At 37.4% G+C, this 561525-nt stretch overlaps 1 protein-coding gene and 1 long non-coding RNA gene across 12 annotated transcripts; both read right to left on the bottom strand.

Moving 5' to 3' along the window:
- Positions 1-28710: 28710 nt before the first annotated feature.
- On the bottom strand, positions 28711-33253 carry LOC116442123. Its single transcript, XR_004239410.1, has 2 exons — positions 32484-33253; positions 28711-30454 (listed from the first exon to the last, which is right to left on the bottom strand). It is a non-coding gene; the product is annotated as an uncharacterized LOC116442123 (long non-coding RNA).
- A 56541-nt stretch (positions 33254-89794) lies between these two features.
- On the bottom strand, positions 89795-548335 carry ADGRB3 (adhesion G protein-coupled receptor B3). Of its 11 annotated transcripts, XM_032104725.1 has the most exons (33): positions 548004-548335; positions 547757-547843; positions 544556-545324; positions 361649-361759; positions 356290-356451; positions 348888-349052; positions 345235-345399; positions 344184-344348; positions 337786-337887; positions 337091-337197; positions 322037-322231; positions 315493-315561; positions 310873-310981; positions 282778-282924; positions 281982-282057; positions 273118-273220; positions 267235-267278; positions 186243-186369; positions 184527-184630; positions 181692-181794; positions 133356-133506; positions 132722-132791; positions 127884-127950; positions 125680-125765; positions 122125-122223; positions 121633-121804; positions 114678-114773; positions 113296-113335; positions 110103-110746; positions 109831-109944; positions 100886-100921; positions 92556-92660; positions 89927-90618 (listed from the first exon to the last, which is right to left on the bottom strand). In XM_032104725.1, the coding sequence occupies exons 3-33, from the start codon at positions 545307-545309 to the stop codon at positions 90430-90432; spliced, it is 4677 nt and encodes a 1558-aa protein (XP_031960616.1). In that variant the 5' UTR covers positions 545310-545324; positions 547757-547843; positions 548004-548335; the 3' UTR covers positions 89927-90429. The 11 variants fall into 11 exon arrangements, with proteins under 11 accessions (XP_031960615.1, XP_031960620.1, XP_031960624.1 ...); XM_032104724.1 differs by lacking the exon at positions 547757-547843 and having other exon boundaries at positions 89795-90618; XM_032104727.1 differs by lacking the exons at positions 547757-547843; positions 548004-548335 and adding an exon at positions 546537-546985.
- Between the last annotated feature and the right edge of the window lie 13190 nt (positions 548336-561525).

Raw genomic sequence — 561525 nt, 5'->3', positions numbered from 1 at the left:
TTATTGGGTCAAAAAACCCACACTGTGGACCATGAATAGATAGCTATTGGATTAGAAGTAAAAACATATTACTTGGTATTTCATAATTGGTTGATTTGGACTTTAAAAGGCCTTGAAAGTTAGAACTCGGGGCCATTTGCCACCCTGCCAACTAAGAGGCACACTGTGCAGCTGTATTACTGATAAGATATAATAAACAACTAAGTCCGAACAAGAATTCCCAATCTCCTGCATCTTAATTCAAACTCTGAGTAAAAGAACTCGAAATTCAGAAACCGAGTAAGCTAATATCTGGTGCCTGGCCAGCTGAGAAACAGAAAATTAATACAATTGAGTCTTTAGAGATCTGTTTTCTGAACTGAAGTCACTTAAAGGCATCAGAATTGTTTCACTTCTTTGTTTAAATGAGTGATATTTCAAATCCATCTCTGAAGCGTGAGCTTTCAAAACTTCTGTAGTGCCATTGTCAGACCTGGCTTTTACCTTTGTTGTTGCACTTTTCCAGTTAGCTTCTACCATGTTGGAGGCTCATGAACATTTAGAAACTAGAGTGCCTTAAATCTTGCTGGCATGTCAAACAAACCGTGATCACCAGGAATATGTTGGATAGAATTCAGCAACATGTGACAAATAGGTCATCGTTCTGCTACTTGTACTATAGTGATTGGTAGTTTATCCGGAGGTACAGGTCATAAGTACCATAAAGCCTGTAATTGTTTGTTTGTTCCATAGCTGAAGCTGAGAGAGTGGTGCAGATTTCCTGCTGATTGTCAGAAACAAGTGAAAAGCCTTTCCTGGTAAAGATGAAAAGAAGTATCTGCTAGCTTTTTGTATTTTCTGCTTTTATTTCAGGAAAATGATTGCAGGGTAGGCGTGAGATTTTGCACTGAAAATTTTAATCTACTTCTGGGTAGAGTGTACCTGTACCAGAGCCATGCTGGATAGGATGGTAATGACATGCTCAGAAAATGTGACTATTTAAGCAGAAAGCCAATGAACCTTTTCAATGCTTGTGGTTTGCTGCTCGAAGCATGAGCTCTGATGTGCCCCAGGTCAGAGAGAGTCCAGCTGCGTTCTTCCGTGCGTTGCTGAAGTGATTTCGGCATCAGGATGGGTGCTGCTGACTGAGCTAGCTAGCTGGCTTCTTTGCAAAGGGAACATGGCAGGAGCCGATGGGTTCGGCTCACGTTAGCTTGGAGACAAAGGAAGAGAGAGGTTGTTCTGGTCTGGCTTCTAACAGGTTTATTGTTAGAAGTCTCGCAACCCGAACAAGCTGGGAAGGGATGGAATGCGATGGGAATACTCCCCAGAGGCTTGTCCTCAGTTTTATAGAGAGTTTGAAAACCGTGGTGAAAGGGGAAAACAACCAATGAGTCACAAGCCAGGGGGAGGATACAATTCAACAAGAACCACTGGGGGAAACCGAGAGGCGGGAGCTATAACAAAGAACCAGTGAACAACTGAGTAACCCAGAATTTTCCTGAACCAGGGGAGGTGGCTTGGACCTGGGCACTGCCCAGGGGGTGCGGCTTAAGCTTCTGAGCCGCCCCTCAACCCGCCCTCTGAGTCTGCTGCATCGGGAAACTCGATCCAGGGGATGGGCTGGGATTGATTGGCATCTCGCTGCCCCAGCCCCACAGTGGGCTGGGTCACTGCAACAGTTTGCCTCTGAATAATCAGTGTAGGCGTAACAATGCAGTTTCTTTGAGATGTCTTCTACTGCTTAGAAACTGTTTTTCTTGGGTTTTCAGCTCTTATTTGACTTTGTCAACACAAGTTTGAGTTGGACGGTTTGAGTTGGCCTGCAAAAATTTTGAAAAGCATTCCCCCCTTGTAGAAACTATTATGTGGTTTATCCTAAAATAATGCTAAGTGCTGTTAGGCGTAGCAGAGGTACAGTTGAGGTGTTTAAGGTAACTGATGAAGTGTAGAAGGTGACTCTTCTGATGCCATGAGGAATTTTTTGCCTTTTCTTTTATAGCCCTGTTATACTTTTTTTACAACTTCTGTGTTCTTAGTGCTTTTTGCCTACATTCTTGGACTTGTTTGTTCAGCTAGGAGACTAACCATTTTAGAAGCTTTGTAGCTAGGGATCAGTGTGCCCCAGACCCCAAGGTCCTCTCCAGGACACATTCTGTAAACTAAGATAGAACCATCCAGGGGAAGGCTCCTTGGGGAGGGGGGCTCACTTGAGCCTCTCACTGGGGAATCTTTGATAGATATGCTAATTAGTAAAACCTATAATGTTATACCAGATCTCTTGGAGGTGTGCATTTTTGCGGGGTGCATTTCGGTGCATTTGACATGGACGTGTGCACCTAAAGATCCTTAAAATAGATATCAAGGTAAAATCCCTTTTCCCCTTCTAACTGTGTTTGACTCTTGATTTTAAGACCAGGAAAAGGCATCACTTCCAGTAAGTAAGCAGATATTCAGCCCTTATGACTGCACTGATACAGTTCTGGGTATGGGTAGGGAAATAAAGTACTGCTTCTGAGATAAAGCAAAGGAAAAAAGATTAATCCCTTTCTAAAATTAGCAAAATAATTTGAAATACTCAGGCTGTAACATTTTTCAGGATCTTAGGTTAAAAATTATAGTTCATATTGAAAATACTTCTTCCATTAGTGTAGATCTGTTCTCTTGTAAACTTCTGCAAGGTCATTTTTCTTGCAGATAAAGCAAAGAAATGAAATTGAGAATCAGTATATCTTCTGCAAATGTGTATTTTGACCGTACTTCTCAAAAGAAATAAAAGCCTTGTTTTGATTGTGGCAAGATACGATTTTCTATTAATACTCTAAACCAAATTCTGGTTCTAAATTAAGGCACTTGCCAGTTCTGGATAATTAAATGGATCAGAAATGCTAGCGTTCTTCATCAGCTTTAGTGAGATGTGGTAGTTACAAAAATTATCTGGAAGTTGGGCTATTTTTAACTTCCTCCTATTCAGAGAGGTCGCATGAGTGATAGCACTTCAGTCAAATTTATAACTATAAGGAGGGTTATTTCTTTTAAATAAACAGACCATTTAAGCACATTTAATGACCCATATTTATAGAATTCTTCCAGATTTACCTTTAGAAGTGTGAGGTACTTAGGGGGTGAGACAGAAGAATTTTGGTTTATGGAGGGCTGGTAATAGAGGTAAGCCACAAATGTGGTAACTTTCATGATCCTCCTGTATTAATGTTGAATCCTTATTTTGTATGTTACAAACATCTGTGTTTTTTCACAAAGAAAATATTCAGGTTGCCTATAAAACAAAACAGCTTATTTTTTTTTGAGCATTTTTGCAGGACAATGTCAAAATCCTTATCATGAGAATCTAAAAGTCTTGCATAAAAATAGAGATTGTGAGACATTCAAAGTAAATGTGAAGCTGAACAAGTGTGTAGTCCCTACTGAAATTCCAGTCTGGATACAGTGCTTTTCACTAGAGTGCATGGAACTTCCTGCAAGGAAGTAACATACAGATTGAGTTAATACCTCTGCTTCTGCTAAGCTGCCTAAACATTAACCATGACAATACCAGGTGTGGTAAGTGTATTTCTTCAACCAAGAGTACTTCAGAGTCAGGACAGCAAGGACTTGGTGTGAATGTCTATGATATTTCTCATACACATAAGCCCCTTCCCAAACTTACAACCTATGGACTTATTACTGTATTAGGCTTTTGAAGGAGTGTCCTGGGACTAAATATTTGATTCTGACACTCAGTATATAATTTAAAGGTACCATTTGCATCCTAAGTTCAGAATTATAGAATCATTTAGAAAACTTGGAGAAGACTTTTAAGATTATCAGGTCCAACAGTAAATCTAATCCTACCAACTCCACCAGTAAACCATGTCCCTAAGCACCACATCTACATGTTTTTGAATTCTGAGTTGTACTTACTCTTCTCTAAACCTTTAAGTTAGCAAAATGCAAATATACATCCTTATTGTCTGCTTCCTTTACATTCTTTCCAAATAAAAACATCAGATGCTGTTGACAAGTATACCTGATTTGCATGGAATTTTATTTTCAAGTGGGCTAATGAAGAAAACTTCAGTTTATTGTAAAGAAAAGTGTTTTGCTCTATTTTGAGGTGCAAAGTCCTGAATGTAGAACAGCTTCTTATTTGAACTTGAAAGTTAATTTCTTAACAGTGCATATCTTTCTAGTGCATGGAGAAAAAAGAAATCATAATTCAGAAATACGAACTCCAGAGGAATCCTTATTTTCCCAGCTATGAGGCAGCTACTTTATTTTTTCAGAAATTGGTATCAAAGAATTGATATTTTTATTAATTTCCTCGACTAGAAAGATAGTGCCTTTTAAGTTGTGTGGAGACAGATACCAGGATTATTTTAGGGTGTGATTTTCAAAAATATTGAGTGGAAACTGAAACTCCTACTAAAAACTTCAAGGATTTCAGATTCTAGGGGATTTGGAACATGCTGCCTTGTGCTTGAAGTACTTAAGGGAAAATACAGACCCCACTGTTTCCCTTTCAGTTCATGAAGGAATTAAATATATTAAAAACATGCTTTTAATGAATGGAGTTGACAATGCTACCAGCTTTAAGTATTTGAAAATACATTCCTGAAAAGTTAATACTTGACTAATGCAATCATTACAGAACAGGTTCCAGACCTACCTGGTCTTGTCCCTGGTTCTGAGAGGCAGCCCAAGGGGTACTGTCAGAACTGATTGTAGATCAATCGATTGTAATATTTCCTGAACTAGATTTGAGCAGAGAGTTAAGAGACTTAATAATAGAGAATGGTTTTTTTTGTGGAGACTGTTTTTAATCTGTGATTTGGTCCTGTGCTGTTCCAAGCTTGTCCAAATGGTGCCTGACAATATTCTGGAAGGGGCTGACAGCTCTAGGAACCAATTGTTCATAGAAATGACAAAGGTTTAGGGAAAAGACTCTTACATGTGCTAGATCCACAGAACTTAAAGCTTCTACCACAGAGGTCCATGCTTCAGACAATCTGGTATTGAACAGCTCAATGGCTAATTGAACACACTAGGCTAATTTGCATTGTGGGGGAGACTTAATGCTGAGGGGTGGTGTAAGCAAAGCTGAGTGCTGAGAAAGGAACTTGCTGGTTACAGGTCTGCAGGACCTAAACCTGATCTGTAGGTTTCTAAGTTTTCATCTATAAAGAGGCTTTTACTGCTGACAGAGAATCAGATTTCTCTACTCCATCAGTGGACAGGTGATCTAGTTGAAGTTGTCCCTGCTCATTGCAAAGGAGATTAAACTAGATGACCCTTAAGTTCCCTTCTTAACCCAAAAACATTCTGTGATTTTCTTCATGGAATCATAGAATCATATTCTTGATGAGTTAGATCTCAAGAGCTGTATCACCTATTTTGGAATGTGGCAAAGAGGAACATTTGGTAGAAGCTGAGTGGGTGTTGATCCTGGATGATTAGACCTTCCACTTTAGTTCTTTTGCATTCATAGCAAAGGTAGATTAAAACATGTGGGCAGAATTTAGTCTGAGCAAGTCCTGTCTGAAAACTGAGTCATTGAATTTGAACAGACTTATTCCAGGTACTTTTAAAAACTTAGTTCATGGTTTGGGTTACCAAACTCTCTAGATAATCTGTAGTTGAGGTCCGTTGTATATTCAGAGATGTCCTTCTCTGCAGATGTGCCGAATATCTGATGCGCTTGAAGTACATACAGTACTACTTAACTTCATGCAGGCTGGCTGCAATACCTACCCAGTACTGGTAGACCATGACACTGCCCTCAGTTTGGGTGGAACAAACTTTTGTTTTCACACCTGGAAAAGAATCCTCATCACCATGCTCTGAGGGAGAACTCTTTGTCCCTGCTGTTAAATTTGATGTATCTCAGACTTCTAAACATCTCTTCACATCAAAAAGGAAAGCAGAAGAAGCAGCTTCTATAACCAATTGGTCTGTGGTGTGTCCACAAGGTAAGGGGTGGTAGTGGTGTGACCAGAGTATGGTGCACCTGGCTGGCAGCAAATTATAATTTTTCTAGTCTTGAAGGCATTCTAAGAGTAGCTAGATTGGTCCTACAGACTTGAAAAAAATCTGTGTTGTAACATAGTCCAACCTAAAAGTACATTCATTGCTCATCCAGCTATGTTGTCCTGCTGAACAAAGGGTTTTTTATGCTGTGGAACCAGTGCTGCCATGTGATGTGTGTGGAACCAGCACTGATGTGCAAGGCTTGCTGAGCAGACAAACAGTGCCAGTTCCAAGTGGTAACAGTAGATATCCACATCTTACCAACAGGAGTCCTGTCTTCCTCTGGCAATGAAGCGTGTCTATTTTTTGTTTTAGAAAAAGCTCAAGATCAGCATCCTGACAAGCTGGCATCCTCCTACAGTGGAGCAAGGAGCTGTTTTAATGCCTTTCAACTGTTTCCACAGATTTCCGGTGCCGCTGCAGAAATCATGTGAGGATGGTTCTGTCTCATCCTCTTAGCTATGTGTGAACAGGCCCTGTTTTGACAGGCTTGCTGGATGTGTGTTCACAGTTCCCAGTAAGGCTCCCAGGTCCCATGCCAAAGACACAGTGCTAAGTACGTCATTCAGATTTGGCAAATCTGTCATTGGGCTGGATGAATAATGTGGAGAAGGGCTGCTCTTCGTGCATGTGAATTTCTGTCTTAAGGAATGTACTCAAATAGAAATGTTTTCATATTAGTGTCCTGTTTTAGGCTAGTGCCTGAACAAATCTTTGTAGCAGCAACTCTGAGCTGTCTGATACGATGGGGATGTTTTGAATTGAAGAGCTCATGTCATAAAAAATGTAGCATATCACTCCTGATAGTGTTACTTATAATATAATAATATTATTCCATGGGTTTCTGAAGGACCTTATTTAGATTTACCTATTCAATTTAAATTAAATACAGGACTTAACTCACTATTCTCCAATAACAATTTTTCAAGCTTTTCCATTTAAGATTTTCCATTTGTTCTTCAGCCTATATTTTAAAACACTTTTTCAGGACTCTAATCCAATCCCGTAGGCAAATGATCTTTAAGTGCTTTGAGGAATCCACTCATTTTATATAATAACATTGCAAAATTTATGCTCAAGTGGTGTTGGAGCTCCATTTAAGTAATCTGGTTGTGTAGGTGAATTCTCCTAAGCCATGATCCTCTCATGGATAAATGAAACTATGTGTTCTGGCTGTACCTGGTGCCCTGTTGTTGCTCCTCTCTGTGCATTGTTTGGACTCTTTCCAAAACCATTCCTGGTGAGTCTTTTGCAAATCCTGAGCTCTTTAACTGCAAAGATTATGCTCCTAGTTGACAGATGTACTTTTTAAAGTTTCCCTTACATTTCATCACAGCTCATACAACATCATTATTTTTTGAAATATGCTAGTACTCCTAAATCTGTAATGCTCCTGTGTGAGTTTTATAACATTGCAGTTATAAAACTTTATGTGTTGCCCTTGACTGTTAAATTGCATGGATGAGAGCTATTCTCCATACTGTAATGGATTCAGCTAGCTGCTCTTGTTCCTGCTGTGCTGAAAAGGATCCTGCTCTGTAGTCAGCTGTAGTGATAGTCATCAATATGAAGGAAAAAATAAAAACTCTCTGATGTGCTCCACTCAGGAGTTTGTCAAATTCTCTCTGAAGCTGCCCAGTCCCAGCAAGCCATAGCCAGTTTTTAACTATCCTTAAAACACCTCTAGTTCTTTGCTGTAGAGTTATTATCTTCCAAGAGCAAGTAATGAGTCATATTGTTTGCATCTTATCTGTTCATGTGGCTAGTTCTTAGCATGAAAAATACTCTTCCACAGTGATGAAGTTTAATTTTAAAACATTCCTAGGGTGGAAATGGTTGTATATGAAAAGGTATTAAAATAGCTTTTGTTATGTCTCATCTTGCCCCAGAGATAGGAATGTAAACCATAATTTTCATAATGTGGACACTTCTGTAACATCAATAAAATGTGTAGTTTGGTGTAGCATATAAAGTTTAGTTTAAATTATATTTATATAGAATTCGCAGAAAGAAAAAACAGATGGAGTTCTCTTGAATCAGTGTTTGGTTTTTTTATTACTAGTGAAATACAAAAGTATATATGCAGAAGTGAAACAGTGCCTATTTGTGTTAAGAACATACACTGTCCCTTAGGTAAGGAAGCAATAGGATGAGGATGAAACTGAGTCATGCTGAACTGCTAGTAGCTTGCTGCCAAAAGGGACTCTCTCTTCATATTCCTGCAGCATGTAGTGCTTGCTTAATCTGTTTGTGAGCTGACTCAGTTTGCTACTGTAATAGCAAAAATAAACAGCAGCTAGGGGATGGAAAGGAAGGAGAAGTACAGCATGACTGAAGTGGGGTTATGATCTGGGTAAGGATAGTGACTGACCTCAGATCAGCCAGCAAATGACCACATTGTAAGGCTCTTGAAGAAAGATTTTTCCATCTGTGTTAAGACTCCAGAAAGACAACTGTAAGAGCTAAGGTGCTCTACCAGAAAAGAGCAATGTCCTTGTCAGGACTGCAGGCTTGGATATTAAGGTGGATGTAATGCTGTCTTAGCTTGTCTGGAGGTCACTTGTCTATCTTTGCCTGTCATCATGCCATCTTCTTACATAATTTGTACTTCTGTACTGGTAATGATATGGTGTCTTTTTTTTTTTTTAATCAGTAGGTGTTTTTGGAATGTCTTGCCATACCATGAGTTGAAATAAAAGTGATCTAAATGGCAAGTTGATAACATGACATTTTTTACCCAAAGATGCAGCAGATCTCTGGAATGCCTTGGCTGTGCCCAGATGCCTTCCGCATTGTTCAGGTATCTGATGCCTTAAGAGGCTACCTAGAAACAGAGACTATCAGGAGTAAGGGAATAAAGGTAGGCATTTATCTGAAAGGCCTTCAAAGGTACACCCTGGGGAGCCAGAGGCTGCTGCCAAGATGGAACCTAAGATGGACGACAGGTCACGAGTTCTTCATACTTTTATAAGTTTGGTTCATTTGCATATCAGGGTTAATTCTCCAATTAAAGCTTCAGTTAATGATGTAATTCCCCTCAGCTTGCCCCCTTTTAGAGGCTTTTGGTTTATACTTTTTGGGCCTAGGATGGTCTGGGTGTCCTTGGAGAGCAGGCACGGAGAGGCTTTGTTATGTCTACCTAGCACGAGTGAGCAGAAGTTAACAGGCTACAAGAAACTTCAGAGTTACACACTGGGCAGTACAGGATTTGAAAAATATAAAAATTAAAACCTAGAGCATCATATTCAGAGAGCAACAGACTTGCATGGACAAGGGAAAACCTGTCACCCGCAGAGAGAGAAGCCAAGATTTTTAACAGGTCACCATAAAGGGATTTTTGTGTTGTGCTGAAGCATTGCAGTGCACACTTGATCTGTGAGGGTCCACAAGGAAGTGATGAGACGAGTGAGCTGACTGATTTGTCATCACCTGCCAGTTCCTTAGAATTCAAGTGTGTTGGTACTGCTTGAGCAGCTGGGCTCAGAACTCACCATGGAGTAAGTGAGGCTTAATTACATGCCTAAAGGGGGAGCTCAGAATCATCTTTGAGACAAAACTGAAAGGGAAGGGCTTTAATTACAGTAAAAGATAATCCTGTGAACATCAGAAAACAGGGAAGAACTGCTCTGTGACTCGGGGGTCTCAACATGCATTGCTAAGACCATCAGAGGATTAACTACATTTCTGTTGTGCCAGTCTTCACTGAAAGGGTCATTTAGCCGACTCCTGTGTGCTGATGGCTGAAAGATTTAATCTAGTGATGAAAAGGTAAAATTTAGCTTTGTATAAAGATTGGACATATTAAGAGGGTATTTCAGTAAGATACTTTCAGTTGGGTTAAGCCTGTTGAACTTTGTCCTAAGATCAAACAGATTCCTCTGCTGCTGCCTGCCCAAAACCTGTCCCACCTTCCCACCCCCACAAAAAGAAAAGGCTGATGAGATGTCAGACTCTTTCAGCTGTTTTGGGTAAGTCAGTGATGATGCATCACAACACTGAAAAAAGGAGCAAGTCAAGTGTTTCTTTCACTTGGAGAGCTGAAAGTAGTAGTCAGAAGAAGACAGCCCCATCAGCTTCCAAGAAAAAATAGTTGAATAATTGGTAGGTGCCTGGAAGCTTGCCAGGAGATAAATAATAATTGCCAGAGATTTACTGAAATCAGTTTTCTACCCTGAGAAAGGTATGGGCATTGTGGACAGGGAAAGGCATTTTGACAGTCCTGATGGCATTCTGATAAACAATCTTGGGAAACCTCCTAGAGCCTAAATACAGAAGTGATTGGAGAACTGTGCTCAAAAATTGTTAACTGATCATTAGTAAACCAGGAAAAATGTGTTGGGTTGGGTATTTCCATCTTCCCTGTATTCAGTGTTGTACTACAGTAACATTATGATTGGACCAAGATGATGAAATGTAGAGTAGATTTAATAAACCTGCCAATAGTTTGAGTTTGAGGAGAAATGCAAGCACTCTAGAATAAAAGAAGGAATTTTTAAGAGTTCTGAGAAATGACAGGAATAGTTGATATGACCAGACAGAGCCAAAATAAAGAACAAATGGCTACCCTGTCTACCTTAGAAATTTCTCTGAAAATTATGGTTCATTACAAGTACAGTTTGTGGCTACAGTCTTTTTCACCCCTCAACAAATTTATGGGAACACATAAATGGGGAGCTGACCTGCAAGAACTGCTAAATCATTTTCCACTGAAAAATCTTAAGACTTGACCAGGAGTACATCCTGCTGCTCTGGGTACAGCCTTTAAGAAGCATGTGAGCAAATCAGATTAAATTCTTGGGAGGGTAACAGGAACAACACATGACTCGGAGGGACAGGCTGGATGAACTTCTAGAATAACTGTTCTGATAGCAAGAACTGTGAACTTTCGGAACTTGTTGTTTAAGAAGGTTATGGAGTCTGTCATGGATGGTTTATGTCTAACCTGTTCTTACATATTTTTTAGAAGGAACGTGCCTGTGTCAAGGAGGTGCAAAATCCTGCATTATGCTTCGAAATGGTTAAGCTGTTAAAGACAGGTTTGCAGACATGTTAACAAGCACACATTATAGCCTGTATCTCTAATTAGCATCTGTCTTGTGAAAGTCTCTTGTTCATGAACAATGCTTCTAACCTGCTGTTCAAGATTTTCTGGTAGTTTCTCTGTTACTCCTTAGAGATGAGAGTATAAAGGAAATTGGAGGCAGGAGTGTTGGACTATAATTTATAACACAGTGGTATTTTCATGGGGATTTAAAGCATTTTTAGGTGTGCAGGTTATGCATGTTTTAGAGGTTGGGTTCACACTATAGAAAGAAGTAGCCCATCTGGCATTAATTCCCCATTTTACTGGTTTATTCAACAAGAAATTCACTTTTTTTTTTTTTTTTTTTCCAAATATTGTCAAGGAGCAGATGAAGAAAAGATTGCAACTCTGAATTCTGCTGATTTCTCTTTAAGAGGGAAAAGCAAGGCTGAATATCCACTGCTGGTGACTGCCAATATAAATTGGGACAAAAATAAATCTTTGAAAAGCTGTAAATCAATTTCAGTGACAAAAAATCACTCATGGAAACAGGCTGGTTTGTGACAGAATTTCTGAAAGTTAAGCAAATCAAAATGTGATAATATGCTGCACTTAAGTGATGTACCATCCCCCTCCCTCCCCATCCCCCTGTTAAATAGCACTCATGTTCCTGGTTTCCCATTAGAACACTGATAGTAAGAGCTATTCAGTTAAGATAGCAAGATGTTATCCATAGAACCAAGTGTACAAGAAAAGTATAGAAATGCTGTGGAAGAAAATGCAACTGATTTAATGACTTCTGACAGGTCAAAAATTCCTCTTCACTGTCTGTGAGTTGCTTAAAAATAAGCTTGATTGTATGTTTCAGTCTTTACTTTGGAATTGAGTTCAAGCTATTTTATGATTTTTATTTTTTGACTCCTTGTTGTACCCCTATGAAAGGCAGATAATGACATTTCCCATCTTTTCTGAAATTTTTTCTCTTCAGGGCCCCGATCTTCATCAGTTCTAATATAGAAGAATAGATAAAGAACACAGGGAGAGTTGTAGTATGGGTCACACCAAACATTTTTCTAGTCCAGAATTCTGAAAACTCGGAGATGAAGATAAAAATGTGGTGGTGTATGTGATACTTCTTAAAACATCTCAATATCCAGTGGTTCAGTTGGGTCTTGTCTTTCCTCTCCTTTTCCAGACAGTATTCTTGCCTTCTTTCTCTTTTCACTTTCTTTGTTCTTCATCTTGTGACTCTCATGTACTGAATTTTTTTGTGATTATTATCAAGAACCACTGTGTCTCACTTTATCCTAGACTTTCTCATTAGAGTCTTCTACACTTGGTCATTTGAGCACATTTTTATTTAATGTACTGATTTTTCAAGTTCCAGGCCGCTGAACAGCTCATGAATTCTTGTCCTTTTTCTGCTAATGGATTCTTTATTTTTCTTCCTATGTTTTTAATATCACGCCATAGTAACTGGAAAACTCTTCCCCCACCCCACCATATCCTTATCTCCTAACTCTCCTAGTCAGCAAATTTGTTTTGAAAGCTATGTTCTTAAAATCTGTGCTCTTCCTTCATTGCCTAACTAAAGACGCATTAGTATCATTCCACAGCCACTTGTGTACAAGTGTGCCTTTTACTGTCATCTTTTTAACTAACTTTTCCAATTTATATGAATGAACTGTAGGAAAATCTTTTTCTTTTCTCCAACTTGGAAGAGGTAGTCCATTATTTTTTACTCTAAGACACTGATGAAGAATCTTTATTGAATTGTACTTGTTTCCCCAACGGAGATCTAGATACTAAAGTATCACTATGTTGAGCACTTCAGAATTTTTCAATAAGTATTAAAAAAAAAATCTTCACTTGTCTGGTCTTCATGATTTGATGCTCTAAAGTAGTCCCTATATCATGGTAAGGGCTCAGGTTTTTGATTTTTCTTTTCCTTCCCTTCATGTCTAGTTTTATTGGCTTGGACACAATGCCAATCCAGTGTGGCTGTTTGATATTTAATAGATTTACAGCCTAGACAGATTCGTCTACTTCTTAGACATGAGTAATAGTAATTGGAGAAAGATGCATGGGGGTATCGATTGGGTATGACTGTAGGTGAAGACTTTACATGGAAGATTTGAGTTTGGCTTTACTTTTGGTTTTACTTTCACTGTAGACTTGTCCTCAGATAACCCAGTTGTGTGTTCTGTCTTTCAGGCTGGTGGCAGTCTTAGCCAGAGTTTTAGCCTCTGCTGTCTGAAGTTACTCAACTGTGTCAAAGCCAACAGCTATTGAAGGAGAGGTTTACACTTTCCTGTTTTAGTAGTGCCTGTGGCCACTGGTGGTAAATACCAGACTTGCTGGCCTAGCTGCAGTGGGCTGAGCAGGGCCAGCAGCTGAACACCCACCCAGTTGCCTGCCCACTTTCTTCCCCCTCTCCCCCGCAGCAGGATGGAGGAGAGAATCAGAAGAGCAAAACCAGGAAAATTTGTGGCTTGAGATAAAGAGAGCTGAATAAGTGAAACAGTCTGTGCACCCAAGCAAAACAAAATAAGGAATTTATTCATTACTTCCTATCAGCAGGCAGATCTTCAGGTGCTTCCCAGACAGCAGAGCTCCATCATGTGTAACAGTTACTTGGGAAGACAAAAGCCATAACTGGGAGTGTCCCGATTCCTGCTGCCCCTATTCACTTTGCAAGGACCTAAAGTATGTAATTCAAGCCTATGTAAATCCACACCAGGTACTGGGTGATGGAAGGCTTGAATATAATGACTTAATTCCCTGGACTGCACCATTAAGGATTTTGCTAGTTTGTGAAGAAACAGATGGGTGGCCACATCCTTTTGTTGCAGTTCCAAGCACTAATTTCAGAGCATCATTTGCTGAAGGGTCAGGACCAACAATGCAGAAATTAAATACCAGATACAATGAAGCCTATTTTGCCATGGCAGCCTGACCATTCCTGTGTCTCAAGTGGTGCTCGATGCTGCAGAGCAATTTAACTCTGTTCTGAGTTGCTAAAATGTTGAGGAATGAAAAACAGTAGTTGTCATACTTTCTTCTATTTGTATTGAATTTTATCGCTGCAAGTGAACAACCAATATTCCTTTCAAAGCCATGGCATATACACAGCACTTCCTTTATAATTTTTCTTCCTTGAGCCACTTGAAATATTTACACAGGATGACTAATAACACTCACATTAAATTTTCCTTATTGCCCTATGAGGATTCACTCTGAAGGCTCATATTAGTTGCTTTGTTTCAAGGGATCTTTTAACTAAAATTTTTGCTCTCAAGTGAAATACATTATACTGAAAACCTGTCAAATGTGCTCAGTTCCTGTAGGAATTCATGAGCAGCAGAAGACTATTTTATAATTCTAAAAACCTTTCATTGCTTTTTGTAATCCCATTTTAATAAAGAGGAAGCAGGCTAATGTTTTGACTCCAGAAAATATTATCTGAAGGGTCAGGACAACAGGCCAGCTTCATTTCTCTTAAGAAGTGTAATGACAATACAAAATTATCACTATGAAAGGAGAAAGTAAACCTGGCTTTTGCGTCTCCTGAGTGTCAGTTCTTTTTCTGAACGCTCTGCTCTGATTCAAAGATTCACATTGATCGTAAAATGTCATGCAGCATTATTCTACACAGAGTTTGTGCAGGAGTCTGCTGCAAATGAAATGCAACTCCCATCAGCTGTTTCTGCTCTAGTTTCTAGATGCAAAAGTAAACCCCAGCTTTTCCGCGTAGAACTTGGAAATCAAATGTGCTTGAGCTCATATGTATACACTGGGCTTTGGACAAGGCTTTGAAGTATGAAGAGTGCAGAATAATTGTATTCTCTAGCCGATTTCAAATCATTTTGGGAAGGGATGCTGTGCATCACAAGATCAGAAATCATCAGAACATCTGTAATTGAAGGTAATTTTCCTTGATCTTCTAATGGGAAAATAGCATAGCAATTTCACTGGCTGAAAACAGTTTACAAAAGGATAGAGACAAAGATCCTGGCATTTGCAAAAGACTAGAGAAAAACTTCAACACTAATGATTGAAGTGGCCACATGGCTGAAGGCCCACAAAAATGTGTAAGGGAGTGGGACACTTTTCATAAGAGAAAGGACTGACAGAGCTGGGACTGTCTAGCCTGGAGGCAGGAAGGCTCAGGAGGATCTCATCAATGTATAGAAATACCCGAAGGGAGGCTGCAAAAGAGGACAGAGGCAGGCTTTTTTTAGTGGTGCCCAGTGGCAAGACCAGAGATGGTGGGCACAAACTGGAATTTTTTTTTTTTTTTAATGTATTCCACCCTTTTCTGCATAGCAGTAAGGCTCTTGAAAACTCTTTTCTTTGGTTTGCTTACATTCTCTGTCAGTTCTCACTTTTGGCTTGATTCATCATCTGTTCAGTCTCATGTTTTATCATATACTTGAGATAAATGGTCTCCTTAGGTGCTAATGTCTTCATGCTCAATCTTCCCTTACTGACCTTGATGAAATAAGTGAGGAACCCATGGCTCGCTGTCGAGTGATCATGACAAGTGCCTTTATGCTTGTGTGTGCTTATAATAACATTTACACACACATGCAGGCATATATATGTATTCATGTTTCTGTTAGCCATTACAAATGCTAAATACTGGCCCAAATGCCCCTACAACCTTCCTGTCCTCATCTCATTCCAAATTTGTTCTCTTCACCTGTAACTAGATTTACTCAATAGTTGACTGTAAGTGGTAGGAATGAGAGCACTCTCTTTTAATGGCTTTGTGAAATGTCAGCAATAATGGAGTCCAATCATGATCTACTTCTCTGGGACTCCTGGAGCACAGACAAATGGTTTCTGCTCCAATATTGCTCAGTCTCACACCATGGGGACTTGTATTTTCAAGTAGAAATTAAGCAGAAGCCCACATGTATTTATTTGCTTATTACTAAATGACACACTTGTTATTTAAATGCTTTTTTTCTTCCTTCTTCATATCCTTCATTGTTATAGATTATCATAGGCTTTAGATTAAGGTATTAATGATACAGTTGGGTTTTTAAGGTATTCAGACGAAGCGATCCAAAAATGTGGTACCTTGCAAAAATCTGTTTGTAACAGCTCCTTAGAAGCCATGTGTGAGAGCACTATTGTCATGCTGAAGAACTCTACCTGAATACTGATTATAACATTCTCCCCAGCACTTCCTTTTCTATTGAGAGTACCATTTCAGTCTAAACTAGTGCTTATATGAAAAAGAAAGAATAGCCTAGCTTTGCTTTTCTATCACAGGTTTGGCTCTTTGTGCCTTCAGCCATACTTCATATCTCCACCATTGCAGCAGAACTTCTGAATGTTAAGAATAGTAATGACTTTGGGAAACTAATCCTTCTTTTTACGGAATACCACGTGAGACTTTAGGAGGCTTGGATTTTTTTTTTTATTGCAATAAGTGGTATGTATATAATAAATTCATCAGTTCTCTTTTCAAAAGACTATTTGAGCACTTGCAAGGATCAAGCCACATTAAATGAAGCAAGATTTCCTTTTACAGCCTTAGTAGTTTATGTAGGCATGTCTCCTTCTCTGCCCCAATGGCAATGAAACAGGCCAAAAAAAGTGAAGATCAGCTATATCTAGAGTTGCAGCTGGTCTTGTTTGCAAGTAAAAATGGTAACTTTTGTCATGAATCACGGAATTTGCTGAGTTGGAAGGGACCCACAAGGATTATTGACTCCAGCTTCTGGCTGTGCACAGGACAACCCCCAGGAGTCACACCATGTGCCCAAGAGCATTGTCCAAACTCTTCTTGACCTCTGTCAGGCTGGTGCTGTGACCACTGCCTTGGGGAGCCTGTTCCAGTGCCCAAACACCCTCTGGATGAAGAACCTTTTCTGATATCCAACCTAAACCACCCCTGACACAGCTTCAGGCCATTCCCTCAGGTCCTGTCACTGGTCACCACAGAGAAGAGGTCAGTGCCTGTCCCTCCTCTTCCCTTCATGAGGAAGTTGTAACTGCAGTGAGGTCTCTCCTCAGTCTCCTCCAGGCTGAATAGACAAACTACCCTCAGCCACTCCTTGTATGACTTCCCCTCAAGGCCCTTCACCATCTTTGTTGCCCTCCTTTGGACACTCTCTAACAGTTTAATGTCTTTTTTACATTGTGGCACCCAAAACTGCCCCCAGAACTCGAGGTGAGGCAGCCACAGTGCAGAGCAGAGCAGGACAATCCCCTCCTTTTCCCGCTGGCGATGCTGTGCCTGATGCACCCCAGGGCAGGGTTGGCCCTCCTGGCTGCCAGGAGAGCCTATAAAAAGGGAGATACCGTATATGTAGCAAACATTTCTTATAAGGGTTTTTGCAATCAGTTAAAAAGTATGATTTTGTTGTTGTTGTTGTTGCTTTCCAAGAGGGTACCAAAGGCCATTGTAAATGATGTGGAACCTTTAAGTTCTGGCCCTGATAATTTTAGAAATTCAGGAGCTCCGCTGAGTAACTTTTAACAGCTAGTTTTAGCAGGACTTTTCTGAACTGGCCGTATTCCAGCTCATTGACTCATGGTCTTAGAAAGTGCTATGGATGATTTGTCTAATGGCCCAGCATAGTGCTGCAAAGAAAAGTAAATCACAGCATGAAAGACTTGGATGTGTGACCAATGCTTTTTGTTCACTCGGTCAGCAAGTAATTAGAGGGAAGATTCAAGCCCTGGCACACAACTCAGGCTGAGGAAGAAAGGTAATGCTATCACTATAAGCTATCAACCTTCGAATGTTTTCTCTTTGTCCCCTAATCTCATCTACATAAAGTCTAGCGTTAACTGCAGCACTTGTAGGAGTCATTCCTATTCACAAGTACAAAAGCAGAAAGATCTGAAGCATTTGCACATCCTGTTATCTCATGTCCTAAGTCCTCCTTCATCTCCCTTTTCTGTCTTGTGTTTTGTTTACTGATATACAAAAAAAAAAAAAATTCTTTGCTTGTCTGGTGTGTGTAAACTTTTAGGAATACTTGGATAGTCCAGATAAGAAAGGTGCCAGAAAGAAAATTCCTTTCAATTAAGCATATTTTTGAAAAGTAAAATAGTAATTTTTCTTATCTGTACAGAAATATAAGAAAAGCTGTAATAAATACCTTTTTCTATAAGGGTTGTTTGATTACTTTTTTGGATGCTCTTTTAGAGCATATACCTGAATAGGAAAGGGAATGAGAAAGGTCTTTAAGTCACATAAAACTTAAAACTTATGTGAGAATATTAAAATGGCTTTTAAGCTGTGAGTTAGACAAAGGAATAACTTAGAACTATAGGACTTAATAATTTAGGAATTATAGAACTTAACCAACAGCAATAAATAAGGACCTTGCTTGGATGAACATTTTAGAAGATGGCTGCACCTTTTTTTTAAGTGATTTGTAGGAATAGATTAACTGCAGTGTCAACTTTACAATTCAATTAGTGTCTTCTGTCTAAAACAGCAGGCGTAATCCACAAGTGGAATTTTTAAAATTAAAGTGTATAGTGTTCTAAGAGAAGAGCCATAGTCTTACAGCTACTCACAATGTGCAATAGAAGTCTGATGTAGATCCAGGAGAACCTATCTAGTTCTTGACTGCCAGAGGTAGAGGAACTCATGGTGTAGTAAATGTTTTTCTTCTTTTACCTGAGCATGGAGAGAGATTGCCCTTTATATTTTGCCAAGTTGCTCACAGGGCAAGTTTGCCTCTGCATCCAAGAAAAGAAAGAGCAGAGCATGCAGTGTCAAGTTATTTTCTTCAAGGTATCTTCCTTATCCCTTCTCTTTCTGGATGCTATTTGTTCCAGCCAGGCTAATCAGGTGTTCCAGGCAGGGCTGCTCTGAGCTGATGAGACACCATTTAATCATTTTCATACAGCAGCTGAGAATTGAACTTGCCCAATGGCCATCTCTCTTCACTTCCCTTACACCTGCTTAGACCTCCAACTTCCTTTCCAGACCCAGTTCTTTTTGATTTTTAGGGAGAAGAAATGGTATGTCAGGTTGTCGTTTTTTTTCCTTTTCCTCTTAAAAATAAATGGCATTAAATGCCAAATATCTCCATTTGGGATGCATATTCTTGCTTTCTCTGTTGTTCAATTAGGAAAAGATAAATTTTTAATTGAACTTGTTTACTCAGTAAGTGCACTCTATTGGAGGTCTTTTGCCTCTTTTATTACCAGTGCCATCTTTTCTCTTCATGCAAAGATGCTTCCCAAGTGACTGGTTTTGTGCAGAGGTAGAGAATAAGGTTCATTGTCTTCCACTTCTTAAGAGGCCTGCCTCTTGGCAATAAATAGTGATATTTCATACTGTAAAGCTGGACTGACTGCTTGCAGATCTGTTGTTTCAAATATGCGAAGGCTTTTAAAGGATTGTCTGTCCATGAAGTTTTAGCTCTCCGTAGTTGTTATCCTTATAGTAGTTAGGCAACCAAGTAGGCTTTTGGCATAACTATCAGTTTCTCAGTCCTGTGTTAGGCTTCATTAGATTTGTGTGGTGAATCCATAGGTGTTTCTTCTTCTGTTTTTAAAACCAACCTTCTTTACTCGACTTAGTATCTTATCATACAGTCCCTTATAATATGCAGGGTGGGTTTGACTCTGGGTAGTCTCTCTCTCCCAGCCCTATTTTTAGGTTGTGCATTAGGGAAAGTTGGAGTGTTTCCTATCCTGACTGTGTTGCTTTACCCTTATCTAGTGAAGTGAGGCTGCAGTGAGGGAACAAATTCATGTCTTCCTTTTCTTAATGTCATAGATACCTCAATGAGCTTGTCTTCTCAGAGCTTTATTTAATTTTGCACTTTTTCAGAGCAAAATCTTAATGAAATTTGCTTCAAGATGTTTATTGCTTCTTGGAGACTGTAATAGAACCTCTGCAATTTTGTGCTGAAATGACTTGCTATTGTAAAGTAAGATGATGCTGGCATTGTTTCATGGATAGCATGGATTTGAATTATGACAGCACATTCTCAGTAAATGATTTTGAATTCTTAACATGCTTTACTTGACACTATTTTTGTCATCAAAATTAGAAATAATTAAACCCAGAGAAAATTCTTTTTCATTCAAGAGCTCAGTATATTTCCTTAGTCCTCACTCACTTGCACTTCATGTAGAGTTAGAAATCACCCATAAAAGAATGAGTGAAATGTGGAAAATTAATTCCACAGGGCTCCTAAAGATGACTTTCATGCTGAGGTTTAAGAAACAGAAAACTATTTGCTGTCTCTGTAGCAATCAGATAAATCCTGTAGAGTCTGGATACCCTGTTGTGGATACATCAAAAAGATGATGTACTCACATGCTCCTCCAAGTGCTTCAGTGTAGCACTCAGCTCCCACTAATGTTCACGGAATATCCATTAGGCTTGCAGCCACTGAACCTGACTCTGCAACTAAATTTTACTCATCATTGCCTAAACTCTGGTACCTTCAAATCACTTAGTTTCTATCATATAACAGTACTGGCAGAATTGACAAGATAGACATTTTCTTTTGGGACACAGAAATCCCGATACATATTTAAATCTCATTTAATGTGGTTAAGTGTGTATCTTCCCTCCCCTTCCCCTTTTCGAGATCATTGATTTAAGAATCAGGCACTATGAAGTTTTTCCACCAGTCCTTAAGTTTTATTGCCTGGTAATAAATCCACTTTGTACACACTACTTAAAAATTCATTAAGTGAAAGACAGAAAACAGAAAAGGCTGGGGCTGTAAACGCCACTAGTTAGGGTACCTGCCAGGGAAGCAAAACAGCATAGTTTTATTTCCTGCTCCAATGAATACTTAATATAAAATACTGAAATACTCATTGGTAAGTGGAAATGGTATCTGACCACATAGTAACATCTAAGATTGCATGAAGTTAAAATGAAGGCAATCCTACAATGAGCCTGAGGAAAAAAAGGTCCAGCATCTGACATAGTGTAAAATTAGCTGGTTGTTAGGAAGTTGAAAGAAAACGTGCTGATAGTGCTATTGAGAAATGTCTTTATGGGCTTTTATCAGGATTTGTAATGCATATTTGCTATAAAGCAAGATATGTAACTTACTTCTGTTCTATTAGGACTGATGGAACCATATAAAAAAAATATTAAAAAAAAAAATTACATTTCATTCAGAATAGCTTGATCAGTACCAGAACTAAAAAAGACACTCTGCATATTAAATAGCAGATTAAATCTTCAAAAAGAAATAGTGACATTTGCAGTGTGCCATGAAGTGATGATCACTAAACTAATTTATTTTGGTGGGGAATTTGTTATACTGCACATTAATATTTTGCTCCATAAAGTACAGGACAGCAGGCCATATATTATAGAGAAGTAGAGAAGTCCAGGCTTTCCGTGAGGGCTGCATAGGTGGTAACTCATAAAAATGTGTGCTCAGCAATCCAGGTCTGAATAATGAAGTGGGTATTCAGTTATTGGGCAGATGCAAGTGGTAGAAAGCTGTAGATGGATGGCCATGTCACGGAAACTGCCACCAAAACTGCCATTAGATGGAAGCCTTTGTTGGTAGCTTCAGCTGAAAGGTCAAATCCTAAATGGATAAAGAAATTAATTGAATGTTTCTTTCGTGCCTGTTGATACTAATTAGTCTGATGGATCTTTTTTGCCCCTGTACTGATCTGAGGCATTTGCACTCTGTGGCATTTAAAGAAATTCACATCCCCTGTAAATTCTCATACATTTGGAGCACGGGTAGGTGGTGCGTAGGTAAGGTGAGCAGCTCATCACTCATTGTGAACTTCTGCCAATCAAACACACTTTTTTCCCCAGTGCAAAACACTGAGTGCAATTTTGATTCTGTATAAAAAATTTGGGGGGGATATTTTCTGTAGCACAGGTAGTTAGTCTTTAAACGTTACACTCTTCTTTGAAAGCAAAGTAATCATTTACTTCACATGTTTACTTCTTTGCCAATAGCCTCTAAAAGTTTTAAAACAAAGCTACTTGTCTGAAAATATATCATATCATATAAACATGTTTGAAACTATGGCTTTTCATGACTTTTTTTAGAATGCTGTATTCAGGTAATTATTATTTATTGAGAAATCATCATTTATTGGGGGTTTTCTTAATCTCTGATTAAGCAATATAGAGGTAATGATCTATTCTGTCCTCCCAGTAAAACTTGGTTGCAAAATTAGCCTGTGTTTAGTTACCATGGTGATAAGATTTTTTTTTAATACAGCTTTGTTCTTTTCCCCTTTTATTCTTTTAATGAACAAAGGTATGCTTCAAGACTATTCTTAAGCCTTCATATGAACAAAAATTTGATGTATAAAATGTTCATAAATTCCAAATGAAATTCTGTGTCATTGTGGTCAAGAGGAAATATTTGCAGATGTATCCTTTTTTCATATTTGTAAGTAGCCTCCTTTTAAGCTATTGATCTAGGCAATTTATCTCTAAAAAATGTGCCAAAATAGGCAATTCAATAAAAGACATTAATGTGGTGATTTTGGCTTCCTCTTTAAAATACCTTCTAAAGAACAAAAGAAATTCTGACCTCTCCCCCTCCAACTGCTAAAGACACAAGTTGTTGATTATTGAATCATAGTGATAATTACAATTCCCATGGACATGTATTGATAAAATCACAGTAATGGCAATTTTTCCAGAACTGAGTATTCAGTGCAAAATTGTAATGACCACAGAATGTGAGCTGGAAGGAAACCTGAGGGGTCTTCTTATCTATCTTCTGCTTCAAGGGTCAGTTAGATTATTTCTTAGAGGTGTGTTCTTTTTTCATTCTTGATGGCCTGTAGCCAAAACTCCACAGTTTCTTATGGATCAAAAAGAAATGGACAAAGTACATGCAAATGCTTGAAGCTCAAATGGGGTAACCTTGGATTTGTATTCTTTATCTTTGCATGCATGTCAGGGAAGCCAAACTGTGTATTTCTGCAACAAATCCTGTGCTGTATAACCCAACTTCTGTAGCAACTGTGCATGAAAAGAGGTTCTCAGAGATACCATCACTTTTGTGACAGCAGCAGGGAGAAGAGAAAGGGAAAAGGGGCATTACTGATGGACACAAGTGTAGGAGTCTTCTCTCTTAGAGAAGTAGTATTCTCTGTAAGACAACACTCCTACAGTCAAGACTACTTCTCTAGTGAAGCTAGAGAAAATTTGATTATATCTTTACTCTGTAGCTTGATTATAAGATCCACAGATGACAAGATTAAGACAAATTCAGATTAAATTTTGAGCCTTCATGCATTTTAAACCTGAAGAGAGATACAGTACTACCAACGATGAATAAATTAATTGGAGCTTTTTAGGAGGATTCAAAAGCAAAATGTGCAGCACGTAGGAGGTGAGCAGTGTGGACAGAAATAGGAAATGACAGGCAATGTAAAATTGCAGAAGTTAAAAATATTTAATTGAATTTTTGTGATTTAAATGATCTGTCACTGAATGCTGAGGCCTGGACTTTGGTACAGAAAAAAATATTTCAGATAGAAATGAAAGCTGATCTCTTTTTTAGGACAAGGACCAGCACACCGGTCCAGTAAAGAGATGCCTTATGCTTAAAATCCCAAAGGGTGTGGGCTGCTTTTTTTGTTTCGTTTTGATATCTTTTCCCTATTATCTTAGAAACTAAAAAAAAAAAAGAAAAAAAGAATAGGAAAAAAAAAGAAAAAAAAAAGGCAGCTAGAAAGTTCTTCTTAAGGTAGTATTTAAAAATACCTGCTGTTCTTTTTTTCAGAACAGCCATAGAAGCACTACAGATGACTCAATTTTTTCCAACTTTGGAACACTTAATTTCTAAAGTGTTTTCTTTGTCTTTATGTTTTCTTACATTTAAAAAATACTGAAATTGTGTTTCTAGTCTGTTTCTTTAAACTTTGCAATGACTAATTTTCTCAGCTGTATCTGCTTCATAACTTGTACTTTCCCCAAAGGAGTGTTAATGTGAGACCTTTAGATACTCAATTTGTTTATTTCATTGTCTAAAACAACATTCTAGATTTCTAGAACCCTGGATACAGCTGTTTTATTACACCTGTGCATTGCAATCCTGTAGCTCTGGTTGTAAATTCTCTCTTTCAGGAACATAATGTGTTGCACCGATGCAGAAACCCACCTGTGATCTTTGCGAGCACAATTTTTTAATATCCCTTAATCCCAGCATGGTGGGAAGACTAACTTCCAAAGAGAAAGCAGCATTGGCTATGCCATGAAGATGGCCAAGAATTTCCCATGCATGCCAGAACCTCTTAGCTGAGAGACTCAAAGAAAACAACTGTATTAATGTTTGAGTTCAAACAAGGAACAGGCTTTGGATGTGAATCCAAATGTGTTATTACTTACCATGCTTGGAGTCACACCGTGGAGGAGTTTTGGCCTGTGTTAACTGAAATGAAATCCAAGGTGTGCTTCAGCCATAAGGAAATGTTCACTCTGTTGACCACAATCAAAACCTTCAAAATTCAAATACTGTGGACATATGTCATGTTCTCAGCACCAAATGATTAAAATTCTACAAATTTGAATTGTAGGATTCTATAAATCCGTCCTGTTGCACAGCACTACTTTTCAGTGTAGGTATATCCTGCCAGATCTCTGTTTCTGGCTGATCTGTTTACTTACTACCGAAGGAGGAATGAACACAGTAGGCTTGATTCCTTTCTCCAAATCATATTTGATTCAAACTAACCTTTTTTCAGGTGGCCCATTAATAGTAGATCATAGTCTGTGCACCCCTGACTGCCTGAATACTGCGGTAGAAGTTTAACAGCAGAACCTCATCTCGTCCTTAAAATCCTTAAATCCTTGGGATTTAACCTCATCACAACTGCTTAGCACTTAGGGTAAGAAGAAGAGAGAAAATTGTTTAAAATTAACCTCATTTAAAATACATGAAGTCATCTTTATAGTGATGTAAAGAAAACAAAAGGGAGTCAGTGCTACAGATTTTTACTGTTATTCATTGAAAATTTTTTGTCTCCTGTTGACACTTGGCCAAGTGGCAAAGTGGTGCTGTGATAAATTAGTCCCTTAATGGATTTATTAGGAGACTAACCAAATGTTCGAGGTGGACTTTATTAACACAACTTCAATGCTTGGGCCCCTTGGCAATAAGAAAATAATATAAATATTATTTTGTTACCAAGTTTTCTTTCACTTTGCAAGCACAGGGAAAGCATTCTTCAGAAAAAGTGCTTGCTTTCTGGTAGCCTTTTCAGTGATTTTTCATGAACTCTGTCACACAAAGGGTGAAGCAGTTTAATTTATTTCTAGTTCCTAATTCAAGTACTGCATATAGCAATATTTTCACTAGTAATCCGTAGCACCCTGCTGTAAAAAATGGACTCCAGTTCTACTTAAAAGATGTCCTGAGGCTGGGACACAGCATGAGACTGTAATTATTTGGGACCTCTGTCTCCCCACTAACTCTTCCTGGTGTGAGAGGTACCAGTTCTTCCCCTTTGTGTTTTCTGGTGATGGCAAAAACTCCTTTTTGTTTTGCTTAAAGGAAAACAAGGAAATAAACAAACAAAACCAGACCCACCCTCCTTGATGTACCTGGGGGAGAAAAAGGTATTTTGCTGTTGCAGCCTGTTTTCAAATGGGAAGCCTATGAAGGGAAGAGATAATATGTGTCTTTCTGAAGAACAGCTTGCGCCATGCACTCTCAGGGAACACACTTGGAGTGTAGGGCAGGATGGGCTGGAAGAGCCTACATGAGGACCCTGCAGCTTATGCTCTCTGTGGAAATACGTTGTTGGCAGGAATACACTTGTTAACAGACTTTTAAAAATGTTCTTTTCCTTTCCAGATGAATTTTTACTACTAATAGTTATATAATATATTTTAATTGTGTCTTAATAAGATTTTGTGTCTAAAGGAGGTGCAGAGTAGAAGAAAGGGCATAATTTCATTTCAAAGTCTTTGGCCTGTTGAAGATCCTGTCCCAACACTACAAAGTCCCCTCTATGTCCCCAGCCCTGAAGGAGGAAGATGATCCTTAAAGAAAGTACCTCCTTTTTTTCCATCCTGTCTGTGCATTCTTTGCACATGGTATAGGGAAACTTAGGTCTGCAGCTTTTGTCCTAGCTCTTGTATATATCCAATAATAGTTGCTTATATTCTAGAAAAGAGAAGAGTATGTAAAAGACCTTTCATTGCAATAGCAACAGTCTTTCCATTTCAGTTTGTGTTTTCTGGATCCTCAAACCACCAAGCAAGACAAGACTTTTGTACCCAGAGGACAGAATGGACCACAGAAGTTATTTTTGTCTTAAGCAGTAAGTAGAAGTAAAAACACTTTGCTTATCCTGCTAACATAGGACTTGGGTTTGTGTCAGCAGAGCAGGACTGAAGGTCACTGTACAGTACCGTGGGAACTCATATGAAAACTATGAGAACTTCTTTCAAATGCTGGCATCCAGACCTTGTGTGAACCTGATGCTGAGCTCCCTTGCACTGGGAGAGCTGTGTTTGGACCTGTGATGATTTACGTGTGCTGCCTTTAGCTTTCTGCCTGAGCTGGTTGCTCTTTCAGTCTTTGAGTGAGAATGTGTATAAGCAGCTAAAAGATGAGGGTACCCCTGTACCCTCAAAGTTATAGGGGTCAGAGGGATGTACTGCTGCCTGTAGTGGGGGCTTGTGCTAGAAAGTTTTTGTAAGAATTTCTTGCCCAACTTGACCCACAATTGTCAGTTCCACTTCTCCTGTTTGAGGTTGTCTTCCCAAAGGCACATAGAGATAACTCTGCATGGCTGAACCAAAGTCCCAGCTCAGCCAGCACACACAGTGTTTGGCACTGAAGGTGTCTGGAAACTTGCAGAAAGCAGAACAGGACTCAGAAAATTATGACATGAGTCTGGTATTGAGTTACTTATGATGATACATTTAGATGTGTCAGAACACATTTATATATGTGCCATCTGACAATATCCTTTTGACCTTTCTGCTTTTGTGGCCCATTTTCAAGCTTCTCCCTGTAACCAGAAGGGTCAGGAATATAAAGTGATATAAAGTGTGTTTGTTGGGATTTTTGGAGGTTGTTTTGTTGTTTTTTGGTTTTTTTCCCTGGCTTTGCTTTTTAAACTTAGTTTAAATTGGTAGTAATGTTTTGGTGTCTTCAGACAATAACAATTCTAAAGTTTTAAGATAAAGCCCCATGATTAAAATCTATGAGCTGGCAACACCAAAAATTGGATACAAATGTTGTAATTTAGTCTTATTTTAGATAAAATTTATATGGGTGTCCAATATAATTCTTGTGTCTGTAATCATGGTTCCTCTTAATTTGCTGCTTAGCACGTGATTATCCCAGTAATTCCTGGGCTTTAATATCTGTAATAAAATAATGTTTGCTTTGTCTTTTCTGAGATGTTCATTGGCTCCAGTAAGTGTGGCCAAAGTTTTCTCCAAAGGACAGAAAAGCAGCTCTATCAGTGGAGATTTTGTACTTAAGTAGTAGATAGTAGTTAGAATTTAAAATTACTGATTTTCAGGGTGAATTATTATTTGAAGATTTATGTTTAGAGCTGTACATTCAGTGTTTATATCTGATGCCAAGTTGCAGGAAAATACTCCTGACAGTGTTTTCCTTGTGCCCTGTACTGACTGATTGAAATTTACAGCTGACCTCCCTGACCATAATTCTGTCAGAGGATCAGTCCTTCAGGCAAATTGCCAGCTCAGACATGAAAGTCAGAAATGGAAGAACGCAGAAAGCCTTTTCCTTTAAAACTGTAGAGATGTAAATTTTCCCTGACAAAGCTGGCATTGTGGGCTTCTTTTGCAGCTTTCTCCTTTGTTATTTTTCTTCCAGCTGAGGAGGAAAAAATGATATTTTTCTTCTCCCAGAGCATGTCCAATCATACTAAAATGCAGTTGTACTAAATGCCAAGGACTCATTACTGTTGTTGAAAATTTGTCTCTCTAATGGAAATTTGTGGCCTCTGAGAAAGTTTCAGTTAGTTCCCAATTCCAGGTATCAAAATTACTTCAAAACATCAAAATAGAAGAGTTTCATTATGAATTAATCTAAGGGAAAGATTATTTTCATTGAAGGGTTTTACTGGTAGGTCATTGCCCTTAAGAGCTTTATGGCTATCAAGTACAATGTACTGTAGAAAGTGTCATTGATTCAATAAGACGCACTTTTTTATTAACAAATTGATACATGGGGCAATTTCACAGGCATTATGTTGCTGAAGGTGCTGTTTTTTAAGCTGGAAAATACATTCAGCCATGTAACTATGTTCTGCCTTATGATTCACTTTTAGTGCAATTAACAATTTACTTCTCTACCCTTGCTCTCTACTGACTGTTGCTGTGTCCTGTAGAATAACTACTGTGTATCAAAGATCAAGAAGATGAATCCAGAATTTACTGAATAATTAACACACAGATTTCATAGGTAAAGTGCCTTGGAAACCCCAGGGATGAAAAGTACTATGGAGAAGTACTACTCTGACAGTTAGGGTGAATTTATGTTGAACGCAGACATGATCTCAGTTCAATTCCTGCTTCTTTTGGACCCTTCCCAAGTAGTTACAGGTAATTTATTTAGACTCAGGTCTTTGTGTCTGGTCCCTGTAATAGACCACTGCCCTCATGAATGTGTTCTTCACAGAAGCAGTCAGGAAGATGAAATAAGATCCCTTATAGCCAAGAAGCTAACAGAAAACTCCCCCAAGCAAGAAGCAGCAGATGATGCACTCAAATTTATTTTTCTTTTTTGCCAAAAAACAAGACATTATACACGCATATATATGTACATGGAACTAAGAATTTATTATTAGGCCAGTGGATGCTTTAAAAACCCAATCAAAATACACCAAACATTCATTATTAGTCCAGTTGCAGGAATACCGACACTCATTGTCCACATTGATTGAAAAAGTTAAAAAAAATGCTTCTTTAGCACACTTACATAAGAAAAGCCTACAAATATGGATCTTTTTCCTTGGGTGTCATGCTTATCCTTCCACTGTATCTTGACCAATGCAGGCTGACAACTTCCTGCCTTCTGGAGTGGAGGGGCAGAATGTGTTGTGATAAAGTGCCAGCATCCTGCTGTCCTCAGCAGGAGGAGAGTGATACTCATGGTGGGGCTTTCTTCTCCTCAGCAGTTTCCTTCTCCTGATCTGCCAACTGCAGCCTGGCAGTGGGCCCCAGCCACACACAAATGGCTATGGTTTGTCAGGCAGTGGCTGGGGGAGAGGGGCTCTGTGTGTGTCACCTCCACCCCAGCAGGGCTACCCCCAGGGCTGAAGCTGGAGCAGGGGAGGCAGCAGTCACTAGCCCCAGAACCAGCAACACTCTGATCAGGGTCTCCTTCTTTCTCTCTATTTTATGTTATTCTCTAGTTAGCTTTTTGCTAGTAGACTTGGTACTGAGCCGCAGATTTGTGATTAATTCAGGTTTTGCAGATCTAAGCTTATACTTCTGGCCAGTCTCTTGTTTGGCAGCAGCAATGTTTATTTCATTGTCCTACTTAAATACTGTCAAGATTTGCTTGAAAAGCACAAGCACTGCTTAGGTAGTTAACAATATATGACAAGTGATATCCATAACATAAAAACTAAAGATCATGTTTCTAACATGAACAGTTCAGTTCCTGTCACCCCCAAAATAAAAGTTGCTTACAGGTAGTGATCATGTCCTTTGTCTAGGGAAAACTTCAGTGGAATACAAAACTCATCAGGAGCTTTCATTTGACAGCTTGGGTGCATTACAGGGAGCCAGGCTGGACAGGAGGCCACTGAAATAGCTGTAGAGCCTCAAAGCCTCACCTGTGCTTGCAGCAGGTCTCACACGAGGGAAAGGCTCTGGTTATCTTTGAGCTTTGCTGTCACAGTGCAGGAAGGTGGGATACAAAGATGCTGCTAAGAGCACTGGGCCTGATGAGAAGCACTGGCCAGTGCTGCCCCTGAGGGTCCAACTCCAGGGACATTATCAGATGCTCCAAAGGCACTCCTGCCAACAAGTGTTATCACCTGAGCTTACCCTTCTACTTATTTTCTACAATAGGATTGACACAGCCCTTTATACCATGTTAACATTCAAAATTCTCTCTTTGTTTGCCCCTTCTAGCCTAAGAAAAAAACCCTTTGTTCCATGTATAGGGTGTGTTTTCTCCTATCCTCAAGATTTTGAATGTAACAGTATGCATCTTAAATTGCCTTTCCTGGAAACTTCACTGACTTGGAAACTGTGTTTTGAAGAGAGGTGCTTAATTAGTTTCTTCCAAATAAGGAAAAACAGATAATTTAAAGGTTTGTCTGCTTCATGGCAGAGAAAGACCTAACTAGGTTTCCTCCTTCGTATATTCAATGTTGCATATAAGGCACTCATCCAGGATGCAGAAGACTTGGTTCTACTTTCTCAAGGAAAAGGATTTCAATTCCATCTCTTCTCAGTCCCATCTCCTTGGAGAATGTCTCACTGCTGAACTGTTGGGGGATGAGAAAAGGAATTCAATTTTCTGCCCTAGAAGTTCTGACACTGACATAAAGTACTCGAATCCTTGTGCCTCCTAGTGGATCCTACCTGGTTTTCACAGCTCCCTGTATATGGGAGAAGGCCTAGCTTTGACTTCTGCACCTGGATGGGTAATATGTTTATAGAACATTCATCATGAAATTAATAGAGACAGCTATAGACACATAAAGAGGTAGTTATTTTTAGTATGCTTATTAGAAATATGTAATAAACATCAGAAATCACAAACCTGAATCAATGGAAATCAGTCCCAGGTGTGTATATATGTATATATATATATGGTGTGTAAAAGAACCTCCATCCATTTTTCTTGATCTACGTGATACTAATTTCATAAATTACATGTGTTCTGGTATCAACAGTTTTCTGTGACCAAATAAAAAGGGATTAAACTGAAAACAGATAATTTAAATTATTGATTTCTCTTCATTGTTAATCTTGCTAGAGCAGATTAATGACTTTGGTAACTGGTAGAATGTTCAGAGCCCTGGAATTCTGTGTTTTAGGTGGAAAAAAATACACTGATGGATATAAAAAAAATGAGTGAAACCTGAACAATCAAATGAGATTTAATAACAAAATTTGCTCATTTCCCTGTGCAAATAGTTATATTGATTTTTACAAGACTACTATGAAATGAAACTAGTAATTGTAGCTGTCAATTTCTAGAGGATTAATCTCTTCCTGCAACAGAGAACTGTCCTTTCTCCTCCTGTGTTATGCAGTTAAATAACATCCATTTCTAATGGGTTGTTTTTTCTGCAAAGGATTATTTCTGACTTACTTGTACATTTATAGTAAGGGTAGGTTTAGATGAGATACTGGGAAGAAATTCTTTACTGGGAGGGTGGTAGGGCACTAGAACAGGTTGCCCAAAGAAGTTGTGGATGCCTCATCCCTGGAAGTGTTCAAGGCCAGGTTGGATGGGGCTTTGAGCAACCTGATCCTAGTGGAAGGTGTCCCTGCCTATGGCAGGGGGTTAGGACGAGATGATCTGTAAGATCCCTTCCCACCCAAAGCATTCTGTTGTATTCTGTTCACAGTGCTGCTGCTCTGGGCTTACAGACTGACGGTCTGTCCTAGCTTCTTAAGATAGCACCATGACAGATGTCTGAGCTCTGTAAGAGTGTCCTCTTGTAAATGCTATTTCTGTCCCTTGTTGCTTACAGCTATTCCATAACTGTATCTCATGTGCTTTCGAACTTCTATTGTTAAAGAAAAGAGAAACAAATGAACCAGACAACTACAAACCCTGATGTCTGGCTTCGACAGTGTGCCACACTTCAGGAGTAATTCTGATGAAAACAGTAATTGAAAAGTTGGAGGTGAAAAGGGGTAAAATCCAAAATGAGGTAGATTAAGCCACACTGGCAGCAGCAGGGGTTGTGGTGGGGCCCCTGTGAGGAGAGGCTGGGGCTGCTGGGTATGACTGAGCCTGCAGCTGAGATGCTGGTGCCTTAGGGAAAGGCAAGGGCAAAAAGAAAGGGCAAAAAGTGCCCCAGGGAAAGGAGGAGGGAGCATGAGGTCGGAGGAAGAGGAGATGCTCCATGGCAGAGCAGTTATCCAGGCTGCAGTCCATGAGGTATCCTCTTGCCAAAGCAGATGGATATGGCCTAAAGCAGCTGCAACCCATGCAGAGCCCACACTGGAGCAGAGAAAAGACTGACAGGGAAGGAGTAGCTAAGAGAAGCTGTTAGGCTCTGGCTCCAAACATCATTCCCCATCCCCCTGTGTGGCTCAGGGTGAAGGAAAGGTGGAAAAGTTGAGAGGGAAGGAAGTAACTAGATTTGGAGTCGGTCTGGGAATGGGGGGCATGGGGGTTAGAGGAAGGGTGTTGTTTTAATGTCCTGTTTTTTCCCCTGTCCTGCTGACTCGAGGGGAAGCAAGAGGATGAGTGGCTGGGTGGAGGTTTGGCTGTTAGCCAAGGCTAATCCACCACACAGATTAATCTCATACCTTCCTTTAACAGTACTTTCTTACCTTCAGTAGCTGGAGTCAGAACTTGCTGTCCTGGAAAAGCTCTGTTAATCTCACGTCTCCATCAGTTTGTTGTGACCGTTTGTGGAAATCCAGTTTGAATTCTGAGCAGCAAGGGAAGTGGTTACTGAGACTTTTTTTCATAGAATCATAGGAGGGCTGAAGTTGGGAGGGACCTCTAGAGGTCATCTGGTCCAACATCTCTGCTCAAGCAGCGTCCCCTAGACCTGCTTGCCCAGAACTGTATGTAGCCAGCTTTTGAATATCTCCAAATATGAGGAGATGCCACAACCTCAGTGGGCAGCCTGATTGGTCACTCTTATGGGAGAATTTTTTCTTTATATCCAGGCAGTACCTCCTGTGTTTCAGTTTGTGCCTATTGCCTCTGGTCCTGTCTCTGGGCACCATAGAAAAGAGCCTGGCTCATCTTCTGTACCCCCTCCCTCCAGGCATTCATATACATGGATGAGATTCCCTGCTGAGGCTCCTCTTCTCCAGGCTGAACATGCACAGCTCTGTGCTTTTCCTCACAGAAGAGATGCTCTGGTCCCTTCATCATCTTTTCAGCCCTTTTCTGGACTTTCCATTATGTCTCTCATGTGCAGGGCAGCCCACAACTGGACACAGTATCTCAGCTGTTGTCTCACCTGTGCTGAGTGGAGTGGAAGGATCACCTCCAAGGACCTGCTGGTAGCACTCCTAATGCCGCTCAGACGCCACCAGCCTTCATTGCCGCAAGGGCACATTGCTGGCTTGTGTTCAGTAAGGTGTCCACCATGCCCTCCAAATCCTTTTCTGCAAGGTGGTTTTCCTGCTGGTGGTTCCCCAGCATACACTGGTACCTGGGATTGTTTCATCTTGGCTGGAGGATTTTGTATTTCCCTTTGTTCCTCATGTGGTGAGCTCTGTCAGCCCATTTCTCCAGCCTGTTGAGGTCCTTCTGGATGGCAGCACAAACCTTCAGCACTTCTTTTACGGAAAGAAAGAGGATCAAAGCTGTTGGAGCATTCAAAGTAGGCAGTTTTCACTGGAGAGGGAACTCTCTGCTAGCCACAGATGGCACAAATCCCATTTGAAGTTCAGTTAGGTAAGGTTTAGAATGTTTTGTTACGAGTTTGTTTTGTCTTTGAAGTAATAAAGTAGTTTTTGTTTGTGCTGGTTATCAAAAGAATAAAATGTTCATCTGGCAAAGGGTCTCTATCACAATTTGCCCAATTGAGTCAGGGAGTTTAAATGAGAAACTCAAGTCTTTACAGAAGTGCAACCAGGAAAAATGTAGACCTGAGAACCACACCCAAAGTGAGTTGCAGACTAAGTATGATGAAGCATAAGTCACCTTGTCTTCTAGAATAAGCTGGCAACTTTAGTTAAAGACAAATAAAACCAATATATTTGTGTTTTATTTTGTAAGAATTGTTTGCCTATGGGAAATTGCAAAGGGAATATTGACATGGCAACAAATTAATGTGTTCACCAGCTTGGTGAAGACAATTTCCATAATTAATCAGATAATTCTTAATTTAACACATTTGGTAGACAAATTAAAATGAAAAACGATACAAAATAAGGTGGTTTAAAAGAGTTTTTCTATTATTAGTGCTCCTGGACATTGTGAATTCTTTCTGCTAGAACATGTCAAGGTAAACTAGGGAGCCAGATCTAGACACTGAGCAGTAAATTAGGTACTTGATTCCTGTGGTGTTTGCAATAACTTTATTCTGCCCTGTCAGTGACAAATCCATCTGTTGTAACCAATGTTGCATGAGCCCTGTCTAATCCCATTCTAGTTGGAACACACCAGAAAAGAGTCTCTAATCCGAAGGAGCATCCTTGGTCTTGTAAGTAAATCTGCATAGCTAAAGGAGCTACAGGGTGGTGACAGATTGGCTGTGGAGGCAGCTCTGAGGGGCTGGACAGTGTAGAGGTGACTTGATCCAATCAAGATCCTTGTTTAGGAAATTGCATGCTGCCTTAGAGAGGTGGAATGCTTTCAGGATGGACAAGGACTCTGAAGTAGATAACTCCACTGACAAAGGTAAATTAGAACAATAAACAGTCGTGGTCTGTACTGATTTTGTTTTCAGAGGCAATCTCTAGGTAGTTTAGCTGAGCCTTTGGTTGATGTCAACAGGATGCTTGCAAAGAGTAATTATTTCAGCTTTAACATATGTAGACTGGAGTTTCACGTAGTGCGTTAGAAATATGCGGAAGAAACTGAATAAAGATAATCTACGGTGGTGAAAGTAGTATCATAGATCTATACATTAGGAGTGATATTTCTGGACTTACGAGACAATTCAGAAATGATCTGCTGAAGATTAAGTGGGGGAATTTATATCTTCATAATATTCTCTAGTATATGATCTCTATCTCTTAGCCTAGGTATATTACAACCTTGTTTTACACCATTTTTTAAATTGGATCACTGCTTGCACTAGAGTTCTAGAATTTACTTGTTCAGAGTCTAGCAGAATGGTGTGAGACGGCCAAAGCAGAATGGCATTAATTTAAAAAAATGGTCCTTGAGTCTCTTGTACTCTCCTTTAGCATGGGAACATATAAACCGGCAGAGGTAAATTTGTTATTACATGTTGTGGGCCAAATTAAAAAGGTCAGGTTCAAAGGTTGCAGTGTAAATGAATCAGATTCTGCAGGAGTAGAAAAGAAATAAAAGTAATAGCAGGTCAGTCTCCCTTGAACCCATTTGCACTCACCTCTCTTTTAAGCTTGGTGAAGCTGGGTTTTAATGAACCATGCACTCTGGTTTTAAAACACTAATGTAAACTCTTCCAGGTTGGATTAGCAGAGCCAGCAAGGTATTAATTTTTAAATGGGATGTTCTGTGTGAAGGAGCTTTCTGCCAAAGTGTATCTTAAAGTCCTACTTAAGATGGAAATCTAAACAAGGTGTTAAAGGAAAAAATGAAATAGAATTGTCAGCTAAATTTTACTAGACAAGATTATAAAATCAAGACTATAATATTACATTAAAGTGGAGTTCTACTCTAAGAATTACTAATAAAACACTAAAGCATTTATTAGGCTCAATTATGCATATCTGAAACCATTTTGTGGAGCTCTTCACTGAACCAGAGTTTTTAAATGAATAAGAACGAACAGATGCATTAACTCCCTTGTCCACTTCCTGAGCCTTTATTCCACCATTAGGTTTGCTAAACTGAAGTCTTCTATGTTTATTCTACAAGCCTCCTCTCAGAGGATGGATTCGGAGTTGGATATGGTCGTCTCTCAGTCTGCACAAGGGGTGAGACAGCAACAGCCATGTCAGCATGACACACATGGGCTGTCCTCATGCTTTGTCTCATGCACGCTTGGTTTGTCACACGCTGTTTGCTCTGAGTCATTGTCGAGTTTAGGAAATGGATGGCTGTTTAAAACTAATTTGAAATTTAATGGCCACCATGACAGGGATTAACCTAAAGAAACTGGTATATTCTTGAGTATACAGAGGATCATATTTAGGAAGGGATTCAGAGTTTCGACAGAAGATTAAATTTTCCCCATGCATAGGCAATTGCATCTCTCAGTTTAAGTCACAAGTTTGCCTTTGTTTTAATTGTGATAAAGAATTTTCTTGTTGGTTCTTTTATGAAGATCACTATGTCCAATTCAGTTTAAAAATTCCTTAACAGTTTTTAATTTGTAGCCATCTGTCAGTGGTCTGGTAATGCATAATGACTATTTTCAGTTCTCAAGCATTAATACATTACTCTGAAGTATCTTTCTCCTAAGCCATATAAGTCATTATAATTTATCCTACATCCATTATGCTTTAATTACCTTATCATCTGTGCAGATTATGGTTCGGTATTAAAAATAAAAGGGAGATTCACAATGTTTGTCAGAAGCAAGTGCCCTTTTTGCATTTTCACCTGCTGTTTATGTTTGCTCCAAATTAGGCTGAGGTTCATAATTGGAAAAATGAAAGAGGTTGTGTGAATGGAAAATCAATTTGGTGCACAGGAACACATGGCACAAAGAATGGTTTCTTATGAGATATTTGTGGGTTTTGCCTTTTTATGTACCTGTAATTATTTATGCTAATTATAACTAAAATATCTCACCCTTACATGAACATGAGGCTGGCAATTAGACATGACCTCCAAACCCAGAAGCTTGTAAGAAACAAGTTAGAGTTAGAATGCTGCATCCAGGTCTGCATTTGTCCTGGAACAAAGGCAGTGTTCTCGCTCCACTCAGAAGCACAGTTTCAATTTAGAGCAAAGGAATTGGCTCTTCTTGTTATCTATCCTGTTATATCATCAGAGGACTTGTTTAAAACTCCTTTTGGATTGAATTTAAGCCAGTTCCTTAGCTGGATAAATTGCCTTGTTTCTGAATCCAGCTGGGCTATGTTCACGCACCAACTGAAGGTCTTGATGGGTTCTGAGCAATTGAAAGTATCTGATTACCTAAAATGCAGGATGACGACCCCTCTGTGGTATGGAACGGAGACCCCTGTTGTTTGGGAGCCCTTCTCTCTTGCTTCTGGATGGCAGACTTCCCTGTTTCCTCATTTCCCAGTTCCCACTCTTTGCTTGGGAAGGCATCTCACCCTGAGAATTTAGGCTGTGTCCCTATTTGGTCTAAGAGTCAAGACCAAGAGCATTTTAATGCAAGGTCCGAGCAAAATTCCTGCCATGTAAATTTGAATAATGCATAAAAATATGCTCTAAAGACCTTAAAGACCTAGAAATAAACAACACACTTTTGAGACAATGTTATTATAGGAGATAATATAAAATCTGGTCTTTAGTTGGAGGCCTCCAGGGCCAAATGTGGAAAAATGTCTGCCCCACATAGGGCGAATACAGTTTTATAAGTTTGACGAATTAGCATAATTAACAAGTGTGTCTAACATTAAGCATTCCCAATTACAAGCACAAGTAATGAGATAATTCCCCCTCTTGGTTCCACCTATTCTGGAGTCCCCCGTTCTTGCTACTAGCTATACTAGCTGTACTTTGTTTATAAGAAAGTATCTCGAGAAGCTGGTTTTAACCTTGGTTCCCAGAGGAGGGAAGATAAGATAGGAGCCTTTGGAATGTGTTTTGTCTTTCTGCCTATCAGGGTAGGAAAAGTAATGTAGTTAGCTAGGAGCTATATAACTATGCAACAGAAATCTACAGAGCTATGAATATATATGAAGGGAATATAAAAGCAAAAATAATTTTGGCATCACAACCGAGTAACCAAGAAGACTCTTCAGAGGAATATTCTTTACTACTTTATTTAGAAAATTAAGGCAATGGAAGTAACTAAGGTAACACAGATCAAACTTTTTTTTTTATTTTGCTTTGGGCAGTGGCACCAAAATTATGGTGTGTTATTCAGGGTAACGCTTTATTTGTGTGGCTCCATCAGTTGTTTTCACTCAATTTTCACTGATGGGGTGGAGATGCAAAAGAAATATCAAGTAATATCAAGAAGCTAAATTATTCTTTTCCCCGCATCATGTGGAAGCAGCCTTTGACCTCCCAAGTCCTACAGTTGAGGGGATGGATAGGTGTTAATTTTAAATTCTTGCCCATTTCACATGCAGTTCACTTCATACTATGACAGTAACTGCTTTACAGCACATGCCCACTGTGTCCTTGCTCACCACATTGTCCTGTGTTTACCGTTCTAATCCTGTATGTTTTGACTGTTAGTCTGTTTGTTGTTTTTTACTTTTTCTCTCACATGAGTTTGATGTATCTTGATGCAAATGTGAGACAGGAAGGCCACAATCATATCATTTCAGACAGATACTTTGTCAAACAAGGACATCTGGCACATTGTCTGTGGCAAGGGACTGAGGCAGGCCTGTGACATGAAGCTATTGGCACCAATTGTGATTGCCAATGGAATATTTTGGAGAAGAGTTGTTGGGGTCCCTCCCCCCTGCCATGTGGTCCTGGGAGAGGAGCCCTGGGGTGAGGCATGGGGTTTCCCTACTCCCCGGTCAACCTTGTTCCCCACTGGTTGTTTTGCGTTCCCCTGCGTGGGCAAGGACCCTCGGGTCCTGTGATTGCGGCAGTTCCTCGGCAGAGCCCCGGCCATGCAGCTGGAGAAATAAACATCTCTCTGAAACATCTATCAAGAATCGGTCCTTATATTTCTTTTCAACAAACCTCATTGATTGATACGCGTGTTGCAATATCCCCATTGCAACATATGGTAGAGAATTGCGAGGAGAACGATCCCTGATCCCTAAGGACAGCGACTGATTTGTGAGTAAACTCTGGATTTCTCTTCCTGTTTTCATTTTGCTGTTCCATCTCTAAACTATGGAGGAACCGTGGAAAGACTCTTGGCTCTCAGAGCCGCATATGGACATTTATCTTAAACTTGAAAAGATTCTTGAACAATGATTTGTAAATTTTCGCTTAATTCAAGCTCAAAAGGAACTGAAACACTTCCTTTCATGGTTGTTTAAGAACTTTTTCTATGTTTCTTGGGACTTGATTCTTACCAAAGACTTTTGGAAGACCGTTTGGACACAGTTAATTTCTGAGTCAAAATATATGCCGATGGAAGAATATTTTCGTGAATATTATTTAATTACTGAGACTGTTGAGCAATGTCAGCTGTGTCCTGGCGAAGGGAAGCCTGCCTCAGGGACCATGCGATTGCGCCCATGTGCACCAAGTGCTCTGCGCGCAGGCGGAGCGACGCGAGCTGCAGTGTCGGCAGCAGAGCGGGGCACGGCGGGAGCGGTGCGACCCAGCGGTGCCCGCCTGGCCCCACGCAGCACGTGATGGAGCGAGCCCCACGAGAGGATTGACACGCGGGCGGCGGCTGGTGGCGGTGGAGCGGAGCCGGGCCTAGCCGAAACGCGCGCTGGAGCAGGGCGCAGGGGGGTCATCGCTTGGGGGCCTGACCGAGACGTGGGTGCGGCGCCAGGCAGCAGCAGCACAGCTGAGAGCAGAGGTGGCGGTGCACGCGAGCAGAGCGGCCCGGCCCATGCAGCCCTGAATGTGGCCCCGGGAAGAGCGTGCAGGCACGAGCAGCCCCAACTGCCCCGGCAGCCCTCGCAGTTCCAATGTGAGAGCGAGCGAAAGCAAAAGAGAAAGCAAAAATGCAGCGAGACGGAAAACAGCAGCCACTCGGAAAAAGGAAAAAATCATCGTAGCTAAGGTTTTACGAATAGTAAAATGGTATAATGTTAAATAAAATTATGGCTTTATAACAAGATGTGACAACCAGGAAGACATATTCATTCATAGAACTGCTATTAAAAAGAGTAACCCTGAAAAATACATCCCAAGTTTAGGAGATGGAGAAGTAGTAGAGTTCAAAATTGTGCAAGGTAGAAAAGGGTTACAAGCAGCAGAGCTCACTGGGCCTGGTGGTGTTTTTGTGAAAGGCACTATATACGCTAAAAATTGTAGTCATGTTAGACATTATCCACGTTATAAACAGTCCCTACAGTCTCCCTTTCCTAATCCCACCTTTCCCTTTTACCCTATATTCTATTACCCCCAGTGTATTCCCAATCCGTTTTTTCACCTATGGTTTCCCTCACAAAACCATGCCTTGGCCAATTGTTTCCCCAGAAATCCCTTTCCAATGCTGAGTGGGGGATGAAGAGGGGGAGGGAAGAATTTAATTATTGTTGTTTAGAGTTCCAACAGGTACAAGTTGAAGAAACCCTCTCCTGCCTCAGTTTCCCCACAAAGCATGCTCAGAGAATCCTGTCTCCCTCCTGTCAGCCTTAAGATGTTCCAGAGAATCTGTTTGGATGTTTAAAGGCTCAGGAGGGTGGCTTGTTTTGTTTTGAAACTGTTCTTGTTATGTTTATACAGTTGTTTTCAATGTTAAGTTTTACATCTCTTTTTGTTAAAAATAAATGGGTGAAATGTTGGGACCCTCCCCCTGCCATGTGGTCCTGGGAGAGGGGCCCTTTTGGGGGGAGACACGGGGTTTCCCTGCCCCTGGTCAGCCTCGTTCCCCATTGGTTGGTTTGTATTCCCGTGCGCGGGCAGGGACCTTCCAGTCCCGTGATTGCGGCAGTTCCTCGGCAGAGCCCCGGCCATGCAGCTGGAGAAATAAACATCTCTGAAACATCTATCAAGAATCTGTCCTTGTATTTCTTTTCCACAACCTCGTTGATTGATACGTGTGTTGCAACATCCCCATTGCAACAAAGAGTAGACTTGCTTGTAGAGTTTGTGACAAATCCTGCAGATGTGCATAACGGCATATTTCTGATAACATTCTTGGATTCAATGCTGTTACTCTCATAAAATAATAGGCAGATTTATAAGTACCTCAAGGTCTGAGGACCATGTTGCATGGATGAAACAGTTCCTTTGACTGTAATGATTGAAAAAGCTTCATAATCAAAATAAATCATACTTGATAGCCTTTGCCAGACCACCTAGAATGCTTCATATTGTCATGTAAAATTGAATTTCTCTTGTAAAGTTATATGGTGAGGAGAAGTATCATATGATAGGTCAGTAGCTGGAGTTATGCACTAACTTCACACCTGCTGTGCTACTCAGTGTCTTAGTTCTTCAGTTACAGAAAAGCACAAATGTATTTGCTTAATTAAAGGTTGAAGTTTGTACATACTATGGTAATGAGACATAAATATTCTTAAAATCAGGCATTCCCACCCCACTATTCAAGGTTATGTGTAGAGAGTAACCTGAAGTACAGTAAAGGGAAATCCAAATTGGCACTGCAAGAGCCAGCTGGGCTCTAGAAACCCTGTATCTCTTTTTTGCACAATGCACGTCCAAGCTGAGACTGCCGGTTGATTTGGATAAAGTGTCAGATGGCATATTCTATCTTCAGATCTTGGTTAGATGTCCATATTATATATAAATTGTACCAGATAGGATGGCAGCCTTTTTCTTCCTTGGTGCAGGGATCTTTGCATTACCCTTCACAGATGAAAGCAAGTGAAATGTTTTTTATGTCTATGCATTGAGTAGTGCTAGCCTGGTCTGGATTACAAAGGAATATATTCCAATTTCTTTTAAAATGAAGAAAGATTTCCTGAAAGATCCTTCTAGTTTTATCCTATCATATACATCTGACTTTGATTCAAATTATTTTGGAAGTATTAATGAGGTATGATGATGTGGATGATATTGAATATTAAAAACACGTATTTATATTTTTTCTTGGATTATAAGTCTCTATTGGATATTGGATCCTGCAGGTACACTTTAGGTGAGGGACCTGTTACTAAGTGCCAGTTTTAAAGAAGGTAGACTTTAAGGAGTACTATAATAAACAGACCCAAAAAGTACTGTAAGAGACTGAGTAATGTACTTAAGAACAGTAAATAAATGGTCTTTTTTACTTTGCAATCATTTGGTGTGGCATCTTATATTTTTTTGCACATTGCATAATTTTTTTGCACTCATACTTTGCATCTGTTGGCAGTATCATAAACATATAATTAATATAAACTAAAATTCATGGTATTCCATGGTAGGCCTAAAAGACCATTTCCTGAGGACAAATGAGTAAAAAGAAAAGACAAGTTTATAACTAGCTGCTTGGAAAGATTAAATTAATTATAAAGAATGGAAACATAACTGTTTTGAACCTGACTTACACATAGCTCTATCTCTTCCTATAAAGATAAATAACCACAAAAACCCCTCCACAAACATCCCTTTTAAAATCTTCACCAGTATCAAGAATTTGCCTCAGCAATGACTTTGTGAGACTGAGTGCCCTAAACACTTTTGAAAACAGTATGCTGGAGATAATAAATGAGTGAGTCAGTGCTTTGGCACGCTCCTGAAAATGTGAACAGTTGGGACCCCAGCTATCAGCAACAGATGGGGAGTGTTCAGGCTTTGAATGTTCAGTAGGAGACCACAGTAATTCTGTAAGCATGCCAAGGAAAACATCAAGTTGTAAGAAATAATTATTAGATTTGTGGTCTTCTAGGCTCTTCAATCCTTAAACTTGATATTCAGTGCTTTCCTTCATGTCCACCTGATTATTGGGCCTTCATGATCTTTTCTTATGAAAAGCAGTGGCAAAAAAAAAATGAGAAGTACCTCTCAATTTCCTACATCCTTTAAAAATGTCAACTTACATCGTCTTGTTTGGAGATTGGCTGAGGATGTTTCATGTGGGAGTTGCAAAGTGTATGGACAGTTTATTATTGACAATATTAGAATCATTTTACATGGCTGGCGATACTTTTCTCACAGCACAGTTTATGCATGTCACCAGCAGTTTCATTTATATTTCACCCATTTTTACCAAGCTGTGTGCTGAACATCCCGTCTCTCTATTGGGCCACAAGAATGGGTAACAATGTGGAAAAGACTGCAGAGATTTTGATGTTCTACTGACACTTAGCTTTCTATCACCATGCCAACCTAAGAGACTAAATACTTAGGCCATTTTCCAGGGATGACCAAGGCACACTTGACAGCCAGCCAGGTAGGGACCATACTGTGCTCATGCTAGCGACTTGGAGAAAGCATCAGTCAGGGAGGAGAGGCTGAGATGATACTTCTGACACCTTTTGGTCAAGACTTGTGATTCGATGTTGCATGTGGCTGCAATACTGAATCCTTATTTTCCCTTAGATAATCATTTTGCAGCATCCAGGACAGGATTTTATGGGCACTATTATGTTTTCTGTGTGTAGACCTTGCCCCTGAGCCATCAACCACCGAATCAACCATTTCAAGGCTTCATTAGCCCTGGAGGTGTAACTAGAAGTCTAACTTGTTCAAAACATAAACAGCTATGACAGGTGCAGCTCACACTTGAAGTAGAGCCTTGCAGTGCTGCTTATTACAAGGCTACCCAAACTGTTTGGTGGATTCAAGATGATTGCAAGATATCAGTTTTCACTAACAGAACACACACTGTATGTGAGTAGTCAACTGGAGATGAAAAAGGCAGGATTCAGCCAAAATTATTGGAAACCTAATCAGTACAGCTAACAAAGTTTAAAATGCAATTTATCTAACCAAATTCAGATGTATAAGTGATTTGAACTAAACCTGAGTCACCACTGACTCTACTGGATCGATCTTCCTTGACCATAGTATACTTCCTTGGACACCTCGTATACTTGTAGACCCTGTTGTGTACACATCTAAAGGTAGGTGTTTTAGTCTGAAGTCTAATCACACTTTGCCTTTCTGGGTCATATTCTGACATTGAGTATGGAGAGCAGAGCAGAGATTAACCTTTACACTTCTTAAGGTAGAACTATTTTTCTTAAGCTTATTTTTCAGTTTCAGGTTTAGAATATCTTGTGTCCTGTGAAATTCCATATGTTTTGTAAAGACATCTCCTTTAGAGGGCACCATAAGAAGACCAAGCAAAAGTAGTATTTCTGACTAATTGTTAAACTCTGTGTGTTTGTATTCTTTAACTTAAATTGGAAAATTCTGAATTTAAGGTTAACTATTAGAGCAAGCAATCATTCATTTCAACTTGTGAAATTAACAGCAAAAATAAGCCTGCATTTGAGAGGCGTATATGTATGCAGAGCTAAATCTGTATCTATGTATAATTAGGCATAGCTTTCTAATAGCTAATCATTGTTATTTTTCCAGGTTGTATTTTGGAAAAATATATTAGACTTAATTGTTGCAATATAAAGAACAATAACTTCTCTATGAGTCTCATCAGTTTGTTGGTTAAGTGCTCCAAATGTCAGAAATCTATATGAACTCAGCTCCAAAATCTACCATAACACACTGTGGTGAGCACTCTGTGGGCATCCAACATGTCTGTGCCAAAACCCTGGGACCGGCTAGTGCTCACTGAGAGTGACTTAGCTGAGTGGTGAATTCTGGATATTGTGCTCCCCTTGTGATGGGCAGAGGGAGCACTACAAGCTCTGTCTGCCTCCCTGGCTTAGTCCCTCCCTGCAGAGACATGCGCAGAGAGATGAGATAGTTTTGAAGAGCATGTGATAAATAGTCATGACAGCAGTCAAAGGAAGGAAGATATTTTTAACTTTTGCTCAGGCACACAGCTTAAGCAATCTTGTGCAAGATAACGGAGAAAATCTGAGGTGGAACAGGAAAATGACTTTTGATACCCTGAGTCACAGCTCAAGGCCTTGCCAAGAACATGCTTTCCCTTCAGGGAAAGTTTCCTCTTTTTCCATAAGAATACTTGTCCTGTAAAAGTAGGATGATGTCAGTTCCCTGTTGCTTTTTAATATTCCTGCTATTATGCTACTGCTGGTCAGACAAATAAAACCACCTCCGCATGTCAGTAATGTACTCTTTTATTAATCGTACTGAAGGTAATTATTTTAAATGAAATCTGAGGTGGTGCATTTTTCTAGATTTTCAAGTGTGTGAAAAAAAAAATTATTAATTCCAGCATGGAAAATAAGTAAAGGATAAAAATTATCTGAAATCTATGTATTCCACAAGGAATGAGAAAAATAAGCAAGAACCTTGCCAGTCTGTTAATGAGGCTGTGGGAGGTAAAAAATATCAATAAAGAGTCCAAAAGAGCTGATCTAAGCAATGATCCAATGAGGTCCTATTTCATGGCATGAGATTTTCTCTTTTAAAGGGACATAGTCAAATAAATAATCTTAGGCACAATCTTGTTTAAAGGTCATTCTGATTTTGTGAAAAGGTCCCTAGTTATGCAAGCAGTTATTTTGTTCCTAAAATATTTCAATTTAGGAGAAATTTGATAAGATAGTAACTGCTTATAGGCTGTTATGTTCTTATTTCCCCCCTAATGTTTGTGCAGGAGCCAAGAAGTCTTTCCATATGCTTTTTTTCCCCCCCAATTAATCTTAGTAATTTACTTGTGATGAAACCAAATCAATTGCTTGTAATCAACTGGGAATTGAAGTTTGACTAATAGAGAGAGGTGTTTCATCCAGATCCAGTTAGGTCCCCAAACTTTCTTGTTTCAGAAATATAATGATAAGATTGGTGATTAAACTTTGATTTTCCCTTGTTTAGGGATTGTTACTGAGACATCTACCTGATGTCTTGAGCTGACATTCCACTTCTTTTCCCTAATCCTTTCCCTTCACCTCTTCTTTTCCCTCTCCCTCTCTTCCTCTCTCCTTCCCTCTCTTTTCTGTGAATCTTTTCTTCCTCACCCTCTTTTCTTTAACCAGTGCTTCCAAAAACCAGAATTCTATTCTGCAACAAAGGGAGGGAACAACAAGAAGTGGTCCAGAGAAAATATAGTTTCTATTTCAGTTCTGGACCCAACTGCATTAACAGGTATGAGTATTCCTGGTATCAGTTGCCAGTAGTTCCATATGCAGCTCTGTCTGCTCCCATCATCACTGCCTTATGAGAATCAGTCAGGTGAAGCTTGGACACTGCCCAGTCCACAGAGTGAGTATAAATGAACAGCAAAATGGCTTAGTCTCTCTTAGGGAAGGTCAGCCTCATGCTGAAAAGGAAGGAAGCAAGGAAGAACTTCTCATGCTACCAGAAGTGAGAGGTTTCTGGAAAGGAAGTAAGAAGCAGGACCCTATTGGGAGCTCTGTCATAGTTGAAGGAGGACACAGAGCAAATGCAATTACCAGATTTGTGGCAAGGTAGAATGGAAACGGTCTGATCTGAACCTTGCTTGGTCTCAGTAATACCTGTACCCTGCAGGCCCAAAGGTGCTCCCAGAGGTTCTCAGAGTCCAGAGGGATGGCTGAGACATGTTGTGAGTGAGAACATGAGCCACGCTTACCTGAAAGGATGTAATGCACATGGCTGGTGCCCTGTTTTTTCTTAAACTGACAGGTTGTACCCACAGAAGCAAATAGGAGATGCAGATGGTTGCCTTGAGCTACCCTAACAGATCAGCAGAAACCTGCAGAGCTTTCCTGGCAGGAATATATGGAACGTACAAACTTGCAAGTGGTGGCAAATCAATAGGAATCATATCACTGTCATTTATGTGTGAGATCTTAAATTTCATGGTACCTTAAGTCACAGTTATGTGGCACATTAACTTACCTTTGAGAAAGCAGTAAGTTTCAAAGAGTAAGAGGTGTTTTTAAATGGAAAAATCTATCTTATAGTTGGTCAGCTATTAATCTGAGCAGAGTTTAAGACTTTCAGACTTGTTGATTCATATATCAAAAGCAGGGCTGCAACGTAAAGGTTTATGGCTAAAGGCAAGGTAGGTTAATTACTAACCAATGGGCTGAATCCAAAGTACTCTGCAATGTGATTTAAGATTTAAGTTTTATATAATGGTGATTAATTAATGCACAGTGTGGATTAAGACCAGGTAAAGGGGGGAAAAATGCTGGTGGAACAATAAAGATGATAACTTACTGTGGTTCTATAGAGATGTTCTGTTCTGTTTTTCTGAAATGCCTGATAAGTCCCTGAAAACCAGGGACTTTTTGTAAGTAAGCATACCATTATTTCTACTGCCATTTGATGCATATGGTATATTTTCCAAGGTGTTTCAAGATAAATCTCAGCCTATAAACATGAACTGTCTTCCTCAACCGGCTCTTAATTATAACAGATTTCTAACTGGAGCCTGTCAACTTAGATATGTCTTTAGATTTCAAGGTCTTTCTTACAGAACTATGTTACATTTACCCCATATTCTGCACAATGATCTCTTGATAAAATTAAGGGTATTCTTAGTGGAAATAAATCCTCATTTTCAGACCAGGAAGGGATTTTACTGCTGGTAATGTCTTTCAAATAACTTTGTTTTACTCAATGAGCTTTCAACTGAAATGTCCTTCCTCTGCTCAGATGAGGCTCTGGGAAATATAAAATGGCTGTAAAATCTGATGTTTAGTATTTAATCTCCCCTTCCCTTCCCTTCCCTTCCCTTCCCTTCCCTTCCCTTCCCTTCCCTTCCCTTCCCTTCCCTTCCCTTCCCTTCCCTTCCCTTCCCTTCCCTTCCCTTCCCTTCCTTCCCTTCCCTTCCCTTCCCTTCCCTTCCCTTCCCTTCCCTTCCCTTCCCTTCCCTTCCCTTCCCTTCCCTTCCCTTCCCTTCCCTTCCCTTCCCTTCCCTTCCCTTCCCTTCCCTTCCCTTCCCTTCCCTTCCCTTCCCTTCCCTTCCCTTCCCTTCCCTTCCCTTCCCTTCCCTTCCCTTCCCTTCCCTTCTATACGTCTGACCAGAAGCAAAGCAGGAGCAAGGAGAGGGAAGGCACCACCAGCCTGCAGAGACAATAGACTGTGTTTTCTGATGCTGTGCTCCAGCCTGCTTGTGTTAGCATAGAAGGAATTGAACCTTGAAGACTATATTGTCTATTAAAATAATTTTAAAATTACCTTCTGTTCTTCAACAACACTTTATAAGTGGTATGTTTGTTCCTATTATTCCACTTTTAAATATCCTTGGGGTTTTTTTTCCGAAACAAATGCTGACTCTAACCTTCCTTATCTTGACAGCATCTGCATCAGACCACTGCTTGATGTGAGGCCAGGCTAGTGAAACTGTAGGAACAGCACAATTGGAGGTCATTAACCCAGCAGGAAAATCATTTGCCTCATTGGCTATGGGTGAGAATAAATCGGTGAGATACTGAGCACAGATTTTCCCTTGTGAGTGGCTGAAGCCACCCATTTCTAAAGAATTGCCAGCAGGTTGGAGGCAGTCATTAAAACAAAAAAATGATTGACTGACACAGCTTTAATTTATAGAAACAACAAATGATCATTTCAGTGTATGCCATAAGGAAGGTATTCTCAAGTGCAGCTTTTGATTCAATGCCTACATTGTGATTTTTTTATTCTTATGAAGGCAATATCCATAAACATTGATGGAACATATCTGGTGATTTGAAAGCAGTTATCTGCAATCGTAGGTGAAAATTTGCATCTTTTAGTGCAGCTGAAATCTTGAGTAGCCATCAATAAATCAATGTAAAAAGGCCCTAAATTGCTGTAGATATCTATAACTATTTCTTTCTTACTGGTCTAATCTATATTGAGAATATAAGTAATGGCTTGTATGCTTTATGTGAAAACCTCTCTTTTCTGAATTCAAGAAATATGATATACAAACACAAGTTAGATCAAGTAAGTCTGTAACTCACACTCGGTGCAGGGTTGCTTTATATTGAACAGTCATTGAAGTACTGGTCATTTAAATTCAAAGTGAATAAAGATGAAGTGCACACCATTTTCCTTGGGATGCCGTTGCCCAGCCAAATAGATGTCAGTGTCAGAGATATTTGCTGATTCCTTGATTTTTTTCCACCTATTATTTGGATTCCATTGCTCCTAATTATATAGATTTCTAATATGCTAAAGGATTAATTTTCTTTTAAAGAATGTATATGGGTATTATTAGCAGATTTTTTTTTCAAAAAATAAGCTATGCTGTGCCTGTTTCAAGTGGTTGTTCTGCTCAGTCTGTAAAGACCGACTAATCAAAAATGTTGTGCCAAATATATGGAATATTTGAAGAAAGAATTCACAGTGTTGACTGTAGCAGTACGTCATCTCACAAAACTTTAAAAAAAAGTAAAACATATAAATTCCAGGTTACTAGAGGAACTTTGCTCTGTCATTTCTAACCACCCTGGACCTCATTGTCAGTCCTCAGTGCTTCAGAGCTGAAATCCTATACAATTTTGTCTGGGAACCATTTGATTTCTATGTTTAGAGCAGGCTCAAGGGGCCCACACGGGGGACCCTTTTCCTACCTTTGTGACAATTCACAGCCCATGATGTCTCCTGAAGCCCATTTCTTTTTTCTTATGACATGTACGTTTGTCTTGAATATTAATTTTCTTGTTAGAGGTTGCATTCATCATACCTGGTGGAGTGTGTGCATCTGAGGCCTGGGGAGGTCATGGCTAGTTCCATATGGCTTGGCCATAGCTTGAAACACCACACAGCGCCCCAAAACTGCAGCCAGCTGGAGCAGTGTGATCCTTGGATGTGTCCAAGAAAGGGTGGGAGCTGACAGAGGCAACAGATACCTGTGAATTCACCTGAGGAGTTACATGGGGACACATCTCAGGAGACACAGAAGGAGAGGTGCAGAAGGGGACACTTGCTGGGGACACAGCTGGAGTTTCACTCTTGGAAAGGAGTGCTCTGTGACTGAGCAAGGGTGCCTCTGAGGGGTCTGTGCCAGAGGGCTCATGCCAGAGCAGGGACACTCCTGAGTGGCTCCAGTCATGGGTAAGCACTGGATGAGTAGAGGGGCAGTCAGAAGAAAAGGAGTAAGAAGGAAAGAGGGGCAGAGAGAAGCCATTGCATCCAGACTCCAACCTCCTGCGCCATCCATCGCCTCAGCCAAAGGCTTAGGAGGGCCTGAGTGCAAGCATACTGAAAATAAGGGAGCTGGGATGAGTAAGGGTGGAGGAGAGCTGCTGAAGGGAGGAGAGGTTTTGGGCTGAAGCTGAGCCTGGGGAAAGGAGAGGAAAATTGTTTCCACTGGTACACAGTCTTTTATTTATTCATCTACACCTCTGAATCCCTAGGTAGAAGTTTATGTGCATTGCCACTGAAGTAAATTAGGTACAATTTTATGAGCTGAGATTGTTTTGCCTGCTTTGGTAAGGCCCACATGGGCGCACTGGCCCAGCAGCGCAGGGGCTCAGCCTCGCCATGGCTTGAGCTGGGTGTTGCTGGTTTAAACTCTGAGCTGGTGTCGGTGGCTGCTGCCTCCCTGCTCCAGCTTCAGCCCCGGGGTGGCTCCTCCCCAGTCACTCCTCCCCAGTCACTCCTCCCCAGTCACTCCTCCCCAACCATTGCCCTCTGTGTGTGTGTGACTGGGGGGGGCTGGGGGCACTGCCAAATGGCAGCTGGCAGTCGGGGAGCAGGAAAACAAGCAGTCCCAGCACTAAGGGGAAAAAAGCCCCACCACGAGCATCATGCTTCTCCCACTGAGGATGGCAGGGTGCCGGTGGTTTGTCATAATGTCTCCTGCCTCTACTGCCCAAGGGGCAGAAAGCTGTCAGTCTGCATTCACCAAACTATGTTGGAAGGACAAGAGTGATACCCATCCAGGAGAATGAATCTATATTTGTAGGCTTTCTGTAAAACAGTTTTGGGGTTATTAAATGGGCTTTTTTTAAAGTCAGTTTGGACAATGTGTTGGTATTCCTGAAACGGGACTAACGGTAACTGCTATATTTTTATTTGACTGTTAAAGCACTCACCAACTTAGCAGTACATTTTTAACTCCTCAAATATAGCTTTTTTCCTTTTGCTCTTAAATTTTTTGAGAATAGCAAAGGAGGGAAGACAATAGGCAGATTTCCAGCTAGCATATTTTTCAGGTGGGGCTCTGAGGAACAGAGGTCAGCTTTTTCAGCTTGCCTGTGTCCTGCAAGTCTGGGCTTTAGTGGCAGGATTGTCCTTTGTTTCACTGGCCCTTGTCCAGAGAGTGCAGTGCCACTTCTTTAAACTGCCAATAAAAGGATGTCCCCATGGAAATGCAGGACTGGAGAAGACCTCACAGGATTACCCAGCATAATCCTCTCTTCTGAAGCTGCATAAAGATTCATTCAGAGATGAATATCAGAGGCATCAGAAGCTTTGAAAGTAAGCATTTCTACAACTTTCCAATGTGACATTTATTCTCTGTGTCCATTAAAGAGTTTATCATAACAGTCAGGATATTTTTTGCCTTTGAGATTTATTTTTTATACATTTTTCTGGGTTTTCTGGACTGTGGGCAGCTCTGACAGAGCAATATTACAGTAGCTCCAGTACAGATCAGTTGCCATTCCAAACATGATGAAAATGTAGGCACAGGACAATGTTTAAATAGATTCGCAGTTCACTGTGGTGAGCCTGCTGCCCAAACAAAAATGTATTTATGTAAATTCTAATTTAGCAGCACAGATTCCTAATTTGCCTGTGCAGATTTCTAACCTAGAATCCATTGGCCATCCCTGCCTCTCCAGCTTGGTGTTCCCTACCTGGCCTGTTCCTCTAGGTGAGTATTTAAATCGAGATCCTACCCATATTTTTCACTGGCCCTGTTTCCTTTTATCACATTTCCTGTTTCCCTTTCTTTCACTCACTAAAACCCCTCTGACCTCTGTAGCCACATCATCTTTCTCACCCTGCTCTTGCAGCTAAGCCTGAAGTGCCACGTCTCACACCTTCTGCTTTTGGCGCAGGAGCAGCTGCTGCTGAGCATCGCTTGAAGTGGCTCATGTAGCACTGCTGTTTGTGTTTACGGTGTAAGAACAATTGATCTAGGTAATATTTCTTCAGCCTTTTTAGAAGAATGTGTCTCAAGACAGTTTCTAAGTCCTTACTAAAGCAAGATACATTATATCTACTGCTTCCCTTTAATCCATTACGCCAATTATATTGGCAGACAAGGACGTTAGATTGGTTTGACATCATCAGTTCTTAACACACTCAAGCAAGCTGTCTTTTATCATCTTACTGTCTTCTGCTGCTTTTGAACTGATTATTTAAGAGTTTGTTCCAGAATATTTCTGGGAATTGAAGTCAAGTGCTCTGTAATGCTCTGGATCCTTCCCTTACCCCCTCTGCTGGCACACCCCAAACCCTCCCATTTTCAAAGATTCCCTTTTCTAGTCCTTTGAGACTTCTGTGGTTGAAACTAGGTAGACTTCTAATAATGTTCTTAAACCCAAAGGGATGAAAATTATTTGTCCTAATTCCTTTTCCCTAGTGCTTGTGGTGACTGTCATAAGACTCTGATGAATTGAATACATTTACTTACTAAATATTGAACCTCTTTTTTGGCTTACTTTCTTGCTGATTGTTAAATTTAATTTTGTTAAGCCTCAACAAACTAATTTTGGGAGGAGTGAAGCCCAGAATATAAACATTTTCTGCATTGTTCTTTTTTCCAGGTCCTTTAACTTTTTTAGAACAAGGGAATTCCTTTAACATTTGTTGAAATGTATTTTACTCATAGAACAAATAAATCCTGTTTGACAGACTGTAATCTTCTTCATCCTTCCTCCTTCTTACATGCCTAAATGTAAGCAGAGAAACAGTCCCCTAGGGATGCATAAGACCCTACCTTTGAATGAGGCAAGTGTCTAAATGTCTGGATTAAGAGAGAGAATTGTACAAACACAGGAGAAAACAACTAGAAGCAGCATTGTCTGTTATGCATAATCACTGGATTCACGTCTTTTTAACACTAACTTTGGATCTCCTCTGTGGTTAGATTGCTTCCATCTTTGTACCTTTCAAATTAGCATCTCTCATAAACATAAAATCTATGTACATTTTGATTATTTCAGTCATACACCTGGGGGAGGGCTGAAAGAGTACCAAAAATAATCTTTCAAGTGGAGAGCAAAAGCGGCTTGTATGAGTCAGAAAATATTTCTGTAGGAACTACTATACCTTTTAAATACCAGTTTATATTCATGTAGCACTTTCCACTGAAAGATCTCCATATTTTTGGAAATGCTAGTTGACTCTGTTGTGGTGAATCCTAAGAACTAGGAAGGAAACACCTAAAGTTTAGATCAGGAAAATCAAGAAAAGAGCATAAATCACTTACCTAATGTTACACAGAAAGCCTCTGATGGACCAAGATTAAAAACCAGGTTGGCAAGTCTTTTTCTTGTTAGCCTTTCCCAATATAAATAACTGCTCATAGTAAAATTACCTTTTTTGAAATGGAGTTAGCTGCTTTGATCTAATCATATTAGGAAAATAAATAATAATAATAAAAAAGAAATCTCTTTAGTACCCATCTGTTGCAACTTCCTTTTCAAGGACCTGGTCTACGGAAAGGCTTCACTGGGCATGCAAGTTTCCTTTCTTTTAATTATAACATTAATATTCCCACTGTTTCCTTAGCTTCCAAGGCTAATGTTAATTCTTCCCCCTCAAGTCACTTGGCAAAGAATGTGAAGGCTTCGTATCAGGATGAGCTTCTCTATGCAGGGCTTTCCAAGTAACAAAACATAAGGCTGTGTTGTTATACCTGTCAATTTTTTTTTGTATAGCAGTACCCATGCAGACAAACTTCGCATTATCTCTGTGCCACAGCGGGATTCGTTTGCTTTGCTCCTTCACTCCCCTGAGCAACATTTTCCTGTATTTTGAACTGAAGCAAATTATGTAATGAAAATGTGTTTGAAATGGTTGCAATATAACAAAAAGTTTACCTTTCCTAATAATAATAATAACAATAACAATAATAAAAAGCCCTACCAAGAAGCATGTTGCTTGGCAACATGACACAAGGAGCTGAAGGGACTGCTGGAGTCCATTGGAATTGACAAGGAATCTGCAGATAAATGACAGAGCCACCCTAGCCAGCAGCTCTGGCAAGCAGCTGGAAAAAAAGGATGACAAAACCCCAAAATTACTGATAGGGGACGGTAGAATTAACTTCATGATGAGAGGGGTGGTGTAATACCACAAAAGAAAAGAAACAGCAGAATGTAAGAAAAATCCGTGAAGGGAAAAAGCAAGATAGAATAAAAAAAATATAACTAAGACTTCATTCAAACAATTTCTCTGGCCAGAAAATATGCTTAACAAGATATGATGACAAGAAATAATTCCCTGTGGTAAATGTGAAGTGACATGAAAAGGAAGATTTGGGTATGTGTATTTGCACAACCCAAAGTGCAGGGATCCCTGCACTTGTTCACTCACACCTGTGTGGACTCGAGAGGGAGCTGGGAGCCATTAGCTGAACGTGCTTTAGTGACCTATGTGCCAGCTCCACTCCTCAGGATGGGAAGAACATAGCAGGAGTAAGACAGTGTAGGGGACTGTACCTCTATGCTCTGTAAATTTAATGTGCTTGAATATTCATAACATTTGAATAAACGTGAAAACAGAGGCCATATCAGTCATTGTCAGTGTGTGCACCTTTGAGCTCACAAGTCAGTCACCACATGCTTTAAATTGGTACATGACTAGCAGATTTTCAGCTCCAGTTTAGATGTACACAGCCACTGAGGGTGTCTGAGCTGGGCCAGGTGTATGTTAGAGCAGAAGTGGGAGTACAAAGCATGTTTTCATTCCCCAGCATATGAACTGGCTTGTGTTATGTTTCTCACAGGATCCAGTATTCTCTTTCCATAGTCCTTTGCAGTTTATACTCAGACTTTCTATTCATGTAAGTGTGCACATGGATAACTGTTAATATACTTTACATTTCTTTAGTACTTCTTACCCAAGGGCTTTCAAAAGGCTTTAGAGTTTTAATGAAAAGGAATATGCATTGTGCCCAAATTCTGCTTACTCTGATATAATTCATAACTGTGTGTACTTTAATGGTGGTGCCAGATTTACACCACTGCAGCTGAATACGGGATGTAAGCTGCTGTGCCTGCACTGATAGCTTTGGATGTGCAAGAACACAACACACTGCAATGGCTTCACTCTTTTCCCCTGAAAGATGACCACCTCAGCAGTACAATGTGGCAACTCTAATAAGAGCAGTGTAGCTATTCAAAATGCACTAATAATCTTTTGGGGAATGAACAAAAAACCTGTATGTTGGGCTGTATGACTTCAAGAAGTGTACAAATTATGTATTTGATTTCAGATGATTAATTATAGCAATCCATTTTGTACTACAAGGGAGAGAGATTTTAAATCACATTTTTTATAATTTCTAAAACTGAAATTGATTTAGTATTTTGACATGACTCATTATTTAAGTACTGGTATAAATTTTCTTGGTTTTTTCTATTTGAGAGAGAATAGCAAGTATTTTTACATTCATGTGTTGTTAGCTACTGCATAAATATGTGAAAGTGGGAAAAAAAAGGTATTTTCCATTCAAAGCCACTAAATACTTCTAGGTCAATGCCATGCTCCATTAGTTATCTCAGTATACGGGGGGCTTAGCCATGCTCTCTAAAGAATTTTTTGAAATATGAACAGATATTATTGAATACTCTCCACACTGAATGCAGTGAAAATGCCTGTCATACCAGTCTTGAGAAAGAGGAAGAGAAGATAGTCTTATCAATTGCTATGCTGGTTAATCAAACTTAGATCTGTTAAACAGTGGATCCCTAACTGAGTTTCCTTTCTCTTCTGTGGCGTGTTGGGTATAATATTTGAATGTCATGGCTCATTTGTTTCCTCCTCTGAGTAGTCTCTCCTGGTAGGCTTTGGTCCTGATATTTCTGTCTGTGTTTAAAGCTTTCAGCTGTGCCTGGCTGGCTGGAACCCTCTGGGCTGAGGTCAGCAGGCCTTCTAAAACCATCTTGTGTTATTTACTGAACGTCACCTGTGGTAATACAATGTATTTGACATCAGTATTCAGGAACTTCTCATTGATACAGAGCATTGTGTACTCAGTATTGCATGTTGCCGGTGTTGGGCCTAGAGACTCCTCCTACTGCTAAGTCCTGATCCCTGCTTGCCTTTCTTGTTCTGAGCTCAGAGGTTCTATCTAAGGTTGTGTTGGCATTGCATAGCAGAACTCAGTGCTGTGGTTCCACAGCTTGCACCAAAGCAGCCAGCAGAGGGGTGGAAAATAGATGTGGTATTAGGGCAGCATGTCCAAGATGACAGATTTCAGGACACCAGCAGAGGTGCATATACTGGCATGGATGCCAGGAGCTCCTGCAGAGAGAAACTTCACTGCTTTGCTCAAATGGGCATAGTCATAGCCAGTCTATGAAGACCAACTTTTTAGTACCCTTCCTCAGGTACAAGTGAATTCAGTAACCCATCTGTTCAGTGGATGAAGGTTTCTTAGAGGTTGCTTTGAACAAAATCTGTTAGGTGCAAGGAATCACCTTCATATCAACTGCTTTAATGCTGCCATTTTTCCAGAGAAAGTGCATGGCATGTCTATTTTTCTCAACAGAAGAACTTCCAAAATCTGGCAAACTGGGAGTCTATGTTTCCTGTGTCCCTCTTCAGAGAAATCAAGGGTCTAAAAGCTTCAAACTTGACCAACATTACTTTTGTCACCCTGTGCACCAGTGGCTGGTACTAAATTCTGGGATAGCAGAAATGGGATAGGCACTTCTGTGGAACCAACAACCGCTGCTTGCAGGCAGCTCAGCTGTGCCAATTCTGGCTGGTTCCTGCTTGTGTGTGCTGCTTCTGGGGTTGGTTTCACTGCTTGTATCATTGAGATTGATGATGTACTGTGGGATAACCTCCGTTCTCTTAAAAACAGCTTGTGTGACAGAACATCTGTGGTCATTTTACCTAGCAGTCACCAGTTTTTAAAGGGTGGCAGCTGTCATCTTATGCTAGACAAAATGGTTTAATTCAGAGTTTACTGCATTTCTGGGCAGATTTGAAGAGATGAGGGAATAAAATGTCCTTCCCTTTTCTGGTCCTCTATTTTCTTTCCCCCTTGCTATGCTAATTTAAGCGTCAAATACAGTGTCCTTTTCTTCGAATGCCAGTCTAAATCTGCTGCAGCCTAGGCTTGCTATGTGTGTTGGTCTGACACTCTAGCTCTTTGGGCTGTGTCAGTGCTGAAACTGTCATCTCTGCCTGTTGCATACACTGTGTTTGTTTCTCACAAGTCTTTAAGATAAATAAATGAAAGAATTTGTGTAGGGTTTTTTTTTATTTGGTTGTTCGGTTTTTTTTAAACTCAGCTGTCACCTCCTTGTTAGAAATGTTCTGTTCTTAGCCTTGAGGGAGCTCTTAAATCCAGATATGGTGGGTGGCCCAGATGGTGCCTCAGCTGAAGGAGGTCTTGAATACTGGAATGTAACACTCAGCAGTGTACAGACCACTGCTGCGTCTCCCAGGCGTTAAGGGTACAATGCATTAGCCACCTCGGAACAAATTAATAAATGAACAGAATTGCTGAGGAGAGGGCAGAGAGTGCGTAATTGGCATCAACTGTGTTATCAGGACATGCTTCAGATAATAGTTTTCAAAAGGCCTATGAGAAAATGACCTACTTAAAAAAGACATGAGAAAAAAGCCAAAACCAGGCTTGTGCCCATTTCTGGTGGTTATTCAAGCGGAAATTTAAAGATCCCTCAGTGAAGAGAAAGAAAATACAGCTTTTCTGACCTATACTCCATCAGCCAATAAAAGTGACTTTTAAGTTAAAAACTTCATGTGAGTTATTGCCAGAGCTACAGTAGCTATTGCAGTTGCCAAAAAAGGCATTTACAATGGTGGTATCTTACTTATTCTTATGAATCCCCCTGAGATGAAGACAGCACTCCACATAACCCTAGTCTTTATTGGAAATTACATTTATAGATACACAGTTTTATGTAGTAATTCCGTTTTGTCCCCACTGTGACGCTCAACCTCTCCTTGTCATATCAGTCTCCTGTAGGAGTAGATACAGATGTTTCTCTGCTGCCTTCTGTATGCAGAGAAATGTTGTATCTATTACTAGAGCCTCTGATAAGCCGAAAACAGAACTGAAAGGAATTCTTCCCTCCAAAGACATGACAGTGGTATCCCAATAGCTTAAAATCGTTGAACTGAATTTCTCATGAAATACAACTCTTATTTTACTGTTCATCCTTTTTCTAAGCTTTCTAAGCTTTTATAAATTAAGTAACGATTATCAAAAAACCTGGCATGGAATCTTTAACACATTGTGAAACAGGTAGATAGGGACACATCTCTCTTTTCCACTCTGGGTTAGAAACTGAGAAATGCAATAAAATGTTCTTGTATTTTTACATTAATTTCAGATTATAATGGATAACATTTTCGTCAGCCTGTGTACAACTACCATAGTACCTACATGGGAGCACATGTGAGCCAAGCAAGTACAGCTCTGTGCACCTTTCACCCCTCTAACTGTTAATTTGTTAATGAAAACATCTTCAGTGGAAATGAGAGGGATATTCTTGACAGCGGATCTGAATGAAAACTTTGCTACGCAGCCTGGAATTTTCCCCATTTTCATTTGATATCAATAACTGAAAACTCTCAGGTTTGTAAATGTCTGTTTCTTCTGTGTTTTATGCAGCAGGTAATACTAGCTGCAGTTTCCAAAGGAGCTGCTTATAGTGGTGGTATCTGGTATATGGAAATCCCATGGGCTGGTTTATGATGAAGGCTGCATTGACAGCTGTGGGCAGCACTCCTGACTAGGCTCCAAGAGTTTTCACCCTGCACTTGCAGCACTCAATACCTTCAGCAGCCCCTCCAGCCTTGCATCATGTCAGCTGTCATCAGCTGGGACATTTACACCAGGGAAAGCTGGGGGTGAGCTTGGAGGTAACAGGGCAAATTGAGACTGAGCTGAGAGACTGGACTGGGAAACCTAGCGGAGCTGGAGTAAAAAGGAAAAATGTGAGGAAAAATGTTACTTCAGGTGAAACCAGCTTGTGAAGGAAGAGCTAATTGTCTACTCCTACACTGTTGAACAAGCTGGTGGCAAGGCTACCTGGCCCAAAAGAAAACATGTCAGAGGCAGTTCTAACAATTTATGGGTATGAAGTATGGATGAAGACATCCTAGGATCAAGGCCTATTTTATTTGCTAGTAGAGACAAAATGACACATCATTACAGTAAACCCAAAGTAGCTGTGGATTGGTGTCAGCACTGACTTACAAGGGCAATGTGAATGTAAGGCTGGGTGTAGCTGTCCCTATAGAAATGTTCACAGTGCTCTGGGGGAAGCTGTCAGTGTGGGCTTGTCAATTCAGCAGCACAGCCACTCTCTGCTTGTGCTCCCCTCTGTTTTTCCATGCTTGTTGCTGGGGTACTAACAGGACAGAGTTGTGTGGCCTGCAAAGAGTCAGGCTGTCTTGCTGTGAAAAAGAGTTATAGTTAACACAGCGTTTTTTATTTGTTCATTCTTTTTTCTTTGTTAATGTTACTATTATTCTGTATTTCTTGCGCTATGAACATATTTTATTACTATTCACAGCATCACAGAATCGGCTAGGTTGGAAAAGACCTTTGGATTCATCAAGTCCAACCTATGACCTAACAACACCTTGTCAACTAGACCATGGCACTGAGTGCCACGTCCAGTCTTTCCTTAAACACCTCCAGGGATGGTGACTTCGCCTCTTCCTGGGGCAGACCATTCCAGTGCCCAATCACCTGTTCTATGAAGAACTTCTTCCTTATATATATCCTAAATCACCCCTGTGGCAGTTTAAGACAGTGTCCTTTTATCCTGTCACTGGTTGCCTGGGAGAAGAGACCGATCCCCACCTGGATACAGCCTCCTTTCAGGCAGTTATACAGAGGGATAAGGTCTCTTCTTTTCTCCAGGCTGAACAACCCCAGCTCCCTCAGCTGCTCCTCCCAGGACTTGTGTTCCAGACCCTTCACCAGCTCTGTTGCCCTTCTCTGGACTTGCTCCAGCATCTCAACATCCTTCCTAGATTGGGGGCCCAGAACTGGATGCAGCACTCAAGGTACAGCCTCACCAGAGCTGGGAAGAATCGCTGCCCTGGTCCTGCTGGCCACACTATTGCTGATACAGGCCAGGAGCCCTTGGCCTTCTTGGCCACCTGGGCACACGCTGGCTCATGTTCAGCTGGCTGTCCATCAGCACCCCCAGGTCCCTTTCTGCCTGGCCACTGTCCAGCCACTCTGTCCCCAGCCTGTAGTGCTGCAGGGGGTTGTTGTGGCCAAAGTGCAGGACCTGACACTTGGTCTTGTTGAACTTCATGTCATTGGATTGGGCCCATCCATCCAGCCTGTCCAGGTCCCTCTGCAGAGTCCTCCTACCCTCCAGCAGATGAACACTCTCCCAACTTGGTGTCATGTGCAAATTTGCTAATGGTAGGCTCAATCCCCTCACCCAGACCATCAATAAAGACATTAAATAGGACTGGGCCCAACACTAATCCCTGGGGGCCACCTCTGGTGACTGATTGCCAAGTTAAAGAAGAGCTGCTGTTTCTAGTATTTTTCCTCAGGGGTTCCAAATGACTGTTACTTATGGATAGAAGTACTGTCACCTCCTGTTTCTTGGGCTGTACCAGCATTCAAAGATCATCTAGTAAATGGGGTTTATCCGTGACAGTATGGACATTTGTTCAAACTGCCAGTGGCTAATTCACTGGTACATACTCTTAAGTCTATTGGATTCTGCTCACTCTTTTACCTGAGCACTGGTCTCCAATTTAATTAATTACTGACCAGTCTTAGCAGTATCTTTTACCCTATTAAATTAATCACCTGCTCTTTCTTCAAAGCTCGGCTGGCTTTCTATAGTAATAAAGAGTTACTTAATTTAATCTGAGCCCTTTTACAGTGCTTATCACATTCAATCTCTCTACCATACTATCTGTGAAGTTGACCTGGCTTCTCAGAAAAGATTTCTTCTTTCCTTGTAAGTGATTTCTTGAGTGATGCCCCATTTTCAAGGAGACAGCATAATTCTCTAATGGCTTCTTAAGAAATTAGCCCTCTTCTTATGGAAGGGTTGAAGAAGTCTGGGCAGCAGCTTCTTTATCTGGCACACTTCCATTCCGTGTGAATGGTAGTTCTCTCCTCAAGCACTGATTCCACTACTTTGATGACTGCAGTCTTGACCTTTTTATGAACTTTTCTTCTGCCTCCTGGAAAGTGTGTTTGAAAACTGTTTTAATTTATGGTGCCTTGCTTGACTGTGTAAGGTTTTTTCTGACAAACACAGAGGCCAATTAAGTAGAGTGAGGGTCCTTTATTTGTCCTTCAGATTTGCATAAGAGATTGTCGTTTTGAAATAGAAATGGTTTTGAAGGAATATAACAGGTTAGAATTTTCAGATACTAATTTTTACTATACTTCTAACAGAATGTGAGAAATGGTCTCTCCTCCTGAAAACACGTAGTCCTTAGCAGTCTGTTACCATAACTAGCCCTCAGTAAGGACAGTCCTTTAAACATAGTTCTGGAGTCCTTCACAACTCTCTAAATTTTCCCTAATGGTGATACAAAATTAAGGCAAACATTGCTTTTCAGAGAGCCAATATTTGCATGCAAAACTTCCTGACTTTATTAATTCATACTGAGCAGTATTCAAATTAACAGTTGCTCATTTGGATCAATAAACAACATGGGGTGGTAGCTCAGCTGGAGTAAAGTAGTGCAATATTGTTTCAGTCACTAGAGTTACAGCACTTTAGACCAGTAGAGGCTTTTGTCACACATTTTTATTTAGACTATTTTTAATGTACTCTGGCATCCTTAACTGTAGTAGACGGCAGCTTCACATACAGAATTCATTCATCCAGATAGTTCCCTTGGGAACTATCCCCTAACTAGTCCCCTTGGAACATAGGGAGGTATGGTATTAATTTTACAGATGATCAACTACAGTACAAAGTAATGTTTTTTAAAGACATTGACATTTCTAAAATGTCCACTGTCTTGATGTTGTGAAAAATTTGCATCACAGTATTGTAGAACCATAGAAATATTGTTTGGAAATGACCTCAGAAAGCCTTGAGTTTATACTCCTATCTGAACCAGGACTCACACCAGAACAGGTTAGCTATGGCTTTGTCCAATCAAGTCCTGAAAACCTGCAAGCACAGAGTCCATCACCTTTCCAGACAACAGGAGTCAACACTGAATTGACCTTCTCAGGATTTATTCCCTCCTCTATTATTTAATTTGAACTTCCTAAACCACAACTTGTGGTGGTTGCCAAACTTTATCTCACTTTTGCTCCACAACTTCTATAATTGTTTCAAGGAGTCACAGGCAGGTAGTTAAATCCCCTCTTGCCCACTTTTTCAGTTGGATTAAATCAGCCCAACTCCTTCCATTTGTCCTTGTAGGCCATGTGCTCTCAGCCTTTGACTGTCTCAGTAGCCCTATACTGGACCCTCTCCAGTTTCTTAATATTAGATTTATCCATTATATTCTGCCGTTCTGTACTTTATGTCTTTAAAAATTAATTCCAAGTACAAATACCATGTAATTTTCTCAAAGACAACCAAGATAATTATTAGTAACATTTTCTAAGGAATTTCAGAGCCAAAAGAGATAGATAGGATATTGGAGAGATTTTCAAAATTACCCAGATATCCATCAACTTCTGTAAGTATCTAGTATAATCTTGGCCTGCTTCCTACTGACTCCCAGGCAGACTTTCACTTACATCATATCGTGAAGCATATAGCTTTACCCCCAGTGTAACTGCATATGAAAAAAAAAGTGGGTGGATATAGATTAAAATCAAGATCAGCGGGTTGTTTGTGGAGCAAGGATACATATAAAGGTTTGTTTGGAATGGTTTACAATGATTGGTGACCTGCCAAGTATTGGATTCTTATTGAATCCACCAGAGATTCACTTAACTATGCTTGCAAGTGTTGTTTCAGTCTGCATATTTGTTGGTTTGCACACAGGTTGTTAACATTCTGCATCTTTATTCCTGTAAATATCCCCAGAAATAATGCAGAGGTAGTATAATCTTTGGATACTGTTCAGTCTCTAGAATGAAGTGTCTAAGGCTATTAACATTGTTTAATTTATTTATATTGCTATTGTCTCTGGGAGCTGTAATCGTTAACCAGAGGATCTTCTTCAATGCTATGCACTGTTTAAATGCAGAACAAAGAAATAATCCCTGGTCCGTCCCATGCTCAATGTAAACATGAGGAAATAGGAAGCAGATGGCTATAAATACAAAAGCAGCAAAATGACATTGGTCAGAAGGATAAGCAGGACTGTCACGATACCAGGGGTTACTATGAATTTTTGTAGGCATCACAGTATTGGAAAAGGAGTGGGGCTCTCCTTTGTGGAAGAAATATGGGGTTGAATTAAGGTCTGAGAAGAAAGAATAACAGCTTTGCATCACATATGTTGAGCATAAACTGATGACAGAACACCCATCACAGGATTCCTATGTGACAGTGTAAGGTTTTAGTAAGGACACACTAAAGGAGATAAAATGATCTCTTAAGTTTCCCTGTTGTCTGGTGTAAACAGCTGCTGGAGGTGCCAGTACGTCTGCTTGGAAAGGTGGAAGCTGAGGCTACCTGTGGATAACTGCTATCTCTGAAAAAGTGAATATATTAAAACTGTGGTAGATAGCAAAGAGCTAGGTGTGTGAGCAATTAATCTAGGACAGGTTTTTTTGTACCCTAGGAAAAGGTGGGAAGCAGTGGCAATAACTACTTTGTGGAATACTGGTTTTGTCCCTCTTCTTTAAGCTGTAGCACTACTATAATTTCTCCCCTTTGGTGCGTTTGGCTATATCAGCTTGACAATATTTCTCGTTCAATATAATGGAACCACAGAATCACAGAAATCATCAAGATTGAAAAAGACCTTCAATATAATCCAGTTCAACCCAGCACAACCATCATCACTCCTAAACCATCTCTCCAAGTGCCACATCCAGACACCTCCTGAGCACTTCTGGAGGCGATGACTCCACCACCTCCCTGAGCAACTTATTCCAATGCCAGATCACTCCTTCAGTGAAAATTCTTTTTTTCTAATATCAAATCTGAACCTCTCCTGGCATAACTTAAGGCCATTTTTCTCAATCTTTCACTTGAGGCAGAAGAGACCCTCTCAGGTAACTGTAGAAAGGAGTGAGGTTCCCCCTGAGCCTTCTCTTCTGCAGACTAAACACCCCGAGCTCTCTCAACCGCTCCTCGTGGATTTGTGCTGCAGACCCTTCACCAACTTTGTTGGCTTTCTCTGTATTTGCTTCAGCACCTCAGTGTCCTTTTTGAAGTGCGGGGCTGGGCATGATCCCCTTGTTGTCCTGCACACACTGTGATGGCTCTCAGGATGATCTGCTCCATGCCCTTCCATGGAACTGAGGTCAGGCAGACAGTACTCTGGATCATATTTCCAACCCTTCTTGTAGATGGTGTTAAATTTGCTAATTTCTGCTAAACTGGGACCTCTCTCATTAACCAGGACTGCTGTTAAATGCTTGAAGGTGGCTTGGCTCTTTTGCTCATTACTCTCAGGTGAATCCCATCTGGACCCGTAGGCCTGTGGGTGGCATACCAGGCATTTTCTCCCGGATTATGGGGCCATCACTCCTCTTCCATCACTAACTTCCAGCTCTGGGAGCTGAATATCCTGAGGATAACTGATTTTGGTATTAAGGACTGAGGCAAAGAAGGCATTAAATACCTCTGCCTTTTCCTCATCTGCTGACACTATGCTACCCTCAGCCTACCTCTGTGGTATAAATTTTGCAAGGACACATGAGTCCTGCAGCAGGCTGTAGTGCTCTGTTGTGCTGGTGGCATGCAAGGATGGCAGTCACTTCCATCACTTTTGCTGTTGACTCTTGAGATGGCACCTAGTGTTCAGGAGCTGCAGCGAAGTTTTGACCACCTGGATAAGTTTCTGTCTCATTAACCCCTTCCATTATTTCTCAGCTCTTAACATCAGGAGGTGAGCAATAGGAAAATCACAGGCAAAGCAGCCATTTAATTAACACATTAGTGCACCATCTGCCATACCTTCCTGACTCATGAGGGAAGAGGTCTGCTCTCACTGTCCTTACTAAAAACTTTATTAAGAGTTGAGAGATGGGGTATGTTAGGCATGAAATATAGAAAAAACAGAGAGGCTCCTAATACATAATGAATGATGTGAACAGTTATGCTAAAAGTGAGGTCATACCCTCATAAGGGGAAGGAAGGGGGAAACCAGAGATGTCTAGTGGAAGAGTGGTGGCTGTATGAGAGGATGAGAGTTATCCATACTGATCAATGCCTCTCTCAGACTTATTTAAAAAAATCATTGTTTCTTTTAATATCAAGTAGCAGGGAGTTGGATTCCAGCTGGTCCTGGGTTTGCCTGTATTAAGTATGTTTGTTGATTGAACCACTGTAAGACAATGGAAGCATGTGGATTAATCTAACATAATAAACCTAGAAATGTACAGTGAGGTAAAAAGGATTTTGTTTCAAACTGTAACCATCCTTCTGAAACACTGTGAGATGTGCCTAGAAAATTAAATATGTCTTGTCCAGGTAGCCTATATTTGAAAATTATTCCTGTGGAAATTCAAATATAACCAAAAAATTTAAACCACACTGTGAGTGTGGACCCTGTGCTGGCTACTGTATTGAGGGAGGTTTGCTTCTTAATATGTTTTCTTTGGGAACACCAACAGCATTTGAATCTCTGAAACTAAGTTTTATCAGAATGTGTACACTAGAGAAAATGTGGTGTGAGAAAGAGCAGAAATAAAGTGGCTCGGTAAGAAGACCTCTGCCCACAGGAAAACAGGGTCTGATATTTGGGTATTCTATGTGGACAAGAGACTTTCAATGACATCCTGGATGACAGTCCCCTCTGAGTTTTGTTTGTATATCTGCTCTTTGCCTTTCTTACCATCCTGCTTGCTTTGACTACTTTTGCAAGCCCTTTTTTTCCTGAGATTTCACACTTTTCCTGAGTTATAGTGGTTCTTGAGATTCTTGCTCAGATGCTCACAAGTAAGACTGAATCTTGTCTTCTCAGAGCATTTTGCCTGACCCACAGTCCAGAAACCGCTACTGTTAAGCTCAGGCAAACCTAATACTCTTTTCTATGCAGAAACATGACAATGGAAATTTATTATAAAAATGAAGAAAAAGACCTTACTTGCCATAACTGTGAAATAGCATCTAACTGCAAAATCCTTCTAACATAACATAATCCTCTTTGCATAACCTCTACACTTTGTAAATAAATGTGGATGGCAAAATTAAAGAACAAATACCTACAGTGAGCTTATATTATTTTAAAGTCATTTTCATTTAAAAAAGACATTAAATGTTTATGGTGATAAACTCTAAAGCACTTTCACCTTGAATAAGATGCAAAAGATCTAAAAATAATATGCATCTTAATATCTTATTCTTACAGGTCTTGTTAAACTCCAGAATAAGACAAGCATTAAGAGACAGGACAAGTCACCCAGAATATATTTCTAGCTGAATAGTTAGTGTTTTGAAAGGTTATAGCAGATGAAGTTTTTCTTGTTACAAGCCAACTAGTTCTCCAAGGTGTGTGACATTTCAAATAACTTTGTGTAACAAAAAAAGGACTTCTTATTGGATTTTTCTCAGTTTTGTTGCTGAGTTTGAGGCAGAACTATGTGACAAAGCTCTGAATCACATTTCTTATTTGTTCTTTAACCTTATCTGTGAAGATCTTAAGATTTTTTTCCTGCAGTTTTTCTTTCAGGAATTCGTTTCTACACCATCTTTTGTTTTTCCCTTCGATGTCACGCCGCTCACCCAGGCATCTTGCACAAAGCCCTAAGACGTGTCAGGTTAACACATGTAATCCCTGCTCAAGCTCACCTTTTGGTTTCTAGCCACGCTCAGGTTCTCCTACTGCTCGTACATAACTTGATAGGGATAATCTTTGCTTGTCTGACCCTGACTATTTTATTCTCATCCTCCAGGCATTTTGTCTCTGACTGCTGGTACTATCAGACATGACATTCTTTCAAGTACCCTAGAACCAATGTGCAGTTTATATACCTTGCTCTGTCATTTCATTTCACCTTACTTTGTCTAATTACTTCTTTTTGTGCCTGAAAGCCTCTATTCTTATACTTGGACTTACCTGCTAGAGGCTTATATTAGCATACCTCAATTTTCTACCTTTAAAACAAAAATCGCTGTGTATTGAAGCTACACATTGCTTATCTGACATGAGTTCTTATATCAACAAACAAATTATTTAAGGTGTAGTCCAGTATTTAGATTTAGGAGCATATATTTCTTAGGTGGATCCTAGTTCCTCCTTCATTTAAAATGTAAAGGCACATTGTCATTTACATTCATATTTTAAAGCAGAAAGGTCAAGAAAAAAGTCTTTATCTTCCCACCTTGTCTAAGAATGACAGGTCTGGAGGTCTTCAAGGAGCTGAAGCTGTTCTTTATTAAAGATATTGTTTGTTTCTGGGTAAAGCATGAAAAAGTAGACTGACTAGAAGGTGTTGCTTTTTCATTTGCATGAAAGCAGACAAAAAATACAATTAATAGCCCAGTTAGGCCATCTTCCCTGCAAAGTATTAGATGCTATTACTACTGATGCAGAGAGACAATTCCTTTTATGCTTTCCTATCAAATACTGTTCCCCTCTGTGTCTTTTAAAACCTCAGTTGTTTGTTAGTGCTGTGCAGCAAGTCACTGCAAGCTGTTGTTGAATTACTAAAAATTCGAAAGTACACTAATAAAACACTTTGTTATATTCCTGTAAAAGCCACCATGGCCATAAAAAAGTCAAACCCTTAATTCATGTAGCACTTTTTGAAAGTCTACAGTAAATACCTCAGGAAAGCAGCTCACACTGTTACCAACAGCACTGGAGATGTTTATAATCATTTATAATACAATATGTCAAGAACATTCAGACCTTGCATTACAATTTTTGCATTAGGCTACATGCAGCAAGCAGTGCGTAAGACTACTATAAAAACATGGATATATTGAAAGAATATTCATCCTTTTATTAATGATCCTTTGAAGAGGTATTTACATTCTTTCATGTATTTTCTTGCAGAAACTGTCCAGTTGATCTATTATATCCAATAAAGAGACCTTGTTTGCATTGACAGCTACAGTCTAGGAAACAGATAAAAGGAAACTGTCAGAATTAATGTATTGGTAATGATTATCTTTATACTCTTTAGTTCTGGTGTGTCAGAATCCAAAAATACAAATTGTTTTAACTAATTTGAAGCGAAGCAGACCTTATTTTTGTTTTACATGGTATTACTGCCATGCATTACATTGTAAAAAAGAAGTGAGTTGTTGCAAAGGACTGAGATTTCTACCCTCCAGACCCAGGTTGTCAACCCTCCTGTATCCTGGGGAGCAGCTGCTCAACTAGAGTAGTCTCTCTGACTTCAGCCAGTGGTACTAAGCAAATAATTGGTGCTCACAGGTGACTAAGGAAATGAGGACTTGAATCAAGGACATGAACTTTAAGTTCACCTGAGGAGTAATTCTGTAAACAACTCAAAATATAATTCAAATCGATTAATAAAGGCTAGTTAGTTGTAGTCCTAGCTGTAAGGAAAGTCTCCTGACTGTGATGTTTCATAGAAAGGTTTTGAGTGGTGTTACTCTGCTCTGAGTCCAACAGCAGTGTGAGCTATTGAGTAAGTCCCTGGAAGTTATCTAGGTTTCAGGTCTCTCTTACCTTAGACCTTGCATTTAGCATATCTCTTTAGGTCAAATTTTTAAATGCTGACCTTTTTTTTTATTGCCATCCTATGCTTGTATATCTATGAGAACTCAAATCTTTTCAGAGCAAGACCTCATATGAGGTGCAGGTATTGCAGATGCATGACTTGCAGGTTTATTCACAGCTTATACTGTCAGATAACCAATAGTAATTCAACTTATTCCTGATGTGCTTCATTTCAAGTAAGCACTAAACCTTTTCACATTAATGTAGCTCCTAGCAGATCTATATCTGGTTAAAAAGCTGTTTAGGCTGGAAAAATACAAAGGCTTATGCACATACAATCTAAGCGTGGGAGATCTATACCTAGTAACAAGTGATTATGTGGAAAGGGATGCTTAGGGTCATTACAAAATGACAGGCTGGGTCTGCCAGCTGGTTGGTGATTCTGTTCAGTTCAAACATTTGGTGTTTTATCTTCATTCAAATAAATGTGTTTATACATGCTGTTCCTGGCTGCCAGATGTCACCATAGATTTGAAACCTGAGGGAGGTTTTGATGCAGAAATGACTGTAGGGAGATGTGGTAGAGTGTTGCATGGACTATTTGTCATTGCAGTAATTAATGTAAGCAGTAACGACCTCCAGGTCAGGTGGATTCTTATACTTAATGACTCTCTGAGCAGTGAACTTTGCCTCAGACTGTTAGCTCCTCCAGACAGTCATTTAAGTGAGCCTGAACTGCCAGTCATTCTTGACTACTTTTAAGGATACTCATAACTAGTTTCTCAAACTTCCCCAATCATTCAATGGTACAGAGTGCTACACCTTCTTCATTCAGAAACAGTTTAAAAGTGTGTTAGTTTACACGAAATTTCCTGAAAAATGATTATCTGGCTAATAGTTCACAACTGACTTGTGCCGTAGTAGAGTGGATCAGATATTCACCCATTTCCCAATACTTAATTTAATTTGATGAGATAATGCATGCTGAGACTATAAAATTTTGTGTTTAAATAATCTTCCTGGGACATTATAGTATGGAAAATAACTGCAAACCAAACTGCATTATGATGATTCATATTTATTCATATTTACCTGAGACCATAGCAACAGATGTTTGTGTCTTACTGTTTGAAAACTAGTACTGCCTGAGCTCATTTAATTGCTGTTTTTAAAAAGTGGACTCAGGTACCAGTTTCTTCCACTGTGTGAGTTTAAAGAACAGTTTAGTGTAGCATTTGTTCCCTTACAATATCTCTGCACATCTTCCTAGAAATCCTGAAAAGGTCTGGGATGTGTAACAGAGCTGCAGTCCATTCTGCAGCAAAAAAAAATTGGACTTATTTCGATAGAATCAAGATTAGATGGCAAGATAATATTTTCAAAGGTAATTCATGTTACCTGAAATGGAAGAGTTTTTAACTCATGGTGATATTTCTCTTATTGCTTTGCCAGTTCAGGGTCTACCAAAGGAGACAGTAGTTGTCCATGTTCCCAAGTAAACTTTCTCTTTCGTGAGTATTCTTGTTTTTGAAGAGATCAAGTTGGTCTTTTCATTTTGGCAGAATAACTAAATAAGCCACTGGAAATATGACTAGCATGAAATTCAGTTAGGTAGGTAGAAGACAAATTTCAATAGCTGTTTCTGAATTTATTTTGGTGAGGTCATTACCTAATGGTTTCACATCTTGATGGGGGAATGTAAACGAGAATCAAAACCAGTCATAACAACTGGATGTTTCAATTCTGTTCCATATAGGAGAACCAGCCACTATTTTGCTTCCAAAAAAAAAAAAAAAGTAGTTGAATGGCTCATTTGCAATCTTAGCATAGGTCAGAATTAAAAAGAATAGAAATGGACTGTAGAGGTTTTGGGAGTCCTCTGAGGAGATTCTGGGTGCTGACATGACAAAAAGGTATTAAGGAAAAACCAAATACTTGCATTATGGGAAATGTAGATTTCTTTTATGTAGTGAAGATTTTATGACAGGTGAAGCTGACAGTGAAACAATATAATTTCTGGCTTTTAAAATACTGTTATTGAAGATATTCTCTTTGCCCAAAGAAAAATAAATAACTTTTTATTAACAGATGAATTAGTGTGAAAACTACTTCATGTTCATTGAACTTCCTACACTTTGAATCATTTTTCAATCAGTCTTAAATAAATGACAACAGTCCTGATGAAGATGTGCTACTAAAAATTTTTAATCACAATTCAGTGGAAAATAAAAGATGTAAAATATTTTAAAAATTATATTAGATCTATGAAAATTCTCTGATTTGGGAAAAACTGAAGTGTTTTCTGAATGTTACTGACCTCAGGTATAAATTGGAAATGCCAATCGATGGATTCTCTTGTCTCCTTAAATATTGTAAAATATATGTTCTTTATCTACCACAACAGTTAAGGTATCAGGTGTTGTCAAAAGCTCCTGTGTCTTATAAATGCATTTATAAGTTTTTTATCATACTGCAGCAAATCATTCTGTAGTATGACCTATCTCCCTTTATGAATTGCAGTTGTCTTCTATCATTTCTAAAAAGATTTAAAAGCTCAGGGGAATGTAGTGGAAATCATAGTGCTTTGTTCAGGTGTGGTATCTCATCATCCCTTGGTCCTTTGTTTAACCCAGAAGTAGACAGGCACATTAAAACATAGTATAATTGCAACTTTGGCTTTAAAACTAGTTTTCAGAAAAATATTGCATAAATGGCCAGAGACACTTCTACTTTCACCCAGAAAGGTTCGATTTAACATTTTGACTAAAACAGCAGAATCTTCAAACCTGTGTGAAACAAAGAGCATTTTCGTTACCTATTTGAATTTTGGTCAAGGATTCCATTACAAAGAAATTCAAAGATGAACATTGTGAAGAAGTCACTCTTTCTACTACTGCTTCTTTCCATTTCCAAATTCAGCTCTTCGTTAACTTTCATATTTACAGAACACTGCTATATTTTGTACCTCTTCGTAATGAACTTCTCTGTCTCTTTAACTTTCTTGGAGTATGTTTTGATTTTTCTGAGATGATTTCCAGCTTTCTGCTGATACCTTTGTATTATTCTTACTCATAATATATGTTTGAGTTTTGACTTTATGGAATTCCTTTTTACCCCTTTTTAAAACACCTAGGGGTTACAGGTTTAATCCCAAACATCGTCTGAAGCATCTTTTGATTCTGTCCAACATTTATCACACTGTCATCTTTATAAACCCTTGTTTACCTGTCAAAAAAATGAAACAATCTCCTCTGTCCTACACCTCCACAATTTTCCCAAGAATCTCTCACAATTCAGAAGCATCGCAGATTATACTTGTGCGAGGTTGATAGGAATGTTGGTAGGAAAGGATTTGTGGAGATCATCTTCTTTCACAGAGATAGATCATGTTCCCTAGAACTCTGAATGTTTGGAGGCCTTCTCGAATTTCTCCTAGACCTCTGAATGCCTTAGAGACCCTCTCTACTTTCTCCACATCCCTCTTGAACTGTGGGGGACCAAAACTAGGCACTAGAAATTATTTCAGATGCATTTCACCACTGCTGAGGAGATGGAATACAGTTTCCCTTATAAACCATCTCCTCCAAATGTAACCTGCTCTATCATGGGAGAGCATGCTTTTCACCTTTGTGCCCCCTCTCACCTCACCTTTGCAAAGGTTTTCAAAATACAGTCTTCTAATTTTTTGCTCTCAGATGAGTAAAAGCAAGCACATGGAAACAGACTTGGAATATGATTAAATGATGGATCTGTACTCAAGGAGTCAGCCTTCTTTCCCTTGTGGGATGTGGAAAATTTGTTGGAAATAAAGTTAATTTGAAATGATGCCTTTTTGTCTGCTCTGTGTACATAAACAGTCATTACACTAAAGGTCGGGGTTTCTTTTCCTTAATTTCACATAGATTACTTCCTTCATGTGCACAACTCAGCAGTAAGTACAGTCACATTTTTAAAACGTTGTATTCTATACTATCAACCTGTTACCCTGAATTCTGTTCCCAAAGCATTCAAGGTCACCAATAGTTATAGCTGTCAGAAATCACATCACCCACAAATTGTGTGTAGATTCAGCACATCCATCTAAAGTGAGTGCTGTTAAAAAAACCAGCCCCAGCAGATTTGTTAAGCAGTATTGTCTTGCTTTAAGCTTACTAAACATGTCTTTTGCTGCAGGCTTGGACCTGGAGAAAATGGGACTGAAAAATATCTTTCAGATAGGTGAACATCAGGCTAAGCCTTCTAAACCCCTTGGTACTGGAAGATAGTCTGGGTCATCCAAAGTAAGTCAATTCAACAAGAATTCATGTGTCATGAGTATTAGCTCTAAGGGAGCTTGGGAAGCTCTTTTGCTGAAAGGTACTAATTATTATATTGCATTGAATTCTGCTGTATTGTGCTGAGTTTCAAGTGCCTGTTTTGGTGCCCTCTGGTTCAAGATGGATGCTGCATAACAGTAATTGTCAGGCAAGTCATTCCCACTATATCTGCAATTAATGTGCACACTCCACACAGATTATTCACAGCTCTGAGGTCCAGAGGGTGATAGCAATGTTCTTCAAGGTTGTTAATGACTTTTCTTATCTTCATAACCTTTCTTATCTTTCATTATCTTCACCCCCATGAATACTACACACTTACTTCTGAAAGTTTTGAACTAGACCAGTATTTCTGTGGCCTCATGACAATATATTCCTATTGTTCTAAGTTTGGGAGGTAGGTCAAGAACAGCCCTCAGCAAACAGGACTGCTTTTGGTATGAGAGGCTGAAGGAAGTGACTTTACATGTATTTGCAAAATCTCACTTCAAGCATTTTTTTGCTCTCTGTTTGGCTTCCAGTTGCCTTATTTGCATGGCAGCAAGTAATTTCAACCCAGCAGAATGTGAGTTACTTTACTCAGCTGTGGGGGACAGGCCCCTGTTGCTGCAGATGACTTGTGCCTGAGCATCACCTGAAACAAAGGCTGGATATTGAAAAGAACATGACTACTTGTTGCTAAAGAGTGTACTCACAATTACCAGGAGTGAGCAAATAAGCCTGCAGTGATTATAGGAACCAAGGTCTTCTCTTGTCCATTTGAAGGTTTTAAAGCCTTTATGCAGGGCACAACTGAACATAGTATGAACTCACAGTATAACAGCAGGCCCGCAGGATGTGGTAAGCATGGTCAACGTGGGTACCCTCTTCATATTAGCTTAACCAAGGTAAGTGTCCAGTGTAGCGTTAGAAGTAGGAAGATATTTCTGTATGTTCTCAAGCTGCAGGCAGTGCATACATTTGTAGTAATTGAATGCTGAATGACCAGACAGTTCCTCTGTACCCTGAGATTTTGAGCTACAGGCTGTGGATTCCTCAGTGCAAACATTAGGTTGTCTCTTTCCCAATTAGCAGTCATGTAATTTCATAGCAAGTTTTGTGATTTATGTAATGCATTTATATTACATTTTATTTTATTTTATTTATTTATTTTTTTTTTCTTTTAAAGAAGTATTTTTTTAAAAATTCATACTGATTTGAGTATCATCTGCTTTTAATAATTTTAAGTTGTGCAGAAATACATGTCATGGACATTTCAGGTATGAGTTGCAACAGGAACCATTGGAACCAAGCAGGCATTTTCAGTTGTGCTGTATCCTAGTCCTTTTCAGCCTTATCTGTGACTGACAGTGTCTGTACTTCTACCTCACCTCTCTATTATTTTTGCATCCACGTCTTGCTCTGTTGTGTACCTCCTCTACTATAACTTTTATCATGTTACTTTGCAGAGTGCCTGGCCCAGGAACACTCTCTTTTTATTTTCAGTTGAGTCTTCCTGGCAGAACCACTAATTTGTTTTCTTGTCTGTATGTGCTATTCTCAGCCTACACCTTATTATATTCATCTTCACTTATATTTTTTTTCTGTTTTGTTTTTCTTAAGAACCGCTATGCTTCTAATCCATAAGTCATTGCAGGAAGAACACACTGACTGAAAACCTCTCTCTCCAGGCAGAATGGTAAATTGTTTTCATTATAAGATTCAGATTTCTTGAAGTCTTCAATTTTACCTAGGTCCACTTTTATTGAAAAAAAACCACAACAACATCCAAAGCCAAATAGACAAATCAAAAATACCTTTTGAGAATGATGTTGAAAGTAAATATTTTATTTTGCATATATTTAAGTGAAATTTAAATATATATTTAAATTTCTGCAGGAGTGAAAAACTGTGATTTTTAGAGGCAGAATAGATGTGTTTATCGTTAAAAACATCCTGATGATTTACTGGTATGGCAAAGAAAAATGCAGGAGAATTTCAGAAGTAGTATCTTGCATGGCAGCAGTGAGGATTGTGTCTCGCCTGGTGTTCACAGTTTTGCTTGCAGCAGTCTAGGAGTAGCTGGTTGTGGGATGCCTGATGCTCTTTTTTATATCTTGATTTGGTGAAGAGCCAAATGAAGAGCCCCAGTGACAGTGTACAGGAATCTGACTTTCTGGAGTTATTTGTGGAGCAATATTGTTCCTGCACAGATGCATTTCTTTTTTTAATTCTGTTGGTCATGCACTAATGAATTTCTTTCAAAAGACCAACTCACTTAGTAAGGACAAACTTGAATTTTGATTTTACAGATGAAAAGTGATGCATTTCTTAGCCATTGAAAACCAGCATCTGTTCTTTACTCATGAGGGTATGGAATAATGAAGAAAATAATGAAATTGTTGTCAGATAAGGCAGAGGTAGGAAAGCACATTTTAGTATCTTCCCTAATGTCTTTCTGCAAAGACATACGCTTACAAATACATGTAAAGGTCAGGGAAAGCCTCCAGCAGCTGTGGAAGTTAATTTTCTTTGTTTTATTCTATTTTTAATTTTTTATTTTAATTTTTTTAAAGTTTACTTCAATTCCTGAGCACTTACCGTAACTTTAAGAGTTATGGAATCTCTAGGCAGAGAATCATTTCATAGCTTAGTACATTTCACACACCTATTGTTCATTGTCTCCTGTCCTCATGTTTGTATCAATCTGTTAGGATGGCTTAGTTTCAAGCTGGTCAGACTTGCTGTAGGAAATGAAAGAATCTGCCAAAATTAATATGAAGCAAGGAAGAGGATACTGGTGAAATTTTCCCCTCCTCAGAACATCTCAAATCTGCAGTATCAGTGTGCTGGAGGCTTGTTGGGTTAACTTCTGCTCTGTGATTCTTCTGCAGAACAGGAGGAGTCCATTATATAATCCCTTCAAACTTTTCAGATTACACATGCACTGATCCGGCCTCTCAAGGAGTACCTCAGTTTGAACTGAAATCATCCAAATCTGGCATATAGCAAGTTTGATTCAAAGAAAGATGTCTCAAACATGAAGTTCAAGTGAAAAGCTGGGTTTTGTCTGCCTTTGCTCTGCTCTTGAAAGTCTGACCAGTTGAGGGCTGAGGGACTGCATTCAGAATCAGACTCTCCACATAACATTGTTCGTACTTACTGCAGGTTCACAGGTCTTGAAAAGCCTAATGCTTGACACTTAAAGCAGTAGCTTTGCTAGGCAGGAGGTGCTATTTTTCCACTTCTGGGTTTTGAAGACAGACTGAATGAATACAATAAAAGATTACACAGATGTGTATCTGTGACATAACGTATCTAGGAAACGCTGCAATTATGAAAACCTAATGACTAGTTGTTAAAATTGTCAGAGCCCTAACTGCAGGTAATACAATTATTTTTTTATGTTGCCTGAAAGGGAAGCTTTTAGAAAAGTTCCAAACAAAACCAAAATTCTCAATGTTTCTGGAAAGTTTCATATGGTATTTGGCACATCAATAATGATAGCTGGATTTCAACTTCTGCCTCTTGCCAATGGGCTGTCCTTGCCAGAGGCTTCTTATAAAACAGGTAAAAAGAAAACAAATGTTTAGATGTGTTTTCCTGACTTATGTGAGAGCACTATATACATAAAGAGATTGATAGAATAAATTTAATCACTTTACATACACATCAAATATACAAATCTCTGTTTACACTAGCATGGGAAAAGAGCTAACTAGATTTTTCTTGCTTTGCTTACACTGGTATGAATAGGAGACAGCTCTGATGACACCTATGGATTTATTCCAGATTTATGTGTTATAACAAAGAACAAAACCCATCCTAATTTGTTTATCTCTCAAAATAAGGTGATCTACCTGCAGTTCAAGCAATTTCATTTGCAAACTTTCTCTTTTTTTGGAGCAAAATTTTTATGGCTCTCCTGTAAAAGAGAAGGATTTTCCAGTACTCAGGAACTTGAAACAGTCATCTTATGCATCTCCAAGAATACTCTGTCGAAGTGAAATCCCTGAACCTGTATATTTCAGAGAGTACCACAGCAAATGACACATGCCCTGCTGACCAGAGCAGACACTGCTGCTCCCCTGAGTGAGTGGGTTCCAAATTTTGATGCCAATACCTGCATCTTGCATGTGGGAATTAATTCTCAATCTGACTGTATTTGAGCTGACAGCCCTCTAGGCCTCTCCAGCTGTCACCAAAACAAATTCTTCACCAGCCTTCCTGCCTGTTCAGAACGCCTTAGGCAGTAGGGCATACATTTTTCTTGTTTGTGCCCATCTATGGTGACACAGATGACAGTGTGGCTGCAATAAAGCTGAAGCATTCCCTGGCAAGAAGAACTCTCTGGCTTCTTTTTCTCATCCAGGTTAATTCAGTCTTCATGATATTTGACTCTGATGCTGTTGTTGCATAGCATGAAGCTAAAAAGCCTACTGGCTTCAAAAATAGGTGCTGCTGGTTGCAGTCAAGGTTGCTGACTGGCGTTTCAAAAACATTCACATCCTGGAGAGAACAGGGGGTTCATTTTATGAGCTTTGATGTAGAAGTGGAACTAACTAGCACACCACTGTGTGTCAGTTCACAGAGAGGGCAGATAGACATCTGGGACACGAAAAGCAGCTGCTGAGATGAGGCATCCCTTTGAAATGCTAGTAAACTTTGCAACAGTCACTTCTTGAACCAGGAAGTCAGTGAATTATAATAATTTGGTTTCTGATCACTGTGAAATTCCTTTGATAACCTGAGCTGCTAAAGGTTTTTTGGAGAGGCTTTTGAGACAAAAATGCAATTTAAACAGCTTTACTTAAGTCCTGCCATCCTCAATCTATTCTAGAATCTCCTTTTTGTCTTGTAGACCTCTCAATCTTTTAAATACTTTTCTTCAGGCAGCAGGCCAGCAAATAAGAGTCCACAACAAAGTTCTTAGTGATTCCATCTTTCTTAATTCTTCAAAAAGAAGGATGGGATATTTGACTCCCTTTTTCCATTAAATGGCTGAGACAGTCCACTTTGTTTTCCCATCCTTCTTCCATCTACACAATCAGTACTGCTGTCAAGAAGGTATGGCAGAAAGGTCAGTGGCAGAGGTAGAATCATCAATTTGCTTCTGCACGTCCCAGATGTATGCTGCACATCCCAAATGGTGCCAGGCAGAGGGTAATGTGCACCCCTCAGCAGTTTTAGGCCTGAGAGAAGGATGGAGAATTAGAGCCTTCACTTCTCTCATGCTTTAGAATAAGGACTAGTAGTAACCGGGTCTTCGTGCTGGAGTGCAGCAAGGGTATCTGGTCATCTCCCCTCAGGGTCAGAAGAATGAGAGTGCACAATGGCAGGATATGCTGGTGCTGGGATTTTTTCTCTTCTTTTCTCTCATCAAAGGGAGTTACAGTGTTGCTAATTGCCTCACTTCTACATGGGCCAGCAGAAGAAGGAGATGGAGTAAAGCCTGTCTCCAAACTAAGGGCAGGAATTTATAGCTGGTGGTGAAAGAACTGCAGCACAGGCAGTGAAGGACATGTTGACAAGTTCCTCCTGAGCACACATCTGGCTGTATTCCTAGTGGAGTTTCAGTATGGGAGGGTGGCAGTGTACAGCTTCTCAGGAGCTGGGAGAAAGAATCGGTTTCTGGAAAAAACGAACAAGCAACCTCCTGGTGACTGACAAGTCTGTTACTGCTGGGCCATCCCTCCCGTATTACACAGCTACTGCCTTGCCTTCCCTTCACTGCTTGGGCCTGGCAACCTGCTGAGATACAAAAACATACTGTGTGCTGTCCTCTGCTGTCAGACAAGGGAAAGGAAGGTTGAGCAGCCAGCATGTTCCTATGCTTAAGACCTACAGAGGTTTGATGGGAGTGGTGGACAGAGCATCACCTGAAGTGCACACCTGCTCCATCCTGGAACAGGGTCTGGGGACCTTGAGCAAAACTTTCCCTGCCCAGCCTTGGCATTTCCCACAGTAATCTAAGAGCTAATAACAATATGGTATAACACAGTTATTGTGTAAAAATAAGATTCAAAAATATTCATCACTCATATTTGAAAATGAATATATTACCATCCTGAAGTATTATTCATACAGGTTTTTTATCATTATCTTTTAATAAGTGGTTAGCATTTCTTTGAAAGAGATGTTTTGGAAGAATGGAGAATACATTAATTATTCACTTTCAAAAATATAAAAAATATATCTCTCTTAGTCAACTATGTAATGACTGTTAAACCCAGTCATCTATCTTGGGTGGAAAGGCAATCTGGAAATTCGATGAAAGTTATAACTGTATCAATATTTACCCTAAAAAAGACTAGAATCAATATCTAAGTCACAGTACAGGTCACAAGTAGTCAAAACACAGTGATTAAAGAGAGATAAATACATCCTGTTACCTTTGGTCTATGTGATAAAGTTGAATGTGGACACAAGCTGACAAGCATTTCCTGATACAGCAGCTGGTATGGCAGCAACTATTTAGTTACCTGAAATACCTATTTGCAATCAGACAGGTTTCCTCAAATAATCTCACTTGCTCAATATTTCTACCTGTGCAGTGGAAGAGGTCTTCAAGCAGTGTGTAAGCTGCAGCCTGTTAAATTGCAAATATTATCTCAGGAGATCCATCCTTGGAGAAGTGAAATGGTTTGAAGATGTGACAGTTGTAGGAGCTGATAATTTTGGTCTTATTTTTGGTAGTGATTAGATTTGAGCAACCTGGTCCAGTGGAAGGTGACACTTCTCAAGGCAGGGGTGCTGGAACTAGATGATCTTATGGGCCCTTCCAGACCAGGAAATTCTATGATTCTATAACTGTACCCAACTTAAGATGCCAAGAGGATGGCAGTAGGTGGATGGAAAACCCAGGGGGGTAAAAAAAGTAAACTCAGAGAGTTTGTGGGTTTAGAGACAGATTATAAATGTAGCACTGCAGGGGTCTCTTTTGAGATCTGTCCAATTTAACCTCTGTCAAAGGTGCAAGGTAATGCATTCTTACCAGGCTGGCAGATGACATCAAGCTGAGGCAACCAGTTGGTATGTCCAACAGGACTGCCATGCAGAGAGGTAGGAGGGATGGGCCAAAAGCACTGTGCAGAGAGATGTACACCAGTATCCTGGGCTTTTTTTGTTTATTTTTTTTCAGTAAGAAGCCTTTTGTTGATGCCTTTTATTCCAAATTATTCAAAATCAGACAACATATCTTGAGAAAAAAAAATTCTTTAAGCACTAGCTTTAGAAAACTACCCCTCTCCACAAAGTTGTCTACTTAATTCTTTGCTTGCTGATACAATGCCACAGAGCTGGCCAAGATTGGAAGAAATTGTTCTGAAGGCAAAATTTCAAAATGGTAAAGCCATGAAAAATGACCTGAGAACGCAGGGTTTTGTAGTCAAGTACTTACCGGCTAAAAACCCATACAAAATGTGCTATTGATTTCCATAGCTGTAGTGAACTCCGTGGTGTCTTCAGATCATTGAAGTTTCCAAAGCTCTCCAGTACTTGGTGATTTCAGGTGGACTGAAAATGGAAAAAGAGGTTGTCTAACAGAGGTTTCGCCCTCCTATTTTGATGCAAAAACTGGACCCTGTCTTGGGAACCCATTACAAACAAGAGGAATAAAGGATGTTTTCTTTCTAACTTTTGGAGACTTTTTGCATTGAATTCTTAAGAAGTTCTAATGAATACTTTGAAGGCTGCCATCCTCTAAGAGGTTTCTGTATTAAAATAGGGGACCTCTTGTTATGCAAGCATTGATTGCTGGGAAAAGAATGATCTTGCTTTCCATTACCAAAATTAATCAATTTCTTTACTGCCATCACAGTTTTAGAGGAACGTGGGGTGTTAAGTGACCATTGTAAAGTAAGGAAAAAAACTACTTAAAATCTTCTTTTAATTCAATACACATCTTTGTAAGGACCTTTCTCAAAAAATAAAATTTTTAGGTCAAAGTTAGTTTCTTACACTTTGAATATATGGAAATGTTATAATACCTTTTAATTGCCTGGATAATTGTCCCTGTTGTGGTTTAACACTAGCCAGCTGCCGAGCACTGCACAGCTGCTCACTCACTCCCCCACCAGTAGGATCAGGGAGAGAATTGGAAGGGTAAAAGCTACAAAAATCATGGCTTGAGATAAAGACAGTTTAACAGGGAAAGCAAAAGCCTTGCACACAAGTAAAGCAAAACAAGGAATTAATTCAGTGCTTCCCATGGGCAAGCAGGTGTTCAGCCCTCTCCAGGAGAGCAGGGCCCCATCACAGGTAACAGTGACTTGGGAAGACAAACACCATCACTCCAAACTTCCCCCCTTACTCCTTCTTCCACCCACTTTATGTACTGAGCATGATGTGCTCAGTAGGGAGCACATGGTTTGGAATATCTCTTTGGTCAGTTTGGGTCACCAGTCCTGGCTTTGTCCCCTCCCAACCTCTCATGCAGCCCCAACTTCCTCACCAGTGTGGCCATACAAAAAGCAGAGAAGGCCTTGGCTCTGTGTAAGCTCTGCTCAGCAATAACAAAAACATCTCTATATTATCAACCCTGTGTTCAGCACAAATCCAAAACACAACCTCATGCCAGCCACTGTGAAGAAAATTAACTCTACCCCAGCCAAAACCAGCACAGCCCCCAAAAGATAGCCATCATGTTATAACATGGTGCTGAGACAGATGATTTTGAACATTTTTTTGAAATCATGTGTGATGAAATTATATATAGCTATTTCAGACCAAGAATTAAACATTGGTGTTCTAAAAGTTTATAATATTATCTTATTTTCTTAGTTGAGAGAGAATGAAAATTTTTTTTGCACAGTTTTGCATATAGAACCTGAAAGCCACCATTTCTGGCACAGATTAGGGTTGGACTGTAATACAAAACAATATTCCCTCCTTTCTCATGGAATGATAAGTGGAGGGTTTTTTATGGTGCAAGAGATTATCCTTTCTACTTCTGTGTAATCTCCCTTGAGAACTGGTTGGTTTTAAATTAGTTTGTTAAGGGAGCCATTGAGAAACCATCCTCATGTTTTTGTGGCAATTATAATGTGTAATTTCTTCTCAGATGGCATGGCCTGAGTCTACCCACTAATATGACTGGCTTTATGTGCTCTGAGGGGCAGATTGTCTTTGCATAATTATCTGCTGGTCAGAAGACAGCAAGAGGAAGCTGGAAAGCTTCCCCATCCTACTCATCTGAGAAAGGTTTGAACCACCACCTTCTAAGTTTCAGGAAGGCATCGCACAGTATCCCTGTTAAACACACTTGTCATCTTCTCAAGTCTGGCCTTTATGTAAATAGAAATGAAAGCACTGGAGGGCTAGAATCCAAAAAAAAAAAAAAAAAAAGTGGCTTGACTGTTGCCCAATAGCTGGGAAATTCTCATGGAGTGAAAAATCAAGACTGTAGTGCCAGGCAAGCATTCATGTTCTATCAGACCATTTGTGGCTGAAATCTAACATCAGCTCAAAGCATAGCAGTGCAATTTTCCAGGCTCTATAACTCTGTCATGCCTGTCTGACCCATATTTAATCTTCCAGAATGTGCTTTTTCACAGTCTACTGATACTTGGCAGCTTAAGTTGTCCTGGGTTGTGGTCCTTTACCTCTCAGGAGGATGAGAATCTGGATAACGCACATACAGGATTTAGAGGTGTAGCAATAAAATTATAAGGAAAGTGAATCCTCTCCTTGAACTGACATAAATGTTCAAAAGAGGGGCAGGCAAGGCACATTCTGATTAAATTGGGGCACGGTGTGATAGTGTGAGCAGCTCTGACATTCTCAAGAATTTGGCAAAACTGACAGAGAACCCATAATCCCATGCCTCTCTGGGGTGAAAGATGGAGGCAGGATATCCTGGAGCATCTCAGAAAATCTTCCCCTGGAGCAGGATTCCCATGTTAAAACAGAAATGACTAGTATAATTTTAGACGTGGTGTGAAGTCAGTGTGCAGTCCCCATGTAAACGTTTCACAAAATGTGAGCCATCTCATATTAACTGCATCCTTCTTCTAGTAAAGGGAAAGTTGAATTGGCTTTCAAACTCCATTGACTGTATTGACCTGTTCTTCAGTGATTATAATGGGAGTTTAGACTTCAGCTCACAAGTTGAGGTCTAAATCCTACTAAATCTGGTGCTTAATTTAGAATAATTTTATTGCCCTCATGAGGCTTTAAAATTCTTTGTGCAATCAATCTGTTTAGACTTAGAGAACTGGCTGGGTCTAGCTGGGCTTCAGAGGTGCTTCCCTTTTCCTTTAGGTTGCAAAAATAACCTGGACAGCTATGACAGGCAGAGTTAGATTGCCCTGCAGAATTCTATGCTTGAAATATTGACAGGACAATATTTTGGTTAGAATTCTAAATTAGATGGAAAGGATTCTACCTATCTGTCTTTACAAACCATAGATAATTCTTGCTTGATTTAGGAACCTAATTACTAAAAAGAGCTCTGAAAATCTTTTCCTAATACACAGTTCTTGAGAAGAGCAGGAAATAAAGTGGTTGGGTCCAAGAAGACACCAAATAAAAAATTGAACATACATACTAATCAATTCCAGTTTCTTTTTTATACTATGAGGTCCTTCAGACATCACCTTTTGCAATTTCCTGAATCAATAATTTAGGGATATAATCCGATAAATCATTGAACTGATAATGGGAATAAACACTAGTTTTTTGCTCTTCTTAAAACTGGATTCTGAGAACCAGAATTTTAAAAGTATTTCAATTCTTAAGGATTTGATCCACAAAAGGACTTGGATTTTTTGATAGTCAGCATTGTGTTATGAAGGTGTTCTTTAGGTGCCTATTTCCTATGCTTGCCTCCATGTGTTGAACAAGGCACATTATCTGCTGATACAGTGCATACAAAGTAGACATCTCCAGCTGGGCTTCCCAATAGCTGCCCAGGATAATCAACAAGAAAACACTGAGACTAGAGCCATTTCTTAAATCCCACCTCTACTGAGGAGCTTAACTCATAGTCTCAGGGATGAGCAGACATGAGCAGCAGATCCCAAAGCCCTTTCCTGTCTTAGATGCCCATTCTAGGTTTTCAAGAAGAGAGTCAGGAAATGACAGGCATCACTCTGGACACACAGCTAGAGGAAAGAGGTTTACAAACATTTAAATAAAAGCTCAGAATTCATCACACTTCAGGGTGTAGGAAACAGCTACTACTCCATCTGAAAGGATTCATGTAAGTTTTACACACTTTCAGAGTGTAAAACTTAGTCAGTAGGCTGTAGAGAGCTCCCTGTCAGTCTTGGTGCAACAGTGCAACTTAAGAAAGAAAGCTGGCATTCACATCACCAGGGAGAAGGAGAAGCAGAAAAGAAAAATTTCAGTGTACTCTTCAAGAGAATTACATAAGAGAAGCTGCTGGTGCCCATTTCTTGCTCAAAGAGATGGTGATGCCTTTTCCATTAAATGGTTAGATTAAAAAGTCAAAGCTTATTTCTGAGTTTTCTTTTTCTCCTACTGAATAAAAAGGAATTTTAGAAGCTTCCTCATCGAGTTTTTCCTTTTCTATATGAAACAAACAGAATAATCTAATGAGTTATGGATTTACTGAACTCATTTAAGAACTTAGCAGACTTGAAAAAGCTGTAAAGGGCACAGGAATAGCAGAAATCAGGGAAGGACTTCTACATGGAAACTAACTGAACATGGGTTTGTGTCTTGGGACCTTATGCTGTGTATCCCATATCGCTGCCTATGCCCAGAAATTAATTTTTGGGCCTTTCTATGCCTCTAAACTGAGCCTGAGAGGGGGAAGAAAAAAACTGAGCAAAACTTTCTCAAAGCAGTTTGCAGCTTGTTCAAGGTCACATAAAGATAGCAGGTTTTTTTTCCCCAGCTGGGGCAGGGGAGCGAGGAAGCACCCGGCTTGCGGCTTTTCCAGTCAGCTTTTGGCCAGTTTTTCCAGTTTCTTGTTCTCCGGAGAGAGGCTGAAAGTTGAACTTCTCCTTCTCTGGAATTTCGGATTTTCTCCCTTTTCTACTGGACTGCCTGATTGCTGTAACATCAGAGCACATTGGGAGGACTTCCCACCGGGCACAGAGGGCCTGGCTCTGGGCCAAGCCCCAGCTCCGAGGAGACCAAAGGGAGGACTCGAACACTTTCCCAGGTTTTTCCTCTACAGTGAAATATTTTACCATTTAACATTATTTTCCTTTCCTGTGTGTTTGTTAAATAAATAGTTTTATCTTCTTCACTTTCCTTCGAGGAAAATTTATTTTTTCCCGAACCTGGTGGCGGGAGGGGTGGTTCTCTCAGAGGATATATATTTCTAAATTTGGCCAAACCGGAACAGTTTGTAATCCTGAAAAAAGAGGTAACTCTGGGGCTGATAGCAGTAACCTGTATAGTCGAGGGAGGAAGGTGAATTGATTTAAGTTATTAACTGTTCCTCACAAGAAGTAATGAGGTATAAAATTACATTAGTGAAGAACAAACAAGAGGATCAGTACTGTAGCATAGTTAATTTGAGAACTTAGTGCCACAGGATGGTCTTATGCAGCTCAAGAGGCAATTTTGTCAAAACCAGATAAATGGCTCTTACTTTATCTTACAATTGTAATTAATGGACAGAACGCTTTGGTGGGAGTGCTAGGGTTGGTAGTCGCGCCTATCTTACCAGTAATACAATTTTTCTTAGTGAGGCCACTTTTGCTTTCCTTGCAAAGACAGATGTTACTAAAAAAGTAAGTAGAAAAGATTACAGCATTGCACTGTTTGAGACCTGGCTAGAAATGAATCACAGCTCCCCAAGCACATATTCAGCTGGGTACCTCTCTGGATTCTTCCCTCAGCACATGGGAAGCGGTTTGATTGCACAAGTGAGCCCTATGATACTTTTTTGAGAGAGGGAAATAAAGTTTGCTCATACAAACTGCTTCTGGTGGCTTATCCAGAAATGCAGCACAGCCTCGAGCCAATGCCTGAGGAACTGAGTCTGCTATCTGCTGATTGCCAACAGAGATTTCTGTATTTCCTTGTATAACCCAATGGAAAGCATACTCGTGATGCTGTGATGGATGCCTGCTTCCAAGTGGGAAGGAGACCTTTTGTTAAACCTGCTCTCTAAGTACAGCACTGCCTAGCAACTATGGGAAACAGAGACAAGCCAAAACATTAGAGAGAATTTCTCCTGATGCAGCTTGGGGCTTGGATGGTTTTTGTTTCATTGTTTGTTTTTTTTGTTTTTAAAAGAGATTATCCCAGTTTAATCCTGTGTAAAACAATATTAGATTATATATGTCTTATCATCATGGAAACAAATGATGATTCAAAGGAGTGTCAGGACAACACTTCCAAGAGCACCGATTCATTGACTGAGAAGAAATTCAGACCCAGTAGTCAATTAAATGGAAAAGACCTCTAGCTCATTGTGTCTTTTGTCCTAAATCTTTATCATTAAGAGTCATTAGCATTACATATATGCCACCATCAGACCAATGGTACTCCAAAGGTGCATCAGAATGGCAGCACTGCTATCCTACCTCTCATCCCTTGTAGCATCACTCACACTCTCCTCCCTTCCTATTTCCAAGAGATATTTGAGTATGAGCTGAAGTTTAATAGTGAATAATTCATAGTTTACCTCCAAGTTTCTGGGTTAAATAACATCACTTTGGCAAAGGTCCATGTAGCAAATAATTTTGCTAGCAACACCAAACCCCTTTACACAGTCTTAGATCTGAAATCACAGACATCTTGAACTACTGTCTGAGTTATCTCTGGCTGCTTGTCTAGATTTCCTGTGTGCACTGCTCCCCTACACTGAAAAGTCCAGGCCATATTTTGTTTAGCATTAATTTGCCAGAAAAAAAATCTTTCCCTGAATATGCATGTAAGAAAAAGACAGAGGAACTATACATGGTTTTATGCAACTGCTAATATGTATTTAAACTGTTGAGAAAATGAAGCCTTTAATAAAAAAGATTTTTGCCTTTTGTATATACATCTAGGGAATGTGTATTTTGAGTGGGTAAACTTCTGGGTATACTCTGGGCTGAGCTCAGCTGCCTCTGTCTCCTCTAGTGCTGGTGACAGCAACACTGGCTGAGCCCTCAAACACCTGAACCACCCTCAAAACCTGAACCTTTCTGTAGCTGCAGCTGGAGCCCAGCTGATGTTGCCAGGCCATGCAGAGTGGCACTAGCTGGCAGGCAAATGCAGGGTCCCCTGCCATATCTGTCTAGTATAATTTAGGGAGTCCTGATTTAATTTTTATTTGCATATAATATAATGCCAAACATTACTCAGTGCTTTATCAACATTTAAGCCAGTGCATAAAAGTTTGTACTCTCCTGCTGGACTCAGTCTGACATTCATCATTTCAGAGGCATTGAGCAGAAACTGCAAGAATGAGTGGCATCTTGCTTATGGTAAACAAACTCTGTTTTAATAGGAAGTAGTCAAACCAGTAGGCAAATATACTGGATTTCAGCCTGCTTCTAATTTCTAAATATGAAATAGGTAAGAAAATAAAAATGCCTAGGATTTTCTGCTCAGAGCAGCACAAACACTAAATAAAGAGGCACTGAATGTTGCTGCTCAGACACTGAAAGCACATCTGTGACTGCCGTGTGATACATAAACACCCAGGCTAATGCTAAACCTGAATCCACTGGGTTATTAATAACAGCACAACTGGGTCAGCAGCGTATTGAGTGTAAACTGATTTATCATGTTTCCTGGGTAAGTTTGCAGCCTACCCTAAGCTTTCTACAGTTGTAACTAGACCGCCACCGAACAGGAGTTAGGTGATATAAAGCTTATAAAAATAATTTCTGCATTACAGTTATTGAAATACCAAGGTGTTCAAGGTTTGTATTATGTTTAGATCAGTCAAGGAGGATGCTAAGGCTTATATCTGGATTCAAGGGTCTAAGCTTCCTGATTTGGGCTCAAAAATTAGAAATTTGGTAAAACGCTCTGAGACTTCTTACCATATGGAATGAAATCCTTAAAAAATGTGCAGTTTCTGTTGTATGTAGTGAGAGGTTTTGGTACACTATCTGATCTGAAAAGTTAGTAGGCTGCATAGCCAGCCATGCCATCTGCCTCCTTCTGCACCAGTCTCTTGAAAAGGGGCCAGTTCTGTTTGATTGATGTATCATAGTATAGAATGATAGAATCAAAGATACATTAATGCTGGAAAAGACCTCCAAGATCATCAAGTCCAACCTTTGACTGAACACCACCTTCCCAATCAAACCACAGCACTGAGTGCCACATCCAGTTGTTCCTTGAACACTTCCACTACTTCCATGGGCAGCTCAGTCCAATGTTTAATCACCTTTTCTGTGAAGAAATTCTTGATGTCCAACCTAAACCTCCCCTGACGCAAGGGAGGCCACTTCCTCATCTTGTTGCTGGTTGCCTGACCCCCACCTGGCTGCAACGTCCTTTCAGGCCATTGTAGAGAGTGATAAGGTCTCCCCTGAGCCTCCTTTTCTCCAGGCTAAACACTCCCAGCTCCCTCAGATGCTCCTCACAGGACTTGTGTTCCAGACCCTTTGCCAGCCTTGATGCCCTTCTCTGGACATGATCCAACACCTCAACATCCTTCCTAAATTGAGAGGCCCAGAACTGGACACAGGACTCAAGGGGCAGCCTCACCAGTATAGGGGGACAATCACTGCTGTCATCCTGCTGGCCACACTATTGCTGATACAGGCCAGGTGCCATTGGCCTTCTGGGCCACCTGGGCACACGCTGGCTCATGTTCAGCTGCTGTCAACCAGCACCCCCAAGTCCCTTTCTGCTGGGCAGTTTTCCAGCCACTCTGACCCCAGCCTGTAGCGCTGCAGGGCATTGTTGTGATCCAAGTGCAGGATGCAGCACTTGTCCTTGTTGAACTTCACACAGTTGGCCTCAGCCCATTGATCCAGCCTGTCCAGATCCCTCTGCAGAGCCTTTGTGCCCTCCAGCAGATTGACATTCCTGCACAATTTAGCGTTGTCTGCAAACTTATTGAGAGTGATAGTACTTCACCATCTAACCTCTAGGCACCTAAGTCAGTTATTGGACTTGGTACCAGGCTGGTGACTCATTATTTTTCACTTGTTTAAAGATTTAAACCCTGAGGCATTAGATTAGAGAAGTCGGCACTCAGCATGAGGTGCTCACTCAAAGCGGGCAAAGTCAGGCTCCTTCTTGTGACTTAAATACCTTATGGCCTGGAGAAAAGATTGTCAAACTGAAACACTTTCCTGAAGGTTGGTCCTAAGGTTGATCCTAACTACTTTTCTCTTAACAGATGGATGCTGATCTTCCTCTTCCAACACTCTGGGTTAAGTTTGCACTGGCAAGCCTCTATTCTTGTCTTTTTTCTTCCTAGGCAGATTGGTGGTCATGTTTTCTTCCTCTCTAAGATTTCTCCAGCTAGTAGGCTGCACCATATTCAGTTTTGTAAAGCAGGAACCAAAATAGTTTTTGAAACTTTTTTCTAGAACTATGACTTCTGAAGATTTGAGATATCCTTCATCTATGTCCTCTACAGCTATGCTGTAGATGAGAGTCTTGAAGATCTGGTTTTGATTCTGTGCATGGAAAAGGAGATTTAATCTTCCTTTTCCTAATTGTTTAACTGTATTTTCAATACAAATCATACTCTTCTCTTGATTTATAATGAAACTGACTAATTTTTTTGGGATTTGGTTCATTGTTTTGGTTTTTTTTTTAATCTAAAATACTCAGGATTTTTTTAATCTTGAGATTATTTTTTGTTATACAGCAACAAGACCATGCACAAGACATAATGATTCTAAGTGTTTTCTTTGGGTGCTGTGCATTGAAACTTAACTTATTTTCTATTATTTGTCTTTCTACAACAAGATAAAAATTCTTATAAAACAGAACAATTGTAATATAATTCTGACAAGTCCAATTTATATGGTACACTGTCAGAAAAGAATACCTAAGAAAATGCAGAATGGCTACAAGCCTACTAATATGATTTAGAAACTTCTTGCAGAAGCTACATACAACATGCTATTAAAACTGCAAATACCTATTCAATATTTGTGCTTTTAAAGAAAATTTTATAAATATTCAAATTTAAGAGAAACAATATGGAAAAAAATGCACTAGGAAACTGATATGTAGACAAAGGTTTATTTACACCATACAACATTTTAAATATTTTATACACAGCTGCAGCAGAGAAAGCTATTCTGAGCTTTCCAGAGAAAACTGCAATAATAAAGATGTGAAATATATTATTCATATAAAAGTGAGATTATTACTTTATTGCATTTAAAGCAATGAAGAATGTAGCTCAACAGACATTCATTTAATGACAAAAACTTTGCTTTTATATTATAAAGTAAAAAGTGTAGTAATGGCCAAACAGACTGTTATAAACTTTAAAAACTGCATAAATATATACATTGTGCTTCATGGTGAAGTTTTTTGAAAACTAAACCAAATGAAGCTGTTACAACATGAATCGTTGCTTGAGGTTTATCTATAAAGATTACCTTACAAATCCATTCCACGGGTACTTACAACACACGATGGTAAGAATTGTACACCTGGTTCTCCACTAGCCACACTAGTGGGAATATACTGTACGAAAAAACCACTGACATTTGGCACAGGAAGAGCCTGACATAAAGGAGTTGCAATGTTCAGACAGGAGTGTCAGGATCGTCAGGATTCCTGAAGTCTTTTTACTGTCAGTGCAATGAATTATTTTTACTTTGTTTCTGTTTTGTTCAGTTTGCTTTTGTTAAACTTCTGTTTGAAAGTCACCTTCTTGCACGTCTAAAGGCAAGTTCAGACACTTCTCCCATTCTGCTGGTCTGAGTTCTAAAGCATCTTTTGCCTCTGTGTCTAATACATTTATCGTTGTATAGTGTTGGTAGTCACCTGTGGTTTTGAAACTGTCCCATGGAGCCTTGCTCGGTCCTGAGTTCTCCTGAAGACCAAAGAAAGAAGAATTAAAATCAAAGATGAAATAAAGCAGTTTCCATTTATAAGGCTGATTGCTGACGTGCTCTCACGAGACACAGAAGCTGGAGAGGGGAAATGGCTTTGCAGGGAGCCAGGCTGGCGGGTGCTTGGCACCGCTGAGACTCTTTCTTTGTGAGCAATCAACACTTTGGCAGGCTCCTCACCTGAGCTGCCAGCGAAGCCCTTTCTTTCACAAGAACCAATATACGTGAGGAATGCGTTGAGAGATCCAGTACCAATAGACATCTTTCTAACAGTGGGAGAAAAGTGGGAGAAGAGTGTAGAAAAGAGGGAGAAGAGAAAGGAAGGTAACTGAGAAGAGTTTGTTGCCTGAAATATGGAGTGATTTAAAATAGAGACTGCCAGCTGGATTTTGAATTGCGGCAGGTGCACGGCAGAACGACAGAAACCTTGAAAATGCTGTGAGAGCCACCTTGCCTTACAGGCTGATGAGCTCATGTATATTAGGATTAACAGACTGAAAGGTGGTTATTTTCTACTGAATGATTTTTTTTTTTAATGCTAGGTTTTATAAGGTAAAGACTTTATGGACCAATTTAATTAGAGATTTCTGCTGTGGCATGATGGGTGGGATTTAGTTGCTAAAATCCAATATTTTTGCACCATCTAAGAGGCTTTTAGACTTTCTGGTTGATCTCCAACTATCTTTCATGAGAGGTGCAGATCTCCTTTGAGTCCTGTATCGTCACTGCCTATACTGTGCTGTAAACCAAGACCTCTGTCTAAAATAGCCTGAGATGCCTATATTTAGGTACCTGGATCACTCTGTGACTGTCTCACAAACAGACCATTCCTCTAGGCAGCTTTTATTAGCAGAGCTTTCAAAAGCACAGCACCGACGTGAAACAGAGTAAACACAACTCTTCCACTGAGATTCCCTTTGAGATTTTGAATTAATTCAAGCTTTATGTGAATAGCAAATCTCAAGTAGGGAGACAAATGAAAACTTTACATGTCAGCTGATCTCAAAAGGGGGAGTGAGTGAGAACTTGATACAAAATAACACATATCACAGATAAAGGTTCATCAAAGAATCAGGGCTAAATTTCTGCTGGATTAAGATGATGTAAATGATGTAAATCCATTGGCCTCACATCTGCTTAATACCTCTTCTTCATGTCTGAGAGCAGCTCTTCTGAAAAAGTTATACAATACAATGATTCTAGCTCAATTCCATTTAATATACAATTTTCACATTATAAAATTATATAAAATTATTTATAATCAAAATATTACCGATAAAAAATATGTCAGACTAAATTAGCTGTTTTAATTAGGCAGAATCAACTATTTCCTTGCTCTCATTATCAGATGTAGTCAGGATGTTATGCATGTGCATATGAGTGTGTGTGGATAAATTTGAATCATGATGATAGCAGCCTCAACTCAGGATGATTTAATTTTTGCTTTTCCCATGGTAAATATTTATAAACCTATTATGGAAAAGACATGGCATTACAGAGATTTCACGTGCTTTCTGGACCATTGCATATATAGGTAAATCTATCTGGACTTGTTTGTAAGTATCTAATTTATTATCCCTTGCCTAGCTAGAGGAAAAGCCCTATTGGTCAAATTATATCAGTGAGCTGCTTTCTCTATATAAAGCCCCTTAGACACAGTAGGCACATACAGATTTGAAATGCGTTCCCTACAGTTCAATTACTTGTCATCTACAATGATGTTAGTGAGTTAGTTATGGTCTAATTGTGGAACGTAATGAGTCTCATCATAGGTTGGATTACTGAAAATAGCGTTTGTTCTCATTTCTGAGGTACCTAAAGGTGAGGTCTTCTTGGGAAATGTACTGAAGTCAAAGGGCTCTTGTTTCCTTGTTGTTTAGGATCCACCATATTTTAAATATAATAGAAGGACACTTACCATACTGCCTGATTTTGGTACATCCCGAAATCTGTCCAGAGTCTGAAATTTCTGATTTAACTCTTGAAACAATTCCATATGCCTCTTTCTTGTATGCATGACCTTCTGCAAAACGGAATATACTTGCTTATATTTATAATTGCGTCTGGGTTTTTTTTTAAGAGAAGCATTTGTTTTTCCAACATAATAAAGTAAATTGAATTTGGCAGGGCCATCTTTTCCCTATAGATTTGACCAATGGAAGTGAATTGCCCTGGCCCTTCTCTCTGGTGCGTTTAATGATCCTCCTGTGTACAAGAGACTGTTTTAACTCTACATTTATCGAGTTGCTGAAATTAGGGACCACTGTTTTTATGCTAGCTTGGAAGTATCCTGAAAGTAATGGCAATTTCTCAGAAGAGTATTTCTCTTGCACATCAAGAATATTTTCTAGAATTTCTCTTTTCAGCATGGATGCTTATATTTTAATTTCTACAGGAAAGCAACAGCACTTTGTAATGGTCCCTGTTGGAATAATTTTTATGAGAATGCTGAACTCGGAAATCTTGGCTCAAAATGGAAAATCCCCAAATGCTATGTCTTTTTACTTAGACATCTTCTTGTCATTCAAATCATAAAATGCATTCATATTGAACTGCATTCATATTAGGAAAAGAAGCACATTTTTTCAATTTTACTTGCTTTCTTATTTCATGTACAAATAAATTGGAAACCACCCTCCTTCTAGCCCATGCCGAGGGCACTCTTCCACAGAAACTAATTATATGGCACTCCTGTGGAAGAGGGGAAGACCCCAAAGAGCCCCCACAATTCTCATGGCCTCAGCTATTTATCTGCCTGGGCAGCCACTTGGAGAGTGAAGCCTGTTTTCAAGCCTAGATTGTAAACTATGCCTATCAGAGCTGTTTTCAAAGGGATTCATGCTCAGTTATGGATTCAGAGCAGCCTCTGGAGCAAAGCTGAAGGCTGCTTACTGTTTGACCAGTCTCTTAGTTCTGTGGTCTGGATGGTCTTGGGGTGGGAGGGTCTGAAGATGCTTCACCTCAGTCCAACATGGGATGGGCTTGGCTTTTTCTTAAGCTTTTTTAACTGCTTGAACTTGAATTACAGCCGGGGCAGCAGCCAGGAATGCTGATAGAAGAGGTGCAGGACACAGGTCTTTGTGCAAGTCTACTAATTGTCAAGCCTGATTTTCCCTGGAGTTGTGAGTGAAACCCTGCAAACTTACATGTGTGGTAACACACCTGCCAAGCCTAGGTTAATACCTTTTAAAACAGACTGGCAATACCTGACTCTCAATATTCCTTTATCAATGCCATCTTTATCTTTCGTTTGCATTATGTCTTTAGAGATTTCATGAAACGTGGCTGCTCTTTTGGTCAGGCATTTCTACTGCCATGCTGTAATAACCATATTAGTCTTAATACAGCCACACAGTATCTTGAGAACTTGTTCCCTTCCGAGAAAAGGAGTTTGGCAACATGTTTCACCAGAGAGAGATGGGACATGAGCAATTAAAGATCTATTAACTTGAGTTGTGGGGTGAATAAGGGAAAACCTTTTGCAGTATTTGGTAATAAACTCCTCACAAAAGGTAATTTAACTAGCCATAGCTGATCTAAATTTGTGAGGGGAGTTTCACTTAAGTGTCTTCCTAGGGATTCTTTTAAGATATTACTGCGATGGTAGACAGGAGTATATGGCAATTTTCATATATATATATATAAAAAAGAAAGGTTCTACTTCAAAGATTATTATTGTCTGAAATAAGGAGACATGGTCATGGGAATAAAACATTTTTGGTGGGTTAAAACACTAGCTCTAAAGAGCAGGAAATAGCATGAGGCTGTGAAACAAGTATCTCCATTTGGAAACTTTTTAGTAGAAGGCTGGGAATATAGAGAATGCTACTTTCTGATATATTTTCCTTAATCGTGTACCCAAGATGTGATTAAATAGCAAATATGAATAATGCAAATGTCTTACTCAGTTCATTACATTATTCCTGAGGAGAAGCAGGTGGGAGGAGAAATAAAACACTTGCACTGGGAAGTCAGCCAGAAAAAATAGTCTTTACATTTTATTCTTAATAGCAGCATGACTGGTATGAACATGTACCTATGGATCTTTTGGTTACTTTGTGTTTTCCTAGCTTCCATTCCATAATTCCTACCCACTGACACCCACCCCCTCCCTATTGCTTATAAAGAACAATCTGAACTGAAGGTGCAGTAACTTAAATTTCCAACTTTAACTCTCAAGTTCTAGACTTCTTTTAAATTCCTGGTTAGAAAGCACCATCTTATCTTCTTTCTAGAAAATATGCTCTGTTGGGTAACTCTTTCTCTTTTACGAGAAAAAACCTACAAAGTATTGTAGGGTGTTATTCTGTTTTCTCTATTAAATGGGCAATGTGGACAACACCCCATTACTAATATTAGAAATTAATAACTTTTAACAATACAAAGCTGGAGATCTTGACAACTAATACTAGAATGACTGTGGTAGCATCAGGATCTGAAAAGGATGGAAACTGAACTTGTGCTGCCCTTCTTTCTTTAGGTGCAGCTGCGCAGTTGCCCATTGATGTGGCATCCCTGCCAGAAGCACCAGTCACCCACCAGGCTCCAGACACACATCTTCTTGTGGTGTCTCCTGCAGGTTCCATTACTCCTGTGCCCCATACCCTAAAGGGGGTCAAGCTGAATCGACCCCCCTTCCACATTTCTACCCCCACCTCTTAAGTCAGATAGAGAGTGTGTTTTGAAAAGACTACACCTTACTCTGATGATCACCTACTCACAGAAAAGGATTCAGAGTGTGGATGGCTGTCATCAAGATGGGGAGAACTTCAAACATAACTCTGTATCCAGTTTCCTTTTTTATTTATGATAGGGCTTTAGCTGAACTCTAATTCAAGACAAATATACTCATGAATATTTCATGACACCCCACCTGGAGTACTGTATTCAGCTTTGGGGTTCCCAACGTAAGATCGATATAGACCTGTTGGAGTGAGTGTAGCGGAGGGTGACAAAGGTGATCAGCAGGCTGGAGGACCTCTCCTATGAATTCAGACTGAGAGAGTTGGGGCTGTTCAGCCTGGAGATGAAAAGGCTTCAGGGAGATCTTACAGCAGCCTTGCAGTACCTAAGGGGGCCTACAAGAAAGCTGGAGAAGGACTTTTTACAATAACATATTAGCGATAGGACAAGTGGTGGTGTCTTTAAGCTGAAACAGGGTAGGTTTAGATTAGATATAGAAAAAAACTTCTATGATGAGGGTGATGAGACACTGGAACAGACCAGAGAAGTTGTGGATGCCCCATTCCTGGAAGTGTTAAAGGCCAGGTTGGATGAGGCTGAACCTGGTCCAGTGGAAGGTGTTCCTGCCAGTGGCTGGGGCTTGGCTCTTGATGATCTCTAAGGCCCCTTTCAACCTAGGCTATTTTGTGATTCTATGATTTGTAGTCAATCTTATAAATAACAATATCATCATCATCATCATCATCATCATCATCATCATTACAAGGTCATTTAATTTGCCTTGGAGATTTTCTACATTGTCACAGTTAAAAATGTTCTCTCTCAAATATTGTACAAAGCAGCTAAGTTAAAAGAACAGATGGGGAATGCCTTCTCAGTCCTCTAATGGAAACATGCTGTGTTTTCAAGATGTTATAGGTATGATCAGTTGCCAAACTTGGGAACAGGAAAGAATTTTTCCCTGCAGGCATATTTTTTTTTTACCTTTGCTTTCAAGAGATGTCTTCAGGTTAGTAAGAGAATGATTTTAAACTTTTGTGAGTTATAATGGTATTATAATAAATAGCTATGGCAGATGAAATTCTGAAAGAATGCAGCTCCAGCAATCAGTGGTCCATTTAGCATTTTTGTTGGTAAAAGTCTACTGATCTGTGGAAAGGAAAGAAGACAGTCTGGTATTCACACTTATCCTGTGTATCCCTGCTCTCCCTCAGAGCTAGAGATGACTAGAATCCTGGGGATCAGGGTAATACGGCACTTCTCTGAATTATTTGGCATAAACGTTGTTAACAGAGTAGATCCAATGAATGGCTTATAGAAATGAGAGAGTGGGGTTAGTGGGGAAATCCAAAAGTCAGACTCTCTCATAGAATTTAAAGGTAATTGTGATCTTGAGTCCTAAAACGCATGCCAATAGTACTGTTTAGCTCTCTCGTATGTTTTGTAATTGCCAGCATACACCTATTATAAAGCCCTCCTGGGAATTTCTACAGCATCTGTATTTCTGTTCAACATAATTAGAATGAATTTTATTTGATCTGACAGCTAACTGTTAGTGCTGAGACTCAATAAAAAAGCTACCTGTCCAGCTCTAGAGAAAAAATGACAGCAATTGGAGGGCACTTAGCTGGGGTTAGCACAGCCTGCGGCAGCAAGGATCCAAAATGTCCAGACCAATAATTTTGCTCGTGTTTTGGACATCAAACTGCATGAATGAGTCCAAACTTATCTTTATTAATAGCAAGAAAAGAGATGTAAAGTTGTTTCATGTTGACTGTTCATTTAGCAAACTTCAAAGTTCAACTAGATTAGTCAGTGTTTTACAAAATCTGTGGACAGTATATTATGCAGCAGAAATACTTCCTGCTGACAGACTAAGCCCTGTTTGTGACACTCTGTGGTTTTTTTTTCTTTTTTCCTACATGAAGGGATATTTTAAGAATGTAATGGTAAACTATTTAAAAAGGAAAACAAGATACAGGCGTCCAGTTTTGAGATCCAATCCCCCTAACCAGCTTGAGATCTATAAGTGCTTGCCAGTTTTGATGTCATCTTTTTCTCTCTCCCTTTTCTTTCACTGAGACACAAGTTTTCTGTAACAGAACCCACACAGTCACAGGACTTTCATTATTTATAATCCATTGCAAAGGCCCTTAAAACTACATCTGTACTCCTGCATGTATTGAGGATAACAGAGACAGAGAGTATTTTGTGGTATTGTGTAGTCTTAGTCTGGCTGTGTTCACATTACATAGCAGCTGGCTTTGAGTTTCTTCTGGGGCTCTTGGAGAAAAATGGCCTTTCTCAAGTTTATTTTTATGCATGTTTTTCCTTCAAATTATTTATATTAAGGTGAATGTTCCATTGGAAGACACTAGAACAGTCTTTTCTTCTTTTCTTCTTAAGTATGGAACCATGACTCTATAGTAATAAGTCAAACATGTCCGAGACTGTTCTCTGGCAACATCTAACATGGAATGTTCTCCATGAATACTAAATTCTATTAAATTCTCTTAGTTTCCCAAATAAAAAGTCTAAAACCAAATTGTCTGTTGTGAATGGTACCCTGATTGAATTGAGTCCCTAATGACACTCAAGAACTTTTTGGAGAGACAAGGCCAGACTAAAATAGTGAAGGTCTTTCTAAAAATTAATCCATATAAAAGCTGGTATTTTGGCACCTAGGAATATTCCCTCAAATGTCTAATTTAGTAAGATAGACATAGCCTGAGTATTTGTCTTGTATGTATATAGAGACACGTGTGAAAGGTTGAGGGTGTAGAGACTGCTGAGAGAGTGTTAAAAGGACAAGGACAGAGGTAGCCAAACTTGTCCCAGCCTTGTCCACACTGCATACTTAACATTTGTTATCTTCAGAAGCACATCCATGTCATTCTGTGATTTTGTAACCTCAGAAATGTGGAAGGGCATTGTCTCAGGGAGTGCCATCTGGCACTGGTCACAGACAAAGCAAAGAAAGTGTTAAACATTTAAGTAGTATGTTCAATCCCTTTGGCTCAATCATACCACCAGACTGTGCTCTATTTTGCAGCCAAGCTGCTTTGGGGTATCCAAAGAGAAGCATTTTGGCCATGCCACACTATCTCAACACTTTTTGGCTTTTTTATTTTATTTTACCTTAGACAGACAGCCATGCTATGTGTAAAGATACAGGAAAGCCCACAGACTTAATCAGATGGATCATAAAGCTGGGAGGTGAGATGGGGTTAGTCTGCATCAATATTTGTAAAACACAGTAGCAACTGGCACAGTATTGCTGCTGGTCTCAATGCCTCAGCAGTCACTCCCAGTGGCCCCATCCTTTCCTTGCTATTAAAAAATATATTTTCCTGCATTGTAATGGTAATTCTAAAAATCCTAGGCCATGGAACAGCAATATTGCAAACAAGTTAAGACAAAGGTGTAAATAAACAACAACACAAAGCTGGGAGGAGCGGCCGATACCCCAGACGGCTGTGCTTCCCTTCAGAAGGACCGGGACAGGTTGTAGAGAGGGGCAGAGAAGAACTGTCTGAAACTCAACAGAGGAAAGTGCAGGGTCCTGCACCTGGGGAAGAGTCCTGCACCAGGAGAGGTCCTGCACCAGGAGAGGCTGGGCACTGACCTGCTGGAAAGAGAAGGCCTGCAGAGAAGGCCCTGGGTGTCCTAGTGGACAACAAGCTCTCCATGAGCCAGCAGTGGCCAAAAAGGCCAATGGTGTCCCTGGGGTGCCTCAGGAAGAGCACTGCCAGCAGGGAGAAGGAGGTGATCCTGCCCCTCTACTCAGCCCTGGTGAGGCCACATCTGGAGTGTTGTGTCCAGTTCTCAGCTCCTCAGTAAAAGAGAGACATGGAGCTCCTGGAGTGGGTCCAGTGGCGGGCAACAAATATGATTAAGGGATTGGAGAACCTCTCTTATGAGGAAAGATTGAGGGAATTGGGCCTGTTCAGCCTTGAAAACAGACAACTGAGAGTGGACCATATCACTGTCTGTAAGTATCTAAACAGTGGTGTTGAAGAGGTTTCCAGGCTCTTCTTGGTGGTGCCAAGCAATAGGACAAGAGAAAATGGGCAGAAACTGATGCACAAGAAGTTCCACCTGAATATGAGGAAGAATTTCTTTGCTGTGCAGGTGACTGAGAACTGGAACAGATTGCCCACGGAGGTTGTGGAGTCTCCCTGACTGGAGATATTCAAGAAATGCCTGGACACAATCCTGTGCCATGTACTCTAGGATGACCCTGCTTGAGCAGGGAAGTTGGACCACATGACCCACTGTGGTCTCTTCCAACATGACCCATTCTGTGAGTCTGTGAAACCATGTGAGTCAAGAGAAAATATGTAATGTGAATTGTGTTTCTTGAGAGCAGAATGTGTACTGCATTGGTGTTTATTTGGTGTTGGATTATGTTTCTGAGTGACAGGAAGAATGTTTTAGTATCTGTTGCCACAGAGAATGCTCTCATTGTGAACAGCACGATATTTCTACTTTTCAACAAAAAAACCCAGTAAAGTTTAGAATTCTTGTATCACTCTAGTTATAAAACTTCTGATTTAATTTAATTTTAGAGTTGCTTGCTCATCACAAATTTGTTATTGTTTAATGTTTTTCTTCTTCCTTTCTATGCATTTATCCTAAAGTATATTTAGGGCAATTGCAAACAGGGGAATTTTTGGTGTTATGATTGATATGTGCTGATCACGGGCTTTCAAATTTTAGCCCAAGATCTGTAGGTTCCATACAAATATAATTGTTCAGTTTCTTTGGAGACACTCGTAATGAATTATATCAAGCTATTTCTATGCATGAATAGACAACCTATGTGAAAACCCCAAATTATGAACAGCCCCTTGAAAACTAACTGCTGTATTCCTTCTGGTAGAAATCAGAGAAAAAAACTGCAAACAAATCTCTAGGAGACTTAATCATATTGACTGAGATAGAACAAAATGGTCATTAATGAACACAACTAAACCTTCTCACTCAGCAGGATCTAAGTCGGAAATTGTGGATATCCATCCTAAAGAACCTTACATGAACTTAGTTTTTTATATAGCATGTGATCCATACGCTTTGACACCTGCAGCACTTCACCATTTGAAATTTGACACATTCATAATCACTACTTGGATGTGAAACTCGTATTTCTGTAAAGGAGTATTGAAGAAAGATTAAAAGAAATTATTGAAAATCTCTTGAACAAAGCAACCTTCTGCAATGATGTTGCCTGTCCTATAAACTTCTTCAATAAGTAGATAGCCAGCCAAAAAGAAAGAAAAAAAAACCAAAAAAACCAAACCCAGATGAAAATGAAGAGGCAAAGAATTTAAAAACTGAAATCATGATGGTTAATATTGCAATATGACAGTTTGATCTCAGAATATTTTGCAAACAAGTTGCACCAAAGTAGTTTTAATGAATTGTTCATCATGTTCTGTACAGTACCAATTGAACAACCCTATTGCATCTACTATGCCAGAAGGCTAAAATCTGCTGAAATGAACACTTCACATTTACTTTTAGGAAAATACTTTTAATAATCAGGAATAATTCAGTAAAACTTACTTCAAAGTCAAGGTCCGAATAACGTGATTTTCTTCTCTATTAAGCAGTAAAAAAAAAGAAAAAAGAGGTTTTATTAACAAGGGGACTATTCAATTCATATTAATGAGTCTAAATAACATTCTTGTTCTCCTATCAGGTATATATTAGGTATTCTGTAGGAAGATATAGATTTTATCTTGATAATTTAAGATTAATGTATGACTTTGCATAGTTTGTTAGACCAGTATCATCATATTTTCTCTGAAATAAACCAGACTTCATTTCACTGGGATGCATAATGTGCATGTTATTTGCATGCAATTGAACCTGTTGGTGTATAAAATGTATCTATTTCTATACTTTCTGTGGTATTTGAAAATTATCATCATATTTATACATTTTTACACAGGTACCTATACATATCTATGTTTTAGATTTTTATAGGTTTACAGAAATTGATTCCTACATCAGGCTTACATTGGTACAACTCCATTGATTTTAATGGAATAAATGACAGCAAAATCAAGCCGAAGCCATAGTTTCAGCTTGTTTGTTTGCAATGACAATCTGAATGGAGAAAGCAATGACTTTGTTTTAAACTTATGACAAATCTGATTCAAAGCATCTGATATAAAGCAAGAATGATTTACTAGTGAAGTAATCACTTGTATAAAATGAAACAGAATATGATTGCTTAGACATGTCACAAATAATTTAGCACAGAATTTTTTAGATTCCAAAAGAAACCAATTATAAAGTCAAATTATATTGAAAAGAAGCAGAACTATTAAAAAGAAGGGATAAAAATATATTTTTTCTTTTAAAGTTGGGAATTAAATGTCTTGCAATAGATTAAAGAGATGTAGAAAGAAGAAGATAGGTTGAGAGAGCTGAAAAGAATGCAAAAAACTTGAGAATGAAAATAAAAGATACATTCATCTTCAGGAAGGAGGGCTAAAGAAGGAAAGAATACTCCCAAACCCAAAAAGGCTTGTTGCTGAAGTATAACCCTAACTTATATGATAAGGTATGATGGCTTTAAGTTGTGGCGAAGGAACCTTTTCACACTGCACTTAATTTCTTCAGTGAAGAAGAATCAAACCATTAAGTCAAGAGGAATAATGTTTCTGATTTTGATTTTACTTGGTTTAACAAATCTGCAGGTTTTAGTAAGCTGCTTTGTTTTCCTGAAATTGAAAGGAATGACTTTACAAGTCTTCCAGCTGTAAAAAGCGAAGATGTTTTGTCTCTGAGCCCTTGATTATACCACTTTGTGACATGTTGTCTGGTTTTGTAGTAAAATTTTAATGCTCCAATCCACAATAATATAAGGAATATTATTGCAACACTGTCAACACTCTGATGCCTAAAGGGCTCTGAGGCTCTATAAAAGAACCGTCTAAGTTAACCAACAAAACAAGCTTTGGAGAAGGTATCTTTAATCATCAAGGCTTGATTTAAAGAAAATCTATGCATTTGTGATTAGGAATGGTCTACTTTTAAGGTACAATTAGACCACATCTACCACTGAAAAGGCTCAGTGGTTACAAAAGGGGAAACATACAACGAGGTGCAGTTTACAGGAGTAGCTTTGAAAAATGTTTGAAAAAGCTATTTTTAAGCTAGAGTTCAGTAATAAACCTGATAACATTGAATCCTAAGTAAAAATAAAGCAAATTCTGGAAGAAATGTGCAGTTTTCTAGGAACTGTGATTTGTAAAATTGAAACATTTGTATTTTGCTTTAAGTATGCTTGACTGCAGTGAAAATATTCCTGGCATAGCTGGATTATTAGGTTTTGCACCCAGACAACTCTATCACTGCTTACATGGTGAAAATACATATCTAACAGACTGCAAAATATTCCGTTGTGCTACTGTCAGAGAGAGGCAAGTATTGCAATTTTGCTGTTAGTTCACACCAGTTAGGACCAAACAGGTCATATACCACAGGTTTTTCTCAGTGAGGATTTTTCTAGGGCTCAACAAGAATCTATCACAAAAACATTTATTTTAAACTTATAAAGAACATCTGTTCTGTGCTTGTGCTTCACTTTTTTCCATGGCTGCATACAATGAAATACACCACGAGTGCTGCCTGAGCATATTCTCTTAAGACATAAAATGTGTGTAACTGCCAAGGGAGCAGCAAAGATCTGCAAGTTTTGAAAACCAAAGGATGCTTGTTATGAATGTGATCCTGAATCACTGAAAGTTATTTGCAATATTGTCACTGACACCACTAGGTACATGATCAGGTCCTCCTGGCTGCTACATCATTGTCCTGAAATGACTGCAGTGTTATTTTTTGAGAGAGGGAACATACTCAGAAGCATGAAGTTATTGGGAAACTTATAAGGATGAAGGAGTTTTCCTTTAGTCTCAGTTGGAAGTTGACATTTTACTCAATTGTTCTTCTAGTTTCTGTATGATATATAACAGCCATGAAAATAATTACATTAATTGAGACTGCATTTATTCTTTTTTTCTCATATGAAGTTCGTTGTGTCTCTTTTGGCTGAGGAAAATGGAGTTTTCCACACATACCTAAATGCTTTCAGAAATCAACCATCTAGCTCATTCTACACATTAAACTAGCAAAAGGCAACTGAGTGGAGTAAGGGGGGAAATTTCCTTGTGTCAAATGAGCTGCTGGACTGGTCACACCAATATGTTTCTTTTCAAAAAGCTGTTCCCTTTATGCACCTGCAAAACTGAGAATTATTTTAGCAACATAAGAGTTACAATAGAAGTTGGTGGATTTTTTCCAAGGATCAGATGGAGATTCATTTGAGTATTAATGTTAATATAAGTAATAAATAACTGTAAAGGATATTATCTATGGTTTGCCTCATTTAATATTTTGTATTTGACCAGGTTCTGCTATGATGTTTCAGGAATGATATAGACAAGGGCAAGTATAAAATGACATTTCTACTGCAACACCCTCCCTAAGTCTTCAGTAGTTTAAGAATTTCCTTGTGTTGGGAAATGTGCTGGGGTAGTGAATTCCACAATTTCAATATGTAAAATATGACAAAATTATTTTGTTCATCCCTTTGACATTTCATTTGATGTTCCTCTTTTTGGTGTTATAGGAGATACAAATAATCGTTTCCTATTCACTCCTCACTCATCTGTTCTCCAAGCCGAAGAACCCCAAATGCTGGAGAACCGTAAGGGTTCGTAATAAAGGGACTGTATAAAAAACTGAAGATCCATGCAATTAGTCAGCGTCAGGAAGTTAGCTGGCATAACTCTGAAAGAAAATGAGGGGTATGGGTAAGCAGTGAACTGCAATCCATGTACAATTACAAATGCTACAGAAAAAGAGATCAATTTAAGCAGGCAAGGGTGTGATAGACCTCTTCGTGCAGCTCCAGTGACAGTTCTGCATTGGTGCTCTACTCTTCAAGAAGCCAGATCATGCCTGTAAACTGGGGAAATTTCAGAGGAGAGTAGCAGCAAAAAGTACTTTTAGGAGGAAAGGATAAAAGAGTGATGCAGATTTGTTTAACACTGTATCCGGAAGAAGCAAACACAGAAGCTTGTACAGAAACTTTAGAAGGATATAAACACTGATAAACAAAACTGGTATGGGAAAAACCTGGAAACAAAATCAGAATTGGTATTGAGAAAAAAGTATGTTTATGTAACTATGCAATAATTGCTAAGGGAAACAGTGGAAGCCCTTTACTCTAGTCTTGAAAGTGAAGTTTGACTGTGTTTTAGAGAAATAGATTGTAGAAAGTGTTCTTGCATTGATAGAAAAGATGACCTAACAAGAATTTTTCCATCTCTGGTTTCTATGGCTCTTTAATCTTAATTGATAAAACCCATTTTATGTAGGAAAAAACCCCTACCCTTCATGCCAGAGCCAAAATAAATTGCTGTAGTAATTTATTTTAAATCAATTTTACTTTGTGCCAATCATGTATAGCTTCTCTGTGTAATTCCAGAACAACTTGAAACTCTGCTGAGGGACAAAAACAGAATTTTGAAGAATAATTTCCATACACCAGCACACACTAAGCCGCTGGCACCAGGAAAGAGCTGCTCCTACTAAAAGACTAATAAAATCCCTTTCCATGTCTGTAAAACGACAAATGCCTGGTTTTCTCCTTATTCTATTCTGCATTACACCACTATCTGATTAATTACATCAGATACTCCTAAAGATATATTGCATTGTGCAAAGCATAATTGAAACCAGAGATACCCTATTATAGTGAGGGCTATAACCATGCTTCCATTAATATAAAGTCTTATTATCAGCAGTTTATAATTCACTCTGAGATGACGTTTGACATACAAGATCTTAGCCTGAGGAGGATTTTTTTCCCAGAACAAAAGTAAAGAAAAATCTTTTTTGGCCCTCAGAGATTATATGAGAGATATAAAGGTGGAATGTGGATAGACGTTTTTGATTTCAAATGCCTTTTGTGTGTATATAACTGGAAAACACTCCAGTTTCTGAATAGAAGATTGTTGGCTGCTAGTCCATAACATGAGCTAACATAAAGCCAGAAAATTTTCATGAAAAAGTGAATTTAATATGGGAATTTTTAAGTCTTTAAAACATGCTAGAAAATCTAATACACCAACACACGGCGCAAACATAACTTCAAAGATATCACTTTAAAAGTATTCTGACAAATTATTGTGGCCTGCTGCTCCCTTTTTTTTATAGGGAAGCCTGCATATGTATTTACTCAATCAACTAAGACCACTTGTTTTGTGTTTCTGAATGCTTTTGGGGAAAATGTAGCACTTGTAAAATAGACAATTATAATATAAAGTCTGCAATATATGCTGCACTTTATAATACTAACTAAAATTTCAGTTCTTCACATCTTCAGTTACTACAATAAACTCTGCCTGATTCTACCCCCACTTCTGCATGGTAACCCAACAATAAATTGCATCAATTTCTGAAGTCAGAGGACTCTGAGACCTACTCACTCAAGTGAAAGAAATAGAGGGTTGTTATAAGGCTAGACTTCATTTCCCTGAGAGTCACAAGATTGGCAAGAGCTGTCTCCACAGCTTATTGAAGAATGAAATGAGGAACAGGAGGGATAAAAATCTGAGATACAGAATGCCTGAAAATAAATGCAATGTGGAAATAGGATAAAGAAGAAATTCCTGTGGTGCTTGTCTCTCTATTTTGTTCTTTTTTTTACTTCTCATGTCATAAATCAAAATGACTTCACACCATTTTGCTTTTGCTCTGACTGATGCTCTGGTATTTTATTGATGAGATTGACTATTTTAACTTTGTATTTTTTATTTTTTCTCTCCTTTCCTGGTCTGGGGATTTTATTATTATTATTATTATTATTATTATTATTATTATTATTTTAGAACTTGTTCCTTCCCTGCTGTTTTTATCTCATTCTTCTTAATACCTTCATTTTAAGTTTTTTCTCCATTTCTACCATATTCCCCTCCCCCTTTTTTAATGTCTTTTTTTTGCCTCTTTTTCTTTACCTATCTTTACTTTTTATTTGCACTTCACTATCTCTAACATATCTCATACTTCTTCCTCCATTTTTTTTTTGCCCAATAAAAAAAGATGAATTACTTATCCTGGAGATATGTTTCCCAGATCAGCTTCTTCCTCTACCTTTAAACCTCCAAACTTTTCTCTGCATCTAATGTCTGGGAACGCAATACTTCACTTCAAAGTAATTTCATTTTAATGAGCATACCACTCAGAGTACATTTTCAAAACTAAAATCATTCCAAAAGATTGTATTGAGTGTTTTCTTCATTAAAATCAAAACACTTTTCACTGAAGGAGCATACTCCAAGCCACTTTGATGCCAAGGTAGCAAAGCAAGTTTTAATCCATGCATATAAGGGATGTGCAGGAGATTAACCGGATGTTTGATTAGTTCTCCTCAGAAACTCCGTGATGTGCTAATATGCCTGCCTGTGCCTATAATCGCATAAGTACTGTTGCGTGCATACCAAATAAAATAAAAATCACCAATTTGCACATTGTGAATCTGCATATCCCTAAATTTATACTTATCTGGGCAATACTTGTATGTAAATATGATGGCATTCTCAACTATCTTTTCAAACCTGAAATTCTTCCACATGTAATAAAGCATTTAATTGTTCACATCTAAGCGTTTCCTTCAGAAAAAAAAAATATAGATACGAAAGTTTTAGAAGAAACTTTGTGACACACTGTAGAATTCATCTAATTAAATTTAGGACACCAACATTTTTGATGCTTATGTTTGAACTACTCATTCTGGCTTCCTCTATGGAATCTGAAGAGACACACCTGCACTGAGCTATGTCATTTACTTCATCCTGGAACAGATGTCTAAAAGTGGCCTAAAAATGGCTATTTGTCTTAATTGAATCTAAAGAGGAGCCAAGTGTGAAGAGCTCTTTCCATTTCAGAAGGAGAATGCCTACATTTAGATATATAATGGTAGGGGTGGTGGATCCTCCCTTCAGAAGGATAGAAGTCAGGATATACATTTATTGTGCTGATACTGTAGTTGTGTTCCAACTATAAGCTGAAAGGAGGGGAAAGCTTTCTACTGCTCAGGATCTTCTCCTTTAGAGCTGGCCTAGTCATGCTCTGTCAGGAGAAAGGTGGGCAGGGTGATCTTGAATGTCCTGCTGCAGGTTTTGCTGCTCCACAAGTCTGACAAAGCCCTGTCTTTTTAAAAGTCTTGCAATCTTCTAAAAAAAAAAATCTCTTGCCCTCCCTGTTTTACTCTGTTTAATGCAGCAACAAAAGTTAATCCAGCTGGTCAGTTCTAGACAATAACATTTTGGGCTTTACCTCAACCCTTGCTTCTTACACACTGAATATACAAAAACACAATCACATTCTTTATCTGGCTGGATCTGCTTATCAGGATTTGCCTGAGACTCTGATTTTATTCTATATACAATTTTCTTTCATTTTCCTATCTTCAATTCAGTGCAGCACATCTTCATCAAGTAATGTTGAGAAACACAAAGGCGGACACAAAAGCTGAAACAGTTCCTTTCATTTCTGACCTGCCCTAATATCTGTGTTTTTTTCCCAATACATGGGATTATGCTGGGTTGGATGAGGTTTACAAATAAAACTGGCTTTCTGGATCAAAATACAGCCTGCTAAACCTAATATGTTTCCCAAGTTAGAAGGGACTAAATATTTACTATCTTATTATATTTTACTACATTTTCTACTACATACTTAATAGTCTCTTCCGAGCATAAAACTTACATACAGAATGGTGACTGAGATTCTGTGTCTACATCCCATCTTAGAGGTAAACTTAAAATATGATACAAATACAGTTTAAAAAATAACTCTAAAGGAGCAGTACATGATTTTCAGGCCTATATTCCAAAGTGGCATCAGGAACTATAATTTTGTGTATGATGAAGTAACTATTGTTATGCTTTTTACAACTTAACTAAGATCTGCTTTTTTTTTTTTTTTTTCAGGTGTCCTTGATGAACTTTGTCACCAATGGAGGGAAAGAGGCATCACCAGAAATTAATTTAGAGTGGATGGTATGGTGGCATATATGTCCATCCTCTCAAAGAATTACGAAACTTCCTCACATATCTCATCCATATGTCTAATCTTAACTGGACTGTATTTAAGCCTCTGTATCTGACAAAAATGATCTTAAAGACAGTATATTGTAGATAGGTGGGAGAGGATACTGCTGGAACGTGACCTTAGATATTCTGCTTTTGGGGTTGCATTAAATTTGGGAACTCCTGTGCACTACCTAAGATCTATTAACTAATATATCTGAACTGAGGGCAGGAATTTCTTTTACCACGCAGACTTGCTTTGAAAGAGACTGTCTATTTGAGCACTGAACAGGCAAGCACTTAAACTACCTTTTAGAAACAAGTTTGAAAATTTGTTCAAGATTATACATAATCACTTTAACAACAACCAAAGCATGGGTAATTTTTGATTCACTGCAGATCCCCACGCTTCATTTTCTATTCATTTTTAAGTTAAATCAAATCTTGTAAAACTTATGCTAGTACACACAATATAAACAGCACAGAAAATACTTCGCTTTCAAAGCCTGGAAAGATATCTCTTGAAAAGAAACTAAATTCTTCTGCCCAGACTCTTCATAAAACTTCACCTACATTAAACTTCAACTCAATTTTAAAAGAAATATCCATAAGTATCCACCATTTATGAAGTATCAGCTACAGCTGCATCTAAAAATTGAAAAATCAGGCTGAGTCTCTGTTTCCCTACACAGACGGGTCCAAACATTGTAGAGGAATAGCTAATGGCTTCAAGTTTGCACATACAGTAGAATTTTTTTCCATGTGTAACTTCTTTCAGAGAATGAATGAGTACCATGTTTTTCCCATTTGTCTTTCTCTGTCCCACAAAATGCCATGTTTCACAACACTTGACATGCTGGTGAAATGTACTCCCAGTTCTTAAGGAGGCCCAAGTATGACATTAAGTCCAGCTCACTCCTGGCTTTCATAGGTAAAAGCTTAATAAAAACAGCAGTATTTGATGCTTAGGTCTCAAGAAATTGTTTAAATAGTTTTCACCTTGAAAATGCTTAAATCCTACAGACAGACTGTAGTAATAACTTAAAGCCTTTTAAAGGCTTTCCAGTTCACTTTTGCAATCTGACTGAAATCTATGATACTCCACACGAAGCCCACCTGTTCCTACGGCACACATCAGTTGTACCAATGCCTGCATGCACATGCAAACAAAACTAAATCAGTAAATGGTGAACTACTGGATGGAAGAATCCAAGATTTATACCAATGAGAGCAGAATCAGACCTATCATATCTGACATAGATATGATTGTCAGCAATAAAATGGCAAGTATTTTCAACTGCATGTGCTTGCAGGTAGGGCCAATGATTAGCACTTGTATCTTGCAGGAATAGCTTTTCTTCTCATAGCAACAGCAACACAGAATTTTCCAGTGGACTTTACCTGGTAGGTCACGAAATCCTCGGCAGTCGTGTGGAATGTTAAATCTCCAGAACTATATTGTTTCATACAGACTGGCTCTGAAACTTTAGTCTTGTTTTCTAGGTATAAACACTTCTGATAATAAGAGAAATATGAACAGCAGTGTATGATCCCAAACAATAATTTATACTGAATTAAAACATTAGCTTCACCCCTTAGACACAAGACACAATTTATTGTCTTATCATAAAATTAGAACAACAGAGCATGCAATTTGTTTATGCATCACTGACCTCTAAAGAGCTCATTGATATTGTGGATCCAGTTTCGCTTCTTGATAATCCTGCATTGTCATCCAGCTCTGAGGCAATGAAATTCTTCACTGCTGTGCGGGGCTCAAATGGCAAATTCTGCATATGTTCTTGGGTGGGAAGATGCTGGTCTAAATTGATATTAAATTGGTCCATTACAGAGGGATTCATATTGAACTCTGGATTAACTTTGTAGTGCAACAGCCTTTCATGAGGCAAGGTATCCATGCCTATATTCATTTTGCTTTCGTCTTTCAGTGATGGCTGTGTATTTACTGAGCCCCGGGGCATGACTATATAGTCGCTTTCTATCATTCGTTCTTGAGGATGGACCATGTCCATATCCGCACCTCTCAAATTATCATCAGTGCATAAATACACAGTCCTCCGCAGCTCACTGTTGTCTTTTTTCAAGCACTGATTGGCCAGTTCACTCATACTCATAGGCATGTGGAGACCTGTTGGTTGCTGGATGATGACTTTGGAGATGATGTTTCCAGGCAAGGTTGAATAGCTCATTCCTTCAGGGCTTGGTCCCTTTTCCTCTTCTTCATCATTTAGTGAAATTCTAGAAAGTGTTCCTGTTATAGTGGCTGCTCTGCAAGGTCCAATGTCTTTATGCAGAACTGTGGGTCAGAGAAGAGGATTCTTACAGCATGAAACCATGTCAACCTAGCACTGCTTTTTCTTGTGGCTTTATCTAGCAGTGCTTCCTTTACCAGTGCACCTTCTAAAATACTTTTCTTTCCACTTATTAAGTTTCATTTTATAAATATTATTTTTGCAACAGCTTTTTTGTGGTTTTGGTTTTTTGTTTTTTTTTCTCTTCATGTACTGTGCATAACTGACACTGATCTCTGACTAGCTTCAGTCATTTATATAAATTAAAAACACTTCTTCATTTATTCCTACTGACTTAACATAGATTTTAGGTGACTTACAGCTTAAGCAAAAGCCTGCCATGTGGAACTCATTAAGGGTTTTCCAAAAAAATACACTATGACATCTGTAGTGCCATTATTAACTCCACATAACCTCCTGGAAAATGTCAAACAGATTGTAAGGCAGAATAATTTTGTCAATCCATTGTAATGACCTACTGTAAGATTACAACTATGAGCATGTGTTCCTAAACTCCTAAATGTTCCTTTTCACTGACTTTTAAAAACTCTTCTCTGTTAAATTATGTTTTAAATTAAAGTGATGAGAGAATTACCACATTGGGAAGAAATTGCACTGGTATCAGAAAGAATATTTTGCTGCATCTGGAAAGGTTATAAAGAACATAAACGTTTTATAGAAGAGTCATAATTCACTTCTGTTCTAGGCCTGACCTTCCTGGTCAAACTTGTAGCAACATCCAGCAATTTTTGTTGGGGTGAGTTCCACATGTAAAAGTTAATAATCCTCTCATAAAAACAAAATTTCAAGAAGAACTGAAGAATGGCTTAAAAAAAAAAAGCATCTATTCAGTCACAATTATTCATCTTAAAAAAATAAATGTAAGTCTATAATTCAACATCTGTAATGAAATAAAAAGGATAGAAAGAAAAAAATTAAAGTAACCAATTACTGGGCTTGTTCCATCTGGCTGCAGGGATTTCCTGGTCCTGCTTGAAAGTATTTTAATTCACACCAGTGCCATTTTATACAACAAAACCCTCCTCATGGGCTAAGACAGAAAGACAACTTGAAGTATCTCAGGTATTACATCTGCATACCTTCTGGTTGCCCAAGGGCTCTGATGACCCAGATCCCCCAGTATCCCCGAGTACCTGCCTGTCAGTTCACTGCCTTTTTCCATAGCAAGCAGCTCATAAGACATCTGACTCTCCTTCCTCACGCAAAACTAACTGCCATTTTTCCATTATGAAAAGAATAACTTACTTCTAAACAACAGTGCACAAATACTTGAATTCGGTGGCTGCTTCAATGTTTCCAGTGGCACTTGTTCAGACATTTCAAACAGTGATCTATCCTCAAACTTTTCATGATCAGAAAGTAGTTCAAACGCTTATCTAGTTAAGCCTGTTCGTTACTGCATTCAAATCAATCTCCTTTAGGATGGCTCTGCCAAGGCCCTCTGTATTGCAGAGCTATGTTATCAGAGGTAAGAAGTGCAAACTACATGGATCAATGCTGGATTTTTGTCTGCATTGGATGGTGACACACATGCATTTGTGTTACAATGTACAATCCTGATTCCTTCGAAATACATGTGCATATTAAAACTGATCTGTAGGGAAGAACTAAGTCTATATTGCAAGAAATTCGGCAGTTTTTAAAGGTGGGTGACTGGAAACTGAAACTTCACCGTAATGAGATCAGCTTTCTTGGCACCTCATATAGCCAGCGAAGGGAGAGAGTGTCCTTCAGGTGGGTGATGCAGAACAGCTAAATCAGGCTTCTGCTCTGACTCACCCTGCAGAGAGGACACACTCTCTCTTTCCCCTTATTGAAAAGTGATGGTGTTTAGGAAAGACTGTTTCCCTAGAAAAAACTGTCCTTTGGATATCTCCTAGATTAAAAAAATTCTGTAGAATTTAAATGGTCATTTATTTTACACTGCACTTTATTTAAACAAGTTTGGCAAATAAATGGCTGAAAATGCATTATCTTTAATATATGGAAACAAACACAGCTGACTGATTAAAGATCACGCTACTGAAGTATCTTTTAAAAACCCACAACTTTTCTCAGTAAGATGGAATGAAACTTTATTTTCTTAAGCTATTGTTGATTTCACTTTGAGTCCTAAAAATCATACCCTCTTTAAAATCAATGCAAATTGATGCATCCTTCATATAAACAGCTGTCAAGGTACACTATTTTGTATTTTTTTGTTAAAGCAAAATTATGTTTTCACATTTGCTTGTGTACTGGGGAAAGAAAGCTTAATATGTGAAGAACTATCTTCTTTCCACAACTATTTGCTTTTTAATAGACAGTCACACCTTTGACTGCTTTCCAACTGCTGAATTCTAGTTAAAGACCTTAGTAAGAAAATCAAATAAATGTATTCATACAGTGGCATAATTTTTCACATTTTCTTTTGTTTAAATTCATAAATATAACCTATAAACAGCTAAATCCCAATATTTTTCTGGTTTTCACTTCACAAGGAACTCGTACAAGACCACTTTTTGTTGGCTAAATACACTCTCAATGTTCTTACCTGACCGACAAGCAATGTCCACATCCTTCTCAAAATCAGTCTGTAACAAGAAACAGTGAAACAGAACAGCCATTATTAATTAAAAAAAAAACCCACAATACCTTTTTGCCAACTAGCGCTTCCAAAGTGTCCTACTTACAGGGTCACAGTCTCTTAAAAGTGGTTTCTTGTTGCTGAGAAGGTGAAGTGTATTGTTTTACAACAGCAGAGCTTTACAAAGTTTCCTAAAGTATAACTGGGTGGTTTTCAAAGTATGCTGCCTGACCAGAAAAAATAAAATAAAATAGGTGGAAGTAGAGTATATAATTTTAATAAAATGATACAGTGTATAGTTTTTAATGTATATGGAAGAATACCTTCAACATCTCATCAAAGGACCTTCTTTAAGGAAGATTTATGAAAAGAAGTATGAAAAATAGCCTGCAATACAAATTACTGTGAATAAGTGTAATCCAAGTAGTCCATCCTTTTTGAAACTTCATTAATTTGTAATGAAGTGCTTATTTGTTATAAAACATTCTGTCATTTTTTGCTACTAATGTAGTCATATAAAATTTTTGCACTCCCTGATAACAACTATTATTTATTTCATTGTGCAAAAATTAATTGTGAGAACTAAGGAAGAATTTTAACAGTTGGAAATCAAAGTACACTTTTCCTAGTTAAACAAAACTATTTATTCTGTTAGACAATTTAGTTACTTTTTATTTTCACAATAAGTTTATTCCATGCTAAATATCCAGTGAAAGTGATCTCTTTCTTGCTTGTGAAGTCCAAACAATAAATTCATTTTTTGAGTCATCATTTTGAAGGGCATCTGCTTGCTGTACCTTGCATTTTTGTTGATCCTTGCATGTCTTTATGGCCTGATTCTGTCCCCACTATAGTCAATGACAAACTGTTGTTCAAAGTGAAGAGACCAATATGTTGTCTGAATATACTAACTAACAGTATTATCCAAATTCACTATCTCTTATTTTAACACACTAAATAGATTCCCCTTGTAGAATGTCTAGCACTCTCTCCTTGTTTTGTTTGAGAACACTTTTCAAGGCCTTGTGAAGGGAAATACATCAGTACTCTGCACCAACACTAGAAAAAGTCACAGTATATTGTTAAATTATTTTTTATTACCTTATGTAGGAATTTTTTTGTCCCAAAGAGCACTGGTGGAAGATACTAATTCACTGTGCTCCACTAAATAATCACACCAATAATTTAAAACTAGATAAGATATTTGAGCAACCAGATAATGACCTAAACTGTCTTTTGCTTAGGTGTTAATATTTCAGCTATGCAAACTTGTCACATACAAAACATTAAGTTTTTTCTTTTTGTTAGGAACACTAAATTCATAGCCAAAGAAGAAAATAAAAGCTAACCATGATTTGAGCATGTCCATTAGGAAAAGAACTTGAAGAATCTGCATTGATTGGATCTTGGCAATTTCTTAGTCGACATCTGAATGCATCTTGAACCTGTGAAAAAAATACCTTATACTGACTCTTGTGTAACATCATATTAGAGATTAAATAAAACCATATCAAATACAATGCATGAATTTTCTTTAGCCCACTTAATAAATCAGAGGCAATAAACATAAATGCTTATTTATGCCATTTCATACGTTTGTTATAGTTTGTGGGTGCTACAAATTCTGTCCGTCTGTGACATCAAGACCACAGAATTAGATTTATATATGGCCAGAACTAGCTACTAGACAGTGATTATATGGTATTTAAGCCAAGTCTGTCTTGGTGATAATATTTGGCTTTGTCTTCTCATTCATTTTGGTACAGGTCTGATAAAAGGATTAATAGATATACTGCTAACCACTGCAAGATAAACTGTATCTTCTTGATAAATGTATGATTCTTGAAAGACAGTTCTTTACAGTTATTGTAATCATTTCTTAACAGTTATTGTAATCTCCCAATTGTACTTCAAAACATAAGTCTATTTGAACTGATTCCAACAATAATCTTTAACTCCACGTACAGGGAATCTAGCGCATCTCTTCTAGGACTAAGCTCTTCAGATGAGAGAAATATCTTCAATGTGAGCACAAGAAGAAAAGTGGACTATTTGCACATAGATTTCTTAAAGTACAAAAGGAAGTTATCAGAAATTACTGTTTATTAATATGATCCATAAAGTAAATTCAAAGACTTGCCTCTAAAACACAGTATATTTGAGGAATCATTTTTCATAGGAAATGCTTTTTTTACTTTCATTTTGGACAGAGTGTATGTTTAAAGAAATACTATTATTCAGTACTTCTGTTAGAAATGTGTTTCAACAGAGAGGTACATTCAAAAGGAAAATGCAGTTCCTGTTTGTTGACAGCAGTATACAAACATATTTTACTGCTTTCTCAGATGTACAACAATAAGGATGGCAAGGCAACTTTAGGAATATGTTTTATAATGTGAACTCTAGTTCCAGAAATGCAAGTGTCTATATTAAATATATAATATATTCCTGATTGCAAGATTTAAAAAAAAAAAAAAAAAATTCAAACAATTTCTGGTTTCAGTATAACAGTACTATGAATGAAATGCTTATAAAAAATGACATTCCATTTATTATCTGTAAAAATTACTTCATGTCTTATTCAGAATAATTAAAAGGCAGAAAACTGTCTTTATTCATGGACATTTTGTGAATAGCAGAAGAAGATAATTAATTAATTGTTGCTTATGAGAAGGTTTCCCCTTTAAACATATCATATTCTATTGCTCTCACAACAGCGAAAATAAAATAAAAAAATATTGTGATTGGAAAGCATTTTTTTAAAGGGCTCAACCCTTAAATGAACAGGAGTGCTCTGCAGTCTTGATAAGTGACTGTTGCAGGTGGAGGGAGCCAAATATAGGGCAGAAAGAAGAACGAAGCAAGATGGGAAGGTTTGTATTGATTTCAAAACACCAAGACTTACCACATATTGTAATTTAAAGTGTGCTGTATCAAGACTCAGATTCTGATTTTAGGCACTACACTTGCTTTGGTCTTCCATGTGTTTGATGTTAATTTAATTTGGCATCTCCCACTTGCTGCAAATTTAATCTAAGTCTTCTCTCACTTTATCAATGCTGAAGTTAGGCCACACTTCAGAGTTTTATACTCTTGGATAAGCACTGGCACAGTGATTTGACAAAAAATATAACAAAAAATACCTCCTTCAAAGCATCCCCAGCTGTGAATCTCATCTCAAGGCATATGATGATTGACCCCAAAGCACTGTTACTTCAGAACATACTGTTTATCTCACTGCACTCCATGCAGTGGGCCTCCTCATTTTTGGGACTCTGTGCCCATGGAGGTTCCCCAGTTCTAATACTCCAGCAACCTTAAGAATCTCATGTCATACTTTCAGTGCCTTCTAAATTAAAGCCGTGAATCTTGATCTTAGGATCCTCTTAAATGTGCATGTTTCTTACAAAGCTTCTGAGGTGCAAGCAGCATATGATTTGAACATGTTAACAGAATGTCAGATTTAGCATTATCCATGATACTGACATATGTTGCAATTTCTAGATGTCTTCACCCAAGTCAGATTCAAAATGGTTGTACTTTCTAAATACCAGCTTCCTCTTCTAGACTGCTTGTTCAAAACTGTTGTTTGAGTATGTAAAGACTGCGCTGTCTTTACATTTTACTTTGAAACATAATCTTGTTTTTTCCCCCTGCCTTTTAACATCAAGTTACAAGATTTTCTTAGAGTCAGGCAGAGAAGGAGAGACAGATGTGATGAACGTGCAGATACCAGGGAAGTAGTTTCCTTAGCAACAGCAATCAGCTCCAAGCTTTTGTAACTTACCCTTGCCCTACTCATGTACTTTTTATTTTTCTCCTGCAATTCTGAAATGTGGGCTCTAGACGCCAACGATGAATTTAATCCAAATGCTCTCTGCTCCGCAGAGCACAGCTAAAGAAAAAAGTACGTGTGGGTTCCTCCTATCGCCAGCATTAACCTAAGTTACTCAGTGTGATTCAGATCAGCTTTAAAGCATCTTGTGTTCAAGCAGATCAGGCAAACTGTTTTGCTGAGATAGATGAGCTTCAACACTAATCTCTTGTATCATTCTCTGTTCTGCGACACATTCATCACCATTTTCCAATGCCCAATTAGGTGTTTAAACAGCAAGGTGAGGGGAAAAAAAAGGACAACTCTGGGCTCTCTGGGCTAAGAAGGCAACACGAAGCAATAATACCTAACTACTTTGCATTTTTCTTCCAAAATTTCCAAATAGTCTTATGCTTAAAAAGTATTGTATTTATTTTAGGAGTTAGGAAATAGAAATCTAGAAAGATTTAATGTCTTTCCAAGATACACTGAATTGATGGTGGACAGAAATAGATGACATATCACTTAGTTCTCTTCCAGTTGTACATCTTAGTTGGTAAAAATCCCTGGTTCCTAATGCAGCCCCCATCACGCAAGGTCTTCCATATAGTGTGTTAGAGAAAGTAACAAATGTTTCCATCATTTATGTTTATATCAATATAACTAAGAAGAAGAAAAGGGGCTTTTATATATAATTGTAGAAGTCTGTGTCTTTTTGTGATGTAATGACAATAAAGGCATAGTAAAACAGGGTTGTCCTCTTTGTTTGGATTTTATGGTGATATATTCCTCCCCAATTTTTTTTTCCCCTGACAGTCAGAATTATTGTTTTGCCTGTGCTGGCATGCTATAAATACTAGATCAATCTTATAGGCTATAACTGAGATAGCTTTGTAGCTGTCGTCAAGAGTGACAAATATGCTGGCAGGATTTCCTTGACAGGCACTGGCAGAGCTAAATGCTTTTGCAGACAACCACAAGTACTAGACTATTCTTTCAGCTGGGAGGTACCACGTGCAGTGCAAAAACGGCATTGCCCACTCTGCATGATGGCCATTCTCTTGCCCTGTACTCACCTGAGGGTCTCTGGAGCTGGAAAGCCAGACTCTAGAGCCAGAGTGAAACATAACTCACTGGACTTACATCTCTTTCTGTGTAGTAGACAACTATGACTTTGCTGCTGCAAACTGAACCAAGTAAGTGCAGACCATACACATTTTTGAAATTAAAACTGATTTATGTGCATCAACATTTACTTCTTTGTGCTTCTTGAAGAAATTTCTATGAATTTTCTTTTCCCATATGAAAAAGATTGCCTTAATTCATTCCTCAAGAGTTTTGACCAGTTTGCAATTTAGTCTGGAGGACTAAAGAAGATTAAATGTGTTCTGTCAGATAGAGTTCAGTCAGCAATATTCCTAGACTTCTTCGTCTTCCACCAACACCACTATCATCATTTTGGCTGGAGAGAATCTATTGATTAGTGAATAAGTTGTCTCTGTACATTTATTTCTGCCTAAGTTGTCATGACTGAAGACGAAACACCTCCTCCACTTTGATAAGGGAGAATCTTATCAAACCTTGGTGCTTTTTGGGCCTCACTGGGAAGTCTTCTCGTGAGGTCATTTTTTAAAATACCACGTAAACAGATTATTTAGATGCTTTATAAAATGCCTGTCTTCTAGAATTTCCATGTTAGAGCTGGGACGTGTAACTGCTAAGACTGACGTGCTGGAACAACTTCTGTTAGTTGTTAAACAGAGCAAGGATTCTTTGCAGTTAGATTATATATATATATATTTATAAATACATATATCTGCAATTTGCTAAAAAAGCAGTGAATAAAATAAACCATAAATAGCTGATTTCCTACACATAAACAGTTAAGATTCTAAATTCCTGTATCAACATATTCACAATCCGGTATTTTTGCATATTGCTTAAATTAGAAACAGTGAGCTAAAAGTGGTTCCCACCAAGGTACCCTAAAAATCTGAAAATCGAGCTTACATGTAGAAAAGACTAACTCCACCTCAATCACCACAGTCCTACCGGGGAGTATGGTCAGACAAGAATTTTTCTATGAGATGTTCAGCATTATTGAAGCATTCCCTGGGAATGAAGCATTGGCAGCAAAGAGCTATCATTAGAATAGGAAACCTGTCTTTAATTCAAGGCTTAGGGCATTGTTGGAAGATGAGTGTTGATTTTCATCTCTCACCAACAGTCAAAATACATTTTTTTTCCAAATAAGCTTCTGCTTTACTTGCTTTACTGCACTGATGCAGACTTTTTTTAAAAATTTTATTTTATACAGTGCTATGCTAAATTTTGTTAAGAATTTCTTAAAGATTTTGGTCTTTTTTTGACAAAATCAGTGACTGGTAACCAGGTATATGTTTCAGCCTCTTTGGATCCTTACAAAAGAAACAAGAAAATGGAACTAGGACACAAGGATATGGAGTTAGAACATGAGGAAATTAAATGAATATGAAAATTCAGATTGGACATTACAAAAAGGTTCTTCGCCTTGAGGGTGGTTGGTCACTGGAACATACTTAGTCACGGCTCCAAGCCATGGCCAGAGTGCGAGGAGTGTCTGGACAACACTGAGTCATATGGTTTAGTTTTAGGTAGTTTTGTGGGGAGCAGGGAGTTGGACTCAATGATCCTTATGGGTCTCTTCCTACTGACAATATTCTATGACTTTGTGAATGATAATGCTGTTCATATTGCTTTGGTTTTGAATGTTTCACATGCAACCTTGAGCAAAAGGTATATATTTTAAAATAAAAATGATTCCCTAGGACAGTGAGCGGGAGGTGGTGTGCCCTTTCTAGGCTAATTAATATATCCCAATGGATACAAAAATTTCACAGACAGGAAAACCAGGATGAAATCACAATTCTTCCTATTGAAAATAGATGCAGTGTCTTACCAGACACTGTTCTTGTAGTAACAAGAATATGTGAAATGATGGCTTTCAGATTTACAGATGAGTCTACCCTCTTTCACAGATGTAAATCATATTGGGAAAGAAACTGCTGAAGAAAATAAGGGGACTGCACAACAGTTCTACATAAAATGGATTTTTCTTGAGTATTATCTCTTATCCTGCACATATTTTTATCCTGAACAAAAGGAAAAGCCAAAGGAAGAAAAACGAAAACGTATTAAATGAGGTAAGCCCCTTCCAATATGAGAGCTGACAAACCAATAAATACAAAAGTTCATAGCCCCTAACAGTGTGATTAAAATGAGAAGGAATCAGCACAATGTAAGCTGCAAGATACTGATTTTTTCTTTAAAAATTGAAGATTCATTATTTGATAAGATAATCACATATGCATACTGTGAAGGATAGTGATATAAATCTCATGCAAAGTGGTACAATACTGAAAGAATTGAATAAATTATGTCACTCATAATTATTTTTCATTAATATACTGACTTTTAAAGGGTGTCAGTGGTGGGAAGGGAAACCCCTGTGTGAGATTCCTCACTCAGCATTGACAACAAACCTTTCTTGAAACATCTTGCTTGGGTTTTTTTAGTCCCGAGGTGCTTTCAAATAACTTTTGTCCATCCCAGGCAAATATGCTGGGCAGTATAATTTGGTTTACTGGTGTGGTAAATATCCTGAAGTTAATAAATGACTAGCATATAGGGATGCCCATGGACCAGGAACTACTCTCCAGTCCAGCTCCACCTGCTCATTTTTGATGGAGGGCTCCATTACCACAGATCTGCCAACAAAGCTGTTATGCTACTGCTCTCAAACCCGTCTCAATAAAATGTGGGGTTAGTTAGCAGGTTAGGCAGGTTAGAGAAGCTGTCACCAGAGCCAGATTAAAGAGCACTTGTGTAGGAGCTTTGCCATCAGATTTCAGCGGTGATGAATCCTGTGGCAGGTGGCACTGAGCTGTGAAGGGCAGGCCAGGGTAATGCTTGTCCTCGCTGTTCTCACAGCACTCATCTGTCTTCATCCTTGCTGTCCCCATAATTTTCGTATGTACCTGAGTTTGTACAACTGAAATGGTAGATCTTCACCAACACAACACATCATCTCCTTGTGTCCTCTTTCACAGACAGTATAAGCACAAAAAATGTTGTGTTTGAATCTGTTTTAGAGAGCATAAAAGTCTACAGCTTTTGGTCTTCAGACGAGCATTTATGTTTGCATTTTCCTATACTCATTGGGAAATACTAAAACTTAGAAATAAACTGTACTTGGGATTGATTAAAAGACACCTTGAATTAAGTTGGTAAAGTTTTATACTGATATTTTGCACTTGGAAATAACTGATCTTCCCCCTCTCTTTCACTTTTTCTCTTTTCCTCTTTCACTTGTTCCTATACATGTCACCATAAATTATTTTTCTCTTTCCATGAAATATATATCTGCAGAGCAAGCCATATATAACCCTAAAGAGCAGTTGAGAGATTAACAGGATCACAGCCCTTAGGAAAACCAGGAAGCCATTCCTCACCTCCCTTCGGAGAATACAATGGACCATGACAATAACAAAGCCTTGTAATGAATCAAATACTGCAAAAAGTATCTGAAATAATATTGATCTTTTGTCTGTCATGGCCAGAACTGCAGACATCCAAGTCAGTGCTAGAAGTGGCAACACCACACAGGAGCTCCAAAGGGATGCCCTATTGAAAAAAGGAGAAAAGCAGCATTGTAATATTGTAAAAAAATATTAAAAGCTCACTATTAAAATAAAACATATTTAAGGATGTCACTTTATCAATTTAACTTGAAAATCATAGAAAAGAATGTAACAGTTACACTTTATGTTCTAAAGAATATCCCGTATTCAGTTAATAAACACATTTGCAAAATTTTTTTAAAGTATTTAAATGTGCTTAGCACTTTATACAGTGTTAGCAAACACAGTTGTCATCATCAAACTATTGTCTCACATGCACTGTATAAGATTTGTAACAAGAAGATGTAAATGATCAGGACTAACATGGCATTACTGGCGGTGGTGGCTGACAAAGCTGTTGTTGAAACTACTCCACACTTGGCACATTTGAGCGTCAAACCGCTATGAGGCTCACTCATCTGACTGCAAACAAACAGAACACCCACAAAAAGAACAAAATATTGAATCGTCACCAAAAAACGTTGCTACTGAAATTTAGCTTTTAAATATGACGTCATGCAAAAAAAGTAAGTAGACTTATTCGAGATGAATGCTCTATATTGCTGAAAACCTGTATTTTGTACCTTACATTATTGTTAGCTTTAAATGTTAATGCTATGGGGCTTAATTTCATGCAAACTTTATTTCTTCTATTTAGTCTAAAAAAGGCCCCAAATGTGATCAAAACTGCTCAGTACACTGAAGTAAACATAAGCACGTGCTAGGATAGACACACAAAGTGAAATCCCTCTATTCAGACCTGATGAAAGACTGTTGGATCCAAATATGCTTGAGAAAGAGCACAGGTCACTTAAAAGAGGAGTGTGAAGTATGGATCATTACAGAGCATTAATAAGGAAAGAAACCCGCAAAATTTATTCAAGCATCAAATCAGTATATGCATACTGTATAGTCAGATTTGGTGACTTGCATGGCCCACTAATACCTGGAATGGTTTTATTTATGCCATATGAAGGTCTGAATACAGGGCTTTGAAACATATGGAATCTGATGAAATAAATATCAGTTGGTACTAAAAAAAGGGTGACCCCTTTTGCCTTTCAATAAAACACAGTACACAAGCATTAAGCTCAAAGCATTTTGTATAGACACTTGTACCTCTGCACCTGTCAGAAGAGTTAAAGGACAAAACCTGGAATTTAAGTTTTCTTTTCCATACAGCATGCATTTAGCTTCTTGAATCAACTAAATAAATTTTCCTATTTTTCCTATTCCTTCTCTTTCTGCTATCAGAACCAGGAATAACTGTAGATGACCAAGATGTGATATAGCTGACAGGAAGGATGTTTTACCTATTTCCAGCTGTAAAGTGGTAAGCAGGGTGAAGATAAGTAACATTTTGGGTTTTTTCCCAGTTATTTCAACCAACTGAACTTTTTGCTATTGCCAAATCCAGCACACACAAGACTTCTAACATACTGCCCAAAACAACATTGAAATCCAGTGTTTTCCACTTTGATAAAACAAATGATGATTTTCCACTAAAAAGTGCAGTATATTTCCCATAAAAAGGCAGTTTCTTCCATAAGAAACCAGTGAGAACCACGATCTTTTATAAGACAATTTTGGGGTGAGAAAATAACTCAGTGAATCCACTTCAGTTGGCATCAATTAAAAATATAGATTAAAGAATGAACTAGAGAAATGCCTTGGGTAAGTATAAACTAAGCTTGCAAAAGTACTTTCTGTCTTTGCCTGGCAGTGCTTCAGCATTATTAGACAGGATTATTCTCTTTACCTCTACAAAACTGCTCTGGATCTTGCCAATAATAATAGAACTTTATGTGCGTATAAGCCGAATGCAAATTTTCAGCCTGGGCATTTGCATATTCTTCCTCTTTTACTAGGAAAAGGATTGAGATCATGATTGAGATCCATCAACATATTTTTTACCACTTGTTGATTCTCCATATGCTTATTAAGGTGGTAAAAAGCATATGGAGTTAGTATATTTTGCCCCATTCACTTGTTTTAAATCCTGGAGCTGAACTTTTGACTGAACTTTTGACAAATATAGGTTCAATGTTTGCCAGGAAGAATGAAGTTGTCTTCCTTAGCATGGCTGGCAAAAGATGCTTCAGAAATGAGCAACAATCACCTTTCTAGAGGAGATCAAATGATGAACCAATTTCTATGCCCCAAAGAATGACTCAAGAGATGTCATCTGCCAAGTAGTATCAAGGAATGCTGTTGCCAAGCCACCATCTCATAATATCACACAAGGCAAGATTGTTTCTCATTAGGGTATCTACATCTTTTCCCAAAATATCTGGATTATTTCTAACAGAACAATCTCTGATTCTTTAGCCATTTGTTTTAAAGTTAGATTATTTTAAAATAAAATACTTCTTTACTAAGTTGCACGATTAGAAAGTGAGTTATTTGTTTCATCAGGAAAATAAAGTATAAGCAAATAGATTTCTATAGCCAACAACTGAGTAGCTGGGAAAAAAAAAAAAGGCAGTTAAATCTAAATTGAATATCCTTGCAAAATGTACAAAGCCAAACCTGTGGCTCTCCCAGCTCCGTATATCACTGGAATTAGAGCATATGTGAATTTGATTTAGTGATTACTATGTCATTGCTACTTTTGAAATAATTTGGGTAGTTTTATACTATTCCAGATTTCACTAGTGCTGTTACAGAGTTAAGAATGCAATGGAGGAATGTAGACAAAAGTAAGGTAATGAAATTAATACTTTCTAATGAAAAATATGAAAACAGAAGAAATGGAATTACAGGGTTTAGAACGTTTGTCAAAATGGTGGAAGAACTGAAAACCAGAAAGACTTAATTGAATTCATATGAAATGCAAATCACACCAGCTGAAGCATAAGAGTACTCATCTAACTTATTAGAAATGCTACTGTTAGTTACATGGTAAAATAATTAAAAGTGAAACTGCAAGAAATTTACCCATAGCAGCAATACATAGTAAAATGGAGATACCATTGTTTATCATTGTTAGAAATTCAGATACTGGTGAAGTTAAACTACAACCTGGCCCAAAATACAATACATGAAAATATAGCTGCAAAAAATCATTATTCAAAGTTTAAATATACTTTCATAAGCATTAAGAAGGTGATGATGCAGTTCTGAAATATTTTTCTCCAATATGCAAGTAATCTAGGTTTGCTGCTGCAGTACTTCATTTTCACCCACTGAAAAAAGTTTCTGATACCACCACTGTCATAATCTTTTCTTCTCATGATAATAGAATTTTAATGTAAATTCAAGTAAATAATCAATAAGAAACATTTACCTTTTCCTTTTTCTTTTTTAAATCTTAAACCATGGGCGTTTTTTTACTTTGATGTTCTTTTACACTAATTTAGAAAATACACCTATGTAGATGTTACGTGGATATAAGAACAAAGGCAAATTCTTAATGTAGACAAAATGGCAGAATAACATTGACCTAAGTAAGGGACATATTGTTATAAAATATATAACAGTTAACACAAATGAATAACATTTATTGCCACAGTAATTAAATTTGACAGCTAGACAAAACCAATCAGTTCCTTCAGTGCACACAGTTCATAAAACTGTTTTCCTAGATGCAACAGCTTTACACATGTAACCATCTTGTGAAAACTCTGCTCAGATTTGTTTAAGCCTCATTCTTATTAACTTAATACTGTTGTACTTGTGTTTTATTATATTTAGTTTGTTTAGTTGCATTCCCTCAGGGTAACGCAACAGCAGCTTTTGAGATTAATGGAATCTGTTAGAAACACGTTACACTGATATAAAAGTTCACAGCACAATCAAAAGCTTTTTTGGTGAATATCTGTAATTGAAAATTGGTGATACAATTTTAATATGCTTTAAAATAATCCAGTGGTTGCTTACCCCGCTCTGTGTTTGAGTTTTTTATCTAGGATTCCATCTCTGGAAACAAGTTTATTAAATACCAAAATGCCAATCACCATGTTGACCTGTCAAACAGAAAACAAACAGTTGATCTTTCAGTGCCTAAAAGAAAATATTGCATCCTGGCCGTATTGTACTACAGGCCTGCAAAATGCCTCCTCTTACATTTCTGAGTATTCCTTCAGAAATCGTGTAGTGACCAAAAGGTCATATTCTCAGAAAGGTGACATATACACACACCCTGCAACTGGCTCGCTTTTGAACCTTGAATTATGCCTGATGTCAAGCTATTTATGTGTACATGTCTGATGGCCAGAAGCTTGAGTAAGATAACTTTAATATTTTGTCAGTTTTCATTGCAACAATATATCCTATTCCAGGAAAACCACTGCAATTTGAGTTCTCTGCACAGGGAAGAGCAAGTCAGAGCATAGCTTCTTTTTAAACAATTATGGTCCATGTGTGTGTTCCCACTTACGCAGAACCAGGCTGTGGTTTTCCATAACTTCCTGCACATTAATCACTGCCTATGTCATTCACCAAAATGTCAGTTTTGAGCCTTGTTTGGCTGCAATTTACTATTTTTGTGGGCCAGAAGAATTTCTGGGATGTCTGTTTAGCTCCATTAAAGTAAATGGTGTTATGATCACATACATGGGTTGAAGATCTAACCGAAAAAACATTAGTGTTTCAGCAGTTGGACTTTGGCTCTTAATGGACATACTAATGGCATTTAATGGACAACTTAATGACTGTTATTATCCATTTGTATTATTGAACTGAACTCTACGAACCTGTCTCTTCATGGCCCTGAAAATAGGTAATACCAATTTTTGAATCTATTAAATAAATGCTCCTTTTTTTATTTATTAGGAAAGGATAATCCTTTTTTCTTTTCAAACTGGTTTTCCAATTCTTGTGCCAAAATACCTAATTGTTACTAGTCTGCCCTGCCAATTCTTTTTCAACTCTATTTTCAGCATTAACATTTTTCAGCTGATGTTATATAATTCTTTGGCTTCATATGCTTAGGCTTAAGTGGCTGCATGGAACAGCTCCTTCCACAGCTACCAGCTAATGGTAGGGCAAAATGCGACTGTGAACTTCAAACATCTCCGAACAAAGACTTGCCAATTAAACAGAGAACATACAGTTACTTCCATGTGAAAATTATAACTGGCTTTTTGTAAACATCCTTGGCTCCTCTGCCGTGACAGAGACTGTGAGTTGTACAAAAGGATCCTGGCTTGACTCCAGGCAATGATGAGACAAACTCTATGGGAGTAGTAAACATCCATTTCAGGAAAATTCACGTAGCTGAATAGCTATATCTTTGATCACTAGTAAGACTGATTCCTTTTTACAAGAGAAAATCAGAAATAACCAGTGCTGATAGAGTTATCATAGTACAAAATTTTTGGATTCAAAATCTGTAAGGGAAAAATGCTAAATAAATTGTTGTAAAACATCCATACAGACTGCAGAGCAGATGACTGATAGCTGATGGCACAGGTAGGATGTAATTCATCTTACCCTGAAGTAGACATCTGAAATACCTCTGATGGTTTGATCTCTAAAAATATGTTTTTTTCTTCACTGACAATGAAATATGGCTGGGGTAACTAGCTTAGATGCAGAAATCTACATTGCAGATGTCTACAATTAAGCAGAAATGAATCCCACACCTAAATGCATGTCCAGAGATGTGGAAGATTAATACACAAATGAGTAACATTTCCCAGCTATGACAATTTTTTTCTTTGCGTTCAAAAGCAGTAGCCATGGAGAACTCGCTGGCAGGTTCCACTCCTGTTGCTTTTGCTGGCACAGCAATCCACTGTCAAGCAGCACTCTATCAAGACTGTCACTGAGTTTCACAAGGCAGTGACAATTGCGTAGATGCTGCTGATAATAACTCAGTGATGCCTGTAACAAGTTTTCTGTGCCACTAATCAGTACATTATTCTTTCATAGCTTACTGTGTAAACATGGAGAGATAATTGATATAAAGAAGTGATATAATCAAATGAATCATGCATTCAAAATACCAAAGGTATATTAAACAACAGTGATCTCAGTATTTACAGCAAAATGCAATGTTACTTTATAGCTAAGCTTTTATAATTGAAATGGCACTTTCTATCATTTCATACAAAAATACTGGAAATTATTTTAATGTTTACCAAGACAACAGCAGCTGCAGGTCCAACGAAAGCATAAAGTAGCCCTCCTTCCAGAGACAGCCAGCAGCTGGAAAGAACATTAGAGAAGAACTAACACAAATTAAAAATAAGTATAACACATTGTCAAGAAAGCATTACTAATCACTACAGCATGTTTTTCCGATGTATGAGATTCATATGCACACACAAAAAATAATTGCTTTGTTGATATGAGGTAGAGAGCTGAAAGATATTTCCATTACCAGAGGTTAACAGTTAAAAATCTTTAATGTGAGTTATACATAAACTGAAATGCCTAAAATGTACAAAAAGCAAAAGAGAAAATAAGTCCGCAAATATTTATTGAATCTCCTCTAACCATGTATGATGAGTTAAATGAACAGGTCTTGCCAAGTAGGTATCTAGAAACATTTCTAGCTTACCATATCTGATACTTCTATACTTCAAAGTGATGAAATGGTCAAGTACATGTAATAAAGAACTTCAGAAAGAAACAGGTTTCTGCATATCCTGTCATTTAATAATTGCTACTAGAACTACACCTTAAAGACAATATTTCCCTTAGAGAAAAATCATATATGATCTAACTGTTCTGCATTCCCTGTAATATTTTGCAAACAATTTAAATGTATATTTTAAAGCATCTGAAAACTGTATTTTCTGGAGACCTCCTAATCTCAGAGAGTTTGTCATTCTGCATCAGGGCTTTCACTGAAAACCATCAGATTTCCAAACACAGAACACTTACAGAATCAAATTCTAAATATTTGATATACTATGATGTAAAGCTTTTCATATCTGCAAAAGATCAGGAGCTTCACCCACTGAAGTAAATGCAGCTGTGCTATTTTCCCAGTGATTACGCATTCAAAGAACAGCATGTTTATTTGAATGCATGATCACACCTACATATAAGGAAACTCAAGTGTATACATTCAAATAATTTACTTGGATTTCACATGCAGAAACATTCACATCAGAATCACACATATCTTCTTTATTTTCCAGTACTGGGTTTTTACTTTTAAAATCCAAGTAAAACAAATGCAAGCACATCATAATATTAATGGTCTGCTAGGGCTGGTATTCTCACTGCAAAGAATAAAAGCGTTTTCCATTGCAGTGAAGCCATCTGAAAACTGTCACATGAACCCAACTGCACCAGTGTTCTAAATTCTGGAATGATAAATGGATGCAAATACTTCCTATCTGCTTCACTGTTGAAAAGGTAATACATGCCAAGCTATTTTACATCCTACCTCAAAAATCAAATACAACACTAATGTTCAATTTATTTTTGCAATGTCAAAGAAAAATGCTTTCAAAATTTCTGCAGTTTTTCTTACTATTTTTTCAAAAGCTAGGTTATTATTGTCAGTCTGGGAAGACAGACTTCTGAGAGGGGGAAATGCATTCGTAGTGCACTTCCTCACCAGTATGAACTTTTAAACTTAGTGAAGATGACCCACTCTGAGTAATTAGGACTTGTAATTAAATTTTTCATGTTTATTGGGAGACAGAAGCATCAGTTCATAAAAATAGTTGATGTATTGTAGTTTGAAAGTAATTTCAGTTGCCTGTGTTGAAAAAAGGGTCAATGACAGGTTTTTTCTTAATAAAAAATAAAAATCAGTTTCTAACACAAAACTTTTTGAGACCAAGGGAGAATTGTTCCTTCCCATTTCCATGTTGTAAATGGCTGTTCAAAAGAGTGATTTCCATTTAGAGGCAGAGATGGGAAAAAAATGTAGAGGTTGTCCTTTTTTACACTTAGCCTCTTTTTTACACAACCTGAATTTTCAACAATCTGGATTTTCACCAATGTGTGACATCTTATTGCAATGTACTCAACATTTCCTAGTTGATGACTGAAATTCATTTTTCCTCAATCTTCTGTTGAAGACTTTCTGAAGACAGATTTTCAGGTGCCTTCCTACACCAAAAGGCAATTCTTTCCAATTTTTTACTATTTTTTCCTTCTCCTCTTCCTTTGTTCTGATAGCTTTTTTTTCCCCTGTGCTTTATAGTTGTTTTTATTTTGTTCTCTTGTTCTGTCTTCTTTCTCCCTGATGTGCACATAGCAGAAAACCATATAAATTGATTAGTGTTAAGAGCAGCCACTGGTGGCTTTATGGGACCATGTTACATGGTCATAAAATTCTGCTGAGTGATGAAGCATCTGTACACTTGCTCCTGTGTCCTGTACATTTTGCGAGTTTTTTGATGCTCTCCAGGAGATTGGTTCCTTCTCTTAAGAGAGCATGGCAAGATCGTGACTATGACAGAGTTTTAATTTTTGCTGATGCAATAAATTCCTAGAACTTATCCGCACTCTATGTTAACATGAGCAGTTCACACAGGTTTATTAACTATAAGTTTTAGTAGTGGTGCTTTCATAGCTCTGATTTTCTAAAAAGAGATAGCAACAATATTTATTATAGAAATGGCTGGAAAAAGCTATTAAGCTTTCAGACACACTAATCTTTTCCAGATAACCTGAAATATCTAAAAACTTGTCTCTGATTTAGGAAATCCCTTCAGCTTCTGTATCTCTATCACTAAAAGTGTCTGGGTGAAATATTTTCCTTATGTAGTTTTAAAAATACAGCAATTGAACCATCTAATAATTTGGACTCAGAAAAAAGACAGAAATCAGAGTCTGATGATCACAGAAACGGCTCCAATGTGAACAATTCAAGCACTCTCATCATACATATACCATACAAAATTGAGAGGTGCTGCAAAGATTCTTGGACCTTCTCCCTTTCCATGAATCTCTTCATGTGTGGGATTATGGAACCGGAATTAATTCCTTAATTTTCACTTTTAATGTTCTCCATTTAAAAGCTTCATTTTCAAAATGAGCATCTTACAGACCATGAATAGTTTGCAACAGGGCATGTTTCTGACAGCAGCATGTGTGTAATTGACTGCAGCCAAATAGGCAAAATATAGTGTAAGCAATTAAAAACCTTACACAAGTGCTTTAGTTATGGTGGGAGGAGCAGGACAGGAGCTCTGCTTTTACACTGCCCAGCAGTTGTCATGAGATACAATTCTTTGCTGCCTTCTGGAGTGGGACAGCACATCAGCTGGTGATGGAGGAGGAAATCTCCATTCCTTGTCTTCACTGTTTTCCTTATGTAATTCTGATGTCAAATGCAAAGAAAACGTATTTCCAAAAAGATGAGAAAGCTGAATTATGGTTCTATTTGTCCCTTGTATGCCTTCATTTGTTCTTTTCTCCCACAGTACCATGTCAGCTGGATTTGGATCCTGGGAGAAGAGCTGTTACATGTACAGAAACCCGCTCTTTTTTACTTTCCAGGTTACTCTTAATGAATGATTTGTTGCTTTGTCTGAGTATTTCAGAATATCCTCTTTTAAAAATGCATTCAGTCCAGGAAGGAAGCAGGAAGCAATGTTAACTAAAGCAAGTCCTCACACATGAATGAATTCAGTAGAGCAAATGTAATGGGATTAATCCTGCAAGGGACAGAGCTACATCCCCAGTGGGGTCTGGACATTGTTATTTTGTGATTTGTAATTCTCACAGCCTAAATAGTTTTCCAGTTGTGGTTCAAGGACTAAATAATAAAAAAAGACAGCAAGATGAGTACATAGTTAAAAAAAAAAAAAAATCAGAAGAGTTGGTTCTCAACATAACCTTCAAAAGAGGGCTAAGACCACTGTTGCACTTGCCAGCTCTAAGTGCAATTAAGCATTTCAGTTACATAAGACATTCCTCATTAAAAAACTCAAGATGCACATTGTCACAGTTTAAAACTACAGAGCTTAGTGGTTGGAGCCAGTACTCAGAAGGAGATTTGGTTTTGAATTCTTACCCACCCAGAGCTGAAGTGCCAAGATGGTGAGACATACAAGGAAGGGAAGGGGAATCCTGATCTCACCCAGTGATGATGCTAAGGAGAATAATTAAATATTCATTGAAGCAAGGACTTGACCTAACTCATCCACATCTCTGATGAATGCCCTCATTGCCAGTCTACAGAGTCATATTTCCTCTCTTTCTGTCCAGATGCACACTCAATTTCTTAGGCAACGTGAGGAGAGCTCCAAACAGGCTGCCCAAAGAAAACACACTCTTGCATACATAATGGTGGTTGGAGCACACCACCGGCAGAAGGAAGGCCCAGCTCCTTCTTCATCAGAAGACCGAAGGGCAGCCTCTCTGAGGAGTTAATTTTCCGAGGCGCTAAATACACACTGGAACCAGCTAGGTGGCTAAACAGGACCTGCATTAGTTGAGACTAAATGAAGCACACAGATTTCCTCCTTTCTGTCTCTCAAATACAGCACAGCCCAGGAAATGGGCTGGATTAGGGTGTCCAGGAGACAGAAAGGATGGATGGGAGAACTGTTTTGAGATGTTTGAAGGGCTTTGGCTCCAAGCTGCTCAGCGGCATTAAAGTTGAGGTACTTGCTTGGTGCGCAGAAACCTGAGTGCCAAAGAGACTCTTGCCAGTACAGTTTTGGACATGTTTAAAGGCTGGCAAAGGCTACCCATAACATTTAAAATTCTCTTTTGTAAATCTACATAAATGTTAGGTGTCTAAGTGTATCTAATGATCAATGTTCCTTAAAAGTTTACTATTTCAAAATCTCAAACAAAATCTAGGATTCCTGGTGCTTTGCTGAGCTCATTCCAAGACTGACATGCTGTTTTCTCTAAGTTCTTTTGTAGATCACTCAGTGACTCTTAGGGCAATTCCAAGTGCGAATGGATACCTGTAGAGCCTTTAGAGTGTGCTATGCAGTTGATGGATATGACAATCTTGGTAATTAAAAACATAATTTATCATTTCAGATTGACTTACTAGTGAGCTGTTCCATATCCTTTTGTCTTGGTAAAGCCTATTGATATTGCAACCACTAATGCTGGCAGTCCTGAAAAAAACCAAAACAGTAATAATCATCAGATGCTGAGTAAAATATTGTTGTTCTGCCTGGACAAAAAAATGACAGGGCAAGCTAATGCAAAATGGACAATTTTACATGGAATGAATTATTTAATGAAGCACATTGCTATTGTAGGATTTGTTTTTCTAAAGCACTGGCAGGGAGGAGGACACTGTTTTCTGCCCACAGTGTACCACTTTGATGTAGCTAAATTACTGGTACATTTGACAGGTCTTAACTAGAAGGAGGTTTCATGAATATTCAGAGAGTGTTTTTTTCTTGTTTTATTTTGATTTCTTGATATTACAGTACTTTGCTGAAAATCTTCTAAAATTTTATTAAAATATATTTATAAACGAATGGTACGATACACATCAGCATACCTTGAGCCTGAGATACAGTGGAAAGGCTTCTAACCTAGTTTTCCTTTTAGTAACATTGCTGTCTACTATCTTTCAGTTTTACTGAAGAAAATGATGATATTCTTGACATTGCCACTGCATTAAATGTTTCATTCCAATGATTCTTAGGAAATTAGTTTTACTGACTTACCCCATCCAAGGCACAAGAAACGCTTCCTTATGAGCCGTGTCCTAATTTTTCCAGTAACAGCCATATATGACTGCCACGCTTCTGTCAAAACCCAACAGAATGAAGCTAAGAAGAAGAAGTGTAAAAATGCGGTGGTTGTGGTGCAGATGCCCTGCAGGGAGCAAAGAGAAGCTCATGCTGAATACTTAGGGACACTCATTTCTGTTTTCAATTCAAAGAGTTGTCATATTCTATCATCTTGACCTTTATCCTTAGCATCCACTCTCCCTTTTCTCCCTTTATGATGTGGTGGCCACAAAGAGCGAGAGAAAGAAAGAGAAATGTTGATGGGGATTAAGCAGAAGAGGTTTTGACTTGTTTTCCCAAACACTGAGTGTTCTGAGCAGGGACAAAGACACAAAATAAATCATTCCAGCAGATTTTTCTCTACACATTTACTTTGACCAGGGATCATTGCAAAGCCATTCTGGTAAACCAGTTACAAAATTACTGATTATAAAATCACACTGAGCTGAACAGAGAAAATGTGGGGATACAAATGCTCCTAATTGCGAGTTAAATTTTATTTCCCTCCATGAAGAAAGACCCTGATTACAAATCTAAATTTGATTTTTTGATTTTTTATTTAAATTTTATAGAACTTTAACCTCTTGGAATACACTGCCTTAGATATTTTTAGGCAGGTTTAAGTATCATAACCTTAACAATTACCCTGGATATTGTTTTTATGGGTATCAGTAATTTGTCATCTGAAAAGTATTTTGAGCACATGCAGTTGGCTTTCCTTTGTCACTGAAGCCCTTAATTAAACTTCACATTGTAGCTTACATAAATGAGCTTCCTGGCATAAATGATGATCTGCCCTCCACTTTGTTGCTTAAAATGCCAGTAGCAGGCTATAAAATGCAGTCTGCATAGCACCCCAGAACCAAAACCACACCAGTAATGTTGAGAATATCCTTAGCACAATTTATCCTTAGCACAATCTAAAGTGTCAAATTATGTTAAGATTAAAAGAAAAAACAATTCACACCCCAAACATCAATGATGTAAATTCATGAAAAAATGAAAAATGTAGATATTACTTTATGCATCAGACACATGTAATGGCTACCTTACACTTAGCTTTTTATTAAGGCTAGGTAAAATTTTTTACTAAAATCCCAGCTGAGCAAACTATTTAGGGAGAGAATATGTATGTTCCTACTTATATATAGGTGATTGCATATATTGATTCAAGGCTGATAGGAAGGATATGACATATATGATACCCATATATTACACCATGCATCTTTTTTAGTTCATTTTACATTCTTAATAACTTTCCAATATGTTTTGGTTTGAATTTTCCATGGTGTTAATTTTTCCAGATTCTTTTCTGTAATCAGTTGCGCTGGTTAACTCCAATAGCTATCTGGAATACATATCTGATAGCTGATAGCTGATACCAGCTGATATTAGTATTAGCTGACATCAACCTCTGAACTTTCAAAAATTTATGCACTTGAAGAGTCAAAACATAATGATTTCCTGCTTTGAATTTACAGATGTGACAAACACTTTGTCTTCAAATCCTGAGTCAAATTGTCTATTTAAATCCAGAGGAAAGGGGCTCTGTACAATTATATACAAGAGAACTGTTAATTTAAAAAAAGCAATAATGTAAACTGGAAAAAACCAGAAGATCTTGAAAATGGACTAGTTATTCCATCCTAGGCTTTGCCATTAATTCTTATGTTTAGATGTCGCTAAGGTATATGTATTCATAAAATCTATCCAGTTAAAGCCTGACTAGTAGCAGTATTTCCTGTATATGAAACCCCTCCACCCCACTTACTTAAAATGAAAGTTCTGCAATGAAACACACAATAAGTACAATAGAAAAATCACAAATGTCCTTTCTTTAACTGCTGCTTCATACGTTATGAATTCCTACTATGCAATTTTAATTTGCTTTCCTATCAATGTTCTTGCAAAAGCTAGAGAGTTCTGTTGGAGCAAGAATTTGACAACAAAATTACTTTTGAGGAATAGTACAGAATTTTTTATGCAGGAACTGCATAGATAAAAACATACTCTGACAAAAAAAAAAGGTGAATATACAATTTCCCTTGTAAATAATGCAAATACAAACAAATCCTGATCTTTTTGGTGAAAACACTGCGAACTCTTATGGTTGACTTGAGTGCATACGTAGGATTTAATTCATAATTTATCCTCTATACTGAAAAAAAGGAGAAGATGATAATCTGAGACAAATGTGGACACAGCTACTGTGGAAGAGAGAACTGTGATGAAAATGTTAATGATTGTGTTGAGCACAAAATGAGAAAACAGCAGCAAGTTTTATGAGAAGCAATCTGTGCTCTAGCTGGAATGTATGACTGCTGATTATATCTAACTTCTGAGTGGCAGACAGGGGTCTTTAATGAACAACAACAGTAAGCCTGTATCACTGATATAACAGTGTATTTGCATCACATGCCATCAGAAAGATGCAAATCAGCCTCAAAACATCGCCAAACAACCGCTGTGGGATTGTGATGACAGATTCATGTGCAGGCAGTGCTTGCAGTGATCTCAGCCTCCCTCCCTGCAAGAGAGCCATGGCAAACAAAACTGCCCCCTCCCAGACACAGCCATGGGCTCAGCACAGTTGTCCAATACCCCACTGGAAATCTGGCTTTTATGTACTTCCTTATTCTTTCACTTTGATAAATAAATAGGGAAACAATGCTGCTCTGTCTGGGAAAGCACTGTATCTGGGAAGCCAATTTCCACATAGAAACAAAAATTCATTTTTACCAAAGGTTGTTATTGAATGGGCCATTGAATATGTCTAATTTTAGAAAGTACATATCAGCATTTTTTCTTTCTCACCAGGTTATGGACTACTGCCAATTGCTCCTTCCTCTCCTCTTCTTCCTTGGCCAGGGACCACCACCTCCCCTCACCTTCCTGCACATGCAGCAGCATCACTCAAACCTTGTGGCCCATCACTCAGAGAAAACCACAGTATATCAGCCTGCCTGCACCAAGAGATAGTGGCACACATCTTCCCCATTGCTTTAGGAGATGCTTTGCATTTGCTTCTAATTCTAGTTTATTAAAACTCACTGAATTAATTACCTGTGCTGAGCACCTGTCAACCTGCAACAAAGTTAATTTTAACAGCCTAATTTATTCACTATTTCTTCAAGCTTCTGAAATTAATTTAACTGTTACTCTAACCTCCTCTTCCTCCCATTGCTCTTGTTCTTGGCTCTCCATATGTACTTGTAAGTGGGGGAAGGGAGTTCTTCTGTCCTCAGAATGCATAGTTTCATGAACTTTAATTGAGTCTCAGGTGTTTAGCTACCTGGAATATCTAAGTAAGACCACTCATCCCATTTTAAAAAACAATATACTATTGAAAGCAAGAACACACATCAGGTATCAAATTATTTACTTCTCTGATACTTGTAAGACACCTACTTCATATGAATGTACCAAAGCACAGCTTAGAAATGTAAAAAAAAATGTAAATTCAAAGCTATGTGTTCTAGTGATTCATATTTTTAACGTAATAATGATGAGTAAAGTAGAGAATGCATAATTTTTTATGACCTGTAAATGTAGGTCATAAATGTAACCTCAAAATAAGAATTTATCAGTATTCTTTGAGCATCTGGCTGTTGTGTTTTGGGTTTTATTAACAGAACAATGGTATTTTTTTAACAGAATAATGTGTGGATTTTTTTTTAATAGCAGTGTCTTCCACACAAAGGCAAAGAGAAGCAAGAACACCTGATTTGTGTTCTTGCCCCGAAACAGGTTCTTTTTCCTTCAACAAACTTGTGAGTCCTGATAAACAGTATAAGAATCAAAGCTATTTGAAAATGAACATGAAAAATGAAATCTGTACTGGTGATAGAAAAATGAACAGGGCTAAAATCCACTTGGATTATTTAATGAAGTAGAAATGAGAGGTAGTAGAAAACCATTTAAATAATAAAATTTCTTAGAGATTGTAATCTTGCCCTTGACTTATCTCTGAGGAGATAAACCTAAGGAGAAAAATTAAATGGGTGCTATTCTTATGATGTTCTGATCATGCACTGAGTTCACAAACAGCACTTAAAGACCACAATAATGAATAAATGAAACAAAGAACAAACAAAGCAAAGATAATGCCAAGGACACAGTAAAAAGCAGAAAAGTAATCCTATGACAAAATGTGTATATTTTATTGTCTTTCGGGGATTCTTAAGCCATGAACTCTCAAACAGTGTCTTTTTCTTCTTTAAATCAAAAATGTAAATTCACAAAAGAAAATACTGCTTAATATTCTGAATTTTATTTCTTTATTATCACTTATTTTAAAACTGATTTGGGAAATACAGTATCTTTACCTCAAGAACAGCAGACTGTCAGAATATAGGGAGACAGTATATTGGTCAGATAATATTGAATGCTAGATTAAATACTGGTTTAGAGAGTAAAGTGACGTTAAAATAGATGGACATTCAGAGACTGTGGGGCAAAGAAGCAAGAACTTTCTTTTCAGGAGTGGTTTTCTGGAAGAGAGACAGATTTTCAATGAGAAAAAATATGGCAAGGGAGGCTGCCTCTTCAGTTGCAAACATATTTGAAACTCTTAGGATCTTAAATGCCTGAGAAATCATAGCTGAAATCTTTCAGGTTTTTCTTCCAGGATCATTAATGTTGCTGAGACCATAAAGCTTTGATGATACCATTTAAAAAATCCCATGTTCCTTTCTTTTGGCAGACTCCAGTGCTGCTAACACCACTTGCTCAAGCAAAGAACTCAGGAAATCTGATACTGATATTGAAAATAGCAATATAGTGGAAATAATTGTTCTAAAATAATGTTATTTGTGTTTTCAACCAACAGCTATGAAACTCTTTAATTAACACAGAGAAAAATTTAGGGATCTTCTAAAAGTTTTTTTCCATTGTCCTTAGTAGTTGCAGACTCAAATGGTTTAACTTCATTACATTTTGTTCTGATATCTCACATGATAGCCCAGAATAATTATCATTTGACTTCATGTGCATTTGTGTGATGAGATATGCGGAGTTAATCATTATATTGAAGGATTCTATATGTGGTACAAGACAATGTGACTGGGAGACTTTACCTGGATTTTTAAAGCAAGTCACTTTTTCAGTGCAACAGCAGTAATCTTAGAGTTGTTAGGTGATCTGCCTCAAAAAGATAATGAGTAATAACTAAGGACACCCAATTTTCTGTCCTTCTACTCAATCATTTTGTTTACGCACAACAAGCAAGATGCCTTTCTAGGTTCTGATAAATAGCATATAAGCTGGCTGTAAATGACCCAGCTCCTTCTACAGTTCCTTTGATTTATTTTACAATTACACTCCCATCTTTATCAACAGCACAGCAATCTCACAGCAAATTTTTTCTAGTATCCAATTTTATTCTTCTTTTCTTTTTGGTATCATAGGCAAATTATCACAACATTTGCTAAACTTTGGGACCATTTCATGCACCGAGTGTCAGGGTGCAATATAATTTGTTCTGCTACTTTGATTTAAGGTTTGTTTTTCTTCACTTCTGGAATCTGTCCTTTTATCTGACCATATAACCACAGCGATCCTACTGCAGTAGTATAAGTAAATCTGGAAGTAAACTTACGGTTTGAATTGTATTTTTTCTCTGCATTTGTGCTTTCCATTTATACTTTTAATGTCTGTCTTACTATTTTCACCTAAAGTCTCTTCAGATACTTTACTAACAAATTCAGTTTCTGCTCCTCTTTTACCTAGATTTACCTTAAAGGTATTTCTAAAAACTACTCATCTATGAGTAAAGCATTTACAATCTCTTTTCACATTTATTTATGAAGACCAGTCAGAATGTCTCACATTTTTTCCCAGGTGCAGATCCCAGCAAGAGAAGTGCTGTTTATATCTGATCCACTAGAAGTATATGGAGCCTTCTTTTTAACTTCTGCCCTTTGCAGTTACCTTTCTTCAAAGTTCTCCCTTAATAGCTGTTGCCTCTATCACTCATATCAACAACCTCTGCACTTAAATCTTTCACAGTATAGCTGTACTTTGGCATCCCTCATGTTATGTCTATAGAGAACTGCTGGGTTGTATTCAAAATAATTCCTCTGCTAGCCCCTATTCTCCTCCAGATCTTATAATACACATAGTACAAAATAATTCCAGCAACTAGATGTGAAGGGATAGTCTCCTGTCTTTTGGCAAGAAAAAGAATCCATTAAAATTGCTAGCTGCATGTGCAAACCTTCCTCACTCTGTCATGTGGCAGAATGTCTACACCAGTAACAGCAAAGGTATCCTTTATGCATTGGCATGCGCATAAATTGTTAGGGAATTCCTTGGCACAGTTTTGACCTGAGCCAAAAATTGTTCTCCCAGCCCAGGCCCACACAGAGACTGAAAGAGGGCCTGGGCCAGGAACCCTTCCTGACAGTCAGATTGCACTCAGTGTCCTCCTGCCCTGGAGGGCTCGGGTGTATGGGATGGAAGCCATGCTGTGCTAATTTGCCTTGGGACTACAGAAATATTTGTGGCTCATTTTGGTGACTAGGCTGGATAGAGGCAAGAAGTCCAGCTGGATAATTCATATTATGCTGAGCTATGACTAATATATGAGACAGTAAAATTCATTCCATGTTGTTTACCACATTCTCTGGAGACTGTCGGTTCAAAGCTCAAGTTTTTATTGTTTAACTTGGAATTGCTTTCTTGGTGACATGCCTACAGTAAATTGAAAGCCAGGTGGAATACAGTTCTCATACAATTTCCTTACACTCATACTCATTTCAGTCCTCCTCCTGGTTTGGATTGTTATTGCCAGGTTATATTTAAGCAAATGAGGTCTGAACAAGCAGTATCACAGAACAGGTTACTCAGAGGCAATTTAATTTCTTCGATTACAAAACCTGGCAACAGAATCTCTTCCCTTTCTGCCTTTGTGCTGTGAAGATGTAAATTTTTCTGGGCAGGCAGGAAATGAAGGAATAGGATCCTCTATTTGTTTATAGGATTAATTCAGAAGTCAGTGGAAAGACTCCCATTAATTTAAGTGGGTTTTATACTGGATGTTACACCTATAGAATAAGGGAGGAAAGGTGCATGAGCAGAGGCTTGTGATCTCGCTTCTCATCTTAAGTACTTTAAATGTTTACAAAGTATTGGATGAGCATTTTTTCTGGTAAGTGAATTTGGCCTACTTCACATCATGAATTTGTTTTATTGGCTTTGATGCTAAACACTTTAAACAAGGTAAACATCAGCTCTGTCAGGACAAAATAACAATATTTTAACTGTGACCTCAAATAAGTGTGTTTTGAAGTTTTTGAAGCTCAGAACAAGAGGTTTACAGGCAGATATAAAAGAAAATAAGAAGCCCTTTAAAACTCTAAGGCATAAAATCAGTTTATATAAAAGTTTTTCAATTCCTTCCTGACTAATTAGTCTCAAATTGCTATCACAGTGTTGTAATAGTGATGCTTCCCTGTGCCAGAGAAGACCGTTTCCTAATTGTCTTTTTTTTCTTGGTGGTGGGTTTTTTTTTTGGCTTTTTTCTTTTTTTTAAACAAAACAAAGTGATAATGCTCAGTTTAGGTAAAAAAGTGGAAATCACTGGTATGCTTTCTCAAAACAACTGCTTCATTACTGAGCTACTGAGGAATGAGAATTAAAAAATTAAATTGAAATTGATGCTATCTTGAAAAATTTCTCTATAAAAATAGCTTTGTGAGGTTTTGCATTACCAAGTCTGAAAGATTTATTATTTAAAGAAGGATAAAATATAGATTTGTGGATAAAATATAGATTTGTTTTTTGAATTGATGGGCAAGCAAAATCAACCTGGTCTCTGAACACCATTGAAAAATTAGTTATGTTTTTGTACATCATTGCAGATAACAGCAATATAGAAGCAGAACTGAAGGTGCAGTGTGAACAGAAGAGACTGCATTCATATCGATGAATGCACAGTTTGGCCTGAAAAGTCTCTGCAACTGGGTGTGACTCAGAGGAGAAAAGAAAATGCATGCTGGCTGTCAGAGTGCTTCTACTGGGCTGTCAGAAACACTTCTATTTACTTGGGAACTATGCAAATTAAGGTATAGATTATGGATCAATAATAAAAAAGCTTCCCTGATGTTATTACACTTTGGTTTTCAGGTTGTTTCTCAGGGACTGTTTCTAGGCTCTGAAAATTCCATATTCCTTTAATTTTAAAATATGGAATGTGGGGTGTGCTCTCTTAAATGAAGACAAATGTTCTTGGCAGGTTTGAAGAGATATAATAATGAGACAACTACATTAACAGTGAAGAAAAAGCTGTTTGACTGTAACATATGATGTGCTGTATAATCACTTCAGCTTACTACATAAAGATATTCAGCTTTTTAAATCTCTCTTTGGGTTTTTGCAAGTAGAAATACTTGTCTGCATTAGCTATATGGCTATACCCGTTTGGAGAAGAATAGAGAATACAAGAGCCAGTAGTCAATTAGCACAATGAGCAACTCATGTTCCAAAGGTCCTGAGTCTTCCTAGCTTTAATTTATTTAAAAGTTTGAGATGGGGGCTGTGTGAGTAGCTAGGGGCAATGAGCCAGGATTGGTAATGAAGAGGTGGCTGAGCTGAGCACAAGGGTTACACGAGTCAGCAATGTCAGCAAAGAACAGAGTCGTTCAGAGCACAGTTGAGAGGGATCTCCCTACAGAGTTTGGAGAAAAACAGGAGGAGGTGTCGAGGCACAGACAAAGGCAAGGAATTGAAGCAGCTTCCTTGAAAAGATGGTGTAACATAAGAGGGTAGTAGAATGGATACTGATATATGAGACTTCAAATTCCCACAGGAGGATCCAAATGCAGCAGTGCAAACTGATGTCCTGGTGAAACAAATTACCAGGAAAAGCTGCCATTAGGTAGACAGAAAATACTGCCTTGTGTAGCCCCATAGTGCAACATATTCTTGTAAAAGAATTTTTTCTTCTAAGAAAATGTGGTTATCACTTGAGTATCGCTACTCTTAAATCTGATCATCTGTTTGCTCTATTTTAGATTTTTATCTTATTTGCTAACAATAAAATTGCTGTAATTTTAGGGAGCTTCCTCAGCAATCAAAATGATGCCTAGAATGAGAAGTTCAACAACAAAGCCTGCAGTTGGCTTTCAGTGAGTCTGACTGTGATGATTATAATCCTGCCATATGAAAACAGTCCATCATCTTGTCTGGGATACTGGTGTCAGCAAAGATTCCTTCTCTGCATATCTGTAAGAGTTTCATCCCTTTACATGATTGACTGAAACCATTGAAGTGAGAGCTTTGCAATGCTATTACAAGGCCATATGTCACCTACCTTCATTCTTTTTCTGATTTTTTAAAAAATCATAGTTATATACATATGTCTTAAAAGTCTTTATATAAGAATAATAACATGAAAAGGATGATTTTGCCCCTAAGAGCATCCTCAATTTCAAGCATGCTCAGTTTTCCTCCAAGGAGAATGTCTTTTAGGATTAGCAGTATGGAGACAGTAAGAAATTGTCTTTTTGAAAGAAGTAGTTTAAGTCCAAAACAGAAAGAATCCAGGAAAGGGAGATAGTATGTACATTATTGTGGCAATCCAAAGTCTTCTCATATCACATAACTTCAGTTTATTTTTCAAAAGTAACAGATAAAGCAAATTTTTTAAAGATATGCTATGGTTACATATATTTGTACTTGCTAACAAAATGGGTAAGAAAGCACTCACTTGTCCTGCAGCCAGCTGGAATGGTACAGAAAATGTCTATGTTAGTACATTTCTTTCTCCTCCAAAATAAGGTGGCCACATCCAAACTGGTCCCTTGCCAGTTCCAAGTATCCCAAGCTCAGGGAATTGACTGGGATAATGCTAGCTAGTGTGGGACAAAATCATGCCAAGAGGCATGCTAATTAATCCAGAGTATGGATGACTTTATGCCAGTGCTTGGGGTCACGCCACCCACAGAGGCATGTAGAACACTTTGACTTTGTTCTCTTATGCAGTAAAACATGAAGTGGGCTTGAGCAAATATGGTGGGCTGACCTGGGCCAGCAGCTAAGCACCCACCCAGTCACTTGATCACTCCCCCAGCAACATGGGGAAGAGAATCAGAACAGCAAAAGTGAGAAAAACCTGTGGGTCGAGATGGTTTAGATGGTTTAATAAGTGAAGGGAAAAAAAGCCTGCACCAAGTGATGCAAAAGCAGTCACTCACCACCTCCCACCAGCAGACTGTTGCCCAGCCAGTCTCCAAGCAACAGCCACCTTTAAAAGTCCAATGCTGGTTGTATTGCTGAGCATGTTGTCATACAGTATGGGATAACCCTTAGTCATTTGGGGTCACCTATCCTGGCTCTGTTCCCTCCCAACTTCTTGCCCACCCCAGCCTACTCTCTGCCAGGGCAGCTGAGAAACAGTGAAGGCCTTGATGCTGTGTAATCACTGCTCGGCAATAGCTGAAACATCAGTGTCTTAGCAACACTCTTTATTCAGAAATCCAAAACACAGTGCCATACAGGATTCTGTGTGGAAAATTAGCTACATCCCAGCCAAATCCAGCACAGAAACCTAACAATGAGCCCAAATGGAGTCTGTGTGTGCATGTGTCCCCACACATGCCTATGAACAAAGGGTAACAGATGCTTTTGAATGTGTTCATATAATGTGTAGACATACACACACACGCACTTTTAAAAAAATTAATGCAACTGCATTTGAAAGTTGTTAATGGGATGCACATACGTATTTATGTAGTTCACCAATTTTTACTGTTTCTTTTAATTGAAAACCTAATTTTATTTTTTTATTCAGAAATAACATATTCTTTCCCTGTAGCCTTAAAATCAGAGCATATTATCATACTAGAAAAGCAAGTGGAGGTAGTGTGACCCTTGGATGGTTTGTGCCTTGCAAAACAGTATTTTCAGCAGACAGAAGACAGAGGCGACTGCTTTACAGCTCTGTATCAGATCTTGTCAACCTGTGTACATGAGAGTGAATGCAGAATGAACAGAAAGAACAGAATCTCCATTTTGGGCAACTGGCAGTGTCAATGCAAACTTATTATACAATAGCATCATGATCACATTAATTCTTCTTATGGTAATGATATTAATTTCTAATGCCTTTAATGCATTAGCCATGGGTTGTTTCAGAGGCCATCCATTATTTTGTTCATGCAGAGATACATGTAATGGCAATGAAGCTCCCTCATCCTCAGGATTAAATTTCATTTGGAAGAAAGAAATTCTTAATGAAGGGCTTTATTTAAAACAAAAAATAGCTAAAAAAAAAGGTTATAAATTTATTGTCCCTCTAAATACAGAAGAGGGAAAACATTGAGTTTCTGTGGGTGGGCATGACCCCCATGTGTTTCTAATGATATTAATGAAATCTCATAATTTTTGCTGGATGGAAGATTGTAGAGCTATGGATACATATGCACACTGAGGAAATCAAAGGAGTCAGTTTCTTGTCATTTTATACCATGGCTACCGGGATGATGGAAAATTCATGGATGTTGAAAGAGAAAAGCAATAGCATCCACAACCAGAGAGAAGCAGCTGTGACCACACATGCATATGGAAGTTTGATTAAGAATGGGAAGGTGAACAATAGGTTAAAAATCAGCTAATATTTTGATATTAGTTTCTATTCATTGCTTTCACAAGAAGGAAAAATGTCAAGAATTTTTTTCTTATAAAAGGTGAAAGCACTTATGCTGTTAATACTTTTGCATTGTCTTCCAGAAAGGCGGAAATTCTGTGTGGTATCACATTCATTCAATTCTCTTTATCTGATATGTTAAACCAGTAGGATAAAAGGTTTAATATTTATGACAAAGCAGTGTGGAAACTCTCATAATGATTCCTTTAGCATGATTTTAAAAATTTGTAAAGTTGTGATTATTAAAGAAGAACACTATGACAACCTGGCTGTTTTAAAGGAACAAAGAATGAAACGGTTTTCTAGAACACTCATATGCAGCAGAAGGAGTTGTAACTAATAAAAGCTCTTCCATCATGTTACTTCAAGCCAGGTTTCTTGAAAAAGGGGAATAGCAGCCTTTTTATTGGCTCTGGCTTTCATGCCTGTACTCCACTTCCCTCTTGCTTCTTCTCATAGAGCCACAGAAAAGGTTTAGCTGAGTTAGTCCATACTTATGATGTAATGTAACATGTCAGCACAATCTGGAGGAGGAATCTGGGGCATCATTACTTTTAGGACAGTACTGGTTCCTCACAGACACCAGTAGGAAGAAGGTTCTTCCTCCTATATGTTCTAAATACATTCTCCTTATGGAAGTCACTGTAAGGAGCCTTGTGAGGACCCAAAGCTCTCTGCAAGGCCTCATATCTACTGGTTTCACTTTTGTTTAACTGCTAGGGAGTCTAAGAACATGAGCTTCCTGCTGGGAACAAAAGAGGTTTCCAAATGAGGAAGGAAAAATATTGTGGAGAGAGTGCCCGGAGATTTCAGCAAGATGATCTAAAGAGAACTAGCGCCTAGCAACATGATAGCTTTCTTCGGGAGGGCATTATCTATGCTCTTAGGTAACACTTTCCAAGAAATTTGAAGAGCTTCCCATTAAAGATGCCTACAACAGTAAAAGAGTTACAGTGTCTCAATATTTCAGGAAGCAGGAGGAAACCAGAAAGTCGACATGATCAATTTAATATAAATTAAATTCAATATAAATTTCTGAGCAGTGGACACCTAAGCAGTGACAAGAGGAAGCAGAGAGTGTACAAATTCCCCATTATGAACATTCATTTAAAACTTATTTTATTCTTGTATCACATGAAAGAAGATGGCCTGAGATCACCATAGTTATCTGGGCTATTTAATCTGCTGCTCCACTCATAACATAATAGTGGCCACTTAAACACACAGAGAGAAGATATTAATGTTTTATAAGAAGGTGTTTTGTAGTCTTTAATAAAGTGTATGAGATCACTGTGTGAATGAGCATATATTTTACCAGAGAGGATGGACTTACACAAGCCTACCCCTTCATTGCTTTTACTTCAGTTTTGTGGACTGTATATGCTCCGTGCCTGACTCAGGCTGCAGTCTCCTCGAGAGAGGAGGACCTGGTGCTCTCCCTCTGTGTTGGTACAGAGCCCAGCACTCCAGGACACCTGATAAACGTGATTGCCAATAACATAATCACTCAGGGCAATGCCTTGACAAAGTTTAATTCTAGTAGTGCCTGTACCCCAGGGGATTTAATATAGCTTTCGGCATTAAGTACATCAGTGAAAGTCAGGTAGTAAAAGAGCAAGTGCATTTCTTGAAGGCTTGTTTTATATATTAGTCAAAGAGCAAACAGAATTGCCCAGTTTACAAAACTGCTAATTTATCTTCACCCCACATATCTGAAGAAGGACTGATTTTGCAGTGCTACTTACCCAAATCTATCACTGCTTAATAAATTACTCATGTGTTTCTGGCTGCCTCTTGTCATTGATTTTAGTTCTAGTCAGCTTTAAGTGTGCTGCTATTTCCTTGTTCTTTCCTTCATTAATATTACCTTCTCAATCCACACTAGGAACGTAGTTTCTAAAGATAAATTGTTTTCAGCCCTTGAAGGTGGCAATGCTGTGACAGCTTTATGGTAAGTGCTTGCTACTAACTACCTTAGAACTACTGTTGAATAAAGTTCATCCAGATGAAGTGGCTATTTAGTGACTTTTCTTCCTCCTCTCCTGTAAATAACTTTGTTAATTTTAGCCATTAAAAATGTTTTTTTAAATTTTTTTTTACTATTTTATTCTGCATTTTGTTGGCCAGTTGTAAGACAGCTTGCTGTCTATATGTGGCACGAAAGGATTGGTTGATATTACTGACATTCTTTTTTTAAAAAAAACTTTTCTGGTGAGAACACCCGTTTTAATTACTCAATTGATCTCAATAAACTACCACCAATGTATTTCAAAACTTCCTCTTAGAGTTTCTTATTCTAAATAAAAAACTATCTAATATTAAATATTCAATTAAATAAATTACAGAGTTCATAGTATTTGTAAGAAAATTGCTGGTGCTTAAAAATATAAGCACATTCTGATGAAGCTGAAATGATGACACTTTGGCTTGTATCACAGCGCTCTGGTTTTTGCATAAAACATAACAGCCAACAGGATGCAGCCGATCAACTGCAATTTTGTCTGAGTGTTGGATACACATGAATCAGTCTCATCTGTGGTGCTTTTTAAAATTTACTTCCAGTTATTGTGAGTGACTGTAAAGACAAACAACTCTGCTCAGGATACAAATAATGTAATTTGCATTCAAATAAAATTTTAAGTGTTAGAACTAGGATGCTCAACCTATTATTTTATTTTTATGTCATTGATACACAACAAAAATTGAAATGTGGAACTCACTGCTTTAGGATTTGAAGGTAGCCAAAGAGATAAATGAGTTTAAAGTGGATTAGAGAATAGCCTGACTGATGGATGCTTTGGATGGAGTCCTGGCTCAGAAAATCTTTAAACTGCTGACTGCAAAAAGTCATGAAGTGATATCAGAGATAGGATCACTCATTCCCTGTTTCTGTAGTCCTTCCTGTATGTCGGGTTAATGTAGACAACACAGTGAATAAGGTAGATCACTGAACTGAGCGGATACTGCTGTTTTTATGTTCTAAAGCTGGCAGAGAGCAAAATTACACCAGATAATTTTAAAAATTAGGTCACTTCATGAGGGATAAGAATTCTTCCAGTGTGAAGAAAACCCCTTTCTTCTACACAGTGAAAACAAACTCTCCTCTATTGTCTGTTTACACCAAGGTCCAGATCCTCAGTAAAACTCTTCTGTGCAGGTAGCCCAGACCAGCACCAGCTGCTTTCACTCCAGTACTGCACAGGACTATCATCCCCACTTCATCACAGCCATCACTCCTCAGTTTTAGCTTTTTTTCCTCCAAAAAATAACATAAGCTTCAGACCTACTATTCTTACATGAAACTTTGGTTTATTATAGCTAAATAGGATTTTCAGAAACAAATTTCCTCCACTTTCATAAAGATTTCTTTTTCTCTGTGAATTTAATGGCCTTTTCAGGCAGTCATTTTGGCAGTTCTTGGGGAATAGTCCTATTTCCTGCTTGTTTGTGGGCATTTTTCATACAACAGCAGAAGGGAGAGGCAAGGATAGAGTGAGCCAGATATGTAAACCTGCCAAATAAGGAGAGCTTAGGTATGAAGTGTAATATCAGAAACCACTTGTTAACGTACTGAGAATGTGTAAATCTGCTACTACAGACAGTGAAACTGCTAGCTGGCTGGATGACCTTGGAAAACTATTTTATTTTCCTGCCTGTATTTGCCTCCCTCAACTATAAAACAGTGATGATGACACACTACCCTCATCAAACACAAACTCAAAACATTTTATGTCCATGCATGTTTGGAGTAACTGGATTGCAAGTTGAATGTATCTTTCTTTTTTCCTAGTAACTTTTCCTCAAAGAACATGAAAGAAGTTTAGTGGGATGTCTTTGAAATATCTATTTAAGGGAAAGGTCAAATATAAAGCAAACAAGCACCTACTTTTCCAAACTCGACAGGTGTTTGTATGTGGACATTGTGCTTATCTTTCTATCCATATCAGTCACTCAGCAGAATAATGCAAGAAGGGGAAGAGAGAGACAGAGATTTTTAGAAAAATCTAAATAGGTTAGAAAATGTTGCCATAGAGACCGATTCAGACACCATAAAAATAGCTTCATGTATTGTTGATATTGTCCTTTTGCCTTCTGCTATTCTATCTGACTGAAGTAGACAGCCTCAGCAAGATGCCCAGAGTCATCAAAGGCAAAATAACAAGTCCATGAAGGATCTCCCAGGTTACTTTGAATCTGCATGCCTATCAGCAAATTCGGGTTTAATTACTTGATTCAAAACCTAGTAATATAGCTTCTGGAAGCCAGGCCAAGAAATTTGGCTCTTTACAGCTGCTTTGTTTTATAGGAGCTTCCTGAAAATTCTATAAATTCTCTTCTTTTAAAATGAAAAACTGTATGTGCTTATATTTTGGGGTTTGGTTTACTTTTGTGAGTTGAAAACATAAGTAGCATTCTTGAAATTGAGGGCTGGTGATATTTATCTCTCATAGTCTGCATATTTTTAGCCAGTAAAAGCTATTTGGAGGTTTGGGTTTGTTTGGGTTTTTTTTGTTTGGTTGGGTTTTTTTTTTGTGTGTTTTTTGGTTTTGGGTTTTTTTGTTTGGTTGGTTGGTTTTTTGGTTTTTTTTTTTTAGCAAAAGAACAAACTGATGATAAGAACATTAATTTAGGATAAATTTTCTGTTAACAGATATATTGGTTTCACATTCAATTTTGTCACAAGAATCATTGCCTGGTCTTTCTTGTATATGCTAGACACATTTCTTTGACACATTTTTCTAATTAAAAAATACATATTTTATTTTATGTATTTTTAAAATAAGTTTTTAGGAAAGGAATGCTTCAGGCACTAAAACAGGCACCTTCAGAAAAAAATTCTTATACAAATAAAAAAGAGAAGGAATACACATTACCATGTTTGTAATAAAAATGCACAACTGAGAATAGTAGCTGCACTGCTTCCCACTCCTCCTGTGGCTTAACCCCATTAAACAGGACCAAGTGAGCACTTGTTTATTTTATCCCAGTTTATCCCATTGGACTGCTTCACCTTGTTGTAACCCCATTTTCTAGTCCCTCTTTTGAAATTGATATGACAGGCATATTTATACATCAGTTCTTCCAGAGGTGAGGGATCTGAGACCTGTGCTTTGTTTTGTTAACAAAGCCACTAGAATTAATGGAATTATATCTGCCAAACCATGGTGATAAATTTCGAAGTAATCTTCCTAGGGCAATTGAAACTAAATGGACAGGATTTTTGCTCTGTGTGTGCCTTTTTTTACGGGCAAGGGGATGGTTTGCCATAGGAAATTCCAAAGCCATAATACTGACAGATATTTCATCCCCTTTGCCTGTGTGTTTGAGGTTTGGTAAAGGGAGGTTTGCAAGGCTCATCTGGCCCTCACAGCTGGGCCTGGGTTAGAACTCCTGCTAGGTACAGATGGGTTTGAGTGCAAAGCTCACCCTGATCCACAGCTGTTGCCCATACTGTCTGGTCAAGAGATTTGTTTTGACTGTTATTCCTGATATTGGAAAATTTCAGTTTGACCACTAGAAATGAGTTGTGTCTTTGTATCAGCAGATGAAACAATGGGCTGGGCAGTGGTCTGTGCAGTTTTTTAGAGGGGAAGACTACAACATGCAAAAAGATGAGGACAGTAAGCAGAAAGAATGTCCACATTTGAGAACTTTTTCAGCTGAAGCTCAAATATTAAGCATCTTATACTAGGCCACCCATAAGGAGTGGAAAGAAGCATGCTTTCCAAAGGAGGAATAAAGAAAAAGAAACCTTGCAACACCACTGCAAAGGTGAATTAACAGGAAAAGAGGAGACTTCTGAAAGAAACTCAAATCCAACTCTCTGCAGTAATGAAGACAAGATTACAAATGTCTGTGTGATAAAGGCTACTATGAGGGCCTTGCTCTGTCTAGAGACTTCAGCAGCATCAGGGGCTTGTAACATAGTTGGCAATATCCAGGCAAACATTCTGATCCATGACACAGGTGACACTGCAGAAGACCCTATATGTCCCGTCCCAGAGAGTCACTGGAAGAAAAGGATACAACTAAATACAAGGAAGTTTTCATATTAATAGGCTAGGCAGAAAAAAGATTTGATAATGCCAAAGCTATTGGAGGGTTCCAGGAGTAAGAGAGGGGGAAAAAAAAGAAACAGATTTTAGCTGCTGCAGTTCAGTCTTGCTGAACCCTGCAAAAACAGAACGTTAAAAGCAGACACTAATAAAAGACAAGATAGCTGATAGCATCAGAGATGCTAGTTTGCCAGCACAGCTTTATTTAGACCCAGATCTCACACCAGGAAAAGCGAGGTCTCATGAAGCCTTAAAAAATAGCAACACAGTTTACGTGTTAGCAGCAGAAGAGGGATTTTATCAGGCAATATTGAGGAAAAGAGAAAGTCACAACTGTGAAGAATTAACTGAAGCCCATCAGGGAAGTTGAGCATTTATAAGGACATGCAGACAAAACCATTTGCTGTCTGTAGCTCACTGGGCATTAAATTGAATGTCAGTGACCAAAGTGTTATCACAGTCAGATGTTAATGTAGGTTCCTGGCAAATCCACCCAGCTAAACAATCACTGTACACCTGCAGGAAAGCCCTTGTCAGGAAGCTGTGTATCTAATGGGTGTTGGTCACAGACCTTCACCACCTGAGCACCTCTAGAACAACCATTCAGGCTGTCTAACTGCTAGGGCTTGTCCCCTCTCTGTAAGCAGAACTGGCTGTGGCTCAGACATGATTTCATCTATAGTTCTAAATAGCCAAATATATGACCAGAATATGTGCATTTACAGCAGAGATGTTAACCAATATGGTACATCAGTAAATATAGATTTGAGGTCCAAAAAATGGGTATCTCTCTGACTGGAAATATGAACTAGGAAATTCATAAGTGTGACATAAATAAATAGGAAATGCAGACATTTTCAGAAAAACCTTAACTATCAAGAGTGTTTCTAATTTTAGACAATACCTGACTATGATGAATAAATGGAGAAAATCATAAAGACTATTTTTAATTTTTACATTTATAGAGTCACATACATGACTTACAAAGTTACAGGAAATGTAAAATAAAAGAGCCATTCTAAGACTATATTTTTTTACAGAGTTGTGCTATAACAACAGCAATGTTGGGTACAGTATCTTGTAATCAGCATGCCATAGAAAAACAGACAGAGTAGTTGGAAGAAGACCAGGCAAGAGTTATAGCCATGTGAAAAGGCTTTACAGAAAATGGAAAAGGAGATACTAGCAGTCTTTTTTTTTTTTTCCTATCACATTATAATATTGAAAAAAATATGAACACTCAGTGGAATTCTCTGGTTCAAAATTTTTGCATGACATTCTACATTAGACTTTAAGATTTTGACTGATTTTTTTTAGCACTGAATGCAGAGGCAAAAAACTTTTGTGACAGTGGCCACTATCCACTGCTTAAATTAAGCAGCTACCAATACAGGGAAAAAAAGGCTTTAAAGAAAGATTTTCAGGTTTACATTGACCTTGTCTTGGAAACAATCCCAGCATTTTACAGTTAATTTCAGCAAATTAAGAGATTAATAACGAATGGACTAGATTTGCCAGAAACCTGTCAAATTCTGCCAAATAGGGAATTATTAGTGAAGTCAGCATTTAACAAACATACTATTGTTTTGGAAAGACTGAATTGATTGCACACAACTGATAGCCAAATGTTGAAGAGACAGCACTATCTAATCCATATTGTAATTCAGGAAGGGATGTCTTCCAAAATTTGAGTGACACCAGGCTATAAGCAAAATCAGTGCACCAAGAACAATAAAGGCCTATATTGCTCTAATTGAGTTCAGACACTAGAAGAATAAAGTGATGGAAATAAGCAAACAAAAAAATATACTTTGTCGGATTCTAGAAAACTCTTTGGCAAGGGGTATGGGGAGTTTTAGACTTTGCTTTTGGACTTGTTTTGTTTGGGGTTTGGTTTGGTTTGGTTTGTTTTTCCTAAGAAGAACATGGGAAAATTCCTGTAGCAGTGACTTTGCTAGATATACTAACTTGATTACAGTTTCAAGACTTCACCACATGCACACAAATCAAGTCAATATTTCCAAAATGCAGACCATAACTAGACTACCAAGCTGAGGAGGGATAGGCTATGGGTTCCAATACCTGGTAGGTGGCTATCCATATTGCTGGAATGCTGGCATGGTCTCTGCCAAGCAATACCACTCTGTGCGATACTCATCACACTTCACTGGACAGCACAGGCCAAAAAGCTGCATGGATACAGCTTGCTTCTTCTGGAAGGCAAGAGCTTTTATGGATTACCCTCAGAGCCAGAGAACAGGTCCTGGCCCATTTAATTAATTGCAGATGTATAGATAAAGCCAAAGTCTCTGAAACCCTTGTAACAAAACATGGATCTTATTTTCTCTTTCTGAAAACATTTGATTAATGCTTCCCTTATTGCCTCAAGGCTTAATTTAGAAGCCAAAATTTTCAGAAAGTTTTCTATCATTTCTTTTTGCTCAAACATGCCTGGGTACTTATTATATGAAATATTACTGACAGCCCCTCTCTCCCCCTGCATTTGTGAAGTGAGAAAAATAATATTTCCCTCCACGAGGACTGTACGGACAAATACAGTGATGAATGTGAAACTCCCAGACAATGAATTATGAGAACTACATACCTTTCTTTGTGTCAGAGGATTTTAGGGAATTTTAAGACAAAGACGAAACTAATGCATTTCCTAATTATCACTAATATCTTCATGGAAAATGTTATAAAAACAGACAGCTTGCTTCATCCTCTTCCAGATGCATGCTGTCTGGAAATAATTTATATTTCACTTACATACTTATTAGCTAGTTTTTATGGTAAAAGACTTATACTCTTTTCAGTTTTTTCAGATTCAGCAATAGTAACATTTGTACTTCTCCCCTTACCTTGACTGTGTATTACCTGTGTGTGGTTCAACTAAAGCTGCAATCTTTTCAAATTTTCTACTACTTGAACTTCTCTGGCCATTGCATGTCTTCATACTTATCCTTTCTCTTCATGAATAAGCACTAAGTGCCTTTGTATTTGTATACCTATATATTTTTTTTTTCTTAACTCTTGCTTAATATGAGTTAGAAGTGGGAATACTCTTGTTCTCATTTTGTGGCACTTAGACCCGTTTTTAACAGGAATAAATGGTTTTGTGAAGACTTTGACAGTAAACAGCCAAGTCTTTTATTTAAGTCTTCCAAATAACTCCAACTTTTCATAGTGTAGCACTTTCAACTAAAATGTTTTCGATGCCCACAATATATCTGGCAGATTCCCATCTTTTAAACACCTCCTTTCTTTCATCCCTGCACTGTTGTGTGCGATTACTATAGAATTAAATAGGGATTTGGAATATAGCAAACCTCACAGTCCAAATTCTTACAGTTTATTGCCCTTCATAACTGCTGATGCTATGCAAAATATATTAAGGGACTAGTTCAGAGCAATTAAACTGGAATATTATGCAAAAGCACTTTCACCTTTTGTATTCAAATATTAGGTATCAATTATGCTTTTATTCACTGTAGATGAAACAAAAAGATTATATGAAAGCAGGAAAAATTTAGATCATCTAATAGGAGAAAAACTCTTGGTCATGTATTTGCATTTACATTCTATAGACAATTACAGAAAAATCAGTATTCAAAAATTGTTTCTACAGGTGAGATTCAACAATAGTAAAGTCATTCTAGGTGCAAAATGATGGATAAGATGGTGTCAAACAAAAAATTGAAGAACTGTAATTAAAGCGTTATGTAAAGTGTTGTGTGTAAAATGGTCTTAAATTCTGCAGTATTCTTGTTGTTTGAAAGCTGTTCTTTATATTTGAAATGGATGGCCAGTATCAGTATCAGCTCACAAAAAAGCAAGAGTAAGCAAGTCAAAGTAGAGATGAGAAGACCAAGTCTGCATCTATAGGATGAACTTCTCACTGATGCACCTCTAAATGCCTAAGCACCAGTAATAATTTGGTCTTCTCTTTGGAAAATCCCTCCTGTATTACACATGTAAATCCCCTTCTTTCTAGAGGGCTTGTGTGTGTAAGGGTGTGGGTGTTGCTTTGGGTTTGCTACAAACTCGTTTCTCATACTGGTGAATGGGTGATGGTTGCGTCAGATGGCAGATTTCTTCTGTTACAAAAGAAAAACAGGAGCATTGTTTCTTCCTCTTTTACACTAGTTGGTTTTGCTGGTCTAGCAACTTCACATTTCAAATTGTCGTATTGTCTGTCAATACAAAAGTTTACTGTACAGTAATGGGAAACATCCTATTTATTACAAACAAGGGGCAAGATGGCTTACTCAACACTCAAAGGTACACTGATCAAAGTCACTTGCCTATTATTGCTACTGTTACCGGCTATTTTATGCAAACACAGCTTCACTGCTGCTTCACCTGATATTTGTATCTCTTATGTCTAGAATTTTATATTCTCTATTCTCCACTGCATAAAGAAAACTACAGGTTTGCATTTGAAGACAATGAAAATTGGTATCTGGCTTTTGACAATTTTGATACTTGTATATTCCCAAGGGTTTAATAACAATTTAAAGCACTAATATAAATCTATGTGCCTTTTACATCAACATTAACTTTTTAATTGAATTTATGATTTTTTGCTGCATTTTAAATTATTTTTCCTTTAATCTTTCTAGGTTTTGTTTAACCTTTGTTGTTCTATTCTTTCCTTTATTTCTGTTACAGCTATCAATCTCCTCTGAATAGACTCTTCAGTACTGACATTCTCCTACTCTCTTCTATAGTCCTTTTAGCCTTATTTGCCCCAAGCATACTTCTCTGTCACAGAAAAACAACCTTAGTATTCCTTATGGAAATCCCAGATTCTTAACCAGTGAGGGACACAGCCAAAAAAAGGTGTCTTTATCTAAAGGTTCATTCTGGAAAGATGGATTTGAAATTTATGTCCTATACAAAAAACTTATATTTTACCATACAGTTGTAACCATAAGCAATTAAGTCTTGTAATCATTAAAGAAGGACAATACCCTGTCATTCCAATACCCTGTCCAAAAAAAGCCTAAGGCTTGAAAATTCTGCTGCTAGCTTCTACTTGTTCTATGTGTGTTATTGTATTTTCTCCAGAAACCAGATTTCATGAAGGATGGATAACAAACACATCATTGCACTGAGTGCCAAGACAGCTAGACAATGTGTTGGTACTCCTCCTGTATTAACGGTACACCCACTTTACTTTACATCATCTTCTCCACTTTCACTTGAAATGCTTGAGTGTCTCTCCTGCATTCTCACCGAATATGAGCTGACAACTCCCTCAGATTAGAGGACTGGGCAGTCACCAGCCATATGAAGTTCAACAAGGAAAAGTGCTGGATTCTGCACCTGGGCCAGAGCAACCCTGCATGTATGGACTGACTGGGGAATGAGATGCTGGTAAGCAGTGCCACAGAAAGGGACCTGGGGGTCCTGGTCGATGGCAAGTTGAACATGAGTAAGCAGTGCCCTGGCAGCCAGGAGGGCCAAGAGTATCCTGGGGGGCATCAGGCACAGCATCGCCAGCCGGGCAAGGGAGGGGATTGTCCTGCTCTGCTCTGCACTGGGGCTGCCTCACCTCGAGTGCTGGGGGCAGTTTTGGGTGCCACAATGTAAAAAAGACATTAAACTGTTAGAGAGTGTCCAAAGGAGGGCAACAAAGATGGTGAAGGGCCTTGAGGGGAAGCCAAGTGAGGAGCAGCTGAGGGCACTTGGTCTGTTCAGCCTGGAGAAGAGGAGACTGAGGGGAGACCTCACTGCAGTTACAGCTTCCTTGTGAGGGGAAGAGGAGGGACAGACACTGATCTCTTCTCTCTGGTGACCAGTGACAGGATCCAAGGGAATGCCTGAAGTTGTGTCAGGGGAGGTTTAGGTTGGATATTAGAGAAAGGTTCTTTGCCCAGAGGGTGTTTGGGCACTGAACAGGCTCCCCACGGAAGTGGTCACAGCACCAAGCCTGACAGAATTCAAGATGCATTTGGACAACACTCTTGGGCACATGGTGTGACTCCTGGGCGTTGTCCTGTGCAGGGCCAGAAGTTGGAGTCAAAGATCCTTATGGGTCCCTTCCAACTCAGTGTATCCTGTGATTCTGTCATTCTGGGATCATGCCATATTAAACTTCCTTCAATTACTATGATAACCTTCCTGCTTAAGTAGGAATTTAGGCCGCTTCTATTCATCTGGTTTTGGTTGTCTGGCTTGCCTTGTGGCTGAAATGCTAATATATGTGATGTGCTTACATTGATCAAAAATAGGAAGAAAGCATAATGGAGCCATGACCTTGCTTCACAGTGAGAGAACTTGCATAAGATATTAGAAAACTTCACAGATATAAATGGACTTTTGTCTAATCAATTAATTATACAGTTCTGAGGTTCCTTACTCTATTTGTGTAGGTTAACTGATAAATCTATACAAATACAAGAATCAGATTTTAATGGTTTTTCCAAAAGACGTCCTTGTTGAACTCTTTAGTTATACAGAATTGTAACAAAATACTTAATGACCTTCTTGGTCTTAAAAACATAATACAAGTATAGCTTATTTCTTTAAAATGTTAAGAAAAAGGTTTTCTTATTGATCAGAATAGGGTTTTCTTATACAACAGTCTATACAGCATTTTGTAATGAGATCTTCAGGAAATAATGCAAGTCATATGCTGTAAGATAAATGGGAAAATGAGAAGTGAAAAAATGTAATGCACCATATCATGCTCTCTGCACAGCAACTCAGCCAAGCAAATATGAACAGGTAGAAACCTCTTGTTTTACTTTCTATGAAGAAGGTGGGGAAGTAGTGTTCAGACTTGGACAAGAAGGATAAATAATATTTCACATGTTAAAATTTGGGTTTTGTGCTGTAAGGTCCTTCAGTTAGTCCTACCATTCAACTGATGACTCTAAGAAGTACTTAACATGACAAAACTTCAGAGGCAGCTACGATCAAGTCATTAAAATATTAACTGATTATGTCTTTTGCAAGAGTAAAGAACAAAAATATTGCTGCCTCCCGCCATTTGAGAAAACCCACATTCCCTTTTTAATCTTTATAAATGGTGAACTTTGAGGCTTACTTTTCCCTCACCAGATGAAACCTGAGCTAGTAAGGCCAGCCTGGAAAATCTCTTTATGTCATAATTTTCAAAGGAGTTTACAAGTTTTTACTTATCTGTTACTTATGAGAGTGATGTGAATTGTTGTAATGACAGAGATACAAGTGATATTACTTGCACAGCATGCGTGGGCAAGTAGAGAGAAAACTGCAAGTCTGATTCTTGAAATGGAAAAGCTTGTATGATATTGTCAAGATAAGGACAAAGACTGTTATAAGCAGGGATTTGTAGGTATGAGAGAGAACACAATATTCCCAGTATTGGCAGATGCTTCTCTCTGAGTGGCTGTCATTAGTCTCTAAGTATGTGAAAATAAACTGTCATTCTCTACTTTGGAAAGGATGAGTTTGGTGTATGAAAGAAACACAGCCAAGCTGATAGTGGGATCTCATCATTAAGCTATATAATGTATAAATAAGTTAATTTTGAAGAAAAAACAACCTTAAGGCTTCAAGAAATTGTCAGCGCCTGCTGTTCATTCAGAGGGATTTGCTACGAAGTTTACTCTGCAAGACTCAATATGCTCCTATTGCAATAAGTCTTCTTTGCCAGTCGATCAAAGAGAAAATTGAGAGAGAGAGTAGCTGTAAAAAAATTTGCCAGCAGTTGATGGAGTGTAATCGAGTGAAGCTGATAGACTACCAGTAGCTTGCTATGCATTCTTCCCTTTAAACAAGACACTGCCATGGTTCAGGCATAACAAGGAGGAGTTTCAAAACTTCATTTATTAGCAGACTTAGCCAGTAGCTTTAACAAGCTAGTGATTCTAGGTACTCTAGTGCTAGAATGGGGAATCTTACTGCATTTGGGTTTGAGGAGACTCCCTCTTCCCTGGAGGCTCCATGGGGCAGGTTCTCTCAGACAAACTGCTCTTCCTCTGCCAGACTGTGGCCCTATCCACAGCCTGCAGCTATGTGTCTTCAGTGAATATTTCACACCTGGGTCTTTTCTCAGTGGGGAAGACTGAAAAGGGGTATTTTTTGAATGAAAGTTGAAAAGATACTTAATTGCAGCAGAGTAGCAGGCTATACACTAGCAATAAAACTCTAAATCGCTAAATAGGCATTTCTACAAGGCTTTGTATGGCATCTCTCTACTCATCAGGGCAGGTCACTAAATGAGTTTCCCCTGTTGGACTTGACAAAGGATGAAGGCAGGAAAAAAGCTGAGTGAGAGAAGCTAGTGATGTACTGAAGTCATGCTAGTGATGTACTAAAGTCGTGTTTGTTGCATGTTCTAATTGTGTTTGATAGGATGGAAAAGGAACGTATCTCCTGCCATTGTAATGCTGAATTAGGAAAATGGAGAAACCTTGCTGCCTATACAGAGGTGGATAATGACAACTGCCATTGCACAAGTCCATTCTGAAATATTATGGTATTTGGTTGTGACTTTGCTATGTTCAGGTCTCCCATTTTTCTCAGTTAGTCAGGTAAAAATTAATAACTTTTCTCCATTATTGTGTTAGCCTATATGATAGAAGGGATGAATGCAAATAAATGCAGAAGTGTAAGCTTAATCAATTGCTGGAGACTCAGTAAAGCTTTAAAGATGTGTAGAAGATACTGGAGACTGTCCTGAAAGGAACATGTTGCCATTGATTTAATTTAGTCATAAATGGCTGCGAAGATTTGCAGTAAAAGGAATATTCTTCTTACAATTTCAGTAGTTTACACTCAGACTTGTCTTCAAGATATTTTAGAATAAACTTGACATTTATGGAAAATATTCTGGCAGTAACTGAATAATTTTGATTTTGAGAAACAGATCCTTTCAGAGTTTCCCCCTTTAAATGTCAGAATGTTTTAATCTTCATTATTTTTATACTTGGAAAGGATATGAGAAACCTTAAAGAACACCATGATTGATACATTTACTGATCAACTCAGAGTGCAGGAAAACTTGAAATCAGTGTAGAAATATAAAACAGGAGATATAATACTGTGCTACCTATGAGATGGTTTTCTAGTTTTACTTTTCTCCCATGAACTTTAATGATTTAAAACAAATTTTTAGTGCAACATTTCTTGTTAATTGCTGTTGCAAGAGGGTGACTGTTTCATTCCGCTGTGACTTCTGGGAGACTATCTCAGATACTAACCAAGCTGGCTCACCTTTGCAGGGAACTTGTTAGCTCTCTCCAGAGGAGGTAGGAAAGACAATTTTTTCTCAGATTTCTGAGAATGCAGCCAAAGAAAGGGAGATGGAATGAGCTGGAGTTCATTGTTCATTTCTGATTAATTTTGTGCTAATACAAACTTCCAGTAATGGATGAATTCTGATCCAGAAAAGCCCGTGTTGAGACCTTAAGGACCTTCTGCTCAGAATCTGAAATTATCACTACCTTTAATATATTTTTTTTTATTTTTTAAAGACTTTAAATTATATTTTCCAAATAGGTTAATTGTCTTCTCTAAGGCTTTAACTCTGCATCAATCATATTCTATCAATACTAAGAGGCACCAAAAAGTCAATAATTACCATAAAACACACTGTCATTTGTTCAAAACTCGGACTCAAAATAAGATTACAATAATGTCCCCACACATTAATGAGCTGTGTGCTGTTTGTACCTGCACACTTCTGTTGCTCTGCTTGTCACCATAGTTTCAAAATGTGAAATAGTTTAATCCTAAGGCCAGAACAATATCCTGACAATGCATGCCCTCTGCACCCTTATGTAGTTACGCACTTTGTAAACATCTCCCCACATCCTTTCACAAAAGGTGGAAAACTAGTGTGCATTTTCTCTCTTTCTCAGGAGTCTGTCTTGCTTTAAGAACCACAGAGCAATCTGGCCTCAGCCTATGCATCTGTTTTGAAGTCAGTGGAGTAAGCTTATTTCACGTAAGTGGAAACTCTAGCACTGTGTTTTAATTCTACTGGTCACTAGATTTCTGTGAATATTTTGTAGCCTTTACTTTATTATGCATCTAGTTAGTAAATTTCAGATGTTTCAGGACAGGTCTTCATGTGTGGTGACAGTGTATAGGGCACAATTCAGGAACAGATGCAACAGACGCACACACACAAATCTTTCCCTGTAATAACTTTGGTGCTGGTCTACATACGGCTGTGGTTGGAACATCCCATGAATTGGTGTATTAGAAACAGGGCTGCTATGGGTCCCACACAGAGCCCTTGGTCACTAAGGGACAGGGGCAAGGGAGGAATGGAGAACAATGTCCCCTCTTTCTTAGTCCTATGGTCTCAGCTGGTCCAGCTGTTGGCTCTGAGATGGGTCTTATGCTACTGCAATACTGCTACACTGGGCTGAGAAGATTGTATTCAAATGATCCTACAAGGGCTGTTAGACATAGCCTTGTGACCATTTTAACTCTGCAACTTGATGACAGAGGAGTGCACCATTTCAGAAAAAAACCCCAAAAACCCCAGCATGAGCAGCCACAGTTAGTTACTAACCCAAAACTGTTAAATCAAAAGCAAAGTACATAGACTGATGGGATGTTCTTTGTCAGATGAAATGATATAAGCCAAATCTGACACTACCATAAATTGGCCCGATGCTGGCAAAGTCAATGGAATTTAGCCTGCTTAGTCCAATAATCTGCTTGGCTCAGTGCCTCATGGTCTTGCCTCATGAGGCACTCACAGCACTAAAAATTGCTCCATTTTAAAGAAAAGTGATGATATATACAAAAGTAGAAAATGTGTATTGCTGAAAATATGTTGTCACCAAAAGGTGCAGAAAACAGAAGAAAAAATATTTGCACTGGTTGGTAGTTGGTGAGATCAAACACAAACAGTCAAGGTAATTAAAAGATTTCAGTGGATTAAAATGTTGTCACAGGATAACAGTCTTCCAATGAGAGACTCTGAGGATATTTACTTTCAAAGTAAGAAATAATGAACAGTAGCAAAATACTTAAACCATCAATTATTTTCTACTGTACTGAGGAATTAATCAATTAAAAAAGAAAGAGAATAAATTAATTGCTGATGGGTTGGTGGAGTTACCAGTTAAAATAAAGACGAATTTTAAGGTTGAAAAGTCATGTTTTGTCTAATTAGATCTCAAGCCTTGCACACAGTCGTGACAAGGCAAGATGAGAGCCAGGGACAGAAATAAACATGTGTCTTGCTCCCCCCACAAAGTGGGAGGACTGACCTGACCTTGGAAAGGGCTTTCTGTGATTTTAGAGCAAGCAGAAGTGCTAAGCTTGCAGTGGTGACCTGCAAACCTCTCCTCAATGCTTTCTCATTTTCCAGTTTAGACACTGCTGACTCAGCACACATATCTGTACACACATTTTTTCAAGACTCCCAACATTTTATACACTTTAAGCAGTGGAGTCTAGCCATCCGATGTAAGGGCACAGATGGCATTACCTTCTATGCCTTTTCTGACTAAAAACTTCCATATTACTGAATTAATACCTACATTATTGTTGCCTGAGATAACATATTGGGCCTGAGATAACAGCTGGCTCAAACACTGCTTTATAGATATAAAAGATATGGGATTTTAGACTGCCATTGAATTAACTCAGTACAAATTAATGTGCATAACATGACAAAACATGATGCACATGACCTTTTATTTGTTTTTCTCTGTCTGTTTCTCTAATATAGTTATTTTTCGGTTGGTCATATTTTTAAATTCTTAACTTCACTGTTGCTGTGCAAGACAGAAGTATTAAGAAGTCATATTTTTAAAGATTATAGTAGTTAGGCTTCACTTATGTACAAATATATATTTTACCATATAAAGGGCATATTTATATATGGCAAAAACGTGCAGAAATTTAAATAAAAATAGAATTTTGTGTTTTTGATAACTCAACTTGTTCTACTGTAATGTAAACTGAAAACAGTATAAAATACACTTTTAAAAACTCTACAGATATCTTTCTCCTCTATGTCCTCACACACTCAAGAATAGAACTCTGAATAAGGTTCATAATAAAGTTCTGAGTCAGCAAAAATTGAAACTCTCTAGAGTCTATTCTCTGTGCTGCTAGTGCATTACCAATGGTATGCTCATTTAGCATTTAACAGACAATTGTACTTGACATTATGGACAAAAAGCTCTAATCCTGAAAGCTGGAGTAATCTAAAACCCATCCCTGACAAGATTTCACTGCTGGAAGCCTAATTTCAAAATGTCAGCCAAGGCTGAGGAGCCATATATTGCATGTTCATTAAATGTAATAAATCCATTACAAACTTTTCAAAATCTGCTATAATCTTGCCTGCAACCCTGGAATGGGTGTGAGACCATACAAAAACGAAAAAATGTTGCCTTTCTTGCTATGTGATATATGAAAATGAGGCTAAATAAGGCTAACAGCTTTCATTTGCTTAATTGTATAGTCTTCAGCCAAGATTCATCTTTCTGTGAATTAAATGATACTTCTCAACTATTTATGTGATTGGAAATCTATAAAAGCTCTGCCTTAAAATAAAACTGTGAAAGTTCACATTTTAAAAGTGTATTTCTTTATCTCAGAGTATATCATAACTACATCACAAGAGAAAGATAATAATGACACTTCAAAATTTAGAAAGAATCTGAATGTCAACAGCTTTATCAGCCTGATTTCTTTTTCATTTAAATGAAACCTGACAGTGTGGTTAAGAATCTAAACAAATCTGACATATATGTTAAATGTACCATTTGAATGGTCATATTTTGCTACAAAATGTGTATAGAAACCAGTGTTAGAAAATAACACTGATAAGCACGCAGACCAGTTGGTGTGAAAAACAGGGAGCAGTGCTGTGCACCAGTCCCAAGGCATCCCTGGATCACTGGGAGCAGTGGAGCTGTGTACAAATCTTTGACCAAGGAGCAGCCTAGCTGCTGCTGAAGGAGTGTAGCTGATGTGTATTTAGATAAGATTGAAAATTCTCTAAATGTATGATTACATCCTACTACAATCAACCAACAGCACATTCCTGTTATGGGAAGATAATTAATATCAACACTTTCATGCATAAATGCTTATGCATTTATGTTATAATCTTCGTTTAAGAAGGTGTTACTAACAGGCAGTTTAGTTTCACACAGGATCAGAAGGGGAAAACAGTTTTAAAAATTTAAATTTTCTCAAGTTAGCATTTGAATTCCATAGATGCTGTTTTGTGTAAATTAGTCCGGAGCTTTACCTTCCACTGGTTTCAGAAAAGCAGGAGACTCCTAACCACATAAGAACCAAGAACAGAGCTTCAAGGGGGAAAAAAAATGCAGTTTTAGGTATTTTTTGTTGGGAGGTTTGCTCTGTCACTGCAGTTTTGGTGTGCTCTCAGAACACAGAATAAATTGGGCCCTTCAGAGCTGGTGCTTGGGAGAATATCTGGTTTCTGTATCATACATGGGTTTGGAGGCAAGCAAAATGCTGAACAGTTCAACTCCACAAAGGGGGTACATTTTGAAGCAAGTCTGAAATTGTAACCTGAAAGTCTTGAGATATAAAAAAACACATACTCAAAAAAAAAATTTAATTAAAGATGTCTGGATTTAATTTCTGAATATACTGCAGTAATTTCAAGTGTTTCAGTCCTTCCAGGAAGGGCAAAGCCATGAAGTTACTAGAATTGGCACAGAATTTTCACTAACTTCATTAAGTCTAGACTACTGAAGTTTGAATGATATTTCACACATATCATTGGGGATATACCCTGTGAAGCGTGCTTAATACTTAAAACACAAACAATTTTAAAACCTATCATCTATGCATCTGTGGTATCTTTTGCTACTATAAGTTAAGCTGCCACAACGTAAGTGGATTTCAGGGCTAGTGTGCCAGCATATTAGTATTTTCAAGAAAAGAGTAAGTAAAATCCCAGGTTAAATGCTAAGTACCATCCTAAACTCTCTAGCTAGATTAAGAAATAAATCAATTCTTTCTACCCTAAATGTAGAGAAGGTACTGAGAATCAGGCTAAGCCCTCTATGTTACATGAACTTGTGCTTATGCATGGCAAGACCAGTAACAGAAAAGCTGCAAAGTTAAAGTTAAATCAGTTTAATATTACACTGCAAATCTATACTAATGTTTCTCCTGCTGAGATGGAGGAATCTAGAGGCATAAAGAAAGGGGCACAGTCACTTAAGAGAGCCCAACTTGTCACTTCTCTTTGTAAAAGGATTGGAACACCCACTGTCCCCTGGGAGCCTTTAGGCAAATCAGCCCCACCAGCTGCTTAAAAATGTGAATATGGCAGCCTTGTCAGTATTGTGATTGCTCACAGAAAAACTTAATAGAAAGAATAATAAATTCATCAGGATATAATGCCATGACTACTTAACATAAGACATGATTCGATTCTCAGATCACTGAAAAGCAACTGCATCACTGTGCAAAATAAGATCAATTCAAGCTGCTTGCCCACGGACCTGTAACACATTCACAGCTTCTTACTGCCATAAAAAATTGCTGATACTTCTAACAAAATTTAAAATTCCATGAATGTGAGACAAATGATGCAGGAAAACACATGATGTATGGAACCAGGTGTCAAATATGTAGAAAGATATCCAGTGTGCTGGTAGAACAAAAACTTCACCTGCCACTGTTACCCTCATTGAAAGTCTAAACATTATTTTGAACTCTGAAATATTTTTGAACTAAGGAAGACTTATTATTAATTGAATTCTTCTATTTGGTTGATATTAACTCACCTCAAATGAGACTTAAGGAATACATAAATGATATTATGCATTCATATGCATTAGAATATTGCAATATTAAACAAAACATTTTGATTTTTTGCTTTGTTTTCAAAAGAAAATAGACATTTTAATAATTTTCAAATGTATCTTCAAACAAAGGAAAAAAGGATAATAAAACATATTATCTTTTGATTCAACAGCATATACTGTAGGTTCCCCATGTCCCTCTGTTCAGATATTTTTGTGAATTCTTTATATGTATCTAGCACATTGCCTTTGTTTTCATCATTTGCTCATATTGGAAATGCATCAGAGTTGCATTTTGACCTCAGGATTCTATGCCTGGTTGATCTAGTCACTAATGAACTTTATTCTACTCTCATACACACTTGTAGATCCCATCACAATCAAAGGAAGTTGTGTATTTAAAAAAATATTATATATTATATGACAGACTCCTGTTTGGAAAATCCTAGACACATCAGCGTACACAGGCACACATGCACACACATACACATGCACAAAGAAATGTTCTATCAGATTTAATGGAGTTCTTTACAATTTATTCCAAACTGCTCTGAAATTGTGTTTTTTCAAGAGATGCACCAAATATTCTCTTGAAATATAAAACAAAGATACAATAATTTTTTAAACAGTAATGGAATTACAAAACATTTCCCCTTTTGAAAGAAATATACAAGATTTTCCACAAGGGTGTTAAGTTTGTGGACTGTGAATTCTTGCTCGGGAACAACTTGAAAACGAATTGGTTCACCTAGCTGGGTGATAATAGTTACTTTAGGTTTTCTTACCCTGTCACAGGCATTGCAACAAAAGACTTATCTTAAATGGAATTGTTGCACAGGTCCCAGAGCTTTGGAGGAGCAAGAATTCACTTCAGAATTAAAGTCTGATTCAGTTGTAGGTGCTCCTATCAAATTCTGTTGACTCAATGCGCCACTTACTAGCTTTGTATATACAAATGATTAGATCCTTCAATTTCAAATCCACTCTACAACTCAGAGTATACAGAAAACTGTCCCATAAGAAAAGATGGCTTAAAAAGAATTAAAAAACAAAAGGGATTGCAAAGAACACCATCCCACAAGAAAACAAGTTAATACAATGTAAACATAAATTTTGCTTCTGTGTTTGATCTACCACAATTAATTTTTTATGACATTTTGTAAAAGTATAGCAAATGTGTGGTGGGCTGTTATTTTGGCAGGCATAGTAAATACAAAATGGTGTTCCTTGGATGGGTCCTATCTGGAACACCTTAGTCCTGTCCCAGCAATATTTGTGAAACTCCTGGGCCTTTCTCCACTCGTCCTCCAACTTGCTGCTGAATACATAGCCATCATCTCCAAAGCACGGCAGGGTTTTAAGCTTAATTTCAAAGCTCTGCAGGATTTCATGCTACACAGCCCCCAGTATAATCTGGGTGTATTGTGCAGCTTAGAAAGCACTGTATGGAAAATCTGCCCCTAAATGAGAGCTGGGAGGGAATGAAACCCTTATTTGGAATTAGAGAAACCAAGAGAACAGCACCCATTCTGTTACTCTGACAAGCAGCTAGAATAAATGAAGAAGGACATATTTGCTAGTGTATTCAACCTACTTTGTGCTGAGCCCTTGAAACAAAGCACTTGTAGACTAACTGCTTAACTAGGCAGCAGAGGCTTTATGGCCTGTTTGCATTTTAAAAGGAATGCAAAGGAGTTGAATTAGACTTCAGGATTAATTTTCACTGTTTTTCACTTTACCTAGTGATTCATACTGATGTGTGCTGATCGTGATGGTTTTCAAGCAGCTCTGCTGTTACACTTTTCCTGTCATTTAACAAGGATTTACTGGCTGCAGGTACAAGTTAACATCCAGCCCTCTTTAACGTTCTTCAACCAGCCCATAGTTTAACACTGATTTTAAAAGGTAGATTTTAGTAAACACAGAAACATGGAAGTGACATGATGGTCTAAGCATCAATCTAATGATCTCAATCTCTGATAACACAGAGATAAAAAAAGGGCCTAAGATCAGCCTGGAAAGTGGGTGTTTAATAAACAATCTATTTATTTACTGAGTTCAATTTTGTCTCTTTAAAAACTTTCATTCTGTTAACAGATTAAAACAATACACCACAATTTTATAAAAGTAGATTTGATTTTAAAAGGTAGTATTAGCCATAAATTTAGCAAAGAATGCCTGGCCTACTTTAGAACATAACAGAGTACTTGAAGATATGAGTACTGCAAGGGAGATCGTGATGGTCAGCTTGCTAAAGAAAAAACTGCTGTATAGTGTGATTTCCCATAATAGCATAAAGCCACACAGGAACAGGACAGCCACATACCAGAATGGATGGTTTCTTGAAGGGACTTCAGAACAGGCTCTTACATAATTAGGTTATTTTGCACCTGTGCAAGAGGCAGTTTCTCAGTCCTACTCTGTGCCATGGGGCTGCAAAAGTGTCAGTGATGCATTAGATTGCTGGCTGGCTTAGGATAAAACCCCCCAGCTAAATTACTGGGGGGCAATTAAAATACTATTAAAGCACTTAATTTTGAGCGGAAGCCTCCTTAATTGATTCCACAATATGCAAAATATATACTATATATGACATCATTGCATACTGTAATTCTATATTAAATATATAGTAATATAATCTCTGCTCCCCACTGTCTTTTAAACTATAGCTCAATAACAGAAAGAAGAACAAAACATTTCTTATGAGAAGCACTGCAATGGATAACTGCTTGCACACAATATATGTCCCTCTGGCACATGGTAAGAGTCTTACTGAGCTATCACATCTCATAACCACACTTTATTTCTCATTTTTCTATCTATGAGGCAGAGCTACTGCATTCAGTTTCTATAACTGAGCTTGAAATTTCAACTTATCCTGGCTGAGAAAGGGAATTCGGTAATTTGAAGGCAACAACAGAAGAGGATAGACATTACTCTAAAGAGATTATCTGCTGAGAAGATTGACAGTTGAGTGAAAAAGTGGACAAGAAATGTGGAGGGACAAAGCGAACAGGAAGATCTCTGCCTCTTAATTTAGAAAATTAAAGAGAGTCAGAAAAAGGGGGTGGAAATAGAACAGACAAGGAACTTTCCTTCTTCTAACATGCAAATCCTTGAGGAAGCTGCTTCTGTCAGAGTCCAGGTTGGAGCAATGGGCAAACCCTCCAAAAGTCCACGAATGTGATGAGCTCCTCTGTAAGAAATTATCTGGAAACAAAACATGCCCAGCTGGCCAGAGCCATTATAGACTTGAATAATGTAGTTGAATGCTGCTTCTCTTTCTTATGAGTTTCAGTTCCTTACTACCATCAGAAAAATTTTCTCCAGTAAAATACAAATACTGAAGAAAACCTATATGATCAGGAGGGAAAGCTGGTATCCTGCAAGCTGTCCTTCTATTTGAAAATGGAGAAGCCCTGTGTAGAAGTCCATGAATTCCCAAATATTGGCTTTGATCATAATGTTGGATGACAAAGAAACAAAGAATTGGCATCAATGGAAAGGATGAGGAAAGCCAGACCAAAAGCAAAAGATCACAAATCATAAAAGCCAGACAACCAATTAATGAAGATGAAAGAATAAAGAATTGAAGGGAAGAAAATAAAGGATGACTGTTGACATCAGAGACTAATGGTAATTTTTCTTTCTTAATCTTTAATTTGACAACAGATTATTTTTTCCACATGCAGGCCTGAAAGAGAAATCTCCAGTCACTATGAACACTCCTTGCAAGGAGTAGATAAGAATGGAACATGCAGCCTTCAAAACTAGGACCACACCTCAGAGCAGAGGCAGTGTAAAGTGGTGGTTGGCTGCTACCAAGACAGTTTGGCTGAAAAATTCTCTCTCCTCCTTTTTGACAGCAAATGACAGACATTATACACTATCCAATAATCAAAAAATCATAGAATTGTTAAGGTTGGACCTCTGAGATTATCAAGTCAAATTGTCAACGTAGCACCACCACCATGCTCACAAGTTACCTGCATTTTTCACAGTAACTAGGAAATAAAATAATTTTACTGTGACATCCTTCTCCACAGTTAGAAGTACCACAGGTCTGTTTACACAAGAAGGAATTTTCCTTGGTGTTCAAGAGGAGAGGAATGGGTGGCTGTCTTGTCTACTGAGCATGTTGGTCTGTTCTCCACTCAAACTCTCTATGGCCTGGAAGGCACTGCTTATAATTAAAGACACAGTAACTGTATTGCTAGTAACACATTATCTTCGTTTCTAGTATTTTTATTCCTAATTAGAAGTCATTAGCATATATAAACATTCTTTTTCCAAAATGCTTTGAGCTCTGTTCCAATTTAGTTTTTGTTATTTGAAAGGTAAATAACGATAAAAATATTAAGCAAAATGCAACGTCCCATAAAGCTCAAAGAAACATAGATGTTTACCATAGAGCTTCAGATGGAAAGCAAATGCTTCTGTATTATTCTAAGAGTGTGTGACTTCAAATTGTTCCTAAGTAGCAAAATTATCATTGACTGAGCCCAAGCATTTTATTACACACAAATTATGACTTATTAAAGAATGCATTAGTAGCCTTTTAAAGGAAATAAAATCTCTTCAGTTATTTTAAGTCATTAAGCGCATGGCTAACCACATGATTAACCCCTGGCTCCATGTCTCACTGAGTCTTCTATTAAAAGTTTAATATATATGGGATGCAAACTGTTTCCATCTAAAACAATATGTACTAAAAGACTATCTGCAGAAAAAAAAAGCGCCTCAGTGAGGGGAGATGAATTTTTATCTGACACAGAGCTATCCATGTGGAATGCACTAAAATCAGAGAAGATCTAAGAGCAGGTAGTATCTTAGGGAAGTTAGAAATGTGCTCAACTCATTGTGACCACTCATGTGGCCTTTTAACTTGTCATTCCTAACTATTAACTTGTAAATCCCCAAAGAGGTTTATTCTGTCAGATTCCAGGTTGGAGCAACAGCCAAAGCCTACAATAGTCCATGAACATGGTGGGCTCCTCTGTAAGAAATACCCAGCTGGCCAGAGCCTCTAGAGATTGGAATATTCTTGTTGGATGCTGCCTCTCTTTCTTATGAGTTCCTGTGCTCTGCCATCATCACAAAATGGTTCAATAGTGAAATTGAAATGCTGAAAAATCCTACATGATCAGAAGGTAAAGCTGGTATCCTGTAAGCTGTCTTCTTTATTTGAAAGTGGAAAAAGCCTGTCTGGAAGCCCCTGAACTCCAAAATGTCAGCTTTTATCACAGTACTGTTATTTGTACGCATTAGTATATAGAGTAAAAGTTGTGACCTTTCTTCTCTGCTGTGTGATTCACTGGTGTATCAGCTTTTGAGGCCTAAATATTTAACCACTCTAATCTGCTCTACATGCGGAGTGCTCGGTGGGTGACACTTCCAGACCAGTCAGAAACCTCTGCTAATGCAAAAAAAATTAATTAATTCTTTGGTTCCTCTCATGTGTGACTCTAATCAATAAGAGCAAAGTTTGTCCCCTACACAGCACTACTGCTTCTAGTACAGCTTTTCCCTGTAGGTGACCCTACCCTCACTGCTGGGAGGAAACGAAGCATCTTTTTGCTCCATTTTATCTGTCAGAGTTTCATGTCCAGCCTTCTTCATAGCATCCACTGTTTCTGTGTACCAATCAACACTTCTATGGTCAAAATCCTCATTAATGGAGAGAATACAGTCTAAGTACAGCTAAATGGGTCCTCACTGTTTCTACAGGAGAGCTGGCAGATCTCAGTGGGCTGACATTGAGAACAGAGTGCAAGGCTGATACATTTACTCAAGCTTTTTCCTATGGGAGGGGGAAGTATGAAATAACTTGAGGTTCTGAACGGAGGGAAATATAAAATAAAAATATTTATATCCATTAATAAATCAAATGGAAAATTTGTTGATGTTGGAAATATTCCCAGAGCCTTAATGATAGGTTTATTTTTATCAACAACAACAATAATTAATAATTAATGCTATATGTCTCTCAGATGCATCTTGGCAACTAAAAATAGCAAGTATAAAACGTTGCATTTTAAATTATATTCTTAGCAGGGATGTCTCCTACAGAATCTTCCAGACTATATAGATGTCCATCACACTCTGGATGACAAAATATAGCCAAATTACCTCTGGAAAGTTTATTTGTATTCTCTCTGCTCCTCTGCAGGGAATTCCCTTACTGATGCTCTGTGATCTGCACAGATCAGATAACTCTGCCTGCAGAGCCAACCACTGCAATCATTGCCATCCTCTGAACATACAGCAGCATATCTAAACCAACTGATACTTACAGGTTTAGAGCAGTCTAGATAATGCTTTATAGTAGATCAATTCTCATATTTTAGAAGCTCCAGAAAACAAAAGCCTCTAGCAGACCATGATGAGAGAACTGGAGTGCCACAGGGGAGTATTCTACATATGAGCCTTACAAGAAGTTTGGAGAAGTAGGAAGCTAGGGACTGCATTGGAGGGCTACTTGTTTTGTGCATTCTTAATCATCCATTTTTATTTCCTAGTTTTCAACACCATTTAGACAAATTCCTTCCAGAAGTTTAATCTTTCATAGCACTAGGAGATTTCTGCCCATCAATTTCTAAGGGAGACAAGTGAATCCGAGTGACCTAAACCAGTCCTTCTAGATGACATACGATGACAGGTTTAAATGTAGAGAACAGAAGGACCATGAGCTGAGATTAGCAAAACCCATGTGAATTCTTATTATTTAACACTAAGAGAGTGTATCACTAACAGATAACAAGGTCCAGTTGCACTGAGTGTAGCATACACATATCTTGAATGGCAATTCTGTAAAGGGCTCCTTTGACAAAAAAACCCTGATTTGTTTCTTTGGCTCTGCTTTGCTTATCATACCTATCCACTGAAATATTGAAACTTCAGTGAACTGAGATCTCCAGAGGCTCCAACACATAATGAAGTCATCATGGCATAACGAGTGTCATATGAGCTGTATCAATAACTTGTGTGCATGCTCCTAGCCATGGCAACTGCAAGGCAATGCAATTTGGCTTAGCTCTGATTCATTTCAGGCTTTGCATTTGCTACTGGAAAAATGTGTGCACTGGGATTAATGCCACAACTCAAAGTTTTGAACGCTTCCTATTTGCAATTGGCAGAAAATTTCCTACAGTTAAAATGATATGTTTGATTGCTTAATGGCTAATGTTTAACAAGGACAGATACATTCTTTAGGTATTCGTGGACTGTGACTGAATCATCTTGCTAAGGTTTAAAAATCTGTCTAGAAAATGTTTTTACTAATGTCAGGTGTTATTGTTGAATCTTCTTTCCAAAAGGAAGAATCCTTTAGAAACGAACGGAAGTAGACACTTGATCAGGTTTAAGTCTTACATATTTGTTTCTGCAGTGATTTTATCACCTGTGGTTTCTGAATAACTACAGGAGACAAACTGGGTCTAACAACAGTCCTTGTCCATCCTTAATACAGTCTTCATACCGAGGTCTAACTATTATTCCTAGCAAAAACATTTTTCTTCCATTTTAGTACAACTACAATGCCTTGTCAGATCATTCAGTTCAGTAAAATGCTATTACTATTCTGTATTTACTTTAAAAGATAAGCAGTGTCAAAATTAAGGTTTTATAGCAATAATTAAATTGCTAACACTCAAGCCTGACCGCTGATTGACTTGACATAAGAGGATATACAATAAAAGACAGAGACTTAAAAGCCCTCTTAAATATAAGAAGTGTCAAATCTAAATGCAAATAACAACAGCTTTGCAATTAATCCCTTCTTTTTAAAACCCAGGTTTCAATAGCTGTACGTTCTGACACATCAGGTTCTGCTGTCCTGTATGGCTCAGCTAAGCTTGTTAAGGCAGCCATTCTCTTTCTAATCTTTCACCTAACTTTAAGTGGTATTTAAAGAATAATACATCCATTTAGATTTCCAGCTTAAAGAAATTATTTAGCAAATATGTGATAGGTTGCAAATGCAATTTTTCATGAAATGAAAAGCATAGAGCACAAATTATATGCCACGCTACTAATTAGAGACAGATATATAATCACTTACTAATGGAACAACATTTTGTGCCAACCTTATTCATACTTCCTTCCAACTGCTGGACTCCTTGTGCCAGATATATTTCAATTTTCTTCAGGAGAGAGAGATACTAACATGTTTTCCATCCTGTTTTTAAACCCAGAAGTCTAGTGCAAACTGAACTTTCTTGACATTACAGGAATTCTATCAGTTTTAACAGCTTGAGGCCTTTTTATTACAAACATGTACACCTCCCTGCAGGGTTCTGGAAATCTCACAATTACATTCATTAAAAATGTCCATGATTATAGCCAAATGCATGCTTTATAAATTTACCTTTACCATTTTCTTTCAACAATTATTTGGAGGATAATTTTCTATTAAATTCCACAAAATACCTACTTATTCATCCACAATGTCAGTTTGATATGAATTTTGACAAAACCATTAGAAGAAAAAAATACCAGAGCACATTTACTGTCAAATTTTTCAGTACCAGGCTTAATGTCTATGGTATGACTCACTGAGACTCAACAAAATAAGCATGTATGTCCATGAAAACAAGCATAAAAAGGTCATATTTCAGCAGCAGTCTAAAATTTAGAAGTAGTACATACCTTTTACATTAGCACCAAGAGGATCTCTAGGTACATAATTCTGGGTCCCTGGTCATACGTAGGAGTCCCTTTATTTGACAAGCTAGCATCCCTCTCTTGACAAAACCCTGCTGTGATCCAGAGAGTCTACCAACACTGGTCTCTCTCATGTCATAAATATGCTCAGATCACACTTGCCGAATGCTGACTTCATTGACTTGGGCACACAATGACCACCATTTCTTTCTCAGAAAGAGAAAGCAGGAAAGGTCAGAACTCGTGTGATCATCCTTGTCTTTCCATTTTACTGTTAGCCTCAGTCTAGAACACAGATTTGCATACTGCTTGTCCCACTTCCCATGAAATTTCACTTAACATCACCTTGAAGAAAAGATAGGAAGTGGAAATGAGAATGAAACTCTTATCAGACCAGTCAGAGAATCAGATCAATCCAACAGTGATTTTCTGATAAAATGCTCTCACTTGACGTGATTGCAAGACATAGGGCCTAAAAACCATGACCTAGGAGAATAAAAGGAAAAAATGCAAAACTGTACAAATGAACTTCATAGTGCATGTCAAGGTTAAAGCATACCATATGTTCCTAAAAATATGCAGACCCAACAGGGAGGTGTAGCGATGTATAAATAAAATCCAGTACAATAGGTAGACAGTATTTTGCACCAAATTTACACTATTATTTGTTAAATTATAGTTGTTTAAAAGTGATTTTGTTCTCTATAGTTTCATTCTGTTATACAGAAAGAGTAATGATGTAATAATTATTGTTGCAGGGCATAAGACTTACATAGCACTTATCTTAGAGTTGTGATTTTTGATGTATTATTTTACCAGATATCTATTACAAAAAAAAAATCTTACTGTGTTTCTGTATCTGTTTAGGTTTTTGTGGCAAAGGGTTTCTATGCCTAGATTCTTAGGGTAAATTCACATAAGAAAATCCATTAGAAATTCAACTTTTAAATTAGAATGAAAATAACCAAGTAACTTGGTTTTGATGTTGCTGTTGTTATATTATTACTTAAACCCTTAATCTTGTGATGTCAATTGCCATGGTAACTCCATTTTTAAACAATTTTTACTATTGTTTAGAATCATTTATTGTTTCCTCTTTCTTAAAAGTAAGATTAGGTAAGTGAAAGACATGAACATTTAACTGTAGATTGATCTACTTCCCATTGACTACTTTTCTATTTCCACTGAAATTCAAAAAATAGGCAAAAGAGAGGTGTGAAAAAGGTGTGAAAAACATCTGCTTGAGTCATCAACAGATTGAAATTATTCAGAAAGGTGTTTGTTAGAGAATGAACTATTTTCCTTAGGGCTGTGGGGGTGAATTTCGGAAGAGAAAAAACTACTCTAAACAGGTCGTGAAGATCAAGGAAGAAAAACCACACAATTTTGGGAAGAGTAGGACAGCAAAGAGTTACCTCAGGAAAGTCTGAGCTAACAGCATCTAAGAGCAACCTGTCAGTGACTATAGAGAGGTCATTGATAAGATGAAGCCAGGTTCTTTACAGTGATGTGTAGTGGGATGACGAGGGACAATAGGCATAAAAAGAAACAAGAGGTCTATACCAGTTATATGGAAACACATTTTGACTATGAGGACAGTCAAGCAGTGGATGAAGTTTCCCAAGGAAGATGTGCCATCATGCCTGGAGGTTTTCAAGACTTGATTATGATATAAAGTCCTGAGCAACCCATTTTGACCTAACAGCTGACCCTGCCTTGAGAATGAGGTTGGACAGATTTTCCAACCTGAACAATTCTGCGATTCTAAAATAGCTCAAAGAGCTTTTTAAGAGGTTCTGGGGATTGGAGACAGAGAACACATGCTCCTAATATCTAACCAATTTCTTCCCTGTAACCTGCTTACAATCAAAATGTCTGTTTTGTTTAGATATAGCAAACTGAATGACAAAGTTGATGTATTTTGAGAAACAGTCTGACAGGCACTTTTGAGAAGAATGTTACCTTCTCCTCTGAGGCAGGTAACAGTAACATGAATGACAATGTTTAGTGATCTTGGGTAAGAAAGATCTGCTCCCAGAGGTTCTCCTGAGAATCTAAAAGCAGGTAGTTAATTCAGCTGATGTTAACAGGTTTTGTCAGAATTTGGCATGGTAAAACAGCATTGCTTAAACAGACCTACTCTTGTAATAGTTATTCAGTTAAATTGGCTTTTCTCCCTTTGGTTGTTTCTGAGTTTCAAAACACAAAGCAGACAGATGCGTGTGGTGCAGTGCACTCTGACTTCTGACCTATTTACTGGTGTGTTTCTGGGATGGATGACCCATACCAGAGACTCTCTGGGTCAGCTGTTCAAAAAGCTGCTACACAAAGAAAAAGATGACAATCAGCAGAGTAGGTGCTAATTTGGAAGTTGGATACTGACAAAAATGGACGGATATATTTTCCCAGGCTTCAACTGCTTAAAAGGAAAGTATTCCCTTGAAGTTCTACAGAAAGACTTGAAATATGGAGTGCTACTGCTTGACATACTGAATTCCCTACTTCCTCATTGATTTTCTAACACAACCTTAATGCTGTGTTAGCATCACTTCTCTGTTCATTCCATCTGCTCTGAGGTCTCCCCCGCTGTTTCCTAGGAGATATATTGCCACGATGCCTGCATCTGTAAGTCAGTGGCAGATATGGGGCAAGAGCCACGTGGTTAGAGGCAGCATTAGTATCACCTGAACAGTTGCAGGTTTCTCAGGGGATCCCACCACGCACCGTCTCTCAAAACCTAAGGGAGCTCTAGTTTCGCAGTCAGCTACTTCAGAGTGCTATGGGAATGGGATGCTTGGCTTCTCAGCTTCTTTCCACTTCTATCTGTTTCTTTTAACCTAACACCTCTATTAAAAAAAATACTAAAAGTGGGTTCTTTTTGTCCAGTCAGTCTATTTAGTGCACATTCTAATCTTATTATCTACACATTTTTATGGGGTTTTGCTTATTTACAGTGTCAGGCCACTGACAGTTTATGTTATGGTGATGAGGACAGGCCTTTTTCATATCCCTTAAGGTATGGTCTAAGAGATTAATTTCAAAATAAAAATAGTAAGCATAATAAACTGAATATTGCAATTAAACATGGATGACACAGAATATCAGGGTTACTAAATATTGCATTAACATATTCCCTGTTCTTTCCATGGCAGGCACATAGAAATCTGACTATGGCTGACAAAACGTACTGAGTCTTATGGCATTTTTAAAAATACATTTTAAAAATATTTAAAAATACGGCACTTTCTCACAAGTGACTCAAACTTCAGCCATGAACCCTTAATTATAGCCAGAATCAGATTATATAGAAAATAATTAACTTTTTCTCATATGTATAAGGAATTCTACTGTTTATTTCAAATTGTATTTATCTTTGTTTACTTCACAGGAAAAATAGATATACAGGAATTGTTTATATCAAAAAGCAAATATGTTTTTGTTTTGGCAAAACTGTGAAAAAACCAGGATATTTTCTGAGTGTATACAAAAGGAAAGAGAATTTATGGAAAAAGTCCACGTAATATTAATCAATAACGTATGGGGGGTAGAGAATCTATTCATTAAATGGGATCAGAAGCAGAGTAAAAGTTTATAGCTTAAGTGTTAAAGGTCCACATATAGAAGAAATACAGCCATTTTTCTTGATGGCAAGAAGAACATTAGGAAACATAATATAGCAAGAGTTATCATACAGTGAAAGCTACAAATCACTGATAGATATTTCCTAAAAATACTTGTCAGTCTCTTCAAAGTAAATATGTAATGCTTTTGTAGATCTTAGGGACATCTCATAGGATTTGTGAAATAACAGATATTTGAGCAATTAGGTTATAAATGAGAAGTTTTACCTTTCCTTAATTCAGGAAACTTGATTTCAGAGTTAAAACTAAATTCAGTTGTTAAAGTGTAGCAATTGCAAATTGTCAAGATTAAATATGATTATGTGGCTAACATTTAACAGTGGAAAGAAAGAGACAAAAAGAAATACTAAAGTAAATTAATATGCTTCTCATACACAGTATAACACCAACAATATTTAAACAAGATACATAATTAATTTCATAATATTTTTTTATTTCAGCCTTCAGTGACCTGTACTTCAAAACAGGATCTGGCAAAACAGAAATCTTTTGCACAGTCTGAAACATTAAGAAAGCTTTGAATAAAGTTCTGTGTTTTGAAAGGTTTGGGGAAACATAATGAAAAAAGCAGAACATTTCTCAGCTGTGTCCTTCAAAAAAGTGTGCATGTTTTGCCAAGAAGGAACAAAGAGGCAAAGCTTTGCTGTTGACAAAAGGCTTTTTGCTATCCCAATCCAAATCTTACAAGAGAAACCCTACTCCTCTCCCTGACTTCCATCATGAACTACTCTAAAACAAGCTGAAAAGACCCTTGACCTAGACCTCTGTTCTACAGTTGGTATCCTCAGGTTACTAAAACTGGACAAAAAAGTCACGTTTAACCAGGTAATACAAGAAATGGAAAATCTATTCTAGTCTGAAAGAATGTAAATTCCTTCTACATGTCTTCAGTAAATATCTTATCCATTTCTGCCCATGGGAGGTGATCTTTTCTACTGAAAAAAGTCAGAACTTAGTTGAACCAAAGAGAATGCAATATTCAAACTCACTTAGCTTTCATTAAAAGAAGCTTTTGCAAAAACATCGATGATATATTCAGCTTTCAAAGAGCAGAGCCAAACCTAACATTTTAGAATATCTATGATTTATTTAAACCAGACAGAAAATAACAAAAAACCAGCACTTATCTAGACCAAGACACTCTGTATTTTTTTTCTTTGTCATAGATGTCAACGGGTGTACTAAAATTTCTTGGAGATTGAATAGCATTGAAGTGAATAAAAGTAGTTGGTGAAGTGTTTAATACAGATAAAGGAAACCACAAACTGCAAGCAAATCAACAATATGCTGTTTGCTATAAATACATCTTTGGTATGCTTAATTTACACACTGTTCAACTTTAAACTGGAATTCAGCTTTGACGACATTAATGAGGACCTACTCAAAAAGGAAATATACACAAATACAGATCTACAGACAATTTAAACTCAGAGCAAACCTAAAGCCTAGAAAAAAGGGATATGCTTCAGTACTGTGATATTAACATCATCATGTGGATGTTAACTAGGTGCCCCAATAATATAAGAATAGTATAAACAGAAGAATGAGAATGGAACAGAAAAAACAAACCCAAACCTGGCATATTATGTTTCTCAAATTTCTCCAATACACTAAAAAAAGAAGAAGAGCTCATCTTCTTGCCATAAAATATTACTTCAGCCTTTATTCATCAAACAATTTTTGCTGACTTGAATATTATACTGTTGTAATAAAATATTCCCAAGATTTCTCCCAAAATTTTCAAACACTAAAAACTCATACAGCTTCACTTCTAGTAAATCATGAAATCTCAGAAACAAATCAATGTAAATGTATCAAAAGCAAGACGTGGACTCAAAAAGAAGACAAATGTAGCAAGAAGTGTTCTTCTACAGTAATTTTTCAGACTGCATATTAAAAAGATAAACTTTGTGATGTGTATTTTTCTGTCAGTTATTTCCTTTGACATCTGTATTTTTGGATCTGTTGGTCTCAGAAATATACCAGTGTAATATCTCTGTATTTTGAGAAGTTCGGGAAGCAGAAGTGAGTGAGCTCAAATAGATTAAGATTAATAGAAAGGAACTGGATTAAGGGTGTGTTATAGTTCAGAGTTCCCAGAGTAAAGCATCACAGAAAGTCAGCCAGCATACCTAGGAAGGGTGTTATCCAACACAGTTGTTCTGATGCCCTCAAACTCTGGTTCTACAGTGGCAATGTACACAGGAACTTGCAGCTACTGAACCATATCTATTCTTGAAATGCATAATAAAATAGTATATATGACTATGGCTGTTAGTGCTGAAATTCTAGGGAGGATTAATCTTCTGTACTCTGGTACTCTGAAGTTGTTAGCGCATTGCTTTTTTCCCTCCTGAAAAAAATCTGTGAGAGTTACATGGGTTTCTTCCGGAAATCCATATTTTGTTTATTTGTACCTCTACACACTTGAAAAACTTTAAAAGCATATTAATATCTTGACTTCAATAATTTTCTTACCTTATGTGCTGGAAATGGCTATGCTTGGTTTGGATATGTTTTACAAGGTACAGCTATGTGCCTCACATTGAATTTATGAGACTTCTGGCAGCTAAACCGCTAAGCACTTATTTGAAAAGAAGTCATGATTAATTACAGGTGTGTTGTAGAAACATCAGTTATCCTATAGAAGATGATGAACATTATTTTGTTCGATATCAGAAAAATTAAGATGAGCAGTGCCTTAAGTAGTTTAACACAGTGGGAAAACGAACTACTTTACAAGCACTTGCTTACTCCAAAACTTAACAGCATTCTATCACATATTGCCCAGTTAACCAACTAAACACTATTTTCTATTCCAAGCAATCCTGTAGTTAAGGTTAATTTTAAGCAACCACCTATTGCCACATGTGAGAGCTGCCTAGCATCACCAGGCATTGGGTGATTCCTCAAAACACTGGCAAGCCTGCAGTTCTACAGGAGAGGCACAAATTACAATGATGTTTGGAGAACAATTTATTAATAAATCAGCAATACCTCACTAACTAAGGTATGCAGGTTTATTACTTTCTTATAGCTACATCAGTCAGAGATCTAAAGTTCTATGGCTTGTTATTATGTCTGTTTCTGCACATTTTCAAGAGTCATACTCTAACTTCTAAGCAATTTCTATTTGCCTTTCGAGTACCAGTGTGTTAATAAAAAGACAAAAACACTGTAGCACAATCCCATTACAACTATTATAATGAACCAGAATTTGCGCTTTTGATGTTGAGCCTTTGAACTTTTTTGCTTTGAAATTTAGTTATAAAACACACAAGTCTACCACAGAGAACACAGCTTATCTAGAGGGAACAATACCAAAAGGGATTTTTGGAAGGGAAAAAAAGACTATGAGAGATGGTAAATATTTTCCCTTGTCTCTTAATATTTTACCAAAACCACCAAGTCCTATGAGTATAGGACTAAATGGATATAATTATTTTAAGCTAAAAACAAATAAAACAACAATATTAATCTTTAAGGAAAATTTAATACAATCCATCTCATACCTTGTTATGTGTCTGAGTTTGTCCAACCAGGATAAGGATATTTGATGAGATAATTGACAGGCAGAAATTGATTAGAATTATGGACCTCTCAGATCTGATGTACCTGTTCAAAAAAAACAAAGAGAAGGTACAACATTTCTAAAAGGAAAACAACTAGTAAGTCACACAAAGCTTTGATTTAGTTCTTGCATTAAATATTGGAGGTACTCTGAAAGAGAGGTGCTCTCTTTCATGTGCTCAGAAAGAGTATTTAAGAGCTATTACAGTACAAACATGACAACTACGATATTTTGATAGATACTCCACAATTTCCTCTTAGTATCTTTATATATTTTAAAAATAATCTACCAATGATTCTTTTGAAAACCATTGACTGTTCTAACACTATACTGATAATAACGGGCTTACATGCATTCATGTCAGGAACTTCCTATGCTCTCTGCTTGTCCCTGGGAATATCCACAGCTGGCACCGGCCACTCATAATTACTAACTTCAGCAAAAATACGGTGATTTACATAAACAGAAGATCTGGTCCATGATGCATAAATAAGATGCAGGTTGGTGGATAATACTATGGCAGTGAATTTTGAAACACGTTATTGGGATAAGGATAACAATAATCTTGGTGTTCCAATAGTACTGATATCTTCATAAGACTGAACACCAAAAAATAGCCAAATGTGTACAGAAAGATTAAATTATAGCAGTGAACATCACAATGTCTGTTGCAAACGTATATTCATTTTACATATATATTTAAGATGAAAAAGTCAAATAGTCTTATCACATATTTCCTTTCAAGGTACAAGTGTTTTCATTTTTCTGTATACAGCCTTTTATATGCTACAGGACAGAAAGAGAATGATTATGTTTACAAGTGAAGTACCTTTCTGACCTGATTTTTAGAGCTGCTAACAGTAAATGTTGACTACTAAAATAAATGGAAGTTAAGGCTGCTCAGCTCCTCTGAAGACCATGCCATATCTTTATATATTCTATGACCTGTACTATATGCTTCTCACTGGAGTTCAGTTAATATTGCTGTCTTCTCCTGAGCTGTACACCTATAGCTGACTCTGAGGAAGTAGTAAAAAAGGCTGTTGAACCCACAAGAAATGCTGAGCTTTGGACATGGAAATAATTTTAGTCCTTTTTGCTTGCATATCAAGAGATACAGCATTACATTTTTTCAGTTAGACAGAACAAACCTGATACCACAATCCACATTTTTCCTTAAAATATATCAACATTCTTAAGGCTAGTTCTATGTATTTGCAAACAACTACAAAAAGTCCAGTGCCTTTGTTCACACAGACAGCACACTGCTACTTTCTAACTTGTTAACTATTGATTCACCTGGGTCAATTCCCAACACTGAATGTCCATGGATTACAAAGGACCTTAGTGAGCGAGCAAATACAGTGCAAGCAGGAGCTCATAGCATTGACTAAAGCCATAACACATAACATTTTCTCTCCACTTAGAAGTTCACAGAACCATAGAAACACAGAATCGCTTAGGTTGGAAGGGAACTTAAAATCATCTAGTTACAACCCCCTGCCACAGGCAGGGACACCTTCCACTGGACCAGGTTGCTCAAAACCCCATCCGAACTGGCCTTGAAAACATCCAGGGATGCAGCATCCAACTTCTATGGACAACCTGTTCCAGTGCCCCACTACACTCACAGTAAAAAATTTCTTTCTTGTATCTAATTTAAGTCATGGAGTAGACCATGCTTAGTTCCACTGAGCATGACAGTATTTCTATCCAAGTGCTAAATATATCAGGGAGTGAAAAAATAACACTATAATTCTTCAGATGGGAATTAGATCCTGAAATACTCTCATTCTTAGTTTTGACAGACAAGAACTGATAATTTTTATAGTCTTTTATCATAACTTATGTAACTAGATATTCTTAATAATTATATATATTTCTAATCCGGTGAGACTCTGTGGTACAGAAGAGTGACAGAGAAATGGGTGTAAAATTATCAAGTTACTTCTAAAAGTAAAATTTTATTGGTTGATTTTATATTACTCTAAAATTTATCGTTTCATCTCCTTGTTTCTTATTACTTTCATAGGAATCTATTTCTCTTTAATTATTGAAAAAAGTTAAATGAGAATCCATGTTGATTTTTTAAAAGTGTTTATTACTTTGCATGACTTTTCATCTTACTTTTTTGTTTCTTCTGCACTTAGATATCATGCTATTTCTCATTACTTCTCAAATTAATTTACTCCATAAGTATTTATTGCACTTTTAAGTCAATATAATATTTTAATATTGTAAACTCAGGACAGAAGGAAAATCTATCATTGGAATGTACCACCACACTATTTAAGACTATTTAATTTTGTGCTCTTTATTCAAACTTACAACTGATGTGAATAAACTCAAAACCAGTTGACTGAACCTCCCTAAATGTGCCACTTTGATACGCTTATTTTATCACATAGAAGTTTGTTTAAGAATGTAAATGGGAGAAAAGCAGTTAAAGGTATAGCCCAGAAGTCTCACATGAAATATATCATATAAAAGAATCCTGTTTTCATTCAGCACTATGAATACCCCACCAAAAGAGCAATACCATTCACACTGAAGAGGAGAAAGAGAAGAGTGGGCTATGCCATCATCAGCAGGCCAAGACAGTAAAACTGATCAACCACATCAACAAATTTAGGCATCAAACCATGCACGACATTTTCCTCTTTTTTTTCTTTTAACTTTCCAAACAATAAATGTGGGATCTAGCGCTCTCTTTAAACTGCAATTCAAATAAATATAACAATGTATTTACATTTAGCTTTCTCAACCCATTACATACCTCCATAACGCTGCATAGACAACTGCTAGAGTGATCAAGGCCAAGCAGGAAAGACCACTGCCTACTATTAAGGTCACTGAGGGTGTACCAGATGATTCCATGATCTGTAAGTTACAATAGACAACCATGAAGAAAAAACATCCTCCAGCAATTAAACCAACAAGTCACACAGAAAAAAAAAAGCAGAAAAACTGTCACAGATAGTTTCAGTAATATCATTTATGAAGAAGAAATCAAATTAATTCCAAAACGGATCCCTACATAACTCTGAGATCTGCTTAATACATTCCTCAGAGGCCTCTGAGCTTTAAAATGCCTTGTAATACCTGCCCAATACTTTGAAAAATAAACTATTAATATTACCATGTAGCAGGTGACTATGATGTTAGCACAAGTTTAAATGACTCTCCAGTTAGCATTAATTAAAATACATATTTCTCTTCAGAAGTAGCAATATTTAGAACTGTGCATTAAGAAAACAGCTTGGTTTCACTCTAATATATTAAAGATCATCCAGTAATTTGTCCCAGAATTTGATTCATGCTTGTTGCAGAATGACCAAACTTTCCGACTTTTAATAACTTTGACTTCAATCCACTATTCTCACATGCTTAATTTCCTTGGGCCTATGATTGCCTAGAAGGAATGGCAGGATATCTATGGCAACAGTATCATAAGCCTTCATAAAAAAACCCCTAAAAATTCAGAATTATTTCATTTTTACTCTGTGTAATAATAAAAAATGAAAATAAATGAATGACCTTGAGAACAAACTAGCTTTCCCTGCTGTAAGGGAAACTATTACCCTCAGATATCAGGTCAGTTTTTTCCTCTGTACGTATATGTGCTCATGTTCTGAAATAGAGATGGGTTTTGCTAATACATATGGAAAAAATTTAGATCTAAAAGTTTTAAAGGATATCATGCCTGGTTTACCAAAATGTTTTTTAAGCTTCAGGAATGTATTGTAAATTACATTTATCAAGATATGTTTTGTCACCCAAATAGAATACAAGACAGATGTACTTTTAGGCCAGATCTCAGGCAGAAAGCTGTATTTTATTTCAACCACTTTTTTTCCAAATGGATTTACTTTGCTATTAAAAAGAGTCTGTTCATATGTTTCCGAAACCAGGAAAATGAAATCATGCTTTAGCAGGATAACTTCACAAATATTTGCTTTTCAGCTATTTTTACATTCAATAATATTGGGAGTGTCTGCTTATACACTTAATGTCCCCTCTTTCTTATGAAAACTTGATTATTTTTCTTACATCATATCAACAGACTACATAGAAAATCTGTGCTGAAAATGTCCAATGCAGATCTGCAATCTGTTTAACTACAGTATCTAGGATTTTCCTACCAAGAGGAATAATAGAGACCTGTACCTTCCCTTAATTGTTCAATACAAAAGTTTTCTAGACATTTGCACCACAATTACGAGGCTTTCTCTAAATATAGAGTTTGAGAGCATGCAAATTTCACTAGGATTTAGTTATATCACAGAATCTGGAATTCATTTATCTGAGACACTGTAGACACCAGGGGACTAACATTTGACTACCTGCAATATTAAACAATTCCTCAATGCAACGTCTGCAATATACCTGAGAGGAAAGCTGGACCAGCCCCCCCCCCCCGCCCCCCCGCGCAGTACCCCCCACATTCCCTTTTGCATTAAAACTGGATTTTTCCCCCCTCTTTGTTACTTACTATTTCTCTAGGTTGCTGAGCCAAAATGGCGAAGGTAGAGAGACGATCACATAAGCATTTCGTATGGGATGCATCGGTAAGCACAGTTTTACATCCCTGGGTGGACCAGGTTCCCAAAGAGTCGTTCCTGCAAAGGAGAGAGAGAGGAGGGGGTGGGGGAAATGGGGGTAATTACTCCTGACGGCCGGTTCCGTGAGGAGACAATGCAGTGGGACCGCGAGGAGCGCGCCGCGGAGTTCCCGGACAGCGGCGGGGACTTGTTGTGGGGCAGGGCGGGCGCGGAGCTGTCCGGGCGGCGGTGCTGAGCGTCCGGGCGCTGCTGCGCGGAGCCCCGCCAGCCGCGGCAGCAGCCGCCCCCTGCGCTGCCAGCCACCCCCGAGCCTCACCAGAGCACTGCGAAAAACTCATCGGGGGAAGAGGGGGAGGCTTCTCCTCTCTCTCTGTTTCTCTCTCTTTTTTTTTTTTTTTTTCTTTTTTTTTCCCCTTTTCCTACCGGCTCTGTTTCTGGTCTTTTGTGAGAAATGTGATGTTCGGTAGTTGCAGCGTCTTTTTCGGTCCCTTTCTTTTTCCACTCCCCACCCCCCTCTCCCCTCCCCCCTTTCGTGTGTGTGGCTAGGTTAAAAGCATGTGGTTCTCAAACGTCTGTCTGGGTTATGCCAGTTGGACCGGGAGATGCCGGATCTTCTGTTCTGACTGCTATTTTTGCTGAGGATTTGGGGTTTTTTTGGTTGTTTTTAGCTAGCAGCCTTAGAAATTTCACCCTGGAAACGGCAGCATCAGATGCCTCCAACTCTTGCCTTAGCTCCAGCAGAGGGGTGGATTTCAGTACAGCAGCACACATCACCAAAGAGACACACGAGTTCGCCCTCCAGACATCACTCAGTCAACTCGCCTTTCCCTGGCTCCCTCCCTACTCGGTTCTTTTTCTTGGGGTGGCAGCACCAAGCTAACCCCAAGCCAAAGCAATCGTTTGCTGGCACCTTTCACCAACCACCCCTAAACAAAACAAGATGATTAACACAGCCCCCGAATTCAATTAGACATTCAATATGCTAATGCGAGGTCTGAAACCCACCCCAGCAGAACAATAAAAATGGTATCAACCCACGTTTTCTTTGTGCAAGCAAGGAGAAGGAGAGGGAGAGACAAAAAATCATCTCTCTGTTTTCCTGAACTGCAGTGGGGGGTGGGGGGGAGAGGGGGGAACATTTTCTACAGGAAAAAGGGGTTGGTTTCAACTAAAGCAAACATATTATCGTTACATGTGTTATATTTAGAGAACAACTGGGTTTCTTTCATCTTTTTTCCTCTCCTTTCATGTCCAAGGAGCAACTGCAGTGATTCTGCTGCCAGCAGCAGCATGTGTGCTGTCAATTCCTGTCCATTTCACCTCAGGTCACTAAATGACTTAAAAAAAAAGAAAAATGAAGGTCGAAGAAACAAGGTGGGGGAATAATAATTTCCAGTCCCTGTGACCACCCTTGGTTCACCTCTTCTGCCTTGACAACACACCTCTGTAAGTGATTCTATATGCCAGGGCCCTCATGCAAAGGCAATTTGTTATCCCAAGCCTGCTCTCAGAGTGCAGTTCACCCCAGGCCACCTCAGCATTTTGTGCCACTAGTTTTTGAACACACCAGATGTAACCCTTACACACTATTGTCTTCGAAACAGAATCCTATAATAAACAAAACAAACAGCGACTGAGGGAAACAATTGAGAGAAAATGACCAATTCTTCAACCCACTAAAGCAGTTTATTAGCTTTCCCTCACAAATTGTGTCTTTCAGAGGGCCACAGGCTAAAACAACATCCACTATGAAAAATATAGTTACATATTTTAAACTCAGAAGCCTTATCTTCTGGATAACTTAAACCAATTTATTTTATTAGCTTTCTTGTCTCTTCTCTTATTGTGACACACAGTTAAGGCCAAATGAAATGCGTTTATCTTTGCTGATTAAATATTAAGGATTGATAGCTTAAGAGAAATTGACATATTTAAAAAGCAAAGGATGGTATTATTCATCCTGAGAATAAGATTTAATAAATTGAATTCACCTTATGCTGAAAAGCATTGGATGCACAATTGATCCAGTTAGCACTAAATCCTTGCTGATGGTGTCCAATGCACGAGAGTTAAACAACTTCTAATTATAAAATCACAGACACCAGTTTAGTTTAAAACAAAGCATCTGTTAAAAGTATAATTATATTTAAAGTACTATAAATCATGGGCAGTCCAGCAGGTTTAGACTGGCTCATTCAGTTCTTCAAGTCACTTGCACAAATACAACTTTCCAGTCACAGAGTAGCTGAGCCACAAATACACTACATATTTTGCAAAACTTTTTCAGTACTACCCAAAATTTTGTAAAATTTCCAAAATCAATTTGAAACGAACAAAGCAGTCTAATTGGATTCCAAAATAAGACATAATGGCAGGAGCACAGTCAGTCAAACATGGACACTTCTAACATTTTATTGTTCATTTTTTTCAGTGACATACTTTAATTTCTTGCTTAACAGCATTATGTTTTTATGAGTTGCAGATGAAAATTCATTAAATAAGTTTGTTCTCTCTCTTCTAATCAGTGCAGTTAAAAAGAAAAAGAAGCCTAATTAATAAATATATTTGTAATCTGTTGAAATTACGGCTAACAGAAGCTGCACCTAATGTTACGCTAAGTCCATGAAGGAGACCAAGTAATGAACAGAACAAAAGTGTGACTGCAACTTGTTACATGAGGCTTATGTCAGCAGAACAGCAAATGCATGATTACTAATTCCCTCAGAGATGCTGGTAATTTTGACTTGTTGACATAAAGTAACAATATGGTTTTAGGTATAAAGAAAATAAGGAATGAAAATACGGAATTAAAACGGATAAATGCATTTAGTACATCTCAATGCAACACTTTTTATGAAGTCCTCCATCTATGATCTGTCCCTCATATAATGCAACTCTTCTTATCTAATCAGAATCCATCTCCTGCTTAGAAGTTTCATTCCTTTTTGGTGTGATTCTCTTTGACTATGTGTCTAACATTTGGGGTTATTATATGAATATGCAAAAGGACACCTATTATTCCTGTGGATCTTTCTTGTTATGCAGAAAGCCATAAAGGAGTGACAGGTACTGTTAACACATGTTCTATTTATATCAAGGGAAATTATTGAATTGAAAATATGTAGCAAATATAGATGTAGGTTCATGCCCATTATTGGCAATTTTTGTACTCTTCTACTGAGCTACAGATGATTTAATCAACCTGGCAGAATTCCCATGATAGAAGCAAAGGAATTCCCAAGAAGCATAGATTCACCATTGCAGATCTTGTGTCATCCTGCAGTTGAGGCAGGGAAAAAAACAGGGGAATTAGAGAAGTAGGGGGAGAAGTTCTAAATAGGATGTAACTTGGGCCTAAAAATCTATGGCTAATATGGCATATGCACCAAGAACACCCTCAGCTCCAATATTTATCTGTAAGTGTGCCTTTCTGTGAGTAATCTTACAGCTAGTGGAATGTTGGAGTGTCTTTTCAGTACTCTTTCAGAGTTTAAGGTGAACTTCTTAGTTCTATGCAACAAAAATGATGGCCAAATGATGTACAGAAAATTATTTGAATTGTGTATTATATAGAAGGGAAAAAAAAAGTGAGTTTTACTCTTTGATAATGTATTATACTATATTGCATAATTATGCTTACTACTGAAAACAATGTTTTTACTACCTCAGACATCAAAATTGAAATGTGTTTTATAAGACAGGACCATCTTTGTAAAACAAAAAACTCACTCATGACACAATTGCCTATCTGACAAAGACTGACAATCAGGCCACATTTAGTCACTTACTATTGATTTTTTTTATAATTAATAGTATACATCTCTTACTAATTGCATAGGTTTGTTCACTTTAACTTCCTGACTGATCAGTTTTGACTTTGTTATCAGACTCACTTAATAAAGGACTTCACCTCATACCATACACTGTATACTTTATTAGCTTATTTTGAAGAAATGTTTTTCAAATGAAAGATTTAATTTTTTTTTTTGAGATTCTGTGAGACAAAGGAAGCTAACAACACCTAAGTGAACACTTTTTCCCAGACTAGCAACTAGTGATCCAAGTAGTTGCCTGGGTTTTTATAATAAACAAAGAGCTGACATCTTGCTACACATCTATGATGGTAGCCTACTTGAGTCATTTCTTTGCTGATTGATAACTGTGTTTAAACTAGGATAAGAAAGCTTTTTGACCATTAAGTTATATTACTTAAATACAGCAAGAATCTGTTATTTAAGTATTTAATTACAGCTTTGTAGAAAGAAAACTACACAAGTTAAGAAATTATAATATTTCTGCTGAGATTATTTTAATTCTTCTTAATTCTTGTGTATGTACATTTCTATAAATTTCTTTTCTGTTCAACTAGGTGCTGTTTTTCCTGTAGGACAGACTTCAGTATTCCAACTCCATTCACAGTAAAGAAATGACATATAATGATAAGAAGCACATGGAAAATGCAGACATAAAATTTTTTTAGCCTAGTAAAAGGCAAGAAAGAAGCTCATGGCCCTTATGAATAGCAGGTTATATATATCACTGTGTCTGTTCAGAAGTGCTAGCTGGCACATTAATGAAGATAAAGTCCTTCCAACACCTGCTTGCTTCTTTACACCTGGACCTAAAGTCCCAGGGAAGTCATAGGGAATGCTCAGCTGCAGGAGTCTCCTTTCCATTGTGCATGTTCATACATCTGAGACATGACCTAACTCTTAGCATGCACAATTTATTCCGTGATCAGTCTTATTCCTATCAGCAGTATATGGCAACATCTGGTTTATGGCCACAGTTTTTCCTAAAGTAAAAAAAAAAAGTAATATAAAGGAAAAAGAGAAAAGAAATAGGACAAAGAAAATGTAGAGATGAACACACTTTCCTTAATAATGTCACACATAAAATTGCAGTTTAAAAAAGTATTGTTTACCCTGAAATTGTTAATACATTTAACATTAGGTCATTATGATTTAGGGCTTTCCTTCCCCTCATATGATTAGAAAAAACAATCCATGAAATTGTGGAAATGAAAATAAATAAAATAAACAAAACCAACTGCCTTATGACTATGTCTAAAATACTGCAAATGCCCAACAAAGGATGTCTGCATTTGTGTGGTATCAGAAGAATGAGCTGGGTGATGAATATATTGCAATTGGATCTCCAACCAGGTTACTATAGGGAGTTCATTTTCCTAAAGACTAAGGCCACTTTTCCAATTCAGACACTGAATTGTTCAATTGTCCTCAAAGACGTACTTGTGAATATCTTTTTTTTGTCAAAGAAAATAGAAGTCTTTGAAAATTTAATTTTCTTGCTGATCTTTATATTAAACATAAATCCTATATGAATAATTGTTTTGTAAAAAAAATGTGCATCTGGGCTGGAAACCAAATTTTATTTTAATGTGATTTAAACTAGATGAGCTATTAAACCCTAAAGAGTAGGATTTGTAACAGAGCCCTTGTAGTTATAAGCATACATTGTTAGATCAACTTTCTAATAATGTACAGCTTAAAGAAAGTTCCATTGGATGGACCAAAAATTGGCTTCGTTATCTGTTTGGCTACTATAAATAAATGATTCATCAACAGGAGAGTTGTGGAAGTGCATATTAATGCTTGTGATATTATTTTATTACTTCCTGTATTTCCCTGTCCATACAGTTTAGGGCATGATCTAGCACACCATATGTTTGAACTGTGCTGTAATCAATAGTTGCCCTTCTATCAGACTACTGCAAGTGTGTCAATGTGCAAAATGAAAAGAAATTCTAAATAAATTATATGACCAAACCAGGATGAAACAAATACTAGGCGTTTCCTGCCTCCTACTGCATAGTTCTTGATTAGTGGTCCTCTGTACTACTGCTACTGGACAGACTTATCATTATTTGAGTTATGGGATTCATTCATGTTTTTGAACAACATTGGAAAACCACAATCCTTCAACTCTATTTCTGTATCTTAACAAGCCTAGTGGATTGCATTTGAATAAGAACACTTTCCTCCCTTTCTCAAAATTATAGAAAAAATCTCCTAAGAAGATGAGTATCAGTGCATCAAAAAAATTGGAGGGAGACCTATCACGTTCCATAGCTTTATCTCTGTCTGCCTTTGTAGATGGTCTCGGAGAAAGTACAGTTGAAGGACTTTGGCAGTACACGCTGCCAAAGGATGTTGGTATCTATTTAGAATTTTTGAGAACTATGTCTTCTTTCCTCATGGACCTCCAGAATGACTGGAGCAGACAAGAGGCCCCACTTCCCTTCCAAGTTATCTTGTCCCTTCCTATCTTGTCTAGGAAATCTTGTCGAGTTCTTAGAAACTATGTGAAGCAAAGTTCTTATCGAACTCAACCAGACTTATTGTGTAAAATTGGCAAACCATACTATTTGTGAATCTGTGTTCATGAAAGTTCCTATTGAACTCGATCAGGCTTACAGTGTTTGAGCAGTAAACCACATTACTTGTGAATCTGTTCATGAAAGTTCTTATTGACCTTGACCAGATTTATAGTGTTGAACTGGTAAACCACACAATTTGTGAATCTGCCATTGAGAATGATACCCACAGTACTGGTGCATCTCATTGAATGCAATCAGACTTACAGCACTGAATTGGTTATAATCAGAAATTAAGCCTAGCTGCACCCAACCCCTTTGATCTCTGAGGACTAGCTGGAAAGTAATAGCATTTATTTTCTGCCAAATTTCTGTACTCTTAATGCAACACACTCCTCACAAAATCAGTAAAATCTTTCATGTTCTTTTGTTTAGACTATAAATATGTATGTAGCTTTATGGCGAAGTAAGGAAAAATTGTCATGTAGTGCTTTCCAATTGATCAACCTACAAAATCTTTCATACTGTTATATTATTCACATGGACTCCTAGCAAAAAGGAACCTTGTAAATTGTCTATTGCTGGAGGCTGGGAAAGGTTAGGGGCTCAGAAGTTTGTCCTGGAAATTAAGAATGTCAAAGCCTGGATGAGGGTGGTATCTATTGTTAACGTTTCTTCCAAAAGACAAGCAATAAAGCACAGTATCATTAGTTTAAGTTTCAAGGCCAGCATGACCAGCAGGGAGAGGAACAGATGTGAAACAGAACTGAGGGGAAGAAAAGAGATTTTGCTTCCATCAGTGTTACTGTTACAACATCCTGTGCTATCCTACATTATATGGGCAGATATAAATAAAACTAGTACATGTCCAAGCTCCTCAGTGCATGCTTTGGATTAGGCACCAGATATATGACCATAATCTATGAAAAAGGTTAAGCCACAAAATAAGAATGGCAGAAGCAAATATGTTAAGTGATCAGACCCTGAAATGATGCTCATTGCTCTGGTGATGCATAAGAGAGCTGAGCTCTCCTTTGGAGCTAGATGCTTACACACTACCTTTCAAAATCTCAAGTTAGGTTCACCTCGAAGACGGACAGTGGATATTTTATCTCACAGCTCAATGGTTCTGAGATAGAAGAGATGAGTTCAATTTCCTGCTGTTTTTGAGGGGTGTTGAATAGATAAATATTTGCAGCACATGACCTAACCCCAAACTACAGCATATTCTAGTGTAAGAGTACCCTCACCCCTTGTTGAAGTAGAATTATGCATTGGACCAGAAGGTAAAGCAAAGCATGGACTTTGTAGGCATATTGGGAAGAGACAGGGTTTGGCATCTGCATTCCAGTTCCTGCCCAATTCAGTGTTACCTACTCTGCAGATTGATCATTCAAATACCAGTATTACACGTTCTCTGAAGATCCTCAAGTCCTTCAGATATTTGTTTCTTCATATCTTAGCTGCATGACTAAGAACCCTCACAGTTGTCAGCATCTCCTCCCCTGTATCTTGTGATACCACCTGCTGCTCTTACACAATCCTACTGTGTATCCTACAACTGTTACCCATGGGTTCTCTGAAGAACACGTTGTGGGCTATGGCAGTTGGAGGTAAATTATTGCCTTAGTATACAATTTTTAAAGAAAGGAGTAAAGACATTTTTCTGTCTCCTTACGCTTTGAAAACAAACTTAACTCAAGCCAGATTGAGATAAAACAACCAACCAATCAAAAAATAGGACACAGTTACAAATGTTTATAACTCAAAACCAAAACAAAACAAAATAAAACTGACATTTGCTCTACTGACATGGAGATTATGTCTCCCCTTTTATCCAGCTGTTAGTGTGCAAGATTTCTTAAGAATTCAGTTTATGAAGAGTCCTATTTTCTCTATATGTTAGACCCTAGGTTATGTCCTTTTCTTGTGTAAGACACTTGCTTTTTATAACAAGTCCTTTTTTGTAAATCCTTCCCAGAAGCTTAAACAGATCTAATCTCTTTTTCTTCAAATTCATTGATTTCTTTTTTATTTGGGAGATTATCTGACCACCCCTTTTAATTAAGTATTCTTTTTCTTCCTTAGAGATGTCTCTTCTTTAGATCAGATGTTATCTTTTGTACCTGACTGGCCAATTAACAACTGCTTCAATAAGAGTAATCCTTATCTCCCTATTCTCTCTTTGGTGAGTCAGCATGCATCCTGACTGAATCTGCACCAAATCTTTTACTGGTTATCAGGCTGCACATTAAAAACACATTTGATACAAATACCTCAGTAGGACGAAGGCATGTAGCTTGCTATTGGCTCTTGACTGAGATTGGACACGTAGTAATTAGCCAGTTTGAGGTGACAAGGGGTTGTAGGGACTGATACTTAACATCTCTGATTAGGTACTTTCTCTTCAGCAAAAACCTTAACTACAGAATGTAAAACAAAGTAGTCTTTCCCTTTGAGATACTCAATATTTAGTTATAATAGGAAAGGCTAGGACTAATGGTGAATAGAGGGAATTAGAGTATCTTCCGTACTCCAAAATGCCTATTTCATTCTTATAGTATGGAGATTTCATTCTTACAGCACAGAAATTCATTCCTCTTGAAAATGTTCTGAATCTTGCAACGATGAGACCTCACCTTGTGTCTCTCCCATCCTTGGTGAGGTTTCTAACCATGGAACTATTAGACAAAAAACCTCTTCATACATGTGCTGTCCATGTTTTATGTACCAGCCAATTTATGATTAAGTAAGGGCCACAGTCAACACTGACAGAGAGATGACCTGCTTAAGTACCTTGATGAGAGTTGCTGCTAAGGTTCTTCTGAGCATGGTAGAAGAAAGATTTGATGGCCAAAACAGATTAACAAAGAACTCATAAGAACCTCTGGATTTAAGATTCTCCAGAGTTGTACAATGGCTGGAGAGGGGGTCTGGCAAAGCCCATGAAGGATTGAGTGGTGGGTATCTCCCTATCTCATATAATAACTGAAAAAATTAAAATGGGGCAATGCAACAAATCTGAGCATGCAGTTGAGATGCAGTGACTTTATATATGCCCAACTAAGAGCAAATCTAATGCAGTAAAGCTAAACACAAAGCTTTTTTATAGTTTTTATGATATGGTTAAAAACCAAAACCAAACAATTCAGATGTCGCTAAGCTGGTAGATGTAAGGTGTATATTGAAAACTCTATAATTCACAGACCTAATTTCTATATCGTTATAAAGTGATGCATCTTTTTTGTCTTAACAATTTTCACTTTTATTTTAAGATGTGGGAATATCACTGTGATTACAGAATCAAATAAAAGTCAAGTACAGACTTAAGGAATGGAGATTCTCTTGTTAAAGAAAAAGAAGATGCAAGAGACACCTCCTTAGTGTATATTTTAGTCTCTTCTAAGTTAGTCTTAGCCCTGAGGTTCTTGTCTTTTGGTCAGGTTTATTACCTCAGGACTTAATGTGTCTGCTCAGCTTCCAATCTCAAAATGGTTTGAATGTAGCCTCTTTGGAGTCAAGCCATGTGAGGTACTGCTCATCTGAATCTGAGTGTTTTTATTTACCAACCAACTGCCCAAAAAGATAAACTACAGCTAACCGATTTGTTTTTAATACCACTTCACACCTGTGTAATGGTAGTGTTGCCTAAAAAAAAAAAAAACCAGCTGACGTTAATAATCTCTGGAGATAACACCTAAAGTGTTTCACTGAGGTTTTGGCTAGGAGTGCATGGGAGAAGTACATGTGCATCACACTGCACAAAACATGAAAGCAGACTCTGGGGAAAGAGTGGTGGTCTGCACTGTGCCATGTCTGAACAGTGAGCTTTATGTACCTAGGGACTGTGGCCTCTCTATAGTAAAAGGGCATGTATTGCAGAGGAGGCCACTGTGGTCCTCAAGACCCACAAATGGATTCTGTGGACATGCTTCAAATTTAATCTGCACATGTACAATATGTTTGATGCATTCACAATGCAACAGATAATTTGCATTTGTAATGACAGTATATCTGGAAGTCTCAGAAAAATTTACTGCACTGAAAAATACAGGATTTAAGTCCTCTTACTCCTCTGGTAAATCCACTTCAGCTAGTCACATGCCAGATAGAATGTTTAGACAAATGTGACTGCTGGCATTAAAAACTGAATAAATTGGTTAAGAGATTGGACAAGTGCTTTTTTTCACAGTCTAAAAAAAGGGGATAGAGGAGGTGTTGGGGAGTATGTGCCTGAAGTAGGTGCCAAAAAAGTGCCTGTCTGAACAAATGAGTGAAGATTACTAGCCTATCCACTTCCATCTCCTGAGAAATTTTTTGTTTGTGTGTGCCTTCCTGATGGGAAACAGCATCAATACTCTGCAGGTACAAGAGCTGTAACAATGTGATTGTCTTCTGTCCACTGACAAAGTTGGTATAGTCTTCGGCCTTCAGATATGGTAGAAAAGGACTGAAAAAAGTGTCCTGCAATAATCAGTGTTAATACACTAATGATTATATAGCTTTCATCAGAAAGCCTTGAGAGAACAGACAGAGTCATCCTGAATGTCAACATAAGGCAGAGATCAGCCCTAGGACTGAAGGCCAAAAACAAAATATGAAGGTAAATTACTTACAGGTTCAAAAGAAAATACAACCAAATACAGCGCTATACTTATTTCCTTCTATCTCCACATAGACGTAGAGATGCTTGCATTACTTTTGATGTTTACAACACTGTATCACTTATGATATTGAAAATATATGTATCTAAAACATATACAGCAAAATTATTCAGTTAATGTTGCTGTTTTTGCGGAGTGGAATCAACTCTCATTGTCATTACAGGCATATCACAAGATGTCTGTCTGTCTGTGGTGTGTCACATAGATGTGGCATGCTTTAGCTGAAAACTCCAAATCTGAAATGCCTTTCCCTTCAGTCAGACATAGTATTGCAAAGAGAAACTGCTACAGAGCCTTCTTACATTTTGAAGTAATTTGCATTCTGTTACGTTCTCACGCTACTTGATGTTTTAAAAGTGCAATAAATAAAGAATACAATTAATTTGGATTACACTACTTGATCTGAATTATACACAGACTACTTAGTACATGAAACTTATTAGCTAGAATATATCTCCTAGAAATTACATAATGAGAGCAGATGCAATTATTGTCTGTGCATGTATAGTATGCAGGGAATGTCATGAATCCACCTCATGTCAGTGCATGCTGTGTATTGATTGGACCTGTCAACTTCAATGGATTATCCTCAGTATAACTCCCTTCAGAACCTGGCACTATATTTTGATCTCTCAGACAGCTAAATGATATCTAAAATTACATATAAGCAAACATCTTTCTATTGACTATGCATTGGAGAAAACTCGTGTATATTTTAATTCAAAGATGCTTGAGCATGTCAAGTGCATGATGTGTTCTTCAGTTATATTAGCTTTCTGCAGGGGTTTGGAAATAGCAAAACAGAAAATATGACTGCACTGCTCTAAAAAAGTCTGTGGTATGCCCACATTTTGAATGCAGTACGCAGTTCTGATCTCTTCCTAACTCTAACAGATCTAGTGGAACTAGAGGGATTCTGGAGGACATGAGACAGCTTCTATAAGGTAAGTCCCTCCACTCTGGGTAAGAGGCGGTCAAGGGAGGTCTGATAATGTTTGTAAGAGTGCCATGGTGAAAGTGAACCAGAAGTGATTGTTATTTCTTGTAATATACGATCTAAAGGCATTAAATGAAGTTATTAGGTTGTATATTTAAAACAAACAATAGGAGGCTTTTTTTTTCTCACAGGCCACAGTTAAACAATGGAAATTGTCACCACAGGAGGTTATAAATGACAGAAGATTATGTGAAAAGAAAGAGCAATTAGATAAATTCACAGAGAAAAAGATCTTTTAAGGCTACAGCACACAAAGATAAAAAATCTGACTGTACATCCCAAACCTGTTGGAACTTAGGATGCATACCAGGGAAATAGCTACTAAATAAGTACCTTGCTATTAAGCACTCTTCTAGGCATTTGTTAGCAGGCTCTGTAGCAGGCAGGATGTTGGGGCTAGACTAATCTTTTGCCTGTTCAGCCCAGCTTATGCTTAAATTATTATTCCTGGTTTAAAGGACTTGCTTTCAAATGAATTACATTTCAGTTTGCTGATGGTTTCACATCGCATATAAGTCGCTGAGGTGAGCATCTCCACTGCTGGCACAAATGGCAGTGGAGCTCTCTGGCACAGTGCACAATGGGGTTTCCCAAACCAGGGAAATATCAGTGGAGCTAAGACAGCTGCCAGGAGCCCACAGCTTGTGTGGCAGTGGCTGACAAGACCTGGGCAGGGCCAGAAGCAACAGTGACCAAGCTCCATCCCCCCATAAAAGAATCTCTCAGGGAGCACTACCAGTCAGGGCATGGCATGGCAGTTGGTGCAGGGCATGCAGGAAGGGCACAGAAGCCCTGCAAACTCAGCCAGGAAGCAGTGGCATCCACCTGGCAGAAAGCTACAGGCTGTCTAAGCTCTGCACCCAGCACGACTGATGCACAGTGCTCCGGGAGGAACATGCTGACATCCAGGAGTCAGCTGCAGAGTGTGCTCTGTGGAAGGAAGGAGTGAGCACACCTGTGGGAGGTGCACCCAGGTAGAACTCCCTTTGATTACTGACAGAGCATGAAAGAGAGAGAGAGATCACTGGAATTTCACCCTACTTTCCCTGTGGCAGGCCTGACAGGCAGACAGGATGCACAATATGGAGGATTCCCTCTCCACTTTTCCCCTGCTGAACACAGTTACTTAAGAGACAGGGAGCAATGGCAACAAGTTCCTGCCTAGAACAGCAGGCACATTTTCTATGTGGCTTTTCAGGTGAACTGGCATAACAGCATGAGACTTTGCAAGTGGAACTGAACAACTGCAAGGACAATGGTTCATCTAGCTTGGAAGTGTCACCAAAGTCCTGAAGGGAAAAGGAGTTCAGGAAGACCAGACATTCCTCATCAAGGAAATCTTAAAGAGGGAGGAGCAGGCCATTACCATGTGCCAAAAGACAAATTGGAGGAGAAGACTGGTCTGTTTGAACAGAAAGCTGTGGCTGGAACTCAGGGTAAAAAAGGGACTGTATCACCTTTGAAAGAAGGGGCGGGCGACTCAGGAAGACTACAAGGATGTAATGAGGTTACATAAGGAGAAAAAAGGGCCAAAGCCCAAGTCGAACTTATTCTGGCTACTGCGGTAAAAGACAACTAAAAAACACATCAGCAACAGATGGAATCCACTAAAGGGTACTGAGGGAGTTGGTGAAAGTGTTCACCAATATACTTACAATTATTTACCAGCATTCCTGGCTAACCAGGGTGGTGTCAGCTGACTGGAAGTTGACAAATGTGACTTCCAGCTACAAGGTGGACCAGAAGGAGGCAATAGAGAACTACAGGCCTGTCAGCATGGCCTTGGTGCTGGGAAGGTCATGGAGCAGATCATCCTAAGTTCCATCACACAGCAGGTACAGGGCAACGAGGGGATGAGGCCCAGCAAACATAGGTTTGGAAAAGTCAGGTCCTGCTTAACCAACCTGATAGTTTGCAACCAGGTGACCTACCTAGTGGATAAGGAAAAGACTACAGATGTAGATTTCCTGGACATTAATAAAGCCGTTGACACTGTCTCCCACAGGATTGTCTTGAAGAAATTGGTTACTTATGGCTTGGATGGATGGACTGTTTGCTGCATAAAAACTGTCTGGATGGCTGGGCCCAGAGAGTGGTGGTCAATGGAGTCAAATCCTGTTTGCGAACAGTCACTAGTGGAGTTTCTCAGTTCTCAGTATTGGGACTGGTCCTGTTTAAAATCTTTATCAATGTTCTGGATGAGGGAATTGAACTCAATTAGTTCACAGATGACACCAATTTGGGCAGGAGTGTTGATCTGCTGGAGGGTGGGAAGGCTGTACAGAAGATCTTGACAGACTGAATTGACGGGCTGAGAATGAGAGCATGAGGTTCAATGAGGCAAACTTCCAAATCCTTCACTTCGGTTACAACAACCACCTGCAGTGCTACGAGCTTGGGGTAGAGCAGCAGGAAAGCTGCTCAGCAGAAAGGGACCTGGGGCTGCTGAATGACAGCAGCTGAACATGAGCCAGCAGAGTGCCTGGATGGCCAAGAAGGCCCATGTCATTCTGGCCTCTACCAGTAATAGTGTGGCCAGCAGGGCCAGAGAAGTGATTGCACTCACACTGGTGAGGCCACACCTCAAATCCTGTGTCCAGGTCTGGGCCCTTCACTACCAGAAAGACATTGAGGTGATGGAGTGTGTCCAGAGAAGGGCAACAAGGCTGGCAAAGAGTCTGGAGCACAAGTCCTGTGAGGAGTGTCTGAGGAAGCTGCAGTTGTTTAGCCTGGAGAAAAGGAGTTGCTCTCTACAATTCCCTGAAAGGAGGGTGTAGTGAAGTGGGAGTCAGTCTCTTTTCCCAAGTAACAAGTGACAGGGCAAGAGGAAATGGCTTGAAGTTGCACCAGGGGAGGTTCATATTTTACATTAGGAAAGATTAGGCTAGTCAAACAATGCAATAGGATGCCCGAGGAAGTGATGGACTCACCCTTCTTTGAGTTATTTAAGATTTGTAGATGTGGCATTTAGGGACATGGTATAGTGGTGGACTTGGCAGTGATGGCTTAATAGTTGAATTTAATGATTTTAGAGGTCTTTTCCCACCTTAATAATTCTATGATCCTATGGCTCTATAGGCATATTAAACCCAAAACATAGTGCTGAGACAGCAGTATCTTAGCTGTGTCTCAATATAAAGTTGAGGTGATATGACATCCTAAATTGACAAATTTAATTTCTTGGCATGACATAAGTGGGCATTGAACAGAATTTAATCTTTATTGCTTTGAATTAATGTTTTATCTCATATGAGAGAGAATTTCTTATGTCCTTAAATTTATAGTGTAGAATTGGGATTTTACAAGTAAAATACTGTAATACATTTCATCCTGAAATGCATTACAGTATTCTATTGAGATATATATTTGTATATATATAAACATAATAGATGCTGCAGTAGAGATATTTGTTATTGTATCTTGTCTGATTTTAATATACTTCATAAGGTCTACTTTTAGATTTACCCTATCGATGGCTTCACACTTTTTATTCTGTGCACGATCTTAACTGTTAAGCACTTGTAAAAATATTTGCTGCTTTTCTTCACAGCATTTCCTTTTTCTCTATAAAATTATACCTCCTGACCCTTAGAATGGTCAAGTTTTAATCCTAAGCCAGTAACATCTACTCTGTATTTAAAAATGTCACTGCTTTTAAGTCCAATACCTACTAGTCCTGCAGGGCTAGAGGCAATAACTTGTAAAGGGAAAAATCCTCAGCTTTGCAACTGGACTCACAGACCTTGCTTCTAACCCTGCAGGCCTGTCAGCTATCAAACTTGGAAGTCATGACATTTTAAAGAAAATGTACAGAGGAGTTATTTTATAGAAACAGGAAACCATTTTTAACTTACCTCAGAAAATTTTTATTGCTCTTTCTTGCTCTATGCTTTCAATGAGTAAGATATTTAGTTTTACAGGTGGGTGCATATGAAAATAGTACTAGTAAAAGTTTTAAAGGGTAACTTGTTCTAAAGGTTATATGATAGAAACTCATGCAAATATGTTAGCACTTTTGGAAAAATAGAGGAATGAAACATTCACTCAAGGTCAGAAATACAGAAACAATGACCTCAGCTGTAACTTTTCTCGTGTTTTAATATCTAATATCTTTTTATCTTTCAGGCCATCTAACATTAAAACTAATTAAAATGATTGCAGCATCAGTTGAATTAAACCATCCTTCATTTAAAATGGTATCTTAATTAATACTAATATGTAGTACAGTGAAAACTGCAATTTCCTGCAGATTCCTGTAAAAGAATTATAAGAACACAAGTACTAGTACTTCTTGATGAGATTTTTAAAAAGTTCTGCTTCAGAAAATTATTAATTCAATCACTTTAAAATTGCAAATATTTGACAGCTCCATTTTTCTATGTTTCACAAATTTCCAATTTTTAACTCACTTGAATATATATTAAAAAAATCAAAATTAATACATTTTAAACAGAATTAATTCCACTTCTACTGAACTTACTGTCTTCAAAGTCTGTGTTGTTTTTCATTTTGTCAGTTTTAACTCTGGAATAACTTTCTGTGAGTAAAGTTCAGATTTTTAGTGTAGAAAATGGAATTCACAAATGCCATAATCCATTGCTTCTTTGAGACCATAGAACAGCATAATATTTAAATATGTCTATAACTTCATATATCAGTGATTTCAGCAGATTTGCTCATATAGTCAGAGGTATTCATGTGCTCAAGTTTCTTGTGAAATCACAGACATTTCCATCTCAGAATCACAAAATATCAATGAACTAAAATTCAAAAGTAAAGATCAGCGGTCACATATTCTAGATGGCAAAATACTATGCTGCTGTACTTGATAATTAGAGCAGATCATTCTTGAATTTTAATCCTGATGACCTTTAAAAAAATGTAAATTCAAATAAATGATCTTAATAGTATCACTATAACTTCTATTAATAAAATAAATTATTATTCATGACTAAACCCAGAGTGCAGCAAATACTGTAAACAGATTTATGTTAATTTAATAGCTTTTTGCAACAATTGCAGAATTAGCAATCAATTCCAACTTGATTGTAAATAATAATGATAATCACAGAAACATGCTTCTCTATCAAAACATGTTTTAAAGGCCGCTCTGTACAGGTAAAGTAATTAGTCTCTCTTAACAGCCCCTCCTCTCCAATTTCTAAAGCAAAAATGACTGATAACACATTCCAACCTTGTCATTTCCATGATCTAGAACTATTTGTCTTGATGTTTCTCAATGCTTCAGTTCCTAAGAGAAGTCACTTGAAGTCCAGAGTACCTATACAAGATTATTAGCATGACTTGTACTGAACATCCAGGAAAAGACACCCCACCTTATTTATTTGTTGACAATATTAATAGGCAATTAAATATTTGCTAGTAGTTGCAAAAAATGTTTCCTTGTTAAGCTAAGTTCATGCTAACATTGTCCCACTTAATTGTCAGTCATGACTGTTCACTGTCATTGGAAAAGGTACATTTACTGGGAGAATACTGGTACAAGTCCTGGCAGAAGTCAGTAAATGGCAAGAGATGCTGCTCTACTTTCTACCTGGATACTGTAGTTCTTCCATGAGTGAAACCATGTGGAACTCATGTAAATTTTCACAGCCGACACAAAATTGTTTGACTAGAGGGAGTTCCATGGAAGTACCCATTAGAAAAATGAACGCTTCCATCTGAGAGAAAATATTATTGATGCAGCTGCCCCTGTGCTACCCGCAGTGTAAAAGTGAGAACTGTGGCATGAAAGGGAGGACTTATTGACAGGGTATAGCTGGGGATACAAGGATGGCAATGCAACTCAAGAAAGACCATGGCCTGGAGCAGCTATGAGGAAAAGAAACACTGCACTACTTGAGATGGGTGTCAGGAAGAAGCAAAGCTTATTGCATAATGCCTCTGTGCATATTCTGTCCAAGAAATTCTTTTATGTCTGTACATAGCAGATGGCACTTTAATTAAAAGTTCTGTAAACTTTCCTAAAACATCTTGGTGATTTCTGTGTTCAGCATGTTTATGTACCTCCCCCAGCAAATTAACAGGTTTTCAAATATCTTATCCTCATTTAACAGTGATGTATGTGAACTTCTGCTTCACGATGAAGGACAAATCCAGCACTACCTGCACGATGTTAATATAAGTTTTGCTCAAGCCTGTAGTAAATGTGGCATATATGAAAGGTGATGGCAAAAGTGAGGAATGGGATAAGAACATGAGGGAAAAAGTTCTTGGATATGAGGAATAAATATTTAAGAGTTTTTGACAAATGAGGTTAATACCAATTTATGCTTGTAGTAGCATTAGAATTTAATTAGAAAAAAATAGCAAAATTCTGTGAACAGGATTTTCTCTCAAATCATGGAAAACAGGTGTGTTTTTAAGTACAATATTTTCCTCAAAACACTTAATTTCTGATTTAAAAGTAAATTGATGTAGCCTTTTAATCAACTTTGTAAAAATTACTTTAGAGAGAAATGTAAAGACTAAAAAACAAGCTGCAACATTGATTTCATTAATGCTTCAAAAATAGTCTGACATTAAATCTTCCTTTTCTCTTGAAATTAAATTGTTTATATAGTATTTTTGTTCCTTTGAATTGATAAGAGAAACCTTGATATACAGGACATCACCGTTCATATAACTGAGAATCTGAGCATTCACACAGTTGTCTATGCAATGTTATACATGCAGATAGTCCCATCTTTAGATCTTTAAGTCCATGAAGAATCTGGTTCTAACGCTACCATGTAGACAATGAAGCGGCGTTTTTGAAAGCTGAAATGCAAACGACAACAGCAACCTGATTGTTTGCTAATTCTGTGGATTGTTTCACAGAATTTGTATAAGAATTTATCTGAGTATGTTCTAGTGTAGTCAGCACACAAGTCTGCTTCTTTATCTGTACTGGTGTTTAGAGATTTCCTGTGAAAATGCTGCCAGAACCTCCAAAGGTCACACGAAGGTTTTGTGAAAGTCTTTCTGTATATGTTGCTTCTGTGTCTGTGAGGCAACGTATCAAATACAGCCATAAATGCATGTACTGTAAGCACTGTTTTCTGTGACAACTAAGTCATCATATTAATGAAGGGAAGAGGCCTCCAGCTGTCGAGTGACTCCTAGATTTTTTGTTTTACCAGCTTTGCGTCCTTTCACAAATGCACACCATGCATTATACACAGAGAACTAGAATAATTGTTTTAACTGTTCATTTTTTCCTTTTGGTAAATGAAAGGAGGTTGCTTCATAAAAGAAAAGACAGTATATAAAATTACCAAAGATTTCTTTTGGAAAAGCAAATTCTTCACTAACTCCCAAGGGAATTGTGTGGAAAGCTCATGCAAACAGAATGTGTATATATTTATGACTCTAGCTATGAAGTTACAGCCACATATGGTATTTCATTTTGTATTCACTATCAACCGTGATTGTTCCTCTTTCCAGCTAATCTTTCATCTTTGCAGTTCCTCTTTGGAGTCTCATTAGATTAATAGGTCACCAAAACATTGTTTGATCATATTTCTCAACCACTTTTCTTCAGCTTATGAGTCAACTCTGCAACATATGAAAGCAACATCATTTTTGCACTCATTTCCTCAAACATATTTAAAAAATTTAGTGCTAAGAAAAGATCTACTTCTTCCCACCTTCTCTTCTGTGTCACAACGTAGTAGGTATTTTAATTCAAGACTAATATGAAAAATAGCAAATTACACAGATTTCAAACTCATCTGACTGAAAGATGTGCAAAATCCAACATCCAACAGATAGGATGGTCGGAGGATATGCAGAAAAAAATTAACTCTTGAAAGACAACCAACAGCACCCTGAACTGAATTACTGGAATCTTATCTACCAAAGTAGACCTGGGTCAACACCTGGCATTTGGTTATATATTGTTGACAAATTTTGTGATCTGATGTTTGGACTTACTGTCTTCTACTCTGCTTAGTGTCCTAAGAAATGTGAGACATGAAATATTCCCCTTCCTTTTCAAGTCCAATGAAAATAGAAATATATATGAGATGGTATGAGATGTCTAGAGAATATTTTGATAGTTTAATCCTCTACTGAAACCAGGCATCAGGGCAATGTCCCATTTAACACACAATGTTTGATGAAAAGGCAAAACAATTGGAGAGAGCACAGAGAAGAGCAACATAGAAGATAAAATATCCAGAAAACATGACCTATGAGAAAAGCTGTAACAACTGGCATATTCAACTGAGAAAAAAGGAAACCTGAGAGGAAACATGACAACAGTTTTCTCGTGTATATGGGGTTGCCAGGAAGAGAAAGTACTGTCCTGCTCTTTTCTGCCAGACTGGAAAAAAAGTGCTGAGCTTAGAAGTAGGAGCTCCTACTTCCCAGCTGCAGACACGGAGAAGCCTTGATCATACCACCTTGGGGAGCTGTGGAATCTCCATCATCTCTAGGTTTAAGAGCAGCCTACAGAACAGTCTACTGCGAATGGCTCAGAGGCAAGGGTGACGGATCTCTTGAGTAACCTCCTTCACTATGTGCTACGAGCCCGTGATTTCCTCTAAAGGGAGCTGCCCTCCTGAAAATGCTGAAGTGCCTTTCACTGTCAATGATTGTAATAGGAGTGTGCTGTATCTGGTACATTTGAGCACAAAATTGGGAACTGGACAAGGTAACACTTGGCAGTTTATCCTCATGGCTTAGAAAGCTGTATGACTTTTTTTTAATGTTTTTATTGTTGTATGCTTGTTTCAGGATTTGCACAGATGTGACCTATTACATTTCAGAACTGAGCAGAACTGTTTTACAAATGCAAATGTAAGATCCAAAACCAGCTGAAGTAAGCAGAAGAGTTTCAGCTGGCTTTGATGGCTTTGGAGCAGTCTGCAGTGTGTTTGTTCAAGGTCGTATATGGGCTTCTGTGTGTGTGTGTGCTGGAAGAGGAGACATTTGTGTAGCCACTTACCCTGACTTTGAAGTGTTGGCTTTGTGTAATTGACTCAGGGGTGTATTTAAACTGCCTAATTTAGGAATTGAAATTACTGTGGCATTCAGGCTCAGAAGTGAAACAGCCTAATCTCTGGGGTGGACAGGCTCCCCATTTGCCAGTTAAGAGACTTAATCTCTACGTTCATATGAAACACTTATTATAATCTGAATACATACTTTACAATCAAATTGAACATGTTTTTAAGCATGGGGCTTATCTTAAGTGTCTGAACAGTGCTTCAACAGGAACACAATATGGAACATAAACAAGAGTATCATGACTCACAAAAAAGGGAAGTAAAGTTTAAACATTTAAAAGGTCATATTTCACTTTTAGATGATCCAGAAACTATTTTATATGTTCATAACAATCAATTGGAAGCAGTTGAATTTTCTTAGTAATTTGTGGAGCTAATTAGATGACACACTGAGAAATCCAAGCTATAAAGCATACCATAGTCAAATCAATGATAATAAGAAATATTTTTTCAGTTTTATTGTTCTATGCAGGAACACAATAATATTGCAGAAAATTGATTTTCTGTGGAAAAATTCCCTTGTTAAGCATTGTATTCATCATATTGAAAAACAATGAGATTTGTAAAAGGGACTAATAAATAGTTCAAACAGTATTAACAAGCTTCTTTCAGTCACAGAGTTAAACTCAGTCTGTGAAACTGAATCATGAAGTGGGTCAGTGATCAAATGCCTAATTTTCTTACACAGTGCCCTCCTGTGAGGTACAGTGTTCTCTGGGAAGTTATTTAGAGTTGACAAGCCATATCACCTCCAAGAAGATGAATAAAGCCCTATATTGCACATTTATAATTCTGAAAAAACCATTTTTTAAAAAATCATTGACTTCTGCAAGCAACTCCTGTTGAGTTAAATAGAAACTTTGTGGACCAAAGAAGATGTATGCTAATACTGTAGTATATTACATATAAACAATTAAAAAACCAAAGTGACAGGCACTTAGAAAGGATACTTTTATAAAAGTTTTATTTCCTTAACAAGTGTCAGAGCCCTGATTTCGCCAACAGGCTTTGATTATTCTGATGAGTTTATAACTGTCTTTTTCCATAAACCTCCTCTGTGAGCTCTTCTGCCCCCCATACTTCCCAGAGGCTTGGCTTCCTGTGCTCAAGGTCACTTCTGATCTGCCAGAACTGCATGCCTTTTTGACTGCTGGGGAAACACTTATGCCATAAGGAAAAAGGTGTGAAAACTAGGACCTCCAAGCACACACACTTCACCCATTGTCTCAGGGGTTGCACTGAAGCCCAGTACCCTGCCCTTGGTTCATGTCTATGCTATGCTGTCACTGTGATGTGCTTGGCCTCGCAGCACACCAGTCCTCACCTTGCCTTGCTGACTTGACTTCCCAGCTTGATCTCAGACCTGTCACATCACTACAATCCATCTGGTGATCAGTGGGCTATGGCTGAACCTGCACCTTTCCTCAGAGGTTTTGCTGTCAGCCCCACCTTCCCTTGTGGACCTACCCCCTCCTGATGCTCTCTGAGGTCAAGGTGCTGTACCACAATCCAAGTACATGCAGACAGGGGACACGTATAATGATTACAGCCCTGAAAAAGATCCTTATTAACCAGCTTTAGGAAAAACTGTATTTTCCAGTACAATGAGCAATTTTTATGCAAATTAATACAATACATTGAACAGGGAGGACCTTGAGATGTCTTTTCCGATTGTGTTGCAAGAATGGATTACAAATATCCATTAATTAATGATACTAATCACAGCTTTTTTTTTTTTCTTCCCCTGTATCACAGGAAACATTCGAGTTCTGTTTGATTCCTTCACACTTTCTTTGAAATCTTGGCTGGGCAGCAGGACAGGGTGCTGTCACACAAGGCTGATAAAGCATCCTTCCAGATTTGCATACTAACAGCACAATGATCATTTCCCAATGCATCTTATTCTATAAGCTGACCCCAGTGTAATTAAAAAAATTTTATTTGTGCTACTAAGATTTCCTTTTCTTCATTTAAGAAGAATTTTCTCTATCACTCATATTTTACATATCTATCCTGAACTCTGATTTAAGGCAGGTCCATAAACACAGGACTCCATAATGATCCTATGTACAATGAATCCCACAGATAGCTTCAGCATTAATAGAAAAGAACTGCTTTCTTAATGGAGGTGAGATGAGCATCAGGAAATTTCTCTTTGCTCCCTGCTAAAACATGGTGGGATGCAGTGTAGATACTAGGCATCTCTGGCTTAGCCTGTTGGAAATGACTGGAGAATGCTTATTACCCTCAGTTTGCTGTGGCAGATCTAAAGCTTTTTGGTTGGGATGGGCCCCAGATGATCTAGAACTACTGGGTAGGCACTGTGTATTTATGTTATACTGATCTCCTTAGCACAGGAGGAAAATCAGACACAGAAAGTCATAGTTTTGGTATGTGTGAGGGATGTGGCCCTTAATATTTGCACTGGCATTAGCACAAGGGGAAAAAAAAATTTAAAACATCTATGTGTATTATGAAAAGGAGACAAATTTCTCGGATTTGTGCTCTGTGAGGGGACTGAGTTACCTGTATCTCACCTCCCAGCATGGTGAGCCTTGCAGCACCAAGCTGCAAGTAGAGACCTAGGCACGTTTCAGGCTGAAATGAACCATAGACAGAACACCAGAATTATGGAACCAGTAAATAAAGTAGATTATGACTGTCTGTAGAAACACAGGTATGCCCCATTCTTGCAATTTGAAACAGTCTTTGACTGTGTCCTGCTTTCAGGGCTCTGTCAGAATTGCTGATAGAGAAGACACCCAGAATGCAAACAGGATGCAAACGAGCCCAGAATCCAGAATTTTCCCCTCATTCTGTTCTCTTGGAAATCAATTTGGCTACAGAAACAGGATTTATTTAATTTGATCCCTCCACACCTAGGAAAGCTATTTTATTTTTTTCAGAATGATTCAACTTCAACAACAGTAAAAGTGGTTGTGGTTGAAACTCATCTTTGAGAAGGAAGCTCCAGAAGGAAAGCATTCAGAAGGAAAATGAGGATAGAATTATAGCTTCAAAAGCAAATACTCTTGAAGGCCATCACAGAGTTCATCATATAAAAGGCCATCATAAAAATCCATAATCTCATAGATGCGTGCCTCATTGATCCTCTTTAATAAAAGCAGCTAGACAATTGTCCATAAACATGTAATGCCATCTGTTGGGGCCCTCCCCCCCTGCCATGGAGCCCTGGGAGATGGGCCCTGGGGGGGAGACACGGGGTTTCCCTGCCCCTGGTCAGCCTCATTTCCCATTGGTTGGTTTGTGTTCCCAGGGGTGGCCAAGGACCCTGGGGTCCCGTGACTGAGAGTTCCTGAGCAGAGCCCCGGCCATGCGGCTGGAGAAATAAACATCTCTGAAACATCTACCACAAATCTGTCCATATATACTTCGTTTCCCGGGACTCCTGGTTTGAAATATACTTGTTGCAGTAATTCCCGCTGTAACAACTGGTGGAGGAATGCGGGCAAGACACCGATCCCTGAGGAAGATTCGTGAGTAAAATAACCACTCTAGACCTCTCTCTTCTCATCTTGGTTTGGATATTCTCTCTGGACTATGGAAGAATCGTGGGAAATGGGGCTCTCTGAGCCACAGAAAAAAATGTATCTGGAAGTTAAAGGAATCCTTGAACAACAAAACAAAAAAGTATTGCAACCAGGAGATCTCGAACATTTTTTCATCTGGCTTTTCAAAAGGTTCTCCTATATTTCTCGAGACTTACTTTTTGACATCGAACCTCCTGTATCTTGTGAGGGGTGTTTCTGGGACGAGATATGGGATAAAGTATGGGATCAAAGAGAAGCTTTCCGTGCATACCTTATAATCAGGAAAGCTCTTGAGGAGCATTTGTATGGTCCCATTACCCCTAAAGCAGAAGATCATACTTATCCCATGGCCGAGGCCGCGCGGCCGCCATCCCGGGAGCACATGACTGCAGCTGTGCCGGGGGAGGTGCCTGTGCTGGATGCGCCCGGCCCCCTCGGGAGCCTGTGCCTTATCGCGGACCCCATCCCTGTTTCGGGGTCCCCGGCCACGCGGCCGCGAGTGAGGGAGCGATGCCGCAGGCGCCGCGGGTGTCGTGGGCCACGAGCAGCCAGGAACCAGGCATCGGTGTGGCAGCCCGCTCTGAGCACACGGCTCGGAGAGCCCTGCGGAGGGAGAAGCGGCAGTTTCCACAGCGACACGAGAAGCCGCGCAGCGCCGAGCCGAAACAGGGCCGCTCTCAAAGCAGCGTGGAGTTTGTGGAGCGGAACCGCTCATAGGGTGCGGAGCCAGCGGCGATGGCAGCGCGGGGCCGCGCAGAGCCCAGACACGCGCCGGAGCAGCGCCGCTCGGAGAGCGCAGAGCAGCCGCAATGCGGGGGCCCGGCCGAGACGTCGGAGTCGGCGAGGCGGCGGCCACGCGGGACCAGCAGCCACGACGAACACGCAAGCACGTGATAGGACAAGTTATAGCAACGAAAGTCACAAGAACTGTGAAATGGTACAATGTAAAAAACAACTATGGGTTTATAACACGAGATGATACAGAGGAAGATTTATTCATCCACAGAACTGCCATTAAAAGGAATAACCCTAAAAATTACCTGCAAAGTGTAGGAGATGGAGAAGTTGTACAGTTTGATATAGTGCAAGGAAAGAAAGGTTTACAAGCAGCAAATGTTACTGGGCCTGGGGGTATTCCCGTCAAAGGCAGCCGTTATGCACAAAATTATAAACAATATCCATCCCAGAAGTTTCCCTACCCACAGCCTACTTCCCCCTTTTACCCTATACCCAATATGAACCCCTTCCTAAGTTTACCCCATCCCCAGTTTATTCCTAATCCGTTTTTCACTCCATGGCTTCCCTATACAATTCCATTTCCCTACAATTCCTCTCCGGTGCCGAGGGGGGGATGAAAAGGGGGAGGGAAGAAATTAAACCCTCTCCTGCCTCAGTTTCCCCACAAAGCATGCCCGGAGAGTTCTGTCTCCCTTGTGTCAGCCCTAAGATGTTCCAGAGAATCTGTTTGGACATTTAAAGACTCAGGAGGGTGGCTTGTTTTGTCTTGAAACTGTTCTTGTTATGTTTATCCAGTTGTTTTCATTCTCCTTTTATTAAAATAAAACGGGTGAGATGTTGGGGCCCTCCCCCCCTGCCATGGAGCCCTGGGAGATGGGCCCTGGGGGGGAGACACGAGGTTTCCCTGCCCCTGGTCACCTTTGTTTCCCATTGGTTGGTTTGTGTTCCCCTGTGTGGCCAAGGACCCTGGGGTCCCGTGACTGAGAGTTCCTGAGCTGAGCCCCGGCCATGCGGCTGGAGAAATAAACATCTCTGAAACATCTACCACAAATCTGTCCATATATACTTCGTTTCCCGGGACTCCTGGTTTGAAATATGCTCGTTGCAGTAATCCCCGCTGCGACACCATCTACAACTGTAAAGTATTGAATTAAGCTTCACTGAGATGTCTGATTCTCCATGTCTATTTCTACTTATGTACCCAACACTGAAAAGAAAAATATTTCAGGTACCCTTCTTCAGTATTTCATACTGTCTGATGTAGTTGTCTCTCTGTCCACTGCATTGCCTCTTATGAATCACATTATGAGACAATAGTTTTCATCCTTTTCTGTTGATTTGGGTTTGGTTTTGGTTTTTTGTTTCATTTTCTCCTGTTGTTTCTGGCTTTGGTGTTGGGTTTTTTTTTTGTTTGACAAATTAATTTCAGCTTCTCTAATTTTTGCCTAAATCCTCATGTATGAGGGACTTGTTTGGGTTTTGCTCAATTGGAACAAAGCTGGTGAAGAATATCTCAAGTCTGCCTTGAAGTTCCTCCTAGCAGACAAAAAATGAAAAATGGTCTGCTGACTAACAGTGGGAAGGGTTTTCCTTTCCTTTCTCTGTAAGTTTACTGCAACATTTGATATTACAAACCGTGAAATTTTGTTTTCTACTCCTGAAACATGTCTGGGAATTACTTGTATTACACTTGAATGCTTCTAATAGATTTAACACCCTACAGACAACTTTTAATCATCCATGTGGAGCCAGACTTGAGGCATCCCCAGGGCTCAATAATCAGCCCTTTGTTATCTATTATCAATGTGTAACCACTGGATATTTATCAGTCATTATACTAATTACCGCATGGGAAAATGCTTTCACTTTTGGGCATACACTTACATGGATTGATTGATTCCTCTGCTACAGTTGTAAAAACTTGAAGGTAACCTGGGAGTCCTTTCTAGCACCTGTGACAAATTGCTTTGATTTTCTTAGTAACAAAGTAACCTCCTCTCAGACGTTCCTATTTTTTTGGCTAGGATTTGGTACTTTTTCTCTTCAAAACAGCAGGTGATCATGTCCTTATTACTCTTCATGTTTTTTCCTGTTTCTTGTACTCAAGCTGATGGTTAAATTAAACAGTGCTTCAAACCCAAGGAAATATTCACTGTCAGGTCTCCTCAAAAACAGTTATCAATTTGATAGGATTAGATCAGAAATTGTGTGGCCAGCAGGACCAGGGAGTGATTTTTTTCCCCTGTACTCGGCACTGGTGAGGTCACATCTCAAGTCCTGTGTCCAGTTCTGGGCCCCTCACTACACTGAGGTGCTGGAGCAAGTCCAGAGAAGGGCAAAGGAGCTGAGGAAGGATGTGGAGCACAAGTCCAGTCAGGAGTGGCTGAGAGAGCTGGGGGTGTTTAACCTGGAGAAAAGGAGGCTCTGGGGGAGTCTTATTGCTTTCTACAACTGCCTGAAAGGAGGGTGTAATGTGGTGGGAGTCAGTCTCTTTCTGCAAGTAACAAGTGACAGGGCAGGAGGAAATGGGTTCATGTTGCATTAGGGGAGGTTTAGATTGGCTATTATGAAAAAACTTCTTCACAGAAAGGATTGCCAGGCATTGGAATGGGCTGCCAAGGGAAGTGGTTAAGTGAGTACCCCTAGAGGTATTTAAAAGATGTGTAGATGTGGCACTGAGGGACATGATTTAGTGTTGGACTTGTCAGTGTTACATTAATGATTGGACCCAATGATCTTAGAGGTCTTTTGCAACCTAAATGATTCTATGATTCTATTTGCTCTGTTAATATCCTAACTTTGGTTCAGGAAAACTTATTCATATTTGTTAGTCACTGCAAAAACTTGTATAGGACACTGAAATTAATTTTAACTTTCATTTCTCTTATAATTAGATCATTTCTGTGATAATCTGGGGCTTTTCTGCTAATTCTCTTGAATTGATAGGTGTTCATTTGCCTTCTGATGGGCACTTCCTCTTTTAGGACTAGTTTGGTTTCAGACCACAATACATTACCAAACTTTCAGCATTACAGTCACCAGCAACTCCTTGAGAATAGACACAGATTTTTTTCTAGTTAGTCTCCTACTTATAATAGCTGTCTTTGACATAAGTAGATACTCAATTCTTGTAAGAGGTGCTTTGAAGTGTTATTTCTTGGTTCTACTTAATTCTATCCAAATGAGATTGTCTTACCTCCTGTGGCTTGATCAGTTCCACAAAAATTTCTCTGCAGGTGTCACACAGGTTTCTCTTCTCAAGGCCATGATTTTTAATCTGTACCTGCTTCTCTTCAATAATCTGATCTGTCAATGTGGGCCTAAATTTCATTTATATGCTGATTAAAAACAGATTGATGTTATAAAATTAGCCCTTAATATTTCTTCTGTCACATCTGTGCTGCCTGCATGCCAAGCTGATGACAAGGTTTGGACATTTATAAATTTCGTACAATTTAATGCCTCTGAAATATACAATGCTTAGGAGGAACAGACACCATTTTAAATCCTCATTATTTTCTAAATCTGTCATTGTGGGCTCACTATAAAGAATTCTGCAACAGTGAGGACCAAGAATCAGATGTCATAGCACTAAAATCATGTGTCTTTTATAAATCAAAAAGTGGTGGTAGGTGTATAGCAGTAGAGTTCCAAACCAATATGATACACACCCAATAACAACAGTGAGAATAGCCACTGGCAATTTTGAGCTGAAGAAACTGAATTTAAATTCAAGAACTATTTTGGCACAATTTTCAGAGTATCTTTTAATTTTATGTAATTACAGATAGAGACTTTTGGAGCATGTGTTTTAAAACTTATTTGGAGAGTTGCAGTGTTCTTAAAGTGATTTTTGCACAACAAGTAGATTAATATTAGTAGATGGTATCAAACTCAGATGCAATCCCAGTGGACATAAAATGAAGAGTGTCTCTTCAAAAGATAGTTTCTGGTAGAGCTCTTTGAAGAGGTTGCAGTAAAATCTGAAGCCATGTTAATGTTTACTGGTTTTGTGTTTTATCTGAATATCAAACACAAGGCAGAACTTTTGTCTGTTGAGTTTGACTTCCTCAACAAACAGTCACTTAGTTTTAACAAAAAGCAGAGCCTACTTTTTCAATTAGTTCATATTTAAAAGAATCAAACCAGCCAAAATCTGAGGAATTTTAGTCTAAAATTTGAAAATCAATGTTTCTGTCAATAGGGTCTGGAATTCAAGGCAGACTGAAATTTTGCATAAAATTTACACAGTCTTCATTTCCAGCTTTCTATTTCTTTGTATGTGAAATAAATTTCTAAAAACTCTCAAACAAGTCCATAAAAGTAATCTCTTTTCTCTAGATGAAAGGAGGTCAGCTGATTATAGGTTCTCTCTCACATGTCAGAACAAGAACAGTATGTTCAGATGGTCTGCTATGAATAAATGCAACATGTATTTTTCATGCGACAAGTTTTTGTCATTCTCACATAAGGTTTACTCAATATGTAAGGTTCCCCCTGAGGATTTCTAGACAAGAAATTTTTAGGTATATTAAGTGATTTCCTCTTTGTCATCATGAGAGGAATTATTTTCCTTTCTTTTCTGAAGCATGGGTATTTAAGACTTAAAATTCCTGAATATTAACCAAAATTGGCTCAAAACTCTCTAGTTATGATGTTATTGGTTTCCCTTAAACTCTATAAATTTTTATAGAAAAATGAATTTAACTACTATTCCAAAATGAAAACTTCTGTGAACATGTCTTCAGAACAAATATTTTTATTGTGAGTAGTTGTTTCTCCTGCTGCTCATCTGATTAATTTTGTTCCTCTTCTTAACTCATTTCTTTGTAAATGGAATAGGGGAAAATGGCTGGAAAACATAGGGGAAAAGTAATTCCTAAAATAACTATACAGCTTGCGTATATATATCCCATTGCTAACCGCATTGATTTTCTCTGTGTTAAAAGCAGGGTTTCCTGTTCAAACAGAGCTGATGGTGGCAGAGAGCCAATTTGCAGCTGGGCTGGGGACTCCCACTGGCAGGTCAGTGGAGTAGGAGAGTTTAAAACAATACATCACTGCACTGCCCTTCTTTTCCTGGTGATAAGAATGGCATCTGGTTCAGGATCTCATCAGGAAGAGTCTCTGGGTCAAATCCACAGCTACGACATAATCCTTAACTAAGCCAGCAGACAAAGTGAGTAATGTGGTTATTGGCTGAATCTGGACTCACCAGAAAAGAGAAGAGGAACTAAGAAAGTTGGGAACTAATTAATTCTATCTGCTTACAGATGTGGTGCAAAAAGAGAGCTATCTTCACTTCCAGGATAAACCGTGAGCATTTTGGAGGTGCCTTTGGTGTGAAGAAATGTCACTGGGTACCAAGTACACACAAAAGTATTGTTCTTATGTAGCCAACCTGGACCATAAACTTTCCATGAAAACTGTAAAACCATTCATATGCATGGATATGCTTGGCATTTATTTATAACAGGAGCCTGTACCATCTTTGGCATTGAAACAAATATTTTTACACCAATTTTTGTCATCCAAGGTCTTAAGTTAGCCCCAGGCAGTTCAGAGCTGCATGGAGTTTGGGCTTGAAAGGGAGGGCAGACAGCTGAGAAAGGGGCTTCACTCCATTCTCTAAGATGAAAATATTTCACTACATTTGCATCATTATTCAGATTAAAAGTCTCAACTTTTGGTGTTTATGTTAGCATATTCTTTTAAAAGTAATGGAAAGTATATATCAATGTAAAAGAAGCTTTAACAGCAGAATGAAGAATCACTGTTCCAACTACTTATTGTTAAGAGAAGACATAGAAATCAATTTTTAGCCAGGGTCAAATAAAATTCAATACCAGGATACCTGCACATCTCCTCAACTTTTATTCTATTTGCTTAGCATTTAAACCTAATGCCTTTTTAATGTTATTCGTAAAATTTTGAGCCAGTTTTGCTGGTGGACTTTGCTTTGCTTGTTTGTACCTCTTCAGTTATGCACAGCAGGCATGAACTGAGTTTATTCAGCTGATTAAGGTGATTGGCATCAATGGAGCACTGTGAGACTGAATGTACCAGGTAAGTGGCCCTTTAAAAAATCAATGTCAAGTTTTGAATCCCTTCTACCTCTTTAGCAGGCTAAGGAGGAATATGTTGTTCCTTATTTTAAATATAAAGAAGGTCACATACTTGTTTGCATTTTTCTGTGACTATGGTAATATGCTTGTAGTTGGATGAAATTCTGGGGAATTTGACACATTTAAGGGGAAAATCATGTGTGTATATAGCAAATTCAAATGCCAACATATGAATTCAACAAAGTGTGCATTCAGATTTCACTGTTGCTCCCTCAAATTTCTGAGCATTCAGATGTTTTTTTATGGAATTATACAACTGCTATGCATAAAATTTTCCATGGGATGCTGCTCCACACTCTGCTTTACAAATGTCCAGAAAATTCTGGGTCAATGGTTTTACACAAAAAATATGCATAATAGGGCTGATCATCCAGCAGATTTTATCTGGATAGAAGAGAAACTGTTTTCTCTGACTTTATATTTGTTTTATGCCTAAACACTGGTACACTATGTATTAGTCCTTCATAACTCAGGATAGGTTGTGGACAGACAGCAAAAATCATGCACATACATGACCAAATCTTGCATTCTAAAGCCTTAAAAGTAAAGGTTCAATATACATTCTTGCTGCTTTGCAAGACAAAAGGAAGAATTGGGGAAATAGCCAGCTCTCCAAATGTTGATCATCTTCTGCTTCTGGATTTCCCAGCCTACCACAGGAGATCATCAGATGGTTCTGTCTATGGTAACTACAGACAAGTTTTTTGTGGGCCATATACACAAAAACTTAACAACCTGCAAGTAGTCTGAACTCTATACATATTGTGTGATAGAAAATGAAGAAATAGTCCCTTTCAAAAATATACTAAAGGATTCAGCTTTTCCCAACAATACTTTGACATTTGCAATAATTAAACAGAAAGTTTTTAACATGATCACGAAAAATTCAAGAGCATCAGAAACTGAACATATGATATGAGTTTATACTTATGTAGTTGGTTCAGATAAGGATTTTTTAAAATTAAGGATTTAAAATAAAAATAAATTGAAATTCTAGTCATGTATCTGTAATTTAATTCAGAATTATTTCAGCAGTTTTATAAGGTCTTCACTTTGGAAAGTTTAGAGTTTGGATCAAGAGTACACAGCAATTTAAAGTTATTGGAGCGCTTTACAAATTGGAATTCTAATTTGGAAGAATGAAGGTCTCCTAAAAATATGAAGCACACCAATAATTTAAAATTGTTTTCTCATTTGCAAGCCCAGAACCCCTACCATTTTAAAGAAAGACACGCATTACAAAAAGTGAACTGCTGCAATAATTTCAGATCAGTGAGTATGGTGTAAAGCCATCCTGAGGCACTGAAGTGCTACACTTTTTTTTATGGAAGACTTCCAATCTCAAAAAAAAGCAAGTCTAAGAATTTCTCCTCTGCAAAGCCAAAGACACTGAAGCTGTTTAAGATAAGCAACATCCATAATATAAAGGAGTGAGTAAACATTTCAGATGCACACAAAAACCACGTGGGTATCTGTGAATACAGCTGATAACTTAGTTTTTCCTTATTTATATTCTTATTTATAGGTGTGGTCATTTGTCATCATTTGTATTATATATAAAATCAGTAGATCAGCCTTCTTTTTTAACCTCCACTAGGTATTTTTCTCTCTGTGTAGAACTGTCACTATTCCCCTAGTTTTGGAAACCATACATATTTGACCTCATAATCTCTAACCTCTTCTTATGCAAACCCAGTGATCATCCTCCCTGTTCCCTGACTAGCTTTTACAACATAGATTCCTTCATTATTTTAAACTTTGTTTTCAGTCCTCACTGTACTCAGAACATTTCTTTTACAGGTTCTTTATGATCTATCATGTGATTCTGACGATAGCTTTCTGAGGTTTTTTTTCCTTCCACTGTGATCTCTATATTATTGATCCTTCTTGAGTATCTCAAAAAGAAGGTCAATATCTACAGCTTTTTCATCTCTTAAGAGCCTCATCTAACTGTTCTTTAGGAAGCTTCTTTGGAGTTCCTGTTTTCTTTGCCCCATCAATTATGAAAATTTTGAAAGCTCTCCTCTTTTCTGCCATATCTGCATATGAGTAGCTCTGAATATCACATTTATTCAGGTCACACTGAGCTTGCAACATTTCCAGCTAATTTTCTTTTCCCTTTACAAGTTTTGAGAAAAATATTTGGAAAAAGGAACAGGGACAAAGCAGGTAAAGTGGGCCAGAGAACAAAATCAACCTGAAGAAACTGATCACTGAGTGGAGTTAGTTTCTAGCTAATTAAATAACCTGCTGTTGAAATGAATAAACACATCACCAAAGTCACTAAAAATGAGGGAAAATTAAGAGAGTTGTACAACTCTGTATCTGAAAAGAAGCTTGCAAGTGAGGTCGAAGTTATTTACATGTCAGAGGTGGTAAAGCTTTTGCACAGAAAAGAGAAGTCATTTTCCCAGGGTCATTCAGTATTGCTGGGAATATAAAGTGTGTTCCCAGCCAACTGACCTCTTTGCTTGGCAACTCTGCTACCAGTGCAATCTATCCATATCACCTGCAAAACTACAAGCTTCAGAGGAAGCAGAGACAGGATTAACACACAGTGAACAAGTATTCACTGGATCCAACAGTGCATTCCTGAGATGCTCAAGAACACCCAAGGGAAAAAACTGGAATGGTAATGCCGGCTTCAGTTTTCATGTTGCTGGAGAAAACAGATTCAGAAAAGGATTGGAGTATATTAACGAAGGACTTGATAGGCACAATGAACTATGAACTTTGTACTTTGGAGAAACTCCACAGTTCACAAACAAAGTTACATTAAAAAAAACCCATTAGATTTCCCTTATGTGTATGTTATATTTTCAAAATGGCAAAGGCTTAGGATAAGCCCGAAGTTTTATCTGTATTCTGTTTATATCTGTATTCCAGTTTCTACCTACAGTGGCTAACTCTGAACTTGCTTTTCTCTCCCTCTGCCATTCATTCAATTAACACTTCTTTTCCAGGCCTGTCCTTTCTACATATCTCATCTCTAAGTAGATGGTGTAGCCTTCACTTCTACCCCACCAATCTGGAAATGTCTCTTCATTTACTTTGAGTCGCTTCCATTTCACAGTTATGTCTCTTGTCCATGACTCTTGTACGACCTACACGAAGAAGAAAAGTATATACTTGGAGCATCTCTTGAATATATAACCAAAGAAACTCTTGGTGCTTGAAAAAGAAAAACAGTCCTGCTTCCAAAATCCTACAATATAAGAGAGAAAAAAATGCTGTCTTTGTCAATGTCTTGAAGAAATTCAATTGATACAGTTTTAACTTTGCTTACAACATGTTAATTTAGGTGTCTAGCTAGCAGAGTCTGTTTTTCCACAGAAGTTCACACTTTGTTTGAATATTTTCTTTTCCTGAATACTTCCCAGTTAATTACAGTATAAGACACTTCTCCCACAGAGACAGGTTCTCAGCCTTGCCTCTAGCACACGTTGTGGTGTATCTTGTCAGCGTTTTGCTTGTTGTTTTCCATGCTGTGCCTGGAGTCAGTCCAGCCAATTGTCTTTCTTTGAGTCTGCTTTCAGCCTCACCCACCTGCTCTGTTCCTTCCCTCCCGTCTGTCTGCCACTGTGAGTTGTGCTTTTATTTCTACTGACCTAAATATTGATGACTCACCTTTTCCCCCTGAGTTGTTTCTCCTTAGCTTCCACAGAAAAACACCCTTACTTTCTTTACAGTGCTTCTTATTTCTGTGTGCTTAAGATGGTTAAGATCTTTCTAAGAAGCACAACACATATATTAAAAATCCTGTACTAATAAAATAGAATAATAATAATAATAATACTACAATAGAAGTAGTCAAAAATGTAGGCACAGTTTTGTCAAAGTCACAGTATAATTTCAGTTAATTTTAAAAGAACAGGGTGTTTGAATACAAAGACAAAACATAGGCCTGACCTCTGTGAAGTCAGTGATAGTAACATTTGTTTACTAGAATCAGATCTTTGACCACCAGGTTATCCCTACAAGGAATTTAGGTACTCCTGAAACTTGTACTTCATTGTGTTGGAGATGCTGATTAATACTTCTTTTGTGCTTCTACCCATTTGTCTAGTATTTCCGGGTGACCTAAACAAAATTCTGAAGGAATAAACTAAGAATAGTTTAATTTTCCTCATTTTAGTGCAGATATACAATCTGGATTCTCAAGAATTCTTTTGAATTAAACTTCTGAAGTGCAAACACAGATTCTGCCTATCTCAAAGCTGTTGTAAATTGAACTTACAGATGTATTGTAATACAAGGCAACTGAAGATCTGAACAAGATTTGACAGCAGTCAGCAGTAACTTTTTCATTTGTGTCTGTAAATACCCATTTACACACATTGGTGCAAGGAAACTGTGTGCTGAAATATTGACAGTTCGGTACTCATAAAAATGAGAGTTAATTTTAAAAAAGACATTCTTTTGTTTATATATATTTATAGATTACTTTTTTTTTATTAAGACTCCAGTTGGCTTTTGTTTAAAGGTGACTCAACTTCATTTTAAGTATCCAACTTAGCCAGAGAAGAAGTGCACAGGAGATCCTATTGAGCCATGGCCTAATCAAGGAGAATTCTATTTACATAAGTAATTTTTTGTATTTATTTTGCTACTATTTTGCTATTTAAGTGAATAATCTTCTTATAATTTAAAAAAAAAAATTATCATTTTAAAAAAAAAATCTCCAAGAATTTCTTGTTGACTGAGGAAAAGTGTTGTTCTTCCAGACATTTTGTGTCAGAGAAGTAGGTAATGAATCTCTTTGATCTGTCTTTGGAGCATTCCAGATAACTCTGAACAGGTTGAATCAGATGTCAGACAGATCAATAGCTTAGAGGTGACAGAGTCATTGCACAAGCTCAGCACTAGCAGAAGAAAAGAAATGGTCACAGGAAATGCTTATGGGGACATAGAAGTGATTTCAAAGTAACATAATAAAGGAAAATTAAAACTTTTGCTAAGGATAGATTCTGTACTATTATATACACTCTCTCTCCAATGTAAGCTACATTCCCACGAAAGATGCACAGTGATTTATATAAACAGGGTTGTAACTGAGGGATAGAAACAGCTGATCACAACAAAAATACAGTAAACTGAGAGTGTTTGGAAAAAATTAAAAGTTCACATGCTGTTCATCACCTTTTTCATATTAGTCCTCACATCTTTGTATTAACTATATTGAGGCTTCCTGGATCATCTCCAGCTAAAGTATACTTTCTTAATAGTGAGCTGACCGAAATTATACCCAATAAAGTAAAAGTCTTAGAACACCAAATGCTATGCAAACACTCAGTTAGCTTCAAGTAGACTTTTCTCATGTGGCCACTACTGTACTATCTGCACAGTTCTGTGAAACAATCGGAGAGATAGGTTGTGGTTAATGATGCTTGGAGATATGAACTTAGATTAATATGAACATTTTTTTTCTTTCTTTTTATGTTGTAGTGCCTGTGAAAATATCCTGAAACTATTTGAAAATGCAGGTTGAATTTTCTGGGCAGATGTGTCTGGAAAAAGTATTGCAGAGAAAATTCACAAAAATTGTAGTCAAAGAGATGTAGTTCTCTTTTTTCCTATCCTCTGGGTTAAAGCACTGACATAGGATATAAAAGGCCTTGGGCCCCATTCCTCTATATTTCTGGAGGAATTTGAATGCCCTACTTCTCAACAGAGTGTCTTACTCTTCTGAAAGAGAATTTTGGAGCAAAACCTCTTAGTGCCTCAGGCTGAAGCAAAAGATATCAGCAATCAGTGAGACAGAGAACAGGCATGTTTCATTGGCACTTTTACCTAGGAGTTAGGAGGTAGGTAATTTCCCATGTTAAAGGAGGGAGGTTTATAATCTATTCTCCTGTGAATCTCTAATTATAGGTATGAAACAGAGCTGTACCAATACTGACACTGAAATAATTTTCTCACTTTCATTAATTCAGTTCAGTAAGAGTTGTTTATAGTTTCAAACACATCTTTTTGCCCTTTCCATTTATATAACTATCTCTCTTTCCTTTCTCCATCCTCAAGATGTATTCATGGTCCCAATTCAATTTACCATTGTATAATTGTGATGTAGAGCTTTTGGGAAGCAGATTGCCGGGTTTTATGAGATCACCCACAAAGTGTGGTTATCTTAAATACAAAGGTGCTTGTTACTTCCCAGCAGCATGCTTTCCTTCATGGTACTCGTTTGCAGACTTTTTTTTTTTTTTTTTTTTAAAACCATGGTGAGATTTGTGAGCCTCTTTCCTCCTCTAGAAAGATAGTGTGAAACAGAGTGAAACTATATAACAAAATAATCATGGCCTGATAAATTGACATTTCGGTTCAACACTTCTAAGTGAAACAGCACTGATACATGATAACTTTGTAATACATCTATGTAACATTATAATGCATTTATCAGTAAGTTGTAACTGAGTATCACTTCGCCATGACTGGCTGCAATTTCATCCACTGAAAAAGCAGCTCTTGCAGCTCTGTGAGTCTGCAGAATTCAGACTCAGTGCAGCAGAATCCAACTTTCTACAGTGATGTACATCTACAGAGGACACAAGGGTTTCCTTCATATAAAAGAAAAAAGAGCAAATTATTTCACTTTTTGTCATCAGAGAAATAGCACAGTTTAAAGATATCCATATCTGAAGATGAAAACTTGTACTGATAAATTCACACAAGCTGTATTTTGGCCTTCTGTGATCTGTTGTTTTGTTATAGGAAGACAGCTTTTTATGAGCATAACCTGTCTTTAATTATAGAGACTGCTACACCGGTGTCTATAATTTATCCAAATTTTCTTGCATTCAGGATTTTTTCTTCTGTGCTCAGAATATGTTTACTGTTTCTTACCTTTGAGACCACACTCAATTTGCTAGTTATAACCACACTGTGACACAAATGAAACAGATAACGGATGGAAAGTATACATTTGATCTCTCTGACATCCCTATGGAGGGGGTATGTAAGAACCAGTTAACAGAAATTATGCGTGTGAAACTATTATTCTGCTCCTATGCAGATGGAAAATCTTTGTCATCTCCTTCTACAGAAGCTACTGATTACTGGCTTAGTTAGAAACCTGCATGGGCTTTGAGGGAGAACACAACAATACAAGTGTTGTAAGCAGCATTCTGCCTGCTCCTTCAACTTTGAACACCAAGGAAATGCTTTTTGCTGAAATACACTATAAACAATGCTGCAGCAATGAACAGTTATATTTGTTCACTCCTCATTTTTTGCAATCATCTAGTTACCAAAAAGGCTTTACATAAATGCTGTATCCATTTCTAAATTGATACTTTGACAAACTTTTACCAGGAGATGTATTTTTAAGATTGACAGAATTCAGCATGAGTTGTCTTGATTTTAGGTTTGACTTCAATATCTTTGGAACAATTTAAACCAGCATCAGCCAAGTTTAACATGATTTCAATGGAATTCACCATATTCTCTGGCAAAAAAAAAAAAAAAAAAAAAAAAAAAATTATAGTTGAAGCAACTCCAGTGATGTGTGCATTTAGTGTAACTGTGCTGACAAACTTAACAGGGCAGAATGTTAACATGAGAGTTACTTCCCCCCTATAATAATCACACTCATGTAAGTGGAGGAGCTAGTTAGGCATTTCTTAGGCTACTTCATACCATGCTGTCCATTGTGGTGGTAACTCCAAGATGTGTCACTTCCTGAAATGCATAGGACTGGATAGCAGGAGTCCAGTTGCTGTTACAGGTTTTGAGGAGATAAAATTTAGAGTGTTCTCTTCTCAAGGTCATTTGACACCTTTAAAAAACAAAGTGGTTTCCATGCATCCCTGAGCATAAGGCAAACAACTTTGCCTGGATCTGACATGAAAATAACTTGTTCAGTAATGCAGTGGTCTGGAGCCAAATGCAGTATCTACATTCAAAAAGCTGAAGTTGCTCTTCAGCATTTTAAAAATGCAAATGGTTGCTACTCAAGGCAAACCACACGAGATTCACTCTACCTGCCTTGCACAGATCTGACTGTACCAAGCAGTTGGGCTAACAGATGTTCTCCATGGCTGAGACAATGTAGCACAGCCAGAGCATACCAGTAAACTGAACCCTGAAGCTACAATTGGGGTAAATAGTTCATTTGGGTTAAGAAAGTTTATTTTATGCTTGATAGTTATCCTCTTGTTGGAAGAATGGACAATAATGGGGCACAATATTTGCCTCACTCATTTTTTAAGTCTGGAAAAACTATGGCCGACCCCAACAACAAAACCTGCTTCACTATCACCAGGAATGTAACAAGCATTTACTACACTGTTTACAGACAGGGCTAAGTGGTTAAAATATTGCAGACTAGCTTTCCTCCCTCCAAATTAAAATTGCCATTGCTCTCCAAAATTAAATGATCAAAGAATCAGTATTTTAAAAATACTTTAATGTCATTAGGATGAAGTAAGAGTCACTATTACCATAGTGAGAAGCCCCCACCATAGTCTGTTTATTTGTTTGTTATTAAGACAAAGTAATTTTGAAGTGAAAGAAAAAAGATAAAATAGTGTAGATGTAGACAGGAATCACTCTGAAATGAATCCTTTACAACAGTTGTAAGAACATGATTCTACACAGTAGAGTAGAAAAATGTCTAATCTAGCTCAGCATCCTTTCTGATGTGGAAGACAGCATAGAAACAAGGTAAGCCTACGGTGATGTATCTCTGGATATCCTTTGAGATGTCAGGGACTTGGGGACTTCCTGACCTGGAGGTTCCTTTTGAACCTGCTGTACTTAATAGCATTTATAGATCTGACATCCGTGAACATGCCTAGTAGGTTTTGGAATTCATTTAGATTTTTGGCTTCTAGAACATCCAGCACATTCAGCTCGACAATTTAATTACACGCTAAGTGAAAAAGTGCTTTGTTTATTTTAAACCTCTTACCTGATAATTTCATTAAGTGCCTACTCATCTTCCATTATTGTTATGTTTTCTGCCTTTGCAGTATTTGTAGTTATTCACAGTGCTCCAGAGCCACTGCCACTATCTCATTTGGTTAATTGACAGCATAAGCTTAATGTCATATTCCTTCTATTCAGGCATTAAAGTTCATTTCATAGAGATCCTATGCTACATTTTGACACAAACTTAACCCTATGTTACATTTTAAGGTAACAGTGAACCCCGCTACTACATTACCATTATCACTCACTCACAACATTTCTTACATATTTATTATACAGAAAGCTGCAATTCAATTCTTGCATCTTACTGCTTAGGCTCCCAACATATAAAAAGAATTACTGATACCACTGGTGTTTTGCTGCCTGTTTAATCTAATCTTTTTCATTGGAATTACTTTTTTTTTTTGAGTAGTTCTTCACTGCTATTCTTTTTTCCTAAGACAGCTTTACCTTCACATTTGCAGGTATGTATTATTATTATTAAATATATGCTGTTCTATATCTAACAATTTTTCACACATTTTAACCTTCCCTATAATGTTTGCATTTGAAGTGCAAGTAGCCTAACTTATTCAGACTTAGGGGAAAGTCCATGTCTTTTAGTTGGTTTTAGTCTAAATGTCTTCCCAGTCTGTATCTTCATATAGAAAATGTGCATGATTCTCTACATGTAATATGGTTTCCTATGTCTTGGGAAGGAAACTGGGAACATTTCAAGTCTTTTAACAAAGGAAATCTCACCTTTTTACATTTGGTTAGCATTTTACTTTTGTGTCTTATCTTTTACTCCTTTTTATGTCCAATATCCTACACATCACAGTGAAGATGATGTCTAAATGCTTTGGATGCTCCAGCACATTTTCATTTAGTACAGAAGTCAGTCATCAATAAAAACTCAGACCTGTCTGTGTGCATTGTATCAACTGCTATTTACCTAAAAATGTTCCACTCCTCTTATCAGTGAATGCAACAAATTCATTCTGAAGGTGTTTGGGTGTTCTCTATCTCTTTGAAAATATTTTCAGAACAGCAGTCAGAAGCAAATGAAATATAAAAATGTCTTAAAACAGTTTTGGGAGAAAGGCATTAAATTTATGTCTGGTAGCACCAAAAATGCTTTAAGACAAAATAAAAATAATATTTTTTTGTGTGTGTTCTTCCTTGGTGGTTTCAACAAGTTTGGAAGACTATCTCTTGAAACAGAGAGACGAATGATTATGTAATTTTCTTTCACCGGTATGGATTTAAAATAAACGAATTGCTTTTTTTCCTCTTTGTATGTAAGATTTTGCTTTTTTATGATCAATAACTCTATTTCTTTCAATCATATTGAGATGCTCAAAAAGTCCAGTGCTCTGTTGGAGGCTTCATTATTACACTCCATTATTTGATAGCTGGAAGCATTAGGCATGTAGAACAAGAAAGAAAAGTAATTTTCCAAAATTTTACAACATCCTCCTAGGAGAACACTCCTAAGAATGTTGTAAGGAAGAGGCAATATATGCATTCAATTTATGCTGAGTTTGTTAATAAAAGGACTGGTTCAGATCCAACGAATTCTGACTGAGTACAACCACAAAGGCTCTAACTGAACTGCAGTGATGACTTCCCACGCAACTCAGCCACCTCTAACCAGAAAGGGGGCTGCTAGGCACAGTGTGCCTGACTTCAAGGAAGAAAGTGCCTATTAGGAAGAAATTAGTATTCTTAGGGCTTTTTTACTACAACATGATATTCAGATATTTGTCTTCTTTTCTCCTTCTGTTTTTGGTTACAATCTCTCAATTTCAGTAGTTTTGCACCTGTGGGCTTTCTTCAGTCATATAAATGTGTCAAGGAAGATGTTTACCTTTGAAAAGAGCATTCGGCTTTTTTAGCTGAAAATTAAAACCAGAGTGTTTTTCATCATTTAAAATTTACATGGAACCACATCTGTTTAGCATCCTAAAGCCATGTTGTCTTGTGAAAAGATGGCAATAATCTCTTGCACTCATACATTAAATGATTCCTAGCTATTCCTACCTGCAACTATACTTCAATAATTACAAGAGTAACAACAAAGACGAATATGAACCATAATGTTAAATAAAACCCCCACAGAAATAATGTAAATTCTTGAATTATTCCTTCTGACAAATGTGTATCTAACAGTTAAAATAAGGCTAATATAACCAAATTTTAGAGATGCATGATGGATAAGAATGAGATGGTACATGTGGCCATTTAGCTTCCTCTCTCATTTTTGCAACTCACAATTTGTATTTTAAGAATCCCAATGTCCACTGGATAGTGCATGTGATTCAAAAAAAGCTGTGAAGAGTCAAGTTCTGTGAAGCACCAGCTCATAAATGATACTTAGGAGTGTCAGATGAGAAAACATTGCTGTTTTCAGAGTTCATGAAAGTTGTTTTCCTTTTAGATAGTAGCATTAAACTGACTGAATAAGACGGATAGAAACATCTCTACATTCACAGGCCAGTAATGTCTCAATTTTTCTTTTGCCTTTAGTGTTTTTTCCTTAATAAAGTGGCAGCTTACTGTTCTTTACGATGTGGATTTTATAAAGCACTTTTATAAAGCATCAATTTTTTATATATATGAACCAGATACATTTATGGAACTTAGTGACAGCATAGTATCAGTTACCACATCTTATGCAAAGTTAAGAAAGCTCTCCAAGAAGTGCTGTTATTTAGTTTGTCAGGCAGAACAAACAGGCAGTGTCTACCTGGTGACCCTGGCTGCACTGTCTTAGGCTGAATTATGGAAGGCAAAGTTTTGTGGTGATGGTATTTTTCAGTAAATATGCCATTATTAGTAAAGGCCACAAAGTTTGTGTTAATCTGACAGTGTGAGGACTCCCTATATTGTTTCAGTTGTGAAAGCAGCTTTATAGCAGCCTAAATGTGTGTTCGCTTATCTTTAGCTTACAGTAAATGCAAGTAGTTATTTTGTGTGTGAACTGAACTTTCTGATTGCAGAATAAAGTGCACTTTGGGTGAGTGGAGACACAGGATAATGCCAGAGTTCCCACACAAGAAACACAAACTGCAGTTAATACAACCACAAAACACAGTCACAACAAATCGCAGTCAATTAGTGGTCAGTCACTACATGCTTGTGGCTTTGTAACTCAAGTAAAGCCAGCAGTGGAGCTAACAGAGGACTGATTGATTTGGAACCAAAGAAAAGAAAGGGCATGTGAGCAGAATGTGTTAAAACACATATAAAAATAAAACCAAGCATACTCAACACCAAGGAAGCAGCAGCTTCCACCCTGAATATTGCACTTTTCCTGTGGATGCCCCAGAATGCTGATATCTCACTGTACCCCTTCCCCCTGTTCTGCTTGAGGAATGAGACAGCATCAGCTTAGGACACAGGAATATTGTACAGGGAGTCCAATACCGGAGAAAAGGTGACGATAGCAGGAATTTTTTGTATACCAATTTTACCTGTATTACTAAAGAAGTTTTTCTGCATTAATTTGGTTTGTGATTGCTGGTAGCATTGTAGCTGAACTAATGATAGATTTTTGTCTTTTGATAAGCCTGTTAAAATTTCAATTAGATTAACCCCTTAGTTCCACATATGTTTGTTCCCTTTTGCCTGCAACAAGATTTTGAGTGTTATAATAGATACCAAAATGGCAACGGAAGAAGCTTCAAAAGTTTCTCCTGGTATTATCCACAGAGTAAATTTCAGATTATTAGTAGTACTTGCTGGGGAGAGGGCCTATTCTAAGTAGCTGGCTGAAGGTAATGCATACTTCTGAGTCAGTCACACAGTATAACTGTAGAAAATGCAGAGAGTAGCTTCATCATTTTGATGTGTGGACCTTGTTTCATTTTTATTTTTTTGCAGCTATGCTATGTTTCTTTCTGAGAATGGGGCAGAACAGCTGGCAGAAATGTAACTGCTTGCTTTGTCTTAGCCATCAAAGTGGCAAGAGAGTATCTGAAGAGAAGGATGATCATTTATTGTCCAGCAGCATTTGGGCATACACAGCTATATCTTCTAAAGGTGCTACAAAGAGTGTGAAAGCTCAGATAACAGGCAGCCTGGAACAAGATTAAGGAATCTTCCAAAGACAAAAGCAGATACACAGACTCTGAGGTGACATTTTAGAAAGAACTGTTCCAGGGACCCAGCAGGAACCACAGTTTTCTGTAATGGAGCATTCGCCTTTTAAAAAATTTATTTATTTTTTATTTCTTGCATTACTTAATATCACACATGTTATTCCTCTTTTGCTTTACTCCACTTGCTGATATTTAAATTTATTTAAGCACAAGATTAGTACTTGATTCACAGCTGCACTTCCTGCATTTGCCTTTTTGAGATCCCATATTTTCTCAGAACAGTAAAACCATCCCTACAATAATAAAATGTCCTAGGCAATGTCCATTCAAGGGATGCTTTCATCACTGGAAAATACACAAAAGGTGGTAAGTTTGTCCTAAGTATGTTCAATCATCTATTAGTTAGAAAACTCTTCCGTGAACCAGCTGAACTCTGAGCTGTTTTAGTCTCTGCTTGCACATTATTTGTCTTAGCTTCCTTATCCTTCCTTCCTTTACCCTTTCCTGTGCATGCATCTCATTTAACAACGTCTTCCAGCCTAGTTGCATCACCTGAATTGAAACTTATTTTCATGCACATTTGGAGGAACTATTGTTACTGTCCCATGAACTCACTGTTATATGTACTAATGGTAATACATCATGGAATTTTCTGAATTTACCTTCTGTTTTACAAATACCAATATCCTCCAACGTATCAGTGTTTCATATTCTTACCTCAAGAGGAACAGACTTTCATATTTCTAGGATGAATAGCATTTTTCAGTTTTCCCACATCTGTAATTTCTCAAAATCCTCAATCTTTTTTCTTTAATTTCTGCACCTCCTTCAAATTTAATATCATCTTCAGATTTCATTAGTGTGCTCTTTTCTGTTTCTCTCAGACTACTAATGTAGACATTAAACAAATATAACTCTTGCCAACTCTTGCTAACAAATGCCAACTCTTAGATTCCACTTCCTAATATGCTGCTGTTTATTATTTCTGATTTTTGTTCTCATTTGGGCAGGTTACAGCCTGCATGGTTATGATCTTATTGAAGGCAATACTGAATCAAATTTTAAAATTGAAAATTCTGAAGATGCCATATCAAATGCCTCACTAGAATCCAAATGTATATGATCTACTTCATTACCATTGCCCATTAATTTTGTTATTGCATCAAAATAAGAAATGATGTTTGACTGATGAATTCTAAATTCTCACTTCCTCTCTTGTCCCCGTTGTTAACGATGGAATATTTATTTCATTGCTTTACAAGGCACTCAGATAATATTTATGGCACCATAGTTGTCAGTACCAATCTTTTATTTTTCAGGAAATATGTACCACATTTATTTTTCTCAATCTATTCAGTACATTTTCCTTCATCTATAAGTTTTTAGAAATGAGCATTTGTAGGCTTACTGAATTCTTTTGATCTAAAAGAAAGCATGTCCTTGCTTGTGTTTGGAGTATATCATCAACATCTTCAGGAACAGAGCTTTTGGAGGGCGTTCTTTCATAGGTATGTAGGTTGCAAGGTCAGCTGGTATATACTGAATATTAATCCATGGACATTGGGTCCTGTTTACAAATATATCAACACTCTCTTGAGAACAAATATGCCAATTTTCAACCTTTATTTCCACAGAATTTCTAAAATTTGATGTCTCTTCCAGAACACGAGGGTAACCAAGCATTGGGCCAGGCTGATGAGGAAGGCTGTGGAGTTTCCAGCCTTGTGGCTATTCAGAACTTGACTGGACCTGAGCAACCTGCTTTAACTGGACCCATTGGAGCAGGGGATTGTACTAGATGGCCTACTGAGGTCTCTTTCAACCAATTTGATTCTGTGATTTTATGAATTTAATTTCTTGAAGGCTTAATTCTCAGTCTCAAATGTTAATGAGCTTCCTGTCGTCATTTGTTCTCATGTCAGTGTTACTTGTGCATACAATGCTATTCATTCTCTGGTATTTAGCCCCCATTATAAATAAAAACATTATTTACATAAATTTCAGCATTAGTTTATATATATTTTCTGTGATAACAGGTTTTTAAAAAGGTGCTTTTTGTGTCAGTTTTTTAAGATATTATTAATTTTGTCTCTTTTCTAATGCCTTTTTCCCTCAATATTTTTATCTTAAAAACACTCTACTAATCACTTTCAGTCACTGATATTTGACTCACTATCTAGGCTAAAAAGAACACAACATAAATGTGAGTATACATCATTCAAATGTGGTAAATTGAAACTTGTCAATATTTTATATTCCCATCTAATTTTCTGCACCATTATCCACTTAGACATCTAGTGTGTGCATAAATAAGATTTGAATATACCAATTGTTTCTAAAACATATACTTAACTATATTATACATTTTGGGAGCATGACTTTGAATCAATAGCAGGCTCAGATACCTTTTTAGGGTGTGAGAAGACAAATTTGTGGCAGATTGCATCAGTTCTCAAATGAATTTCTATCCACAAAGCAAGATAATAAGCTAGAAGAAAAGCCCTTAGATACTGAGCCTTGCCCTGCCAAAGAGAAAGGCAGCTGGTCTTGTTTCCCAAGCTGACTGTAACTGCAGATGTGTAAGGCAACCAAACTCGTATTCAACAGAAACAAAGTAAGACTTCTTTACACTGCAGCTTTTAAAATTAAATTTCATAATCTTTGTAAGTTCTACTGTTTTACACGGTTGTTCCTAGCCAGATTGTACCACCACACAGTGCAAAATTGTTCCAAATCTTTTCACTGGAACTGACATTGAACCAGCTCTCTACTTAATATCTTGACCTTAATAACTATTCCTTAATAACTATTATTTCTGCCTATTAACAGCTCTCAAAATTTAGACTACGTTGTAATTAGAAAACGTATCAAATGGGAGAAATTGGTTATCTCTGTCCTTTTAATTTGAAATCAGCTAATATATGTATGCTATGTTGTCAACCCAATCCTCTCGCAGCTGATTCACTATAATCTGCAGGCTGGTATCTCCTTACACTTAACTGAAACATATTGTGTTAATATAGCTCTCCATTCTTTTTCTTCTTTTTGGAGGAATAGAACTAAACAGTTGAAGACTGCTGGGCTTGAGATCCACGTATTGCAGGCATGTGCTTGATTTGAGACACTTGCACAAATTTAAATCAGAGAAGAAGGTAGCACTGTTAGCTTCTTACCATGTACTCTGAGAGAAAGTCAGGCTTGCTGAAGCATACATCAGTTTATCTTTAAGGTTTGATACCCTATTCCTTGTCCCAGCAACAGCTACTTTTATCTTTCGGTATTTACCACACTTTCAAGTATATCTGCAGTTGTTTCTTTCATTTTGTAACACATTAATGAGATGTTCAAAGCCTGAGAGTAACTTTGCAATGCATGTTAGAAAAATATTTATTGCTAATCCTTTACTACTGACTTCTAATTTGTGCCTGCAAGCATCTTTGTGACATGATTTTGTGCAACTCGTTGTGAGCACAAATCATTGAATTCAGATGTAGATTTGCTTAAAATACTTTTCTAGCCAGCCAAATAGTTATGTAGTTCAGGTAGAGATTTGCAGACTGTTTAAAACTCAGCTGCGTAACCATGGATAACAGAATATATTAAAACAGCCCCTTTTGCTTATGCAGAGAATCTCTTTGTTTAACATTCAGACATGCACTTGCCATCAGACCTGTTTTGATTGGATATACAAATTAAAAGCTAGTCCTAAGAGTTACCAAAAATGTTCGCTAGAATACTTAAAGAATAAAATGTGCTTTGGTTACATTCATTAGTGGCCAAATATTTGAAACAAAATTACATGTCCATTACAGTTACATCAGGATTTGCTTGATTCATGGGAATATCACTGGAATTACCGTTATAAAAGGAGAAAGCATTAAAGGTATTGTAGTGACACAGAATCCCTGTAGCATGCCTTAAGAACTATGACAGCAGAACTACAGCTGAATATTTTCCCCAGTGCAATAATTAATTAACTGAATTCTACTGAGTGCCATCTATTTTTGGAATTTTCATATGCCTTTTCCTTAACAAGAACATAAATACTTATTATACTACAATCTGCGGAAATTTTAAGATCAGTAGAAATTTATTTTAAAATTAAAAGAAAATAACCACTTTCCCTATAGGAATATTTGTTGGATCCTCTATTAGGCACAAGAAGTCACTGGGCTTGCAGACTGAGCAAAGCTGAGATGCTAGAAACAGACCTGAAACTCTACATTATTCTACAGACTTCTTTTATTTTTTTTTTCACTGCTGTGCATTTTACTACAGATGTAACTAACAGAAGTGCTTCTTGATATATGAATTTTCAGTACCTGTATGTGGAAAAAAATATGCTTCTTCAAAAGCATAAGGAGGCTTAAAAGAATGAAGCAGAATTATGCCCAAAGATGGATCATGCATTTATTCAAAAACAAACCTATTTTTTTCCAGGCATACTTTCTATTACTCAACAATTCCCCTTTTTAGTTTATAAATAAACATAATTTCACTAAATCTGGGCAAAAGTACCAATGCTAAGAGTTTTGTGAAAATTTCTGAAAAATATATATTGTGAGGTACATTTCAAAGGCAATATTTCACACTAAAGGGTAATATTTCAAAGAAATTTATGTTTGTAAGTACAAAAGAAATTAAGAAAGCAAATTACTAAATGAATGTCCAAATAACAAAGTTCAGGTTAAAAGCAACTGATCTTTTATTAGTGAGACAAAAACTGAGTTCAGAACTATGAACTGACACTGTAGCACATAACAATTAAAAAATGTTCCCAACAATTAATCTCTACTCTGCAGCTTTCAAAATACCTGAAATGTCCAAGACATGCATACTTACATGACTGCTGACTTATTGACTTATTCAGTGCTGACTTATTGAAGGCAGTACTGAATCAAATTTTAAAACTGAAAATTCTGAAGAAGCCAGATCAAATGCCAGAGAGCTATACTCTCTGCAAGAAAAATTAGAAACCTTAAGGCCCCAGCCATCAAAAAATAAGTATTGAGAGAGATTTGGACATCAAATTTCTGAGAAAAATCCAGGTTGAGCCCCAGTGGTGAAGGCTGCAGTACACAAAACTGCCACATCCCACCGGGCTGAAGTACACAAGTTCTTGAATCAGCACCTGTGCTTGGTTGTGGAGGTAAGTGTCTACATGGCCTGGTGCCTGGGCACCTTGAGGATCCAGACCGGGAACCTATTGCTTGCACCGCAGATCATTCCTGGGATTCATGTGGTTTCCACAATGAGGAGCAGAGTTAGCAGGTGTAAAAATGCTGTATGCGTGGCCATATCTGCCCTTGGGTATGGAACATGAGCTGGAAACCTGCTTGAGAAACTCTCCTGGAAACAGGTGTGAACTCAGAAGTGGTACTGCCTGCTGAAACATACCATGCACCAAAAATAGTTTAGTAAATCCTGAGCAGGAGAACTCTGCCTAAATAAGCCTTACTACTTGGCAGTTTCCTTGGCTACAGAACAAAAACGAAGCAGGGCAATACCAGTGGAATAGCTTGTGATCCTCAGAACCTTTAGTTTCGACAGAGGCCATGCTGTTAAAAAAACTTGTAACTAGATGCCTGCTTCCTACCTCTCTCCCACTAGTTTCTTCCTGAGCTCTGAGAATTTGAACTAGAATTTGAATTTTAGCTGAAACAAACTGCAGCATATATGAAAGGTATAACATTACTGACATATGCCTCTATTCGGCAATCAAACCCAATTAGATGGCTTGACAATAAAAAAATAAATAGGTCATTTAAAATTGATTAGTTGATTACTAGTTGATTACTAGTTGATTACTAGGACTGCAATTTTTTTTGTATTCTTTGTTTAATGGTTATTTCAATTTCCCTTAAAGATATGTATTAATATTATTAAGAAGTGATTAAGCAAAGAATGAGAAGTTCTAAAAAGATCTACATTTGGCATGTTGTTACACACAATAAAAATTTTTGGAAGCAACCAAGGCGAACTCAGACATAAGTGCAGAAGAAGGGTGAGGAACAAGGAGGGAAGAGGATCAGGGCAGGGGCAAAAACCCTAAGCTTTGACCTTGCCAGCTAATACCACTACATTTTAAGTTTAGGCAAAGGGTGGCGTGGAAAGAAAAAAGCACTATCTTTACTTGGGCAAAACTCATTCAAATTACTAAACTGGAGGTTTTAAAAAGGAGAATTTAGTTTCTTCTACCACCTTCTCCCTGCAAGGCTCCCACTCCCCATTTCTGATTTCTGAGGAAACAGTCATTTTAGTCTTCATACTCTGTTGATTCATTTCTTCTTAACCCTTTTGGGAAGGACTGGTAGTTCTTCTTTTTTCCCCCCTTCTATTTACTCTTCTTCAACAGTCTGTCTTCTTTTTTCCATTCTCAATTTCTCTTTCTTGCCTCCCTTTTGATACCTCTTTTCTGGATTGCACTAAGCATTATAATCTTCCAGTGTTTGCTAGACTTGTTTGTTGTAATCTGCTTCACTTATGCCAGTGAACACACTAGAAAACCACACTTCTTGGTGGGTAATGTTTACCCAAATGGTTCAGGAAGGGGGAATGCCTGAGCACTTGCAACAAAAGATGTGTAAAAGAGAAGGTGAGTGGAGAAAGAGGAAAGAGACCTGTGCAGAGCTGCAATTACTGGAAGTCTTTCTACTGATGTTGTTTGATGATAAATGTCTGAAATAGAGACCCTTCACAGTAACAGGTGTGTACAGCCACCTACACAAAGTAACTCAGATTTTTTATGTCCTTCACAAATGCTCTCAAGCTGCACTGTGGTTTGAACAACACTTACATTTACCTTTTGAAAAATGGTGTGAAGAAGAAATATTGCCGCCACATTTACATTTTTATAGTACGGCTTGCTCTGAAACTGTTAGAGGAGATTGCCTGGCTTAAAGCCTGGCTCAATGATTCCTGGAGGATATTTTTTTCTGCAGTATCCAACTACCATATGGAGTGCCAAGAAGCATAAAAGAGATTTCAGAAGCAATTCCATGATTACAGTTACTATACATTAAAGGCACAGAAGAACTATTGTAAATTATCTCTATGGTTCTTGCATAATAAATTACTTTACTCACATCACAGGTGACAGGCTTCCATTACAGATAATTTTGTTTAAATGCATGGCAATCTTTTTAAACAAATGACTTCTAGCTTCAGAACTCCTGTGATTCTGACAGTATCTCATTCCAGACCTGCCATTAAATGTCTCCTGAGTGACCTTGAGCAAATTGTTCTTCACCCCACTGTCCTGGTTGTCTCACTTCCTGTGGTCTGCCTGTATTAGGCATTCAGGTAGTAACAATCTCTGGAGTAGAGAGATAATTTTATCACTTTAAATTCTTAATGCAATGGAGCCTATACTAGTCTGTAGGAATTTCTGAAATAAATACTTAATAATGATCATTAATCACAGTAATAGGATGAATTTTGGAACACATGAGTGGCAAGAAAGAGTAAGAGTCAATTATTTCAAAGATTTGGACCTGAAGTTGAGTTGCAATGAGCAATCGTTGAGGACCATACAAGTAGCACCACCTGTGAAGGCTTTGATTGAAATGACTCAGCACAGGCAGGACAGAGGGAGGATAAGGATCCTGCTTTCCATAGCAACCTTCAACTCTCTTGGATATGAAGCTATTCTTTTCTCTGCTGAAGTTGTGTGATATTTTCTGTGATCATTTCTTTGTCCATTGAAAGAGTTTCTGGCCACAGCCATTACCAAGCTCCTGAACAACACTTACTGCTCCTCTTGGCAATCAGCAGACTGTGTTCTATATCCTCCTGAGAGCCTCTTGGGCTTCTTTGTTTTATATTTGTCACCTTTTGGACCCTTTCATTAATTGGACTTCTAGCTCTGTAAGTTCATGAAGCCTACAAGGATTTCAGATTTTTTTCTAGGATAGCCCCAGCAAAAATGCACTCTCCAATTCCTGGAAGAAGTGATGTTCTAAACTTCTTGATTAATTTGCAGAGGATGTGTACATACTGAGAGAAGTAGGTGTCTTACAGCAAACAAGAAGTGCAAGATTATATAATTTAAAATTGCACCAAAGCACCAAATCACTGAATTAAGATTACACAGCTTTGATACTGTCATTTTCCAACTGTCTAGAACTCAAGTGGTCACATAGGTCACCCTAGGTTCTTCTACCCTAGGGTTTTTTGGTTTTATGGAGCTTCTTAGGTTTAAAAGATAAACAAGCAGGACTTCTCAACCTCTCTGTTTGAAATCCCCTTATATGTTACTGACAATCCTCTAAAGTTTAGGAATTTTGGGGTTTTTTTCCCCTCAAGTTCTGAGGGGAATGCACACCAGTAGTCAGAGCCTTTTCACTTTAAGTGTATTTTCAGTGCACTTATTTTTCATTTCTCCTCTCCCCACTTCTGTTGCAGTCTCCCTTCCTTAAACACCTTTTACTCCCTCCCCTCTACTGTTTCAAATCTGCCCACTTGGTTTCTCTTGCCAGCATCTCTCTCTCTCCTACTCCTCTTGCCAATATTCCTCCTTTACACACCCCCAAATCTTCCTCTGCACTCTCAGGCTTAGAAACTAGGCTTTTTTTTTCCCTCATGCATCAAGACACAGGAGTTTTCCTCTGTTGATTTCCTATAGCCAAGCTCCACAGCAATATTTTGGTGCTTTCAGAAATCATTTTAAGAACACCTGTAATGCTTAGGACAGAGCTGATCTCCAATAAGTTTAGCAATCAACCACGAATAAAACTCTACATAGTACATTCTGTTATTTTTCGCAAATTCTTATCCTGGCTTCATACAGAATAATGTTTTCACTGAGATGCCTACATGCATGTGTTTGACACTACATATCCTATGCCATAGCATATCAGACCTAAATCTTTTCAATGAGCTAAGTTTAGATACCTGGCAAGAAAACCCTGTAAATTCTACACAAAGAAATGATTGATAATTTAGCTTAAATTTTACCCCTTTTACATTTTAGGCAGAGACCAATACCTGACACACACAGAATAATTGGTCCAGTCATACTTAGACAAAGTTGTAAACAAATCATAATTAGGGATTGTATCAGGAACTAGAATATAATTTTAAAATCGATCAATTTTAAAATTATGGGGCTACCTGTGCCCCATAATGCATAGATGTACACTGTAAGTGTTCATTCCTTCCTACATTGTGTTAATTTATGTACTTATCTGTGCAACTTTTCCCTCCTGCCCCTGCACAAACTCCTGAGAACTTCTAGGAAGCTGGAGGCTGAATCGGAGGTCAGCAGTGCTAAACAGGCCCTTCTCCTGAGTCCCCTCCAGCTACTGCAGTTTGTTGAAATATGAATTCCCATCTCTGAAGGACTGGCTTCTCTCCTTGCTGGAAAGAAACCATATCTGAGGAAAAGATGTGGTAAGAACCAGGGCCCTAAGGGCACTGCCAAGACATCATGACCATGTCCTGCTACAGTCCTGGGGCTCTCCTCACCTGCCCACAGCCCAGGACCCCACATCATTTCCTCTGGGCCATCAGCCTTAGTGACACCACAGAAGGGCTGGTGACCAGCCCCTCCCAGCCCTGCTCTGCCTGGCCTTGGGCCATGATGACCTGGGCTCACCCCAGGGCTCACATCCTGGCCCAGTCTCGGTCCATCCTTGTCCCCAAGGAGGTGCTGATGCCCAGGACTGGGGCTGCCCCAGTGCCCCTTGGCTGCCCTGCTCCTGGCTGGAGCAGTGGGATGGACCCTGGCTGCCAGACCTTTCACTGACAGATCCCTGGGGACCCTTTGCTGCTCCTGGACCACGACCCCAGGGAGCTGCTGGGTCCTGCTGCACCCTGCCACCACGAGCAGAAGCCCTGCCTGTACCCTTTGCCTTTTTGCTGAAAGTCTGAAACATTAGGGAGCAGTGAGGCCAATCTTTAACTCTGCTGGAAACAAATCAGTTTCTCAGAAAGGTAAGCAAAGCAATAGGAAAAGACAAAATCTGCCTTGTGCATTTCATATGCTGAGGAATGGTTTAGGTGATGCAAAAATAATGAGTTTACTAGGCTTGGGTGATGAAAGGGAAATATTAGAAACTCTTAAGTGCAAGAAGTCATTGGAAAGTTTCTTCCAGATAATTATCATGACGTCCTTGGACATGATGTTTATTTTTCTGTTCCTGACATAAATAGAACATAATAAATAATAAGGAGAAGGTCAGTGCAATGCATCATTTAAGGTGGTTTTAATATCTGGATTCGAGGAAAAAAATAGTAGTTATAAAGCAGTCTGAATACATGTGCATTTTATGGATCTTAGTCAAAAGGGTAAAATACACCCACATATTCACACATAACACAAACACACTTTTTTTTTATAATTCCAGACTGACTTTTAAAGTACTTTTATTTAATATGGATGTAAAGGGTTTGAGTATTTTTTGTGACTTCTCTGGTATTCCAAAATTAATCTAACTGGTTTTCCTTCTAGATACACAACATCTTCAAAATGGTGACACAGAGGATTTATTGCTTTCTGGACAGGGAGAGTAGTCATGATCCTAGGGACCCTCAGGAGTGAAGCTAGCAATCAGCTGATGAATACACAGTGAATTATTTCCTGAAAAGTCATAAGAACTGAAAAAAAATGCTAGCTTTCAAGACTTCAGGCTTAATACAAGAAATACAGATAATCTAAGCTGACTCTTGTCTGAATCACCGCAAAGAGTATGTATCTGCTTCTTGTGGCAAGGAAGATGTATTTTGTTTTTTTCTGTCTACAGAATCTCACATGGTTATTGTGGTAGCGAGAGAAAAAAGGGAAACTGAGAGAACAGAATAGCTATTTTTTCCAGCTTCCTGGTTCTGTTGTCTCAGTGTTAAGTGGTGTAAGTAACTGGGATGAAGCTGTGAACTGCATTTATAGACACAGAGGATCTGGAATCTATAGTGAGCATTTATCAGAGAAGGAGGACCAAATTAGAATTGCAGCTTGAAATATAATTTCCAAACAAAATTACAATTGCAGTCTTCAACATCCCCATGAGAGGAAGCGAAGAGGCAGGTACTGATCTTGTTACTATTCTGACAGGATTTGAGGAAATGGCATGAAGTTGATTCAGGGGAGGTTTAGGTTGGATATCAGGAAAAGTTTCTCCACCCAAAGTGTGGTTGGGCACTGGAAGAGACTCCCCAGGGAAGTGGTCACAGCACCAAGCCTGGCAGAGTTCATGAAGTATTTGGACAATGCTCTCAGGCACATGGTGGGATTCTTCAGGTGTCCTGTGCAGGGCCAGGAGTTGGACTCAGTGATTCTGGTGGGTCCTTCCCAACTCCACATCTGATATGGTTCTATTCTATGATTCTGTGAGAATTATCAGAATATGTTTGCCTTGCAACTACACAATAGCAGTGTATGCCAGTCATTATCTTAGCCTAACTTACAAATATAACATGACTGCCAGTATGGTCCAACTGCTTAAGAATAACCCCAGCCAGTTAAAGTGCCTAAAGCTGCTGCCTGCTATCACAGCCAGGTTATTGCTCATTTACCCAGGGCCACAGGCAAGCGAGATATTTGCTCCTGTCTCTCAGCATAGGCTGTTTTTGCTATGAGTGGCCAATGTTACACTTTCAAGCTCCTGATTGCAGTGGAAAGATGCGCATAATAAAGTAACAGTGACAAGAGCAATAGAAATGCCACTTCCCCTTTGCAGAAATTAGGATTGGAGAACAGACTTTTAAACCTCACCAGGATTGATCATTACTGACTTTTCTGAGCTAATGAACAAGGAGAAAGAATCAAATCTATTGTAACTCAGATAGCTTTCACCTGACAAGTGAGAACCTCTAGGACTCGTAGACAAAGAGGCTACACATCTGTGAACTGAAGGAGTATATTGTAAGGGCCTTATCTCAACACAGTGTAGTTAAAAACACTCCTTCTGGTTTCAGGAAAAAAAAAAAACAACTTAGGGACTTTTTCCTTCTACTCCCACTCCTATTCTCCACCTCCCACTCCTGACATATTATAAGAAAAATCTCAGACACATGATGGAACAGTTGATTATTTTTTTCTATGACCCACTCAATCAGAAATAAAAGAAGCACCACTGGTAAAGCACAGTGTATAAGCAGAAGACTAAGCCTGAGTGCAAGAGAAAAAGAACATAATAATTGTCTTGTAGACAACTATACAGAAATATTAAATAATTCACTAGATTCCTCCAGAAGACCAGCAGATGATGGCAAAAGAGCAATACCTTTGCCTTTCCTCAGTGTGACAGGAAATAAAAATATAATACACTAAATCTGGATATAGCTGTGTTTATTTTTAAATAGGAAATGAGGAACAATAATAAGAATTACTTCAGTAGCTCTCAAATATTTTGAGCATAGTTTATTGCTTTGCTTATGTTAAAAGGTATCTATATCACTAGTGTTTCTCTAAATGAAATTTAAATCCTCATTGAATGTGAAAAAAACTGAGAAAGATAAAATGTCTTGGTCAGTCTCAGTCCACATACTTCAGAATTAATGGCCATTTTCCTGCAGTTTATTTAACAGTGTAGCTCTAAATAATGGAAATTACATAGGAAAAAACCCATTTATTTAATTTAATTATAAAAAAATATTGCATTAATGCTGAGGATTTAATAGGATTCCAGCTCAAGAGAAATAAGTGCTAGGAAGTGATACAAAACTGCCATAATTTTCAGGAGGAGCTGCCACTGATGTCTACTGAAGAAATGAGTCAATGACTGCTTAATGAATCCCTGCTTTTCTACTCAGGCCAAGCCGCTGGACTTACTGGTTTGTTTCTCTTCCAACAATACAGTTTTGCTGTATAGGCAGAAACTCTTCAAGGCAGAGACCAACCTACTTGTGAAACACTGGATGTGTGTTCAGGTCCTTCAACAAATCTCAATCCCTTCAGTTCCACCTAGAGGCACGAGCGCACAACAGCAGCAGGAACCACCCAGCGCGGTCGGACTTGCGCAGGGGCGGGGGAAAAAATGAAACGTGTGAACTACGAAAACACAAATTTTATGGATTTGTGTCTTGTCTCATTCTCAGACCCAGCTGAAGTTTCCCCTGTGTTAAAAAAACATTTATAAGTCTGTTTCCGGGCGGATCCTCTTGTAGTGCAAGTATCAGAGCTGACCTACTCCACTCTCATTACCTGGTCACTCCGTCATGTGAAGTCTGTAGGATATGACCCAACTAGCCCGGGATGGGGACATATCCAGGTGCATCCAGGTACATACTTGAGCAGAGAGGAAATCAGTATAATCAGGAATCCCATATCCTGAGGTCAGTTTAGTCAACCTGAAAGGTCCATTTGTCACAGGAAGCAAAGATGAGTATGTTAGAAGGTCTGCTAAAATACACCTTCAGATTGATTAGGTTGAGGGTGTCTTTTTTTCTATATCTACAGAGAACTCTGGATTCCCTGATCAGGCTACTGGAAAGGAAAATGTTAAAATGATAAAGCATTTCTGTAACTTTTACACCCGTGAAAAACACTAATTTTATTTTATGACTCCTGATAGTCCTGTATTAATATTCAGACATACCATGACCACTAGAATACTCTTTTGAATGTTATCTTAATGATATACAATTAAATTATGAGCTGCCAAATGTACTCAGAAATGAATACTCAAACCGCACTGAAGTGCTGAAGTTCACACATATTTGATTACACTTCAGACATACTCAGCACAGAGTTTACAGGTCACACTCCCATCTGATCTGATTAACATGTACTACACTTGTCTTTCCAAAATAAAGCAGGAGAAAGTGGAAATTCAAAGTACCACTGAGAGTCTAATTGCAACACTATCATGGTGTTTCCTTACTCTGTGTCTAGCAGGATTGGGCAGGGCCATCCTACTGGAATCACTCAGAACTATAAGAAACTTTTAGCCAAATGTTTTCATTGTGGTGTGTTTTACCCACCGTAACAAAAAGACATGATTTAGCCTTGCAAAAAGGAACAGTGTATTTTTTTAGGTATTTACATTTTTCAGAGACACTGGCATTACTTGGCAGATTTCGAATTACACTTTATTTAGCTGATGAGAATGTTCCTCCGTATCTATTACAACTCATTAAGCCAAGCATTATTACTGAGGAACAGTCAATAAATACAAAAAAAAGCAGTTTCTGCATAAACCCACATCGCTTATATTTGTAGTATTTCCTATCTCTTTTATTAGATACTAGTCTTCTGTAGAGCTATTTCCTGTGGAAAGGAGAAGGACAAGAGATATTTCAATATTTTTAATACTTGACTCTTCGCATTTCGGTGTTTGCACCCTCAGCAGAGGTAAAACAGCTGTTCCAACAGCTTCTCATGCAAGGCGTCTCCCAGAGAAAATGTTTCATTTACATCTGCTCAGTTGAATAATCTTTTGGATCAGGTAAAAACTTTCCATATCTTCAGTTTCAACTGGAGAAACTTTTAAGAATTAACCAGTCTGTCTATTTACTTTTTTTTTTTAAAGTCAATTTATGTTCACTAAATCCAAGGGTATTTCACGTAGGTAGCTGTTTTGCAATCAGTGTGTTTACTGCTTGCCCAAATCAACTTTTGAAATGGCAACATATAGCATTTAGTTCATGAATACAAAAACTTCTATCAGCTCTGGAGTGTTGAAATAATGAGGTCCCACCATTTGTGCAGTACAGTTCTAAGTCATACTTATCTCCCTACTAACTTTAAAATAGCCTCATCGAAGGTCAAATCTGACATTTGTATTTAAGAAGCATATCTAATTCTATTTCATTAGAAGATGCTTTACCAGATTTTTCCAAATCAATTTTGACTCAAATAGATTACCACTTAATTCTTCGTCCTCCTCCACATCATTAATGTGCAATATTGAATCCATGTGCTCTACTTTTGTCACTCATGCTCAAGAACATGAATTTAGATTGAAAGTGCTGTGAAGAAAGGGTTACTAGATTTACCCTGCCCTGTCTCTTCTGAAAGAGAAGTTTAAATAACCCTAATTTGTTAAATATAGCAAAAGAAAGACTGAGAGATGTTTGAGAACAGCAGTTATATCCATCAGGAAAATAATGATGGAAAAGCGTGGTTTAACCTGGAGAACACTGGCACATGCACAAGTCACAGCCTAACAGGTTCTGTGATAGAGCTTTTATAACCAAATCTTATGATGTAATTGCCTGACAAAGCTGGCTGCAGCGACCCAGGAGGTCCTGCCCAATCCTGCTAAATACAGAGTAAGAAAACACCATGATAGTGTTGCAATTAGACTCTCAGTGGTACTTTGAATTTCCACATTCTCCTGCTTTATTTTGGAAAGACAACTGTAGTACATGTTAATTATTTTCTGGGTTTCATTTCTTCAAATATGAAAAAATATTAATTAATGAACCATGTACAAAGGAAACTTGTTAGCAATGTACTTTAGTAAAACAAATGTTAGATGGTTCAGAGATACATCTGTATTTCTGCAGAACAGTTAACTGGATTATGCTGTTGCATATGACCTTTAAATCCAAATCAGTCTGTCCTGAAGTTTCATCTTACCATGAGTAAGGTGAGAAGTTGTTATACCCACTGCAAACATTTTATATAAAAAATAAATTAAGTTTTAAGTGTGGTGAATTTTCTTACATTGGAAATTAACATTAGGAAGAAATATTATACAATTAAAAATAATTTATCATAGGGAAAGTCCGCTATTAGAGACTCAGAACATCTGGATACAAAATGATTCAAAATTTATTTCACTGGCACCCTTGCAACAGAAATATATATGGTATAATTTAATGTTAGGACTCTCTTCTGACACCTGAAGGTGTGTGTCATGCATAATTACATAAAAGTGTATGAAGAAAATGAAAAGTGAAAGCTGAATATTCGTCCCAGTGAAGAAATGTCTTTGGCTTCACTTTGGAAGAGATGTACATTTAATTAGAAGATATTGTATGTACTTGTAAAATTCAGAGGGTGAGTGAAAAGAAAGTGGTTCATGGAAGCATAATGCTGCCTGAGCAATTCTCCAGCAGACACTGCCAGAGGCAGTGTTGTAAGTACCAGCATATCCACCAGAGGAGACAGCCACAGTACTGGACGTTTTCACAAGAGCTAGAAGAGACAAATACTGAATTATTGCCTTTGGGTCATGAATTTTCAGTCATGTACTGCTTGCGGATTTGACCACATGCAGAAATTTTGGGGGAAGGAGCCAGTATGAAGGTCTGCTTTTCAAATCAAAGGATTACAGCATGTGATACAAGCAGACAAATCTTGATTCTACCTCAACTTGCTTGCTAGGTATAGAAAAGATGCCTGTGTGTTTGGAAATTGGTTTAAATGCACTTAGGTAGTAATGGAGAAGGGATGGCCTACATGGAGATATTATCTGACCTTCCCAGCATGCACATGTAACACACGGATTTTCTACAATGTAGAAAGTCACCCAAGTCACATCTTACTGATTTTCAAAGGAATATTTCCTAAGTCAAATGTTTTTAGTACTCTTGTAAACAGACTTAGAACTAAAATTAATTTTAAAAAAAAGAGGAGAAGAAGATTTTAAAGTAATCTAACTTATTTGCATTTTTCTGCTAACTATTTTTATTTTGGTAGTAAAAGTCCAGATAATAGTCTATCAAGCATGCACAACAGAAAATTTTTTGGAGTAGCTCACATTAAAGGTTTCCATCCATTTCTTTTACCCTCCTTTTATGTAATACATATGCCTACATCTCATCTCTATATCTGAGAGTTTGGCATTTGGGGAGTATGGCTGGGTGGGAATAGAATATTAGGAGAAAAATGATGCTATGGATACATAGCTATCTGATTTAATAATTCCTGCATTTATAAATGGTGAATATCCCTTGACTCAAAAATATGCACTGGGTACGTTAGGTATTCCATCATTTATAGAAATAGTTACATTTATTTAACTCTACCCTTCTGAGTTGGGAACTAAGCACTTTCTGCCTTAATGTTATAGGTCTACTCAAGACCTTGTAAGTTACAGTGACACTTCTGCAGTTGGTTCTCTTCCTGCAATGCTCTCTCTCAATAACAAACTCCAAGCCCACCAGCATGATGAAGTATTTTGCCTGGTCATCTTCAATTTCTATTCTAAGTTTCCATATGGCACAACAATAGGAAAAGGAAAAACATTCCAGTATGATTGACAACCCCAAAAAATCCTAGTTAGGAGAATATATTCAGCTACTGGAATCACTCAGAACAATAAGAAACTTTTAGCTAAATGTTTTCATTGTGGTGTCTTTTACCCACCATAACAAAAGGACATGATGTAGCCTTGCAAAAAGGAACAAAGTATTTTTTTAGGTATTTACATATTTCAGAGACACTGACATTCTGATTAAATATATTATTCATCAACATGAAAAACTAATAGATGAATAATATGCTTCTCTCAGATAATAAAATGGACAGAGCTTACTGAAGTTTCAGGAATATTTAAGAATTTAAATAACTCTTTAACTCATTTTTAATGATAGAAAATATAGAATATTTGTTCTGAGCATCAGGGCACTGATGTTTAACACTGTCTGGTTGATATTAAAACATTCTTAAACTAGATCAGAAACATAGTTCAAATATTTGAATTCTCAAAACATTACAAAGGAAAGACAACAAAAAGAAATATTAATGGTCTGTGAGTGAACATGAGGAAGATGTAAGCTAAAAAATTGCTACAGGAAAGTTAAGAAAATGAGAAATACGAACTTTCCACAGAAAAAGAAAATTACATGTAGCTACTTGAATTACAGTCTTTGAATTCTTCATGATCCGTCCTTGAATGTAAGAAAAGTATGGTATTTTTATAATCTATTAGAAAATATGGTAACACAAGCATTGTATATTGAACAAACCAGATTTAGTATATTAATATACAATACAGGGGAAAGAAGTGGCCTATGGCAATGCTCATTATATATATGTCTAGCTATATTTTTTTATAGGTTATGACTTTCAGTCAAACTGTGAAATTCAATTATAAAAATTGCTGGAGTATTGCAAGCTAAAATATATATCTAGAGAAATGAGCAGATCTGAGTGTATTTTATAGCAGAGAGATAACATAATTTTCTTGAAATTATACAGGAAGATTTAAGAAATGCAATATGAATTGAAATATCAGGAAAAAATACCGCTTACAGGAACTTTCAGTGATCAGAAAAAGCAAAAGTATATTTAGTACTAGCAATGGACTTTTACAGATTACTTCTTAAAGAACTGCTGACTCAAGAAGTTTTCTATGTTTTCCTATCTGAAAGTTCCTCTCTATAAAATCTCATCTGTCCAATTCCACTTAAGGTTTACTTTAGAGATTTTTTGAATGTCCACAGTATGAACATAGAAATAAACCGCAATATTAAAGAAACTTTTTTTTAACCTCCAAATTTCCCTCTGAAGCCACTGTTGATACTCTGGAAAATATTTGCTCAACATTTCCACTGATTTTATGTGGAAGACAGCGGCAAATCTTATGGTATAATAAATTTCTAACTTCTGGGTCCTAATTGGTATCAACTTTCTATAAACTGCTTCCATTTCTGCTGCTCTGGATCAAAGACTAAAGGAAGGCAGGCAACTTAATTGTCCACTTGCAGCATCTTCAGTCAGATTCTTCCTTTTGTGAGCCTCACTCCTGCATTTAAACATTGACCAGGACCACTGACTTTTTGACTGGAAGACCTCCCTCCACAACAAAAGAAGGAACCCAAGTAGACAGATACCAAATGTCCAATGCGAGTGTAAAGTCTGTGCACATATAAGCAGATAGTAAATTATTTGACCACTACTTAGCAAGGCAGAAGTTGTTATTCTTTCAGTGTTAAATATTGAATGAAATTAATTTCTTGAAATGTGTACTTAAATAATATTAATCACATATCATAGTCTTATATGTCATAAGCATGTACAGTTAAGAAATTACTATGGCCCCAAAAAGTGTATTTATTTTTATTTTAGTCTAAGGAAGATTATTCCTTTGGCATGATATAGCAGTGATTTTTCTCTGAAAATAATGGCTCCCGAAATAACTTTAGTTTACAAAATCAGAGAAAACTATCCTGCTTGTGCTGAGCTGTTTCTACCACAACTAGGCATCTATCAGTATCCAAACCAGTGGCTGAAGGCAGTGTAGCTATATCCACTCCACACTGCAATACATTGCAGTGATGAGGTGTAGAAACAGTTTATGAATATTATTTTTCCCTTTGCATCTAGATGTCTTTGGACATAGCTGGCATCTGTAGTGATACTCGAAATATTGTGATCAATGTTACAGAGCACTGGATGGGAAAATCAAGGAAACTAGAAATAGCAAAATGTGGGATGCTTCTTGGTAAGTGTTATTTTGCAGTTCATCACAAGTCCAACACTGAAATGTTGCCATTAGTCACATACACTTGTTGCTGTTTTTATGCACACGAGAAAGGCTTAAAACTGAGAAAACCATCTTCCAAACTAAACAGCACCACTATAATCATCTTGGTTTTAATATCTTCCCTTCTCAAAGGGAGGGTTTTTCTCCTTACTTTCAAAACCACACAGAATAGCAAAACAACACCATATATTAAAAAAAAAAAAATTACTCTGGAAGTTTGCATCTCTCTGTACACATATGGGAGGAGCTGGAAGATTTGAGGATACATAATGGAGGACTTAAAACATTTTTCTGAAATACTTCCAGTTTAATTTTTAATAAAGCATATAAAATTTTCTAATCCCATGTTGAAGACAACTTCAATTGTGCAAACCTACAGATGATGTTGAACATTGACCCCCTGTAGATCTTAGATAAGGATACATGTTCAATCGATCTTAATCTAACACTTTGGTGAGATGTGGGTCTCAAGAGAAACTGTGAAATGGTAAAGTCACATATGAGAATTATTTCTTAGTGAACTAAAACCTCAGAATCTCTGAGTTTCATCTGATTTTTAAAAGGCACCAAATGACCAGCAGGAAGATGCCTGATTTGTATCAGATTTGGACTGATTCTAGCCCAGGGAAACTGTTGCTAGGGGGTAGGCATTAAAGAGCCATGTGTTTAAATAACATGGTAACCATGGCATTGAAATTTATTATTCACAAACCTGAGAGTTAGATGTTTAAGTTTCTTTGAATAGTGAATAGGGATAGTTTGGTGCTTGAGTATTTACAGCAGCTTTGAAGAAAACACAGATAAATGAATCAACAGAAAACTGTAAAGTGAAATGTTAAGAATTCCACTTAGTTATTGCCTACAGGGGTCGACACCTGAAACCACTTTCTATTCACAGATAACAGTGGCATACAGATTCCCTTTTAAATGAAACTGCCACAAAGATAGGAGCAGCGTTGTCCCAAATGCCTTTTACCGCAAAGAAGGGACATCTGGATATTAGGTCATCAGACAGAAGGAGTTCACAAGCATCTTATCTCTGGGACTGGAAATTCTAGATTGAAGATCACTCTTTTTACAACCTCTTGCACTGTGCTGCAGTCTGCATATATACAATATACAAATATATAATTCATAGGGCCAGAAAAAAACAAATAGGGAGAATGATGCTAACCAAATTATGATGTCTCTTCTCTGGAAAGTTTGGGAATCCTGGTTCAGGGACTTCTTACATATTTGACATTACAGAACCCCTGAGAGTTCACACGGACTCAGAAGCTGTGGGTTCAATGTCTACTTCTGAATTCCTAGTGTTTCACCTCTGTTGAACTTAAACAAGCACATCTGGGTTTCAGATTTCTCATTTGTAAAGTGGCAATTATTTTCCTCTTTAAAATGGCACTGACAAGGGTAGCATACCAGTATCATCTTAGCAGCAGCAGTACTTCTTTTACCAACACAGACCTCTTATAGCTGGGGAGAGTGAATTAAAGAAAATGTGCAGCTTCAGTACATGAAGAATCATCTTATGGTGCACAGCTTTGGTGCATCTTTACCAGTTCTGTCAGTTCACTCCGATGGGAAGAATTATTGATCACCAGAAAGGACACCACTGAGCTTTCAAGCTCTCTGACTGAGGTTTTACAGTGAGAACAGGCTGTTTGTCTGTTGTTTGTTTGTTTTTAGTCATAAACCCATCCAAAGTTAAATGGAAGTCACTGAAAGAAAATATGACACTTCATAATGCCATTCTGATGCAGACTCTTTTCAAAAAAGTGCTGTATTCTTTTGCGCTTATTTGGACAAAGAGTTTCACTGCATTAAATTCTCCCCTGTATGTGTTGATGAATTTAGGTTTTGTTCAAGGGCCTCTAGATGTCTCATCTGGACTTTTATTGAGTAAGGAAGTATACAATTAAAACAGAAAATGAAGACTTCGATGGTCAGTTAAGAATACTACAAATATTTTTTTCCCATAAAAGCAGATCTCAGTTATATTAAAATCCAAAATTAACCTATCTCTTTTTAACCTGGGTCTACTCATGTCTGCTTAAACTACCAAACTTTTGGATGGCATAATTGTTCTCAGTCCTTAACTGAGAAATGCCTTTTAAGACAGGAGTACACTTGGTATTAAATGTATCTATTTTCTTTCTTTTAAAATTTAGCTACAGTTGTACTCTGGCCTTTAACAACCTACTGAAGTTTTCTTTCAGCAGATAAATGATAAAGGAACTTTCAGTTCAACAAAGCAGGAGCTCAAATTTAGGTAGACAAATGGCACCAATAATTTCATAGACAAGCTCACTTAATGTGCAGCTATCAAACTAAACTCACATGGACTAAAGATAATGAACCTACTTACATAACTAATTGGAATGCATGCTATATAGCATTTTGCTATATTATGGTTTTGGTTTACATTTTTCCACTAAAAATTAGCAGTAGAGGCTAATCTGCTCTTCTCATAGTTTATGGAAAAAAATTGCAAGTGTCATTGACATAGTATTTGTAAAAAATTCTAACATTTTCACCCAGTTGGAGACCAAGTTGAAAACACAGGGTATATTAGCTGCAGTATTAAAAAATTACTTTATACGTCACTATACTGAAAGATTGAAGAAAAAAGCACATAAACTAAAATAACTTTAGATAGATATTTCTAAGTTAACTGACTGTATGCTCAAGAGCAAAATAAGTAAGTATTGAATTATTTGTTAACCAGAACTTTTTTTGTTCTCTGGAAAGAAATATGATCCTTATGTTATTCATTGCTTTTTTACCACTCAACTAACTGCTTCGGAGTTTCCACACGTTTCACTGATTACATTATTGTAAAGGGCAAAATATCTCTCAGACTAAAATTCCATTATTTTTACACATCCTTCTGGAAAGAATGCATAAAATGTAATAAAAATGTGATTTAATGATGATCAGAATTTATGCCCTGTACAGCATACTGAAGAAGAGACTAAAATATGAGGTTTAAGTGAGAACTGAGAGCAAGCAACCCAAACTTGATAGCATGTGGAATTACTCAGTGCATGGTTCAGAAAACCAGTTTTAGAATATTTATAAGACACAATTCATGAAAGGCTTTTTATAGTGTTTCTGATAATATTTTATTGTTAATTAGTTTTCTTGCTATGTAGTCCTGCTTGCTGACAGAGGTAATCCCTGTAACCAGGATGTTTGCACCTAAATGTGTTCTAGTTGTAGGTGTGAGTGCTAACTGTCTTGTTAAATTAATTTCAATTCACGTGACAAAATAAGGGTGCCATATCAGTGGGCAGGGGAAAGGGGCGTGTGATGTCAGCCATTCAGTTCTGGCTTTTATGTTTTAGAGTACATCACACACTTCAATTAAGAAAGGTTAACAAGGTTATTTCTCAGCTTTTGGCCTTTAGGAACTGATTTGAGAGGCAATCAAAACCATTGAGATACAACTGGTATTAAAAGATCATGGGAAGTTTGTGGTCTTTATTTGTGTCACTACGCAGAATCAGACTAGATTTTCTGCTTCACAAATGTCAGACCTTCTCATTATTAAAAAAATACAGCAGAGGAACCATGTAGCCAGAAGTGTTTGCAGTACAAAAAAAAAAAAAGAAAAAAAAAGAAAGAAACAAAATGTCACATATATGAAATCCTAGGCTTGTTTTCACTTCAAGAATACAGAATATAGGATCTACACTGCTTTTAAACACATACTGGGAAGTCTGTTCAATACCAATTATAGCATTCATAAAGTTATGCAAGATTATGGTAAATATCAGATAATTTCATTTAACAGCTGTTACAATGAGAATAATGAGAATGGATTGACTGTGTACCATCTAACCAACTTCATTGTAATCTCTGCTTCTTAACTGTGATAACATGATGGAAAGCTGATAATATATTAAAGCCCTTTCACTTAATAAATAGGTTTGTAAAGAGGGCAGAAAATGCCTCAAAATGCTTTTGGGAACATAATCAACCTTGTAGGATCACAAATATACATTTTTTAGTATCTAGCCCAAGTGTGGAGAGAAGATAAAATATTATTTTGTTATCCCCTGATTCTGACTACAAACTATGTTTTAGAAATTAGACATTATGTTTCAGAGCATGTCTTATTCCTGATGAGGACTCATTTCTCCTTTTATTTTATTCAAAGAAGTCTATCAAATTGATTTTATATTTCCAATATTAACCCCATTGAATGCATTTCCTGTTCTCTGAAAAGATATGGTTATTTTGTATGTTGCCTTTGGAGGATATTTCCTTCATAAAGTTACTCATTGTCACTATGTCCTTAACACTGAATTTACTAAGTTGGAAAATGTTTATCCAAGAACTACAGACATAACATGTTCATTTACTTCCAAACCTCTTTTTTCTCTATCCAGTTTTGTGAGTTCAATGTCAATAGCATATATTTAATATTTTAAATTATGCTTATTTTTTTTACGCAGCTTCATGAGATTATTATTTGTAGTCTGATGGTGAGGGCGATCTCCTGGAAAGAAAAAGCTGTGAGAACCCCTAGCACTCCACAAAGAATTTGTCCTTGGGTTATTTTACAGAAGGTCATCCTTATCTTTTTATTAAGCATGTGTTTCCTGCAAGGACATAATCTGAAAATCCATATGCTGAGGTAGAAATTGATATATAGAGCAGAATTCAGTCTGGTATTGAAATTTCTAAATTTCTAAATTTAAGTACGTATAGGTATGCAAAATATTTAAGTTTCCATTAGTCAAAGGATATCGTGTCAGTACAGTCTATAGAGCCTAGAAGACAGCTTACCTGTATACAGTACCCTGTGACAGCAGCACTTGCAGATATACACCTCTGAGTGTTTTCATTTTCTCAATTATGCAGTTGATTCTGCTGTTAGCAATTGATTTAATTTTCTACCTACAGTACTGCTAGAGAAGTCTTCTGGTGTCTGCGCCTTACCCTGCTTTGAAAGGCATATTTTCTTCTATCTTCTGTACATATATTCTGAAATTGTTCTCCATGCTTGTATTAAGGTATCTAAATTGAGCCTTTAATATTAACCCTTAAATCTAGGGCCTATTCAAACACATTAAGATATCCAGTATGTAATATACCTCATCTTAAAAAAACCTAAACAAATAGAAATCCAGAAGAGAAATTATTAAAAACATCAGCTTTATAGTTGGCCACTGATGACCTATACTTCGAAGTCAAATACAAATAATCTCAAACACTTACTCACATCCCCAGAATATTGACCTGGGTTTTCCTTGGTTATTTTCTCAGAAACAATTGGATTAATCAAAGCAAACTGAAAATGTAAAGATCTAGTCAAACCAAAAGGAACATTAGTTGTATAGGTTATAAAATGACATTTAGATAATAGTTTGAGCTGGCAGTAGCACGGAGAGGTTGTAACAGAAGAGTGTCTCTAAAACAGAATGCCCAGTATCTACAGAAACTCCATACACAGCAGAACGTGTTAACAAATACCTTCTCACCTCATTCCCAGTTCTCCCTGCTTCTTCCCCACAATTGTCTGAACAAGCAACTTCTGTGTTTTCCAGATATTAAGATGGTTGTTGTTTGGGATTTCATCTTGTATCATCATTCTTAGATAGCTGTGCACCTACACACTAGTCTTTCCTGGTTCCTTAAAATGACACACAAGAGATGTTTCCATTTTTGCAGGAAGGTGAGAATGAAGCCAGGATCATGTGGGTCCTTTCACAAGTGCTAGACATTTTTCAGACTAAAGAAAGCTGAGTAATTCTAGTGGCTAGGTCACAGGGTTGTGGACCTAAGAGCATCTTGTTCTCTCATTTCGGCTGAAACACTGACTCATTATGATATTTAGACATCCATGTATTTCCTTGGCTGTGATGAAAATTTTTCTACCTACTAGGTAGAAAAATTTCCTCAGAGGAAAAGAATGTGTCTAATCAGAGTTTTCTTGTGTAAATCAGTTACAAAAATATGAGAACAGAATAGTCTGCTTCAGATGAAAAAACAAAAAACCACATATTCTAGCAGTCGGTACAGGCAGAGTAACTAAGGAAAGATAGATTGATGATAGATAGCTGACAGACAAAGAGATATATAGATAGATAGACAGACAGATAGATAGATAGATAGACAAAGATAAAACCAGGCGATTTTGTAAATTTAGCATGGTTTTTCTCTTGCATTTGCAATGAAGAAGAGGCAATATACAAGAGGTGTTTGTTATCTAATTTAAGATCAGTATATGTTCTCCAATATAAATTACATTGAGAGCATGTAGAACCTGACATCAGATAAATTTTTCAGTATGCATTGCAGTATACAGAGCATGCTTTGCTGTGTAATAAAGTAAAGAGATGGATGCTTCATATTTTCAATTGTACTTGTTGAAGGGGTGATGGTAAATATTTTTACATCCTTTATTCCTCAAAGATTTTAATCTCTGTGTATACACAAAATGATGAAGTATGTGTGTAAGCGCACGCACAGCTTGTGTACCTAAAACTTCAGATGTTTGTCCACTTACAAGAAAAAGGGGGAGGGAAGGGAAGAATGAGCTGAAGATGTGATATGCATAGAAAGAGATACTATCGACTTTCTCCTGTACATGCTACAACTTTTGGAGTATAAACTGCTTAAAAAGAGATTAGACTACTTCCTGAATGCTGCTGACTCTTGCTCTCTTTTAAGAATTTCTGTACTAGCTGCAGGGCACTATACTGGTTAAATGCAATCAGAAATTGTTCAAATGAAATAATTCTTTTTTGTTTTAAATATCTTTTGTTTGTGCTATTATCTCATATTTTATATATTTACATTTTAAGCTATTTTGATATATTAAAATCGTAGGTAATTTTTGTGAATAACCATTAAAACTGAGCAGGTATCAAAGAAGTACACACCGGCATTTAAAAAAGACATTTAATAGCTCTATATTTCAGTCAAAATAGCAATCATGAGGTAGTATAAACCTAAAGGATTTAGTTTTAAGTCTGGTCAAAATGTACTTTTTACAGGCTAAGCATGCAAATATATCAGATTCAGCATAAGCAGTGATCTTATTTTTCTAGCTCTCTATTGCTCTACATGTCAGTGTATGCAATCCCTTAATTATTGCCATTCATGTTGATGGACTGACTCCTGGATTTGTGCCAATACGTGTGGTGTGATTCCATTCCTACTGTCCAAATCTGTTATGCTTTTTAAGCCTAGGGCCTTCTATGGATATACTGGTAAACTTGACATCAGGATCATATTCATGTTAAGTCATGAACTGACAGTCACATGATGGCATTTTAATGCATGTTTTTGATATATGCAGAGATATTTTGCTTTGCTTCCATAGTTATGGGTAGATAGAACAGAAAAGACAACCGCTAGAAATTGCATCATTAGGATAACATGTACCATCAAGAATCATAACTGTAGCCTGTGAAATTTAGAATTATATTATATACTCCATTACTTTGAATAATAGCATGACTGCAGAATGTTATCCCCAGCACATGCACTTGAATGCATATGTATATTACATTTAGTTAACTAGCTATACAAGAAATCTCTCTTACTCAATATTATCAGAGCAGACAATGATAACATTAAAAAACTATTACAAATACACCATGCTTTCAGCTAAAAATCTATTTAGCCATAATCTAGCAGTTATTCAACACAGCAGTTTTGGGTTTTTTGTGAAATTGCTTTGCTTGGAGCTCTTCATCTAGCATATTACCTTCCATTTAGACTTGTTTAAATCCTGATATACATTTGTATTATTCTCATTAAGGTTTGGCCACCCTGCATAGTTTAAACTTAATAAAAGATCTTCCATTCAAATTAAGTGATAAGTTGTACAAATATTGTCCTTGCAATCTTTCAATCATTTAGAATTTTAAGTGATAAACCCCCAAACATTATTTTTATCTTTGTTTCTGATAATTTAAGTTTTTTGGCTAATTCAATTCATATCAGATATATTCCTTTAATGAAATGTCACATTTTATCAAATGCAACATTGGCCTCAAGTGTTTCTGTTTTAAAGGAATTAAACCAGCCTAGCTCATAGTAGAGAATAGTAAGTTGAGTTGCATTCTCACTAAGTAGAAGAGAGTTGAATTAACTACAGTAAAAATATAGTATATGGTAAACCTCCTCCATTTATAATCTGTCATAAACTGTAAGATAAATACGAGTTGATATATACATGTTATGCTTTCTCTTTGCTGAAACAGAGTGCATGATGAAATAGTCTCATTTAATGACGTGATGTTCTTTTGATCTGTTTATCTGGTATACACTGAAAAACTTCTCATACAGGATGAGATTTTAAGTACCACAGAAAAAAAAAATGGAATGGAAGCATGGATAACTAAAGATATTAAGAAAATGGTATATTTTATCTTAGGTTTTGCAATATGATGCAAGTGCATAGCTACTATTTTACTAATATTTCAATGTATTTTTCTGAATATTGGGATGCTTCAAAGCCTGAAAGTCTTGAACCTGTCTTCTTTATCCACTCTGCACTGAATTTCTAATCTAGATTCAAATTCTGAAAATATGACTCATGAAAATAACTCTATATTTTAATGACAATGGCCTCTGGAAATAAACCATACAGAAATAGATTTTGTCTTTTTTTTTTTTTTTTTCTTTTCCAAAGGGTTATTTTTCACCAAATAAGCCTTTTTAAAATTTTTAGATTGAATACTGACCAGATTTTGTCAGTGAGGACATACACATTGATTGACGTCATGAACAGGCACGTGAAGGTCTTTGCTTCCCTCTAGTGACTGGTCTAGGAAGAGATTTAACTGAATCTGCTCATCTTAAACCTTGGCTCAGAGATTCAGCAAAAGCTCAATTATGTGTAAAGACACCTGAGAGGTCAGTGAGATGCTGATATAGCATTAGAACATGTATATCTGTGATAGCTATAGATAACATATGGCAGATTTACACCGGACCTGTGTTTGAATGGTTTTGATGTAGTATTACAGTTTTAGCAGACAGAGATAAAATTTCAATGTTGACATTTAAAGAACAACTGATAGAGTTGGAAGATGACCTCTAAGATGCATTTCAAAACACAATTTCAAATATTTATTTAAGGTCATTTTTGCAAAAAACACTTCTTGTAGTAAGACAGACCAGACTTCAATAAATTACATGATGTTCAATTCATCAGAGGGAATACTTATTAATTCAGGAGACTTAGATCTACACATTTTCAAGTCAAGACAAGCAAAACTACACTCTGCAAGTCCAAAAACATACATTATATTATACCATATTATATTTTCCTTATCATACTACTAAAAATAGCTATATTTATACTAGCTGTAGTTCTGTTTTGGGATTTTTTTTTTGTACTGACTGCAAATAAATTTAAAAGTAGCAAATAATATGATTTACTTACAAGCAATTTTATGCACATGATCTGTACACCTATTTTCAAAGGAACAGGTGCACAGCTCTTCTTACATGGACAAGCAAATATTCCCCAGGTTATTCAACTTCTTTGGTGACATAAGCAGATTTTTATTTAAGGATGGTATAATACAAGGACCTTTAGTGCTTCCAACTTCTGTTGGACAAGCAGAGCTAAATTCTCCAAAACAGACAACAGTCATGAGATCATCAGAATGAATGAGTTAAAAAAAAAGAGAAATACCATTATAAAACTATTTAAACTTCAGAGATCTGATTCATGGCAGGAGAATGATACTGGCTTTGAGAACAGCTAGAGAACATTTTCATTTAGGACTCAGGAATTTTGAATTCCAACTCTACCAGGGTTTAATCAGTGACCTTGGATGAACAGTTTTGCTTTCATTATGCTCTAGTTTCGCCTAGCTGAAAACCAGGGAGGATGGTATGGACCTCTGTGTTAAATTGCTTTTTAATTTACAGGTGTAAAAACCTTTAAGAGGTACATGATATAAATGAGAAAGGTTGCTAAACTTTTGCAGCTTCAACTGTGCTATTTTGTACTTTTGGAAGCTGTATTCTATTTGGTAAACACTGTTTTCTCCTGTAAGTCAGCCCAAGGCCAGCACCCTGCTGGATTTCCAGATCTTATCTGTTGCATTTCTTGGTCAAGTTTTATTAGAGAAAACAACAACTGAATTTTATTTGACTTAGTAAGATCCATAAATTTTTCTGGAAACAGATACAAAACCAAATTATGACTGATTTTTTCTGTAGTGAAGTTTATTCAAACCGCTCAATTATCTTTTGTCCTCATTATATGCTAAAAATCTGTCAAAAGTCCAATTATAATATTTAAATTCGATTATGAAGATACAATCACTAGTTCTTTTTAGTTACATTTCAGAATTTTAATTGCCTGATATTACAAGAAACCACTATTTTTAGTTTGTGAAAATCTACATTTACATAACAGCAATAAATAGCAGTTGAGTTCTCAACAAATGGAGTTGATTAATCATCCAGTAAAAATTAAAAAGAAAGTGAAATTATTAGCAGGAATTAATTTGATTTCCTTTTCTTGTTATAAATTTCAGCAGGCCATGGAAGCTCTGTTCATGGCTGTGTAGGTGTTAGTGAAGAGCAGTGTTATAAAAAAAGTACTAAATTATAAATTCCTCCCATATATACTGATTCATTTTGTGTATGACTTAAGCAAAGAAAATTGTGGCCTGACTCTTTTTCACCATAAAGAAACTCCATTTATATTCTACAATATTTCAGAATTAATTTTCTGCATTACAGTATAATCTTAGCAGTTTGTGAATTTAAAAATTTTTAAATTTAGGTCTTGCATGGCTTGCATTGTTTGCCACTTGATCTGATCTGATTCAAATCAGTCAAAGTCTTTTAGTTGTCTGCAAGGGAGTTTGGATCATGTTTTTCATTCCATACTGTTTTAATGAAAAGAACATAATTCTGTAAAGTCTTTCAAGTCTTTATGCAGGACTATCAAGAAAAAAGAATGTGTAGTGTGCTATTACACAGGTCCCACTATGGAAAGTTCTTCATAAAAACAGGCATTCCAGGAGGCACTTATCTTTTGAGTAAGTTCATTAATGAACATAAGCATAGAAACTAACATGGAAAGAGAATTTTCTGCCTTGAAAAAGGTGCCAGGAGTAAAGTCTGACTGTAAAGCTGGACCAACAAGACTGACTGCAGTCAATGGAAGAAGCAAAGCTTTAGCTGGCATGTACTTACTGTCATTCAATTTCCTCAATATCTTTTTGGGGACAAAAATAATATGACTGTAAAGTGATATAAAGTAAGGAAAAGCTACTATTCATATTTCCAGAAAAAAATTCTGACTTAGGATATTCTAATGATTTGATTATCAGCTTGACACATTTTGACAAAAGTTATAAAGAGTCTTCTTGAACATATTTTCAAAGGTTTTCAAGGCTAGGACAAAAAACCCCAAAAATTTAGTGGTCCATTGTGCTAGTTTTAAAAATCAAAGTGAAGAGGAGAGAGACATAGCAGATCTCTATCAATTTTGCCACCAGGAAACAAAATGCAAAAGTTGGCATGCATGTAAGTTTATATTGTAAAGCTGAGTTGCAGAAAATCACAATCAGCTGGTACAATCTTCTTTATTTGTATTGAAGAATTCCTTTTTGGACTATTTCTCCAGACTTGTATCCAGGAACAATGGGAGAAAAATAATTAAAAGCTGTGGGGGATAATTAAAAAAAAAGTAATTGTAAACTTTTTTTAACCCTCTTTAATGGACGATGCTCCAATATGTCTAGAGTGTAATTGTGAAGTTATATAAATGCATGCATTTTGTCATTTTGCATGTATGGGTATTCATACTTTCATATACCTTAAGGGTAGAAAATCTAAACCACTGCCAACATAAACTTGCATAGCAATAGGGAAAAAAAAATAGAGCAGATTTACCACTTGTCCTAATCTAAAACTGAACCAGGTCAAAATTCTTGCAACATCAAAAATTTCAGCTAATTGCATTGTACCTCTTCCAACTGTATAGTCAGCAGGCACAAACTATTATGAGCACACATATGGTCAAATAAAATGCTGTCATACTGTTATAACATCCTTCTGCAGCAACTGGCAGAGAAGAGCCTCAGAATACTAAAACTCTTTCCTTACCCAGTGCTGTGAGATGTCACGTTGCACTGCATACAGATGTGGAGCACACCAGCAACAACTGACTCTATCCTGTGGAGAACACATGTGCCCACATTATGTCCAACACATTTCTAAATGAACGAACAATAGCTGCATGGTTTTGCTAATCAGTTGGTGACTCTGGAAACTCCCATGTGAGAAATCACTTCCTCCCAGTGGCCCACCACATCTACCCCACCTTCCATGCCCTCATTGCAGTACTGCTAGCTGAGGGTTGCCTGTGAGGGTGGTACTTTCCAGTGTTCAGTACTGTGGCACCTATCTTTCCAGCCTCTTACTGTGTTTTGAATTCTTCACCCCGGTTCAAGATTCCAGGGGCTGGGTCCTCGAAGACAAATAACTGATTTTGTCAGGCCAAACTTCATAGATGCTGGAGACCCATTGTGCTCCTTTTGACTGGGATAGAATTAATTGTCTTCACAGTGGCTACTATGGGGTTATGTATTGTGCTGAATACAGGGTTGATAATATAGAGATGCTTTTGTTATTGCTGAGCAAGGCTTACACAGAGCCAAGGCCTTTTCTGCTTTTCATGCTGCCATGCTGGTGAGGAGGCTGGGAGTGCTTGGGAGGCTGAGAGGAGACACAGCCCGGACAGGTGACTCAAACTGACCAAAGGGATATTCCATACTATATGACATCATGCTCAGTATATAAAGTGGGAGGAAGGAGGAAGGCTGAGGACATTTGGAGTGATGCCGTTTGTCTTCCCAAGTACCTGTAGGAGGGCCCTGCTCCCCTGGAGATGGCTGAACACCTGCTTCCCATGGGAAGCACTGAATTAATTCCCTCTTTTGCTTTGCTTGTGTGCATTGCTTCTGCTTTCTCTATTAAAGTCTTTATCTCAACCCATGAGCTTTTACCCTTCTGATTTTCTTCCTGATACTAATGGTGGGAAAGTGAGCAAGCAACTGCGTGGAGCTTGGCTGCTCTGGAGTTAAACCACAACATCCATACACACTGTCAGTTATGGCACCTATCACATATGAAAGCATCAGAGATAGCAACAAAGTTCAAGAGAACTGTTCAGACTGCCACAGTAAATGACATTTTTGAAACGAAAATGTATGCATGCATATAATGATTCTTTGATCCCTGGGATTATAGAGCCTTACCCATATCTACATAAAACAAAACAATACTAGGAAAAAAACACTGATAGGGATATGGCAAGATTTAGGTTTGGCATGGTGACAAAAACATATAAACAGTGGTAAAATCAAATACAGAAGTGTTGGGAATCAGCTCCCCAGCCTATGAATATTTTCCAAAATAATATGTTGGACTTTCAGCAGAACTTCTTGTGAGTAACACACTCCAGAGGAGCTGACAGCTCATTGGGCATGGACTGTTCCTTTAAGGCTGAAAAGTGCGTTTCAAACTCCTTAAGTAATTTATATAAAGAAAAAATTGAAGGGCCAGTTCCTGAGGTCCCCAAGTAAATGCATCTGACCATTGGATCACTTTCTGGTTGAGACTGTTTTTGCTGTCTCCTTATTCTTTCTTGATTTCCTTTCCAGAAAGGTAGGAGGGACAAAAGAAAAGCCTTCAAGTTTTGTTTCATCTTAAAATCTTTAAAATCCCTTCTGTGGGGTAGAAAAGTCAGCCCTTGTACCTGACCAACTGCTTTTCCTTCTCTTTGTGGACTGAGACACTTGAGCTAATGTATCACAAACCGTTCCTGACAGCAAGGATTGTTTGCTCATGACAGATAATGCAAAGCAGAAAAGACACAACTCTTTCTGAATTTTTTGGTTGGTTGGTTTAAGGAACTAAATTGTTTCTCCTTAGACTGTTAAGTACAAATATTCCAAGCATTTTCCTATGAACTAGAGGGAGAAACATTCAGTATCCTAAGACTTTACTGAAGGCAACATTTAGAATACATTTTCTGAAACAAGTAGTTGAAGTTATCACTCATTTCTGAGGGGAAAAAATCACTGCTTACATACAACTGATGCTCAGCTTTGTGTAGGGAAGATGGAAGTATCAAAGCAAGCAATCATAAACAAGTCTGGTTTCAATCACCACAGACAGATGTGCTCTATATTTTGTGATAATCAACTGAAATAAAATGTTGAATTATTGGATTGAGTTTAATACATGACATACTATTTTGTTCTTTAGTTCCACTGTCTCAATATTGTACACACACTTGACTAGATGCCTCCAGAAAGGGCACAAGGCTGCCAGCTTGATAAATGGGAAACCTTGTAAAACATAATCAGAGGGCAGAGTCACAAAATCTTATAGAAAAATGGATTAAAACTGGTTTTACCAAAGTTAGGATGACCAAATTGTCACAGATACCAATGGCAGTAGAATAAGTTTGATGATCTGGTGTGATTAAACAGCTCACAGATCCAGAACTTTCTTCAAGGCTGGATGTCAGGGAACTGTAATCATCGATCAATCTCCTGAAAACATGTCCAAAATCCAGGTAGACAAAGCTTTCCTTGCTGCTGGAGAAGTATTAAACTGACAAGATCAGTGGAGGGAGTATCATTTACCAAATGTGAATTTCCAGTGCCGATAAAGGTGTGGGAGAAGTGGCTAAAAAGGTGGAAAAGCCCATTAGAGGTTGCTGCTGGCTGGATACCAATGATAAAAGCAAACACAGTTTTAATCTAAAACCCACTTAATTTAAAACACCTGACTCCTGACTGACTATTGATTAGTTAAGCACCCCCTAAAGCAGGCTACTTTTATTTGGGTTTATTCCAAAACGCTTGGCAAGTCCTGGTTATGCAAAAATTATCCAGTTTGGAAGGACATGAGTACATCACAGCTCTGTAGGATTTGCAATATGAATTAGGCTATTAATCCATCAAATCCAGTTGCCTGCTGGTGAGGATAACTAATTCCTGAGACTTAGAGAAAGCAGAAGAAATAAAACAAAGCCACCAAGAACCCAACATAATCATGAGCACCTAATCAATTGTATAGTCCTCTACCTATTTATTTGTTTAGATTTATAAATGATAGAAACTGACTCAGCATTATAGAGCTTTCATAATTTAAAACTCACAATGTCAGAATACAAATTCTGAAATATTCCTGACTAAATACAAATAGAAATAAAATGGTCCAAACAAAAAAGAAACAAAATAATAAAAAATACAAAAATAAATTTTGAATAAGCTAACAATAGAGATATTGTCCAAAGGTGATGGAGAAAAAAGGAAAAGTTTGCTCTTGCTATTGCACACTGTGATAAGAGATGTCACATTCTCATAAACTATCACACATACAAGTGCAAAACAAGTGACAGTGGTGTCCATGCAGACTTTACTGCTGCATCACATCTTATTGGGAATATTTCAGGGCTCATATCACTTTTAAAAATGGACACATCTCCAAGAACACCCCCAGTCTTCACACCTTCTAACATATTCAATAGCAACTACTAAATAATATGCCTAGTAAAGATATCCTTCAGAATACAAAAATGTGTGTTTCTCTCTCAAAAACCTCAGACTATTTTATGTAAGTTTTATGTAAATTTTAGATGTTTCACAAGTTTACTCTTCAGTCCAGATTCTGAAGCATATTGAAAACAGTACTTATATGTAGCACTGAACTTCTCCATAAAAAAATACTAAGAGAAATGCAAAACAAGTGGCAAGCACAAAATGCATTTGTTTGCAACTACTTCACACATTCATCCCAAATACCTGAATAAAATCTTTTAATCACATTGTAAAATACATGGTGTTGGGATTTTTTTTAGCAGTCTAATTCCATTTAAATATGACTTTGATATTCTGAACTGGAACAGTGAAATCAGAGCATGTGCTCTAAATACACAGTGCTTAAAGTAACCCATATAAAAAATTATAAACAAAGCAATGTACCACTCCTGTATAAGCAAAACATTGTGAAGAGAAAACAAAGAATATATTCCAAATCTTTTGCAATCCATGTGCTCCTAATAATGCATAAGATCAAGTCTTTCATGTACTTCATTCCACAGATTTCACGGAAATGGAATACTATGATGTTACTGGCAAATAATGGTACTATGATTCTTTTGCAGAGGCATAAACCAAGGCACTACTTGTATTTGGAGAGATTTCTAGTATCATGTCCAAAGTTTCTCATTTCTGTACTATAAGGTTGTTTCTCAGCCATCAGTGTGCTGATGTAAATCCAAGCTCAAGGAATAAAAACACAAAATCACAGGCATGCAATTTCTAACACTGTAGATGAGTCTGTATTATAAGACATATATAATATACCTGGATAAGAAGTACAACATCATCTTTAAAAAAAAGTAACATGGAAACCATATAGAGATCCTCCTTGAAACACTTAATCTGCATCGATGCAAAGTTCACCTTAACTTTAATGGGAGATTTACTGTGAAAGATTAATGCAGCAAATTACAACTGCACAAACTTAGGATTCATTTTAAACCACAACTGATTTTACTGATTTGCTTTCTTACAGCAACACTTTCTTTTTTTCATTATAGAAGGGAAACACTGAAAAATGTACAAGAAGACTAATAGTAAGATTTCACTGCTTAGAATACAGCTATTATTTTAATAAACTTAAACGAAAATTTGAACCAACTAAAATGAAGAATGCTGTGGGGATCACACTCAAAAATTGTATTTCTCCCTGCAGTAACAGAAATGGGAGTCTTCCTTAGTTATTTGTCTCATCGCTTACCCACTTGCCTGTTGCCCAGCAACTACCATGAAGGAACTACAGTTCTTCTCCATTCCCATTTTAATCTTGAAAAAGCAGATTAAAATTATTACGTAAGCAATCTCTTTCTGGTGAGATTTTGGAATATTTCAGTTTATGTATCTGCAAAAAGGAAGCAAAGTGACTGGAGAATCCAGTACTTCCACTCTGTCAAAGGTTCACTCTCTCTCTCATATCAACCGGTTTACTGACCAACTACATAAAAATCACTAGGTACTTCGTAATATTTGAGCTATAGCAATAGAAGCAAACATCTGTCACTTACATTCTTGAATCATCCCACAGCACACAGTAGGGATTCAATGTGCCCTAAGAAGAAAACAAACAGACCTATTAGTTACCTGTATGCAAAAATACTTGTCATGCTTGACCTAAAAATTTATTTGGGTCTCCTCCTACAAGATCATCCTTATACTCTGATGAATTGATGCCACTGAAATGGCAAAAGCTTAAGGTTAATTCTTATAGGATATTTTGAAGGCACTTGAACCTCAGAGCAGAGTATTTGTGCATTCTCTGCTTAGATAAGGAAAGCATAAAGTTGTCTTTTTGGTATATCCTAGTGGAAGTAAAATATGAGATACTAGCTCATCTGTTAAGAGACTTGACTGAACATTTCTGGTGTGTTTAGAAGCAGAACTTTAGACCCCTTAGGAATTTGGATGTCAAAACCAGTAATACCTTTTAAGCATATGTTGGGCAAAATGTCTAGAGGTTGGGATTTCAGGTTCACAGACCCCACATGCAATGTCCAAAGGTTTTGTAAATTAGGTCCTAAACCAGCAGAATGTTTTGCTCAAAATATGTATTTTTTTGTTTGTGGTTGAGCTTTACAATACCGGCTCCTCTGTCTTCAAAGTCAGTGGAAGATTTCCGATTTGATTTAGAACAGAATGGGAATCTAGGTTTTTTATTACAAATCAATGAACTATTGAGAACTTTTTTGGAAATTGAAAAATCTATATAATTACTCGTTTATTTTGCTGCTGAGGAAGTGTTGAGACAAAATTAAAATTCACTCAAATTGACTTAGAAGTACTTAAAACTGCTAAAATACATTCCTGTTCATCATAAGCATTAGATATTCCCAGGAGTCAGAACTACACAAACAAATTATATAAAATATAGAATAAAAAAATACTTTTAAAAAATCACAAGTGATTTGAAGAAGAAACAGGAGGAATCCACTATTTTTGGATCTTAATGCTAGTGAACAGTGTAGATGCAGTAGATATAGAGGTACTTTCATATAAAAAAACACACCTTAATATTTTATTCTCAAAAGTGATTTATTTATAGAAAAAAACATGGCAACCTGTAAAGTAAAAATCTATTAAATATTTAAATTAATCCACCTACCTCTTTGTCAAAGATAAAAAAGGTCCTTGTGAGAGAGGCATTTAGGGAAATTTTGAACCTCTACTTTAGTATTTTGCTGACTGCACTGAATTTTATGAGTAGAGTATAAATATTTAAAACCAACATATACTTATGGAACTTTATATTTACATAGCACTGTACAAACATAAATAAAGGATGCTCCATCCCCTGAAGTATTTATAAGATAAAGAAGAGGAAGGGGAAGAGAGCACAGGACAAAGCAGTGGATAACAGGCCAGTTGAGACTCAAGAGAACAGGCCTTGCATCACTAGCCAGGAGCTTTCAGATACATTGATGGACTAAGAGGTAGAAGGATAAAAATTAAGAACAAAAGAATGTCAGTGCAGAATTAAATTCTCTTTAAAATGTAATTTTATAAGAGTATTAATTTTTATCATTAGTCTGGGTGAAGTTCTACTTGAAATCTGATACAGTTACATGCACATTAAAAAAGTACTCCTATAGCTGCATAATAACAAGGCTTTGCATCTCTCAGATCTAAGACTTGTCTTTCCTAGCAGTGGACATCATACAGTTTATGCTTGCTATTCCCAGAGTGCAAATAGAATGAATAAAAAAACGCTTTCAGAAAAAATGTCCATTATAAAGAAATCTACAAAATAGAAGGAAATAAAAGCCTTTGCAGAAAACTGAAGCCTGATAAAATTGCTCTCAGATCACACACTTTGCTCTCTTTGAAATGTATTCAAATGAAAAGAAAGTGTATGTTTGGCCACTGCAGTCACCAATGAGAGATTAAGCAGAAACATGGGAAGCAGGATAAATACTGCTCCTGCTCCTAAAGAAAGTGTTGTGTGAGAGTTTGTTCCACCAGAAGTGGCAGATTGCAAGGACACAGCACCCTTTCAGAACTTCTTCCTCTTTTGATACCTGATCAAATACCCTTCAAGCACTGCAAGGACCACAAAGAGCTTGTTTCTGTATTTGCTTCTTTGTCTTTAATCTGTTAACCTTTTTCACAGCCTCTCTGGGGTACCTCTTGGCAATGTTGCAGGGCTGTTGTAGAGCTGTCTCCGATAGCCATGGCTCTCTGTGAGGGCAGTGCTCTTACCAGCTAATTACTCAGCTGCAGCTAAGGAAGCAGCTACTGTGTTCATTAGTGTTTACAACTGCTGTGGCATTGATTTATACACTACAGCACATTTCTTGGATATCTCAAAAATGGCCATATGTGTGTATGTATGTGTATGTATCCCTGGCATATAAAACTGAACTTTCAAGATGTGATTGGCAACTTTGACAGCCATCCAGCACAGTGCCAGCTGTTTTGTTGCCCAGGTTTTCAGTCTCACTGAACATTTCATGTCCTGGGCTACTGCTGGCTCCTTATTCTAGTGGCCCTGGAGTAAACTTCTGTGCTATCAGAAGGTGAGAGCTCATATTCTCTCTAGAGCAAATAGGATTCTGTTTGAGTTGTGCATTTTTTTTAAAGATTGCTTTGGTGTCTCTTTAATCAAACTACTGGAAAAACGTGGCCATATTCATCTACATGTTCACACTTTATAAGACCAAATATCATGTTCTCTAAATCACAGATCACAGAATATTTTGAACTGAAAGGGATCCACAAGGATCATCAAGCCCAACTCTTCAGTGAATGGCCATACGGGGGTTCAACTCACAACCTTGGTGCTATTTTTTATTAGCACAATGCTCTAACCAACTGAGCAGTGATGCATTGCAACTCACATTCCACTCTGGTCAGCTCTCTGTTATATTTGTAATTATCTACAAATCCAAATACCACGCAATATATTTCAAACAGCACATGTAATCGTGGTTTACACTTCCTCCAAAAGATAATCCTCCAGTTTTATTAATAAACTGGATAGTTTTGATATAAAATGAAGAAATTATTACAAATTTTGAATAAATTGGTGTTTTAAGCCTGATTTTAATTAGCCATATTAACTCTTTTTAAACTATCCATTTGCCCATCTTTTTTTCATAATCTCTTATCTACCTAATTTAGTCAGTAGATAAGGCGGTAAAAGAACAAATGTGTGGATATACTCCTATATACTAGTAGGCAAAATGCTATATACTACAAAATGCTTAAAATATCATCATTAAATCAATTTGCAAACAAACTGTTCTAAATAAATGAACAGCATTTTCAAGAACAAAGGTTTGAAAAGAACAAATATAACAGAAACATTAAAAAAAATCAGATGAAAGAGAATATATTTTATTTTCTGTTTAATAATTAATCTATTTAGCTGACATAATGTTTAATCAATGAGCCGTTATCAAATATTAAAGATATATTAGCAATGATTTTATCTTGTTGTATGTACATAAAGCCTGTCCTATGGTAATATGTTATAATAGAATAAATCCTTATTTTCAGGTGAGAAAATTATAGCAAAGAAGATTAGAATTAGATTCCGTTTAACTGAATGCTCAAACTTACAAAATATTATTTCTGTGCATCTACAGCCTTATTTCTTTAAGCCAAAGTTCCATGATGAAGGCTATGTCTTGAACACAAATGACCAAATGTTTAAAGATATTAAAATTACATAACTGATTTGTATTAATGGATTTTCCGGAGCAAGATATTGTCATTGTATCTGCCAATCCAACTTGTATACTCAGGTGGATTGAGATCCTACATAAATGGAGAATGTATGTAAGTTTAAGGGATGAAAATTTGATCCAAGCACTTGATGCTTCTCTGGATTATATTATAGGACAAAAACTGAACCAAAAAAAAAAAGAAATGCTCTGATATGTATTGGCAAGGTTATTACCTTTCTGCTTTGTCAAGATATGATCTGATCTTTTGTAACAATGAAGTTTAATTTTCAAGATTTTCAAACTTGGCAAAAACTTGCTCTGTAAATTAATCAAAAGGACGGATTAAAAAAAGATGAAAAAAAATTCCCTCTCTAATAATTTTGTAGAATTTCAGCTTCTGGGTTTAGCAGTTCAACCTTTTATTAGTCTAGTCTTGCCTGTGTTGTGCTTGTTTTATTAGCTTGTGTTTGGTCTAGAAATATTTTCAATGCTAATACATTGCTTACCAGTATTATTTTCTTATATAATTTTTAAATTTGTTTTCTTGCATGTGACCAAATTAATGAGAATCATTTTCTTACCTGCTACCCCATGGGCCCTCTTACCTGCTACTTTTTCAAGTAGTGATTTCAATTTCAAAATATAAATGTTATATTCTGCAATTTCTGTAAGTAACCCCCCAATCATTTTTAAAATAATAGATTATAAAATATAGCATTGAAAATTACCATAAATTCTTCCTAATAATGATCTTAGTAAGACCAAAACAAGTATTCTATTGCAAAGCTGATTGGTTCTTCCCCTGATATATAGGATTAATTTGTGTTTACTTCAGCAAATATATCGTAATATTTTAAGTGAAATATCTGACAGAAACAAAAGTTATGTTGAAGACTGATATTTTCTCCTAATATATACAATGTAATTTAGGTTTGAAAGAAAATAAAACAAAACAGAAAATGAAATCTACATGTCATAAACCATCTTAAAAATAAACAGAAACAGAGAACCATAAAACCCCAAATCGACACAATTCTTCATCAATACACTTTCAATGTTATTGAAAAGTAAGGAATCAGCTCAGTTTATGTTCCTCTGTTCCTTTTTTTCCGCCGAACTTTCACTGAGGTGTTCTTTGCATTGGCATTTTTCTGGGAACTGAATGGCTGATCATAATGCCCATTAATGTCAAAACAGTTTCTTCTAACCTTGAGTAAAATGTAATTTAAAGATCTAGAGTTCAAAAAGTTTTCTTCATACTTTTGCCCAGAGTCACTAATTCAATTTTGCTACTGACTGAAATATTTGGAACTTCTCTAGCTGAATTGTATCTATATGACCACTTGAGTAACTGTTTATAACTTAAAAATTACAGCTTTAAAGATTTTTGTATAACAATACTATTTTCAAAAGTTCCAGTAACTGTCTCTTCTAACTGACTCTTTATGACTTTATTCAAAGCAAACTCTAGCTCTTAGTAACATAAACAGAGAGAGTTTATAAGTTGTGCCTTCACATAAATTACTCCCATGCTTGTCACTTAATGTTATTTTCCCAATATTGTATATGACGAAAATTTTCCACAAAAGATAGATTTTATTTTCCTTGTGAGTGCTGGGAGACCGCTGAAAACAGAAAGAAAAAGTCTAAATATTTTTCATGTATTTGGAAAGAAAGTCCTTTTTATTTTCACATTTAAAACATTTTTAATATGAGATTAAAGCCTGAGAAATATAGAATTTAAATGACAAAAAATCTCAAACATTTATTAGGACTGTAAGCTAAATTGGAACCAGAGCATTTTTGTAGTCTGCTACGATGGGTTAAGTAAAAACCAGCTTCTATAAAATAATCAAAGAAAAGAAGAAAGGGCCTGAAGAACTATTGTAGCTCTATGAAATATGCAGGGAGCAAAAGGTTAAGCATCAGTACAATGATACATTTTCAATTGTAACCATGAAAGCATTTAATGGAAACTCTTCAACAGAAATTGCTGTTTAATAAAAAACCTCAACATTCACAAAACGACAATTAATTTTGTTTTGTTTATACACATGCCTGATCAAGTACACATTCCTTTCAAAGATTGTTACACTGTTCCTGAGATTAAATTTTAGAAGTTAAACTGCATTTTATAACCTGATATTTAAAACAACACCACTTCTTTTCTCTCATATGATTTGGCAAATATTCTTGTAAAAGCATATCAACTACCCTTGTACTTACATTAGACAGATGAGCCAGTTCTATCTCCAGGAAAGAATCTGTAGTTTTAGGCTCAGGTCGTATAGTAACAACAATGATTTTTGAGTTAACAACTGTAAAATTCCTGTAAAAAATGTAAAAATGGAAAATTTAAGTTTTTATAAGGTTAAATGAGACTTTTAATACTACATTTAAAGATGTAATGGAGTATTTTCTGTGACTTAGTTGACAAATATTAAGGGAGAAAATAATTTGTTTGGAAGTGGTGAAAACACTTATTTCAACTGTACTCAACGCATTGAACACTGAAAAGCACCAATGGCACAGAAGTAATTCCTTAAAGTACAATTTATTAATTAAAAGAATGTATTGATGACATAAACATTCTGTGCATGTTTGAGTGTATCTCATCTACTTCTTTCAACATAGACCCACTAGGTATGTTTTATAAAATAGTCATTTTTCTTCCACAGTGCTGTGTTGGGTTTTTTCCTGACTGTTAACTGTAAGATTGTGAAGGTGGGTAAGTACAATGGGAGACTGTACAGTTCTGTTGATTCTGTGCTCATGAAAAAAGTATACCTGTTTCCAATTCTAAAAAAATTGTATTTGGTATATGAGTGGGCAACTTCATCAACTAAATACTTTTTAGAATTTAAACCACAATTGTGCCCTGACTGAAATCCTGCCAAGCCAATGAATTTTTTCTCATATGGAAGATTAGATTTGGTCTTACATTATTATACTGGGTTATGCAAAATAATAACTTTCTGTCCATTTTTCTAATTCATCATCAATTTCTCTTTTCATGTAAAATGTGGATCACTATGTATCATAGCAACCTTTCTAGGACAGAGCTAGTAATGCCAAGATTATGCTAATACAGGCAGAAAGACATGTTGACATGATGTTCATGTATGAGATCCTTTGCTTCTTATGACCCTGTCAGGTTTAGAATGACCATCAGTTATCAGCCTGACTGCTTCCGGTGATCATTATGGTTTTACTTTGTATGTAATGCTTCTTTCCGCACCTCACAGAAAGGCATATTCACAGGTGGATGTTATCAAAGACAAAACTAGGCAGTTTGGATGTAATTATAATAGACATTATAAATATTCTTTTGCTGCTGTTGTTGTTTAATTGCTTATTTTCTCTAGGGAGTTTGTATTTAGGAGAGAATTCCATTTTGCTGGATCATTGAAACAGGAATTGCCATGGCTACAGTAATAGAAACTTAGCTCAGCAGGCATTTCATTCAGCACAAGGAATGAAATTGTTCTTCTGGGGCAAGGTATGAGTTCTAGTCCAATTTTGCTCAGCCAAATCATATAATGAAAATATAACGGAACTGACTTTCTGTTTTACTTAATTCCTATTTCTTCCCTTTGGTTACACTTTGAAGTCTCACATATTATTGACAAAAATGTATCAGTCAGGCTAACATTTAATGTTTAGCAAATTTTCAGTGCATTCTGTAGAATTACAGTAGCTGAATATCTATAATTATAAAAAAACCCCAAAACCCAACCCCCCCAAACCAAATAAAACTCCAAATAAATAAAAACCTGATTTCTCTAACATATAATGACAAGTGAAAATGGTGCTTACTATCTACTAAGAGATTATTTCAATTTTGGAAATTCATGCAAACTATTGGAAATACTGCTACTTCAGTACTCTTCTACAGTCAGTCTTCGTGATCAAGAAAGTTTTCCTTGGCGTATCTCATTTTAGTGCAGTTCTGACAGTTCTAGGGTGAGATCTGAAAGAACATCTAAGTGTCTAGTTTGTAACCTCAGCACATCCATTTAACCTCAGTCTCATTAAAACTCTATCAATCTACTTACATTTTCAAGAACCCCTAGCAGACTGCTTCACAAGAAAATAAATAAAACTGCCTATATCACTGTGAAATGAAAACTGTATCCCTCGTCACTGTCCTGTCTGGGCTCAATGCCTATGTGCATATTTCATATTTAACTGCTTGGACAGTCCCTAGAAGAATACAATCTGGTAAGTATATTCTAAAGCATATTCTAAACTCACAGAGCATATTAAGATGTCTCTAAATTAAAGCTCAAAGATTTGTAGTTGAAAAATTTTCAAAAACTTGAAAAAATCTCAAAACCACTGCTATCTCTGTTGAAGATATTTTTTTAAAACAGCAGCCCAGTTCTGAGAACACTTATCCAGGAATTTAAGTAATCAGCTTTTACAAAATGTCCTCGGACAGTTCCAGTCCCTCTCATGTTGCGAATGGCATAGAATGGGAATGATCTATCTCACACTTCCTGGGCAAATGCATTACCTTACAGCTTTTTTATGGTGGAGAGTGACTTCACCATTAGCTCCTTCTCCTTCATCAAAAAGAATCGAAAATTCAACTGTAATGAGAAATGAAGTTGTAGAGGATGGTGCTCTGCTGACTGTCCAGAAAGATGCTCATCAGGGTTAAGTTTTGAAATAAATTATTCAAAAACAATCTATTCAATTTCTTGGAAACTATGGAAAAGTCCTTGAAGATTCAAGATAGCAATGTTTGATGGAGTTAAAGCTCAAGAAATGCTTTCAGAGCTGCTGCCCTAGAGCTTTTTTCTGATCTGAGTTAATAATGATATTAATAAAATAGAGCTATTTTATTAAGCTGTTTTCCTACCAGGGTATAAATTTTGAGGGTATTCTTTTATATAAGGGAAATCATATTGATCCTATGTAGTATGAAATTCATGTTTTCTTTTCTTTTTAGAATGAATCCATGTTACTCAAGAAAAATGAACTTATGAATAAGGCATGTTGCTATTGCAAGACAGTAAGATCGAAGTTATAAATGTGTAAAAGTTGTATACATTACAGAAAAACTACAAAAGCTAAAGCTGTAATGTGATGCAATAAAAGCCTGACTGAGGTACATCCTTGGTCTAACAAAGCTGACCTGAGGAAATTTAAGGGCCTTTTTGGTTGTACAGCACCTGAAGGTCGGGGTTAGGAATGATGTTTCAAATGGGGGAAGAGAACACTTCAGTGAAGAAAATTTGAGCAGGAAATTTATGGTGGCTGTTTAAGTGATGGGAAAAAAAGCTTGATATAGCAAAATCATTGATTCTTTATTTGTTCTTATTTCTTAAAGTTAAAAACTGTCTTACATTATGGCAATATGCAATGTATTCCTTCAAAGTGCTCAAGAGAGAAATTATATATAATATCTTTTAGAGGAGTATTGTACTGAGAATCAATTTTCTGTGAACTTAACAATAACATAAGTGTGCTCAGGGGCACAAGAACTTTGGAAATAATAGTCTAGAGTTCTGAAAATATTCGATATTTCAGTATCTGCTATTAACAAATCCATAAGACAATACAAGAACAGTGCAATGCAGCAAAGTATATTAGGAATCAGAGGAAGTTTATTTACTTGTGCATGGAAAAAAAATTCTTCTAGTTTTATGAGGAAGTTTTTGTTTCCCTAAATGTTCATTTAAACACTCATTGCAAAATTCTCTGAATGTACATGTACCAGTAGGATTAAACACAAGTCCAGAAACTTCTATATTAATGCAGTTGCAAGTTCCCATCTCACACTGTGTTCACTTTTAATAGATACTATGCTAGTAAAACCAAGAAAAATCAAACACGTATGGTAAAATGCAGCTAATTTTGGCTGTCCTAGATAACGAAATCCTCATTTTACTCACAGAAAACCTGTGATGTACCAGATGGGGATTCTGTGGTTAGGTATTTTGGAAGACTTTCCCTAAAGATATACTGAGATTTAAAATTTTTTTTTGTTTATTTATTTTTTTTAAAGCAGTTCCTTGTGATGGTGCAGAAGTTTGCATACCTTCTAGTGATAAAAATAAGGAATGTATTGGAGTGCATGTCACCTTTATTCTTCTGGAAACTACAACCAAATACTTTCTTTATTCACACCCTAACTCCTGTAAAGCCAGGAAATGCAATCACATGGGAACTGGTAAACCTTTCTAGATATCTAAATGCAGCTGGTAGAAATCACCTTTATTATCAGGTTTTTAAGGTGTAAATGATGGCCTTCAAACTCAACCATGTTTTACTTATTTTACCTTGGTTTAATTTTTGTTCTTCCTTCCCACCCTTGATATATATTTAACTGTCATTATACTTAGAAAAAGCATCACATAAAATACTTATCCAGAATGGTTTTTTAATTCCTGTGTTGTGCACTTCTAGGCATCATATAAAAAATAGATGATGTTACATTCCTTCTCATCCTACAGCGTTTGCTCCATAGACAACAGTAATGCAGTGACGCATTTCATTATTTTCAGCACTAATGTGGTTATTATGATAATATTTATTACAGTTAAGCAATATTAGTACAACGAGTAATTAATATTAGCACATGTAAGATGATATTTTTTCATTGCAAAATGCAAGCAAACAACAATAAACCTTTTCCAAATGCAGTGGGATGTATAGAAACCTTCATTCATGTACCTGAACAAGTTCAAAACAATAAAACAGACCATAATAAAGATCACTTTAAAACCTGCATGTCAGTTCTAATTTCCACAGAGTAATAACAAATTCAGCACTAACCACAGTTGCAGCTTTTTTTCCAATTTCAAATTACAGAATCACAGAACCACCTAGGCTGGAAAAGACATCTAAGATCATCAAATCCAACCTTCTATTGGTCACCACCTTGTCAACTAGACCATAGCACTAAGTGCCATGTCCAGTAATTTCTTGAACACCTCCAGGAATAGGGACTCCAACACCTCCCTGGGAAGCCCATTCCAGTGCTTAACCACCCTTTCAGTGAAAAATTCTTCCTGATATCCAACCTGAACCTCCCATGGCAGAGCTTGAGGCCTTTTCCTCTTGTCCTGTTGTTTGTTGTCTAGGAGGAGAGCCCAACCACCACCTGGCTACAAACTCCTTTCAGGGAGTTGTAGAGAGTGAAAAGGTCCCCCCCGAGCCTCCTTTTGTCCAGGCTAAATAACCCCAGCTCCCTCAGCCTCTCTTTATGGGACTTTTGCTTCAGACCCTTCACCAGCTCCATCGCCCTTCTCTGGACATTCTCCAGCACCTGAATGTCCTTTTCACAGTGAGGGGCCAAGAACTGAACACAGGATTTGAGATGTGGCCTCATCAGGGAGCGAGTCAGAGTACAACCAGACAATCACTGCCCTGGTCCTGCTGGCCACACTATTGCTGATACAGGTCAGGATGCCATTGGCTCATGTTCAGCTGCTGTCAACCAACACTGCCAGGTCCCTTTCCACCAGGCAGGTTTCCAGCCACTCTTCTCCCAGACTGTAATGCTGCATGGGGTTGTTGTGACCCAAGTGCAGAACCCAGCACTTTATCTTGTTGAACCTCACACCACCGGCCTCTGCCCACTGAACCAGCCTTTCCAGATCCCTCTGCAGAGCCTTCCTGGCCTCCGCAGATCAACACTCCCATTCAGCTTAGTATCATCTGCGAACTTACTGAGGGTTCACTTGATCCCCTCACCCAGATCATAAATGAAGACATTAAACAGGGCTGGCCCCAATACTGAGCCTTGGGCAACCCCACTAGAGACTGTTTGCCAACCTGATGTAGTACCGTTCACGACCAGTCTGGGCCTGTTCATCCAAGCTAGTTTATTACCTAGTGAAAAGAGTATCTGTCCAAGCCATGGGCTGCCAGTTTCTCCAGGAGAATGCCATGGAAGACAGTATCAAAGGTTTTGCTGGTACTCTATCTGAATGAACATTAAAATATCTGAAGGTGTCAAAATGCATTCAATAGTATTGAGTATCTTCATCAATGACACGAACAAAAGGATTGAGGGCACCTTCAGCAGGTTTTCTGATGACACCACAGTGTGGGTGACATGCTGGAGGGAAGTGATGCCATCGAGAGGGACCTTCACAGGCTTGAGAGCCAGGTCCTTGAAAAACTCAGGAAGTTCAACAAAGCTGATTGAAAGGTCCTGCATCTGGGTTGAAGCAATCCCTGGTATCAATACAGTCTAGAGGATAGAAGGATTGAGAGCAGCCTATCAAGAAATATTGGAGGACACTGGTAGATGAAATGTTGAACATGAGCTGGCAATGCAGGCTTGCAGCCCAGAAAGTCAATTGTACCCTGATGCTGGGCTGCATCAAAAGATGCACAGCCAGCAGGGAGAAGGAGGTGATTCTGCCCCTCTGCTCTGCTCTTGTGAAACACCACTTAGAGTGCTATGTCCATCTGTGGAATTCCCAGCACAAGAAAGGCATGAAAGAGGTCCAGGGTAGGGCCATTAAAATGATCAGAGGGCTGGAACATCTCTCCTATGAAGAAAGGTTCAGAGGGTTGGGGTTGTTCATCCTGGAGAACAGAAAGCTCCATGAAGACCTTATAGCAGGCTTTCGATTATTAAAGGGACACTAAGATAAAGACTGAGACTTTTTACCAATACCTGTAGTGACAGGGCAAGGCACAAAGGCTTTAAATTGAAACATGATAAATTTAGATTAGACATAAGGAAGAAAAAAATTTTAATGAGGGTGTTGAGACACTGGAACAGGTTGCTCAGAGAAGCTGTGGATGTCCTGTCATTACAAGTGTTCAGGGTCAGGCTGGATGGAGCTGTGAGCAGCCTGGTCTAGTGGAAAGTGTCCCTGCCCATGGAGGGAAGTTAGAATTAGATGATATTTGGAGGCAGACCTTTCAATGACACTATAATTCTATGAAAGCAGTTTGAAATTGTGACTTTTCTGAGGTACTATTTTAAGCCCATGAGATCATATTTTGAATATGATTGCCATGGGAAAAGAAATCCTGCGTGATACACTTCCTGGTGAGGTAAGAGATGTAAGCTTAAAAGTTTCAGTATAGCTTCATCATAAGAAAAGTATTTCATTAAGGAAATGCAAAGTGCTATATTCCAGACAAAGAAGACACTAGAGGAATATGTGTTATATTTTTATATCACAGATTAATAATTACTTTTATTCCTAATTCACATACATAAGAGAGTAATAGTGCTAGGTTCCTTTTTACAGGCACCTGAGAATTAGATTCAAAGAATATTGAACAAATTCAGAGGCAAAGTAGGATACCTTTGTATTTGAATTTCTAAAGACTTCATTTTTGAATAGATATACATAGATTATTAGACCATTTTGGTAAAATAAGTCACAAAACCTATCTATGAACTGAACTGTACAGAGAAGTGGTTAAATTAGCAGTGCAAATCAGTAACCAGCTGAAAGCAGAACAGACAAAAGCAAAATATTTGGGAACCAAAAAGCACTTATAATCCATAGCGTTTACACTGCTATACTTTTATGTCCCTGTTCTGCCCTTATTCCTGCTACTTGGGAATAATTTTAAAAACAATAGTATTGTTTCTAGGGAAAATCTAGTAAGGCATATAAACCTCACTTTTCTAATGGATGAAATAAGGGCTCTGAAAGACTTTTCATATAAGCAAACATACAGAATTTAACATTTACACCGTTTTTCTGTAAATTAAAACTAGAGACCTGTGAAGGCTGAAAAGGCATGACCATAGACTGTAGTTTACAATATAAACGTCTGAAAAGTACATAGCCACATTGATGCTTTCCTAGGACTGTCAGATTTTTATCTAAAGTCTACCAAAAAGAACTAACTCAAATAAGCCAGTTGTCACTGGTTCTTTGAGTATGGGGTAAAAAAAAAAAAATCTTTTACAAACATCTCTTCCTTCCTGGCTAATTTCAGAAACTGGTACAACAAATGGGAAGTGCTTAACAACACTTCAGAAGTGGATGAGCTGTCATTTATATCATGCCTTAAGCACAGATGGCCCTTGCCAGCACTTTTAGGCTTCCAGGTGTCCTGTCAGGACATCACTGTTCAAATTGTGCTCTACCTCAGAGAGATTTCTGTCCCTAACTTGCAGCTACTCATTCCACAGCACGTTGAAACTTTGCTAGGAAGTAGATTTTAAATTTTCTTAGGAATTAGTGTTTTTTTTGTTTTTAGATAGATTTTGGTAAAAACCTCTTGTTTTTCCATTCTTTGTTTCAAATCCTGATGTTTTGGCTAAATAGAGTAGGGAAAGGTGATCTGGTGGCTTCCTTATTACCATCTTTTCTAATTATTGTGAATTCAGTAGGACCTATTGTGACACCATCTGCATGTGTTTCTTTTACTGTAAAAGGGCATTAGTAGACCAATGGTGCACAGGATCATATAAAATAAGGTAGTATTAATGGACCACGAAATTATCATAACTGGTAATTAGAAAAGAGGAGGCGAAATATTTATTTCCAAATTGTCTTCTGGCAAGTACAAAAAGGAAAAAGTGAAACAAGAGGCCTTCCTGTATCTTTCTGCATGTGTGTGGCCCTCAAAACTTATATACTCCAGCTGTTCAGCACATGCATGTCTTGTTTCTAAAACGGATCCTCTCTATAGCTATGCTGTCCCTTCTGAATACAATTTGCACTGAAAAAATGTTTGGAAAACTACTGCTAGAGACTTCTGTAGAAGTTGAGCAGACAACTTTAGTATGTCAAGCTATGATGTCATTACGAGACCATTTGTACTATCTGGACAAACAGTAGATTGAAGCTCAAGTGGTCTGACCATTAAGGTACATCACTGCATATACTTCTGATCAAAAATTTCTGTAATTAAGTTTAATATAGATTATATAAAATATAAATTAAGGCAATTTGATGCAAAGGCTATTTCTATCATGCAAGTAACTAAGCATGATGGAGAGATTAATATATGCATATACATTATAAATATAATGAAAAAAAAATCCAGCTATACTAATATGCAAATAGTCTTGACTGTCTGCTTTTATCTTGACATATAGTATAGTTATGATCCTGAAATACGTCAATTCATATTGTATTTATGAAATTTCTTACCTCAAAGTGGGCAAAATGAGTTCTAAATTTTTGTATAGCACTGCTCCAAGTACAAATACAGTTGATTCATCAAGTTCTGAAAAGAATAAGGAAAAAAAATTTTAAAACTCTCTTTCCCAAGCGTTCATCAGCATAAAAATCTCTGAATATCATCTATCTTTGTAATATAAGTTTTATTTTAAATAAACCATCATAATTTTGAATTATATCCTGGAAGTCTGTCATAAAAATGTAGCACTGTCAGGAGCATATCGAAAGATTTAAACCACTGAAAATCACATTTTCAAGACATCCATCATTGTATACTGACATCCATGCTAGTTCACTTACATTTATAATTAAGCATTCTCAAAGAATGTCTGTAGAGTTTAAGGCTTAGTGAGTAAATTCTCTACTGTCAGAGACCCGCACTGCAATGATATTTGTAAATTGTACCTGAAGTTAGGCTAATTTGCCTGCTGAGCTTCCTTGGGTAAGAGTTATGTCTGCTGGAGTACAGCAGCTTCAGGGGGTTCAGCGGAGCTGCACTTCAGCTCACCTCAGATCACACAGATTAAATCCTGTGCACAGTAACTAAGTAAAGCATTGTCTCTTTGCTGTAGAAAATAATGACTAGGATTTGTGCAGCACTTTTTATCAAGGTGCTGAAATTAAGCCCATTCATTTCTCTCTAGGATCAACTATGGGTAGAGGAATAAAAGAACAAATCCTATATTATACAGTGATCCCATGAGACACATGCAGAGTTTCCTTGCTAAAGCTAATAGAAAATTAACATGCTGATACGCTTTTTTACCTGTTGACATAGGAGTGAAGATATTTTTTGGAATGACAACCCTGTCCTCTGAGTTTCGTGCCCAATCAACCATTCCTTTTCTTCCTTTCATGGGGAAATTGATGTCAGTTAAAACAGATGCAGCAGGAAGCTTCTGAATGCTAGCCACTAGTAAGAAAAATCATAAAATCAAATAAAATTGTGTTTCATATGTTAAAGCATCATAGAGTGACAACAGTACAGCAATAACAAAACTTTTAATGACACATTTCAAGTAAAGCAGGAATTCATAGGACATTAACTGGCTCAGAAAGCATAATCTTCTGTTTATTATGCAGTCTACTACGGATTAATTGTGTGATATTGATTGTAACATTTGTCAGCCAGATTCTGATTTAATTTCTTAACAGGGATTATTGAATGTACCATCTTATACCCTGAAATTAACACATAAGGACATTGTTGTGTCTTCAGAGCAAATTCTAAAATAATCAAATGTGACAATAAAAGGAAAAAGATGCTGAAAATTGCTTTGGGAAACAAAACTTCTTGATACAGGCTAATGAAGCAATATCAGAGCTTTTATCCTCTATACAGGCACAATCTCAAGATAGATCCATTAAGGAGATTCACATATTAAAAGACCTCATTTTCACACAAAGTAAAGTAATGCAGTATAGCATCTTATTGCTTTTCCTTGAAAGAATAATCTCAATTCTGAATTCTTAATTATATTTTTTCCATCTAAAAAAACTCAACACCCAAACAACATAGGTGTTATATCTGTAATAGATATAGCAAGACAGAAAAAGTAGGTATCAAATCTAAGGATAGTTTGGAAATTTGTTTACTCGTTCTGGTTTTCTCCCCATTTTCTAACTCAACTCTCATCTGGAAATCAGTTTCAGCTTTGCTGTGAAATCCAAGTACAACTCCATGGCAACACTGTCAGTGTCTAGTAAGACTCAAACTACTTTAACGGAATTGACAAGGCTGCAAGCATGTACACACACTCAGAAAACACATCTGGAGCACTAGCTCCATTCTTAACGTAAGCCATCTTGATAGCCATTTCCTGTGCAATGTCTTTCCTAATCAATTTATGAAGAGGCTAATGTAGTTGGAAGAGTTTGGATATCAGGACTATACTTTGATCTGCATAATGATTTCACTGCCAAGGACTCTGCAAGGGGGTTAAACATAAATACCATGGGGAACAGCTGTAAAAACAAGCAGAACAGAAAAGTTAAAGTAGAAAACCATTAGGTGCCTCATCAGAAGATTTTATTTGAAAGAAAACTAATTCAAATACAAGAGAAGAGCAAAATTAAGAAGTTAACAATATTAACTCCACAAATGTATTCCTTAATAACTGATTCTTATTTTCAAATTAGACTGGTTATGTATTACAGAATCACATTAATGAGGCGGTACTTGAGGTTGTTTCAGACTTTCCATTATAAAACTATCATCAGGGCTTTATAATGCTAGTTACAATCCCCTCCAGGCTGCAATGGCAAATCCATTCCCAGCACTAAGGGGGTGCTTAGTCTTGTGAATTTTCAGGTGGTATGTGGAGGGAATAGAGTTCAGATGTTTCAGAATTACTGGGGCATAAAATGGATTGTGTGCTTTCACATGCAATCAATGGTTATACAGAATATATTCACATTGTAAAAATGGATTTTTTCCAGTAGTTCTTAAAATAATTTTATTTTCCACATAAATAAAATTAAACTAACAGTTATTTAGTTTTCAAAATTAAATACAGCCTGTATAAGACAATACTGGGCTTTTTTTTTACTTGCACAGTATTTATCTGTGTATCTATCTATCTATCTATCTAATTAGATAGTAGAGCCTTAATATTTCATCCACCTTTTGGCCGACAGTTCCCTTTATTGAAATAGGAAATCAATGTTATTCAATGGAATTCACTCTGCAAAACAGAAAACCACTTTAGTACTGGATAAATGGTGAGGGTCTAGGATAGTACTTTCTGTACTCCATCTCCCTCTGTATTTTAAATAGGGCCATTTATCATAGTACCTAAACAATACCCAGAACCAAAAACTCCAAAATACTTGTTATTATTTAGGTGATGAATAACAAAACCAAAGCATAAAACCTAAAAATCTGACTTATGTCTTATATGGAATAAATATAAATATATGTATTTATTGGGCAGTGTTTGGTTTACTGTCGCAGTGGGGATCCTGCAACACGCATATATCAAACCAGGAGTCCCGTGGAAAGGAAATATATATGGACAGACAGATTCTTGCTAGATGTTTCAGAGATGTTTATTTCTCCAGCCGCATGGCCGGGGCTCTGCCCCGGAACTGTTCCAGTCACGGGACCAAGGGTCCTTCTGCCCGCGCAGGGAACACAAACCAACCAATGGGAACTAGGCTGAGCAGGGGCAGGGAAGCCCCGTGTCTGTGCCCTCAGGGCCCCTCTCCCAGGGCTACACGGCGGGGGAGGGACCCCAACAGTTTACAGTTGGACTCAATAATCTTGAAGCTCTTTTCCAACCTAAATGATTCTATGATCCTATATATTTCCATTCATGGTTCAGATAAGGTTTTTTTACTTACAATCAAACAAAAGTCTTGCTTTATCAAGCCTGATTTCCTTTTATGACAAGGTAACCCACCTAGCTGATCAAAGGAAGCCAGTAAATGCGATCTCTTTGGATTTCAGTCAAGCTTTTGATACTGTCTTTTATAGAATCCTTCTGGACAGAATGTCCAGCATTCATCTGGATAAACACATTGTGTGATGGGTGAGCAACTGGCTCACAGGTCAGGCACAAAGGGTTAGAGTGAATGGGGTGACATCGGACTGGTGACCTGTCACTAGAGGGTTCCACAGGGCTCCATCCTCAGCCCTGTTCTCGTCAACAACTTCATAAATGACCTGGAGGCAGGCTGGAAGGGATACTAAGCAAGTTGGTATGAAACTGGGAGGAGCTGTTGACTCCCTCAAAGGCAGGGAGGCCCTGCAGAGAGACCCTAGTAAATTAGAGGGCTGAGCAATCACCAACCATCTGAAGCTCAACACAGGTAAGTACCAGATTCTGCATGTGGGATGGGGCAGCCCTGGATTTAGACACAGACTGGCAAATGAGATGCTGGAAAGCAGTGCCATGGAAAGATACTTAGGCATCCTGGGTGACAGAAAGTTGAATATGAGTCAGTAGTGCATATTCCATGTCTTTCAAAGTCTGTTTCTTACAGATCCACAGAGATAATAAGGTCCTTGTTTAGACACATTGCCAAATGATTCCATGAGGATGTGGCTAACGGGGCTCTGATGCTCCAAGGTGTAAGATAATTTAATGGAATTTGACTGGAGGAGACAAGTTCAGGTCTATCAAGATGACCAGGTGGATACATGAAATAGTTCCCACCTTTTCAGTACCACTGTAAACTGTATTTTATATTTTAGGAGAGCTAATATTCTTATTAAATATTAGTCTATGACTCATTTCAATGAAACTTTGGCTCATGATCAGCTGTCTTTCCATTGTGAAGTGAGGCTCTCAATCTCACTTTTAATCTGCAGCACAAAATAATTACTTATTGTGAAATGAAATCAACAAGCCTTTTAGAGGGGAATGTATATAATTCATGTGCTGGGTCATTTGTATGTCAGAAACTCAAATGCGAGTTTCTTATACACAGATAATGAGACATCATTCGCTTTGTACTTTATTGTACTCTTTTAATGTTAGGTTTGTATTAGAAAACAATGCTTAAAGTTCTGGAACCCAAATGATTCAGTTCTGCAATTGCCACACAAGGATTATGTCTTCTCATTTGAAAAAAAACAAAGGTTTCTCACAGGGGTTTTCTTTGTTATTATTTTAAATTACCATATACCAAATCATCATGTCCTGAATTTGTGAGATGGAACACTTGGCAAACAAGGACACTTTTAGGCATTGTGGTATGAGTATTTTTGCACAGTATTGACACACAAATTGCATACTACTGGAAAAATAGTCAAAGACAATATTAGTAAGAAAAAAAATGTAAAGTAGGAAAAAAAGATGAAAAAACAGGAAAAAAAAGAAAACTAAAATGAAAATGACCTAAGCAGAAGTTGAGGAAAATCTTCATGTGTCAAATTAAACTCTTCCAACATGGAAAATTCTCTCTTTTATTTACTTGTATCACAGCAATTCCTACAAGTCCTGTCTGCTGTTTTGGGCATCACAATATAAGACATTAAGCTACCGGAGAGTGTCCAAAGGAGGGTGAGTAGGATGGTGAAGGGTCAGGAGGGGAAGCCATGTGGGGAGTGGCTGAGGTCACTTGGTCTGTTCAGCCTGGAGGAGACTGATGAAAGACCTCACTGTGGTGTTCAACAGCCTCAAGAGGGGAAGTGGAAGGGTACGTACTGATCTCTTAACTCTGGTGACCAGAGACAGGATTTGAGGCAATGTGTCAGGGGAGGTTTAGTTGGATATCAGAAAAAGGTTCTTCACCCAGAGCAGTTGGGCACCGAAATGGCTCCCCAGGGCAGTGGTCACAGCACCAGCCTGACAGAGTTCAAGAAGTGTTTGGACAAAGCTCTCAGGCACATGGTGTGATTCTTGGGGTTGTCGTGCACAGGCCCAGCAGTGGGACTCAGTGATGGGCCTGTTCCAACTCAGCATATTCTACAATTGTATCATTCTGTGATTTAGTACAGGTGCTCACTGTGCACATCTGCAGTGCAAGCTGCATGTTGAGCTCTGGGTGGCAGAAGCCTGAGACAAGAGGCTTCTTTGAGTATTTTTTTGATGCACTTTGGTATAAACTACAAGACAGTAGTTCAATTACACATAAGAATACATACATATTTGATATTTCCATAATAATTATTGATTCAGAAGAATCCATGTAAGTAGTCTAGTCTACTCTACTCAATTTAGTGATTGCTTTGAACTGTGATGGATTATTTCTTAATATCCTTTACCAATACATCTCCTTTTCCCTTTATTTCGTTTTTGTGTTGCAGTTGCAGATAACCTGTTTGATACCGTTCTACTGAAAATTTCAGAATTGGCAACTACTAACTGATCATACCACAACCAAGTAATACAAAACATTGTTGTAACTGATTAACACCAAACTGATAGGAATAGACCATTTTCCATCACTATACAAATGACCTGGTTACACACAACAATATGTGAATGATATTTAAGCAGATTATTTAGAACAGCACAAAAGTGGCTAATTAATGTGTCAAGAAAACTTAGAGCGAAAAATATAGTGTAGTTCCTGTATGAGTAGCTCTTGTAGATCATGGCCTAGAAAAGTTGAAATGTATTGCCTTGATCCCTATAACCCTGAGTGAGTTATAAGCTGCCTAGTGAAACTTCTAGTAGCTCTCTGATTGGTCTGGATTGATAACCAACAAAAAGATAAAGCAACCAAGTAAGTGTCATGAAAAAAATTCCCTCCTCTTTAGTATTCACCCATTAGCCTCCTGTAGCCAACAAAAACTGGTAAAATTTTGGAACTAGCCCCTTGAATAATAAATAAATTTGAACAGAAAATCAGATTCACTGAAAGACATGACAGATAAACAACTGGATGTTTGCTCATGAACTAAATGCAACTTTAGTTCTCATAACAGAGATTCAGGTTTTAAAATTACAACATGCACAGGATACCTACCCCAAGAATCATACCATGTGCCTGAGAGCATTGTCCAAATGCTTGTTGAACTCTGGCAAGCTTAGTGCTGTGAACACTTCCCTTAGCACTGTGATGCCTGTTCCAGTGCCCAACCACACTCTGAGTGAAGAATCTTTTCCTAATACCCAACCTAAACCCCAACAACACAGCTTCAGATCATTTCCTTGGGTCCTTTCACTGGTCACCAGAGAGAAGACTTCAGTGCCTGCCCCTCCTCTTCCCCTCATGGGGGAAGCTGTAGACCTGATTTACAGGTTGTTACAAATGTCTCCCCTTAGCTGCAATACCAGTTCTGATTCTGCTTTCTTATAAGTGATAATATTCTGGGTGTGTTGTGCTTTACAGCACAGTAACCATGTTGATCTCTAATTTGCAGTAACTTAAGATACAGAATTTGGTTGCATTTCAGTTACAGAAAACAGAAAATGTGTATATTAGCAGCATCATTTGCTATTTTCCTATCCTATTTTGACTTGCTCGAGTTCATCACTTAGCACATTTTGATTTTTGAAACAGGCAATGTTTTACTGCCCTTCTGAGACAGCTCCTGCTAAATCTGTTTCTGGGTAAACTAGAATTGATATTGTCAGAGATGATTTTAACAAAGAATATGAAAGGTTTTTGTGTTGAAACACAGAATACTGAGCATTTCTGCAAAACACCTCTGTTAAGAAGAATCAATTAGAACAATATTTACACATTCTAGAATTAGTCTTTTGACTCTAAATGTAAAAAATTTGGTTTTTAGAGAATAAAGAAGCTTATTTAAGTCAGCCCATGTTGGATACATGGGGAACAAAGTCTTGCCTGGATCATCAACAAAAAACCAAATGGACATATTGAAGAAGATATTTGTAATAGATTTTCTCTATCTGCTTAAATCCCCTCATTTTAAAGACAATTTGCAAAAAACACGAATGGTGAAACCCCCATTTAAAGGAGACTGATTTACGGATCTCCAGATCTGCTACAGAACTCTGCCTGTGAGCAGGCTTCATTAAAATCCTTCTCTTAGTCCAAAGATAAAATCACTTCTTACCACCTACAAGATTAAGTATAACAGAAGGACTGTGGTGAAGTGGCATCCTCTTACATGAACATGAGCAAAAAAACAAGGTAATTTTCCTTCTGTAAATAATACTCATGAAACGTCCTCACAGTGAACCAACATCAAACTATGTTCAGCAAAATGCTCCTAAGAAAATATAACTTAACAGAACTACTACTTCTTATGACTATCCACAGAGAAGTGATAAATTTTTAAGTTAAAACTTACTGCTCCATGGGCAGACAAGACAGGGATGTCCCTAGAAGCCTGCTGTGTACTTGCATTTCTGAAGCTCATCAGCCCAAAGCAGATACTGTCTCACTGTTCAAGCCTTGGGTAGCAAGACACAGTACCAATATAGGCAAAAGCAGAAGTAGTGACTTCATAGATATTTTCACTAATCAAGGATGAACTTTGCATGAATCCTTCCTTTGATGTCAAGCGAAATCTGCCTTAAATAGGCTCACTGTTTAAAGGTTAAGAATAATGCTTTGTTTAATCAAGAAGCTACCTTAACAGTGATCTCTGAATACTGTCCTTCTGTTTTCTATAGACAACGCAGTGGGAGAGCTACCCATTACCATAATATGATCAGTATGATATACAGGACAACTTAGAAAGCAGCATGGTTTCAGGCAATGATCAGGATGCATTTAATAATAACTCAGATTTTTTCTGCTACTTAACATAATTGAAAAAAAACATCATAGGCAGCAGGCAAGTGTTTTCTTTTGGTTGTGTGTCCTTTTGTTGCTCAGTACCAAATTCTGCATTTGAGGAAAAACTCAAGAATATACAAATTTCATAGACTCATCAAATATCACATATGCATATGCAGTCTCACAAGTGATTTCTGATTGCACATTCATTATAATAACTTTGTTCCAGGTATGGAAATAAAATCTAAAAATTACAAGTCCAAATAATAATAATACCATTAAAAATTGTTGTTATAGACAATAAATCTTAAAAATAATTATGGAAAATATTAAAGTTTATTCCCTGAGAAATAGTGCATGGAAACAGCTATAGCATAATAGAATTTGTATATGTTCCAGATACTATTTCTGCATGTTCCCCTGGGGGAAGGGTGGGGGGTAGAAGCTTAGCATTTTGTAATTTTTAATCATTTTTACTATTTACTAATTAGTAATGCACACTGTAAGTTTAATATGGCTATTTGAAGCTGGCAAATCTGGAATGTAAAGAATAAAATCAATTTGCTAATCTGAATAACAAGTTTGAAGAACACCCAGCTGAACTAATGAAAATGTAAACATTTTTTTTATGAGCAGTCAGAGGAAAATGTATTCTCGTGATAAATGGAATGCTTCCTGAAATATGTAATTATTTAGAAAAATGCTTTTAACACATGGTAGGAAGATGTACTTCATTAATTAGAAGAGAACTCCATCTTCTGGGCATTATTTTGAAGAAGACGAAGATATGAGCAGCCAAATAGACCCAGAGCAACGTCAAAGGTACTCTGTTTCTGAAGGAGCTGTATTTGTTTCCGTTCGTCTTAGTATTACTGTGCATTCATGCTACTAAAGCTACAGTCTCAGGCAGCCTCTCCTGCCTTGTCATAAAACACTTCTTAAGGAAAAGAAAGACTCAGCACAAAGCAAGACAGAAGATGGAGACTGATGCAGGAGATAGAATGAATTGGCAATAAAGTGCTTGAGTTTTAATTTACAGACATAAAGTTGAAATCCATGGGCAATACTGAGGGGGCAAGGTCACCTACAACACCATTTTAGATTTACTGGGCAGGTAAGGTGCAGAAATCAAGCATTTTTCAGTCACTAAGGTGACTGGAACAAGTGTCTGAGCTGATGATTCTAGCTGATAGAAGCTAGATAACAGCATAGAGAGTGAGACTGAAGGCAATGTTAAGGTAGTGAGCTCAGAAGGTGGGAATGATGATGAAGCAGAGAAGGGAGAAAGAAGAAAAGCTGAGACTGAGAGATCATTTACATGTTTATCTATCACGCTTGCTCATGGTAAGATATCCAATAAAAACCATTAAAAAAGATGGGGAGGACTTGACAAAGGATGAGAGATCGGTAAGGAGGCAAACAGATATGAAAATCATTAGCAGGGAATCGATACGAATATTCTATGAACGTTACATTGCTTGGGGTGATGTAGAGCAGAGCAGAATGATTACTTCCCAGAAGAAGTAAATTGAAGCAAAGAAAAGATGGCTATTGTTTTACCTCTAGGGAAGTGATAACTAAATCTATTATTCAGAAATCTATAAAGATGTGAACTAAGTTATTCAGGATATAGAAAGATGATGTAAGAAGTAAATTCACAGGCACAGAGATAGAAAATTTGATGTAGAAAAGCCACACACAGGGGAAACAAAATAAATAATGGTGATCAATATATGTTTTTAATCACAGCTTTTAGTAGCAAACTAAAACCAGATCTCTACAATATTTTATTGTTGAACAGCATTTTCATTATCATACAGAATAGCATTGTGAAGAACTTTCAGATAACACTACAAGAAAATTAAAACTGAGAGAACTGTAAATTACTCTGCCATAGAAATGCAGAGATTACTAGTATGAAAGCAGCTAGTGAATCCTAAACAGTAAAGATCGATTAAAAGCCATATCCTGCAAAACTGGATATGGAGGAAATGCTTGCAGCTGGCTCCTGTTTTCATGGCAATCCACCAGGAATGTATAAGTTTCTCCATTTTCCTTTCCAGAAGCAGAAGACAGAGCTTTTTTTACACTTTAGGTCCATTAAGATTGAGAAATTAGACAGATAAATCCTTAAAAAGCTCAAGCCTTTAGGTATGTTTACTAACCAGATCGGTCCCCTCTTTAAATGCATCTGAAGTTGCTTTCTATTTTAAAACCTGTCTAAGTCAGAGAAAGATCTACTGGTCTAACATTGCTAGTTAGAATACTGAGCTAATGTTTTGAGCACTTGAAGTAGGAAGATCTGCTAGCAATTAGGTCTCTGTTTGAACACAGGGTCCCCATCTGAAGGCATTATAAACCATACCTTTCTTACCTTGGATGAGTGTCCATTAGGATTCAAGGCTATCACCATCAAAACCTATCTAGGAGGAAAAGAACACCAACCGCCTATTTGAATATTCATTTGACAACTGGTACAATACATAAAACAAGGGTTCAGAAGGAAGGCAGGTTTGCTTAATTCATCCCAGATAAATATGAGATGTCTCAAATTAGTGCTTTACTAAATTCTTGACTCTGATAATTTAGGAGACAGAATTTAGTCACAAGCATAGCATTTCCTGCTCAGCATCAGACTACTTCTCTAGAATCTACCATTCTGAGTTTTGCATTCAACATGATGCCCAAGCTGTCAGTACCAGTGCATCCCCATTACACACACCTCTACAGCTTAAGCTGCATGTACTCAAAATCAGCTGCAAATTTATGCAACTTTGGAGCTTAGATCAAACTACAGCGAAAAGGACTGTGAGAAATGGGGGCCCACAGCCCCTTCATTCAGGAGCTGCGCTTAAGATGAATCTGTTGTGACTGTACATGGCCATGTATTTTGGTTTTCTGAAACTTGACCTGTGGATTCCATGTCAAGGTTTAATGACCTTGGACCTACCTTATCACTATGGGCTCTCCTGGGAACCACTGGACCAGATCCTGACCCTGATGCTTTGATTTGATTTCTCAACTTGATGTCAAAACTGCCCCATTGTTATGGACTTGTCTGCTGATGTGGAATATTAGCTGAGTCTGGCTACCATCACAGACCCTCTCTGCTCTTCTTCTTTGGATGCTGTGGGACCTTGCCTTTGCCAGTGAGGCCAGTGTGTATGCCTTGCTGTCTCCTGTTTTCTCTCACAGAGCTGCCTACTCTTGCTTGTCCCTGAACCCAGTAGCTAATAAGCATATCCTGGAACACTAAATGCCTTCTAGACAGGCTTGAGCACAGTCACACAGAAAATATGAAACAGAACTGTTAGAAACAGAGATCTCCTGTGTCTCAGTTTCATGTTGAGGCCATGACTCTAACCTTCCTCACAGGAGTTCGTAACTAGGTCTTTGTATTCTGGATGCACGTCTAATTCATCTTGAATATTCTCCATGGAGGACATAAACTGGATTAAGATTTGCTTAAGGGATTGTAAAAGGTTGTCCTGGGGCACTGTGAAATATAATTGTCAGGATAATGCACACATGCTTTATTTAGATTGTTTACATCATGCATGGCAGAACAAAACTCAGTACCTCAGTGGGACATATAGACACTATCCAATATAAGTAGTAAGTAATACTAATTAGACTGAGTTTGATTTACTTGTTCACATTGTTGAATTCTAAATTAACTTTAATAACTCGGGAGAAATATCTCAGTGTTATTATGGTCATTTCAATAAAACAACCGCATAATGAGGAGATGCTTTAAAAAAGATCTAACTAGAAAACCTGGCCTATAAAGAATGACAGAGCTTGGTTATTATGAGGTGTTATAACGCAATCATATGAATCACTATGGCATGTGGACCCTGTGCTCAGCCCTTGTTATCTAATTCTGGTCATCTCATCTCCAGCATCCCCTGCTTCTTCCCTCCCACTCCCCCCAAATGAGAAGCTTTTCATGTTTATCAAAGTTGTGGGAGGAGGGATCAAAAAAGATCCAAGCATCTAGAAAGAAATGGAAATAAAGAGTCAACTAGTCAGCTAAGTCAGATGTTACACCATTACTGTTTCCCTTGTCAGAATTCAGGTGTCTTACATTTTCATTCATTTTGAATGATGTTGACAGAGAAAGACAGAGATGCCTAATCAGGGTTGCTTGTGTTGCCTTCTCAGGGTTCTAAAAAATCATCTGAATTTTGATGCACAGTGAGCTTAAACTGCATATAGGAATACTGGATTAACCCTTGCTTGTACTGATGAGTACGTAAAATGCACATTATTACTGAGCTCAGTGACAAAATTAAACATAGAATATTGTCAAAATAATCAACTCAAGATATAACATAGCATTATACCTGCAGCAGAGAGGTTTCTAAATCTTAAAAAAGTCTATTTGGATTCAGGCAAAATTTTCAAATGCCCTTAGAGTGCCTTCAGTTTTGCTTTTACATGCAGTAGAGAATGACCACTTTGGATAGCTAATGTGTAGAAAGTACTGTGAGTAAGAAAACATCTCAGGTTTTCCTGAGGCGTGACAGATACAGTCATAAGGAGCTGTCATTGTGCCTGGCTCTGCAACACTTGGATTCCTAACACAAGCACCTGATGGGACTCTGCTCTCTCTTTGGCACTATATCCTACCTGCAGCCTATTTTCTGTTACAGTTATTCCGATACAAATTTGGGTGTTATTGCTATGGTTTTTCCTTCAGTTCTTTGTGCTGTTCATTGCAGTATGCTTATGAAGTATTTATTCAGAATAGGAATCCCCCAAACTGGAACTATACTGCTTTGGTGAACTATCCCTTATTTTCTGGAAATACTGCCTGTAGGTAGAAGCTCCATAAAGTTAAAATGTGATTCTACATTGTGCAATATTCCAGAAAACACAATTATACCTGCGAGCTAAAGTGGAACGGAAGAGTTTGCGCATGTTACTACATAAGAAATCATAGTGAATTTTTTAAAAAAGTGATTTCATGAATACGAAATATGGAAATAAGAAGCAGGGATGGAACTTTTGTTATCTATTCATCAACAGTTTTCATGACCCACCAATACAATGAAACGGCTTCAATTAATTTCCTGTACCTGAAAGTCCTAACACAAAGTGACTGAATGTATATGCCAGAGAAGCTGCAAATTTACTGAAAATTTTTGCAAACTCTTTTTAAAAATAATCTGTATTTTATTCTTGCAAAATTATTCAGTGTCAAGTATTTTACACCTGAGTCCAGTTCTGCTATTACTGCCATATCTTATGTGGAGTAACTGTAATTATCTCCACAGCTAGATCTAGGAGACAGCCAGAAAAAAATGAAAATATTTACTGCCTTCCAATAGTACTTGTATTAAAATGTGTAGTCAAGATGGCTTCCCTAGTAGAAATCATTCCCTGGAGAACTGGACAATCAAAACATGCAATTTATATATGATCCTTCTTCCCCACCATATCCTGATTATAGCATTGTTACCCAACAAATAGTATTTTACAGGATCCTGGGAAGAAAATTGCTTTTTTCCCCCCTTTAGTTATTTTTCTGTCTCTGCTCTGTGTAGTTTTTTCAGCGCTATTGCTTTTATAGAATATTTTTTATGTACTTAATGGGTTTTCTGTCTCTAATCCCAAAACATCTAAATGGTGCTTTATTGGAAACTAAACTGACTGCACTCTGGTGGCAAACACTCATAATAAAATTTCTAAACTGAACAAAAAAGGAACAAAGTTAGGGGTCAGTGTAAGGATGCTCAGTTATTTGATAATATTTCAAAGCAGTCACTTTTTTCAGAAGCACGGATGTGGTCAGCATAATCTGGACCAATCTTGACGTGAACTGTGGCTATTAGTTAAATCTTTATGATTTAAAAATCTGTGTTCTACAGTTACATTATGTTTATTGCAAAGGGACATTTGCATTGCAATGAACTATTTTCAAAAGGTGCTCAAATTCATAATTCAGTGCATGTGCTGAGACAACATACTGGTTACAGTGCTTGGAGAAAGAAATTAATTTTGCATAGAGTAATTCTTTTCCCCAAAACTTACACGAACAGTCACATCAGCAAGATGGGGCAGAAGGAGGATCCAGAGAACTGTAGGCCTGTCAGCTTGACCTCCATGTCAGGCAAGGTCTTGACTGAGCAGATCCTTTTGAGGGCCAGGATGGGCCATGGGCTGGACAACAAGGGAATCAGGTTGAATCAGCATGAGTTTAGGAAAGACAGGTCCTGCTTGACTGATCTGGTTACCTTCTATGACAAGGTGACCTGCTTTGTGGATGAGGGAAAGGCTGTGGATGTCGTCTACCTAGACTTTAGTAAAGCCTTTGGCACTGTCACCCTCAGCATTCTCCTGGAGAAGCTGGCAGCCCATGGCTGGGACAGGGGTACTCTTCTATGGGTTAAGAATTGTCTGGGTGGCCAGGTCCAGAGAGTGGTGGTGAATGGAGACACATCCAGCTGACAGATGGTCACTAGTGGGGTTCCCCAGTGCTCAGCATTGGGGCCAGTCTGGTTTAATGTCTTTATCCATGATCTGGGTGAGGGGATCGAGTACACCTTCAGCCACTTTGCAGATGATACCAAGTTGGGTGTGCATGTCGGAAGCTGGAGAGTAGGAAGGCTCTGCAGAGGGATCTGGACAATCTGGACTGATGGGCCAATTAAAATGGTATGAGGTTCAATAAGACAAAGTGCCAGGTCCTGTACATGGGTCACAACAACTCCATGCAGTGCTGCAGGCTGGGGAAAGAGTGCCTGGAAAGCTACCCGATGGAAAAGGACCTGGGGGTGCTGGTCAATAGCAGGCTGAACATGAGCCAGCGTGTGCCCAGGTAGCCAAGAAGGCCAATGGCACCTGGCCTGTATCAGCAGTAGTGTGGCCAGCAGGACCAGGTTAATGATTGTCCCTCTGTACTCGGCACTGGTGAGGCCATGCCTCAAATCCTGTGTCCATTTCTGGGTCTGTCACTGCAGGAAGGACATTGAGGCGCTGGAGGGAGTCCAGAGAAGGACAATGGAACTGGTGAAGGGTCAGGAGCAGAAGTCTGATGAGGAGCAGCTGAGGGAGCTGCGGTTGTTCAGCCTGGAGAAAAGGAGGCTCAGGGGGGATCTTATCACTCTTTACAACTGCCCAAAAGGAGGCTGGTAGCCATGTGGGGCTCATTATCATCTCTTAAGTAACAAGTTATAAGACAAGAGGAGACAGCCTCAAGTTATGCCAGGGGAGATTTAGGTTAGATATTAGGAAAATTTTCCTGAATGAAAGGGTTCTGAAGCACTGGAACATTCTGCCTAGGGGAGTGGTGGAGTCCCCATCCCTGGAGTTATTTAATGATGTGTAGATGTGGCTCCTAAAGACATAGTTTAGTGGTGAACACAGTGGTGTTATGTTAATGGCTGGACTAAATGATCTTACAGGTCTTTTCCAACATTAACATTTCTTTGGTTCTATAAACACTAAAAATAGAGCTGACGAGAACTTAGTAGAAGTGACAAAAGAAGTAAATCAGTAAAGTGAAACAGCTTATTTAAGCACATTAATAAGAATAAACAAGTTTTATTATTCAACAGAGGTATAAAATACTGAGAATTATATACAGGATAGGATAAGAGGGAGATGGAAGCCTTTAAATAAAATCTGCAAGTATGTTTTAATAAGTAAATCCTTGGCCTTTTTTATAATGATGCACTACACATTTAGCTTATGTTTATGCAATGTTTTGTATCATACCTTCTTTCACTTTTTCACTCCTTCTAAAACAGATCAGTTCAACATGGGTCCAAATGATTAAACTGAGGACAAAGAAAGCTCACTTGAATAGTAACTTGACTTTGTTTTTCTCACATTCCTGGGAAAACCCTAGCCACCAACTACAGAATCATTTTCTTCTTTAGTCCAAACTTGAATATATTATAGACTGGATCTGAATGAAAAAATTCTACCTGTTTATATACTTCTACTAAATGAAACTATTTCAACATGAAAGATTAAGATAGCAATATAAATACTAAGTCTTAATGTTTTGTACCACCAAGAGGTTCAAATGCTGCGAAGAAACAAAACAGTATTTCGGCAATTTAAAAATTTCTAGCTTGTCAGCCAGCCTGTGATAATTGTCTAACACAGTTGTGAGGTAACATAACTTTATTTAAGATTTTTTAATGGGAAGGTTTAGCTATATTTCAGTGAAACTCTAAATAAAAGAAAAAAGAAAAAAAAAAAGAAAAAAGGTGCAGGTTGACCAATCTCATTTCACACCCAGATATAGCTAGGAGAGACTTTAAACCTTTCTAAAACCACTGACAGTGCAGATTAATGTGCAGATTAATGTGAACATAGAGAATGCTGAGTGACAGGTAAAAATTTGGATACAGCCACTAGTGGTATCAATAGAAATTATATCTATAGGGAAAAAAGTAATTAAAATGTGCATGCGGGTCTCTAGACAGAGACTCCCTTAAACCATGTATTAAAAAGCTTATGAGTAAATGTGCTGTTAGAGAATTTAAAGAATAACAAAAATATGAACAGAAGAAAATATTCTAACAAAAGCCTACAAGAAAAAAGAATTACCAGATTCTTACACACTTACTTGCCTACCCATTTTCCCAGCTTTAAAAGAGAATTCTTAAATACATTCTCTAAGTACATGCAAAGAACCAATATGTAGTCAGCAAACTCCATCTAATATCTTGTCAAAGAAAATTAAAACCAGTATATACATAAACACTTAAAAATCCTCTGAGCTTTGCTGTTGAATACTATTTCTAAGTAGAAGAAGTAGTCTCATATTTGAATGTCTTGCCCTATTGATATGCAGTCTCTATGACTTAGCTTTAGGAGAGTTTTGGGTATCTATAATTTTAACTTCTGCAAATTATTTCTAAGTACAACCACAAACGTAAAATAGATGATGCAGTATAAAATCACCAGCCATGTCTTCCAGCAGTGGAACTATTCATCCAAGAAACAGGTATAAGTTCAATTTGGCAAAGTTAAATGACATTAATTTTGCAGAAATTAACTTTTCTTTGTGCATTGTTGACTGTGAATGGAGACCATTTTTTTTCATTGCCTAGATAGTGATGCAATTTTCAAAACTAAATGAGCATTAAAAGCATTCATTCCGTGCTTCTGCAATGAACAATCTAAGATACCTAATGGCAAAACGAGACATTCCCTTTAATCATTATGAACATATTCTATCCTCTTGAGGTTAAAATGAGAAAGGAGGGGATAAGCTTGCTATATTTTTGATGAATGTTTCTCTCACAAACAGAAGTCTTGTGTTTGCAGATGCAGCAGCCTGCCTGCCTGCCAGTCCCTGAAGATCCAATCATCCTGATGACTGCCCCACAGTTTCTCCCCCTTGGGAAGGCCAGTCTGTTTTCATTCCTCTACTTTACTGGAGATGAGTTTTTGGTGCCAATATAGGGAAGAAATATGTTTCACCAAGGGGCACAATTCATACACATATGGATAGGTTTCCAAGTATTTGCCTTTGATATCAGCTCACATTCTAGTTACGTTCCTCTACAACAGGACCAGAGATAGGATTTTCTGGAGAAGTGACTGTACCTATATACTATTTTCCCATAAGTGTTCTTGAAATCTCTCTCATTTCAAAATACTTGACTACTGAGTAACAGGAGATAGCATGCGGCCATAAGATTTTAATAGCAATGTGTTACAAGAAACAACATAGAGCTAACCTTACTATTAATTAAAGCAACTGGTGACCAAAGTAGAACATCTTATATGTTAGAAAAAAATTCCAAAAAATAAGTCATTAAATAACAGCATAAGCATTGAACCACAGAATATATGAAAAATCATTCAAGCAACGAGATCAAATATCTTTTTTAGAAGACCATTTCCCAAACTATATTAATAGAAGATTTACAGAATAATGCTGCCTAGAGCTGGTTACATGTCTCCATGATTGTAGAGTGTTTATTTAAACAAAAAAAAAGAAAAAAGAAAAACAATCACAACAATATCAAGCTATTTGGCACCACTGCAGGGTGATTTAAGTATTTGTGCATGCACCTAGTGTCATTCAAACACTGCAGGCCACAGAGCTGTACCATATATTTTGAGTGAGGAAAAGTTCTTTCTCTGTCTCCTTCCCACTGTAATGGAGACTTAGAGCATGGAAAAAAGCAAACCAAATAAGGTACATTCATCCGTAGCAGAACGAACCTCTGATTTTTATCACAAATCTTATCAAAGATTTTTTATCTCTGCCTTCAGACAGAGCAGCAAATGGGGTCCTAAAACTCAAACTTAAAGTCAAGGGAAAGAAAAATTTACACCATGAAATGGGTGAACTTACAGGTTCAGAAATCACAAGGCACAAAGTATACTTTAGAACTTTCAGGCCCTGTTCGTGATTTTAGCCCACCCAGTACATGGACCCTTTGGGATGCTTTGAACTGATCTTACTGACACTTAGCTCTGTTGGCATTATACAGTCTGATCTTAACAGAATGGCAGAGATAAATGTAATATCTTTGGTTTATATACTGAAGTCCAACTCTCCATATTAAAAAAAGAAATAAAAAAATTACATTTACAGAAACACAATTACTCAGAATTATAACTGCATATGTTTACATGGCTTTGAAGCTTGACCTCATTTCTTACAGTCTCACTGCCAAAATAATTATTATCATAAAAATACTGATATTATTAGTCCACTAACACCCTCATGAAACTGACTTGAAAAGTGAAATATTTCTATCCAGTTTGTTACCTCAATTGTTATGTTACCTGCAGCCTATGCAGTTTGAAAAAGGCAGATCTTTACCACTATTTGGAATTAAAATCTACAGTCACCACCAAGGAAATAATACTTTTTCAATACAGCAGGTAGATTTGTGTAATATTGTGAAATGAAGTTCTTCATCTCCCCTTTCTGTTTGTTTTATTGTTTGTTTGGTTGGTGAGTTGGTTGGTTTTTTTACCTTCTTTAGTTTTTTTTGTTGTTACTGTTTCTATTGGGGGGGTTTAAGTTGTTTTTTTTTTTGGGGGGGGTGTTGTTGTTTTATTGTTTATTTGGGTTTTTTTTGTTTTTTCTTGTTTTTTCTTTCCCTACTCTTGAAAGGCCAGAAAACAAAAAAGAACTTTGGCTTGGCATAAACCATGTTAACTCCCTCTTTAAATGGAGCTTTGGGTAATAGACCTGTTTCTGACACAGCGCAGAGCTAATAGCTGGCTTTATTCCTATTTTAACTAAATTATAATTTGTAGGGGTTTACTTTAATTCCATTTAATTTTCCTTCTTTCATTTTCAGTAGAGAGTGTGTAACAAAATGCTGTAGAAATCATTAGAACTGGGGGTGAACTTTGCTATTTGCAGTACTTAGCCACTCCATCTCAAGCTGATGTAGTACCCGATGATGGCTGGACACTCTTGTGGTAACTCTTTCAGGGACGATAAATGGCCTGTCATAAAAGTTGATTCCTTTAGAAAACAAAAGCTTTTAATTGCTCATTTGAAAAACCTGAATGATTCAGAAAGGAGTTTATAGAGGTAGGAATTTAGAAATTATACAAGAATATGAGATACATAAATACTGTAAAGAGAAATTTCCACAAATGGGCTGTAGATATTACTTTCTTTTTCAGTTGGAGGCATTTTTTTTGTAATGAGACAAGAGCCTGGATGTCTGCATTTTTTATAGCTTCCATTTCTTCAGAATATTTTACTCCACTTAATATAAGGTAGAGAAGGGAAACACTTTTGATTACTCAAGTTTCCGATAGCACCCATTTAAAAATACTGAATGGTTAATTTACTTAGCTCTATTTTTAAGGTTACTTAATAAATTGTATATGTAAAACTAACTATGGAATTATGACTATTACTAAGAGTATAGCTAGGGAAAAAAGTTAGGTTTTAATCCAAATTTGTGAAGACTGTTTGATAAAGATTCATATGGACATTTCCTTGGTATTTGGAATTTTTAATCTTAAGTAATGGAGAGTTGTATTTTCTCAGGATCATTGAGTGTGCAGGTTTAGAAAAGAGAGAAAAAATTACTCTTTCAAGAACTGTTCACAGCAAGTGTTCAGGGAACGTGAATCATTTAATAAGCTTATTTCATATTGAGAAAGAAATATGAGCTCTTGAGCATTTACTTCAGGCATTAAGTCAGATGCTGCAATGAGCTAGACCTTCAAAGCCTGCATGAAGTCTTTCCCCTTTAATCAGTGGAGAAAGCTTGAAAGCCAACATATTGATCTGATCAAGGAATTGCTGAGACTGCTGCAAAGGAAATGATATGAATATATATATGGAGCAGAAGTATGTAAGAGTATGAAAAAATTGCAATTGACCTCTGTAGTTTCCCTATTCTTTTACCCATTTTTTTTCTTCTGGAAGCCTTTAGCTACAGATTATTACCTATGGTTTAAGCAAGTAAAGAATATGGAAACAGGAAAGTGATACTGAGAGTTTGTAAATCTTAGGACTTGAAGGAATTTTTGAGAACTGAAGAAAGAAATGTGATAGGTGTGCCCTTTCACATAAGTAGAGCATCTGCTCAACCAACAGCATACAGGTTTGGGTCAGGAAAGACTGAAGGGCTACATCTGAGTGTGAAAGAAAGAGGATGAGAAACAGGAGACAAAGTCATGCATAAAAAGAATATGTGGCAGAAGACAAAACGTAGAATTTCTCTGACCACCATGTTTTCAATCCAAGAACAAGACTGTGACCAACTGTGCACCACAGGACAAGGAGAAAAGCATTAAATCTGCCTGTGAGGACTGTTTCCTCACCTGGACTATTCCCTGAATGATTCTTTGACAATGTTTGGGTAGGTGCCACGAATTTAACAGTGTGGACAGGTGTAGGAACGTTCTGAAGCCTGCACTTTGTACTTTTTGATTCATGTTTATAAACACAGTCATAAAAGCTAGATCCTAGCCTGAAATGGGACGATGATGGACACTGGCTCTTTTGGGATGTTTTGAGATGAAATGGAAACAGGCAAAAGTCTATGTAGAAAAATTATGTAATAAAATATAAGAAAACATTTTTACCTAATTTTTGATTACTTTGGTTTGTAGCTTATTAGTTATTCAAAAGAGAATATAAATGTTACATGAATTAAAGAGGACTTGTGCTTCTATATCTATTAGGGATGTCTTTCATTGCAGAACCATGCAAGTTGCACTTTATTTTTCCCTTGTGGGAATTTGTTCCTGACAAAAACCACCCATAATTATATTAATCATTACAGAGGTATTTACACATGAAGTATGACACACTACAAGAAGTGATTCCTGTTCACCTTCTTAAAGCAGCAAGTGCAATTCACAAAGTGGCTTAAAGGCAAAATTTTCCTTTGTGAAAACATGGTGTACTATGGAATGACTTGATGGAAACAGGAAAGAAATCCGAATGGCTTTTTGGGGCCACTCTACAGGATATGAATTTTTATTTGTCTCGTAGGTGCAATTTCCTTTCTATTAGGAGAAAATGTTGAAATATTAGCAGCTGAACTTTTATTAACTATAAATGCCTGCTTTAAAATTCACACTGTGCTTTAGCACTACACAGACTCAGAACGAGAAGTAATTTTATTACATAGGAATTCTGAATATCTGTGTATAAATTTATTGAAATACTTGTTTCCTGACTGAAAATTTTAGACATTTTCTTTATACCTTTGTAAAGTTAGTATCAAGGCCCTGCCTTTTTTTCTGTTTTCTTTAATATATTAGAAAAAAGACCCTTTCAAAGGTTTAAATAAATTCAGTCTCGGTATATTTTGGTCCAGTATGACATGTGTGATATATGAGTCAGAGGATCTCGAGTGCTACCTTGAAGACACACATCACTAATTCTAATACAAAAAAGATAAGCAGACTAAGGCAGATGCCATTCAGACAAGTAAACAAACCATATAATTTGGAGAAGTTTCTAGAAAGTATAGCCAGGATTTACAATTTACAAGATGTAAAAGTCTTACCCTGGGATTAGGTGAATGAACCCACAATAACAGACAGGAATCCAGCTTGCTTATTTTCTAGCATTCCCAAAGCTCAGCATGTGTACCATTGCTCATGTCTTGTAGCTAGAGTACATTTTCTTAAAGCTCCCTTGGTCACAAACGTTTCTCAGTGTCTCTAGCTAGGACTGGAAAATTTTAAGATACACTCTATATTCCTGCAGGATTATTTAGTGTTTTTTTAAAATTTCATGGACATGAGCATAGAATGGGAGATCGAAGGTGTTACAATAAAATATGCAAAGATAGGAGACAATGGACACTTTCAAAACATTTTCTGCCATATGGCATCCTAGACTGTCTGTGAAGGCAGAAATCAGACTTTGTTCTCTGCCAATGTTTATAAAACTTATGTAAGCAGCTCAGTTTCAAGTTTGAAATGAAGTGTTAATTACTATACTGAATCAGATTACTCATCGGAGTACCAGTGTCACAGCAGCCATTTTTAAGTAGAGAGATAACAGACTGTGAACTAAAAGTTGATTTATGCATGGAAATATGGTGTACACCTCTTCATTTTTTCAAAGAATATCATAGCTAGCTCCATTTACCATGTAGAAGTACATCTACTTGTTTCTATTTTGTTCCTTGTAGGACCTTGGTCTCATGCTTACTCAAAATTAAATGTTCTACAGTAAAGTTAGGAATCTTCATTTTTTCCTGTGAGCAAGATTAAACAGAGATGTCAGCCTAGTTTCACTTTGTATTCACTTTTCAGTTGTGTACATGTAGTCCCTTTTAACAATCTGTTCTCAAACATCTGTTCTAATAATTCCACTTCTCAGTCTGATTTTTTATTATTATTCTTTATTTTTTATTATTTTGTTTTGTTCTTTTGATCATGCACTTTTGAACCTCTCTGTGTTCACAGGTTTTATTGACTCACAAAAAAACACTCTTCTTTGGTTTAGATGACATGAATCACTGAAACGTGAGCTAGTCACCATGCTGCCTTTACAGCCAGTGGCAGAACTTCCGCAAGGCAACCCATGCCCTTATTTTAGATGTCTGAGATGATATGAGTTGCTCTCCTGAGCAGTACTGTCCCTTGATTTTAAAGGAAGCTTAGGGTGACTTTGGCAAATTTCGTGATGCTTAAAGTAAGTAAAATGAATCCAAACCGTATAATTTTCAATTGAAAAGAGTGTTGGCTGTGATAGCTACTGAAAATTTAAAAAAAATTCTGTATTTTCTTTAGACTGCTCATTTTGCACACTAATGCTGCTCTTTTCTCTGAATGGCTTGAACTACTTCCTCTTACATGCTCTGTGAAAACTGAATTTAATCTGCCAGTGGATATCCTCTCCTTTTCATTTTGTTGTACCTCCTGGAGATCTTCAATCTTTCCTGCCTTTGATTAGTCTAAGTAACTTTGTGATATCTGCACATTTTATAAAACTACTGATCATTCAAACATCAGTATTCATAAAATTAACATTAAAAAAAAGTGGCGTTTTGCATGCTGAAAATTCTTGTTTGTTTTTTCCTTTCAGTTCTAGATAACATCCATGACAACACATTGCGCTTCAAGATTGTTTTTTCATTAATATAGTCTTAGATCTGTAAGCTTGAATTTTGAAAATAGAATGTCCTTTAACCTTTTTTTTTTAGCTGTTGCTCTTAAGGAAATGTATTTGACAACACCAGGAAAATTTTCCTTTACAAAAGAATCCGAATCTGCCATAGAAATACGTATCTCCTAATACTGCTCCTTATTTCCAGTTCCACATTCCACCTCTACCTTTAAAGACAGTTATGCCTATGGCATTCCAATCTTCCAGTTAGAATTTTTTTTTAAAGTTAAAAGTTGAATATTTTTTAATAGCAGTTCACCCACCTTTGATTACATATCTTCAAAATTTTTAATGGTTTACTGTGATGAGAGCACAAATCAGCCAAAGCACTGAGATGATCTGCTCAGTCTTTTAGTGCTCAAAAAAAAAAAAAAAAGCTATTAAAAGTCAAGATTAATTCTTTAATCTAAAATCAGGAACTCATCTTTAAAACTGACAAAATTGAAAGCTATTGGTTAACAGAGAATGGTAACATGGTTTAAAAGCTTTTGTCCCACTCCATCTTGTATCCTTGCAGGTGGGTCTGTGGTTTCAGCGAATTCAGGGACTCTGAGTGGTTGCAAAAGCTTCTGTTTGTTCACACTGTCATTTTCCTGTGCCTGCTCAGCTGGTCCGGAGGAGGAGGAGGTGGAAGAAGAAGAAGAGCAGGATGGGGAAGGAGGCTTCTACCTCATATCAGAGGCTTTTATTCCACTTAATCATTTCTTAAAGGAATATAATACAGAGTTCAAGGATAAAAGAAATACCATCTGCCCCCACCATGCATGATTAAAGCAAATTGTTGCTTTTACATTTGTTAAGTTTTTCATAGTATATTCTCTATCCTTGAGAGGAAAGCTAAGAGGAGATGGACCTTTCTTTAATGGAAATGCATTTGAATTGACTGAGCTGCCTCACTAACCCAATAAAGTACAGATATTGGATCATCTGGATTTGAAACCAGTCTTTGATGTTTTGTTCAGAAGAAATGAAAAATTTGCATTAAAAGCCATCACAATAAAAAGTTTAACAGGGGCATGGCAACTGTCCTTTTGGTCTTAGCTATTTGCAAAAGTATTATAATGTGGCTTATGATAGTCATATAGTTTCATATAGTTAATGTACCTTTCATCACTTCCCATTTGTCATGAATTGAGGATGTGCAATGGAGAGTCATTGGAGCATGGCTATTGTGTAGTAAACTTTTAAGCCACAGCTACTTGTTTCTGCGTCTTGAGAGAAAGAGAAAATAAAATCCTCTCTGTGGAGGATCTCAGGGGATTAGCATATCTGTGAAACACAATTAGGTGTTCAAATTTTATATCCACTACTATTCAGTAAGAAATGTCATTCAATTAGCAATGAATTTTTAAACTGAAATTAGTAGAAGGAAACTAAGAACTCGGTGCATTACTGTGAAATTTGCAACAAAACTGGATTTTTTCCTCTGACAAGAAGCAGTTCACATTTAGTTCATATTTATTTCATATTTAGAACAATTTTTCTGAACTTTAAAGTGATTAGATAATGAAAACACAGCAAAAAGCATTTAAAGTATGTAAAGGTGCTGAGAGAATATTTTATGGTAAATTTTATGGTAAATAACTACTGATTAAATAGGACCCCGGTCAGCATCACACCTGTGCCTGGAAACCCCACAGAAACTATTCTAAGGCAAATGGAGGGCAGGGAGATGATTAAAGAAACACAGCTTCACCTTGGGCCTAACCAACCTAGTGGTCTTCTGTGATGGAGTGATGGCATCTGTGAACAAAGGAAAAACAAAGGATGTCCTCTGGACTTCTGTAAAACCTTTGACATGGTCTCAACAACATCCTTCTCTCTAAATTGGAGAGATAAGGATGTTTTGGGGGGACTCTTCGGTGGATTAGAATTTGTTTGGTCACATCCAGAGGGCAGTGGTTCATGGCTCAGTATCTTGATGGGCACTGATGACAAGTGGTGTCCCTCAGGAGCTCGTGCTGGGACAAATACTGTTTAATATCTTCATCAATGAAGAGGGATCACTGATGCACCCTCAGCAAGTCTGTAGAGGACACCCAGCTGAGTGGTGTGGTTGACAAACCTGAATGACGGGATGTCATCCAGAGGGACCTGGACAAGCTCAAGAACTGGGCCCATGGGAACCTCAAGAGCCCAAGTGCAAGGTGCTGCACCTGGGTTGCGCCCAACCCCTGGCATCAATGCAGGCTGAGGGGATGAACTGATTGAGAGCAGTCCTGAAGAGAAGGACTTGGGGATACTGGGGGATCAAAAGCTGGACCTGACTCAGCAATGTGTGCTTGCAGCCCAGAAGGCCGATTATATCCTGGGCTGCATCCAAAGCAGCGTGGTCAGCAGGGCCAGGGAGGTGATTCTGCCCCTCCACTCTGGTGAGACCCCACCTGCACTGCTGCATCCACCTCTGGGAGCCCCAGCACAGGAAGGACATGAATCTGCTTGAGTGGGTCCAGATGAGGGTCAGAAAAACGATCAGGGGGGCACTGTTGCTATGAAGAGAGGCTGGAGACAGTTGGGGTTCTTCAGCCTGGACAAGACAAGGCTTCGGGTAAACCTTATTGCAGCCTTTCACTATTTGAAGGAGGCCTGTAAGGAAGATGAACAAACTTTATAGCACGGCCTGTTGCGAGGGGTGATGGTTTTAACCCAAAGAAGGGAAATTTAGACTAGATATAAGGAAAAGGTTTTTTACAATAAGGGTTAAACATTGAAAAAGGTTTCCCAGAGAGATAGTAGAAGACACAAATTCTCTGGAAACATACTGGGTCAGACTGGATGGGGCTCTGAGCAACCAGAGTGAGTTGAAAATGTCTCTTCTAACCCAAACCATTCTATGATTTTATTCTATGAACTACTGGATTTTTCTGTTTGAAGATGAATGTAGGTAAAATTTGGGTCTTGTTTATGCACAGTATCTTCTTCCTGCATTAAATGTGTTTGCCAACTTAAAAGAATATTGTTATAGATAAGACCTCACACATTTAGAAACTCTTATTGGTACAGAATAATTAATGTTGACCAGTCAAAAATGGCATAGTTTATTCTTCTCAGTTGAGATCAACATAAATGTTCCCTAAATTCCAAGTACATAGGCAGTCAGACAGTTATGACAATGCCCTGAGGACAACTACACTAAAATTGAATTATTCCAGATACATTCCTTCCTTGTTACTGAAAATAAGAAATTACTCTTTGCTGATAACAGCCTTCTGTCCCCATCTCAGCATGTCACCTGAGCTCAAGTATTCTGATCAATGATTTGCACAGCAGTGACCCTGTCCTTTTTTGATGCCTGACCGAGCATGGGGAGGATAAACTCATGCCAATATATCAAGGCACAGAGCTAGGTAGTCAGATTACACCTATAAATTCATTTTCAGTTTTCATCATTCATTTCTCAGTTTTTTTCTATTCCTTTGATGGTTTTATAGTTAAGAACAGACCTCCTGAGTGCCTAAAAATATCTTATATGTGGGAAGAGGAAGATAATCAAAAGAAAGACTGTAAAGATTCTGCAGTTATCGAAACCAGCCAGTGCACTGCACAGTTTCTGATTCAATTGGAAAGTTGTTGCTGTTTCCCATGCGAAGCCATGAATATGTAGAGACACAGATTATTTGAATGCATCTTCTTAAAACATCTTCCTGTTTGATTTTTTTTTCCACATTTTTCAGAGGACAAACAGATTAGAGCGTACTACAACGTGCCAAGAGCATGGACTGTGCTCTTTAAATAAACTCATCTTTTTATTTTGTCATAAAAATGTCATGGAACCAGTATTTCAAAAAGATACTTTTCTTTATAAATTTGTGCAGGATTTAGCATAATGAAGGACTGACAATTGGAAGAAGCTTTAAGTGGTATTACAGTGCAAACAGCAGTACCACAAAAATAATAAATCACTGGTTAAAATCCTACTGCAATGTTTTAAATATTTTAAGACTGCCAGAGTTCTTTCCGGTGAGTTCTTTGACATGTCTCCAGTACAAGGTTGTGCCTTACAGAGGCTAGTGTTTACAGTCTTGTCACTCAGCAATACGAACGGGAGAACAATAATAAATATTTATTATTGTAGAGCAGCAGGCTAAATATTCAGTAGGGACAACCCAACATTTTCCCTGCTTTACTCTGCCAACTAACTTCAAAATGACCATATTTTCTAACTATTTCTAATGACTTGCTGAAGAACTGACTGACATATATGTGCATTAGGATGCGAACTTAAAATCTGAAAAAATGTATTGATACCAGAGGTTTTGCTATCAGACAAACACATATTTTGGATTTATTCCTTATATACAACTTCCTAATACATTCCTGGCACTACAAACATGCAGCTATAGAGAGTTAATCAAACAACAAAGGTACTAAACAAAGACAAAAGGCTTAGAGAATAGCTTTTGAAACTAATTTTTTAGTTATTTTTTTAAAAAAATGCTGCAATATTGCAGCTCATTTATGATACTAATAAATGTAATTGAGTTGCTAGGCATTTTTATATTCGATGTATATTATTATATGACTGTATTACCTGGAAAGTCTCCAGTAGCAAAAACAAAGTTTGAAAAATAAATCTGAATAAAATTTTGAAGCTGTTACACATAGAAAAACTAATGTAAGAAATTCTAGGCTTTAATTATTTTGGCAACTAATACATATTTTTTAAATTATTGCTGATTATTATCACACCATAACATGTGCAAAGACTGTTTTTTCTTTAGGAGAATGGAATAATAAAAGATAATGACAACGAAATAAAGATTTCCTAAGATATTAAGGATACGAATATTATCTTAATTAGCACAATTTTATAAATTAACATTTGAAACACTGTGTTCTGGAAATGCGCTAAGATGTACCTACAGTTCACAGTATTCTGGTGAGTATTTTCTTAATTTTGATTCTAAAACTTTGCATTTAGGTCTTGAGATATGATTATGAAGAAATCCAATGTGTAAGCCATTCTGCATTTGCTAAGACAGAGAGGAGATAACCACACAACAGATAATGTGGACAAGGAGGAGCAGCCCAATCTGGATTGTGATACAAGCAGCAACTCTATAGTCCATACTTGTAACTTCTGATTTTCAATAGGTCATAAACTTGATAGAAGAAATTTCTATTTCTTACCTACATTTCCAGTCATTAGGTATGAATTCTGAAAGTCCATCATTCCCATTCCAACAATGTGTATAAAATCTTCAATCACCTGCATTAACTCCACTGAGCCTGGATAGATCTAACAAAGGAAGGTCAGACACGACAATAACTATAATATCGAAATGTCTATAGCAGCAAATTCAGATAAAATCCAAACGCCATCAAAAGAAAATTGAGACGTAACAGTCAAACAGCTCTTCCCATGTTTCAATACTGAACACTTTCTGTTACTGTAAAATAACCATTTTGCTATTAAATCCTCATATAAACAGACACTACTTCCCATAAAATTGTGTGAAATCAACTTTGCACTGGAACTGTGGAAAATGTTTCCTCTAAATCACTGCACTTATCAAAAACTTAGTGGCCGTTACCTTAATTAATGGTTAAAGCACTTCATATTACAGAATAACTCTAATTAAAATATTCTTCCTTCCTCTGAAGACATCTTCAGTAACTTCGGAACTATTGATGCAAACAGTAATGCAAATTTACCTAGGCCTTGCCAGCATGATAACCTTTGTTGCATTAATCAACATGTAAGCAAGTTAATCTTTTTTGGTTATTTTTTGGTTATTTATTTTCATTGCTGATATGGGGCAGTAGAATCATAGAATATCTGAGGTTGGAAGGGGCCAATGGAGATCATCTTGTTCAACCCTCTGTGCAAAGCAAGATCAGCTCTAGCAAGTTGCCCAGAAATACACCCAGTTGGATTCTGAATGTCTCGAGGAAGATGACCCCGGAGCTTGCTTGCACAACATGTTCTAGCATTCAATCACTCTCGCAGCCAGTTTTTCATATACATAAATGGCATTTTCTGTATTTTAATTTTTTCTCCTTGTTTTTTATTCTGTCACTGGACACCACTGAGACTTGGCTCAGTCTTCTTTACTCCTTCTCCCCTTCAGGAACTTTTAATATTGCCAGGATCCTCATGTTTCCAAGCAGAATAGTGTCAGCTATTTCAGCCTATCCTTGCATATCAAATGCTCTAATCCCCTCCCCTAAACAACTTCATGGTATTTTTCTGGGCTTATTCCATTATTTTGTGTCTTGTACTGAGGAGGCCAGAATTGGACACAGTAAACTAAAATAAATTGCAGTAGCCTTGCCATTGCTAATGTAGCCTCTCAATTTGGCTTTAAAAATGGTAAGAACACATTTCCAAGAAATACAATTTATTTGCAAAGCTGTAAGCTTCTAACAAAAACATTACTATTTTTATATTTAACAATAATGATTCATCGACAAAACAGCATTAGGGATCGTAACAGTTATTAATAAGACTAAAAGTTCTGTTCATACCACATACGTCAAAAAATCCTTTTTGGTTTTTATTGCCTGTTATGAACAAGACAGTTTCCAGTAAAAGAGTATCTTGCAGTAGAAAAATAATGGATGACCTGTTCATGGTTCTTTTTTCTTCCTATCAGTGAAATGTCCAAATTTCACTTTATAAGCAATATTCAACTCATTCTTTCCACTACTGGGAGTGCAGACTCTAAAAAATGCCTATAGAGACTATAACTTCCAGCATGCTGCACTCCATCTTCATCCTGCTCTATCTGTCTAGATCCATAGTTATTTGGTTCAGGATAGAGAATTTCACAAGGCACTTTTTTTCTACATGGATCTTTTTATAAAAGGTAGGGCAGTAGTACTGTTTTGAAGAAGAATTTGTTGTGACAATTATGATCCTAACAGGTTGCAAATGCAGCTTCAGGTGACGGAGACAGTGTCCATTTTTCTAATAATGAATTACTGAGGTAGTAAGCGTGGTTTTTTCATCCATCTCATTCAAAGTGCACACGCTCAGATTATGTACTAAGGAAAAATTTCAGTGAGAAGATTTGTTAAACCCTAGTTCTTGCTTATAAAATTTTATAGTAATAAACTGTTGAGCAGTCAGTTGAGCAGGTACTCTGCATTTTTATGTATCTGAAGTACTGGTTAATCAAAAGGATGCCAGCAGATCTTGATGAAGAATATGCAGAATAGCTCCTGTGTTTTGAAACTCCAGTATAAACTTAATTGTTGCGGATTGAAATGGCTTCCTGTGTGCAGTGCTTTACATCAGCTCTTAAAACAAGGCAAGTATTAAAGTGAGTGCTGCTTATCTGAATGCTATACAACCTGTAATTAATGGTTATCAACTGTTGGCATTTAAGCTAGAAAAACAGATGTGCTGAGGCATTGCAGCTGTATACTTGATTGAAAGTCAGCAATTTGCTGACAGCAAGATTTTCTTTCCAGCAAAGAATCTAGAAACAGGCTAAGAGATCTATGCTAACAGTAGTTGTGGAGTTTGAGAAAACTATGCAAGCTGGAAAAAAGGTTGGTTAGACTGCACCTAGGTTTGCAATGTTTTATTAGAGAAAATTCAGCTGAGTGGCTGAACCAGAATCACCTTTAGTCACTAGTGCCTGCTCATTCCTTCCAGCTGTTATGAAGGGCTACTTGCTTCCAAAGTTTCTTTGAGCCTGCTTATGTAGCTGCACAAGAACAGTAATAAGATCAGAGGCATTGGTTTTTTTTTGGGGGGTCATATCTCAGTGGTCTAAGATTTAGTGAATCCCCTAGCTTTGTCACCAGGAATCTATGGCCCCACTACTCCTGTGTTCAGCTCATCTTGGTGGTTTCTTGGGGTTTCTGCTGTACCTAAGTCTGTGAGACAATGATTTACCAGGCAGAGAGAAGCAGCTATGGTAAAGTAGAAATAACTTGTTCCCTCTCTGTTTTTCAACACTGCTCCTTCTACCAGCAGCAATGAAAAGAGGGAACTGGAGATTTATAGTTGCCCCTTTGTCTCGACATTCTTAGAATTTCCTCTGAAGTGCTGTCATCACCATAACTCCAGGGTCAGGTGGCAGACATGGCATGGGTAAGCAGGCAAGATGGAGGTAGAAGACAAGGTTGATAACATAGGAGTGGTAACATGTCTGTTTATTAGTGGGGTAAAACAATTGCTTAATATCAGTTTCCTTATCTTGGCGTTGTTTATGGAAACTGCCCACACATATGTGATTTTGCTGCTTCTATCCATCTCCACTAAAGAAAATGACACACTTCGTCTATTTTTGTATCTGGCTCTTACAGAGAGGAACAGAAAAACAGCAAAAGAAAAAATAGGATTCCCAGCTGAATTGTATTGGGTCAGCTGCAGCATCATATGTCTACTGCAAGGTTTGAATTAGTAGTGAAAAGTCCTGATCTTCCCATTCTTAGTGATATCACAAACATGAACTTACAGAACTGAGGGTAAATAGCTTCAAAGATCTTTAAACACCTTGTGATTTATTAAGAACCACACAAAAAGTGAACAAATTTCAAGTATCTATTTAACACAGTCACAATGACTGCACAACAGTATACCAAAGATCTATGTAAGCTGTTTTCTTGCCTTTGACAGTGGCAAAAAGCTGATGTCTAAGGAAGAGTATAAAGGGGCCGGAACATAGTGATACTTGGTTGGAAAGTCTTGTCCAGCCTTTATCAGTTTTTTTGCCAAAAGACTGTCTTAAGCAAAACCATGTATTTTCTTTCATAAATTTGCCTATTTACCTTTTTAACTTCTGTCCTTTCAGTGCCAAGAAGTTCTGCAAGCTAGCCTTTCACAGAATAAGTATCTTCTGCATTCATTCTGAAGCTGCCACTATTTGATGTCCTTTAGTTATTTTACAAGAAACACAAGTTAATAGATTAAGCATTCCTGCAGCACATTCTCCAAACCACTACTGATTTTAAAAGCTTGTATTGCAAATAAGTGCACTTGTTTCTTTTCCATACTGAAATATCTTGCTTTGTTTAACCATTCTTCATAAAGCAGTTTCCCTGCCTTTGAGCACCTCCACAATTTTTCCTCTTTACATAATTATGTTCATCCCCATTATTACTGTTATTTTTATATGAATAAATTTGACAGTATTACAGTCATGTCCATGAACACAAACATTAACATTGTCCAGTAATTTCTTGGTACAAACATGTAGAAAATTCTCATATCCAAGAAAAAAATCGGTTTTTTTTTAAATTTTAGTCTTTTATCATACATTCATGATTTTTTCTAGACTTTCCTATTTTAGAAAGCGTTATCATCATATCCTAGTCCAGAAATTTGTCAGTCCTGAGGATCACAACTATTCCTCTAAATACAACCTTCTATGAAAGGTCTACTGTTTGCATTTTTGTAAGTTGTTTGTTGGTGTTGTATGAGGTCTTCAGGTGAGGTCTGATGTGTTTTGTTTAACAAAAGCAGCATAGCATCTAGCCATTAGCAGCATTTTTCAGCTTCTGTATGTACTTCATTACAATGTCCAAAGCAAAGACATAGTGAATAATCCTATGGAATGTTAATAAAAATTTGTTTACCAAGTGAATCAAATCATATTCTAAATATAATTTCAAGGAATATAAGGAATATACTATCCTTCTAATATAAGGAATTAGCCAGTGGGTCCTAGAGTTGCTCCTTTTTTGAAAAGGATCGTTTTTTTCCCAAAATAGTTGAAAGGATTTCCTTTCAACTACAAGAGGGTGCATCTTTAACCTGATTTTTGAAACCATATATTAAACTTCGTCAAATCTTACCTGTTGCGCATCTTCCCACTTCTCTTTGTTTTCTTCATCTAAGAGATTACTAATGATTTGAAAGAAGTTCTGAAAAATCAATGAAATAAAAGACTAAGTAAAATTATTTCAAAGATGTAAACTACCACATCCTTAATCTGATGTTAAGAAACCTTTCCTTTTTCTATTACAGACGCAGTTCTGCAGCCTATTTTCTATCAGTGGAAGAGATGACATGGCAAAATAATACATTAGACTGAGAAGAGGGCACATATTTTATAGTAAATTTTTAATTTTTGGCTATATAATCAGGTTCTATAGTACCACTTTGTAAAAACAAGAACCCTTTTAAACTTGCTGAACTTTTAAGTATGATGGTGTTCTATTTGCAAATTGCTCTCATTCCAGAAACTAGACAACCAAATATTTTGCAAAAAAACAAAGTACATTTTAGAAAGCACTAGTCACAGGGTCTTTAGTTTCTATTCAAAACATGAAAATGATCCTCAATAACCATGCATAGGGCATTCAATGGCACTTCATAGGTCAATACTGTTTCAAATCAGATGCTTCTTACTTTTGTATGTCACACTTGCCTCGATCCTTTTACGAGTTTCAACATAAAAGGAATAAGTAGTTTCTGTTTCTTTGACCTTAAGCTTTTTATTTCTTTTTCTGATTCTTCTATTCATTTAAGTATAAGGATAAAAAAAGGCAGGATGGTTAGGTACAAATCATGCATTTAAAAAAATCACATTTCTCCAAATGTTTGTGGAGAAATTTCCTTTCTAATTTTGTCTGCTCTCTCTAGCAATTTGTATTCCCAACTTCTTCATCCTTAAAAGCTAAGAATTTGTGCAGTCTATTCTCATCTCTGTGTCACATTTTGCACAGAATGTCAATTTTGTCTACGGCCTGCCAATTATAATTTATCTGCTCCTTCATAAAAGATACATGCAGTTTCCAGTAACCTTAGTTGAAGAGAGCAATTAAGTTCTCCACAGCCTCTGAAAATCTTTAACTGGAGTACCAACCACATGACCCTGCTGAAACTCAGATAAATGGTCATTACCTCACCTGCACTTACTTTTTAGCCATTTTGGGGCATAAACAGGACTTAAATAAGCTTTAAGTAAGAATCAACTTTTAAGTCACTATTAATGAAAGTACAAAGGACTCAATCGCATAGTGACTGAAATTAGAGCAGAAAAAACTTCCAACCTTACTGTATGGTGGGTATGCTTGAAAAGAAATTAATTTCAAAATTGAGATATCACAGATGCTTTAGGTGATCCACAACTATATAACTAAAACATTTTAGGATGCAAAATTGAAGAAAACTTGTGAAAAACTGGTTTTTTGCATAACAACATTTTGCCAGTCTAACCTAGTCCCAACACTAAGCACTTGACAAGCAAGAGGATCTCTCTTTGCCTAATTGTTAGGAAGTTAACTATGCTAACTATAAAATCCACATGGATAAAAATTTCTTTAACTTAAATTCATTCTAGACTGACACTTTGCTGAAGTTGAACAAAATAATCCTGTTCATTGCTGAGGCCACAACTCTTCTCTCACTGAGGTCAGTAGCAAAATACCCATAAGCTTCAGTAACACAAAAAACTTCATGAAAAGAAACAAAATGGCTCAGCAAGCTCCTGTGAGAATTTTAAGTAAGCATTTGGACAAGATGTGAATTAATGATAGGGCATAAAAGAAAAATGCGCTCATGGCTTGCTCTGATATGCAGTGATACTGAAGAAAAACTTCCAGCCAAGTTGAAGATAACAAGAGTAGATACAGTTACATACAGTTACATACTGCTTCTATACCTGGAATACACTTAATCTCTTTCAGGCATTCAGTAGCAAAATAAAGCACAATGCAAGGAGTTACATTTGGTATTTGTTTCAAAGGATTTGCCAGTTTAACCAGGTTGGCAAATCACAATTCTGTAAATGCAACTTCAGCTAGAAAAAATGTACATCTTCACTGGTCCCCCAAGGAAAATAAACTATACTGGTCAAAGCAGTTTCATGGCACTATAATCACATTTACTGTAGGTCATTGTAATTTTGGTGAAGACTTCTACTAGGTAGAGTTGGCCTTATGGAGATTTTGCCTGAGGAAACAGTTTTCTAAACATGGTAGTTCTCAACTCTTCCAGTGCAATACTGTAGAAAAGCAGTGAACAGAATTTTAACTTTAATTTATTAAGGCATCAGTAGCAGTCTAGCTGCAGCAGCATGGAACTCAGTGTGGGATCATTTATCATACTAGAGAGATCTTTCGAAAGTAGTTTTGCATTACATTGCAGACACTGACTCCCCTGCAGTCTAAGCCTTAATTGAAAAAGTATCCATGTCTGTGTAATGAGATCTATGAGAGAGTCGCGTAGATTGCATGAAAAACACTCAGGAGTTTAAAATGTTTCTTGCAGATCATATATTACACAGGTTTGCTAATAATGTTATGTGATAGTTAAATTTTATGTTTATTTCAGTTACAAAAAGCATTAAAATTACCAATAATTGACAGAAATATGCATGAAAAAGTTTATAAATAATCCTAGACTCAAGCTCAAACAAAAGATGAGCAATAACTTATATATATTTTTGCACTTGCCAATAAAGTATAATTTATGTATATGAACTTAGTAACAAGAGTATGTTTCTGCTTGAGATCTTTTTTTCTCTATTTCTATCCCTGGTTGGTGCCATATTTATGGTAGCAGTGTGTCAAAGCGATTTTTCAAAGTAATACTAGTGCTTTGTGAATTAAACAGAGATGATCAAATGGATTTGCAGCTTCAATAATGAATAGATATGAGATGCACTTCAAAAATGTAACAGGGGAAGAAGGGTTAAAATTCTTTGTCCTACTTTGACTACTGTCTTGTTTATTGCATTAATTCTGAAAGAAACAACGTTGTCCTTTAGTAATATGATTGACAGGTGTGAAGGCTAAATTTTAGAAGCATTATGGATGGGATCTGAGGGTATTACTGCAGTAAACATTGGACCTCCCTGTAGAATCAAGATTCTTTCTTTCATAACAAGGCTTACATATTTCTGAACTGGTCACTATACAAAATGTTGGGACAGTCAGAACCAAATTTTGAAGTCATTTATTTATGCCCAGGCTTTTTTGATGATCATGCCAGTTACAGCTGGGAATGGACAATTACATTTTCCTAATTTAATTTCCTTCCTTTCAGTTTTTTCTTCTGTGATACAATGGCTGCAGTTCTCTGTTCCAGTCCAAATTCTTTGACCCTCTCTGCAGGCATAAAGCTGTCACAAATCCTTTTATAGAGCTAGAGAAGAATTCCTCCCTAGGAGGAATTAATGGATAGCCTTAAGCCACCTCCACTTTTGGACTTCAGCATAGGGAATGTGTGTGTGGGAGGGGGAAGGTGGAGGCAAAAAGGATTGGACAATCCTGTTAAATCCTGACTTGCAGCAATGGTCCCTGTGGCTAATATAAAAGGGATTATATTGCTCTAACTTCTTTGGGGAGAAACTTTTTCTCCTGTTGGTTGCTGCATCGGGAGATTGTACAATTCACTTTGCTATTCTGTCCTGAAATGTAGTTATTTTCTTGCCATCCTGTCCTTAGAAGGAAGTTCAAACACTTTTAGACCAGTTCTGGATAATGTTCCAAAATGTTGCTTACATTTTGCTTATTTAAAATTTGCATTATCTTCCTGGTAGAATCATTCTCACATAAGTATAGTGTCCGTCTCATAGCCTCAGTGTACCTATAGAAGGTACTTTAAAGAATTCCCATATTAAACGAAAAACCTTGCTTGCAGAGGAATTGAATGTCTCTTGTATTGCAATAATTTCTACTACTGTACTGATATTTTCAGTGACTGATGCAGGACATCTTCTTGTTTAGCTGCGTCATACATGGTTATTTTTGTTCCTGACATTGTATGAGCAAGTATACACAAATATTGTTGCAAAAAAAGGTTAAAAGATGCAAAAGTAAAAAGAGCCATGTAATAAATAACTTGGCACTAGATATTCATACCTTAAAATCTTTATTTTGCTCTTGGTATTGTCTGCCTAAACAAGTGGCATTTTCTATGCAGCACATCAGGCAGCACCCCCTTCATTTTGGATAATTAGCTGGAAAATTTCAAATTTGATCTCACTTTTCTGTTCATTCATTTTGGTATGGAGTCTCTGAATCACAACTTTTGCACTATTCATGAATATTAGTACTGGATATCAACCAGAGATTATAGGCATTAGAAGGGCTATCCAGATGGATGGAATCTATAAGAAATAAATATATTTAGACATATATTTTTTTTTCTTTCTCAGTCATAATTCAAGTCTTGTTTTTGTATGGATCTTAAAAAATACTGTTGCCCATTACTTGTCATAACCTACTTTTCTGACATCACTCAAAATGATAAACCATGATGTTTAGGGATTTTAAACCTCACTCATGCTTTTCTGATAGTTTCTTTAAAATCAAAATCCACTAGCTAAGAAATTCTGTTCTTTATCTAGTTCGAAAAATAGAATGTAATTAGAACACCACACAGAGCTTCTCCATAAAGAAGAATTTCCATGCAATTTTCATTTTTACCTTTTTATCACTTACTTTGATGATGGACTAGGAAACATGAAAATATTTCACAGTGAAAATAAATAATAAATATGATACTCCAGAGTATAGTAGAATATGACATATGTTTACATATGGGAAAATCCATGTTTCTCCGGAATTGGCAGTAAATTTTAAACTTGTATTACTGAGCCAGAATTTCATTTTATACCATTAGAAGCCAGTCAAAGGGACCTTGCTTAATATATCCCCTAGGCAAAACATTGGGCTTTATTCAGATTTCACTTACTTTCCTGAATACTGTGCATTGTTTTTTTTTTTTTATTTTACCTTAGCTTGTAATTTTTTTGTTTGTTTGTTTGTTTTTTATTTTTTCTGACTTGGAGTTTGAGTGCCTTTTTTAACTGGGATTTAAGAACTCTTTGTATTTAGGCATACAAATACTGAAATATAGTTATTTTTCTTTGGTTTGAGAAATCTTTCCTTATTTCCTTCAGAATATGGCTTACCACTTTTTTTTTTTTTTCATTTCTTCATTTCTAAATTACTAATTAAAATTATTAAAATAATATTTAATAATGTTGTCAAGTTCTGCCAGAATACTATTAAGACTTCGGGAACAGCTCTACATTGCAGAATTAAACAGAACTTTTGGCACTGTCATCCAATTCTCTCTAATGTAAACTGCAAATGACCTGATCTGCTAGGCCCATGGACAAAATCACTTGTATAAAGCAGTTTCTCAAGACTGGTTCTAACAAAGACTTTGTAGTGCCTGTGAACCATGAAGAAGTCACACTGGGCTTTCAGATTGCTGATTGTATGAAAAATTTTCAGTGAATAACATCCTACTTAATAGTAAAACTTCATGAAAGTAGGAAAAGATACTGAGTCTAGTTCAATAAAAAAAATAAGGATTGTTCAGCAAACATACTTTTTGAAAAGCACTGTTTAAAAAAAAAATATTATTTTCAGCTCGCTACAGGCCAACACAAGAAATGTTGGTTTCATTGTGGAAGTTAATAGTTCTTTGTGCATAGAAAAACCAGAAAAGTGAAAATAAAATAGCGAGCCTTGAAAACCTAACAGTGAAAAAATGTCTTTTCCAAGATATCTCCCTTCATCTGCATGCATCTATTCCAAAGTGTATTTATAATTTATGCTTACCTTTACACCAATACGTATGCATGACCGGCATTAATAACTTCATTAGTAGTTTATGAGTGATCATTAAGCTCTCTTTTTCATAAATATTATACACATCTATCTTCTTAGTATTCTTTTTCAGTAATCTACAGTCTTTGAAAAGTGTCTAAAATTTTCAGATATAGATGAAACCAACATCTCGATCTAGAAGTCATGCGTAATATTTATTTCAATCAACACTATGCAATGAGTTGTGTATCCCATTACACAGAAATAATTATAGTGGTTTTAGTGGTTTTAAAATGCTCTGACACCATTTTCTGTGTCCTCTTGCACAAGACGAGTTAATCTAGCATGTGAAATAGAAAATTTGTATCAAATGCACCATCCATCACTCCTGTGCACTTTTAATGAGATTTATTTATCTGAAATGAAGAAGCAATGCCAGAATGACATAACGTTATGGATAGATTTTGAGCTGAAATGAATTAGTTTTGAACTGAAAGGAACTGGAACAAAGAACACCAGTGAAATGCTTCAAAAAATACCAACACCTCCTATCAATCAGACCGAACCTTTAAAGACAAAAGATACTGAAATGTTACAAAGAAAGTATTTTACATTTTTCACCTGCTGCATTGGTTTGGATACTTGTCTTATTAAATGTATCTGAGTCTTTTTCCTATTTTACACTTGGATCTTAGTTTTATGTGAAGAATGCTTATGTCTGTCATGGAGAAGACTTTAGCTTCCTCAGTGGGCAAAACAGTTGACATGCAGTATACTGCAGTATACTGACATAAACTCCATCAATTGAAACATTACATTTTTCTCTTACCTGCACCCCATCAGACGCAGGGATATAACTTGCTCTTTTAAATGTGTCCGTAACATTTCTGAGAATTTCCACGGAAATTAGAAGGTCCCCAGCATAAAAATTTTTCCTCTGTGTTAAATCCAATAGTGTTTTGGTTACTTGGGACATGCCATCACCAGCCAACGTCCTCTGACCCTTGGCAAGATGCTCTTTAATCTGTACCAAAAGAACAAAATTAATATCAGAACCTACTTTTCTGAGAAAAATGTACGATAAATTCTAAACACAGCCAAAATATTAAATGTTAAAACTAGTAAAAAAAAATTGTCCTGTTAAAGATAAGACAAAATATTCATGTATGATGATAGAAATATTATTTTTATCAGAGAATTGTCAATTTTATGCTGAAAGCTTCTGAATTTCTTGTGTTTCACACATTTGCTTCTTGGAACTCCATGGGCTGGACTGCAGCTTTAATCTGTTGTCATGATGCAGCAAGGAACTGCCCGTCCTCCAAGGAACACCTGTACAACCACAGTTGCTCCTCATTTAACAACTAAGTGCTCCTTCCTAGAAAGGAATAAATGTTAAAGCAGTACTTGATATAATCTAATTTTCTATAGGAAAGTAGACCTTTCATCTCTGCCAGCCCAGCTTGGCTAGTCAGTGCAAGAGAGGGGGTTTAGTTGGAAGCTGGTTATGGTGCTCTCTTCTGTAGCACTAACACAAAGGTGTTAACTTGGAACAATCCTGTTTGTTTTTTCCAAGAAATGCAAATTAAATTCTGAATAGCTCCTGTGCATCTGCCAAAAGAGCATGCTTTAGCAGTAGCTCTCCCAGCAGATCTGTTCAGGGCTAGTGATCCAAAACAAATATGCTAGAAGTACCCTCCTGATAAGAAGCTGAACCTGTGGATCTGATTAATTCTCAAAGTTGACTCAGCATCCCAGGCAGATGCAGAGTGCATCACAAAGACAGGACAAAGCAGGACAAGGCCAGACAAGGCTAAAAAGAGAGGACATGGGTTAAACAACCTATTTTTAAACATACATATGAATTTATGCACAAACCCACAAGTTCTTCTGAACTTAAAACTAACTTATCATAGAATCATAGAATATCCTGTGTTGGAAGGGTTTTAGATAGAAGAGAATTACCCAAGACAGACCTCACTCTAAGCAGGAGGGCTGAAAATACTATGCAACTGGCAACAAAAATTTTGCCACGGTCTTTAAAAATGTATCTTTAATTGCTTTTTAACTCTGCCTTATTACTGATATATAGAAGGAAAAATTACTAATGTAACATACAGTTGAACTTGATATTGAAAGTCTCTTCCAACCTTGATGATTCTGTGATAATAGGGTGGTGATGTGGAAGGAAGAGTGTGAAGATACTTTTTGCAACTTCCAGGTCTCCCCAGACACTTTATGTCAATATGGAAGCCTTTATTATATAAAATAATATATAAGAATACACTATAAAGTAAAAGTAGCACAGTGTTTGAAAGGTTCAAAATAGCTTGCAGAAAAGAAGTTTTAAAAATACAATCATCCTCTGAAATACTAATTCTAAGAGCAAGGGTTTTTTTCATGCTGTTGGTTCATATTGTGGTTACATTCTGAACCAGTCTTTAGATAAACTAGATATACGTAACCTAGCTGGGGCTGGGCAAAGTGGCTGCTTCAGGCTTCCTCCATGGCCTTAAGTCATCTTTAAGAGCAGCTGGGGATTGTTATGGACCTCAAGTGCCTTGACAAAACCCTAGAAATGCATAAGACTTGGGAGAATACCTGCCTGCTGCATCATGGACAGAGAGTGAATCTATTCCAAACCATGAGTACAGAGGTACAAGCATAATAGTATTATTAATACTTAGAAAAAAATCAGTGAGAACTAAGACCATTAATTGGTTTCGTTGGTTGGCTGCATTTTTTTAACAAATATTTTAGAAGAAATACTTCCCTTAGCCTTCAGAACACTGCAATACCTCCCTTAGTCTTCAGAAAACAAAAATTGAAGAATATGAAATACATAATCAGGAAAGAGGCTTGCTTGCAGAAATAATTTTGTGCAGTTTCTATTACCTTTAGAAGGAGATTTTGAACATAATTGTGTAGGAAAATAATAGTGAAGAAAAAGGTGTAAGACGGGAGGAAATTAATTTCAGTAAATTCAGGAATCAGATATTATACACGTAACATTATGAACTACTTTCTTGGGAACAAGTAAAACAAACATGAACTTGATTTGTGCATTTTTGCTGTGAAAATTTTCTTGTGAAATGTTATTTGTCTCATCTGCTCACATATTGTGTCTCAGTAGCAAGTGAAAAGAGCATCAGCCAGCACAGTAACACTAAGGAATAGAACTTTTGCTGTAACTCATCCACCTGTTCCTTACATCAGAACACATTTCCAGATTTTGAGGATTAACAATATTCAGTGTACCTTTAGTCAAGTCCAAAACACATACAACATAAAAGACAGTCCATAAAGCTGAACTCCCAAATCTCACATGTTCCTCAGCATGTACTGTGGGAAAGGCATCACACAACTTGAAGGCAGGGTTTAAGAGAGAAAAGAGATCTTCTTTTAATACCAGTAATAACAGCATTTGATAAGTCCTCATAAAAACTCTACTGAGCTGTTATATTTGTATAAACACTGGTAGGAAGGCTGTTGAACTATTTAGCAAGTTATTTTGTAGTGCATTATTTTGCTTCCTTTTGCTTCATCCATATGTTCACCTCCCATTTGTTTTTCCATGCTCCTGCGAGACTTTAAACTCACATTTTAAAGATGGCAGCGGCCAAATTGTTGCTGGATTTGGGACATACAAAGTACACAGAAGTCTTGGTCTCAGCTGCTTTTGGAATGCAAATAATAAATTGAAATGATCCTACTTTTGACTGTTTTTTATACTTTCGAACAAGTAAAGCTCTGGTTCCAGTGAAAAATTTTGCCGATCTCTAACAGCAGAAACGGGAGCTGTAGTATGGCCTTTGTGCTTTTGTGCTTTCAGGAAGACATTTTGGTTGCTTTTTGGACACAGTGATAAGAAAGGTCTAGCAAGTGCCCACAATGTCACAGGACAAAGTTATTACACCTGCTTCAAAAATACAGTTGTGATGCACGTGGTTCAAAGTATCTCAGAATTACTGTCTCTTAAAACTACAGCTCCATTTTGAACTTTTTTTTTTTTTTTAAATGACGTACCCAGAAAGCTCAATTTCCCAGCCCAAGTACCCTTTCTCCCTTGAGCCACATCTCTTATACACAGCTTCAAGACCACCATTTTTTTCATCCTCTCAAGCTCCAACATGGAAGTTTGTTTCCCTGATACTTAGCTACCCCTCCAGGCCCACACTGCCTCGAGTTAGACTAGCAGCATACCCTTAGCAACTGCATAGCAAAACAGAAGGTTGCAATGTGTTTAGGTAAGAAAAGTGGTGAAAATTAGAGTTAATGAAGAGAAATTTTTTCTAAGACCACTAAGCAATGTGCATGGAAAAATTAACAGCCTCTTTATTATCTGTTTATTACATAATGTATTTTCTTGTTGTAAGACAGCTTACAACTCCTAAACACAACCTTAAAATCACAGGCCATTCACTCAGTTGATATAAACTGGCATAATACTATTAAAACCACTGAAGATGTTCAGACTCGGGTAAGTTGAAGGTAGTGAATTATTGCACAGCTATCACAATAATCTTTCTGCATGAAAATACAGAATATTTTCATCACTAATTAGTATAATGTCTTTCTCACCATACTGCGTATTTTCTGTCCTATGGTCACTGTGATATTATGCACTGCCCAAGAAAGCTATTTTGGTCACCACTCTAGGTCCTTGTAGTTCTCTGTGTGAAGGTCATGTTTTAGTGGTCTTACAGGCAGGCTCATTAAAAATAAAGTTTATGAGCCGAGAGATAGTGAAATGAAGCAGCTGTTAAACTGATACCTCAGTTGTCAGCTCAGCCTCTAGCTGCCTGCTCTATATGGCTGCATACTTCAAAAATTACTGAAATGTTTAACTGGACTTTGACTCAGGGTCCAACTGCTTTTGTCCCCCGATTTATCAGAAAGTATGATATAATAAAAATGCCTCTTTACAAAGTCAGATCTCCTAGGCCTCTGGCATTGGAGTACAAATTTATTACTGCATAGTAATTACTGCAAACTTAACAGCTAGATGTGGTTTAAAAGGACAGAAAACAATGAACCCTCAAGAAACCTATAAAAGACTGAAAAGAATTATTAGTTCAACCACCAACCATTCTTCATTATTTTTTAACATGACACTGGATTCATGGGTAGGTATTACTAATGGTGTCATTAATACATTTTGTGATGGGGGAACTATAAGAACCCAAATTAGGAAGCCTTACACCGAAGTGAGGAAGGACAATTTGAAATAAAAATATATCCTGAAATTACTCATAATCTGCAAACCACTTTGCTTCTCAACTTCAGAAATCAAGACTAATATTTTGTAAAATATAGTGCTCTTAAGTTGCAGAAATTGTAAGAATATTCACATCACACTTGTAATGTGATGTCATTGTGAGAAAGAGATGTCATATTTGACAAAATCCTCATCACAGGCTGTTTTTGTTCTCATAATCAATAGACAGACCTTTAACTGTTTTGGCACAGAACTTTCATTTATTTTCCCTCAATATAATAACTTATTTACAATTTATTTGTCTATTTTCAGGCTGTTTCAGTATTCAACAATATAATTTCATCCATTTTTTAAATGAAATGGAGTAAGGTCTAAAGATATGGCTATGCATATTCAGGTATGCATTCAAACATTTGTAACCTAATGTCATGCAAGAGATGTTTTCTATATATTCAGTATATTATGAAGGATATGGCTAAAGCAATACAAAGTAATTTTCCACTTTGTCATCAGTGAAATTAGTTAGTAATCTCAATTTCAATCATGATAACACACAAATAAAAATTTTGTGCAAAGAAGGCAATCATATATTCCCTTTGTGTACAGCAGAAAAGGGAAAAAGTAATTTGTGCACATTGTGTCGAGGAAGATTAAGGATATAAATAAAGGAAAATTTTACAACTGTAAAGTAAGGGATGTACCACAGTTTACCTGAACAGACTATGCAGACTTCCATATTGGAGGCCTTAGTAACAGCCAAGAAAAATAAAATGCTGGAATAACACAAGTATAGCTGGACAGGACACATGTTTTGGCTGGATGACCCAATGAATTTCCTTTCAGTTCTATATATCTTTAACACATCCCTGCAAATGTTCTGAAACCCAAACTAAAGCCTCCTATACTTTACCCCAACCAGAAAAGTCAAAGTTTAAGGAGTGTTCTGAAATTGAACTTTTGCCTTCCTGCATTTATCCAATCATGGTGTGCAATCTTCTGAACCAAGTTTTTGCTGAAACTGTGCTTCAATCTGTGCCTCTGTGCACTCAGCTGAAATGACTACAACCCAATGCTTTAAGAGACTTATTTGAAATGTATATAGATGAAAAAAAAGTAGGATCACTTCATTATACAGAAACAGTTGTTCCACTGTCATATACTTCCAAATATTTTTAAGCAAAATGTTCCTCAAAATAGTGATTTAGTTTTAGAGAAAAGAAGAAAGATTAATTACACAGAATCCTGTGCTGTTTTAGACATTAATCTCAAGCAAACTGAATATCTGCACAGATGTCAGAGAAATTGCATGTGCTCTTCTATATGCGATCACTTTTACAGAAGAATCTTTGAAAAAAACAATCTAGTATGTGTGGAGGTCAGAACTGTTTTTAGAAGAATGTGAAGAGCTCAGAGGAATGCTTCACTCTTTCTGTACCTTTTTTCTCTGTCCTCTTTTACAAGAAGACTCCTACTATGTTGTTCAAGAGATTTTTTTACCACTTTAGCCCATTACATAATTACTTTTCAATTAACATCATCATCGTCTTCATCAGCATCATCATCCTCACCATCATCATCATCAGTATTGTCAATTCTAATCCTTGAGCTATAGCCATTAAATAGGTAACAGAGAGAAAGTAACTATACTGTTTCAGTATTTTGATTTGTGCATGGATCCAACAAAACATTTTAATGGATATTTTGAATAGATAAGACTGCCCCCAGTAGAATAACAAATGAATCTAGGGATGAGGAATGAATAATCATTGAACAGATCACTTCTTTTTTTTTTTATACTTATTTTTGTGTTTGTTGACCAGGATTTTTTATTATTTTATTAAGTGCTGCTTTTAAATGCTCTAATTATCTGTGATTAAATCCTGCTCACATTGGCATGTTGTGTGAGAGATCTTGTTGTTATTGTTGTTTCTGTTTTTAACCAGGGGGCATGTCTTCAAGATTTGTGTTATCTATGTATAATGCAACCTGACAAGAGCAAGAGTTGAGAGGAAAAAGAGAATGACGACTCTGAGAGGGTTGTTTTCATTCTATGACAGACATAACATTGCTTGAGGTAAAGTCTCCTGGTTCTCCATACTGACTGAATGGCTGAGGCTACAGGTCACAAAGGGACGTACTACAAATGAGTTGTCTTTCATTTTTTATGCTACATGGTTATCCTTGTAAGTATATGTCCCTGAACCATAAAGCTCTGATAAATGCTTCACTTTAAATGCTTATTTGATTTTAACCAATTTCTATACTTACATGATTTTGTTTCTATACAGTCATTTCCATGACACTTACTACTGTTTGCAGGACAAACCAAAATTTTTTTGCAAGGAAACTAGCATTATTGCATTTCTGCATGGGTGTGCTGCATAAAGTAATAAGCCAGAAAAAGTCCTTTGACCCTCATATAATTAATAAACCATGGTGGGGGAATGCAGCAAATGAAGTACTGGACAAAAAAAGCAAGGGAACGATTTTAAGTATAAGATGCTGTGACCACTTCTTTGTCTCCTGCTTTCAAGCCAAACTCTTGCAGTCATTCTGCAGCTAGTGCCACATTCAGTTGAAGTGAAGGTTCCAGCAGTTCTGGTAGACTTTAAGGGAAAATTAGATGAAATCTTTCTTTGTTGAGTTCTTAAATGGCTTTCTATTCCTTTACCTCTGGCCATACCCTAGTGAAGTTCACCTGTGGCTGCAGGGTTGGTTGGCTGGTTTGTTGGGAATATAAATGTGATCAGCGAACACTCAGCTGCTCGCTACTGCAGCAGACACAGAGAAGCAGCAGCAAATGCAGCAGCACATTTCATTTAACACACATATTAATCTTTGCTAAATGTGTGTGTTCCAGACATGGAAAAAGTATTATGGACCCTGAAATGATAGTGGGGTCCTTTCTTTGAATTTAACAAGTAGGATTGGTTGGCTATTAAAAAACAGATATTCAAAAGCAGAAAGGAAGGAAAGGAACTCTCCAGGTTGAATTAAGTTGTGATGTGCTTGCACAGAAAAGCAGGCAAATGTTTTCTCCTACTGTATAGCATCTCTAAGATTGATGTGCATGTCTATGTTGGCAAGATCACAGAATCATAGAATTATTTACTATTTAGAATTATTTAGGTTGGAAAGGACCTTTAATATCATTGAGTCTAACTGTTATCTCAGCACTGCCAAAACCATGTCCCCAAGTGCCACTCCTATACGTCTTTTAAATACCTCCAGGGTTTGGGGCTTGACAATCTTTTCCAGGAAGAACTTTTTCTAATATCTAGTCTTAAGCTCCCCTGGTGCAACTTGAGATCATTTCTTCTTATCCTGTCACTTGGTACCTGGCAGAAGAGACCTCCTTTCAAGTAGTTGTAGAGTGCCCTCACCATCAAGACAACAGTGATACCAGTCATTAGCTTTTTTTCCCTGAAGTTTTAATTTTTGCCTGTGTAGAATGGGCAAATGTTAGTGAGGCAAGAGAAAACTGTTGCCTGTCACAATCTTTTGATCAGTTGCTCTCTGATGAGAAGAAGGTTTGTCATGCTCCAGACAAGATAACAGAAGTGACAAAACAGAGGTGCAGATTCTGGCCTTACAAGGCAAGCAAGGAAAGGAAAGCAGATCCTTTACTGACACCGCTGCCTACCAAAAGCTGTGAAGGTCAAGAGAATGAGCTGGCATATATCAATGTAAGTATAGACTGAGGAGGAAAAAAATGTTGGTTTTGAGGCCTCTGCATTCAAATCTATAAAAGTAAGCCCAGTTGCTTTGCTCTGCAGCTATATAAAAAGAAATGAAGCGCTAAACTAGCGAAAAAAAAGGAGCAGTAAATTTTTTAGGGGGAAGCCTTTCATTCCCTAGAGTACAGCAGTCATTTCAGTGAGGAGTACATGGACAGGCTGATACGCTGCCCTTGTAATATAATTTGGAAAAACAAAATCATCTCTAATGAGCTGCAGCTGAGAAAATCATTATTCACCTCAGAGCTCTTTTTATCAAATTATATTTTAGCCAAGCACTTGCAAAATTGTGAATAACACTGCTGTGGAAAAAGTTGAAACAAAATTATAGTATGAGAAGAAGCAGCAAAAATGCATTTTTATGGCTATATTATTATTAGTTTGGTATGTAAAGATTCACCTGCATAAGTTTCCATGCTCCTTTGTAAGTGCTAATATTTTGACATCAATGTGATAATTCATATGTAGATTTTTCCTTCCTAACTCTCAGGAGTTAAGAGATATTTAAGTTTTCCAACTTTCTGATAAAAAGCAGACCATTTTGCATGAGTTCACGTTATATTAGGTGTTATATCACTAAAATTGGCACTATGTTCTGTGACCTGAAGCATAAGGAAAACATAGACCTGTTGGAGTGAGTCCAGAGAAGGGCTACGGAGATGATCAGAAAGCTGGAGCACCACTCCTGCAAGAAATGGCTGAGACAGCTGGGATTGTTCAGCTGGAGAGAAGGCTCCAGGAAGATCTTATAATAGCCTTCTAGTACCTTTTTACAAGAACATGTAGTGACAGGGCAAGGGGGAATGGTTCCAAATTGAAAGAGGGTAGATTTAGATTAGATATTATGGAGAAATTCTTTACTGTTAATGTGGTACAGAAGTGGAACAAGTTGCCTGGAGAAGTTGTGGATGCCCTATCCCTGAAGGTGTTCAAGGTCAGGTTGGATGGGGCTTTGAGGGACCTGATCTTCTGAAATGTGCTCTGCCCATGGCAGGGGGAATGGAGCTAGATGTTTTTTAAGATCCTTTTCAACCCAAACCATTCTGTGATTCTATGAAATTAGTACCTTATTTTTATCACAGCAACTAAATATAGAATTTCATCATCCAGGCTAGAAAACTGTGCTACACAGGTTTATAAAATGGTCTGTATTAGTAGAGATTTTCTGATACTATTGGAGGTGTCCTTCAGGAACAAAGTTTCTTGGTAACAGGCTTTAGTCTTCGTCATTATTTATGAGTGTAGCTCAAATCTCTTCCTAACTAGAGTGTCCGAAAGAGGAAAACTCACTTTAGGCAAAAGGGCTATTTCAGTGCATGGCAAGGCAATAATATTAATACTTTTTAAGCAGATCCCTTACAAAATTATCTTTTTTTTTTTTTTTTTTTAATTCAGTAAATCCTATTGCTTAATATGAATACATAACAGAGTAGAAAATAGAAATAACCTATGTATTCAAGTGTTTCCTCCCTCTTCACAAAATCAGTTTCTAATGTTCTATGGTAAGATGTTATGTATTAATGGTTTTCATTTAAAATGGTCTTAAAAGCTTCGGTACTCAATTTCTAAAAAGCTCATAAGATGGGAAATTTCATTGTTCTTCCATACCTAATTATTTTAATCTCATTTAAATTTTTTTCATTAGCTTCCATTCAAGTCTTTTGTTTCCTGGTTTTTAGATTTTGGACAGTTGGGGAGGAGGTAAGTGGTTTCTTGTTTCAGTTTGCATTTTTTGTTTTGTTTTGCTTGTTTTGCAGGGTTTTTTTCTAATTTAGGTGGCTGTTATCCATAGAATGGATTAAGAATAGATGAAGAATTCTTTATCTATGCCTCTTGGAAGCAGGATAATGTAGGATACTCCTTATTCTGGTGTCTTGCTTCTTAGTCTTACTGCTTGTACCATACCAAATTCCATAGGTTTCAAGGGTGTATGAAAGCAAAATGTTTACTCTTACTGAGGCATTTCAGTCATCTTCTTTCTTGGATAACATCTGAAATAGTCCTGTGGGCTCCTAATCACTGATTCTATTATTGGTCCTGCAGTTACTCATATCTAAAGATTTTACCCTGTTTATCCAAATAAAGTAAAAAAAACCTAAGACACACCTCAGAAGACACTAGTCCAAGTATTTTACCAACTACAAGGTAAAATAGACAACTCTATGTAAAACAATAAGGTGGACCATTTTCTGCTTCCAGATCAAAAGAAGATAACAAACAATGAGTAGCATACTTCATAATATTATATAGACTAAGTTGGGGTCATTAGATCATCATCTAATCTGCCTTTTTACATATAACAGTCCATTAGGCTAGCAACAGATACACTTTAAAGAGATTAAAACATGTTAGTTAGACTGAAGTAGTTCAGTTTTCAGAAAAGGAAAGTATATGCCAAGGGTAGAAAGAGAGAACAGGCTTCAGCAAGGTCAGTAACTTCTGCCGTAGCAGAAGTTGATTTGTAAAATGGTCTGAAAACCCAAAATACGTCTATCCTACAGAATGGAAAAATCCTCCAAATTCTGGGAATTTAATATGGAATTACAGAAAGGAAGGAAATTCCTCACTATTAACAAAACTCTGGTGATCAGTATGTGACTAAGAACTTCCCAGGAGGAACTGAAGAAAGGATATCCTCTGCCACTAGATTTTATTAAACCTTATGACTTCATTTCCATTCATAATAAAAAAGACACTTGAAAAGATTTCTTGTTGTAATCTCCTCTTTCTCAAGAACACATTTAACAGATTGCACATCATTGGGCAAAATAGTCTTCTCAGCTACAATGTCTGGTAACAGACTCAAAACATTGCACTTGACTAAGAACATTTTCTTTATGCAAAGCTGCAGATACTGCAAACACACTAGGACAATGCAAGAAAAGCAGAACAAAATCTGGTATATGATCTGTGATGTTTCTTTTTCTGCTCATCAAGTTAATGCTTGATCCTCTAGGTTATGATTTCAGGAGGCAAAGTATACTTATTTGTCACTTTGAATTTTCCACTTATCATGCTATAGGAAGAATAATCCTAATTAGGTTCTTTAAATATTAGTATTAAAGCTAAGCAAATAATTTCCCAAAGGTTTATTTCATGGATTTGGGCATTTTTGTCCCTTAATATGTTCAGTGAATAAATTTTCTTATTAGTCAACCAGCTGTACAAGCTGGTCACACAGTATTTGTTGAATTCATTTGATGATTGATTTGTACCAAATGTTGGATAAATTATTAATTATTAATTGGTTCTGTTATTCAAAGAGATCTAATTATCATCCCTAGTTTTAAAAGGAACCTGTATTCCATAGTGCACAGGGTAAAAAAACCTAACAGAAATACAGGCTGTATATTTGTAGCATAGCTGACATGCATCCTTCTCTTAACTGCTTTTCCTCAAACTCCTATCGTATAGGACATGGTGCCCTTAAAAGACATAAATTGAGTGTTGATTTCCACAAGTCAAACCATCCCCCTCTACTATTTCATCATGTTCAAGTGTGTACTTGAACAGTGTACACTTCAGAGGCCCTGTGGTTATCATATTTTTAACATGCCAGGGATTTTATGAGTTTTCCTATGGAGATGTAGGAACATTAAGAAGGAAGAGTGGCTAGGCACTAATTCAGAAGACTTGAGATAAATTTCCTGCTTAAGCGGTCTCATTTCTCCATCAACAAAAAATGGAGAGGAGTACAGATGGATCTCAAGAATATATTGAGATATATTAATTTAAGACTATGCCTTACTCTGAAACTGTTGCAATAGAATATGAAGTATAATATTGACATATGTATCAAAAAGTGATCCATGAGTCCAGACAACACAACCAATAGAAAACCCTGTTTTCTTCTGAGGTGCCATAACCTACATCTGAGGTGCTAGGGCATGCAGTAGAGGCAGTAAGTCTGCCTTGCACATTCTGTAAGTGATTGGAAAAAGAGATGCTGTTCATGGTGCTGGCGTTTATGAGCAAAGTATATTATCTTTAGCATTATGGGTGTATTTTTAGCTTTAACGACTCTCCGTCTTTACAAACAGACTTTCAAATGGATTTTGAGATTAAAATATGGCACCATTCTAGCATGAGTTACAGAGCTACCATGTTCGTCTCAATACAAGTCTTGAGTCAAACTGAAGAACACACAGCACTAGCTGTGTTTCTGCTACTTTAATACTGCTTATTAAGGGTTGAAACTTGTCCCATGTCACTTCCAGGTGAGTAATAGAGAAAACTGTAAAAATACAAGAAGCTTTGTGCATGAGGCAGTGAATCTACAGTAGTTATACAGAGTAAGGAAACAGTCTTCAGGGGTCAATCACCTGTGGTTATGTGGTAAAATTCTACATTATATATAGCAAAGAATTGTGGTTTCCTCATGTTTAACTCTCTATCCCTCCTCTGTCCCAGAAAATCATGCTTTTATTGCCTGCTTATCTAGTGGCCTCTCTGCTATGCTATCCTCTAAAGGATGGTAGGCATGGTTTGGGAGACTGCTCACTGGTATGGTCTGAAATGATGTCAGGGAGCAAGCAAACAGATACACAGCTAACAGTGCAGATGACTACAAGGACGGCTTTTAAGCTAAAGTTTATTTACTAGTATAACTACAAGCTTCCGGTTCAGCACCAGTGCAGCCAGGTTAGCAGGGTCTATGGCCAAGGAAGTCTTCTCTGGCTCCCATCATATTGAACACTTTTCTTTAGATAATATTTTCTCAGGCACAGCATCATGTGAATTCTACTATGTGATTTCTGGTTCTAGATCATATGTGGCTTCTTTGGAGGGCAAAAATATAGGGATTTGTCTGTATTCTATGCTTTAATATATTAAATATTGTATTTATGTATATCAACTGCTTTAGATCAACTTCAGGAACATAATTTTTTTGGAGACTATGCATCCAATTTTCTTTTATATATTTCAGATAATAAATGAAAGGGATTCAGCTCAGACTCTGATTTTATGGGAATATTCACAGAACTGAGTGATACCCACTTCTATTCCTGGTCTGAGTTGGTAAAATAACTTTATTGGTAAGTTAAGAACACTGAGACATCTCATAAATGCTTTCATAAGCACACATATTTATTATAGCAACACCGTCTGTCAGCAGGTTCCTTATAAAGCCCCATTTTCAGGGATTTATGGAACTGACATATGTATCGTGGGGGGACAAGCCTACATTTGCAGGGCGATGACCTTATAGGTCTTTACCTCTATTTTTTCTGATTCTTTAAATATGCTGAGTTGTTCACTTTGAGAAGCAGAAAGATGTAAGACAAGAGCAATTTTCTTTGTGAACAGCTCCCAAATGCAAAAGTCCACTTTTCTTCTGTAATTTGTATGCACATGAACAAGACTTAAATTTTGTGCAGCAATAATATGTGTTAAGGTGCTTGAGCAATTTAAAAAAAGCTTTACCTATTTTTAAATGTTCTTTGGCAGAAAGTATATTTCACAGTGTCATTTACTCGTAATTAATATTTCCAAAAAGTAAATGTAGGAACAAAAGATAAATCTTCTCTAGGTTAGAAACATCTTCTTTTGTTCAACAAGTCAGACTTGTGGCTCGTGAAAAATTACCAGTGCCTACCAAAGCTAGGTAATTCAAACCACCAAATCGCATGAAACAGCATTTTGCATAGTCTGAATTGCAAACTAGCATAGACACAACATATGAAATTGTTGAAAAAGAATAAAATACCAAAATTATTAAATGCAAAACTATTGCAGCCAACTTAATGTGTTTTTTGAGCTTGAACACTAAAAGGAGAGATGAACATGCAGGCAGCTGTGTAAAATAGAAAAGTTTCTGTGTCGTGGGGACAATTCCTTTGACAATCTATTCTGTCCTATTTTAAAAATAATTCTTGCTTTGGCCTTCTCTGAAACTAAATCCCACGCCTCAAATAAATTGGATCTAACGAAACAGAAATGCAGCTCAAAGGAATTAATCAAAATCTCTTCTAAGCAGCAATCCAGATTTGAGGCATGGCAGCCAGGCTACTGCTTTCCAAGCCACCAAAGAATTTTAAATGTAGTACAGAAGTGTTGCACTTGGTTGAGAGGTTGGGAAGTTATGAAGCACAGAGCTGTATTAGTGTGCCTCTGCTGAATGATAAATGGAGCATTGGCCTTTGGAAAAGGATGCAGAGTAATAAGAATGTCAGTAGAATATATCATGCAGGGAAAACCCATTGTCCATGAGAACCTTCAAAGGCTCAATTCCCACTATAGTGTTAACCTGGCTGAATAGAGGGTAATCAATATACCTAACATATACCATGGTAGCATATTTATAAAGCAATACACATAATGTATTACATCTATCTATATAAACATAATTAGATAGTGCATAATTGTATAATGCCTGTGGTTTGCAAAGAAACTTTTCGTTAGGCTTTTTGAAAAAAACCCATGTAGTATTTCTTCATCTGGAGTTACTTTACCTTTTCCAAGACACTGCGATAGCTTTACCCTATAATCATTTCCTATTGTTACATTTGAAGGCGAAGTTCTAAATTTGATAGAAAAAGACATATTCCTGGCTTCCTACTCTGCAATTAAAGAATTCACGATATTGCAAAATTCTCAGTAAGTTTCTCTTCCAGTAAATCTCATTTATTCACATCTCATTTTCTAATAAACTGTGTCTTGCCTCTGACCCCTATAAAAATTTCACACAGTGGACATGAAAGAAGGGAATCTGATTCATTTTTCTACAGTAAGACAAGGCTTATTTCACAAACACCAGCATTACACAAGATCAAAATAATATCCATTAATATAAATTATCCTTTCTCAGATCTATTTCCCTCCTGGCATTGCTTATCAGAAACCTAAAAGTAAATAAGTAAGTTCCTTTTCATGCCAATGATTAGTAATGAATAAACAGAGCAAGTACTAAAGCTGACTTTGCACCTACTGAATGCTGCAAGTGTCTGTACTCGTTTGATATGCATCTAGCAAAGCTTGGATGTTCCCAAAAGGCCACTCCATGAACACTGAGAGAGCAGCGTCTGCTAGTGGTGCCTGTAAGACACAAAGAAGACAGAAAATATTTATATAAGTGAGAGCAACTGGAAAGAATGAACCTTATTTAATCTGTATTCCATGCTATTTTAAAGGCACACACAGAAACAATTTCATGCAATGATCATCGGTATATAGAGAATAGTACAAGATTCTGAAACATATTTCAATGTTTACTTGATTGTTTTTTAGCAGTGTTTTCTTAATTAAAAATATTTTTTATGTTTTCCCTCATTTTCATCATTTTGCCTCATTGATCCAGTCAAATGGATTTCTTGTCAGCTTTTTCTCTGTGGCTATAATGCTCTGTCTTGGGGTGACTACATGCTCGTATGTATGTGTATACATATGTATATATAGAGATATATATACACACACCACAGACCTATGCATATATGTAAGCTGTAAGAGACAGCACATGAACATGTGTATACTTGCATGCATATGCATAAGTAAATATGTGAAGTTTTTATAGATATATTCACATATTTGCATATTTATATGAGTCTACTAATAATTTATCTAGGACACAATGCAAAAGATTTCTCCCCTTTTTTATCATCATAAGATTTCAAAGTAGTACTGTACCCGTGGCATTGAGAGGGCATCGATTGAATGCCGTGTCCCCAGCTGCAGTCCTTTTCCACACCATTGACATCAAATAGTCTTCAGGACATATTTCATAAGGTGCTGTAATTTACAAATGAGAATTTAAATAGAAAAATTAACATATTTTATATCAGAAAAATAAGTGTTCAATTTCATCCTATTTTTTCCTGAGATGTGTATGTTAACATAGATTGGGTTAATTTTAAGTTTGAAGTACAAAAATGAGAAGCCTGAAATTTTGCATATCTGTCTTTGTGATGGTATTTATTTCATATAATCTGTGGCTTTATTCTCTCCAGCAAGCAAGTACTTTTTAGGTTGTCGTTGCAACGTTAATAGGTTTGAATCTTTCCTTGTTGCTCTATTTTGATCAATAACACTAAGTAACTATCAGAAGATGAGGACACTTAAACTGTGATAAGCTATGATGCTAATCTTAAACTAAAATTTGTAAAGATTGTTCTAAAATTGAATCTGTATATGAAAGAATCAGTTCTGAAAAGACAGTTGAAACATTAAATGTGCTAAAGGTGCTAAATGAGAGTTGTATATTCTGAAGGTTATTATAAAAGCAGGTTGTTTCTTTGAAATGTGTTTCAGTACAAGTTGGTAATTAAGAAAGTATAGTCAATAACATGGGACTGAGTGTCTATAAAACAAAATAACCTTTTACTGGTTATTGCAATACCGTTTAAAGGGAAAAATATTGTCACAATTTTGTAGTAACAGAATTGCATGGGGAAAAATAAACTTCAGCAAATGCTTCATGTTTTATTTTCACATGGTCATGACTACAGATTCCTTTTGCTCTTTGTATGTTACTGTAGATCCAGTTTATGATTTTTGTGTAAATTAGATTAACACAGAAAACATCTGGCTGAAGATATCTCACAACTTACATCACTGACATGTTAGTTACTGAAATCTAATTCACTCCAAGTTCAGCAGAGAAAATCAGGTATTGTTTATTATTCTATGTATTTCCAGAAAAAAAAAGTAACCCTGCTGTATTACAGCAAAGTGGTTACAAAGCAAGAAAAAAGAAAAGAGAAAGGAAATTCATTCTAGCAGATGGTGTGATAAGGCAGAAAGCAATTCAATGATTCACCCATGGTTGCACGGAAAATCTCTAGCAGAGGCAGGAACAGACTACAGATTTTGCCCATCCCATTATCTAACCCATAAAATCGTCCATCTTCCGTGTGTTGTACTTCTGCTGACAGAAGTGTGAGCAAGGGAACTGAGTAGACTTTTGCACAAAGCTGTACCCTCTCTTAGTAGAGGACAAAGAATACCTAGCAGATGGCTCAGTAATACTAATATGAATCACAGTTGGGCAGAAAAATTGCTTGCTAAATTTGCCTCACCATCAGCATTCCTGAATCGTAAATCAAGACAGTTGGTGCTGCTAAAAAAGCAAGAGATCCATTAATGGCAAAACCCAAAGAAAGTCAGTTATATTGATAATCCAGAGTACTAGCCCTACTTTAGATATGCCCACAGAGTGAATGCATCAGGACAGTGTTACACTGGGAAAAGCCAGATTTTGATAAACATAAGCCATCTGGTGACATAAGCAAATGCAATTACCATTCTATTATGACCTTATAAACAAAAGAAATGTTCTGTTTTGGGGATCATAAATGAACATAATAAGGAGGTAATATTATAAATTACGTAAATTTGCTAGTGCTAGAGTTCTTTGAGAACTATATTTGTTATGCAGCTGCGGCCATCTCAAATGTGTTGTGTTCACTAATCACCACTTTAGGTGTTGATTCTCAGAACTAAAACTCTTACTTCTCTCCACATACTGAATGCTAAATGTGAGGTTTTTTCTGGAAAAAAAATATATGCATGCATCTATATGCACACTTAAATACACCATATTTTCTCTTTTATATTAACAAGTCACAGGTAATATCAGAGATTTCCCATCTGTTTGGAAGGATACTAGTGTGCTTTTGAATTAAAGTTTATCAAGATTATACTGACTTTAACCTCGTACCGGAGATAAAGAGTGCATTTGTGTGTTGTGTTCAAAGTAAAAGGCACTCCCAAGACCTAGAGTTATCAGGAAAGAGGTGTGGAAGCAGCTGAAATTTGGAAGAAGTTTCGCTTAGCCCAGGCAAAGAAGTTTTCCTGGTCTCTGGCTGACTCTTAATGCCTTTTAATGCCTTGTACAAGAATCAAGGAATCAAGGAATGCTGCAGATAAAAACAAACTTGTTCTTCCCCAAGCTAAAACATATTTGGCAGAGCTTACTCATCAGGCATCCACCCACATTAAAGCATCTGTGAGGCTGCAACCCGTGTTGCTCATGGAGGCATTACAGTCCCACCGGAGTGGTACTATATCTGAGTTAAAAAGCTTCATTGATCCTGCTGGCTCTTCTCAGGACCAGTTCAAGTATTTCTGTAACTACAGCACAAGTAACTCATAACACGCCCACAGATAAATATGAGTTGGCTCCACAAAATCATAAAGAACTACTAGAATTTGAAAGCAAACAGCAAATACTGAGGTAAAATTTGCTATCTTTGGCAAATAAAAGACAGGCCTCTTTCACTCATTATGTGAATCAGCAGTATCTTCCCACACAGAGCAGGCACTCAAATGTAACACGTTACACCCCTGTAATGATAGGCCTGAATTCATCCCACCTAAGCACAAACACTCAACAAAGTCAATGATCTAGAGGCACAGTCTTCTTCTGACATTACTGGAGAGAGGAGGTGCATCTGTCAGAGGCAATCAGCCCACTTGGGATCTGTGGAAGCTCTGTACAACACACAAAGCAAGAGACACATGCAGCCGCACAGAATTTACCATCTACGCAGGCAGATAACAAATATGGGAAAGGGTAACAGAAGGGTGAGGCAAGTTAGCCTACAGCACACAGTAGCTCACATGATGATAGAACTAAAGCTCCTCTCTTGGATCATTCAGTGCCCCAGGCAAAATTATCATAAACAAAGGCAATAGGAAAAAAATTTTTTTGAATGTCTTATAGAATAGTGTTGTAATCAGAGACAAAACAAAAACCAAAGTTTTAATTTTATTATTCAGCTGTTGCCAGTTACTTGAATCTTCTCCCTTCTCACATTCTATCTTATCTATCTAACACTGCTGTGAAAAAGACTTTTACCATCAGCAGGAAATCATTAGGTAGTCTTTGACAGGCATTGTGCACTCTTGCCTTTCTGTTAGCTAACAAGACAGTCTAGCATTGTTTTCAGTAATATTTTGGTCTAAAGGGTTCCTATATTAGGCTTTCTACTACTGAAAATATGCTGCGAATCCCTTCAGTAAAATCCAGGTAAAGCATTAATATTGGAAACATGGATAGAGTTAATATAGATTTAACTATTGGAGAATTAAGTATTTCTGGAAACCAATACTGTATTATTGGAACATGATATATTCTTAAAGCTGTCATAAGAACTTAGTCCTATTTTTATAAAGATAAATTTACAGAAGTCTTCTATCCTGAATAATGCTGCACTTTGTTTCTGATTCTCACATCTCTTCATTTTTAGTGACACAGTTGGTGGAAATTGCCTTATTTCTCTTACACATCTTTCTACAAGTTTCTGATCATCTTGCCATGTAACTCCTTATCAGAGGCAATGTCTTTTGTTATCTAGCTGTCTCTATTACTCTTATGGGACAGACACAGTGTTCATTCATCTTGTGTAAGTTTTCTGCCATGACTCCTGAGTGACTGCTTACCAAATATAGAAGTTTTTTATTTTCTCTGATTTCTTTCCAATTTTCTGAAGTTATCCTTCACAAAAAAAATATTTTGAGTGCAGAGTACTGCTGACATACTAGGAGTGAAATTTAACTTTAAACATTTGGGATGCAACAAAGGAGCAATAACTGAACCCAAAATATCTTCAGATCTTTGCTTTTCATTCCCAGTTCATTACACAATGGAAGGAAAAAGAACAATTTTAAAATTTATAGAGTGAATAAAAACAACTCACAAAGAAAGATATTCAAAATTTGTCCAGAACCAAGCTGTTTGAGAAATCAAATTTTAGATAGCAGTTCTGGGCCTGCCTCTGTTAATGCTGCTGAAAGTAATTCAATCCATGCCCCAGCCATTTGAAGAGAATCACTGATAAACTGTGAAGAAAATTTTGTAAAATGTTCAGATAATGCAGAACTCAAACTACAGAATGTCCAGTCAAGATTTTCAGTTATCAAGTAAACAGCTCTGTTTGCAAAGCATCTTATTAACATCAGCCACCATAACAGAACAAGGCTTTATTACCCTTTTGCTTCCACAGTTTAAAGCAGCTATAATTTAACTTTTTATAAGTCTATAGACCTCTGGGTAATACAAGCAGGTGCAGCTTCATACCCTTTACAAAAATATTACATGGTTCTACACACCTGAGGATCTTGTTTTATGCTAAGCAATGCTAATACAAGAAAAATGATCAACCTTTTAGCTCCTCACATTTTTCAGTGGCTTACATAGAACAAGAAACCAGTGAGACAAAAATAGGTTTTCTAAGCTATTTTAGGGATATGGAAGAAAAGCATACAAATAATGAAATTTGCTTATACTTTAAACAACTCTGTATAGCACTTTCCAATTTTACTTATGTTTATAGAATGTAAATCTGTATGTAATTTTATAAAATTTTGGTAAATTATCCACTCTCTACATTTACATCTGAGACTCTTCAGTAAATGTCAGTTGAGAGGCAAATAAATCTGTAATTCATTTCTAATTGTCTGCACAAGCATAGCGTATTAAAAGGTGCTTTAGGTTATAGTTTCTATAAGCACACTAAATCTGGAATTAATCACGTAAATAAATAAATTTACCAAATGGCAAATAATGCTCTGTGTGCATTTGACTTGTAAATACACCTGTAAAATATTTTATTAACAGCAGGTGGCAACCTTTGAAAATTGGACTGCAGCAGTATGGTTATACTTTTAAACATAAAATGCAAATTATTTCAAGAATGGTTTTATAAGCACAAGCTAGTTTATCTGACTGTCTGCTTATTGAGAAGATTCATATTAATCTTCTATTAGTGTTGTGCTTTTATAGAGGAAGTCTGCATTTCCTGTGGAAATTATTTTGCTTAGGAATCCAATGCAAATACTATTTTGTACTGCTCTTGAAATAATGAAATTTTTATTAAAATTAAAGAGATCATTTAAAAAGCAAGTTAAATTCAGTTAACTTCTACAGTACAGTGTTACAACTTTCTAACTAGTCTTTTTGTTGCTCTTCAAATGCAATGAGATTAATTGTTCTACTGTACTGCAAATACCTTGAAAACTGTTCTTTGATGACTGTCAAGGGATAAACCTGCTACCTATGAAAAATATGGGCTTGATAACATAAAATTCACATCTGATAAATTTCTCGCTTCCTGACCCAAAGCATCCCTCCCATTTAAGTCCTTCTCTGACTACCAGAGAACACAGCCAGCGAAATGTCCAGAAGTCCGATTGCTAGATTGATTTTTTGCTGCTTCCTGGCTTGCAGTTCAGATCACGTAATTTCCCAAATGAATGGCTAAAACATCTTACCGTACTAACACCTTATTTTGCTATCTTTCACCTATCCAACAATGCATTCTTTTACTTTAGGACAATGTGTGTTTACCAATAAATATTATCTGATTCATCAGATAGTCTTCTTTATTCATCATTTTTGAAGAAGCAAAAAGTACACTTTTATTAGATTTCAGTGGGAAGGACTTAAACCTGTTGGGAGGCCAAAGTAAAAAATGATACTAAGCATTTTATTAAAAAAAAAGTAATATTTAAGCATTATAGTAAAACAGGAAAGATGTGTCTTTCTTTTTAAATTACTTTCTTTTTTATAAAATGTTGCTCATGTTTTCATTCATTCATTCATTCATTCTTTACACTATGGTAAGGCTCACTTTAGCCCCTATTTTTACTGAACTGGAACTTACCCCAAATGTATTAGAGACATCACTTGTACACTGGATAAAAGGAATTCCAAATTACAAAGCCAGCCCTGATATTCTCAGATACAGTGCATTCAAAGAGATTTTCTGTAGCAAATTGTTCATGCTCCAGATACTACAGGCACTCCTAGGCAATCAAATATTTTTGTGATAACTTTTTTTACTATGGTAATTTTATTTATTCAAAACATGATGCATTGCTCATATGTCCAATAGAGCTAATTTGCACCTAGTTGCATAAGCAGAAATCTACTGAGAAAACCAGCAGGGACTTGTCTAAAGCAAGGCTAGCTATGGCTCTTCATGGCTATTGCTCTACAGACATTGATCTTGTCTTTCCTAAAGATGCCCATTAAAGTAAGCCATATTATAGTGCATATAATAACAGCAATTATATTTTCATCTCACCAGGACACCTCTGTTCACTGCACCGTCTAACTTCCTCTCCAGTTCCTTCACACTGTTGCCCAGTCACAGCAGCACCTTGACAGATCCTTATCCGCCTCTCCCAGCCACCATCACAGGATTTGGAACAGCCACTCCAATGGCCCCACTGGTTCCACTGGCCATTCGCTGTTTGGAAAAGTAGAATTAGAGTGGTGACAGGATGACAGTCATAATGGAGAATTAATCTTTTTTTAAATTTACTCGTATAGTATTGTTGTACAGTAATGATATATATTTACAATATCCCTTAAAAAAAAGTAAGTGAAAACATTTTTGCATGTGATATTTTAAGATCTTGATTTTTACATCCTATGACAGAGCAAATGAGGCTTAAAGGTAAGTATATATGGAATCTATACCTGGAAGGCTGCTTTTGTACTGAGAGAGGATCATGAAGTAGTCTCAGCACAAAAGGGAATTAGTTCATATACATTTACTTTCTAGGTTAATGAAAAAACTTCAAATTTTTAGGCTTCAACCATATCTGCTTAAAACTGCAGAATGTCCTTCAAACAGCAAAAAAAAGCAAAAAGCTGATATGCAGCCTTCATGCAGCCTTTCAGGGCACATTCTTTAGCTTTTTACCTCATCAAGTAAATTAGAAATGAGGCCCCAGGACTCACAGAATCACAGAACGGTTCGGGCTGGAAGGGGTCTCTGCAGATCATCCAGTCCAATGGCCCTGCCAAGGCAGGGTGACCTAGAGCAGGTGACACAGGAACACCTCCAGGCAGGTTTTGAATGTCTCCAGAGAAGGAGACTCCACAACCTCCCTGGGCAGCCTGTTCAACGCTCTGTCATCTTCCATGGAAAGAGGTTCTTACTCGTGGTGACATGAAACTTCTTGTGTTGTAGTTAATGACTTCTTTTGTTTTAGCCTCCCTGTGGGTGCAGCTGCTCTGCCCCTTGCAGCCTGCTGGGGCCACACTGCCACGTACGCCCCGCTCCGGCTCGGAGCTGCTGCCAGTGCGGCCCCGGCGCCTGCCCGGCGCTGGAGCCGCTCGGTACTCACCGGTGCACTCGGGGTTGTAGCACTCCCGGCTCTCGGCCCAGGGCCCTCGGCACTCAGAGCCGCCGTGGGCCGCCGCCGTGCACTGCCTGCTTCGCTGCTGGGTGCCATTGGAGCAGGTCACCGAGCACTGGCTCCACGAGCTCCACTCCTGCCACTGTCCGTCCACTGCCGCCGCGGCCACAAAAGAGATGGACACAGCAGAGTTAGCACCGGAGCCAGGCAGGTGATCGCAGCCCCTCAGGCTGCGCCCAGCCTGCTTTCTTAGGCAATCAAATACAGAAACCAACATTATGAGCTGCTTTAAAATAATTTAAAACTGTTTTCCTTTTTCTTCAAGTAAAGAGCATTCTATCTCCTCTAAATGTAGACTGATATAAAAAAGGATTATATAATGATTTTGGTCACATACAGTTTGAATGGTCTTATTAAAAACAAGGCCTTATAAAAAAGAACAGTCTTTTTAGGCAAAAGTGAGGGCTGTTCTTGTATCATGTAAATAAGCCCTGAAAAAAATAAAGCCCATTGAAGTGATTTATAAGAACTGCAGTAATAGTTCAGATAGGTCAGATTATAAAGTTATTGGTCCTGATTGTGAAACTAGATGTCTTTAGTTGAACAGGAAAACGGAGTTACCACTTTGCCTCACACACAGTCTCTCTTCTCTGTATTTGCAATGCTGAATATATTTTTATCATTCATTCTCCCTGTAAGGTAAACGATCCCAGTTCTTCAACATTCTTTTGAGGTAAAATGTAGCAAGCAACCACTGGCCTTCCTTCCTTTCTTCCTTCCTTATCAGATCTGCTGTTGTGTTTACATATTGCATTATCTTCTTTCTGAATTTGTGAAGTTAAACGTCTAAACAATATGGAAATGGTGGAAATCGTTCTGTATTTAGTAATTTGTATTAGCCCATGCACTTGAGTTTGCATAAATATTTTCCTGAGTAAAGGTTAATGACTGTTATTATTAATTTTGCATATCAGAAAGCTTCTTGAGGTAAATGAAAATATTAAAAACCAAGATAATGAAAAATATAAACCAATTATGCTTCCAGACAAGCTAAAAATTATATGGTCGATAATAATAGGACTAGACAGTATGTTTTAAAACAGGCAAGCATTATGAAACATGTTATGACTAATTGTGCTAATTCGGGATCCTGCATTCATACAGATTTCGGCAATCATCAGTTCCTCATTGCCCCTGCAGTTAAATATAATCTCAAAATGTAGGTTCTAATATAATTTTGATTAATACTCGTCCTTGAAAACCTGGTTCTATAACTACTATTGCTATATAAGCACCACCACTCCAAACAAGTAATTTCCCTTGGTGCACTTGCCAAACCCTGTTTTCAGGATTCTTCTAAAGGGGAGTTGGAATAGCAGCTCCCTAAACTGATGGTGTTAATATCTAAAATAGGAAGCAGAATCTTAAAAGTTAGTGATTAAACATACTGTTCTGTATGAGTGCATCACTATTCAGTGAATAATGGAGGTAAACTATTTCACTATTGTCAGACATTAACAACAGAATATTTCAAAGATACTATCCATATCCTGGGCCCAGAATCTCAGCACCAGTGAATTAAAGGAAGAGATTTTCCGAGGCTTTTCCCTAAAGTTCTATATTAAATATTCTATGTAATGACTGGTTGTGAACCACTTCTCCATGCAGATGCCTCTGAAGCTATGAAGCTGTGCCCTGATAATTTATTCAGCAGAAAATGGAAATCTTTCCAAACATGGACGCTAGTTCCACTCATTAATCATAAAAGGTTTATGTGAAGAGGAAAACATTATGGAAATTACATTTCAATGCACCCTCTTCAGTTTTATTCATTGCTATATAGTATTATTTAGTGTAGGAAAGATCAAATCAATTATCATACTGTCTTTGGAAAAAACTCATTCTGTGGCTTCTCGTATATATTTCATACATCTCTCTTATTTATCTTTAGGAGAAAATAGCATGTGAGTTTTCTATTTCAAAAATACCCTTAAAAATAGAGAATTCAACATGAAGATTCCCTTAAAAAATAGAACATGCAAATTGCAGCAAATCTTAATATTGAACAGAGACTTAAAGTGCTACTTTTAAATTTAACAGTATAGAACTGCCTCTGAAAGTCATTTAGGTGCAAATGACTGTTCAAAATCCAGAGTTCTCAAATAATTGTTTATTTTGACAGATTAGGTGTAATATCTTTTGTGTTTCTTTGCAATACTGAAGTGAATTATATGCATTAATTTCTTCTCTGCTGTTTTATTGGCATTTGTCTTGTTGACAACTCTGCTCCAATATATTATCATATTAGTTACTTTGGTGTACACACATGTAAAATTGCATAGCTGCCAATTTGGCCAAAAACTGGATTAATGTAAAGTTTTTGTGGCTGCATTTAACACTAAGACCTTTCCACAAATTTCCTCCTAAACTTAGAATATGCTTTGCTGACCAGAAGAAAAGCAAAGTTCAGGTTTCATAAAACTCTCAGAAATTTAGCTTTAATACGACACTAAGTTTCATTTTTTCCTTCATTTCAGTTTTCAAAACATTAAACAACCATTTGCTAATGTGATGTCTGTCCATCAATCCTTTACAGGAAGAGTTCTGGTCATGAAGAATCTATTTGCAGCAGTGTTGTAAACTGTGAATAGTCAACAAACCCACTGCATGGGCAACCTTCACACGGTCAAACAGAATGCATGAAAGAAATTTCTCACATTACTGCTACCTGACATGGTTTTAGTACCTAAGTACTAGAATCAGTTCAATAACCATAAATTATTATTATATATAATCTTCTTTATGGTAATTGAACTTCTTTTAATACTCAGGTATTATATGCACTCATATATATGTATACATATATATATTACGCATCTATATATGTATACATGTATTTTGAAAAATTTGGTCTAAATTAACCATAATCTAAAGACAAGAAGTAAAAAATAAATTTTGAAAGAATGCTCTTTTTTCAGTTAGCTTCAATTTTAGTGGATGGACATGAAGCCCATGCATTGTTTATTTGGTTAGTGGTAATTTTTTGAAATTGGTTTAGCACATAACTCCCAGAAATGAGGCACCTAAAATCTGTACCATAAAGACTTAACGGGGATTGAAATAATGCTCTAGCTTGTGTGAGCCTTTCTGTCTGTACACATGTAAATAATATCCATTTTGAATAAATCAGCAATTTAAATATTATGGGTGGTTTCACAAATATGTTTGTCATATGATGAATAAATAATTACAGTGAACATCTAAGCAAACGTAATTCATACAGATATGGTGGACAAAAACTATGTGACCTCTGAATGTCTCTCTTTAAGCCACACTCAGAAAGTTGTTTGCCTTTTGGTTCTCTGAGACCCATCCTGAATCAAGATTTCCTACACAACATTCTGTTCCCTACAAAGAGAGTACCTCAAAGAAACTAAAAATTGTTTGCTTGTGTCTTGAACAGTTACCATCCTGACTATATACTTTAACCACTACAGTCAGAATTATGAACAATATTACCCAATCTAGGCACTTTGGATAATGTTTTGCTTTTTCCTGTGTGCAAAGGGCTGTAAAAGAAACCACAAACAACCCACATTAAACGCACTGTAACAAAGCAGAGAGTTGCTATATGAGCTCACCAGGGCAGAGTGCAATATTGCAAGGTTTGTGTTGTGTTTCAGGTCCATCACATGATCTTCCCCCATACTGGGGAGGTATACATGACCTTGTCCTAGTTCTTTGGCCTCGACCACATGTGAATGAACACAAACTCCAAGGTGACCATTCCTCCCAAACGCCATGTACTGCAACAAACCATACAGATTTTAACCAGAAACAGACACACAAGTAACAAAACGATTTCAAGATAAACAAGATCACTATTTTAAATAGGAATTATTTTTCCACCTTCAAGGAAATCAGTACATAGGTAAGCTTTATCATAGGAAAACAAGTACTTTTTAAAACTTAGTTAATTTCAATTTAATCATATTTTCTCTTATTTAAAAATATACTTTGAAACATTTTCTCTAATGTTTAAACTAATCTCGCTACCACAGTTTCTGTTCTTTGACGGTATTAAGCAAGATGACTTCCCTTTTCAGAAGTTAGTTATGACATCTTTGGTGCCTGACTTGACATTAATAGCCCTGATTTTCAGGAGGCTAGTTTTTGTGAAAATCAGGCATATACTTTCTGTATCAAGGCAACTCTAAAAACTAGAAGCAGTCAAAATTAAGTTTTCTTTTGAAATTATAGGAATAAATGCAATAATTTATTACTGTGTCAATATAAAAAACTGGGGCAGTAATCTTAAAGTTTTTTTCAATTTTTTAAATTGTGGTGGAAATATGGCAGCAGATGTGCTTGGTTATCTTCCTCAAAAATTCGAAGACCATGTAAGTAAAAGAGATATGTACCATTTCCTTACATGAACATATTCATTGATTTAACAGACACAGTAATACAGCTTTACTCTTGGAAAAACGCTCATTCAACAAACCGCAGATACCTTCAGAGTTCACAATAAATTACAAACTTATACCAGTATTTTTATATACAAATATTTGGTAATATTTATATAAAGAATCATAGAAGAGGAATCTTTCTCTACTTTAAGCATTTTCTACTATAGGAGAAACTGATATACAGTACCCATGTGAGCTTACATACCATATGCAATCCATTTACAGAAAAAATGCAGGGGAATTTCCAGAAAGTTCTCTAACATACTATAGTTAAGCATGTACTGGGTAAGATGATTCCACACATACATTGGTAAAACTATAAATTCTCTATAAATTGAATAATACTGCAAAGGAAACTTTACTTATTTTTCTTCTGCTTAAATAAGAGCAGTCGCACCAGTTTAAATTAGGCAGTGTGAGAACAGGAATGTAGTGATGAGAATTGCAGTAATGTCAAGCATTTAAGAAAAAGGACAGTACCCAGACGGAACATCTCAGTCAGTATCACATAACTCTGTTTCTGAAGCCCTGTCTGTTTGAAGGGTGTCTGGAGGGGCAAACTGTGTACAGCATCTGAGTATATCATTGGTAATGATTCACAACATTACAGAGGAAATAGATTTTCTGTTTTGTCCTCACTTTTTTTCATCACTGTGAAAGAACTTCTCATATATAGGTTTCCTTTGCCCTGAAGGCACGTGTCACCTGCCCAGTTTCTACAAATACAACCCTTTTCTTGCAGGGATCAGAATAACATTTCCTGAGGTGAAATTCAGTTGCAAGGCTGTGGAAGGAAATTCAGCTCCCTGGCATATTATTACAAATTCATCACTAAGATCAAGGGGAATTCTGCAAGTAGGTAAGTTCCATTGCCTTTCATTAAAAAAAAGAAAAATTGTCATTTTAGATACTATGTTGAGGTTAAAAAGTTTCTTAGCTAACCTCAGAGGAACTGTTTCTGACAGAAAATGTCAAGCTTTATTCAGGGAAGATTTTAACCCACTGGACAACAGCTCAATCGATGAAAGGTTTTCATTTGGTCACGTAAAAGTGGTCAAAAAGACCACATCCTACATCCTTATTATCTTACTCTAAATATCAAATCCACCTGCATTATATTAAAAAAATAACCCTTAGGAACAGTCCAAATTAATGTTAAAGTGACAGATTTTAGTCTAGTTAGTTTAGAAACCTTGATTAATTGCAACATTTTTGTCAAAACCAGAAAGCCTAGCACTTCTAAAAATAGTAAATTTATAACTATACCTGCATATAACTCTTTTAGTTTCATCAGTTCTCAACAAGTACTATACTTCTACAGATATTTTGATTCAGCTATATAATCCAAAGAATTTTTTTCTCATTGGCAAAGTATTAGATTACGAATCCAGACACATTAAGATTCCCAATTTTTATATGAGCAAAATTAAGGAGAAAACAGTTTGTCAGTTCAGATTCCAAACAATAACCAGCAGTAACAATGACATAATTTCATCTCCTGATACCACAATGGTTGATTAAAATGTTCAGATGCAACAAAATTTAAAACTTAGCTAAACAAAACTAACCCAAATTCTAAAAATATTATTCTCTGGGAAAAATGATAAATTGGAAAGTTCTTGACTCTATGTAGACACATGGTGGGGTTTTTCAGGGCACATATAAGTTCAAGTCTATTGCTTAATTTGGAATTTTGATTCTATGCTGTCAAAATGTTCTAAGTTAGTTGTCTTTATTTGAAAATTTAAAAAATATTTGAAAATTAAAAAAATGTTCTGAGTGGCTCTTTAAAGGTACTACCTCTAACCAAAAGGATGTATATTTCTTCTGGCAAGAGCTGACTGCATGTTAGCAGCAACACAGAACAATTCTTTTGTTATTTTGGAACTAAACATAAGCCAAGACAAAATGTCTCATTTTGGGTGCACTCAAAGCAGCCTCTATCTGTTTGTGGTTTAAATTAAGCTGTGCCAAAAATTATCTTCCACAACAAATTTTAGCTCATTAAGTAAAAAATTCACATCAGCTTCTTGCATTTATAGATTTTTATATCTGAAACTAGTAGATCAATACTGAAGTCAAGGATGGAATAGGCGTAACTGTAAAAAACAACCAATTTCAGCAAAACAAATATCAAGAAGAATTAATCTGTTCAACGCATTACAGAAGTGCCCAGTGTTATCCAGATTCTCTTTATAAGAATATCTTAAAACTTTAAAGTTTCTTACCCTTGATTTTTATTTCTGATATTTTATTTACATCTTCTTTCTTTAATACTATTTCCTAAATGCAAAAAAATCCCCTATAGCATCTGATGAATTATAGCCAGATGAGCTATGCCAAATTACACCAGATGGAGAGCTGGCCCGCAGAGGAGTTACTGTTTTCTATAACACAGTTTCAGATGCAAGATTCATTATTTGGGACAAAAATATTCAGATTATTGCCAGTTTCTCTGTCAAAAACATTGCTAACACAACAAGTTTGGATTACTGCAGAGCATCTTTCCCATCTCTCTGCCACTCTGTGAACCTAATCATGTTGAAGTGAACACCCACAGTGCTCACAACATGCAACTGCTGTGAAGTGGGAGGAGGTGTTAGGCCATGCTGGCCTTCATCCTACAAACATATTTTGTGAGATTTTTATTGGGGTTTAAATGCTTTTGATTTGTTCAGCTTTAAATTGAACAGATATTGAAAAACTATTACGGCCGCTGATGTTTCATTACAAGTGGTGCTGGTCCAGTACTGTTTAATATCTTCATCAATGGCATAGACAGTGGGATTGAGTGCACCCTCAGAAAGTCTGCAGACAACACTGAGCTGAGTGGCATGATTGACAAACCTGAAAGACAGGATGCCATCCAGAGAGATCTGGACAAGCTCAAGAAGCAGGCTCATGTGAATGCTATTATGTTCAACAAGGTCCTGCACATGACTTGGGGGCAACTTCGTTTCAACACAGGATGAGAGATAAAGGGATTGGGAGCAGCCCTGCAAAGAAGGACTTCAGGGTGCTTGTCACTGAGATGTTGGACCTGGGCCGGCACTGTGCATTTGCAGCCCAGAAGCCCCACACAACTGCATCAAAAGCAGCATGGCCAGCAGGGCGAGGGAGGGGATTCCGCTCCTCTACTCCACCTGGAGTGTTGCATCCAGCTCTGGGATCCTCAGTATAGAAAGACATGAACCTGTTGGAGCTGGTCCAGAGCACTGCAACAGAGATGATCAGAGGGATGGAACATCTTTCCTATGAAGACAGGATAGAAGAGTTTGGGTTGTTCAGCCTGGAAAAGAGGTCTCTGTGGAGACCTTATTGTGGCCTCCCACTACATAAAGGGGGCCTCTAAGAAAGATACAGACAAGCGTTTTGGCAGGCCCTGTTGCAACAGGACAATGGAGAGAAAAAAGGGAGGTAAATAAAACTACCTTAGCATATAACACCAGCCGAAGTATAGCATTTGGGCATAAAAATGTTTGAAATGGCTTAGTGTATTCCTGCTCCTGCCATGTCTTGCTTTACCCATAAGCCTGAAAATGCTAATCTTCAGCTAAATTTTGTGGTAAAAGGTGTTGAAGCCAATAGAGAAGGAGAAATAGAAGCTGAGATAATCTGCAGACATGGAAATCCCATGTTCTTTCCTCTTAAGTTTTAGCTGTGTTAGAAAGCATTCACTAAACTGAAAAGAATCAGTAGCGCTGCAGGAATGGATCCTGAGGTGTCCCCACTCACAAAAGAACCAGTGACGACAAAAATTACCTGAGCTATGTTTTGTTGTCTACTATGCTGCACTTCTCTAGAATAGTATTGGTCTGAAATAAATACAAATAACCCAAAAATTATGTAAATAGTGGTTCCTTCATTATTTTGCTTGAACTCTCAGTAATACTATTCTGAAATTTAAAGTTCTATTCCAATACATACATATATATGAAGGTGGTGAATCCCATTTTCAAATTTTTCCAGGACATTGAGATCACAGAGAAATATGCTCCCTAACATTCCAGTGAGTATCTTGGATATTATGTTTAATATGTAAAGTGTTTATAAAGAATATATTAAGGCAAGAGAAAAAATAGTCTGAAAGCTTTGCATTAGTATTTGCAAGTTTAACAGGTTCCTCTGAAGCCTATGGATAGATGCATGAAGTATAGTACAGTAGGCCATTCTGCATATTTTTTGATGTTGAAGGGGCAACTTTTTGATTACGAAACATTCCAGCTCTCACAATTCCCCCCCCACCCTTTTACTAATCATTTTGTCAAACGTCTGTTTTAAATAAACTACTGTAAAGACTGTGTATTTTTTTTATGCATGGACCAGGAATAATCCTGAACTATGTAACTCTCTGACTCAGGATACATAACAGAATGAGGACAGAGGATATTTGGGCTAATAATTAAAGGGATGTTTAGAAAATTAATGGAGCTGTGCCTAGGAAAATCACATTTCTAAATTGCTAATCTTGCACACTGCTACACAGTAGTGATTCTGTCATTAGACAGAGAACAACATAAATTAATATGGTTATTGTAACTGTATGGAACAACATGCAAGATTAAGCCAGAAGACTAATTATTTAGGAAAGGTAACTCAAGATACATAGAGATTATCAGAATCAGCTGTGGCAAGCTGAAAAAGAAAATATCTTGGCAGTGTAGAAACCAAGAATTGGTAGCCTTTGCTCATACTGGGTCTCTGGAAACAAAAGCTGTATCCTGAACTGTGAAGATAAAAGGGAACTGCTCCTCTGTTGACCTGAGAAATCTTTTTGGGTAGCAGTCTTTTGGGTAGCATTGTTTAAAGTTTGTGTGACAACATCATATCTAAGAATTAACTTTTTTCCAGTTTAAATTTGACAGCAAATTAATTACCTTGACTTCTGCATTACCTGGATTTTTTTGTTTTGTTTTGCTTTGTTTTGGTGTGAAAACTTCGTATCCCTTCCTGGAGAGAATGAAGATAAAATTCTGAAAATTACATGATTTAATCCTCTTTCTTCTTCTTAGTTAATACTAATTAGCAAGAAATCAGGCAGAACTCATTGTGAGAGATGGACTGTGTTTTCATGTTCATTCTTCACATAATTTCAAATGAATATTTATATCTATATTGATTGTTTGCAATGTTTGTTCATTTCTTTTATAGTTCTCTTCTTTCATTTTTTCTTTTTGTACTTGAGAGTTCTCTTGCAGTATTTCCCACCTCTCGCACAATCTAAGCTACTCTAACTGTTTTAGAAATAGCTGCCATTTTTGTATGGAAACATTTCCATGCGTTAAAGTTTTAACACTTCTAAAGTATTAAAATTCCGCTCTAACTAGGCATTTCTACTCTGAAATATTAGGAAATTTCATGTGAATCACTCACCTAAAGCACAATAGAAAAGCATTAGGTGTTGAGAGCAATTCTTGTTACCATCATGCTTTATAGAGACAATCTTGTAAGTTGCTTTCCATTACAGAGGCTCCCTAAATGCTTAGAATGTTGATACACAAACTTGGATGGGATCACATATGCACTGCCCATTGGCTATTTTTCAACACACAGTAGCAGCATCAGAGTTTGATTCAACGTATTACTGTTCATTGAGATAAAGTCCAAGAGTTCTCTGTGTATGACAGTTTACTTCAAAAATGTACTGAGCTTCTCCTAGAAGCTGAAGATGTCTCACCACCCTCTTGGGTTCAAATGTTACAGAGTGAGGAATTTGTACATCTGAAGGATAGTATATAGTCTTTTTTTTTGCATTTCACTCACAGCAGAGGAAAATTAATGTAGTCACGGGGCATATGCCTTCCCTCTTGCTTCCCATCATAGATTAATCAGATCCACAGGTAGAGTTTAAAGAAAGATGTGCCCTTTCAGCAACTCACTTGAATATGCCTGTCTCTTCTCCTTAGTGTATAACTACTGCTGAACTCCAACGATGTCCATAACTCTCAGACAAAAGGAGTAGGAAAACTGTGATGCAAGATACTGATGACCTTTACTGTGTGTCAGATGTAAGAGAGTTACTTTTGTCTGATCTTTTTTTCTTTGATAGGTAGCTGTTGCCCTTTCTTGCCAGAACAATGTAAAGGGAAGTCCATGAAGACATAACTGTGCATGGAACATTGTCTGGCCCATTGCCTAGAAGAGAGTATCCTAAATGGCAAAACAATTGCAGGGTCAAATAATATATGTTAACCCACCCTGTTAATTAGTCTCTGCTCCTTAATGTATTCATGATCTGGATTTCTTCCCTAGTTTGTCTTTGTACTCATGCTACCTTCTCTTTTCTGAGTGAAAATAAGAGAATATAGACTTTTTGAAAAAAAATGAAACTGTCAGAAAAAAGGTGCTCTTGTTCCATATCTTGACTGTTCTGAAAATAATAACTGACATGAAAAAAATTCACAGGTGAACAGAATTACAATTCTCTGCTTTAACTGAAATGCCCCTAGGAAACCCATGATAATAATAATAATAATAATAATGATGATAATAATAATAATAATATCATTTCAAGTTCTTATCATTATACAGTTCAAAAACATCCACAATTTTATTTATTGGCTGCTAACACTACCTGGACAGAGGGCAGTGTTATTGCAAACCCTTGATTCTCTTAAAGGGCCGCTGCAGTGTGTCCCGTAAGGTGATACACAAGTTCTGGTTCGCACCTGCGACCCTTGACCACAAGTAACTGAACACGTACTCCACTGGGCCCACTCTTCAACACCAGATTCACCTGTATTCGAGACAACAAACAAACATGAATATAGACATAAGTATTAATGACACAATTTTTTTTTTTTCTGAAGCTCATTATCATCTGCTCTTATAAATCAAAGAAAAAAGGTACAACACCAAAATAAATATTTAAAAGTTTATGGAGTAAAGCGGCTGTGAAAATGTGCAATGAATAGAAAACAAAGACACCTACAATGCTGCGATCACATAACACCTGTCAGAGGGGAACACTTTGATGTCTTAGCATAATTTACAACTTTATGAGAGCTACTGCCCTTCAACACTTCATTAACAACACTGCCCTCAGGATTCTAAAAGTACATAGACAACACTTTTAGTATAATATAAAAGGATTTATCTTTGATATTTTTACTTATCCCTCTAGAATTAATGCTCAGTAACAGTTTAAGGAACCTTACCAGTAAGGGAATTCCAATGAAAAAAACCCCAGACAAACCAACCCCCTAATGTCTTATATTTTCTTCAGCAGAGTCATATAGCATTTGAAAGAAGTTCCCTGGCAAAGAAAAACATTTTTTTAACTAAATTTTAACCTGAAATGTGGGATGGCAACTTTGATCATTTTCTGCACAGATACACTCCTTGCTTTTGACCTACAGGTGTGCTGAATTCTTGGGTGTGTCAGACCGCACTACTGCACACAATACATACTACTATGCTCAAAATTGTCATATGTGATTTGTTAATGCTACATATTAGAAAAGAGGATTTTAAAAAATTTTTTGAGAGATAGAACATTTTATTTATAATTTTTGAAAGCAAGTAATGCATAAAGTTTTCTTGCATGGATGCTCTGGAGAATGCTTGAATTTAATTCTCATGAACAGCTATACACACAATTCTGGAATTCCTTTCCCAAAGGAATTCATATTCAGAAAAATAGATCCCTTGAGTATTCTCAGAAAGCAAATGCAAAAATAATGTGAATATACCTCACAACAATTTGAGTAAATAACTGTGCATTGATGTTTAGCTTCTTCTGTTAAAAATCAGCATGTAACGTAAAATGGCAGCTGAAACCCCTATTGCATGCTTGATTTTTAAGTGTAAGTCCTTTTTGAAACAAATGGGATTTTCTGTTTTAAAATCAGTGGTATGATAAAATATGCAGACTTGAAGAGCTTGCTTGAAATTTCAGTTACCTCAATATATTTCTAGACTTCCAAAAGTTTTGATACTGATCACAGTCGAGGGGTTGTCTGCAAACCAGGAATATTCTGGTGCTACCTGCCAAGTATGCAGTAAATGACATACTCTTTCTTCAAACTGTACTTTATGGCAAGAATCTGTGAATCTCTCCAAGATGTCTTTCTGTTGTTTGTTTTTTTTGTTTGTTTGTTTTTTTTTCCCCCCCCAGAGGTCAAGCATGGAACCTTTGCAAAATGATTGTCTTTGCTAGACTTCTAAGATTCAATTCTGAGGCTTTCAGTGCTTTAAAAAAAAAAAAACAACAGCTTCTTATTCCGTAACATGACAGAATGTGTTATAATTAGCACACAAATCCCTCTGTTTTTAATAAAATTATATGCAACTCTAAAAATTTCTATGGAAAATTATGAGCTTTCTACACACAAAAATTCCCCAGTGATTTTTGTAGTCCTTTTCCTTATTTGTTAAGTGAAAAAAATGAAAAAAATAATCACTGGTTATTGTTTTAATAGTTTTTCTGACATGCATTTAGCACTTTGATTAGGCAGTGAGATGGCTTGGGCTCAGGTTAGATGATATGCTAAATATCTTTAATATGTAGGTAGACATTAACAATTATAAAATGTGTACTATAAGCCCTATATACATGATAAAAAGACTTATATTACTGTGGGTTTCTAGGCTAATATTTATTGTCTTTTCCTACATGTTTGGAAGTTTTCTTTTTGAAGTTTGACTTTTCTTTTGTTCAAATGGTTTAGATAAAAGGTCAAACGGCAGAAAAAGTCTAAACTATGTTTCTCAAGATGTTCCTCATTATGTAAAACAGTTATATATACCCAGTGTAAGCGATCCCATTATTCAACACAGACATGTTGACAGTACACATCTAATAAAATACAGAAACTAAAAACTAAAAATTTTATTTTTTTTATATCTTAAAGTGATAAAAATGTTACTCTTAACCCTTGGAATATGATGGAAAATAGCAGCAACATGATTATTAGTCTGTTGTCAGATTGTTGTGTGACTGTATTGAGTGAATTTTGAAATTAGTATTAATTATTATAAGTGCTGAGCATATATGTACTGTTCATTCACAAAAGGTACAATGTCTTAATATACTTCATCATATGTAAATAAGGCTTAAACATTTTCTGGAGAAAGATCCTCCACATCAACATGTTGTACAAAGCAAAAAGAGCAAAATAAAGACAAAATAAAGAACACACATCTCACCAGCTGCTTTGCTTGCTTTTATACAATACATTATGATATTTTGGTAATTTTTAAAATTTTCAGACTATTTTGTACTGCTGTCAGGATGATTATTACTTATTTTAAAAAATTTAAAAGAAGGGAAATGTCTTCACAAATCTATCACATCATTGTTAATTCACCATTTTTAAGTACATAAAGACTACTATATTTTCTAGAATAAATGTAGGTTGACTACATAATCTGCAAATATATCTTTCACTGTTTGCTTTTCTCTTATCCATTTTTGTCTTTTCTGAAATGAAAATTTTGAAAAGGCTACTTTTTATTTTCTTTCTTCTTTTCTGTTATATGAGAACTCTTAAATTTTTGCATCACTCACATTAAATCTACAATCTCAAATTATCTCTTAGCAAGGTATCAAACTCTTATTCTCCCCTGCTGCTTGACACATAAGAGGAAACATAACTTACTGTATGGAAGGCCTCATTGATTTGTGTAAAACTTACCTGCATTATACTCTCTAAATCCCATAACACCTAAGGGAAGGATCAGTCCAAACACATAAAATGACAAATATAGAACAAGAAATTATTCACACAATATTTTTTAATAAATGTTTTTACTGCCTTATATCACTCTCCAAAACCACAAAAATGCGCATTTTAGTAACACATTTTAAAACTCTTCAATTTCCAGCAAAATTTGGTGGATTAAGTCTACGATTCTAACAGTATTAAATGCTTTTCATAAATATTTTCCAGGATACTTCTCTATTCCTGTCTCTCTGCCTTTTAAAAACATACAAACATTTTGTAGCACTTTTGTATCTGTTTTATTATTACACAAAATAAAATATCAAGGCTTAAAATATAAAACCTCATAAACTCAGTAACCAATTACTATTAAGATTTCTTAGTGGGTAAATTAATGAGATAGATATGTTAGGAAAAAACCTTATGAATCAGTTTAGGAAGATATCACAATCATTTTATTGCAAGAAAAATTAATGCATTACAGGTGAAGAAAATATGCAATGATCACTACAAAGGAAAAACAAAATGAAGAGATGAAAATTAGTATGTCCAGAAAGAGCACAAGTATTACTTAAAATGTGTTAACCTACAGCATGGAAAGTACAGATTTCCCCAAATTTGGGCATCTAAATTTATATGCTCATACATCTCACATGCTTTCAGAACAGGACCTTGAAAACCAATTCTGTATAATTTTGAATGTTCATCTCCCACTCCACACACACAATGTATTGGAAGGTGATGGTGTAAGTGCTGCATTTGTAATGCAGTTCTCTAACACCTATAATAGATGCACTGCAGTGCAAGACTAAAAATTATCAGATACAAGATTTGTCGGAGATTATTAAAGTTTTAGGGATTTATAAGGGGAAAAAACCCAGATAATTGTACTTATTTTTTGAGTAATTGTATGAATTCAAGAAGCAGCATAAAAGCAAAAGTGTTATACTATGTAGTAAGCAACTAACATTCTATGTCTGAGCTAGGTATGCAAGTGATAAGTTCTACTTGCCTAAACAAAAATTGCATGGAGACCTAGAGAATTCTAGGCTCCCTTCTTCCACTGCATTTGCTTACAGGAGCATCTGTGAGTTAGCCATAAAAAGCAATCCTATAGATTAATAGGAGGGAAACAGACTTTTTCCCATTCTAAATTTGTTACCAAACAGATCTACACTGATTGGCTATACATGTACTCAGATTGCTTAATATATCAATTTCTGCAAATCTGTTAAGTAAAGCACCCTACCACTAAGGATGTCAAACATGCACTATAACTAGAAGCAATTATAACTCTTTTCCTGAAGTGCGTAAAAACTGGAAGCATTATGTACGACTGATGCAGGCATATATTCTAGGTTAGTAACTATGGAATACAGAGGATGTTGTTTCAAATCCATACAAAAAATTATGGGGCACAAGATTGTCAATGCAGTAACTTACTGGAATGGAGAGTGTAGGGTACCAATAGTTAGGTTTTACCAACAGATATGTGGATCATTATTGAAGTCAAAATGGGCAGTAGCTTTGGTGTATGAGAGCTTAATTCAACTCACCACTGAAATTTTATCATTGACCTCAAAGGCTGCTGTGGTAACTGTTGGTAAACAGGCTAATCAGGATTATTTTTTTTTAATTACTTCAGCTCCAGGTTTCCAATATCATCTTGGTATCTTTAGATAAAGAAGATGAAGTTGCTCAAACAAAATTAAAAAATATGTTTTAGATGAAAAACTGTTAGATAATTTGCACATCCAATTAAAAACTACTTACGGCCAATTTCATTTAGCAATTATGAATCTGGAAACTAGAGAATAGAGCGTCGTGCTGGGCCAAAGATAGTAAATGCTGAATACATGCACATTAAAGTCACCCCAGTAATTAATTAATTTGATAAATGCCTAAAGCTGGGATTAGACAGTCTATTTATTAAGAAATTCTGAAGCATGTTCTTAACATCTTTGGAAAAACGTTAACATGTCACCGTGAGCTGTCCTGTGTTTCGTACATGTGAGACTGCTTTTACTACTAAAGAAATTCATACTTACACTAAATGATTCAGTATCCACATTCGCAGTGCATGTTTTTGCATGATCTACCTAATTCTTAGCCACTTTATTTATGGACTTTAACTGGTGAAAAAAAATAAATGATTCAAAAAAAGTATCAGCTTAGAAAACTGACAAATATGCAGCAAAAGATTATGGAAACATGCAGTGGTCTTGCTAAAATTAACAACAGTAAATAGAAAAAATGTAACTGATGTATTACCAGTTTGTGCCATAAATTTAGCAGCATCAGCTTGTTCCTGAGGGACCCTTTTCTCATGAACAGATCGAGGTCGCTGACTTTTAATTGTATGATCTCCCATCATTCCAAATTCTAAAGACAGAATAAAGGTTTATGAAAGCTTGTGTGTAGACATTTCTCAAAAGTCACATACTGTCTCATGCAATATGTTCCTAAACATACCTGGAAGTTGCTGGCAAGAGTCAGGCAAGTGATCATGGCAGTTAACATCAACTTAACTTTGCTACACTCAACTTTCAATGAATACTTAAATTTATGTCTGCAGATTTTCCAATATGATTTTATTTTATGAACCAACATTCAATAGTGACACATACTATAAATCAGCTGTATGACATGGGACAAAAACAATTATTCAAATGCAGACATTCTATTCCTTTGTTTTGAATCAGTGCAACCACACCAGAAAATGACTATGACAGTGTTAGACATTGCTGTTCTGTGGCAGAGCCTGCTGCTCTTCCAGAGAGGACTTCTATTTCTGCACTCATCTTTCTGGCTGATGAAGCCTTCAACAGAGATAACGAGTCATCCTTGGAAATGGTGGCAATGGGAAATAATAGTAAGTTAGCCAATGAACTGTTTAATTTTTAGGCTGAATACAGCAGAACAAGTGTTCATGATCTGTTTCCTTCCTGAAACCTCTCAGTTAAAAAGACTAGATTACATCTTACTCTCCCCATTGATTTTAATAGGGAAAACCTATGAAAAATCAGAGTGTGGGAGACGAGAGTGCTTTAGTTGTTTATCCTATCACTGCTGTCATTTTCCCTCTCTTGTCCTGTACAATCCTCCTAGACTTCTATCTTAGCTCCACTTTTCATTTCTGTAATGAAATGCTGAAAGTCCTTTGCCCTTAGAGGGGGATTGCTGTGTCTTCAGCACAGTTCCCTATGATCCTCCCAGGCACACACAGCTGTCTGCAGCTCAGTGCTAAATATTCTGTTTAAAAAAAACCTGGGACTCTAATTCAGGAAGTGTGTGCTGGGAAATATGGGTTAACATTGAAACCACTTCAACTACAATCACATAAAGTTTCTGATGAGGCAGAAGGTGTCTGAAACACTAGGAACACAAACATTAAAAAATATCTTTCTGCTGGAAGGTTACCTTGCAAATGCAAAATTCAAAATTCTCCCCAATTTGTAAAGGCATGAAGATAATAAAACTTACCTTTCTGCCTCAAAAACCACCAAACATTACATGAGACGTAAATATCACTAATAAATATTATTTGCAAACACCTTGCTTTGATAAATCATTAAACAGATTAAAATTTCTATTTAAAGAAACAGTTAAAGGGGAACTTATTTTTAAGAAGTCAATCAGAAGAAAGAGGTTTTTTTCCTTTCTAGTAAACTATTAATGTATTTCTCCAAATTAGTGTTTCTTTTTGTAAATATTCATTAATGGCATCACTTAAAATATAAACTTAATTATTCATTTGAAAACAGCAATGCAGTTTGCATTCTAAAGAGAATATTTGAAAATCTAATTAATAAAATATATTTTGAGGATTAAACATTCAACATTTTTAATATACCCCAGAAATAAATATAAAAGATAATTAAATTATATATATACACACATGCAAATATATAATAAATATATGTATGTGTATATATACATATGTGTGTTACAAATTTTAGGAATAAATTTTTTCAAAATATACCTCTTCTACAGCTCCTCTGATTTAAGATAGCTTTTTATTCTGTGGAAAATCTCTTATTGCAATCAATATTCTAATACAAATTATGATTAGAATATTTTTACAATTTTTACAAGGTGCAGTACAGATGACGCATTTAAACTGTAATTAATAACATGGTAATGGCAGGAGACTTTACATAGCTTTTCCCCCGCAGAGGCTGTCACAGCAAGGCATGTTTACTCTGAGTTTGCTGGCTGCATGATCTCTGCTTGTCAGGCAATTTAGAGGATATGGCACCATTCTTGCAGAAGACTTAGTTCTACTTTTTAAGTTACAGAGTGCAATAATGGGAGACCTTTGCTAGAGGAAGGCTTTCCAGAGGCATACAGGGAGGTAGTGAATGTTTTGGTCCCAGTCCTGCAGCATCTTGTGCTGGGTGCAGGCACATGCAGCGTCCTGCAGGACAGAGACTGCTGGTGAAGAGGCAAAGGGATGTCTGGGAGGTCAGTTCTCTGGGTTGTGGAGGATACCTGATACAGCTCCAGTCATAACAATGGAGTTACAAATACCACTGAGCATGACTGTAATGCCTCAATTTTTTCATTTTTCCACTTAAGCAACAACACATTTTCAATTCATTTCAACTATTGCTGATGGTCTTTGAGATGCACTTTTCAGCTAATCTCCCTTTGATATATTAAGCATTTATACAGCAAGTATATATTAAAGATAATTTTTTCATTACACAGACAAAAATATTTTTTTATAAGTTTTTTCAAAAAATGGAACCAGACTTATGCAATGCTCTCATTTTCATATTCAGCTGAAATATTTAACTGAATGCCACATGAGAACAAAAGCAGTACCAGGAAATGCAATGTACTGGCATGGGTGAGGCCTCATTAAAATTCAGGCCTCATGGGAAAAGAAAAAAATAGGGTCAAGTACATTTTTGTAATGGGATCAGAATTGTCCACTTTTTGTGTATAAGTACAAACAATGTTCTCAAAATTGTTTAATCTAAGAAACTTAACAGTAATGCATTTTTATGAAGCATTTTATAATACAATATCTTACTTAAGTTTACAATAAATACTAAATAGAATGAAACTTTCCTTAATTTTCAGATCCTAGGTAATAAATATAGAAGGTGAACCCATTATGCAGGTTTTTTCCCTCAATACTTCACAGAGAAGCAGTATTTAAATGCTTTCTGGGATGGGAAAGCATTTTAACCCAAGTCATCCTAGAGTATGACTAAAAGGCACAGTAAATTCAAGGACCTGTTTGTGTGGGAAAGGTGGTAAGAACCATCCTAATGTAGGCAGTATCTGGCACAGAGGTGTCCTGCAAGGTCAAGTCAGCATGATTCAAGACCTGATATCTGGGATATAATATTAGATATTTGAATTGACATTCTGAGTAAAGGAATTTTTATCATTCTCACTCTTCTTACCTAGTTCTTGCTGCTGAAAATAAGTTTTCTAACCCAGAAGGTATTTTTGTAGACATTCGTTTCTGAAGAGAATTCTTTTGGTAATGTCTGTCCTAAATTTTATTTGGGTGAAACAGGACAGTTCTTCTCTGCTTTTACCTCAAACACTGATATTAATCATATTGTTTTGTTAAATACAAGGGGAAAGCAAATCCTTTCAGCAACAAACAAGTACATGGTCTAATTCAGAACTCAACAGTGACTCTAAGTTAGGCCTGGAAACATGCAAGGGTTTTAAGCCTTTTTATTACGTTGTTAATGCTATAATCTACACAGCATGAAGATAAAACTCATAAATACCTCAAAATGTAAGTAACAAATAGCATGATGGGGAATTGAATCATTTTAACCAGACCAAGACTTATAACGAATCATAACACATTCCAAACATTTGTGGTAGAAAACCTGAGGTTTAGTTATCTGATAAAAGAATTTATTCTGCTGTCAGTGGTCCTTTGGTGGCTATGGAAGTACAAGAGATCCCTGCAATAGGATGCCTATTTTACCTATCCTCAGCTGTACATAATGGATCAATAATTCAATGTATTTTAGTGATGCAGATATTTTAATATGGATGTGACATTTCATTTGGTTAAGCATAGGAACAGACTGCCCAGGGAGGTGGTGGAGTCACCATCTCTGGAAGCATTCAAAAATGACTGGACGTGGCACTTAGTGCTATGGTTTAGTTTTCATGGTGGTGTTTGGTCAAAGGTTGATGATCTTGGAGGGCTTTTCCAACCTAAATGATTATATGATTCCATGATTTCATTTTCCGTATAAGCTGAGGCATGTAATATAATTCCATGCCTCCTAGGACAGAAAAACAAAATTTGCAATTCCAAAGTTTACAGTTCAGTTTTATTTACAACTCTTATCACAAGTCCCATTGGCTTTACCTTTATTTTTATGTTACGTTATGTTATGTTATGTGAATTTTTATTCCTATTGAGTAACCTTTTTAGTTTTTAAAGCAGAAGCTAAACTCTTGCGGCCAGTGTAGGTGTACATTTTTAGGAGAGAAGAGAGGTGCCATGTGCTCTCTGTAGGAATAAAGAAGAAAAAAAATCTGTTAACAGTGTAAAAATGCAAACTAGGACAACTGAGAAATACAAAAGAAAAATACCAGCTTTGCAAGGTTCTACTCACCAAGGCTAGTCTCTGCTTTTTGACAAGTGGATATTCTTAAAAATTAAGGTTTGTATCAAACAGATTTTATGCCTAGGCTGTTTTATCTTATTTGTAACATATATATATATATTTGTTGCATACATATCCTAGTCATCAGAGGACATATAAACCATGTTGGCTTGGCTTTTATGGTTATTTTTTATCACATTTCATGGGAACTTCACAGTGCAAATGTATTATGGTGTACCATCTACTATGAATTGTGCTATTTATGGTGCAGGACACACTGGTATTAATACAAAAAGCCTTTTTCAGTATAGGAGTTGGTGATGGCATCATGGATGAACTAAAAAAAAAAAAAGTGACTGTGAGACCTCCAGGGTTACCCCCTTAGGATATGTACAATGTCAAGGCACTTCAGAGTTGCTGAGTCTCGTCAGCTTGTACAGAACCACCTGGAAAGTGAGAGCAGTTTCCTGAAGGCTTTTCAGAACCTTAAAAGCAAGGAGAGGCAGCCGATTCCCCAAAGTGACTGTCATTTTCTTTCACCCACACCGCTCCGACAGTGTGATTCATACTATCCTGCCCACTCCTGAACTGTAACTAGCCAAATAAGTGTTTACATTTACTCTTGACTACAGAATGAACGGAATAGGTCTTTCAGCCAGAATGTGCAATAATAAAAACTGTCTCATGTGCAGTAGCATGGCATCCTCTCTGTGCTAACACACAAATGTTTTTCCCAGAAATTATGCAAAATGCTGATGTAAGTGCCAGGTGAAGGGGGAGGAGAGAAATACCTAAAGAATCAGTTTGTTTAAATCAATTTTTGGACTGCAATATTAACTAATTTCAGTACATCCGATCAATTTGTGACTTCCAGGAGCTTGAAAAAATTTTCTGCATGTTTGTTTTTAGTCCATTCTAGAGGTTCTCTAACAAAGATACACAGCAGTAGCAGTACTTGGGGTTTCTTATCACATTGGCAACTGGTCAGTATAATTTCTTCTGGTCACTAGATGGCAGAATGTGTGTTCACATAGAACACAATTTTGCATTGACTTGAGAAGCTGTGACTTTCTGTTTCATTTGCACTATAAAATTATCTCTCATATATATACATAATAAATGTCACTACATTCAAAGGACTGAGGGGTTTTTGCTTTTTTTTTTAGTTCTTCTTTTGTAGGATTGATGGTTAATAAAAACCCAACAAAACCCCCAAACTGAACAAAACATGAGCTGCAGGGTTTTTGTTGCTTTTTTTTTTCCTTACAGCAAGTCCTAGGACAGAAGGAAATCAGAGGAGCATTCCCTTCCCTATCTCCAGCCCTGCTTCACTGTAGCAGGGTACCCAGGCCCCACAAGGAAGCACTTGTTCTCTAATGCTGCATTGTCAGGACACAGAGCTTCAGGGCATTAGTGAATACCATCACTCTGCAGTACAGATTTAAGCTATAGCTTTCCATGGGAACCCCTTAAAATGATATTTCCTCATGAGGCAGGCAAGTTGCCAAAAGGGTAACGTAACCATTAGCTGAATTAGATTTCCATGGGAACCTCTTCTTAGTGAATGTGGAAAACGTTCTTAAAACAGCCTTTGCTTACTTCCTACGTAGATCCTGGTCCCATAAAAAGTCCCCTTTTGGGTCTCCAAAACAGTATAGAAGAGCTTTGATCAGTTTCAAACTGAATGGAGTAATTTCTTTCACTGGAGCAAATTAAGATCTGAACTGAGCTGTATTCATGAACACAGTGAGAAAAATATGCTATTACTCATGAAAACATGGAAAGGATTTTATGATAGTGGAAATATGAAAGGCAAAAGCATTTGTACTAACACAGTATATATTTTTAAATTTTAATAAATTATTGCATTTTATCAAGTAAAAGACAGGTAAACATTTGTAGGAAATTAGATACAAGATTTCCTTTCTCTTGCACACAGAGATATCCTAATACCTATACACATGCACTCTTTCATCTCTCAAAAAATTAGGGAAAATAATTATGTATTCTAAACACAACATATTGTACAAAGGTAATTAGTTTATATTCATCTCTAGGGAGACCCATTTACTCCTAGGACATAATTTTGGATTAATACTACTGCTGGTATTTTTAATGACATAAGAAATGAAATATTGCTGAATTAAAGTATAAATGATAGCACAAATCCCGAGGAGCTAGACTTTCTCATGGCAGTGCAATCTGCTGTCTCCCTGTGCATCTCTGCAGTGACTCTCTTGGCCAGCCATTATCTTTAGTGGGATCTGAACCTGTTTATTTATGGCTAGAGATTTGATCAGTGAAGAATATCATAAAGATGTAATATTTATTCACTTTTAATGTGCAGAGAATGTCGAAACTGTTCAAACTCTATTACTTGCCTTCCTGGCCCCAACTGCTCATCATCATACACCTAGGCAGGAGAAACTGAGCATAAAAATCTAGTGAAGTGACTCATACCTGTTCAAAATGAATGTAAAATGTCACCACAGCAGGTAGTGTGTTTTCACATGTGCTTTGCAGAATTATAACTAAGCAAAGAGGAAAAGGTGGGGTGGATGGAAGCCCAAACTACAGCTTTACCCCTATTTATATCTACCAAATCTGACATTTGTAATTATCATGGCCAGGTAGGCAGAAGATGCTCTGCACTTCACATTTTTCCCATTCAAATATTTCCCTGGTAATCTATCCCAAAATGTTTGTGTATAAAAATAACAATACTGATAAAAAGCACTTTACATTTTCAAGTTTAACATTTGAATCCTGTAAATTTAGCAGTATGTTTTTCTCTCCTGTTCCATACTGTTCTCTCAAAGATTCATGGACATAATAACACATTAAAGAATGAAAATACAGGGGGTTATCTTTATATATTTTTGCTTTTTAAATGAAAGACTTTTAATGCATTCTCTTGTAGTATTCTCATCATTTTAATGTTTCTACTATAATAACTTATTAATGTGCAGCCTTTAAAAATTTAAATCATGGTATAATAATAATTCTTCACTATCTTTATTTCTTTTTTTATATTTCATACTATTTTACTTCTACATTAAGTATTTTGCTTTTGTTGTGTATTTCATTAACTGAATTACTGATATGGTTAGCCAGTGCAGGAGTTATTTCAGAATGGCATCATTTTTATATAAACAGTCTCTTTTTACTGAACACTGCAGCAAGCTACATAGTTCTTACACACAGGCTAATATGTGCCCCTTTATTGTTCAATTCTGTACAATTAAAAGTCAAGAGATGATGACTGAGAATAAACTGTAATTTACTAAGCTATTCTTGAATTCAATAATTCTTACTTTCTGTCCTAGAATGACTGAAAAGTAAGTAAACTGAAAAAAGCAGGACTCACAAGGACATCTAGACTATTTCCTTGCCCTGCAACTATTTACTGCAGACATTTCTGCAGATGGTTGCCTAATCTTTTCTAAATGATAGAAGCACTCATGAAAATATGAGATGAATTATCTATGAAGTTATGACAGGGAATTTTACACTGTGTGAAAGACTCTAAAGCTATATGAAGAGAAGGAAAAAGAATCAATATTTTAAATAACAGGTAATGCAAACTGTAATCACTAAGAACAGTTAAACTGAGTGTGAATGCTTTTTAGAATGGTAAAGTTTCTAGGTGAAGCTAAATGATATTGCATGCCTTTTTAAGAGCATTTTCTTGTCCTTGTTTAAGTCTTATAAATTGCTTTTATGAGAAAATAATTAAAAATGGAAGAAGTGTTGCTGGATGTGATTTTTTTACATTACATTTTTATCATTTGTGATACCACAAAGCTCACTGTTTTGTATACAGACATGGGTGGCTGCTAAATTTTATGTAGAGAGAGAGGAATAAAAGTTAAGGACAAGAGCCTTGACTGTTGTAAGATGGCCTTGTTCCACTCAGGCAGACTAAAGTTTCTAAGCTGAGGAGATGGACTAGAAGGTGTTTACCAAAACCAGACATCTACTCTGACTTAAAAGGTTTTTACAACCAGTTCACAAGGGTATGCACCCTTGCTGTCACTTGCAGGTTAATGATTGCACACATGCAGTTTCAAACATACTGTTCCACCCAGTTCATCCTGGGAGAGTTGTGTATGGCACACTGCCCTGATAGGAAGGGTGTTACAGGGGTTTCCAAAACAGACCTGGAACCTCTTAACAGGTATCTAATGGTGCCATAAGTCCTCTCTGAACTCCTATGGGACACCTGTGGTCTTGAATATGAGTCATAAATAACTCTTCTCTAGTCAACAATGGGAAATCTTAATGGGAAAACACAACACAAATGAGAGGAAAACCAGTGATTCAAAATTTAAACCTCAGATCAAATTTTCACCATCATAGAATCATAGAGTTGTTAAGATTGGAAAAGACCTCTGTGATCACCAAATCCAACCATCATCCCAGCACCACTACAATGTTCACCTCTAAACCATGTCCTCAAATGCCATATCCACATGTTTTTTGAACATTTTCAGGGATGGTGACTCCATCCCTTCCCTGGAGAGTCTGTTCCAATGCTAAATAACTAAAACTGAATCCTAAAATAAATCTAAATCCTTCCTTCAGAAATACATGCACGGGATTTTAAGTAGAAAAGCACACAAGAGATCTAACCAAAACTATCAATGAAAATCTATTGGACCTAGATCTTCCAGGATTTTTTGAAAACACATTAGATATTTTCACTGACTTTAGTAAAAGCACTTTTCTATGTCTCTGAAATTCGGATTTCAGGGTCACACCCAGCAATTCATTTAATGTTTTTAAGGACTCAAATATCACACTGAAGCTAAAATCCAAAGTTCTCCTTCACTCTTACTGCATAATCCACACTTGGAAAACGTGTCTCAGTGCATCTGCTAACATGTCCTTCCTAGTTCTACGGCCAGTGTCAGAGAGTACCATGGCTTATTCTACAGGTGTTGCCCATGCAATGCTTCTGTAAAAGCAAACTAACTGTTCAGCTGCAGATCTGAGCTAAACAAAGCACCGTTTGTCAAACACCTCTTAGAGAAGTTCAGCCTGAAGCCTGCATTAAAGAATAACTGAGGTGCAGGATTTCTCACCTAATTAACACCAGACCAAATGCCCAGTGTCAAAATAAATTAAAAAAAAAAATATATAAAGCAGAAAATTTGACGTAAGAGCAGATGTATTTGATGGGCATAATCCATCTGATCATGGTGTACTACTTTTAACACAGGAACAGCACTTTACTGGATTGAGTAAATGAATCCATTAGAATTAGTGAGACTATGATAATGATGCTCTACAGGCTTACCAAGCACATAGATTACACTGAGACCCATCGATACATTGTTTTTGCATGTTTCTGCAACATACATATTTTTTAAAAACTTTTAAAAACGCTGTTTTTCAGCCATGGCAGAGATTTCTACTCAGTCACAGAAAAGTGCCATCTTACCCACTTCACTGATTAAATTAGAAAGCAATAGAAAACACTGGTACTCATAGGGAATGATACGAGGGAGAAGCACGGGGATGACACTACTCAAGTGGTACATCCTCAGAGGTGGAAGAGCATGCCTGTTTTTTCATCAATAAGCATCAAACAAATTGATTTTAGTATTCTTATTATTCCTACATTTTGGCATGATATTACACTTGAATCACTTAAAATTCTCATGCATGTCCTACAAATATTACTGCAACAATCTATACCTTTTGACCTCCACAATGATTAATCAAAGTGTACTCTATACAGTTTCTCCTACGCATCTCAATAATAAGGATCTTTTAAAAGTGTCTATTCCATGATGGCTACACAGGATACATCTTATGTAATTCATTTCAGCTTGTCAGTATAACATGCAGTGTGGCTACCTAAAAGCTGTCTTAGCTCATCATGGTCCATCATTTGGGGAAATTATGCCAATAGTCAACATATATGAATGTCTGGAGATTGCAAGCAGGGATTTTTTCTGTGAAAATGTTTAGTTCTGGACTTAGAACTATAGAGTTTGCAATACTCATTACTCTGGGAGCTCTAACTGTAACTCATACAAATGTATTCTCAGAATTACCTCTTGTTTATGGACATACAAAAACTAATATATTCTGGAGAATTCTGCAGTTTGTTGTGTTTTACTTAGTGCAAACAGACTTCCCCTTAACAGCTAGAGACCTGCAACTGGGATGTGTATCGTGGCTCTCTAAGAGGCTTATGACTTTAATCTCATCCTGCTGCTCCTAACTATGAACCTTTTTTTGAATCATCTGCAGTGCTGCTTATACATCTTCCCACAGACAGCCTATAAATCTCTCCAAATGCCTCTATTCTGATGCCTAGAAAGGGCTGGAAAAGAATTCACTACAGAGCTCAATAAAATAGCTTCTATACAAAGCTATTTTCAAACAAAAAATTGAATTTGTCTCAAATTAGGCTTTTGCCTCTTTTGTTTTGGCTCTCTGAAAATATCCTAAATAATTACCTGAAAGAAGTTTACTGTAGGTATGTATAATGGACTATTTACATTAAAAAAATTTCTGAATCAGTAAATTAAATTATGCTCACTAGAGACTTATTTTGATTGTCCAACCAATAATCAGAACTACAGGTATGTACTTAGATGACCATGACTCCAACAATACTACCATAATGAACAGATTAGGCATATTTCATATTCTCTTCAGTGATTAACAGATAACTTCAAAAAGATAAGGCAGAGGAGATCGTAAGAAAATTCAGAAAAAAACCCATTATCTTGACCACAAAAGTTATACAGCATGTATTATTTGCTTCAGTCAAGAGCATGTCATAAAGAGCATGTTAAGTAGGCTGAAAAGATTATGTTGAAGCTCATAAGGTACCAGTTCTCAGAAGACCAGAAAAGAAATCCTAGATTTAGACCTAATACAGACTGCTCATTCTGTACTGATCTTGTGAAATATTTTTTACATTTCCCAAATATATTTAAGTTTGATCTGTTTTTATTTCTAGAAGTTACTTCAATTTGATACTCATTCACATCTCAGAACAAATAAAGTGCTTCTAAAGACTATAGTCTTATGATTTTAGCAACAACTTTCAGCAAATGGAAATACCTTTTTGGTTCTTAAAAATCATTATTTGTTTGATATATAAGTAGAAAACTCAATTAAAGTCTGTTTAAGGAATCCTAGGTTATAAAAGTAATGTTCCATTAGTTTTAATGAAGGTTTTGAAAATAATGCAGCAATAGGTCTGCAAAGCCTGAGTGAAGTGGAGTGCTCTGTGGCAGAACTGACTCTGGAGCCCCAAGGTACTTACATCTGCAGTCAGAGAAGTTTATTTCCCAGGATGACAGCAGAACCCATTGATGCAAGATGTGGTTATACAAATGCCCACATGCTAACATATGTAAAACATCTCCAAAGGATAGCCTGAGTGCACAAGATCTAGCTCTGGGAAAAGGGCTTGGTGCCATATAACTGCACATGTATAGAGTCTAGACCATAGAACAGATGTTTCCATTTTGTCCTTTCATGCAATTTCTGATTTTCAAAAATCATTACAAGTTCCCAAAAGACATGAAGAAGCAATTTTTTAATGTAATAGATTCTGTCCAAAAATAAGTCATTAGTGCTCATATACAGCCCTCTATATTTGTAATCATAGTAAGCACATATATAATTTTGATCATTTTATGGTACATTTCAATTACTTCCCACTATCAAAAGAACAAACAAGTCTCACTCTACCTCATGTTGTGGTTTTAATACATTAGAGTAACATCACCTACAAATGACAGTACTTTGACCTCCACCAGTGTAAATCAAAAGTAATGAAATAACAGAATTAAATGTGCATATAACTGCTGTGTCAGCAGAACTGGCTCCAGACAGATTAATTTCTCTGGTTTTGAGCAGAACACAGGACTGCCAGACCAAGAATAATGATTTTCTAGCTTCTAACTCTGTTAGATCATGTGGATTCTTCTGCACATCCATACTATTTAATGCTTTAGATTATAGGAACAATTGCAGCTAGTTAAAGAGCGATTTCACTAAATCCTTATTCATGATGAGGTCAGCTTGGATTTGCTGCTAAGCAGCAGTTTTTAAAAATGTAATCACAATAAATTATTCCCAGTATTAAAAATGAGACGGTGCAATAATCCAGGCGAAAAAGTGCTAGTTGGGACAATGATTTTTCTTATTGTTGCTGTTCTCCTATTACCCGAAGGCCCACCACTATTACTGACTTGAAATGTTATGGTTGTATTCACTGGGTGTGTACTAAACTGCAGATAGGAATATCTGCCACTACATCTTTTAAACATTCCTGTGGCAGAGCCTGGGCAGCCTGCTAAAAAAAGCACAGGAATTTATTAAAATAGTAAAACATTTGTGCCAAGTAAAATTATTATACTTGATCAATGGACAACTGGTGGTCTTCTGAACAAACATCTGTAGCAATAAAGAAGTACACAAATTTTAGTCTGAAAAGAAGGTGCTATTCAAAGTACATAAAAAAAACCTTAAAAAAAAAAATCTCACTCTAGAGACAAATCTTTTTTTGTGAAAGGAAGGATAAATCCCTTAGCTGGTATTTAGAGTTGAAGCAAATTTCAAATCCCACACCAGTTTCACAAACTAACTGTAGATCCAGACTTGAGACTAACAGTTGGAGAGGTGCATTATTTCCATGGTCATTTAATTACCTAACTCTGGTAGTCAAAACATAGCTTAGGAATTCTGAGTTAAAAGACTTATCAGTTGGGGATCTGGGGAATGTTTATGACTAATTTGTAAAGAGTCTGCATAAATACCACTCCCTTAAGATGGAAATTGTTGGCATCGAGTTCCTTCTCTATGGTAAGGTTTCTCTCTTTACCCCTGCAAGGAGTAGATTCTCTTACAGGTCTTGGAAATCTTGAAACTAGAAATTTACCTGTTGGACACAGAATTTGGTATAGCAGAAAGGAGACTTCTGCAGGCTTCAGAACATCAGGGGAAAGTAGCAGTCCTATGATTAACTATCTAAAGAAGAAAATCAGCAAAGCAGAAAAATGGATGAAGGGAAAAAAAAAAAAGATAAAGAAAAAAACCCAGGCCAAACAAACAAAAAAAAACCAAACAAAAAAAACATACAAAAAAATCAAAGGCACGTCTCTACAGAAGCAAAAATATCACATAGCTTACATGTCTGACCAGGGTAAGTCTGGCTCTGCTCAACCCAGGAAGGCTATAGGGCTGAGGAAGACAGGTTAACTTTATCATCAGGGCTTCTGTTTTCATTGACTGTTTATGAACTTAGTTCAGAGCATCCTCAAGGTATATAAGATGAATGGTACTGGTTTTTAACTGCTCTGGTTTTAACCAAAATGTTAAAAAAAAATATATATATACACATTTAATTTTATTTACGTCATTGTTTACTATTCTTTCTAAGCGAAATAACAGCTATTAAAAAAGAAAATTGCACTCTATTATATTGATTCATTGTAACATGATACAGTAAAGGAACAGGTAAATATTAAATCTAATTCAGAAGAGACTGTACAAATAAGGAATTCCACTGGGCAGTAAGTGATATTTTTCATATAAAGAACTTATTTCATAAGAAAAAGCTGCTTCAAGGCCAGACTTACTGGTTAATCTAAACTAAGCTAAGAGTTTCAAACAAAAGGGAAGAAAGGAGAAAGCAAGAAGAACATTTTGAAAAAGTTGAAATAGCTTTATTTCTATTATTTTTATTATTTCTATTATAGCTACAATTTGAATTTTAGTTCTAATTAAAACAAAATCCCTTTTTCAGTTACACATTTAAGTCAGCCCCAAATATATCTGTGTCATGAAGCAAAAAATCAGTTATTCCAGAACTTATATCCATAAATGAATTTGGAAAAATACAAATTAGAAAAAATATATTGCATCTATTCAAGCACTCTAGGATTTACAATAAAAGTAAAATATTACTTCCTACATTAGGATTCTTCATAATAAAAAATAATAGGAACTTTACTTAGTGAAAAAAGAAATAGAAGAATTATAATTTTATGGAATGTAATCCAAGAATCATAATTACACTGAGCATGTAGAGGGATAAAATGTTAAAAGACAATAACCAAAGGATAAGCAGCTTCGAACCTGCTCATCCGATCCCTTAAGGTTTTTAAGAAATTAACAATTCTCAATTTACAACAAGTAGGAAATAGTAGCAAAGAATCTTTGAAACCTATGTATCTCTTCATAGTTCCTATTCTATATAATCATGTACTGATGGAGCAGTTGTTGATAATTTCTGCACGTGTTGAGGATGAATAAACATGCACCAGAAAAGTGAGTACCTAAACCCAGTCATCTTAGTTTCAGATCTGGCATTCTGCTTCATGGCTGTGAATTCTTATCATGTTCAATCTATTGATGATGCTGCTTGTCAGCCGCAGTTCTCATTAGGAAAAAGGAATTTCAGCTGACGGTAAGGTTTGTAGGAGTTCATAAATATTCTGCAACTGTTCAAAACTGCTGCAATGAACTAAAAGCAGGCATATAGACGTATTTTTGATCCCACATGAAACCTAAGCTATTAGATATAAAGCATGATCATTCAATGTGTTAATTAAAGAATAAAGCCTATCACATTAAATATGGTGTATTTCTTCTGACCTGGTCCATGGCAAAACAGCAATTTGGTTCTTCAGTTTTTGCTTCTAGTCAGATGCTCCACATTTTCGTAACCCTTTCAAAGGGATCTCTCTGTTTTTGGAATAGCTTTATAGCAGAAGGTGTGAACAGTGCAGGTTTGTCTCCACTGCTAATGCTTTCTTTGGTGACCTGAGCGGAGAGTTGACCTGTGATCCTGTGAGGCCATGGGACTTAGCACAGCACTCTGCACAGGGAGACTGAAGGCTGAGTGCCAGGCTGCCCTCAAGGAGCTTGTTCTGAGGCCACTGACAGCCTGGAAGGACATATCCCTTGATGATCACTATCATGTTCCCTAAGCATCTTCTGCTTGTACATCATTCTAAGGTCACTTTGATATAAATAACCAGTGACAGATGAGGCCTGTGGGGTGCTTGTTAGAAAGCCAGGGGTAGATATTTTATTCTAAGTCTGATCAATCGTGGCACAGCAAGGTTCTGGAGATCTGTACGTGCTACTGTAGAACCATAATAATGCCTTTTCTTCTTCAACCACTGAGTCTGCAAGCTGTGAACAGGGGCTTGTACTCCTGCTTACAGAGAGTTTGGTGAATCCAGTGGTCTTCACCTAGAGACAGCAAGACTGCCCAAGCTTGGCAGGAGAGCACTGTCTCCCCTGTGAATGAGAACAATCTCATTTGGACCAAGATGACTAAAGATAGGGAGGCAGATCTGATGGTGAAAATGGGAGCAGTGTCCTCTCTTCTCTCGAGGCAGTCAGCGTGGCTGTCAAAAGAACCCAGATACCCCCTGCACCAGGACAACAAAGAGGCCCTCCTCCAGTAATGCTGACGTCTGCAGAAAGCTTCCACTGCATTGGCTCTTGGGTATTAGGAAGGACAAAATATAAAGCTGTTCGGTGCTGTTTGCTACAAGTCAACAAACACAAGGGAATATTAGTTTGGCACATGGAAGAGAAACTGGACCTCAGGAAAAAAAAGAAAAAAAGAGAATTTTTTTAAAAATAGTTTTTTGTTTGGGTTTTTTTCTTAAAAACAAGAGGTGGCCTGTTTTCTTCTACTTACGTTTTTATTATTCTCTCTTTTAGAAGATGATCATCCCAGCAGTACTGCTTGAGATTTTTTTGTGTCATTTAGAAATCTTTCCTTTTAATAAATATAACACATGTATTCATGTGATTGTTTCATTGGAAAATTTTTGCCCAGCCAACTCAGGCAGTGTAGACTAAATTCTGGGAAACAGAAGACCCTAATTTAATATTTGAATTCCTCAGTTTTACTTTTCCATTTATATCTGTTTCATTCTTTACTGTTATAGTTTTCTATAATCACTTAGTTTCAGAGACTTTTCTCTGCATCCTCTCCAGTTGTCTGTTTTCTATTATAAGTAAGAGCCTCTGAGCAATAAAGAGATTTATTGTTACCAGTTATGGCCATGAAAATACCTCACGTCCTCTAGCTCAGACTCTCTTATCAGCCCCCTAATTTGTTTGTACACTTAAAATCTCTTTCTCCCCCTTCATGTACCGGCACCACACTGCGTTCACATTAATTTACCTAAATCGCTCTATTAACCTATTAAAATCTGTGAATTCTCAGGCACATCTACAAGAAAGGGGCTAGATTAGATTAGTAAAGCACACACCAAGATACTGAAGTCATCCAGACAGACCGCTCCATTCTTAGAATTACTTGTTTTGGTTAGCTGTGGCTTTATATTTACCCCTTCTCAAATACTGGAAAGACTCGGACGTGGTACTGAACAGTGTGAAAACCCAATGTTAATCATACTGCTTTAAGAACTGCTGGTGGCCCAAGTTGTGTTTCATTTAACTTTAATGTATGTATTTCTCAACAACACGTAAAATAACTGAAGATCTATAACTGCAAAAGTAAAAGTTTTGCATCTCATTTTCTGTTTCTTAAATGGCAATGGCTCTGTTCTTGCACAGAAAGAAGTATTAAAAACTCCAAAGTAAAAAAGTTATTTCTATATTTATCATGGGAAATATGTACTGTGTTTCAGAAACATGCCCAGATAGACACTTTGGATTATTGAAACTTGGTTGGCAAACTATGGAAAATTTGAAGAAAAAAGGAGTCATATAAAAGTCCTTTTTTTGTCAGAATTTTTAGACATTTTCTTTAATAATTCTTCTTTGAAACTTTTTCTTTTTTTAACTGAAGGTCTTTTAATATCTTGCTAAGATATAAATCAGGATTAGAATAAAGTATTAGGTTGAAATTACACTTTATACTGTAATTAAAAACTCACATGAAAAATACCAAAATTACTTTAGGTAGGAGTGATTATGCAAAGTCTAAACATTTAAGTTGGCACAGTGTGTTAAAAAGTATAAACTATTTTTTCTGTTAGAAAACTACTAAAATGCAAGAAATGAGCCGGTTGGAATGAACAGGCTATCTGAAAAGAATGGGAAATGGCACTGTACTACAGCAGCAAATGGAGAAAGACCAATTGTATATTTACTGACTACTTTGATCATGTAAGAAGAGGAGGAAAAGCAATATTCAGTATCAATATGAGGGAAGAGGAAGGAATGAAAGTATGTTATTTTTATTGTATATGCACATACAATTAGTCTTTGCTAGAATTCATGAAATACAGTTCTGACCCAAGTTACTACTTATAACAGAAATGTTATACTAACAGTGGTAGCATTTTCAGTGTAATTTTCAATGATAAGAGTTTCTCATCTAGCAATCTATAAAAAAGAGTTAGGACACACCCTCATTAGACACTAAGGCAAAATTGATTCTTGGTCTGTCAGTTCCATTTCCACAAAGGCTGTCTGCAGTCTCCTTCTAGGGAAAGGAGCTGACGGTTGCTCGCCCACCTAACTTCATTAGGCCTCAGAAAAGTAAAGGAAAGCTCCACGTCTGTGTTTAGCACACAGCACATAGACCTTAGTGACAGGAAATCATTCTTGTAAACTTTCAAAAACCATATATCCATACATTTTAAAGAGCCCTAAGTTTCTACTAAGATCAACACATCCTGTATCTACAGCACATATTCAGGGGATTCTTTCTTTTTTTGAAACCAAATTTTATTTCTTTTTTAAAAATTTATTTTATTCATTTTTATATATATTAAACAATCCTGCTTAGTCAATCAAGATAAATCCTTTATATGCTACAGAGCAACTTTGTACAGTAATGTAGATCAAAAATAGCCAGAAATAGAAAACCAATCAGCAGAGAAAAGTTAGACAGAGCTGTAACTTTCCTTTCAGCTGCCCAGTAAATAAAACATACACATACTGAAGCACATACACATGATCATAAGCAACCTATGAGATAGGAGCACACCTCAGATGGGAAGAATTGAATTTTTGGAATATTTCCTCCTCAATTGGTTTAGAGCAAAAAAAGTGAGATGACAAAATGGAGAACAGGAAATTCTTATGAAGCAGACAAGGAGCTGTAAAAGGTGGTCAATGAGGATGAATTTGAAACCCTAAAAGAAATGCAAATCATTTTCTATTAAATTTGCAGTCATCTTGCCCCATATAGGCCAGTTAAAGTGAATAAATGCAGTTGGTTGGAATGAAACACTGACAGCTCCGTAACTCTTTATCTTCTCTTTTCTGTTGCCCAGTCTCAACCTGCCTTAGTCAAGATGATTATACCGAGATGACTAAAAGAAAAGGGAACAATGTAATGGAAGCAATACTGTCAGTTTACAAAGATGATATATATTTTTGAGTTTTCCTTAGGTTTTCTCTTCATGAGCCTCTATTTGCATTTGCTCACTCACGTCTCTTTCACACAAAACCACTGCGTGTTATATTTGGGAAGCATATAAGCAGTTCTTACCACTTCAAGTTACATGTATTTTGTTCCTGTTCTGTAAAATTAGAGTACACCTATGAGAAATTTTATCTACTTTTTCTTTTTCATAGCATGTTTCTTCCATGATCATAGTCTTTTTTATTGTAGTATTACAGAGAAATACGCCTAAGATGATATTAAAAAATAAATTAAACTCCTCTTTCCAATGGTATATCAGCTCAGGACTTCGATTTTAAGAACATGATGTTACAGATCATTAAGTACATTAATTATTTAAGACTACTCAAAATATACTTGCCACAATGTGAGCCGGAGCTGATAGATTAACAAATACTACAGAACGGCAGCTGTGTAGGTGATGAGCACAGAACATTCACTTGCCTTGAAAAAATATGAGTGATTTTTCCTTCATGTACTGCAAATGTCTCTCACACTACTGTATCATCCACTGAAGTCATGGTAGAAACATATTTAAGACTTCTACAGCTGAATCACGGCTTTATTTACATAACTATTGCTTCAGACCTGGCAGATGTTTGCCTATAAACACATAAATTTTCAGAACAAATTCCTTAAGCCTTTTGAATAATTCTATGCTTTGAACAAGGAGATCCTAGGATACTTTCTATAAAAATAATAAAAACTAAGACATAGCAATAAACGTAAGGACATTAACCCATTATGCATGGCCCTATATCATAGTTGTCAGCATGGCTGCATTGATTCCAGTGATGCCAGACCTGACAGTGTTATAAATGTGTAAGTAATCAAGAGAAATGCAAACACTGCAGCTACATTGTCCAGCAACATGTACTACTTCATAGGAGAGTTTCCCATCTTTACCTGATGTTACTGTCTTTAAAATTGCCAGAGAAGTTTAGACAATGCTTATTCTACATGACAATGAAGCCATCAATGTCAATCTCATTCTCTGAACAGCTATCATCTAAATTAAAGGGAAAACAACTAATATGCATATTAATATACTTCTGTGTGCATCTCAGTGTGACCAAATGGGTAAAAAGGTTCTGTGTTGTCATTCCAATACGTATGCAGCTCTGATCTTCCTTGTTTCACTACTCCTTCACATAACTCCATCTGACTTAGCATCCCAACTTTCTAAATATATAATTATGTGTTCTCTTGTAGTAACAATGTATGGTGATTCACAGTATGAAGTTAGAGAGAAAGCAAAGTACTATATTTAATGGCATAAAATGTTGGGTTTTAAACCTGTATAAATTATTCATTTGTGGACAGCAGGTTTCTCAATGCATGTTAGACTTGGTTCATTAAGTACATATCTGGGATATCATACATTAACCATTGGTGGGAAAAATCTAATTCAGAAGAGATAACTTTTCAACTTCATTTAGATTGCTTTTTGTGGTTGCAAATGCAAATGAAAGGGACAAGTACACTGCCTCTTGCTGCCTAAAGTTACTGCCCATTAAACAGTCTAGATGCTAGGCTTGGGTTAGCTCATGAATAACTACCAAAGCATTTCACTGAAATTGGTGGACTAAATTATTCATTCAGAATTAAAATGGCCCTAATTCATTTTAGCTACTTGGTAAATTAAGTTAAAAAGAATTAAAGCCACTCTAACTCTGAATGAGACTTGTCCACAAAGTAGAATAAGTAATTTATTTCAGGGTCACACCTTCAGCTGATCCTGAATTTTCTATGGCATTCACACGAAGACAAGTCTGGAATCTCTCTCCCTATCTCACTGCATGCAGTCCTTATTTATTCCAACTAGCCATCTGTTTTTTTTTAATGTTTTGTACTAGTACATTTAGATGTGGACATCTAAAAAACAGAATTAAATTTCTATGATTTACAAAGCAGTAACAGCCGTAGACATCCAATAACTAGTAGGAAACCTGCGTATGTCTAATTTATTTTTCTTCCATGCAACCTTGTGTTCTGTTGTGATCAAACTGCTGCAGCATTTTGATACAGGTCTCAAAAGAATACAAATCTAAACGCCTATCTTTAACCTTCCCTTTGTTTCAGTAGCAGGTTCCCATGTAGAATGGGGAATTGGAGTTAGGAGAAAGAAAAAATTAATCAAACTTTGAGTGTATCAATCATTATTTTGTCATGGTCACAAAATTTCTTTTCTGATCCTTTCAACATGACCAAGCACAACAAAGCCACCAAGACAGAAAATATTATTTAGGCAAAAAGTATGATGAAACCAAGTCTGTTTTCAGCCTTTGTCTTTTGAGTCAAAGTATATCAACGGAACAGATTGAAAGAATACTAGCTCAAGTTTATCAGGTTGAATTTTTCTTTTTTTTTTATTTTTTGATACTAACAGATTGACCTGGCTCTCCTCTTCTCCTGTTCCTACATGGAATATACAGGTAGCTCTCATCAGAAAAATTCTACTATTTGGCCAGTGATGTTCTACATATTGTGAAGCAGATCCTCAAAATCTTGTTAGGTTTTTTTCCTTTGTGCACGCAGTTCAGTCAGCAAATTCGAGCATAGAGGCATGTAGCTCATCAAATTGTTACAGCCTATGTAGCCTAAATTACAATTATGTAGTCCGGTTTCTGACTTTCACCATTTGCAGAATTATTTGCAAATGTGATTAATTTGAATACTGCATGGTTATGTTGTGATCACGTGGTCCTTCAAGTAACATGACAAAGAAGCAATTTAATGAATTTAAGCTTAAAACAAGTCAGATTTAGGGTAGATATTGGGAAGAAATACTGGAATAGAAGTTATCTTCTACTAGTGTAGGGACACAAAATTTCTCTCTTATATTTATTAGAGAGTTTATCTATTGAATGAAATGTAGCAGTACAGATGTTTCCACCATATCTGTCCGCCGCACATGGACACCCCAATCTCCATAAAGGCAAGGATGTATTTTTTTGACTACCTATTGCCATGAGATACAATGCATTTGAGAAAGGATCCATAAGTCTTGTAGATATAAGGAATACACAACCTGACATGAGATAAACACTGGTCATTTAGTTTTCAGTGAATTAAAATAGAGAAAAGTTTTGTGTATGTTTTAAAAATATCCTGTTGATCACATCATATTCAGGAAAATGTGATTTAGGCATCCGAAAGTGACTGAAAGATAACTGAAAAGCAGGCTAAATTCAAGATCCTTTATTTCTCATTTCTTTCTTAGATAATAATTGCTTTCTAGAAAAAAAGAATAAAAAATTAAAAAAGAAAGAAAGAAAGAGAGGAAGATAGAAAGAAAGAGAGAAAGAGAGAGAAAGAGAGAGAAAGAGAGAAAGAAAAAGAGAGAGAGAAATAGAAGGAAGGAAGGAAGGAAGGAAGGAAGGAAGGAAGGAAGGAAGGAAGGAAGGAAGGAAGGAAGGAAGGAAGGAAGGAAGGAAGGAAGGAAGGAAGGAAGGAAGGAAGGAAGGAAGGAAGGAATTCGGAAGGAAGGAATTTGGAAGGAAGGAAGGAATTCGGAAGGAAGGAATTCGGAAGGAATTCGGAAGGAAGGAATTCGGAAGGAAGGAAGGAAGGAAGGAAGGAAGGAAGGAAGGAAGGAAGGAAGGAAGGAAGGAAGGAAGAAATTCGGAAGGAAGGAATTCGGAAGGAAGGAATTCGGAAGGAAGGAATTCGGAAGGAAGGAAGAAATTCGGAAGGAAGGAATTCGGAAGGAAGGAAGGAAGGAAGGAAGGAAGGAAGGAAGGAAGGAAGGAAGGAAGGAAGGAAGGAATTCGGAAGGAAGGAAGGAAGGAAGGAAGGAAGGAAGGAAGGAAGGAAGGAATTGGGAAGGAAGGAATTGGGAAGGAAGGAAGGAAGGAATTCGGAAGGGGAAGGAAGGAATTCAGAAGGGGAAGGAAGGAATTCGGAAGGAAGGAATTTGGAAGGAAGGAAGGAATTCGGAAGGAAGGAAGGAATTCGGAAGGAATTCGGAAGGAAGGAAGGAAGGAATTCGGAAGGAATTTGGAAGGAAGGAAGGAATTCGGAAGGAAGGAAGGAAGGAAGGAAATCGAAGGAAGGAAGGAAGGAAGGAAGGAAGGAAGGAAGGAAGGAAGGAAGGAAGGAAGGAAGGAAGGAAGGAAGGAAGGAAGGAAGGAAGGGAAATAGAAAGAAAGAAAGAAAAGAAAGAAAGAAGGAATAGGATAAAGGATTTCACATTTAGTAAAACAGAAAAATTTCCGTTTTTATTCAAAGCATTTTCAAAAGCTATGTATATATATATGCATCGGTAGAAATACACTTCTATATAAAAAATATGTAAGTTAGAGCAGAAGTGTTAAGAACGAAATGGTCATGCACGAGTATATTTTTTAACATTTTGAATGGTTCTATATAAGCTTTGCTGCGTCTTTGCTGCGAATTGCATATTGAACAGAGCACCTACATGCCTGGTCCTATCTATTTATAATTCTTGCCCACAAATGGCGTTCTAGATGGTAGCCAGCCCTCAACTACAACTGTTCTCAAATGCTGCCACCTACAGGCTAAACCGAAGTACAGCTAGAAAGAAAACAACCCAAACCGGCAAAAACGAGGAAATGGGAAAAGGTTCGCGAGTGTTCAATAGTGGAAGTAATCTACAACATCGCAGTTGCTGCCTGTATATCACGTACCAAATGCATTTGTGTTTAATCCTGTGTGCAGTATTTCCTGAAAATACTTTGGGGATATAGTTATAGAAATATTAAGTATATAATCACTAGATTTTGTGTGAAAGGAGGAGAACTAGACTTTCTGTTTGGAGGAAATGAATGGGTGAGAAGTCTGAAAGTGCAGAGTTCATGTACCATTGTAGCCCTCATGGTTTTAGAACAAAAGCAAACCAAGTTCTGCAGATAGACAATATCTCCTATTATACCAATTAATGAAGGTAGAAAAAATAAATACTACTCTGAGCTTTCGCACAGAACAAACCTCCCCAACCCCTCCCATCCCCCTTTTTTAAATTGCCTTGATACCGTCCCTGCAAATCCATGATGCATGTACTGCTGAGAATAAATTTTAGACCGGAGTAGCTGGCATTCATAGTTGTATCTTCCCAGTCCAGACCGACATCCCTACATGTCAGCATCCTATTTCACAGCGGGACACTTGGCTATGTCCAAGCCAAAATAAAATCTGATGGAAACAAAATAAGCTGTTGAGCTGTTTGGCTTTTTTTAAATTGTGACCAGCAATCACCCAGTTGCATTGGTATTGAAGACTTTTTCAAATATGTCCAATTTTACCACTTCCATTGCCAGTTTTCTGATATGCAAAAATTCAGTTTAGGAATAAGAGTATCAAGATTTATTTACTTGTGGACTAAAATGAAATTTGAATTTAATTTTGTATGAAGAAAGGCTGATACAAAATTTTTCTGGTTATGCTTCTTTATTTTCTTGCTGATTTTAGCAGGTTATTTCCAATAAGTACTTCAAAACAATAGTCAATGCCCCCAAAAGATGTGTCATGCAGCCAATGAATGGAAAACAAAGAATTTAATGAAAAGTTATGAAAAACCTTATTCATTAGGAGAAAACATTAATATTTTAGTATATCTAAGTAAAAATCACCGCAGTGATGACAGCCTCTACAGGACTGCCATTCTGTACGTGAATACCCCAATGTCCTTCATGTACCAAGGAATATGTGTTTTATTTTTATTTCAGTTCTAATTTCCTCTCCTAGGGCAATAGCTACTGCTCCTCACCAAAAGAAACCGGTAGGTTTGGATATTGTCCTTTCAGGTAGTTGATGGGACCTGCCCCCAATGCTGTTGACATGACTGATGATAAGGTAGGCATGGCAGGACACCAAAGGAAAACTCTAGTCTCTGGCAGTTCCTGCCTGGAAAGCCTCTGTACTTCCTTCTGGCCTGTGCTGCCCCCCCCCGGTGGGGGTGGGTTCTAGACAGCGGACAAATCTGGACACAGAAAGTCCAATCTGCTTCCAGGGTCTGATAGTTTGGACAGATGTATGCAATAACGAAAAATGGACTTCAGCAACTTGGGAAAAAAAGCAGATTTTTAACAGCATTATTCAGAGAAATTAATGTAACATGATGTTTCCTAGAACATTGGATTTTTTAGCAATTGGTCTAGATAAGAAAAAAGTTTTCATCATATATGATGGTCATTATTATTATTAATGGCAATATCTTCCATTGTTTACATTTGGCCAGAATTTCTTTCAAGATTCTTAGTAACGGTCATTGATAATGCTGTACAGGAATTTCTAGAGTCTGTAACAGTGTGCACCACACAGAGCCTCAGTCTAACAGCAGCCCAGCTCAGTGAGCTGGCACACGACAACACAGCTGCACACACATACAGTAGGGTGGGTCTAGACTTAAAAAAATTTTGTCTCTGGAAGACTTAGTTAGGGTGCCTTATGAATGCTACTCTACTGATTCTGATACTGAGGGTGTTCAGGAAGAATTATCTGGACACTTCTGCACACAGCACGGCCATTAGCACAGATCACAGAACACAGATTTCAGAGTGTGTGCTGCGTGTAGACGAATTTAATGGAAAGAATAAGAAGGCCTAATCTCTTCTTTGGGCAATGTACTATTGAAATAGATCTGATTTGATCCTTCTCATGATAACCACTGTGAGATTTGAGGTGTTTCAAAGTCCTACAGGTAACAGAGGACTGATGGAAACAAAGCAAAACTAAAAAGTAAGTGTTCTCCGCTACATTGCAGTTGGAGATATTATCCCATAAGCTTTTTTTTCTGTACAACCCGGATTGTTTTCATAGTATACTGTGAAAGACTGATAAGCAATCTTGTAGCCTTATTCTGCAACCCTCCTTCTGGCTTAGAAGGGATGTCCTCTAGGTCCTTAGAACTAACCACGAGCTTCTCTCTGATTTCTGTGGATGTATTTCATACACTTCTTTCAAGTGTCACATGGTACCTTTCTAATTATGTTTTGTGGGGAACATGCCTATACTGTTGATTAATTTTTTTCTACTCATTATCCATTTCCATCACAAAGAAGAAACAACAGAAAGCTTAGTTAATTGCATAAGAGGCCAATTCAGGACAAGTACAATGTTTTCCCATCACATTCCATCACACAAGGTTGCCATTTCTCCACTTCTTAAATGTCTATCCCTTGCTGCTAACACACAAAATTGAACACTGCCTGTGGCATTTACTGTACCTTCATCTGCTGGATTTAATGTTGTCTCAGCTGCTCTACTCTGTCCCTCAGGGACCAAACACGATACCATTCAGAATACTCTCAGCAGCAGAAACAGAAGAACACCAATCTCTCATCCAAACTAACAGCATAATGGTGATAGCTCACTACAATACTAGCCTATTCACCTTTTCTCTCATTCTTTTTTATGTTTTCCTCATAGTTTATAGCCTTTTTGGTATCAAGCAGGTTCCTGAAAGATGAACCACTCTTTACAATTCTTGACCACATTTTATTAGAAATGAGACAGAAATCAGATCTGCTGCTGGGCAGAGCTGTGTCAAGGATGGAAATTTTATTTCACATAGGATTAACAGATGTGCAGCCTAAGAAGACAGGGCAATGGCTCAGTGATCCAAGAAATGTTTCTGGTAAGATGAAACCTTTTCATCTTACAGTACTACTCCAGAGATTTCAAAGTCTGACTTGATTCAAAGTCATAATAGACAGCAACAAATTTCCAAGTTCCCCATTGAGAAAAAAAAATGCTTTCAAGTGTTTTAGTTGAAACTGCTTCTTGTGTAATTTGATGAAAGAATCATTTTGGGAATTGGCTTTGGACATCTTTCAGTTGCCTCACTGATTTCTACCCCATGTAATTCTGAAAAAAAGCAACTGGATTTCATCCCAGTTAAGACAGAGGAGCTTACTCCAGTAGTATACAATAGTGGTCAAATTTCCAGAGGAGTTTTGCAAAAATGTAAGTGTGGAGAAAAGCAGTAGCATTTTAATAAACCAAGTTAAACTCTACAACCAGATATTGCAGTGGTGCTGAGAACAACATTGAAACTCTGTGACTTGAATTCCTCTCGAGCTGTTGTATTGTGAGAAGTCAAACTGCAACAAGCTATTGACAACATATACAGAATCACCTTATTTCATCTGAAAGTTTTTAAAGAGTAAAGTTTCTATGAAAGCATGCAAACAAAAGAAAGCTATTTGTAAAATCCTACAATCTGTGTTTTTTCTTTTAAGATGTTTCCTTTTTATTTACCATTCTGAAAAAAATCCATATATTTACCTAAATATTTCCCATCTCATCATTAAATGTATCAAAAAGACTGCCAGAGTTGGTTACCTCATAGCAGGGCCTTGGAAAACTTCCAAAATAACAGTATCTTTAAAGGAGTCTCTGTAAGTGTATGAAGAGTTACTCAGTTGGGTCTTCTAACCATGAAAGCAGATGTTCTCATTTTTGGAATATAACTTTTAGTATTCAGTAGCAGATGGAAACTTAGTAAGTATTAAGTACGGTGAAATGAGAGAGCGGAGAGATGTTCTCTCTTCTTCATAGTCCCAGAATTTCATCATATCATAGAATGTGGACATAGATTGTGGTCCCTGGCAACTAAGTTGAGAATTACAGAGTACAGAAGGCCAACATAAGAGTGATTTTCTAATGTCAAAAATTTCTCTGCTTATTATATCTGCCATAGGCATTACCCAAATACCTTGCTCAGGTATTCACCTATTCCTGAATGATAAGCAATTCAAAAGAAAATACAGAGCATGCAGAAAATTCTGCATACAATTTCAGTTTAACTTGGAACTTCTGAACTTCATTAAACTTCAATTAACTTTTTAAAATTATCATCTGTCTTTCATCTTACTAATTTCAACCACTACCTAAAGCAAGAAAAAAAACCATGAGGAAAGCTATGCTGATCATGGAGAACATTGGAAAAATTAGAAAGAAATCTACTCTCATTACACTTCAATACTGTTTCAGAACCAAAAACCTTGACATGAGCATCATAAAAACCTTCAATATACAAATAACAAAGGAACTGAAATCGCCAAAACACGAGGACTAGCTTTTGCCTCTCCCCATATAATTACCTACTGATTCACATAATAGACATGAATCAACACATTCTCAGAGGAGTTCAGACCCTGACCCCCTTCACTGTGTAGATTTCTGGTTGATTTTGTTTTTTTTCCAAAGCTGATGCAGTTGAAAGCAGAAGTACAAGTGGCACAACCTTGCAAACAGTCACTCACATTTTTGGACAGGAATCCTATTATGAAGTCCTGCAGCCAGTACACATATGTGATGTCTGCTGTCTACCCTCATACCCATCTCAACTTCAAAGCACAATGCTTGTTTACAAGTTCATCAAACCCTTGCCCGGGGATATAGGTGTCAACCAATGAAAGGCGACTGCTTAGAAGCCAGTGAATGATTGTTTAGAAAGGAAACATTTCCAAAACGGTGAACAAGAACTGAAGAGTTTCTCATCTGCTGTATTAGTTTAAGTTCGTAATTATGACAGTTCTCCAAAACATATAACCAGTTTCTATATTCATTATTATTTTATACATAGATGGTATTCGAACACTGTTTAGGTATAATTTCCAAAAAGTTTTTGTTGCTCTTTTACATTTTCTCCTCAACTTTGAATAACTTTGTGTGAAGTGTACGTGCTGATTATCTTCTACTTCTGAACACCTAAATTTGGTTTATCTTCTGAGGTTCTGTTGAATTCATTAGACTATCATTAGAAAAAAACCCTTCACCATTATCTCTCACCTCTCCATTTCTCCCTTAACTTTTTCTGTCCTTTCTCAATATGCTATAGTTCTCAGCTTCCCTCTGACATTTCACATGTTACTCATTTCTTATTCTCCTCTCCCCTCTTCATTTAATAATTCCTTATGAAGCCCAGTCACCCTCCCTTCTCATCCACCTTTTTTCCTCTTGCCAGCTGGAATGTGGCTTTTTTTTTTTCACTTGCTCTATTATGAAACTGTTCTCACCGTATTTCATGAAAATAACATCAGAGTGTTCCAGCAGTTTTCTTCTTATTTCTCAGATTCTGGTTGAGTGGGAAGGGTAAGAGCAGAAGGAAGAGTCTGATTCTAACGAGAAACTACTGCTAACCATAAAATTTATCAGCTTCTTCAGAAATAGTCCTTTTAAGGACTTGTACAAGCTTTTACCCATCATCACTGCATGCTCCCTATCATGGATAATCACACCTGTTGATAGAGTACCTGCCAAAAATCAGTAACATAAGAAAGTGAAATCTGGATTTCATACACTTTTGAGAATGCCAATATAGCAGACTGATTTACAGCAGGTGCCTTAGTGACTCATGACAGCCACCTGACTGCCAAAAATGTATTTAGCATGGCATCCTTTGTGGAAGCATCCTTCCTGCCGACAACGATACCAGCTGCTGACATGCACTGCAAAGGAGTAAATCTAGCAGACTTCAGTTTACAACTTTTTACTGTTTAAAAAAGTTCAGTAGCAGAGGGGAAGCTGGCTGCTTAGAACTACAGTAAAATACCCAACTTCAAATGGATCAGAATTTTGCATTTTAACAATTCTCAGGTAGGATGAAGTTGCATCTTGCAACATCACCTCTCCCCCTTCCTACAGGGCTTCAGGAAACAAGTAAATGAAGTCCACACTAAACAAATTTAGAAGTTCAAGTGCCAAATGTGTTGAACTTGTAAGGATGCATAAAAGGGTAGAAAGTGGAACCTGCCTGAATGTGGTAAAAGCACAGCTGGTTTTAAAAGGGAAAATCCATGTACAGCCTTCTTGAATAACTGCACAGTGCCTTGCATAATGGGGTTTGAATATGTTGTCCCTAGGCACTACCACAAACCACTTGATTAATAATTAATCGTTAGCCATGCACATGTTAGACTCACTTTATAGCTGCCCAAGTAATTCTGATTTAGTGGAGCAGCGTTGGAAATAGAAACACTACAGTACACACTAGCCTAAGGATGCTAGTGAGACTTAGACCAGAGAGCAAGTGTAGCAGGTTATTGTCTGAGACGGCATTAAACAGACCTGTTAGCTCAGAGGCAGCAGAAAGGCAACCCTGGTATTTTGTCTTTTTAATTATGATCAGCTATGGAGATATTGTCAAAGCTACCTTTGGGTGCCTATTTTTGATGTGTTACTGATTTTAAGAGTATAGGTGTAGTTATTGGTATGGAAGTATGACCTTGTATGACAGACTAGTTAGACTGGGGAATTCTAGACAGCTTCTGTATAATATCTTGAGTGTGTATTTGATCAGCACCAAGTGTGACCTCTTGGAATGTTTATGTCATTTAAATTTATAGTTGTTCTAAAATAACACTTATGCTGCAAATTGCAAATATCTGTAACTCTAAAGCTGGGAATTTAAACTAATTCTGAAAAATACATAGAGCTTCTTTCTTCTTACAGGTGTTGAATTAATAGTAACTTGAATGACCAAGAACTAACTCCTCTACTTCAGGGTTATCTTGCCTGCAATCAGCCAAAGTAATTGCTAGAACATAGTAATGTTGCCCTCTTTGGTCTTTACTGTAGATATTTTATTCAGATTTGGTACCACAGCAGTGGATTTTTAATCAAATTCTGTGGGAGGTATGCTTGTACACAGGTGTAGAACATGTACTTGTCCTTAGCAGCTTTTGGTACTAACAATTACTAAATGTGGATTTGCATTACAGTTCAATGCCTAAGTTTGCTTTACAAATAAACCTCAAATGAAATAATATTTATATGAAAGAACAGTATAAAATGGCCTTCATAGACCAGTGGGAGAAAAAAAAAAGAACTAAATTCTGAAGGAGATCTTTCTTTAAAAATGCCATGAGCTTTCCCTCTCATTTGCAATATTTATAAATTAGTTATCAAATCGTTTTTGCTATGTAAATATTGTTTACTCCTTGTCACTGTCACCCTTCAGTAGCTACCACCATGTGTTGAGCACTTAAAATCAAGCTTTGAAGCTTCTGAACAAATGTTAAAAATGTTTTCCACCCTAGAAAATCCAGGGCTCCCCACTACTAATTAGTGCTTCTAATATGTTTGTGGCTTTTTTCTTTTTCAAACAGTGCTTGAAAAACATTTGGAAGTGCCTCATATATTTCACCAATCAGAATTATCATGTGTATTATCTTTTTGTATCTTTGATCAAAAGCACTATTATACAAATAAAACCAGCACCCATCAAGCAAATTTAATTTAGAAACTAGCTGTAGCAGACACTATATCAACATGTAAAGATACAGTTAGTCTTCACCAGAAAAATAAAAATAAAACCCAAACCTCTGGGACAGTTTTCATATTCCTCTTTTCCATTCTTATATAAATGTGCTAAAAATGGGAACCAGGTAACTTATTCCTCTGACAAAACGAATTCTGGACTAATAGAATTGCATACTTCCTAAAACTGCTCTCTTCCTGATATGCTTCTGCTCCAGCACACTCATTTATTCAGAGAAAGCTCCACTGGCAGGTAGGTATACTTGTTGTGGCTTCAATTGTTTCTGTTTTATGGTCAAAAAAAGACTATGTGCCACCTTGGAAAATGCGCATGAATTGAGTCATGAAGTGGGTATACAATGCATAAAGATGTTCTTCAATGGACTCACTAATGTTAGTGGTTTGTGCTTGTAATTTGGGAGCAGTCTGTCAAAGCTAGTGGATCCTCATAGGACTGGTCTTTCAATGGCTTAATACTTTCTAAGCTATTTCCACCTGGACAAAGTGAGTATAGAAAACATGCAAACAAGAATTCTCTATTCATTGCCAATTCATACTCACTTGCCATGTTTATGAGAAAAGGATATGAGGAGCAGAACAGTGGAAAAACAGACCCAGTGTACTTTGATTTTCTGTTTTCTCCTGAACCATGTACCAGCAAAAACCTGATTAGAAAGAAAAATTTGTTCTGCCTAATAGGAGTTAGCAAGGAACATATGGCATGACATAGATTGTACACATTGAGATATCAGTCAACATGGCAAGAAGATGAAGCAACATCCACAAATTACAAACTTAATTGCTAAAAATAATTAAACAGATTGGCAGACATTTTAAAAATCACATATGAGCATCCAGTAGCCATGGAAAGTGAGTAGGACTTGGTGATGTAAATAGTGATGCCATTTATAATTTTAAATGTTTTACCTATTATTTAAAATATCTGTATCTGTATGTGAGAATCTGAAAAACATTCAAGTCCTGTTATGCCTAAGGTTGACTGGGATAATCTTCCCTAATGCACAAAGTAATTTTAACTCATTTCTTTCTCTCACTGTATTTCTACATACTGTATTCTGATTTTAAATCAGTTGGATATTTATGTTGTTCCAAGTTTTCCAAAGTATTATGTGTCACAGAAGTCTGTAAACATGCAAAGCACTGTAATTTTTAGAGGAAAGAAAAAAGAAGAATTTTTTCTGAAAGTAAAGGTAAAATCAAAAGTTATTTTTATTAACTCTCAGGAAATTAAAACCCCAAATGGAGCTTCTAAACTATTTTTTTCCCAACTATAGCCCAATGAACACTGATTTTTAAGGAAAATGGACAAAGTTCTGATCAAATCTTTTCCTTGTATCTTTCAGCGGGAAGTGAACACATGTAAAGAAGAAGGAATTATATGCATTTTTTTTTAAAAATTATTTGTTTAAATAATTGTCTCAGTCACAGATTGAAGGAACTATGGGCAATTGTATGTACATGCTTCCCTGAAAAGACAGTATAGTGTTATACATATAACAGCTGAGTCTAGATAGAGACACACTGATAATTTACTAAAAAAAGGTAAATACCTAGGATCCAGCTTTCCAGTAAACTTTATCATTGCTGAATTAAATGTGAATGTCATTACAAGCGAAAAAAATAGAGTTGCATGACAACAGCAAAACCGAATGCCTCCCTATTTCTTTGCGGAGAAACCCCGCCAAATTAGACTTGTCCATATTCATGACCTCTTTTTCCTCCAGTTCTTCATGAATATTCAGTAAACAACTTTTCTTCAACAGAATATTCATGGTTACGAAAAATCTCTGCAAACCAGTATATGTAGGAGTATTTGCACTAGTATGCTGGCATATTGAAGAGCTCTTTTATTATTTGCACAATAAACTCATTAACTGATTAAGAACATTCAGTTCAATTAAAAAATAGAAGGACTCCTCTCCTACTTGGAAAGCTTAGGTCATGCAGCCAGGGAGAGCAACTGTGCCACACGGCTCAGAAATCAGTCTCAGAAATAAATAATACAAACTAAATGATCGGGGTTAGCACACAATCTAAAACACTTCTGTGGGATCCATCTACCGAGCCACTCAGAGGTATTTGATTAAAAAAAAAACCAAACAAAAATAACCACAACAACCAACAAACTGCAGCCTGCCCACGGAGGATTCGGGCACAGACAGGCAAGGGCTTGCTTGGCTCCTTAGGAAGCAGCCGTCGCCAGCTCTGCCACAAAGCTGGAGCCGCGACCGCGGGCGGAACCGCAGCGCTCCCGCAGCGCTCCCCCCTGCCCGGCCCGGCCCGGCCCGGCCCGGCCCGGCCGCCGCTAGTGGGAGCCGGGAGACCGCGCCCGGCCGCCGCCCGCCCAAGCGGTGAGACTGACCGCCTGCCCCGCCTGCCCTGCCTGCCCGCCTCGGGGAAGGTGGCATCCCTCCCTCCCACTGCTTTTGGAGCACTCGTTGCTGTAACTGTTGGAGAGCAAATTCCTGTATGCTGTTTCATAATTAGAGGGTTATAGCCTGAAAAAATCACAACTGGATTTTTTAATATGAGCTAAGTCATCGTGTTCTAGTGATTTCTAGATGTTTCTCTTCCTAGCCTCACTTCAGTTTCAGAGCATCCCAGTGCTCCAGCGTCACAACTTCAGTCTGAGTGACAGCAGGCCTGGTAAGGATTGGTTTGGTTTCTGTGTGGAGGCTCTGGTGGTGTCCTCACTGCAGAATCTGGCCCACTGCTAATTTAACACTTCGTTAACTTTCAAAGTGTTAATAGGATGACAGCTGATGTTTACGAAGGATACTGAAAAGAAATTCAGAACTAAATGTAGTTCTTAGTATGTGCAAAGGGTTTTGTTAATTTATACTGTTCCTTGTTCCCAAAACTCTTACAAGATTTTATGGAGGTGTTGGAAAAAAACCCTGTAACTTAAAAGCCCATATGACCACCAGACAGAGCTGTCTGAGTATAACTGCTCAATAACAATTTTAATACCATTTCTGAGATAAAATTTACAATCATAAAAATGAAAGCTGGATTTCAGGTGCCTTGTTCTAATTGTGTATTTTAGAAATTTAATTTACTAACTGCAGCACTTTATGTAAGCATGTTTGTGAGAAATATTACCTTAAAATCATATTCAATTATTTACCTCATTATTGTGGTTGCCAGCAATAAAAAATGTTTAAAGGTAATAATGAAAGATACTTATTTCCAATTTTCATGTGCATATGGCTAGTAAGGAAGGGCTCTATTTATTATTATTATCATTATTAGAGATTCTCTTAAATGTTAAAGAATGACCAGAGCTGGGGATGAATTAAGGAATAACAGAGCTAAAAAGAGGACAGAAGACACAAATTCAGTACAAAGGAATGTTGAAATGGAGCTGGTGAGATTAGAGAAGAAAGCTGTCACAGTCTCTGATAATTTTTCCCTGAGAGAAAATCAGACACCTGTGGTGAGAATACTTCACTGTTACCTTGCACCCCTGAAACACAGTACTGCTATCACTAGTATGAGACCATAAGCTTTGTACTGAGTTTGCAAGGCCTTGGTCTTGCCCTGTCTGAACTCTTCCTGGCTTGCCTGAAGCTGGGTTTTTTCCTACAGAATTTTTTTTGGTAGGAGAAGGATAGATCAGGAGCCTATGGCAAATTACAAGTTACTCCCCTTACATAGACACCCTGCTGAAGATACTGGCTTTAAGACCCAGAAGATGAGTGGAAGGATGAACTTGGGAATTTGCACACCACACATAGCTGGATCTGAAATACTGCTCACTAGGTCTGACAAGTTTCCTCTAATACAGGGCTGTGGTCTCACTTGTCGTTAGATCTGTTCTTGGATAAAACTGCATCTAAAGCAACTAAGGCAAGGGAAAAGTGGGATGAAAGCAGTTACTCCACTATAGCAAAATTGTTCTAGATATAAAGGTACTACCAAGATATAAATGTGTTAGTTATGCTACACCAGGATTTGCAGCTGCCAGGATTTATTGGAGGCTATCCTAATCAAGGCAAATGGGCCAAAGCACAGGATGAAGTACTGTCCTGTACAGTCAATGCTTGACATGTCTGTGACCACAGTTCGATTGTGCTATCCCAGTCCCCTCCGGGGCATGGCTGCAAGAATAACATGGGTGTCAAGGGGAAACCAGGCACCAGCTGCAGAATTTTACTTCAATTAATCAATTGCTAACCAAAACAAATTACTGATTACTCTTCTAAGTACTGGGAAAGAGAGGAGCACAAACAACTAAGCAAACACATAAACATCTATCCTCCCCCATCCACAAACTCAGCTTCCTATATTTTCTCCACTGGGTACATCCAGTTCTCCAGAATTTCACTGGAGGGGGGACAGACAGTGGGGAAGCTGAGCTGATATGCACGTAGTTTATTGCTGCCCTAAGCAGAATATTTTACTACTGCCCTTTGGTCCATGGCTCGCTCTCACATACACCTGAGCAGGGCCACAAGCTCCTCAGTCTCAATGGTTGTTTGATGCCTGGGGGGATTTCCTACTGCTTTTTCCAAAGTTTTCAAGGGAAGAGCACTTACCCAGTGAATGAAAACTTTCGTGCAACATTCCCTCAGGGTAAGGGCAAACCCTGATCTTTAGAGTTTACTAGTACAGACACAGTCATGGTGACTGGCTAGTATATTCTAAATACTTTGACTGCATATTCTAAAATCTTGCTACTTAAATTTATGTTAGCTGGAAAGGCTTATGTAATGGGTTCAAAACATGAGTATTTTCCCTCTTCAGGCATGCCCAAGGAGTTAGGTCATTGCTATAAAAATAAATGTTCCTATGTACATAGAAATATACATATTACATAAGAAGAACCCAGTGTCTCGGAAACATTCATTAAGTGTTGAGACAGCTGGGCACTGATCAAGAAAACAACCAACCCAGGCAGATGTCTGACAGTCAGCCTTCTTTGGGGGTGTGACACGAGGATCCTTCGTGCTTGCTTCTGTTATTCGATATGTACATGAAACAGGCTGCTTAGGTGGTACGGGCTGCTTTTTCACACACAGCTTAACCCTCATTCATAAACACTACCTCATAGCTCTGAGTAAATTAAAGCTGAAATAGATCTTTGTTTATATTTCCTTTATGACTTGTTCAGATTTTTATTTCCGTACAAAGTGATGTGAGACCAAATAAAACAGGATATAATCAAACTGTCAAAGGTTATATACCCCTAGGGTGATATTCAGTTTCATAATGATGAGTTGTATTTATTTTTCCGAAGATTGAAATAAAAACCCTACTTTTTTCAGTCTAACAAACAAAATGTCCAGATATTTCAGTGAAGAGTTCAAGACTACAAATTATGAAATATTATTCTTCTCTTACCCATGTTGCTGATGATACTTAAGAATGCATTGCTATGCATAATAGTACATTCACTCAGTCTCCTGCACTGTACTAGGTCTTGACCTTCATGTTGCAGACAATTTCAGTAATTTTGCTTTGTATTCACCTAATATTTTATTTTTTACTTCTCCTTGGACTATCATCCTGTTAAGACTTTTCCAAATTTTATAAAAAATTGGTACATAATTGTTCTTTCTCATTATGAAGATCCTTTCGAAGTCTTCCGTTATAACTGTATCGTGTTTTATGACTTTGACTCCTTTTACTTATCCTCTTAATTTTTCTTTATTAGAAAATTTGTTTTATCAAACATTCAATAAAAAATATTCTTTCAGATTTAATGAAATGGCAGCAATTAAGTTTATATTTTTGGTATTCTAGGAACCCACTCTGCCTTCCCAGACTTCTGGTGCATACAGAATGACTCATTCGTGTATGGTTTTTCTCACCTTATTAATTATTCAACAGACCTGACGTTGTGAGATTTCCATTTGCTATTTAATACTGTAAGTTAGAAGTATATGTATTTGTTCCTGGTGTAGAAACTGTAGTAGTTTATTTTTTTCCTTGATGTGTATAGCCAAAAAATCTATCAAGTGGAAAACAGAAGTCACATATCTACTTAGAGAAAAATAGAACACAGTTATAAAAAGCAACTGAAAAGTCATTTTTCTGTCTATCCTAGTGACCTAAATAATTCCTGGCAGGTATTCGTCTAACCTTTTCTTAAAAACATCCAGTAACAGAAATTCTACATCACTGCACTCCATTCAAAACTTGATCAATCTTTCCTTTAGAATGGTTTTCCCTGTGTCCTGTGCCGCCCTTGAAGCCTGTTATTTAAGAGCAATATATCTCTTTTCTCATCATAGCATCTATTTACTTATTCAAAGACTACTATGATATCTTCTTCCCTTTTTTTCCCAAGACTTAACAACCTCAAATACTTTCCTCAGTGGCCATAATTTACCAGACCTATGGCCAATTTCATTGCTTTTCTCTGGACTCTGTAATTGCTTTATGTCTTTCCTGAAGCTTGATGGAGTACTTGAGCTGAAACCGTACTTCTGCATTAAGCAGGATAGAAGGATTACTCCTACAGGTTATATTCCTGTTGACAAATCCCAGTAGGATATTTGCCTTGTTTGCAGCAGCTTAATAACATTGAGTCACACAGAATTTGCCATCCACTCCAAATCTGAGATCTTTTCCTGCAGAACTTCTACCCACTTAGTTGTTTCCTTTCTTGCACTAAATAGATGATGAGTCCTGCAAACATGCAGAACTTCATGTTCGTCTTTGCTGAACTGCATCCACTACATCCGTCAGATTTATTGACAAGAGGTATACACTTCTGATTTTGGTGTCTGTAGACACTCATTGGGGAGTAAACATTATAATAAAATTCTATCATGAAAGCACAGCTTTCAATTTCATTGCTTATGCTGATACCAATAGAGCTTTAAGCTACTGAAAAAAAAAGAATGGAAAATCAGTTAATAAATCTGGAAGGGAACACCATTTAGGTTAGAAGGCTCAGTGTTGAGATTTTTTATTTTCTTTTTATTTCACAGAAAATTGCTGAACTGACAGCCTTGGGCAGCTAAGTCTTCTTATTCATCTACAGAAAAATTCTGCCTGAACAGTGGGAACATACACTTCTCCACTAATGTGTTTCGAATCTTGACCCCAGAGAAACAACTCCTTGTAGTACTAAGTCAATTAATTTTCCATATCCACTCAGTTCCTGGTCAGTCTGTCAGGACTGCCTGTGGCAAGGATTTTGGAATATGGACAGTGGTTCGGTAAGGAGCACATTAAATGAACAAGACTATGCATTTTTAGGACTGGTGTGCACAGAAACCTTGCACTGTTTTGACTGTACTGATGCAGTTGAACTGTGGTGACTTTTTAGTATGGACTCACTGTATTTTTACCATCAATAGAGCCAAAATGCAAGGCAGCAGGGATACTCTCTTGATTTAATCCTACATTTTTACCTTCAGTACTTGCATGGTCAATACAGTTTAAGGTGTTTCAACTCCCTTGCCTCTGTGAATTCCCCCAGCACTTCTCTGCACCCCTTTATACTTCCCCACCCTCCTTTACCACGATGTAACCTTTTTGGAACGGCATTGCAAAGCACATCAGTGCTAAAATCAGAGGAGGTAATAGTACCAGGTTTTGGAGGGCTCCACTGCTCCTATCTGCAGCCCAGCCATGCAAGAGTTGCCAAGACAGAACTGAAAAGGGGTAACTTGGAATGCCTGGTGAGAAAACATGGCTAAAAGAGGCAAGTCGTGATAACCTTCTAAAACACATTCCCTACTGCAAAACTTTTAATATCATGCTGCTGACTGACTCTCTAATCCACCTGTTAAACTGCACATCTGGGGGGATGGAAATCAGGATCAAAGTTTTACTTCAATGAATAGTTAATTGTGCAAGAAGAAACAGCAGTAAAAATGACAGGGACTGAAAAAAGATGACCCCCACAGAACTGAATCGTTTAGCTGCCTGGTGGCTGCAAACCTGTTTGAAATCACACCAGTGAACCATTTGAAAACTGCCATCTTTTACCAGTGGGTACAACAGGTAGGAACTTTCTCGTTCTCAGGAAAGACGTGATCAGGCTTTCATGCATAATCCAAAAGCCCTGAGCAGAGGCACATGCCTTACTCTGACCTTCAAAGGGCAGAGTTTATCTCCACTTCCTTTCATGGTGTTTTCTATAGAGTGGTTCAATCAGGTCCTTACTCAGAACCACGTTGAGTTTCATCAGTCCTATTGTCAGTATCTGGCTTTACTGCAGAGTCTGACAGTGCTGTGTGAAGATATCAAAGTCCATTTTAAATGCTTCCTACCGCAGGGAGCCTATATTCCCAAGGTACATTAGTCTGCACAACATGCTGTACACTGGACTGTTTCAGTACCCAAGCTAGGTATTTCTACACTGAAAATCTGAAGGACAAAAACGTAACATAAACATACCTTTTCCCCAGGAGCCTCTCCCCTGTGAGGCATTGAACAGGGACTGTGGACATCTAATTCAGTTGAAATGATTTTATTCTGTTAACCAGTGAGATACCTAAAAATGTAAAATTACGTGAACTTTCTTGCAGAATTAAACTTTCTTTTTATGGAACACAGGGGTATTTAAGAATCTAAGTCCCATGCTTTTCAATAAGATTTAGCATCCTAGAACTGTGATACTTAAAGGTAGATGGTGAATTTCTACTGAACAAGTGAGAGACTAATATTCTAACAGAGCTATACTTTTGAGATCTGGGTTTTATAGATGACATTGAAATAAGGGCATAGGCATCTAAAGTGGGACATATCCAGGATTTAGGAACTGAAATACAAAACACAGATGCCTGAAATATCTAATTTGCTGCTGCCTACTCATATCTGAAATCTGCAGAGCTCTAAGTTGCCCAAATTAAAGCTCTCATGGTACCTGAAGTTCTACTTTGGGATTTGCTAACAAGTGAAGCACTGTTCTTAGACTAAGTCCTATCAGGCTTCACAAACTAGATTATTCTCTACTATGTTTGCAGAAAGAACTCAGCCTCTTAAACTCTACCAGAGCAGACCTATTGTACTCTGTTTTTCTAATGAAGCTGATATGCAGAGTGGGATTTGATGAGTTAAAGCACTCAGTCCCAATAGAGGCTACAGAAGCTTTCCTTCCCATACCTGTCAGAGGGAATTTTAACTCTTATATTCTAGAAAAGCATTTTACACAAGAGCTATACATTAAGGTGTGGTCAGGGTGGGAGTTGGGGAGAGAAAAAAAAGAATCATCCCATTATTGCTGAGGCTATGCCACTTTGCATATAGTAAGTTGTGAGTCCAGAAGAACACATGAAGTATAAACAGTGGCTTAAAAAACAGAACTTGCAAAACACTAAAGTATCAAAATATTTAGATGAGAGAAATGAAGCTTTCCTGTATCCCAAGCTAACCTATAACCACTAGAACACTCTATACACTAGTGAAACCATCTACATTCAGCTTTCTTGGTAAAATTTATTTTAGAATTACAGATTGTTTTTAATAAATTGTTCAATAATCATTAAAAAAATATGAGTACTCTGAGTATGGGCTCCATGGTTTTCCATAGCAAAAGAGTCTGTTATCTGCTAAGGCAAAAGGCGTAACTTTAAAGCAATCTGGACAATAATTAAAATATAGGTTAAAAGTTACGAAAATGAGTGCCCTCATTTTCCTGGTGCTTTCACCTCTGGTTGTGCTCTCATCCACAGCTCCCAGTGGAGTTAACAGAAGGACTGAGTGTGTTCTGCACAGAGGGGGAGGAATTAAAGGACCTGGTGAGAGGGCACCTTTACCATTTCTGACTGGCAGTGATAGCTGGTCAGTAGTGGGAAAACCCAATCTTATTACAGCATTCAAGCATAGGATTTCTTGTAGTGAAAGAGGCTAGGATTGAAACATGTCTGAAACTAACTACATTAAGTATGTTTCTAAATAGGCCATGTTGACACCTGAAACTTGATAACCAGGTCAGTAAAAACCAGTTTTAAACAGCCACTCTCCTGAGAGGTATAATGTTTCAACCGGCAAAGTGAATTATTTTCTCTCACATGATAATCTTTCAAGGGGAAGGCTGAGATGCCATACTAGAGAAGTTCATCATCATTTGCATTGCTGTGCAGCCTGTTGCAAGGACAAATACAAGTCTTCCATTTCCAATGCTGTCTATATCACAGCTTGCCTTGATGCTAAACACACTTGAAATAAATCATGCCTTCATATATATTAAGGAATTAGTTTTTTCTTCATTGACATTTACTGTGGCAAGAATGAAAACTAAAAATTACCACCTCCTTCTTCCCAATTTCCAAAGAAATCTCATAGTCTGTCATTTTGAAGAGTTAAGAATAGTTTGTTTGGCTCATTACTTCCAAATATAACACATTGCTGCTGCAAATACAATGACAAACTCTTAAGCAGTTGTGCGTTGTAAGGTGAAATTCAACTTTAATGAAGCAGACAGGTTTCTAAGAAACAGCAAGCTCTACTGGAAACATGGCTGCATGCTTCATCTTTTTTTACTTAGCTACATTTATATAAGAACATTAAAAAATTGCAAGTTACTTACTGCACCTGAGGGCTCCCAGAAAACAAGAAGGAACAGTGAGAAACAACAAATCAAGAAAGTGATAGCAGTAAGCCACACAAATGCAAGCATCCAAACTGCTTAAACTCATGTATTTGACCTCTTTTTTAGTTGGGACTTTTTTTAACGTCTGAAGTAATTTACTGAGCAAACATCCCAGTGATGAAAAAACATCTGATCAACCGAGTATGTTGACGCTTTAACCAAGATGTACTGGCACAATACATTACTTTTTTATCTTGAAAGAGTAGCAATAATTTGATTAAATGTGGATTACCTATACAAAGTCAATATTTATAAAAGAGCTACCCGACTAGACTAATTTTATGATCAGTGAAGGGAAACATGCACTTTTAGGGTCTGATTCACCTTGTGATTCATTTTGTGTTGAGGAAAGCAAGCCACATATCATCAAAAAAAACCTGCTGGAGGCCTTAAGTGTAAATCTAAATTCTAGCACATTGACAACTGACATATGTTATAGATTATTATGTTTACATAGATGTATATGTCACTGTTTTACTTGAAGCCTATTAGACTGTAATAATATTTACAGTATCACATAGCTTCTTCTACTCTGTTACTGTAATTCTGTAAAAACCAAGATGTGTTAAAACCATTAGCAAGGAAGGAACAATTTTTCTAACCTATAAGCTATTGAGTACAAAGAGAAACACCAGCTTCATTCATTTGGATATCTTTTTTTTCTGTTGGATTTTTTTCTGTGAATCAGCTGTAGTTTACAGATGACTATAAACAATACATTTTTCAAATAAACTATTAGGAAAAAAACCCAACCAAACAAGACACCAGTTTAGTCTTACATAAATCAAATTGAATCTGCTGCAGTTTAATTACCATTTTATCTAAAATTAATTTTATATGCTTTGCAATTATACAGTGCTCTAAGGAACTTCAAAGAAATCACTATATGAAACTACACACTATTTTAGCATTTAAAAAGTCCCTAGGAGTTTTCTTAAACTTTGTCATGATACATGGATTATGCTACAGTTTTAATGACTGTATTTAGATAGTAAGTTAATAGAATTGCAATAATTTTACAGAGACACTTCCTGCCATTCTCTTATTTATGTTGCTAAGGTTTCTGGTGCCCCAAGTTAAATCCAAAAGTTATTCAGTGGTTCCTCTGACACCTACCCTTACTGACCTTGCTGTCCCAGTGTGGTGGATGAGCACAACCATTAGCAGCCAAAGTTGGAAGAACAGCACTACATGCAGAGTAATACTTTGAAGGACCAGGTTGTTTACCTAGAACGTGAGTTACCATTTACCTACATAAAACCAGTCAGATGATGTCATAAATACAAATTTGCTGTCCTTTCTTTGTTTCTTTTTGTTATATGAAACTTTCTTCTTTCAATTTCGCCATCTTCTGAAATACTGTCGTTTTTCACATTGCTAAGTAGTACCAGAAATATTGCCAGTATTCATAAAAAAGGATGTGACAGTAAAATCTGGAGTAGCATTTGGTATTGAAAAAGCCAAATGTAAAAATGAGGTTTTAAGGGCTAAACTGAAAAATACACAGAACATTTTTGCAGATGAAAATGCTTAATAAATGATGATTTGAATGCATATTTTCATCATAAATATTACCGCTCCAGCAGAGAAAACCTGCCCCATGCTTGCTGCTGCTACACTATTCACAGGACAACAGACAACAGAAAATAAACCAATTAAGGACTAGTCTGGCTGCTACATTAGAGAGCTACCGGTAGTACTCATGAATAAGAAGTGTCTTCATGCAAATTGGAGACCTACCACAAAATATTAGTGACAGTCTAGTGAGTATGTCCAAGGTTCCATGAAGCAGCATGCAAAAATTTATGGAAATATGGACTTCTTCCTCATTAAATTTTGCTAATGCACTACAAATTTTAATCCTGATGAGTCTGTTCACTCTTTCCCACACAGGACTGAACAGTGAGAGCAAAACACCCCACCAAGGTTGTCACTTTATATTCCAGTCACACTGGGGCCATGGCTTCCCAGTCCTGGCATTTCAGCCTGTTGAGTCTAAAGAAGTAACTGTTATTATTCTGCACTCAAAGCCAACATTTTCCACTTGAGACACAATTCCAAAAAAATTAGTGTCAGATGAGAAAAGCAGTAATTCGTTTTCCAAGTAAATTGGTTATCTAATTTTTTACAACTTGTATTGTTTCTGTGTGAAATGCTGTAGGCAAGAGAACTCTTAAAAGGAAAAAAAAAAGAGGGGAGGAGAGATATTTTGCTACTGAAATATGACAGAGAGCATTATCGACAGAGCAGGCTACTTTAAAAAAATGTCACAGTTCCTTTTTTGGCACTGGCTCTAGCACAAGTGGATTATATCTGCATTTCAGATTTTATTAAAAAAAAAAAAAAATCCGTATCTCTCAGTTATGACGAAGGCTTAAGTATATTTATTTAACTCCATTGAAAAGTAATTCTGATAGGTATTGTGTGATTCTTTTGTCAACCACATGACAAATTAATTTTCTTTCTCTCATAAAACATTACCCCCAACTACAGCAAAATTTGAGAAACAATGGATAAAGAGACCATATCTGAAATGAATTCTAGCTTCATCACTTCACCTAAGTAATTTTATATGTATACATTTCCTTCCACATAAGCCAAATATCACTTGCAACTTTTTACTGAGTGTCTTCATAAAGTACTTTCAAGTGTTCTTTTGTTCATTGCTTAAAGGACTCCTGTAATGAATCAAATTATTTCTTTTGTCTCATATGAATATGACTGTTGTGTATATTGCACAAATAAGACATTATTAAAAAAGAAATCAAAACAACAAAACTGGCGATTAAAAGATCTTCACTGCTGGTTTACAATTCCAGCTATTTTTCAAATACTTTTTACAGAAGGAGGAAAATTCCAACTAGTGAGTCCATTATAAAAGTATCAACTATAAAGTTAGCATGTAGCAATAACTTCCTGAGCTGGAAACATAAGGCTATCTGGAAAGTAAAATTATAGTGCTCCCACTAGAAGATATAGTTATGAAACCAGTGAATTTACCAGGTTATTCACTTTAAAAAAGGCTTTCCCAAACTCTCCCAAAAAAACCAAAACCCCAAACCTCAACCCTCCCCTTAAACCACAAAACAAAGAAACAAAAAAAGCTAAACCAAAACCCTTACAGTTCTTATTACATTTTATACTACTGAATTTCAGTAAATTCAGTGAAAAAAATCAAGACGACACAAGACGTAACTAAAGATATAGATTTTTTTTAGATTACATAGGTTACTCTGAAGTAACCTACGTAATCTAAATAAAATTTTTATACAAATTATTTTTACCTACATTTTCTCATTGTGTGTTATGAACAAAGCAGCTGCAGTGGTAGAATATGAAGAAAAATAAATGTGTTAGTATTTTTATCTGTAGATTCATACTTAATAATACACCTAGATGCCAGAATTGTATATCATATGTGACATGCATATGGTTTATGTGAAATGAAGCCAAGTTATGGGAAAACAAATGCCCTTTATTACAATTCCGTATGTGTTTTTCACAGGAATAGAAGTGTAATTCATGGAGTCTTGACTAAACTCTAATATGGGAACATCTACAAATCTAAATTTGTCCTGTTACTTGAATAATGCAATTTTTATTTCTCTGAAAGAATTATTAAACTGTTGGAGATGGGCACAGGAGAATTCATGCTTACATTTCAGTGTTGGCTAATTAATCAGATCCCTAAACATTCCTTTATAGTGACTATTCCAGTATTTAGATACGGAAACTGATATAAAGGGGTAATTGACTTATTTGAAGAGATCAAATATTTTAATAGCAATACAGCACTAATAAAATTAAAAACTGAGCTTCCAGTTTCTCAAATTAAAAGAAGCTGCTAGTTATAGCCCTTTACTAAAAGGATATTGCTGGAATCATGTCAGAAGCAAAGTTCAATCTGAACTGTAAGCTAGTGAGAGCCAGTATTATAACAGTTCGCAGAAAGAAGAAAACAACCTTTGTTATTCCCACAAATACAGGAAACTATCTCCCATTATAGCAGCAACCTGGCCAGCTCATGGGCAGCTCATTGACACATGCTGAAAGCAAAATCATAATTTACTCTTCTATTTAATTTCCTGTGGATCTGATAGTGTAGGAGGGTTTAATGGACAATATCTTTCATATGAGTTGTGTGTCAGGTCTATTAGATGAGAAATACAGCATTTTTTTTCTAGTTTATGGTCACTGTGCCATATACTATTCACAGGCTTCCAGTTTTGGAGTACCTGGTCATGAAAGCATTTTGCAAGCCCCAAATTGTGGCAAGTTATTGTTTCCAGCTGATCCAACATGAGACACTATTGATTGCAGACAAATTCTGTGCATATTTCCCAGTTCTCCTATCTCTATTGACTTCACTAGCCATGTTCCAACTAAATGATGGAATGAGACATCAGTATGCACCAATGCTCCTGCTCTCCTAGGCTCTCCCAGGAAGGGAGAAACAAACTTGGAAGAAAATGACAAGCATTGCCTGACCTGAATAAGCAAGAGATCAGGACTATAGAGGCTGGAAAATATGTCTTCCCTGATATGTGGTTATATCCACAGATGCTATCAGGAGGATAAATATATTATTTAAAATCATTTCAGTAACTTTAGTCCAGAAAGAATTGAAACGGTTTCATTTCCAAGTGTTAAGAAGCATAACAACACTTAGTAATGTAGGCCTTGCATCAAATAAAAATACCACTGATCTTTAAAAAGAATATGAAAAAAAAAATCAGGTTTTGACACAATGTATACCTTTGGCAAGATTCCAAAGTAGACTAGTGTCCTCCAAAATTGAAATATATTTATAAGCTCAGTTCATGGGCTAAGTGAGCCTTTCAGGATCTGAAACTTCATACAGCTTGTTAGCTACTGCTCTCTCATGCTGGTTAGACATATCAAAACTTCTCTGGGCCTGAACTCAAGGACACCTTGTTGTCCCAGTTTCCAACATATGTAAACTAAAGCCTCTGACAGGAGGAGCAAACTTGGGGTAATTACATCACTACCTGAAATTATAATTGGAGAATTAACCCTGATATGCAAATGGACCAAACTTATAGAAGTGTGAAAAGCCCGTGACCCAGTGTCCATCTTGGGCAGAGGCTTTTGACTGCCCAGGGTGCACCTTTGAGGGCCCTTCAAATAAATACCTGCTTTTATTCTCTTAATCTTGTCTAGCCTCTGTTTTCTGGTAGCCACTTCAAGGCATCAGTTCATTCCAGAGCCTCTCTCCAAGCACAACATTCAAGTCAGTTTCATATTTGATGACCAGCAGATGATGTGAATGCCTGGGGGCAACTGTTGTCTATCCATGGTCCCCCAGCTGGTTCATTAAATAGATTTTCAGTCTAGTAAAGACCATTGTTTAGTCTAAGTTCTGCAGACCTTCACTGAAAAAATACCATCCCATATTTGGGAACACAAGAAAGGAGAAAATTAAGCCTGAAAAATAGACTATGCATCTGATTTCTCCCTTTCTAAGTCATGGGTTCCTCTGTTCCTGGTGATGGACACATCTCATGCAGCTGCATGTTTTTCTTTTAAATCTGAAACTCTGAATTTCGTTTATGGAGGCTTAAAATAACTGATCAAAAGCTCTTACAGTCTGATTTTAGAAGATCACAAATAGCGTTACCACTTAGTTTACCTGTAGGTGTTTGTACACTTATCTAGGGCAGTGATGAGCTATATGAATTAATTATACAGAAAAGATGGTCACGGTTATTCACTGCGGTGAGACTATACATTATTAATGAGGCTGATATGCAAACAAATCAGTCAGTACAAAAAGTATATGAACTCTTTGCCAAAAATTTGATGCAAATCAACATCTGGTTCGGTCATGGAGGAGAGGCAGTCCCATCTGGCTGAAAGTAAACCATCAGATTTTAAAAAAAACTTAAAAATAAAAAAGGAGTCTATAATTCCAATCTTTCCTATAAGGCAATCAGTCCTGAGGAGCAAAATATTATGATGTTAAGGCTTGAACCATTTAAACTAAAAGATTGTTATTAAAAAACAAAGAGAAAAAAGAAACTAGTATAACATTGTGGCCTGCTGGAAATGTTTAAACTATTGAAGTTGAAAAACTCAGCTGTGCTTCCATGGGTAGGTTCATTATGATGAGCCGCTTCATCCCTGAGCTAAAATCCTTTACAGCTGACTGAAGATATGTGGAAGGGGGAAAAAAAAGCAATTAAAAGGCACCCCTGATAGAAAGAGTTAATTTTTTAAAGCATTCTGTGATTCCCAGTCCCTCTTTCCTTTTCTCAAGAACCAGATATTTGTCTGATTGGAACCCCCGAATAGCCCATGTTTTCACAACAGGATTCCTTTTCACCTTACTTCCAGTTAAACAGCTCACACAAACATTTTGTTGCCTCCTGAGCTTGATTATGGTTCTGAGCACATATTTAACTTTCATCAATAATGTCGGACAGAAATCCATAGTATTTTCTTCTCAGATTCCCCACAGGTTTCAATGATTCCCTTCTCCTTTACTAGGGAGACAAATCAGAGACCTGGGCCCTGGTGCTCTCAATATTCTCCTATTGATGGACTGGTAAATGTCTAGACACTTGTTGTGCATCTGTACTGCATTACAACACAGACAAGATATATCTTGTATATGTAGATGGAAAGTGACTCATTTAGCTGTATCTTGACTCTTGAAGAGAAAAGTGAATAATGAAGAAATATCTCTGTGCTCACTTTTTTAATTCTAATGTGCTTCCTATATATGAAATGCTAACTTTTAATTTCAAAATGTAGTACTAAGGAGAAGTCATGCATTGTAATAATTTTTCCAAGAAGCATCTACAGCATTATTTACAATAATTTTTATTATAAACTTCTATTTTCATTTGCAGTACAGAAAGGTTTCTATTTATGTCTTCAAAGATGCATAACCTTAATATGTTTCTATTTAAAAAAATATATTTTGGAAAACATTTGGTATTCCACAAGCAAAAAATTAAATTAGGAAGATAGGAAATATTACGGAATTATGCAATAGTGTAAAGTGATGCAATTTCTTTTGAAAAATCATTCTTCTAATAACTTCTATCTCTAAAAAATCACTGCTTTCAGGTAAGTGACTGGCCTCATATGTCAAGATTGCAGACTGTGATGCAAAGGACAGTGTCAAACAGGAAGGGGCTTTTCCAACAATACTACGATATGACTTTTAGATATTGTGCAAATTATTTAAAATAAATTATCTCTTTCATGTAGCAAGGCTGTAATCCTAGCCTCTACACAGAGGTAACTTTCATTTGCTAGGTCAGAATCAGTGTTCATGGTCCTGATGTTAGTAAATCAAGTATGTTCCCATGTTACATGGATTGTTAACCTTTAGTGTTGGAGGCCTACAGAAAGTAAAAATCTCTTCTTAATAATACCCCTAATAATTTAGCAAAACTAAATGCCTAAGATCACTAGACACCATACAAATATGAATGTTTCTAGATTTTCTGCAGACTTCATTATCACATTTTAAATATGGGTAGTGAAAAACAGCATATCCAATTAAGTAACTTTGACTCAGACAAAAAAAAAAAATTCATTTGTATAATTTTCTATAGCACTATCTTTAAAGCCTGAGCACAAAGTGGTTATATGATTAAACAAAGAATATAACTCAAGCCTATGACAATGGATTAGAAAGCATTGGTACATAGCTGTATCACACCAACTACATTGATCCCACAGTTGTTGCAGTATTTAAATACCAAATTAGCATCATTAATTTATTTTTCTCCACTACCCCTTCCAGAAAAAACATTATCACGAAAACAGAAATGAGCAGGCCTTGATGAAAAATAGATGACAAATGCCACTTCAAAATGGATGGAGGCAATTTCCTGTACAGGTAAATCCATACCCAAACACTTCAGTTCTGCCTGATATTTCAAAAGAATATCTCATGTTGATTAGCTCTAGCAATTGTTTAAGAACTGAAAGCAATAAGTTAAAATTCAAGTAATTTATGCAGGAAATACATTGAATGTGTTCACCTGAGCAAATCTATCTGCTTCTGTAAAAGTCTGCGTAGTAAAGATTTTTTTCTCCTCTGCTACAGGGAATGTGCAGTATGCTTTATCTAAACATAAGCATTTCCTATTCTATAGTAGTGTCACTATAATATTTTCAACACCACACATGAAAGGTAGGTTATTACCATACTTTACAATAAGTTCTCATAACACAGAGTGATTTTTATAGGGACATATTTAACTCATTGTCTTATCTCCAAGGCATTTACATTTGCTTTGCCCTGGACACATGAACGAATAATTTCTGATATGAAAAATTTATTTCAGAAAAGGAGAAAAGAGCCAATCCAAAGTAGAAAGGCTTACCTTCTTAGCCCTTAATTTAGCATGTAATCAGATGTTCAAAGACTTCTCAGACTGTAGTATCTTTCCATTTTAAGGAAGGAGAGAAAATCCTCATAAAATATTATAGGAGGATGGCAAAAGAAATAAATTATATCATGTTGATACATTAGAAACATCTGTTGTTTTCCGATGGACCTCTCTGTGCATATTCATTATGCATCCCACAAATGCATATTCTATTGGTTATATAACTATATGACTTAGGAATTCACGTTTTTCTCTGGTAATGTTTTCCCCCAACCCATCTAAAATGTACAGTCCTGTATTTTTCTGATTAACTACTCACCTACCTAATGTCATCACCTCTTCTCTAGTTTTGCTAATGGCTACATATGTTTAATATATCCTCCATTGTTGGGGTCCCTCCCTCGCCGTGTAGCCCTGGGAGAGGGGCCCTGAGGGCACAGACACGGGGTTTCCCTGCCCCTGCTCAGCCTCGTTCCCATTGGTTGGTTTGTGTTCCCTGCGCGGGCAGAAGGACCCTTGGGCCCGTGACTGGGACAGTTCCTGGGCAGAGCTCCGGCCATGCGGCTGGAGAAATAAACATCTCTGAAACAGCTATCAAGAATCTGTCTGTCCATATATATTTCCTTTCCACGGGACTCCTGGTTTGATATATGCGTGTTGCAGGATCCCCACTGCAACAAATGGTGGAGAATTGAGGGCAGAACGATCCCCGATCCCTAAGCGACTGATTTGTGTGAGTAAACCCTGGAAACTTTGGATTCCTCTTCTTGGTTTTGCTTTGCTATTCCGTATCTAAACTATGGAGGAACCGTGGGAAGACTCTTGGCTCTCAGAGCCGCATATGGACATTTATCTTAAACTTAAAACGATTCTTGAACAACGATTTGTAAATTTTAGCTTGATTCAAGCTCAGAAAGAACTGAAACACTTCCTGGCATGGTTGTTTAAGAACTTTTTCTATGTTTCTTGGGATTTAATTCTTACCAAGGGCTTTTGGAAAACCGTTTGGACACAGTTAATACTGGAGTCAAAATATATGCCGATGGAAGAATATTTTCGTGAATATTATTTAGTTACCGAGACTGTTGAGCGATGTCAGCTGTGTCCTGGCGCAGGGACCGCGCGGCCCAGGCCACGTGCACCGAGCGCTCTGCGAGCAGCAGCGAGGCAGTTCCCGCGCGCGGGCGGAGCCACGCGAGCCGCAGTGTGGGTGGTGGAGCGAGGCGCGGCGGGAACGGCGGTGCCCGCCCGGCCCTGCTTGTGGTGGAGCGAGCCCCGTGAACGCCCGACTGAGAGGGGCGGCGCGCGGGCGGCGGCTGGCGGCAATGGCGGTGGAACGGAGCCGCGCCCAGCCGAGACGCGCGCTGGAGCAGGGCGCGGGGGGGTCGTCGCTCGGGGGCCCGGCCGAGACGTGGATGCAGCGCCCGGCATCGGCAGCGAAGCTGCGACCAGAGGAGGCGACGCCCGGAGAACTGAGCGGCGCGGCCCGGCCCGGCCCGCGCAGCCCCGAACGCGACCCCGGGAAGAGCGCGCAGGCACGAGCAGCCCCGACAATTCCAACACGGGAGCGACCGAAGGAGAGAGCAAAGACGCAGCGAGACAAAAAACAGCAGCCACTCGGAAAAAGATCATAGTAACTAAGACCTTAGGGATAGTAAAATGGTATAATGTTAAGCAAAATTATGGTTTTATAACAAGGTGTGACAACCAGCAAGACATATTCGTGCATAGAACTGCTATTAAAAAGAATAACCCTGAAAAATGCATCCCAAGCTTGGGAGATGGAGAGGTGGTGGAATTTAATATTGTACTAGGGAGAAAAGGGTTACAAGCATCGCAGGTCACTGGGCCTGATGGTGTTCCTGTAAAAGGCAGTATATATGCAAAAAATCGTAGTCATGTTAGACAGTATCTCTATTGTAAGTTCCCCCTACAGTCTCCCTTTCCTAATCCCACCTTTCCCTTTTACCCTATGTCCTATTACCCCCAGTGTATTCCCAATCCGTTTTTTCATCCATGGTTTCCCTCACAAAACCATGCTTTTGCCAGTTGTTTCCCCAAAAATCCCTTTCCAATGCCGAGTGGGGGATGAAAAGGGGGAGGGAAGAAGTTAAACCCTCTCCTGCCTCAGTTTCCCCACAAAGCATGCTCAGAGAATTCTGTCTCCCTTCTGTCAGCCCTAAGATGTTCCAGAGAATCTGTTTGGACATTTAAAGACTCAGGAGGGTGGCTTGTTTTGTTTTGAAACTGTTCTTGTTATGTTTATCCAGTTGTTTTCATTCTCCTTTTATAAAAATAAAACGGGTGAGGTGTTGGGGTCCCTCCCCCGCCGTGTAGCCCTGGGAGAGGGGCCCTGAGGGCACAGACACGGGGCTTCCCTGCCCCTGCTCAGCCTCGTTCCCATTGGTTGGTTTGTGTTCCCTGCGCGGGCAGAAGGACCCTTGGTCCCGTGACTGGGACAGTTCCTCTGCAGAGCTCCGGCCATGCGGCTGGAGAAATAAACATCTCTGAAACAGCTATCAAGAATCTGTCTGTCCATATATATTTCCTTTCCACGGGACTCCTGGTTTGATATATGCGTGTTGCAGGATCCCCACTGCAACAAATGGTGGAGAATTGAGAGCAGAACGATCCCCGATCCCTAAGCGACTGATTTGTGTGAGTAAACCCTGGAAACTTTGGATTCCTCTTCTTGGTTTTGCTTTGCTATTCCGTATCTAAACTATGGAGGAACCGTGGGAAGACTCTTGGCTCTCAGAGCCGCATATGGACATTTATCTTAAACTTAAAATGATTCTTGAACAACGATTTGTAAATTTTAGCTTGATTCAAGCTCAGAAAGAACTGAAACACTTCCTGGCATGGTTGTTTAAGAACTTTTTCTATGTTTCTTGGGATTTAATTCTTACCAAGGGCTTTTGGAAAACCGTTTGGACACAGTTAATATTTGAGTCAAAATATATGCCGATGGAAGAATATTTTCGTGAATATTATTTAGTTACCGAGACTGTTGAGCAATGTCAGCTGTGTCCTGGCGAAGGGAAGCCTGGCGCAGGGACCGTGCGGCCCAGGCCACATGCGCCGAGCGCTCTGCGAGCAGCAGCGAGGCAGTTCCCGCGCGCGGGCGGAGCCACGCGAGCCGCAGTGTCGGTGGCGGAGCAAGGAGCGGCGGGAGCAGTGGGACCCGGCGGTGCCCGCCCGGCCCTGCTTGTGGTGGAGCGAGCCCCGTGAACACCCGACTGAGAGGGGCGGCGCGCGGGCGGCGGCTGGCGGCAATGGCGGTGGAACGGAGCCACGCCCAGCCGAGACGCGCGCTGGAGCAGGGCGCGGGGGGGTCGTCGCTCGGGGGCCTGGCCGAGACGTGGGTGCAGCGCCCGGCAGCGGCAGCGAAGCTGCGACCAGAGGAGGCGACGCACGGAGAACTGAGCGGCACGGCCCGGCCCGGCCCGCGCAGCCCCGAACGCGACCCCGGGAAGAGCGCGCAGGCACGAGCAGCCCCGACAATTCCAACACGGGAGCGACCGAAGGAGAGAGCAAAGACGCAGCGAGACAAAAAACAGCAGCCACTCGGAAAAAGATCATAGTAACTAAGACCTTAGGGATAGTAAAATGGTATAATGTTAAGCAAAATTATGGTTTTATAACAAGGTGTGACAACCAGCAAGACATATTCGTGCATAGAACTGCTATTAAAAAGAATAACCCTGAAAAATGCATCCCAAGCTTGGGAGATGGAGAGGTGGTGGAATTTAATATTGTACTAGGGAGAAAAGGGTTACAAGCATCGCAGGTCACTGGGCCTGATGGTGTTCCTGTAAAAGGCAGTATATATGCAAAAAATCGTAGTCATGTTAGACAGTATCTCTATTGTAAGTCCCCCCTACAGTCTCCCTTTCCTAATCCCACCTTTCCCTTTTACCCTATGTCCTATTACCCCCAGTGTATTCCCAATCCGTTTTTTCATCCATGGTTTCCCTCACAAAACCATGCTTTTGCCAGTTGTTTCCCCAAAAATCCCTTTCCAATGCCGAGTGGGGGATGAAAAGGGGGAGGGAAGAAGTTAAACCCTCTCCTGCCTCAGTTTCCCCACAAAGCATGCTCAGAGAATTCTGTCTCCCTTCTGTCAGCCCTAAGATGTTCCAGAGAATCTGTTTGGACATTTAAAGACTCAGGAGGGTGGCTTGTTTTGTTTTGAAACTGTTCTTGTTATGTTTATCCAGTTGTTTTCATTCTCCTTTTATTAAAATAAAACGGGTGAGGTGTTGGGGTCCCTCCCCCGCCGTGTAGCCCTGGGAGAGGGGCCCTGAGGGCACAGACACGGGGCTTCCCTGTCCCTGCTCAGCCTCGTTCCCATTGGTTGGTTTGTGTTCCCTGCGCGGGCAGAAGGACCCTTGGTCCCGTGACTGGAACAGTTCCGGGGCAGAGCTCCGGCCATGCGGCGGGAGAAATAAACATCTCTCTGAAACAGCTAGCAAGAATCTGTCCGTCCATATATATTTCCTTTCCACGGGACTCCTGGTTTGGTATATGCGTGTTGCAGGATCCCCACTGCAACACTCCATCTATGAAATTAATTATTTTCAGTAGAAAGAAGTCTAATCAAAGCATCACTTAAATTATTGGAATACTGATATGTCCTTAGGATAACTACATTTACATTCAGTAAATATTTTTAACCACTAATTTTCACTGTCTTTTGACAACTACTCTGGAAAAAAAAGTGGTTCAGCAGCTTTCAGAACAGGATTTTAATTTCAGTTGCTTGCTATGAACTATAGGTAAAGAGAATAAAAAGACAGTAAGTATGCTGTTATAGTTCTGCATTGAGTCTATCTACTGCATAATTATTTTGTACACATGCAGTATGCCTTATATTAAACAAGCTATAAAAATAGATATATCTTTATTATTATAGAGAGGTCATTGTTTTCAGTCAGCTTGAACTCCCAGTCAAGGCAAATTCATAGTCCTTAATCCTGTCACCATACCTCTGCTTGCACTCAAAGGTGTGAGCAACCTCACACAAGTGCCAAGTTTGCAGGGCCACAGGTCCATATTTTCGTGTTTTCCAAGCTGAGATGCCATGGCAGTGGAAGACTGATTTCCCTCCTGTTATTTCAAGCATGTATATAACTTATGTACAGTGTACAGAGTACAGTAATATTACTTCTGTGAATCTAATTACTTTAAAATAAGTGAAACATTAATAAAACAAAGTTAATTATAGGACATCTTTAACTCATTTTCTTGGCTCCCGAGTATTTATATTTACTTTGCCCTGGACACATGAATAAATAATTTCTGATATGAAAAATTAATTTCAGAAAAGAAGAAAAACCCATTCCAAAGTAGAAAGCTTTACCTTCTTAACCCCTTAATTTGACATGTAATCACAACAAGATTAAAGACATCACAGAGCATGACAGCTTTCTAATGTTCATATCCTAACATGAAGCAGAATCTGGCAATGGTGGCTGCTCTGACCTTCTTCTCCCAGGTTTAGTCTTTCATGACACATCTGGAACAAGATAGCCGCTTTTCCAATTTTCAGGATGAAACACTTCAAATTAATTTGATTGAGATTTTTTTTAATGTGATGGTCTATATTACTGTCCATTCCACTTCACCAGAAAGACACTTAGCTATTACAACCGCACCTACAAACCTGAACACTTTGGAAACTGCAGGGTATAAAGTCCAGGTATCACCCCCTGCCTGTAACCAGGTTTGATCCACAAGCCTGATGGAGATGAAGGGGAAACTCATGGCCATGCTGTGCATTAGAGAGCTCCCATGGGAACTTCAATGGGAAGTTCCACTGTATTAGAGACTTGTTTGGCTTGTGAAACACCTTTTAAGAACAAGAATTTTTTTGCAACTGCAAAATCCCACAAAGGTTTCCCAGGAAAGCAGAAGCATGGGAATCTCATTCTGGCACTGGAAAGCAAGAGTATGGCAATATTTTGTAAGTCTCAAGGAAAGAATAGGCAGAAGTCAGTCAGAAGTGGCTCTGTTCCTAATGAAAAGATGGAAAAGATGAAAATAGATGGAGCAAAAAAGCGTTGTCTTCCTCTGCCTCCTAAGTGCTACACAGTGAAGATTCTGTGATGAATACAAATGCAAAAAAAGAGGCTTTTAATATTCTCTTAAAAAAAAAACATATAAGGAAATCTCCATTTGCTGTCAGCTCTCAGATTTATAGCAGGTCAGCATGAAGCACTTTCTTTAAAGTTTCAGTCTAACACTTCAGGTATTACTACTACAAAAGGGACCTGCTGTTCTACTGTTTGCCTTTCTTTAGGAGTGCCTCCACATTGGCCCTGTACTTGAACACATTGCCTACTGTGCTAATTCTTGAGGAGGACTTTATTTAAAAATAAATAAATGTACTTCTTTATTATATCACCCAAACTGTGTTCAAAAATTGAAAATGGGAATAAAATTAATGTCAATAATAAGACCAAAGTTGATGTCATCACATGAGAGTCACCTATAGATTTGTCTACCCAGCTACAGGAAGACCTACCTTAATTACTGTGTATCTATTACCTGCACACGCACTGTGCACTCTGTTTACGTGAACCATCACTCCACAGTGAAACTAGGCCACATTTAAAAATACGTATTTTTTATGTGTATGCATTTACACACCTATTTGAGCATGTGTATACAAGGTTGCAAAGAAGGTGTGAGTCCAGACATAGCACCTAAAGCAATGTAAAATGCAACAAAATACCTGCTTTGGCAACTGCATCTGTTTTATGTCTCAACCTTGTAACCATTTTCTTATGGCCGATGTAAAGTACCTTGGTAAAACATTTGTTCTTTATTAGCAATTTAGAAAACAGAGGTTCTGTAGATCTCACCTCAGTTACAGTCAGGGTTGTGCTAAGCTGAGTGCCAAAGGCTAGAACTAGTGCCAGGAATCAAAGTTTTCCTATTAGGAAGCCTTCAGCAGTCAGGGTACCTATCCGTAGGGTGCTGATGTAAAGTCATAGCAGTACAGCCAAACTCAGCTTCTATAGTACTGTTTTTTACATGTTTTCTGGTTTACAGTATTTGTAAATTGTACTATGTACAATATGTATATTGTACTAGTACTTCATTCACTGTGCTGATGCTACATTAAATGGAAGAAAAGAGGATATTTTCCTAACTGGACAGTGGCTGGAGATGGTCCACATTTTAGGGAAAGATTAGATTGTAAGTGACAATAAAAGAAAAAAGAACTGAGCTATAGATGTTAATTTTTATTTGCTCCATTTTGTTCAATTTGTGCCATCTTTCTAACGCTTTCTTTAAAACACAGGTATACATTATTTTACCAAAATATGAAAAAAATCATTAATTTGTTTTAATCTTCTAATTTACTTTGTTAAAATTGTGGTTACTGTACTCCATGAGATGTCTGTAAATTTCAGCTGTGTCCCTGGTACATAGGTAGGGGTATGCTGATGGAGCTTCATCTTATTCACCATAGGAATCATTGATACATATGCCCACCAAAGGAATCTGCTAGTTAAATCAGCTCATATTTTAGAGGAATGTGCCACATCAGCTTGCATTCCAAAAATGCATATTATCTATACAAACATCTTTTCATAATATATTAAGTCAATACTATCATCCTTAAGATACAGGAAACACAAAATGCATTTTACATAGAGAAGGCTATAGAGACCAAGAAGTGCAAAAATGAGTACTCTATCAGGAAATTGTTTCTTACTTGTCCTTTGTTACCAGATACTCACATGATAATAAGATATGGCATCATCAGATTCACAGTGTAAGGGAGTACTGCACCTAGCAGTAGCCAGCTGGTTTTCAGGCAAGATGTGCATTTGGCAGATGCTAGAAATGAGTTTGCCCAGAAAGCACAATTTCCTATTCCTTAATGGCAAAAGCAGTATAATCATATTTAGGAATAAACAGACTTACCTGTCACTGAATGGAAACTATTATGTAGGGAAGGTGGAATATGGAAGAAAAAGTTGAAGAAGGAGGAATATGAGATTTTCTATGATAATGGTACAGTGGTCTGAAATCTGAACCCTTCTAAATCCTTTCAGGTACAGTTTGGAAGGGGATGGTAAGAGTAATTCAATTTTACTTTTAAATTATTGTAATTTCTGTCAGTAATTATGTTCATCTGGCAAACTGAACAGCTAGGAACAGAGAGAACAATAAACAGAAATGACTAGCAGCATCTTTCTGAAAGAGAAGTTCTGAGAAACTGAGAAAAGAATGTATGTGGTTTCCTGGCTGTATTTATTTTCTGTGAGCTTGTGCTCTCTGAAATAGTCTGCTGATCAGCAAGCCATTCAGAAGGTAGTTCAGATATTTTACTCTGAAAATGAATGATGATTTCATGCTACCTCTACAGCACAAACTCCAGCTAACACGTCCATTAGACCAACTGTTCCATGTCACTTCTTGTCATTCTGTCTGACAGGGTGGTCCCTTATACACTATTTCAGTTCAAACCATTCTTATTTAGTGACAGAATTTAGAGGGATAAAAAAATAAAAGGAAGGAATTTTTGTGTCTTTGTGCAGGAAAGGACAAGTAGTTCTGTCTTCAGACATTTAAAAATTTGATAGAAAGACTGGTCCCCTATCCATCAGGTTTGTATCCAGTTCCCAGAGTCTTGAACCCATACCAGCTCATTTTTCAATATTAGAAAAGCTTCCCAATTGAGGCGTCAGGGAGTATGCTTGAAGCCCAAGAGCCATTTGGAGAAGTCTTAAATATTGCAAGACTCTGGGAGCATGGCTTTAAGAGATATTGGACTTGGCAGTGAAGTTTGACAAACATATTCATGTTTCTGTGTTACATCTTGCCCCAATATTCTTTTCATGCTCCAGTGACTGAAGTTTCTTCTTCCATATTTGTACAGTTATTTCTGGAGCTGTGCCACAACCTGCATCACTAGAATGATACAGGCTACAATCAATTTATTTTGGAGAGGTAATTCTTTACAGTAGCTTTTGTCCAATTACACTTTTCTTTTTCCCTTTAGAAGTAGGCAGCAGATTGGGAAAGACATGACTGTGTCTCTGGGGTTAATTTTTAATTTATGCTGTCTGGAGAGGTCTCTGTATATTTGAGTGATGCTGCATTCTACACAGGCCTGAAAATTGTTTTTGTGTAATGTCATCGTGAAATATAAAGGAAATGAGAACTGAAGTTGCAGTTTACCACTGTGAAAAGTCCTGCTCTTTGTGATAAAGTATTTACCATGAGAGAAGATAAAGACAAATCTTTGCTTCTACAGTCTGTTAAGACACATTGCAGGGTTTTCTCAGCTAGAATTTAACAGATTCTATATTCAATTTCCAATACAAATTTTCCCTTAAGTGAACATTTCTCCCTTCCCTTCCCCATTGAAAGTCCAGGATGTTCTGAAAAAGTTCTATGCAAGCTAACAGATAAATAAATAAATTTGTACAAGTATGATGAGTATGAAATCTTTCTTCACAATATCTCTTTGATGCCACACCAGGAGACTAGTGTGATTTGGTCAGGAAAATGTAGTGTACATGCTGGAGGAAATTTTGTCAATTAACCTATGAATGTTGTTACATGTTTGTTTGGTTTTTTTTTTTAATTTTCTAGCTCTTTAAGATAAAAAATGGTTCCTTTTAATATTCTTCTACTCTCTCCAGCAAAATCACCTCTGACAACCCAATCTAGTAATTGTACCATATTTGCTAATGGAGTTGCAAGTGTCCAATATGGTACAAGATTCTGCTCACATTTATGGCTTTGGAAATAGAGAAGTAGCAGCAAGCAGATGAAGAAGAAAGAATTTATGACATCTTTGTCATAAGTAAATGGTTATAACTTTGCAATACTCAGACTGTATCCATCTTTTGTAGTACAAATTACCTGTATTAAGAGGATAGGCAAAGAAAGGCAGAGAAGCATAGTTCTATTCAATTTATCAGCTGCGGTACTCAATTACTCCTTACATGAAAAAAGAAAGGTACAGACCCATCAGCTTTCATTACTGCCTTTTTGTCTGAGTGGGCAGACCAACCTGAACTCTAACTTTTGTATTTCACTTTTTACATTTTAACAGTGTCATCCAATTGGGGAAAAGTGTGACTGGACTATAAACTGGGAGCTGACAGTCTTAAAGAGAGAGAGAGACTTGCCTTGACCTGTATAAAACCAAGGGAGGATACAAACCCTGAAGAACTAAGCATGTACTGTTTTAGAAATCAAAGTGACCAGCTGCAGTTGGCACGTGGCACATAGTTACACACCCGAGCTGCCATGCAGAGAAAAATTGTATCTTAAAGGCCATTAGCTAAGTTTGAGTAAGCACAGTTTACAGAATTGTACTGACAGGGCTGGTCTTTACATGGAACGTTGGTGTGAATTGCTGTGGTTATAACACCAAATGGTAAAAACTGTCACAGCTTAACCCCAGACAGCAACGTTCACTCACCTCCCCCATCCCAGTGGAATGGGGAGATGAATCAAAAGTAAAACTTTCAAGTAGGATAAGAACAGTTTAATAATTGAAACAAAATTAAAATTAATAATTATAGTAAATTATAATAATAATAAGGAAAAGGAAAAAAAGAAAAAAAAACGAAACTCAAGGGAAAAAAAAGTGATGCACAACACAACTGTTCACCACCTGCTGACTGATGCCAGACCCTGTTCTTGCATCTCCATCCACCCCCCTTCTGTGTTACTCCCCCACTTTTTATCCTGGACATGATGTTCTATGCTGCGGAGTATCTCTTTGGCCAGTTTGGGTCACCTGTCCTGGCTTTGCTCCCTGATGGCTTTTTTTTTTTTTTTCATCTCCTCACTGGCAGAGCATGAGACAGAAAAAAAGTCCTTGACTTAGGATAAACACTACTTAGCAGGAACCAAAACATCAGTGTGTTATCAGCATTATTCTTATACTGAATCCAAAACACATCACTGTAAAAGCTCCTGAGGAGAAATTATCTCAGCCAAACCCAGGACAGAACTGCAGTGGTTATAACACCAAATAATATAAAACTGCTTTAAGAGGAAGTACATTTAAAGTTAATCCATTTGTTTATTAAATAACTTATCATAAATACTTTTCATTTGGTATTTTGTTCTTCCAAAGGCAGCAAAGGGAAAGGTCTTTCCTTTGTGTGTTGAAACTAGGCTAAGTCTAGAAACGTCAAAAATAGTATTTGTCAGTGAAGGCTGCTAACTGATGCTGATTATGATAATACATCTGATACATAAAAGGATGAAGCTTTTTGTTTTAAATAAAAGCATCATCTGCCACTATTCTTTCTGAAGGTCAGCATTTTTGTGCTTTTAAACACAGCTATTTCTTCAGTGTGCTTCTTGGCACTTACTGTAGTGCTTATTTCTTGACCTTCTGCAAAGTAAATTTTTTTCCCAAGTGTTTTTATACTTTGGATGAAGTGTAATAGAACTTTTTGTTCCAGTCTAATTAAAGACATGGAGCAGTATTACTTCCAACATAGTGTTGCCTCAGCTTTCACTTATGGTCAATCTCATAAGGAGGTTCTGTCTTTTTAAAAAATTAGATCAGTTTCATCAACCATGAGTTGCAATTGATCATATAAAAGAAATATGAAGGACAGCATGAATCCTTGTACAATAGATTCTTTTTGCAGGTCCAGCCTAAAATTGTGCATGTGGTTCCCCCAAAATGTAAAGAGGATCACAAATGGACTTGCAACTTTCTGCTCTAAGTAAGGGAAAAAAACCCCCAATCCCAAAAAACTCCTTTGACATTCTGAACTTGCCTTCAGTAACATCAACACATATATATCAAAATAAGCATTATATGTATTGCAGATGCGTATGCATATATGACAAAAACCCATTAAAAATATCATTGAATATTCTACAGAAATACCAAGTGACAGAATGTATTCAACATGCAACAACTTATTGGAAGATGCTAACAATATGATGCATCTGGCATAGGAATTTTCATATAAAGTGTAAATCAAGAAAAGAGATGCTCAATTACATTTTATGCCTTAATTTCACTGAAAAGTTATTACAGGGGTAAATTGTTCAATGTAATTTTGACCGTATCTGAAAATTAAAGTAGCCTAATACTTTTCTCATCATTTTTCTTCAGCTTGTTTATACAGAAACTGCTGCCATGAGTCATGCTGCCTGTGTCTAGAAGGCAGTGTGGAATGCTTTATAAAAAGTGTTTTTTCTACATTATCACTATTTGATGTTAACACCATATTAAAGAGGAGGAAAAAAGTGCTTTTCTTATTCTTTCTCTTAAAAAAAAACCTTGAAAGAGAGAGAAATTTAACAGTACATTCTCTTTGAAATAAGTGCTCTTCTTTTTTTAATTACCTGCCTTATTCTAATACACATAAATATAAAAAAATCATCTTAGTTCACAGATATGAATATCATTGCCTATGTTTTAAGTGTATCACAATGAAAATTTCTTTTCCCTATGAAAATGTTTATTTTTTTCAGTTAAAAATAAATTGTATCACAATTAACTAATTTGTTTTCATACCTGAGTACCTCATTCTCCCATTTAGTCCGTAAAAGGATGCTTAGAGACATAATTTGCCTCCCTTGGTTCATAAACAATGATGTACATTAGTATCTGAATAAGTGTGAGTTATTCCAGGATCTCACATACATCTGGAGAGCCTTAAAGCAGATGGGTCAGGGATGCTGTGGAACATCAGTTCTTGAAGAATGTGGAAAGCTGACAGGATAAGACCCTGAACAACCTGATGTAGCTTTGAAGCTGGCCTTGCTTGGAGATAGCAATTGAATTCGACAGTCTCAAGGTTCCTTCCAACCTTTTTTTCGCACAGTAATCATCCTCCCTTCAATAGATTAGCTACTTTTTGGTTTAGTTCTCGTTCATCCTGAATTTATGATTTGGGATTTCTGGGTGAACACACGCTCTAAAAAGCAGGGGTTACAGCACTTGGCTACAGCTGTACATGAGTTCTCAACCCATCTAATGGTTTTGAAAAAGTGTACTAAGGTTCAGAAGCAGCAAGGTAAGACATTATCTGCCTAGATTGCACATTCTGTTCAGAAAAATATTCTATTAAGCACTGTTTTTGGTCTCAGACATATGGACAAAGACCTAAGAAATTTCTTTCTACCTCAGCAAATCACTGTATTGAAAAAAACAAGCATACCACTGTATGAGTACTTCTCTGCAGCCCAGTAGGAATTTTGATCATAACAATACTGCATACTAGCCAGACAAACAGTGCTCTGATTCCACATTTCCAATCCATACTTGAGAAGCATGCACAAAAAGGTACTGTGAGAAGTTATCACTTAGGCTGTAATACAGCTTTGTACTGTCAGACCAATGATGGATACATTCATTTTTAAGAGAACTAGGAGAGCCTTTCAGATTAAATGTATTGAGTCTTCTTATGGCATCCATAACATTAATTTATAATTACAGTGTTCTGAAACAGGACTGAGACAACTAATAATATAAAGAATTGCTTTCATATCACTGCTGCACTGGTTTGGAAGGATAAAAAAGTACTGAAAAAAAGAAGAAAGTAGTTATTTGCAGTTGTCCCTGCTAAAAGCTCTGTGTGCCATATCTGTGCAATATCCATGCCTACACCAATAACTTAACCAGGGCTCAAACTCTGTAATACAGCCATCCCTGCTTTTAAATCTGTAGCACACTCTCTGGCACAGATGTGGCTTGGGTCAGCTAGAAGAACTCTTCAGTCCTGAGTCCAGAGCAAGGCTTGAGAGTCACCCTGCGATAAGGTTCATTTCCAACAGGCAGTTTAGATGTGACTGCTCTGTTTTGGTGGTAAAACCAACTGTAGAGATTTAAGCTGTGCTTTACCAGCCAATCAGAGAGTGGTCTCTTGCCCATTTCATCTACTGGCAGACACATAGTCAAGGAAATGAAAGTACTTAAAAAATCCACTATTCTTAGATCAGTTATTTTCCCCAATAAAATTAGCAACTAGTAAAGAGGACAATGACAAAATATTTTCTGATGTCTACTTAAAATATATATGTGGTTAGTTATTTTCTCCAAGTAGATCTTAAAATTTGCTGGAATTTCTTGCTGGATCAAAAAAATATGGGCTTTTTAGTTTGTTATGTTTTGTTTTGTTCTGTAAGTGCTGAGAAAATCTCAACAGATATAAGAATGTTGCTGTTATTTTAAGATACAGATTAAGAAAAAAATCAAAATACCTACAAAATAGAATTTTTTCCTGATTTAGAGGTAAGTTGCTGCAATTTCATTAAGGAGCCTGAGGGTACTGCTACCATGTCAGCTCCAGGAGGACCATGAGAGAAAGGTTAAGGAAGCAGAAGAAACTCACAACTTGCTGGCAGATCAGGCAGAGATAAATAAAGTTATCAGTTTCAAAATTTAGAAAATCACTTAATGAATCAAGCATTTAAAATAAAGAATACCTGAGAGGTTTGGAGAAACAGTTACATCCTTGGAGAGCAGGGATTCTAGTACAGATTAGCAATGGCATTTATAGATTAAAAACATATTAAATGAAATTTCTCAGAATTTGTCACTGACTTTGCTGAATGGGCCTTCAATAAATCTGGCCAGGTTTATAGTATATAATACACAATTTACTCCATCTGGTTTCAGCCTTTCCCCTTCTCTCCCTCCCCAGTCCCGTCACTTTTTAAATTCCATAATCAGATAATTCATACTTTGGCACCTAAGAAATGGCAACACAGAGAATAAAGTGCTCAGAAACCTGAATGTTAAGAATTGCCTCAGACCAGATAAGAGGTCCTTGTAAATTGATAGTTTGCAGCTGACAGTAACCATTTTCAGATAAGCTTTTAGAGGAGTGTCTCCAACTTTTGTGAAGAAAAATACTTGCACTTAGAGACTGCAGGCAACATCATACTTCTCTTTTCCTGTCAATCTCAGTTTTAACCTTCTCATCTCCAGCAGCCAAAAGCAAATGTCTGTGATTATATACTCTTCTCTAAAGCAGCAACCCTTCTCTTAACACTGCAGAAAATAACTTAAAACTCTATTAGCCCTTTTCTTGACCCCATGTCCCTTGGCTTCACTTTTACCTGTATGACTTGAATCTTGGTTTAAAAAAAAACATTTTGGAAGAAGTCGTTTCATTAAAAAAAGATTGAGGGTGAGTGCTACAGAGAACCTTAACAATGCAGACTGCTGTGTGCAAAGCATGAGTTTCAGCAGTAAAAGCAGAAGGCAAGAGGCAATGGGAATAGAGGAAGAGCAGCCACAGAGGACCTAGCTGAAAGTGTGGAAGCATTTACTGAAAATAAAGAGTAATTCACAAAATATATGAAAGTGATAAAAACCACACAGAATAAAGGGACTGAAAAGAAAGAAAAACATCATAAGATTTCTGCCAGAGGTTTAAAGATTTTTTTTTTCAAATTGGGCTAATTATTAGAGAGCAAAAATACATTTTTTTATTAACTGAAAAATTGTCTTATACATATCCTAAATATTTTGCCTATACTTTTTTTTCATGTAACTATGGTGTGGTACTTCAGTCACATTTCACTCAGATATGATTCTACTCTCCATGAATTATAGCTCTTAATTTCAGCTACCACATTGTAATCTGGCTACTGTAAGATGATGAAAAGAAGTTGCCAAACTTCACAGCTGCTGCAATAATAAAGTGGTTTCTGTATTTTTCTAAACAATTTATTGACTAAAATTGGAAGAATGATACTTAGAATTTAATTACAACTCTATTTCAAAGTTCTTGCCATAATCCATTTTTTTGGGTCATTAAAATTACTAGCATATTAAAAAAGTGTACGTTTTTTCCCTATACAAGTGCATGAGCATAGGCCTCAGAGGAAACAACTGGACAAGAGAATTGAGTTCAGCGCTTTAGTTATGCAATGGTGCAACAGCATTTTAAAATGGAAATAGGCTGCAGAGCATCTATCCTGCAATTTGCTACTCATTGCAGGTCTCAAATCTCCTCCAAATGCTTTCAAACTATTTTTAGATTTGCAGGGTAAAATAATTCCAAGTAACACAACAACTATCTTATAGAAGGTAAGCAAAAGAAATAACAAACTTTGGCAAGGACAAAAGATAAACACAGTCCAGAAAAACAAAAGGGCATATCGTACAGCATACCAGCCAGGAAAAAAATTAATTAGTGGCCAAACACACCCCATGCCAGCACGACTAAGAGCAGTGCAAAATACAGTTATCTTTGAAACAACATTCAGCTTGATAACCTAAGTACCAAAAGAAGTCTACCCAACGTAACACAAGGTCTCTTCTAAATTATTATGCTCTGGTCAGAAGTGAAACCACTTGAAAAACTTGAACTGGTCAAAATTACCTGTTACCTCCAGCCCTGGAGCTGGCACCACCACCACTGAGGTTCTGACACATCAACTGTATACAAACATAATTAAAATGTATACAAACATAAAAATTAAAAACCATGTAAAGGACAGACATGTAAATGGTTGCACTCAATTCAAAAGATGTTACCTGAAGAATCAGCCTTCCATTTAACAGCTACTCTGCTAATATGACAGAAATCACATATGATTGAGGTTGGAAAGGAGCCCTGGAGGTCAACCTGGTCCAACCTGATAGATGAAACAGTTGCCCAGGACCATCTCCAGATGGCTCCCAAGGAGGGAGAATCCACAGCCTCTTTGGACAATCTGAGCCAGGGCTCATCACCCTCCCAGTGAAAAAGTGTTTCCTGATTTCCAGAGGGAATCTCCTGTGTTTCAGTTTTGTGCCCATTGTCTTGGCCTGTCACCGGTCACCACTGAAAAATCCTGGCCCTGTCTTCTTTGCACCTCCTTTTAGGCATATATATATATATATATATATAAATTGGTAAGATGCTCCCTGAGCCTTCTCATCTTCAGATTGAACAGTTCCAGATGTCTCAGCCTTTCCTCACAGGAGAGGTGCTTCAGGCCCTAAGTTATATTTGTGGCCTCTCCGGGGACTAGGTGCTCCTCTCTAATCTAGAGGAAATATGTTCTCTGGAGGTGATGCAGTTGTCAGGTACTGCAGATGGGCAGCACAATGAGGGGTTCCTGGGCAAGAGAAGGGCTTTTTCTATAGCTACTGAACACTCAGAATGCCTTTCTGCTCTGCTCCCACCTTCTACCTTCATACACAGAGAGAACCTTCATCTGCATATGTGTTCTCACACAGAGATGTGTGTAAAATGTACTCACATTTATATCTTTGCACGCTTATCTCTGTCTCACTCCCAACCTCATTAATAGATCATGCAATGCAATGTCACGCAAGCAGTGATTCTGCTAATGGAGAGGATTCCATTATGGAAAGCAATTTTTCTTTTTAAGTGTTGTATCTAGCATCTAAAATCTTTACCTTTGGGGACATAAAAGTGTACTACATTAGCTGATTCATGCTGTTGCAGCTTATGTAGTCAGGAAACTGTACTAGTAAACTGGATGAAGCTGTACTCTGAGAACTCCTTGCTGCAGGCTGCTATGGATAGTTCATGCTCAGCCTACTTTAGAACATATGACATCTGTGAATGGCAAATGCTACCGCCATTCTTTTGAGGTATACTTTGAAGTCTGTGATGCAAGTTATGCTAAGAGTTGCCAAAAGTAAACAACTTTGCTACCTGCTACTACCATTCTGTTTGAGACAGCTGTGTAATTTCCTAACTAGGGTGTGATCAGCTTGGATATGAAAAGTACCCTTAAGAAGAAGGAATATATTGTTGTACATTAGAAACAGTTTCTTAAAAGTACCAAGGATGAAGTTCTTCATAAGAAGAGCTGAAGCCAGCAGGCTAAAAACATGTTCAAAAGCTCATGAAAAGACATGACACAACAATCACACTTTATCTGGTCTACTCCACTTTTTCTGGGCTTCCTTCTTCTTGCTGAGCATTTTGCATTGAAACTAGATTTAACAGCTACCTCTTCCACAGAAGCAAGTGAGCCAAGCAGCCTGGGACTATGGAGATAGTATGTTTAAATCTCAGGGGCTTTTAGAAAAAAATGGACAAAGTGTTTCTAAGCAGCCAAAATTAGCTTGAGGCAGCTGTATCTCAGTGCAAAGCTGTGGAGCCTGGAAACAACTCTTCTCTTTCCTATCAAAGAAAGCAGAGACGAAGAAAACATCTGATCTGTACACCTCTCGAACACAGAAGTGTGAACAAAAAGTCTGCTGCGAAACTGCAAAGTAAAGAAACATAGAAAGGATTCATGCTTAGATATCAGAAGTGTGTTTCACATTTAAATACAAATGTTGTTTATTTTAGAGGGAAATCTTTCATGTGAGGATTACACCTAACTCTGTACTTGAAGAGCAATTTATTCCAGTGAGGGCCTGTGAAGATTAGGCTTTTGTGCACTCTAGTAATACAGCTAAGTAATTTTTGCAGGAAAGACTGTATTGAAATTACTTAAGTTAATGAACAGGTGTTAAAACACATTTTACAAAATGAAGTGTATGTAAATTAATCATAGGGCAAAGACCTTGGGATGTTCTACAACTACTTTCTCTGTAGAGCTGGAACTAAGCAACCCTAAAGTGAGAATTTATTGGTGGTCCTGGAAGATGACGAGGGCATCTGTGCACATCCCTTGAAATTCATGGGGCCTGAGAAAAACTATATAAGCTAATAAGGGACTTAAAAAACATAGCGGTGTCTTGAAGTGCCTTTTAACTGTCTATCCTCTTCTGTGTGCTATGATCCCCCCAGCTGCAGCTAAGGAGGTGAGACAACACCAGTTAAGCCCTTCCCTAATCCACAGAAATGGAGATCCTTCCCACTCCTTTCTTGAATGTTCTTTCTTCAACCCTTATGGAAAACTTGGCAAACAGGTATGGCTTTGCAGCATATCCTGAAGGTCAGCAGTGAAGAGGAAAAAAAAAGTAAAACTTGGCATTAAAACAGCTAAATAAAGGACTGACATCTTGCCACTATTATCTATTTCCATGAGAGGTAAATGAGGTCATGCCTAACTGCATTTATATCAAGCTAAGTAGCCCAAAAGAACAGCTCAAAAAACCCTTTAGGCTTGCCAAGGTCCTAAACGGTCATTATCTTACATAGGACAAATTAAGGGACATTTATTGAGGGACTAGGAGAATCTTTAATTAAGGTGAAGAATAAATCCTGACTTGCAATCCTTATACTTGTTTGGTTCAAAATTGGAGCATAAATAAAATGGGTAGTATAAAAGAAGAAGAAAATTATTTCTTACATAGGAATCTGCATGTCTGTGAAGCTCAAAAAGACATAAAACCAGTGAAACCCTCCAAAATAACTACATTGATTTCTTAAACCAAACAAATAGAAAAGAAGAATGTCTTCTATTTAATGTTGTCCTAATTAATTCTGCAAGCATTATTCTTGTGCTCCTGTGGAGTTAATTACAAATCAGTTTAGTATAATTAGATATTAATATCCTCAGCAATATTTTCTAATAACTCTTAACAGTATCATTGCTCGACAGAGATGTTTTATAAGTGTGGGCCAGGTCCCACGATCCTGCAATCAGCATCTGATTGCTTGCTGAAGACATATTAGACAGAATTGCAGAATCCAGCCTTAAAATTTAGTCTTAATGCTACAACAGGATTCATCACATATCTGAAGAATTCAGTGCACAGTATTCATGTAGAATAATGCCAATCTTCTTTTCCAAAATTCAGAGCACAGTATGAATTTTCAACTCAGCATTTACAAACACATGGGAAAAGATAAACTGTAGACTGATGTTATCTAAAGCAAGATTACTGACCAATAACTAGAGTTCTTTGGGATGTGTGATCGACAGGTAGATTTGTCCCAGCCCTTATGGCCCTCTCTGGAGGCATACAGACACTTGAAGCAAAGTATGGCCACTACCACTTCAGTTTCCTCTCAAATGCAGGATGTAAGAGAGAAAGTCTAACCAGAACTCTAAAAGAATTATGAGGAATTAATCAACACATGAACAACATATCTTGCAGGTGAATACAATGTCTTTTCTGTCTTTTGGCAACCATCATCCCACAGCTCTTTGAAATTCCCAGCAGTACTTCCCAAATGTTCAGTAATTATGAAGTTTCTTACTCCGTAATTACTCCTTTCTTCTAATTCTTCATGTAAGTCACAACTACAGGATCAATTTACCAAGTGCTGCATCAGCTCTGTATATTATGGACAGACATAACTCAAGGTTGGGATATAGAGAGAGCTATGAGTATCTAATAGACAAATACCAGTCTTCAAAACATTTTTAGGAAATCCATAGCCATAGCTGGAAATACAAAGAGATAAATAAATTATTTTCTTACTATATACATTTAATTACAGACTTCAGTCCATACTTGGTCTATAAATGTTACATAGACATCAAGAATCACTTTATTTTGAGGATGTGAACCATCTTAGCTGAAGAAGTTCGATGAAAAAAACAGGTATGTTGATGTCTTGCTTAATGTATTATTAAAAAATCCCCCTCATGAAAAATGTTGGGTGATTTTTTAAGAATTTCCTATCTTTAGATAACTGTTTTCAGACATAGGATTGGTATTTCTGTCATCTTTTTGGCAGCAGTAACTGCAACCAAAAAGGAGACCATCAGTGGGAAGACTAACAAGAACCAAGTACCAGCAACCCAAAAAAGGACATGCTGGGAGCTCTGGAGGCCGATGCTGCCTGAAAACAGAGTTGCTATTGGGACAACAAGTTAACCAGCACCTTTCGACACTTCAAGATAGAAATTACAACTACAGGCTCATGACAGGTGGGTATATGGAACTCTGTAAAGCAAAGAAAATCCACATTACTTTAGTGGAGAATACCAATAACTTACGGTTGTTGGGAAAGCAGTGTGTGGGAAGACAAGGCAAAGAACATGGCTTATTTAGCTTGGTAAACGTATGACTCTTGCTGAAACTAATTTTGACCTTTCTGCAAGAGATGGATATTCTCCTTTAGCAAGATCCATCCATATATCTACATCTGTCCTGTGCTATAGAACAAGATTAATTTTGGTAATGAAGTAGCCTGCTTTAGAAGATGTGGGAAATCGAGCTGAGTCCCTTGACTCCTGATTGATTGTCAATGGCTCAGATGGAAAAATTCTTTCAGCTGTGTAGGACTTTCTGTGCCATTTGCTGACATACTGTGACCAGGGCCTTCCGAGTCAGAGGTGTCAAAGGGAAATTAGAATTGTTTGCTTCATCACAAAGCCAGGATCAGATCTGACAAGGGCTCTCAGCACTATTTTGTGTTTGAATGGACACTAGGGTCTGAGAAAATCTCAGGTTATTTTCAAGTGCTATTTTTTAGGGCTCTACAGCTTTATCTTATGATTCTTTTATTTGAAGACAGGGTACACTGCAGAGGAAAAATCTGGACAAAAAAAAAAAAAGGCTTTAGCAATGGATAATAAGAAGAACAGAACAAAAGAAAAACAGGAGGAAAGAATAGCAAAGGATCACGTAACAAGATTTTTTATATGAAAAAGAAACTCTACCATGAAATATTTTTGGGTCCCCACAAGGACTGATCATGCAGAACTCTGCTTCAACCAAGTGGTTGGTAGGATCTGTCATTGCAGTTTGTGTGCTTGGCTTAAATTGTTCAGGCTGCGAGCTTGAGGAAGTAAGGGATCCTCTACATGTATCAGAGTTAAAATATAAAACTTTACATTTGCATGACAAGGCAAATGAGCAGCCTCTCTGTGAACGTGTATGTGAACTTCCATGACAGAAAAATAACAAAATTTGGTCACAGCTCCAAACTGAAAAAAATATCTGGGATGAAATATGGTAAAATATCAATACTTAAAATCTCATTCTAAACCATACAGGAAGTTGCCAGATTCCTTCATGGAGTGTCAATAGTGTTATCCATGACCCAATACAATCATAAAAACATTTATCTAATTTACAAAGCATGAAAGAATTGAGTCATATGCCGAAGCAAGCACAAGTTTTAGTTATGCCAGGAAGACAGAGATATCATTGACCTGAAACACAAGAAAAGGGCACAGGATATATGGGCACAGGAACTGTAGGTACACAATGTCTTACTGTCTGGACAAACATTCATAAGAATGTAAGCAATGAATTTAATAATCATGAAAAATCACTGTACATAAATTATGCAACATATAAAACAATAAAGTACTTGAGTGTTCATAAGTAAGGGTAATTCCAAAAAGACTCAAATAAGCAATAACCACCAACCCCCCCTCCATCCAGATTTTTACCTTTATCTTAGTATCAGATAAAACCACTCAGAATAACAGAATTGAAACGGAAATCTCCTGAAGTAATTTAGACTTACCTCTTACACAACGCATTTCTAGTTCATAAATTTTGCATAGGTGGGAAATACTCTACTACATAAGTAAAGACCATCAAGCTCAGCATCTTGGGCGATAGTTTTAGAAATAAATTGTGTTATTGGTAAAGACTCCAAGTGATGAATTTACTACTTTACTCAATAAGCCATTACAATGATTAATTACTCTCACTCTAAGAAGCTGTGATTTATTACCAATTTGGCTTCAACTAAACTCTATCATCAGACATTAGAACTCATGCTTCATTCACGCAGCTCCATCTACCATGACCAAATTTCTGCTCTTTCTCTGTATTTTTTCACAATGGTTTTTCATTTTCTATACATTATTTTTAATGTGTTCAAGATCCTGTAGCAGCTTTCCAAAGTTAAAAATAGCCATCATCAGCTTCTTTCTCTTTCTCACAATATATTTTAAATATTTTGCACTTCACATTGCCTAGCATAGCTGTGTATTCTAGAAAAATATTTTGCTTCACCATCAGCTTATCTCTAAAATAAGTGATGTGGTCCTTTTGTGTGCAAGCAGCATACAAATATGAGAAGCACAAAAGTAAGTAGCAATTTGGAATATTATTTTATTTTATATACTATATTTGAAAAACTAAGTAAGAGTAAAATTTCTTCAAAATGTAACAAAAATATTTATCATCTAACTTAAAAAAAATGCTCTGCTTTTTCTTCACTCTTTTTACACTGATTTATGTCTACTGCTGTCTGGGGAATCTTTTCTGATTTAAATCAGACAGAGAGCTACAATACACTTCAACTTTTTTATCTTTTTACAGGTTTGCACATAATTTACTCTTTTATGTTTAGCATCATTAAGTGCGGACTCAAAGTACTGTCTGAGATCCTACCTTGGAGGTATTTAACTACATCAATGTTTAAGCAGGAAATTTGCTCAGGGCATTTTTTCTGCCACTAAGTTCAATATAAATATTAATATCATACTAGCTTTATTTTTAGATTTTAATTTTTAGCTTGCAGATATAGTTTTAAACTTTACTACTTTAGCCTAGTAAAGTCCACTGTGCTATTTATCATAATGTATTTTATGATGTTTTTATCACAATTGCAGAAAGTTGAATTTCAGGGATCTAAATACTGCATTATTTTTACTTCAATCTTTTTTATGGCTTAGCCACAGATATATTGGCATAGTCTTATGTATGTTTATGAAATTACATTTAATTGGCTCCTACTTTAAAAAACATACTCTGACATCTGAAAGGGAATTCAATTAAAAATAAAGACGTAATCTTTGTAACTTTTTAATAAAAATTCACAAATTTATGCATTATTTTTCAGTGAAAGGTGGAGATTCTTCACAGTCAATTATTTTTTACATTATTATTCTTCAGCCAAGCTTTTAATTATTTCTTTGTCTAGGAAGGAACAAAAATATTTTTCAGTTTGTCAAATATTTTGGGTTTATACAATGGGAGGGACACCTAAACTATAAAATGTGGACTTAGGGGATTTTACAATATAATTCCATTGCAGCATATAGAAATGTGATTGTTTTTATTTCAGTGTGTCCTTCCTGCTAGCAAAAATTCCAGAGATAGTTGCCTATGACTTTCCCAAACATAGTAAGGAGGCTGCTGGAGCCAAATTCATTTTGATGCCAGGGGGACAATGCCAAAAAATGGATGCCTAGGAGTCTCAGGTTGGCCATTAGGAGGTAACACACACTGCCATAAACACACATTTACACACAAATACACGGAACAGACAGCCCAGAAAGGCTGTGGAACCTTAATCTTTGGCAGTTTCCAAGACTTAGGTAGATAAAGCCATAACTGATCTGACCTAGTGCAGGGACACTCCTGCTTGGGCCACATACATGAGGTGATCTTCAGAGGTCTCTTCCAAACAGCTTTTCTATGACAGAGAGATTCTACAGTTCCATATTGCCCAAGTATACTATGAGTGCACGGAATGTGCACCTACAACTCATAACTCATAACTTCTAACTCATAATAGTTATAATATGCTATATTGTCCTCTCAGTCTTTAAAGTACTTGAACTTGGAAGTGGACTCAGAAAAGAGAAAGAGGGGCACATAATCAGAGACTTTGTCAAGAAGACAGCAGTGATTAATCTGATGATTTAGATGTTGGCATACAAATGCAGAAAAATTAAGGTAATGACTTAATGAAATAACAGACGATCATTTAAAAAAAGGTGTATATAGAATATGAATAAATGAAAGTTTAATCGGAAAGAGACAAAAGATATGGTAGCTGTATGGGTGGATATAAAGCTGACAAGATAACCATATTCACTAAGTATCAGTGGTCTATTATGGATGTAGAAGAATATCTCATAGGCTTGCTGACACGCTTTGGTGTCAATCTAGGTCTACTTTTCAAAATATTTTCATTAACAACATTTATGATGGGAAATTGAAAGTTCATATTAAGACAGCAGATGGAAACCAGGTGCACAGAGATTTCAGATACACTGGAAGATAGGATTAGACCTCAAGAGTATATTGAAAATTGGAGGAATTTTTAAAAAGAGAGAAATTCAAAAGAGAGAAATGCAAGATAATCTACATGGATAAAATCAACTGTGTCACCACAAGACGCAGTAAAAGAAATGGCTAAGTAGGTCTTCTGCTGGGTCAAAAATATCACACTTCTGGGTTGCTTAGACAGGAATGCATCTTGCACACCACATAAATTCATCTTTCTGATAGTCTCCAGATGGGTAAGACCTCAAATGCAGCACAGTTTTAGGCACCGCAGTTCAAGAAAGAGACAGGTACCAGCTAAAGGATGATAACAAGAATGACCAGACCAAATGTCTTATCTGCTAACCAAGTCTGAAACAAATGAATTTGCTCAGCTGCAGAAAGAAGAGCATAGGGTAGTAATGCTCAAGGATGTAAAAAATTTGTGCCAAAAATAAAGAAAATATTTTTACTATGTCCATAGCTGATAGAAGAAGGAACAGCTACAATAATAAGAAATCGAGTGGCAGTAAGGAGTCAAACAAAAACTAGTAAAACCTTGCAGTTTTTATTTCAGGAAACCGCTGTCAAGCGTGTCATAGCAGACTCTAGCTACAGAAGTAGACTAGATGACTTTTTATGGTCTGTTCCAGCTCTCATATTATGCATATATGAGGTTAATTTGTTAATTGTTTTGGTTTGGGAGGATTTTTTTTTTTCCTTATGTACAAAACTTCAAAGACTTCAAGGATTTCTTTTCCCCAAAGTTTTATTTTTAAAGTTTGCTGGTAGGCTAAAATTGTCAACTGAATTCTTCAGCTGTAACTAAAAATAACTTCCCAGATACAAGCATGCATGCAGTTTAGAATTTCAAAACTTACTTATGTAAGTTTTTGCTAATTATGTAGGGAAAATAAAAAAGTAATTTTTAATTTTAGATTTTTTTAAGAAAGAAAGAAGTTGGAATATGGATAAGACTGTTTCCTGTTGGAAACAATAGAAAGGACAGACATTTTCTCTGCAATCTTTCAGTGATCCTTTCCTTCATTTTTCTCCTTCTCTTCTTCCAGAAAGACTTACGGTGGTTTTACAACAGACTTTAAAATTTCTGAACAATTTACAAACACTTTAAAATGTAATTGACAATGCACTTGGTTGATATAAGTTGCAAGAAGACTATACATGAATATTGACAGAGAATAATGGAAGAAAAGTTGTGTTACTAAAAAAACCCATGTTGAATGGCAAAAGTCTTGAAACTAATGTCTGGAAGGAAGTGAAATCTCCTATGGCATGTGTTAATGATGACCAGACAAAATGCCCATATTCGAATGCTTCAGGCACACTACTATAAAAGAACTGAACTTTTCACTAAATAATTTATGCTAAAATATGTATTTTCTGACATTAGTTTTCACTGCTTGGAAAGAATTGACCTGATTTACATAATATTCTTATGCTGCGGATCTGACTTTTTTAAATTCCTAGCTTAATAAAATGTTTTTTAACACAATTTACCATTGAATATGTCAAGTTAAGTTTCATCCTAGAGTATTCTTCATCAACCAGTAATTATGGACAGAAGTATTAAATTATGTAAGCCCAGAAAAATTATAGAATTATGACAGTCATTTGAGATAATTAATAATAATATAATAATAAAAAAAAAAATTCTCCAAATGACTCTGTCAAAATTTCAAACAAAGGAATCAGGAGAACAGGCTGGATTTTACTGCCAGACTTTCAGAAACTCCGTAACAATTATTGCTTGACCAAGTAAGATAGGAAAGAGTAAGGAAAAAACCTCTACCCATGTGACCAAAAACTTTCCTACATTTCTGAAGTCTCATTTGAAGCACTTTACTTAAAACAATATTCTTACTAAGCGTTTGTTCCAGTCTTGTTTTCATGAGGTGAAACCATGCTTAATATCTAACACTTCTATGGCAGATCCAATCCATAGACACTAAATTACTGTAGCAAATGTTTTCCAAAATTATTCTCATTTTTTAAAGATGGGAAGCTGAAATATTCAGTAGTCCTGTTCTATATCTAAAGTACCCATGTGAATCAGAGATGAAGGCAGAAATAGAAATAGAGCTTCCTGGATATTAATCCAGTACATACGATGACATGTACTAAACACTGTTTGGAAGCCGAACAATCCACATACTATTAAAATATATTTTTAATGTATATAGAAAGTGTAAATACAGGTTTTGTGCTATCATAAAAGCAAGGGCTTTGTCTGGCTCCTTAATACAGGGTATGTAGGCACTGGACTGACAACAGACAAGCTAGCAGCACATAAAATAGATTATGCTTCCACTTGGTATCCACTGACAAGTTGATGGATGATAGTATCTCATCTTCTCTGGTTCACAATTTAATTATACTTTTGATACATTTAGAATATCTGAAAACCTGAGAAAGAAATCTAAGGAATAAGAGACACTAATGTTTATCCATTTCCATACAGACCTTAAAAAAGAAAATCAGATCAACTTCACATTTCAAAGTTGTACATAAACCTTGATAAACCTATTATACTTATGCCCATTTGGAAAAACAAAAAAAAAGTGTTGAGAAGAACAATTGGAATAAAACCACAGCAGTATAAAAATCTTAGAAGTCTGTCAGTATTCTCTAAAGTGCCTTTCTTTGTTGATCTTCAAAGAGAGCTTCTAACATCTTCCCCCAGTTGCCTGTGTATTTTGTCTGGGCTGAAAAGGTCTGATTGCCAAGGTGTCAAAGTATACAACTTTTTCAAGTATAAAAGTCAGAAATCAGTTCTGTTGAATGAAATCTTTGTCAATACAGATAAAAGGTCAGTGCAATTTTATCTACAATATAGGCTAAGGTTGACCCATGAAGAAATGCTTTGTTGCTTTATGGGCTGCAAAACATAGTCTTTTGTCACATTAATTCTTTTCTCAGCCTTTTATCTGAAAAGACATTGGGGGATGTTATAAAAATAAGGCATTCAGTGTTATGTACCCTTTCTCTTAGGAAAGCTCAGTACCATCATTTATAATTTTATCGACTGGTTAACTTCCAGTTGGATGTTCTCCATTTCATAATCATCACTATTTCACACATCTATATTAAAATTGTAAGCTGTAAAAAGGTAGGTCAGTATTATGAAATAGGAGTTACAATTTCAAATGCTTGTAACAATCTGTGGAATTCATTTAACAAGCAAAGTAAAGTTTTCAGGCATATTTAAACATATAAATTGCTCTGTGGAACACAGAAGGCTAAGGTCCATGAGTGAAGTTCTTTGACAAAACAATTATTACTTTCCCCTGCAGCTAAAGCAATACATGCAATGAAGACTGCAGTCACTCATCTAAGCAAGGTTGCTGTAAAATTGCCTACATACAAAAATATAACTAGCTCTAGGTAGGCATGTCTGAAAACACTTGCCTAAAGTGGTCTCATAAATAATAGGTGGCTAAGTGAGACTGTATTAGATCTGTAAGTACTCCTTCCTCTTCCAGGTAGGACAAGCATTTTCCAAACACACAGCTGAAAGCAAAGGGATATAGATATCATGCATGTATACCTCTCTGTGCGCACCGAGGTTTACAATTGCACTTCAAAGATGTTAGTCTTCGTGTCATATGAAACAGAATTTCAAATGATAAAAAAAAGTTTAGAAAAATTTTAGAAGAAAACAGATTATAACAAATTAATTTGTACTTAAGGTGCAAGAAAGGTAACCAAAGCTTTGGTACGTAGCCACCTTCTAAATCAGTCTTTACATTATCCGTTTGTGGTACCCAAAGCTATAATTTGATGCCAGTCAAGGAAAAAAATTCCAAGTTACATAATCTATGGGTGAATTATTTTTCAATAGGACTTAATGGATGTAAAGGTTTTATCGGTTTGGAGAGCATTTTGTAATTAAAGAAAGAGTACGCTACACTAAACCCATGCCTTAGCACTAAAGAGTGTACACTAACCACAACTGTTAATGAGAAATTAGGCACACAGCTTCTATTACTGTTAATGGAATTTTCGTGCTCCATTCTCTATGTGCCAAGTAAAAGATATAACCCTTAAAACACTTTTTATAGAAGGTGCTGCCAAATCGTATGCTGCAGAACAAGATATAATTTTTGAGAGGTTATGTCTGTTCTATAAACATCAGCAGCTTATCTCATGTATTACTACTTTAATTAACTTTAACAAAGTTGCATATATTTCACATATCTTTAAAATCCTTGTGCAGTTCTTGGGTCATCTCAGCTTGTAACTTAGCATTTGGAAAGCACTCCTGCATTAGAAGGCCTTTGTGGGCACTTCTTTCCAGATGATTTTTACTGTATGAATACAGAGGTGAGATTCTTTCTTACTGGCAAGCTGAGATACTATGGTGCTTACTTTAGGCACCTAAATCACTTATGGAGATCTCCCCTCTTCCAAATGCTCCTCAAAAGGCAAGATCCTAGATAATTGTCACCCTTGTAAATTCACTGAGGGACCATTTGATCTGTCCCACAGATACAACCCACAGTGCTCATCTGTCACTCCATTGTCACTCATTTGACCAGTGTAAAGACTGAGGTCTCATTAATAGGTGCTGCAACTCCTAACTAGCTGGCATGTGCTCTTTGGGCTTCTACCTATTATGTCTATGAAATCTATGCAAAGTTCAGGCCTTCAGCAATCACATTTGCTGCATACCCTTAAATGGACTTAACATCTGTTTTTAGTCCTGTGCTACAGCATTTGGCTGCATCGGCATTCAGAAAAAAATTACTTTGGCAATAAATCCCAGTCTTCCTTAAGCTTTGGCTATAGAAGGGAAGAAGTAAGGTTTATTTCATCTGAGAGTCATGTTTTGTGGCTTTTTACCTATGCAACACCTTTTTTTTTTTTTCATTTTGTCTCAAACTATCACACTGTAACACTGATTATTTTCACAGCTATACCCATATTCTGGCCATAAATCCAGCTCATCATAGATACTTTGCAGTATGTATTAATGATAGGCATAACAGTTCCATGGCTGTAATTTCCCTGATACCACAAAGTTGTAAGTATTGGAAAACACTGAATTTTACATGAAAATTCATTTGTCTTTGATATTTGCACTAATCATATATTTCATTTATCCTAAATACAGAAAGCTCCTAATCTCTTTTTCTTGTATTTTGAAGTATATTGAGGCACATGTGCAATCATACTTTAAAAACAGAAATACATCATTTGTTCAGCACTTAAATATAAACTGTCCAAATGCAGTCAAATCTTTCAGTGAAACATTTTCACAGCCGGTAAATTAGGTGGTTTAACTCCATAGCTTCTGTGCAATACACTGCCAAACCATGCATTTAAAGAAGACAGTGTTGCTGAAAAAAAGCAGGCTTAGCACACTACAACTACCATCTCAGCAAAGGAAGGGGGTTTTGCTGACTTTATGCAGGATTTTTTCTCATACAAGCTGCTTAAGTGGGTCACTATATCTTATTAGTTTATTGGCCCAAGGGCAATTTAAAAATTTGACTGAATTTTATCAGTGTATATAGTGCTTTAATCTCATTCCAACATATTTATGTTAGTCACAGAGGCAAGCTGAGTAATTTCTTTGTGATTAGAAACTATTGAAATTCACGAGGAAATCAATGTACCTCTGAGAGCTCTGGCACTGAGCATAACTTTTACAAATGGCATATGCACTTTGTAGGGGAGCTCTCATTGCCTCATTGGATCATGTTTATCCGTGGTTTTTTTCCTCCTTCATTCTTTCCAATTACTCCTGATAATTTAACCACAGCCATTTCGTCAGCAGTGTCATTATGGCAGCAAGTTAACTCCTTCTCAATCAGTACGAACTTTTCTGTACTTTTTCACGACAGCAGGATCAGACCACAAAAATGAACACGACTAAGAGACCCTCTGGCCAGCTGACACACCATTATAAATATGTAACTTTACAAAAATCTCTCCTGAATCTACAGCTGTCAGGGACTATTTGCTTTTGTCTTTTTTCTACAGTGTGCAAAGGAATAAATGCAGGATATATTTCTATCTCCAGACTGGAGATGTGACCAACGATGCTCTCATGCTTGAAAATAAGAACAGGGATCTGCATGAAGAATGCAATTCTTGTCAGAAGAAGTAAAATCATAATTCAATGGAAGTTAGTTGTAAATGACACTAAAGAATTTTTGGATTAAATGAAGAGTGCAGTGGCATACATGTAATTAAAACTGTAGCTATTACCTGACACAAACAACTGCATTATAAAATTATTTTTGTGCTTTTTACTTAAAAAATGAAGTGAGACATCACTACTGTAAGGCCAGACCAAATTTCTCCTGAAACTGTAAGGTACCTGTAAAGAGACTGCACTTGCTTGTATTAGCATTGAGAGGACAGTTTTCTAATCCTAGGTAATATGCAGACATAGATTTTTGTGTTTGAATAAGAAGACAGCAACAGAAAGCTATTTACTGAATTAAAGAGCAATACTGCATGAAGGTGGAGCGGGGCTGAAATTTAGCTACAGTGTTGTCTGAGAGTCTCTATGTCCATGGATCTGAACTAAACTACATCCTTCTCTAAACTAGTGCAGAGAAGAGTACATTTGGGTTTCAACCATAATATTTTTAATAACAGAAAGAACAGAAAGCACTTTTTTTTTTTTTAATTAGGATAAATGTAATTTTTTTCACTGAGGTTCTACCATCAAAATGCCACTGCTGAAAGCTGTTAGCATTTACTTATCTTTCTGAGAAATTGTACCGATAAACAACAAAGATTATAGACCAAATAAGAACTAGTCACAAAGATAAAGCAATGTAAAGCTTCAGAATTCAAATATTTCCACTCAAAATTAAATCTTCAAAACTATACTATTCAAAACAAGAGGATGAGCAGAGGGGAGAAAGATGAAAAGCACAAAATTTTTGCATAGCAACATATATTGTTTGCACTGAGGGGGAAAAAAGGAAAAAATAAGGGAAAGATACAGTGTTCAATGAAGATGATAGTGAGATAATGAAACACATTAGAGATGATCACATCAAGACCTACATTATTGCTACATGAAGGTAGCTATTTCACTTTGCGCATGGCTATTTTTGAATTGCAAGATAACCAGTAGAGCAAGCTAAGACCTTGTGATAGCCTCCATTCAGTCTTCAAAAACTGATACTGGGATTCAGTTGTGAATTGCAACCTTTCTAAGAGTTACTGAGCTAAATGTCCAAATACATGACATGGTAGGAATATACTTTAGACAGAACGTTAAATGCAAGTTCTATCTTCTTTCACCCTTCAGGAACTAAATGATAATGTGCAAACTTAAAGGTGTCAGCTACATCTTCAAGAAATTTGTATGTGTTACCTGTTATCCTTTTTCACTATGCTGCAATGTGGAACTGGCATTAAATGACATATAATCCCAAGCAGGTGTCAAGGGCTTCCATTAAAAGTAACATAAATCAATTCCAAAATCTCTAGCACCGAACACTCAGCAAAATAAATACATTCATATGAAAATTGAATGGAATTTCTGACTGAAAGCCTAAGGTTCCTACCTCTCCTATTCACTCTGAAATAAACCTGTGGGTTTATGTAATAGCACTGATTCTCTTGGGATGGAATTCATCAGGCTAAATTTAGATATCTCTAGTGGTTTACAGTTGAGAATATCTCCATAAGATTCAAATCCAGCAGTATTATGAAGTTCCTCTGACTGATTGAAAAGTCCAATCATTGTGAATAGAGTCCCTAATTGCTCAGATACAGAAATGTTGCACACTCCTAGGAAGTATATTAGAAATTGGCAGTTTGTGGTGGTACTCTTGATTCCAATCAATCTGTCCAAGAAACTGTATCAAAATAAATACTTCTAGAAGTCCTGAAAGAGGCCAGTTAGGCTGCGTAATGGAAGCTTGATGCAGATGCAATTCGATGCATGTGATATATATCTCTAATTTAAGATTTTCTCCAGTTGTAGACAAAATTCCTGCAATCAGAAACCAACTGGTTTCTCATACCACTGAATATTTCAATCAGTTCAAAATTCAAGAACCTAATGAGTACAATCTTCCAATTTTACAAGAGCTTAAGGGTTTGATTTCCATCCTTCTGTCTAGATGTAAGCAATTTGTGTGTTCCCATTTTCACATTTTTAAAATCTTGTATGAAGCAAGAGCTATTGTGCTGCTCTTGAAGAATAGAACATTAGTCATTTCTTATACGCTGGTAGTTCTGAAACAAATTGAAAGTAATTTTATCTGTAGGTTTTAGTGATAGAAAACACCTGCATTTCAGGGAGAAAAAAGGATGAATGAAAACTATAAAATCAATTATTTCCCATGTATTTGACAAGAACAAAACAGTTCAGAAACTCATTTTGCCTGATTCTTAGTCAGTTAGGAGTTTGCAGCACCCTTTTGGTCTAGATCTAAAGGGATTTTTGACTTCTGGAGAATGAATATTCAGGATAACTCATAAATATGCTGTTAAAATATAGAAAGCATGTGTATGTATATGCACTAGAATCTTCTACTTTCAAACACATAGTTTTTGCTTTTGTATTCTTTTATAATTAAGTGTCATGGTTTAACTCCAGCTGGCAACTAAGTCTCATGAAGCTGCTTGCTCACCCCCTGCCCTCACCAGTGGGATGGGGAGAAAAACTGAAAAAATCCCCCAGATATGTGGTTGGACATACGAACAGTTTAATAATTGAAATAAAATATAATAACGACAATAAAAACAAGAATAATAATAATAATACTATTAGTAGTATACTAATAGTGAAAAGGGGAACAATAAAGAGAAAGAGAGAAGTAAAACCCAAGAAGGACAAGTGATGCACAAAACAACTGCTCATCACCCTTTGACTGATGCCCAGCCTGTCCCCAAGCAGTGGCTGGGGCCTGCTGGCTAGCCCTTCCCCAGTTTATATACTGGGCATGGCATTCTAAGCTATGCAATATCCCTTTACCAAGCCTGGTCAGCTGTCCAATCTCCCTCCCAGCCTCTTAAACGCTGCCTCGCTGGCAGAGCACGGGAAATGGAAAACTCCTTGACTTAGAGTAAGCACAACTTAGCAACAACTGAAGTATCAGTGTGTTATCAACATTATTGTCACTGAATCCAAAACACAGTGCTGCACCAGCTACCAGGCAGAATATTAACGCTGTCCTAGCCAAAACAGGGACATCAGGGGAACAAGCTGCAATTTATAGTTTCATATATTACATACTTCTCTTTTGTCATGTATTAGAAGAAAATATGGGCAGCAATCAAGGATTGATGCCATGATAGATAAAGGGGAGGAAGGCACCCAAGGATGCCATCTTAAAAAATAGACATAATTAAGCATTTTAGAAATCTATGAATCTGCTTGTGAAGGCACTTAAAATGTGCCATGTGGATGTTTCCTATAGTTGACAGATGTCCTACCTGCAACATTTTCAGGCTAAAAGGAAGCATATCTTTTTCTGCATGTCCATTTATATCCACTGTATTTGCTTTATATCATCAGAAGAAAAACCTTACCTTTGCCTGCTATGACTCTGAATGAAAAGATCTACAGTGTCTGTTTTCCTTCTGTGATATCTTACACATGGTGGACAAAGGAAGAAGAGATACAAAATTTCCAAGGGAATAGACAAGCAGACAAAACACTTTTAGGTAACAGCTGTTTTCCTCCTGATAATGCAGTCCTGACATTTTAGCTTTCCCTTTTTTTTGCTAGAGGTATGGTTTACTCTTTTACTGCTGGTTTCTTCCCAGTTGTAACAGAGCACTGAAACTTGGGAAAATTGCTCTCTGTTTTTGAAGTGACCTTCCTCATTATAAGATGGATACTTGATAACTGTGGGTGCCACTTTGAATTTTTTTTTTTTATTTTTGATTTTATCTCGCTGAGGAATTGTCTCAGTTATCAGTCATACAGATTTGGGACTTACAAGACTTCTCTCTTTTTTTTTGTGTGTTGTGCAATATAGAAATAAGTAGACTTTTAAAAAATCAAGTATTCTACCTAGGGATAGTCACTTTCCATATTTTACTTAATCAGAAGTTACACCTTGTTATCTCAGAGGGCTGATGGCTGGTGAGAGAGACAGCAACTGATGTGCTCAACAATTCTATTTTGAATCATTCCACACAACAGAGCCTGAGGGAGCTATTTTACTTTAATTGTTATTTCATACTTAATCTATATATCTTTTTAAAGTATTTTAAAAGCATATACTCCTTCAGCTTCTAGAGTTTCACTATAGCATTTCACTATAGCATAGTGATGTAATTGTCAAGATAAAAAAATGTATAGGTAGGTAAATAAAGGTACCAACTTATTCTTAGAATCACAATGTTAATTTAAAAAAAAGATGAAGTAACAGAAAGAAATGACAAATACAATCTAATTGTCTAACAACACAGGATTCTGATCATATCTTCCAATCCCTTCCTTCCTCATCTAAAGTTACATAATCATACAAAATCCTTGTGGGATGTTTACCTGCGGTAATTTTTTTCACGTGTTAAATCTATCCTTTAGAAAAATTTGAATTAAAGATTTAGAAACATGTAAGCAATTGTGAAAACAAGTCAAAACAGTACAATATTATTGTCAAAATTAATGGCACTGAGTCACTAAATTCAAGAACAGTTTTTGTTTCACATATTTTTGTTATGCTTCATTGTGTTTGTAGCTGTATCAATATGATGACAAATTAAATAAAAAATACAGGATAAAATAAATAAGTAATAACTTTGTCAGGATATCTTATTTGACTATTTATACTCCAACACAGAGTGCAAAAGACTATAGTAATGCCAAGCATTTAAAACTTTTTCCTAAAAAATACACATGTACTAGAAATCAAAGTTCCATTTTGACCAAAATAATAAACAGAAAAAAATAACATACCAATATTATTTCTATCATGCAGCCTTTCAGTACTTAAAGGAGGCCTATAAGACAAATGGGGATAAACTTTTCAGCAGGGCCTGTATGCAGTAGGACAAGGGGTAATGGTTTTAAACTAAAATAGAGTCAATTTAAATTAGATATATGAAGAAATGTTTCACAATGAGGATGATGAAATATGGAACAGGTTTCCCAGACCGGGTATCCGGTGGCTTATGCTCCATCCCCAGAAATATTCTAGGTCAGGCTGGACAGGGCTCTGAGCAACCTGACTGAATTGATGGCATTCCTGCTCGTGGCAGGGGGGTTGGACTAGCTGACCTTTAAAGGCCCCTTCCTATTCTATGATTCTACAATATGTTGCTTTCCTTATTTACTTTTCAGTTTAATATTTTTTGTCTTGCTAAGAAGAAACTGCCTTATCTCTGTGGAGTGATTTATTTATCACTTTATTCATAAATCTGAAGATGTAACAGATCCAGTGATACCTGTGGGAATATAGTGCACTTAGGCATTTTCACAAGAACTGTTTGTATGTGCATAAAAATTACTGAGAAAGGAGAAGAAAAAGCCTGAAGTTCTCTCCCTTCTTAAAGACAAACGAGTGAGTCTGCTAAAACTGAAGCTGCATTTTTCAGCTTCCTTTTCATCCTTGTTTTATATAATGAACACCATTTGGATGGTGATCCAAATTCACCATCTTTCCCTTTCTCCCTCTCATCCCATCAGTTTTTGCACCATCCTACATGTCTGAGGTTTAGCTGTTTAGCTGCCTGCAAACAAGAGAGCACAAGTTTGTCTTAACAAGAAAATCACTTGCTGATAAAGTGGCTAACTGGCAGTGGGAACAATTCCGTTTACTCTTCTACCCTTCCCTAAGAACAATGCAAAAGTTAAAGAAAGGACAGAGATCTATGGTTGGTAGTGCATACAGACATTTTCTTTATTATCTGTTCACAGATATCTAATGCTTTGGCAGTCTTCCCAATATGCATATATAATACAGGGAACCACTTGTAAAAAAGAAGCATTTGCTGGCACAAGTTTCAGACTTAGCTGAAAAAATCAGCAACTAAAGCTCAGCCCCGTCCCCACAATCAGGGATAAAGTGGTCTTTGTTAATCTGGCAGAGCTGAAAGGAAGAATTGAAACTTGCTCACTCCTCCCCTTTGGCTTTGATTACATCAGAACTCCCTTATTAGACTTCATTTTGATTCTTCAGGTATTCTTTTCTGAAATACGAGCTTTTTTACTTTAATTATATTAGTTTGCCTAACTTTGTGTTTGAAAAAAACCTGAAACTAATGCTTCACTCAGATTTCTCAGATTTGACTGGACTGATGGTTTCATGAGTAATAATCAAAAGTTGTTGCTTATTAGAAGGCAATTCAGTTGTGAACTTTGATTGTGGTCTCAGGCCCTAGGAAGCAGGTTTTCACAAATCACATGCAAATCCCTTGCAAGTGGTACTTGTTAGCTTCTTTCAGTTGAGAGGGTGAATGGATATGGAGATGATCAGGCTGAGGCAACATAGTCCTGTGCAAAGTTCATGCATTTATAAATATCAGACAGCTAGTGACCCAAAAATGGTCTTCCAGCCTGCCATGTAGTTTCCTTGATATCAAGCTAAACAAAACACAATGCCTGTAGAAACATGAGTCACATGGATTATTAGTGATTTTTTAATCAGGTTTTCTGTGGCTTTTTTGCATCAATTATACTTAATTCAAATTACTCCCTAATCGAATATAAATAATGTTGGCTATCCCTGGAGTCCTCGAAATATGATAATTGTCTTTGAGAAAAGTACCTCAGGCAAAGAGTGGTTCCAGGTACCAAAGGTGACAGATGTGGAGGTCAGCTGCATAAACATATGCTCAGCTCTTTAACCGCATTTAAGTTTAATTGAGGCTTGCTTTTGAAACAGAACTGGCACCAAAACTAGATTGTACAATCACATTAGTTCCACTCACTGTTACCTTGGCCATGGTGAAGAGCAGCCTACGGACAACACCCTGTTGCAAACAGCAGTTTCTGCCTGGACTGCTAAATCAGTCCCTCCTCATGTTGCCTGCTCTCCAGTTTGGACTAAAATTAATACACAGTCTCATACAGGGCTAACAAAGAGAAGGCATTTACTTATGTGTTAGGCCATTGAAATATAACCACCTTGGATAACGAAGAAGCCTCAGCCACGGAGAGCTGGTTTATGAGCACAGGGGTTGCCTGGTAACAGGCATCAGTCAGGTGCCTGTTATCATTTGATGAAAGCTGATTGGGGAGTCGTGCTGAAGGAGATTGGATCATTATAAAAGAACAGTAATTTGCCCTTATGCCTCAAGTTAAGAGATCTGGTGCAGCAAGTGTCTACAAAGATAAGAGGTAACTTTTTTTTTTTCCCCCTCAGTGTAGAGGGAGAAAATTATCTTTTTATCTCATCTTGCAGGGAAAAGACTGAGCTAGAGCACTCTGGAGGGCTGTGCTGATCCTCCAAAGGGGTGTCTGAGTGCCTCCTGGGCTGCTCTAGGCACTACGTTGAGGCATGTTCAGTTTTTTGCTGCTGTGTCCTCTTCTGCTTTTTTCTCAAGCAAAAGCAATTATGATTTCAGAAGCTCTGCACCATACCTAAGACGCCCACCTTAATGATAAAGCATTACTCAAAAAACTCCGAACTTCACTGCAATTCAAAGGAGAGAGGGTTTAAAAAGTGGGAGATACTAGGCTAGCTTTATACACCTGAAACTGTAGGTTCCTGTACCCAGAGATGTGACCGAGTATTTCAGAATTAAAGGCAATCTTGCTCACACAGGAAACTCCCAGGTGACCAGTGACTCGGTCCCCCAGCAGCTATTTAACAGATAGGGTACAGGAACTGCTCAGTCAGTTGCTAACATGAGATTCCATGTTCTAGGCTAGAGGGATGCCTTCTAAACATTGGGAGCTGTTCTGTCATCTTGCAACGGCCTCTGCAGCATGATTTACATTTTGTTACACTATAATTCAGGGGAGCTGTAAACAGAGCAAAGGACAAGACCTAAATAGCGGATGCAGCTAAATTTAAATTTAGGCAGAATGCTTATGAAAATTATTTAAGAGGAAGAAAAAAAAGCATAAATTTCCTAGGAATCTGAAATCCTTTGGCATGTGACATTAGCCACTATTTTTCACAAGTTAAAACTATATTGCTTTCTGGAAGTACTGCAACCTGGAAATCCATGTATTCCATAAAACCAGTCAAGGTTGTGCAAGTAGGTATTCCTGCGTCTGGTTAAAGAGTTGACTTACCCGACTACATCAAGACCACAGCTGCTCTATTCTCTTCCTCGGCTGTATTTCAAGAGACGAATAAAACTGATATAGTAACTAAGCCCTGGACAGGTTTTGACAAAAACAAGTCGATGCAGCCCTGACAGGGAAACTCCAACTGTGAAAGACAGCATTGTGTCTCTCTGACTCACTTTGGCTATTCCAAACACACACCAGCTTGTCTTCCTACTCCTCCTGCTCTGCTCCTGGTCATGCTGCCAGACCTCCTCCCTCACAATGGCCTTGGTTTTCATTAAAGTCCATTGTTTGCTACTTCAGCTCACTGAATTAAAGGAAAGCTATCCTTCTTTTCTTGCTGGTTTAGTTTTCTTACAGAATAGTGAACCAAATTAGCTTCAGGGGAGCCTGAAGAGCTACACAGCAGGTGGAAAGTGCATGTCAGGAGTGAAGAAAAGACCAGGAAAAAAGATAAATTTCCCTTTTGGCAGACATGCACTGTTTTGACTGCCTTACCTCATGTCAGGTAATTTTATTTGGAATATTTTGAGTAACAGGTCAACTCCTTAAGCTGAGTGTATTCAACTTCTGCTTTAAGTCCTCCTTAATCAGTACTCTGATTCCTATTCAAAAGGCAGATGCCTGACTTCCAAGTATATCCTTGCAACAAAATACCTTTACTACAGCTTTAAATGAATACCAGAAAGCCCCCAACAAAAATTTCTAGAGATATTCACTCATGTAATTCTGCAGTGTTGTTCAAATTTCAAGCAAATGAATTTTAGTTATAGAGATGTCAAAGAAATCACATTAGACTTGGAACTTGAGTTGTTGCACTGAATGGTGATATATTTCATATAAGACGGAAAGCAACTTGATGACAGGGTTACCAAAAGTCCTTGATGCAGAGGCACTTAAATGAGACAGTCAAGGCTCTGCCAACACCCTTCGCAGTAAGAACCACTCACCCCCACACAATACTTTGTGTGAATGTCATGACAGAAAATTAATTTCAAAGTTTTCATCCAGCCAATAACTCTTGTGGCAGCTTAGTTTTTTCTGAGAATGTGACTTTGGGAAAGACTTCGACAGTAAAAAGGAAGAATTTAAGTCACGCTTTTTTTCCCTAAAAGTGTATTTATTCCATCTTATGATGCTCTTCAAAGAATTTCAAAGACCCAGTGAGTTGTTCAACCTAATTTGAGGCGTATATCTTACTTAAATTTGAGAAAAGTATTGATTTGTCTGCTTTCTGTGAGCCAAGGGAGACATTAAATTTTATTTGAAATAGTCTTCTCGTATTATTCTCTCTAAAAATCTTTCATTTCAGTGATTGGAATGTGTATGGTGGGTACTTAGTACAGTCTGGAGCAGAAATCTTCCTAAATTTCTATTTTATTAACACAATAGCTTTATTTATTCTGGAATTGGTTTTCAAAGTTATTGAGGCACTTGAAAATGAAGATCAAACACAGTAGGATTGACAAATGTCCTTGAACATTCTGAATTTCTACTTTGTTGCTGAGAAATGCCTGAGAAACATGTTTATCTGAATCCTTAAGCATCTGATGCAGGGAGAGGAGTTGAACTCAGTGAGCCTAATGGGTCCCTTCCAACACAGCATATTTTGTGATTCTGTGACTTCCATATTTCTGTAAACTAGCCCCCTGTTTTAGACTTGAAGCACAATTTAAATGTAGTTTGCTTAATGTGTTTCTCAGGTAGCTGGGCACTGCTGTGCCCAGTGGATGTAGCACAGTACATTTTACAAGTCTACTTGTAAGTGGCACAAACAGCAGAAACTAGAGCTCATGTTGACCACAGCTCTTATGGGCAGTCGTGCTCTCTTTTTGCCAAGCTTCTGTACTGTTTTGAGTAAAAATTAATGAAAATAATATAATCAAATTATAGTTGGATTTTTTTACTTGGATATTCCACAAAAAAGAAAAAAAAAAGTAATTTAAACTATATGTTGATAAGATTTATGTGGATAAACTACTCCTTTTAGGATAGAATAAAAATTCAAACATACTTTTGTACCCAAAGCTACAAATTTAGGATCACCTGTTCCTACAAATCTTCTGATATTAAGTGGATACATATGATGAACTGTTCAGTATGATGAGATGTTTAACCATTTGTTGCTTCTTGAAGAAAAATATCTTTGGAAGTCCTCTTTGGCAGGATTTTTTCTGTAATCAGGTCTGACTTTCCAAACCCCACAGACAACCCTAAGATATCCCAGGAATACCAACCTAATAGGTTTCAAGAGGTTTCTTAAAGTGCTGTGTTCTTCAGCCATTCCTCAAGACAAGTCTCTATACATGTAGCTGAGGAAAAGGGGCATATACTCTCTTTTTGTCTTGAGAGCTCCATCACACACTGAAAAACTGTCAGCCAAGTTCTGCAGGAAAACCTAAAGGTTTAGGCGAGTTGTTAATCAAGCTCCTCCCTTGTTTGTGCTCCTTGCCTTTGTTTGCAATAGCTGTGTATCCAAAAGATGAACAACACAGCTATTGTCAACAGCAGTTTGCACGTTTTATGTGCTTATCTGTTTGTGTAGAATGCATCACTTTGTGTGAAACTGAAGCTGAAAGAGCAAAGGCAATAAACAGAGAGAAGAGACTACTGTATGCATAGTTGGTAAGCTCATATCTGGTATACTGTATGCTGCTCTGAGGTTTGTTCTGCTGAAAAATATTGAAAGATCAGACAGGTTTTAGAGAAATGCCACAAAAAATTACTTCAAATTAAAATATTGAGGAATGCCACCTAAAAGATTATTCAATCATGCTCTATAAAAAAATAAAGTAGAGGTCTGTGTGGTTTTTGAAGGTCATGAGAGACAAATTATGTCTAGAAATTAAGTAAATACCTGGAATAGAGATTGTAGTTTTTCACCTCACCATGTGATTAAGTAGGTTTTTATATCCTGAGGGATTATTAAATGAAGATGAATGATGTTGTACTTTTTGTTTGTTTGTTTGTTTTGTTTTTTCCCCTCCAAAGCATACTCTAGTTAAACAGCTAATTATTAGATTCTGTGGAGGAGCAACAAGTAAATACTATTCCCTTTACTCTGCAAAAGTTGTGCAAAATGAACCTGTGGATCCTTTCTGAATTTGTATCAAACACTGAGAGAAATTCAGATCAACATTGGGCAAGTAGCAGGGTGTGGTGCATATTTTTTACTAAGATAAAGGATATTGTATGTCGTTATCTTTGCAATAATCGAGAGACAAATTCTCTAATGATTTGTCAACATTCTTTTGAAAAAGAAATCCATTTGTCCAGTTTGGATTCACTGAATTAAGTTTTTCTATTCACTGGCAAAAGAAATCCTGTTTCTTTAGTATTTTATAATATTTTCATGTTAGAATGGCTATAAATATGCTAATTTTAACCAATAATGATGGAATTTTTATTTCCATACTTTGAGACAACTTTTCTATTTTTTCACATAGCTTATTGTCAATATACTGAAATATATACAGGTAAAGTTAAGCAATGTAAAATAGCTAAAATGCTTTACAGTACAAAAAAAAGGAATTGGAATAGGAGAACTTCCCCTAAGAAACTCCCTCATCTCATCTTACCTGTCTCATATGCTATCAAAATAGCTACACAACTTCCTCAAGGATCTTTAGATGTGAAGGAATTTTCAGAGAGCTCAAAACCGCCTATACCTGAAGCTCTGGTCCAACAAGTTCAGAGAATTTCATGTATGCTTTCTGCTAAAAGAGAATACCTCCATTTAGGGTCTTCATGAAATACAGTTTTGAATTTCCCTCCTAAGGCACATGCTCCTCTAGTGGTCCAGCCATCATTTTTGGTGTCCAAGAAAATGCCTTGAACGTTATTATTTGGGAGGTGGGCTCAAAAGCAGACACATGAGAGATGTTTCTGTCTGAGTACATAGAGGAGAGCTGAAATAATTCCGAGCCATTACAGAATCCTTCTCTGCCTGTTTAGCAATACTGCATCATAAAGCTGTGAGCTGTAAAGCCAGTCCTGTTCTCTACAAGAGAGGTGGGTGTTTTTCAGCGATGCATGAAGTAACTCCTCTACATAGCTTATAAAGCACTTAGAGTTCCTCTGGGATAAAAAACACTTAAAAATGTAAGGTATTAGTATTTCTTATGTGTTTAAGTTGTCAAATCTTACTTTCTTATCACTCAAATCAGCTTTAAAATTCACTTTTGCAGTGAAACGTACAAATGCTAATTCACTTCAATTAAAAACCAATTGCCTGCACTTCATTTTTAATGGAAGCAGGTGCTTGGGAGAAACAGCTCCTCAAATTTACTCATGCAATAGGCTATAGAAGGCCAGTTTTCCCTGGCATTTCTGTCCACATGCAGGAGCAAGCAGTCCTTTTGCTGGGGTCAAAAAAACATTCAGATTTGTCTCCTTTTTCAGGATTTGCTACTGGAATTATAAGGACCATATGCAAGGGTTTGCTACACACATAGTTTCTTTCCCCTGTTCCTCTTCACTCTCCTCCCACTCTGCAAGGTTTCACTAAGCATGGGATGCCACAAATGCCAGTTTCTAATCCCTCACCCAAATGTCATTTCAGTAATTCTTACACTGCTGAAGAAAGCTTGTACAAGAATTTCTAGTTAAGTGCTTTAGTGTGATGGGACTGTGGCTGACATTTTTATCAGCACTTACTGTGATTTAAAAGGGGACAGAAGTGCTCGGGGTGGGGGGACATTAGCATACATGCCTTCATTGCAGATGTAGTAATGACGTTGGAATGGGGCTGGATATGGGTAGAGGTTGGAGCACCACAATGAAAATTATTTTCTAGACAACATTCTATGATTTTGTGAAATATTGTTCATTTTAAATTATTCTGTAAAGTCAGACTGAAAGAAGCTTATTATTAGAACAACAACAAAAAAAGTCAAAACAAGTTATAGTAACTAATTTTTTCATTTGGAAATTTGTGACATTCAAAACACTATGCTTCAGAAAACAAGTATTACAGCCTAATAGCTTTTTTGACTGCTAAAACTGCAAGTCACTGTGCCTTGGAAAGCAGCTGTAACAGCATGATCTGAAGAAACATTTCTCAGATCTAGCCAATGATTTGCATGTTAAGCATCCTAAGAACGTGAAACCATTTGGTCAATAATCTATATTCTTTAAGATTGATTTCTCTTTTAATTAATACTGAAGCTTCAGCTGTAGAAAAAGAATTCCTAATGATGTACTCTGAGTCTTCTTAATGGAGGACCATCATGTGCATTACCCCGGCATAAAAAAGTGAGTTAGCAACAGAGATTTAGCTTTAACTCTGAATTTCCTGGGTTTTTCAAGCTCAAACAAGACCCTTAATGTTGCTTTAATGTAGTTTTTGGTGGTATAATTCTTCTTAATTCTGTCCATTGCAGCCCTTTGATACTTTATGAATTACTTATCTCACATTAATAAGGCTTAACATGGAGTATTAACCTCCTATACATTCCTAATTAGTTTTTAATGAATTTTAGTTTCCTTGTTAGAAAAAGAGCTAGCTAGCTAGCTACCACAAATTTAATCTCCATTACTGGAGCATAAGACAACCACCCCTGGGGATGCATGTCCTTGAGATTTTCACGTTAAACAAGAAGCTTTATAAAAGAGTCAAAGAAGCTTAATATGTGTTTTGGCTTATTCCTCAGCTTTGATGGTGTAACAAGTCTTATACTATTTATAACTAGTGACAAAATACACTACATAAACTTTCTGAGATTTCTATAATAGGTTAAGATACTACAAAAAACTTAACAGGCCAAACTGCTAGTCACATGACAGCTGGAGTAGGAAGGGAAGGTGAATTAAGTGTATTTTCTAATACATGATTTAGTTCAACAATAGCAACAGTCATGATATGATCTGTAATGGAAAACAGAATTTCCTTTTTTTAACATGATTATCACATTTTTCCCCCTGAACAGTTTTTTTTTTTAATGTAGATGAATTTCATGAAATGTATGTATGAGCTGTTATTATTTTGTGTGTGTAGTACAAAGCAATAGGTTGTAAGTAGTTATTTTGCAAGGGAGCCACTGGAGTACAAGTTACAAAAGATTTTTTTTCTGTTTTTGCAGTGCTTTAAAAAAATATAAATGTGGATAAAATTTATGAACTAGTACATTTGGATTAGTAAAACAGAAAGAACAGCATCTTGTTATGAACTGCAGCAGTAGGTCAGGAATGAATTACAGAAGTTTTCACTGGCAGTGTGCAGGATGTTGCTGAAGCAGCACTCAGTGCTGGGATCAAGTCAGAGAAGCACAAACCCTCTAAGCCCTTTGGCTCTGTTGGGACAGTGCTACAGGGAGGATGCTCTTCATCCTGGTTCTTCAGGATTGGGACTTGATTTCCTTGTTGATTTACCAAAGCCGTACAATTTTTCATTCAGAATATACTGCAGGAGCTATGTGTCAGTCCCCTGTGCACGTCCCGGGGGACTGAAAGAAGGTGTGGCTCTCTGGAGTTGGTGTAGGAGGTCTGCAGTGGAGAGTTCAGTTTCTCACACATTTAGATAGAACAATGTCTGCTCCAACATTGTTCTATCAAGTACAAAGGCCTTCTTCTATGTATGATATTTTAGAATAGGCAGGCAGCTGAAGAGCTATAATTGAGTGAACATCTATGTTAAAGTAGGCTGCATTTGCATATGTTGGACAAGTAGACATTTCCTTTCACTAACACAAATTATATTTGATTAAGTTCTTTTTGTCAGCAGTCAGGAGCAAAAAAGATATGACAATGTCCCAGACAGTGAAAACATATACATGTAAAAATACAAAATAGTAAAATATTTTAAATGTAGAGATCTAGTATGAAATTCAGAAATCCAGTATGAAATGCAAATTAAATTAATTTAAACAGTATTTTTCTGAATTCTGAAGTCCTTTCCATAGTGTTTTTCCATATTTTCAGTTGGAGAAAGTTTATAAATATGTAATGGTCATCATTCACAATGGGGGATAATCACCATGCTAGGAAAAACCAGATAGCTGAGTATTTTAACAGCTGAATTTCCAGACCAAAAGCATAGATGCTTGATGCATATGCCATAGATCTTACTCGGACAGAGGCCTGGCACTGTGTCTCTGCATCACTACTGAATTTCACTCATTAATCTTTTACTTACAAATAATGGTAATAAATACATGGTTATCATGCAGTCATTAATTAGACTGCACATTGCATGTTTCATGTTGAGACCCATCACTGTGTAGCAGCTGATGGGAAACAGATCAACTGAAAATGAAAGGCGATCCAAATTCTATGAAATGCTAGAGGCAACTTAATCACTGAACCTGACATACAAAGTACAGACACCATATCCAGATGTGGTTTAGCTGAGTTCACAACCTTATTAACTTAATTCTAGGGGTTAGCAAGCAATAACTTGTACAGTGCAAACCATCAATCCTCTCCATTAGAGACTGTCATCAGCCCATGACCCATCCACGACTGGCCTCAGATAGCATAAGCCTTTCTTGCTTTCACTTTGTGCGATGGTTTGGGGGTAAGGGAGTATCCTCTTCATTAAACAGAAACAAAAAACCCCAAAAAACACACACACACACACACACACACACAAAAGCAGCTATTTTAAAGCTCCTTTTTGCTATTTTTCAGCTCCTTTCAGCAGCTATATTTAGGCTTCTTTTGCCTAAATCCAGCATCAGGTGATCAGTGTAAGAAGCAAGCCAGTGCACTAGACAGCTGTTGTTGTATAGAACTATTCATTCACTTACCTGCCTTCATCAACCCTGCAGTCTTCCAGAGAGTTAAACCAGCCATATCGATCTACTTCCCGTTTTGAGAGAAATACCACTTTTTCCTCACACAGTTCTGAAGATTAATGTAGAACTACGACTATCACATGGGCTGCCTTCTGTTATGCAGAAGATTGTTACTGCTCCCTCTCTCTTCTTTTCTCCCACTGACTATATTCCTGTTCACTTGAAGAAACCATTGCTGACTTAAAAAAAATATGTTCACTCCAGTCAGTAATACTTCTTCCTGAATTTTTTTAAATACTGAATTTCCTGCCTCAGAATATTCCTGTAAAAGACAGAAGATACAGACCTGCCTAGGATAAAGGTAGAAGCCAGTGAACTTTTTCAAACTCTCCTTTGCTAAGCCTTTTGCTCATCTCAGGTCTGTGCTGGCCGGGACAGACAATATTTTCAATCACAGTAATAATATTTGAGGCAAAATCTGAACCTCTTCAAAGACCCTATTTATTTTCTGTAACAGAAACATATATACACCAAGGCTAGCTTTAAATACATAAAGAAACAATGGACTGAGCAGCATACAGATTTTTTTTGACAGGAAGAACGGGAACTGCAAAAATTCTTTTCTGCAGCTACACAGGTAGATGTCTATCCCTCATTCCTGTCGCTGATCACTTTCAGAGAATTTCTCCTGGAACTGACCACTAGCTTGATCAGTGGATTAGTATCTTGGGTTTCGGTCCTTATGAAATATTAACTTTCAATCTGCAAGCACATCATTCTACTGAGAGAAACCAACTTGATCCACCACTCAGTTTAATGTAACACTATTATGTTTACTCATGACTCTTTGAGATATATGCTTTATTAAATTTCAAATAAATCTTGGCAGGAATTTTGACTAGTCTTAAACATGCTATTTCTGTAAAGCACACAGAAACTTCTACAAAAGACTGTGTTACCTTCTTGCAATGATTACTACAGTGAATTCTGATACTTCTGTGATACGACTTCTTTCCTCGACTATCACAGCTAAATCAGCCAAAGGCACAATCTTTAAGGCTATACCACATGCTCATTTTAAAAGACTAACCCAGGACTACAACTATTCACAAATTTGGGTACAACAGCACCAATAAAAATGTAAAAATGAAAAATGAAATTTTTAAAAAATAGTAGCAATAGCCTTAAGTGTTCAAATTGTCACTGCAGCTTTTTGCAAGTCTTTCAGCAAATATTGATCTTTTAAGATTTTTACAAGCTTTGAAATATGTGACAAAATATTTTGCATTTAGACAAATCGAACTTTGTTCTATTGAATACATTTCTTACTGAAAAACCTGAGAAAATTGTCTAATAACTGTTACATGAAATGACAAGAAGCAAAAGAAACATAAGTGCACACTGCCACATGAATACTCATGACTTTTAAATATAATAACACGATTTCCTATGAGACAGGAAGGCTCAGGGTACTGCTATAGTCACTAGGTGTGGACTATCCATCAAAGCTCATTTTTGAGGACAGACTTAATTAAAACTTGTATTGAAGCTGATTCATTTAACTTCGATCTTAGGCTTGCTTGGAGCAGGGATGTGTGTGTCTAGGGGCGTGTGTGTTTGTGTAAAATGGATGACCTTCACAGGTGCCTTTTGACCAAAGTAATTCTATATTTCTGAAAGACTTCAAAGAGGAAGATGAAAGGAATGAGGAAGGAAAGAAGAAAAAGTAGAATATATAATAAGGTGTTGGTTTGGGGTAACAAGTTTCTCCATCAGAATGAATAGGTAGCTGGCAGGTGATAAGCATGTTCAAGGGGAAAGAATAAAAAGAAAATAGCTTGATGTCAATGATTTCCAAGGTGTGTATAGTAGTTCCTTCAGTGTCTGCTTCTGTTAGTGGAGTCTCAGCTTCAACCTTGCTTCCCACCCTGAATTTCTTTCTTCCTTGAGTTCTCGGTGTCTTCAGGGAATTTTTCTCTCATTGAGATGATTACTGTTGTTTGCAGATTCTTCTCTCAACAGTTTCAGCATGACAGGAACTATATAATGTTTTGAATGTTATTCAAATGAGTTCTTGACATGACACTGAGTCCTCAGGAGATTATTGAGGTGAAGGTTAGTGATTCAATGCTAAAATCAGCAACACTGATTCTATCCTTCAGACTGCCTGAAGATATGATTTTACCTTTTGACAAGTTTGTGGTTTTCTTTTTTTTTCCTTTGTAGCACATTATGCCTCAAGTTTCCCCCACTGGTACTTTTCTCCTCTTGATCCATGCAATCCTGTGCTGAGTTTAGCTGCATATTTGTGATTATGGCCACGCTTGTGTTCTTTAGTGAATCTGAACTACTCAAAGGTGCCATGGCCCTTTTTTTTGCTCTGTCACAATCACACACGCATAACTTTTGAACCACAAGTAAGAAAGGTTTTTGATTTATGAGAAAAGTCACAGCATATCCAAGATCCATAAATGCTGATGTTGATCCCAGGGGAGGAATAGATACGTGCATACTTCCAATGGTGCTTAATCTACTTCCCTGTTCGCAGTCTTCACAGTACTATCACAGCATTATTATTTAACAGATTGGAGACAGACTTCACACTGCTGAATATTCCAGTGATCTGTTTCCAAAAGTGATGAACGGAATGGAATGGTTGGAAAGGCATCCATCATGCACATCCCCAATGTGTACACTGCTCAGTTTTTTGCCAATTTTGCCAGTAGGCTCCTAAACTTTCACATCTGAAGTGTTTTAAGAAAGATCTCAATTCATGTTTATTCATGCATCATTTTCAAATGGTTTTGGAGAGCATGGTCTGAAATCATAGATACAAAACAAATGTGGATGCAGGAGTTTAGAAACTCTGGAGTTTGGTTTGGTTTATTTCATACCAATAAAAAATAAGGAAACACTAGAAATGCAAAAGCAGAACATGTGCCTAAAGAAAACAGCATGTGGATTTGTTACTAAAGCTGAATGGTTCAGTGATTGAAACCTTATAAAGACACTTTGCCATTGAAAAGTCTTCTTAAAATAAAAGAGTTCCAGCTCATTTTGGAATTAAAATGTAGGCCAACAGCATTATTAAAAAAGAGAAAGTAAGGAAGGAGAGAGGGACCAGTACAGAAAACACCGAAAATTTATCAACAAAAGTGCATTAAAACAACCCCTACAAAACCAAAACACAGAAAAACAACAGCAACAACAACAACAGCAACAAACTGTCTGAAAAAGATCAGGCAAAGGCTTGCCTTTTTATTTAGCATATCCAGCTTCCTGGAAAAAAGATTCATCCAATAATGTGAATTTTTAATACAGAAAACAGAGAATTATCTTCCTATATTGCTATAAAGATTTCCTAAATAGAGAGGCAGTTTTCTTCCTCCCCACCCTGACCAAATAAACAAATTAAAGTTTAAGCAGTGTACTAATTGTCCATGGAAACATCTTTATACTGGAAAACTACTGGACAATAGATCGTTGCTGCTGAACTTACAAACAGTTATTTAGTTACTGAGATATTTAACATTCTAATTTACTTGAAATCTTGTCATATGAGAAAAGGCTCTGATAATTTGTAGAGCAGAGCAATTTATGAATAAAAGGATAGTCCCAGTAATAAACAGCCACTGGAATCTGATCCATACGTAGCAAATCACAGGACAAATGTGCATGTTCCATATACCTTTTGTATTCTGCAAACAAGAATGGTAATAGATCTGTAAAATGCATTTTTTTTTTACCCAATAATAACACAAAAAAACATGTCACATTAAATTCTTATTCGAGTCTATGGGTTGCTCTCTCTATATTTTAAACAATTCTCACATGATCTCTTGAATATGTATCTCTTGCCTTATTAAAGTTACTACCTGTAGTATTTATTCTCAGAGAGACCAAGAATCTGAGTCAGAGAAAAGGAATGCTCTACAGGATTCAGTGCTTTGATTAATATTTTTTCAGTTAGTGGTCTCCACTTACTGAGATACACTCATTTAGCCTAAAAAGCTTCTTCCCCTTAAAAAAAAGTTTAAGTTCTTTGCAAACCATTGCCATTATACCATAACTTGTATTGATTTTCTTCCTGTTCAGCTGTATGATAAAGTGTATTTTAAGTACAACAGGCAATCAAAGTTTGAGGTCCAATCCATCCCCATATTTAAGGGATTTTCAGATCTTTAGTGAAAAGCTGATTCCACATCAAGTTGACCTATTGAGTCAAACTGTCAACATGATTCTTCAAAAGAATGAAAAAGAAAGAATAGCTCAAAGCAAGTGATTTCTATTCCATGAGATCTCATTAACTCAGGTTTTTCGGAGGGTGTCAGGCAGTACTGTAGTGCAGACCACTGCAGCTATTAAAACTTTCCTTAATTGCTGAATTGCAGGGTAATTTAAAGGTAAACAAATATGGGCTGAATGGAATTGTAACCTAAACACTCCCTTTAAAATTATTACGTGAAAAAATGCTCGGTCAGGCAAGAACTGTTTTTCTCACCATTTTTAATTCAGAAGAAACTGAATTGTTTATTAATTTCACATGAAACTACAGTAATTTTATTATTTTTGGAATCCAAAAATTTGCCTATCTTAATATAGCAATGGCAACCTTTGGACAAAGTCTTACATTCTTCTTTTGAAACATTCCCTGAAAAAATTAGGTGGTATCTAATTTAGCTGGCACTTCAGCTATATCTTATATTATTTGACTTGTAGTTACAAAACGAGATATTCTGTTTACCTTATTCAGTGGTCTAAATCTAGCAGTCAGAGAACAAATCCAAAAATGTTACAATTGTAGATTGTACAATTGTAGATTCGTCAATCTCCACAGATAAGCCCATCCCACTGAAGTGAGGGGCAAGCTTACTCAAGCATACAAATAATCAACAGGAGGTTTTCCAGCCTTCTGAAGCCAAATCTGTCTGATCCAAGCCTGACCTGTGGATCTAGATGCCCTGGGGTCTGTCTACAATTGCAGATTACACAGACATCTTCAATTTTCCTTAAGTACCTAAACACAAACCCATGGTACACCACAAGCTGGCTGCGTCTTAATCTAGTGGTAAGAGTAATCACCAAGGGAGCACATAATGGTCGTATCTTCTATTCTCGGGAAGGTTATACATTTTGCAACATTAAATACAAAACAAAAACAGGCCTGGGAGAAGCATTTTCTCAGGGAATGGAGATATCAATCAAATCTTGGGATACATGCAACTCATAGCCCTGAAAATGGGGCAGATATGCTGATATCTTGGATTTTGAAGTTGTCAGCGATATTTAGGTAGACTGCATGCCAGCTAATGTCAATACAAGCTGCAGGACAAGACTAATTCAAGATCATATATTCACATTAATATCACAGATTTTTTTTTTTTAATACCAAAACAAATATTCTATCTTCTGTGTTACAGACAATGAAAAAAACTACATGCTGCCCAAAGGGAACCTGATGGAAGAATTGAGATAAGGATAATAGAAAGGATTAGTGGGTAATATCATATCATTAGCTGATTAGAAAGTCAAAAGAACAGGGGAAGGGGTTTAGATTTCAGGTCATGGAGAAGGAGATTAGTAAAGGGAGTAATCATTGACCTTCATTCATAAGTAATGTCCCTTTTTTGAGGAAGAAAACTCCATACAGGCATCAATAGAAAAGGATATTAATGGTGTTATTTTCTGCACCTGATGGTTAGCATGTACCAATAAAGCATGAAAGACTGAGTGGGACTATCCAATTTAATACCCATATGGTAGTGAATAGCTGAGTTTTGATCAATCTCCCAAATGAAATAAAATTTAGAAAAGCATAACAAAGAACTTTGCCTATCACTGCAAGAAGACTTAATTTTCATTATTTATAAACTTTTTTTTAAGAGGAAAAATTTAAATCCTATGGTATAAGAAAATAATAATACTAAGTGCAACTATGTAAAAGAGTAATTTTGTATTTGAATCAATTAAAAACATAGCATACAGTCAACCCACAATTACAAATCCAGTTAATTAGGCATGGAAAGAGCACTTTTTTTCCATGTGATTTAAAGAAGGAGCTTATTTAGATGACATGATATAGCTTACACTGACATGAATCCATATTCATTACTTCCCTTATACAAGATAAGACCATGGCAACAAAAGTAAGTCTTGAGCCTGACTGTCTAATACAGTAGGAGAAAGAAAATCTGTGCTTTGAACTTGATACTTGTTGGCTTTAATGCAATGATTTCTCTTTAATATGACTGCAAAGAGGCTAATCACAATAAAAAAAGATGCCACAAGACAGCAGAAGAGTGCCCACTGCTATGTAAAGAACTGGGGTTACTTTGGACTCTAGAAAGAATCTGCAATAATGAACTAAACAGAAATGGTACCATCTAAAAAACCACATTTCCATGATTATCCATGTTGTCATGGTTATCCACACTGTCCTACTGACAGCACCAAGCCTGGTACTGTTTTGGTTCAACCCAAAGAACAGACCATCTGGGGTGAACAAGCATTCCTATTGTGTAGTGTTGACGCTTCCAATACGTTTTGCAGAGTAGGAGGTTTACATGAACATGGGCAGTGACAGTCAGCCTTGGGGTCAGAGAATGGCTCCTGCTACACTTGATGGTATAGACACAGCCCTAGAAAGGAACTTTCCCTCACAGTTTGTGAAACAAGAGCTCCAACAAGTGTTACGAAGATGAACAAGTAGGCAGCGTGATGCATGGTTAGTATTGTGTCCTCTGCATCTACTGACCTTGGTAACTTTGGTCTTCAGATGCAACAAAGCCCAATACACCATCTAACACTTCAGTAGTTATCTTTAAGTTGCACAAAGCGCCAAATTCATATATATGCAATATAAAGGAAAAGGCATTTGCCTCCATCCATTGTGCTATAAAAAATATCAGAGGAACCTCAGATAGCCACAGAAATCTAATGAAAAACTGTAACTCCTCTAGCCTGTGTTTCAGGATAATTTTGCACTGTCGTGATCTTTTTGGTGTCTGTGAGAACATCACAATTGACTTGAACTTGTGGTGGAATAGCAGCTTTGCCTCTTCTGTTGGACACTGAGCATCCATTTAAATTGAAATTAGTATCAAGAAGAAATTTTAAGTCAGAAGATAACATTAAAATAAAAACAATAAAGAAATCTTAACAATCATCCTTTTGTACAACTTTTTAATTCTTTAGTTTTTTTAGTTTTCTTAAAAAGCTGCAAAATGTTAAACAATTTTTTAAAAAAATAATTATAATTTACATATTTATATTCTATTTTTAGCTCTCAGCTTTTTTTAAATTTGGAGGGGAATTATAAAAATACTTTTATAAACAATCCAACATACGAAAATATTGTTATTTATGTGAGCTTGTCAAAGTATAAACAATCACATAGGAATATGTATTCTTTAGTTTGGGGTATTTGCAGTTAAGCTAAAATCCTGAGTAGTTATTGCTCCAAAGTTGTTTCTGTTAATCGATCTCATAACTTAATCTGAGGAAAAATCCAATGAAGCAATGGATTTTTAACATCAGAGGCTCAGATGGATTGATTTCCCTACTGCTTAAGCATTTTCAAGAGTAAACATCTGAACTTATGCTCTGGACTTTAGCTTCTTTTTTAGCATCTTGATTCGATTTGGACTGACAGTTACTTGAAAAACATTCCTTATTCCCTTATCTTTTATATTGGACATTTATTTTTCTATTTAATTGGTTTCAAAAAAAGGTTCTATGGCATGATTCAAATATTACTATCAGTGTCTTTAAACTGTTCTTTATTTTAATATACTTATTTTCCACTAAATTTACTTCATTCTATAAACTTTCTAACAGAAAGTATTATCTGTAACATCATCCTTTACCCCTCTCTTGGTCCAGCTGATGGGAACCATCAGTAATATAGTTGTGACATATCAAATTAACTAAGTCACACCTGAAGAACTCTGAATGTGATAGCAACCCACTTTATACTTATTATGATGTCACTTGGCTTGTTAGTCATGCTTTAATCACTATATTTATGTGCTCTTGAATAAGAAAAGTTATGTCTTCTTATTTTCAATATGTATTATTCAATACTTACAATGTATTGAGCATTTTAGCAGGCTAAAAATATTCTTCCTAAATAATACACTGAGAGAATTTGGTAGATCCTAGCTGAAACAAATTTAGGAATCCAAAAGGAAGTGCATAAAAAAGGAAGACCCATTTCAGAAAACAGGAACATGGGAAGAGGTAGAAGAAGAAAGTATTCTTCGTAGCTAACAAAAAGAATATTCATAGAACAATGACTCCACAAAAGCACAACATAAATCTGAGTATTTCAGTCACCCAAACCACATCAGTAAGTCTCAACATCCTTTGGTCCTTACCCTGCATGACCGAGGACAGGATTTGTATTATTCCAGTTTAAATGGCCACACTGTAGATAGCTGCACGTCAGCTTTCCAACCTGGACTTTCTTTACAATCAAGGAAGAGAAACAGGCTGTTCTAAAGTGCAAGTCCTCTTAACTACTGAATTAATGGCACTTTAGAATTAAAGGCTGGACCAGATGATCTTTTGATGTGCTTTCCAACCTGGGTTCTATAAATTTACTTTTCTTCTGTAAGACATAGACAAAAAACAGGGTTCAGAAGATCAAGTCAGGTCTTTGAACTGAAAAGATGAATCTCATTCTGCATCCCAAAATTCCATATAATAGAAAAATTCTTTCACTAGCTTTCTTTCATGAATTCTTTCCAATACTTAAAAGTAGCTCTGGCATAGAAAGCCCACATTAATATGTCCAAACATCCATCATAATTTTTGGATATTGTGATGACAAGCAGGGGCTATGCTCTGATGAAAATCACTGTTTACTAAAAATCTAGTCCCTTTATTGCTCAGTGCTTTCTGAGGCAGGAGGCTGTGGGGTATTCTTTGGAGCTTTTTGTTTATTTTGAGGTTTGGGTTTGTTTTTTCATGGTTTTTTTTAAAACAAGTTAGAAGTCACTTTACATCTTTGGTACATTTCTGCATTTTCTATGTTTACATGAAGACAGATATAACACGCAGCCTAAAATTAACAACACAGCTGCTTTTTCATTCCCCCTCAATCCCACTGCAGAGGGACAGGAGAGAAATCAGAAGACCAAAAGTGAGAAGATTCAATGGTCAAGATAGTTTAATAGAAGAAGAAATAAAATTGAAGAAAAACCAAAAGAAAACAAAGGATGTGATGCAAAGGCAACTACTCACCATCACCCACAAATAGACTGATGCCCAGACACTCTCTGAGCAATGGCTATCTTCCTAAAAAACACCTCCCTTCAGTTTTTATTGATGAATGTAAGAGGGAATATCCCACTGGCCAGTTCAGGTCATCTCTCCTGGCTGTGTGCCTTCCCAACTTTTTGTGCACCTCCAGCCAACTTGCTGGGGTATAGAGTGGGAAAAGAAAAATCCTTGATGCCGGATAAGCACTGCTCAGCAATAGCCAAAACACTGGTGTGCTACCAATGCTGTTTTAGTCACAAATCCAAATTGCAGCAATATGGGCCTGCTATGAGGAAAATTAACTCTGTCCCAGCCAGACCCAGTAAAATATACAAAGTTATAATCATTACCAATGTGATGATTACTGACCTACCCACTCATGCATGTAATTTATTCCCAGCAAACACATGTATTTGCATGAAATTAAGTTTAAAAGTGTCAATAATTTAGAGGGAAAAAAAATATTATGCTGCAATCCCAATACTGGCCATTACAAAGTAGAATAATAATTACCCTTACAGAAATCTAAACACATCAATATACAGAAATGCATCTGAAAGATTGAAATTATTTTAATCCTGAGTGATAGTATTGTGTAGACACTACAAGACAGTATCTGAGAAAATATTGTACTTGTATTCAGATTAAATTGCCTCTTTAAAAAAAAAAAAAAATTGCCTTTCATAATCCTTGTTCTTTTGTGATTGAAAGAAAAAAACTTTCATTTATTTGAAAGACACCAGGAAGACTGTGGATATAGATATAATAAATACTAACACAATTATGAGATATTTTTCTTCTTTGCAAGTATGGGGAAAGAAAAACTAATGTTTTTGGGAAAGGGACAGTTTAAAGATTTTACAGTTCATACCTAGCTGACCTTCATCTGTAGGGTTATACAGTGAAAAAAACCCAGTGATGCTACGTAAATACTCAGACCTCTTAGTGGCTTACATCTTAATGATTTTCTTGGATATGAGTCCCAGAGCCAACCACTTAACATGACCATGGAAAAGGAACAAAACTGCATCTGTATGATGAAACCTCTTCCCCTTAGAATTCGCTAAGTTTTTTTATATCCACTGAAAAGATTCTTAACAATAAAGACAACATAGAATTATAGAATCATAGAATAGTTTGGGATGGAAGAGATCTTTAAGAGTCAGCTAGTCCAAGCCCCCCACCCTAGACAGGGACACCTTCGACTATATCAGGCCATGCAGGATACCCTTGAATGTTTCCAGGGAACGTTTGGTGAAATAGAAATAATGCAATTACAAATTTATATGCATCATAGTTCAATATTATGCACTATATATTTGCTCTGTCATTATTGTTGTTTATTCTCATAATCCAAATTCTTGAGAATTCAAATCAAACATCATCACTTCTAAACACTACCAAGTTAGATCTTTTCCTTTGACAGCCACAACTAGCCATGTCACACTTATTTTTGAGGCACCCCTGATACTTTTATTGCAACTCTTGTATTCTTGAAGCCCCATGTGCTTGTCAGCGTGAACTGACACTTCTGTCAAACTGCTACAAAATGACACAAAAAAGCTAAATCAAATAAAACTAACTCTGTCTATTCAGGTGTGCCTCTCAACCAGACAAAAGCAATCTTATCCATTAAATTGTACTGATAAAACACAGTAAGACATTTTGTTTTTTCCTTGTTACTTCAAATGACTATATTTGACAATTACTTGCACTGCAATAAAAGACCCAGACTGGCTCATACAAGGCCAGAGGATTCAAGAGCCTTTCAAAATCAGATGTGCCTTTTCTGTGTCCCCAGGTCACAAAGAGGGGAAAAGCTGATCTGGCATTGACCTGGTTCTGGACCAATGTATAGGCTTTTATATAGAATTCCATTCAATTTTTTTATCGTACTCTGAGATGGTACAACAATTTTTTCAGGCTTAAAATTTCTTCTAGCTCAAGGTTAGGTGTCATACTTGAGTGGTAATGGATCAGGGGTAGCTGAATAAGTCTATCTTGGAAATGCCTCAAATGATGAAGAACAGACTTTGTCACAACCAGATGACTTTTCCAATCTTCATTTTAAGAAAATAAAAATGTCAATAACTAAATTTTTCTTCCCTAGTTTAAGCTATTAGGACTCTAATTCCTTCTTCAAAAATATTTCCAGTGTTCATCCATACCATCTCTAATAAATTAAAGCTGTACGTACTGAAATGAATTACTAGGTATCTAGAAAAAGATGTTCGCTAGAAAGTTAGATAGAGAATGCTGTCAGCCTGGACAACAGGAAGACGAAAAGGGATGTGTCTCCTATCATCCATAACAGGAGCAGCCTGTAAGTAAAATAAGAAAATCCTTCCATGCATCATTTGTTTAACTGAGATTAGTGTATAAACATGAGTGAAATTAGACAATTAATGACAGATCTTTACTCTGAGGCATATGTCTTCACAGTGCATTTATACTCAAACAAACAAACAACAAAAGGTACAGTGCAGCTGTTGACAGTGAGGCAAAAGACAAATAAGGCCAGTAAAAGCAAGCCTTTATTTTTCCATACTAAATTGTTTGCTCAAAGTAAAGCCAAAAGTTTTCCCTTTTAAATAGCGTATGGCCACTTCACTGTGCACATCTTAAGCTTAATTTCATTTTAGTCTTGAAAGGGGTCTTCTAGAATGTCACAGGGGGAGAAGGTCCACTTAATTCTTGCTTTTTCCAGCTTGGCCAGGACCATGCATTTAGGAAAATGGTGTTTTCATGGATCATACTGACACAAGCATTAACATTTTTCATTCCTGTTCCAGCAGCCATATATAAGTTAAAAGGCTTAGATCAATGTAAAAAGGCTTTCCAGATTTCAGGACTTTGGCCCACAGATGACTCTAACTCTGAACACTGAACACTAACCTCTGAATGCCACACTGCAAACTGTGAGTAAAGGGTGCACAACACGAGGCAAGAAAAAGTACCCCAGTGGTAAATCTGTAGCCATGTGGTGGTACTGCTAATCTGCTAGGTAGGCAGCCTTCAGTAGTTTTATCATGTAAATCCTGAGGTTGCTGAATTGGTTTTACACCCCTACAGTTTTACTAGCAGGACACAAAAATACATTAAGGCATATAACTCAGCCTCTCTGATTCCTGCCCTCCTGTACTGTTATTTTACTGCTCTCTAATTTTAATCAGGCCACTATATTTCTGAGAATTGAGCAGTATTAATTATTAAATATTAGGGTGGGGAAAGCAGGGATAGTGGCATCAGACATATCTAGACAGAGATGGAGTACCTTTTCTAAGACAATTAAGAAAGATTTTGTTTTTAAATGAAGCTTTTGACTGAGGCTAACAGGTCTAAACACATCAACACATATTCCACAAAATCACATTGCTGCAATGCTGCTTCAGTGGACCCTCCCAGAAAATCCCCCTACTAATTTATGTTATTCAAAATGCTACTGTGTTTTTGCATATAGAGGCCACAGAATCATAGGCCAGCCAGGGAGCTGGCACAATTTGATGCATCCAAATCATGCCAGCAGCTATGGCCATCAAGATTTCAGTATTTCCATATTTTGAGGTTCCAGAGCAATCTGTTAAGCGATGATGATGGCTTCAAATCACATTAATACAAAGGTAGCAATAACAACTGGTACTGTCACAACTTACTAATGAATAGTGAAGTACAAATAACTGGAAATAGGATGGAGAAAAGAAAGAAATTCAGGCTAGTGGAAAGAAGTAAATTACACTTTAAAGCACTGCAATGAATTTATCATTACTGACTTAAACCTCAGATTATATTATTCTGAATGTTGTTTATTATGTCTCTGTTACTAGGGAGCTTACACAATTTGAACCTCTGGCATTCTCATCTCTGAAAACTGATGGAGAATTTTTGCATTCATTAACCTTAATAAGCTTTTATCAGTCTCAGAACTGGAAACAAACAAACAAAAAAGCAGCTATATCCTGAACAGTAAGAGGTTCAGCTGCAAAAAAACAAAGTCACTGAAACAAGAAGAAAAGGTGACAGTAAAAACCAGTTGATGAAATAGCTAGTGAAAGAAGACTTGAGTAGAAAGGACTGAGACTGGAATAAAGTAATCAATTACCAATGGCCAAAGGGCATTTGATATGTGAAGAGAGATTTTCTTTTTTAGCTCTTTTCCCCATATATACAGAGCATACTTTCTTATATGAATTACTGTTTTCATTTTAAGGGACAAAACTGAATTATTACAAATCAAACAAAAAAAAACAAACAAAAAAACTCCATAAGAAAAATGCTACAGACAGCTGTTTCATACCAGATAGCTTTCAAAAGGTAAAGATGCTTAAAAGGAAATATTAGATATTTCAAACTTATAAGCAAAAATTTGGTTATTTCTTGCTTCATGGGGTATTTTGAGACATTAAATTCTGAGTAACATTTTTTGCCATGTTTTTTGCATCCATGAAGCTTCATTTAGAACCCAAAGTAAAGCAATTCTATTCATTTAAAAATCACAACAGGTAAATTGTTACTAATTTTCAAAAGTTTTAAAAATATTTAAAATGAAAAATGACATTGTGAATACATAATGGACTTATAAAATGCTTACTGAGCCTCAGAAGGTCTGTGAAATGAGTCAGTAAGCCTCTGTTAGGTCTCCATAATGTGAAGTTAGTCTTTACACTTCTGCAGTGGGAATTTAATGTTGTTGCCACTCACACTGCATAGATTCTTGCTTATTTGCACATTCTGGTCTGGGACAATTATTTTCTGTGAAGAAGCCTGGGTGACAACGTTCATGCCACAGTCCAAACCTATGCACTACGAGGGTACAAGCTAGGATGTCAAACTCAGTTCAAGCACCCTTCCTGTCTTTGATAACTAGTATATTCAGTCCTAATGCAACTTATTTGAAAATTCATTTTACTGTAGCATCTCTCTGCCAGCTGAGTAAGGTAAGGATGCCAGAACTAAGAGGAGGAGGAAGGAGGAACAGGAGAGGCTGGTTTACAACTGAGAGGCCATTCTGGTTACTTTCTGAGAATATAAGGCATATGATAAGAGATGTAAACCCTATTTTATAAAGTAATAATCATTTACACTTGATTTTTCGCTGAGGGAGCTCTCCATGATTCTAATTTATAAGCTGTTCAAGACATAAATTTTGGAGGTGCACAGATGAGCCAACCGTGAGTTAAAGAAATAACATAAATAGATACATGAATTATCAAAACTTCAACGATGTGTGGCACATCAGAGTAAATGCAAGATGCCTTATTGTCATAACCATTTCTCACTTAATGACCAATTATCACACCCAGAACTCCTTTAGGAACTCAGTTCTGATTTTCATTTTCCTACTGCATGCTAGACTGAAATTATGGAAAGTATACCATAAAAAGAATGTTTTTCTGTGCTTTGAACTTTTAATATTTCATTATAAGTTTTGTAGTTTTGGAACGTGTGCTTTTATTCCTTTATATGCTTTCTACTTGGCCCTATACGTTTGGGCCACAGAAACAGTTCTAAGAAATAACCTCAGAAGATGTAATTTTTCAAATCTTATCCTTTATGCAGAATTGCAATTATAAAACAGTTTAAAAATTAATATTTTATTTTTTATTATAAATAATGTAGATAAAAATACTAATAAATACATACTGAAGTTTGATTGTTCACTGTGAACACATTTACTTCAGTTCCTGTTCAAAAAGGTGGCAGGCCTCAAAGTTGGATGTCTTGAGATTTTTAAGGTCCAAGAAGAAGCAGTTTCAAAGATACCTGAATCAAAAGACAACCTGCAGAGGTTTTCTACCACCCCTTTCCAATCAATGCAAGTTATTAGTATACTGCGAATAAAGGAGCACATACTCCCTGGGAGAGTCCTGTTATTTTACCTGCACTCTAAAATCTGAAATTTCAATACTCACACCATATCACAGGATAAAATAATGACACTTGACTTCAGAGAGCTCTTTCAGTCTGTTATGTATTTCATCATTTAAGGATTATCCAATTAAGCCCTCCAGTTAGTGAAAGAAATCTTTATGCTGACCCTGTCTCTAAAAACACAGTTAAATCTAATGAAAGGTTCCTGGATGTTTGAAATTGCAAAATCACTCAGACACTGAAACTGTGAAGTGTGTTTGAGCATCCAGAGCCACCTGCTGAGCATCTCCACGAGTGGTAAGGGAGAGCTAACACCTTGACAAGGGTTTATTGAAAAAAAACACTGTGGAGAAGACTCTCCTGCACCAGCCAGTAAAAGTGCTGACTGCAGGTGTTTGATCTCCTGCTTGTGTTCCTCCTTGTTTGTGTGCCTGACCTAGTGCAGAGAAAAGGTGTCTCTGTCTACTCAGGAGTAAATCCATTGCACTGACTTTCCACCAAGTGATTCTAAGGTTTTAGACATACAGGAGCCTTCTTTTTTTCTCTCTCTTTTTTTTTTTTTGTGTTTTGTTTGTTTGTTTGTTTAGGGGTTTTGTTTTGTTGGAGTTTTTTGTTAAACCTGTAGTAACGTGGCGAAAAGAATATGAAATTTGTGGCAGTAAAAAGGGAGACAAGGAAACAAAGTCTGTAGCCTTGTGCAGTATCGTGATGACCTCTCACATATACGCCATTGGTTCTAAAGAAACCAGAAGACAGTCTGTAAAATTACTACAAAGAATAAAACAAATTACATCTAAGCACATATTCCCATGTAATTGGCACGTCACTGCCTTCACTTGGCTTTGATTAGAACAATTACAATTACCTGTTTAGAAATGGAAATAAAAGTGGGATTTCCTAAACAAGTACTCTCAGACATCAAAAGCAGCAGAAGACAAAATGGTCTGTGGACATTTTCAAACACGTCCTAAACCACCAGGCACACGGTCCTGTGCTTTCTCCTGTCCTCCTGCTCTCAGTAATGCTGCAGTCACTCTGGAAAGCAGCTTTGCTCTCCAGGGTGGGGGGAAACCACAGCAGAATAAGCTCCATGCTACCATGACCAGATTTCCTCTGGGATGTGTCTTCAGCCCTGGAGTCCTTCACTCACTGAAAATATTATCCTTTTACTTCAGCATGGGCATAGTTAACTCTCCTTTCTCTCTGAATCTACTTGCAACATGAAACCAGTTGCAGGTGAATTTTAAGAGGGATCCCATCATGTTGGGAGGCCAAGGAGAACAGCTGTCTTCTGCCCATCCCTTGGAGCCTGGTGAACCCGGGGTGGAAGGAGAATGTGTGGCTGTGCCTGGCACTGGTGTTTTACCAGGAACAGAGCACTGCTGCAGACCAACTGCGGGGGACTTTTATCGCCAAGCAGAAAGCCACATAATGACTTTTAAGCGCTTCCCAGGTTAGGCAGCTGCTGAGCAGGGGGTGTTTGGATTGCCTAGATACAGCCTTAAACCTAGAGGAACTGGCTTCTAACGTGAAAGCTAATTCTCTGTGATGTCTCAATGTGCCATTTATGCTGTGCCACCAGGGAACTAAAGATGTGCTGCACTTGCCTACCTGATATGAATTCTCCTTTGATAGTTACCAGCTTGCCTATTAGTTAAAGCAGTATAAATGTAATGCATGTGGTTTCTATACCACCTGCATATTCACAGTTCTGCCATGAATTGAGATTCATAAACTGGGATAAAACTTTTACAAACATTGATTTTATGGCAAACTGCCTCTGGGAAAAATCACATCTTTTGTTAAGGCAACAGGCTTCTGCCAAATGGAAATCATGTCACTGAAAATCCCCTTCTGTATTGTCCATTTAATCTCTGCTTGTAATTTTTGCATGGTTTGGTTTTTTGGGTTTTTTTTAACCTTTTATATAAACAATAATGCTCTCAGCCTCAAAAGATAATGCTGGAAGATGTCCAGCAACACAGTATATAAAAAACAAGAAATATTAAATACTTGGGGTTTTTTCTATTTGATGTGTCTGCTCTATATGTGGTACAAGTTAAACAATCAGTCATGTAAAAAATAAGGTTAGGATTATCTATTGCAAACCACTGCAGTGTTTAGTATTACAACTTGTAAGATTTTAATTTACAAATACTATTTTATGAGGATATGTTTTTTCTCTGGCAAAGTACAACTTAGTAACAGGAGAGGAAAACATTTTGAAACTGTTTCGTCTCCTGAATGCCTGAGAGAGGAGATTTTATTCCCCACCTTATCCCAAAATTCAGAAGATCTCATGTCCTCGGAGGTCAGATTAGGAAAGTACTGGAAAAGCCATCGTACAAAAGATTGAACTAAATTTTTAGGGTATTTATGCCCAGTACAAGAAAGGTACCTTTGAACTTGGTAGTATATTTCTCTATGGTGTGCAGAAATCTCAGATCCCATTACGAATGCAGCACCACAAACCTCAGCCCCAAATCGCAAAAAAGGGGGGGGGGGGGGGGGGGGGGGGGGGGGGGGGGGGGGGGGGGGGGGGGGGGGGGGGGGGGGGGGGGAAGAGAAAGTTTGCACCGGCACCAGCTTAAGACAGGAGCCCCTAAACCAGCAGGGAAATACTCACCAGAACTCTGGATTTATCACAGGAAAGCAGGTCCGAAGAAAAAAAATAAGCGAAGTGAGTCTTCTACATTCCAGCCGTTCCCTCCAGGCTGAGACTCTGGGCTCACTCTTACGCAAAAAGTAACAGCTCGGTACACAGAGCTGGCACGGCAGGACGTGCAGAGCTAACTCCAGCAGACATGCAGCTGCTGGGAGACCCTGAAAGTCTCTCAGAACTGGGGTTCAGAGAGAGCACGCTGGGCACCAGATGTGGAGATACTTACAGCTTTTTACCGGCTAGGCTCGTAGTTCAATGCCTTAGAAAGCCTCGGGCAGCCTAGAGAGGTAGCACGGGCAATCCAGCATTTCAGTAGCTCTAAAAGCAGCAAATAGTAGCTGCAAAGCTGATACCACCAGTAGAAGCAAAGAGGGAGAAACACAGCTTTCAGTTTGCTTAATTCCTGCAATTAGAAGCTTTCAAACAGAAACAGAAACACACAGATGCTCACAGAAGGATTGCAAAGCCAAAGAGGGCAGGCCCCCTCTTGGGCCCTTCTTTTATTCGGAGAAGGGGAAAGGGGAGGACTGGGGGCAGACCCGGGGTGACCGGCCAATCAGACACTGCTAAAGAGTTTGAGTTACATTTGGTTTTGCCCGCGCTTGGAACAAAGGAGTTCAGGAGCACTTGGCAAAGGCAAGTGTCTTGGGGAGGGGGAAGGGAAGCTCGGAACAGGCAGCAACAGATATGTGTGAAATAAGATGGCAAAATTACCTGACAGTGTCTTTATTAATGCTGATCAGTAGCATTAAAATCACAGTCAACAGCTAATATATAGAATAAAACTTAGCTGTCCATAAATTTTAATATAACTGAATGTTGTATAAGAAAAAGGATAAAAAAAGGAAGCTGCAGTTTTTTCCTAAAGATAAATTCCCTTCCTCAAGTACAACTGCAAAATATCTTCTATTGCTTCTTCTCCTGAAAGCAGGAGCCATACACAGACATAATATGGACAAAAAGAACTGACAAATTTATGATTTATGAGATAAATTGATTGTAAAAACTTTTAGATTACTGTTCTTCCATAGAGACGGCCCTGACTCTGAACCCCACATTGTTGTCTCTAAGACCTGGGGGAAAAAAGTCAGTAAATACTTCTTCCTCAGCTAGACATGATTAGTATGTTGGGTCTTGAGACAGTACAGCGGGAACAGTCTATAGTAAGTGACTTTCTCCTTGACTTTTTCTACAGTCTCAGCTACTCAAGGCAGAGGGGCATCACCATGATTATAGAAATTAAAGAAAGAGGATGAACTTTACAGCATCCTTATTTTTCTCCCTCTTCTATGCAGAAAGGGAATATACAACTGAAAAGCAACATAGGAAAATAATTAATACACTGTAAATGATGAACAAAGTATTCAGTGGTCTATAAACTCTCATCCTGTAGCCTGCAAGAGCAATTGTAATCTATCAGGTATTACACTGTTATTGGTATGCAATATTGTAATTCAGTGTGACCAATGGAAACAGTATTTAGTATGAAAGAGCAAGCAAAGCAGCAGGTCCAAACTATCTGCATCTCATTTCAGATTTAATTATTGCAATAACATCTCATTTGCTTCAAGGTATTATAATTATCTTATTTGAAATGGAGTGATATTTTAATATGAATGTAGTTAATGAGGCAATAGGTTGAAAATGTCCATAACACTGGGCTTAAAAGTAGAACAAACTGTTTTAAAAATTGATCATCACTGAAAGTTAAGTGCATTTTCATTCTGCCAAATGCAGAGTATACACTCAAGTGATTTATAGTAATTTTTACAAATTGCAGTGGTTTTAGTTAAAAATTGCTAATAAATGCAGGCATTAATTAAGAGTTCTTCTGCTGCGTTCGGCCATTTAGACTGTATCAGTCCATGATTTAAAATGTAAATGCTCATTTAATTTGAGGACAAAGAAAGAAGAAAAGTCTGTCACAGCAAGCTTTCCGTTCTCTTGTACTTAATAAAATATTCTGGTACATTTGTAATTTATCTAGATGGCAAAAAACATTTCTTCAATAATGCTGTGTACAAACACTAGCATTTTATGTCTTAATTAATATCTATTGGATTATACAGCTTCAACATATATTATTTAAAAAAATACTTTTAAAATTATCTGTAATTGATTTTGAGTTATAAAGTGTTCTCTGGAAAATATAAAATAAATTATTAGGAGGATGATGATGATTTGAGATTTAAAAATCCTCCAAAGCCCAAGGAGATGTTTCTGCATAACTATGTCATAATCCTGAAATGCTCATATCCATAATCCAGGATAAGCTGTTCCCTAAGAAAATATTTTTTTTTATGTCATTGACAACATTTTGTCATTATTAAGTAACTTATTGCAAACACCTCATCATACACTAGTTATTTCCTTAAGGGCTACCTTGAGATGTTGAAACTGATTGCTACCATTTGCTAAACCCTTTCCACTGCCTGTAAAAGCCTGAAATGCTCAATATTTTGCAAGCTGACAATTTCGATTCTGCCATTAGAGACTTTAAGCATTTAAAATTTTTAAAGCTTTTGTTGATTTTTGGGTTTTTTCAATCACATGTAACATGATTAAATATTCAAGACAGAGTTTAAGATAACTCCGGACTACAGCAAAAGTGCTTTGTTCCTTGATCTTCAGGGATCAGTCACAGGTGAATGATTCTAAGACTTCCCCCCCCCCCCAAAATATGGCAAAGTTACGCTTAAATGACTAGGTTATTTTTGCTCCTGCTCTACTTACATTTTGACTTTTGACCTTCTTCCAAATACTGTCCCTTCAGAAACCTGAGGGGTTTTTTTTGTCTGACTTCCTTACTGGCATCCATTCCCCATGTTCTATTTTCAACCCAATAAAGCAAATACAAGCCAGAGAATGTTTATGAAAATATATATTTTTTTTTACTTCAGTTTACTTTAATGTGATTTTCTGCTGTACTCTTTCTGACTGCATGCAACATTGCTATCTGGTAACACTTCGTTCTCTTCCAAACTTGCAGAATTTGTATCAAAACTAATCTATGAGGAGAGAAGCAATATGGTGATGAATTCCCAGTGATTATTTTGTCTGCATCTCATATGCCAATACCAAAATATAGCTCCCAATTCTTTTATGCAAAGCTGAGGCTTTCTCTGACCCTAAGAAAACCAAATGTTGGTAGATTGCTTGCAATTACTTCTGTGTTTCTATTAGCTACTGGCTAGATCTGCTATGCAGTTTCCTAAAACATTTAGCTGTAACAGATCCCTTTGAACCTCAAATATATTTGTCCTTTCCTGGTTTTCCCTTCTCCAACTCGACTACCATAAAGCTTTCTTTTTATTTTTTTTTTCAAAAAAATCTATCAAAAACTGACGCAGACATTCATCCTAACCTTCGTGAATCATTAGCAGAAACTGCAAATCCCAATGGGACATATAGGCTTTTGCAGTCGCTCCTGATTAAGATGTCCCAGAAGTACACCTCTGTGTTCCAAAAATATAATACACTTTTTGCATATTCTACTCTACATGACTTATGCCTGCTGTGATAATCAGTCATGTCACTCAATAGCTATTTTGAGTTCCTATTGCTTATTTTTTAAAACTGAAAAATTGATTAAATCAGGATGCACAGTAACCTTTTTAGCAGTTTACCATTGTCCAGTAATGTTCAGGCTGTGGAGAAACTATCATAAAGACACAGGTTATCATGGTATTCTATGGATATTTGATTCTAAATCTCCCAGCACTGGGACATAGAAACATACTATATCAACAGTTTGGAGGCTTTGCCCATAGTTCTCACTAATGAACATTTGTAATTTGAGAGTTCAATTTTAACAGCAGGATAACCACTGCTAAGCCGGTAGTACCACTTCATCCCTAATGATTCATCCAAAAGCTCTTTCTATATTTGGGGACAGCCACAGAGACATTGAATCCCACTAAAAAGTATACTCCCACAAACATCTGGCTATTCTTTTAACATTCCTGCCATCAGTATTCTTTCCATCTTTTCAGCTGTCCATCGGGTCAGAGCAGGAATGTAATGGGATCGTCCACGTATCTCTCAGTTTCAAATGCTCCATGTTATTCTGTTATTCTGTATTCTTGCCCAGATACTGATCTATATTCTCCTGCCCACAAATGAGGCCAAAATTTAGACAGGTGTCATGATATCTCTATACTGCTGTTCTCCACTTCCTCTTCTGCGGCAGGCATTATTTTTATCTGCCCTAACCCACTCGAATCAGAATTCACTTTCTTCATTATGAGAAATAGGATACCAAATCCTGGTATCTTAAGAAGAAAGGTTCTCTAATTTTAGTTCTTTGTCCTTCCCTCTTTGTAAGTATTACCATCCTTAGCTGTTTTCTGCCTCACTGTCACAGCTTATGACATGTGCACGAAGGATGGTAGTTAAAATGTTTTCATCCCACTGAACCTCTCCTGGATGGATGTTGATATCCTCATAAAGATACCAGAATTTTTCTTTCCCTCTGTGCTTGTGCAGAGCCATCTGTAGTGACAAAATAGCATTGCAAAGACATCAGTGTACTGAACATTTCATCCAGCTCTATGTGCAAAAACTAAATGTCAGGTGCCAGATTTATGACTCCACAGGATATAAATATTCCCTCTCTGGAAAGGTCACACAAGATTATCATCAATATATGAAGCAGACACTGACAGCACTGTCCGTTTCAGTACCTTCAGTTGTTCGTAGATCTATAATTTGCTGTACAGTTGCTTTACAACCACCATAATGATTAGTCAATAGGGGGTAACATTATTTTCTGATTCTACAGTAATGGTCTTTCATGGATGTCAAATCACAGCTTTGCCAGGACAGAGCAAGTTCCTCTGAACTTGGCTTCTTATTTCTGGTTCTATAGAGCTGATTTCTTGTACTTTACATATGGAAGTTCATGAGTGTCCTTCAATCCCTGCTTTGCAGGATTCATTCCCCATTAGAGTTCTCTAGAATTTGTTAATTACTGCTTGGCTGTTACTCACTGTAAGAAAGCTTTTTTTGTTTGATTGTTTGTTTTCCCCTTTTTTATTTAATTGATAGAGGTTTTTAAAAAATTGTACCTGGTTCTAATTCACCTTTGAAGATTCACATTGGATTGCCTTACTGATCTAACGGAGTCTTATTGCTTCTGCTTTGATTTTGATGTCAGATGTTTTCCTGCCTGGAGTATTTAATCTTTTTATGTTCTAGGACTGAGGACATTCTCTGATCCCACACCTTTTCCACATACAATTTTGGCAAAATCCTTCCTTGACTTGTTTCAATTGCATCTGATGCTACCATAGCTCTCTGCAACAAGGCACTTTCCATGCTTCCATGCCATCTGTCTCAGTAAACGTAACTTCTCCAAGCATGGACTCCTGTCATTTGTACATAGTGGGAGGGAAGCTAACGCCTGACTAGTCTTGGTTACTCATCCTTCCAGGATTTTCATTCTTGCCTTTCTATGTATTTGTATGCTAAAAATGATTTAAGATTAGATTACTCTTCCAGATTAGTCTTTCAAATGGTGTTCCCTACGCCAGTTTCCTTAGAATGCCTACATTATGTGACAATAACTGTTCACAATATACAGAGTATCTAATCCCTCATATTTGCTTTGGCTACTTTTAAGGATCTGTAAAGAAATTTTAATATTTCCAATTAATATTTCCAATTCCCAACACTGAAGCAAAGGAAAGCTTTAGGGAAACACACGCTTTCCCTTGCAGTCCCACTTTTTTTAGCACAGTGAGATCTATGACCTCAGAATCCCATGCCCACTGAATTTTCATTATGGTTTCTGTCTCTGCTGCAAAATTCAGACATCTCAGTACTTCAGATATGCCAGTACTTCAGTGCTGCAATGAAAAGTGCTGCAGTAAGCACAACTGTAAGAAACAGAGCTTTCATGTGCATACAGCAGTCTCAGACTCGGCTGTTCCCAACTACATCAAAAACAACTTCAATTATGCCCTTAGTCCACACTAATATATGTCCTTCATGAAAACTGCTCTTTTCCAGTTCTGCTATAACCTTCGTTATCTTTCCCTGAGAAAAAAAGTCTGTTACAGCTGAGAATGCATATCAGAAACTTAAGATAAAGCACATGATAGAAAAAATATAATTGTTTCAATATCCCCAAAAGTCAATGTGAAGGTTAATCTGTAAAGAAATTCAAGTATTTTAAGGGAGAAACCCACAGCATAAACCCTATGCAATCTAAATTCTTATACTGTAGTAACACCACAAAGAAACCATTTGGTTTCTGTTAAGATTTTCAGAGCTTGTGATTCCAAATCTTGTGAAACTGATTTTTTGAACATATTGTCTTCTTTTTTCTTGCTAGTTTCACACTAGTGAAAGATAATTCACACATTTCTTTACCTTGGCACGTCTCAGAACAGAGTGAAGAATGCCAGTGTTTTAGTGAAAGTACATATTTAACCCCTCCACCACTGCTTTTCATTAGCATTTGAAAGAATTCCTTTTAAGCAATCAAAATGCAAGACAACGTTTATAGGTAGATGATGATGATGATGATCATTATGCAAACTATTTTTTCACTAAATTTAGGAGATTTGAAGGCATGTAAGCTGTGTCTGGAAGCAGAGGCTGGAAGCCTAAAACTAAAATAGATGATGGGAACAAGCTACTTAAATGTATATTTGTATCAGTCTTGCAAAGTAGTTTAGTAGAAAATAATTGGTGCAATGGACACAGTGTCTACACTACATGCATTTTAAAGACTACTTCAGATTCATTTTAGTATGGTCCAGAAAATGGAAGGCCCTAAGTATTAAAATGCACTCCTACAGCTCATCTTCTGGTTTGCTTTTAGTCTGCAGGAATACATGGTATGAGTTCTGAGCTCATTCCTTGCCATGGATTAAGTACTGTGAGTGGAGATGATTTAGGGATCCTATCCAAAATTGTCCACCCAATCTACACTAAAATGATCACATAAGTGCATGCTAACTTGCCTCACTGATCGATCTAATTAGGTTGAGCTTATAGTAACACTTCCCATCTTCACTTACACGGCTCTGTATGCCTGAAAGCTCATCTCCATCTCCCCCCCACTCTCCCTTCCCTCAGCTTGTACAGTAAGACATAACCTTTTCCTACAAATCATCCCACATTTCTGTACATGGTCCCTCACAGCTCCAGCACTGCTATTTGCTGAATGTGTGCATGTTTTTCAACCGTGCAACTAAGGAAGCTGGGAACCAGATACCTACATATACTGCTCTCTCTCTAGTTAATTCACTGGTTCCTACTAAGAAAAATATGGCCAGAAATTAAAAGTGTTCTTATGAAAGCATAAATGGCACTCTTACACTAATCAGCCCATAGGTTTGGAAGTGCATGGCTATTTTGCTGCAGAAACTATTGATATTTTTTTTTTTCCCCCTAAAAGCTTCGAATTAGAGGGCAGAAATTGATTACATCATTTACTTCATACATATCAAGCTTCTTTTTTCCCCTTGTTTTTCTTCCTGAATGGGTAGAAAGATTGTACTTTGCCTTGTGGAGTATGGGCAATTTTCCCTCAAAAAAGAAACTCAATGAAACAGCAAAGAAAGTGTCTGTGGGACCCATTTAGTGCCCTAGTAAACATTGGAACAGCTGAAAAGCACTAATAGGTAACTCCAGCACAAATGTACTAATGCATGAGTAGAGTACCCTCAGAGCAGGAAAGCATGGATATTTCCTGTCTGGGAAAAAGGTACTGTCCACTGTTTCCATTTCATTTTTTACACATTTTGATATTTAGCATAAAGCATTTTGGTTATCTTTGCTTCTTTTATCATATTGTACTAAGATACTTTTCCGTTGCACTACCATTCCCCCTCCTGGCCATAGCTGTCCCATCGCTCCCAATGGAAGGAGCAGAAGGGGTGCAGCAGGCTGAGTGTGGGAAGCACGTATTTGACAGAGTTCTCTTCCGGGCTGCTCCAGCACTCCCCCTCACTGCACTGCTCTGGCTTTGTGGCTTGTTTTTTTTTATTTTTTCTGCCTTTCATGATAAACCAAATACTCTGTGTAGAAAGGCTGTGGGTGTATTGTGCTTGATCTGGCAGTATGAGTGTAGAATAAAAACAATCTAAAAGGTTTTTGTACATTTATAGGAAAGACACATTAAAATTTGTGAATCAGTGATGATGCAAGCACAGGTTAGGGGAGGTTACTAAATTACAAGGGGTGCTGAAGTAGGAGAACGAATGATGTACTTGTCTACAAAGCAGGTACATCTTACCCACTCTATAAGAAAGCCTCAAAACTTAAAAGATAAAATTTATGGCCTAAAAGTACAAAATTGTCATTTAAACAAAAATGTGATGTTAAATTTATTTTAAACAGTCTATATTAGCTTGTTCTTAGAACTACATTAGCAAAGAACAAGTATAGTTGCTGGCCTTTGTTAGCCTAACACATCCTACCAGGCCAGGGCAATTAAGTGTCTCTCCATCTTGCACTAGTGGAGTATGTAGCGTCATCCTTCTCTAAAAACTGAAAACCAAAGACATTAATGTGAAGGGTGTGCACACCCCACTGATGACTCTCTTAAGTTGAAGCCATGAATTTCAACAGTCAAGTAATTTTTTTTTAAATAATACAGTGTCTTCTGTATTATTTGTACAGACTAGCAGTAATGCAGTAGACACCTAAACCAGCTATTCAGACTTAGTTTGTTGCATTTGTAGGACTAGAGACCTGGATGAATACTCGCTCCACTTGGTCAACTAAACATACTCGCCAAGACAGGGAGATCAATAAAACAAAAAACAACTCCAAACCAAAACAAAGAAACAATCTTTTTTTTCAATTTGCAGTATTTTTGGCATCAATCAACAACAGCAAATGTAAGCTTCAGCAGATTTAAGTATTCTCTGAAAGAATTTCAAATTTGTGTATGACACCATTTGACCAAAAAAGCATAGACCAATCACAATAATTAAGTTCTTGGTAGTTGAATATTATTCCCAGGATCGGATTCATTTAGTATCAGCAAGCTGAGCTGAAACTGGAATCTGTAACGAGTAAAAGCTGCCATCCTGTAAGAAATCCTAGCAATCCAATATTTTGTTGAAAACAAAACTTTTTTTTAAATGACAGTATGAGTATTACAAAGTATCCTACTTTGACCTTTTTGAATGAATTTTTTTCCAATTCAAAACATTTAATTTGACCTAGTATAGACTAAAAACTCTCAAACGCCTTAGTTCTCTTTCATGCCATTAAAGGTCCCCAGACTTCCTACAACAAACAGCAAGAACCAGCAAGTTACTAACAACGATACAGAAGGAGTCTGAGACCCATTTATGCCTCTGATCTCAGCACATTTGGAAAAGAAGTGCAATAGTCGTGATGCATCACAGACAAAGCCTGCCACTAATGCATAGATGTGATACAGCCATCTCAAAAACTACAGTAGATTTTGACAGATAACATCCTGGGATGGAAGACACCACAGCTCTAGTTTTCATGAGATACTTGTTCAAACAGAAATAAAGAACAGACCAACTGATCTAAACTAAAACATTTCAGATATATCAGGTCAAAAGATTTAACTTGCCTTCATTGTGACTTGAAGAAATTTTTAAATTACTTTTTTAAATTTAAGGAAATTAAATAGATTTTATTGTCTGAGAAACCTAGCTTTGCCTAATCAGTATTTTCTGCTTTTAAAAACCACATATAAATTTTTCAACCTGTTTAGAGTTTGACATTGCTTGAGGTTGAAAAGAAGACAGGAATACAGCCAAGAAACAAGAATATTCTTTCTTCCAGTCTCATTATTATCTACAGTTGGTATTACAGGCAGACAGAAATCAAGTTAATTTTTGGCAAAATCTAAAGGAGGCTACCTGAAACCTTGAGTTTCAAGAGGGGAAGCAGGCAGAGAACCAGTCACATGTTTCCAGACTTTAGGGGTTGCCTGCTTGCTTGGCAAAGGCAAAAGAGCTTGTTTCCAAAACACTGACAAAAACCCCCAGAATATATGCTCAGATTGTGAAGTTATGCTGGCATTTTCTTGAGTATGTTTATAAGTAGTGATCACTTTACATAAAGATATGCCAAGAATCACTGGAAATTACTTGGGCAAAGTACCACAGGAACAGTTTACAATATTTTCAGAAATGTCTTTGCATCAGTTACCAGAAGCTTGCTGCAGGAAAAGAACTCTGAAGGAAACAGGGCTTCAAGTAATGCTTTTATCACAGTCTCAAATGAGAAACAGACGGTGACTCCATCTTATGATGCCCTGAGATACTAAGTCTGGATGGATGAGCTACAGTGTAAGCTCTAAGCACATGTCCAGCCAGAAACAAATTAATTCTCTTCTCTCACAGGAGAGTTAAGTTTGTCTAACCTTCAACTGCGCCCAAGAGTTTGTTTCTTTAACTGTTTGTATCTGGTTTTGGCCATTCTTTGGCATGTTTGTTCATACTGTTTAGTTTTCCAGCTTTTCAAGAAAGGGAAAAAGCAATGAGGATGGAGAGTGATTTTTGCTTTGGAAGTCCTTACAGCTGGATGATTTAGCCAAAAATGAAAGCACATCAACCTCTAAAATAGCACTGAGTGCCCTTAAGTTTACCATGCCCTCTCTGGAAGGTAGGATTTGTTTACTGCATTGACAAGTAGCCCCCAAAGTTCCATGAAATGACACAAAAGGCTGAGCTCAGCTGCCTGACAGCTCTGTTGTGAAATGCAACTCCTATTATGTTTTCTGCCACATGTGAAGCTACAGGGACATGATGAAACGAATACACAAACAAATTAAAGAGCAAAGAGTACATATCAAGTAGATAGCCCCAGCACTCAGAGCTATATTGTTTATTCTTTGCCCTCACTCTTTTTTAAGTTTGTTTTTTTTTTTTGCCATAACATTGAGCTATCTCCTTTGAATTCATCAGCACCCTGAGCAATTACAAAGAGATAAGCCCCTGAGCACTGCTCACCCCAAAAAGCCACATCTGTTTCAGTCACTATGCAGTCACAAATGAGCAACACAATTATAACATAGCTCATAACAAGTGAAGTTCAAAATGCTGCTTACATTGCTGCTTGCAGTGATAACAAAATTATGAGAGCAACAACAAACACTGAAACTGCTCAAGCAAAAATAGTAGAATACATGTTAGGTTTTTGTGGCAGCCACATCCTTGTGCTTTCTCCAGGCTTTCTTCCTCCCTTGATGTAATTTTTCCCTTTGACCACATCTCACTTTACATCAAAAAAAAAGTCATTCTTTCTTCTAGAATGTGCAAATTGGATGTATGGTATAGATGAAGAGGGTAGAGGTAACAAGAATCCTAAACTGACAAATAAAAGAAGAACTGGAAAAGAAAGTTAACCTAAATAATCTACTCGCATGTACTCAGAAATCTTTGAAGAGCTATGTGCATATTGCAAGTTGCAGCAGGCCTGCAGGCAGCCTTAATTTGCATGAATGGCTGTAGTACAGGAGCAAAGGGCTGGATGACTGGATGACCTTGGCAGCATTCTGAGGGTCACTGAAATGCAGTTTCTTCAGTCAGGCTCAGAGGGGTTTCTTTGATAGGAGGTATACCAGTGTTTTCTTCCAACACATTTTTCTTTTCTTTGACAAACATAATTACAAATGTAGTAAAGCTGTAGTATTCTCAGTTGAATTTTGCTTATTTCAAAAATTTTAGTATTTCCCTCTCTGGATGTTATTTCACTGTATTCAATTAACAGAATGTATCTTGAGATATTAACAGCATTTTGGGATACTTAGCAGGCCGTTGCTACTCATCACGATGTTAGTCAACATAAGCAGTGTTTCTTACTAGATTTTAATTAATTATCATAAAAACAGCATGCCCCTTTCCCTCCCACTTCTGAGATATAACAGCAGAAAATGTGCAGGTAGTGTGCTTTAGGCAGCAAAAGTGGCAGCATCAACAGTTAGATACCTATTTTCTAATTAATTCAAACAGTTGATGCTCACTACCTCCTGATTAAGCCTGTTGCCATTTGGCTGCATACTATTAAACTGAACATACTTCTCACCGTGCTTTTACCATAGATAAAGAAATTAAGCCATAAATGAAAATATCTTCCTAATAAAAAAATAAATAAAGATTTTAAAATACTAAGGGGACAATGCATGTCCCTAAAATTTATACACAAACAAAACAAAAGAAGTAAACTTCTCTGAAAACACCTGAATTCCTATGTTAACAATGAGGAGTTATTTCTTTTCTTGGTGATAGTTCAAGTTTGCATTTAGATCAGTGTATCTCATGGCTAGGAGGATGGGTAGGCTAAGTGCGAGAGTCAATAAAGATGATGCAATAACACAAGCTAAAATGCGAAACACACGTAGAGCTATTCAACTATTCCAACATATTTCATCTTCTTAAAATACCCGAGCATAGCAAAGATGAGATGACAAGATGACATGATGGAGAGAAAAAGGCCCTTGTTATACTGAATTTTGCCTAATTTTCCCAACTCAGCAATATTATTTCACAGGCTGATACACTCATTCTTTGTTTGCAGATTACTGCATCTTATACTCAGAAATGGAGACAAGCTTCTTAAAAAGATTCCATTTAGTACAAAACAGTAGAGTTTAACTGTACTACATTGTGCTTGGCAAAATGGATTGTCACAGGCATCATTTTTGCATTCTCTTTGTGCTAGGTCCTTCTGAATTCAGAGTCCAGTTCAAGGTCTGTGTCCTGCTATTCATAGCCCTAGGAAATAATTCTTTTGTGTAAGGGACCATTCATTTTGAGTGATCCTAGACAGCTGAAAACCACAAAAGTAGACTTGACATAAACTAATAAAATGTAACAGGAAAACCTTGATCTGTATTCATTGCTAAAAAATCTCTAAAAATTGGAATGGAAAAATAATCCCTTCCTCATATCCATCAGAAGGCATTTTTTCCTTTAGAAGTGACTGCAAAATATGCCTGATCTCAGTCCACCACAAAGGAGAACAGCAAGGCTACATCCCACATTGAAAGAGTCAATGTGTTGTAATATTTAAACTAGAAAAAAAGGAGTTAAAATTTCTCAGCACTTTGTGTAGGACTCAGTTACAAATTAGTATATGTAAATGTGTCTAGTTTTGAGTAATGCATCTAAACTCTGATTATAGCCCTTGGTAAGCTGGTACAGCCAGTGGAGCCTGGAGAGAGAGTCCAACGCTATCCCGCTGATCATCATTTTGAAAAATCCACATGAGTAATTCTGAAACATATTCTCTTTAGCTCAGAAAATCCCCTAACAAATATAAAAGTGCTATTTATTTTGATAGATCCTCCCACCACATATTAGAGTTAGGCTATTCATTAATCCTGCTATTTCTCAAAGTCTTTCAGTTTTACAGAGTATCTCACATAATATTTTCTCCTTAAAACTCCAGTTTTTGTATTCTCTTAAAGCCATCAATGTCTTATAACTTTCTTTGAAAAAGACCCCCTGATTTAGGTATGAAAAACAACATGAAAGCATGAACAATACACAAAATAGAAGTGATAGAAAACAGTCAGTATGTAAAGAGATGCCATCAGCTTTGGTAAAGTTTTCAAATATCAATATTTACAACTACCAGTGCTGGTCCTCCTTAATCCCACAAGCTCCAGTTATTCAATGTGTTATGGCCACGAAAGTCCCCTGTATTTCTGAGATACTTTAGTTTACCTTCCAAGTCCCCTCGACACAGATACCTTCTCAATATTGTTTGGTTTGAGAGCGCAGCTGATCAACAATATTTTTTGTAATTACATGTAGAAATTCTGATGATAGACGATTCCCTGGATTATGTGGGAGAAACTTGAATGTTTGTTCTGAACATAAGTTACAGATTGTATCTAGCTCAGATTTCATGTTTGGCAAAATCTGGCAGCTTCTTTTCACCTACCCCTTTAAGACTGATATTCTACATTTGATTAGGAAGCACTTCAGCATAAACAAACTTTGCCATCCTTTAGAATGATTACTTCTTAAACTCTTTTATCATCTCATGTACTCCTCTATATTTTTTGGTTTATATTAATTACATTTTCCATTGTGGGTTAGTAAAGAAGCAACTTCTTTTTTTATTTTTTTGTATTTTCTTTGCCTGTGTTCGCTTCATAAGGCATCAGGATTACCCTTGTTAATAAGCTATTCTCTTCACAATAATCATGATTTGCAATGTCATCGCAATGTCTTCCAGAAAGAGAGAGACAAACAAAAAATTCTGAAATATTCTTTTTGAAGCATTATTTGAAACCAAACTTTTCAATTTGATTTTAATTACCTTCTGCCCAGATTTTTAACCAAGGTCAAAATACCACTGAATGTTTAAAACTGTCAAAAGGTATTTTCAGTATTTTTCTTACAGAAGATATTTTTTTTCTTTCTGATTTCAAAAAAACTTTAAAGTCAAGAGAAACTTAGAATCATAGCATCATAGAATATTAAGGGTTGGAAGAGACCTTAAAGGTCATCTAGTCCCAACTCCCCCTGAAATGGGCAGGAACAGCTCCCACTAAACCATGTTGGGTTGCTCAAGGACTTATACAACCTGGCCTTGAACTTCATAGTATCTAAGTTGTATACTCTGAAAAGCTCTGCTTTGAGGTCTGTCCAAAATATTCCTTGGCTCATACATCTTGTGTAATAGTATCTGTCATGGAAAAAATCACTGGATAAGTAAAAATCTCCCTATCCTTATATGCTACTCAAATGATCCCTTGCTAAAACTGCAAACTAAACCAAATAGTTTTGTTTGCTATTGTATTTGGTGGCAGTTATACCACCACGAGTGAACCACCTAATTATATAAACAGCCATGATATTTCTGGGTCAGTTGACAATTGCATTTCGAGGCACAGGAGTCCCAAGGAGTATCTGAAAGCCATAACTGGCAAAAGCTACATCTGCAGTATTTCTCTATTTAACTTAAGGGGCAATGATTCAGTCATTCAACATTTGTCCACCAATCAACCAAAGGCCAAGTTATTACTTTAAGCCTCTGGACTTAATATGCAGATGTGATTTTGTTCCTTCACAAACTAAGTAGCTTTTTTTTCAGCCTATTCTCAGCATTTATTACACAATAGAAAGGCTTTCTAGAAAGAATATAAAATCAGAAATTCCCAAGTATATTAAAAAACCTTGCCCTTATAAAACATTAAGACACAAGACTTAAACAAGTAAGAAAAGTACACAGTGTGATGAGGAAAAGTTTAAGCTTTTAATGTACATATATTACTTATAATGTACATATATTACTAAGTTGAACAGCTAAAATTCTGCTCTCTTTTCTCACAGACATTTCTAGTTCCTCCTTCAGAATTATTTCTCATTTGCCTCTGTTTACATGAGAAGAGAATGAGAGCCTCTTTTTTTAATTTGAGCACAATGTTCTTGCTTCAGAAGATCTACTGCAGAGATAGACTAACAATTCACCTTTTCAGAGGGGGCTTGCTGTCTGCAGGGTTACAGTATGGAAAGGGCCAGCTTTCACTCCAGTGTGAACAATGTGAAGTATCTGTCAACAAAAACAGCTGAGAGTTTTAGTCTCAAGCTGGCCTTTTGTCATGCTGTTCTTTCTGCAGCTACGTTCTACTGCTACAGCCTAATCCTGTCCTTGATTTCTCCCTGTTAAGTAACACTGACAGGAATTTATGGCATTATTAGATATCAAAACCATAAGGATGGAAGATGAAATATTTTACGCAATTTTGCATTTACAGCACAGTTTATTTCACCGTTCTTACTAGGTACTAATGGCACAAACATGAAAAACCCATTAATTTGGATACAAATAATGCAGTATTTACTCATCAATCTCACTTAAAGTTTTTTTGCTTAAAGATTAAATTTAGTCCTTACACTTCAAAATAAATAGAGAACCCCCTTACGGCTTTCTGCCCTCCACTAAAAGCTTTCAGTTGTAGCACTTGGAGAAAAAGGCACATAAAGCCCAGAAATGAGTCAGACCAAACTGCCACTTTAATCAAACTTGTAGCACTTGGCTGTAAAGCACTACAAAAAACAGTAAGAAAAACTGAAACACCCTTAAGGATAATTGCACAAGCCAGGACTGCCATCATACAGAGAATAAATATTGGAAAAACAATAATCGAGGAAGGCTGATGCCGAGAGAATCAAATTAAATACCCACAGAAGTTAATTACTGGGAAAGAAAAAAGTGTATTGGAAGGATCAAAAGAGAAGATAGACAAACAAACCTGGTACCTACTAAACTTGATTCCGACTAATCCTCCTTCTATTCCCCATATAGTGTAAATTACAGCGGGTACTCTGACAGGAGCAGATTCACAGTACTACAAAAAGAATAAAAATTTGGCCCACACTTTGTCTACTTTATTGAATTTCATCTGTGTCTGTTTATTGGAATTCTTGGTAAACACTCCAGTGTTGCAGATTAGAAAATGACAGAACTTTTCCAATTCTGGTTTTTTCTCATTTCAACACTATTCTTTGGAGAAGGCATCCAGTGCACTGACACTCCTCTCTATAGGCAGTAAAGTGACAAAAGCAGTTGTGGCATTCATTTGGTGCTCATTCCTTCTCCATACAGGCAAAACCCACCCTGCTCTGGATTATAGGTATTTATTTAGCATTTCACATACAGACAAGACAAATCTAAGATGACATGAGAGCATTCTCTAAGGAGAGGGCCAAAGAGCATAAACTGTCTGTACTTCAGCTGCAATTGATGCTTCTCCTGCTTTTGGAAGAAAGACACCTATTTCACAGCAGTAGCTGAAAGCAGCCCAAAGAACATAAAATGGAGTATGGGAGATGAAGTGAGGCTACCCAGAAGACTATCACACACTGAGGAGTTAGTGATCCATGTAACAGGCTGTGCTGTCCAGTACTACACTGCATGGACAGCACGGCCTCAGGCCTGTGTTGTGTTACTTTTTCTTGGCTGCAGGATAAACTTAGATTGTAACAGAGAAAGCTGCAGGCAGCTCACACTTGGTACTGGTGATTACATCACTTATGTGACCTTGTCTTTGCCTTAAAGTGAACCTGCAAGTTCTTATGCAAAAGTCCGTTTCTTTCATGGTAGAAGCTATGAACAGAAGAGTTTTCCTCCAAGAAAAGGCCAGAAGACAAATAAAGACTACAGTGCTGGCAAACTTCTGTGTGTTTTGCCCAGACCAGCAGTGCATCCTGTGACACTGCACACCTTGGAGTTCTCACATGGGAAGCACCATGCGGTTATCTATTGTCTTTTTCCTCACTCTGTTAGCTCCAATAAGTGGGATTCTCAACAATACCTTATGGAGCCTGAGTCCATTTCTTACTGGGATTATAATGAACACTGCCACTAATGGGGTCTAACACGAAAGCCATATAGACCTGAAGTCTGAACACTAAAACTCTTGCTACAATTCTGGTAATATGATAGGTCTCAGTGAAGTAGAAATATGTTTTGTTCTCCTTTAAAAAGTCAGTTAAAAAATTGATACAAATCTCAAAAATTTACAAACTTTCATTATAATTCCAATGCTCACTTGTTCTCAGAAGCATCTTAATTAAATATCGAAAGGGTATTTCTTTAAGGTCCCATTTTAAAGGATTCGAATTTAAAAAATGTGTTTTGGAGGGCTGAAATGAGCTATACAGATTTACACAGAAAACTTTAATTGACTTTCACCAAACTATTTCAATGCAGCCCCATGCCTTCAAAACTACTGCAAGAAATACAATATTCTATCGTGCTATTGAACACAGACTGTACCATGTGATCCATGACACATGGATGGGAGAAGAGTGCATGTCCTGTGACTTGATGTTAGCAAGGCATCCTTTGGCACTGTCTGCTGCAATATTGCTACAGCCAAATATTTAAATGTGGGCTGGATAAGTGGGTAAAAAGAAACTGGCTGAAATGTTGACTTCATAGGGTTGCAATTACAAGCACCAAGTTCAGCTGGAAGCTGGCTGATTAGATGGATCTCTGGGATTGACAGCAGGGCAAACACCCATTTGGGTGGGCCAGAGGTCACTCTTAAAATGTTTATGGACAACACCAAAGACAGAGACAGAGGTGGACAGCAGTATGAGAGACAACAGACACAAGCTGCAACATAGAATCATAGATTCTGGAATGGTTTGGGTAGGCAGGGAGCTTCAAAGTTCATCTATTTCAACTCCCCTACCATGGTCAAAGACATCTTTCACTAGATCAGGTTATTCAAAAGTCCCATCCAACCTGGCCTTGAACACTTCCATGGATGGGGCATCCGTAACTTCCCTAGGCAACCTGTCCCAAAGAAATCTGTACTTTCTCTGGGAAATTTTTCTGGACAACCAGCATGTCACCAGCATGTCAAAAATGTCTTCATTTTATCCAATCTAAATCTATCCTCTTTCAGTTTAAAATCACTGTTCTTTGCCCTGCCTCTACAGGCTTTGGTAAAAAGACTTCCTCTATCTTTTTTACAAGACCCTCTTATATATTGAAAGGCTACAATAAGATCTCCCCTGAGTCTTCTCAAAGCTGAACAACTTTCAACTCTCTCAGGTCTACTTCATAGGAAACATAGATGATTCTAACTTTATGTACAAATTCACCATGAGTGTGGGCAAGCTGTATCCATATGTGCAGCAGAGATGTAACCCTGGAGATACTAAAATCTCAGCTGTAAAAGTCCTTGAGAAACTTGATGTAATCTGTCTCCCTGGGTGGAGAAACAATAAATACTTAACATGTCTAAAATCTGAATCTTCCACAGCTTACAGCAAAACTGGAGAATGAATGCTCTTGTCATCCTATGAATGGTTCAAATATCTCAAATATATTTCTTGTCTTTTAACAGAAGGGAAAGGAGAAAATGTTTAAAATTTTACAAAACATTTTTTTCTATTTGGTCTAGGTCATTTGGTTATGACCTTTAAAAAAATTGTTTCACTAGGATTAGCTTATTTTTCAAAATGTCATTTGTTGGTGAAAAAAAGTGAGGTCTTTCATTTTGAAAAGGTCAAAAAGCTTCAACCTTTTCAAAACTCTTATAAGAAAAAAAAATGTCAAAAAAAGTTTGTTTTGTGAATAGCTGAATGTAGTTGTTACAACAAAACAAGTACAGAGCCACTGCTTATGTTAAAAACTTTGTAGCATGGTTTTCAGTAAAGACACATGATCTGACTAAAATATGTTCACTCTCACCTTTCTTCTGCCTGCTTAAAGAAAAATTTCATTTACCTTCATGAATAGCAGTAATCTACCAGGACACTACAACTACATCTCAGCAATTAACATAGTTTTACTTCCAACCATAATTGGAAATAACAATTAGTAATAAAAATGCATATAATTGCAAATATTTAAATATTTTTAATATTGCATGTTAGGTATAAAGAAAAGAAACTAAAAAGTTTCTTGCTCAACAAGAGTGAGCATTCCTGTCTGACTTACAATGTTTTTCTCAGCCTGTCAGAATTGCAGCACCTCTGGGCATGACATTTCTCTTGGATGAATGTCTCCTCCATAGTTTGTTAGACATTGCATACTGATGCGTTCTTTCCCCAAAGGTGACATCATTACAAGAAGTGTTATCTTTTTCATATTGTCAGAAACACTGTCCAGCTTTTATTTTAAGCAATCTTCTCTTACCTTTAATTTTATTTTTCCCCCTTCATTTCACAGAGTATTTCTTTTAAGAATGATATTTTGGACATTTATTGCCCCCTTCTCCTACTTATTCAAACACAATTTCATGTATCTTCTGATTTTGAAACCACAGGAACAAATTCTCCACATTTTAACCAATTATATATTTTTTTTAATGTCATTTTGCTGTTTCCCCAAAAATAGGCTACAGCAACTTGCTAGTTCATGTGTCACACTAGTAAGTTACTTTGATTGTGATAGACTCCTAACTACTGAAACATCCTAAACACCCATATTCTGTCCCAGGTTGCTAATTCCATTTCTGAGTTACAGTTTCATAAGGAAAGAAAAGTAATCAATATTTAAGTAATTTCATTCCAATTTGCAAACTGTATCTATGAAGATGAACTTTTATTCATTTGTACACTTTCGAATTCATTCTAAAGCCAGTGAACTATGCACAGGCCCATAACTCTGTTTTGGACTGCAATGTCAGGATTTAAAATCGTAAAGGATTGTCAGATAGGAAATGAATTCTTGAGAATGTCTTTGAAAAAACTGAAAAGGTTTTAGCAACGTTACCTCAACAACTATCAAACTGCATGAAACACTCATAAAAGGACAAAAAGGGGCATTCACCTGGCTCACTGTAGACTGTATTAAGAGAAATTAAGAATTTGAATTCCCTGCACCCTCATATAGCAAGAAAGAAGTGCCTGTAGGACAGTAATTTAGAATACCTGAAGTTAAAGAGCATATGATGTGAATACCTTTTATTTGCTTAGCAAGAAGTGGCAATACGATGTATCAGGTATATCCATATCTGATATTCATATACCCATATTTAGACAAGTACATTCTAATTGTCCAGAAGAATAGGATCAGATACAATGAATCAGATATATCCATAACTGACAAATACAAGCCTAAATTGTCCAGAATAATAGAATCAGAATGGGGTAAATCTGGCAAAAATGTCAAATGTCAAAACTGCAAGGGGTTGTCACACTCATTTCTCTACATCGCTGCCAATATCCCATGGTTTTGATTTACAGCTGTCCAGCAGTATCCCTCACCTGAGCAAAAGCTGTCAATTCTATCAGACTACCATATATAATTATAGTGGTATAGTGACTGCCTGACAAACAATAGACCTTTGTGTCTGCAGGCTGTGGCAGGGAAACATAAGAAGAGCTACAGGTGGATGCAAGGCTGGAATGTAAGGGTCTGCAGAACTCCTCCTGGGAAAGATCTAGCTCCCTAAGGCACCCTAGCCTTTCCCTCCAGCAGAACTGCTGTTCCTGACCTTGTCACCCAGGACCACCACAGCAGCACAGAGAAAGGATAATTCACAAGTTCAATTGTATAATAATTTTGAGAGTACTATTCCTAGTAGAGTTGTACTGTGTTACTTGGGTATTAAACCCACTTGATTGTAGTTGAAAAAAAAAACATTTTTGGTGCATTTTAGTGTGAATGTTCACTTTCTAGTCAGGCTAACAATATATCCTTGTCTCCACCGATATGTGATGTATTTTCTTCTGCCCAAGACAAGATTTTGAGCTTATAAATAATTAATTAATTGATGCAAATTTTGTCTTTTTTTTTCCATTTTTTTGTCTTAGCCTCCACTAGTTCTGAACGATGTAGCTATGCAGCACCCAAAGCACCAAATCACCTCCCTAATGGTTTTCTGAGGAAAAAAAGCAAAAACAAACAAGCAAAACCATCAAATGTACCGAGAGGGAATTCTGCAGAAGTATTACAGCCTTTTTAAAGTCTCTCCCTTTGTATGAGATTTTTAACAATATTAGCTGTAATATTAACTGCCATGGAAACTTCAACTGTTGCTGCAGTGACATTAGCAGTGGTCAAAATGGTGCTTCAGACAGAGAAATGCAAACACAAGCAGTATTCTGCTGCTCGGGGTTTGGTTTTGTTTTGTTTTTCTTGTAGAAATCTACCACATAGCTCTGGGATGTTTCAGACTGGCAGAAATCAGTATGTTGCAGCCACCAGCTGTCAGGAACTTGGCACGCTGTTATGGCTACTGCTAAAACTGCTTGCAGATCCATCAGTGGGGGACCGCAGCAGCATGCACAGACCAAAACTCAGCACAGCACCTCCTTTTTTATTATAATATCTCTGAATGTCCTGATCCCACCTGGAGTGCTGCATCCAGCACAAGAAAGATGTAGACCCGTTGGAGCAGGTCCAAAGGAGGGTCACGAAGAATATCCAAAGAGTAGAGCAACTATCCTACAAACACAGGCTGAGAGAGCTGAGGTTGTTCAGCCTGGAGAAGAGAAGGCTTCAGGGAGACCTTATGGCTTTCCTGTACCTTGAGGGCTTATAAAAAGGAGGGAGAGCACCTTTTATATGGGCAGATACTGACGGAAAAAAGGGCAATGGTTCTAAACTGAAGAGGGCAGGTTTAAATTAGATATTAGGAAGAAATTGTTTACTTGGAGGGTGGTGAGACTTTGGAACAAGTTTCCCAGACAGGTTGTGGATGTCCTATCCCTGCAAGTGTTCAAGGCCAAGTTGGATGGAGCTTTGTGTTGCAGTGGGGATCCTGCAACACGCATATACCAAACCAGGAGTCCCGTGGAAAGGAAATATATATGGACGGACAGATTCTTGCTAGCTGTTTCAGAGATGTTTATTTCTCCAGCCGCATGGCCGGGGCTCTGCCCAGGAACTGTTCCAGTCACGGGACCAAGGGTCCTTCTGCCCGCGCAGGGAACACAAACCAACCAATGGGAACTAGGCTGAGCAGGGGCAGGGAAGCCCCGTGTCTGTGCCCTCAGGGCCCCTCTCCCAGGGCTCCATGGCAGGGGAGGGACCCCAACACCTCACCCGTTTTATTTTAATAAAAGGAGAATGAAAACAACTGGATAAACATAACAAGAACAGTTTCAAAACAAAACAAGCCACCCTCCTGATTCTTTAAATGTCCAAACAGATTCTGTGCAACATCTTAGGGCTGACAGAAGGGAGACAGAATTCTCTGAGCATGCTTTGTGGGGAAACTGAGGCAGGAGAGGGTTTAACTTCTTCCCTCCCCCTTTTCATCCCCCACTCAGCATTGGAAAGGGATTTTTGGGGAAACAATTGGCAAAAGCATGGTTTTGTGAGGGAAACCATGGATGAAAAAACGGATTGGGAATACACTGGGGGTAATAGGACATAGGGTAAAAGGGAAAGGTGGGATTAGGAAAGGGAAACTGTAGGGGGGGCTTACAATGGAGATATTGTCTAACATGGCTACGATTTTTTGCATATATACTGCCTTTTACAGGAACACCATCAGGCCCAGTGACCTGCGATGCTTGTAACCCTTTTCTACCTTGTATAATTTTGAATTGCACCACCTCTCCATCTCCCAAGCTTGGGATGCATTTTTCAGGGTTATTCTTTTTAATAGCAGTTCTATGCACGAATATGTCTTGCTGGTTGTCACACCTTGTTATAAAACCATAATTTTGCTTAACATTATACCATTTTACTATCCCTAAGGTCTTAGTTACCATGATCTTTTCCTTTTTCCGAGTGGCTGCTGTTTTCTGTCTCGCTGTGTCTTTGCTCTCTCCTTCGGTCGCTCCCGTGTTGGAATTGTCGGGGCTGCTCGTGCCTGCGCGCTCTTCCCGGGGTCGCGTTCGGGGCTGCGCGGGCCGGGCCGGGCCGCACCGCTCAGTTCTCCGCGCGTCGCCTCCTCTGGTCGCAGCTTCGCTGCCGCTGCCGGGCGCTGCATCCACGTCTCGGCCGGGCCCCCGAGCGACGACCCCCCCGCGCCCTGCTCCAGCGCGCGTCTCGGCTGGGCGCGGCTCCGTTCCACCGCCATTGCCGCCAGCCGCCGCCCGCGCGCCGCCCCTCTCGGTCGGGCGTTCCCGGGGCTCGCTCCACCACGCGCTGCACGGGGCCGTGCGGGCACCACCGGGTCCCGCCGCTCCTGCCGCTCCTCGCTCCGCCGCCAACACTGCGGCTCGCGTGGCTCCGCCCGCGCGCGGGAACTGCCTCGCTGCTGCTCGCAGAGCGCTCGGTGCACGTGGCCTGGGCCGCACGGTCCCTGCGCCAGGCTTCCCTTCGCCAGGACACAGCTGACATTGCTCAACAGTCTCGGTAACTAAATAATATTCACGAAAATATTCTTCCATTGGCATATATTTTGACTCCAGTATTAACTGTGTCCAAACGGTTTTCCAAAAGCCCTTCGTAAGAATTAAATCCCAAGAAACATAGAAAAAGTTCTTAAACAACCATGCCAGGAAGTGTTTCAGTTCTTTTTGAGCTTGAATCAAGCTAAAATTCACAAATCGCTCTTCAAGAATCATTTTAAGTTTAAGATAAATGTCCATATGCGGCTCTGAAAGCCAAGAGTCTTCCCACGGTTCCTCCATAGTTTAGATATGGAATAGCAAAACAAAACCAAGAAGAGGAATCCAAAGTTTCCAGGGTTTACTCACACAAATCAGTCGCTTAGGGATCGGGGATCGTTCTGCCCTCAATTCTCCACCATTTGTTGCAGTGGGGATCCTGCAACACGCATATACCAAACCAGGAGTCCCGTGGAAAGGAAATATATATGGATGGACAGATTCTTGATAGCTGTTTCAGAGATGTTTATTTCTCCAGCCGCATGGCCGGGGCTCTGCCCAGGAACTGCTCCAGTCATGGGACCAAGGGTCCTTCTGCCCGCGCAGGGAACACAAACCAACCAATGGGAATGAGGCTGAGCAGGGGCAGGGAAACCCCGTGTCTGTGCCCTCAGGGCCCCTCTCCCAGGGCTACACGGGGGGGGAGGAGACCCCAACAGCTTTGAGCAACTCAATCTAGTGAGAGGCATCCCTGACCATAGCAGGGATCTTGGAACTAGATAATCTTTAAGGTTCCTTCCAACCCTAACCCTTCCATGATTCTAGGACTCTATGAATTTTCATCTTATTTGCACTCCATGCTGCTTCTGTCTTCCTCCCTCCCTGCATCCCAGGGAACAATCTTCACTACTCTGTCACCCTGCTCCCACCAGGGCTGAAAAGCCAGCCCTCATTTACAAGTTGGGCACACCTGTTCATTGCTTCCATCCTGTAAGACACAGCGGCAAAAGGAAAAAGACACTGCTCGCTTCAACTACACAAACAGAAATTAACATCAATAATCTGACTGCAGGTCCTTTGTTCAAGGTAAATAATTCAGCCTTTGCCTTCATCTAGAGAAGATCCAGAAACAGGAACTAAGAGTTGTAAGAGGGTAAGGAGAATTTCTGCCCTTTTGTGTGTGTATGTGTTTTATGCCATAATTTCAATAGTTAGAAGTAAAAAGAGATACATCACAGATTTCAACCTGCTTATTGTGACTGAGACCAAGAATAACATTTGCCATTTGCCCTCTTTTTTTTTTCCAAAAAAATAATTCTAGTGCAACTTCCAGCTGGGGTTTTAATGCTATGCAGGAGGCCTGATTTGCAACAGCTGCTCTCTCCTCCCAGTCCTCACGGCAGGAATGGTCATTTTATAACCAGTGAGCCATAACTCCACAAATCATGCATGAAGGTTGCTCTTGCCATAGTGCTGGAAGGAGGCAGGATGCCACAGAAGCCTGATTAACATTTCTGAGGAACATTCTTAACCTGGTGCTACCAGAGCGCCTGTCTGCACCAGAAGAGGAAGGAAAGACATGAGAGGTTTTCAAATCCTGTGAATGACTAAGCACCATACAGAAAGCCTAATATGAGGTCTAGGATTTATTGCTGCTGGAGTTTCAGTAAAGGCAGATTAAGTAGGGATCTCATTGGATACTCATTTCCTCTAAGTTATGGCCTCAATGCAGCCCATAGGAGCTATACTGTGGTTTCTGGAAAAAAAACCTAACTGAATTATCCGTATTGTATTTCTCTCAAGAAAGGGAAGCTTAAAAAAAATAACATCTGACTTTTCTTGGTAAGTAATGGGGGAACGATCCAATTTACAAATATATAGGAATAAAATTTACTTCTGGGGCTAGCAAAATTAAATTGAAATATGTTCCAAATGTTACTTTTGTCACTAATTCCATCTGTTCTACAAATTAAATCCAGAGCAGGGAATACCATAAAAAACTGAACAGGGTGCAAGCCATCAGCAGCTCATTAAAACAAGTACTTTTTAAGCACATCTTTTAAAAACGCTCTATACTTATGAAGTTGCTGTAAACCAAAACAAATGAACATGAGATGTTTATGACATGGAATCAATCCCCAGCTAGTTTATGAATGAACAAAACAAAAATAAATGGAAGTCATCTATCAAACAAATTAATATAATCTAACAGGTATTGTTACCTTTCTGTTAATTTGATAGAATAAAATTAATTTCATTATTTTCACTGATTTCCCACAGTCTGCTCCTATATAAAGATTCAGTAGCTGGTTTAGTGTAGCTGTTTTTCAAAGCACAATATATCCTAATGACTGACAGGATGACAGAAAAGGTTTGACCTGACTACCACTTTCATAATGAAGTTTCTCTACTCATAGAAAAATGTAATTGAAGAGTTGTATTACTTCTTTTGAAAGGAATCTTCCGTACTTTGAAACAGTGACCCCAGTAGACTTTTTTTTCCCAAGACTACACACCAACAAGGACAAAAAGGAAATAAGCTATTTGAAAGAAATTATTTTCATGTTATAAGTTTTGTCAGAACACTGGACCAGGGATGTTTCATGAAACTAAAGCAATAGGATTAACTTTTCAAAGCAAAAACATTCTTTATACTAAAAATACAACAGAAAACTATTCTTACTTTGAGAGGACTATAAACAGCGTCTTGTTTGCTGGCTGAATTCTGATTGTTACTGTAACACATGCTAAAACATTTTATAAGCAACAGTATATCTTTACAAGTCAAAATGTCTACATGCCTTTTGAAAATTCATTATCATTTTTAGCTAAATTCTTAATAATAGAATTACAATTAGTTGTAGTCAATGACTGCTTCTTAAACTATAAAACTGATGAAAAACTGATACTTCCTTTGAATAGATATTTCTTAAAGTATACAAATGTATTAAAAACCAATGCATTTTTGATATATGCAAGTAATTAATCATTTATGTAATTAAAATTAATGCAAAAATACTAGTAGATAAAACCTGCTTAAAATATGCTAAATCAAATTGTATTGGAAAAATGTGTGCTAAGTTATCAATTGCCATATTTTCCTCCAGCATTTCTTTAATTTCCCTTACTGAGATTAGGTCTACCTAGCTCAAGGATCATCTTTCTAATACCCTAAGATTTGAGCTATTACATTGCTCAAATATCATGGGAGGAATAAGCCACACAAAGAAAAAGTACGTTATTACATGCATAACACATTGAGTAACAGTAAGAATATTTTCTCTTTAAAAATCACATTCTACACAGCTATAACAGATACCATGTCAAAAAAAAAAAAAAAAGCCTTAAAATTAAGCAGTATAGGTAATTGCTGAAACTCATATGTCCCCTAAAAGAAACCAAAAAGGTTTTGAAAAATGGTATTTTTGAAAACCCTTGTTGTAATTTTGTTCTATGACCAGTGATCCAAGGTCCATCAAATAGTTTTGGCTTTAAGGTCATCCCCTGAAAGATTCACTCACTTCTTACCTAGAAAAACTTCCACTAAATTTAATGGAATTTTGCCTGGGTAAGGACCCTTAAGATTCTTGCATTAGCGTATTATGCCCCATTTGATAAGTGAGAAAGTAATGACTCAGAAAATTGTAATAATTTAGTTTGGTCTACTCACTCCTAAATGGCTGAAAATATCTTCCATTTTAAATTATACTTGTCATAAAACCTATGTCTTTAGAACTACGTTTTGACCAACACTAAAAAGGAAAACCAAGCTAAACAAGATGACAAATTCATTCTGGTTTTAGACTTGCTTACATGACGTCTTCAACTGTAATGAGAAAATCATGGGTCCTCCAGATAAAACTGCCATAGGAAAGTAACAGCTCTAAGTTCTCCTTGTTTAAAGAAGCAGTAGGAAAATACCAGCTCAATCAAAACACGAAACATCAATGACCTTGGCACAGCCATGACCACCAGCCAGGTGGCAGAATAATGCAGCACAGCTCTCATGACAAAAAAACTACATTGTTTACTATCAAGGTTTATTACTGAGGCAAATCGAGGCTGAACTCTTCTTCTACAATACTCTTCATAATGTTAATGTTCCAAAGTTTCGTATTTCTAAACTCTGGAAGAAGGACATTTATAATGGAACGTGTAGTAGAAGGCATATAAGAAAGAGTCTTCCATATAGAGAGAGATTCCTTCCTTCCTTCCTTCCTTCCTTCCTTCCTTCCTTCCTTCCTTCCTTCCTTCCTTCCTTCCTTCCTTCCTTCCTTCCTTCTGAATTCCTTCCTTCCTTCCTTCCTTCCTTCCTTCCTTCCGAATTCCTTCCTTCCTTCCTTCCTTCCTTCCTTCCTTCCTTCCTTCCTTCCTTCCTTCCTTCCTTCCTTCCTTCCTTCCGAATTCCTTCCTTCCTTCCTTCCTTCCTTCCTTCCTTCCTTCCTTCCTTCCTTCCTTCCTTCCTTCCTTCCTTCCTTCCTTCCTTCCTTCCTTCCTTCCTTCCTTCCTTCCTTCCTTCCTTCCTTCCTTCCTTCCTTCCTTCCTTCCTTCCTTCCTTCCTTCCTTCCTTCCTTCCTTCCTTCCTTCCTCCCTCCCTCCCTCCCTCCCTCCCTTCCTTCCATCCCTCCCTTCCATCCCTCTCCCTCCCTCCCTCCCTCCCTCCCTCCCTTCCTCCCTTCCTCCCTTCCTTTCTTCCTTTCTGCATAACTTGCCTAGACATTGTGACCTGCTTTCCTGTGGTCATTTTGTAAACTTCTTTCCATGAGTAAGTCAAAGTGGTGCTAAGAAAATGACTGAAGAAGTTTTAATTACCTACTGCTGATGCACAATACATTAAAAAAGAGGATGTTCTGCACACTTGGGATGCAAGAGATGAGGGGGGTTTTGTCCAGAGTCTATAGTACAAAGATTTGTATTGCACTGATTAAAAAAGAGAGAATGGAATATAAAATGGGTTTAGAAGCATTATAGGATATTTTTTCTTCTCTAGGTATCATACGGCTTTTATTATATGAAGAGTAAAAGCAGATATTGAAAAATACTGATGTTTACACTACTGCTTATACAATACAGTAATGTAATCATAGATATTTAAACCTAAAGTAATGAAATGCTAGTTCATTCAGGTGACTGAAAGGTCTCAGATTGCCGATCATCTGTAAACCTACTGAAGTTTTTTTCTTGAACCAACAGATCTTTAATTTCTTTATGAAAAATGCAACGGTTTCATCAGGAGGGGTACCAAACACACAATTCAGCCCCATCCCCGACACATCTATACCTGATCATTAGGCAATTCTCCTCAAAAATGGGGGCATGTTTTTGAATTCCTCTGACATTGGAACAAGCTAAACATTAGACTATTGAAGAAAAATGGGAAGTCATGAGGGTAGCTCCCAGAAAGAAAGTATTAAGACCATTTATTTATGTATTTGTGTATCTAATATACTGAAGAAACACTTAGGTCAGGAAACAACTCAGGAATGAAATCCCCAGAGCATAGTAATGCTTCCCAGTAGTGCTGAGTAAGGTGCTTAAATCTCAAGGAGATATCTAATTTAAGATGTATTTCTGTGTTCAGCATTTCCTACTGGCTAACTCAGAGTCTCCCTGCTCAGCATGGTGCTTTTTCTAAACCCTTTTCTGAGACACCAAACTCTGATACATTCTACAGGAATTCTTTTTATTATAGTAATGTAGATTTAGATATCAGCAAGTTACAAGTTAGGTGCTGCAGTGCTACACAGCTATGTCTCATCCTTTTGTGACTCCACAATCTTACAAAACATTTTGATTTTTCATCTGATATAAACTTGTTCTACTATATCAAGAGAACTGTATCAATTTACATGAGTGAAAGGCTGGTCCTGATGGTGCAATTAAAATATGAGATTTTATCAGTCATAACAAGCATTCGATAACAATCCATGCATCAAAGAGAAGCCAAAGTGATTATTGCCTGAAAACTGACATAAGAACCCTAATTTCTATTCAGACAACCTTAAATAGTGGGCAAGATGAACACCAACTTGACAATATGTTTTTTTCTAGATTGCAATTAATATACAGGGCATAACCAATAGCTGATGAGTGATTTGTACAGCTTACCTCTTAGCCCAAAGGCAAGAGGCATTCTGTGAGAACAGCTCAGTTGGTAGTTGTCCTGTTACAGAATGACAAGTGATTTGATTGTGATACACAGTGTATGTACTTTGTTCTCATTAAAAATGAACATGCTGTGGGAGACTTTTACCACTTACTCTACAGGTAAGTGGTAAAAGTGAAAAGCTAAGACATAATGAATATGTAATTTGGATATGTCTTTTATGAAAAAAATCAAAAGAATCCAAAATAAAACTTGGGAAGAGCCCCTAGAGTTAAGATATAATTTTGTCTGTTCTACCTACAGTTTTAAATGGGGTGATTTGTGGTCTCTGAGCCGTAACACCTTTTCTTCCATATACGTGTGGGATTGCCATGTCATACTGTGGTATGCAGTACTATAATAGGATAGAGAAAGTATCTGTTACATGTTATAGATGGAATCCTATCTCTGCCACAAGAAGATTACAAAATCTTTACAAACATCATATAATGTACATGGTATTTCTGTGGAACATTTTTCTTTTATGCTTTGCTATCTTGGCAGAAGTCTTTTTGTAGGGATGATGCCTGATAATCAAATCATCTGGGCAGGTTCTACAAATACACTGTTTCACTGACAGAGATTTACTTCTTTTTTTTTTTCCCAGCCTGGAATACTAACACTCAAACATACAACCAAAATAAATTTTAAAATGCCATCACACTTCAACTAAAATGCAAAAATGTACAGTAATTATTGCTTATAAAATGACAGGTTTGAAACCTTGTGATCATGGAATAGCCCAACTTCAGCACAAGTTATACAATAGTTAGTTACAGTATTAAAAATGGTCATAAATTCAACTTTTAGTCTGTGGCATACAGTATTATAAACATTACACAACTTCACAATGATTTTTATGTGTCCGTCTGAGATGTCTGCAGCTGTATGTTTGAAAACCAAGGCATCTGAAGCATTACAGGGTAACAATGGACAACAAGTAATATTTTGTGGTTTTTTTTTTTTTTAAACAATCCTATTTTTGTAAGTAACATACATAGAACACATAGAACGTGAGAAGTGCCAGTGTTGTCTCTGAGTTACATATGGCTTCCTTGGTCATTAGTTCTGTAGCCACTTCCATTCAATTATACACACCCATCAAACATGCTTATCTGACGAAATGCACACACATATCTACAACCTTGCATTAAATTTGAAGCACAGCAGAAGGCTTGAGCACATTTATAGCAAGAGGCGACATGGCATAATGCTATCACATTTTCCCAGGATCAACAACATTAATTTTCACTTCTCAAAAGGTCAGAAAAATAATTCTTCTTTTATTTTCAATCACTGAACAATATTTTTGGACAGTGCCGAAATAGAGTCAATTAAAATATTTTGATACTCTCTGCTACCCTTGAAATTAAACAATTTTAAAAGAATGTAAAAGTTATTAAAGCAGCCAGATTGTCTCCTTCATGAAGCGTAAAGCAAAAGTCAAAAGCAGAGCAAATCAGAGACGGAACTAATCAGACACACTAAGAAAAAATTAGTTTTGTTCTACGTTCAGTGGATATATCTGTATTTGGAAAGTTAACAGACTCTGTCATAAACAGTTCACTGCATTTAATTGTTTTTAAACACCTCAAAAGTACTTACACTCAACAAAACAGAAAGGTACTGGAAAACCCATGGATTTGAGCAAAGGACCCACAAAAGAAGCTCCTTTTAGGATGAATTCCCTAATCCGTCCAGAATTCCTGTACTGATATGTTCTATTTCCTTATGAACCAAAACATACAGAATTCAGTTCTAAAAACTCTGCAGCAAGTTCTAACTCATAAAAAAAGGCTTACCCAGTAGTGTGGGGGTGGCAGGGGTCCTACCCTGCCGGTTTTCTATTGTGCAGTGGTGTAGTACTTTTGGGTTGGAGTCAGGTACTACTTCTTTCAGGTCTAATAGTTCCAATTCACCTTTGCCCTTGTCTTATATGATCACTTAGCTAAAGAAAATATTTATTCTGAATCTGAGGAAAATTACATAGCATTTATGTTGTATTGCAGTGAAGATGATTTCCAACATTATACAAAACCACAAATGCATATGAAGTGTTACATGATGTCTGGTCAAACTTCATTAGTTAAACAATAACCACTACTAATTTTGTGTATCTGGAACCCAGCCAACACTCAAGCAACTTCAAGTAGGAAGGGAATAAGGAGTCTCCTCTTTTTCTAAGGCCTCTGCAAATGAAATGCAGAATTGCAGCAGCCCTAGCCAGCACACAAGGGAGTATATGGATTGCTGCCAAGTTCTCTACTCAAGAACAACATACAAACCAGGAAAGATAAAGAAATGAGGAACAATAGCCCTGCCATGCCCTTGCAGTGATAGCCACTGGCCTGCCGTGCTAGAGATCGCTGCTACATGCCTCTCCTTTCAAGGGAAGTCACACTGCTACCATGCAAAATGTCTTCTTGTGTCACAATACAGCAGCACTGTAAATTTAGCTCATGATGATTTATGGGAGTCCTTCCAAAAGAAAATAATGGTTTTACAGCTGGGAAGAACTTTCAATAGCTTGTAAGTGCAAACCTCCAAAGCCTAGTGTTCACTGAGGTGCCTCAGTGCAACTGAAGGACATGAGAATCTAGCTAATTAGAAGTGTAGCTAGTATGGGTACCTTTAATCTACCTCCGTCTATCCACATGTTAAAGGGAACAGTAGGGTTTTTCCTTCAAATTAAAAACTGATGTTAAGAAGGCTTTTAAAATTAGTAAAAGTACATAGATAACTAAAGTGCTGATTATAAATTACTAACTGAAAAGAAACCCATGCTCTCATACTTATCTTTATAGTTAAAATACATACACATTACGTAAACATTCAAATGCATGAAGTAAATCAGAAGCATCACCAGTTTGAATAAGGATAAGGAAATGGCAAATTTGACATTAGTGACCCTTGCACAGGATCAACAGTGTCACTAGGCACTATGTGAGTATAAACTCAGTAAGTTATTTCACTTTTTAAAATAATTTTACCTGTTATCAAGAGTTTAGGTCCAGAGTTCTTCATTAAGGAACTGTAATGAATACGTTATATTGATATTACCTTCTGAAAAACTGTGGTTTTTTATATTCACGGGACCTATTTCATATCCTAAGACACCAGCAATATGAACTGTGTAAAAAAATCTATTTACCATTGTAGTTTTAATATGCTCAGCTACTTTTCATGAGACATACAGTATTAGAATTCAGAGGTCAGAAAACTTTTATTAAGATGAGTAATAGAAATAAAGGTTTGACAGGATATTATTATATCTCAGTATATAATTTCCAAGTATATAAGATCTCATCATCCATATAACTGCAGTTACTTTTAATCATGAAGATCAAGGATTAATCTCTGATATTCTTTCATAACATAAGCTTTTATCATATGTTAATAATATAACTTTATGTAATGTTAGATGTTGCAACTCATCAAACAGTAAAAAGATTAAAGCAAGAAAAAAAACATATGTAGGCCACACTGAAAAAAATACAGATGGAAATAATTAGAAACTAGGAAAATAAACAGACACAAAATGCTATGAACAAACAAATGCCATCAAAAGAAATCTAAACATAAACATGAAAATCTGTCACACACAAAATTAGAATACCCCTGGAGAGCACACATTCTTAATGACTTCATAACAAAATAATCATTTTAATTATTAGTTGAGGAGGTCCTCTTACATTGGTTTGCAAATGTACAAAATTATCCTTAAAAAAAACCCCAACCTGTTGTAAGCAGGATTTATTAATAAGTGAAACACAACAATATGTCCCTTAAGGGAAGAGGTTTTACAAATTCCCAAACTGGTGAAGATAATGGAAGCTTTTGAATGAAGAAAAAAATGAGACTACAGTATAAATGTGATGCTTAAATATGAGATGTGATGTGAAAACTGAAATGTGTTTGAAGTACCTCTTAATCATATCCTTGTCTAGAAGCTAATCAGTTAAAAAAACTTACCTAATTTTATTTCATAAATAAATTCTGGTGTAACCATTTCAATGTATTTGTTATTGAAAGACTAAATATAAGGACAGGAGTACATCTAATGGGAACATTGTGAATTTTAAAGTACCTCAGTGAACGCAAACTGTGAGTCTACAAAAGGGTTTTCTATTCCAGAAGGAGAAGGTTTCTGTCCCTGCCTGTCAGCAAGTGGCAACTGTCAACCAGAGAGAGCCCTAATCTTTTTTTTTTCCTGAAAATGGTGATCAAAAGAGAAGATGTAACCTCCTATTGTGAATTACAAGCATGCTGCCTTGTAGTCCCGCAATTCCCCTGCTGTCTGGAGACTATCATGGCACTAAAACATCTCCTAATGTGTGATACTCTACTTAACCCCCAGCTACTTAAAGAATTTGAGAGAACAAATACAGAAGGAACAAACACCCTCTCTGCAGCCTCACACCATCCCAGTCTGTCACATCAGGAGTGTGAAATCATAGTTTCGTAGGAAGGGGTGAGACTCTGGACCCAAAAGAGGAACATGGGGCTGTACAAGTTGGGAGCTTGCATGCATTTGACACATTCAGCTGCTTAAAACACATCACGCTGCTCACCTCTGGAGCACTGACAAAGAGAGGATGATGATAACGTGCCAGCTAAAATCTTTCTGTCTGCTTGCTTTTGTGAATGGACAGTGGCATGCTCTGCCTTAGTAAAACAGTTCTCAGAATCTGAAGGAATCAAGGGAAAAGCAGCAAAAGCATGACCATGACTTTGAAAGTAATGCCAGATGATCTGGCAATAAACAGGTCACTGCATGTCTAACAGCTTGGTGTTTCCTTGGAATAAAGTATCATGGAGTAGGACAAAGTTTCTGGGACACATAAAAGTATCCCTTCAGCCCAACATTCAGAATGAAAATGTCAGAAGCTCAAAATACTCACATCTTCCTGGTCCCCTTAAGGCAGAAGTTAGCCAAAGAACTAAAGCACAAAGGCTTATATCTCACTTTTTTTTATAACTGTGAAACACCTTATTTTTTGTGGTGGTAACCCTTAGTACAAGCTACAGATTTGGTGGGGATTTTTTCTATTCTGAGCAGATACAGATCAGAATTAGAATGCAACAAACTAAACCAGAATTCCATAGAATCGTAGCAGCATACAATCACAGCAGCATTTGGGTTAGAAAAGACCTCTAAGGTCATTGAGTTTAACCATTAAACCAGCACTGCAAAGTCCATCATTAAACCACGTCCCTAATTGCGACATCTATGCGTCTTTTAAATGCTGTCAGGGATAGTGACTCAACCACTTCCCCGTGCAGCCTGTTCCAGTGCTTTACAAGCTTTTCCATTAATAATTTTTTTCTAGTATCTAATTTATGCCTCCCCTGATTCAACGTGAGGCCATTTCATCTTGTCCTATTGCTCGTAACCTGGGAGAAGAGACTGACCTCCACCTTGCTACAACCTCCTTCCAGGCAGTTGTAAAGAGCAATGAGGTGTCCCATGAGGCCACTTTTTACGTTTCAGATTACTCCTTCCAAAATGTATTATCATGCATCTACTAACTGTCAAAGTACTTACTCAACTAGTTTGGTTCTCTCTTCCTGACTAAGCCAAGTTATTGCATCACCTGTGCCTGGAATGGAACCACACGTTTGACATAATGGCTTCATTTGAATGGCTGAGAAAAACATACTATATATGTAATACCTTCACTACCAGAGTTCAAGTTTCTGATCACAAACCATTCCTCAAGCTGGTAGACAGAGAATTGTAACCAAGTCTTGTATCACAGGCAGTATGTACACATATTGTAGAACTAGAAGACACACTCTTAAATTCCAAGTAATTATTGCGTGTTTGCTTCCCAAAGCCATTAAGTCCCCATTTTCTCCATGGTAAATTTAAAAAAAAAAAAAAAAAAAAAAAAAAAAAAAAAAAAAAAAAAAAAAATCTGTAGCACAGATTCATCATCACTCTTACATTAGCATGATGTCTTTCCTCTTGCAACAGCAATTACTTCACAACTTTTCTACTGACCTTTTACTAAACCTTTTTGTAACCCACCTCCCAGTGTTACTTTATCTTCCCCTAAGCTCTGGCAGAAGGACAAAGTTCCTACACTTGCACGGTTTGCAGTTCATAAACAATTACTTACTGTGGCCATGTATGCAGTCAAAGGAAGTTTACAGCAACAGCATTCCAGAAGTTAAAATATCCTAAGTGTTATCCCTTTGGATAAACTGATTTTCTCATGCCAGACACACAGGGAGTCCTTGTAACTAAAGGACAATAATTGGTATAGGTGCTCTCTCTCTCCTGTTAGGAGGTAGCTCTCAATTCATCTTTCTTGTTCCTATACTGATGAGTTCTATAATAAATGAGTCTTGTCTGTATTCTTCATTCAGTGGTTCAGTAGCTGATGAGTTGAGATTTACAAGCTAAGTTAGAGACAAACAAGAAAATGTCTCATTTTTGATAACGCACCTTCGGTCTATTTTTTACATTTTCTGTGAGCTTCCCATGCTCATTGGGGAATACAAAGCTGGCAAATACATTTGGAGAGTCTCCTGGAGATAGCCAATCATATAAGGTTACCTACAGATTCATCCCTTCTCTTTTCCTGATCTCTGGTGAATAGGCTGATGATCTCAAAGCATTGTACAGCCCACCGCTCACTCGTTCTTCTTTACCCTCCCTTTTCTATTTATCTACTTTTTGATAGAATGGCCTTACATTGGTCTTTGCCACTCACCTCACAATAGGACAGTTAAAATCCTGCAGTTCTTAGGTAGCACATAAAGACAAGAAAAGTAAGTTCCATATCTGTTAAAGAAGAACATATATTTCTTGTTTCTCTGATTTCATTTTACAGTCTAGGTAGCATAGCTTGCAGTCACATCAACACAGCCAACCTCCACAATGCCAAGATGGTAATCCTGTTTAAATGGACCTATTGGCTACCTTAATGGAACCATCTTTTGTTTGCTCCTGTATAGAGAGAGATGCCTTTTTTCTCAGCTCTTGGGAAAAGCCCTAAAAATTAATCTGTTTTAGAAGGTTACTTATGCTAAAAATAGCAGATAATTAGAGACTTCAATAGCGATTACTAATATCATAATACTAAATCTTTTTTTATTTAATAATGGTATAGGTACACAATGTACTTTCAGATTAAATTTACTGTATATCCCGATTTGCTCTAGGCACAGTAATTACCTTGTAGATCACTCTTAACACAAATTGATTTTCTCAGTTTTCTAAGAGTATGCTCAATCTCATTCCGAAATAAAACACTGTACTTAATCAGAAAGCAGAATTCAGAGGGAAAGCAAGTAAATGATAAATTAGCCAATACTTTTGGAGAGACAGGAGAATGTGCAACTGCCATCAAAGGTAATGGGAGCATTTCACTCCCCTTAGGATTTTGGATGTTAGTCACAGAAGCCTTCTAGTTGGGATTTCTCTCAATGAAAAGATGTAAATCTGATTATAAACAATGTCTCTTAAAAAGAAATTGTAACCTCAGTTAATGGAGGCATTGCCAGTAAGCTCTTGGTTACCATTTCTGGTTTGCTTTTTTTTTCTTTTCTCTCATGCTTGTCCTGACTATTTACTTCTCTGATAGAAGCTTCTGTTGTTGTGATAAAATCTAAAAGTATATAAATCACACAACTACGGCCTGTTCCTCTTTAGCTCTTTGAAACCCAGCAGCCACACACTAGGAAGAATTGCCAGGAATATCACAAAAGCCACTCAATTTCTGGCATGGATTCAAGTCTTTTTCATACATCCATTTACACTTCTACAAAAATTCAGAAGACTATTTGCAACTCAACCTTTACAGAAATACTGATATTAAAATACCACCTTCTGCTACTCTGTAACTGTTAATAGGAATAAAAAGTTCCCCAATTAAATACAGCTTTCTAATTAAGGCCACAATATTATAAACTGCTGCACTGCTTTTCCACAAGAGAAAATAGAGGATTAAAAATTATCCTGGAACAGCTTATGGGTAGTCTAAAGCTGATAAAGGGAAGAAGACAACAGTACAAAAAAAGGTTAAAATCTTTCACATAACTGCATTTCATTCTGTAAAAAGGATACTATTAAAAACCAGTGTCTACTAACAATTACTGCAGTCCAGCATCTGATATATTACTGCTACGTCTTATTTCTTTAGTAATAGAGAAAAAATTGCCAAACATTTACAGAACCCGAGGAATCACACTTAGTTTAAAGCTTAGACTATGTGCAACCGGCCTGTCTTTTCAATGAATGGAAATTACTGACACCACCTAAATTAATCTTAGAACAGACTGAATAGTCAAAACAATACATTTGATCATTGAACATTTTCTTTGTATGATTATACCTTACCAAATTAGGTCACAACACTAACATTCTTACCCTCCCCAAATCTTCCATTAGTTTTGCTTAGTTTCTCTACAATCTTATCTCCTGAATGGATTTTCACAAAGCATTTACTGAAAGTGCAGTTTTTCTATTGACTCTTGTGCTTTTAGAGAAAATTAAACTGTACTGAAACCTCCCAACTGCAGATGCTTTACTCTGACTACATTGCAATTTATAAAAATTATTAGATGTAGTAGATAAAATAACTCACAGTACTCGAAAATCTGCATACCTTTTGTCATTTTCTCATAATTTATAGATTTATCAATGAGGTTTCTAAAGTCACATTAAAGTCTGGCATTAGTTTAACTTCTGATTTCCATTTTGCTCCTCTTAAAAGCTTCTTAAGAGGTAAAATGGCGCCTGTGAAAATCACCCCTTTAGTCTCTATTGCTCTGATGAATAAGCAAGGCAGAAATACCCATTTGTCCTCCAAAATACCTTTCTCTAGTCCAGAATGACTGTTTTGTTTGATGACCAGAACTGAGGACGGTGTGACAATCAGGGACAGTGACTGGGGAGGTTTCACCTGGCATTTTTGTGGGGTCTCCACGCTATTCAGCAGTCACATCCTGAATGTGGTTTACAGCAGTGGCAGAGCATAAAATACCATGATGGAAGCCGTGACAGTTCATCAGCTGACTGACAGGCAGTCCAGTATCTGTGCAGTGCAGGTGGCAAAAAGAGATGGAAGCAATAACGTCAACATCCATTAAGCTGTCCCCAGTTGTCATTCAGATCCTTAAGCAACCACTCAGCTGTCTGGATCATCCTGCACAGTATAGCCAGCATAAACCTGCCAATTTTAACATTTATCCCAGGAAAACATAAAAGAATTTTAAGTAGCCCCTCATCTAAAGTGCTCTTAGTTTCCCAGAAATTAAATTCAGGTGTGGGGAGCAGGGATAATCTGTTGCAGAATCAGGGGGCTACGATGGTGACTGAAGTGACAGCGACACAAGGTCAAAAGCTCCACTATGACACAGCCCTGCTCACCAAGCTATTGAAGAATAGCTCTGCTGAATACATTAAGAGGCTTCAGTTTTACACACAAGGCGGAGTATATTTCATAACAGAGTTTTCGATACTTCTAGTAATATAAAGAATTTACTGAAAATGTGTTTTTTTAATATTAGACAAGAGAAATAATGTGGATTTAGGTATTAGGAAGAGGTTTATGTTGGTTATTAGCTAGTAAACAGACCAAACAAAACCAGACTGGAATAAGCAATAAAATTGAGTCATCTCCCTTCTTTTATTTCGCGGATCAGGTTCAAAAAGGTGGCAGTTATGTTAACACTTGTTCCCTAACTACTGAACAGACACTCACTTAGGGTAAATTGCATGAAAATGGAATTTTAGGGTTAAAATGGGATTTTTTCAACTTGTAAAGCAGTGCCACTAAACTTCAGTAGCACTTTACCCATCAGTTGCCATCTTGTCATGGCCTTATCCCCATGCAGCTGTGCATGGATATTTTTGGTGAGCTGCTGACATGCTTGTCAGATCATCTGAGGAGGAGACAGACTCTCCTGATGAAGCACAAGCTACCAAAGCTGGCTTTGACTTCTTCCACTCATTTTCTAATTTTTTTACATAGTTCTTTTCCGTGTATGAGTTCTTGAAAGAGTGACAGAGGCCTTTTGTTGGTGGTGTTTTATTTTTAATTAACATAAAAAATTCAATTGAATTTATGAAACTTAAAATCTGAGGGGTTTATTTCTGAATTTTTCTTGTTTAACAGATTGATAATTCACTTTCCATAAAACCTTCAACATCCTGTACAAACTAAAAAATAATAACAATTTAGCATTATTTTCATCAAGTACACTGAAAAGATTTCAGTTATTGAAACAGGCATGTTTTCAGTCCTTTTTATAAATTCAGTGGAATGGTCCACAAATACCACTAATAATGCTGCAAACATTATTTTTTTTATAATTAGACATTCAGAAAAAAAAGAGAAAATATCAGCAACTTTAAAAACTAATTATGTTATGTAAAAATCATAGGTGAGGCCTAGGAAAAAAGTACTTTTTACCTCATTTATACATGTTAGCAGCCAAAAGACGTTATATTCAGACTTTTTTTTGACTAAATTTTTTAGGGCTTTTTTTCGCTGAGATTTTACCATGATCCTTGCTTGGATTGGCTTAGTCAGACATCTTTAACAACACCAAGGAGGATAGATACGGCTTCAAAGTATAAAGTAGTTACTTATTGCCTAATAGACACGAAAGATAGATCAGATTTAATATGCTAGCAAACTAAGCATTCATATGCTCCCCACATCCAATAAAAAGCCCCGAGTCTTTGCTGGAATGGTGGGCACCCAGAACAAAAGCTGGTCTCAGCTGGTCCCAGGAGACAAATCTTCAATATCATTACATTGCATCATCCATCCTATCCAGTTTGCACCAATGACAGTGACTGGCAATCAGTTTGACAACACAAATTCCTGGTTTTTCACTCACTGCCATGGGCAGGGACATCTTCTCCCAGACCAGGTTGCCCAGGGCTCCATCCAACCTGGCTTTGAACACTCCCAAGGATGAGGCATTCACAACTTTTCCGGGAAACCTGTGCCAGTGCCTCAGCACCCTCACAGTAAAGAATTCCTCCCTAACATCTAATCTAAACCTATCTTCATGCAGTTTAAAGCCCTTACTCCTTGTCCTATCATTACATGCCCTTCTAAAAAGTCCCTCTCCATCTCTCTTTTAGGCTCCCTTTAGGTACTCGGAGGCTGCTCTAAGATCTCCCTGAAGTCTTCTCTTCAGGCTGAACAAGTCCCAGCTCTCCCAGCCTTTCTTCATAGGAGAGGTGTTCCAGCCCTCTGATCACTGTCATAGTCCTTATCTGGAATTGTTCCAACAGGTCCATGCCCTCATGTAGAGGGCCTCAGAGCTGAACAAAATACTCCACACTAGGAGATAAGGGCAAAACAAATACAAAGTGCCTTCAAGTGACCTTATATATTTCTGTAAGTTGCTAATTCTGAAACTCAGTTTAGGTATTTCAGTTGGCAGCATTGTTGACTATCTTTACTAGAACAAGATACAGTGATGACCAAGACTGTAAGTTAGAGAAATTGCCTTGTATTTGATATCACATTTAAGAGCACTTTAAAATACCAATATTTTCCCTTTCTACCTCTACTCTAGCTCCTATAAAGAAATCAATCCCAAACAGTTTCCTTGAACAAAAAGCACAGTCAAACCCTCATTATAACCATGCCCAGGAATATCAGTGGAGCAAAAAATCATGTTTGATTATATTCTGAATATCTATGCAGCCTGCTAAAAGAAGATTGTGTGACAAACACAAGCAAAAATGTATTTCTTGAGTGAAAATGGAAAAACATCACACTGTTCTCAGGTTTCACTTTTGTTCATAGGAATCAATTAACTTCTTTGTGCTCATTACAGTCCCGGAAATTATTTGCTCTGTTCCCAATTAGGTACTTGATATATGTGGTTCGTTACCTAAGGTCTTGTCTGTAGGGATGGATGCAGACAGAGCTCCATTCATACCCCATACAGCCAGGCATAAGCCCATTTTGGACCAGAAGTAATCTACTCGCATCAGAAAAATTGCACATTCCAGCAGAAGGGCTTCACAAAAAGGCACAGAAATTCACTTACATGAGTACATTGTTTTTGGATCAGAGCTGGCTCATATTCAGAGACTTCTGAGTATAACTACAGGAGCTCAGGTTCCCTCTCATCCATTCATGTGGATGTGCCTGAAATCATATTGTATTGCTTCTGGCCTCTGACAGTACAACTGAATTTTTTTCCCACAGGAGAGCAACTTAGGTTGCTCTACTGCAGAGGGTCAGTACACATCCTATACACTAACAGCTTCTAAATTATGGTATAATTTACTTAACTGAAAATAGGAATTAACTTCAAAAGCTTCAGCAAAACATATATTGCAGTATATTCAGGGTTATAAAACTTTTAATAAATAAATCATCTATTAATTATTACCTATCAACAGGATACTATGACAAACAGATACCCATTACATGAAAATAGACAACTAATGAGGATATTGCTCCTCTTTTAAAGTTCAAATTACATTATTAAATTGCATATTGTTACTCTCAAAAAAAAAAAGTATGCTGTTCTGCATAATGTTTATTTCATTACATTAATTGTAAGAATGAGGAATTTAGGCATCTTCCAGAGTATTCAACAACAATTAGGAACAAAAAAAAAAAAAAACAAGCAAGCATGTAGGGAGTGATAGGACAAGGTGCAACGGCTTTAAACTGAGAGTAGGTTTAGATTAGCTACTATGAAGAAATTCTTTACTGTGAGGGTAGTGAGGCACAAGAACAGGTCGCCCAGAGAATTTGTGGATACCCCATCCCTGCAAATGTTCAAGGCCCAGTTGCATGGGGCCCTAAGCAAGCTGTTCTAGTGGAAAGTGTCCCTGCCCATGGCAGGGGGGTTGGAACTACATTATCTCTAAGGTCCCTTCCAACCCAAACCAGGATATGATTCTACGTATTAACAAAGTTGTCTTCAACATCTACAGGAAAAAAAAAAATCAGTGACCTTCATTCTGGGCAAGAAAAAACAATTTGATATTCAAAACTATTTGGTATTTGCAGTCACAGCTCAATGTCCAAATGATGATCAATAACAAGTGGTGTCTTCCCGTGGTCTGTATAAGGGACCAGGTGCAGTATCTTCATTAATGACATGGGCTGTGGGATTTAGGGCACTCTCAGCAAGTTTGTGGATAACTCAGGGGTGCAGTTGATTCACTAATGCGAATCTTCGGAGATCTTGACAGGCTTGAGGAGTGAGCCCATGCAAACCTCATGAAATTTAACAAGATCATTGCAAGGTCCTGCACCTGGGTCGAGGCAATACCCAATGTCCATACAAAATGGGGGATGACTGGACTGACAGCAGCCCTACACAGGAGGACTTGGTGATACTGTTGGATGAAAAATTAGATGTGAAGCAGCTGGGAGCACCTGCAACCTCAGAAACCAATTATACCCTAGGGTGCATAAACTCATGCATGGCCAGCAGGTTGTGGGAGGCTATTTCCCCCTCTACTCTGCTCTCCTAAGACCCCACCTAGAATACTGTGTCCATCTGTGGACCCCCCAGTACACAAAGGACATGGACCTGTTAAAGCACATTTAGAGGAAGGCTACAAGGATCAGAGGGCAGGGACACCTCTCCTGTGAAGGAAGGCTGTGAGAGGTGAGGTTGTTCAGCCTGAAGAAAAGGCCCTGGGGAGATCTTATTGTGGCCTTTCAATCATTAGAGGCAGGGGCTTATAAAACAGACTGAGGGACTTTTCACCAGGGCCTGTAGTGACAGGACAAGAGGCAATCATTTTAAGTTGAAAGAGTGCGGATTCAGATTGTACATAAGGAAGAATTTTTTTATTACGAGGGTGGTGAGACACTGGAACAGGTTTCCCAGAGGGGCTGTGGATGCCTCATCCTTGCTACTGCTCAAGGCCAGGCCGGCTGGGGCTTTGAGCAACCTGTCTGTTTGAAGGTGTCTCTGCCCATGGGTTGGAACTACATGATCATTAATGGTTCCTCCCAACCAAAACCATTCTATGATTCTGTAAATTAGCAGATGAAAGAAAAAGGTCCAGATAAAACTAACAAGATAAAACAAACATGATAAAACAAATGCCAAACATAATGGAAAAGGTAATTAAAAGTAGTAGTATCGCTTATAGTACCACTTCCGAAACAGAAAGATTTATTAAGCAGAATGCTGCAGTGTTCTGTCTGGGCTCTGGTTCTATTAGTATTTTTAATAACATGGATAACACTAAATATTACATGCAATAATTCTCAGATGGTAGGAAACAATGAGAATTCCCAAAGTTCTTGGGAAAAATAAGACCAACTACAGTGTTCTTTATTTAAGCAACACCTACACAGACACTGGAGGAACAACTTACTTGGCAGCAGTTCTTAGGAGGAAATCTGGAGGTCTTTGGAATGTTAACTAAACCAGACCCAGCACTATGAAGTACTTCTCAACTTAATGTAATACTTGTCATCTGTATCATCTGAAAGACATGAGGAGTAATCTGCTTGAACTAGCAGGTGGTTGAAGCTCTGCATCTTGCTTTGAGAATTGCTCTTGCAGAAAGTGGTTTATTTGGAGGCAATCCAGAAGAGAAAAACAGGAATTATAAAGCTATAGCAAGTGATCTTCATGGAAATGCTGAATAGATTTGAGATAATTAGCCTAGAAAATGGAAGAGTTATGGATGGAAGGATTTATTTAAACACATTTTTTTATGGTTTTGTCTAGGGTGTTTACATAAAAGGTACCTACCAAGAAGAAGGAAGTAATTTTTTGTTTATATTCACAATGATTAATAAAAGAACTGGTTAAAAATAAAAATCTTTTAGAAATCAAAACCAAGTCAAAACTTTTATTAAGGACACATAGTAAAATAGGTTGCCTGTGGTAGCTGAAAAGTCTGAGTTCATGGCAGTGTCTAAAAAATGGGTTAGATGGACATCTCTTGGGAACCTTTTAGATCAAGTTCAGAATTTTTTTGGGGGGAAAGAGGAAAGATACAGTGACTTTCCAAGGTCCTCCCAACTTCTTTTGTACAATTCAGTTTAAATCAACTCTCTAAGGTAGTGAAAGCCCATCAGGTTATACAATACGAAGTACTAAATTTCAGATGTAGAAGATACACTATCTTTTGTAAAAACATAAAAACTTCAAACACACTTCTCCTACTACATAGTCCCCTCAAAGTTAGATTAAAGTATAAAGTGTATTGCTCTATAGTGCAGTGATACCTCACCCATGTATAACAATAGCTGGTACATCAGAACTGCAAACAGGACCATTTAAAGGAAAGAAGTACAGTTTGCTCTGATATGCCATAAACATCTCTCTCCTTCAACCCCTATGAAACATAAGTATTAAGCAGGATGGAGGGATGAAATATTTCACCTCATAACGTGCCTGGATTTGCTGTTTGGAAACCAGCCAACAAATAAAAAATCCCAGGAATTCAGAACATAAGCTTTGTAATACACCTATTATTTCCTACCCTTACTGTGAAGTCTATATACAGCATCTAAGAGATCTTGGAAGATCAAGATCTCTTATATTGAAATTATATTGATTGTGTCAGTTTCAACTGGTTAGTTCAACTATCTGAGAAATGTCAATATAATGGAATCATAATCTGAATTCAGAGCATTGTGTAGACAAAGAACCAACCCAAAAGTAAAACTTCTTTTAAATTTTTTTTCCAGCTTCTACATGAGGCCAGGACAGACTTAAACATCCACAGATTTTCCATAAAAGATGGACAATACAGAATTTGCTGTGTTTGATTGTAGTACTCCAGGGCAATGTGGGAGATCACAGTCACATCCCTAAATTGCTAATGTTTTTTACCATAAGTAAGTTTCACAATTATTGGACTGTAGAGTTATTGTCTTTCCCCTTCATGTAAACTCTGTTTATAAAAGAAAATAGTTTTAACAGCAAAAATTGAAAGGAACTTACCAGAAATCTAGGGCCTTTAGGGGACAGACAAACATTACTCTGTATAGAATGACTAGGGGAGTTTCATAGGAGCAAGAGTAGAGACAGCAGTGTTGCTTTTACTGGCACTCTAAGTTCAAAGATTCAAGATACTGAAGAAAGTAAGGCATAGTGCAATTTAGTTCTACCACACTCAAGGGTAACCTCAAGACTTTCTTCTACTGCTTATTTAAAACACAGAGTCAGAGAGATGAAATGACAGCTGTGAAAATTCATGTCTCAGGATTTTCAAAGACAAGTTGCACAAACACAGAAATGAAGATTTGGGTTGTGAAATGAAAATACACTTCTCTTCTACACATATACTGCGATTCACACTTTCTCGCATTTGGGTTTTAAAGAACTTGATTGAATGATTTGATTTTAATTTTTGAACAGTTTTTAAATTATTTCAAGTAAGGAACAGAAGAAATGACATGTTAGTTATGTAAGCAATCATTGATGGGCAAATGGATCAAATCAAAGATTAAAAGATACTAAAAATAATAATACAGTACTTAGAAAATAATGCATTTAATAAAATCCTGACTGGGTCAAAAGCTTGCCTTGAGAAGGCAGGGTAAAACTTATCTATATATATATATATAACTTGCTCATTAGAAAGCATTCCCTGAGTTGAGCTAATAAATATTATCTATAAGAAGTAAAATTATTTTATTGGCACATTAGTGCATCAAATCCTACTATCATTGCCTTCACGGGGAAGAAAAAGAGTAACAAGCAGTTTACACCAGGATTGGGATTTATTTTTAAAAGGGTTATATAATACTTCTGGAGATTGCAAAACCTTTCAGAAAAAAAAAATATTCATAAGTTGCCGAGAATTTTACCATAAATTGCTTATGAATCAGTCCAGTGATGGCATAGGATACTTGTTCAGCAACAGATTTGATGAAGACTATAGCCAGAAATAAAATATGCTAGCACACTTAGTATTATGTAAGATTACAGTTTTTGTGCTATCTGACGATTAATTTTATTTACTGTGTTTTTAATATATGTTCTTCAATAAAAAGGCTACAAAGCCCATCTACATTCTATTGTATAAAACCTAATGTCAGATTTCAGCTCTGTTTCAGAGCCTGCTTCTCTTTAACCAAGTATCATGAAGAGTAGCATAGACCGAAATCTATGCTTTTAATGTCTAGTGCATTCTAGACACTGAAATTACCATTAAAAATTAATAAATCTATTGATGTTTTCAGATTAAATGGAGCTATATATACATGTATATATAATATTTGACCTTAAGTCTTGAGCATGTTAAGGTATGAAAGTCTGTTACTCTGTTGGTTTTATGAATCTGATGGAATCTAAAGTGAAAGGTAGGATTTTACTGCAGATAAATCATTGAAGAAATGTAACTGATACTTTTACCTCAAGAGCCCAAGGTAAGATTTTATCTGAGAATAAATCAACAACGCAATAATGGAATTCTACTTATGAAAAACCACCAAGAAAAACAGGAAAAAACCCACCTCTTATTTAATGGTATCTAAGTCTGTAAAGAACAACTTTGCTCCTTTTTCTCAAATATAATGCTGGAATTTTTTTTCTTTCTATATATACACACCTATATTCTGTATTAAAATCCATGGATTTTTTTCAATTTTTCCTTGTTATCAAAGAATAAACAAAGAGCAGCCAATGCAATGTAACTTGACTTGTGCAAACAAAGAATATACACAAAATGCTGTAAAAATATTTCTCTGCTACTCTAATGAGTTATAGATGTAAACGAGGTACTCAATACAATATACTTTGGAAAGGGTTTTTCAATGACATCTGCTAAAAAGATGAGATCTGGTCTTTAACTGTAGCAAATACTTCAGAGAGATTTATTTTCTCCTAAATTAAGAAATTTCTACATGGTTCTTCTGTAGAGAACACAGCATGCTGGAAAAAAAAAAGGAAAAAAAAATTTTCTTGACATTTTGCAAACTCTAACACATTCCTTCAGGCACAAAGTTTATTTTTATGTCTTCCCAGCAAACTACCGTGCAAAAGTCTCCAATTTTGTTTTGTTGTTTCTGTTTTTTCTTATGTCTTTCTAAAGAAAACCAGTAGCCTTTGTTTATTTCTTGTGTATAAGAACTGAAAAATATGCAGGTCTTTTGAATGACTGCAAGAATAACAAAATAGTTAAAATTTTCTACAGAAAGCAGCTCTCTGTGCTCTTAAAATATCAAAGTGTTTCCAGGACTCATACTTCCATCTTTTAGACCCCTTTCATTTCAGAGGCCATTGTGTCCTTATAAATGGCATTTCATATTCTCCCGTAGGATAAAGTAAGTATACTTTTAAAGCCAGATTTTTGTGAACAAATACACGATCATAATCTATTGTAATGTGTTTTCTAATAAAGATTTCTTCTACCTTCAAATACAGCCTCACTATGCATCTGTTCATAGGGGCCTAGGAAATACCATGTTGGATGTATGTGGATATACCCAGAAATGGGTATACCTAATTTAGTATTCTCTTACTAGAAGTGTCTCGACTAGGAATTAAATGTGTTAGAGATTTGAACTTTCTATATACTAAGACATCAAGCCTTCTACATTTCAATACAACTGAACTGACATATGTCAGAATGCTAAGTTTTCTTTAGCACTGAGTTTTGGAACATATAAGAATATACCTGCTAAAGACACTTTAAATCTAAGGCAAGTCTTATGACGGTTGAAGAAATTCAAAGCAGACAAGTCTTTTCCAAACATCTAAAAAGTAATTTTCTGTGCCTTAAGAAATGAATTAAACGTCTCTCTTGTATAACTGGGGATGTTCTCTTTTATTCTTATATCTGTCTAATCCTTTTTACCAATATCTTGGTCTCAGTGAATTAATTCTTTGCTTTAGTGTGACATGCTTGGTGTATTTAGCCCTAAGACAATCTAGGGGTGACACAGGATATCACTGCAGGCTTTCCCCAGAGTATATTCTTCTCTAGTCTTTAAGGAATCAATCCTGCAATGAGAAATTGAGAAGACAAACAAGAAAAAGTGCTAGAGGCTGATTGAAAGACTGCCTTTACCTTAATAGCAGAGAAAAAAGTCCTGCAAAATCACCCTGGATTTCTGAATATCCTGTGACCCCTTAAGAATCCCTCCAGGGTGAAGTAAGCTGCTTTATAAATGAGAAAACAGTGATCCCTGGAAAGGCTAGGTTTGTTTCGCAGGCCCAGAATGTTTACTGGAGATATTTAGGATAGAATTCACCTTACAACTGAGACTCTGGAAAAACATTTATGCACAAGTTATGTTCCATTTCAGTCTTGCTGTAAGCACTGAAATACATAGTTCTTGAGCTGTTTTTCTATTTCGAAATAAATGACAATTTAATACTCATACAACTCAATGAACAGAAAGGCTCACCCTGTGGCAATGGTGATGGTTGGTCCAATTTGCCATCCCATGAGTAATTAAGCCTTCCCACCCACACTGAGATTTGTGACATTCATGCCCATTGGTCCTTCTATCATTCACGGATCATGCTTATCTGTCATTAAGATGTCATTATCTGCACCCTGGGTTGCATCAAAGGAGGAGTGACCAGCAGGTTGAGGGAGGTGAGTCTGCCCCTCTACTCTACTCTCATGAGAACTCACCTGCAGTGCTGTGTCCAGCTCTGGGGTCCTCAGAACAGGAAGGACACGGAGCAAGTCCAGAGGAGGGCCACAAAGATGATCAGAAGAATGGAGCACCTCTCTGACTAAAACAGGCTGAGAAAGCTGAAGTTGTTCAGCCTGATAAGAGAAGGGTCCACAAAGACCTAATTGTGGTCTTCCAGTACTTAAAGGGGAGAGCAATTTTTTACACCCGCAGATAGTAATAGGACAAGTGGGAATGGCTTTAAACTAGAAGGGGAGAGATTTAGATTTTATGTTAGGAAGAAATTCTTTCCTCACAGGGTACTCAAGCGCTGGAGCAGGCTGCCTAGAGAATTTGTGGATGCCCATCCTGGGAAGTATTCAGGGCTAGGTTGGATGGGGTCCTAAGCAAGCTGGTCTAGCGTTAAGGTGTCCGTGCCCATGGTGGGAGGGATGGACCTAGATGATCTTTAAGGTGTCTTTCAACCCAAGTCATTCTATGATTCTATGAAGAAAAATACCAAATAAATTTAGGCATTAACTTAGCCTACTTTGCCTACAAAATTTTAATTATTTCATGTTCAGAGGACAGAAAATTCCTTTTATTAAGATACTAATTTTTGAGATTGTACAAATTCTTTACTATCTGATCATGGAGGTTTGAATGGAATGTATAATATAGATAATATATATTATAGCCCGTGAGATATACAATCAGATTCATTGATACATATCTATATATGTAGTGGGAGAAATTGATAAGTTTATTTATTGAGTAAAAATGTATAACAATAATTCCTAGGATTAGGAAAAATAGAGAAGTGTTGAATGAAACTTTACTGTATATTATACTATAATATGATTCTATAAAAATTAAAGACTTGTAAATGTATATCCAGTTCACAAACAACAATAAAATTGGCTAGACATTCTCAGTCTTTGCTTACATAGGGACCTTTTGAGTTCCAAATAACTTTTGACATCTCTTCATCTCTGTAATTATCTCCAAGTACCATTCACTACTAATGCTTTAAGGATCTTCCCTTCCCATTTTATTTCAATTTATTTATAAGACAGAGTACGACAGTATTTTACAGTATTCTAAATTATATTATCATATGTCCTCCCCATGTTTCTAACTGATATAAGCCTTCTTTCTTTTCCCACAGTCCTCACTACTACTTGCATTTGCTCCTAATATATTGTTGAACTCCAAGTTTTACCAAGTACATTACTTTCTTTGTTAAAACACTACTGAAGATGTAGCTTCAAATACGAATTTATGCAGATGTCAGTACACCATTGATATTAATTTACAGTTTTCATATAGCCCCCAGTCCATTTTTAAATGTGTTAAAATCTAAAAAAATAGGAATTAAGTTTTATAGAAATATGAGTAATATCCGTAACGTCTCATTTAATACTTTCATTTATCCATTTTACAACTCCCCCCCAAAAGCTGTGTAACATTTATAGTATTAGAATAAAGTTAAAACAGAAAGCCATTATAATTAATAACATTTTGTTACTTTCATATAGTGATATCCTTTCAGGTCCTTTTGATAGTTTTACTGGTCTACAAATTGGATTCTTAGAACATGGAAGTTTACTAATTTCTTGTTAAATATTAAAAGATGATTATACAATCCTGCGCTATTTATTTACTTTAATAGTCTATCATACACATTCCCTGTACCACTGTATTCCTGCATATTTGGATTTCTCACATATGACTCTATTTCTTGTTTGCCAATTTCTTCTTACTTTTTAATTGTTCTAGAATCACCCTTAATTTCTCATTCCTAAAAAGAAGCTTTTAAACTCAGATATTTTAAATAAGATTATTATCATCCCTTTCAGTCTTTTCAGTATTTGTTTTTTCCCTATGATGTTGTTAGAAAATCCTTATTATCTTAACCCCTTTGGCTAGCATTAATCCATTTCTCTTTTTATACTGCCTTATCTTTGCCTTACAAGCTTTAACTTCGAATATTCTTGTCTGGCTGCCTCGTCTCTTTCCCTTTTCCAGAACACTATTCAATAGTGATTCCTTATCTTGTCTTTCAGCGCCAGAAGCTACCAACAGTACAGTACAGCTGTGATACATCACAAGCAAAAGGGAAGGCACACAAACATGCCTCACTGTGTGAATGATGTAAAATACTGTAAGAAACTACTAATTTTTTTTTAATGCAACCTCTTGGCCTCACTGAACTTGACTTGATAAATATCAAACTGTTTCAAAAATCTATACATCAAGGATGACACAGCCATAATTATTTTTGGAAAACTTTCTCTAGAATATTTTATTAGCTGTTCTTCAGATTAACTATTTTGGCCATTCTGCACAGGGTCATTGTGGTTTAGGTTATTTTTCTAATAATTAGAATACTACAACCTGAAGCATGATAAAGCATAACTAAAAAAAACCCATAGTCCACTACAGTGACTGACAGGAATAACAAAATTCATTGACAACATACACACTGGATTAGATTATGGGTCTGGTTATTTGCTGAATCCTGACATATGTACAAAGTATTAGGGGTCAAAATAACCTCACCATGAACCAAAGAAAAGACTGAAATAAAATATACAACTCGATTAGTTTCACCCTGAGCAAGGTATTCAACTACATGACCATCAGAACCCTTCAAACCTAAATTTACCTATAAGTCTATTTCACATAATTTCAAAAGCATTTTTTAATCTATTAATAAAATAGGTATAAAAGTAAAATTTTAGTCTTAAGGTACCAACCTTAAGGTCTCTTCAGTTTATTATTGCATCTGGTAATATGAATACAGTGAATAATTTTCAAACATGAAAGAACCCCAAAATCTTAATATGCATTCATATATTAAAATATCTCAGTCATAAGCCTGAAAACTTGAACTCTTGTCTTCTGTGAGTGCTCAATATCTGCATCCTGTGGACCACATCACACCAGGGGAATGCTAAAATATAACCAAATCGTGAACATGGACTCTTAACCTAAGTGATCTTCCAGGGGTTGCCATCAGTTCTAGATGCTCACTTGCAATAAAAAAAGTAGTCCAGCTATCTATTCTCAGCCAGCTGATGTTGTAAATGATTCAAGCTTCCAACCTTACTTAACATTTTCCAGAGTTTACCCAATTCTAACTTTACTTTATATCCATTCAGAGCAGAATCTTAAAAAACCAAACCAAACAAAAAACTCTTAACTCCCCCCCCCCGCAAAAATCCCTCAAAAAACCCCAAAGCCACCAACCAAAAAAACCCAACCCAAACCAACCAACCAACCAACCAACCAAAAAAAAAAAAAAAAAACCACAAAAAAAACCCCCACAAAAAACCACAAACCTCCCCAAAAGTAAAGCTCCTCTGTTTACAAACATTTTATTTTTCTAAATGGAGAAAGAGAACTGCTGCAAAGAACACCAGCACTTTGTTAATTTATTTTATAAGCGCTGAAATGGTTGAGGGTAGCCTCAGACACCATGATTCTCTTGTACTCATAAACTTCTCAGACTTACTGGTGGAGGCATAAATTGCCTTTTGATCGCTGTATATCAACAATTTAGGCAAAAAGATAGGAAAAAATCTAATGCACATATAAAGGAGTAAGACAGACAAAAAGGGAAAAGCAAATTCAGTTTAATGGCATTAGGAAATCTCTTTAAACATTTTAACTGCATATTTCTCAGTGAGTTAGCATGATTTTTTTCCAGGTTACCATGGATTTGTACATTAATGGAACACAAAATTGTTGGAACTACACAACTGAGTTCTGTGTGGCTGTGCTTATCATGTGACTAATGAGTGGTGTACACAAAAATGAAATTTCTTGGAAAACAGAAATGTGCACTCAAAGGTTGTAGGGGACACCTGTGTGGACAAAGACGTTTATGTATGATATCTGGCCAGAGTTCAAAATTCATGCTACTAAATGTTCACCTGGGAGAACTAAGACAACTTCATGGGTTGCAATGTGTCGGAGACAGGGTGACTAAAAAAAGGGAGGGGTAATTTAGAGCATTTTCTTGAATAAAAAGCAAACAACTATTCAGTAATAAAAATGAAGATTAACTGAATAAAGACAGCTCCGAGCACAAGAGTGCTCCCAGCACCATTGCCAGTCAAAAGCACATAGATCTAGCATTGCCCTGAAAAGGTCATCAGTCCATCTGTTTCTTTGGCAGAGGTGACAACCATCCCACATGGATTACTCTCTCCTAACAGTATTTAACATTCCATAATCCTCAAACCAAACAGAGCCAATCCTATAAAAATCCAGGGGACAATCTAAAGAATTTCTACGGTATTGCCTGCAATGGGCTTGATGGATCACAGGTATTACTCTGTGGTAAAAACCCACTGATTTCAATGGTTTCTGATCACCAAGGTCCTCCAAATTTAACTGTAAATGATGTCTCTATGTAGACAACTATTTCAATTTCTCTGAGCTTATAGTGAGGTTTATTATAAATAATTTAAAACAGAAAATGTAAAACATACATTGAAGTATGTTTAAATAATTTCATTTGTTGGCCATTTTTACTCACAAATGAAACTATTTCCATGTTGTTTATAATTTATGTGATTTCAGAGACTTATGTCATTTAGATTAAGGTATTGTCAGATTTGAGTAGACTCCAGTGCATTTACTCACAACCAGACACATTAAAAATGAAGTAATTACTTGTGTTAGTGAAACAACTGCAGTAAGAACAATAAAATCCTGATTAAAAATCCTGATTACCTTTGTCTTACACTATGACCAACAAGCTTGTAACTTCTATATAAACACAGAAATTAATGCTTGCTATAAAAAAAATCTAGAAATTTCACAGTGAATTTCAATTTTAAGAGAGTGTGTGGTTCTTCCTAGTAGTTCTTGTGCTTAAGATAATAAGAACCCAAAACCAGGGAACATAAAAGACTCTTTGACTAACCTTCTTCCCTTCAATCCTACTGACATCAGAAGACAATAAATACTAACACAAGCAAGGCTTGACAAACAACATCATTAAAACCCTCGAGGCTACTGCAAATGGATTAACTCACAATAGTTGCACATGGTCTAGATACCTGCTAAAAGAGGACTGAGCAGAATTGAAAGCTTCATTTCAAGCAAGTGGTGCAGATGACCTGAAATTAGCTCCTGAAAAGCCTGTGTGGGGACATTCCTGTTCCCAGAGGGCCTAAATAAAGGCTTCCAGAACTGCACACTGCACTTTGTTCCCTCTTTGAGCTTGGTCAGGGACCGAGGTGAACACGTAAGTCTTCTGTGTGACAGAAAAAGGTACATGACCTGCTGTTGACCAAACCTCCACATGCTCTTGTGGAATGCTATATATCTGAGAGAGTACTGAGCTGACCCCAAAGACTTTTTGCTTTTTTAAAAAAATACCAGCTACAGAAAAAGATGGAATATGCCTTTCACATATAAATATGTTACTTGAAGTAAGTATCTCTTAAGGAGGAGGAGATGCATGTTCATGGTTATACTTAGCCCGAGGAAACCTAAGCCCTTGTTTTCTCTTTCCTGGGATACTGCTCTCACTAGTAGGCAAAGGGCTTGTGTTAAGTATCAGTAGTTTCTGGTATTCCTGTGAAACTACAGCACTGCAAGAAATAACAAAGCAAGATTTATGGGGTCAGCAAGCCACTCAAAGGAAACTGCACTATGTACTGGTGGTTAGAGTGATTCCTGACTGAGGGAACACTAGGCTGGGGGACACATACACACTTAATTCATATCCCAGCTTAGCCCACTGCAGTTTGGTTGCCTGCCTACACTCTACCATTAGAACAGTAACAGGACTTGCAGAAATGAATGAGGCATGGGCTGGAAGGCATATCCTGCCTTTTGTGACTACAATCTTTTTTGTGCATAAAACCAATGGAGAAAACCAGTGGAAGCAGATGGCACAGGGCAATGGGAGAAAAGAAACAGATTTGCCAAGAACCTATAACACAAAGGAATCGTGCAAAGTAGAGCACAGAGGAGGGAATACTGGACACTTCTGTGACTTCAACTGGTTGTGTGACTGGAGTGATGAGGAAAAAATCAGGGTTTTAAATATAGGGTTAAAAACAGGGTTTCTATGACCTTGTCCAAGCCCGTGCACTTCTCAGGCTAGCTGAAATAAGACAGGTTTTTGTTTTGTTTTCAGGGTTTATTTATTTGTAATTCCTACAAAGCTTCTGTGTTTGTTTACTTCACCTGTTTTATGCCCCAGATGTGATAAACTGTAAGCTTAGAGTACTAATAAGACTGGAGCTCTGTGAAAGTGAAAGCTTCTGGGAAATCTGAGGGTTTAGCTAAAAGAGTAGTGCAAAGAGCTAACAACCTAGCAACAAGACAAAGCACAGAGACCAAAGGGGAAAAAATCAAAAACCATGCTTAGAGCCAGTATAATTTCAAGGGAAGCTTAAGTATGTATAAACCTCATGTTCGGAGCTGCAAACCAAGAAGCATGCTGACTATTTAGCTGTGAACTCCATCGGGGCAATGTGACAATTTCTAACAGAAAACTACAAGTTACAAATACCAAATATGCTGAGATGGACTTTGTGGCCTGAGGGTCTGTCTTATGAGAGGAACAGTGTGTGATCATCCTTCAAGTTAGCATGCACATAATGTATTCTCTGATCAACACAGCACTTTGTGTCTTCGCCAGCACATCACTGCTACCATGAGCAATGTGTGTCTGCCAAAGGAACAAAGAATACCGGGAGTCTTTTTAACTGCGTGCCAAAAGGATCCCTGTCCTGAAATGGCAGAATTCCCAACTATATCACAGCACCAGACACTATCTTGGTGTCATATCGCAATAGTGTCTTTCAATAGAAGAGATTTAGCATCTCCAGTATTTTTTCCTAAAGAAATCTCCAGTGTACCCTCTGTCTATCCACCATTGTTTAATTTACTTATGCATTTTGAATTAATCCATATAAAATAAAAAATACGTTCTAAATTTTCATCTTTCAGTTAATTTGAAATCTGATTTTCTCCATGTAAATATCTGCATAGACTTCAGAATATAACAGTGATTCTCGTTAATTTGCCAAAAAAAAAGATCACCTTTCATTAACAGTATTTGCCTTTAAAATGTACAAAGACTGTAAGCAGTCATGACACATAAGCTCAGGGCTTGTAATGATAACTGAGCTGTGATGAAAGACTGGACAGGACTTCTAAATTCTTGGTTGGTATCAGACATGTAACAAAGACCTATGCTAACAGAGCTATGCAATTCACAACATACTGCGCTGCTAGCAAAATAACTTGCATTTTTTGAGATCAGTCTTAGCCAGAATAATAGCAACCTGATCATTGAAAATATCCACATTGATTTTAATGTAAAATTATTTTCTATGATTTTCTACACCCAACAGTTTGAAGTGAAATACTGGGGTTGAAGTATACACACAATAGAAAACAGACCTTAGATATGTAAAAAATCATTAGAAATTATGCCACAGCATTACTGCAAGGTATTCAGTTAGGATTTTTAAAAATGGCACCTATTAACTTCTGAAAACTAATAACTGCTAGGCAATGTTTCGGTAGATTGTCAAAACATCCTGCATACTTGTTTTGCAGTTCTCACATCTTGACATCTGAGTAAATTATAAATTCTTTTGTTAAGATGATCTTTCTGTTGTATTTTTTGATAACCTCTACTATGTATCCTGGCATCTTTTAGGGGCATATATTCTTCCACAGTTCATATTATAATAAATATTATTTTCCAATACTTCATAATTTAATGCCTTCTTCTTCGGAAGAACTCCCTGACAGCGGCTGTCATCTCAAATGACTGTCAACTTTGTGTTCAGACACATATTCTAGAGATAAATACAATCCCAAATTTACACAAAAACAAGAAGTAGAAAGCATCTATTTCTACAGCAGTTGTGTCAGTCATAGCCAAAAATCAGCCAGCCGCTCCTAAACAGATTCTTGTTTTTATCCAGATACGTCTAGTGCGATATCATTTGTCAAATCAATAATGTGACACTACTTCTTTTTTTTTTTTAATCTAGCAAAAAAAAAAAAAAAAAGCATGTTTTAGAATGCTAAAATTTTGCAACAAATTCCATGGCAGTTTCTGGACACATTCAACAGAAAGGTGAAAAAAAGTACAATGACAATAACCACAGCCATTCTTCATTATTCTAAATGCATTTTAGTGTAGCCCTATATCACAATAAATACAGCACTGCAATTGCCATTAAAAGGCCTCAGGACATGTCAAGTATTGTCTGAACTTGTTTTGTTCTTCCTGAAGATTTGTTCAGCTTGCTTCATGATCAGACAGCTATTGCCTGATTTGTTTAAATTTTGCTTATCTTTGTAGAACCATATTCTTTTTATAGAGGGCAGCAACAAACAGATATTCTGTACAGAACTATGTACCTATTTTACCCCAGCACAACAATCCAGGGCAGAAGAGCACAGTGCTGACAAAGGGAATGCTTTGAGAGCAGAGGTGTCCAAGCAGGAGACAATGGGTGCAGTGCAGGCCAGCACAGATCTGGAAGGGCCAGTGAAAGGCAGAAGATGGCTTTGGGCATCCCAGAGCTAACAAATAATACACTGATGAGCAGCTAAAGCAGTGCAGACCTGGGAACTAGACAAAACTGGGTTCCAAGATAAAAAAAGCAAAGAATATTTATTGAACTTATGTAAGGCAGTACATACATAGTAAATTAGTTGTTATTATTGATATTTATTGATTTGTTTGATTGCAATTTATTATTGTTGTTGGGATTAATTTCTAATAATATTTAGAGAAAATATTTTTAATAATAAAATAATGGTTTCCTGTTCTAATATTGATTAGATGTATTTCAGGAACCCACATCTTCAGTTGAGGGCATTTAGCAGCAAACCTGCTTTTAATTAAATCCCATTTACATGAATAATGATGTTGATTCATTGAGTTTATTTATGTACAAGTGAACACAAAAGCAGGAATTTAGTCATGTCTGAAAAACATTTAGATGCTACATCCTGGCACGCTTGGATACTCTGTCATGTCTTATTTATTCTAGAAATTCAGTTATTGTAAAGTTACTGTACATATAATGTTACCAGACTAAAACCTACTTTTGCAACAATTCAGACTTCACATGGACAAAAATCCATTCTCCAAAAGCTTAAAAACATGAAATAGTAGATAAATCTCATAGTCCTTCATTCTCTTCATCTCTTTATGCAAAGCAACCAATAAACTGACACCTTCACTTCAACCACCAGAAAATACTCAGAGAGAACATGGATTTGATTTTCATCAGAACTATGAGGGAAAAAAAGACTTTCTAGCTTAGCAGTAATGGCATAATCTATATATGCTAAGTAACTGGAATACTGATTGCCAAGCAAAACTTTGACATACTTAAAATATTACCAGAAGGCAAGGCAGTACTATTGTAACAACACAGCGGGGAAAGGAACTTAGGCACAGAAGCATCAAAAAGCATTTACAAAGAAATCAAATAAGTTTACATGCCTCATCATCACTTTCAAGACCCCCATTCACAATGGGGACCTCCAAAATGTTCATCCGAGGGCACCCCACACCTGCTGGTATTTAAGAGCCTTCAGACAACATGAGCAAGGTGCACACAAGGGTCTGGGTGTTGCCTCACTGCGAGAAGTAGCAAACTCCTGAGCAGAGTGAATCCAAAAGGTAATCTTGGATCATACCAACTTGCCCCAGCTTTGCACAAGACACAACCAGAGAGGGCATCCTCCTTTTAAAGGGCAGCCTCCATTCATAATCTTCTGTGTCTAAACTGCCAACCCCAACCTGAATGCCCTGTAAACAGCTGCAGCACTTGGAGCAATCTGGACTCAGTGGCTCTGCTTCTCAGAAGGTTCTGTCTGGTCAAGGAACAGGAATAGTGTTGATTTTTCCCAATTATGAAGCTACTCCAATTTTCATGAAAATAATAAAAATTCAGTGAATACATAATAATTTGAACATTAATTTAAGAGACAGGAAAACACTGGTTCCAGAGCAGGCTCCAATTATTTTTAGGTACATTAAATTCTCCCAGGACAATAACCATCAAACTTTTCTGAGTATAACTCTGCTTCAAGAGGTATAACCAGTATCTATTGCATTTATGAACCTAAATAATAGCATAATCCACTGAAGTCTGGTGGCCCCATACATAACTCTCACAACTTTATCAGTTGCTGCGATTGGCTAATATCCCAGCCTTGGCACCTTTTTCCCTTCCAAGGAGAGTGAAACTTTATGATCCTCTCTGTATTATTAGTGAATTCCTAGACACTTGATGCAGACAGACCAGCTGGACAAGGCTGTGTACTCACATTACACCTGCAGTGCTGAACATTTTCCTTCCTCTCCTTTGTCAGTGTGAAGCACATCTGTCAACCTTCAAACACACCAGTACGGAGCATCTGTATGTTTGCCAGTTACTGCAGATTTTGGCCAATGCCACAGAACAAACAAAACACTTCCAAGGATAAAAAAACAACTTGCTACAGTTCAAGCTCAAGTGCCCAGCTTTGCAGACAACTAAAATCTTCTCTGTGTACAGTACAGAAGGGAATGAAAATAATAGGATAGAGAAGCAAACACTATAAAAAAAGCAAAACATTTAGGATTCAAAGAAATATTTCACATGAAATACTGAGACTTAAGATTTTCCAAAGGCCTTTCAGGACAAAGTATTCTTGCAGGAAGCATGGGCAATAATATTTCTCATAACCAATAAACAGCATGAATTAGATTCTCTGATTTTCTAATCTGCAATTTAAACCCTTACTAACTCCACTACTGGAATGAGCTACAAAGGTTTTGCCGACTTATCCTCAAGCACTCTGTGCACACTTTCACAGAGACCTGCACCAGTCTTTAATGGTCAGTGGGAAGCCCTGGATAAACATGTATCTTGGCCTCTATTTTGATGGATCTGCCAGTAATACTGTAATCAAACACAGTGCAACAGCCTAGAAACACGGTATTATGTAATTGGCTGCTAACGTGTCCAAAAGAGCAGGCAAGGGTAACATGTATCAACCACTTTTTGATAGATCTTTTTTCCTAAGCAAATCTAAACTGTGCTGAAGCAGCATCCCTGTTCTCCCCAGCTCTTTCTTGCACCACTTTTTGGCTCCAGTGGAGGATTAGCTGGGCCATTATAGCACACTTGCCCAACATCAAGACCATACAACTGAAGAACCCAAGGAGAGTAGTTTTCTGCTGGGCTGGTGTACTGACACAACTCAGCAAAGGGAAAGGAGTGAAGCCACAATGGGGCCTCAGATCGTCACAAGCAACTTGTTATAGCATACCTCAGTTGGTGACAATGGTTAACAAATTCCTACTTAACATAAAGTGTATCCCTACGTAACTGAAGAATGAGCTAGCAGTACATGAAGAACAACAGGTACCAGTCAGCTCCCAAAATGTTTTACATCTTCTGAAGAATTAAAGAGAGCAAAGTAGTGAAAATTGCCCAAAACAGGATGACATGTTCTCCCCATTGTCACCAACTTTCTATTGAGCTAACAAAAAGGGATGCTATTCAAATTTTTTATTTTCGTTGTGGTTTCTGTCATTTCTAGGAGATATAAATAAAATTTGAACTTAATTACTGAAAATAGCTTGCTTCCAAATTTCAGCTGCACACATTTCCAGCACCATCAAAGAAATACTAATTTGAGTGCATCATATGCCTTTTTTCCCCTCCAGATTATGGAAAAGAAACCGAAATAAAGCACACAATGACAGAATAACCAGCTAAAATGGAAAAAATCCACAAGAAGTTACACAACTGAGTTTTCTTTAAAGTACATCTGCTTCACTTCATCAAAGGTCAAGGATGGTTTGAAAAGTAAAACTACAGGGGAAAAAAAAGAATTTATAAATAAAAATTATCAAATAATTTACTTTTGGTAGTACAAACATGTTATTACTGTTTCACACCTCTTTGGTGGGATTTAATCTAATCTGCGTTTAGACCAAATTATATTCATGGAATGGTGAATTTGTCTTGAGTAAGGACAATAATTTGGCCTTTGCAGAGCAAAGTAACAACATGGATCTCATACCCCACTATTATTGACTGTTTTTATTACTTTCAATGGTGTCTAGTCCATCAGAAAACTGTGTCAGTAATTTGACAAAAACTTTATTTATAACTTCTCTAAAAGATTAACAAAACCGAGAAGGACTTTGAAAAATTTGATTGTCTTCCTCTTGAGATTAAACTAACATCAGAAAGGGCTCAAAATCTGAAATATTCAGAGTGATGCATAATAAATAAAATCAGTGATGCATAATTTGTAAATTTGTATTTTATATCATGTACAACTTTCTCTGTCCTAAAGAGCATTTTATATTTCTTGTTAACAGTGTATGTAAATAATGCTCAATGGAATTCTGCAGTGACCTTTGTTTTATTACAATTACTGCATATTTATAAATGAACAACTAAACTCCAATTTGAGAGCTACAACAACTTTGAGTTGGAATCCTTTGATAAAACACAACTGAATAAACTTCATAAAATTAATTCCCTAAGAAGAGAAAAAGAAAGTCTCCTCCTAAAATTCCTCTGTGTATACCCACACACAAAGCAGATTTTTCCATGCTTTTGCAAGTAGAAAACTAAACGAAAGAGCAATATGGAGAGATTTGAACAGCAGAGGATAAATTGCTTTAAAAAGAGCACAGAATAGATTGAATGTAAAACATTGTATAATCACTGTTTTATATAAACACATAAAATAGAAATACGTAGGTATAAACCACTGCATAACAATAAAAAATGCAGTACCTGCTTTATGTCATAATATAATTCCATGTAATGTCACTAAGACTTAATAACTGAAATCCCACTATGTAAGAAGAATCTACATCAACTCCTGCTAATGACTGTTCTATACTGGAACACTTCCACATTTGCCAAAAAGCACAAGAAAATCAGAGGACAAGTTCTAAAACACACTAAACATACTGTGGACCTTCTCCACCCAGACAAAGGGTAATGGAAGAATTTGAAGACAAAAGGCACAGCTTACTGGTATGAGAAAGGCCAACAAAGAAGGCATGACCAGTCTGAAATATCTGATGGTACAGTACTCAGTACTATCAAGCACTTGTTCACTGGAGGCAGCAGCAAGGGAGTTTGAATTCTGCCCCTAATTTGGATACTTGCTTTGACTTCATTCTGAACACTTAATTTGTTTCTATACCTTGCCCACTCTTTATCACTTGTTTCTATTTATATCCTGTGCTTCATAGAGTGGTTTCTAGCAGCGTTTATGTCCAGTTAAGAGCAGGCCTTCCAATGTCTGAGTGCAATAATGTACACAAATGGAGGTTCAATTCAAGAGAAAATGACAGGTTGGGAAACTAAAATCCCAGTTTGGGTTATAACATACTATGCAACTGAAGTCATGCATGCTTCAAACAAGCAATGAGCTGATGAAAAACTGGTGTTCGAATCCTATACAGAACACCTGTGATCCCTCCGAAGGCAAACATCAGACTGAAACAGGCTGACTTTTCACAAAAAATAAATATGCCATCTCACTAGTGTGTAAGAAGTGCTTAACAAAATACTGATAGAATCTGTGATACCAAAGAAATTACCACCGAAAAAGAGAGAGAAGTGCATCTACTAATAAAGTATTTAAATAACTGGAAGCAAAGCCATTTATATAGGCTGTTTTGTAGCGTGAAGGAAATGGTCTAGGTATTTTCCTTTTTCAAAGCATCAGAGAATGCACTTACGGATTGATCCAAATCCCACTGAATTCCATACACATACATGAAGTGTTGATTAGTCTTGCACACAAACTTCTAAGCTTTACGTCAAAACAAGAATTTTCATAGTTTACTGAAATAAATCAGGTGGAGATAATCAATACAGCACAAACTAAAGTACAGTCACTAGTGATAATCACATATAATAATTTAAACCAAAGGTAAGGCTTATTGATTAAAGGAGGTGCTGATCATTAATGCTTTTTCTACAGTGCACCGCTTCAAAAAAAAGAATTTGAAATCAAACTCACATGACTTTGATAAAGCACCCTATTATGAGTGGTTCAGAATGACTCAAGTATGTACTAAAAGCATAAATTTTTAGGGTGATCATTTTCTTCTAGCAAAATAAGTCAAAATAGGACATATTATGTAGCACACAGGAATCCACAGGAGATTTTAAAATATTTCCTTCCACTGAGAACCAGACTCACAAACATGATCTCTTTAATTGATTCTATGAATGTTTCTATGATGTTTTTTTGCTCCATGAGCATTTTAGCAGGAACAATATTTATGCCAAAAAAAATTTTTTTACATGAAATTATTTTTCTTTACAGTCTAGATTTTCACAGAGATCAAACTCCTCACTACAGTGTAATAACAAACTGCTTAAAACTGCTCATAAGTGGTACAGTAAGCACTTGTTTTAGTATATCAGTTTTAAGTTTTTAAACAATATTTTGTAAAACATAATGAAAAATACTCTTCACGCAAAGCTTAAAAGTGTGTATTTCCCTTAGTGTTCATCCTCCTTTATCCCCTTGAATTCATGAATAAAAGGGCCACTGCAAGAAGAAGGCTATAAAAATTATTAAGCCTTTTTCAAGTGTGTTACTGTACTCATTCAATATTTTGGACAGCTGTTTTATTTATTTTTGATTTTCTAAATTTTACTTTAGTCATAAAAAATTGTTGCACACTAAATATTAAATATTCCTATAGGAGTAGGTGGTTGTTAAGACTCCATTTTGCAATTTTTGATCTTACTAGACAAGTCCTTCATTGATTTAACAGTTTTAATCCTCTGATGCAGCCATGATATGACATGGTATTACTGACTATGACCTTCTGACTAGGGATGTCCAGCCTACTCACCAAGCTAGTGACCTCCGGGTATGTGATGAATATTAGGAATTCATCTCAGATGTGTGCAACAGGAAGTGGGCATTCATGGAATGGCATATAAATAAATGCATACAAGTCATGAAAGTTCTACAAAACTATTTGCATCCTACGTCTTACTATTACTCAACAGTGTGGCATAAACTATTATTTTAAAGGCACATCTATCACAGTAAATCCTCTGTTAAGATCTCTGTGTTGTTTTCAGATTTGAAATCTGGAAAAAAATAAATACATCAGTTGCTGAATACTGAGATGCTGGTACACAGTGTGCTCTTAGAATTTCTGACAAAGTAGACCAATGCTACACTTCTAGCGTAATAAAATATCCCTACTAAGATTATTTTAGACTATCTAAACAAGAGATACCAGATTAAGCCTGGAACTCCAAATGCTGAGGTTTAATTAATGTGGACATCCCTTCTCTTCTTCTGTTGGATATAAGCCACAGGACAAAGAATTATTTCCATTGTTTTAGGAGGAACCTTGTCAGATTTGGCATTAAACACAAGGGGAAACTCTCTATAATTTCTGTCTAAGTAACTGTTATAAAACCTCACAATAATACTATGGTTTTGCAATGGCCACAATAAGAAAAAACATTTTTTGATTCTCTCTTGGATTGACTACATACATAGTCTTTACATGTCTACTAGCTTTGGATCTGAGCCCTGTCTTATTGACAGAAACTTCATGACATACTTCAGTCACAGCACTGAAGATCAAGAGGAAAAATTCCCCTGAGCCCTTAAATTTAGGACCCTTCCAGAGTACTCACGGAGATCTATTTGCCAATGCTTTGATCCACGCTAAACACCTCAAATGTAAGGCCACAGAAAAGGATGTAGATACAAGGAAACTGGGACTAAGTGAAACTGTAGCTATTTTCAATATTGTTTTAATCAATGACGCCAAAGATGATCTGCCTACAGAAAAAATGCTGAATAAACCACATATTTTCAAACCATTTTATTAGAAAGAAATAGTTACAGCTTCTTTTTTTTGACCTAGTTCCTTTTATTGTTCAACACTTCAGCACATTTAGAAACACAATGATCCATTGTATACTTGTCACATCTTTTGTAAGATTCAACACCTCTTAAAAAGGAAAAATACCGACTTTCATCCATTTTCCTAAGCCATTTATCATATTCAAAATTGTAAAAATCTTCAAAACAGAGGTTCAAAATAGAAGCAGTTGGCTTTAATCTAAATGCTCTCTATTTACATAAGGGTTCTAAAATGTGACTGGAAATAGTTTTGAGAAAAGATTTTTGCACTTCATACAGTCAAGCTTGATGAAAGCAAATCCGATGGATGGGAAGGTTCACATAATACTTAGAAACCTGTCAGGTCTTTGCAATTCCTTTCCAAAAGTCATTTATAGGCAACGTCAGTACATAACCTCAAAATAATACACAAATTCATAAAACACAGTCTTAACCAAATCTAGAGCACTCTCTCAAGAGTAAACTCCATTCCCCTTAAAACTCAACTTAAAACTGTACTTTCAGTTGCCACTATGAACCCGAACAACCATTTCTTAGTTATTGGTCTACCTTATTTATGCTACCTATGCCAATCTAACTTGAACTAGCTTGTCTGTGAAAACAACACTTTTATTTCTTGCCTTAATGTTCGCTGACAAAAGTGATAAATTGCATCATGTTTGTAGCAAGAACAGTCTACATTTTGATCCCTCAATAAGGCCTTGATCTGAACCACAAACCAGCTTTTTGCATACAGATACACCTGACTGATGTGTTTAATGAGTGCAACTGTATCTACAGAAAACAAAGATTCAACACACTTCTGTCACAGATTTCAGCCTTCTGAGGAAAGGGAAAAAATGCTTTAGACACTGAGTGGAAGACAAAAGCTTACTGATAACTGAGAAGTACTGTAAGGCTTAATTTGCAAAGTGATTATAACTTTGAGTAAAAATCTGATGAACAATTTCAAAGTGCATTAAAGCAATTAAATATTGAAATAATTCTAATACTCTAAAAATTCTCATCAATACAAAACTTCCCCCACTAAACAGAGTGAAAAACAAGCAAATCAAACCTTCCACCTACCAAATGAAACTTCCACCCTCTCTAACAATGCCATTTCTCAAGCTAATATGCAGAAAAATCTGTAAGTAGGGGCAAGAATTAAAATATGTCTGAAATAGGAACCAAAATATGCTGGAAACGTGTTTCAAAATTTAAGGGAAGAAAAAAATCCAGATAAATGCTCGCCCTCAGCTTTCTCTGTCCTTTCAACTAAGTACATTTCTGAAACAGATGCTTTAACCTGAATACACACATCCCCTTGGAATTTAGTGTATTTTGGGGCAAGATGTGAGGGCCCCCGGCGGCCCGAGCATTCCCTGTGCTGGCGCTCCCTCGCCCCCAGATCCACGAGGGAGCCGGTGCCTTAGGACGGGAATCAGAGGCAGGGGCGAGGGATGGATACGCCTCTCGGCCGCGGTGGCCGTGCCTCCCACGGCGCTGGGGCCGGGGGGGATGCGCCGCCCGCCCCTCCGCAGGGTCCCGCTGGACCCGCGCACTCCGACTGCGCTTCCTGCGCGCGTTCCGGTCTGCGGTGTTTGTGTTTTCCAGCTGGGGCCGTGGCTCCCCCGTGATTCCCATGACTCACACGGCGGAGGCTGAAGGGGCGCAAGCGGCGCCTCCCACCCAGCGCTGCGGCCGCGGACGGGCGGTGCGAGCTCCGCGCACCCGCGCAGCGCCCGGGGCTCCCGCCCGGCTCCGCCTGCTGCGGCCGGGGCTGCCTCCGCCTCCCCGGGCACTAATTAGCTCTAAACGGTGTTAAATACCATCCCTGCCACTGAACGAGCTTCTCTCGGAAATTTTTACGGCAGCCGAGCTTCCCCCGTCCGTTAGAACCGCTCTGATCCCGGGCTGCTGGGTGGCGAGAGAGGCGCGGAGCCGCAGGACACTCTAAGTGTCCCACTCGCCAGCCTTCCCCTCCCCCGGCCCTGCCCTTGGCCGCTGGCACGGCGGCAGCTGGAGCAAGTTCAGCTTTTCTTCTCCCACAGCACTGGGGCTTGGCTGCCCTTAAAGAAAATCCTCTCGTAACAACGTGTCAATGTTACATTCCTCCACAAAGCAACTTCTATTAGGGGGGCTGGGAGCTTGGCACTGCCTCGCCACAGACTGAGAGCTTTGTGGCTATGCAAAAAAACAAGGAGAGAGGGAACATTTCCTGCATTAAAATGCAATACCCCAGGCTCGATGATTTATCCTCCCCTTCCCCCCATTCCCGCACGGCAGCTCTGAAGGACCCCCTCGCCAACAGGCTGCATCCAGAGGCCCCATCTATGTTCAACCCATGCCTTCCCTGCCTCACAACCCCTCAAAGCCCTTCTAAAAATCGCCCCCACCCCAACCTCCCCAAAATATCAGGCTAAAACAGGAGGTATGTAGCAGAGGACCTGGGTGGAGGACTGCCATGCTACCTGCTGGACCCCTGTCTTCCCACCCTTCCAAAACACCCCCCTCCCTTTTTCCAGCAGGGACATGAAGCAGCTGCTGGGAATGACACATCAACCCCCTCCTCACTAATACTGCAATGCCTTCATCCCCAGGAGCCGAGACTGGGTGCAGCAACAGCCACTGGCCCCTTCACAGAGCTTCCCAGGAGGTTAAACCAGCATGTCCTGCCTGCGCAGTGCCTCGCCTTTCCAGGCATCTCAGGCAGAGGGTTCACCCTAAGGAACTGCATTTGCTCTTGGTTTGTTTGTAGGTTGCTGAGGTCTGGCCCAGGGACCAGGTATCCTGAACATGGTAAATCTCTTGGTCTTTTGGTCAGGTTGCCTGCATGCCTTTGGAAATGTTTTCCTTGCAAAGTCGAGGGATCATATCAAGAAGGCCAAGGTTTTGCAGTTGGGTGGTTGCTGTAAAGAGGTGGTGAGGGGAAGAGTGATTCCTGGCTCACCACCTGTGGGCATTACTGTAAATGGGGCCTTAGAACAGACGGATCCTACTTGTGAGGAGTTTCAACAGTGCTCAGCAGAACTATATGCTGTAGGTTAGGCCCGTTTAGAAATGAAAATGCAGCCTTCCCTGCTTTGAGGGAGTGTGCATCTTCTCCAGCCCTTTCGCCTCATCTAGAGGAGAGCCAGAGTGGAGAGCAACTCAAACGAATGTATTAAGGAGAGCTGGCAGCAGGACTTACACACTGGCATGGCATTCAGCCCCCCCCTCCAAGAAGCACCTACCTTCTTTTGGCGGCCGCTTGGCTTCTCTGGTGAGATTGCAGACCTGGGTGGTTTGCAGCTCCTGGGTCAGGCAGCCTTCCGTCTGCTCGTTGAGGGGCAGCACCACGTTATTGAGCAACACCAGGGACTGGTCGTCTATTCCCCACTCTCCCAAATGCTGAGGGCAGGTGCATTTTGTATACATGATCCCACAGGACTCGGTTCTCCCATTTTCGGATTTCAAGCAGCTCTCCAACCAAGTGCATAACACATGGCACCCAAACTGGCTTGGGCTCACCTTGTTCAACACCAAAAACTCAAAGAAGGATTTTTGGTCTTCTTCTTTTTTGTGTAATCCTGGGAGGTTGATAGGATAGACACGACGTATCTGAATAAAATTCTTATCATACTGCAGAAATACAAAAGCATTCTTGGAATTGCAGAGCTGCATTATAGAATGGTTATTTTTTAAAAGATCCTTTATTTTTTCATGAGAAAAATGATCAAACTGATAAGCCAAGAGGGAAAAGTTGGAGCAGCTGAAGTCCTTTTTGGAAAATTTCAGGTAAATACTATATTTGGTTGGATCTGGATTTTCCAGCGTCCAAGTGCAGTTTGTGAAGTTTTTAGGAAACATTTCACTTACAGAATACGATCCATAAATGACCCCCTTCACCAACGTGGAACACCAGAAGTCTTGGGCAGCATTAAATCCAAACATAACCAGTAGATAGGTGGAAAATATATAAATCAGCAAATTACGAACAGCCTTCATCCTATGTCATTTGGCCTGCAGGAGATGAAATGAAATAAAAATGCAAGTAGAATTCTTCACGCATAGAAAACCAAACTCCTTACAATTTTCGAGCCAGCTGTTTTCAAGCTTGCAGTTAGAGCCCCTTTCAGAAAGAAGGGCAGGTAATTTTTATTTTATAACGCAAGGGCCGGGGTTGCCGCTGTGTGCACAGCGCCATCACGTGGCCATCGCCACAGACACGTCCTCCATAGACAAAACTCAACATCTATTAGATTATTAATAGGAATGTCCTCTCCTCTCTAGGATTTAGTCATCATGGCGTGGACTAGACTGCTCAACTTAAGTAAAAACCTATATGCCTTACCTGACAGAAGAAGAGAAATTTATTTATTAATTTATTCAAAAAGTAAATAAGTCATCTGCTGTAGTTATGTATGTACATATACAATATGCACATGCAGAATTCCACCAGAATAGAACAAGAAAGCTGGTAGAATTTGTTGTTACATATTATTTTTCTCTTAAGTCTGAGAAATAACTGAATTATTATAGCTATAATTTAAAAATGCACCAATTACTATTTGTTACAGATGGAACATTATCTCCCATATGTCTACATGTCTTCACCCTGGCCGCCTGGTACACAGAGGTCTCTAAAAAGGCAGCAAATACTGAGATTAATGTATTAATAAAATTTTGACACTACTGAAGAAAGAAACAAAGACGGATGAAACTACTGCTGGTCTAACATGACCACTAAATGCCAGCTTTTTAAGATAATAATTTCAATGTGCTTCAGCCTCTAAGGATATACAAAATGGATCACAGAATTAGTATTACAATCAGTAGCTCTATATAACTGGCTGTGCTACAGCAGGATCTCTGCACCTATTGGACTGCACTTGCCCTCTTATTACGAATATCTCGTACTGTCTGATTAGCTCCTGTGTTTTGCAGCCATGCACTTGAACAATGCAAGAAAATAATACATTTTCTCCACTAGTATCTCCAAATAAAGCTGTTTTACTGCACCTGCCAACCCTCACAGTCTCCACATGCTCTGTTCTTTTAACAGTGGCCTAGGTTAGTACAGCAAACCTGAGTTATATTTACCTCTGTAATGATATCCAAAAATTTCGGATTGAAGGTTTTCAGCATTAACCTTTGAAAAGTTGCTTATCTCTTACAAATGAGTAGCTTTTCACCTTCTGCTCTTAAATGCAAGCAGAAGGAAGTGATACCAACCTAATTTCAAAACTCTCTAGATTGCAGTCTCTTCCACTGTTGCTCTGTAAGGCACCGTTACTGAGTTTTGATGTGTGTCTTTGCCTAGCTTTTCATCTCCTCACCAAACAGCAAGGCATCTTCTGGTTCCCATTGCATAACACACAGCAAGTCACTGGATTAAGCTCCCTTGAAGAGATTTCCGTATCTCCTAGATTATAATGCAAACTCTGAATCCTGAAATGGGCAAAAAGCAGCACCAACTCTAACCCTCTTTATAGCAGAGGTTTAAAAAAAAAAAAAAGCAGAGCTGCTGCTGGGTCTATCCACATGGTCAGATTTTCTCCTTTCTGAGCATCCGTCTCAATGAATAAAATGGTTCTCCTTCTCCAAACAGGGCTAGTACAGCACTTAAGGTTTTAAAAAAGAGAAACTTATTGGGAATTCTGGAAACAATTTCCCCTTTGCTGAAGCACTTTGCAGGCAATGCAGTTCTGCGCAATGTTATTCAGGATGGTGTAGGCGTTGAAAGCCAATGTGACAATAAGTGTCTAAATTAAGAATTCCACCCATGAAAAAGGATTAATTTTATAATCTGGAAAGTAGAAAGGGAGCTTATTTGCTTTTCTGTTTGAAAAGGAAAAAAAGCCTCTGACTTTTTCCCTTCTATGTAATATCTGCACTAGAAAAATAAAGACCTCTGCAGTGTCAGGCTGTTTTCTATGAAGAAATGCAATCAAATAGCCCTCATTTTAGTTGTGCATTTGTTCATGCAAGGCTATTGAAAAAGAGCACTGTCTTAATCCCTCTCTCCCTGTGTGCATTACACACGCACACATGCACACACACACGACTTGAGTGTGCCGGCAGCATTCAGTTAGTTTGCAGCATTGCTAGATGTAGAGTGAACCTGCCCGCTGAAAGGATAAAGACACTCACATTAAAAAGATCTTTCTTTTCCATGAAGGAGGGAGTTAAAGAATGGCCACAGAGGCTTAAGGTTCCCCATTTGGGAAGGGAGAGAATACTCTTCTGCCGAAAAGAAACGGGCATTTAGTTTGGATATTCCCCGAACTGATTTTCTAGGTGACACTGTAGTTTAGCCGAACATAGACGGCGCCATCACTCCATTTATTTTTTTTCCCCCAGCAGAAGACCCACTGACTTCTCTTATTTTAACTTCCTATTAACCTAACAATTCCCCCCACCCCCCATACAAATTACCCCAATCGTGCACAAACCTCAGGTTTTCTCGGTCTCGCTGGAAATTACTCTCAGGGAAGCAGACCTGTCGCAAGACGGACTTCTCTAACTTTTAAACTGCAGCGCTGAAGTAAATGCGGAGATCATTTCGTATGTGCTGTCTCTCTATCCTTCAGCAACAGCCTGTCCCCCTCCTCCGCCGCCTCCTCCCCGGAATCCCAAGCTAAAAGCTCTCCAGTCGTAATCCCTGGAAACGGGAAATGGAAATGCCCCGGCCACCCTTACCTTCCACTCCGAAAGCTGTCAGGCTATTTCTCTAGAACACTAGCACCACAGGCACACGTCCCAACAACAGTGATGGAGAGATTCCCCTTCTGACGGAAGCACCGTTTCCCATTTTTCCCGGCTCAGGTTCAAAACCAAGATTTTAAAAAGCAGCAGAAGATAAAAAACGCAGCGAGAAAACCCCCGCACGCCACAAGCACACCCCACCGAGGGAAAAAAATCAGCTTTGGCTCCGGATCCACCAAATCCAACCACATGAAGGGAAAGAAAACAGAAAAAAACCCAAAAGCAAAACAGGAAAAAAAAAAAACCAAAAAAACAACCACCTCAAACCAGCGAGACTGCAGGGGGAAAAAAATGGAAGTGGCTGAGCAAGCGAAGGTTGTTTTGGTTTTTTTTTTTTTTGGTTGGCTTTTTTTTTTTTTTTTTTTTTTACTTGGAAACAAAGTCTCGGCACAGCAGCCCGATGCACGGCGAGGCCAGGCAGTCGACGGTCTGAGAGAAGGACTAAGGCGCTAGTGCGGATTTGTTGGTGGGTTTTGTTGTTGTTGTTGTTACTAATAGACTTATTCCTCCTTCCTCCCTCCTCCTCCCCCCTCAGGCACTAATGGCCGGACAGCGGCGGGGGGGTCCTTGGCTGCCGATGTCGGGGAGCGGTGCGAACGCCGGGCGCGCAGGGAGTACGGCGGGAGCGGGAGCGCGTCTGTGCCGCTGCGTGTGGCTCTGGCTGTGCGTGCGCGCGCGCCCGCCTGCGCGCCCGCGCGCGCGGAGCCCGCCCGCCTCCGTGGGAGCCGCGCCGTGAGTGCGCGCATGTGCGCGCCCCGCGCGCGCCCAACCCCGCGCGCCCCCGGCCGCCCGCTGGGAGGGGGGGCGTCTGCGCGCGCGCGCCTGGGCCCCGCTCCGCGCGTGTGCGCGGCGCCCCCCGGCGCCGGCAGGCGGGCCCGCGGTGCGGTGCGCGCGCTACGGCGGCTCGGCGCCCAGCGCGTCCCAGAAACGCCGCTCGCTGCGCCCGGGAGGTTTTCCTGGCCGCCGTTCCCAGCGCTGGGGCCGGCTGCGCCCCGGCGTCAGAAAAACCCGCGGGCGAGGAGCGAGGGAAACGGGGACGCCGAGGCGGGAAGCTCGCACTTGATCTCCTTCCTCTTGTTTTTTGTTCTAAAGCGCAACCTCCCTCTCGCCGCAGCCCTAGGAGCTGTCGGCTCGGCCCCGCGATGCAGATTAACTGATACGGGGCTCCCGGGATAAACCCTCTCAAACTGCCGCCCGCCTCTGACTAGAAACAATAGCAATTTTCTCAGCGCGGCTGCAATTAACGCCGTGTTTGGTCCTTGCCAGAGATAAGGCTGTGCCCGAGCGCGGCCGCATCCATTCCCGCGGCTGCCGGCGGCTGCCGCCTTCGCACAGGGAAGGACGGAGACCTGATGGGGCTCAGCCGGCGCGGTGCCCACTGCGGGAGCGACGCTGCCCCGGCTGAGAGCGGAGTTTGCGAGGCGACAGCGGCTGAAGCGGCACCGTCAGCAGCGGGTGGGGTCAGACGGGGGAGGTTCATGAAAGCTTTGCCACAAGCAAGGCACCCCCCTTTTTCTTTTTATTTTTTGTTTTAAATTTTGCTACAGCTGGGTATGGTTGGGTGTGCTTTTTCTCCCTCCCCTCCCGCTGTGTCACTCCTGCTCCCCAGGGCGGGTTGGGTTGTCCTCTGGCTCTTCCCGCTGGCGTGAGATATCGGGGCAGCCTGCACGACAACAGATATCCAGTGTGAAAATTAGGAGCTGACATTTTAATAAATGCTGCTGTCAGTCAGCAGCTCTCAGCCTGGCTGCCGTGCGCTCCCACTGCTGCCATTCTGCAGACAGTACAAGGCCCTGCTGAGGTCGTGGGGCAATACAGCCCCTCCATGCCTTCAAAGTTCATATTAAACATGGCTGTGTGGTTTCCAACACGACCTCCCACCCCGATTAAATGAAAATTTAAATTTCTGGGCAACATCCAAACCAATCAGTCCTTAAAGCAAACAGTTTTCTCCCCTAAAGTCCTGTTCTAGCTCCTGCAAGGTTTGAATTCCAGTAATACAGAGCTTTTATGATTATAATTACACGCTGCACAAATTCTGATCAGAGGTATTGCTGGTCACAAACCACTTTTGACCACAGTAAACCAAAACACGGTTATAGCTTTTTACTGTATTTTCCATAGGTATAAGCTGTAAGCCACATCCCTGCTAGCTTTTACACTCATAAATACTTTATATCCCTGTTGTCAAAATAAAACAAAAAATATCTACCCAAACCAAGGAAAATGTGAGAGATGTGCAGGATCTATGCCCAGCAAAATTGCAATGCAATGAAAACGGAACTGTTACTGGCTTAGAGATAATCGTATTCTCTCACATTTGGTGACATTCCATACTATCTGTGGGTGATCATCATGGTGCTTAAAATACTTCAAGGGAAGTTTGGTTCATTGACAGGGTGATATGAGTAGAACAAGCCAAAGGTGTACCTACAATGCAGTATTTTAAAATCTTTTTAATTTCCTTTACATTAAACGAAGAACTCTAAGGTAAGTCATGAGACAACTTGAATGAACTCTTTTACCTGTTTTCTATGGCATTAGCAAGTTGTAGCTCCTTTAATTGTGAGTGGAAATGAAAAAATAATGAATACACAATGTATGTAAGCACTTGTCTTTAGACATCTCCTAGGTGTTCCAAGCCACTGGTTAACTTGAACTTTTAGATTTTGTGAAGACATGGCAATGCTGGAGAGGAATCTGAGAGGGAATACTCCTTAACCTCTTGTCCACAAACTGAAGGAAAGGGTGGACATTGCACAAGTCATGCTTAGGTTGACTGTGACAGCTGAGGAGCAGAGGGGTGGGAAGCAATGGGACAGGGTAGAGATGGGATGGCAGCACAGAGCATTCTGAAGATTTCTTTACAAGATTTGCTGCAATTCGACTGGAACAATTCAGGTTTTAATGACTGGAACTAAAATAAGCTATACCATTTTTCTGAGTACACAGATATCTACAATCCACTTGCAGGTGTCTTTCTACTTGAATTGAGGCCAATTTGAGAATAATTTTATTTGCCAGGTAGGTGTCATGCAGCATTTTAGATAAAAGAAAAACCTCATATTTTGATAGTCTAGAAGTGAGAATCAGGATGTGTTTAAGTCTTCAAAATAGAAATAAGTAGAAATGTGACAATATGTTTGTTTAATTTGGGCGTGCTCACTTGATCACTTGTGTTTGGAATGGCCCTATTTTGTGTGTGCATTTATTCCTAAGCTGCAGTCTGAAGGGCAGGGATAAAGTGAACCTATGCACATAATTGGAAATATTGAGTAGATCAATCTTGTTTGAGTACCTCTGTTAAAACCTAGGAATAATGTATTAATGCAATCCCACACTGTTTCATGGGAGGGCTGTCAGCCCTGCATGGTACACGTGGTGCCATCTGTACTACAAAGAAAGTATCAAGGCACTGAAAGAAGTGTTATGTCGCTCAGTAGTAGTGTTGTAGGGATAGGCACAACATCGTGAATGCTAAATTTATAGTGCTGCTTTCTAGACTCAATGCAATTGTTTCAGCAAGGTTGGACTTGATCCAAACTAGGAAAGAGGGCGGAAAGTAATGTTTTTAAGTAATTTCTGTATTAATGAGAAAAATGAGGCTTACCCAATTTAATATGTTGGACGGAATAAATTAAAGGGCTTGTTTAGTTGCTTTTTTCCCCCCAAATCTGCAGAAGCACTTCAAGATCTTTGGTATCTTGGTGACACCAGCTAGAGGATTTCAGTCCAGATTTTAGTGAACATAGCACAAAATTCAACGCAGTTGGAATTGAAGTGATCACTGACAGGTTTTGGTGCAGATTTGGAAAGGAAGGCCACAGTTTAAAGCAAGTGGCTTTGGAGAATGGACTGTTCTCTCGATCAATCACCAGTTACCTTTAGGGGGACTCTTTTCAAGTAAAGGTCACTGTTGCAGCCTGCAGTGTCACTCCTTTGGGAAAATAAGACAGTCTGTCTCCAATACTGAAGGCACACATTTAAAAAAAAGATCTTAGAATTGTTTTCAAGAGAGACTTTATTCTTAATTATTATTATTATTAATCATCATCATCATCATCGTGTTTAACTGATCCCAGAGTTACTCTTAGATGTGTCCTTCTATGTACACAAGAAAGGAAACTTGTTATAGACTGAATTTACAGGTAAGAGTTGAAGGATAGTTTCACTGAGCCTTTTGGCTTATGTAGAACTGCTACTGGTCTGTTTCCCACATCCCACTTTTCTCAGATATGCAAGGCCCTTCAAAATCCCCTTCGGCAAGAATAGACTTTCTACTTTCTACTCTGCATTACATATACTTCTGCAGAATACCAAGCTGTATTTCCCTGCTCCAAGTCCAGGAAAATGTTAAATCCAAAGCAGGCGTGACCATTTCAAGAGACATATTATTTAATTTAGTGTGAAGCAGAGAAATAAAATGCATGATGCTGGCCATATTACAGATATTATAAAAGTCACTAAATACCTGAATATGAAGAGAAGAAAAATATTTTGTTGTTCTAACAGGTTGAGAGCAAGTGTAAATTGGAAATAAGTTGATGGATTTGTACATGTCTTCTGGTCCAGGAGGTTACGAACCATTAAGAAACAGCACATTTCTCTATTAATTTCAGGTTCTAAGTGAATTTCACCAGTATTAGTTTTCTCTCTGTTGTTAAGATGGAAGATTAATTTAATAAATAATGGATTATGTTCTGCCTTTTCAATTTTAAATATACTTTGAAAGATTATATGATTCTAATCAGTTTTATTAGAGAAATGATTCATATATTCATAAATAGCTAATTAATAATGCAGCACCAGTAGATGGTGCTCAAGAATATGTAGCATAACTGGGGGCATAAGTGAATAAAAAGTTCTATTTTGAAATTGAAAAATTTCAGCAAAAATACTAATTTACTTCTGGGAAGTTGATTTTTTCATCAACAATGGCACCTTCCAAATGCAATCAAACCTTTGGTTGGTTGACAGTTTTCAAGTTGAAAAGTCAGTGATTTTTTTGCTTGTTTGTTCTCGTTCTTTGTATGACTTCTTCAGCAAAGGTTTTAACAAGTAATTTTAAATTCTACTACTAGCTTTAAGTATTTTGATGTTGTCATTCAATCCAATAAATTCAATAATTGGGCTAGAAGCAGTGAAATTCATGCAATAGGTGACACTAAGAGTATGGGCAGAAGGGGTCTGAATCGCATGTAAGGCCTGTACAGCATCCTGCCACTGATGGTGGCTCTTCAAGACTCCTGAGGAAGGTGCAGAAAACTCAGAACACAACGCTTTTTGACAATCTGACTTAAAAAAATCTCACCTAGTCTCCAGTATGCAGAGATCTATTTAAGTCTCCAAATACGTTTAAGTTCCCCTGCAATACTTGTTTAGCTAGTTTAACTCCATACATTCTTGTTTTGCCCATAAGCACCTAATTGTTTTCAGTATTATATTTTTTTCTATCTCAACATTATCAAATGATGAGTCCCACAGCATAAATACTAAGTGAAAACTGATGTTCTGTTAAATTTGCTACCTTTTGATTATGTGTCTCTATATTCTTGTATTAAGGCAGGGAGAAGTGAGATTCTGGCTTACTTCTAGCAGTTATGTCACATATTTTTGCCATGCATCTATTTAATATCCTTTTAAGATATTCCAATCTGTTTCCACAAAACCCTGTTTCTATAATTCTTGTCACTTTTCTCTTAAACACCCCATAGTTTTCTGATATCTTTCTAAGATGTAGAAACAGCACTGCAGACAGCAGTTCAGATCAGGCTGCACCTCTCATTTTTATAACATTGTTTTTCTTTATCATCTCTTCTTGATTCATTTTAGTATCTTCCTTCTTCTGAGAGCTGCTACACTGAACAGAGGTTTTCAGTTTGCTGTCCATGTCTGTTCTTTTTATCAGTCTCCTGTGAGAAACTTTCTCAAGCAAGTTTAAATGAATTATGTGTATTGGTTCTCCTTTGACCACTTCAGTAGTTTACTGATGTGTTGAAAACGTTCTAGCAGATGAGTGAGGTATCATCTTCCTTTGCACAGATCTATCATCTCATGGTCTTGTGAGTGTTTTCTTTTTTTTTTTTTTTAATTTTCTAGGTACAGATGTAAGATTTATGAATCTTTGATTCCCTGAATCATTCTAAACTCCTTTTATGATATGTGTGAAACATTTGCTGTTCTCTAACCTTCCAGTAAAGGAGTGGTTTTTCAATTTGAGATTGCATAGCTCAACTACTTGTTCAGGATTTTCAGTCTTGATGGCTTTCTGCTTTTCAAATGATTGATTTGTTCCAGCACCTCTTCATCTGATAGTACCTAATTTTTATTACCCAAGAGTAGATATCTGTCTAACATCCTCTATTGTGAAGACTGATGCAAATAATTCTTCTGTGTTCCTAGACACGTCCTTCTCCTCCTTAATTGCTGTCTTTATTCTCTGAAATTCCCAGAAGACATAGTAACTCTTAAAACACTTTCTTGTTTTTGATATATGTAAGGGGGCTCTTTTAATTTGTTTTTATATTTTTAACTGTATGCTTTTTATGAGTTACCTTTGCTATCCACTTTTTTCCTTTTTACCTCTTTGCCATTACAGTCTATAATCATTTCCCTCATTTCCTGAAAGCTGCCTTTTCAGATTATGACAATTCCCTGCTCAAGTAGCATCTCAAATCCTTTTCATTTCACTCCACTGGTTTGCAACTTACCTTTCTTGTTTATCTCCTCCCCTCCCCCATCTGTGCATTTATCAATGGAAATATTATTGGTTTTGGAAGGAACACAAATGCCACATTTCAGCTAACATGCATCCTATTGAAGGCCTCTGTCCAAAGGGTAGTGTTGTGGCATTTTTTATATATCTTATGTCTTGTTAGATGCATTTAACCTCATTATTTTATGACCACTTTACATATTAGTTTGGATATTCTTAATCCTTGACTTCTTTCTGCTTATTGTGATTGAAGTATAAAAATATGTCCAAACTGTTTTAATAAGAGTGTCCTGTTTATCAAGCTGAGCTCATTGATTTAAGGCTGTGTTAATGTCTTTCAAGGTGACATTCATTTCTCAGAATAGTTTTCTTTCTATTATGTGCTGTTTCAAGAACTAACTTCCTATAGTTCTGAGAAACTATATTTTTAATCTTTGCCGTTTACACATCTGTTTTGTTTCTAATTGGGTTGTATAAAATTTATTATTATCCTGTTTTGTTGCATAGTCTTGCTTTTTTTTTCTTTTTCTGTGCTGCATCCCTAGTATCTTAGTTTTGACTTGCATTTTTCGACATGTGTCCTTCTGTGCCCTGGGTTTCCATTCTCAAGTACAGCCCTCTTCACTTAGAGGATTTTTCACACTCTTTATTGAATCTTTTACGTACAAAGCAAAAGTCCTCACAGAACTGATTCATTCTGTTATTCTGGGGGAGTTTACAAAGCATTGTAGGTTCTTTAAAAATTATTTGTTTAAATATTTATCCAGTAATTTTCTTATGTTACTACACTTCCATTGTGACAATAACATAAAGCCTTCTTCTACTGGAAAGCCTTCTATTTCACTTATTTTGCTTTTAATTTGTAATTTTGCATAAACACTTGAAGTTCTTTATTTTTACCAGATGTCATTCTATGGCACATTTCCTGGATTTGTGCTTCTTTGGTTGCATTTTAAATGGATACTCAGAGGTATTTGTATACTTCTTCTACAAGTAGCACTTTCAGATGACTTGGTGTTCTTTGCCTCTGTTTATTAGGTGTTTGGAAAAAAATTGTAGCCTTTCAAACTATGAAATCAATATTTTCAATATGTTATGTCTTGCATATATAATTGCTGTCATTTGATAACAAACTTGTCGCTATTTCATGTATGCACATAGTCTGGTGGTGAGATTCTAACTGTTTGTACTGGTGTATGACTGTAAAGTTCTGAGAAACTCATTGCAGTCCCTACATGTGGGCTGTATAATAAACTTCAAAAAATTAACTGGAGAATATTTATGCAAAGATGAAAATAAAAATAAGGCCACAGTTTTCCTGTTAATTATCTAAATGCACTGAAATCCTCTTTATACTGGGAGGAGTACAAATATTTTAAAAATGCGCTTTCATCTCTGATGTTATTAATGTGCTCTAAAATATTGCCTAGTCATTAATCAAATTGAACTGTGATAAATACAGAAAAACCCACAAACCCTGTGTCATTTTGGCTTGTTCTACTAAAAGGAACAAAATTCAGTGTTAATACTGAATCCATCTTTAATGCCCTTCATTTTGCTTATATAGTCTAGAGAAGAGTGATTTTATGTACTTTGTGTGTCATTAACATCACTAATCACAAAGAGCAGTGTTAAAAGATGATGTCTTGTGTTGAGTTTTTTCTTGCATTAGTGAAAATGAAGGACTGATAAACCTGTCTGGAGTTTAACTTTCTGCTGTAAGAGTTTAGTGTTTAAAATGGTTGTAGTTTAACCCCAGCTGGCTGCTAAGCCCCACATAACCACTCACTCACTCCAGCCTCAGTCATGTTGGGGAAAGAATCAGAAGAGTAAAAGTGAGAAAGCCCATGGGTTGAGATAATGATGGCTTAATAGATAAAGCAAAGTCTGTGCGTGCAAGGAAAGCAAAACCAGGAATTCATTCACTACTTGCCATGGGCAGGCAGGTGTTCAGCCACATCCAGCAAAGCAGGGCTCCATTAGGTGTAATGGTTGTTTGGAAAGATAAATGCCGTCACTTCAAATGTTTCCCCTTTCTCCTACTTGCCCCAATGTTATTTACTGAGCACGATACCATATGGTATGGAATGTCCCTTTGGTCAGCTGGGGTCAGCTGTTCCAGAAGTGTCCCCTCAGCTCCTTGAGCACCCCCAGCCTCCTTTCTGATGGAGTGGGGTGAGGAGCAGAAAAGGCCTTTGCTGTGTGCAAGCACTGCCCATCAGTAATGAAAACATATCTGTGTTATCAGCACTGTTTAAAGCACAAATCCAAAACGCAGCTGAACACTTTACTCCTAAGAAGAAAATTAATTCTACCCCAACCAGACCTAGCACAGAACTGCACAAATTATGCTGCTTGTTCCTTCAGTTGTGATCTGTTTTAAGATGTTGATCAAGATACCCATATAGAATTTTGTTTAAACAAGTTCTTAGTGGAAGACTTGGGTTCAAATTCCTTTTTTGAGCATTTGAAACGTGAATTTTTTCCTTCTTATAACTTTCTAAGCCAGCAAAAAGGATAGCAGCATTTCTTTAAGGCTAACAACAGTTTTTGTTATTCCTCTTAGGCCTCATACAGGAATACCCAGTCCACAGTGTTTATTCAGCACAAAACACAGAGAGAATTTTCTAAATTAGGATCCAAATCCAAGTGCCTCTTTAGTCTCTTACGTCTCTGGTTCTAGTGAGGGGAAGTGCAAAGGGTGTGGTGGCACCCTTACTGCTTTACTGCCACTGACAAAGTATGGCCTGCCCATCTCTTTAAAATAAAATTTCCGTGAATTTGAAGGGAGGGGAGGGGAGGGTTCATAACTGTGTATCCTGAGCATCCGGAACTGGTAGTTTGAAATGAATTTTTGGGAGGTTTCAAGCAGATCCTTTGTAGCAGCATCCCCAGTTATCTGGGGCTTTAAGTTGCCCCTCACTAAGAATGATGTCTTCCTGAGGCATATAGCTCTTCCCAAGAAACTTAGTGTAGCAAAAAGGTGCATCCTAGCTCAGGCTTCCAAATTCCATGCTAAGGAACAGGAATTGAAGTCTCAGCATAGTCCTCCTCCCCTGCATGCTTGTTCGATCCAAACACATACATTTTTATAAAACGTAAATTAATATGATGAGTGTTTACTGATGGTGTTTTCTCAAATACCCAAGATTTCCATGGAAAGGCCATTCAAGGATTAGCTGAGTTAATCAGGAAGCTTCACCCTGGGTAGGAAAAAAGGACTTGTTATGAGACTGTGGTACTACAGGGTCAAGATTGTCAAGGAGAAACAGGCTGGGGACTGATCATTCACTATCTAGCAAAAGGAACAGCAGGCATCATAAAAAGCTGGAAGGATTCAGGCTCAAAACAGAAGAGGTGATTCTCATGCAATAAGTAACTGACCTTTGAAACTCCTTGCCAAAGGATGTTGTAGATGATAAAAAATAAATAAAATATAAATTTTCATGGACTCAGGGGCAAACCGGACAAGCATATGAAAGAGAAATCCAGTGATGGTGGTGGTGAGGGGGTTGTCAGTAAGTGTGCAAAATTATCAATTACTTCAGGAATTCCCCCATGCTGAAAAAAATTAGAAGTTGGGAATGTATTAGGGGAGAATCTTGCTCCTCCTTCAGCATTTATAGTTGATTCTGAAACAGAATGGGGGGCTGGATAAAACTAGTTTGGGGTAGTATGACTGTTTTCATCTTCACTCTTTTTGGATGTTTTAATACTGACAGAGAGGTAGATTTTCAGAGGTGCAGATTGGTTGGTTGGAATTGGTTGAAACTTGGAATCAAGCTCTGAACATTATTGTTCAAAATGTCAGGACTTCTATTTCAGTTTTAAAACATTGACTGAGTGCTCACATTTAAAGTGAGTGCTCACATTTAAAAATTTGAGGATATAGTCCAGATTCATATCAAGCTGAGACCCAGGGAGGACATTCTTGAGGTCTTTTTTCTCTATCTAAACACCATTAGTTTTGTAAACACAACATATCATTATCTGCAATTCCCCATGTCTTAAAGGAGGAAGAAGCTATGTCCTATTCTAAAATTGTCCAGTATCTAAAATTTGATTGAATGGGCAAGGCTTAGCTTAAGCAAAACAAATGTTTTCAAATTGGGAATAAATGACATACTTTATAGTTTTGGAAGAGAGTTCTTGGGAGAAGAAAAAAATACGCTCTCTTGACCAAATCTCTTCCTTGGCTGCATGGTGAGCATCCAGAGTAAATTGTTTAATTGAAGCAGTTTGTTTAAAAGTTTATGTATATGTCAGACACACTTCTGACATCATATTGTAAAAAATTATTAAAATACCTGAAAAAGAGGAAACATCACACAGGAACAGCTGAAGGCATGAATGTCAAATGCTGCTTACTGACGTGGCAAGGACTTCTCATATGACTGTCAGTATGGGGTTCGTGGCCCACAGTTCTGCAAGGAGGTGCTGTGAAGCTCAACTGCTTGGGAATGATACATGTGAATGTATCATTCAAATTTTAAGAAATGCAGTTTTTTGGATGTGTTTAAATATGTGTTTCAGGTCATTGTATTAGTCTTCTGGCACGGAGTTTTAGAGAAATAGCTGAGTTTACTTAATATTCTAAAGAAATGTAAAACCTGAGTTAGAGAGTTGTATGTCGGCAGTAGCTCAGCTCATATCAATGGCCTTGTATCAGTGTAAAACATACGTGAGTATAGAATCATGCTCTCAATATGTACTCTGGGCTCAAGAAGAGTGAGAGGAGAGGAACACATTTATATTACCAAGGAGCAAAATATTCTGTGACAGTGTGGGGTATTACTGTTAGGAGATGCAGGTGGCTGTCATCATTCTGAAGAGACACATTTTGACTACACTATACAAAATATGAGAGATTTCAAGAAAAGTCGTTCCCAAATTATCAGGCACAAGAAAAGAGTATTTGGAGGGTGGGGTTTTATTGTTGTTTTTAAAGATGAATAACTATGGGTGAGTGAGTGGAAAGAAATTACAGAGATGTACTAATTTATATAGCTATCTACCACTGAATCAAAAAGGGCAAATAAATAAAGGGAATTAACCCCAACACAATATAGAGCATCTACACCAAATGTATTAGACCTGCTGCTAAGAGCCACAGGTTTTTGTCTTTCATAAATTCTGGCAATGCTCTTGGTCCTCTCCTGCCAATAGTGTCTTATTGCACTGAAATATTTTCCCCCTCTATTTCTTCCTTTCTTTCTCTCTTTTGCCTTTCTCCCTTCCTGTATGCACACTTGAATCTATTATTTCACAGTTGTTAATCAGTGAATCCTGGACCTTTTATTGAAGTGATATAACTAAAGATTTCTGGTGAATGATTTATTGTTCTGTTCTTGATGAACATTGCTGACTGTTATCACAGTAAATGTAAGTAGTGTCACTGAAGTCGGCAGATCTGTGCTGAATTAATCAGTATGGATTCTGGTCCTGAGAGTCATAATTGATAAAGTCGTTTATGTGCTTGAAACAAATCCTGAATGGATGGCTCAGTATAGGTTCCTTAAAACTGGCTTAACTGTACATTTCATTAAGTTTAGAGGGTATGACCTTCACGCAGAGCACCTCAGCTTCAAAATATGTTTGGTCTTGGTAAAGGTATTTATAATGTGATTATTCATAAACTTTATTTTTGCTTATTAGTATTATATTTTTTAGATTTTATATTTTGTGTATTAAATACCAGGCTTTTAAAAATAAGTAGGTTACCTTGCAGAAAGAAAGCCAAAAAATGGAGATAGTTTCAAACACTACGCTAAGCTGTATGTTCAAATGTGACACAGGGTTAAAAAAATCTGTAGCCTGTTTTCTGTAAAATGCTTAGATATGAACACATTTCTATTTTATACCTATTTTGAATATGTGAGAGAAAGAGACTGAGAAATATTTTATGATGAAACTACTAAAACATGATATTCAAATATACTGACAAAAAGCTGTTATAATCTCTTTTCTTCCTGTCTTTTATATGCCTCCACTGGCTTCTTCTCTCTTTGTATATTTAATACAATACTTTCATCCCATTTACACAGCCTTGCCTAATTTTTTTCTTATATAATTCTTGCACTCATTTTTCTCTCTCAACCATGTATTTCTATGTCTTTCTTCTCTTCTGTGCATTCAGTATTTCTTCTCTTGCTTCCCTTACTCCTGTGCTACTGGCTTCCTCTAAGCATCTACACTGTTAGAATATTTTCCATATTCTAATTTTACAATCTATTATTGCTCTTTGAATTAGATTAGAACAGTATTGTTTCAGCTATGTGAAAATACAGATAAAAGTTCAAGGATATTGTTTATTTAAACAGCAACTTTCTTAAGTTACCAAAAATATCTGACAGTGAAGAACAAGTCCTTCCTTGACTGTTCCTACAAGATGGAAGCATTTCTCAGTCCCTTTCTCCCCAGCATTCCTCAGAAGACTGGCCCATCAATGGAAGATGTGTTGTAATCCCTCTACCCAATTTTGGACAGACTGCACTGCTAAAATGTGGATAGATGGATGACATCTTAAATGTATATGTGTATATCTGAGCTGCTTATTCTCCTAGTGTGGTCAACAAACGGAAACAGGTGATTTTATAATGTTTTTCATTTAATCTTGCTGTGGATCCTAGAAGTAAGTTAGATGATTCATATGCTCATAGTTGCTCTTTTCCCTGTTCTGATGTGTCTGAGGTTATGTGAGATAAACCTTATTCCTGCGATCTCTTATAGTGGGCTGGTAAA

The sequence above is a fragment of the Corvus moneduloides genome, chromosome 3, assembly GCF_009650955.1.
Source record: "Corvus moneduloides isolate bCorMon1 chromosome 3, bCorMon1.pri, whole genome shotgun sequence".
In the NCBI taxonomy this organism is placed as follows: Eukaryota; Metazoa; Chordata; class Aves; order Passeriformes; family Corvidae; genus Corvus; species Corvus moneduloides.
Note: the sequence above shows the minus strand (reverse complement) of the source record. Positions and strands in the feature narration are given on the sequence as shown.

What these genes read in the sequence shown, in the direction of transcription:
- ADGRB3 (XM_032104724.1), bottom strand. Translation starts at nt 545,309, where the DNA reads ATGAAGGCTGTTCGTAATTTGCTGATTTATATATTTTCCACCTATCTA. An exon ending in CAATATTGCACTCTGCCCTG is followed by an intron (nt 345,400 to 348,887) that starts GTGAGCTCATAT and finishes CCGCGGCGGCAG; the next exon opens with TGGACGGACAGTGGCAGGAG. An exon ending in ATTGTATTCTCCGAAGGGAG is followed by an intron (nt 114,774 to 121,632) that starts GTGAGGAATGGC and finishes TTTTTTTCACAG; the next exon opens with GTTCAAGATGCATTCAGATG.